The 576,716-nt window shown below is 38.0% G+C and overlaps 2 protein-coding genes and 1 non-coding gene across 9 annotated transcripts in view; 1 reads left to right on the plus strand and 2 right to left on the minus strand.

The window, feature by feature from the left end:
- The window catches only part of Pacrgl (parkin coregulated like), a 15,124-nt gene extending 8,770 nt beyond the window's left edge, over positions 1–6,354 (minus strand). Inside the window, exons 1-5 of one of the 4 annotated variants that reach the window (XM_060365342.1) lie at positions 6,332–6,354; positions 3,864–3,930; positions 3,574–3,728; positions 2,637–2,704; positions 631–721 (exon numbers count right to left, since the gene is read on the minus strand). In XM_060365342.1, coding sequence (XP_060221325.1) covers positions 631–721; positions 2,637–2,704; positions 3,574–3,728; positions 3,864–3,915 — 366 coding nt within the window. In that variant the 5' untranslated portion in view covers positions 3,916–3,930; positions 6,332–6,354. The other 3 variants (XM_021661934.2, XM_060365341.1, XM_060365340.1) reach the window with 3 other exon arrangements.
- An 80,257-nt stretch (positions 6,355–86,611) lies between these two features.
- On the minus strand, positions 86,612–437,123 carry Slit2 (slit guidance ligand 2). Of its 4 annotated transcripts, XM_060365343.1 has the most exons (38): positions 435,050–437,123; positions 432,381–432,452; positions 431,142–431,213; positions 419,751–419,822; positions 233,061–233,132; positions 221,170–221,241; positions 216,828–216,899; positions 213,572–213,735; positions 210,768–210,906; positions 188,940–189,011; positions 188,417–188,488; positions 180,700–180,771; positions 178,131–178,274; positions 177,856–178,019; positions 176,968–176,991; positions 173,429–173,579; positions 168,176–168,250; positions 166,639–166,782; positions 163,112–163,255; positions 161,190–161,356; positions 159,066–159,198; positions 155,574–155,642; positions 153,407–153,478; positions 152,520–152,591; positions 150,965–151,036; positions 148,294–148,457; positions 139,867–139,991; positions 139,655–139,752; positions 136,494–136,633; positions 132,375–132,401; positions 120,073–120,166; positions 113,887–114,024; positions 113,555–113,795; positions 112,228–112,358; positions 96,999–97,153; positions 89,851–90,139; positions 89,405–89,616; positions 86,612–88,345 (listed from the first exon to the last, which is right to left on the minus strand). In XM_060365343.1, the coding sequence occupies exons 1-38, from the start codon at positions 435,226–435,228 to the stop codon at positions 88,104–88,106; spliced, it is 4,617 nt and encodes a 1,538-aa protein (XP_060221326.1). In that variant the 5' UTR covers positions 435,229–437,123; the 3' UTR covers positions 86,612–88,103. The 4 variants fall into 4 exon arrangements, with proteins under 4 accessions (XP_060221326.1, XP_060221327.1, XP_060221328.1 ...); XM_060365344.1 differs by lacking the exon at positions 176,968–176,991; XM_060365345.1 differs by lacking the exon at positions 132,375–132,401.
- LOC132646940 (U6 spliceosomal RNA) lies at positions 308,376–308,482 on the plus strand. The gene has a single exon (XR_009585264.1). It is a non-coding gene; the product is annotated as a U6 spliceosomal RNA (small nuclear RNA).
- Positions 437,124–576,716: the final 139,593 nt, after the last annotated feature.

A 576,716-nucleotide genomic window follows, 5' to 3' on the forward strand; every position in this document is an offset into this window, starting at 1 on the left:
TGTTATAGCTGTGTGGCTTGGTGTTTTTTGAGACTTCTAATGGTAGAAGTGGAGGGTTTCTTTTGACTGCTCTTGGAATCCTTTTTCTCCTACTGGGTTGCCTTACCCAGTCTTGATATGAGGGTTTGTGCCTGGTCTTATTGTAACTTGTTATGCTTTGCTATCTCTAGGAGTCTTGATCCTTTCTGAAGGGAAATGAAAGATGAGTAGATATGGGGGAGAGACACGATGGGGGTAGTAAGTGAGTGAGGAGAGAAGGAAAGGGAAATCATATATGAGAGAAGAATGAAGGAAAAAAAAACATGTCTAAAATAGAACTAAGTATGGTATACCATCTATTTTATTTAGCTATAAATTCCTGTCAGAATTTCATTAAGACTGGTTAATTCATTTATTATATATGTGTGTGTATGTATGTGTATAATGCCTTATATATTCACACACACACACACACACACACACACACATCTAACAATTACAATTACTTGCTTAGAGCCCAATATTTTAGTGCCTATCACTTGATATTTATTTTAAAAGTATAGATTAATATGTAGTTATAAGCTATAAAATAATAATTACATTTTAAAATATTTTTTTCTATTAGCACTCAGGAGAGCTAGGATGTTTTACCTCCGCTAATGTAATTAGAAGAGGGTCAAATGGAAGAATTTCAGGAGGGCATTCCCACTGTAATCTGTGTTTTACTGAGCCATGTACCAATCTAAAAAACAAAAGTCAACAAATTTAACAACAAACCCCACAAACATGAATAAGCAGGGAGCTTGTAACACAACATTAGTCCTAGAATAGAGATGTAGTAGAATTATTTTGTGGCATACAGAAGTATCATAATCTTTTTTATAATCATATTTTTAAAATTTATTTATTTTTGAGTTACATTTTATTAACTTTGTATCCCAGCTGTATCCCATTCCCTCATTCCCTCCCAATCCCACCCTCGCTCCTTAATCTCCTCCCTCTTATTTTTAATTTATATATTCACTTTACATCCCAATCATAGGCCCTCAGTCCTCTCCTCTCAGTCCCTCCCTCCCTCCTCTTCTCCACAGAAACGAGGAGCCCCCACCAACAACAACCCATCCCAGCTAATCAAGTCATCCACTGAGGACAAGCAAGGAGGCCCAACTACAGCAAAGTAATCAAAAGCAGGCCAGAGTCCATGTCACAGACAGTGGCTGCTCAACTTACTAGGGTATCCACATGAACATCAAACTGTCCATTGGTTACTAATGTGTAGGGGCCTAGGTGCAGTCCATGTCTGTTCTTTGATTGGTGCTTCCCTTTCTGTAAGCCCCCATGGGTCTAGGTTAGTTTACTCTGTTAGTCTTCTTGTGGTGTTCTTCTCTCCTCCAGGTCCTTCTATCTTCCCCACCTCCCACTCATCCACAGGACTCCCTGAGCTTTGCCTAAGCTTGGCTGTGCATCTCAGCATCTGATTCAATCAGCTACTACACAGGACTTCTAGTGCTTACAAGATGTGCAGAGATAAAGACAGAGTAGAGAGTAAGAGAATGTCCAACCAATGCCTGGCTCAGCCTGTGACCCACCCCATGGGAAAGTGCCAACCCCTGACACTATTAATGATATTCTGCTATGTTTACAGACTCCTTCAGTGTTATATACATAACAGTAAGAGACTTCAGAAGGGTAACTTTTTACATTTTCATCAAATCTTAATTACTCTAGGGAAAAAGCACTCAAGATGCTCAAGATGTGTGTGTGTGTGTGTGTGTGTGTGTGTGTGTGTGTAAATGACAGCTACAGGGTCTCCTATAGACCAGGCTGGCCTCAACCCTACCAGATAGCCAACAGTGACCCCCCCCTTCCTTCCCCAGCCCAGTGCCAGGATTACAGGTATACATGATCATGTCAAATTTACAAAGTGTTGGTAGATCAAAATCAGAGCTTCATGCATGCATGGTAGGTAACATTCCATCTCCTGAGCTACCTCTCTAACCCTTTAATTTAGAATCTAAGAATGAAATAATAATAATAAATTGAAGAACACTTCTTTAGCTTATTTTTCACTCCAAATTTGAAGATACTATTTAAAAATAGATATTTTGAAATTTCAGAACTACTCATAAAAAGTGATGTTATAGTTACCCCTTCTATGAAATAAATACAATTTTCTACCATGAAAAACAAGGTAAAACTGAACATTCTATGAAAAAAAAATATCAAGAACTTATTCAAAAAGGAGCAAAAGTATTCATATATACTAAGAAATAATATTTCACTGCCCTGGCCAGTGTTTACATTATCAAAGAGAGAGATGAGGTTTTTGTTTGGTTTTGTTTTTAATTTTTATGTTATTTCAATTTGTGGAAGCCTATGAATGCTTAAATTAGTTGTACCAAAACTGGTACAATCAGTTCAATTTAATTTCTTAAGTTACTTTGTGTTTTACTACAGCTCTTTGTAATTACATATTGGAGTTGACATGTTTTTTGTCAATAATGTCCAGGGATCTATACCAATTCAACATTCAAGGTAATAAGTCACCTTAATTTCAAACTCAAAGTAAATAAATTTTCAACAAATTTAAACTGAATAATATATTGATCTCACACAATTACTCTGAAGCACAGTCAGCTGGGCACTATTGACTTTACCTGCAAGGAATGCCACCTTTAGAGTAAATAGCCGCGAACGCAGAAGGGGCTCGAGACTGCTCACCGAACTGAAATTGAAAAGTGAAAATATCACCACCACCAATCCTGCTGAGATCATTGGAAAAAGAAGTTCCCGTACTTCCAAACCCCCACTGCGCCAGGGTGTGCACTCCTCTGCTCATCAGCCACAGGACTGAAAAAAACACATCTGACTCAAAAGTTTGTACATGGCTGAAACCATACATAGACCAAAATGTCTTTCCATTTTCTCTCTCAGTCCAAATAAAGAATAGGGAGAATAGAGATTTGCTTTCACCCATGATTGTACATCCCACAAGCCCTCAGGCCAAGCATTGCTATATAAAGACCAGAAAATCTATTTAACTTCTCCAAACTGGCTTTATGCTTCTATAAAACATGGGAATGGGCTTGGTAGAACCAAGATGAGGAACAAGTCTTATAAACATGTATCTAAATGCATGTTCTAGATTATACAAGCGGCACTAAGGGCATTTGCTTTTAGTCAGCATTGTATGTCCTGCATGCCCTTCAGCCAAGTATACATATGTAAAGCTCAGAGAATCTGTGTAACTTCTCCAAACTGGCTTTACCCTCCTATTAAACAGAGGATTATAGTATGGTTTCTGGTGGGCCAAATTTGTAAAACATAAATGAATGGTTACAGTTTTATGTGTGCACAGAAGTACATGAGTAAGCCCTCCTACAACAACTGAATGCAAGCTAGTTCACTGACATTAGGAAGGAGGATAGGAAAAACAACAACTGACATATAGTTCAGAACACAACAGAACAATTAGCATGGCTAGCTCAAAACTAGCAAAAACAAAAACTAGGAGGGTATTCAGAATGGTTAAACTGTAATCAGCTAAAGGCCTATTGCTTGGAAAAATGGACTGCTTGAGGAATCTGTACTCACAGGGTTAATTGTTTTAGGGTTGAGTTTATCACTTGGCCGAGGATGAGCCCTCCTTGCAGCCTCTGGAGAACTGGTTAATGAGGAGGATTTGCTCCGCTGAACTGTAGTTTTGCATTTCATTTGTGAGCTTAAGGATGTCCTTTGATCATAAATGCCTAGAAAGAAAAAAACAAGCAAACATCAGTACAAAGGACAAAAACAGAACAGAAACTGATCCTATATCCACATGGAAGACAGAATGAGTCATTAAATAACCTGACCGATGCCTTTGAAAGAGTAAAGCTCTGTACCTGTCGCTCTGTTTCTCAGCTGCACACCTCCAGGGTACTCTGATTTCTGCATGGTTTCCCTTCACTCCTGCAGTTAAATGAAAGGATTTCAGAATCTGTGGATCTGCCATAAGTACAAGACCAAAAGAATACAGTTATATACAGATATGAGTGCAGAGGCCCAAGGTTCCCATCTTCTTCAACAGCTCTCTATCTTATATATTGAGGCAGGGTCTCTGACTGAGCCCAGGGGTCCCCTCATTGACTAATGTGGCTAATCAGCTTGTGCCAGGAATTCCCTTATCTGTGTCTCACATGTGCTGAGATGACAGACAGGCCACCAAAATCCTCTAAGTTCTCAGAGGATTCAGGGTGATCAGATTTTTTACCAGCTGATTCATCTACCTGTCCCTACTTTATATTTTAAATGAATTTAAAAGCCACTGGATCTCTTCACTTGAAAAGCTTTTAAACATTCTAGAACACAGAGCTTCCAGGTTGTTTAAGTATTCAATTCAAGTTTGTCGTGTGTGTACATACACACACACACACACACACACACATTAATGTGTGCAATTAGGTATGTCCATGGAGACCAGAGGCTGACATTGGATATTTTCTGCTATTATTTCCACCATTTTGTGAACAAAGTTATATCACTGAAACTGGAGCTAATGGATTCTACTAGGAATGGATTCTGCAAGCCCCTAGGATCTTTTAAAAAATAATAGTTGTTTAATTTTAGACAGGTTTTCATTATATAGTCCTGGACAGCCTGGAACTTGTTACACAGAGCAGGATGGTCTTGAACTTAGATCTGCCTCTCCACGTTTCTCGAGTGCTGGGAACACTTAAAGGCATGTGAAGATATGCCTGGCAAAAATAATTATTTTTAATTGTTAAAAGTATCACTCTTAACTTTAAAAGACAAAGTATGTTTGGTTTAAAAAATAATAGTATCCACCTGGGAGAATACCATTGACAAACATGGGACTCACGTATTTGTGTGTGTGAAAGAAAAGCATCTTTAGACTACCTGTTCTTTAAATGACCTGAGGCAGGTGGTGTAATGGAGCAAGAACAAAAAGAAATAGAAAGGTAAAAAGTATTTTGCTATAAATACCCCTCATTTATTTTTTAGGGTTCTAGATAAACACCAGAATCCAGAAATCCACTAAATGTGGAAGGACTAAATGACATCACATTTCAGAGGGGAAGCAGCATACAATACAAATACTCTAGGTTTCACTGAGCCTTGGCCAAAAGGGACTAGCGTCACCTGTAGATACTTAGGTAACCACACTGTCTTTGTTTTACAAATACCAAAATTCAGTAGCCCTCCACCGAGTTTAAGATCACTGCATTAGTCATCATCTTTCTTCTCCTCTCGAATTAGAAATGTAGAAAGTTCCAAAAAGTTCAAAACGCCTTTAGCTGAAGAAGCTGTGTTCCATCTGCAAAGACCCTTCAAACTGCGACGGACAGCCTCATTCTTTTTTTAATCATGAAGTAAAATCTACTTTCCATCTTTCCAACATCCCACCAGCAAATCTACATAGCCACTTCCAAGCACCGAAGTTCAATTCAGCTCCAGAGTGTTGTAAAAGTTGAAAAAGAGGAAGTGCCCAGGGTCCCCCGCAGAGACTGAATAATTAACCAAGGACCATGCATGGGGATGAGCTAGAGCCTCTGCTCAGAGTCTATGGGCAGTTCAGTCTCGATGTGGGTGCTTAGTTAAGTGGAGCAGGAGCAGTCAATGGCATGAACTCGGTTTCCTGATCTTTGATCACCTTCCCCAGGCTAGGAGGCCTTACTAGGCCACAGAGAAAGAGGATCCGGACATTCCTGATGAGACCTGCTAGGCTAGGGTTGGACAGTAGGGGAGGAGGACCTCTCCTATCAGTGGACTAAAGGAACATAGGGGTTGGGGGAAACAGCCGGGATACAAAAGTGAACAAATTGTAATAACAACAATACTAAAGAAAAAAAAAAGAAAAAGAGGAAGTACGTAGGTACCGCTATGAGGAAACAAACAAACAAAAGATTTGAAAACGAGGAGACAGCGAGGGGATTCCAGTGAGAATTCTCTGAGCCAAGTTCCGGGAGCTCCCGCGCTCTGGAGACCTTAGCAACAAGCTGGCGGCTCCACCTCTGGGCCGCCGCCGCCGCCGAGAGAGCCCACACGCCGAGACCCCGCCTCGGGCGCCCGCTCCTACCGCCTGTCCCGCTGCCACCCTCCCTCGCCGCCGCCCCAGGTGGAGCCTCGGTCCCGCTCCAGGTGCCCAGGTCAGCTGCCGCTATCCGAAAAACCGGCTTCCAGAAGCGCACACATCCGGCGCCGCGCAGTGACGTCAGACACGCGCCTCTCGGTCTAAGCCAATCACAGGACGGCTACAAAGGCGCTCCAACGGTGCCTGGCAACTAGTTGGCTTTCCAACGGCCACTGTCCAGGAAGAGCTGAGGAGACAATCTCAGGTGACAAAGAGTACCTGGAAGAACTGAAAGGAAGTTTAAGTTTTAGTTTCCAGAGAAGAGACGCTGATTCGCTCTAAGTCTCTGGTCCAGCCTCTTTCCCATCCACGTGTTCATCTCGCAGCTTCTCAGGAACATTTTAGGTCCTCCAACAGGGCGACCTTAGGTCCTGACAGCCTTGGGTTTCTTCTAGCTTCCTGTCATGTTACTTCCTTTCCTGTCGCATACTACTATGCCATGTGCTGTTGCATTCAACTGCAGAATGCTTTAATTTTATAAAATATTTCTGTTATATTGCAAGTATATTTTATAATGTATCTTATATAATGTATATTTCATATAATATTTTATAGATATGTGTATTATATATGTATGCATGTAAGTATAACTTTCTAATACCTAATTTTATAGTTATGAACATATTTTTGTCCTTCACATTACTAATTTTCATGAAATTCGTGCTGGAGGAGAAGGTATTCCTTTGCAAGTCTACCAGCAATCATTTAGGTAATATTTATGAAAAGACCAAACTGTTAGACTTTTCTACTTCAATCCTCTCTAGAATCGTCTTTGTTGAACCTAAAGCCATAACTTTCTCCCCAGTATGTGGGAGAAGTTCCATGTTTTGCTTTAAACTTCTGACCATGTATGAGAACCAAAGAAAAATTCAGTCCTTTATAAAAATCACCACAAATTGAGTATATCTCGGCTAAGTCTAAGTAAAACTTCTTCTACACTTTGTCAGGACATCATTCAACAACGATGGATATTTTCTGGACCATTCTAGTTTGAGAAGTCTCTAAGGAATCCAGGTGAGACTGACTGGAAGGCAGCTGGATAGGTCTCAACAGAGGTGTGGAAATTTTACGGCCCAAAGCATGTGGGTGATGATAACTAGGAATATGAGCTAAGAAACAAGTATATGAGAGTATATGAGAATCTCCTCAGCTTAGTTTACTTTTAAGGTAATTCTTTATTAAAATAAAGGGATGAGGTAGAGATACCCTATATGTCTACCAAGAACAAAAACTTCTGAAACCACAGAGTATACTGTGTATTTTCTTTTTGCTGCTACAGAGCTACTGTGACATTTTCAGTACTATCTGGTTTGGGAAGATCATTTTATGGACCATATCAACCTGCTCTTTACTTCTGGATTTTGTTTGGATTTAAGTGGAGACTATTAATAAATATTTAGAAACTATGGGAGAATGAAATACTGATTTTTCTTTTGTATTATCTTGGTCACCATTCTACTTCTAGAAAGAGACACCATGACCAGGACTTTCTTAAAGAAGAAAGTATTTAATTAGGGACATCCTTACAGTTTCTGAGGTTTAGTCCATTATCATCATGGAAGGGAGCATGCCAGCATACTTAATAAGGAGCAGTGGCTGAGATTTACATCCTGCTTCACAGGCTGAGGGATAGAAAGAAATATTGGGCCAGGTGTGTGTTTTTGAAAATGTCAAAACTCAACCCTTAGTGACACATTTCCTCTAACCAGGCCATTCCTCCTAATTATTCTAATACTATCAAAGAGTTCCACTCCCTGGTGACTAAACATTCAAATATATGAGCCTTCGAGACCATTCTTATTCAATCCACCACATTCCACTTCCTGGCCCTCATAGGCTTGTAGCCATATAATGCACACTGGTTATGGTGCAACTTCAAAAGTCCCCATAGTCTCTCAAATTCTCAACATTGTTTAAAAGGCCAAAGTTCAAAGTCTCTTCTGAGCCTCAAGTCAATCTCTGATCTGTAATCCCCAGTAAAAATAAAATACAAAAGCAGATCACACACTTTCAACATAGAGTGGGACAGAATTCATTAGCTTTCAAAAGAGAAGAAAGGAAGCATAATGAGGAAACACTAGACCAATGCAAGACAGAAAACCAATAAGACAAATTCTAAACTCTGCATCTCCATGTCTGAGGTCAAAGCAGCTCTTCAGATCTCTTCAGCTTTGTTGACTACAACACATTTCTTTATCTTCGGCTGGTTTTTCACCTGGTCTTCAGGCTCCTTGATAGGTATTCCATGAATCTGGCGTCTCCAATATCTTGGGGTTTCCAATACAATACAGGCTTCATGTTCACAGCTTAACAAAATGACTCCTCTAGGCATCCATGCAATGATACCCTTGACACATGTCTGGTCTCAATGCATTCCTTGGCTGTGTAGGGAGATTCCATAACCCCTGTCTTGTATACTTCCAGAACCACATGGCTGAAGCTGCCAAGTTCTGCTTCTTGTTGTTGCTGGTTCATGGCTTTAGAGCTACATCCTTATCCACATGAAAAAGAAAAGAGAGAGAGAGAGAGAGAGAGAGAGAGAGAGAGAGAGAGAGAGAGAGAGACTGGGATGGGTGTATGGGCTTTTGAAAACCTCAAAGCTCAACCCCAGTGACACACTACAAGGCCATACCTCTTAATTCTCTAATCCTATCAAAGAATTCCACTTCCTGGTGACTAAGCATTGAATATATGAATGTGGGGGTATTGCTATTTATTCTACCACATTCAACAACTTGGGAGTATATATAGCTGGCTATATTCCTATGTAAAAGACACAACACCATTTTGCCATAATATAAATTTGTGTATCCCTCTTAGCAAAATGCTTACCCTCATGGTGATGATATGAGGAGGTGAGATCTTGGAAATGTGATTAATTCATGGTGGTGGAGCTATCACATAGTATTTGTTCCTATAAAACAGAGGCTTTAGAGATAATACTGATCTCTTCCCCATGGAAGGATTTCCCCCATGAAAAGGCACCCTTTGTGAACCAGAAAGAAAGTCCTCACCTGATACAGAATCTGTGTTGGATACCTTAATTTGTCACTTCTTAGCCTAATAATGAGAAAAAGTGATTAGAAATAAATGTTCCATTTCTAAACTTTATATCTTTTTAATAGCAGGCTGAGCAGGCTAAGACCCTTTCTATATAGACACTCCATTTCGAAAACAAAAAAACCACGAAGTCTACTTGCTCTGGATTACTGCAGTGTGTGGTTCTCCTACACCTTTAAAAATAAGATCTCTCTAAATTACCCTATTGTAGTATGTTGAATCTCATTATAGACAATAACAATTAGCTAATGAAAGAATGCACTGCTAAATATGCAGGATGATATTTTCTCATTGTGATTTACTAGTTGGTTGAGTTAATTATAAATTAATTACCAGGATTTTTAACGAAAGCATCAGTGGTATTAATGGCTTGTATAAATTACAAACAAAACAATCATCTAATATGGCTATTCCTGAGCCCAATATTTGGAAAATATACAAAATAATACCGACTGTCTCCTGTCTGAAGCAATTTGATATCGTGAACATGAATTAATTAAACATAAACTTGACTTTGGCAATCACTCTGGCGCTTTCTCAGAAAATTGGGAATAGTGTTACCTCAAGATCTAGCTAAAGCACTCCTAGGCATATATCCAAAATATGCTCAACTATACAACAAGGACATTTGATCAACCATGTTCATAGAAGCTCTATTTGTAATAGCCAGAAGCTGGAAACAACCAGCGTGTCCCTCGGCAGAGGAATGGATACAGAAATTGTGGTACATTTACACAATGGAATACTTTTCAGCAATTTAAAACAAGGAAATCATGAAATTTGCAGGCAAATGGTGGGGTCTAGAAAAGATCATCCTGAGTGAGGTATCCCAGAAGCAGAAAGACAAACACGGTTATACTCATAAGTGAATATTAGCCAAATAATATAGGATAAACATACTAAAATCAATATGCCTAAAGAAGCTAAACAACAAGGAAGACCCTAGAGAAGGTGCTCAGTCTTGATTCAGAAGGACAAATGGGATAGACATGGTAAGCAGTAGAAGAAAGAGAATAGGACAAGAGCCTACCACAGAGGGTCTTTGAAAGACTCCATTGATAGAGGTATGGAAGCAGAGGCTGATAATCATAGCCAAACTTTGGGCACAGTGCAGGGAATCTTATGAAAGAAGGAGAAGCTAGAAAGACCTGGAGGGGACAGACCAACAGAGCCAAATTTGTTTCCCTCTTAGCAAAATGATAAGCTGAGCCCTGGGTGCCCTGCAGCAACTGATACTGCATACAAGGAAAATTCATGGAGAGGACCTAAAACCCTAGCTCAGATGTAGCCCATAGTTTCAATGTCCAAGTGGGTTCTCTAATAAGGGGAACAGGAGCTGTCTTGTTGACATGAACTCAGTGGCTGGTTCTTTGATCACTTTCCCCTTTAGAGTGGACCCTTGCCAGGCCACAGAGAAAGACAATGCAGCCAGTCCAGATGAGCCCTGATAGGCTAGGGTCAAATAGAAGGGGAGAAACACCTCCCCTATCAGTGGACTAGGGGAGGGGCATAATGGGAGAAAAGGGAAGGACAGTGGGATTGGAAGGAGACGATGGAGGGGGACACAGCTGGGATACAAGTTGAATAAATTGTAATAAATGATAATAACTTAAAAATGTTAAAAACATAAACTTGAAAAATAACAATTGAAATATGATTGAGGCCTCTCAAGTGATAGTAAATGAAGTCAACAGAGATGACCAGATAGAGCCACAGTGTCCAAAGGGAAAATAACCCAGGACACATAGGAACATTTACATTTCCACACAGCCACATTCTCAAAAGTTATAAGAAACAGGTAACATTAATTCATTAATTCTAATAATATACTTTTATTATGGGATAAAGTTTTATGTGGGGGGTAGCGGTAAGGAGAAGGGATCAGATGGAACTGGTGGGATTTTAAAAAGTCATAAAAACATAGTTTGAGATGAGGTACCCAATAAGGATAGATCAAGACAATCCCAGAAGTCATAGGTTATTAAAGAAAAATCACAGTGCCAGAAGTTTTATCTCACTAATGGTTGTTAGACAAGAAAGACTTAGAGCCTCCCAAACAACACAGATGACTGTCAACACTCTTGTTCACTAGAACTGGTCAGTATGGCCTTATTGGTGAAGATACAGTATGTCTTAATCGCAAGTCATCATAGGGAAAACAAGCAAGAACTAGGCTAGAGGTTTCCTTCCTGCTGAAGAGCTTTAATGAAGGCTGAAGTTGTTATGTGGGCTTCTTTGCAGTGAGAGGGGACATTGGGCTCAACGACCTTATTTATCTGTAGGTCTTCTGTGCAATACTCTCCAAAAGCCAGACAAGATGAGCCTACTGGTGTTTAAATGAAGGAAAGAGATCCTTCAGTGTGAGGGAGGATTCCTAGCCTTAGGTGAGCATTAACTTGGCTGTTATGGGGCTATAACACCATGGTCTCACAAAGAATTTGTACTGATTCAATGAGCTATAAGACTTTGTTTCATGAATTAGAACAATTTGTTTCAGGAATTTGAATGAATTTCATAGACCATATAAAGGTGAATTTTAGAAGAAAGTTTTAATTTAGGATACTTACTGGGAGATTAAAACACAGCACAGGTGTGACTCTCTGACAATGGGGTATTCTACAGTTGATAGTCTAGAGCATTTTAAGACCTATGGTAGGCACTGAGGTGAGGCATGGAGAGATAAGATGATTAGTACAGGTGGCTCATCCATGAGGTGTACAAGTGTCTCATTTCTAGTCAAATCTTCATGTATAACTTAATTAATGTTGCTTATTAAGGTTGAACAAAGAAAGGAAAAGAAAGAACAGAAGCTAGAGCAGGATCCCCAAGCAAGCTTTGAAATTTCTGGTCTCTGGCCATTGAAATCAATCAAGGACATTTCAACTTCTGGAAAACCCCTATGTAGGCATAAAGTTATTGTGTAATTCAAATGTTGATTTATATATCCCCCATATCTGGGTTCAGTACTTGTTCTGAGAATCTCCTGTCTGAATGTTGTGTAAACACTGTTTCTCCAATTGTCCCCTGATGAGCCAATAAAGCAGATTACAGTCAAGTGTTGAGCAGGAGAGAGAATAGAGATGGACTTCCTGGCAGCCAGAGGAGGAGTTAGAAGAGGAAGATGGGGATTCAGCCAAGGTTAGATGTCCAGGAGGGACCAGGAGAGCTCAGCAAAGAAAGATACAAAGTGCAAGTATCTCTGGGACGCATGCTGGGAGAAAACCAGAGTAGCTTAGATGTTTAAGAATAGAGTAATAACTGCTTTGTTATTGGGCTGTGAAGCTTATTATTAAACAATAGCCAGGTTCAGAGAGAAATTGAGAAACAAACACAGTTTTAGAAAAAAAAAAAAAAAACTTTAACAACCCTAAACTATTCAATCAGTTCTCATTGCAATAGTGGCAAATCTGTCATTGTTGCAACTAAACACTTTCTGTTTGGATTTTATATCTGATCCACAGGAGAATATTAATGCCTGGTACTGCAAACCCCCTCAATATCCTTTGGCTGGTGAGGTTGTAGAGCCTAGAAGAAGCTGTTGTTTCTTGACTAAATGTATATTATGTGCCTATCAAGTTACTTTGGAAATAACTGTGTGTCCAAAGAATAATGTTGCTATCAACTTGGCTTAGAGAAGCTTCTTTTCATTGTATTAAATTGTCAAAATATGCAGAACAAATGACTGTTGAGCATACACCCATAAGAATGGTAGGGTTCAGGGAACATCATGGTAAAGGGAACAGAAGGAATTTAAGAACTACAAAAAGGGAAGAAGGAACTGTGTGATCAGTTGTTTCAAGTTCCTAATAAAAAGAACTATAGCTTGAAATTGAGAATAAAATAAGACCCTTTCCTATATTTTGCTTTTGTAATGCGATTTTATCACAGCAATAGGAAACAAAACTAAAACTCAGCAAATTTCAAGCATACAGTGCAATGTTATTAACCAGAGTTGTCATACTTTGGCTCTTAATATGCAAAGTGCATGACAGCCCAGAGTCCATATCATCAGAAGCAAAGTAAAACCAGATATTGTAGAACCCTTCTGCATCCCCAATGTTCCTGTGGCAACAGGAATTATCTGGCAGGGAAATACTGGAAAACTACCAAAGGATAATCCCCAGGCAACCTAGCCAGATACATGCAATAATAAACAAGAGAAACTGTCTCAAACAAAGTAAGAGGTGAGGACAAATACTCAAAGCTGTTGTCAGACTTCTGCATAGGCACCATTGCAAAAACATTCACACACACACACACACACACACACACACACACACACACACACACAGGAACATGCACACACGCACAAATATGAAAATAAACTTGACACAAATTTATTTAGGAATCATATAAAAGATAACAGTCTCCAGTGGATATTTCAATGCTCTATAAATCTCCTTAAATGCCTCAAAAGCATTTGGAAAAATCCATTACCTGTTAATGTTTTAGGTCTTGGTGAAATCATGGATATTTAAATAAACCTTCATGTGAAAAGTTGCTGATGCTCCCATGTGCCTGGCTGTTGCTCTTAGACCAGAAGGCAAGGCTTGGGGAGCAGTGGCCTCAGATTCTTCTCCTCTCTGAATGGTAGCTATATTCTTGGTTGTGCCAAGTGTCACATAACCTCTATACACATTCAGAAGAGAGTAATTCTTTAGACCGCTTCTTGCTTAAGCGAACTCCACAGGAGGCACAAAATATTTTTGGTTATTCCATCTTAACACGTACTACATATTCAAAAGAAAAACATGAATATTGAATTAACATACTTTGAATTAACTAATTAGTAATATCCATGAGAAGGAGAATAAAACACTGCTCACTTAGCCAGGTGATTGTATCTGAAAGCTGCTGGAGCAGAAGGCAATTTAAGCTGCTCATGAAGCAAATTTAATTATACTATCCTAGAACTGTGTTGTCTTGTGTTTGTTTGCAGCTACTGCAAATACCTATACTGAAAGGGTAAGAGAATACACATTTATCCTGCAGTTCTAGAGGTCCAACTTGAATCTGATAAAGCTACAATAAAGCTGACTGTAAGAATTTTTTTCTGGGAACTCCAAAGGGTTTATTTAGAGTTTGAAAATTAAGCTTATCATGATTAACAGCATAAGGCCTCTCTGCTCTGTAACTTTAAGCTGATATCCTTTGCCAAACTGTAGAAGCTATCTAATTCTTAGTATGCTTCTAATGTCTCATTGATATTAGTTTCAAACATTAGTCTAGTTTTTTCCCTATCAAAACATGTTCCTAGGGTTACGTACCTGATAATGGAAAGATAGTTATTCCTCTCACAGTCTGAAAGGTTGCATGTTGGCCAAGCCACTCTGTAAAGGGCAACTGTAACTGTATCAAGCTTTGAGGAATTCCATCATGGCAGCAATGCACACAAGAGGCAGAGATCACACCAGCTTATGCCGCCATCGTGGCAGTTAGCCTCATACTCTCCAAAAAGGAGAGTAAACATCTCTACATTCTGGAACCTAATCAAAAAAGGGGAAAAATATTTTTAAAAATCACATGATCATCTCCTTAAATGCCTCAAAAGCATTTGGAAAAATCCATTACCTGTTAATGTTTTAAGTCTTGGTGAAATCATGGATATTTAAATAAACCTTCATGTGAAAAGTTGCTGATGCTCCCATGTGAGGACAACTGGCCTGGCTGTTGCTCTTAGACCAGAAGGCAAGGCTTGGGGAGCAGTGGATTCCTCTCCTCTCTGAATGGTAGCTATATTCTTGGTTGTGCCAAGTGTCACATAACCTCTATACACATTCAGAAGAGAGTAATTCTTTAGACCGCTTCTGGATCACCACGGAATTCTCCCACATGTCATTTAGAAAAGGGAGTCAAAGTTCTGTGTCTCCAACATTGTCAAGAGTTTTCTCTCAGTCTTCTTAAATGATCCACACCTGTTGGCTCCCAGCCTTCTGGAGAGTGTTCATTTTGTGTTTTCATGTCCAAAAAAATGTATACTTCTTGTAGCTTATATTAATTATTTATGACAAAAGTAATGTAAGAAAGGAACAGTATATTTTGGCTTACTAAGGACATGGTAGTAGGAGTGTGTGGTGGATGATCATATTTCATCATAGTCAGGAAGCAGAAAGACAGATGAATGCTGGAGCTCAACTCACTTTGTCTTTTTTATTCATCTTGTGGATGATTCTATCTTCATTCAGGAAATCTTTCCAGAGACACCCTCCCAGAGAGATGCAAATGTGTGCTTCCATGGCGACTCTATATCCTGTCAGGTTGAAGATGAAGATAACAATTAACCCCCACAGCCTGCCTCACTATAGTTCGGTATTCATTCCTGAGTCGTGATAGGCCAGTAATCAATATTCTAATACAAATCCGTTGTTGCTTCCACCTCTTCCTTTGTTTTTGATTTTGTTATTTTCCTTCTGGGGGAACGACGCATTAATGTACTGCAATTTTGGTGGTGTTTTTAGTAGCCCAAGTTTAGACAGCCATTTTCCATTCTGAAGTTAAACTCTTTAGATTCTTCTTATCCCCAAACACCTACTTAACACTCATGTCCAAGTTCAAAACATTATAGCTCTTCATGTTACCCAGAAGTAGAATGATACTCATAATATCTTTGCATGCTTCCAATGGAGTGATTATCCCATTGAGTTGTAGGTATTTCTGACATATTAATGTGTTGTTAGTGCTTTGAGGATAATGGCATTCTGTAAGGTATCTTGGTATACTCAAAGCATTTATTCTAGTTTTCAACCTAGAAAGCATCATAGTCCAGAAAAGCAAATAAAATGACTTCTTTTTTTCATTTTCAGCAAACCCCATTTAAACACTTCTATCATGTTTTTAGATCATAACTTGATTATTCAAAGATGAAAATCTGAAGTGAATTCTGATATAGGAATTGTGTTTTTCTTCTACCTCTCCCCCCATCGGGAATGTGATGTGTTGTAATCAACTGTCTCAAGATTCTGAGAAATTGACATTCAACATAAGGGGCTGTATCATTTAAACATGAGCCAGAATAAACTCTTTCTTCTTTAAATTTCTTTGGTCAAGATACTTTATCACAGCAAGACAAAAAGAAACCAAGATAACTTGCAGCTTCAAAAGACCTTGGTGATATTTTCAATAGTATTTTAGAAGTATTCCAAAATGTAGATACTGTTTTATAGGTCTTAGGTATAACAGACACAATTAACTAACACAAACGATAAATAACTTCAATACCCATTCATTATTCTTGAGCATTACACAAATATCACAAAACTACATGAGAGATGAATATTTTATACTTGAATGATTATAGTACCTATTCAGAGAGAAAAAAAATAAAGTTGGAGAGGAATGTATATGCTCTTTTGGTAAATCAAAGAAAGTGAAACTATGGTCTTCTCTCTCTCTCCCCTCCGTGTGTGTGTGTGTGTGTGTGTGTGTGTGTGTGTGTGTGTATTTGTGTATGTGTGTGGTGTAACAACCAACTACATCTATCTACATCTATCTATCTATCTATCTATCTATCTATCTATCTAACTACATCTATCTATCTATCTATCATTTATTTTTCTATCCAGCAACCTCCATCTACCTATGCACCTATATAATAATCTGCATGAATATAGAGAAATATAAGAGCTAAATCATGTTTATAATCTGCATGAATATAGAGAAATATAAGAGCTAAATCATGTTTATTAAAAGAGCGTTATGACATGGCTAAAGAAATATATATTCAAGAGAAGTCTTAAAAATATTTCTATTTTGAGTAACTGTCATAAATGAGTACAAGGAGTAAATTGTGTGTGAAGAAATACAATAAGTTCTTGGAAACATCTCAATTTAATTATATGAGTTTTCAAAGACAACTATTCAGAGGAAAAGAAGTGAAACCTATAATCCAAATTGCTTTATAGATACCAATCATTTATGTTACACATAATACATATCTTGTTAACTTTAACCTTTAGAGTTTGAAGATTTTCACCAAATAACAAACCCATTATGTTGAAGCTGAGAAAAATGCATCCCAGAAATCACTAACAGCTAATTCAAGATGAACAATGGAATCGATGTGAAAGATCAAGGCAGTGAGAGGGTGGGCGAGATAATTAGAAACAAATATGTGATACCAAACCTGTAATCTCTTCCTTCAAGCTACATGCATAAGCCATCATAGAATCCAGTGCTATACAAAGTACAGCATAAACTGTATGATCTAAACAGTAGCAAACACACACACACACACACACACACACACACACACAAGAATAACAGCCTGACAAAAATAAACTAGTGGTATAAAACAGTAATTACTTGTTGTTTACCAAAATTCTGTGTCTTAGGATTTGAACAGTTCTTGCCCAAGGACATCTGCTGAGGTTTTCATTCATTTGTTTTTTCACTTGGCTGCATTAGGTTCAAAGCTGGTTGCCTGGGTGCTAACCATGTGTCACATCACAGGCCAGGCTTGGGGCTCCTCACAGCATGGTGCTCTTGGGACAGTAAAGCTTCTGACATGGTAGATGACTTCTAAGAAAAATAAATTTCACAAGGGATATCCATCAATGTCTTAAATTGCTTAACAAGCCTCTTGCCTTTTGCTATCATTATACTGGGGAAAGTGAGTCATATCTCAAGTTCAGTATCACAGATACAGGGCTATTGGAGCATTATTGTTTGGTACAAGACATGTGGCTGTGAAACTATTTAGGTAATGGAAGTTGTAAACTGTGAGTGTGATTTTATGTTGACTATTAAGCAACAAGGTATACTTTAAGGGACAAAGCTACACTGGGTATTTCAGTTCATGAACAGAAAGACCATGGCCTGTGGGTCAAATCTGTCCAGTTACTTGTTGTCTTTAGACCATAAACTAAATATGGTCTTGACCTATGTGGATGCTTCATAAGATAACAAGAAAAATGTGTAAATTACAAATTTAAATTTCTGTGCACGTTAAATTCCTTAAAATATGGTAATGTTGAGCACATATTATACACTTTAAAATATTTAAAATTAGTATTGGGAGACCCATATGGTGAAGCTTGTATTTTGTCTAGCCCCCTCTGTTGGAAGTAATATTCAGCTGCTTCAGCTACAGTCCCCAGGTATTCAATCAAATACTAATCGGGCTGTTTCTATGAAGGTGTTTTGTATAAAGAATAAAAAAGAGGTGCTAAGGATAGAGAGAATGTGTTTGCTCTACTCAGCTTTTTTTAAACTATTAAAATTAGTCAACTTTCAGATTTTTCTCAATAATTTGATTGGACCTTAGTCAGTCTACAGGTTATAAAAAACAGCCCTCTCAATCCACAATAATTACAACCAGTCTGATGAAATCTCTCCTCTTCCTGTCCATTTATTTTTCCTTCTCCCTCTCCTCAACACCCCCCCCACACACACACACCTCTCTCCTACTGAACAGCTTATACGAATATTTCAGAGACAAGAGTAGTAGAGATGTCCTAGAATAGACTTCTAAGGAAGATAGTTTTGGACTGATTTTGAGCTAGTTTGAATTGAGACTTTAATTAGAGTCACTAATGTTTCTATTTTATGTAATAAAATCCTGGTGGTCTGATATGGCAATAGAAATTTCTATGTCACAACTGGTTGATCATAGTAAAATGCAGCTAGCTCTCATTATACACAGAAGTATGTGAACACCGAATTAATGATTGTGAAACGTTAGCTAATAGAACAGATACACACATTCCCACACAATATATCTATACCTCAAACAGATTGCACCTTTCCTGACAGGTACTATTGTTTTTATCTTATAAATGAGCATTAGTGGCTTGTTTCACATTGCCCCACCAGAATTGGGATTCAAATCCTACCCAACTGGTACCAGAGATGTAGTGTTTTATCCTTTGCTGCACTGCTCCTTCCCATTGCTACGGTCTTGTCACTTCTTTATCACATCCAGAACAAGGTAGCAGGATGTCACCTTGTTCAGTTTCATCTGGGAAAGGCTATGTCAGACAATTCCAATTTTCGGCTGGTCTATGCAAGTTGGTGAATGATCCCGAAAGTGCTGTGACTGCTGCTTTGGAAGATAAATGCCATTGGGTGAATAGATAAATGCAGCAAGCACAGAACCTGTGCACAATGAATATTGACTTGATTATAAAAGGCAAAGCTCTGTGAGCTTGTACTTGATACCTTAAAATGCTGCAATCAAGCTAATGAACCTAACGGACCAGCTAGTAGCTCCTAAATGCTCTAGAGAGAGTGAAGAAATAGGAGCCAGGTTAATCTTGAATTTACCATCTCGAGTTCCACATAAATAGCCTGAGATTGTCAGCCTTTGAAAAAGAAATCTGTATTTTCTGCATCTTCATGGCTGATATTGCTAAAGCTTCACACTGTGAATAGAAATTCCAAAGGAAAGTAAAACTCCAGTCTTGCAGGGTATCTTCGTTAACGTAATGGCATTGAGTGGGAACAAATGGAAACTGGGTTTGATGGTGCAGGGCCATAGTTTCAACACTAGGTAGGCTAATATGGAAAGAAGGACTGAGAGTTTAAAGGCCTGTGATACATGGCAAGACTGTGTCTTAAAACAAGAAAATAATAGGATTTTTATAGATGGACTGAGCTCATCCTGATAAAGCCATGGATATAAAAATTCTAATATTTGCCAATTGAAACAGCATTTCACTCCCCTGGGTCATGATTTACCTGAGGAAACTTCTCTGAAAAGCTGCCTTTCAAGTTACTTCTGATTGTCTTAAAGCATGCCCTTCTCTGTTTCTAAGCCAAAGACTGGATGGAAATCTCAACTGGTGCCCACAGGTGTGGAATGCAATAAAACCAAAGACATGGATGAATTTTCCTACTTATGCAAGCAAAAGGACAGTGAATACGTGTGGGAGTGAATACTTAGGGTGCAGAATGCGGGGAGACATAACGCTGGATCAGGCTGAAGTTGTTTATGTGAACATATGAGATGGAGATCAGGACTTGTACTCTGAAGAGTTAGAAAAGTCCTTACTTGGAAATTTTTAGGGTAGTTACAACATGAACCATTAAATACATTAAATAAAGTTAAATGAAGGCCCACTTTGGTATTCTGTAAATAAAGTAGCCAAAGACAGAAATATCAGAAGCCTCTGATTACCTCTACAATGTTTATAACATAATATAGTAGATTTATTTACCCTGAAAGATCTGACCAGACACCCAAGGAAAAGACACATTTCACCATCACAACTTGGAAAAATTGACTTCAGGCAAGAATCCCCCTGTCCTTACAGACCTTTGTAGTCAGTCCTTTTTGTAAGTGTGAAAAGACAAAGGAGACTCCTATCACTGATTTTGGGTCTATAGATGCAATGAGAATAAAACAAATCCCAGGATTCCAGAGCTGAGAGACTAGACCTAATTACCAAATACAAGTTGTGTGACTAACAAAAAGGATGGCTGAACTTGAGCAGTGATGAGGACAATACGACCCACCGACACCTGTGATATTTGCTAGTTACTCATGGTGCCACTAGCCAAAAAATAGATGGGAAGTCCATTAAGTTCTTACCTACACATGTAAAGAGAAAATCTTATATGCTAAATGAACAAAACGTGAATCACCTAAAACCAAGACAGTACCCGAGTGCCCTGCCAACTCTCAAAGTCTCAAGCCAGGTCAGGTCACAATCCCAGAGTGCCTTAAAGAGATAGAAGCCTGAATCCCTTAGTGGAAGTATCTTGATAGTTGGGTGGTGTGTGTGTGTGTGTGTGTGTGTGTGTGTGTGTGTGTTTGTGTGCGCGCGTGTGTAATAATCTCTCTTTGAACTCAGAGAGACAAATAGCCTTTGAAGGAGGTGACAATGCCTGGGGAATAAGGAAATAAGGACACTTTTCATACATTATGGGACACTAGATTTTTATGGACACCAAGTCCAGGAAATGAAAATGACCCTCTGTGCACTATGTTAAATGGAGGTCAATGAAGGTCATGTGATCCATGGAGCTTTGGCTCAGATCTATCCCACTGTGGCTCCACTGAATCCTTGAAGTCATGCCAGGGTTATTGCTATTTCTTAGATGAATAATTGGAACAGACCTCCTTAGACATTGGCAGAATTTTCTGCATCAGTGCTCTCCACTGTGGAGTTAAGGCTTTATAGTAGAAAAGCAATAGTGGAAGCCACCAAAACAAGTTTTACCCAGGAGAGTGGTAAGCCAAATTCAATTTTGCCAGGAAGGATATCCAAGATAAATGTCCTTCAATTGAAGTCCTTCAAATTTAAGTCCTTCTACTCAAATTATATTTGTAAATTTTTATTTACATTTCAGGGACATGAAATAGGAAAAGGTGGTAAATCCCATGACTTCTCCACTTGACTCATCTGTTAAATGGAGAAAGCAATCTTGGAGAACAGACACACATGTCATAAACGTGACGAAGCAGTAGTTAGAGCACTAGTTGTGTTTCCCTTGCTTGAGAAGATTAACACCGCCACTACTCCTATATTTTATATACCACTGTTGATCTGGAAAACTCCGCCCTCCCCCATCTGTGCTAATAAACAGTACCAGACGCCATTCAGTTATGGCCAGCAAAAAGAGCAGTGCGTTTTTGCCATCCTACCTGTGAGGTTACCCAGCTCTCTGGTCCTTAGTCACATTTTAGTTTCCAGAGAGAGTCTTTCCCTTGCACCAGTCTGCTGCACTGATGACATACAAACTGGGCCTAGCAGTAGTAACGATCTGGACCTAAAGAAGCTAAGACAGCTCAGGATATCATAGGATATAGGAAATAGATCTATCCAAACCTTAGAACCAATAGTCATTTATAAAACCTTGGCAAAATATCTAGGAGCACAGTATCTCTTGATATGTTATACACCTTTTTTTTTTAAGATTTATTTTTTATTTTATTGGTTTTTCAATTAAATTTTTATCTTTTTACATTTTATTTGCTTTGTATCCCAGCTGTAGCCCCCTCCTTTATTCCCTCCCAATCTTACCCTTCCTCCTTCCTCTCCTCCCATGCCCCTCTCCTAGTCCACATATAGGGGAGGTCCTCCTCCCCTTCCATCTGACCCTAGCCTATCAGGTCTCATCAGGACTGGTTGTATTATCTTCCTCTGTGGTCTGGCAAGGCTGCTCCCCCCTTGGGGGGGGTGGTCAAAGAGCCAGCCACTGGGTTCATGTCAGAGACAGGCCCTGTTCCCATTACTATAGAAACCACTTGCATACTGAGCTGCCATAGGCTACATCTGAGCAGGAGTTCTAGGTTATATCCATGCATGGTCCTTTGTTGGAGTATCAGTCTCAGAAAAGACCCCTGTGCCAGATATTTTGGTTCTGTTGCTGTCTTTGTGGAGCTCCTGTCCTATCCAGGTCTCTCTATCTCCCTCTTCTTTCATAAGATTCCCTGCCCTCTGCCCAAAGTTTGGTTATGAGTTTCAGCATCTGCTTTGATACCCTGCTGGGTAGAGTCTTTCAGAAGCCCTCTGTGGTAGGCCCCTGACCTATTTCCTGTTTTCTCCCTCTTCCAATGTCCATCCCATTTGTCTTTCTGAGTGAGGATCGATCATTTTACCCAGGGTCCTCCTTCTTGTTTAGCTTCTTTAGGTGTACAGATTTTAGTATGTTTATCCTATTAATTTGTCTAGTATCCACTTATAAGTGAATATATACCATGTGTGTCTTTCTGCTTCTGGGATACCTCACTTAGTATGATTGTTGTCATAGTTTGCCTCACCTATAATCAAAAGCTGGGGGAGAGGATGTTCAACACTCAGTAGGTTTTTTATTTCAATTTTCATGGTAATATATTTGCACTGGATAAGGTTTTGTCAGTTGCATACAAACTATAGTCTGAACTGAGAACCTTAACTGAGAAAATGCCTTCATAAGACTGAGCTGTAGGCAAATATTGTATTTTCTTAATAATTTCTTAATGATTGATAATTATCAATTATCGATAATTAATTAATATTAATTATTATCAATAATTAATTATTAGTTTGTGTAGGAAAACCCAGTCCAATGTGGATACCATAACTTCTGGGTTGTTGAGCCTGGGAACTATGAGAAAACAGCTGAGCCAGCCAGTAAGCAGCACTCCTCCATGGTCTCTGCCTCAGCTCCTATCTCCAGGTCCCTCCCTTAAGTTTGTGTCCTGACTTCCTCCAGTGATGGACTGTGATGTAAAAGTGCAAGCAAAACAAACCCTTTCTGCCCCACATGGCTGTGGTCACAGCAGTAGAAACCCTAGCTAAGGCAGTACCTATTCATTGGTTGGGATATGTGATCCTAGCTTACTTGCCTAAGCACCATAAACCTGCTTGTTTCTCCTGAGTCCCCAGGGCATGAGCCAGATATGCTGCATTGGGCTGATGCATTGCTCCTGCTCCAAATTTTACAATCCAGCTGATCCAATGATGTCTGGATGCTGGAGGTAAACAGATTTGTTGGTTAGATCCCTGAAAAAGGCAATAGTTTTACAAGTGCATGGTGAGCGTGTTTTCAAACCTTCCTCCTATTCATCCAAATCCTTCATATTTTCCTCCATGCACTTTTTGTTCATGTGATGATCACTTCCCTGGCTTGATGCCATTGAACTTGTTGCGCCCAGATATTTGCTCAGGCATTATTTTGAATGTTTCTATGAGGATATTTCAGTGAGGATTACATGCATCACTAGTTACAGGAAAGAAAAGTGGCCTCCTTAGTGTGGGTGCGACTTGCACAATTATCTGAAGGGCTCAATAGAAGAGGGAATGAGGGATCGGGACACGGCTGGGATACAGAGTTAATAAAATGTAACTGATAAAAAAATAATAATAAAATAAAAAAAAGAAAGGAAAAAAAAAGAAGAGAGAAATGACTTTCCATGCAGCAGAAAAGACTTCTGAAGCTGAGAGTCTACAAACACATTCTGCATTGTCAGTTCTTCCCTGGGAGCTCTCTCTCTCTCTCTCTCTCTCTCTCTTCCTATGTGTGTGTGCGCGCGCATGCGTGCGTGCGCCCACCTGCCCGTCCCTCTCTCTGGTAGTCTATCTGTCTGTCTCTGTCTCTTCCTCTCCCTCTCTTTCTTCTTCTTGTCCCTCCGCCCCTTCTTATTCTTCTCATACAAGAGACTTGTACACTACCTAGGTCAGCCTTGATGACCCTGGCTCAAGTAGTCCTTAAGCTTCCTAAGAAGATGAGACACAAGTGTGTCACACACACACACACACACACGGAGACTTATGGCAGGCAGCACTAATGGGCTATGAAAAAGTTCTCCCATGATTCTATACTCAACCTTTTCATGTCACAACTGCTACAACACTTACTCCTACTTGGAGGCAGAAATGGACTTTAATCTTCAGCCCTTACCAGAATCTAAAGTTACCGGAACCTAAGTTAGTGACTGCATTAAATGTTAGACTTCTCTTGAACACTCAATTCATGCTTATCATGCTCTGTCAGTGACAGTCAAATTGCAAGGTTGAGCAACATTAGCAAGGACAGAATTAAGGTAAATGATGGAGTTTGTTCCATCAGTGTTGTGTGCATATTTGCTAATTAAAGTGAGCAGAGTTAGACACAAACTTACTGTCTTCACTGAGATGAGACCAGAGCAGTTGTCAATTCTTGCTTTTATCCCTTTGTTCTATGTGGATAACTTCACTTGACATTATCTCGGGATGGCTGATTAATACACTTTAAATTCAAATATAACTTATTCACATATTATTATTTTATTTGAACTTTTCCAAGAAGTGAGACTTAAATAATGGATTGCTAAAAACACACAGGGATTTGTGTTTCTTCAGTTGGTTGAAAAGGAAAGAGATGATTCAAAACCTTGGTCAAATTTTCCCATTACCACTAGATGGCACTAAAGAACTAGCTCTCATGCTTCTCTGCAGCAGCATTCCTCCCTAAACTGGCTTCTATTGTCAGCTGGCAAATTGCAGAAAAGAAAAATATAAAAGCTATTTGCTGGAGATCTTGAACAAGATAGAGGTTTCATTAGTGGAGAACAGAACACATTTTGTAATTCAATTGCTAGCAAAATGACCGTCTTTATTGTTATATATTTGTACAGTTAAAAGCAGGAAATAGGATCAGCACAGAAACACACAGGAAAATGTGGGAAGGCTAAATGCAGTAGGCACTAGCTGGGAATGTTTATCTTGACCAAAGAGCCAGTGCAGGCAAATGAGTAGAAGATAAAATGTCTGCTGAGACCCTTTGAAAGATACTTTTAACCTCATATAATAGACTGTTGTTATATCATACTTAGGCCCAAGAATACCAGTAAGGCTGATTCCAGGAAAAAAAAAAAAAAAAACAACAAAAAAACCTTTTGCTTTATATTTTTCTTTAACTGAAGGTAAGGAGAGTATGTTCCTCTAAGAGAATTTGCTTGAAGGACCAGGACTTAAATTTGATCACTAGTTGGCACTTTGGACTACATTAAATATTAGGCTTTCCTTGAACACTCAGTTCATACTTATCATGCTCTTTCAGTAATGGTCAAATTACAAGCTAGAGCAACACATGCTATTGTTTCTTTAAAGTTTAGAGGCAGAATTCTGACCTCACAATGCATCAGGTAGACTCTTGGGTCTGTGGAGAAGAATACAAAATAGTCCAAAGGAACAGTGCAGGCCTTGTCTGCTAAAGCCCTAGACAGAGGAATATTAAAGCCCACAAATATTGACTAAAGTATTCAAAGGCATTAAAAAATTGTTCAAACAACAGAGGGAGATATTAGTGTTCAATCAAGTGCTTCTCCAAAGGGAAAAGTGCTAAATAGCCTTTCACATTTAATAGCATCTAAAAATAGAACTTTTCTATGCTTTTGTAGATAAGCTACAAAAAATCATTAACAATCAAAGTCAGCATAATGGCCTCAGGCCAAGCAGCCCCAATTCCTTCATTTGAAGCTTCCCTGAGCCCTGATACTGCAGGAGTTCACAGTGAGGCTTTGCAAAAAGCCAATGTTTCCATGTTTTTTGAGCAATAGGATCCTCAGTTCACAGCTTCCTCCTGTCCTGGGTTTTCAGCCCAGAGCTTCATACAACTCAGCACAGGCTGCAAGAGTTACTTGCTTCAAGACCTGCATTTATTTTTAAGTAAATGCCTCCCAGTGTGCTTTTCCTTTAGAGTGACAGCCCACTATCCTCTCCTTGTGATAACTATGGAGGGAAATAAATGTGTGCTTGATGGCTGCTACTCTCCAGCACCATTCTCCCTCCAGGGAGTAATTAGGAAGGAGTTTTACAAGATATTTAGCAACGGCACCTGGGGAATCTGAAAGGGTTAACTTCTCTTTTCAGACAGTTACTTTGAGAGCCACTTCTAGGAGGAAATCTACATTATTCTGTTCATGAAGAGATGAAGTTAGGGACTGTAGCCAGGAGCTGAGGGGAGATGTGCTTTGCTAATGCTGTCCAAAGCAGAAAAGAATAAGATTCCAAAGGCCTCAATAAATCACAGAAAAGACCTTTTAAAAATAGTGATATGTGGCAGATGGCAAGTAGAAGAATCAATATTCTAAGTTCTTTAGGGAGAGACCTTAATTCTTTGGGTACTCGGGTAGCATCTGATACAGAGATTTGTACATAGGTGGCAGCTGTTTAATATTTATTGAACTGTAGTGAGTTGGTCACACACACACACACACACTGGTAATCATATACACACATACTGAGACACTTGCTCCTGCTCCAGTATTATTCAATATCAACCATTTTTGCTTAATTTCTAGGCTACTTTTGTTTTGTTCTGATCTCAAGGGTTTAAACTTGAATTTGGATTAAATAAGGCAAAAAAAAAAAAGACACTTATTGATAAATCTTTTTGATGGTGTAAGGAAAACATCAGGCAACTTCTGCCTCAAAGGACTTTTCTGTAGGGTGAACAAGTCTTCCAGAGCAAACTGACAAAGACATTCTCTGAATTTGGGCAAACTCATGAAGAATAGCAGCTTTTCTGTGCTTGGTTTAAAACTCACCTTCTCAGTTTGAAGTCTTCCTTCACCAATGTGTTTTGGAACACCCCTCCCTCAGGCTGTGTTTTTACTAACAAACTGGCAATAGGGAACACAAGAAGGGGATCAGAAAACTGGCAAGATGATTCGAGGCATAGTACCTCATGGTTGCTTTTCAGAGTCTGCTGATGTTGGGCAAGTTCAGCATCTAGTTACAGTGGAAGCTGCAGTAATATATTACCCAGAGACATCATCTCATGAGCCACCCCAGCTTCCCCAGGCTGACTTTCAGTTCAGCAGGGGCTAACAACAGTCAGCAGGCCTATCTCTTTAGTGGTTTGGCACCTTGCTTGCATAACACATAGCACAGGTTTCTAGAGCCTAATAACTTCGCCTTGCTGTCTTTGTTTCCCTTGGCCAGAGGAGGCAGTGGCTTCCTGCACTTTATATTTCAGCTTTATTTTCATTGCAGTAACCTGTGTCGTTCTCGCATATCTTGCTAATCCATTTCGGGTCTGACTTCCTCCTTATGGAAATTATTAGCTTCTTTTATTTTGGTTTGTTTGTGTTATTTTCTAGCAGACACTTCTATCAGCCCCATTCCTGTCTCTGTTCTCTGCAACACTGCATCACAAGTGTCACCAGCAGGTACGCTAGGTGCCTAGTTTTTCATTGACCCCCATACATCATTTTAACCTGAATCTCCTTGGGAGAGATGTTTGTGCTTGCTTCCTTTGCAAATCTTCATTCCTTGAAACATTTCCTCTGTCCTCTCTACCTATCTGATGTTGAAAACAGAGTGGACGGATGAATGAAGGGGTTAGTGGCTGTTTAAAATAAGCAAGTTCATTAAGTAACTTTGGGTATTACAATGATCCCTCTTCTCAACTACACCAAACAAGCCCCTTCACTTCAAACAGACTGTCAATACACTAAATTCGGCTTTGATCGTTTAGGTTAATGTACCTTATTTATACTCCCTAAGGGACATTGGACAATTCCTTTGTTTTTGCTGTTGTTATCTTGACTGAAAGGTCAAGTTACTTCTTCTGTCAATAGAACAGAGACCAGAGATGTTCCTAAGCACACAACAACTTGTGGAGTCCCCTTACCTCCCCAGTAAAGGATTTTGTGATCTAACATCTTAACGCCATTGCTCTTGAGAAATAGTACTTTAGATATTAACCCTATTAGAGTCAAGCTATTCCTCAGATGGTATATTAAAGCACAATTTGGTCCTGTTATTTATGTATTTGTTTATACAAGACCAAACATTCACAATTGAAAAAAGAGACACCTTTGTTCAATCATGGCCAAAGACTCAGATGTCTCTTTCAAAACTAAAAAAAAAAAAAAAAAAAAAAAAAAAAGATTTCTGCAGACTAGCCAACAATTGCACTCTTAGGATAGACATTGTAGAGAGTTATTGATGGAGCCTTTGATTAAAAGTATAACCTAGAATTTCTGCACAGATGTAGCCAATGGCAGCTCAGTATCCAAGTGGTTTCCCTAGTAACGGGAACAGGAACTGTCTCTGACATGAACTCAGTGGATGGCTCTTTGACCACCTCCCCTTGAGGGGGGAACAGGCTTGCCAGGCCACAGAGGAAGACAATGCAGCCAGTACTGATGAGACCTGATAGGCTAGAGTCAGAGGGAAGGAGAGGAGGTCCTACCTTATCGCTGGACTTGGAGAGGGGCACAGGAGAAGATGAAGGAGGGAGGGTGGGATTGGGAGGGGATGAGGGAAGGGGCTACAGCTGAGATACCATATGAATAAACTGTAATTAATATAAAAATACAAATTTTAAAAAGTGGCGTGATGCTTAGGTGTCTTGGAGACCATGGAGGGTGGTGAGAGGGTGGGCAGTGGGCTGCACACAAAGCGACAGACGAAATGTGTCAAAGAACAGCGTCTTCTTTTTTATCGATCCAAATCCCATAATAATAATCATAAGGCCCAGCTGTTCTTCCTCTCAAATAACCCAGAGAATGCTCATTAACTGGAGATACAGATTTATTTAAAAAATGATATAAATCACTTGGCTTTTTGAATTTTGAAAGTTCTTTTAGATGAACCAGGTGGTTTCCTCCTGGACTTTAATTATCAAAATCCATTTCCTTAGAGGAGACAGAGAGAAGAAGAGAGAAGAAGTATAAGAAGAACTGCCCTTCCCCCGGGTAATTGCTATTCTGATGAACTCCAACCCTTGCTTCCTTCTCTACTCCCACATTTCCTTGAGCAATTCACTCTATCATCTTTGCTACCAAAATATCCATAAGGTATATTCTTCTTCTCAATGTATGGCAGTAATCTCATCTAACATATCAAATAGAATACAAAGTGCTGTATGTGTGTGTGTGTGTGTGTGTGTGTGTGTGTGTGTGTGACTGTTATAAATTTTTTCCGGCACAATTCCCAGAATCATTACTTAGTGTCATCCTTGTTCCAAGCTCTACTTAGTAACTTCTTAGTAAATGCATTTGAGCCTTGGTTCTTATTCATCATCCTTTAAATTATAACTCCTCTAATCAAATACGTAAAGACAGTCATTAAAAGGACATTTAGTTAGTTTCCCATACTTGCTGATGAAAATTGCGGTTGTTTAGAGCCATTAAATATAGTCTGTCCCAGAGGGTCCCTATGCAATTGGCCAGATAAAACAGAGATGTCAAGCTAAATGTAAATATCAGAGATAAATAAGCACTTCCTCCCCATGTAAGTATTTATCCTGCAATATGTGGCACATATTTGTAAGTGAAAACTTTCCATTTCTCTGAAGTTCGAATTTAACAAGGTAACCTGTATTTGGATTTGCACACTTTCACAATCCTACCAGCCTATTTATCGAGGCTTGTGACTTTATTAGCTTCTTTAGTAACAAAGTCTTTCAAAAACATTCTTCTCTTCTAATGAAGCAGTGCTTGTGGAATAATTAAGATCCATTGGGATGCTTGTCTCAGTGAAAATGATGCAGACATTGAACTCCAGCTTGAAAAGGTGAAGCCATGACATCCTGAAAGCCAGCTCCTCTGTGTGAGCCATTTGCCAGATGCAGAGTGACTCTTTCCTTTACACTCCTACTGTGGCTAAATCTCAGCCTTTTCTCCTTAATCACAGGTCCCCCAGGGAAAGCCCACCCACTCCCCTCTTGCTTGATGGTCAGTGGAAGTGGCATGTGAAGAAATAACTTCTTGGCCATGTCACACAGGCTCACTGAACCAGAATGGGGCTCAGCTGACCTGATTACCTGCCTTTCCTCTTGATTCATTCTGAATGACACAGAGAAATCAATCACCAGGGCAGCCAAAATAATCATCGAGTCAGTTGATGCAGTTACATAAACTTGACCTTTATCTCCTTGCTCAACCTATGCTTTTTGCTAGGCAAATTCAACACAGGGAGGGACAATGCATTGTGACCGTAAGTTGGTCCTCAGAATCTGCTTCCTTAAAAAGCCATTTTCCCTCCAACTGTACCACGTGCAATTTACTAGCCTTAGGAATACTTCACTTTCCTGTTTTCCCCATTTCATAATCTTTCTACTAAAGTAGACATCAGGCTATTAAAAAAAAACTTAATCAGATAAAACATCCACTCTGCATTGAGAATCAATCGTTAAACACTACACACATGGTATTTATAACTAAAAAAAAATCTTTAAAAAGTAATCTAACATATACTATTGATTTGTTTAGTGAGGAATATATTATTGAAAATAAAACTAGATATTTTCACTTTTTGTAGTTTAAGGCACTATGGTAAACTGGGTAAAAAATATATTTGCTTGCACCAACATAAGCATCTTTCTGAAAATTGGAAGGATTCTTTTTAAAAAATTATTTTAATTTTTATTAATTATAGTTTATTCACTTTGTATCTCCACTGTAGCTCTCTCCCTCCTCCCTTTCCAATCCCACCCTCCTTCTCTGTTTCCCTACCAGTGCCCCTCTCTCAGCCCACTGATAGGGGAGGTCCTCCTCCCCTTCCCTCTGATCTTAGTCTATTAGGTCTCTTCAGGAGTGGCTGCATTGTTTTCCTCAGTGGCCTGGTATGGCTGCTTCCCCCTCACGGGGAGGTGATCAAAGAGCAGGCCAATTAGTTTATATCAGAGGCAGTCCCTCTTCCCATTACTATGGAACCCACTTGGACACTGAACTGCCATGGGCTACATCTGTGCAGGGGTTCTAGGTTATCTCTATGCATGGTACTTGGTTGGAGTATGAGTCTCTGGAAAGACCTCTGTGTTCAAATTTTCTGGTTCTGTTGCTCTCCTTGTGGAGTTCCTGTCCTCTCCAGATCTTACTATTTCCCACTTCTTTCTTAAGATTCCATGAATTCTGCCCAACAGTTGGCAATAAGTCTCAGCATCTGCTTTGATAGTCTGCTAGTCTGCAGGGCAAAGCCTTTCAGAGGCCCTGTGTGGCAGGTTCCTAACTTGCTTCTTGTTTTCTTCTTCTGATGTCCATCCTCTTTGCCTTTGGGGATGAGGGTTGAGCATTTTAGTCAGAGTCCTCCCTCTTAATTAGTTTCTTTAGATGTACAGAATTTAGTAGTTTTATCCTATATTATATGTCTATATGAGTGAGTATATACCATGTGTGTCATTCTGCTTCTGGGGCACCTCACTCAGGATGATCCTTTCCAGTTCTCACCATTTACCTGCAAATTTCATGATTTCCTTATTTTTCATTGCTGAGTAATATTCCGTTGTGCAGATGTACCACAAGTTCTTTATCCATTCTTCAGTTGTGGGGCATCTGGGTTGTTTCCAGTTTCTGGCTATTACAAATAAAGCTGCTAAAAACATGGTTGAACAAATGTCCTTATGTACTTGAGCTTCTTTTGGATATATGCCTAGGAGTGGTATGGCTGGATCTTGAGAAAGCATTATTCCTAGTTGTCTGAGAATGAGCCAGATTGATTTCCAGAGTGGTTGTATAAGTTTACATTCCCACCAGCAGTGGAGGAGTGTTCCCCTTTCTCCACAACCTCTCCAGAATGTGTTGTCACTTGAGTTTTTCATCTTGGCCATTCTGATGGGTGTAAGGTGCAATCTCAGGGTCCTTTTGATTTGCATTTCCCTGATGGCTAATGAGGTTGAGCATTTCTGTAAGGGTTTCTCTGCCATTCGATATTCCTCTATTGAGAATTCTGTTTAGCTCTGTTCCCCATTTTTTAATTAGATTACTTGGTTTGTTGCTTTTCAGCTTCTTTAGTTCTTTATATATACTGGATATTAGCTCTCTATCAGATAAAGGGTTGGTGCAGATTCTTTCCCAATCTGTAGGCAGTCGCTTTGTTTTGATGACTGTGTCCTTTGCTTTATAGAAGCTTTTCAGTTTCATGAGGTCCCATTTATTGATTGTTGCTCTTAAAGTCTGTGCTGTTGGTGTTCTGTTCAGGAAGTTGTGCAATGAGTTCCAGGCTCTTCTCCACTTTTTTTTCTAAGAAGTTTAGTGTGTCTGGTTTTATATTGAGGTCTTTGATCCTCTTGGACTTTAGTTTTGTGCAGGGTGATAAGTATGGATCTATTTGCATTTTTCTACATGTAGACATCTAGTTAGACCAGCACCATTTGATGAAGATGCTATCTTTTTTCCATTGTATGGTTTTGGCATTTTTGTGAAAAATCAGGTGTCTATAACTATGTGGACTTTTTTCTTGGTCTTCTATCTGATTTCTTTGATCCACCATTCGGTTTCTATGCCAGTACCATGCAGTTTTTATTACTGTTGCTCTATAGTACAGCTTGAGATCAGGGATGGAGATAACTCCAGAAGATCTTTTATTGTAGAAGATTTTTTTAGCAATTCTTGGTTTCTTATTATTGCATATGAAGTTTAGAATTTTTCTTTCAAGGTTTGTAAAGAATTGTGTTGGTAATTTGATGGGAATTGCATTGAATCTGTAGATTGCTTTTTGTATGATGGCCATTTTTACTTCTTAATCCTGCCAAGCCATAAGCATGGGAGATCTTTCCATCTTCTGATATCTTCTTCTAATTTTTTCTTCAGAGACTTGACATTTTTTTCATACAAGCCTTTGACTTCCTTGGTTAGGGTCACACCAAGGTATTTTATGTACTTTGTGGCTACTGTGAAGGGTGTTGTTTCCCTAATTTCTTTCTCAGCCCTTTTGTCTTTTGTATACAGGAGGGCTACTGAGGGTTTTTTTTTTAAGTTAATTTTGTATCCAGCCACTTTGCTGAAGATGTTTATCAGCTGTAGGAGTTCTCTGGTAGAATTATTGTGGTCAGTCAGGTATATTATCATATCATCTGCTAATAGTAATACTTTGACTTCTTCCTTTCCAATCTGTATCCCCTTGATCTCCTTTAATTGTCATATTGCTCTAGCAACAACTTCAATAACTATGTTGAAGAGATATGGAGAGAGTAGGCAGCCTTGCCTTGTCCCTGATTTCAGTGGGAATGCTTTAAGTTTCTCTCCATTTAGTTTGATGTTGGCTATAGGCTTTCTGTATATTGCTTTTTCTATGTTTATGTATGTGTCTTGTATCCCTGATCTCTTCAATACTATAAACATGAATGGATGATGGATTTTATCAAATGCTTTTTCAGCATCTAAGGAGATTATCATGTGAATTTTTTCTTTCAGTTTGTTTATGTGGTGGATCACATTGATGGATTTCCATATAATGAACCACCCCTGCATACCTGGGATGAAGCCTACTTGGTCATAGTGGATGATATCTTTGATGTGATCTTGTATTCGGTTTGCAAGTATTTTGTTGAGTATTTTTGCATCGATGTTCATAAGGGAGATTGGCCTGAAATTCTTGGAAGGATTCTTAATTAGCACTAATTTATTTATTCTTGGCAGAGTGAGTGGAAACTCTTGTAGTGTAATGGATAGTATTACTGGATATTATCATGTTGAAAACATTAAAGTGGAGAGTAATACAAGAAAGATGGAGAAATGTGAAAAGCAATAATGGCATCCAGAGCATACTATTAGAAGAAGGATGTAGAAAATGATTTTTTATCTAAAACAACTCTTGGGATTACAATATGAGTCTGTCAACTGAATCATCCTAGAAAGGCCTTTGTTATCACACACACACACACACTCACACACACATGAAACTTGCAAAGGAAGGACACATATATATTATAGAGGTATGGACATTTGTGTCTTTCTAAAGCCAATACATCGATTGAGGCTTACGTACCATGTGTGAATCAAAGAGAATAATGAGGACCAAAAAGACACTGATGCTTCACTGTGTAGTAATGATAAATTATGTAATTATCTAGGGGAAGAACCTGTGTTCTCCATGTAAGGTACTCAAGCAATGTTGTCCAATTATTTTGCAAATGAAGAGTGAGCAGTGTTTACTGAGAAACAGTGAAAACTAAAGTCCTCCAGGGATATCAGTACTAGCAGAAGAGAAAAGAAGTTTGCTTTGGGATGTTGGACACACATCATTCACTCAAACGTGTAATATGTCTGGTTCTGGGTCCTCTGAAGGTGCTCCAGCTGGGAAACATCAAAATAAACTTCCTGTTACAACCCTAATGAATTACCTCAAAAGTAAAAGCTGAAAGCAAAACACAGTTACTGTATCATAGTTTTGAAACAAGGTTCAGAAAATAAGGTGATGAAAAACTGAGGAATAAACTCAGCATTGACCTGTACATATGTACACTGCACTTATACCCAGATGTACATCTGTGTTCATACACACATGAACACATACTGCACACACACACAGACACACAGACACACAGACACACACACACACACACACACACACACACACACACACACACACACACACACACCATTCATTGAAAGGACTGTATTCCTTCCCAGAGATCATGGGAATCATATCACTCCCATTCAACTCCATCTTGCAAGGGGGTACCTGCTTTTCTTGGCTTCTACATCTTTGTCAGCTTCAAAGGTATAGGTGGCCAGTTAGGTCATCCTCGGACTGTATGCAGTATATTGTATTTGCAAGCTGCAGGAATGAGAGCATAGATATTTCCGGAGCGCCAAAATAGTTCTGGGTGTTTTTCTGTTTGTTTTGTTTTGTGTTGTGTTGTGTTTTTGTTTGTTTTTTTTTTTCTATCTTGTCTAGAGTTCCCCTAAGAAGGGGAAATGCACACAGGATCTCATCCTTAACCAGGGAACAAGCTCTAACTGACATCTTCTTGCCAAGAAAATCTTAGTTTTCTCCAGTGGAGTCTCACTGAGTATGCTAACTTCCCTTCTGAACAGACCCCATGCCCAGGTGGCCAGCACAAAGCAAACACAGAGGTATTTTCCTAGACTTTTGTCTCATATGACTTTCGTCAGTAATTTTTTTCTTACTGGCCTTTTGCTTGTATATTATGTTTTCTAATTTCATGTATTTATAAGTTTTGGAGTGTGTATTTCTTATGATTTTTTTTCCTGTTTTTTAGAAAACTTCTGGGTTTTTGTTTGTTTTCTGAAGATAAAGAAGGCACTAGTAGAGTTGGGTGGGTGGATAGGGAGGTGGGAAGGGTCTTGGATGAGTGTGGAGAAGGGAAAACATGATTAAAACATATTGTATAAAACCATTTATATATATATATATATATATTTTTTTTTTCTATCACTCAGCACCTAAATAGGATATACTGCCCTGAAGACCTGCGGAATCTTTGCAACATAAGATTATGGAGAGGAAGATTCGTGGTCTATGAAGTGGTCCATGCACAGGGATGGAAGGAAAGCATGTGAACCTCAGGACAGAAATGACTTAAATCTGAGCACCAATGGTAATAGATTTATTGGTGCAGAGACACAGAACTTCTGCTGTATGTTGCTCATGGCTACCGGACACAGAACAGTCTGGCCAAACTATAGGATGGAAGTAATTGTGAAGAGTCAGAATAAAAGACCAAGAACTTTTAAAGATCTCCAGGTGGAACAGCAGTTAACTCTCGGTGGACCATGCTTTCCTGTTGTTAGGCTCGATAGCTGCGGAGGAAGGCTGTTTATCCGTAAGAAAACGCATCTATATCTCTTGACTTGACAACTACAATATAATCTGTCTGGGAGTTGTTTATCATTTAAGAAAGAATGAAAAAAAAAAGTCCTCTCCCATAAAGTGTTCAAATCCATGAGCAGAAATGATGATAACATCACAAGAGGCATCATAATTTATCTGGAGCATGTAAATCACCAAAGGCCCCCTCTGAGGCTGCTTGCTAAGATGATGAATAGCTCTGCAGGTTGGAAGAGCAACCCCGAGGAATTCACTAGCCAGACTTTGACAGGAGAGCTGCCTCCCAGTCTCTCCAAGCTGAGAAGAGGAATGACTTAACAGATTTGAAAATCTAGTTTCGAAGCCATGTGTTGAAGCATTTCTCTCAAGACTTCATCTGCATACTATGATATGAGTTGAAACAGAGCAAGACAACTGGTGATATGAGCTGTGCTGGCTTAAAAAAACTGTATTTTCATCTAATTTTTTTTTTTCTATTTCTCAACTTACTCACTTTGCCAGGATAACGATGTTTATGATCAAACAATCCTGCATTTTCCAAGACAAAAGATTTCTAATGTGCCCCTTCCTGGCTCTTGTATACAGTAAAAGTAAAAATAGTGAAAAATGGGAAGGTTTGTATTATGTGTTTGATTTCAGAGAACCTAACATTTGCAGTGAAAGATAGATAGTGATCAGTTTATTGAGGTTTCCATATATTATTATTATATATTATTCTGTACAGGCTTGAGTCAGAAAATTCTATTTAGTAGTTGAAGTAATTATTATGGACTGAATATTTGTGTTTTCTAAAATACGTATGCTGAGGATTCAGCCCCTCAATATAATGAGGTAAGATGAACATACCTTTAGAGGTAGTTAGGTCCACATGACATCATGAGGTCAAGCATTTGGTGTAGGATAAGTATGTATAGGAGAACACAGCACATGTGCAGTCTTTTCTGAGCACACATGGAGAAATGCTAGGAAGACGCCAGTATGATCAAGGCCATGCACAGCCACAAACAGGGTTCCTACAGTCACTGTGTATACCAGGGCCATGTCCTTGGACCTCTTCAACTCTTCTTTAAGGATTAAATATCTCTTGTTTAGACGACCAAGTGTATGGTATTTGGTCATAAAAATCATGTGAAAACAATAGTTAATAGGGAGGAAATAATACATTCTGTATACCTACAATCAAGTACTTTTTTTTTTCACTTAGACCAGTTTTAAGTATTGAGTTCAATAGTGTGAATACATTCTCACTGTTCATGCAATTTCCTAGATGGCTCAGTGGTTAAGAGTGCCTCTGACATAATCTGATTGGCCTGCTCTTAGGACAATGCAGCCACCTTTGATGTGAACTGATAGACTAAGATCAGAAAGGAGAGGAGAACCTCCCCTATCAGTGGACTTGGGGAGTGGCATGCATGCAGAAAGGGGAGGGAGGGTGGGATCAGGATCGGGAGGGGAGGAGGGAGGGGCTTATGGGGGATACAAAATGAATAAAGTGTAATTAATAAAAAAATTAAAAATAATAAAAATTAAAAATTAAAAAAAAGAGTACCAGCTACTCTTCCAGAGGTCCTGAGTTCAATCTCCAGCACCCACATGGCAGCTCAGAAATGTCTGTAACAATTCCAAGGGATCTGACACCCTTACACGACATACATGAAAGCAAAACACTAATACACATAAAATAAAAATAAAATTTAAAAAGTTATACAATCAAGTACTTCAAATATTAAGAGAAATTAGCATCTTATATTTAAAATGAGTGGTAGTGGTGAACGTAAGAAATGCGTTGTGTGCTTGGCTCTGTGTCAGAGGTTATGCTAATCAAACACTGTATATTTCGCATCCCTTAATTACAGAATTTGTTGATGGTAACAGCTCATTACCTATCCATATTTAGTGGAAAAAATACAATTTTGTTTTTTTTCTCAGACAGGTTGTTAACCTGTAGCCAAGGTTAGCCTGGAACCACTTTATAGCCCAGGGTAACTTCCAACTCATAATAATCATCCTGCCCCAGACCCCTGAGTGAGTGCTAGGACTACAGGTATGTACCACATCAGCCAGCTGGAGTAGGAGTTTGGGGGATGTACCTTGACCTGACTCCTGTGAGGTGATTCAGCTGTGTCTGAATGAAGAGTCTTGCTCTTTGCTGGCCTGATTGTTTCTTAGGGATGCCCTGCCAGGTTGCCACAAACCAAATGCTTTAAAGTAAGAGAAGTTTCTTCTCTCACGTTTCTAGAAGCTAAAATCCCTGGGGTGAGGTGAGAAACATGGATCTTCTGAGCACTCTCCTGGAAAGAAATACTAGGTATTTCCAGTGGTTCTAAGCTATCCTTGCAGTTTTTAGTTGCAGATCATTACTCCAATCTCTGTACCGTCTTCACATGGCCTTCTTCCCTGCATCTTCCCTTTTCTTTTTAGGAGTCTGCCCTCTGCTTTGGTACCTAGTTGAGACCCATGTGAACTTAATCACCTGAGTGTGAAGGCATTAGCTTCAACTAAGACCCCAGTCTGGGGCACACAGTCTTGCATTTTGAGGAAACACCAACTTACTACACTATCCTTCCCATCTCATCCTCTCTCACTCCTGTTATGACAAGAATGAGTTATTTCCACAAAATCAAATGTAAAATGAGGTGAGATTAAGAAGTGGAGCTTTAGGGATTTGATTATGTTATTAAGGGGATGAGACTCTCAAAATAAAAGCTACACATGGCAGCTACACAAGGGTTCCCTAGTAAGGGGAACAGGGACTGTCTCTGACATGAACTCAATGGCGGGCTCTTTGACTTCCCCACCCCCCAAGGGAGGAGCACTCCTGCTAGGCCACAGAGGAGGACATTGCAGCTTGTCCTTATGAGACCTGATAAGCTAAGGTCAGATGGAAGGGGAGGAGGACCTCCCCCATCAGTGGACTTATAGAGGGGCATGGGAGGAGAGGAGGGAGGAATGGTGGGATTGGCGGGAATGAGAGAGGGAGCTACAGCTGGGATACAAAGTAAATAAACTGTAATTAATATAAAATAAATAAATAAATACCCCTCCAAAAAACAGAAGCTACAAGAAAGAGCTAATTATTCTACCATGGGAGGACACATTAAGTTGAAGTCATGACACGGTCATGCAGAAAAGTGGGATTCCACATTGGTCTGGAATCTTGGACTTTCCAACACCTAAAGGCTCTGTGTGTGTGTGTGTGTGTGTGTGTGTGTGTGTGTGTGTGTGTGTGTTATTTTTGAGCCACTCCAACACCCTAGGACTACTGTCCACATGAGGGTTTTCTACTGGACGGTCTGTCCTTGTTCTTCTTTACCCACTACATGTATTTCCCGACTATTCCTCACATCTCCTATTATCTCTGCTACTAGTCCCTGCTCATTCTTACAGACACATCTTTGAGCAGCTGTAATAAATTTAACTTTGTTTTGGAATGCTTTATTTCTTGTCTATGTCAGTTACTTGGTTAAAAAAAAACCATAAGCTATGTCTAAGAATTTATGCGTGTGCTAGTTCATTACTATTAAAAATTTCTAGTCCCCACCACAGGCATATTTGCTATTTGGAACTGAATTTGTACATTTAACTCTTTTATGTCTACCCTATTTGTCTTAGTTAGTTTCTATTGCTGTTTCTAAACCCTGTGACCAAAAGCAAGTTGAGGAGAAAAAGATTTATTCAGCTTACACTTATCCAACACTGCTGATCACTGAAGAAAGTCAGGGCCGGAAGGCAAACAGGGCAATATCCTGGAGGCAGGACCTGAAGCAGAAGCCATGGAGGTGCCCTGCCTACTGGTTTACCTCCTATGGCTTGCTTAGTCTGCTTTCTTACAGAACTCAGGACTACTAGCCCAGGGATGGGTAGCAGAATTTTAATTCTGAAACATGGCTGCTGTAGCAAGGGACCACACCTGAAGGCCTAGGTCAATGTGGAATGCAGACATGCCACATGCCTTTAATCCCTCTGGCTGGAATACAGAGCTGTCCTTAATACATACCTTTAGCCTCAAACTTCGAAGGTAAAGTTTGTAGAAGGAAGAACCCACGTTGGAAAGTAATGTCTAATTCAGAAGCAGATAAAGTGATGAATCAGAGAAAGAGTTGACAGAGTAGGATATGCCCAACTCTCGAGAGAATAGAGAGAAGAGTGAGGTGACTTATAGAGAGTAATGCAAAGAGAGAAAGAGGAGGCAGTTTTACCAGGATAGTTTTACAGAAACAAGTTGAAGAGAGAACAAGCTAGACACAGATAAAGACAGAATGAGGCAGACAATGAGAATGAACCAGAAGATTAGAACAGATTGCTAGAGTTAATTTGAGATTAAGCAGAGCAATTCACTCAGAAGCCAGGAGAAGTCAGTTTGGATCATTCAACTTGGAGAGGAATTTTGAGCCAGACAGCAGAATTGAAACAGCCAGCCAGATTTTAGAAAGAGATAGAAAGAGTGAACGTATTCAGAGATAAGTGTCAGAGGCTGAAAACATTCTAGGTCTATGTTAGATTGTATGGAGGCTAGAAGCTTCCAGGACTAGACCTGGGTTAGCAGACGGAGGGAGTAAGCCTCAGAGACAACAATTAAATCGGGCACAGGACGGCACCAGTCACAATGAGCTAGACTCTCCCACATCAATAATAAATAAAACGCCTTACAACAGGATCTTATGGAGGCATTTTCCCAATTAAGGTTCTTGTTTTCAGATAGCTTTAGCTTATGTGTCAAGTTAACATAAGACTAGCCAGCATACTGTTTAATGAAGTGTCCAACAGACCTCATAGACAATATATGCAATGGGTTAGGTGGCAAAATTGAGACATTAGAAGTGATCTTTTTGCCAGTGCTGTCTCATCTTCACCACAATGAGGTAGAAGACATGAAACTGTACATAGAATGTTTTGTGCACACGCCAGTGTCTAGCAAATAGCAGCTGCACCGCAAAGGGAAGCTTTTACACAGTTGCTCCTCTTCCCTGTCACAGAAGGGAGTTTAAGAAGCTTCTCTGAACAGCAGATCCTCTCTTTCTCCATTGTTTCATCATTCTTTGTTATGTTTTCAGTAACCTGGTACCTTTTATATAAACATTTGCCTGGCAGATTCTTGTCTCCCTTATCAGATTTGTTCAAGACAATGGTTTTCCCAGGCTCCCTTCTGTCTTAGTTCAAGGGACTTGCCTTGCACTTTGTGAACCTCTTCTTGACGCTTACTGGAAGAACAAGAAAAAAAAAAAAAAAAAAAAAAAGACAGGGATCTGTGGTCTTTCCCTTCCAGTAACATAATGGAGTCTTTTTCCTTGGGGTTTGGCAGAAAGAGGCGCTGGTGGCAGCATGACACGGTCATGCCTGCCTGCTCATGGTCGCTGTTCCGCTTGATGCTCCCCCTAAACACAGACAGGGGCCATGGGGAGCCCACAATACAACTTGTCACCAGGCAGCCCTGGGAAACACAAATCTTGTTTTAGAATAAAACAAACAAACACAAGTCTTTGAATGCTCTCATGCCCAAGGTCACTTGTGTCACCCACGTGGCCTGTGAAACTCCAGAGAAACATAAAACCATCGAGAGGCCCTTTGATCTTGCACCTACTTTGGAACATTTTCAATCAATTAACCATGAAGTCCCTCCACTTCGCTTATCCAGGTCTATATATAAAATGACTTTGGTCGGGCTGACACTTCACTGCATCCAAGATCAAAGATTGAAACAAGTGCCAAGTGCAGCCAAGATGATTCTGAGGCTTTCTCCTGCACTCTCCCCCACTGCTGCATTTAGAAGCACCTTTTTTTGCAAGGCCAAAATAGAGAGCTCTTATTTGTTGATGGAAGCACACAGACTGATGTACACACACATACACACACGCACACACACACTTTCCTGAGAAAGTTGGCGTGCTCTCACTGTGAACAAAGTCTGCTTTAAAAGTTAATAATGTGTTTTGAAGAGAAATAAACAAGACATTTTCTTTCTGGAGTAACTGTAAGAAGGGCCCTCTGGGAAATCAGAAAGAGAAACATGGCATTAACGAGACATAGAAGCAGACCCTGAATACTTTTGACTCTGGCTTGCAGCCTAACCTAAGTATCTCATAGGGCCCCGCCATGCTCTTTAATAGACTACTCCCACAGCTGTTGCCTCATTGCAATGAGGAGAGTAAAAGATTCAGGAAGACCGAAATTTTCCATTTTCCCAGAAAAAGAGAGTCACCATGTTCATTTGTGGAGACCCGACAGTGCTTCAAGGCGGTGCTATCCTTTAATCCATTATTTCATGTTTCCACCACAACTATGCGGAACGCAGACCTTATCATCCTCACTTTCCCAATGTCAAACCCATATCTCAGAGCAGCTCAGAGCCTCACTCCAAGTGACTTTTAAATCTCTTCTCTCCACCGGTGCCCACATGTCCTGGCTCCATTGTGTCATCTTTCACCTATGAGCTTCATAGTGTGAAAGTTGTGCTTTACTTGCAAACCTTGAAAACTTTGTTTCTTGATTAGTAAAGCAGAGAAAGCTATAATTGCTGATCTCAGATCTTGGCCAGCATGAGCTAACTGATGTCAGGACACTAAGATCATAAATTTCTAGTCAAAAGGAAAGAAAGGGCAGACTCGTTGCAGGAAAACACACCCCATCCTCTTGAAAGATTAAAAGAATCATAGTTAACTATTTACCAAGCTGTATTTTCCAGACATGGTTCTGGTCACCTTGCTCATATTACCATTAATCTTTCATGCAATCTCATGGTAAATTTATTTTATTTTTTTCTTTTTATTTTTTTTTTACATTTTATTAACTCTATATCCCAGCCGTGTCCCGATCCCTCATTCTAGGCTCACAACCATAAATATAAGAGCTTTGAATTTTAAATCTTCCTGCCTTAACTTTCCATAGGCCAACATGTAAGGAGTGTGCCATCATACTCAGCCAGGGTATAAGAGAATTTAGACTAGGATGTATTTGATGTCCATGCTTCTCCTACTCTGGTAATGAAGTAGTTGTGATCTTAAAAGATTCTTCTAGCATTTCTGACAGTTTGGGAGTTTTCAAAGTCACTTTGGTCCAAGCCCTTGTCCTCCCTATGGATGCCCAGCATGTCCAAAATGCCTACACCAAAGAGTTGATGAGTCAATGAATTTCATTCTTTTCCATACTGAAATTATTTTCTGATGCTGGCCTCAACAGAAAAAGACAAGGGGCTCTTCAGAAGATTTTCTTTTTGAACAACTAGTTTTCGATTTTGTCAAGTTAAGCAAGAGAAAAAAAAAAGATAAGTTACTGAGTTAAGCTCTCAGTTTAATTCCAGGAAGAAATGAGAATGTGGAAATAGATCCAAAGTTCACACAGTCACAGCTGAACTATAGCCACCTCTGAAGCAAGGGCAGAACTGGGGAGTGAGGCTTAGAAGGGAAGAGAGCACGGCTCTGTGGCTCCGAGTTGTGGTTCAGAGACTTTGGCATGAAGATGACCTCGGCGTCTTACCGTTGTTATTTGTAAGTGGTTGGGACTGGAGCTAAAGGCACTATGGAGAGTTGAAGAAGCAGATGTCTCTGCGGTCACAGAGCCATCCAGCTGACCGGGAATTCTGAAACACAGGGTGTGGTTTAGGCTAATGACGCAGAAGAGAAAACAGCAGAGGGAGATGTTTCCAATTAAAACTCCGGTCTTATCAAGGACATTCAGTTGTTCTTACATGCTTCTCTTGGGTTTGGGATTTCCTTTCAGGAGAGGTGGCAGCCTCAAGAAACATTTTCATCATAAACATTGAACATGAGAATGGGAATGTTGTTGGTAATATTACCTAATACTGATGGTTCAGTATGTTTTAATTCTTAAATGCCAAACACCATTTGTGGATGATAAAGTAGAGCACTGATGGGGGTAAACTGACCTAACAGGATCACACAGTGACGGATGCTGAAAATGCAGTTTCACAATTTAATATTTATCGAGAAAGGTAGCTCTCCACACTGCCTTATTGCAGCAGTTCTCATGACATGTAAGAACAGCAGGACCTTGGAGAGTTTCCATCTCCTACACATTTCTTCCAATAAGTTAAAGTATTTTACATCATGTGAGCAAGGGTATTGCTGAGTTTCTCCCTGGGAGAAACTCTTTTATCTAAAACGCGCAAACTAAGAATCAAAGCACAGTTTGCATAGGACGAGGACTGAATTCATTGAAGAACTCTTCCAATCAAATTTCAGACAGCCAAAGCTCTTTGGGAAAAATCAGTCTTTGCATCTCAAAGAAATAAACTGAAATCCAGGCTTAAAAATCAAGAAAGTAAACCCTTAAAGTGATACAATCATGCCAAGCAGCTGCTATGTAGAAGAAAACAACATCACCATTTTATGGGTCAGACAGCACCAATCTATTCCTCATTGATGGCCCTTTCCCATGAGTCTGCTTTACTCAAATAAGGTGACTTTTCCTCCCTAAGTGCTTTCAAAAGGCAAGAGAAAATTAAAAACTGTAAAAGAAAGAAAAACCTTGAGGGTTGGGTTTGGTGTCGTCCAAAAAGAACCCCAGACCTTGCTAGTGAGAAGCAGAAGCATCAAAGCGACAAGCTGTGCTGCCCAGGGAGCTGCCGTTACAGAACAACAAGAAACAGGAAGAAAACACTTGCAAGCTCTGGCAGAGCACATTGCCTAAGTGGTGTGCCTCTCTGTGGTTCTGCCAGAAGTTCAAACTTGAGAAAAGGTGAACTCAGTGGTTATGGGTTTCTTTGTGTATAGGTCCACTCAAAGTTAGGTTTGTTCTAGTTGTGGTAAACTATACATAAATTGCAGCTACCTTTAAATGCAGTGTTCAGTAGTGTTAAGTGCTTTCACAGTGCCAGACAACCATCTATTCCCAGAACCTAAACCAAGTCCTCACTGAAACCATGGTCAAAACCCATTAAACATTTCCTAATACCTCACCCAACCAGACCCTGGTTGTATCATCTGTTTGTTTATGTGTTTGTTTGTTTGCTTGTTCATTCATTTTTCTATATAATTTTGACTGTTCTAGTTACCTCACACAAGTCCTGGTCTTTTTCTGTCTGACCTCTTTACTTTTCATTATCTTTTCAAGGTTCAACCACAAGGAAGTATGGATGAGAACTCCATTCTTTTTGAAACATAATTATATTCTCTTATTCATATAAAGAGAATTTTGCTCCTTTATTTGTTGATGGGTCTTAGGGTTGTGATTTACCTCGCCATTTATTGCTCTATGTCTGTGACAAAGAAAAACTTGTGGAGGAAAGGGGTTTACCTGATCCTTGCAGTTTATATGAGGGCAAGTCAGGGCAGGAACCTGGAGACAAAACTAAACCAGGAGTCATAGGTGTATGCTGCTTTCTGGCTTGCTCCCCTAGTCTTGCTCAGTTTGCTTTCTTATATACTCCCAGGCCACCTGGGCAGGGATGGCACTGTCTAAAGTGGGATGGCCCTTCCTACATCAATCATTAAACACTAAACTCCCGTTATGGACTTGGCTACAGGCAATCTGATGGATAAATTTTCTCAGTTGGGAGTTCTCATCCCTCTTGTCATGATTCTAGTTTGGGTCAAGTTGTGAATAACAACAACAACAAAATGAACTAGGAAACTTGACATATCAACATATTAACCTTAAACTATAACCTTCCCATTCTTGATATCTCCAAGCTCTCATGGTTATGTTGTAATATAACATATATAATGTTTAAAAGAGTTTAAAATTCAAAGTTGTTTTAAATTGAGCTTTAAATACTCAAAGCCTATTTAAATATGCAAAACCTCTTTAAAAGTTCAAAGTCTCAAAAAATATCTAAAGTCAGTGGGTTCCTGTAAAATAAAAACAAGTTAAATACCTTCTTATTCCAAGAGAAAGAATAATGCAAAAGTCACAATTAAATCAAAGCAAAACCCAAATTCAACAGTGTATAAAGTTCAGTGCTAGATATCTGGAGCCCAGTCATGATTCTCTGAGCTCCAAAAGGCCCAAGCAGCCCAACTTCTCTGGCTCTGCTCTCTTCAGCTCACACAGCTTGTTTTGTACCTCAAGGCGGCTCCAATCCACAGCTGTCACTGTCCTTGGTGGTTTTTTTTTTTAATTAATTTTTTAAATATTAGTTACAGTTTATTAACTTTGTATCCCAGCTGTATCCGGCTCCCTCATTCCCTCTCACTCCCACTCTCTGAAAGTCCAGTGATAGGGGAGGTCCTCCTCTCCTTTCATTTGACCCTAGCTTATCAGGTCTCTTCAGGCCTGGATCCAAAGTCCTCCTATGTGGCCTAACAAGGCTGCTCCTCCCTCAGGGTTGTGGGGGGAGGAGGTCAAAGAGCCAGTCATTGAGTTCATGTCAGAAATAGTCCCTGTTCCCTGTACTAGGGTATCCACTTGGATACTGAGCTACCATGGGCTATATCCGAGCAGGGGTTCTAGGTTATATCCATACATGGTCCATGGTTGGAGATACAGTCTCATAAAAGACCCCTGTTCCCAAATATATATGGTCTTTGTGGAGCTCCTGTCCTCTCCAGGTCATACTAACTCACTCTTCTTTCATATGATTCCCTGTACTCTTCCAAAGGTTTGGTTATGAGTCTCAGTATCTGCTTTGATACACCACTAGGTAGAGTCTTTCAGGAGCCCTCTGTCCTGTTACTTGTTTTCTCCTACTTCCGATGTCCATCCCATTTGTCTTTCTAAGTGAGGGTTGGTCATCTTACCCAGGGTTCTCTTTCTTGTTTATCTTCTTTAGGTGTACAGATTTCAGTATCTTTATCCTATCTTATAGGCCTAGTACCCACTTATAAGTGAGTATATACCCTGTGTGTCTTTCTCTTTCTGGGATACCTCACTCAGAATGACTTTTTCTAGATCCCACCATTTGCCTGAAAATTTCATGATTTCCTTGTTTGTTATTGCTGAGTGGTGTTCCATTGTGTAAAAGTACCACAATTCCTGAATCCATTCCTCTGTTGATGGACATCTGGGTTGTTTCCAGGTTCTGGCTATTACAAATAAAGCTGCTACAAACATGGTTGAGCAAATGTCCTTGTTGTGTATTTGAGCATCTTTTAGATATATGCCTAGGAGTGGTATAGCTGGATCTTGAGCAAGCACTATTCCTAATTATCTGAGAAAGCGCCAGATTGATTTCCAAAGTGGTTGTACAAGTTTACATTCCCACCAGCAATGGAGGAGGGTTCCCCTTTCTCCACAACCTCTCCAGCATGTGTTGTCACTTGAGTTTTTGATCTTAGCCATTCTGATGGGTGTAAGGTGAAATCTCAGGGTTGTTTTGATTTGCATTTCCCTAATGGCTAAGGACGTTGAGCATCTCTGCTGTTCTATGTCCTTGGTGTTTAATGCCACAATCCTGGCATCTCACAAATGCTGATTTAACCTTTGCCAATAACCTTTCATCAGAAACTCCAAACCAGCTACAGCTTCATTCTCTTTTCAATTCTGAAGTTTGCACTGTAGGTGAGGCTGTATCTTAACCAATGCCATCTCACACTGCCAAGCCTCAGCTGCTCTCACCATTATCTTCTAAGTTCCTACAATAACTCATTAAAGTTTTGAACACTATGGTATAGCTTTTTTCCCCCCACAGTTTTAAATTTCTTTCATGATCTCTCTAAAAAAATAAAATAGACAAGTCTCTCACAGGAATCTTCATGGACTTGGTACTGTTGGTTTTCTGTCTTAATTTGCCTTCTGTTTCTGTGGCAAACACTGTGATCTAATGCACCTCGTGGAAGAGATGGTTTATGTCCTACACAGTTTATAGTTCATTATAAAGGGAAAGAAGGACTGGAATCTGGAGGCAGGCAGTGCCAACCCATAGGTTGTGTTAGAAAGTAGGTGGACTGGAGAGAGGGCTCAGCAGTTAAAGACTGGGATCACAACTAAAATATAAGAAAGTGCACTGAGCAAACCATGAGAAGTAATCTAACAAGTCATATTCCTATAGTTTCTGCTTCAGGTTTTGGTTTTGAGCTCCTGCCTGTTTTCTCTCAATGACCAGAGAGGTAAAAGAAACCCTTTTCTCCCCAAGCTGCTTATCGACATGGTGTGTATCACAGTAATCAAAGCCCTAAGACAACCATCATGCTTGGAATTTTGGATAAACTGAAATATTCATACATAGAAATACTTAAGCAACAAAATAAATAGAAATGTATGAGATGAAATTAAATGTAGTTGAGAGATGAAATATTTTTCCCTTCTTGTGTTACCTCGAACATCCCCAGCTACTAAGGAGCTGCTCAGTCATTCCTGTGGATCTTTGAATATTGTCCTTGGGTCAAGTTAAAAGTCAGAAAGCTCCTTGCTTCTACTTTGTTTTATTGACTCTTGTCGGATTTCTTCCTGTGTTTGGTTTTGGTAGTAGGCCTTTGTGGGAAATTATGACAAGAGGTGGTTCTAGAAAATGTACTAATAATTTGTGGCTGGCTTTGTGTGTGACCTACTTCTAAACCATTCTCCCTCTTGTAAAATTTCTCCCAAGCTTCAGTGTCAGTAAATTCTGGTTTTTCTTCACAACTGATCCATTTTCCTTGTTGTTATTGGCTAGGCTCTCTGATCATTTTCCCACTGCTCTGGACACTAGACAGCTTAGAACATAGTATTATCCTTTGCCTTTTTAAGACTTTCAGACACTGAGTTATTAAACACTCGGTCTAAAACCCTTATCCCCTTTATCTTGCTAAGAAACCACATCTAATAGCAACATTTTATTGAGGGGAGAGCATGGTTCTGCCATATTTCGGAGACCTCTATACATCTTGCTTGTTTCTAGCAACTACAAAGCAAATAACAATAATCCGTCTCCATGTGCAGCAAACTGACATCCTCCATCCAGACTATGCAACTATCATAAGGCAAAATTTATTTACCAGGTGTCCCAGCTTACATCCCATTTTGGGACATTCATTGTTCCCTTTAAGGATCCTGTGGCTTGCTCTGGTCTGAGCATGGTTTCTACAGAGCATCCTTAAAGAGTACCACATCTCTATCATAGTCATACATAATGAAAGAAACTCAGTTTTCAAATTGTGCCCTTTTTTGGCTATATATTGAACCATAGTCAAGGGTCATTTGCACTATTTTCTACCTGTGTTTTACACTAAAATTATCCTTCTGATTATCATTATAGATATCATTTGATAGCTTACTTCCATCCCATAATCATTTTAAAAGCCAGGCTTAAATAATTTTAAAAACTATTTTTACTTTAAAGTGTTGGTGCCGGCAGAGCCCGGAAACAGAGAATATTCCTGGGATTATAATTATAGGCAGCTGTGGGTCCTAACTTGGGTCCTTTTCAAGAGCAGTGCATGCTTTTAACCCCTGAGTCAACACTCTGATCCCCAAATCTTACATAAATCCATGTAAGGTTATATCTAACAGTTCCAAAATTCTAAAATTTATTGACTCAGGCAGTTCAGTAAGAAGTATAGAAATAAGTTTGTTATTTAAAATCTCTCTTCTGACATTCCTATATCAACCATCAGGACAATTGTCTGATGTAGGTGAGACACGCTCCCAGTTTCCCCATCTAATTTCCTCCTTATCACATAAAATAGACACTCTTCCTTTCCAAGGTTCCCTTGTAGGTATTGTGGCTGTTTCACTGACTCTGAGACAATAGAATGGTCTGTCAAACCTTTCCTGAACCATAATTTTTTTCTCCTGCTCCTTGCAGTAGGAAGATGCAGTCTACTACCACATTTTATTAAAGAGGACAGGTCCCAAAGTGGAAGAAGATCAGTCTTCAATGACCTCATAAAAAGAATTCTTTTATTTTGTGTTACCTAAAAAGTAAACTGACTTTTATTTTGGAGAATGCCTGGAATATTGGTATATTTATCAGTGTTGTTTTTTTTATACATTTGTTACTATTTAGAGGATGATTAATACTCCACAGGATTATTGTAAAGGCAAAATGAAACAACACATATAAATGCACATAAATATCAAATCTAGATTCATATTACCAAAGTAATATATTTAAGTCAAGATACTAAGCACTGGAGATTTGATGTTAATCCCAATGATTGCATCCTTTTATTCTTCCTTGAATAGCCACTAGTGGTAAGGATCATTGTTCCAGTTTTTGTAGGCTGTTCATACGTAAAGCTTCTAGAGAGATGTATAGAGGACAGTAAAAGTGAGTTGACTGTAAAAGTGACTGCACTGCATATGGAATGTTAGAGTGAGACACTCTTTGGATCAGCAAGCTCCATCCTTTTTGATAAAATAAATATAAATCACGTGTGAAACTTGCCTCTATGATATTTGCTTCTAGAAGACAAGATGATGCTGGCTAGGAATAATAGCTAGCATTGCTGAAAACAGAACAGCTGAAGCTCCTGGGAAGTTACAGACTATTATACCTCCCTACAGGAATTTGAATTCTCAGAAAGCAGTCTAGGCTAAAAATGGAAGACAGATGCCCAGTCTCTCTGGGCCTGTCTTTGGGTCTCTGGCTTTCTGTGCATCAGGCAAGTACTGGACTCTTACTACATCCATAATAAATAGAGCATACTTAAGAGTATTTTCTCAGTTTCCAGGAACCATTCTATACACTTAAGGTGTCTGAATCAATAATCCTACAGAGGCTTTGAGGTTGGCTGGCATATTTATTTTCAGTTTGCAAATGTGAAAATGAGCTTATGAAACTTTTTCCATTTCATCATCTTGGAAAGGGAAGACTAAGATCCAAAACCTGGCTGATCCATGATCTCATTTCTCTCCAAAGAACTCATAAACCAATTAAATTTCTATTTTATCATCAAATATCTATATTTAATGGTTAAAGAAAAAGTATTCAGGGAAGAGTTTACAAACCCTTTGCAGTAGGTATAGCAATCACTTCATCCAAGTGAAGCACTGAGAACTTGATCTCATCAGAGCAAAATGGAAAACTCATAGTAAACAATCAAGATATGGGTGAAGGGCAGAAATTTACTATGCAGAAACATCAAGAGAAGAGGATTCAAGTACATTAACCCACAGGAGTCTTTGCTCAGCCTCAGAAAGGGCCCAGGTGTACAGAAAACATCATTCCTCAGATAGAGAACAAATGACTTTGTCTTCAGGGGAAGTTACAAAAGAGGCATAAAATCAAGCAGGTTGAAGGAAGAGAAAAACAATGGAAGATTTTTTTTGGTAGAAATGAGGAGAGATTATGTAAAGTCAATTCCATAATATAACTGTTTTTTTTTTTTTTTTTTAGACCTTGGTACTTGTAGAAAGTACCAAGCACATATAACTAGTGCTCTTAGCTCATATTTCATTCATTTTTATTGTTAATTTTGTGTAAGTGTACAAATTTCAATGATTGATGAACAAAATATAGGTCAGGCATGCACACTATTTACAAAGTCTCCTTAGTCAAAGAATTAGTGTTTATAATTTACTATTTTCCCTCTTTTATTTCCATATTATTTTTGATACATAGGTTACACTATTTATGCTAGTCCACTGTCTGGTTTTTCATTTCATATGTTGTTATAAATTCAAAAGATGTCTCAATATCATCTGAGTATTTTTCTATAGTAGCAGCATAATTCATCTTTATAGATTTTTCCTTCACGATGTTAACTTTGGCACCGTGTGCCTTGGGATGGCAGTCTATTTTTATTTGTCTAACAGATAAAGCAATCTAAGTTGATCTGAAGTAAGCAAGTTGTCTAAAGAAATAGAAGTTCAATAAAAGAGAACAAGCAAGCTCCCGTTTTCTCCTTTAGCTTTTCAAAAACCTAGATATGAAAGTGTTTATCCAGGATTCACAACTGCATCATCTACTTAAAATTCCCAGGTCATTATGGCGGCAAGAGTCATATAAATATTTCTAACCCTATGCTAAGGCTAGAAAAGAGAAATTTTGCCCTGAGCACATCTCCAGAACAGCAAGAAAGATTTCGTTCAAAAATTACAATAACCACCAAGACTTTTGGTAAATTCTACCAGAGTGGACGCAGGACTAGCCAGAGGTTTATCAACATGGATTGCTGCAGCCATGAATCATCTGAAGGAATGGGCGGGCATGGGAGAGTTAGCAGGCCTTCTGGTGTTGGTCTCCTTGGTTTGCCTGTGGTATATATGCAAGATTAGAGTCTCACAACAGTGTGATGCAGCCATGATCATTCAGGCCTTTACAGCCATTGAAGCAGGACATTCTCCCCAAGCATGGTTGGATACCATAAAAAGCTAAAATGATACGCTCAGGATGCGAGGCTAAGCACTGCACTCAGGGTCAGCCGCTTTGGACCCAGAGAAGAGCATGTCTGATTGCATGCGGGTTGATGCCCCAGGTCCCGCCTCTGAGAAAAAGGTATCGGACGGGTCTGATGCTCTTTGGGTGGATGACACCTAAATGAACATCTGTACAAAGTCCCAATTTATTTCTAATATCAGAGATCAGACCTCTACTCTTGCCTGATGCGTCTAAAACAAAAAGGGGGAACTGTAGAGAGCTGCGGAATGCTATGCCTTAAAGATGGAGCTGGTTTCCGCCTTCCACCTTCCCGATGGTGAGTGCTCTCTGTCACGAACAACTCCACATTTGGCTAAGGCCAAGGATCTGGCTTGCTTCCATGTATGTGGACCTATCTGCATTACCCCCGTGGCACGCCTGGGTTGGCTGCCCAGAGGCTATTTAAGCTGTGGGCTGGCTTTCCCCGGGGTCCGAGGATTGTTCAATGTTCCTGAATAAACTGCATTGAAAAAAAAAAAAAATTACAATAACCACCAAGACTTTTGCTATTAAGGAAATAACCTTAACTTGGTTTTAGATGAAACAAGGGGAAAAAAAACAGGAATTTATAGCCATCAGACACAGTTGGAAAGTAGGAGGCAATTAACTGAGGAACTGTCGGTCATTAAAAGTAGAGGTGACACAGAAAGACATGCATGGTGGATATTGTAAGTGGATATTAGCCACACAATATAGGATAAACATACAGAAATCTACAGACCTAAAGAAGCTAAACAACAAGGAAGACCCTAGGGAAGATACTTATTTATCATTCAGGGAAAACAGGATAGGCATTGGAAGCAGTAGAAGAGAGGGAACAGGATGGAAGCCTACCACAGATGTCCTCTAAAAGACTCTGGCCAGCAGGGGATCAACGCAGATTCAGAAACTCAAGACAAACTTTGGATAGGGCAGAGGGATTCTTATGGAAGAAGGGGGATAGAGAATAATAACCCAGAGGGGACTGAAGCCACACAAAAAGACCAACAAAGCCAAAAAAAAAAAAAAGCTGGGCTCAAGGGGGACTGCAGAGACTGATGCATTAACCAAGGACCATGCATAGAGAGGACCTAGACCCCCTTCTCAGATGTAGCCCATGGACACCTCAGTCTCCATATGGGTTCCCTAGTAAGGGGAGAGAAGAAACAGTCTCTGACATGCTGCCTGCTTCTTGATCACTTCTCCCTGGTGGGCAACCTAGCCAGCCCACAGAAGAGGAGGATCCAGCCAGTCCTGATGGCACCTTTTAAGCTAGGGCCAGAGAATAGGGTAGGTGGGCTTCCTCTCTCAGTGGACTAGGGGAGAGGGATAGAGGAGTAAGAGGAAGGGTGAGACCAGGAGATGAGGGAGGGGGCTATAACTGAGATACAATAGGAAGAAGAAGGAGAAGAAGAAGAGGAGGAGGAGGAGGAGGAGGAGGAGGAGGAAGAGGAGGAGGAGGAGGAGGAAGAGGAGAATGAAGAGGAAGAAGAGGAAGAAGAAAAAGAAGAGGAGGAGGAGGAGGAAGAGGAGAATGAAGAGGAAGAAGAGGAAGAAGAGGAAGAAGAAGAAGAAGAAGAAGAAGAAGAAGAAGAAGAAGAAGAAGAAGAAGAAGAAGAAGAAGAAGAAGAAGAAGAAGAAGAGTTGAGATGAGAGGATTTTGGGTTAGAGGTCAATGGTAAGGGAAAAGAGGATGATAGTCTATAGAAGGAAGGTGGAGAGCATTTTCCATGTACTGCTTTATATAATTCTAGATGAAAATGGCCACAGTGCAGCTATAACCAAGTGTAGTTGAAAAGATGGCTCAAAGGAGGCAGACTAAAATTCAGTCAAGTTGAGGAAGGAGTTTTTTCATGGTCAATGTGGGGAAGTTGTTCTTGACAGAGCCCTATGTGTCCTAAGGACGCTCCTTTGCATTCTCCAAACAAGACAACGACCTTTCTTTCTTTTCGGAAGCAACGCCTACAGCCGGTAAGTATCATTGCTTTTGGCTGCACTTCTGAAGGGTACAAGAAAAGGGAGAAATGGACTGGACGGAGATTGAGAGATATAGTGGTTGATGGTGGCACAGGCAGAGAGATTGTAACCTACATATGAGACCTAAAATTGTTTTTTTCCTCTGGAAAAAGTCAAGTTTTTGTAGTTGTTGTTGATTGTTTTTTTTTTTTTTTTTTTTATTTTTGGCATCTCAAGGAATTTATTCCACAGAGTTGGCTTCCTACCTCTTGAGTAATTATGTAACAAAAACAGTCTGTAAAGTGATCTTGCAGAAGCTTTCTCTGAATAAAGTGTTTGTCATGGTTGCATGCATATGTACGTAAGGCCATCGCCCTGGAGAGAAGCCTACTGTCCAGCACACCTAGAAATGCTGTCTGTGTGGGTAATGGTAAAATCTGTATCTTTGTCTCACCTGGGGATCATTAGAGCAGCTTTAACATTCAAGATATATCACTTTCCCAGAAAAGGCAGTCTAAGCACAGACACAACGTCTTTGGGTGATTAATGATTAGAATCCCTTAAGAGTGAGCTGTGGAGGAGTCAGACAGAGTGGAATTAAAATGTTGCATGTTACTTAACATTTCCTCAGATGACTCCCTTCACCTTTGTCATTCATTGTGTCCTGTTAAAAGTTGCCTACATTTCCAAGTATCTGGGAGTTTAATGAGAAACATGATGGGGGTTTCTTTGCTTTTGTTCCTTCTAAATGATGATTGCCTGTAAGATTAATGCTTCAGCATTTCATAAGTCTGGTTCAAAAGTAAAACAGAGATTTCAATATTGATGTCATACCAATGCTGTAAGAATGAAGAACATAGTGTAGATGATTCTTCTAGTACAGGGTCTAATACAAAGCATGTCCTAAACCAAGGTCAATACTGTTGCTACATTAAATAGATGCTTAGTCTTTTGTACATTCAGGATTAAATTCTTGTAACATTTACAGAAAAACACATAATTGTATTTGGGATTCTGTTCAGGTCATACCAGAACAATCAGACCTAATTAAGCACCAATAATAACAATGGTGAATTATTATCAAATTTTATCAGATAACAAACATTACTTAAGTACATTATATAGGCAGTTACTCTCACCATCTACGGATACTTATGGAGTGTACTGGGTCTGAAAGTAAGGTAAAAAATAATGTAAAATATCATATCCTTGTACCAGAACTTATACATTTCTCCTGTGAGCCCTGATGCTAGCGCATAGACTGGCTAGGTCAGCTCTGTTTCACATGGACAGTAGGGCAAAGACCAAGGCTGTGTCCTGTAGGTTTTCATTCATCATGATTTATGTGGTGTGTAGTGTTTGTGTTTTAGACCCCTTAAAGGGATACAAAGTGTCACACATAGAAATGAATCACATCCCAATTATAAGTTCTAGAAGCCCATAGCATTTACAGTGTAACCCATTGCCTAGAACATAGTGGTATGTTAAACTCTAAGAATGTCTGAAAATATAGGAGTGAATCAGGACACAAGTTCTCTTTTATAAGTAAGTAAAGATAATAAATTCAATTAGGCATTTAGGAGCTGTAAGAGCAAAAGGTAAATAAATAATAAAGGTAGGTAATTATTCACTAAAGTTTGTAGGATGTGAAAATATACTTAGTTTACATCACCATAACGAATATGTCAGAGATCCACTATAAACCTAACATTACCAGTTTCTGGGCCCATTTGTTTCTCTATGTCTCTTCCTGGTAGGTAGTTCCAGTCATGGAGAATGGTATTAACAACATCAGAGCTTTTAGTATTAGTGGCACTAGAGTTAGCACTGATCATTGTAGGTCAAGAATTGATGAATGAGCATTTTTCAACTCACCTTGATACAGTACTGAGAAGATATCCACAATAGAAGATTGACCCAAATTGGAATGAACCTTGGCTTAACCACAGCAGGAGACTTATTCTGGTTAGTGTTATTCTACTGGACTCAAACTAGTATCACTTGCAAAGAGGATACCTCAACACATACCTCTATCAGGTTGGCCTGTGTGAGCGTCTGTCAGATATTTTCTTAATTGACAGATAATATACGAGGGTCTAGTCCACTGTGGGTGATGTCATCCCTATGTAGGTGAGCCTGGGATGTATAAGAAAAGTAACAAGCCATAGGAGACAAGGCTGTAAGCAGCATTCAATGGTATCTGCTTCAATTACATCCTCTAGGTTTCTACTAGACTTCTTGCCTTGACTTTGATGATGGATGGTAACAGTCAAGCTGAGCAAACCCTTTTCTCTCCCAAGTTGCTTATGGCCAGTTTTATGCCAACAAAAGTAAAACAAACTAATACAATTCTTTATTATTATTATTATTATTATTATTATTATTATTATTATTATTTCCATACTCCCTTTCTTTTTCCCCATCCTTCAGATGCCTTTGAGGTTCAGTCCCTAAATAAGCTGCATATGTCTGAGTTCTTGTCGTAATTTTAGCAATTGGGCATTAATAATAACAAAGCTATACAGTTAGTAAATGAGACATTACAGCCTGGACTTGGCTGGCTACATCCTGACCAGTGCTCTTCACAACCTAGCAAAAATTGTTTTTCACTGCAAGTAAGTTTGATGCCACTTGTCTGATATGCTAATGCATATGGGAAGGGAAGCAGGTACACACTCTCAGCCCTGCATGTAAGCTTTCAATGGAGCAGGCAGGGTGTACTAGTTATTTGATATGTCTTTTTTCATTTGATCCTTCATCTTCCCCTTGGGTTCTGCTTATTTTGTTTTAGCGTCTCCAGAATGCATCAAAATAGCTAGCAGAGTTCATGCTCAGCAAATGAGCATTGAATAACTAAATTAAATGTGATAATAATGCCTCTGAAGCAACAATACTACCACATCTTTTTTTTTTCAGATTGAGGAGTTTAACTTTAGAGAAATCAATAGTATTTCTCCATAACATTTCTCAATATCTTTCATAATATATGTTAAAAATATTATATGGAGATACTAAATGTGCAGGTGATTGAAGGCATATATATTCATGTTTAATTTCTATATACTTTCTAATATAATAGATAATAATGGCTAATAATAGCAGACATTAAAGAGTACTAATTACACGGCACACACTGTGCTAAGTATTTTCTCTATATAACCCATTTTACTCTTTATAATTAGGCTACCACATAGATATTATAACCACACTTCTTTAGACTCTACTAAAACTCTGTTTTCCATTATTGGCAAAATGGGTGAGAAGATCAGCAACTTAAATGAGAAAGAGTTATTTCAGGCTCATTCTTTCAGGATTCCAGCTCATGGTTGTTTGGCTCCTGTTATGGTTTGGATATAACATGGCCCCTAAGGGCTCATGTATTTGAAGACTTGGTCCTCTGCTGGTGATACCGTTGGAAAGGTTGTAGAATCTGTAGGAGGCAGGGCCTACCTGAATGAAGTAGGTCACTGGGGGCAGGTCCTTGGCTGTATATAATTCTTGGGTCCCTGCTGTCATCTTCTCTTTGCTTCCTACATTGTGGAGGCAGGAACTCATAGCTTAGCACTCTGGCCACGTATATCCTTGAGCTTTGTCATGTCTTCTATGGTGATGGATTTGTACCATTAGTCAAAAGAAACCGTTTCATCAGTAAGTTGCGCCTTATCAGGATTTTGTCACAGAAATGAGGAAAGGGATTAACATAGATGATTGGTAACAGAACCGGGGTTGTTGCTACATAAACCTGGCCATGTTGCTTGTAGACTTTGAAATTGGATTATGGGAGAAATGTGCAAAAGTTTGCAGATGTGAGATAAAGAAACCCCAAATCTTGTAAATAGTGCTTAAAAAGCCATTCTGCTGAGTGTTCAAGACAGAATGCTGATAGCAATACAGACAGTAAAGACCACACTCACAGGTTTCAGATGTGGAATGAGACTCTATCAGGAAATGGGCTAGAGTCCATTTAGCTTACATTCTGCAACACATCTGGCTACATTTGCCTATATCCTGGAAATGGGAGTGAGGCGGAATTAAAGAGTAATGGGCTCCGTTATTTGGTGGAGGGAATTCCAAGGCAGCATATCATTCAGGCTGTCATGAGGAAACTGCTCATGACTTCAGCCAAGTTTACAGTGAGATGAAAGAGCATGAAGCAGAACAATATGAAAACTACAAAATTTAGTGGGAAAAGGAAATGGAACCTGAATATCTAAGGTGTAAACCAAGGAGATACAATTAATTTGTAACAAAACAAAACAAAACAAAACAAAAAAACAACATGTGATTATGAAATGATTGCATCATTTCACCCTTCCTTTTACTAACTCCAAACACTCCCATGCACACCTCATGCTCCCTGCTCTACTTCAAATTACTGGCCTTGTAATTTACTAATTGTTATTGCATGTGTGTGTGTGTTTGTGTGTGTGTATTCCCAAACATAATCTACTCAGTCCATATAATGTTACTTGTTTTTTTTCTTTTTTTATTTATTTTTATTTTTATTTTATTTTGTTTTGTTTTTTTTTATCAGTTACATTTTATTAACTCTGTATCCCAGCCGTGTCCCCATCCCTCATTCCCTCCCAGTCCCTCCCTCCCTCCCTCATCTCCACCGTGCCCCTTTCCAAGTCCACTGATGGGGGGACCTCCTCCCCATTCATCTGATCCTGTTTTATCAGGTATCTTCAGGACTGGCTGCAAAGCCCTCCTCTGTGGCCTAACAAGACTGCTCCTCCCTTCGGGGGTGGGGAGACCAAAGAGCCGGTCCTTGAGTTCCTGTTAGAAATAGTCCTTGTTCCCCTCACTTTGGGAAACCAACTGGTTACTGAGCTACCACAGGCTACATCTGAGTGGAGGTTCTAGGTTATATCCATACATGGTCCTTGGTTGAATGTCAGTCTCAGAAAAGACCCTGTGCCCAGATATATTTGGTCCTTGTAGAGCTCCTATCCTTTCCCCATCAGACTAACTCCCCTTCTTTCTTATGATTCCTTGTACTCTGCCAAAGGTTTGGTCATGAGTCTTTGCTTTGAAAACACTGCTAGTTAGAGTCTTTCAGATGCGCTCAGTAGACTCCTGTCATACGTTCAATGCACATCCCATCTGTCTTTCTAAATGAGGATTGATCATCTTACCCCATGTCCGCTCAATTGATTATCTTTTTTAGGTGCATAGATTTCATTATGTTTATCATATCTTATAGGTCTATATAAGTGAGTATATCCCATGTTTGTCTTTCTCCTTCTGGGATATTTCACTCAGAATGATCTTTTGTAGATCCCACCATTTGCCTGCAAATTTCATGATTTCCTCCTTTTTGATTGCTGAGTAGTATTCCATTGTATAAAAATACCACAATTTCTGTACCCATTCCACCGTTGATGGACATCTGGGTTGTTTCCAGGTTCTGGCTATTACAAATAGAGCTGCTATAAACATGGTTGAGCAAGTGTCCTTTTTGTGTACTTGAACAAACTTTGGGTATATACCTAGCAGTGGTATAGCTGGGTCTGGAGGAAGCACTATTCCTATTTGTCTTAGAAAGCGCCAGATAGCTTTCCAGAGTGGTTGTACCAGTTTACATTCCCACCAGCAGTGGAGGAGGGTTCCCCTTTCTCCACAACCTCTCCAGCATGTGTTATCGCTTGAGTTTTTCATCTTGGCCATTCTGATGGGTGTAAGGTGATATCTCAGGGTCGTTTTGATTTGCATTTCCCTGATGGCTAATGAGGATGAGCATTTCTTTAAGTGTTTTTCTGCCATTCGATATTCCTCTGTCGAGAATTCTCTGTTTAGCTCTGTTCCCCATTTTTTAATTGGATTACTTGGATTGCTGCTTTTAAGCTTCTTTAGTTCTTTGTATATACTGGATATTAGTCCTCTGTCAGATAAAGGGTTAGTGAAGATTCTTTCCCAATCTGTAGGCAGTCGTTTTGTTTTTATGACAGTATCCTTTGTTTTCCAGAAACTTTTCAGTTTCATGAGGTCCCATTTATTGATTGTTGCTCTTAGAGCCTGTGCTCTTGGTGTTCTGTTCAGAAAGTTGTCTCCTGTGCCAATGAGTTCTAGGCTGTTCCCCACTTTTTTTTCCAATTGATTTAGGGTATCTGGTTTTATGTTGAGGTCCTTGATCCACTTTGACTTTAGTTTTGTGCAGGGTGATAAATATGGATCTATTTTCATTTTTCTGCATGTAGACATCCAGTTGGTCCAGCACCATTTGTTGAAGATGCTGTCTTTTTTCCATTGAATGGATTTGGCTTCTTTGTCAAATATCGAGTATTCATAGGTGTGTGGATTTATTTCTGGGTCTTCTATGCGGTTCCATTGATCCTCCTTTCTGTTTCTTTGCCAATACTATGCAGTTTTTATTACTGTTGCCCTGTAGTACAGCTTGAGATCAGGAATGGAGATACCTCCAGATGATCTGTTGTCGTACAGGATCGTTTTGGAGATTCTGGGTTTTTTGTTTCTCCATATGAAGCTGAGAATCTTTTTTTCAAGGTCTGAAAAGAATTGAGTTGGTATTTTGATGGGAATTGCATTGAATCTCTAGATTGCTTTTGGCAGGATGGCCATTTTCACAATGTTAATCCTACCAATTCATGAGCACGGGAGATCTTTCCATCTTCTGATATCTTCTTTGATTTCTTTCTTCAGAGACTTGAAGTTTTTCTCAAACAGGTCTTTCACTTGCTTGGTTAGAGTCACACCAAGGTACTTTATGTTATTAGTGGCTATTGTGAAGGGTGTTGTTTCCCTAATTTCTTTCTCAGCCTTTTTGTGTTTGGTATATAGGAGGGCTTCTGATTTTTTTGAGTTGATTTTGTATCCTGCCACTTTGCTGAAGGTGTTTATCAGCTGAAGGAGTTCTCTGGTTGAATTTTTGGGGTCACTCATGTATACTATCATATCATCTGCAAATAGTGACACTTTGACCTCTTCCTTTCCGATTTGTATCCCCTTGATCTCCTTTAGTTGTCTTATTGCTCTGGCTAGGACTTCAAGTACTATGTTGAAGAGATATGGGGACAATGGACAGCCTTGTCTTGTCCCTGATTTCAGTGGGATTGATTTAAGTTTCTCTCCGTTGAGTTTGATGTTAGCTATAGGCTTGCTATATATTGCCTTTACTATGTTTCGGTATGTGCCTTGTATCCCTGATCTCTCCAAGACTTTAAACATGAATGGGTGTTGGACTTTGTCAAATGCTTTTTCGGCATCTAAGGAGATGATCATGTGGTTTTTCTCCTTCAGTTTGTTTATGTAGTGGATTACATTGATGGATTTCCTTATGTTGAACCACCCTTGCATGCCTGGGATGAAGCCTACTTGGTCATGGTGGATGATATCTTTGATGTGTTCTTGGATTCGGTTTGCAAGTATTTTATTGAGTATTTTTGCGTCAATGTTCATAAGAGAGATAGGCCTGAAGTTCTCTTTTTTTTGTTGGGTCTTTGTGTGGTTTAGGTATTAAGGTGACTGTGGCTTCATAGAATGAGTTTGGTAGTGTTCCTTCTGTTTCTATTTTGTGGAATAGCTTGCGGAGAATTGGAGTTAGCACTTCTTTGAAGGTCTTGTAGAATTCTGCGCTGAAGCCATCTGGTCCAGGGCTTTTTTTGGAGGGGAGACTGTTAATGACTGCTTCGATTTCCTTGGGAGATATAGGGCTATTCAGTCTTTCTACCTGATCTTGACTTAGTTTTGGTAGATGGAATCTTTCAAGAAAATTATCCATTTCATTTAGATTCTCAAATTTTGTGGCATATAGGCTTTTGTAGTATGACCTAATACTTGTTTGGATTTCCTCAATGTCTGTGGTTATGTCCCCATTTTCATTTCTGATTTTGCTGATCTGGATAGTTTTTCTCTGCTTTTTAGTTAGTTTGGCTAAGGGTTTATTTATCTTGTTGATTTTCTCAAAGAACCAGCTTTTTGTTTCATTGATTCTTTGGATAGTTTTATTTGTTTCTAGTTGATTGATTTCAGCCCTTAGTTTGATTATTTCCAGCCGTCTGCTCCTCTTGGGTGTATCTGCTTTTTTTTTTTTCCTAGGGTTTTCAGTTGGGCGATTAAGTTGTTTGTATGTGATGTTACAAATTTCTTCTTGCAGGCACTTAGTGCTATCAATTTTCCTCTGAGCACTGCTTTCAATGTGTCCCATAAATTTGGGTATGTTGTGCCTTCCTTTTCATTGAATTCTGGGAAGTCTTTAATTTCTTTCTTTATTTCTTCCTTAACCCAGCTGTCATTGAGTAGTAAGTTGTTCAGTTTCCATGTGCGTGTCGGCTTTTTGTTGTTTCTGTTGTTGTTGAGGTCGAGCTTTAGTCCATGGTGGTCAGATAGTATACAAGGGATTATTTCAATCCTTTTGTATCTGTTGAGGCTTGCTTTGTGGCCCACTATATGGTCTATTTTGGAAAAGGTTCCATGCGGTGCTGAAAAGAAGGTGTACTCTTTTGAGTTTGGGTGAAATGATCTGTAGACGTCTATTAGGTCCATTTGATTTAGGGATTCTGTGAGTGCTTTTATTTCCCTATTTGGTGTCTGTCTAGTTGATCTGTCCCTTGGTGAGAGTGGAGTGTTGAAGTCTCTCACTATTAAGGTATTAGGATCAATGTATGATTTAAGCTTTAATAATGTTTCATTTACGAATGTCGGTGCTCTTGTATTTGGGGCATAGATATTCAAGATTGTGATGTCCTCTTGGTGGATTTTTCCTTTGATGAGAATATAGTGGCCCTCCTTATCTTTTTTGATTAACTTGGGTTGAAAGTCTATTTTAGTATATATTAGGATGGTTACTCCAGCTTGTTTTCTGGAACCATTTGCTTGAAAAACAGTTTTCCAGCCCTTTACTCTGAGGTAGTGTTTGTCTTTGTTGCATAGGTGTGTTTCTTGGATGCAACAGAATGTTGGATCCTGTTTCCTTAACCATTCTGTTAGCCTGTGTCTTTTTATTGGTGAGTTGAGTCCATTGATATTGATAGATAATAGTGACCAATGCATGTTAGTTCCTTTTGTAATGGAGTCGGTGATCTAACCCTGTTTCATTGATTGTTTTCTTTTCATTTTTGTTGGGACATTATCTGTATGCCCTGTTTTCTTGGGTGAATTTGTTTTCATTGGATTGGAGTTTTCCTTCTAATATCTTCTGTAGGGATGGTTTGCTGTGTAGATATTGTGTAAATTTAGTTTTGTCATGGAATATTTTGTTTTCTCCATCTATGTTGATTGAAAGCTTTGCAGGGTATAATAGTCTGGGTTGACATTTGTGATCTCTTAGAGTCTCCATGATACTTGCCCAGGCCCATCTGGCTTTCATAGTTTCTGATGAGAAGTCCGGTGTGATTCTGATAGGTCTACCTTCATATGTTACTTGGCCTTTTTCCCTTGCTGCTTTTAATATCTTTTCTTTGTTCTGTAGATTTAGTGTTTTGACTATGATGTGACGTGATGTGTTTCTTTTCTGGTCTAGTCTATTTGGAGTTCTGTAGGCCTCATGTATATTTATGGACATCTCTTTCTTTAAGTTGGGAAAATTTTCTTCTATGATTTTCTTGGAAATATTTTCTGGACCTTGGAGTCTGAAGTCTTCTTTTTCGTGAATTCCTATTATTCTTAGGTTTTGTCTTTTCATAGCATCCTTGATTTCTTGGATATTTTGTGATTGGAACTTTTCTGATTTTACTTTTTCTTTGAGAGAAGTATCCATTTCTGCAAGTGTGTCTTCAGCTCCAGAGATTCTCTCTTCCATCTCTTGTATTCTGTTGGTGATGCTTACTTTTGTGGTTCCTGATCTTTTCTCCAAGTTCTCCAGCTCAAGGGTTTTCTCATTTTGTGTTTTCTTTATTGATTCTAATTCTGTTTTCATGCCTTGCACCATTTCTTTCATGTGTTTGAATTTGGATTCCTGTCTCTCTACGATGGCCTCTATTTCTTTTTTCATTTCCTTCTTATATGCCACTAATTTTTCCTCTACTTGTGTATCTATTTGTTTGGCTATGTTTGCCTGTGTTTCTTTAAGGATATTGTCTATTTCTTCTTTCTTTGCCTCCAATTGACTGGCCATCTCTTTGAAAGACTTGTTCATTTCCTCCTTATGAGCCTCAAATAATTGGGCAAGCATGGCTTTAAAATCATTTTCCTGTGCTTCTGCTGAGTTGGAGTATCCATCGATTTTGGGGTTTGCTGGTGAAGTCATGATGTCCTGATTTATGTTGGAAGTGTTCTTTCGCCTACCCCTGGCCATTGGCTGATCTGAAACCTTCCCTGTTTGTTTTTTGGATTCTGCAGATCAGACTGGTGCTGTCTCTCTCTGGTATCTGGAGAGTTCTTCAGGAAGCTGAGCACTCTCAGCGTGTGCTGAGGACTAGCTGTACCTGTGGGAGGAAAGTACGCAGGCGCAAAGGGGGCAAATGCAAGCGTGTGTGCGCGTGCGTGTGTGTCTGTGTGTGTAAGTGTGCATGGATGAGTTTCTCGAGGGACAGAGTGATGGCTAATGTTGAACCCTTGAGTGTGTGGGAGGGGCTCTGCATTGTATATGTCGCAGGCGCTAATGATGATCACAGCGCAATTTCTGGCATTAACTGTCTTAACTCCTCAATCAGGCCCACAGGGCAGGAACTTCAATGTCCCTAGTGCCCTTCTGTTTCCCAAAGTGGGTATGTGGGTGGGAGGGGGGTTCGATGCCTGGCTTCTGATTTAGAAGGACCCAGGATCTGGAGAACTGCAGATTCTCAAGGGTGCACTCACTTACAGGCAGGTCTCTTGGCAGAGATCGTGGTATCCGGGGCTCTCTGCTCTCTGGTTTGGCCCTGCTTCTTTGATGTGTTCCACCAGTTCTGTGCTGCTGTCACTGCCAGGTTCTGAGGTCTTGCTGCAGCTGGAGATTTCAGGGTGGTCACTTCAGCAGGGATGGGGTAACCAGGCTCTCTGTTCTCTGGTTTGGCCCTGGTTAGTCTTAAACTGGAGGGCTGTGGTGCCCCTCCAGTTCAGTGCCAAGTCCCGCTGTAACTGGAGACTGGGTTGCTAGTCCCAATGCTTTCTGGGAAGTCCTGGGATCTCTTCCTTGTGCTCTCCAAGCTTGGGAGGCCCAGCGCCTGGTGTGTCCAGGTTGTATGACGTTTCTGCCTGGTTTTGGTGAGTGTATAGCGTATTCTCTGTCACTGTGGGATTGGGCGGGCCGTACCGTCAGTGATGGCGATCCTGCGGAGCTAGTATGGTGTCTAGCAGATTCGCGCCCTGGGAGGATGGTGCAGCCGCTGTGCGAATCTGGGACTCCGGGACACGTACTGCTTTTGTCTGCCGCTAAAGTGCTTGGGGCTCTGTCTCAGCTGCTGTATACCCCAGGCAGTTAGGTCTGCGCTGAGAAAGATGAGTCTGCTGTGCTGCTGTGCTGAGGAGGAAGGAGGTCTGGGGAGAGGGAGTGCCGCAAGAACAAAGGATCCTTTCTCTCCTTCCCCAAGCAAGTCTCCAAAGTTTTCACCTCCTTCCCCAAGCAAGTCGCCAAAGTTTTCACCTCCTGCGATGTTTCCTGTTGTTCAGAAAGCCTCGCTGTGGTTTTCCTGGGTTGGGGGTCCTTCCATTCTCCAACTCAAAAGATCAGGTATCCCACCGCTCAGAAACTGTGTGTGCTAGTTGCCATCTTGGCTCCGCCCCCATCATAATGTTACTTGTATGCATATTTTCAGAGTTGAGTGTTTGCCATCGGACAACCAATTGGTGTGCTCTTCTGTGGGGAAGACCACATCTCCTGTTCCCAGCTTTCCTCGGTTGCCTATTGTTCTTTGTACAGAGTTGAGGCCTCATAGACTTTTCCCTGTTTAGTTTGTCACGCCTATTGGTATTATACTTTTTTAACTTACATTTCTCTGTTTTGGCAGTCATATTTGTGAGACTATGGCTGTTGCTTCTGATATTGCCACGAGATACAATCTCAGAAAAAAATCTATGATTTTCTGGTTCTTACTCTTTCCTTCCCTTCTGCAGTGTTCCTGGAGCCTTTGTGTAGTGTTTGGGAAATGTGTCTAATTGCACTGGTGTTTACAACTCTGCATTTTGATTGGTTGTGCTTTTCTGTAGTGGTTGTACTGAGACCCTAAGAAAGGTTCCCTGTAAGCAAGAATTTACCCATCAAGGACTCGAGGTGTTCAAACAGAAAAAAAAAAAAAAACTCATTTGAAAAACTTAGGTTTCAATGGAGGGGTCCTAAAAGGATACTGTCTACCTTCACAAACAAGCACCTGCTATGGCAAGTGCTCTAGAACATTCATTTGCTGTTACTTAGTCCTCAGTAAGGATCCTTGAGATATGGTTTTATTAATTCTTACTTGATTAATATTAATCCATCCAGTTATTCTTTGTTGGGCAACCGCCTATACAGATGTCATGCCATACCAGCAGAATGTGGAGCAGTGACTGACTGTGGGGTGTCCCTCATTAAGACATAATTCTATTTGTGAACTCCCTTAGTTTCTTGACAATTATGGTACCTACCAACATTTGATCTTATCTCTAGGTTTCTAATATGATTGCGAGTTCATTCAGAACAGAGAAACACAGTTGGTTATGTTTGTTTTCATTTTTTGTTTTGTATCAATTCTTTTGCCCATGAGTCATCTGACAAAGGCTGGAGAAGTGTTGGCTTTTCTCCTATATATAAGCTATTTCTTTTTTTACATTTTTAAATATTTGGGAAAAAAATAGAAAATATCATGACACAATGAAAGAAAAATTACTTAAAATGTAAATGCCGATGTCAAAAAATAAAATTTTGTTGAATTGTAACCCTCATTCGCTCATTTGTTGTCTCTGGCGACTGGGGCATAACTGAGTGGCTCCAAAAGAAACCATATGGGCACAAGGAATATATTTATTATCTCATCATTTAGCAGTATTTAGAGTTCTTATCTAGCACGTTAACCTTTTGAGCAAATTATGTGGAGTGACTCCAGAATCAGATAACTTCCAAGTTAGTACAAGAGAGAAGCTTTCATTTCTGAGGCATATGAACCACACGTGGTGTTCATGTACTTGGGTCTCTGCAGAGGCCCAGGAAACACTCTGTTGCCGGGTCTACCTTTTTCTTTCTAAATAGAAAGAACAGCTTCATTCTGTCATTATCTTGGAATCATTCCACGAGTAAAGTCAAATTGTGCGGTGTGATAACAGAATGGAATAATTATTGCCAATAGGTAGAGGCAGAGTTCTACTGGATTGAGGCAAAATATATGAGATGATTGATAGGAAAGGGGTAAATAAGAGAATGGTAGGTACTGGTCAGGAGGGGAGGGTAAATGCACATTAATCTTTCTTTAAGATACGAATATCAGTGGAAAAAAGTATACTGTTAGTTAATACTCTGGCTTCCTTTTCAGAGGCCCTCTCTGGTAAGCTCCTGTTCTGTTTCTTGTTTTCTCCTTCTTCCAATGTCTATCCCATTTGTCTTTCTAAGTGAGGATTTATCATCTTACACCGGGTCCTCTTTCTTGTGTACTTTCTTTTAGTACAGAAAGTACAGATTTTACTATGTTTATCCTATATATAGGTCTAGTATCCACTTATAAGTGCATATGTACAGTGTGTGTCTTTCTGCTTCTGGGATACCTCACTCAGGATGATCTATTCTAGATCCCACCATTTGCCTGCAAATTTCATGATTTCCTTGTTTTTAATTGTTGAGTATTTTTCCATTGTGTAAATGTACCACAATTTATGTATCCATTCCTCAGTTGAGGGACATCTGGGTTGTTTAGCATTCAATAAATTCTTAGAGTTTGAAAACTTCAAAATTGCTTCTCTCTGTCATCCTGTGTCCCAGCTTCAACACAGTCTTTCTGTTACCCACACAGACTTTTTTTTTTTTCAATGCAGTTTATTCAGGAACATTGAACAATCCTCGGACCCCGGGGAAAGCCAGCCCACAGCTTAAATAGCCTCTGGGTAGCCAACCCAGGCGTGCCACGTGGGCAATGCAGATAGGTCCACATACATGGAAGCAAGGCAGATCCTCGGCCTTAGCCAAATGTGGAGTTGTTCGTGACAGAGAGCACTCACCATCGGGAAGGTGGAAGGCGGAAACCAGCTCCATCTTTAAGGCATAGCATTCCGCAGCTCTCTACAGTTCCCCCTTTTTGTTTTAGACGCATCAGGCAAGAGTAGAGGTCTGATCTCTGATATTAGAAATAAATTGGGACTTTGTGCAGATGTTCATTTAGGTGTCATCCACCCAAAGAGCATCAGACCCGTCCGATACCTTTTTCTCAGAGGCGGGACCTGGGGCATCAACCCGCATGCAATCAGACATGCTCTTCTCTGGGTCCAAAGCGGCTGGCCCTGAGTGCAGTGCTTAGCCTCGCATCCTGAGCGTATCATTTTAGCTTTTTATGGTATCCAACCATGCTTGGGGAGACTGTCCTGCTTCAATGGCTGTAAAGGCCTGAATGATCATGGCTGCATCACACTGTTGTGAGACTCTAATCTTGCATATATACCACAGGCAAACCAAGGAGACCAACACCAGAAGGCCTGCTAACACTCCCATGCCCGCCCATTCCTTCAGATGATTCATGGCTGCAGCAATCCATGTTGATAATCCTGTGGCTAGTCCTGCATCCACTCTGGTAGAATTTACTGTGACAATGGCCACTCTCAGCTGCTCCATCGTAGTATCGAATTCTCCAGTCCAATTACCTAAAATATAGCTCGACAATTGTTTAGACAGATTTGCAGCGCAGGAAAAATTCTCATGTTGTATGCTAGTGACACAAAGTCCAGCATACTTTCATTGACAGCCAGGTTGAGCGATTTGCCATAGGGTATCAATTTGCTCCTGCAAGAGGTCAATCCTCTGATTGAACACCATCAAGCTTCCTTTTAGTTGAGCATTAATTCCTTTATGTACAACTAAGGCATGAGCTACATTGGCTAAATGATTATTCAGGGTCTGAGCAGTCTGCCCAGTATGACTCATGGCTAATGCCCTGGTGGTAGCTCCAACAGCCGTCAATGAGATGGTAGTAACAATGGTGGCTGTAGTTCCAAGATCCCTTTTCTGTCTGAAGAGAGTCATAGCGTGAGGGGCATCAATGGGCACAGGCACCCAGTGAGGCATGCGAGTAACCAGGGCATACCTAAATTTACTAGCATTCCAGCATTGGGCAAAAAAGCAAGTATCATTACCACAATTACTTGGCTCTATCTGGCTAATAATGAATAAAAATGGGGGATATAGACAAACAGGTGTGGGCTTATAGGAAATATTATGAGAAGCCTTAACCCCTCGTTGGAACATCCTGCGTCAGTTCTAGAACTAGCAGTGGTGGTGTCCGAGGTCTGAGTAGGTTCAGGAGACCATTGCCCCCAGGGGCGAGACGTGCTCCATGCCAATTGACTAACTCCATGTTTTCCTCCAATTTTGAAAGTCATTTAAGGTTCTTAAATTATTTTTTTCCCTTTTTTCTTAAATTTTTCATCAATTACACTTTATTCATTCTGCATCCCCCCATAAGCCCCTCCCTCCTCTCCTCCCAATCCCACCCTCCCTCCTCCCTCTGCTTGCATGCCACTCCCCAAGTCCACTAATAGGGGAGGTTCTCCTCTCCTTTCTGATCTTAGTCTGTCAGTTCACATCAAAAGTGGCTGTATTGTCCTCTACTGTGGCCTGGTAAGGCTGCTCCCCCCCGCAGAGGGAGGTGATCAAAGAGCAGGCCAATCAGATTATGTCAGAGGCAGTCCCTCTTCACATTACTATGTAACCCAATTGGACTCTGAACTGCCCTGGGCTACATCAGTGCAGGGGTTCTAGGTTATCTCCATGAATAGTCCTTGGTTGGAGTATGAGTCTCTGGGAAGTTCCCTATGTTCAAATTTTCTTGTTCTGTTGCTCTCCTTGTGGAGACCCTGTCCTCTCCAGCACTTACTATTTCCCAGTTCTTACCTAAAATTCTGTTCTCCTGCCCAACAGTTGCCCATCCGGCTCAGCATCTGCTTTGATAGTCTGAAGGGCAGAGGCTTTCAGAGGCCCTCTGTGGTAGGTTCCTAGGTTGTTTCCTGTTTTCTTCTTCTTCTGATGTCCATCCTCTTTGCCTTTCTGGATGGGGATTGGACGTTTTAGTTAGGGTCCTCTCTCTTGCATAGTTTCTTTAGATTCACAGGTTTTAGTGGGTTTGTCCTATGTTGTATGTCTATATGAGTGAGTATATACCATGTGTGTCTTTTTGCTTCTGGGACAACTCACTCAGGATGATCCTTTCCAGATCCCACCATTTACCTGCAAATTTCATGATTTCCTTATTTTTCATTGCTGAGTAATATTCCATTGTGTAGATGTACCACAATTTCTGCATCCATTCTTCAGTTGAGGGGCAACTGGGTTGTTTCCAGCTTCTGGCTATTACAAATAAAGCTGCTACAAACATGGTTGAGCAAATGTCCTTTTTGTGTACTTGAGCCTCTTTTGGATATATGCCCAGTAGTGGTATGGCTGGATCTTGAGGAAGCGGTATTCCTAGTTGTCTGAGAAAGCGCCAGATTGATTTCCAGAGTGGTTGTACAAGTTTACATTCCCATCAGCAGTGGAGAAGGGTTCCCCTTTCTCCACAACCTCTCCAGCATGTGTTGTCACTTGAGTTTTTTATCTTGGCCATTCTCATGGGTGTAAGGTGAAATCTCAGGGTTGTTTTGATTTGCATTTCCCTAATGGCTAGTGAGGTTGAGCATTTCTTTAAGTGCTTCTCTGCCATTCGGTATTCCTCTACAGAGAATTCTCTGTTTAGCTCTATTCCCCATTTTTTAAGTGGATTACTTGGTTTGCTGCTTTTCAGCTTTTTTAGTTCTTTATATATACTGGATATGAGTCCTCTGTCAGATAAAGGGTTGGTGAAGATTCTTTCCCAATCTGTAGGTGGTCGCTTTGTTTTGATGACGGTGTCCTTTGCTTTACAGAAGCTTTTCAGTTTCATGAGGTCCCATTTATTGACTGTTGCTCTTAGAGCCTGTGCTGTTGGTATTCTGTTCAGGAAATTTTCCCTTGTACCAATGAGTTCTAGGGTATTTCCCACTTTTTTTTCAAGCCGATTTAATGTGTCTGGTTTTATGTTGAGGTCTTTGATCCACTTGGACTTCAGTTTTGTGCAGGGTGACAAGTATGGATCTATTTTAATTTTTCTACATGTAGACATCCAGTTAGACCAGCACCATTTGTTGAAGATGCTATCTTTTTTCCACTGTATGGTTTTGGCGTCTTTGTCAAAGATCAGGTGTCCATAAGTGTGTGGGTTTATTTCTGGGTCCTCTGTTCGGTTCCATTGATCCACCATTCAGTTTCTATGCCAGTACCATGCAGTTTTTAAAACTGTTGCTCTATAGTACAACTTAAGATCAGGGATGGAGATCCCTCCAGAAGATCTTTTATTGTAGAGGATTGTTTTAGCAATTCTGGGTTTCTTGTTATTCCATATGAAGTTGAGAATTTTTCTTTCCAGGTCTGTAAAGAAGTGTGTTGGTAATTTGATGGGCATTACATTGAATCTGTAGATTGCTTTTGGTAAGATGGCCATTTTTACTATGTTAATCTTGCCAAGCCATGAGCATGGGAGATCTTTCCATCTTCTCATATCTTCTTCTAATTCTTTCTTCAGGGATTTGAAATTTTTTTCATACAAGTCTTTGACTTCCTTGGTTAGGGTTACTCCGAGGTACCTTATGTCATTTGTGGCTATTGTGAAGGGTGTTGTTTCCTTAATTTCTTTCTCAGCCCTTTTGTCTTTTGTATACAGGAGGGCTACTGATTTTTTTGAGTTAATTTTGTATACTGCCACTTTGCTGAAGGTGTTTATCAGCTGTAGGAGTTCCCTGGTAAAGTTTTTGGGGTCACTCACGTATACTATCATATCATCTGCAAATAGTGATAATTTGACTTCTTCCTTTCCAATTTGTATCCCCTTGATCTCCTTCAACTGTCTTATTGCTCTAGCAAGGACTTCCAACACTATGTTGAAGAGATATGGAGAGAGTGGGCAGCCTTGTCTTGTCCCTGATTTCAGTGGGATTGCTTTAAGTTTCTCTCCATTCAGTTTGATGTTGGCTATAGGCTTGCTATATATCGCCTTTACTATGTTTAGATATGTGCCTTGTATCCCTGATCTCTCCAATACTTTGAACATGAATGGATGTTGGATTTTGTCAAAGGCTTTTTCAGCATCTAGGGAGATTATCATGTGGTTTTTTTCTTTCAGTTTGTTAATATGGTGGATCACATTGATAGATTTCCGTATATTGAACCACCCCTGCATACCTGGGATGAAGTCTACTTGGTCATAGTGGATAGTATCTTTGATGTGTTCTTGGATTCGGTTTGCAAGTATTTTATTAAGTATTTTTCCATCAACGTTCATAAGGGAGATTGGCCGGAAATTCTCTTTCTTTGTTGAGTCTTTGTGAGGTTTAGGTACCAAGGTGACTGTGGCTTCACAGAATGAATTTGGTAATATTCCTTCTGTTTCTATTTTGTGGAATAGTTTGAAGAGAATTGGTGTTAGCTCTTCTTTGAAGGTCTGGTAGAATTCTGCACTGAAGCCATCTGGTCCTGGGCTTTTTTTGGATGGGAGACTTTTGATGATCGCTTCTATTTCTTTGGGGGATATAGGTCTATTTAGTTGATTTACCTGGTCCTGGTTCAGCTTTGGTAAGTCAAATCGATCAAGAAAATTGTCCATTTCATTTAGATTTTCAAATTTTGTGGCATATAGACTTTTGAAGTAAGTCCTAATGATTGTTTGGATTTCCTCAGTGTCTGTAGTCATATCCCCCTTTTCATTTCTGATTTTGTTGATTTGGGTGGTGTCTCTCTGCCTTTTAGTTAGCCTGGCTAAGGGTTTGTCGATCTTGTTGATTTTCTCAAAGAAACAGCTCTTGGTTTCATTGATTCTTTGAATTGTTTTATTTGTTTCCAATTGATTGATTTCAGCCCTGAGTTTCATTATTTCCAGCCGTCTACTCCTTCTTGGTGTGTCTGCTTCTTCTTTTTCTAGGGTTTTTAAGTGAGCCATTAGGGTGCTTGAATGAGCTGTCTCGAATTTCTTCTTGAAGGCACTTAGTGCTATGAACTTTCCTCTTAGCACTGCTTTCATTGTGTCCCACAAGTTCGGGTATGTTGTGTCTTCATTTTCATTGATTTCTAGAAAGACTTTAATTTCTTTCTTTATTTCTTCCCTGACCCAGCTGTCATTTAGTAACAAGTTGTTCAGTTTCCATGTGTGTGTAGGCTTTTTGTTATTTCTGTTATTGTTGAGGTCCAGCTTTATTCCATGGTGATCAGACAAGATACATGGGATTATTTCAATCTTCTTGTATCTGTTGAGGCTCACTTTGTGACCCACTATGTGGTCTATTTTGGAGAAGGTTCCATGAGGTGCTGAGAAGAAGGTAAATTCTTTTGTGTTTGGGTGTAAAGTTCTGTAAATGTCTGTTAGGTCCATTTGATTCATGACCTCTGTCAGAGACATTGTTTCTTTGTTTAATTTCTGTTTGGTTGACCTGTCCTTTGTTGAGAGTGGGGTGTTGAAGTCTCCCACTATTAATGTGTGTGGATCTATATGTGTTTTAAATTTTATCAATGTTTCTTTCACAAATGTGGGTGCCCTTGTATTTGGGGCATAGATGTTCAGGATTGTGATGTCTTCCTGGTGGAATTTTCCCTTGATGAGTATGAAGTGTCCTTCCCCATCTCTTTTGATTAATTTTGGTTGAAAGTCTATTTTATCAGATATTAGAATGGCTACTCCTGCTTGCTTCTTGGGTCCGTTTGCTTGGAAAGTCGTCTTCCAACCCTTTACCCTCAGGTAATGTCTATCTTTGTGTCTTAGGTGTGTTTCTTGTATGCAACAGATTGCTGGGTTTTGTTTACGTATCCATTCTGTAATCTATGTCTTTTTATTGGAGAGTTGAGTCCATTGATGTTGAGAGAGATTAATGACCAGTGGCTGTTAGATCTCTTGATTTTGATGTTGGCTGTGGTCATCAGGTTGTGTGCTTGGTTGCTTTTTGTTTTACTGAAGTGAGGTTATTTATATCCTGTGTTTTCTTGAATGTAGCTAGTTTTCTTGGGTTGTATTTTCCCTTCCAGTGTCTTCTGTAATGCTGGATTTGTTTGTAGGTATTGTTGAAATTTGTTTTTGTCATTGAATATCTTGTTTTCTCCATCTATGAGGACTGAGAGTTTTGCTGGGTATAGTAGCCTGGGCTGACATCTGTGTTCTCTTAGGGTCTGCATGATATCCGTCCAGGCCCTTCTGGCTTTCATAGTCTCTGTTGAAAAGTCAGGTGTGATTCTAATGGGTTTGCCATTATATGTTACTTGGCCTTTTTCCCTTGCAGCTTTTAGTATTTTTTCTTTGTTCTGTATACTTACTGTTTTGATTATTATGTGGCGGGAGGATTTTCTTTTCTGGTCAAATTTGTTGGGTGTTCTGTAGGCCTCATGTATTCTAATCGGCCTCTCCTTTAGCTTGGGGAAATTTTCTTCAATGATTTTGTTGAAAATATTCTGGGCCTTGGAGAAGGGAGTCTTCTTTTTCCTCTATACCTATTATTCTTAGGTTTTGTCTTTTCATATTGTCTTGCATTTCTTGGACGGTCTGTGTCAGGAATTTTTCGGATTTAACATTTTCTTTGACAGATACATCGATTTCTTCCATTGTATCTTCTACACCTGAGATTCTTTCTTCCATCTCTTGTAGTCTGTTAGTTATGCTTACCTCTGTAGTTCCTGTTTTCTTCCCTAGATTCTTCCTTTCCATTATTTCTTCCATTTGTGTTTTCTTTAATTTTTCCAATTCTATCTTCAGGTCTTGAATTGTTTTGTTTACTTCCTTCACCTGTCTGATTGTACTTTCCTGTTTTTCTTTTAGTTCCTTCAACTCTGTTTCTATCATTTCATTCAGTGTTTTAAGCATTTCCTTTCTAAAGGCCATAAACTGTTTGGCTGCAGCTTCCTCTATTTCTTTACGGATGGCAATATTCTGTTTGAGTTCATCTTCCTCTATGTCTTTACGAATCTTATTTGTTTCCTCTGTTATCATCTTCATGAGCATACATGTTAGGTCATCTTCTTGGATTTCAGTTATGGTGGGGTGTCCAGGGCTACTTGCCCCTGTTTAACTGGGTTCTGGAGATGCCATATTGCTCTGTCTTTTGTTGCTTGAGCTTTTACGCTGGCCTCTACCCATTGTGTTATCTTAGGAGTTTGGGGTTATTTTCTGGTGGTTCCTGGGGATCCTGTGGTGGAGAGAATCCCCTTTGCAGAAAGCTGGTTTTTCCTGAAGGATGTCTTCTCAGCTTTTTGGGTATAGTCCCTGGATGGCTGGTGTTTTTTGAGGAGTTGCTCACCTCAGGGATATAGACCTGAGTGGTAACTGTGGTCTTTGTTAGTCGAGAGGGTTCTCCTCTCACCCAGGGAAGTCCTGAGGGCAGCTGCCCTGTTTCTGGGTTTCTTGTTGCAAATTTAATGATCAGCTGCTGTGACCCAGTTGGACATCAGGCGTGCCTCAACTGTTTGTGCTTGTGTCTGGAGCACAGCTGAGTGCTGGCGCCTCGGCCCCACTAGACTTTTTCTAGGGAAGGATTGGGTGATTTAGATCAGTACAGTTTCCTTCCTTCCCCGTGGATTCTCTGGAGACATGGACTCCTAGTGTCTTTTTTTGCCCTGGTGCACACTGCTCAGTGTCCGCCAGCTGGCTGGCCACAGAAATTTGCCTGTGCCTGGAGCACAGCTGTGTGATGGCGGCTCAGTCTCTGCCAGCTGTCTGGTGCGCAGAAACTGCCTGTGTCTGCCTTTGCGGCCTTTGGGAACCTGGGTGCCTCCCTAAGCTGGGTAATTTTCCGGGGACCTTTTCAGGTTGGGGGTGAGCTGAGTGCTCTGAGATCAGACCCGCCGTTTCTATCTCTGGCGGCGAATCAGGCGCGCAGGCAGGCAGGGCTCTGTGCAGGAACCTGGGTCCCCGGCTCTGGCTCCGGGCTGGCTCCTGGGGTGCCCGTGGAACCCGCCCGAGTCTTTTCCAGGGGATGTCTGGGTGACCTAAGGCCGGTCCCAATCGTTTCCTGTACCCTGGGGTTATCTCTTGACTGAAAATTCCAGTCTCTGATAGTGTGGTGCCCAAGGTTCAGTCTGGGACCGTGACCAGAGACACTGGCTTGTGGCTCTGGGCTGGGGCTGGGGCTGGCGGCCGGCAGCCAAGCGTCTGGCGGAACCGGGATCTCTTCTGCGGTTTAGCCGGGTGAGTTAAAAGCTGATTGAATCCCCCACCGTGGGGTATCCTCTCACCTGGGAAACACAATGACTGTGTTTTATGGCCGAGAGTTCTGATTGCTGTTCACTGTGCTGATCCTGCTGTGCTGCTGCTCAGAATGAGAGTCCTCCTGGCGCCGCCATCTTGCCCCTCCCCCACACAGACTTTTCTTAACACAAGGATCTTCCAGGTGATCCTTCTTTCTGGAATGTTCTTGTTCATTGATATAACTGCCCTCCATCTCATGACAGCTGAGATCTCACCTCTGCATTGAACCCCTTTCTATAAACAGTTTCTTTACCATTGTTATTCTATTTCTGGTAGAGTGGCTCTTAAAGAACTTACCACAGTTTAACTATTTATTTCTGATTTTATTTGACTTTTTAGGCAAATTTCCTGTCATATGGTAAGCTCCACAAGGACTGTGATCAACATCTCTTTTTTTTTTCCTTTTGTCTATTTTTTTTTTTTTTTTTGCTCAATATTTTATGTTCTGTATAGAAAATGTTAATGTATCAAATTTAGTACTATAGGCTTTGGAGTTTTTCTTATTTTGAAGATGAAATCATTAGATATTATGTGGCACATAGTCTGTTGTAAAAGAAAATATATGAATAGTTATGAACAACCAAAGGACTCAGTAAATAGTAATGTCTTGAGCTTTGTCATAGAGGGAGATCCTGGGCACATGTCTATTTAGTGTTTGGTGCTGGGTTAGTTCTGTTCTTCCTATGTTATTTTCTATACAATTATAAACATTTGTTTTAGACATTGTTTATTGGGTTCAGGCCTCAACTTAGTTCCTGTGACACTCAACTTTGTGTGTGTGTGTGTGTGTGTGTGTGTGTGTGTGTGGTGTGTGGTCTCCTTGGAAGTTGAACTGGAACTGAATCTGATGCTTATGAGATATTTCAGGTATGGTGCTTCCTGCTCTTCTAGGGGTTCCACTTCCATTCCCAGCACTCAAATTAAGTGGCTCATAACCTACTGTATCTTTAGCTCTAGAGGATTTGATTCCCTTCTCTGGCCTCAGCAGGCATCTGCACACATATGGCATAAATTGACACAAATACACACAGACATAAATAAGAGTAAGTCTTTAAAATATTCTGTTTGGGGATACATACAAGGTATGTGTTTAGGTTTCTTCCAGAAGTAAAAGAACTTTGTTGAAATTTCTTGATAACTAGCCATATGGAGCATCATTATAATGACTGTCTTATTCAAGCAGGCAGCCACTCCATATCACATTAGAGAGAAGCACACATTTCCTGTGAGGTGTCTGTTTCTGAACCTGGAAGGTAATTCTCATGGCTGTGCCTTTGCTTATCTCATGGCTATGACACCAGCACGTTCAACATTGTGTTGCCCATGTTCCACCCACAGGGGTAGAAACTCATAGGGGGAAGGAGCACAAGAGGAAAAACTGTGTTCTGACGTCTTTACAATGCTGCAACGATACTACCAAGGAAACTGATGTGATCCTTCGTAAGTCTCACGGTTGTGCCTGAACAGACATTTCTACTCCCACATCACCCAATGATTGCCCATGCTCTACCTGGCAGAAGATGTGTAGCCTCGGAAAAGATGTTCACCATCGGCCGGGCAACTCCTAAGGGGACTAGAGATGAGGCCTGCTGCTACATTAAGGGCTCTGCCCCTTCATAATTGTAGCAGTTTTTCACAGTATTCATAGGAGACTGGTTAGGACATCCTGATATAGTAGCATTCTGACATGCTCGTATACCCTAAGGACTGGGATGGACACACCATTATTTCTAAGGTGAAAGTGAGATATCTGAAAAGTTAACCCGTGATGTTCACAGACCAAGGGTGTGTTTCCATATGTGATACACTCTTCGTCATGGACCCAGTGGTTGGGTTCCTCAATATTTAATGATAGTCAACTGAAATATGGAAATAGGATTACTGCACACTGAGATTCTGCTTTTCAAAGGAATGAAGTCCGACTAAACATGACTGCTGTACATAAAGCTACAACTCAGTGACTGTGAATTGTTATCTTAACTAAATCCTGTGGGTAATTTGAAGTTTATACCTCTCTGCCTCCTTCTCTGCCCTTGCCTCTCTCTCTGCCCCTGCCTCTCTCTCTGTCTCTTTCTCTTCCCCTAAGCCCAGTGTGTGAGTGTGTCTGTGTGTATGTGTGTGTGTGTGTATGTGTGTGCTCATGTGAAAGTAAAAGGGCACCTTTAGATATGATTCATTGGAACTGACTGAGACTCTTGTTTTGTTGGTACACTGAGCCTCTATTGTCCTAGGTTGTGTGGCAAGTAAGGTTGAGAATCATCCTTGTCTTCTCAGACTTTTCTACGATAAAATCAAGTGTTTATAGTCTGAAATATGAACACATTTAAAATAAGGAGGAGAAAAGAAAACAAAACTAAAAGAAGAGAAACACAGAACGATATACACTTCATTTTCTGAATATTTAAATCATCCTTCTCTTTGCCAAATGATAAGAGATTTATTTCCTAATCAAACACCATTATGCATGCTGTTCAGAAATTATTCACTTCTCAGGTCTAAAGGAGCTAACAACCAGAAGAGAAGAATTTCATCTAATCTCAGAATAACAGGAAGAAAAAAAAATCAACATGAAGATGTAACTGAAATAAGAAGTGGATGTTGAGGGGATTTGGTGTGAGTACTCTGAGCCTACACCAACCAGGATCAAAGAAGTGCAAGGTTAGACACACACAGGTATGCATCTGTCTCTCTCCTGCGATAAAGCAGGCCACTGAGATTAATGAGAAGACACTCCATGCTCATTCAAACACAGCCTTTTCCAAGTCTTTTGTTTCATTTTGTTTTTCTTTTACAAACAAAACAGCTTCAGACCAAAAATGAATTCAGGGATATGACTTTGTGATGTCTGATCCTTTGTCCATCTTAAGCAGTAGCAGATTTCAACTGCTCCAAGGCATCCAGGCTATGAAAGCGCATATACCTAGGAACAAGGATCAAACTGCCAACAGTTGGCTGAAAACATGCTCTCACGTCGGTTTCTGATGTTGGAAGGAAATCTCATTAAAAAGAGTTGTTTTTCTTTCCAAGTAAGTAATGATGAGAATGTTTTAATATTTCTTTACTAGGGAAATGTTATTCATTGACATTGTAAAAATGTCCTTTAGGAAATATTTAGTCACCTCTGAATACATCATTAGACAATTCAGTCTATCTCTCAGTTCTAGAAAAATCAATATTGTATTATGGTCAGAGAGTCGGGAGACCTGGACTGTGTGACCTTGGGCAAGTCTCTTAATCTCTCTGCCGCAATCTATTATAAACAAAAAAAAAAAAAAAAAAAAGATTTTTCTCCAAGGGAGAGTAAGATTAATGTCAGCAGGTCTTATAGGCAATTGTCTCTGTGGCTTATTTGCCAGTCCATATTTCTGTGTGTGTGCTTTTTAACTTTTATTTTCATTTGAATCCAAATTTACCCATCCACATATTAATGCACAAACAATGCTTATTTGAAATGTGGTTGGGCATTGCTGATACCAGAATTCATGTTTCTGGATATTTTTTAGGTGCTCTCTTTCTTCCCTTTTTTGGTAGGAAGAGAAAGCCAATGGAGAAGTTCTTCTGGGTTAGGAGTTATTATGCATTAGTACCTCTCTACCCTTGTCATTTCCTGCTTTCTTATTCTCAGGCATCTTGTTTCATCATCCCAGATGCCACCTATCTTGTTCAAAGCTAGCCAGTTTTATGGTTAATGAACTTCCATCTTGTCCATCCATTACAGTCATCAACATTCTTCCCAGAGAGCATACCTGCACTTTTGTGAGCTGTGACTAACGCGATCCAAAGTCAGTGCATGCCGGCACACCAAATGGCAAACCCACAATCCCATCTTATTTTCCAGCTGCTCCTCTAACCATTTTCCATTGTCCATAACCTATGGCTAACCATTCATGCCTGCTTGTGTTAGAATTGCTCTGCTTTTCTATTCATTCTGAGATCAAATTTTCCCTCTAAAAATATGAGAATTGTTTGAAGTCATATGTTATACTTCTGGTCAATTTTATTCTGATGTGTTTCTGAATTAGGGTGCCCATTTTCTTTTTTTTTTTTTTTAATTTTATTTTTTTTTTATCAGTTACATTTTATTAACTCTGTATCCCAGCCGTGTCCCGATCCCTCATTCCCTCCCAGTCCCTCCCTCCCTCCCTCCCTCATCTCCACCGTGCCCCTTTCCAAGTCCACTGATGGGGGGGACCTCCTCCCCATTCATCTGATCCTGTTTTATCAGGTATCTTCAGGACTGGCTGCAAAGCCCTCCTCTGTGGCCTAACAGGACTGCTCCTCCCTTCGGGGGTGGGGAGACCAAAGAGCCAGTCATCGAGTTCCTGTTAGAAATAGTCCCTGTTCCCCTCACTTTGGGAAACCAATTGGTTACTGAGCTACCACAGGCTACATCTGAGTGGAGGTTCTAGGTTATATCCATACATGGTCCTTGGTTGAATGTCAGTCTCAGAAAAGATAGGGTGCCCATTTTCTTGGCTTCAATTACCCCCTGAATTGGGAACAATCATTGCTCTCTCAAACTTTATATCTCACATTCTATCATTTGCTTTTAAATATTCTTTGTTGTCATCCGTCAACCTAAGAATAACTATGAAGGGGTAACGAAGAATTTCTTTGTGAAGAATCTGGCATACCAGAGTAAAATATTTGGGCCTTGTTCTCTATATCTTGGGAATTAAATTATTTTTCCATGATCTAGAGGAGTATATCATTTTCCTCAATAGATTGGACAGTGAGCTGCAGGATAAAAGCCTGGGTTTTCCAGGTTATCATCTTTGACCTTTGACCTTTTCAGTTCAACGTAATCATCACAATTGAAATAAAATCCAGATTTTCATTATCATTTCTTTATTTTTTTACTTTTTATTTTAATTTTTTTATTAATTAGACTTTATTTTTTATCCCCCCTGTAGTTCCCTCCCTCCTCCCCTTCCAATCCCTCCCTTCCCTCTCCTTCTCCACACATGTCCCTCCCTAACTCCACTGGTAGAGGAGGTCTTCTTTTCCTTCCTTCTGATCCTAGTCTATTAGGTCTCATCAGGAGTGGCTGCATTGTCTTTCTCTGTGGCCTGGTAAGGCTGCTCCCCCCTCAGGGGGAGGTTATCAAAGAGCAGGCAATCAGTTCAAGTCAGAGACAGTCCCTGTTCCCATTACTATGAAACCCACTAGGAGACTGAACTGTCATGGGCTACATCTGTGCAGGGGTTCTGGGTTATCTCCATGCATGCTACTTGGTTGGACTATCAGTCTCAGGGAAGAGCCATGTGCCTAGATTTTTTGGATCTGATGCTCTCCTTGAGTGAGCTGTCCCAGAAGTAGAAAGACACATACAGTATATACTCACTCATATAAACATGTAATATAGGATAAACCTACTAAAATCTGTACACCTAAAGAAACTAATCAAGAGGGAGAACTCTGGCTAAAATGCTCAATCCCCATCCAGAAAGGCAAAGAGGATGGACATCAGAAGAAGGAGAAAACAGGGAACAAGTTAGGAGCCTGCCAGAGGGCCTCTAAAAGGCTCTATCCTGCAGATTATCAAAGCAGATGCTGAGATTTATGGGCAACCTTCTGGCAGAGTGCAGGGAATCTTATGAAAGAAGTGGGAGTTAGTAAGACCTGGAGGGGACAGGACCTCTATAAGGAGAGCAACAGATCCAAAAAATCATTATCATTTTTTAATGCATAGATATTTTCTGCTAGGTTTCTATTTGACTTATTTCTTGAGTGTCTGGCTTTGGTATAAGAAGAAAGGAAGAATCAGTTTCACAGCTCAGATTAGTCAGCAGTTGTTTTATTTAGCTTCATTGGCCTTTCAGCTTGTGAACATTCTTCTGATATTTGGAGAATAATATTATTCTTAGATTTTGATGCTATTATCAGATAGTATTTTCAAAGGTATTTCTTTTGGAAAGTGTAAGGAGCTGCATTTGCATAGCTAAGTTGCCATTATTTTAAATGGGAAATCTCTTCCTTTGGTCATTTGGAAAACCCACTGCGAATAGGAACTCAGTGTGAGAATGCACGCTGAATATCAAGAAAGCCAGGAATTTGGGGACTCGCTCATGTACACTATCATATCATCTGTAAATAGCAATACTTTGACTTTTTCCTTCCTGGTTTGTATCCCCTTGATCTCCTTTAGTTGTCTAATTGCTGTAGCCAGATCTTCAAGTTTATATTGAAGAGGTATGGTGAGAATGGGCAGCCTTGTCTTGTCCTTGATTGTAGTGGAATTGCTTTGGGTTTCTCTCTACTTAACAAAGATGTAGCAGATGGGCTGCTTTTGCTTCATATGGGTCCTCTAGTAAGGGAAGTGGGGACTGCATGGGCACAGACTCATTTGCCAGCCTTTTGATCACTTCCCCCCGGCTGGACTGTCTTGTCAGGCCACAGAGAAAGAGAACACCCTCAGTCCTGATACAACCTAATGAGATGGGATGGATGTGAAAGGGAGCTCCCTTTTTCTGACAAAAAGAGGAGGTAGAAGAGAAGAGAGTGTGGAAGGGTGGGACTTGGAGGGGAGGAGGTATGGGGCTACAACAAGGATGTAAAGTGAATCTAAAAAAATGATGAAAATGATATCAGAAATATTTACACCAAAGAACAGAGTAAAAGAAAGGAACTGTCAAGAAAGAAAGAAGAAGAAGAAGAAATAAAAAAGAAAGAAGAAATAAAAGAAAAGACGAAAGAGGAAAAGAAAAGAAAAAAGAAAAACCTACCAAAGAGGCACTTGACAATACAAAGTTCCTTTCCTCCTTAGATTTATGCTCAAGCTGTCTTCCTTGTATAACCTGCTCCAAACTTTTTTTATTTCCATTCTCCATTCTACTTTACCATCCTAGACACAGTTTAAAGTAATTTTCTCACAGAACCCTTCCACCTCCTGGTATACACTTATGTGACTGAAAGTTTCTGTTGTGTTTTTTAATTTGTATTTTTTAAAGTCACCAAAGAATACCTTGAATTTCTGATCGCGTTGCCTTTACTGATGGAAAGCTGTAATAACAGGTTTGCACCACCAAGATTAGCTTTATCACATGATGAAAATGCTCATTTGATTTTTGTCATCTTGACACAGATGAGAATCATCTGGCAAAAGAGATCTTCAATTGAGAAAATGCTCCTAGAAGATTAGCCTGCAGGAAAGTCTGCAGGTCACTACTGATTAATGACTGATGTATGAAGGCTCATGCCAGTGTGGGTAGTACTACCCTTTGGCAGGCGGTCCTACCTTGTATAAAAAATAAGCGAGCAACCTGAGGGAGACAAGGAGCAAAGGAGCACAAGCTAGTAAGCAGTTTTTGCCTCAGGTTTTTTTTTTTTTTTTTTTTTTTTTTCCATTTGCTCCTGCCTTGGTTTCCCTCAGTGAGGAACTGGAAGTTGGAAGATGAAATAAACCCTTCCTTCATATTACTTTGTCATGGCTTTTTCATCATTCAATTGAAAGCAAGCTAGAGCATGGGGATCAAACCTACGGGTGTGTGCACAAGCAAGTACTGTATCAAATGAGAACACCCACAGCTCAGCTGTATTTCTAGTAGGGCATTGTTTCCTTAAAGGTGCCTCATAGTCTGATAGTGTCTGTCGGTTTGAATATTTGTGTAGCATCTGATATTGTCTTAGTTAGGTTTCTATTGTGATAAAACACCACAACCAAAAAGCAACTGGAGAGGAAAGGGTTCAGTTAGCTCATGCCTCAATATCTTCCACAGACCATCATCAGAGGAAGACAGGACAGGAACCTGGATGCAGGGACCAAAACAGAAGCTATGGAGTTCTTCTTACTGGCTTGCTTCCCATTGACTGCTCAGCCTCCTTTCTTATAGCACCCAGAACTACCAGCCCAGAAGTGGCCCTGCCCATAGGGATCTGGGCATTCCAGTATCAGTCAAAAATGAAGAAAACACTCCACACGGTTTCTCACAGGCCAATATTGTGGAGGCATTTTCTCAATTTTTAAAAAAGATTCTCTCTCTCTCTCTCTCTCTCTCTCTCTCTCTCTCTTTTTAAATGACTTCAGCTGGTGTAAAGTTGACATAAAACAAGCCAGCACAGTTACCCAGTCTATTTTCAGCCCCATATCCATGAAAAATAAGCTCTAACATGGTAGACATAGTCTGCTTTATCTGAAACTACATGAAATATCAGCCATCTTTTCTTGTAACTGATAGAAGACATGAAACAGAAATCATCTGTTAAATGACTTGTGAGTACACAAAGAAGATTAAGAGAGAAAATAGCTTCTATATTTTATAGCTTTCTCTACTTTATGTAATACCTCACATAAAGCTTCATATACTTTTTATAGCTTATATACTTTTACCAACATCACTTTAGAAATAACGGTCAGTACATGAGGCAGATGACACCATAAAGTTCAAGATCTTTATGTCCTGCATTGATTTCAAGTCTTTTAATCATTTCTCCAGAAGGAAATGTTACTGACAAAGCATATCATCTATAAAAGAAAATGCTCTGGGTAGCTCTTCAGCAAGGGTTGCCCTTTTACTGAACAACTTCAATCTATGCTCAGAAAACAAATTTCAAAGACTGAGGTGGATATTATTTATTGTTCACATTCTTCAATTGATTGTATATACAGTGTTCTGATGGTTTAATTCATGTGAGAATTAAAAAAAAAAAAACATGCCAAGCAAGAGTGCTTAAGAACTTCCTCTTTTTCATTACAAATGTATGTTATTGTATGTAATAGTTTCAATTTTGTATTTTCAAAAATCAAATTCTGTCACCAAAGCTCTAGAGTGTTTTTTTTTTTTTAATTTAAAAGCGTGCTATAGTCAAGGGCTTATAAGTAAGGAACAGTTTTTAACATGAATAATTGCCTTTAAATTATGTGATTTGCTAATAGTTATCTGGCTGTGGAACTTTCTCCATTATAGGCTCATGACTGGAAGGTAAATCAAATGTGACCTCTACAAAATTAACTCTGCTCAAATTCTAGAGAAATAGAACTTTATTTTGTGACTTCATAATCAGGAAAAATAAAATATATCTTGTAAAAACCACGATAATATCTTTTTCCACTTTAAAACAGAAGTAAAAAGTCAAATCTCTACTAAGATTACTTAAATATTCATGGTCAAGAGCTCTGAAAATATGGCTTCAAGGCTTAGCAATTCCCATGTACAGGCAATTTGTGACTAAACTGTTGTCTATAGTATCAGCAAATACACTGGTAAAAACTGCCCAATAATGAGTGCAGCTCCTTTGATTTCCAGCCTTGTACACCAAAATAAACCAGGTAACACAGGAATTCCATCCACTTATAGAATGGAGACTTTACCTATAAAAAACTTATATCATAGCTCTTTCTATGAAATATGCAACCCAGAAACACTAGCCCTTAAGATAGTGTTTATCTGAGACATCAAGTGGAAATTTTTGTTGTATTTGTAGATTGTTCCTTGCTTAATGAATGTTTCAATGCTTCTGTAAAAGGAGGCAATCCATAGGAACACATGAATGTTTTATCGTGGTTATTTAATACTTATGTAATACAACTCAATTCATTTTAACCAAGAACAAATGAATTATTGGATGTTCACACCTAAAAGATATTGTTGTACCTGTTTGTATGTGTAGGATTGTCTTAAAAAGAGATGAATCACTTGAACAATGGAGGCCAAGTATTAATATTCTGTCTAGACAATGGCACTTTCTTGATATGAATAGCTGGCAGTTCTGAATTGTTGGTTCTAGCTAAGGCAGTGAGGCTTAAAGAAGATCCTTTAGCACTATTTTATCTTACATTTCTTTTTGGTGGGAGAATTTAATTTAATATACATTTCCTTAGCAAAGAATATGTTGTTCTATCTGCCTCTTCTATGAGACCTCTAGATGTGAGGATATGTTAATTTCAAAGCAACTTCTGGCAACATAAAGGTAAAGGTTGCCTTTCTTGTTCATTTTGTGTCACTGCATCATGTTTATAAAGAAACACCTGCAATTTCTAAGAAAACGGCCAAGCTGTTAGTGAAGTAGATATCTTTTAATTTACAAACATCAGTAGCATAACTGATATTAGTCTGCAGAAGACAAAGCATAACATGTACATCTAATTTTCATTGTTAAAAAGTGTTTTTCTTTTAAAGAATCATCTGTATCTTCACAGGGGACCTCGGGATTTTAATGAAGAAAGAACACAGTCCACTATAAATCATTATCAACTCTACAATGTTATTGAGCAGCAAACATATTAACATGGGAGCAGTAAGGTAATAAAGGAGTTTTATTGTCTGGAGAAAAATCACAGTTTTGACATAACAGTCTTTCTTCTCCCACCCTCCCCCAAAGCATGGCAGGGAAATGTTTATTAATTAATTTGGAAAATGTCTACTTCTTACTGTCCATTTGCTACAGATAATCCCTTCTTCCTGTGAGGACATGTGGCAGGCGAGTGCACTGCTGTTTCTACTCTCAGAGTTTGCAAACCCTCTGCAAGTGTCCTGAAGGAGGCCACAGTTCAGTGATATCAGTGGTCAGATGTCAAGGTCAGCCAACAGAACATATACCTATCCCAAGATAACAAAATAACATCCTATGTTAGTACTATGGCCCAAAAAAATCCTGATTTTTTTTTTAAAGTTTGAAAATGTACAAAAATATCAGGACAATTATAAATTAATATATATTAAAGCATCAAGAAACAGTCCAAAGTGATGACCTAAATCGTTAAGTACAATGTACTTTAATACAATAAATATTCCTCATTGAAAATGAATACTGTATAGGGCTATTTAGAACTCATAGAAACAAGAATTCATATTATTACTAATTTTTTATTTATCAATAATCTATTGGTTCTTTACCATCTCCTTTATCATTTATATTACAAAAATTTAATACTGGAAAGTGGTAGATAAACACCTTCGTGTGCTGTCTCTGCTGGTGTGCTGTCATTGCCAGCGACAATAAAATATATCGCAGCACTCCACACCCATTTCTCTCTGAATGAAACCCAGATATCAGGACACTTTATATCGTGCACAAAGTATTTCTTATCCCTTGTATCTCTCTACAGATTCTGGCCTCATGGTCTCATTCACATACTCGTGCTCTCTCTGTCCTTGAGAACTGCACTGATGTGAAAGGGGTGTGGGTTTTATGCTATGGGCAATCACATGAGTGTACAGTCCCATGTCAGGCTCTTGTATATGTGCTTCTGCTAGTAACAGCATGTTCCAAACATGGCTCCATGTTGCAATGGTCCCCACCGCTGCACGAATGCCTCCGAGTGTGGCTTTTCTCCACACTTCTCCAGTGTAGGGGAAGCTTTAGTACAAGCGTGTCTTTTATTATTATTTTTTTTTCCAAATGCAGACAAGTCTTTTATTATCATAATAAAAATAAGTCTGTTCTGTATTTTACAATATATTTCAAATATTTCCATTATGAAGCATGAACTAGTCCAATGTGGTCAAGAAGCGGACAGCCTTCGCTGAAGATGGAAGCTTCTGGAGGTATGTTTAGGAGGCACATCTTGTACAGCCACACTTCACCACCTTCTCAACCTCATCCACGAACGAGGAGCCATCTGTGCACTCGAAAGAGTATTTCCGCCTCTTGCTCCTCAGAGGTCCACAGCACTGCCCACCAGCACACCCGCCTCTACACTCCAAGCGAGACACTTTCTTTGTTGTTTGACAGGCAGCGTAACCCTGCTGCTTCTGGTAATAATCCCTTATTCGTTCCCCTCGACAAGAAATTTCTAGGAAAGAACAAGGAAATGAGAGCATTTTTAAAGGACAGACACTGCAAGTTCTGTAGAGCAACTCAAAGTCAAGCTCTCTGTGCTGTGGTCGCTGTCCTGCCTTCCACTTTGTGACTGCTGTTTTTATTGAGATGCTTTGTGGTCCATATTCTAGGCTGATGGCTTGACCCACTCCTCCTTGAAAAATGTATCTTTTAGATCCCTGTTTCCAGCAAAGTGAATGCTATATATGTAGACAATAAATACAACATGCTTGTTCTGACAAGAAAATTGGATTCCTAAATTTTTTCCTTTATTGCAAAAAAGGAGAAATAATACGCATCTTCTGTTTTTGGCAGGACTAACAGCTGGTTTTGTTTACCACGGGGAGCAGTTTCAGAGAGAACGCAATTTAATTTATTAGACCTAGAATTTAATATTATCCAATATGTTACTTAATACAAGTAACATTCCACTAACTTCATAAATTACGCTAGCATGAAGTAGTTCAAAAAAGAGACATCTGTTAAAAGCTTCCGCAGGCATGTTCATTTTATTTGTCTGATGCACCAAAGTTGGTGCCAGCTGGAGGCCAGGCAAGTTCTAATCTTGGAAATAAAGGAGGGAGAGGTGGTCTGAAAACTCAGCCCGTTTCCATCTGTCTCACCTGCATAATTTACTGTGATAAATCAGTCCATTCTAAGGCTAAGGATGATTTGGTACTCAAACCAGAACAGAGTAACACCTCCATAGTCTCTCTGTACCCAAAGCTATATCAACAAAACAATACAAGTGGGTCAGGGGAACAGGAGCAGCTGAAGGTGAGCTGTGCCTCTGTGCCCCGAAGCAGATAAAGGGAGACTTTCCACTGCCAACCAAGTTGTGATGAAATAGCCACGGAACACTTTAGAGTGGGAGGATAGTGCCGTTCACAGTCAGTGCCTGCATAACCCTTGACAAATCAACCAGCAGTAGCATCTACAAGCCACACAAAGCCCAAGAGTTTCCTCACTGCAACCTTCCATCTCTTTCGCCAGGGATGAGGCACCTGTGAAGATGAGGAGTTGCCTAGCTTACCTCTGTCGCAGCTGTCCCCAGTGTAGCCACTGCTGCACTCACAGTAGGGCTGCCCCAGTCCAGAGAGCCTGCACCTTCCATGCTTGCACTTGATCACCTGACAGGGGTTAAACAGATCTTCTTCTTCATCGCAGAGGACACCCCCATGGCCCTCCAGGCACTTACAGCTGTAGGAGAAGGCATTGATGGGCAAGCATGTGCCATGCACACATCTTCAGGGAGGGAGAAACAGAGGAACGTCAACGTGGTTGATACAGTCGGTTAGAAGGTATCATGGTTAGAAACAAACAAACAAACAAACAAAAAACATGTCTCAATAGAGAGAAGAGAAAGCTAACGCATTGATTTGTTTTCCCCTCCCACCCTGCCAAACTCCTACCTTCTTTTTTTAGATGACACTTTGAGAATTAAGCAAATGTACTCAGTACCAAATAACTGGAACTCACTTGTTTCCAAGGCAGGGGTCATTGGTTCGCTGGTCACAGAGGGGGCCCATCCATCCTTCCTCGCATTCACAGGTGAAGCCTGATTGGCTGCTGGGCTGACACGTGCCGTGGGCACACACTTTCTTGTGGCATGGTTCACAGCCAGGGAGAATTCCGGTTTGCATGGGCACTTTCCGGAAGTCCTGCAGCTCACTATTGATGTAAAGGTTCCGGATACAGCCATGGAAGCTGGTGCCGTTCTGACCAGGGGCCTGGCGCAGAGATGCCACGTTACTCTTCCCGGGCATGCCTAGGAGGAAACAGCATGTTAGTTGAGACTCTGAACAGGGTCCTCAGGCATTTGCAACTGAGAAATAGCAAGGTTCATCAGCCCCTCTCTGTTAAATTGGGATATGTGCGTCCAGATGAGGAGGTAGAGAAGAGATGGGTATCTTGGTTCTCATTTTGGTCCGATAAGTAGGTTACTCTAACTTCTAACTAAAAGAAAGAAACCTACTTTATTGGTGGCCATTTTTTTAAATGATTTGTTTTTTAATTTTATGTGCACTGGTGTTTTGCATGCATGCATGTCTGTGTGAGGGCATGAGATCCCCTGGAACTGGAGTCACAGACAGTTGTGAGCTGCCACGTCATTTCTGGGAATTGAACTCAGGTCCTCTAGAAGAACAGCCAGTGCTCTTAACCACAGAGCCATCTCTCCAGCCCTGGTGGTCAGCTTTTAATTTGTAAATTTGTTTCAAACAAAACTTCAATATATATCTAATATATATGAATATGTATAATCTTCAAGAAGGTCTGCTCAGAGTAAGAACTAGACATCAAAGTTATTGTTCCTTTTCTTATGGGTCGGCACCAGACACCATGCACACTGGGAAGCCACACTTTATAATATTCCGATTAATTCTTTCTCTAATTAAATCGAAGAGTAGGGCCTAAAGCACTTGAGCCACGTGTTCCATATCACCCATGTAACAGTTGGCTGTTTGCTCAACCTTCTTAATCATGGAACCCCAGGTCCAGTCTACCAAGACTCTGAGATGAGAGCTGGGATTCACAGTAACCCACCACTTTGTCCCTGTCAAAGTCTGACTTCGCAACTAACCTAGCACCTTCAGGGCAAGATCTCACTTACTCAAGCACGTCTGTGCCTAAAATGCTCCTTTTGCTTCTTATCAGGAGAGCACCTCATTCACACCATGTTTTTTTCTTGCTACTTCCAGTGAAGCTTTCACGTAAAAAATTAAAAATACAGAATATGTTCCAAAACAAGCGTTATTTGCAATCTTGAGGCACATACATTCCAGAGGTGAATATCATCTGGTAACTGTTATTTTGGCAAGGCAAGGAATCTTTCCATGGTCTGATCCAGACCCTGAAATAGTTCCTTGACAGCACTTTACACAGAGGTCCTGATGGGACACTGGGTGAGGAGAGGGCAGGGAGTTGGAAGCCTCTGAGCCAGTGACTTGCCCGCCTCCTACCCTACCCAGGGTTCATTTCCACTGCACTGGATCTCTGAGCTACTGCTTGGGGTTATAGGCTTGGCAGATGTCACTGGTGTGGGCTTCATCCTCCAGAGGACCATTGCAGATTATTGTCCTTGCTCTGTGTCCCTTTTGAGGGCAAAGAGCCCCATTTACGTCTTAAAGGGCACAACAATCAAGCATGGAGGTATAAAAAAGCCACTAGTGTAGAGGTCCAGTCTCTAATATTGGTTGAGTGTGTCATGGTTAATCTTCATTACCAAGTCGACATGATTTAGAATTACTATATATCTGAGTTTCTTCCCAGTACTGTTGTGAAATACCCTGACAAAAGCAACTCAAGGAAGAAAAGGATATTCCAACTTTCAAATCAAGAGTGTAGTACATCATGGCAGCAACATTAAGGCCACAGTGGTTTGAAGCAGTGGGTCACATCACATGCACAGCCAGAAAGAAAGAGGGAGGAGAGCTAGTACTCAACTCATTTTATCTGTTAGAGTCCTGGGTCCCAGGGAATGGTGCCACACTTACTAACATGGTCTTCCTCACCAATTAACTTAGCCGACATAGTTCCTCACACCCCTGCCCAAAGGCTAAATAATCCTTCACAGGCAAATACACTTCAGGATAGTTGCAGAAAGGCTTAACACCAGAAAGACATACTGTGAATGAGGGTGTTACAGTACCCTGGGCTTGGATCTTAGGCTAAGTATAAAGGAAAAAGACCGCCAAGTGCTTGCATTCCTCTAGCTCTGCTTACAGACTCCTGCTTCCTGCCTTCATGCCTTCCCTGCTAAGACAGACTGTATTCTCAAATCGGAATACAGAATGGACCCTTTCTTTCCTAAGACTGTTTATTGTCACTGCAATGACAAAAGTTACTAGAAGAGTATAACCTGCCTTGTCACTTTCCTGCTCTCAGTTAATTGCCTCTTCTCTACCTCAGGAAGACAGACCAGAGAAGTCGTTCATCAGCTTCTCATGCATAAGTCCTATTCAAAGTGTATGTTCAAAGAATGGCTTTTTGTCCCTCCCTACCCTGAGATGTCAATCTTACGTGGGGTGGGACAAGTGCAGAATTCTAAATGCTACCACGCAACACAGGTGTTTCTGATGCAAGAGGCTCATGGTCATACTAGAGCAGGTACTGCATTCTTTGTTCTTCATTTTTAGAGTTCATTTAGGTATTTACTCAGCATATGTAAGGCCATGGAAAATGTGTTACTACACCAAGATTAGAACACACAGTTGACCATTTCCAGAGGAGTACTAGTGACAGGAAATTCTTTGTAAATCATGTTTATCCATCACAAACGTGTAGACTTTAATGGCACTCAAAATTATGGGTTATTTCTTGAAAATGTAAAAAATGAACTTCTTTCAAAACTATCTTAATAGCTCATTTTGGTGGAGATACAATGTTTACATGTGCTTAAGTCCAGACTAATTTAGACTGGCAAATTTCCTCAGCAGTGAGAAGCAATGGTGAACTTGTGTCGCTTAATTCCAAAGCTTACAACAACAAGCTAAGTACTCAACTTTCAATAGCATCAAAATCAAGACCTTTGTAGATTATTTTTGGACCTTGAGAGTGACCCAAACACCCGCTCACAAACAAACCACATGTTCTACCCTGAATTACCTCTCTAACCAAGAATTATTCTAGGTCAGCTTTTAATACATTTGTTTTAGAGTGCTAGCTCTTAGCTGATAAACTGAAGCAGATCCATAATTTTTTCTTTTGACATAGTAATTTACGCTACAGCCAAGGATGTCCTGGAACCATAAATACCACTTCATCAGCCTAGAGTACAGATTCACACTGCCTTAGCATACCTGGTAAACTACAATGTTGCTTTTTCTATGACTTTCTTGTATTTCATGGACTTTGGTTGGAAGTAAATTAATTCACCAATCACTCAGTAAATAACTTCGTAAAAGCATTTAAAAAAAAAAAGCCTTCATGGCCTATGTTTCATAATGACTATAAGGGGTAGATATCATTGAACTCTTTTGTCCAAAGGAAACACTATTTTTGCATTAGATGCCTAGATGCCTATATCTGTGTTTTACTTCGCCCGACAGTTAAGTAATAAGTATTCTGGTTGAATTGTTATATGGAAAAACATTGCAGTTCTTCTGGTTTATGTTACATAAAACAATATCATAAATAATAATGCAGGAGCACACTTAGCGCCAGTTTGCATTTTTTTTTCCCAGAGAATGCTTCTACAATAAACTAAGGCCCAGGATGTCTAGTACAGCCCTCCCTGGGGACAGCTCTGGTTTTAATTAGACTTGGCCTTGCTTCCCTTTTGTTGACTCAGCAATTCTTGCCTCTGCCATGTGACAGTTGTGCTGTGGTCTTATGGGTTCCTTATATTACAAAATCTCAACCACCCCAGGAACCACAATGTTGAGAGGAAGGAGATGGGCTCAGTGTATTTTCTGGCAGTTAAGGCTAAGACCAAGATGATATCCTTTAGGCTTGAATATTCAGATGTGCTTCTGGATTCTTCCAAGACCTCAACCCTCGGAAGGATTAGCACTTTTTTTATTTGGGTGTTTAATGTTTGCCTCCTTAAGAAATGTCCTGTCTTAAACAATTTCATCTGAGTTTTAAAACTGACTACTATATTCTAAAACAGTTTTAAAAGATTGAAATTTTGCCAATGAAAGCACCATAAATTCAAGTCAAGGACAAGTTCAGAAGTAATGAAAAGCCACGTTACTTAAGCCATTTTGTTTTCTGAACTTTGTTGAAAAGTAAGTGGCAATGCAGGTAGCTTTGGAGTGAGAAAGACCGTGACTTAAATAAGTATCTACCACAATTTAGCTCTGCAAACTTGGAAAAGCTTTATAAATTTCTTGAGGCTGGCTGTTCCTCTGAGACTATGAAATAGAGAAAATAATGTTTACCTTCTAGTTTTACTTCAATTTTCTCTGAAGTTTAAAGGTTAAGCTTCTAAAAGCAGGGCCATATAAATAAAAAAAAATTACTGAAAAGAGAAGCATTATATTAGTTATATTGAATGCTTAATAAACATAACTCATCACTCATCCCTTTTACATTGTCGCTAGCATTCAGGGCTGGCTATACATACCAAAGCAACTCTGTTAACTGGAGAAAACATCAAAATAGAAGCTTAAGCTAGAACCAGTCCCAGAATGGTGAGGGAAGGTGGTTCAACGTCCTACCTACAGCTTAGGAGCTATTGACAACAGTTAGCTGCCAGGACAGGGAAATTTTTTTTAAGACTGATAATCCAGATAAATTAAGCAAGCTCTGGAAAAAGGCCATTTAAGAATTTAAGAATTATGGGGGAGAGGATCTAAAACTCCTGCTCAGTTGTAGCCCATAGACTCAGTGTCCAAGTGGGTTCCCTAGTAAAGGGAACAGGGGCTGTCTCTGACATGAACTCAGTGACTGGCTCTCTGATCACCTCCCCCTGGAGGGCACAGCCTTGCCAGGCCACAGAGTAAGACAATTCAGCCAGTCCTGATGAGACCTGATAGGCTAGTGTCAGAGGTAAGGAGAACCTCCCCTGTCAGTGGATTAGGGGAGGGGCATAGGAGAAGAGAGAGGGATGTAGGCATTGGGAGGAGAGGAGGGAAGGGGGTCACAGCCTATATACAATTGAATAAATTGTAGTAAAAAATAAAATAAAATTAAAAAAAAGAGTTATGGGCAGCAAGACTGTTGTTTTGTTTGTTTTATTTTTGTTGTTTTTCAAAAAGGACACCGAAGAAAACAACAACAAACAAAAAAGAGCCACAGAAAAGAACCAAGGGTGGGTGGGTGGGATCTGGGTGGCCTGGGGAGTGAGGTTGCTAGGTGTACCTGATGTGAAATTCCCCAACAAACAATGTAAATATCATGGAAAAAAGGACACAGATTTAGGTAGCTAGGAAAGAGTGATAAATTCCAATGGAGAAGAGGGGGAAATTCAACAAAATCAAAACATATTGTGCAAGAATTTTCAAAGAACTAATTGAAAAAAAGACTCTCATAATACTCATTAATACTCATAGTTGTGATTCCCATGAAGCAATGAGGTGAGATGGTTTGCTGAATATAGTCAATCTGTAAAAACTTAATTGTAATGACACAGGAGTGATTTGGAGATGTGCCTGCTTGTTTCATGGTCGCTGGGACCAGAAGGTGCATTTATTTTTCAGCTTGTGACACTGGTCATCAACTAGCTTTGTTCCCAGGATACAGTAGGTGTCCTATAAGTATTGCTAGAATTGAATCTAAACATTTTAAACAGCATCAACATTCTATGATCTTTTTAACTATTGGAATTATTAAAAATGGCAATATTCTGGAGTCAGGAGACAATGACAAGCAATACTTTCATAGAAAGTTTGGAAGGATTAAGAAAATTGAATAGCATCCTGAAGTCAGTCTTTTGTAGAAGCTAAATACTCAATGACAGACAATACTGTTCCTGATTGGGAAATGAGATATGTTGTCTTATTTAGAGCCAGGAGTTATCTGTTAAATACGTTACTTTTATCAACTCGTTAATAATTTCATTCACGACATGTCAATTCAGTATCATTTGTGTTATTGTCTTCTTCCTGAATTTTGTAATTATGGTTCCAATTTACACTTTTCCTTCCAGACAATGGTAAGAATTCCATTCTTTTTAAGTTTTCTCCCCTGGACTCCCCCTTCCTTTCTCTTTCCAATTTAATTCTTATTGCTTAAAACAAGACTTGGAGTTACACTGTAACATTCCTAACTTGCCCAGGTTTTCTCTTGTTCCTTCACTGTAAGACACTCTAAGCAAATATACTTCCTATCAGTCTGGTACAATCTGTAAGTCTGAGTTTCACTGACAATTGTCGGATCATTTGTATGAACCTCAAGAAATATCAGCATGGCAATACTGAGCTGAGCTGATATGAACTGCCTCCTTAAGTGTATTGGGTTGGAGATTTTTTTTCTCCCTACTTAGCACCAAACTTATTTAATCATTTTGTGTATGTGTGCATGTGGGGGTGCATGTGTGTGCACACATGTATGTGCGTGTACAGGTCCATGCATACACATGTGCATGTCTGTGTGTGGTGGCTAGAAAACAACTTCCGGTGTCTTTCTGAGGATATCTGCACTTTTTCCCATTGTCTTAGATCTCACAGGGTAGGCGAGGTAGGCAAACAGATCTCTAGGGATCAGAGACTCCAGGGATCTGCTTGGGAACTTCCTCAGCCCTGAGATGGTAGTATACCATGATGCCTCGTATTTTATGTGGATTCCGGGTATTTTAACTCAGGCCATTGAGCACTTTATAGACCCAGCAGTCTTCCAATTCCTATTTTTATCATTTTCCAACTTGATCTCTAACCATTTTTCTGCTTCTGTGGGCAGATATAAAATTAATGACACTGTATATAAATTACTTAGCTAGCATGTCATAGATCAATAACTAATGCCCCTTTCTGATCTGATGACACACTGAGTTAAACCCAGAACCAGGATGACCAAATGGTCCCTTAACAGGTGACACATCCACCTCTTTCTGTTTTATGCTTATTAGTCAATTCCAGTGACAAATAAGTGTCAAAGATCATGGTACCAGGGGCCAATAACTTCAGATCTAATCTAGCAGGATAAGCACAGAGTTGGAAGACCTCTAGATTTGGAAGGGAATTCACCTCCTACATAGAGTGGGGAGTCGAAATTGAGGGTAGATTGTTTTGACAAGTTGGTGATGATTTTAGGGCTTCCTCCATCTACAGAAAGGGAGAGACTGGAATCCAGGGTCAGTAACTCCACGATGTGGAAGTTTCCATCATTGATTGTCTCCACACTGCAATGTAAGGGGGGAGAAAAAAGAAACAACTTGAAACATAGTAAAAATACAAACACCGAGAAACCCAGCTTCAGAAAAGACATTCATAGCAGATATTAAGGAAAATGGCTTTCAAAGATACAATTACTTTCTCAGGATCTGGACACAAAATAAATCTGTTCTCCCACTGAGAGAAATGGAGAAGAACACACTCATTACCCAGCCACACTGATTCCATTTATGCAAATCACAAGTGATAACTTTACTTTTGGAGGATGTAAAAGTCCTATTTATCGAGAGATAGTTGACAACTCCAAGTGGTATTAAAAAGAAGCCTTCACCTCCTCTGGAGACTACAGCATTGCTGGCATCTACAGTATGAGTCAGCACGTTAGCACCCATCAGAGTTAAGTTGCACACGAATACAAGAACCAACTTGATAGGGTCTCTGTACTTTTTCAAATTTGATAAATATGCTTTCAATTTCATGTTTAATTTTGGAGAAAGGCCACTTGAGCCGTATTATCGTGAAGAAATCTTTGTTCCATTGAGAGCTGGGATTAATAGAGTGAATAAAGTGTTTAACATAGAGAAGTAATCAAGGAATAGGCAACCAAGTTCATGTCTGAGACTGTCTCTTCTCCCTTACTAGGGAACCCACATGGAGATTGAGCTGTCTATGGGCTACATCTGAGCAGGGAGTCTAAAACCTCTCTATGCATTGTCTTTGGCTGATGCCATCAGTTTCTGCATTCCTAGCTGAATCAGTGAGCTACATACAGTTCAGTGAGGGATTCAGAGCGCCACGGAGGATGATACTTGGCTTTACCCTGTAGCTAACATAAACACAGACACAATTATATGAGCACAGACTTGCAAACACCATAGGTATCTCTCTCTCTCTCTCTCTCTCTCTCTCTCTCTCTCTCTCACACACACACACACACACACATACACACACACACACACACACACACACAGAGAGAGGGAGAGAGAGAGAGAGAGAGAGAGAGAAAGTAAAAATGAGTTAGATGTGGCAAATACTGTTCCTTCTCCACCTTTAATTGCCTCAACATTGAGCAATATTAAAATCAGCAAAGGAGATAATTTACTGCCTAAATAAGGCTTTACTGTGCTAGGTGTTTACAAATGAGCTTCTTCCACCATGCATTTATGACACAAGATACACAGAATCTAAGGCCTATGAATTCCAGCAACAACCAGCATGCCACAATTATCCTGAAAGTGCCATAGTGCCATAAGTATTGTGGTGGTAACCAACAGATCTCTAGTTGTTTGTAAGATCCTCCCCACAAGAGGGAAATAATGCCTGGTACTGGAAACCTAGCAAACTACCCAGGACTAGTGGCATCATGGATCCAAGAGGAGACTCTACAACCACCATTTGCCTATACTAGGATAATAATCCCTAACTACATTATAAATATTTATCCTTATATCTTTAGAGAAATGTAACTTTTACCTCTTTTTTTTTTATTAATTACACTTTATTCACTTTGTATCCCCCCTGTGGTTCCCTCTCTCCTCCTGCCCCATTCCTTCCCTTCCTCCACCCTCTGCATGCATGCCCCTCCCCAAGTCCACTGATAGGGGAGGTCTTCTTTTCCTTCCTTCTGATCCTAGTCAATTAGGTCTCATCAGGAGTGCTTGCATTGTCTTCTTCTGTGGTCTGGTAATGCTGCTTCCCCTCAGAGGGAGGTAATCAAAGAGCAGGCCAATCAGTTCATGTCAGAGACAGTCCCTGTTCCTAGTACAATGGAACCCACTTGGATGCTGAACTGTGTCCTCCCTCTTGATTAGTTTCTTTAGGTGTACAGGTTTTAATAGGTTTATCCTATATTATATGTCTATATGAGTCAGTATATACTGTGTGTGTCTTTCTGCTCCTGGGATAGCTCACTCAGGATGATCTTTTCCAGATCCCACCATTTACCTGCAAATTTCATGATTTCCTTGTTTTTTATTGCTGAGTAATATTCCATTGTGTAGATAAAGAACTCAAGAAGTTAAACAGCAACAAATCAAGTAATCCAATTAAAAAATGGAGTACAGGGCTAAACAGAGAATTCCCAATAGAGGACTATCGAATGGCAGAAAACACTTAAAGAAATGTTCAAAGTCCTTAGTCATAAGGGAAATGCAAATCAAAACAACCCTGAGATTTCACCTTACACACATCAGAATGGCTACGATCAAAAATTCAAGTGACAACACATGCTGGAGAGGTTGTAGAGAAAAGGGAACCCTCCTCCACTGCTGGTGGGAATGTAAACTTGTACAACCACTCTGAAAAGCAATCTGGCGCTTCTTCAGACAACTAGGAATAGTGCTTCCTCAAGATCCAGCTATACCACTCCTAGGCATATATCCAAAAGAGGCTCAAGTACACAACAAGGACATCTGCTCAACCATGTTTGCAGCAGCCTTGTTTGTAATAGCCAGAAGCTGGAAACCAGCCAGAAGCCTAGATGCCCCTCAGTTGAGGAATGGATAACTTTTACCTCTTATCAAATAAATTTCTCTTTTCAACAGACAGGCATTACAAAAAATGAGAATTCATCAAAATTCAAAGAAAATGTCATGTTATCATGCTAAGCAACAACTGATTCATCTACAACATTGTACCTAAGACTGTGAGAACAGGAGCCAGAGGAGGGGCCAGAGAAAGTGTAAGTCAGAGGAACAATATGCGACTATTGTTTTTTAAATGATAGAAAAGTTACACTCATGAAATCTAAACAACATGGTGTCTCGATGGACCATGATTAGAGCAAGGACTATATCAATAGACATGCTAATATGGAAGGGGAAAAATCTCTTATATTTACAGTTGTGAGCCCAGGGTCCCTAGTAAGGGGAACAGGCACTGTCTCAGACATGAACTCAGTGGCTGGCTCTTTGACTGCCTCCCCCTGATCTGGGAGTAGCCTTGCCAGACCACAGAGAACAATGCAGCCAGTCCTGATGAGAACTGATAGGCTAGGGTTAGATGGAAGGGGATGAGAACCTAACTTATCCATGGACTTGGAGAGAGGCATAGGAGGAGATGAGGAAGGAAGGATGGGATTGGAGGGGAGGAAAGAGGGGGCTACAGCTGGGATACAAAGTGAATAAACTGTAATTAATATAGAAAATAAAAATTTAATTAAAAAATCTCACAGGGCCATACCCAAATACACCAATAAAAATAACTGCAGGCAACTAAAGATTGAAAAATAACCTTCCCCAGGGAAGACCTTCACAACTGTTTATCCAATATCAAGTGGTCAGCCTGGAATCACACACACACACACACACACACACACACACATATATATATATATATATATATATATATATATATATATATATATAACATTTTCCACACTGAGTATTTTGTAGTTATACATTTATGAACGAAAAAAATATGTCAGCAATTAAAGAAATAGAGGCCATGAATTTGGAAAAGCAAGGAACTACAACATGGAAGGGATTTAGGTAGGAAAGGGAAGGGAGGGAATGATGTAATTATATTTTATTAAACATTTTTAGGATCTGTTTGATTTTATGTATAGGATTGTTTTTCCTACATGTCAATCTTGGCATGAAACTGTTCTTAGTGCATGCAGAGGTCAGAAGAAGTCACTGACTCTCCTAGAACTGGAAATTTTGGTAAATATATTTTAATTTCAAGCAATAAAAATAATTAAGAAAATGACCCTATTTCAAACAAAAATGCTGAATTTTAATTTTAGCACTTGGTTAAACTGGAATAAATTTAAATTTGAGTTCTGCTTCTGTAGTTATTAAATGTTAGATGAGTTATTTTATAAAATCTTCCACAAGTTACTTTATGAAAATACACTCTGGTTCTCCCTGGTGAGTGATGTAAATATTCTCGCCTCTCAAAGTTAATTCTATGTCAAGATAAAATAACTTTACAAGCATGTGTAGCGTAACCCAGACAAATGTCAGATATTAGCATCATTATCACATTCAGCAGCAAAACCATGCAAACAAACTATTTTCAAATCTTATTTTTTTTTAATTTAGCTAACTTTATGATGTCAATTGCAAGACAATGCTAAAAGGCCAACAAAAAAAAAATCATCTTTGAGGTACATCTTATTCAGGCTACCAAAAGTTATTCAACTGAATTGCTAAAATAGAGAGGAGCATAACAAAATTAGTAAACATACACAGCAAAGGTCATAGCCAACTGATGCTTCCCCTGAGATCACACACAACGTGAGGTTGTTTTCTACGGATGCTCTATAAACACTAGCCTTAATTAGATTATAAATATTAATACAGAAGCACTTTTATGTTCTCTTTAAAATTGCAAAGAAAAGGCCACATATACTGAGGAACGTGCTCTTGGTCACATATTGATTTTAGACAATCAATCCAGGCATGTCATTGCTAATGATAGTGTTTGGTGCAGTAAAATTGAGTGGCTCAAGACCTTTAACTTTTTATGCTCCTTAATGCAGTCTTCCAGCTGCGAAGCAAGAGATTAGGTCATTTCATCAGCAACTCACTTCTCCATGATTTTCTTTTTTGTTCCTTATTCTATTTGTTTTTGAGTTTTACATCTTTAATGCAAAATAAATTGTAAGTTAGTTTAAAGTAAGGATCATATATTATTTATTTCTGTATACGTTCAAGTGGTCATATGAATATATAATAAATTGAAGATGCTCAATAAGCAGAAGTTATGTAAACATAAGTGAGTTAGATTAAAGGTAACAGGGATTGTTAGTTACAGCCCTACGTGATGGTTATAACTGGTAGTCTTCCGGCATATTTAGAAATGACTTATCAAAGATACATTTTATTGAGGAGCCTGGAACACTCAGGGACAGCATTAAGAATAATGCCTGTAGGTATAGCTTGCTTCACTTGTCCTACTTCTAAAATGAAACGCATGGACTAGCGTAGGTGTGACCAGTTCTTCTTTAGAGAGATATTAATAATAAGGGCAATGATTGACATTTGCAATGAGCGAATTACTGCTTACAAACATTATGTACATTATTACAGTTTTCTTAAGACTCATAAGAGCTGATCATCTTGTTGCCAAAGTTGACACAGATCGCCGGCAGCCAGACAGATCTGGAACAAGGATGTTTGCTTTGTGCGTCTATGTTTCTGATTATCAGGGCACGATTTATATTTTTATTTTTGATGTTTTTTAAAAATTTTTAAAAATAATTTATTCACTTTATATCCCAATTGTAGCCTCCTTCCTCATCTCCTCCGGTCCTTCCCTCCTTCCTTCTTCTCCCCTCTTCCCTTTCTCTAGTCCTCAGAAGAGGGGAGACTTTGTTCTCTACATCCGAGCCCAGCCTGTCAAGTCTCATTAGGACTGCCTGCATTCTCTTCCTCTGTGACCTGGTAATGTTGTCCCACCAGGGAAAAGTGATCAAAGAGCGGGCAACAGAGTTAGAGACAGCCCTTGCTCCCCTTACTACCTATGAGCTATGTCTGAGCAGGGGGTCTAGTCCTCTCCATGCAAGTTCCTTGGTTGGTGCATCAGTCTCTGTAGGGACCCTTGGGCCCAGATTTGTTGGCTTTCTTGGTCTTCTTATGGAGCTCATGTCCCCTCTGGGTCCTTGTATTCCCTCCCTCTTTCCTATGATTCCCTGTGCTCTGCCCAAAGTTTGGCTGTGTGTCTCAGCATTTGTTCCGATCCCCTGCTTGATGGAGTCTTTCAGAGGACATCTATGGTAGGCTCCCATCCTGTCACCTCTCTTCAAATGCTTCCAGTTTCTATTGTATTTGCCCTTCTGAATGAGAACTAAGCCTCCTCCCTAGGGTCCTCTTGTCATTTACCTCCTTTAGGTCTATGGATTTTAGTATGGTTATCCTGAATCACATACACGCCATACCTTTTAAATGAAAATTACTTTGCCAATAATAAGCTTCTAATATTTTGTTAAGCATCTTGGTTATGCTGCAATCCTCAGCTCTCCCAAATAACCAAGGATAGTTACATTTTAATGTATCTTTTAAATTTATATGAGGATTGTAGAAATTGGCACATCTAATAAAAATAACTAAAATGCAAAAAACCAAACCAAAAACAAAATAAAGAGAGTAATCTCACCATGAGGTCTGGAGGTTACACAAAAGCATATTAGTATGTCTTTTTGCAACCTGTGCCTAGATGTCATTTTCAAATTATGAGTGACATTCACAGTAAGATTTTTCTTTCACTTAACAGTATCAGTATAATGTATAATTTGATAAATATCTGATAAAATTTACTACTGAGGCTAATTCTATTTATATAGTTTTAGAATGATGCAAAGAATGATCTCAGCCATTTAAAATGTTCATAAAATTAATGACTTCATTGTCATTTTTTCGTTAAGAGGGCACTGTATAACAGGATCAAAAGAGACTATGTCTGTCTGAAAATATTCTAAATTTAAATTGTTGTTCCATGCTGTCTTTTTTAGTATGAGATGCAATGGACCTGCTTAAGAATGCTGTGCCTATGTATTCTTTTAAGATACAAGCATGATTGACACACAGCATTGCCACTGTAAGACTGACTGAGCTGCCATTGATTTTGCGATCCTTCAGTCACGTCCCTCCAGGCCCTGCTGCAATGCACAGTACACTCTGGGGTCATGATAAGTGTTGATAAACTTCCTTTCTTCATTTCCCAAGGGGACGAGATAGTTGCTGCTTACAAAAAAGCAGCCACTGAGCCACTTAAGTTTACCCCATTCAAGGAGGAACATCAATTTTATGTGTTAATGTTAATATGTAATTTAGGTTCACTTTCATCATCTATTACCTGAGATTTTGTTTATTTGAGAGTCTGCAAAGAAGATGGTTATAAGAAAACCATGCCCTACAGAAGCTGTGATAGGAGCTCCTCAAAAAGACCAACAGAGCTTCTCAGATGGGATGTAAGAACAGCTGAATGTATATCTTTGAAGAAAGGATGCAAACATTCTGTCCATGTACACAGGAGGCCATCTTTACTGTGCCGTCTGTGCTGAGGTTCTTCTAGTCCTTCTCTCACCTCTGTTTGCACATTTTCCCCTTCCTCCCTATTTCCTTTTCTTCCTCTGTCTCATCTACGTCTCCTCCATCTTGTGAAACTGGATAATCCAAGGAAATCTAGCAACTGGCAGCAGAAAATGCTCTGGAGTCACAGGAGTCTCCTACATGCAACTTCCGGCACACCATTTGGCAGATCCTCCTGATTTCCTATTTTTTTATGTGTTTCCAAATAAGTTTCATTTGGTGTATGAAGAAAAAACTAAATATTTTTCATTAAGAATTATGTAAAAACAAAACTTTAAAAAATTATGTTAATTTCAGTTAAAGGAATGCTGCTCTGATAAACAGCAAATTATTTAATTGAAAATTACAATGTACTTTTAGTCTCTGAGTAGTGTTGAAGATAGCATCATGTTTATGCATTCATTCATATATTTACCCACTCATTCATTCATGGCATTATTAATGAGTCCTTCTATATGCCATTCTCTAAATCTAAAAAGCAGACATATAGCCAGAACCTGCATTTAATCATGTGTTACATAGCTCATATCTATTGTTGCAGATCAAATCCGATAGATTGTTGTGGTGTTAGCAAGTGTTAAACAAGCAACCTTGGGGGAAAACGAACCTGTATCTGTAGCATTTGATGACTGCTGTGATAGAACTCTTGTGGACATGGCTGATATCAAGACAGCATCATGCTTTCTATATATTAGGTCTTAGGCATGGGAAGAGATGCATGTCCTGAGCTCTCCAAACAAAGCTTAAATGGTTCTACTCAAACAAGTTGTTCTCAAGGAACACAGCATTGCCTGGAAGTTTGTAAGGCTTAATTTCAGACCCTGGAGACCCCAGAGTCAGAAAGGAGTGGGGGCCACAACAAAGTCTCCCCCTACTCCTTGTATTCTGGATGTGGGAATCTACACACCCCTGACAGAGGCCACAGTCTTCTGTGATAATATAAGAAAAAAGATGGTAAAACATGCTACTTCATTGCACTGGAAAAAAGAAGTAAAAGTACTACATCTTGTGCTTTTACAATACCTATAAAGGTATGTTAACTATTTCCTAGTATTTTTTAAACTTTAGTATTTATGTTTATAAATTATGTGTATGTAGATTGCAATATGCTCACAAATATAGGTGTCTGCAGAGGCAAAAGGCAGTAAAGATCGGGAGCTGAGGTACAGTGGTTCTACTGTTTCCTAGTATGGGTGCTGGCAAATCTCTGGAGGAGAAGCTAGTTCTCCTATCTGCTGAACATCTCAGTTGTCTCAATTTATAAGTAGAAACTGAGGTAGTTTAATAAAAGGGGGGGAAAAAAAGAAGGAGGTCCAGGGGTAAGATGATCAACCCTCACTTAGAAAGACAAATGGAATGGACATTGGAAGTAGGAGAAAACAAGTAACAGGACAGGAGCCTACCACAGAGGGCCTCTGAAAGACTCTACCTAGCAGCATATCAAAGCAGATGCTGAGACTCATAATCAAATCTTTGGTAGAGTGCAGGGAATCATATGATAAAAGGGGGAGTTAATATGACCAGGAGAGAACAGGAGCTCCACAAGGACAAAATATATCAGGGCATGAGGGCCCTCTATGAGATTGTTTCTCCAACTAAGGACCATGTATGTATATAATCTAGAACCCCTACTCAGATATAGCCCATGGTAGCTCAGTATCCAAGTGGGTACCCTAGTAAGGGGAAAAGGAACTATTTCTGACATGAACTCAATCACTGGCTTCTTTACTGCCCGCCCCATCCCCGAGGGAGGAACAGCCTTGGTAGGCCACAGAGGAGGACATTGCAGCCAGTCCTGAAGATACCTAGGGTCAGATGGAAGAGGAGGAGGACCTCCCCTAGCAGTGGACTTATAAAGGGACAGGGAGGAGATGAGGGAAGGAGTGTGGGATTGAGAGGGAATGAGGGAGGGGGCTGCAGCTGGGATACAAAGTAAGTAACCTGTGATTAATACTAAAAAATTAATTAAAATATTAATCAATTATTTTTAAAGTTTTAAAAAGGGGAAAACAAGAAAATTTGCTTCACTTACATTTTTTATTCCAAGATTCTCCATGTATGCTTTAGCTTCTGACTTGGAGTACATGGTAAGTTTATATGAAAAAATGTCTGAATAGGGAGCAGGTGTTGCCAAGGGGATTGATAGCATCTCTGAGTAGTGAATTTTTAAGTTTAAAATACAGAACAATTTGAGTTAAAAAAAAAGAAGCTAAACAGCAAGGAAGACCCCTAGGGAATATGCTCATCCTCATTCAGAAACACAATCAGAATATACATCAGAAGTAGGAGAAAACAAGGAACAGGACAGGAGCTTTCCACAGAGGACCTCTGAAAGACTCTACACACCAGGGTATGGAAGGAGATACTGAGACTCATAACCAAACAGTGGGCAGAGTGTCAGAATCCTTATGGAAGAAGAGGGAGATAGAAAGACCTGGAGTGGACAGGAACTCCACAAGGAGAACAACAGAAACAAAATACCTGGGCCCAGGAGAGCCTGCAGAGACTGATACTTCAACCAAGGATCATACATGGAGATGACCTAGGACCCCTGCTGAGATGTAGCCCATGGGCAGCTCAATCTCTATAGGGGTGCCCTAGTAAGAGGAGCACTGGCAGTCACTGGCAAGAAGTTGGTTGCCTGCTCTTTGATCACCTCCCCCTGGTGAGGGGGCCTTATCCTTCCACAGAGGAAGAGGATCCAGACAGTCCTGATGAGACCTGATAAGCTAGGGTCAATTAGTAGGGGAGAAGGACCTCTCCTATCAGTGGACTAGGTGAGGGACATGGTATGGGGGGAAGAGTGAGGGAGGGTGGGACAAGGAAGAGATGAGTGAGGGGGCTCTAGGCAGGATATAAAGTGAATAAATAGTAATAAATAATAATAATGAAAAAGGAAAAATAACTAGTGATAGGATTGTTTTTTTCTAATATTCCAAAATGAAATCAACTTTTATCAAAGTTGAGGAGAAAGAAATCAAATGATAAAGTGTTCTTGATATAAAAATTAATTTCCATATGCAATGTTCTCATGGAGCATTAAGCAATACATAATGTAGAAAACTTAGCTTGCTATGGTCAGATAGAAGGGGAGGAAGTCCTCCTCTATCAGGGGAAAGGGCATAGGGGGAGAAGGGAGAGGGTGGTTGGGACTAGGAAGAGACACGGGAGAGGGTTGCAGTGGGTATACAAAGTGAATAAATTGTAATAAATAAATTGTAATAAAAAATAAAATTAAAAAAGAAAAGTAATATTTATATATCATAAATCACAGCAAGGAAAGCAAACACAAACAAGGACAGTTATCTAAAATAAGAATATTTTCATGAAATTTGCAGGCAAATGGTGGGATCTAGAAAAGATCATTCTGAGTGAAATATCCCAGAAGGAGAAAGACAAACATGGGATATACTCACTTATATAGACCTATAAGATATGATAAACATAATGAAATCTATACACCTAAAAAAGATAATCAATTGAGCGGACATGGGGTAAGATGATCAATCCTCATTTAGAAAGACAGATGGGATGTGCATTGAACATATGACAGGAGTCTACTGAGCGCATCTGAAAGACTCTAACTAGCAGTGTTTTCAAAGCAAAGACTCATGACCAAACCTTTGGCAGAGTACAGGGAATCATAAGAAAGAAGGGGAGTTAGTCTGATGGGGAAAGGATAGGAGCTCCACAAGGACCAAATATATCTGGGCACAGGGTCTTTTCTGAGACTGACATTCAACCAAGGACCATGTATGGATATAACCTAGAACCTCCACTCAGATGTAGCCTGTGGTAGCTCAGTAACCAATTGGTTTCCCAAAGTGAGGGGAACAGGGACTATTTCTAACAGGAACTCGATGACTGGCTCTTTGGTCTCCCCACCCCCGAAGGGAGGAACAGTCCTGTTAGGCCACAGAGGAGGGCTTTGCAGCCAGTCCTGAAGATACCTGATAAAACAGGATCAGATGAATGGGGAGGAGGTCCCCCCCATCAGTGGACTTGGAAAGGGGCACGGTGGAGATGAGGGAGGGAGGGAGGGAGGGACTGGGAGGGAATGAGGGATCGGGACATGGCTGGGATACAGAGTTAATAAAATGTAACTGATAAAATAAATAAATAAATAAAATAAAAAAAAATAAAATGAGAATATTTAATTACACTTGTAAAGCATCAGTCTATTCCTTTAATAATGTGATGTAGAGTTGAATAAAAATATAATTTGAAAATTTAATTAACTGACTATTAAGCAAACCCAGGAGCTAATTGCAATGGTGCTATTGATGGATTCTTACTAAAGAAATGCAGAAATAGCAACTTCCTCTCATGACTTCCAGAAAGGGAGAAACAAGCACGAAGCCTGTGCCATTCTCTGACCTTTGAAGATAAGTCAGAATATTAGAGCAGCGTTAAGCTGCAAAGTGAACATGTAAGAAAAAAACAGAGGATTAAACATAAACCCAGCCTAGAACTGACGCCAAGAAAACAGCCCCTGAATAAAAACTGTGATGGAAACAGCTTTGTACTGGAATGATTTTAAAAGTAATTTGGGGGAATTTTGAATCTATGATGCTGGTCACTGTTATTATTTACTAACTTATATTAATTGTTTGGCTATTTACTTATTTTACTTCTCAGTATAATCTCACAAGACAGCACAAACATTTACTGTCTGCATTCTTAGGTGAAGACCAGACAGGTGATGAAATGTGTCTAAGACAGTTTTTAGGGCACAGTCATTTTACTATTACTGCAAAATTCCATTTGAGTGCTAATGACATCTAAATGGTTCAGAACTCAAAAGAAGGTGCAATGGCATTTGTGCAGGAATCATACATCCACCCATCCCACCTTTTTATGTCTGTCTTTACCTCATGCAACTGCATAGAATACAAATATCTCTTTCTTTTTTCTAATTACAATTTATTCACTTTGTATTCTGGCTGTAGCCCCTCCTTCAATTCCTCCATCTCCCACCCTCTCTTCCTCTTTCCCCTCCATGTCCTTCCCCTAGTCCATTGATAGGGAGGTCCTCCTCCGTAGGCTATGTGACCCTAGCCCATCAGGTCATCAGGACTGGCTGGGTCCTCTTCTCTGTGGCCTAGTTAGACCACCTTGACAGGGGGAAAACTGTTTCTTTACTCTTCTCTGCCATTGGTCATATTTTAAAATATTTTTTTTTGAGACAGGATTTCTCTATTATGTAGCTCTGACTGCTCTGGAACTTCCTATGTAGATCAGGCTGGCCTTGGACTCACAGAGATCCACCTGCCTCTGCTTTCTAAATGCTGGGATTAAAGGCATGTACCACCATAGCCGGCCTCCCGCTTTTATTAAAAGGGACTATTATAACTTGATAATCTCTCAATTCCTTGCTAATATTTCCTCATTTTTTTCTTTCCTCCCTGTCTTTTTACCTTTTTGTCCTAAGGATATTATTAATTTTCTTAATATTCAAGTATTATAAGTTAATATAATAGAATACCCAAACTTTATATGATTTTTGCTTATCATTTTAAATTATAAAATATCTGCATTCTGCCCAAAGTTTGGCCATAAGTCTCAACATCTGCTTTGATAGTCTGCAGGGCAGAGCCTTTCAGAGGTCCCTGTGGGAGACTCCTAACTTGTTTCCTGTTTTCTTCTTCTTCTGATGTCCAACCTCTTTGCCTTCCGTAATGGGGATTGAGCATTTTTAGCCAGAGACCTCCCTCTAGATCTTTAGGTGTACTGATTGTAGTAGGTTTATCCTATATTATATGTCTATATGAGTGAGTATATACCATGTGTGTCTTTCTGCTTCTGGGATAGCTCACTCAGGATGATCCTTTCCATGAACTGATTGTCCTGCTCTTTGATCACCAACCCCTGAGGGGGGAGCAGCCTTACCAGGCCACAGAGGAAGACAATGCAGCCAATCCTGGTGAGACCTAACAGACTAGGATCGGAAGGAAGAAAAAGGGTCCCTCCCCTACCAGTGGACTTGGGGAGGGGCATGCATGGAGAAGGTGGAGGAAGGGAGGGATTGGGAGGGGAGGAGGGAGGGAACTAGAGGGGGATACAAAGTAAATAAAGTGTAATTAAAAATTAAATTAAATTAACAAATAATGTAATAGCTCTCCCAACTTGTACGTTTTAATTTGAAGTACAGGAATTATGTAGAACCTGTTTGTCCAGACCTGTTAACATGTCTCTAGAATATAATGTTCTAAAGGGAACATGAGGTTTTAGTTTTAAATACAGAATACTGAACATAATATTCTTTTTATAATTGTCACAGGACATGTGCTATTTTTTAATTGAGACAAAAACATGGCAATACACATTAGACTCAAAGAAATATAAAAATCCTTTTCCAGTATGCCTTCATTTGAGAAAATAGCTTGGGTTCCTTCAACTTATCTAGAAATATTTTGGTATATTTTAAGTGACTGTTAGTTTAATATGCCAACCCAAGAATATTTAATATGGTTTGGCAGAGTTCTCTATTGTACTATTGTCATCAAAAGGCAAAAAAATAATTGAAACAAAATGAACCACAGATTTATGAGGTCATTTTACAGGCTGAAACACTATGCAATTTAAACCCTAATGATACAAAATGTTGGCAGTAATTCATCAACATGTGGAGGTGAAATAACCATTGTATTCCACTTGAAAACCGATAGTTATATGTCTGTTTCTATGCCTTAAACAGTCCCAAGTGGGCAAGCTCACCACTAGAAGGACTGATCAAATTCCACTCACAGCTGAGATTGGCATCCACTTTCCCAGAATTGTTTATGAAGGAGTCAATGATCTATGACTGCTTTTGAAGCATATTTGTATATATTCACAAGTAACACCAATAAGATTGAGATCACTTACTATCAACACCCAGTCACCTGTAGCCAAGTGTATTTGGCCTACATATGTTCTTTGTTGTCGTCGTTGTTGTTGTTCATAAATAGAGTATTATAAATGTAAACCAGTCTGGGAATGCTGGCATCAGCACTCAGGAGGCAGAGGCAGGTGGCTCTCTGACTTAGAGAATAGCCCGTGTACAGAATGAGTTCTAGGACAGAGGGGCTAAATAGAGAAACCCTGTCTCGAAACAGCAACAAGAACACCAACAACACCAACCTAAATATGAATCAACATTTAAAGGAGAGAAAAGTTCATACTGAGTAAACAAATAAGCAATAGCCTTTGAAAATATTTTTACATGACAATATCCACGGAGAACGGAGTAGGAAGAGGTTTGATTTTTCTTTCCCTCCCATCACAAATTCTGCTGCACTGCCCATATCATGGCTCCTTGTTATAGTGTCATAGTTAGCTGGGAGCTTGCCCACCTTTCAGCACTGTTGCATTGGAGGAGATGCAGACTTTTTTAAAAATGAAAGAATGAGGGTGTAGTCTTTCCCTACATTTGACTTGCCTAGTTCATGCATGTGAAGAAATGTTCTCTGCTTGATCGAGGATTATGGGTACTAAGGGTTATTTATTATGAAGCCTACTGCCACAGCTTGAGTATTGCCATTAAATTCATTCATAAAATATATAACCTCCAATGCAACAGTGCTGAAAGGTAGGCAAGCTCTAAGCTAATTAGACTCACGGGCTCTGTCCTCGTGTGGGAGTAGCATGAAGCTTCAGGGAATGGGTAAGTTAGCATGAGTGGGTCCCTGGGTCCCTGATGAAGGGATAGACTAGCGCTTTCCCTTATCTCTAGCCTGTGTTGTCTGCCCCCCCCCTTTTCTTTCTACCATAGGATGATACTGCCATAAGTTACGTTTTTTGTTTTTTTTGTTTTGTTTTGTTTTGTTTTTTCTTCAAGATATGAGCACCCTGATCCTGGATTTTCTAGTTTGCAAAATATGAAAACTTAAATCTCTGATTTTCATGTTACTTGGTCTCAGGTACACTGCTTTAGCAATTCGTAAAAATCTAGGCCACCTGCTATCACTAAACTATTCCCACCCCTCCCCATATAGAATTGGAGAAGAGAAGCAGTTCTTCATTGAATAAGTTTTTTTCACCTTTACCAGTAAGTGAGAGATCTTCACCTGTAAATGGCAGAAGCCGGGTGAGAGCCGGTGTCATAGCTGGCTCGGACACGCCCCCGATAGAGTTCCACGGCAATGTGGTCTTTGTCACCTTTATACAGGAGGATGCCGCTGTCTTCATCTGTGGCAATCTGTTAGGAGGTAGCCCTGTCGTCAGGATGCACACTCAACAAAATGTATTCCTCCAAAGAAACAGGCTGTTAAGTGAATGGAGGGTTTCCACGATGGTTTGTCTTGTGGGTATGAGAAAGTGTTTGCTGAAATTACTGCTTAAAGGTAACATTTCTGTTGAATTGTTTTGTTGCAAATAAATCCATAAAATCTCAAGAAAAACAGCAACAAATATTTAATATGTTAAATGTCATGACAGAATTGCCTTTGCTGGAAAGTTTTATGTGTCTGTATTTTTTTATTTTTTGCTCCTACTCAAAGATTTATTCTTCACATATACTAACTGTGACTATATTAAGTAAAATGGATTCTCATAACCCATACAAAATTATTTACACTTATGCTATGTGCAGGAAGAAATAGAAAATAATTGCCTTTATATGTTTTTTTTCTTTCGAGGAATATTAAAATACTTAAATAAAAGTTAAAATTTACAAGTTCCAATACCAGTGTTCCTCACACAATTATTCAATGTGGTAAGAACTAGACGGAGGAAGATGGTGTGAAGAGAGATTCTCAAAGGAAACCTGCCTCTCTCCCAGGGTTCTTGCCCTATAATTTCAAAAGTCCTGTTGGTTCTGTCAGTGTCAGGGCAAAAGCAAAATAAAACAAAACAAAACCTGAGAGAAATGGGAAATCTATCGGAAGTGGCCCAAAGTCACTTAAACCTAAAATACATTAAATAATTTTGCTTACCAGGGAAAGGAAGGGTGTAGCCCCAATTTGTCCAAATACAATATATTGATTATCCCTAATCTAGTATAATTCACACCGCTGGGGTGTGAATGATTTGATTAATAGTAAATGTCTTTGTGGTAAGACATAAAAAATGTTTGTTAATTCCACGCCTCTTCCTTAAGGCTCTGAGTGAAGAGTTACAGGTGATAAATTCCCATGGGCAGGGCAGAAATGGCACAGCCTTAAAAGGTAACAAGCGAAACACCTTCATTTAAAGTGTGAACACAACTTTGGTGCCCTCACCTCCACCATTTAGTGAAGCAACATGCTGCCTCCTATCTTATTTTGAAAATACAAATATTGAAATGAAACATTTTGAAGCTTTTCCCGCAGGGAAGATTTTCTTTCTTCACAGTGTTGAGCAGCTAAACATGTCCCCTAGTCAGTTCTGCTCGCTTGCTGGAGGGAAACCTCTCACCTGAAGAGTGATGTTTGTCTGAGGCCGAACCTTGGCTGAAGGAATCTGAAGATAGGACTCTTTGTTTACAAAATTCACACTGACCAGTTTTTCACACTTCTCTCCCAGGTAGCCAGGCAAACACTGGCATATTGGTTCATTGATCCTGACGATGCACTGGGCTCCGTTCTGACAATCAAAATTATCACAGGGGCTGGTGCGAGGGAGGACCATGGGTGGAGAAAACTCACAGAACAAGCCACTAATAAATGTAAAGAGAAATTAGATTAGACTCGGTGTGCCGGAGCCCTGGAGAGAGCTCCCTAAGCACAAATGTGCACGCATGTCCTCACCTGTAGCCTTCAGGGCAGACGCACGTGTACCCATTCACTGCGTCTGTGCAGTGAGCACCGTTTTTGCACTTGTTCCCGTGGCAGTCGTCAAAGTCAACGTCACAGTGCTCACCGATATATCCTGGAGTGCAGTCACACCTGTTTCAACGAGGAGATAAAGTTCCAAACGGGACGGAGCCAAAGTATCAAAAGCCGTGGCACTTCATCTGGATAAAATAGCACCATCTTAACAGGAAAACTTATGTGCAGCAGTCTGGTCCTCCCAGGAATGGGCGTCTGCAGCACAGCACAGGCTACACTGTACTAACAGCCAGAGGAATTATTAACTCCTTAATGACCAGGAACAAACCAAATCCAAATACAAAGAAGCCTACTGTGCCACGGTTTCTTCCTCACTCCTTCACACCCTTAAGGAGATTTATAAAGGAGAGTCATCCTGCCTCTCTTTCCTGAGTTCTAGGACTACAGTCATATGCTACGAAGGCTGGCAAATTTACAAAGAATATTAAGGATATATTTTTTAATTTTATTTTTATTAATTATTCACTTTGTATCCCAGCTTTAGTCCCATCCCCATCCCCTCCCAATCCCACCCTGCCTCCCTCTTCTTCCCCCATTAAGGATATTTTAAAAGTAGTAAGAGTTTTATTTTGTCACAGACTATATACAGTGTCAGTTCCAATGATGATGAAAGACTGGAATAATGAAGATTATACTCTCTGAACATCTTTCCCATCCTACTATTCATTCTAAGACATTCAGTAAACTCATTATTCCATTCTACATCTCTGTGATACTGATGATATCGTTATGAACCTGTACATGTGTAGATATTATGGAAGGAAAAGCTCAAGCCCTTACCCACTGTTATACACTTTGAAGTGTCTCTTGTGGGATCTAATGACTTTGACTAGAGCCTTTTTCCTCAGTTACTGACCACAGAGTTCTATAACCAGTAGGCTAAGTTTCCCTTTAAAAACTGTGCTCTTGTGATGATCATAGAAAACCCAGCAGTGGCATTAAGGAACCAGGACTGTATGATTCTCTAGAGAAATGTCTTACAGAACATGTAATGCTGTTCAGGCTATTGTGGCCCTCATGTAATCATGGTTACAGCTCCTTGTGATGTAATTCACTGAGATTTCAGATACAAACAGCAATAAAAAATGTGCTTTATGAGGTGCATCCTTCTAAGTAGCTTCAGATCCTCCCTACTCTCTCCAGCACTGAACCCTTACCACCCGCTTATCTATGATGAATATCTGCTATCACCCCAAGAGGAACTAAGTAAGTTCTTAATAATCACATCCTTTTTTAGGGTACTGAAGCATATGTATTCAGGAAACTATTCGGTAGTAGCCTCACTAAATAGCACCATGCCTATTGCTCATATCTTGTAAGCACTGCATGATTTCACATGTCATAAGGAAGATGGGTAGAGCATAGTACAATACTTTGAGAGAGAGGGAATCCCTCTATATAACTCTTATTGTGGTGCCTTGTAAAAAGATGGAGGGGTTGTTGTTTTGTTTTTACAGTGAATTTTATTTATTTTTTTTTAATTTTTGATTTTTTTTTCCTTCAAAAAGTTTGTTATGACAGCCTACAGACTGGGAAAAGATCTTCACCAACCCTATATGTGATACAGGGCTAATATCCAGAATATATAAAGAACTCAAGAAGTTAAACACCAACAAACCAAGTAATCCAATTAAAAAATGGAGTACAGAACTAAACAGAGAATTCTCAGCAGAAGCATATCGAATGGCAGAGAAACACTTAAAGAAATGCTCAACATCCTTAGTAATCTGGGGAATGCAAATCAAAATGACTTAGATTTCACCTCATACCCATAAGAATGGCTAAGATCAAAAACTCAAGGGATGAAGAATTCTGGAAAGGATGTGGAGAAAGGGGAACCCTCCTCCATTGCTGGTGGGATGTAACTTTGTACATTTTCCACTTTGGAAATCAATCTGGCACTATCTCAGAAAATTAGAAATAGTGCTATCTCAAGATCTAGCTATACCACTTCTAGGTATATACCCAATAGATGCCCCACCATTCAGTAAGGACATCACTTTACTGTGGTGGTTAGTATTGTCTACTTGACAGGAGTAGTCTGGGGGATGGGCCTCTGGTTGTGTTTATGGGAGATCTTCTGGACTGCACACGTTGAAATAAAAAGGCCTACTCCTGATGGATGGTAACATTCCTGACTGAAATCCCGGACTGTACAGATGAAGAGAGAGAATTCAACAAATCATGTATTCACCGCTCTCTCTGTTTTCAGGTAGATGTGGTTCGTCCACCTGCTTCATGCTCTTGTCACCCTAACCACCTGGCCATGATGAACTGTACATGGAATTATGAGCAGGGTAAATGCTTTTGCCTCCAAGTTGTTTTTATCAAAGTGTTTTGTCACAGCAAGAACAACAACAACAAAACCCAATACACCTTGAGTAGTTACCTTATTTTCTTATACTTTTGTAGTAAAAATAATTATGATTTTATCTCTTAGCAAATATATGATGCTGTTAACTGAAGTCGCTATCTCTATATCAGATCTCAGAACACACTCACATCCTCCCTATATATTCTTAATATAAGGGACTTTCATTTCATTTCTCTTAAATTGTGGGATTACCCTTCTATTTTGTTTCTCCAAGTTCAACTTTTAAAACTCTAAATGTAAGTAACATCTCACACCAGCTGTCTTCCTACATCTGGCTAATTTCAAATGCTGTAAAACAAGGGACTTAACATTTAAGCAACCCCTTCTCATCTCTAACATGGTATAGTAATTGCTGCTTTACAAGGACATTAAACATTAAATTAAATGTTATGTGTAAAATCATTAACATGTTACTCAGATATCTGCATGATCAATAAGTGGTTCTGATTTTCATAAATATGAGTCTTGATATTTCTAAAAAAATAATTAGTATTTCCTACTAATTATTCAGTATTCTATAGAAAAAAGTATTTAGGCAAATAAAAATAGTAAAAAAAAATATCTGATTGAATGTGGCATTACTGAGTGCCAAGGGTATTATGTAAAGAGGCAAAATCAGGTTATTCACTGGAGAGCTAATGTACTAAACCAAATGGTAGCACAGCTCTTCTAAGAGAGCCATTCAGCTGGTGTGTATGGTTTCAAAACAAACGAGCTCGTTTGGAGCCACACTTGCCCTGAAGCTGCTTGGTTTTAATACTAAATCACAATTGAAGGAAGAAAACGGCTAGTCTGACGCTAAGTGGACCCTAAGTGGCCATACACATTCCCAGTGGATGACCGGGGCCCTGGAAGGGAGCCTCCATCAATGTTAATGTGGGCAGCGCCACTGAAGTGCTGAGCATTAAAAGGAGAAGACAGGCTTTGAAACACTCTGAATTATTTATCTGAGAAAAGAAATCAAAGTAAAAGATAAGAGAACCATACATTTACCACAGTAGCTGTCTAGGAGATATTTTATGCCGTCTTTTCTCCAACTACTATTTTTTAAACCCTTTAGAACTAGAAATTATATCATGACAGATTAATCTGCCCTCTTGTTTTAAAGCAGGAAGGAACATTTAAATAAGAATTTCACAAATCTTTTATGACCAATAAAGCCTATTATATCAATTCGGCTTTACAATGAGGAGTGCGGGAGGATATGTAGAATATAAAATATAATACATAAACATAATATATGTATATATACTGATTAGGACTCTAAATGCTGACAAGAATTATGTATTCTTGAAAATGTTGCTTATGGCATATTTTACTCTAAAAATATCTCAAAGCAATTCAAGAGATTTATAGAGTGTATTATAAAGCACGAAAAGTAAAACCAGCTCTGTTAGCTTAGTAATAAGAAAATGAAATTGCAGTAACATTACAACTGTCCAAACAACATTTCTCAGTAAAGATTTTCTCCACCAGCTTCCTCTTGTTTGGTTTTCAAGACCATTTTCTTACTGCAGCTATGCTTCCCACAGTGTGCAATTATTTATAAGAGGGAGTAATAGCACACACTCTGACTTAACCTGTTTTCAGCTCAACTACATACAGCTATAAAATGAGCTCGTGAATTGCTGACTGGTAAAAGCCGTGGGCCTTCAAATCAGTCCATCTAGATTTCAGCAAGGCGTACTCTTGAGAGTATGCAAACTAATTGCTAGTAATAGAAAATACTTAATTAAGAATCAAGCCCGTTGTTTAAGGCAACCTCCCCTTGTTTAAAATTGTTTCCATTAAGTCTTACTATAACTTGTCTTAGAATTACACAAAGTTCTGTGGAACCTGTTTGTTAGCTACGGTGTCCCAGGAAACCATTCTTGTTAATTCTTTGCAAAGTGGTGATGTTTGCTCCATATAAGTGATGTAGTTTTGACTTGCCAACTTCAACTGTAGGCAGATCAAAGCCATTGGGAGTTAAGGCAATTTACCTACAGAGTTTGGTAGAATAAAATGCAATGTAGCATTGTGTATAAAATAATAAAAACAGTTAACAAGACTTTTAGTTCTTGGCTAGATTTGGAAATTAAAATATAAGGAAAGACAAACTGAGAACTGCACCCCCTTTCTTTTTTCCTCAAAAATATAATCCTGAATATAATCAGCATGTGCTATAACTATATTCATGCATTCTAAAAAATTAGATTTTAAAACACATTTACTGATAATATTGTCAAAAGAAAATTCTATAGTTATTTAATTAAGTGTAACCTTTGAAAGGCAGCTCTGACCTCACATTACTGCTTTACTCTGAATGCGTGATGATATGTTTTGTAAACACCAAGTCCTTGCAGAGCCTAAGGGTGCTATCTACTACCCTAGCTACTCAGGAGGCTAAGTGAACAAATCATGGTTTTGCGCGTAGCCTAAGCAACTTAGTAAGACACTCTCAAAATATAATTAAAAGTAGCAACAGACTGGAGATACAGATGAGTGGGAGGAACTTTACCTAGCAAATGCAAGACTTTGGGTTGAACACTTAGCATTTTTTTTAAAAGCCAAACTCTTAGATTTACAATTCAAATTACATTTGCTGGTAAGATATCTCCTGGACATGAGTGAATTTAAACTTTGAGTTGTACAACTATTGGGAATCTGGTCATTCCAAGAGAAAATTATATCTAGAGGTCCATAATGCTATAGAAACCTAACGTGGTGTCATCACATGCTAAGGTGATTGTAGATGGGGCTTAATCATCAGCTGATGGGGTAGAGGATGTCTTTGAACGTTGTCTTATAGAAGCACAGCTTCACTCCTGAATACAGTTGTGTCATCCCCTAAAATCTAAACTAACCTTGATTCCTAGTCAACTGTGGTATTACTAAATGAGAAATCCCGTTGGTTGGAATATGGCTTCCATGAACCACACAACTGCAAAGTATCAAGTCTTATTCCCAGTCTACTGGTACCTTAACTTGCAGCCTTTGCACAGCTACCAGACTTCTCTGGGCTAAAGTTTTCTAGTGTTCGAAATGAAGAATTTAGGCGAGATGATGGTTAAGTTACTGCCAGCTCTAAAACTGCTATTAGATCACTAAGGTTTGGCAAAGGTATCATCTAATTCTGTACGCATGCATACCGAATTGCTAGGGGGGGATAGAAATTATTTTGATAAGTTTTTTTTAGCTCCCTTGCAGTGTGAATGGGATTTACTAGATATCAAGAACAAGTTAGTAATGGTCCTTTTCAATAATTACAGAAAGACAACAGACACAAACCAGGACTGTCCAGAGAAATCTGGCCACAGTATCACAGTGTTATTCCCAGCCTACATAAGCAAGAGACTGTTTTAGATCATAGAATTTTCAGTTACTTTAAAACCAAGTTCTCTGTTTTAAAATAAGCTTACCTGGTGCATGTTAGGAATTTAATTGAATTGGTGTTTCAATAAACTTAAGGGAGCTGATTCAAAGGATGCTCCATTGCATAGAGTGCTTCCTAGCCATTGTGATGAACAAAAGGATTCCCTGTTTTATTTTTCCATTGTATTAATAAAGGCCCATGCTGCACAGGAATATTTGCAAAACTGTAACAAGCACTAGCGTATATGTGATCCATTCTTTAATCTTTGGCAAAAAGAAGATTAGAAGCTAGAGATAGTGAAGGAGACAGGTTCCTCAAAGAAACCCCCAATCCAAGCCCCAACTTCACTGTGAGCCCCAAGTGGCTTTGGACTTACTTGAATCCCTTTGGTGTGAGGATGCACTTGGAGTCATGCTGGCAGGGATTCAGTTCCTGGGCACAGAAGTCCAGCTTTTCCTCACACAGTTCACCTGCAATAGGTCAAGCAGTGTTAGTTCTCCTCTGAAGGAGGACAGGCTTCAGGCAGGCTGCATGATAGCTCATGATTGAAAACTAAGAAAAACAGGGACCTCCTTCTTAGGAAACAGGGCCAGAAGATCACATGCCCAAGTTCAGTACTAGCTTTGCTACTGCTAACAGGTTCAAAGCCAACACAGATAAAGTGGTACGTGGCTTATACAAGACACTTTAAAATTTATTGGATTAGGAAAGGACATTTGAGTATTTTTCATTCTTCCTTCCCTACTTTTTACATTTAATCATACATTGTTTTTAAATTGAGGTGTAACATATAAACAACAAATAAATGAGCACTATGAAACTATTCAAAAGTAATCCATTTTAAGTGACCTGTATCTAATAACCAGAAACACATCTATCCCTGTTCCTATAGCCTGCCTCACCATAGTTCTGGGTGGTCCCTACTATACCCAGGTGACTGCCATTTTGACAAGATAATGAGATAGTTGTACTTATTTTGATCTTAATATAAACTGGATGATTTGAAACGGAATAATTTTGTATTTGTTTCCTTTAGTTTGGCTCATTATTTTGTACTTTTACATTTGAAAAAATAATTTTCATTTCTCTAATGTCTTATAAATCTAGGTGAAAACATTATTTCTCTCTAAAATACCCATGAAATACTTATTAACCACCCTACTGTGTTATAAAGAAAAAGAGAGAGGGAGAGAGAGAAGAGCAGTTACTCCACGACTATTATGTTAATAAGTGTAAATTTTATCAATGAATGAAAAGTGAGAATATAACCAAGTGGATTCTCAGCACTCTCTAACAATTGTAATTTTATGAATGAAAAAAAAAAAAAAAACTACAAACATAACCAGGTAGTAGGTACTCTTTATGGGACTGTGTTTCTGATAATGTTTAAGAAAACTTCTACCAGTGATTTGTGCCATTACTCTTTAAAATCCATTCAGCCAGGTATCACTCATTTTTTTTCCATGAGAATTTCTGTGTCTCTAAACCCATGACAGAAGAGTTTAACCACATATGTGCATGGCTATGTACTTCTGAAATAGTTTATTTAATGTTTGTGATTTCAAGCACTACTGCTTAAGAAACTTTGTTGAACTGATTCATTATATCCAAGCAAGATATAGGAATGTAAAAATCATATGGGGGAACCAGGCAGTTTTATAATAGTCTATATTGAAGAGTCTGTGAAATGTGATAATAAAGAGCGGCCTGTTTGAGATAAATAAAAGCATTAACTTTTTATGCACTTTTTAGTTAATCCCCAAATATGTAGTTGCTTTATAAGTATTAAGGAAGGGCAAGGTTTTTCTTTGTTGTTCACTTTAACCCTGGCCAAGCCAATGAATCCAGGGTAAGCCATAGATCATCAAGACGATGGCACTGTGATAGATGCTGTGGCTACTGAGATAATGTCAGCAGATCTGCCTTCAAGTGGTTCCCAGAGTACACGCAGAGAAGAATGCTGAGCTTGAAAAAGAATGCACAGACTGGGTCTCAGCTGTAAGTGAAAACACATAAAACGTAGAACTGAACTTTCCTTCTTAGTGAGGAATTTTTCCCTGGATTCCATATGTGTAGGCAAGAGGCAAAAGAAATGCCTCCGGAAACGCTGGCTGAAATTGTTAATTTCTTTTGTGAATTATTTTAGAGTAAGCACTCCAACTTAAATTATAACAGCTTCCTAAAGTCATGCATGCATTTATCATTACATGAACAGCAGAAAAGTAGTGTTAGTCATAATAGAAGTTGTACATGAAATGTGTGTATGGGGGGGGCTGTTACATGGCTAAAGACATGACTCTGATATAAGATTGGCTGACTACTTCAAATATAAAGTAGTTTGTTTAGTCACTGAGAAATGACACCTGCTGTTTGTGACTACTGCTAACTCACCTTTCAAGCTCCATCTACCCAGACTCTGGTCAGTGTAGTCTGTCAGTCTACAAATTAATTCTCTGTGCTTGAACTAACACTTTTCTTTTGCCTTAACAAACTCCTCTTACATTTAAGCTGTGAATTTCCTCATTCATACTTGTGCCTGTGAGATGACTACATGGTGAGACCGTGGAGTTGCGCTGTTGTATTCTTTTTATTTTTGTTGTTTGCTCATTTTACCCCTTCACCGCATGATCATACTGGGCACAATTCCTGGTATCATTGCTTTCACCCTTCCTAGGCTGCGCTATATAAGGTGCTACATTCAAATGCCATCTGCGTAACAAGCAACAGTCAATAAAAGAGGTCCACCTTGCCTAGCTGCAGTCAGGTTAGGTTAGTTTTTCAATCTTTACATATTTTATTCTTAATTTTCTATGTAATAACTAAATCGCCACTAATACTGAAGGTAGGCTTTTAAATTTGTACATTAAAATTTCCCAGACTGGATATTAAAATAAATGTCCTCGGTAGGCGATTTCTTTTATTACCTAATTGTATTCAATTCTGCTACATTTAGGAGAAGAGAAAAATTTAAAGTACAAATGCCATCTTGCAGTGTAAGTCTTGGGAGTTGAGTCTGGGACGAGAAATAAGATGAATCCTCTCGACAGGTGCTGCACTAAACACGCACATCACACCATCAAGCAGACACTGGACGAGAACAGCGTGCCTTTCCGTGGAAAAACACGGACAAGTGTTCCAGCTGGAGTAAAACCAGAGACTCTTGGTTTAGTGTTGAAAAGTTACTCGGCCCTCCTGACATATGAAAGTTGTCTCATTTAGGTTTTAAGTATATGTTTCCAGAGTTGTTCTCAGAAGGAAAACAACAGAAAATAAGGATGTGGAATTTTGTCTTTTAATGGTCATGAACCTGAAGTAATGGTCATGGCTGCCCATCTTCTTGAGAGTACCATTTTCAAGATGACATAGTTTGGCTTGTAATCTACCGACCAATCAGCATGTCCTTACATTTGGGAATGGGGTGTGAAAACCTGATAGTTCAGAGAGGCAGAGAAAGCACCCAGCTGATCTTTCTAACTTGACATGAGAAAATGTGTCAGTCCATTTGGTTTAGGGCAATATGCTTGAGTTGTAGTTTAGTGGCTATAAGCATCTAACTGTCAAGACACAGCAACCCAAACAAACTTTAACTTTGTGAATCTTGCTCTCTACTTTGAGTTCCTAAAAAGCCCAATAATAAAGTAATAGCATGGGACACAGTGGTCTCCTGGTATTTGAAATTTCACCTTTGATTAGATGAACAAATTACTTTCACCATGTGTTTTCAACAGTTTTTGAGGGAATGGGTTAACAGACTGTGTGGCTTTTGTGTACTGGAGAGGAAAGACTGATCTATGATGAGTGGTGCTATGGTCGTTGCTCAGGAGAACAAAGACTGATGAATGATCTGCTGTATGTAATCCTAAGAAAGTTTGCAAACAACATCTGTCCATGCCAGAACTTTCCAAAGACAACACACCATATAATAATGTCCTAAATAGAGGTTCTTTGATCACCTTCTCTGTGTATGTCTGATTTGTAAAAAAAAAAATAGTTATAATGAACAAATTTTATATCATATCATACTGCATGCACTATGAGGGAGCAAGGGAAGAATGAACCTAAGATAGTATGATTCCACAAAGCCCCATCCTTGAGAAATAGCTGTAAATCATTGGTTACTAAACTCCATGAAAAAATATTTTCCCTGCATATTTTTGATACAATGTTAATATGACCATTGATCCTGGCTTGCTCAGGCCAGTCCTAATTTACATCTGCTGTTTCAAGAGAATTACTGACTACTACTCTACTATACTTGCCAAATGTCCTTTTGGATATAAAATGTGATGGTTACTTCCTAGGTGGAGCAGTAAAATCTGGATCCTCAGAGTTTATAATGCTTCATTTGGAGTGAAGAATGATCTAGCATAAAGAGATTTGGGGGAAGAATTTATCCCCATTGGTGAAAAAAAGCTTGTGTGTGTGTGTGTGTTTTACTTCCTGGAAGAGTCTTCTGTAATTATATGAAATATGAAACAATTGTCTGTTTGAAAAGAGATGGTTTTATTGCTCTGGGACTCTGTTCTTCATTGATAAAAGAGGTTTTAGAATTGAAGATGTAAAGTTTAAGTGTCTCTAAAATAGCCTTTTTATAAAAGAAAACTTCTAAAGAGATGGATAATGTAGATAGGAAAGTAACAGAGAACACTCACTGAGCTGCACAATACAACATTATTTCATTCAGTTGGGAGAAAAAAATGTCAGCGTGAGCCCAGGGCCCCTACAGTACCAATAAAGCAAAGGAGAGAAAGAAGTGTCAATGCACAATGAAGGCTTTTCTAGGAAACAGTACATTGAGTGGGCTGTGACTCCTGCTTTATTTTAGATATATATGCTCAACTGATATTACTATTGCTTTTTAAAACACAATGGGGATCTTCTGTTTGTAATCCTATTAATTCTCTCCTCACATCGTATCTTTTTATTCAAATTTCTTACTGTAACTTATTGAAGTAGTCTTAATATTTATACCACATTCTGCCAGTTGTGTTTGTAATAATTCTTAATAAATACATAACTTTTAACATTGCCCCATTTTTATTAAATGAGCTTTATTTAATAATTAATATTTGCTTTATATGGAAATTCAGGGCAATAAGAATTTTCTATCAGATTCGGCCTTTGCACAGAGAGACAGACTGCTGCCTTTAGATTTTCTAAAGATGCTTTAGTCTCAAAACAGAGTTGCTAAGACACATAAACTTATCATCTTTCTTCCTCTATTTTTCAAAAATGTTTTCTTTCATTTTTGAGATTACAATATTTTCCCTTTCCCTTTTCTCCTTCTAAACTATCCCATATTCCCCTTCTTGCTCTTTTGTAATTCATGGCCCCTTTTTACATTAATTATTTTTACAATCATATATGTATATGCATGTAAATGTATATTTTTAACTATATGCTCAGTCTATATAATGTTAATTTATATGTTTGTTTTCAAGGCTGACCATTTGGTATTGGATAATCTCTCTTCCATGGGAAAGACTGTCTTCTTACCAGCATTTCTTGGTTTCCTGCAGTACGTTGATTAGGGTTGAGGCCTCCTGGACTTTTCTTCACTCACTTTTGTATGCATATTGCCATATTCCTTGTTCTTCTCATGTTTAAGATGTTGGTGAGACTTAATGAGTTAAGCTTTTTACATTAGTAGGAGACACAGTCTCGCCTCAAACTCCCTGATCCTATGCTCGCATAATCTTTCTGCCTCTCTTCTACAAAGTTCCCGAAGCGTTAAGTGTGGGTGTGTTTTGTAGATATTTCCATCAGGACAGGGCTCCACAACTCTGAGTTTAGATTGATTGTGCTTTCCTATAATGGTCTTTATCTGTTGTAAAGAGAAGTTTGCTTGTTGATGGGTGAAGACTGCACTTATCTGTTTCGCCGTGTATTTTTAGTGCAGACTATGTATGGAATCCCATGAACATGGTTGGGGTATGATGGTGACAACAATGAAAATTTGTTCCAATTCTTGTGGAATTTGTCCATGAGGGAGAGGGGAAAGAGAAAAGTTATTGATTCCACTATATTATAACCACATTTAACAATGCCTCTGGCTTGAATGCTAAGCAAGAAAGGTTCCTAGTGCTCTCAAAGGAAAATGTTAAAAAAAAAACAAAACAAAACAAAACAAACAGACTGGGTTTTCTGAATGAGAGAGATTGAAGATGTCATCATTGCCTAGGAAGAATGTAAGAGATTCGTGATAGGAGGGTACAGAGTGAGCCAGGGATGGCAGGGTTCCATAGAAGGACAAAATCAGCAAAAGCATATCTAACTTAATTTTATTAGCAGAAGTAAAACAAAGAAAAGAAACATTTCAAAAGGTATGCTAAAGACAATGGACTAATTTCTATCCAGAAAATAATTTGGTCATTTTGTGCCAGGATCACTATTTCTGGAATTTTGTAACTCAAATTCACTGTTCAAACTATTAATTTATTTTACACAAAATAAATTAATACACAAAATGGGGCAATAGAGAAGAGTACTTAAGTGGTACCTGAGTGACAGCCCATTCAAAATTTCCAATATACCAAACTATGAATTCCATTGAGAAATGTCTCCAGCAAGAGGGAATGAAAAAAACTATTACCTGGTGTTGGTGGATACTCAACTGTCAGTGCCCACGTTGGCTATCTTCTGCTATGTCAGCTAATTCATTTCTCCTTTTGCTTAAAGGCATATAGCCTGGGAATACATTCTGAGAATTGGGTATGCATGAACACATGTGAGGGAATGAGAGGACGATAATAGAGGCTATTATTAAATCTGATCAGAGTAGATTTTTTTGTGGCTGAATGGGTGGTACTATTACTACTGATATAAAGGAGAGGGAATACAGGACGGAGATCTAAATAACCGGGTTGGAATTCTAACATCAAACTTAATCAGTTATGACATTTGTAAATAGAATTGGAACAAGGGAGGAAGTCTGTTTGGATTCCTAACAGAATCCCCAGGACACACACTTGTGCAAAGTGAAAGACATAATTCTTTGAAACATTGTGTTTTCAGCTTTGCATAAGAAAAGCCTGGAGAGGTTGTGCTAATTTTAATATATTTTTATTATATCACTAAAGAAAGGTGTTAAAATAAGCAACCATGCTTATAAAATACATGGAATTTTATTCTTTAAAATATACCACGTAGGGCAAGGGGTTCCTTTAGGTATACTTGTGGAAATATCCATTCCCATCAATCATGTACTCAGTGGAAAAAACAATGTGGAAGGTTTGTACTTGCTCACTGGCTGCTTATGCGAAAATATATTTTAAATGTTAAGAAAGACATAGAAGGCACAGGTGACCTAAAGGAGAATGAAACAGCTGGAGACTGCGTTCCGAGGTACACAATTCTTGAACTTGTGTATCCTACATCAGTCATCTTTAAAATTTTATAATTTTACAATTTACTTCTCAGGAAAAAAAATGACTACAACTGTAGAAATTCACAGCCCAGTGACAGAAGGTCTGTGCATGTTAACTCACAAATGGCATGTTTGAGAATGGTTAAGATGAACAGACCTGAGTGTTTCCTTTGCCAAGATTTTTTAATTAAATTTTTTTTGTTTTATTTTTATATTACTTACAGTTTATTTACTTTGTCTCCCAGCTGTAGCCCCCTCCCTCATTCCCTCTCAATCCCACCCTCCCTCCCTCAACTCCTCCCTGCCCCTCTCTAAGTCCACTGATAAGGGAGGTCCTTCTCCCCTTCCATCTGACCCTAGCTTATTAGGTCTCTTCAGGACTGGCTGCAATGTTCTCCTCTGTGGCCTAATAAGGCTGCTCCTTCCTCGATGGGGGTGGGGAAGAGATCAAAGAGCCAGCTATTGAGTTCATGTCAGAGACAGTCCATGTTCTCCTTACTAGGACACCCACATGGATACTGAGCTGCCATGGGCTACACTGATCAGGGGTTCTAGATTATATCCATGCATGGTCCTTGGTTGGAGAAACCATTTCAGAAAAGACCCCTGTGCCTAGATATATTTGGTCCTTGTGGAGCCCCTGTCCTCTCCAGGTCATACTAACTCCCCCTTCTTTCATATGATTCCCTGCACTGTGCCCAAGGTTTGGTTATGAGTCTCAGAATCTGCTTTGATATACTGCTAGGTAGAGTCTTTCAGAGGCCTTTTTGCCAAGTTTTAAAACTAAAAGCAGAATCTCAAATACATTATAGGTGCACCATCAGTTCTCACTTGAGGAAAGCAGTCAGCCTTGGAAACCCTCAGGGATGGTTCCTGTAGCTACTGTTTATCTTCAACCCCATATGTAAAAGGGACTAGTGTTTGCTTATGACATAGGCATACCTCCTTGTAAAGTATGAAGATTTATTTTATTATTTTTAAATAAGTGTGTGTGTACACACTCATGCATATCCATGCATGCATATGAACATCTGTATGATTTATGGTTGTGAGTACAGTGCCTTTGATACATGAAGAGGGCACTGAATTTCTTGGATCTGACTTCAGGTGATGGTAAGCCACATGATATGGGTGATGGGAACTGAACCCAGGTCCTCTGGAAGTGCAGTCAGCGCTTTTAGTCACTGAAACATGTCTCACACACTCTAAAACAGCTCTTGATTATGTAATCTCCCTGACATTATGTAAAAGCAAATCCTTACTATGCTGTAGAGGTTATGAACAACAAAAAGTGCATAGGCGTGTTTATTCAAGCAATGATTTTCCTGATATATTCCTGATACCCGTTGGTTGTATGTTAAGGTAAGCAGTTTGTAGCTATGAAGGACAGATTGTACTTAGGTTTTCTGCTTATGTGTCGGTCTAAGTCCGACTCATCATACACACAGCATTAAAAACTGTAGTTTTAGACATCAGAGCATATTAGCCAAGTCATTATGTGTTAAGTCTCCCATGGAGATAGTTAGTATGCTGAGTAGTGATGAGAGCAATGAGTGACCCTACTTTTGTCCCTCAGTGGTGATGTACGAACAAGTTACTGAGGACTCACTTCAACAATCCACTGCTTTTGGGGGCCCACCATTCCAAACCTTGCCTTCTCACTTAGAAATAACTAGGTGAACTTCAATACATGACCATGAACTATCCAGACGGCCTTCATCTTCTAAAGTTAATGAAGTTCAGCTGTTTCATAGAGGAGTAGAGGGGAGTGATGAAGAAGACTATGACATCTTGAAGATCCATGAGCTACTATCAGCTGTCTTCTCTGTGAAATGAGAATCAAATGTAGTTTGTGCATGACAGGGGTCGTGCTATAGGCACACCCAATGAGTTCAGCATAGAAAGGCTCCAGAGAACATGCTTGGCAGGCAGATTCCTACATGTTTCATAGGATGGACCACACAAATACATTTTTGTTTGTGAATTTCTGTTTTCTAAATGAAAGTATCAATGCCTCTTCAATCATGTTTGATTCCATCACAGTGATCAGTGTTCACAGTGACAAAGTTTGCCTCTAGAAATACCTCTACGTTTAGTTGTGAATCTATGCGAGATATGAGAAGCAATGTCTTTCTACCAGCTATGTCTATGACCTAATTTGAACCTGCAGTTGAGAAACACAGCTAGCATTGGCTGGGCAAACATGAAAGTACTTGGTAGGTTTGGTATCACTTTCATTATTTAGCAGTGTCCTGCTTTGCTGAGCTATTTTCTCAGCAAACATCTTATGCACTTTTAGATGAGAAACACTTTCCTCTCCAAGTAAACAAATCTAGATAGGAGGTGCCTTTCAGTACTTCCTTCTTAGATTTCTATAGCTAAAGAATTTAGCTAATTTCAATAGCTACTGCAACCCCCCCCCCCGACCAAAAAAAATGACTACCTTTTCAAAGTAAATAAATCCAAATGAGATGGAATAAGACTGGTTAAGTTAAACTGTTGTTCTGGACGCAGCGGGCACTGCCTGTGAACGGATGAGAGGAAACAGTTTCTCTGAACGTTTCTCAGTTTTTCTGAGATTCAAATGCATTTGAGAAAGCTCTGAAAGGTTGGAAAATGAATAGAAACCACAGGACCTTGCAAGACTGCCAAAGCACTTTCTCCAGTTCAAGTGGCTAAAGGAGACTACAACATTAGCTTTCCTTATTGGAAGACCTCAGCTATGTCAATAGCAATATTGACCTTGAAATGCAGGCTTTGTACATTTCAGTGCAAAAGTAACAATGAGAGCCCTTATTATGAAGATATCACAAATACTGAAAATGATGCACAGAGCCTAAAAATAGTGCCAAGAGTTCTTCAGCTTTCAACACATGTCAACTAAATGTCCAATACAATATGTCCTTCTATAGGTGTCAATATGGAAGAGCTAAGAGAAATGACCACCTATCCCTAAATATAGTCTTTTTATTTATATGGGTATAAAAAGTAAATCTTACAAAATAAAATAAATGTAGTGAAAGTATAGAAAGATTTTATGTATTCTACATTTTCCAGGTAGAGCTATCAAGTTCCCGCTCTTTCACCTGAACGAATGGCATCAGTTAACCTAAATAATGTGAAACCTATCACAGCAGGCTGCTCCCCAACATTTCCAAATTATAAAAAAATTCCAATCTCAAGGTTTTTCTACAGATTCTTTTTATGGTTGTTTTTCTCAAACATCTACATTGAGAACAGGGGTCATTATTCCTGTTTTACAGAAAAGATGTAAAGCATAGAGGAGCTATTATAGATGTTGGTTCCAGGATATGAAGATTAAGGACTAAGCATTTTCAGCCCCCACATACCCATATCCAGTGTTCTGGAGCAAAGTGTAGCCTCGTTCTCAGAATTATTAATTGTTTAGGTACTGATTAGGACCTTTCTCTAATTTGCAACTAATAAAATAAATTGCCCTTATCCGCTTGAGTTTTGGGACCATAGCTAATTGTTTCAAAAGTCCACAAGGATGACTGTCTCTAGCAATCAGCTGGAACAGCATGGAAAGCTTGTTTTGCATAAACAATTAGCAGTACTGTGTGATGTGAAATGCAATCAAGAGTGGGAGTAGTTTCAAAGGGTGCTGGTTCTAGCCAAAGGTACCGTTACACTGTACACTCAGGTAGACATTATGCTTACAAGGTGTATACTCTTGAGTAAGCACAGGTATCATAAAGTATTATTGATTTATAATGTTATACCTCAGCATTTTACTGTCCATATACATAGACACACACATACAAATTGTTGCCATTTCAACCAACCACAAAGCTTGCTTTTGAAAAGAAAGTTAAGTCAACAGGAAATTTTTTGCAATAACAGAATTTTTTATAAACATAAGTGCAAAATTTAGTCTGTACATAAAACCACGTTTATACATGTTACTAATTAAGTGTATATATTCTGTGATAGAATAATTTTGGCTGGGATCTGGAGGTACAGTTGGTCTTAGGCACAACATCAATTGTTTTTGTACTTATAAAAAGGAAAGAGGCTAGTAAACCAAGCAAGTACTGGATACATTAGCAGACATAATAGCAAATCACATTTTAGTCTAAACCACAAAAGGATTTTTACATGTTTTTTTTCCAGCTTCACTCTGCACACACTATCACTAAATGTGCACAGTAAATCACTTGAACTCAGCAACAGGATAGAAAGTGCTCAACAACAGATGAGAAGGAGATTCTCCACATACCCTTGCATTATCCTTATAATACTGGAAGTGTTTCTTGTATACCAGGACCCATGGAGATTAGCATATTATGTTGGTTCCTGCACTTGGGACTTAAAATCTTTTAGAAACATGAATGACTAATAAGCAATGCTTTTAGGGGAAACTCTCAGTCTTTAAGGTACATGTTTGTGAAGATTCCAAGACATGCGTTCAGCACGGCTAATGATCTAACAACAGTATGTCCCCTCCTTGGTTCTGGCTTTGTTTAGGAGCCCAGTGGATTACAGTGATGTTAGTGACTATGCAACAAACTTTCTAATGCCTTAAGAAAACTGCTTAGAATTAAATTCAACGAATTCACTAAATTCGGTAACATCAATTTGACAATGTAACCATATAAATAAATCTCTTAGGCTTTTTAATACTTATGTTATAAGATGTTTCATATATAATATAATGTTTATGTATACAAGTATAGGAAACATGTTATTATCAGCACATTATGTATGTTTATATTACAAATATATATGTATTTTAGAAACAAATGTTATATGCACATATAACATTTATTTTTACCTTTACTATTTTTGCAGTGCTGGGATTGGAACCAGAGTCTTACACATGCTAGCTAAGCCACTAAAAACTGACATTCAACACCAATCATATTATATAAAATGTTTCAGTTACTATACACGTTTTCAGATTTTTCCACGGAACATAGTAGTAAAGATATGTTTTCATGTTTATATATATAAAGATTATATAAAGTTTTTCATTATAAAAACAATATATTCCTATGATGATCTTTAAAAATGTAAAAGCATATAAACAAGTAGATAATAGAAAGTATAAGTTCTTATTTTTAAACACGTTTTTTTCTCTCTCAGGGTTCTACCACAGCCTTCTAGAAATTGATCAAGTGTATTTCATGAAGCTATACATACATCAAGGATCTACACGAATAATTTGACATAGCACTCTCTGACTTTGTCTCTTGTCAACATCTTTACCCAGAACACCTGAGAAATCCAGTAGTTTTAAAAGACAGAGAGCTAAAGTGAAAACCATAATAGACTTAAAAAGAGCAACTAACCTTTTTCCACCTCATTCAGATTAGCAGCTGGCAGCGACAAAGACAGAAAAGACAAAAGACTTTTTACATTGCAAGGCAACAGTAGCACACATGAAGCCAAAGCACAGCATTCACGACAGAAAAGCCGGGGTGAGAGAGCAAACTGGAGCTGGGCTCAGATTTCTCACCTACAGCCGGCTAAAGACACAAACACGGAGCAAGGAGAGTGAAAGTAAAAGCCATCACAGTGAGCCAGAGACTGGCATCCAAATTGGGTGACTGATACTGCCATTTTACTCTAGTAGATGTAATGCGAACATCTGGGCAGGGGCCCAGAGACACAGTGGGAAAGTTAAAGACATCTTCTTATTGTTCATAAGATAAATTCTGAGAATGTACAAACCCAGTTAAAAAGGACACTGCCATTTTGCTGAATAATTCTAATTAATAGGAAAGCTTGAAATGTGACCAGTGTTCATGCTTCTGTGTGACACTGTGCAGGAAAGCTTATTGAAGACACACATCCCCCAGACCAATATTCACTGTTGCAAAACAATTTTCCCCAGATCAGCTCCAAATATACCACTATCTAAAAAAGATTCACAGGGCTTCAATACTGTAAGCAAAACATATTTTTAATGTTCAGTTTGTACAATTTGAGTTCATCTAACTTAAGAAATTCCTTGAAAACTTTCCTATAAGAAATGTTTTGATTTATAAAAAGTATATAACAATTATGATTTTTTTAAAAAGTGGAAAAAAGAAAAAAAAAGAAAAAAAATCAAGTCTCAAAATCTCTGAAGCTAAATTAAAAATACAAAATTATTTTTTAAAATAATATCACTAAATCCTTATTTCCCCACACTTCAAATACTGATTTTAATGTAGAATCACAAAGAACTAAATTAAAAAATTCCTGAGTATTACTAGCAAGGAGGAGTCTTCCAGCTAGGAGAGAAGTAGACCTAGTATGTAGAGAAAAACATATCTGAGTATTAAAGTGTATGTGGGATCCAGTAAGGTTTAGATAACAGAAAAACACTATTGACCCATACAGTTTATGTTATCAATTATTTTTATCAGAAAAGGGCAGAGAATAAGTCATTAACTACATGCTGTGAGGTTGAAAAAAACTCAAACCTTGCTCAGGGTTTAACCATGCCTCTATACATTTCTGAATGTATTTCATGTATTCAACTTATCTCAAGCAATTCTAGCTCAGATTCACAGGCTCCTTGTCATGTGCTGATTTTCTTATCAGATTCTCTTTAGGTCTGAATTTTCTCCACTGATAACTATAAGTCTCGACATAGATGTAAAAGGCAAGCATTGTTACCACAATGATTTACAAGCTTTCTTGGTGAAGCCTTATTTGCTGTTATCAAATAGAATTCATGTTCTCATTGTATGCCTTTGAAATACAGAGCAAAAAAATTTTTTTTTCAAAGGAAAAAAAAGCAACTGACAGCTTAGATGATTTTAAAACAATGGTAACATTATTATATTCTGTGAGTATAAAAGGGTTTCTGTTCTCTGAACTCATGCTCATTAATCAGATTCCATCTTAGATTTAAAATAACAAAGTCACATTATAAGGAAATCCCTCTGTAACTGCAGACATGGATTAAACATGACACGGGATTCTTGATTGTGACTTATGCTTCACTGTAAGCAAAGGTCGCCTATATGCCACCAATCTCAGAATCTGAAGATGGTTGTTTGACATTCTGTAACTGCACTCATTTCAGATGTGCACAGAACTCTACAGTTAAGAGATGACGTATGAATTCATCCCATTTAGATATCTTCTCTGTTGCCAAGCTGTCAAATCCTTCATGACCCAGGGGACTCAGTCCAATGTAATAAAGTTAGTATCTCTCTGCTCTATGCCATGCACAGTCTCCAATTCAATATTTGTCTTGAGCCTTTGCCCAAATTAAGGTAAAGTAATATTTGTAATAGTTACAAGTAAAAAGAGTAATGGTGTCTAGGTGCTCTTACAAAACCAGATGGTTTATGGCAGACAGTCATGATAGGGTCCTTGCTGACACCTTTTGACAATTTGCCACATTTTGTCAAAAATTGGTTTGGCTAAGCTTTGAATCATTATAAATAGTAAAAATAATGACATATGACATAGTTGGAGAAGGGAGATTTCATCACACTCTCTGAGGAAGGAACACGGAAATGAATTCCGCAGGAGGGCACATAAGACCTTGAGAACTGAAGCAAAGCAGGTAAAAGGAAACTCAAAAACTGTTGTAAATTACCAGAATGAAAATTAGGAAATTGAATGCAGCAGGACATGCTCCAAAAGGACGTGGATGTGTTGGCACCTTACGCAAATTATCATAGAAAGACATACAAGGACCTTAACACACGTGATCCCGAGCCTCAGTTACACCAGGAAGAGAGTGTATGTAACTTCCTGGTTTCTGTGCCCAGAACAACATGGAGAGCTTTAATTGTCTTACAATGCCTGGGAGCCCAAGTTCTCTGGTGGAATCAAATAGAGTGGGCTTATAGAAGTCTCAAAAATAAGTGGGTTCAAAAGCTTATTCTATCAGCTGAACAACAGGTAGAAAGCACCTCTGTCCTAGGGATCACTAAGAAACAGATTGTTTAAACGCTGAACTTCTTACACACATAAGTAGCCATTCCAATAGAGCTCAGACTACCAGTTTCTTACAAAGGATTTAAATCTATGGCTTTCAGCTAATGGAAGACACCTGACATGTGATACAGTGACAGAGGTGGGTAGGGAAACCTGAGGAACAGCTGAGTCTGTCTGGCATAGGTGTGTTAGAATACACTCACTATATTTTATTACAGTGAAGATTGATCAAATTCTGACTCCTAGCATGATCGCTATTTATGTATGTATCCATATATCTAATTTTCTATCTTTGTGTTTGTGTGTACATACGGATGTATGTATGATTTATCTACCCATTTATCTATCTGTCATATACCTACTTATCTATTTATCTATTTTTGTACTTACCTATTTATTCATGTGTCTGTATCTACTAGTATGACTCCATGGAAAAGTCAACTTTAGAAACATCTAGGCACATATAGGTTGTCAAAACTGAACCTCATTACTCTATGTTCAACTTTCCCATAATATACCTTCCTATGAAAAAGACATTTAGTATAAGGAAAATTTTTGTATCTTTCATAAAATACTTCAAAGATTACTTCTTTAGAACTCTGAGAAAGTTAATTATATAGATATGATTGCATTTGATATTAATCTTAGCTACCAACATAATTATTTCACTATCCAAAATTATTAACTATATATGATTATATTAAAATAAATACAACAAATAAAAACATCAGGTAAAATGAAAATGATAGCTTCAGAAACAATGACAGCTTCTGAGCTTCTCTTTAGATATACCACAGTAGCATCCTCTTTTTTCTGTCACCCTTGAATGCTTTCTTAAAGTGAAACTATGACACTATGACACTTGTTAAAATAACTATGACATTTCTTATGCATAGACACACAAACCAACAGAATTCTTTCAAAATATACAAGGCAGAAACTTGATGCTGACTTTATATAAAATTGGTCTAAATGAAGAAATAAATAGCAATTTGAATAGTCTGGTCAGGTTTATCAACCGGTTCTTATCTAAACCAATTCTTTAATTGCTTAAAAAAATGTCACATAAGACTTTCCAAAAAGCTCATCTTTCTGATAGAGATCCCATTTACGACAGAACTTACTGGAGGCACTCCTGAGGAGAAAGTATTGACATTATTATCTCAAATGCAGAGTCATATTTTTTTGATTATGTAAAGAAATGCATAAAAATACATTGGCAAAATAGTCTGTAAAGGGAAAGTAGTTTGAATGAAAATGTCATTGAATCATGGGTCCAAAAGTTTCAGCATGACAGCATCCTCTTTGATTCTACAGATCATGGCTTTATAAGAAAGATGCATAAGTTGGACTGAGCTAGCTGCTTCTTTTATTTCATGGGACAAAACAATCTCTATGTATTTCTGTTACTACAATTAAGGCTACCAGTTATTGAATAAGCATTGCTTGTTAAATAAACATAATACTGTAATGATGCTTTCAAAGTGATACACTGATTGATGACACAACTTTCCTGTTCTTCATACCTGTGTATTCTGGTGGGCAAAGGCATGTGTAGTTGTTAATTCCATCAACACATGTGGAATTATTTTCACAATCATTATCTTCGCAATCATCAATATTTACTTCACAGTTTTCTCCTTCAAACCCATCAGCACAAGCACACCTAAACATCAGTGAAAGAAAGGCAAAAACATCTTTTGGTGGGTTTGAAATGTTTTTGGTCTGAATGTTTTTTATTTAATTATTATTTATTACAATTTATTTGCTTTGTATCCCAGCTGTAGCCCCCTCCCTTATCCCCTCCAAATCCCACTCTCCCTCCCTCTTCTCCTCCCATGCCCCTCCCCCAGTCCACTGATAGGGAAAGTCCTCCTCCCCTTCCATCTGACCCTAGCCTATCAGGTCTCATCAGGACTGGCTGCATTGTCTTCCTTTGTGGCCTGGTAAGGCTGCTCCCCCTCAGGGGGAGGTGATCAAAAAGCCAGCCCCTGAGTTCATGTCAGAGAAAACCTACTTGGAGACTGAGCTGCCATGGGCTACACCTGTGGAGGGGTTCTAGGTTATCTCCATGCATGGTCCTTGGTTGGAATATCAGTCTCTGCAGGCCCTCCTGGGCCCAGATATTTTGGCTCTTGTTCTCCTTGTGGAGTTCCTGTCCCCTCCAGGCCTTTTTATTTCCTCCGTCTTCCATAAGATTGCATGCACTCTGCCCAAAATTTGCCTATGAGTCTCAGCATCTGCTTTGATACCTTGCTGCATAGAGTCTTTCATAGGCCCTCTGTGGTAGGCTCCTATCTTGGTCCCTGTTTTTCCCCCTTTCAATGTTTATCCCATTTGCCTTTCTGAATGAGGATTAATCATCTTACCCAGGGTCCTCCTTCTTGCTTAGTGTCTTTAGCTGTACAGATTTTAGTATGTTCATCCTATATTATGTGTCTAATATCCACTTAGAAGTGAGTATAAACCATATTTGTCTTTTTGCTTCTGGGTTACCTTACTCATATATATCTTTTCTAGTTCCCACCACTGGCCTGCAAATTTCATGATTTCCTTATTTTTAATTGCTGAGTAGTATTTCATTATGTAAATGTACCATAATATTTGTATCCATTCCTCAGTTGAGGGACATATGGGTTGTGTCCAGATTCTGGCTATTGTGAATAAAGCTGCTACAAACATGACGGAGCAAATGTCCTTGTTGTATATTTGAACATATTTTGGATATATACCTAGGAGTGGTATAGCTGGATCTTGAGGTAGCGCTATTCCTAATTGTCTGAGAAATCACCAGGTAGATTTCCAGAGTGGTTGTATAAATTTACATTCCCACCAGCAATGGAGGGGGGTTCCCCTTTCTCCACATCCCCTCTAGCATGTGTTGTCCCTTGAATATTTTAAAATAGAATAAATATACACAATTACAAAGAACTACATAAAACTGGTTTTTTAAATGCTTTGAAATTATATCCTTTAAACAGCAATTTAAGGTTCTAGCTAACAAACCAGAATATGTTTAAAAGTAAGAAATTATGAGTGCCACAATGTGGTGAATGTCTCCATGGTCTTAAAAGTCAATAAATCTCAATATAATTAAAGTTCAAAAGATAAGCAAAATTTCCTTCACTGCCCCTAGATAAGTTGGGTATAATTCATACTTTCTTCTTTTTTTCAAATAAATGAATAAGAACTGATTTAAATAGTTATGTGTTTACTGTTTGATAATTTCTCTCTTCTTCCTATTAAGCATTCATTCAGTTGTAGCCCTCTCCCTCATCTCCTCCCATTCTCTCTATCCCTTCCTCTTCCTCCTCTATCCCTCTCCTCTAGTACACTGATAGGGGAAACCCTCCTCTCCTATTCTCTGACCCTAGCCTATCCGCTCCTATCAGGACTGCTTGGATCCTCCTTCTCTGTGGGCTGGCTTGATTGCCCACCAGGGAGAAGTGATCAAGGAGCAGGTTACCGAGCTCTTGTCAGAGTCTGTCTCTTTTACCTTTAGTAGGGAACCCACATAGAGACTGAGCTGTCTATGGGCTACATCTGAGCTGGCAGTCTAGGTCCTCTCTATTCATGGTTTTTGGTTGATGCATTAGCCTCCGCAGACCCCCCTGGGTCCAGTTTCTTTTGGCTTTGTTGGTTTGTTTTGTTTGAGTACATCTCCTTTGCTGCCCATTAACTTCCTCTATTATCACCTCAACGCTTTTCCCTACCCACTGCATGTGCTCTTTCTTATGGTACAGCCAATTGAATCCACCTAGTGCCACCACATGTGCATGAGTGTAGGGAAACCTACTGAAACATGCATAGCTTCTCAATGGCTACAACCTTGACATGACAATCAGTTGTCATTAGCACTTCTCTCTGATTTGTGCTGGGATTGTTTGATCTTTTAATCACACCCTGTCTATCAAAGCAAAAGGAAGTCAAAAGTAAATGTAGGATTTGCATAAGTGGAGTAGCTGGCTGTTAATGAGCACAATTAGTCGATACCATGTATTGCCATAATATGATTTGATTTATCATAATATGTCTCTCTGCATGCTTTTTCTTTGTTATTATTATAATTATTAGTATTTCTTACACTATTCACTTTGTATCCTAGCTGTGGCCCCTCCCTCATCTCTCAATCCCATCCTGCCTCCCTTTTCTCTTCCTATGCCCCTCCCCTAGCCAACTGATAGGGGAGGTCCTCCTCCCCTTCTATTTGACCCCAGCCTATCAGGTCTCATCACAACTAGAATCATGGTCTGGCAAGGCTGCACCCCAGAGACCAACAGAGCCAAAAAACTTGGCCCTGGGGGCCTTGCAGAGACTCATACCCCAACCAAGGACCATGCATGGAGAGAACCTAAACCCCTGCTCAGATGTAGCCCATAGGCTCAGTCTCCAAGTGAGCTACCTATTAAGGGGAGCAGGGGTTGTCTCTGGCATAAACTCAATGTTTGCATGCTTTTAAATATTTGACTTTGTACCAGTTTGAGCTGAGAACACTGTAGTTTCTTTGATAATTTTTCACATTTGCTATCTATTTCATGGACTAATTCATGTGGTCTGAACACTAAAATTCTTGAAAGAATGGCTTCTGATTTGAAAAAAAAAAAAAGAAAGAAAACTTCATGCATAATTGTTTAGGTACTCTTGGTACAATAGTTCAGACAAAGGCCATCACAGCCAGGTTACTTACCAGAATCCATCATTTTCTCCTTCTTTTAAGTGGCAAGTTCCTCCATGTTTACATGGGTTACTGATACAGGCATGGATGGGAACATCACAGTCCTGCCCCTGGAGAAGAAATGCCCATGTTAATGTAAGTACAGATAAAGCAAGCTAGCTCTCAGAACACACAGAGAGAAGAGTAGGAAGAAGATGATATGCCATAGGAAGTGTTTTTCTTACCTTGAAACCATATGGACAGGTGCATCGATAGAAATCAACTGGGTCATTGTTACAGGTGCCATCGTTTTTACATGGATTTGATAAACAGGGATTACACTTGGCTTGAATAGTAACCTCCACGGGACCTACAAATCAATAGAAAATTATGAGAAGGGGTACTTTTCTTTTTTTCATTCCATCTAATTCATTTATGATTCCTAACATAAAAGTAAAATATTTGTAAAATTATTGTCACTCATGTTATCATGAATCTTTTCTATGGTGAAACCAGAAATCTATATCATCAAATCATGGCCAAAGGAGGCCTTGTAACTGTGAGGACTGTGATACTTCTGAGTGAAAACAGGAGTCTGGGTTGGCAGCTTAGGTATCAACTATCTGGAATTAATGACAGTGTCATGATATGAATCTTTTTATGTACTGACTTATATTTCTGGATACTACCCATGGCAATGACATATATCCCAATCCAAGCCAGCCCAATGGAAATGCAAAACACAAAACTCCAGTCCTATTTTATGTATATGACAAAATCCAGAAAAAAAAAATACGTAGCCTATGTTATATTCTTCTTTGTATCATTTTAAGTCTTTTAATTCATTAGTGCAGGCTGTGGCAGGTGACATTTCCAGCCTGTCTTCTGTAGCATAAAATTCCACAGAAATGAGCCTATCAGTTTCACATTTTGTAACACAGTTTATAGAAACCTCATTATCAGTAAAAGGCCAGCTTAACACATCAGAAGCCACAGAAGTTATCTCCTATTTATACCTACTATCTGACCTATGGCCCAAACTGTGGAAATTAAATTGTTCTCTATAAATCATGTTTTATCGATGCTAACTTCTGCACAGTTTGTGAGCAACCCTTATATTCCCTTTCTGCAACTGCACTGGAATGGGGCTATGGCAACTGGACTTCTTTATATAGAAAGTACAACTCCTTTGAAATATGAACATTTACCAATAGCAGTCTCTGCATGGGTCCTTATACTCATTGGAACAAGCAGTGGCTGGTTCAGTTCTCAGCTTTCATTACACACAATTCCTAGCACAATCATTTGGAAATTTGCTATTGGGACAGTTGTCAAGCACCCCTAAACCACAACTAAGCTGTGAACCTTGAAGCCTTCTCAGGTTAATTTCACTCAAAATATCACTCTTCATGTTCTGTTCTGTGCTCCCTCCCTACAAGGGTCTTCCACAGCAAATGTTCTAGTTCAGTCACTCTTACAATCTTTTGACCCCTCTTCTCCAATGTTCCCTGACATTTAAATGTAGAGGTTGTGTTGAAATGTATTAATTGAGAGTAGACAGTTGATCTCTGTATTTTGACCAGTTGTGACTTTCTGTAATGCTCTCTAGTGGCTGTAAAGAGCAGTTTCTGTGATGAGCAGTGAGAGCTATACTTACATGTGGACATAAGAATAAGTACATGAAATACAGTTAGAGATTCTACTGCTTCAGAAAACTGGCAATAGTAGGTTATGATCTAGGTCCCATGACTATACCAACCACAGGAAGTTGACTAAATTTATAGTGCCAGGCATGACCCTATTGAATGGACCTTAATTCCAGTTGGGTAGCTATTGTTTATCTTCAGGATCTAGGTTTCACTAAAGATTTTTTGGAATATCTTGCCTTGCCGGGCATTATTTGGTTTCTTGTCAATGGAGTTAAAAATGGCAATTGATTGCTTTTTCCCATTGGCAGCTGTATTTTTACATCCACATGATTTCACCAACTTTGCTTTTGTCTATATTTCAACCCTTTAGAAATATTTCCCTGGTATCTTGATCAATTATATTCATTTCCTACCTGCATTTAAGCATTTTAAATCATAACTTTTATTTGACTCCAATTTGGAATTCATTTTCTGTTCAGTGCCCTCTCTAAATATCTTCTTCTGATGTCCTCTCACTCAAGGGAAATTATGGCTTGAATCTGTCTTAGGGTAACAATAAAGACTATTTTGGACTATGAAAAATAGAAGTAAATATAAAAGCTTAATTATTTATCAGATTAATAATAGTGAGCTGATGAGTTCATGTTCTAGAAACACAAGTTTGATTTGTAAATTTGTTGTGGACCATGATTAATAGAAACAATGGCACAATCGTAAGAAATAATGAGATGTTCTCTCTCCCTCTCTCCCCTTTTCTCTCTCTCTCTCTCCTTGGAAAGCAACTACATTCTTCAGCTTCTTCTATTTGAAACTAACTGGTTTCAAGAGATGTTTCCTGCCAACAGATTAGCCCTATGAAATATGTACCATAGAATACAAAACACCTCTCACCTCATGGAGACAGATATTTGCTAGTGTCAGTAAAATGAAGGAGCTGAGTGTATGCTATCTGGGTTGATTTGACATCAAGTTTTACTTAACAAAGATGCTACAGTATTAGTTAGATGAGAAGAGGTGTGTTTATCTTAATAACTCAAAGTGAAATGAGAAGAAAGTTTGGTTAGCACTCTGTCTGTTACCTGCCTTAATTGATTGAATACTGGACTTTGCATACTTTGAAGTCTACTGCAGACATGCTTACAAGACTCCAATCACTAGATAATCGCCTGACCCCACTGTTGCTACCCCTGAGATTTCTATCTCACTTTTTTTGTTTCCAAAAGCCCAAGACAAAGAAAGTTCTAGCTATATCTCAGAATCTGTATTTTTTTATAATCATTTAAAAACACTAGTCCAAAAACAAACTTGTGTCTAAAGTACATGGAAAATAATTCCAGAAGCATGTGGACAGTTTTTGATAGCAGAATTCTTGTTATTGCAGAATTCCTTAAGCAATATTATCAAAGGCATGTTTATCAACATTCCCTCACTCATCAAATATTTATAGGCATCTAGTTTGGGCAAGGTGTACGGCTTCAGATGATCAAATCCAAATAAAATGTCTGAGATTCTTCAAAACCTTCAGGTGAGCAATAGAGATACATGCATGTATTAATTAGAGAAAAAAAAATAAGGGCAATGATAACACATGTGATGAAAATCACATTTTAAGTTTGTAAGGGCCGTTAAGGTAGAGGATTTATGGAGCAAATTTAAATAGGATGCTGAATTCCATGAGAAAATCATGGCCAATTATTTGTGGCCATTAATGAAAATCTGTTGAAAGTTTAATAAGATGAAGAACTGAACTTAATGGACAGCTAAGAAAGAAATTAGCACCAGAAAAAGATACATGAAGAAAGAGGCAAAAAACCAATACCACCACCACCACCACCACCACCACCACCACAACAACAACAACAACAACAAAAAACAGTGAAAAAAAGTGACACTAGCCACTGCTCATGTAGGTGAGCTGATAAGGATAACGAAATTGATGTGACTGGATTCAGCAGGACAGATCCATTGGTCTTACAACACCTTTGACTTAGGAATAAAAATGGCAGCTAATGATAGGCAATTAAAAAATCCTGTAAATTTGCTTTAGCTGTATGGTTAAACAATAACACCAAAGCTAAGGATCATGAAGATTACTGTACTTGCCTTTTTCTATGTATATGTGCCTTTGGCCAGTAAAGAGCTTCTTGAACCATGATGGATTAGAACAAACAATACCTGTTTTATATACTTAGTGCATCACGAAAAATACGATTTTAAAATTTCCAAGGACGTATTATGAACTGTTGGTTCTGCGTATCTATTTAAATAAACGCAACCTAAAACTTTCTCAGCCTCAAATGTTAAAAGTGTAGTTAAAAAAAATCACCATTTTTATTATTGTGAGTGATGCTTTTCACAGCTATTTATATACGTCTACATTTTTCTTTAGATACCGAACAAATTTAAAATCCTCTACACTAAAGTTATTTCAAAGTTATAGCTATAAGTTAGTGATATGAGATCTGAAAATTTAAATTATTTGCATTGAGTATGAATTATGCTTCAAAGCTGATATAACCAGTAAATTTTTCATTACTTCTACCTTAGACTAAATTATTTAACCATCTTTACCTTGGCTCATGACTAATGCTAATGTTGAATAAAAATTTTGCAGCACAAAACCAGAGGCTTCATTCAAGGAGCTCAAACTTTCACACCCAAAGAAAAAATGTGAGTCTCCTTAAGAAAATCACTACTATTTCAATGTCATTATGGAAATATGTGTTAGCTTCCCTTAAAATTCTAGAATGAGGGTGGGATCAGGAGGGGAAGAGGGAAGGGACTACAGTTAGGATACAAAGTGAATAATCTGTAATTAACAAAAAATAAATAAATAAATAAAATGATACCTCAAATTCCAGTAGTTTAATAAAATAAAAGTTATATTTCAGTCACATTAAATAATTCTAGACTGTAAAGGAGTATTAATATATAAAATTAGGAGGAAGGAATGTAACAAACTAGATTATAGAGTAAAGTTGATGTTACAGGATATTAAAATTTCCTAGGATTACCTGATGCTTGAGCTTTTATTTTTCTATTAAATTTTTATTTTTTATATTAATGACACGTTATTTACTCTGTATCCCAGCTGTAGCCCCCTCCTTTCCCTCCCAATTCAACCCTCCCTCCCTCCTCTCCTCCCTCACCCTCCTCTTTTCATATATGAAGTGGCGAAGTAAAGAAGTAATGAAGAGGATGCCTCTCTGTTTTCTTGTCTTCCTTCTCTCTCTCTTCTTCTCTCTCTCCTCCTTTTATTCCACATATCTCCGGTTACAGGGGACTGAAACCGGAATTCTACACTTCCTAAGCAATCAACTAAACAATAAAATCCTCAGTTCTGCTTTTATCTTTTTTTTCTTCTTGAGAAAGGCCATCAGTATTGCTCTAAGTAGCTCAGGCAGGGTTCAGATCTCCTTGTCTCAGGCTTCTGAGTAAATGGAATTATGAGTCTGAGCCACTTGGCCTTATGAATTGTGTACTTTTTCCCTGTCTGGTTCAAACTGGTGGCTGTGAAACACTGCTATATCTCAGCCTTGTCCTTTATACAATGTCCGACTCTCAGGTCCTGTGGCTCCCTGTATAAACCTCCTGATAGCCTTTTGGTATCCTTAAAATCTTATCATTGTTTGATATAATTAAATGTTATTTATATATTTCCATCTTATACATATTTCTGTCACCAAGAGTCTATATTATTTTAGAATTAATTGTGTAAAAACATAAACCTTAGGCGTGTAAGAGTTTAATTATCAGCTACTGGATCCTCAACTTGTTGGAACATTGCTTTATAATTTGTAGAAACTCCTACTCCATTTTGTTAAGTGGATAAGAGAAGATATATATTTCCAACTGAATGCTTACTGTTTAGTACATTTGGGCAGCTAATGATCTCTGTCAAATAAAAGAAGTGGATAATTTAGTGTATATAGCTTAATCTTGATGAATCGGGATCTTTTCAGAGGAATATTCAAAGTTCACAATGACAATAAACCACATTGATTTTCTTAATGAAAAATGGGAAGTAGGAAGGGCACAAATCTCTTTTTATGATTAAAGAATTCTTGATCTTACTGGCGTTAATGAGAAGAGGCCAGGTATGAGGTTTTAAGGACAGCTCATGATCCTGGACCGTCTTTTCCTACTCAAGAATGCTCTCACCTCGTTACTAGCACCTACTTTACCCCATTCCTTTTTTTTTTTAAACATCATATAAATGGGATCTTCAGAAATTATAAATTAATTAAAATAAATTACATAATATAATATTAGATATTTTTACAGGAAAATCACATTTACGTATAAAATGCACGTGTCTTTAAACAAAGAAATTCATTTGTTTCCTGCTGTAATTTGATTGTAACAGGATACAATTTCCTGTTGTGATATTGATAAGCCTTAAAATGAGAGGTTGTCCTTAGTGGACTTTCATGAATAAAATAAAAACATTTTTACACTTGCATTCAAACGGTGGAGTTAAGTTAAAATATGAAATATGAAATTATAAAATATTCAAGGCCACATCATTTTACTGCTGTCAAGCTCATAAAACATGAAAGCTCACAGGGCCGGACTCCAGAGCTTTCCCTTAGTAGACAGTTCCAATAATAGATTAGAGTATGTTGTCTTCAGACAAACAAACCACTATTGGAGGGGAGGCTCTCGACATCAATTTTCTCAGCATACTTCTGTAGTAAGACTGTAACTTACTGATATCAAAGGCTCGTGTAAGAATCTTTCTATTGAAACTTCTAAGAGAAACAGTAGTGAGTTTGACATCCGAGATTGATGGTCCAAACTGGGGCTCCTTTACTTTGAATCAATCACTGTAAATATGATATTTTGGTATCTCAAGTGGGAAGTGTGCAGTTCTTATGTAGGAATTATGGGAGGATAAAATGATCAGGATAGAGCAAAACAAACAAACAAAAAACAAAAAACTAAATCAGTGAAAAGTCATTCTTATTGTGCTATTAAGGACCAGTGCACTGCACTAAGTGGAATCTTGCTTTTGTTTCTGTCAAAATTAGCTCATCTCACTAGATCTTTAAAAAAGCACTTCACCTTGGGGGTATTGTTTAATGGTAATTGGTTGGTGTCTTGGTACGTTAGAATAGCATGATTAACTGCATAGCTACAGGGTGCTTTCTTTATATTAGGCAGTTGAACTTCATCTTTATAAAGAATGTGTGTGTGTGCAAAAATGAAAGAAGTGAAGACACAGGTTGTATGGGTATGCAAGTCATTCCTCAAGCACTGTCCACCTTTCTTCTGTGTGTGGGTTTGTGTATGATGGTGCGTGTATCGTATGGATATACTTAACGTTATGTGTGTTCATGTTCCTGTGGAGGCCAGAGGCCAATGACTGTGTTGAGGCAGGCTCTCTTGCTCATTCACCTACACTAGCTGGTTGGAAAGTTCTAGGGATCTGCCTATCTTCATGCAGACAGAGCTAGCCGCTTTCACTCAAACACTCCGTATCTGCACTCTGCTTTCCACGCTTGTTGTGACAAGCATTTAATAGGGAGATACTATAGAATTCGGTGGCTGGGCTATTTACCCAGTCCTTCCCCTGTTTTTCTTAAAAGGGTCTCCTAGTATCCTGGAATTTGCCAATTGTACTAGGTTAGATGACCAAAGAGCTTCTGGATCTATCTTACCAGTTCTAGGGATTATAATCAAGTGCTACTGTGCCTGTTTGTTTGTTGAGATTGAACTTGAGTCTTTGGTCTTGAAAGGCACAAAACTGATCAAATAAACTATCTCCTCAGCCTTATCCACTTGTCTAAACTTGTTAAATTTTATTATTATTATATTATTATTTATTCACTTTGTTTCCTGGCTGTAGCCCCCTCCCTCCTCTCCGCATGGTCCACTCTCCCTATTTCTTCTTCCCTTATGACCCTACCCTAGTTCATTGATAGAGGAGGTCCTCCTTCCCTGCAATCTGACCCTAGCCTATCAGGTCTCATCAGGACTGTCTGGATCCTTTTTCTTTGTGGCTTAGAAAAGCTTCACTCCCCAGGAGAAGGTAATCAAAGAGCAGGCAACCTAGTTGATAAGGGAGACTGTATCATGCCATTTGGGGAAATCAAATATGTAGATTTAGTTGGCAACTTTTGTTATCCTTCTTAACCTGTAGATATTTTAAAAACCCACTCATAATTACTAGAGAAGAAAAATATTGATACTTCTAAATGTGAAATGAGAAAAGGTAAACCCTATATAGTACAGGTCTTTAAAATATCTAAAAGTTAAGAAGAAAAACAAAAGTTACCAACTAAATCTTCATATTTGGTTTTCTCAATTGGAATGATACTTAAAGTAAGTCTATAGAGATTACATCTGTATATTGTGACCAATAATTTATTTTATTTCTTCCTGTAAAAAATAAGCATTTTGTTACTGATTGCATTTACCCATTTAGATTTTTCCTATTTATACTACAACTGTTTGCACATACTACTTTTAGGATGAGAGAATAAAATTATGTTCATTATAAAAATACTATTAAGAATCTACAAGTGCATCAACAAAGGGGCAAGTTAGGGAAGAAACGGGGGTAGAAGCAAGCATGAGGGAAAATCTACACAGGAAATCTCAGCACGGGGAAGGCGGTAGTGGGAGTGCCTGGCTGGAACACTGGGAGGCTTGGTTCGATTCTCCTTACCTGGGATTAGGAAGCCACAGGGCCCTGGCATCCCTAAGAGCAGGGGCACATTCAGATAAAGCAAAAGTAAAACATTTTATTGGTTAGAGACTCAGAAAGTCATTTCCAATTTGTACATGCCTACCTACATTGTCAGGAAAGCGCATTTTTTCTATTGGCCCTAAAGTGGAATTGAGAAGCCCCGTTGTTTAATTGGGAATCACAGGAATTGTCCTACCTTGTTTAAGCAGATGGACCAAGAATATAAACTTTCCCAACCAGCCCTTTGAAGTCTACCCACAGAAAACTACCATTTCTGTGGGGATTAACATAGGGAGTGTTTCAATAGTAGTGTAAATAATTAAAAGCCATACCTTGACATGTAAATTTTTTGGAGGGAGTTGTGAGTAACAATTTATCTGCCATTTCTCCAGGACCAGCGCAGCGGGCAATTCCAGGTTCCTTATATTCCGACTTCACCCAGTCGGATAACCACTGCATGTTACAATCACAGTAAAGAGGGTTGGCTCCAATTGCTCTGGAAAAAGAACATCACAAAAGCACACATACACACACACACAAGTATGGAAGTATTGTTATTTCCTAACAGAACAGATTCACAGTGATGTTCAGTAGAAAATCCCTATGGATTTGTTGATGCCAACAATTTAGAAGAAAATCAGAAAAACTGCAGATACCCACTTTCCTTATTTTTTCGAGGTTGGGACAAATGTTAACAGTTTCTTGGGCTTTACAAGGTCTCTTCACACTCAGAGAGACACTTTTATTTGGGGCAGAAGTGCATCTGAAGGGTTGGTTAGCATTTCCTGCATGCCCCAATTGTTTACTCAGAACTCAGTTACCATGCAAGGCTCTGAGTATTCCAGTAAGGACTCATTCTTGAACCTCAAAGAGCTCCCATTTCTAAGAAGACTGGTATACAGACAAACACTAGTAATGCTCAGGAGAAGTTACATAGCAGAAACATTTACTGAGCTGGCTAACCTCTCCAGGAGGTGCTGTTTGGTGTGGAACTCTATTAACTGGGATAATTAAGTAGGTGGAAAAGGTTAGAGCTGTTGTTCCAGGGAAAAGACCACATAAAGACAAATCAAGCCCATTCTCTAGCACTGATTTGCACCCTGACTGAACTGTCATTTTCTGTTCTTTCATTTTTGAATCCTGGATTTTGCTCCACAAACAGTAATAGTAATGGAAGAGTTATAAGGAAAGCAGCTGGCATTTGTAATATCGTTGCAAACTGAAGGGGCTTGGCTATCCCGTTTCTGTGAATTGTCTTCTTTTATTTCAAATGGTACTATGTGAGGTTAATATTAAAAGTAACTCATTATTATTAATTAATACGTTCTTTAGTGGGATAGAAGAGGTAGGTATGTAACGCAGTTTTTCAAAGCTCAGTTACCTTCTGATTAGGCACCAAGGTGTGCGATTTAATCATAACGTATCACATTCATTTTTAGGGGGCCCTCTAAAACATAGTTGCAAAGTCACAACACCTTATGTTGTATAAATAAATGTATAAATAAATTTAATCAAGCACTACAGTGCAGTAAATGTTTCCTTTGCATCGATGTCAGCCTGAAACAGTTCAAATCCAAGCATGAGCAAAATGGCATTTTTTTTTATTCATTTGTTCTCTATTGACATTTCCCAATGCCCTCCTGAATCAGAGGAGAGAGAAGTCAGTGAGAAGAGCTGTTCATGATCTTCAGAGTGAAAGACAAATATATAACTGAGAAGCAAGGCTGAGAAGGGATAGGACAAAGAAACTTTGAACTGGATCACTCTTGTGGGGAGAGCCACATAATGAACTGTTTGCTCCAGTCAAGCAGGACACATGCTGTGCCGTCTTTTCTGATCCATGACCCTAAATCCATTACGTCCTTTATGAAGCATTCTCTCAAACAACAGCAGCCACACCCCTAAAATGAACATCTTTCATACTGTAGCTCATGAACAGCACATCCGAGGAGTTTACAAAGAGAGGCCTTGATGTAGACCTTTAGTGAGCTAGATGCTGAGGCTCAAAAATGAAATAGGAGACGTCTTGCCTCTTGCAGCCTCTAGTCTAAAGGAATGACTATGAATGAGAGGAAGCCATCTGAAAAATGTATATATATGATGCCAGGGCTTCCACAAGGCAAATTCAGATGAAACACAACTAACTACAGGATATTATTTTGTCAGCGTCTCTCTGAATTTTCCAAATTTCTAATCTTTATTGAAATTTGTGAATTTTTCTGAGGTCATAGTGGCTCAGACATCCAGGCAGAACAAGATAATTGTTACTGGGTGGCCCCAAACTTAGCATCACGCAGGAAGGCTTTCTAGCCTCAGACAGTTTTCTGCTCTTTCTTCTAGCTTTGAGATGTCTTACTATTACATCTAGTAACAGGGTAAGGACGGAATTCAACAGTGTTAACTTCTTGGATCTCAGTATGCATATGTATATATGCATACATATGTGTATGTCTACATAATTTTATACCTCTATTTTTATTGGAAATGTAAATATGGGGGTAGAAGTAGATAATGGAGTACATACAAAGATTAATGTCACAAAGCACTATCAGATTATAAAATATTCAGTGTTGTCAATGTCACTATTACACAGTACCATGTTCAATGCTAGGTAATATTCATGGTATATATAAATCCAGTTTGAGCAAGTCGGTGAATGATTCATGGATAAAGTTGTACATGAGACACAGCTTTGGGAAGCAGAGTCGGGTAATAATCAGAGAGCAATGAGAAAAAAGGACAGTGGGGCTGGGTTTCTGTGTTCATCTCAAAAACACTTTTAGCTGAGCAGAGGCCATCCATCTGATGAAGATTGACAGCCAAATGAATAAATTAAAATTTACTTGTAGGTGGCAAGGTATCCAACGTTAAACTCTGTACATTTTCTTTAATTTGGAGTCAAGCATGACTTTTAGTTACAGCAAAGGAAGCATAGAGGACTATTCAGACTTGTTAGGCGGAGGCATCTGACCCCACCACTACATCAATGAGCCAGGTACTCACAAGTGTGATAAGGCTGAAAGGTCGCTGAAGGCACCTTCGGGCACAACAGAAATATCATTTCCATGTAGAGACCTAAAAGTGAGAAAGAAAGCTCAGAAGAATATCCCTACATGTACAAGGACTTAATTTTTATTAAACACTTAAGTCAGTGGAAGGAGACGATCTATTCCATAAGCTATGTTTAAACAACAGATATCTATTTAAGAAAAAAAAAATTCAGCACAGAGTTCGCATCATCTGCCCAGAATAAATCTCATATTGAAGAGTTAAATGTAAAATAGAATCAACAATTCTTTAAAGATATATACTGTTTATATAATCACAGGCTGAGAAAAACTTTCAATGGTGTAATATATATCTCAGGAACCAGAAAGGAAAGAGTACTAAATATTTACAAAGTAAAATAAATATCTGTTAAAGGGTTGTATGTATGAAACTGAATATCATAATCCTGAAAAGTAAAACATTTAATTCCTTAATTAAAAGATTTAAAACCAATAGTAATTATACAGATGTCAGTGTTCATAATGAAAAGAGTATCTAATAGATTATGGCTAATGAAGCAATCAGCCTTCCTTAGAATACACACTGAAAATGCTTAATAAACATATAAAACTAAAAGGCTACAGCCATTAGAAATACAAGTTAAAATAGAAAACAAATCAGTCTGTTATTGAAATCAAAAGGATTAATAATACTCTAATATGAAAATTTATAAAACTCCTCTGCAAAGGTGATTATAGTAAACTCTAGGTGGAAAATGAAATTAACTAAATGACAAAATATTGTTTGGGAGACAAGTTGACAGGTCTGGAACCATCCTGAAATCATGGAGAAAACTTCATGAGAGGAATCCCTTTTTCATGTTAGAAAATTTGCACCAAAACAAAAATATGGATGGATCATTTTAGTATTATAAGAAATAAGAATTATTTTTCATTACTCTGAATGATAATGAGGATAAGGATAGTTAACAAAATTATTTCCTCCAGTTTAAGGAATATCCTGGACCTTGTCAACAATTGAGAAACCGCTACACATGGAAAAGTAACACATTTAAAACATTTAAAGTGTTAAATGAAAGCAGCTACTACAAGATAAGACCCTACTCATACCTGTTAAGAGTTACTCAACTGTGTGGATACATGTATTAGGAAATAAAAACATATACAAAAAATCTGGAAGCCTGAAAAAAATGCACCACACAAATCCATTTCACAGAAAAAGATTTCAAGTATAATGTGATTTCTAAGGAGATCCAGTTTTCTTATTTCCCATAAATTAATTGGAGCTATGTGAAATGTATGCTTTAGTACTATAGATTATCAATAAGTGACTACCACAGCAACACGTATTACCAAAAAGGAGGTCATGCTGTCTTAATCAAAGTGATTGTACAGTGATAACATATATGACAATTGTCCAATTCCAAATTAACAGTAAACCCTAACACATATATTATGAAATAACCAAGAATAACAAAGTGATCACCACCCAAAAAATACCCCATAACTCAGGTCCCCAAAGAGGTGATTGCTGAATACAGGACGCTTACAGTAACCGAAGAGACTTCAGTCCATCAAAGGTCCGTGGAGGGATACATCTCAGACGGTTGTAACTGAGGATTCTGTAAACAGACACATGCCAGTTCATTTAATTCAGGGATGTAATAATACACAAATGCTATTTTAAAGCAAACCACATTAGAAAACAGTTGTTTGAGCAATTTATGAATTTAATAATTTATATATCATTTACATTGTTCATTTATGTGTTCTAATTCTATTATGGTGAATTTTCTAAATGTAACCTAAACCTATGAACACATGCCTCTGAGATCTCATGCACTGTGTGGAGGTTTGAATGAGAATGGCCCCATGGGCTCATAGGTTTGAGTACTTGGTCGCCAGAGAGTGGCACTGTGTGAAATGAATAGGGGGTGCACTTGTTGGAGGAAGCATGTCCTCGGCTTTTAAGTCTCAAAAAGCCCATAAAGCTTAAAGTCTCTCTCTTGTGGCTGCCTACAGATCCAGGTGTAGAATATCTGCCTGTGTGCCACCATGCTTCCTGCCATTATGACAATGGACTTTTGAAACCAAGAAAGCCCCAATTAAACGCTTTCTTTTTTATGAGTTACAGTCATTATGATGCTTCTTCACAGCAATAGAACACTGACCAAAACACCCTTAAATCTTACTTCAAGGATTTCTAATAACTGTGTCATAATCTTAAAAAAAAAAAACATTTTTGGTGTGTGTCTTAATGTTAAACCCAACATAATGAGTAACTTTTTTATCTTTGTTGTTTATAGAAAATTTGTCTGTTTCTCTAGATGGTATTTATACTCCATAAAGACACAGACTCTCTCTTGTTCACCAAGAACAACCAACTAAATCCTCCCCACTCAAGGAAGAAATATTCAATACCACACTTTACACTCACAAGGTGAGAAGCTGAGTCATATTGCTGAAGCTTTGATTGGAAAGGGTGCTTATTCGGTTGTTACTTAAGTCTCTAAAAGAGAAAAGAGAAGACATGGAGCTTGCTGTTAACAGGAATAACAAAACATTCATTATTAGAGTTAAGAATAAGCCACCTGTCTTTACCTCCCCATTAGCTCTCTGTTCTGTACCGCCATTGACATATTTGTCCACTCATACACATCATCAGATTTGCTTATTAGAACAATCCCTGACTTAGTAATATTCAACTTGTCATCATAAAAACCCCTGTGCTTGGACCCTTGGCTGAGTCATTGACGTGCAGGAGGTTCTCAATAAATATTTAATCAATAAGCAGAGATGCTGAATGTTGTCGTTTATTTCAGAATGCATTTTGTGTTTTTAACCATCATACATATTATGTGGATAAGGTATCACAATTATGTATACATTCATTCATATAAATATTTGTTGACACACATTTTCTCAATATATATAATCATTATAATTAGCCACTACTTTTTCCTAGAGCAAAATATAACACAGAATAATTAAAAGATAAGTAAGAGATAAGGGTCACCTATTCTTGTATTTAAACTCCAAAATATGAGTAAAATAGACACACATCATTATGAGGATGATATGAACATTATAGGAGTTTTATTTTCCACATTTTAGATGTTAAAATGTTATGCCTAGGAGAGATGGCTCAGAGGTTAAGAGTGCTGGCTGCTCTTCCAGAGGCCCTGAGTTCAATTCCCAGCAATGCCACGGTGGCTCATAACCATCTATAATGAGATCTGGTGCCCTCCTTTCGTGGTCAGGCAGAACACTGTATGCAAATAAATAAATAAATTTTTAAAAAAATTCCATGCCTAAATAAAAAAAAAGTTACATATATATTTATATAATGGGTCAGTAGTAATAAACATTTCTGAATCCACAGATTTCATTTTTATTTCATTCTAAGTAGTCACGTGTTCTTTTGTAAATGACCCAAAACTATTACAATTAACTTCTGAAAATCAGAGCTAGTTTACAGCTCATTTAAACAGATCTGTTCTTGATATCATAGAATAACTAAAGTAGAATAAGCTATGGTCAAAGTATTTTTTCCTTAGGTAAGCTATTTTTCATATACATGGCCTCATAATAATTTCCATTTGGATTTCCCATGTTTTATGGAAAATGTAGAGACCAACAGCATTTTGCCTCAGTGCACCTAGAAAAAGTTTACATAGACAATGTAATAACTCTTTCTCTTGAACTTCCTAGAACTCACTACTTACAAAAAAAAATATTCATGAAACTTAACAATCTGCCTCCAAAACTAGAAAATAAAATAGAATGAAACTAATGATGATGTATATACATTAAAATCTCTTATAGTTCCTCAATTTCTCTGTGTGCTATGAAGTGTTATCAGTCACCAACAAGGCTACTCTAAAGTTTGAAATTATATGTAACAGGATTATATCTGTTTTTAAAATGATGTGTGAAATTAGATCAATTTGTTTATAGATTTAAATGTCTCATGCTTTTATGTCTTACATTCAAATTATCATCACAAAATCTTTTCGTTTACTCAAAGAAAATTATTTTACAAAAGGAGAAATCTAAGCTAAATAAAGAATCAATGTTTTGAAATTTATATTCATTATGTCAGGATCTTTGTATAGCTTAATTATATACAGGACAAATCTGCGTGCTTGCATAAAATGAACTATAGTATTTAAAGCTCCTAATTACTTTAACAAGTCTTATAAAAGAAAGTCAAGTAAAACGTATATTTTCAGCAAAGTTGTGACGGTATTTTGTTTGTCATATAAAATAAAATATTTTTCCACTATATTTATGACTTCTAACAAGTAGCCACTTTTTGTATGAATAAAGCACCCAGTTTTTCTCTTTGAATACTTTAAAAAAATACTTAGCCATTATTGTACCATTGCTTCTTTAGCTAGAGGAGCTTTTGCTAAGACTCTGCATCTCCTGATTGATATTCAATAGAGATGCAGCGAGTGATCCTGAACCACAGTGATTTAGCAGAGGAACAAGTCTCTGTACGTGATTTACGTGAAGCGAAAGGCTCTCTAAAACTTCTACCTCTTGCCATCCCCATTTTAATGAAATAAAGTAAGTTAAATATGGGAAAACATTCTACTCACATAAGTGTTAAATGTTTGTAGTTGGAGAGTTCCTTGGGGACCAGTGTAAACTGATTCCCATCCAGATACCTAAAAACAAAGACATGACAAGGTTGCTCACAAAGAAACAGTGAGAGTCACAGAGCACATGAACAACGGGTACTTTGAACAGAGAAGAGGAGCAACTTGGCAGTTTTCTCTTTAAGATCATATTCCAAGCTGGGATCGTTATTCAAGACAAGTTAAGGGCAAAATGCACAGTAGTTCAATCTAGTAGAACTCTTTGTGGCTTCTTAGGCTAATGAGTAAAACTAAGGACAGGATGGTGTGGTCAGGTTTTTTTTGTTTTTTTTTTTTTTTTTTTTTTTTTTTTTTTTTGTGGTTTTGCCAAGAAAGTACACCAAGTGTCTAGCTATTTTTCTATAACCAAGAAGGTCCATGCAAAGATTTATATTTTTAAGCAGTCTCCAGTTTACTTGTATTTATGTAAAGACAGTACCATGCAATTGAAGAATTTTTAACCAACCCTCGTTATTGCGTTTGACTAATTTCTTCATTGTCTGTGTATAATCAACACATTTGCTAAATAATAGTGGGCAGTTTTAAGGAGCTATTTGAGTGCAACTAGCTCTAACTTTAAGGTAGATTTGTGTCATATATCTGCTTTGTAATAGTGGTCTCAAGAGCTTTCATGGAGTAATATTTAAAAATTCAAGTAGACAAAATAAAGTAGTACATGCACGAAAAAGCATTTCCAAATAAAAGTATATTTTTTTGGTCTATCTTCTTAGGGTCAGAACATAGGCAAGTCACAAAAAATAGCTTATTGATGAGGCACAGAAATAAATGGATGTTGGGAGTTAGATCCATGATGTCACAAAAAAGAAAAAGAAAAAAAAAAATCCTTCTCTTTGCAAAGCTCTCTTGTCCTAGACAATAGATAGTACAAGGATCTCTAGAACCTTGAGTCATCTGGCCAGATGTTCAGCTGAAACCAGCTGTGATACACTGAAGATGTGGCTTTATTTCTGTTCCAGTGCTGTGGTCAGTTTTGAGATCTCAGGTTGAGGTTAGAATTCTAATGTTTATAGGAAAAGTCGATAAGTTGTCTGAGATAAAAAAAAAATCAAAACGTAAGCAGATCTATAAAATACACAGGCTGCAAATATATGTGTTTGATACGGGATTATATATTGCAATATGACTTCTGATGAGGGCTTGTATTTATTTCTTTTGCTTCCTTTCTCTATTTCTTCTAGCTATGTTTTTCTTGGTACCACTAGAGGGAAGCAGCGTTCCATGAACTTCAACACTTTCTTTAGCTGAGAAAATGTTGCAGCAGGACAAAAAGACCCAGAACACTCTGCATGTCTACTCGGCAAAGAGTAGAAGGGGAAGGTATACGGAACTGATTAAAACTAATGGAGTCCATTTGTTCAACTTGTCCACCAATACATTGTATTTTGCCAATTTCTTTAATAATTTAATGTAGTACACATATGCACATTAAAAAAACATTTTCTAATATATGAATATATATGACTGGCAAGAAAGCTCCTGCTGACTTGGTAAGATTCTGAGAATAATCTCTCTGGGAGGTAAAAGTTGAATTTCGAGGGATGAGTTCGTATTCTGATTTGTATAGAACAAGCTTTTATTTATAAAATGAAAGTAAAAGTATTTTAAAATGAGCTTTCTGTGATGTGGACTGAAGGCTCAATTTAAGAGAAGAAATGCAAACATGGTATAGATAGAGTGAATCAAGAAATGGAGTTTAATACAGAAATTAAAATTTTTCTTAGATGAGGGAAGACAAAGGCCACTTAAAATGGAAGAGAGTATTTAGCATCAAAGATGATGGGAATGCTATGTTCCTCAGTGGGATATTTATAGAATTTCATTTTGCATATAGAATACAGGCTTATAAGGAGTGGCAAAGGGTTATAGGTCCATATGATCATCTGGAAAAAAATATTAAAGCAACAGTTGTTTAATGACACACAGAAAACACAGTGTTTATAGTCACTTAACTCTAGCGTTTGGTAACAAGAGAAAGAGAAAAAAAACCTTAACAGTATTTTAGTTCTAAAATAGAACTAAGAAACACATTCTTCTTGTGCAAAGATTGTGTCTTCTCTAAGTGTTTTATTTAGGACCAAAAATAGGATCCATGAACTAAATATGACTTGAAAAATGAGACCCTTGAAAACTAAAGAAACATGTTCTTCATGTGATCTTAGCCCAAAGCCTAAGGGTCAATAAGTAACATATTCTTGAACCTCAATTGCTTATGTTGCACACTACATAAATAAGTACAGACTAAATGAATCGCTTTGATTCGGATAAAATATTTTCCCATCACATTACAATTTAGATATAAAGGAAAGGAATGGAATGAATGAGACATAAATGCATCCTAATTCATGCATATGGTGTTCTTTCCATTCCAAATATGTCGTGGGAATGCAGCCATCGGACTTTGAATTGAAGGACTGACTTCTGAAGATCTATTTATGCAGATATTGGCTATGAAATTTGTATTTAAATATCAGCTATTCAAGTATCAAAATAATTGGGCGCATGTCCTTTTGCATCTAAAGGACACTGACGTAAGTGTAAGTCTGAAGAGACAATGTCCTCTTTAAAAGGCAAGGAATCTGCCAGTTTCTTCTAATTCCCAGATAATTATTATCCTAAATGGTTAAATATTATCCCAGAAGTCATAGGAACAGAGAAAAATTAACTATGTAGAGAACATTAGACATTGAAAATAAATTAACTATGCAACATTTCCCAAACTGTATTTGATGGAACATTAGTTTTATAAAATGCTCCATAAAAATAAAATAAGGGGTGAGAGAAGCAATAAGTTCAGGATAAGTATAAAATGTTTGACTGTCCTTATTGGAGCATAACAGGGAGGGGACAACAAAGGCTTGAGGAGTTCTATTTTGATAAAAGGAAAATGTATCCAACCAATAATCCCCAAGGTCTCTCAAGTGCCTTTTGTTATTGTTTTATATTTTACTTTATATAAATTAACCAGGAATAGATTGTGACCTGTAAAAGAGATCCTAAAAATTCTTTTTGTTAGCTCTTTATCCCCTTGATGTATAAAACATTAGTTTCCTAGGAAAGGGAAAAACAAGTAAGGCAGTTTGTTTTACAATTCAGCTTGACACAATTAAGAATCACCTGGGGTAGAATCTTAACGTAAGACTGTCTGGACCAGGTTTGTTTTAGTTACATTCTTTTTTGTGGAACGGCCAAGCCCACTGTGTGCGGTATCATTTTGTTCCTAGACCTTATGAACAGAAATGAACTTGCATACATTAATTTTCTTTCTACTCCTTGCTGTTGGCATGCTAGCTGCTTTGAGTTCCTAGCTTGATTTTCTTGTAATGGTGGACTTAGAACTGTAACAATAAATCTTTTCTCCTTGTAATGTTAATTTTGTCACAGCATTTGCTCACAGGAACAGAGAAAAAAACAAGGACAGCAAACTGTACTTACAGCTCTGTGACATCTCTTGGAATACCTTTAGGCAAGACCTTCAAGCCCTTGTTACTACATCGTACTACTGTATCCAAGCAAGTACATTCCGAAGGACAACGAGAGAGTGGGGAACAACTATTGTCATCATTGCCTAGATTGCCACAGGAAATACAGAAAAATACAGAGTTACATTTTTGAAAGGACTAAATGGAGTTTATATGTTTAGATACATTTTACAAACACTTTTTTTTGCCAGGTCACAGAAGAAGACACTGCAACCAGTCCTGATAAGACCTGATAGGCTAGGGTAAAATAGAAAGGGAGAAGGACCTCCCCTATCAGTGGACTAGGGGAGGGGCATGGGAGGAGAAGACCAAGGGATGGTGGGACTGGGAGGAGAAAAGGGAGGGAACCAGAGCTGGGATAAATATTGAATAAATTGTAATAAATGATAATAAAAAGAAATTATTATTACTTTTAAATTTTTTTTAATTTTATTTTTCTCATTAGTTACATTTTGTTAATTCTGTATCCCAGCTGTATCTCTCATTCCCTCCCCAATCCCACCCTCCCTCCCTCATCTCCTCCCTGCCCCTTTCCAAGTCTACTGATAGGGGAGGACCTCCTCCCCTTTCATATGACTCCGTTTTGTCAGGTATTTTCAGGACTGGCTGCAAAGTCCTCCTCTGTGGCCTAACAGTACTGCTCCTCCCTTGGGAGGTGGGGAGGTCAAAGAGCCAGTCATTGAGTTCCTGTTAGAAATAGTCCTTATTCCCCTTACTAAGGGAAACCAATTGATTGAAGAGCTATCACGAGTCACATCCGAGCAGAGGTTCTAGGTTTTATCCTCTCATGGTCTTTGGTTGAGTGTCCATCTCAGAAAAGACCCTGTGCCCAGATATGTTTGGTCCTTGTGGAGCTCCTATCCTTTCCACATCAAACTCCCCTTCTTTCATATGATTCCCTGCACTCTGCTGAAGGTTTGGTTATGAGTCTTAGTATCTACTTTGGAACACTGCTAAGTAGAGTCTTTCGGATGCTTTCTGCGGTAGACTCCTGTCATATGTTCAATGCATATCCCATTTGTCTTTCTAAATGAGGCTTGATCCTCATACCCCGTGTCTGCTTTCTTGATTATCTTATTTAGGTGTATAGACTTCATTACATTTATCATATCTTTTAGGTCTATATAAGCGAGTATATTCCATGTTTGTCTTTCTCCTTCTGGGATACTTCACTCAGAATGATCTTTTCTAGATCCCACCATTTGCCTGCAAATTTCATGATTTCCTCTTTTTTGATTGCTGAGTAGTCTTGAGCTATTATTTTTACATTTATATATAAAGCACTAAGTAAGACTGACACTATATATGCACTAATTTTGAATTCTTTATGGCAGAATTTCACAAAATTGCTCACAATTTTGTACAACCAACTTAATTTTAATCTTAATAATTCATTACTTGCTTAGGCATTTATATAGTTTTTCAGTCAGGATATCCAAAAAATAAACTGGATTAAGGAGATATTATGAAGAGATGGCCATAAAGGGGCAGTTGACCTTAAAATTTTTAGAAGAATTGCATCAATATTTCATGTTAAAAATGTATAATTCAATTTATCTTCTGTTCACTCATAGGACTATAGTGAGAATGAAAAGCAGTGGCAGAGAGCAATAGAAAGGGGAAACTGTGGCTTGTTGGTTTGACTAGAACTTCTATGTTATAATTTTTGTTGTTGTTTGTTTTTCTTATTTGAACATAGTAGCTTCTAAAAGACACAGAGAAAAATAAAGTTAAAATTAAGCACTATGAGTAAAATTCACAAGATGGGGGCTTGGAAGTGTTCCTGGACATTTATATAGAAGCATGGAGTAAACTTGAGTGTGAAAGGGCAACCTCAGAAAAACGAGAGCCTTGCTGACAGGCAAGAGAGGACCAAGCAAAGAACACTGCACAGTTCTAAGATGTGAATTGGGCCATGGCCTGAGAGCTGCTTTCAAAAACATTTCTTCCAGACCATAAGCGCTGCTTGTAACCCTGTCCTCTGTCCTAAAGGGAGCACACTCCCCGTATAACAGAGCATCAGATTGTTCCTGTGAATAAATGTCTAATGACCCGTGATTTATTACGCATTTCTTACCATCGTCACAGGTGAAGTCCTGAATGGCTACATCCTGGATTGGGATTTCTTTGAGGAAGTAGGGCTTTTGGCAACGAGGATTTCCTGTTACAATTCTTTTCTTTCTGAGCCATTCTCCCAGCCACGCCAGGTGACAGTTACAGTTGAAAGGATTGGCCAAAAGGTTTCTAAGGAGCATATGCAAACAATGCATAGTTCAATTCAGGGTTCATTTTCTTATTTTTCTTACTCCTAGGTGACCGCTTCTCTACACTATTTAAGCTACAGTGATTTTTTTCACTAGTTTTTGTATTCATTTCTCTATATGCAAAAATCATATACAAAATATGTCATGCATATCTTTTTCTAAATTTGTATATCTGGAACTAAAAAAATGCATTCTCATAAAAGAATTATTTCAAAAGACAGTAAAGACAGCAATTTAGATTTTATTCAGCAGATTCTGATAGATACTTTACTTACAAATAATTTAAACATGTCAGAATTTTAACTTATTGTCAAACTCTGCTGCGCTGATAAAGCAGTAATTTAATATAAAGATGAAGGCTGATTACCTTATATTATTGAGTTTAACCTGACAACAGCTATTCCCTTAATTTGTTATCTCAAGATTTCCATCTTTTGTTTGCTCCAGAGAATAGCTTTGCTATCTAAACTGACAGCTGAGTTGATTAAATGCCAGTTTTAAAAATGAATTTACTTCTACAAATCTCAATACTTTTGGCATCTCATACTTAAGCACACGGCTATCAACAATTCCATTATTTATAAACATGCCACCTTTAATATGCACAAATTAGTCACTCCATGTAAAATGTCACACTTCATATGGAAAAGGGATTAAGTACGTTACTGACGGATGGATGCTTAGTTTACTTTCTCTCTCTCTCTCTCTCTTTACCTTCAGTGACTTGAGCAGAGTCAAACATGCTTTAGGAACTGTTCTAACTGTCTTTAATCCTCATTCTGCTGAGGGAGGTTAGCATAGTTAGAAATTGCTGTGACAGGGAAATCAATAGTTATTAGAGATGTAATAGCAAACACCATGGTCACAACCTGACCCACAAAAGTCCGAAAACGCAGTGTTCAAAGTTTATTTTTAAGTGTTTTCAGAGTTCCAATCCCAGACCTGGAAGGATCCTCAAGCTTCTAGTTGTCTACATAAAATATTCTCTTGGATAGGCTCCACTCATTCCTTCCATATTTTGCAAAGTCATAGTAAATGGCCTCTGGCGAATAGCTTTTACTGTTGGTCTATTCATCTTTATCAATCTCTTGTCACCATGATGATTCTTTTAGAGTGTGGTTGGTTGGTAATAATTCTATCAATTCTGTTTTTATGATACTTGTGTTTAAAATATTCATTGTTTAGAATGAATAGTTAGAGAGAAATCTGGGACATTTGCTTGTTCAAGTTCAAATAAAATTTATAATTCTAAATTTATAAAATATTTATAAAATAAAAATTCTAGTTATAAAATAATTAGCTGAAAAATAATACATATATAAAATTTTATGTAGTAAGAGTTGTAATAATTTTAGAAAAAATAAAGCAAGGTCAATGTAAGCTTGTCCTTTTTCTTTAATGCTTATATATGTGGCCATGTTTTTATTTACAACATTATTATTTAAGCTCAGAAGTATAATACAAAAGTGCAAGTCATGGATAAAGGCAGCAGTTCTCAATTTGTAGGTTGTGGCCCCTTTGGGAGTTCAAACTACCTTTTAGAGGGGTCTCCTAAGACCATAAGAAGACAGATATCTACATTATGATTCATAACAGTAGCAAAATTACAGTTATGAAGCAGTAATGAAAATAATTTTATGCTTGGGGGTCACTACATCTTGAGGAACTGTATTACATAGTCACAGCATTAGGAAGCTGGAAAACCACTGGATGAAGGTAATACTTTTCTACTTACAGGGTAGATAAGGAATGGAGAGTATCAAATGCCCCTGGTGCAACTGTAGTAATTTGATTGTCGTATAAAGAAAGCAGACGCACAGAGCCAAGGCCTATGAAACTGTCGTTCCCAACACAGCTTATTCGATTACTTCTTAGCATCCTGAGGGAAGGAAAAAGATATTGTTATGGAGATAAAACATCAAACATTCAATTTCGCCTCTTGAGAATCAAAAGCATCCCCTTTAGCAAATATATAGCATTTATTGCTATTTTGAATGTCTTTTTCTCCTAGGGATGATGACATTCTAGAGATGATCCTGCAAGAACAGCATGCCTAGAATCATCAGGGCCTACACTAAGCCACAGAAAGCATGATGAGTCTGTGTGGATTTGCAGTCTCATGATGACAGTAATACGCTTTCGTTTGATGATATAATTATGTTCACCTGATCACATAAGGTTCTAAGTCACCTACTCTGAGTCCCCGGAGCCCAGTGATTTGTGTATTCAGAATAGTATGACATTTGAGATAGAAGAAAAGGAGGGAGGCAGAATAAATAGGCACTGCAGATGGAGAGCTGAGGGCATCTCAGGGACTCGGTGACTCACTGACAAGAGCAAAGGGAGCCAAGCGTGACTTAGCATCCACCGAGCTTGTATCAGATTGTTTTGTTTATAAAAATCTATTCAGTTTCAAGTTCAGAACTCCCAAAAGGAATAAATGTAATATTCAACAAAGGTTAAATAGGTTGGCCTTGAATAAACTCCAGTTTTTGACATTGTCATTAACAGGATTAACACTTGTGTCATTTCCTCACTGATGCTAAAGCACTGGGCTTGTTCTCCAGTTCCTTCCTTTTTCAGCTGTTTATTTGGAGGTTCTCAAGAAGGAAGAAAACCTCATATACAAATCTGTAGTTGCATTACATACTATTCAATACTCATGAAAAATTAATATGTTGATCTTTCTACATTCAGAGTAATCACTCCACCCAGAAGAAAGAGACAAATATAAAAAGAGAAACAACGTGCTCGCTATTTTTATGTCAGTTTGACACAAGCCATAGTCATTTGGAAAAAGAAAACGTCATTGAGAAAATGTCCCTACAATATTAGTCTGTGGACAAGCCTGTGAGGCATTTCCTTGATTGGTGAGTGATGTAGGAGGACCCTGCTTTCTGTAGGCATGTGCCACCAATGGGTTGATGGACTGAACACGTCATGGAGAGCAAACCAAGTAATCAACATTCTCTCATGGCCTTCGTATCTGTTCCTGCCTCCAGATATCTGCTTTCAGCTCGTGCCCACACATCCCTTTAATGATGAACCATGATGTAAAAATATATATGATGAAATAAACATTTTCCTCCTTGAGTTTCTTTTGATAATGGCAGTTTATCCCAGCAATAGAAACCCTAACTAAGGCAGATGATGAAAAGGTTGTTGCTTTAAAATTATGTTTGGTAATAAACAAAAAAAAATTCTCTTTTTGCTAAGCAATAGACAAGAAGAAAGATGATGTCTTCTTATCCAGGCATCACTGGGTAGTCAGAAACAAATGAACAAGAGCACAGTGTCCTTATCAGCAATTTCCTTTGCCATGCATAACGGAGATCTGTGGTCTTTATCTTATTGGAGTTACGGGACCCTGGGGAGAGCTGAAGAGAAAGAACACCTCTCTTACTTAAAAAAAAAAATCCATTATCCCATGCAAACAGCAAGCTTTGCCTGATGTCTCAGCACATTTTATAACTTGCTGAGATATACACATGTGTTACTAGCTATCCTACCAGTGCTGAGGAGTTAAGAGGATCAAGGGAAAGTTTAAAGTAGTTTCAAATGCGTAGGACACCAGACCTCAGAGATGGTATGGAAGAAAAGAGCGATCTAGACGCATCTCCTATAACAGTTGGACAACCCACTTAAGACTCTCAGCTGTTCCACTCGGGACAACTGTATCAACTAGACAGCTTGTGGAGCTTGTGGGTGCTTTCTTCATGAATTACAGAACAAATGGCAGGAAATGATCAGTAGACATAAAATGGACAAAGCTGATTTCAGAAAACTATCAGGCAGTATCCTTTGATTTGTATCTAGTCAAAATAAATACTTTGATATGCTGTTCAGGGTGGTACTGTGGACTGAACTGCAACTTCCCTAATTCCCACATTGAAGCTCTTCTCACCAAACATGACAGCCTTTGGAGAGAGACGTTACAGTTTTATAAACTTATATAAAAAGAGAAAAAAACCCTGGAGGTCTCACACATCTCATTCACCCTTCCATTCTCTACATGAAAATACAGACTGAAGGTCACATGCATTTACAGCAAGAAACTATCCAGAAAGGAAGCCTGTAACCTAGGTGGATGGGCTGAAACACAAACTCAATTTCATGGTGAACATCTATGGCTAGAGTCATGAGAAATGCATGTATAGTAAGTATTCAGTGTGTGGCATCTTGTTGTGGCAGCATAGATAGGCTGATATGGGTGAAGTTCTAGTGTGCCCCTATCTTCTCCATGGTACTGCTGTGCGAAAGCATCTAAGCCAATGAACAGACACCCAGCTTCTGCGTAAGAGGAAAGTGTCGTCCTTTGTGGAGTAACCTGAGACAGCCTAGGGAAGTGCAGATGCAGGCCCTACAGCATTGTTGTTATTGTTGTTGTTATTGTTCAAACTCCCAGGGTATCTCCCACAATCATGCACAGCAACCGTTGCCATACCGTTTCAGAGTGACTCAAAACTAGTCCCTGAAAGGGGTAGAGACCGACATTCTGGCCTTGCTAGATTGTTGGGTTCCAGGCTGGTTGTGCAGTATTAAAGCATAAAGCATACATCTATTCTCAAGTGCAGCCGGGTTTTTGCTTTTGTTCCTGTTATTTTTTTTTTTTTTGTCAGATCTAAATTTGGTATGCCATTAGCACATCCTGCTAACTAAAGAAATATCTTTCTCTTCCCCTCTTAAAGAACAGGGACCTCCCACATCCCCATTAAATACAGCTCTCAAGATAAGGCGAGATACCATTGCTTGAACCCGTGTTTATTTTATTGCCAATGGCTGCTTCTTGGTTCAAATAGATTCTTTTATGTGCTCCTACAACAGCTTTAGGATTTGTTTTTTCTCTCTTCTTGTTTATGAGCCACTACTGTTGGAGAACATGTATTAAGATTCACTGAGATAATTCAAATAATACTAAGTGTTGCTTTTACTATTTGATCTAAGTTTCACCTTCTCTATCTAGACAACATTTGGAACTTATTCCTACCAAACTCCCTATCACTAACCAAAGAGAGAAAGCCCTTAACATGCTTGCTTAGTAGTAGATAATGAAGGATTGATCACAGTCACTGCTTTTCTTCTGCTGAAGCACTATAGGGACAAATAAATGTTGCAGCTGGGTGAACACAGTTATTCTTTTTAAATGGTTATGTCTCCAATTGTGAGTCACTAGTCTAGGAGGAGAGGAAAAATCACCTATCTCCCCAGATGATAATGAGCAATGAAGTCTAACCCACTTTAATGGCAGTCAGGAATACTTACAGTGTTTTGAGGCTTTCCAATCCTTTGAACATCTTATGCTGAACATTTTCCAAACGGTTGCTGGTGAAAAGAATCTCATTCACACCAGATGCACCTTCAAATGCTCCCTCCTCGATATCAGTGATCTTATTGTTGCTAAAGTTGCTAGATAAACAGTGTCAAAACACAGATCATAAATGACTGCTCACTAACATAAGGCACTCCCAAGCTATATCTGGTCATTTTTAATAACCAGCATAAACACACACGTCTTCCACAACTTCCAAGATGGTCACTACCAGTGTTGGTGAAACTTGGACAGGACATTTCCCTAATATATGAACAGATATACAGGAACATCAAGAAAGAGTAGCATGAAAGAGAAATACTAGCCAAATTCTGGTCAAAATAAATGAAAATGATAACCTGGAGTCTAAAATTGTCAGGGTCAATTATTTGGTTATATAAAGCTTTTTATTTGGCCCTAAAGGTTGGTCTGGCTGGCCAACAGGCCTCAGGCATCCACTTGGCATTATCTCCCCAGCGCTGGGATAACTGGCCACCATATTTGGACTTTCTTATCTGAGATCCAAACCTGGATCTTTGGGCTTATAAGACCAACACTTTACCAGTTGACCTATGTCATTGTTTTGTTTTGTGATTTTTTTTTTGTGCTTTTAAAGCACTGCTCATAGTAACTGCTCACTAAACATCTGTTGAATTCCACATCTGATTAATAAAAAGGCTGTGTAGTTAGTGGCATAACCAAAAACAATTAAGATACCAAGAGATTTTCTCAAGGCAGCCTACTTGGGAGGAGAAGGAAACAGGTAAAGGTTTGGTCTGCTCTGCTAAAAAACAGTGTCATCGGCTGTGGCAGATATGTATGTGGGATTGAGGGTGACATGTGCTATGGGAAGATGTCCCTGCTTCTTCCTCATGTAAGCAAACTGTTCAGGATCCTCGCACACTTGGCGTTGATCCTGCCTCTCCCTTTCCTCTTCTCAAGGACATGGAATTCTGATGGAATGTTGTTGAAAATGCTGAGTTTACGAACTTCCTCTGAAATATGAGCTGTGGACATGAAGTAACACAGATGATCAGTCCAGCCAGTTTACTAATCATTAATTTTGACTATCTCATAATGAAAGCTTAATGAAGCAAAAGTCAAGCAGTTGACGTGAATGTGCTGAAAGAAAAATAGCACCACAGTTTGGGGAATAGTAAAGGAAGTTACGAAACATCACTGAACTCATTTTAATGTGTTTAGATTGCTGAATTCCTGCTGCAGACGCATTATAGACCAGCTGTTTGCTTTAGAGGAAGATGCAAAGGGTTGGCTTGGCATTGTACAAACACATGGAAAAGTACCTCTTTATCAGTACCCTGATTCATGCCCCATGTAATCATTACTTGGAAATTTCTCTTGATTTTTTTTTATATTTTCCTTTTTCAAAGGAGACTTGGATAAAATGGAAAGAGATATAAAATTTACAAGAATTTTTACGTGTGAATTACATACTGCAAAAAGCCAATATATAGGTAACAAATGACTTACATTTTACGTAACTGAGGAAGTTTCTTAAATATTCCGGTGGCTTCTAACACTGTGAATTCATTGTTATTAAGACGCCTGGGGAAATAAAACAAACAAAAATTGAAAGTTTCCTTATAGGTAGGAAAAGGTTAACTTGTATTTGTTACACTGAGTTATAACATTATTTAATGATAACTTTAAAATATAGCACAAGTATAACACAGAACTCACTAAAATACTTACCTTGTATCATTTCATTGAACATTTAAAAGATCAAAAATTCTTAAATCTATATAAATATTAAGAAAAGTAAAGAACAATCAAAGCAAGCTCATATAAAGGAATCTCCATAACAAAGTTTCTAAACCTTTTATTTTCACTATTGTCAACCTAGTACATTTTTACCCCATAAGTAATGCTTCACATCATTGTCATTCACAAATCAGTTTATACACAATACAAATTCTAATGCATCTAAAGTATAGAATTTTAGTATATTTGTAAAATTGAGAGCCAGGCGAAATGAGTTATGCATGCAGGCTCAGTACTCAGGAGGCAAAGACGGAGGACCACAGACAATCTGAAGTCAGGGTGGTCTGCCTGGTGCTTCAAGAAATCAGAGCACTCTAAGAAACTCCGTCTCAAGAAAGAACATAAACAACTGTCTCAAACAAAGACAGGTGCAGCCACCTTTGTTAATTAATACATTTTCAACACACCAAAAGCACTCCAAAATCGATACCAATCATTGGCAACAACCTCTTACCATTACCATAGCCAGCTCACTTCCCATCATCACCCTCTTTCAAACCACATTACCCTGGTTTTCTTTTTCTGGAAATTTCTCTTAAAGGGAAGCATACAGAATATGTCTTTTGTTTCATGTGGTTAGATGCTCTGAAGATTTTATTTCACTTTCAATTATGTGTATCTACTTATGGGCATGTGAAGGTGTCCAAAGGGGCCAGAAGAGGGCATTGGATCCCCCGAAGCTGGGTTACCAGTGGCTGTGAGAGAGAGGTGACCTAAGTTCGGGAAATTCACCTTGAGTGCATTGCAGGAAGTGTGTGAAAGATGCTCTTGCACACCAACCCGTCTCTCGAACCTCTTTAGGATGTTTTGAATTTTTATTCATGTCATGGTGGTATCAGTGTTTCATTGCATATCGCTGAGTAACGGAATGGGCACCCCACATTTAGCTATTTGTCAGTTAGTGGACACTTGTGCTACTCTACATCTTGTCTACTAGAAAAATGCAGTGCAGAGCATGGAATGCATACTTTTGTGTAGACATGCCTTTTACATTTGTTGGCTATATATAGAAGTAGATTGTTTTGATAGGTGATAGATATATTTGCTCACTACTTTGAAGAACAAACGAACAAACTGTCTTCCTGAGACTATACTATTTTACACATAAATTACCAACATATATTTTTCCCACACAGTATTGTACTCTTTCCCTCGGACTTTTCAAATGGCAGTAATGAGAAATTTTTCCCATAGGCTCATGTATTTGAGTGTTTGATCTCCAGTTGATGGTGCTGCTTGAGGAAGTTCAGGCATGCTGGAGGAGGTATGTCATTTGAGGTAGGCTTTTGAAGGTTTATAAACACAACTCATTTTCTTTGTGCCTATGAATTGTGATCCATCAACGACTTTCCTGCCCTGTCACCATGCTTTCCCTTTCATGATGGATTTGCATTCAGGAACTCTAAGCCCAAATGAACTCATTCTTCTATAAGCTGTTTTTGGTCCTGGTGTTCCCACTTTGTGCAAGTAGTGAACAAAGAGACATGAAATGTGAAGCACGGAGAGAGAAAACAACACTGTGACAGATACAGTCACTGATACAGAAGTTTGCGCTTAAAGGTTGTGTTGTTGCTATGAAGAACCTAACTATGGACTAGAAAAATAGGTGACTGCTATAAGCAAACCGAAACAAAACTTGTCTCGGTAACAGAGCTTGAGCTCATTCATTTGTGTGATACTTTGGCAAAAAATCTGATTCCATTCTGTCCACAACCTAACAACTTGCCTAAGGCTACATTAAAAGGCAATGGATGAAGTTCTTTGATAAAATGATTGCAAGGCAATCTGAAATTCAGTCTCTGGAATAGTTATTACTGATTACTCTCATGCAGATCTACCATCATAAAGAGAAAGTTGTACACAAATAAATATGAAACGTGCAGCATGGAGAGGAAAAGCATGCTAGAAGTCTTAAAATTGTTCCCAAAGATGGGCTGCAAAGGAAGCTATAATTGTTAAGGAGCTTAATATCATCAAAGAAAAGGTTCTTACTCTCCACTAGAGTAGGAGAGGCATTTTCAGGGCAAGGCTTCATCCAGCTAAACTTCAATATGAGAACTAAAAGACCTTAAGGAATTTCCTGTCTCTAGAATCAACAACATTTTAAACTGCTCTTACCAAGGGTTTGCAAATCCATACCCAGCTGTCAACTGAACATGACATTTTCATCAATGTGGTATCAGTTTTGGAGACATGAATTATATAAGGTTAAGGGAACTGAGAGTTGTTCCTGTGTGGAATCAAAGAAGTGATTATGTCTGTGTTATCACACAGATGAGAAGGTCTGGCAATGTGTGACAGAGCTGGAGTCCCAGTAAGGAGTCTCTGAGCAGCTACAGACACAAGTCTATGTTGTACTGGAGATTTGCAATGTTGTGATGCCAGAACCATGAAATGTCTGCCAAGAAGAGCTGCAAACAAGAAGTAGATGTGGCCCCAAGAGAGGTGTATAACACAGGCAGCAAATCTATAAAGCGGGAAGCTAACTAGTACTTTGAAAATGAAGCCCAGATACTAGACATGGAGTTACAGGCTTTGATGTTTGCCCTGTACAGTTTTAATCCTGCTTTCGTCCAGTCTTTCCTCAGTATGCCCCCATTCCTCCTTTATATGTTGGATACAATTTATTCTCTCTCTCTAATTTACTGGGGATTACTATTACTTTGAGTCTCTGAAGAGACTTAGGACTTTTGAACAGTGTTGAGATGATTAAGCACCATAGGTACTTTTGAAGTTGGATTAAACGTATTTTGAATCACGAGACAGCAATGAGTCTATGGGTACGGGGATGAGTAATGTGATGCTTTGAATGAGAGAGATTCTCTATGGATTCATTAGTGTATTAGAACATTTGGTCCCTAGTGGATAGTGAAGCGTGGATTGTTTAGGGGTCTTGGCCTTACTAGAAGCATGTAATGAGCACTGAGAGTTTATAGCCTTTCACGTTCTCTTTTATCTCTGCTTCCTGTTTGCTTGTGAATTGTGATCAGACAGTTCCATTCTTTTTCTGCTCTTGTGTGTTCTCCTTCTGTAAGCATACATAAAAATACACTCTTTATTCTAAAAGTCACATTGGTCCTGGTATTTTACCACAGCACAAAAAAAATAGCTCTGCATTTTTCTAATCACTAATTAAGCATGATTTTTTTCATATGCTTATTGGCCAATCACATACCTGATTAAAAAGTTTTCATATTAGCTGGGTGGCACACACCTATAATCCCATCACTCAGGGAAGCAGAGACAGGTAGGTATCTGTGAGTTCAAGGCCAGTCTGGTCTACAAAGTGAGTCCAGGACAGCCAAGGCTACACAGAGAAACTCTGTCTTGAAACCCCCCACAAGAAAGTTCTTACGGATAATTTGAAAAATTTGTTAGGCAATATAACTTTTATATTTGTGAATTCTAAGAGATTTTTATATATTCTGGATAGAAATTCCATGTCAGTATAGGACTACTAAAAATTGTGAACCTAAATTCTCTACTGAGTGCCTGGTCTGCAAAAAAAAATTCTCTTAAGTATTTATTTTATGTACATAACTTGAAAATATTAATTTTTTTAAATGGGATTTTTGCTGAATCTTAAGTTTGAAGATAGATTCCAGTAGAAATTTGAAACTTACTTAAGCCACTTAACCTTTAAACATTCTTAACTCATTATCATGCTCAATATAATATCAGTCGTGTGTAGTACTGTCAGAAATAAATAGGAATACAAATGCAGCCACACAGACTGGAGTTGAGGGATCTTGCTACATGTTCTCTGAATTTCTAAAAAGTTCTTGACCTAGTAAATATACCATAAACTAGTGAGTGTTAAAAAAAATCACCAGACTATCTGCATTGCCCACGTGGCACGCCTGGGTTGGCTACCCAGAGGCTATTTAAGCTGTGGGCTGGCTTTCCTCAGGGTCAGATGATTGTTCAAGGTTCCTGAATAAACTGCATTGAAAAAAAAAAAAAAAAAAAAAAAAAAGCACCAGAGCCACAATGAAGTTAGTTTCTGAAAACCCTGAGAAAAACATTATTTCTAATTGTTCAAATTGCTTTAAATTCATTAAGTAACAGGCATGTGCATAGTCACAGTGGGATAGAAATGATAATACACAATCCCTGCCATCAAGAGGCTGTAATCTAGTTGCAGACAGAAGGATTATGCATACACACAGAGACAAGGAACTTTGCAAAGTAGTAAATGACAAATACCAGATGGTACCATAAATAAACTTTGTAAGATGTTCCGAAAATGATTAGATTTCACTAGTGTTTTCACGGATCTTAGAAAACTAAGATTACAAATCTTCCTTTTATGGTCAGGAAAGGTGATCCAAACATGGGCATAGAATCTACAAATAATTCCAAAAGCATATTTTTTCCATACTCTGGATCCTGGGCTAAATTTGAAAATGTAAATTTGATCATATCTGAGTTTGCAGCTTTCTCTAATATGCTGTTCACTGTTTACAAACAAATAAACAAGCAAAGGACTATTGTTTGCTCTTTAACTGGCAATCACTGAGTCCTTTCCTTTGATCCAGAGAAATATTCAAACAAATAACAAATCAATCCCTGATAGATTTGCATACTCTCAAATTGTTTTGTTTGGCTGTTTTTAAGAATTTAATGCATTGCAAATTTGTGAAATGCTTATAAATGTTTGGCCAAAGCAAATATCCAATAATAATCAGATAGTTCATTATTATTAACATCACTAAGTGGTGACTTAATTTTGAGAAATAATTTGATTGTTTAATTGTTGCTCTACCTGAAAAAAGTCAACTAAGATTGCATTGAACAATATTCTTGGACAAGAAAGAGGTGCTCTCAATTCAATGTGTATTAATTAAGTTAATTCAATTATTGAGAATTAAAATGTCATGACAAAATTTCCAATGCTTTTATGCTGTCTCTCTCTGTCCCTTGCTCCCTCGAAGCCAGGATTTTGTAGTCAGATAAACTTACAGCTCTGCTGTGTACTGGGGAATATGATCTGGGATTTTGTTGAGTTTTTGATTGGAGCAGTCTACTGTGGTCCCTTCACAGCGACACTTTTCAGGACAAGCCAAGTCTGCAAAGCAGTCTCCACTTAATTTTGATCGATAATCTTCTGTACCTATTGAGGATTCAAACCAAAAATAAGATTCTGAGTCTGAATGTTAGAATAGCCATTAATATATGGGAAGAAAAGTAGTAGGATAACTAGAGATTATGCAGCAGGGAGACAACTTAGGGAATTTTGGTCAATGGATGTCAGGTGAGGGTTAAAAGAAAGGCTTAGAATTTTCTGGAAAAAAGAGGGACCAGATTCACATGACAGGAAAACATTAACAGAGGTGAGCTTTTCACAGCTGTACTTTCTGCTGATCCGATTCTGAGCCATGGTACTCTATTTCACAGATAATCACATAATGGCTATGAATTGTTAACAAAAAGTTTATTTATTTTTGAGTCAAAAATTGAAAGCATATCTGGTAATAAACATACTCCTGTATATTATTATGAAGTAGGGCTTTTAAGTAAAATCAGTATACTTAGGTTTTAAGATTTTCTACGGACTTTTGTTATTCTCTCCCTCTCACATAATCTTCAGAAACGTCCCAAAAGCCCTCTTTTTTCATTTTGAGTCTATAAGAAAAGACAAGTACGTCCTGCCTTGAGCCTCAGCAGCTTGCCATGCTGTAGAAAGCTGCGTGACGTTCCATGGTGCTTGACGGAACCATGTTTTACTCATACCTCGCAACCACATGGTTAGATCAAGCACAACAGAAAATCTCGCTACATTATCACTACACCAACCACTAGGCCAGAGGGAAGACCAAGAGGAAAGACGAAGGGAGGAGGAAAGCTACGGACGGTCTGGAAGCATCATACTGTTCACATGACATGCATTCTTCCCGCAGAATGTGTACGACCATACTGAGAGCATAACTACCGAAGGGTTCGGGTTCGGGTGCCTGGAAACACAAAGAAGGGGCTATATGGAAAGGCGCCTCCCATGTTCCTCGGGATTGCAGAGTGGAAACCACAGCGTTCGGGAAGAACATCCGGGAAGAAGTTGAAGGTAAGCTACAAGGACAACAGAGAAGCTCAAGAGGTCTGCGGTTTCTTCATGGAAAATAGGCGCAAAACATCAAGACTAGAAGAAGATACATCAGGGATTGAAAAGAGGGAGTGTTACATTTCAGATGAGACACTTTTACTTACAGGCCAAGTGGTGAATTCCTGAAAAAGAAAAGATCACCAAGGAGGAGAGAAAGACAGAATCATCCCAGTTAAGGTGAATAGATACAGCTATATCAAACTATGTTCTCTTCCTTGTTTTTTTACCAGGGCAATCATAGGATAGCACTGTGCGATGCATTTGTCATTTTTCGCAAATAATAAATAAATAAATAAGATAAATAATGAAATTTGAAGAGTTTAGCACATATGAAGTATAATGGCTTACAGGCAATGCAATGGCATTAAAAAATGTTTGTGGATTTCTTTAATGGATGTGAGACAGATTTTTCTATTGCATTATCACCCGGATGTTTAGAATGCCATACCAAATAGCAATAGATGAATATACATATAAAATGAATGAAAAGCCAATGATGGAACATTGCAAGGACTATCGATAGAAGTTATGCATTAATAGTCAGGGGGTAGGTCATATGCTTCTAAATGACCCTCAAGTTTTAAAGCATGTCACTCGGTGGGAACATAATCAGAATTTCAACAATATTTCAAATGCCAAATATACTATATAGGGGTCACATTCCAATACAGCCATAAGTGCCACCTGATTTATTGACGAATCTTTTTCTTTTCTATCTTCAGAGATTAAGCCACAAGAAAGGTAACATTTTTCTGAGAACAGTATCGACAATAGGTTCATTGAGTGCATATCAAATGTATAATTAATACCTTAGCAATCAACAATGCCTATTTTTAAAACTGCTTATTAGGTAGACACAAATCATAACTAGTATTTGCGGTGGAAAAAAAAGAGCAAATTGAGGAACAAGCAATCAATGTGCTATGGCTGCTACAAGTAAATTTAAAATGTAAATTGGAATATCAAAGCTTAAAAAGTGAAAAGTGAGACATGCTCTTTGATATAGAAGTTATTTTTTAAAACCTATCTTGGCTTCTGTCTTTCAGCAAGAGCAGAAAACTTAACCACTATCACAACTACAGCTCTTTTTTTTTCTTTTTGTAATGCAGTGAGTTTTACTGGGATTTTGTATCTAAATTATTAATAAACTGAACTGAATAATTTGGTAATGATTTTATGAATTGCCACAATTTTAGAATTTAAATAATATTGGTATGTTAGTCTGTGCATACTCTAGTTTTCAGAGGGCTTCTTTTTTCAGCTAGTCATAATTATTATATAACTTTGCACTTAACTGGATAAAAATAATAAAAGTTATACAGTGACTATAAAGACCAATCAATTGCTCTTTTCAACACATTACTGCTTGTACACACAGGAATAATATGTAAATGATTAGTTGAGCATTAAAACTAAAAATAAGCAATATACTTAAATCTATTAAGTATATACAACTAATTAGATGATAAGATTAAGGAATAAATAAATTATTAAAATCAATACTATACATATTTTAATATATGGTGACTTAAGCAAACAAGTCAAGAGGCACTTACACAAGAACTAAGTAGGGGACACATTTTAAAGAGCTAGCTCTACATTTATCAGTTTGAAGGTGTTCGATGTAAGTAAAGGAATAAAACATTACAATTGCATCTTTAGAAACATGTTCTCCTTCAGGTTAGATTACTCAAGGCCTTTAGTGCCTATTAACTGCTAATGACTTCGTGATGGATGTGAATATTCCATTTGTAGAGTAATAATCTGACTCCAGACAGCCAAGAATGTACAATTGAAAATAAATTAATAAAAAACCACAAGTGCATCTAAAGCAGTATGAAGCAGCTGTCTTACATTAAAAATTATAAAAGTAGGCAAAAACTATTCTTTTCAAAGCAAGAAGCTTTAAAAAATAAGGAATTTTGTTGCTGTTTTTGAAAACGCAGTTCGGCATGTTTATACCTGATATTACATAGAACTAGCTCTTTGACAATAGAGAGGCTGCTGTCTTTAAAACTAGCCTCGTAAGCTATATTTTAAAAACAGGCTGAAAGATTAGATATTCAACATAGAGAGAAAAACATGATTTAAGTTGAAAGCCATAGATTCAAATAGGTTTGCTATTGTGCGAAACTGCAGTTATTGTGCAAAAAGGAAAGGGCGAAAAAGGTGTTTTTTTTTTTTTTTTTTTTTTTTTTTTTGTGGTTGTTTAGTAAAGAGGTTCAATATCAGAAGCTGCATGCAGAGGTGGGGCTTTCGGGATACAGCTACAAGTGGTCTATGCAAAAGTTATTCTATCTATGGAGTGTTTACGTTCTTCCCAAAGCATGCACGTCAGTGTTTAGAAGCTAAGTCAAGAAAAGGGTATCTGCAGTTAGTCCTACCACCGAGCAAAACCTACCTGGAATGAAATACTGTTCTTTAGCTAAATAAAAAAGAGAGAGAAAAAAATAGCTGTACCTGAATGTCATCAAGCAGAGATATGAGTAATATTAGATTAAGAATGGACTAAAGTTACTACAGATAACTAAGTGACATACATAGAAGTAAACAACACACAGTGAGTGATAAACTCATTATAAAGATGGACAATAACAAATCTTGTTTTCATATTAGACGTTTAACATGAATTAACTGCACAATACAAAATGTGCTCAGAAGAGTTAGGTAGCATACTCCCCAAATGATAGTTAATATTTCCTACCATCGGAACACATATAACAATAGACCAATCTGAACAATGGAGTAAGCTTCCTAGTTAACAGCAATACAATCCTTTTTGTGGATAAAGGAACTGTTTTCCAAATGCAAAAAGAAAGTCACAAACAAATTGTGTCTTCACAGATATTTCAGAAAGAGAAGAGACATCATGAGCCTTCTACCCCATACTTCTCTTTGGTTGATTAAAAAAAAAGAAAATGTGATCAAGTCTTATTTCAGTTTGTGAGTAAATAAAAGCATGGCTAACTATTTGATGTTGGTCAATAGCAACCAAGCAGGAGTAGCACCATTTTTGAAGAGTGTTTCATGCCATCTGAAAGGTCCTGGTTACATCTGAATCCTCTGAAAGGATCCAGGCATCCTCTTCATTTGACGGATATTCATTTTGCTGGATAAACTATTTGGGTTGTTTCTCTATTTCTCCTGCTTTCCCCCTACCCGGACAGAAGTAAATGTAATGAGACTGTACCGATACTCGGTAATCAGCCAAGGGCAGCTGCTGTCGCTAATTCTCATCTAACTGTAGCTTTCAGTCCTAAGGGAAATGTCTCATGAAGTGAGAAATTACCTGAACAACGGAATTTCTTGCTTTTGATCTGTCCAATTCTTTTGTTCGCCAGGCGGCGGGGGCTGGTGCAGCGGGCCCCGCTGGTCTCAATTGGGTTGGTGTGGAGATAATCCGCTAGCCACTTGAGATGGCAGTCACAAATGAAAGGGTTCTGGGCCAAATGCCTTTCGGAAACACAGTAGAAGAGTTTTACACACTGCTTGCACGGGACTCGGCTCTCACATTCACAGCGAAAGTAATCGTTATTATACTCGGGCCAAAGTTTGCATACATACATAGTTTGGATGGCTCTGAGAGCTGAGAAGGTGCCCTTGGCAACGGTCTGGAGCTTATTGTCATATAAAGACAGAAGGTTCAAGTTGTGCAGGTCCTGAAAGGCATCTACCCGAAGGCAGTTTATCTTGTTGGCATTCAATAATCTGTTTGATCAAACAGTCGTAAAGTTAAGGTGTAGCATCTCATTAAGTTATGTGTAATAGAGCCCTTCTGTAGGAAACCCAAGAGAAATGCATTTAATCCCAACACCAACTTTATAAATTTAATAATAATGTAGGCACTATGAATGGATTACATGAAAAAGCAAAAGTCATATGGTCAACTCAACTGAAATCCAGTGGTACTCATAAATGCATTCAATTAAAAAGATAAAAATAATATAAAGGATTACATTAAATTAAAACCATAGACAAGGTAGGGAGGCTCAGTATCTGTTGTCAAGAACAAATTAAAACGACCCACATTAGTGTCTCCAGCCACTTCACAGAAGTTCAGTCTCCAGAAGAGCAGCCAGAGCGGTCATTATAAGAGACATGGGATCATGACCGCCCAGGACCATGCAATAGCTCTGGTCAGAGTAAAAGCCTAGTCAGTCAACATCCTTCAGAAAGCCCACAGGTCTAGAGCACACTCACGAGACTGCACAGCCTCAGCCTGCGGCTGCTCCAGTTCACAGCTTGCTATTTTCTATTTAGATCAGATTGTCTTTCCCTCTATTCAGAATTTCCTCCCAGATGTATGACTTGCTAGTCACATTGGTTTTCTGGATTCTGCTAAACATAAATAAGTTCCTTTTCTACCATACACTGCCTCATGAATTTTCAGGTTCTCTTGACTACTTTCCAATCCCTAGGTTTTTTTTTTTTTTCAAATCACTATATTTCAAGTCTATTTTCTAAGATAATATATATATATATATATACTAATATATATTTAAGAATAGAGACACATCAGCAGTCGTTTTTCTTGTTTTTTTTCCATTAATGAACTTTCTCCTACTAACTATCTGTACAAAGAAAGCTAAAATGTTTTGCTTCATAATAATCTTAGCTATTTGTAAAAGGATTGGAATAACATAATATGTATTTTTATGTCCTGGATGGCTGAAGAACAGGTGGTCTATTAAAAACAGTGGCTTTATGAATGAGGTGTTTTTTTTTTTAAAGATCCCTATGCTTTCCTCACATGTGTATTACAGTCACCACAAATAAGTGCACTTTGAATGTTGGTGTCAAAGAGAAAAAATGATGGTAAGAACACTTGAGGATAGTAGGTATGGAGAGTATTCTTGGAAAATGAGGATGTCAGCGATGTTGTAACTACTTTGACCATAGGATCACACTGTACCTATTATGTGCAAAGATATCTATGATGTATATAGAATCATTTTATCAAATAAAAACAATGCTGCTTAGTCAATTTCAGAGTTAGAACCTTTTCAAAAACATTAGCTCACAAAAGCAGTATGCATCATCACTCACTAATATATGTATCATAAATTAAGTAGATTATAGAGGTGAATGATACACACAGTAAGGTTTTTGTTCTTGTTTTAACATTGGCCTTTTTGTGTGTTTGTATCTAGATATGATACAAACTGCAATTATGTAGAATGGTGAGAAGGGTTAATATGAAGATAATGTATGAATGTATGAATGTAGATATGAATGTAATAGTGACAGTAAATTTTTCACAAGAAAAAATAATACCTGCAATAAGGAAGATTGTAGGGTTACTAATAAGTTTTTAATTACAAAATGCTAGTAAATGAATACTATTAAAAGAGGAAAAACATATTCTGAATTCAAGAATTGTAAGAGAGACTGGTGTGGGAAGGGGCAAGGGAAGGCATCACATTATGCTTATCTCCCTATGGAAAACTTCCAGACCAGGGTCTGCCACAACGAGGTTACTATGTAATGGATGCTGCAGACTAAATTCAGCTCTCAGATTGCCTTCCCATTCTCTGGACAAACTTACTTTCAAAATGGTCAGGCATCAAGATAAATGGCATCAAATCTAGTCCTATACAGTGAATTTTTCTTTCAGTACAAATGAGGCGCAACTATAGTCGAAGCAAAGAGCCATTTAATATAATGGAGGGAGTCATAGACAACCCAATAAGGGTTAATCAGAAGATTTCACCCATGGCATGTTTCACTGTGCCCCAAGACTGTGTTTGCAGAAGCGATCCTGGAATTTTTGCTTTTAGATTTTCTGTGATAAGTGGATGGTGAATGCATCCCATTTCTCTAGCTCCATCCCAGATACTGGTAACATCATAACAGAGAGCCTTTATGGGGAGCACATCACTACAAAACCTCTCCACAGTGGGGCAGTGGAACACAATCATCCACTTTAATGTGGAGAGAAACATTCTTGGACAGTTCTGAAGAGTTGTATCTCTACACACAAGCTATTATCAATGTTAGCAGTACTACATGTATCATTTTTGTTTCATTAAGCTTTGTCATTTTGGGTTGAAGATTCCAGATAATTAACAGATGATGCGTTTGAAAAAGTACAACAATATTAGGTCCCAAAGATCCAGAGTTATCAAGTACTTACAGTAGCTGTAAGGAAAACAATCCTTCAAATAAACTTTTCGGGAGTTCTGTGATTTTATTTCCATACAGGACACTGAAACAATTACATAAAAAATTAAAATCAAACAAGTCTATTTCATGTAATATATATGTATATATTTCACATCATATATATGTATATACACATACAAATATGTTTAGGAAGTTTAGTAGACAATATATTATCCAAGTGAAAATTGAATAAAATTAATATTGTGTGATTATAGATAAAATAAAGGATTACTGTACATAATGTAAAATACAAATAAAACAAAGATTAAAAAATATAATTCACGATTTATTTGACCATTTTTGAAAATAGTACCTGTCAAATTGAAGTTTTCTACATATAACACCCCAAACATAAGCATGCACATAGGTTATAGGCAATCAGATCACAGTATACATAGTAAAGAAGATCAGTTAATATAGAAGCTATTGCTCATTAAATGAGGGATATAACACTGTAATATCAGTCTGAACCCCTATAAGGCCAGGGACTTAAAAAATAAATGGTATAATTTGCATGTATAAGATCTGAGAAAATAATGATTATGAATATGACTCAAAAACTTTTCAAGTGTGTATTTACCCTTCACCAGGAGTGAAGTAGAATGTGCCATCGGGATACTGACCTCTGATTGCACTCAAGTGAGGATATTAAGGGAAAGGACCTTGACTTAATCAAATCAGGACATCTGCTGCCTAGCACAGGTGTTAGGTGTCCTGGTACTGGGTTGACAAGTGAAATGATGATAAATTAGCAGAGAAAAATGGAGAAACGTTTTTTGAAGCATTGTGAAACAGTGGTATAAAAAGCAAATGAGTTGAATGAAAACGACCTTCATTCTTGAAGATCGAAACTTGAAGATCGAAAGACCTTCAAGTGTTAACAATAGGATCCCAATAATGTCTATTATAGCATCTCAAATCAAAGTATAAGAAAGATGTATACGGGGACACAAGATGGCGGCACCAGGAAGACACTGCGTCTGAGGAGCAGGACAACGATTTCCATACAGCGACCAAGAGACTGAGCTCTGGGCCCTAAAACAACAGTGATCCAGCGATCGTGTTTCCCAGGTGAGAGGAAACCCCCAAGGCGTGGGAACCAGTCGGTCCACTCTCAGGTCACCCAGCCAGAACCCAGAAGATATCCTGGGTTGTGGAGGCACTAGGTCACCAGATGAGAGCCACATGCCTGCGTGTCCTGATCACCTTCCCAGGCTGAATGGTGGGCAAAAAAACACCAGAGACTGGGAGTCCCAGTCGTGAGAAAAACCCACAGGGAAGGAAGGAAATGGGACAGACCCGCGCAGACTGGCAGGTGCAAGCCGCCATCACTGAACTGGGCTCCAGCCATGAGCACAGAGACCTGCTACTCGCCCAGCTCTCCATCACAGACAGAGCTGTGTGCCCCAGGGCAACAGAGACAGGGAATCCCTGTTGGAGAAATCCCCACAGGGAAGAAAGCAAAGGGGATGCACAGTATATCCCTGGAAAAGGTCCTGCACGGCCCAACCCAGGGACCTGCTTGCACCAGCTAGCCTGCTGCTACCAGGAGAGCAGTACCCACCCGCCACAGATTACTGCTTGGGTACTAGGACAGAGCCCCAACCTCAGACCTACAGAAGACTGGCATCCCTGAGATCAACCCCCAGAAACTGCTCCAAGGGCAACCAGTTATCCCTAACAAAACTGACCAAACCACAAGACACACAGGTTACAGCAGCAGATCACTAAATCTACAAGAAACCCAGAAGCACGGCAGCTGTCTCCAGGACTTTTCTGGGTGAGAGGAGAGCCGTCTCAACTAACAAGGACCACAGCTACCACTCAGGTCTATACGCCTGAGGTGAGCTGTGGCAACTTCTGAAAAACACCGGCCATACAGTGACCATACCCAAAAAGCTGAGGAGGCTCCCTTCAGAAAAAAATACCTCCTTGCCAAGGGGATTCTCTCCACCACAAGATTCCAGGAACCACCAGAAACTAACTCCAAACACCTAAGATAGCCCAGTGGGTAGAAGCCAGCTTAAAAGCTCAACCAACAAAAGACAGAGTAATATGGCATCTCCAGAACCCAGTTATACAGAGGCAAGTAGCCCTGGACACCCCAGCAAAATTGAAATTCAAGAAGATGACCTAACATCTATGCTCATGAAGTGGATAACAGAGGAAACAAAATAATGTGTAAAGATCTAGAGGAAGATAAACTCAAACAGATTATGGCCATCCATAAAGAAATAAAGGAAGATAAAAACAAACAGATTATGGCCATCCTTAAAGAAATACAGGAAGTTGCAGCCAAATAGTTTGTGGCCTTTAGAGAGGATATACTTAAATCACTGAAAGAAATAAAAGAAACAGAGGATTGTTCAAACAAAAAGCTAAAGGAATTGAAGTCAAAATAGGAAAATACAGTCAGATAGGTGAAAGAAATCAACAAAATGGCTCAAGATCTGAAGATCGAATTGGAACAATTAAAGAAAACACAAATGGAGGAAATTGTGGAGAGAAAGAACTTAGGGAAGAAAACAGGAACTACCGAGGTAAATATAGCCAATAGACTACAAGAGATGGAAGAAAGAATCTCAGGTGTGGAAGATACAATGGAAGAAATCGATGTATCTGTCAAAGAAAATAATAAATTTAAAAAATTCCTGACACAGACTGTCCAAGAAATTCAAGACAACATAAAAAGACAAAACCTAAGAATAATAGGAATAGAGGAAAAAGAAGATTCCCTCCTCCAAGGCCCAGAAAATATTTTCAACAAAATCATTGAAGAAAATTTCCCCAACTTAAAGGAGAGGCCAATAAGAATACAAGAGGCCTATAGAACACCCAATAAATTAGACCAGAAAAGAAAATCCTCCCTCCCCATAATAATCAAAACCGTAAGTATACAGAACAAAGAACAAATACTAAAAGCTGCAAGGGAAAAAGGCCAAGTAACATATAATGGCAAACCCATTAGAATCACACCTGACTTTCAACAGAGACTATGAAAGCCAGAAGGGCCTGGACAGATATCATGCAGACCTTAAGAGAAAACAGATGTCAGCCCAGGCTACTATACCCTGCAAAACTCTCAGTCCTCATAGATGGAGAAAACAAGATATTCAATGACAAAAACAAATTTCAACAATACCTACAAACAAATCCAGCATTACAGAAGACACTAGAAGGGAAAATACAACCCAGGAAAACTAGCTACATTCAAGAAAACACAGGAAATGAATAACCTCACTTCAGTAAAACAAAAAGCAACCAAGCACACAACCGTATGACCACAGCCAACATCAAAATCAAGGGACCTAACAGCCACTGGTCATTAACAGTCACTGGTCTCTCAACATCAATGGACTCAACTCTCCAATAAACAAGGCACAGACTAACAGAATGGATGCGTAAACAAAACCCAGCAATCTTTGCATACAAGAAACACACCTAAGCCACAAAGATAGCAATTACCTGAGGGTAAAAGGTTGGAAGACTGATTTCCAAGCAAATGGACACAAGAAGTAAGCAGGAGTAGCTTTTCTAATATCTGATAAAAATAAACGTTCAACCAAAATTAATAAAAAGAGATGGGGAAGGACACTTCATACTCATCAAGGGAAAATTCCACCAGGGACATCACAATCCTAAACATCTATGCCCAAATACAAGGGCACCCACATTTGTAAAAAAACATTGATAAAACTTAAACCACACATAGATCCCCATACATTAATAGTGGGAGACTTCAACACCCCACTTTCAACAAAGGACAGGTCAACAAAACAAATTAAACAAAGAAACAATGTCTCTAACAGAGGTCATGAAACAAATGGACCTAACAGACATTTACAGGACTTTACACCCAAACACAAAGAATTTATCCTCTTCTCAGCACTTCATGGAACCTTCTCCAAAATAGACCATATAGTTGGTCACAAAGCAAACCTCAACAGATACAAGAAGATCGAAATAATCCCTTGTATCTTGTCTGATCACTACGGAATAAAGCTGGACCTCAACAATAACAGAAACAGCAAAAAGCCTACACACACATGGAAACTGAACAACTTGCTACTAAATGACAGCTGGGTCAGGAAAGAAATAAAGAAAAAAAATTAAAGTCTTCCTAGAATTCAATGAAAATGAAGGTACAATATACCCAAACTTGTGGGACACAATGAAAGCAGTGCTAAGAGGAAAGTTCATAGCACTAAGTGCCTTCAAGAAAAAATTTGAGACAGCTCATTCAAACAACTTAATAGCTCACCTAAAAACCCCAGAAAAAGAAGAAGCAGACACACCAAAAAGGAGTAGACAGCTATAAATAGTCAGGGCTGAAATCAATAAATTAGAAACAAATAAAACAATTCAAAGAATCAATGAAAGCAAGAGCTGGTTCTTTGAGAAAATCAACAAGATAGACAAACCATTAGCTAAGCTAACCCAAAGGCAGAGAGACACCATCCAAATCAACAAAATCAGAAATGAAAAGGGGGATATAACTATGGACAATGAGGAAATCCAAACGATCATTAGGACTTAATTCAAAAGTCTGTATGCTACAAAATTTGAAAATCTAAGTGAAATGACCAATTTTCTTGATCGATTCCACTTGCCAAAGCTGAATCAAGACCAAGTAAATAAATTAAATAATTCTATATCCTCTAAGGAATAGAAGCAGTCATCAAAAGTTTCCCATCCAAAAAAAGCCCAGTACCAGATGGATTTAGTGCAGAATTTTAACAGGCCTTCAAAGAACAGGTAACTCTAGTTCTCTTCAAACTATTCCAAAAAATAGAAACAGAAGGAACACTACCAAACTCATTCTATGAAGCCACAGTCACCTTGGTACCTAAACCTCACAAAGACCCAACAAAGAAAGAAAATTTCAGGCCAAACTCCCTTATGAACATTGTTGCTAAAATACTCAACAAAATACTTGCAAACCAAATACAAGAACACATCAAAGATATCATCCACTATGACCAAGTAGGCTTCATCCCAGGTAAGCAGGGGTGGTTTAATATATGGAAATCCATCATTGTGATCCACCATATTAACAAACTGAAAGAAAAAAAAACACATGATAATCTCTCTAGATGCTGAAAAAGCATTTGACAAAATCCAAAAGAGAGATCAGGGATACAAGACACATATCTAAACATAGTAAAGGCAATATAGAGCAAGCCTATAGCCAACATCAAACTGAACGGAGAGAAACTTAAAGCAATCCCACTGAAATCAGGGACAAGGCAAGGCTGCCCACTCACTCCATATCTCTTCAACATAGTGCTGGAAGTCCTTGCAGAGCAATAAGACCATTGAAGGAGATCAAGGGGATCCAAATTGGAAAGGAAGAAGTCAAAGTATCACTATTTGCAGATGATATGATAGTATACCTGAGTGACCCCAAAAACTCTACCAGGGAGCTCCTACAGCTGATAAATACCTTCAGCAAAGTGGCTGGATAAAAAATTAACTAAAAAAAAATCAGTAGCACTGTACACAAAAGACAAAAGGGCTGAGAAAGAAATTAGGGAAACAACACACTTCACAACAGCCACAAATGACATAAAGTACCTTGGTGTGACCCTAACCAAGCAAGTCAAAGGCTTGTATGAAAGAAATGTCAAGTCTTTGAAGAAAGAATTAAAAGAAGATATCAGAAGACGGAAAGATCTCCCATGCTCATGGTTTGGCAGGATTAACATAGTAAAAATGGCCATCTTACCAAAAGCAATCTACAGATTCAATGCAATTCCCATCAAATTACCAACACAATTCTTTACAGACCTTGAACGAAAAATTCTCAACTTCATATGGAATAACAACAAACCCAGAATTGCTAAAACAATCCTCTACAATAAAGATCTTCTGGAGTTATCTCCGTCTCTGATCTCAAGCTGTGCACACAAGCACACATAGAAATATCAATAAATATAAAATGTGAACATGTTTTTTCCACAAGGAAAAATATCATTCAATTAGTGTATTATTTTTTTTTTGATTGATCATCTTACCCCATGTCCGCTCAATTGATTATCTTTTTTAGGTGTATAGATTTCATTATGTTTATCATATCTTATAGGTCTATATAAGCGAGTATATCCCATGTTTGTCTTTCTCCTTCTGGAATATTTCACTCAGAATGATCTTTTCTAGATCCCACCATTTGCCTGCAAATTTCATGATTTCCTCCCTTTTGATTGCTGAGTAGTATTCCATTGTATAAAAATACCACAATTTCTGTACCCATTCCACCATTGATGGACATGCTGGCTATTACAAATAGAGCTGCTATAAACATGGTTGAGCAAGTGTCCTTTTTGTGTACTTGAACAAACTTTGGGTATATACCTAGCAGTGGTATAGCTGGGTCTGGAGGAAGCACTATTCCTATTTGTCTTAGAAAGCGCCAGATAGCTTTCCAGAGTGGTTGTACCAGTTTACATTCCCACCAGCAGTGGAGGAGGGTTCCCCTTTCTCCACAACCTCTCCAGCATGTGTTATCACTTAAAAGATATTGTGCTAATAATACATTGTATGTCATATTAATTCACAGGAGAATAAAATGTAATATAAGGCATAAATATCAATGTTAATAATAGTAAATTATATAAAGAGTAGTCATAAGAATCTGTGTACATTTAATCCCAGACTTCTCTATGATATGACACTATTTTCGTAATTAATTAATTCCAGTTTAAAATAGTTTCTATTTCAGTTTTTTAATGAAAATTTTGTAGAGGTGTTGTAGAGGTGTTTCACATTTTCAGTTGATGTATCAATCAAACTGACCTAAATATATACTTGAAGATGTTTACAGAGATCTTAAGAAATGGGGTAGGAAAGAAACATATGAAACCAGATTTTGTTCTACTTATTACAAGATACTCTAGAAAGAAGGAGAAAGGGGTGATTTCTGAAACCTGAGAGGCTGGCTATAATTTTTATCAATCGAAACCCTTAACAAGTGAGCAAGTCAAGCTTTACATACAAATTATAAAATAACTAAAGATTATTTTACTTGATACAGTTAGAAAATTTTGTATAAGTTGTAACAATGATAACCTTTAGTAACTTATTTTAGTTGCTCTCCAATTTGCATAGCTATGTTCCTGAAAGCCCTCTTGACTTTCATAACTAATGCTTTTTATGAGGCTATTTTGGGGATAGAAAATCCTCCTGTGGTGACGAAAGGCTCAAAGGATGGCTCTCAGGGCTCTGCTTAGTAATTCTCAGTGATACCTGGGCAAGGTTCGTCACTCTAAAAGGACCCACACTGTGCTGAGACACATGAAGCTATAGACTAAGAGACCATAAATCTAGAGCTGTCCAGAGTACTTCAAAATAAACTGTCCCCTGATTATAGCTGAAAAAAAAGAACAATTACCCCAAAGCGACTGCTCTTCTTATTTTAATAACAAAGCTTTAAAGAAAAACAAACCAACAAAATGAAAAACAAAACAAAACAAAACAAAAAAACACAAATTATACCCTAAAAACTGGCTAGGATTAATGATATACAACAGGCCTCCATGAGAAGATGAAATCTACTAAGAACAACTGAAGATAAAGGATTCATAACTCATCATAAAAAAACGAGATATTTTTTTCTTTTTTGATCTGAAAACATAGATGCCCCAGGCTGTTGAGAAAATCTAGATTCCTCCAGCAAGGCTGTGTCGACTTACAGCGAATTCAGAGAGCGCAATCCTTGGAAAGCATCCGGTGCCAGCTCAGAGATCTGATTATTGCTCAGGTCGCTGCAATCAGAAACAAGGTTAGGTTAAAGGACATACATTGACAGGAGACTGGCTACAGAAGAAGGGCATTCATTGTACATGCTATCTATGAACATACATGTGCAACTTTCAGAATGAAGCATCGGACAATCCTAAAATATACAGATGAATCACATTCTGTAAAACAGCCACTATCCATTTGCTTAAGTTATAAGTACAGATGGCATGCCTTAATTAGACAATAGTGTACCAAGGATGTCATGACCACTTTTTGTGGAAATCAATAAACTAAATTACAGAGAACATTAAAAATTACAAGGTTTCACTAGTAAGATTAAAGTGCTATTATACAACTGGCAATCACATGTTATTATGTTGTCAATCTCTTCAATATCCATGCTTAATTATCCTTGCCTAGTCTTGACCTACATAATTTAAAAATGACATATTTTGTACAACACTGTTAACTCACATTCTTCTGAGCTTTTTATAGGGTGAAAAAGCTCCTGGAGGGATGACCTTGATGGAGTTCTGCTCCAAACGTCTGCAACGAAAGTTTAAAAAATAAATTTTCAGAAGTAAATTCCTAGACACATTAAATTCAAACCTAAGATTCACATGAGGAAGGGAAGTTAGTGTTTTTCATAGGAGACCTTTTCTTCTTTTCCTCTGGAAATCAGTACTAAAATTAAACATGCTGCCTTTTAAATTTGAGGCAAGATTGGAATAAAGTAGGGTAATTATAAAATGAAAGTACTACTCAGTCACTAACCAGTCCCGAGTTGATCCAAATTTTTACATAGAGTAGGAAGCATTTGTAGAAACAAATTTAGGTGCATATTTTAATAAGCCGTAAATAAAGGATATATACAGAGGGATGTGATTTAGAGATAAAATACTTTTTTATTTTATTTTTATTGTAGTTTTTTTATTTTTTTAACATTAGTTACATTTTATTAACTTTGTATTCCAGCTGTATCTCACTCCCTCATTCCCTCCCAACCCCTCCATCCCTCCTCATCTCCTCCCTGCCCCTTTCCAAGTCCACTGATAGGGGAGGACCTCTTCCCCTTTCATCTGACCCTGGTTTATCAGGTATCTTCAGGACTGGCTGCAAAGTCCTCCTCTGTGGTCTAGCAGGGCTGCTTCCCTCGGGGTGGTTTGGGGGCGGGTGTCAAAGAGCCAGCCATTGAGTTCATGTCAGAAATAGTCCCTGTTCCCCTTACTAGGGTTCCCACTTGGATACTGAGCTACCATGGGCTACTTCTGAGCAGGGGTTCTAGGTTATATCCATCCATGGTCCTTGGTTGGAGAAACAGTCTCATAAGAGACCCTTGTGCCTTGATATATTTGGTCCTTGTGGAGCTTCTGTCCTCTCCAGGTCATAGATGTAAAACTCAGGGTCAGCCGCTTTGGACCCAGAGAAGAGCATGTCTGATTGCATGCAGGTTGATGCCCCAGGTCCCGCCTCTGAGAAAAAGGTATCGGACGGGTCTGATGCTCTTTGGGTGGATGACACCTAAATGAACATCAGTACAAAGTCCCAATCTATTTCTAATATCAGAGATCAGACCTCTACTCTTGCCTGATGCGTCTAAAACAAAAAGGGGGAACTGTAGAGAGCTGCGGAATGCTATGCCTTAAAGATGGAGCTGGTTTCCGCCTTCCACCTTCCCGATGGTGAGTGCTCTTTGTCACGAACAATTCCACATTTGGCTAAGGCCGAGGATCTGGCTTGCTTCCATGTATGTGGACCTATCTGCATTGCCCACGTGGCACGCCTGGGTTGGCTACCCAGAGGCTATTTAAGCTGTGGGCTGGCTTTCCCCAGGGTCTGAGGATTGTTCAAGGTTCCTGAATAAACTGCATTGAAAAAAAAAAGAATAAATATTACATGTAATGTACATGTAAATATAGACAATGTAAATGTAAATATTAAAATGTCTATATAACAAAAAAAATGTTACCTACAACTCTTAAAAAATAACTGTAAGTTCAAATATGAAGATACTGATCTATATTGAATTTTTAAACCCTTTACCCTCTAAAGAGAGCAAGCACCACCAGCGGGAAAAACTGGAATGCTCACAAAATTAATTTTGAAGCCGCTTACAAGGCAAAATCCTAAAATGTACTATAAACAATAGAAATATCTTCAGAAGACAGTACACATCTGCTAACTTGATACGTGACTGCAATAAAAGTTATGCCAGAAAAGTGCAGCCAAACAGAGGTGGAATGTTTTTATGATATGATAAAAATCACAGCAAAATCAGTTTGTGGATACTCCCTATGCTAAGCTTCTGCTATTGGAGAAAAATGAGAAACACACACCCAGCCACTAACCACCGAAAGGAGAAGCTTTCACCACGTCACTTAGGAAATATTTTTTTTTCAAGTTAACACAAAACACTTTACTTATTAAACCATAACTTTTTCTTATTTATCCCCAAGGTCTCCTTTAAATATCATAATATTCAAATAGTATAACTTTAAACGTCCTACAATTCTCTAAAACCTTAAACACTTTAAAAGTCTGAGATCTCTTTTTAAAAAACCAACATCTCAGGAAATATTTTTGTTCACCAAAATTATACTATCTCTCATCTTTGCTCTTTCCCATATTATCAGCACCTAAAAGTCATTTCACTGCCTTTCTTATCATTTCTGCTCTGGATCCTTGAAGCTGACTCAAGTGAATGCTGGACCACTGGGGTAGGGTTAAGACATTGAGAGTTGGGTGAAAGGGTGAAAGAATAAGAGGGAAATACCAGGGGAACAGCCCCAGAAGCCACCTCACCGGCATCACAGTTTCAGCTCCTCCTAAATGCAGCACCTCTTTATCTTCTATTATTTTAAATTCTTTGGCCTTTGTAGAATTAGAACTGAGTAAAAAATTTTGTATGTACTACCTTTCTAAAAGTTCCAGGAAATTCTCTGATGTTAAATGTTATATTAAACTATTTGGAGTAAATAACATTTTCATAATTGGATTGAAAAATATACACATATATTTGCATTCATTTGAACATATATATGCACTCATAGAACATATTTAAGTGTACATATGTCCATATGAGTACATATATATACATTTACGTGTTTTTCCATATGTATACATATGGATATTTTGGCATACAAATGTATATACACGTTTGTATTTGTATATACTTGATTTCTCCTTATCAGGTTGCTGTCTTCTAAAGGGCAAATTTATCTCAGAATACAGGAAAACATCCATATTAATAAATATGGATTGGATACCAGGAGAGCAGCCCGAATGCAAAGCTCTCTACAATGAGAACATGAGAGTCTGAGCTCGCATCCCTCGAAGCTCTGGAAATAGTGGAGTGTGGCAGCATATGTCTACAAAAGGCTGGAGTGGGACAGATGGGCACATATTCCAGGTTGTTGGACCACAATTTAATTTGAACTTTGAACTCCAGATTGATTGTGTCTAAAAATAAGGAGTTGGCTGGGGGCTGGGGAGAAGGCTCAGTGATGAACATTCTATATGCTCTTGCAGAAGACCTGTGTTGAGTTATCAGCACACATCAGGCAGGTCACAACTGTTTCTTTAGCTCCAGGGGATATAATGAATTAACACCTGCACATACCTCTTACATATGCAGGGAAATAAATTTGGGGCAAATATTAAATAAGTGGGGAGTGACTGAAGATAGCATATGATGTCAACTGTCTGCTAGCACACACACACACACACACACACACAGGCTTAGCATTTGAATTATTTGTCAAAGTATTAAGAAATAATACTTTTCACAGGCTCTAAATACAGCAAAGACTAAGCTATTTTACTGTAATATTGATCAGTGCCTTTTGCAATGATGGTTTAAAAACGGTGTTTGTTTCTGCTCTGATCCATTCTTACAGTTAAATTACAAGAAGTTTGAAATGATTGGTCTATGCCAAGGGAACTTTACGTATCAGTTTATTATTGAACCATAATAACATAATGATGATAAAAAGTAAAAATGTTTTTGAGTTGTTTTAGCAGAACAAAAAATTTGTTTATAATGCGTTTCATAATACCATGTGAGGTTGCTGAAAAATACTGTAAAGGGATCAATAAATGCCATTCACTGATGCATTCTTTACAGATATTAAGAAATCATGCTGTTTAGGAGTTGAAAAGTGATGAAAAGTATTCTGAATCCACAAATTTATCCAAATTAATTCTATTCTTTTTTAGGACCTAAGGTATTCCATGGAATGTTTAATGTTCATTGTGGTTTAATGTTGTCTCAAAATCTAGAATATTTATAATAATTGCTAATTGTTCCAGAAGCAGTTTAGTACGCTTTTAAGATTTGTTTTCAAAATTGTTGTTTTATTTAAGAGTGAATATTTGTCTGCATAATACATACACATGGATGTGTGCAGATTTTCATACTTGTGCACATGGGAATAGAAGAGGGCTCCAGATCCATCTGTTCTGGACATCTGAAGGACATTCCACTTGCAACATGGATTCTATTATTTGATATCAGTTATTCATGATTATACTGGAAGTGCTCTTAAGTGCTGAGTCATCTCTCTAGCATATAAGTACACGCTGTTATGATAAATTATGCTCAATCCATATTAATTTAATAAAAATATTTATATTTAATCAATCACAAATATAAATCATAATACAGCCTTCAGAAATTGAATATTCAGTATTATAAAATGTATAAAACAAAGAGAATATAGGATGAAATTGTATTAGATTTTATATGGAATTGTAATGCCTCACATGTAAGCGATGACATTAATAGTGTTGTTCATTACCGTGATGTACCATAATGTAAATTCCACATTGAAAACTGTTCACTTAAACCTTACCTAGCAGGACACTGAGCATTAAATGGCATGCTTGATAGAGTCTCTGGCTTTTCTTATCTGCTTATTTTTGACATAACTACAAAAGGCATTTGAAAAAGCTTGTACTGCTATTTACACTTAGCAGCTAATTTTTTTTTTATCACCCTGTCTCAGCAGTCCATTAAGGATAAACATGATTGCACTCCTTAATCAAAAAGACTGATGCTTATATGGGGAGACATATATGGACAGACACAAACAAAAACATTTCATTTTCATCCCTTCCTTATTTAATGGACAAACCACAAACTATTATGTACTTCCATTAGCTTGTAGGGTTACAGGTTTATTTTTGTTTTTGTTTTTTAACTTAACAGAAAATTTAGAATACATTTCATAAACTAAACAACATTCATCTCTAATGGTGACCTCTAATAAGAAAAATCTGCGCCCAGGGGTCTTTTCTGAGATTGATACTCCAACCAAGGACCATGCACGGAGATAACCTAGAACCCCTGCACAGATGTTGCTCAGGGCAGCTCAGTCTCCAAGTGAGTTCCTAGTAAGGGGCACAGGGGCTGTCTTTACATTAACTCAGTGGCTGGCTCTTCAATCACCTCCCCATGATGTGGAGCCAGCCTTACCAGGCCTCAGAGGATGACAATGCATACTGTCCTGATGAGACCTGATAGGCTAGGGTCAGATGGAAGGGGAGGAGGACCTCTCCTATCAGTGGACTGGGGGGAGGGGCACGGGAGGAGAATAGGGAGGGAGGGCAGGATTGGGAGGGAATAACGGAGGGGGCCACAGCTGGGATACAAAGTGAATAAATTGTAATAAATAAAGGAAATGAGGGAGGGGGCTACGGCTGGGAAAGTAAATAACCTGTGATGAATATGAAAAAAATTAAAAATATATATAAATAAATTTAATAAAATATGTACTATCTTCTTAAAAAGGAGAAAAGAATAAGCAAAAAGTTTTTGACCAAACCATAAATATAAGAAAAATATCAGCATTTCCAGGTTAAGAAAATGGCAAGCTATATTTATGTCTCTGAGCTCTGTTAACTTCTGCCCTGTGCTTATTATATTAGCAAAGAGTCTGCTGAATTTCAAAGAGTGCACATTTGAATCCATTGTTCCATGAAGAATCTAATTAAAACCATTTCAAGATTATAGAAACAGATAGTGTAATGGATAAAACATATTTGCATGATTAGGATAAAATACACCATAATTAAGAGCCTTCCAAATGTCAGTCCTTGAGAGAATAAGCTACCTCTTTTTTAGAAAATAAAAACAGATTTAACAAAGTGAATAGGAAAGATATTCAATGCCCTAATATGGCAAGGATGATTCATTTCATGTAAACCTTCCAGGGTAAATTTAATCCCAAGATTTACATGCCTGAATCCACAATATTTTAAATTATATTTTATAGAAATATACATATATTCATGTATAATTTTTATTTTATGTATTTACACAATATACAGTATTCTACTATATATACATACATACCATACGTATATACCTATATATGTAAAGGTATGGCTATTACTACTTCCCTAAAACTAGGAGGCTATTTTAGCTAAATGCTGAGTGAGATGAGGTATTTAACTGGACTGTGTGGGAGAAGTCCAAAGTCCTCACAAGGAGATTTAGCCAATAATGATCTTTCTTCCCTCACTTGAGCTAGCTCTGCATTTTTTTCTCTTTCTATTTTATGTCCTAAATCACAGCCCTTCTGTGCTTCCTAACAGCAACTGATCACAGGAACTTCAGGCTTTTTCAAAGACTTCAGAATCAAGAAGGCTGCCCCGTGAACCTGGAGATTTTTAGGACATGGGAATTGTGTGTAGGCGAAGCTGTGAACAGAGAAGTTCCACTGTGTCGCTTGCTGGCCTGCTGCTCTGTGGCATAAAACACTGTGCAGTGGTTATGTAAGGTACATGTTGCATGTGTGGATTCTACAAAACACACAAATGAATGTTTAAGAAATTGCCAAACTAGTTGTGCATACATTTCTGAGATACAGAAAAAAAATAGTCTATTTTAACATTCAGTTCTTACTCTCTCAATGTTTTTCCCAAGTTTAATTATTTTTAAAAAACAACACAAAATAACATCCACATCTCAAAGATTAAGAAGCCTTCTATAATAGGTATTTATTTGGTTTGGTATACATAAGTAAAAGGCTTTTTAAAAGACTACTTTGTTCCCTAAAAGCATGAACTTTGCACTTACAGAGTTGGATTAAATCTGAATCCACTATATCTAAGAGCAACAATCAATAAATGGGACCTCATGAAACTGAAAAGCTTCTGTAAAGCAAAGGACACCATCATCAAAACAAAACGACCGCCTACAGATCGGGAAAGAATCTTCACTAACCGTTTATCTGACAGAGGACTAATATCCAGTATATACAAAGAACTAAAGAAGCTGAAAAGCAGCAAACCAAGTAATCCAATTAAAAAATGGGGAGCAAAGATAAACAGAGAATTCTCGACAGAGGAATATCGAATGGCAGAGAAACACTTAAAGAAATGCTCATCCTCATTAGCCATCAGGGAAATGCAAATCAAAACGACCCCGAGATTTCACCTTACACCCATCAGAATGGCCAAGATGAAAAACTCAAGTGACAACACATGCTGGAGAGGTTGTGGAGAAAGGGGAACCTCCACTGCTGGTGGGAATGTAAACTGGTACAACCACTCTGGAAATCTATCTGGTGCTTTCTAAGACAATTAGGAATAGTGCTTCCTCAAGACCCAGCTATACCACAGCTAGGTATATACCAAAACTTTGCTCAAGTATGCAAAAGGGATATTTGCTCAACCATGTTTGTAGCAGCTTTATTTGTAATTGGCAGAACCTGGAAACAACCCACATGTCCATCAATGGAGGAATGGGTACAGAAATTGTGGTATTTTTACACAATGGAATACTACTCAGCAATCAAAAAGGAGGAAATCATGAAATTTGCAGGCAAATGGTGGGATCTAGAAAAGATCATTCTGAGTGAAATATCCCAGAAGGAGAAAGACAAACACGGTATATACTCACTTATATAGACCTATAAGATATGATAAACATAATGAAATCTATACACCTAAAGAAGATAAACAAGAAAGCAGACACGGGGTATGATAATCAATCCTTGTTTAGAAAGACAGATGGGATGAGCATTGAACGTATGACAGGAGTCTACTGAGCGCATCTGAAAGACTCTAACTAGCAGTGTTTTCAAAGCAAAGACTCATGACCAAACCTTTGGCAGAGTACAGGGAATCATAAGAAAGAAGGGGAGTTAGTCTGATGGGGAAAGGATAGGAGCTCCACAAGGACCAAATATATCTGGGCACAGGGTCTTTTCTGAGACTGACATTCAACCAAGGACCATGTATGGATATAACCTAGAACCTCTGCTCAGATGTAGCCTGTGGTAGCTCAGTAACCAATTGGTTTCCCATAGTGAGGGGAACAAGGACTATTTCTAACAGGAACTCAATGACTGGCTCTTTGGTCTCCCCACCCCCGAAGGGAGGAGCAGTCCTGTTAGGCCACAGAGGAGGGCTTTGCAGCCAGTCCTGAAGATACCTGATAAAACAGGATCAGATGAATGGGGAGGAGGTCCCCCCCATCAGTGGACTTGGAAAGGGGCACGGTGGAGATGAGGGAGGGAGGGTGGAATTGGGAGGGAATGAGGGAGCAAGATAAGGCTGGGATACAGAGTTAATAAAATGTAACTGATAAGAAAAAAATAAAATTAAAAAAAAATCTGAGTCCACCATGACTACTTTTAGGGGCCTTAGAAAGCCATCTTCACTATGGGTTTTAGCTTCAAGTTTTGAAAAAAAAATATGAAAAAATGCTCACCACAGTACACTAGTAAGAGTAGAGAATAAAGAAAATATATTGTATTTACTTGTACAAAGGTAAAAAAGAATGAAAATATGTTTTGAACACGGAAATGTCTGCAAATGTCTTGTTCATCAACACCCATTATTAAAAACAATAAATCCATCACCTGACAGAATCTCTAGTGTGAAATTTATATATGGTGGTAAATAATATTTAGAAATCAATTAGCAATATAATTTTAGATAATTTTGTAACTATAATAAAAACACATATATAGTTCCCATCAAGATTGAAAAAAAAAAGCTGGTTGTGAGATCTATAATCACACTCAGTAATGTTTAGCTTTTGCTTTACTTTAGAAACTACAAAAGGGTTTTATGATACTAAGTAAGATATGAACTTGGATTGATTGTTCCTGTGATGCACAGCCCAGATGATGATTATACATGGTGATAAAACTGAGTTGTTTTTGCATTTTCTCCATCTGCTTTTAACATGAGTGGTAAAAACAGCTGCCAGAGAATGGAACATGGCTTTAATAGGTAAAAGGAGAAAAGGCTCAATGACTCCATCTTCTGAAAGTTAGATTGCTCAGTGCAGTCAAGGAGGCCTCGACACAGTATCTGAGGGCAGAAACTAGGTTCTCTTTACACTGGGGAGTTTCGCATCCATTATGTGGTGATTTTAAAGTTGTTATCTTATTTCTAGAAAGTTACTTGAAAATTATAGTGGTGGGTTTGTGCTATTGACTTCCTTCATGTGTGCCTACTAAAATCAACCAAGCATGAGATAGACTTATTTCTTTCTCATAAGCTTTTTCATTAGATCTTTCTTAGTGTAATAAATGTTTCCAACACTGAGTTAATATTGGGCTCCAAAGTTGCATTTTGCATATAGTTAAGATATTTCTTTTAGAGCTGTGCCCATACTAACTGATCATCAGCTGTTTCTGTCAGTTGTTCCTGAGAATTATCTCATTTTTTTCTCATGTCATTTTAGTATACAACCGCTATAACCCCTGCCAGTTGTACACTCAACTTCAGTGTTAATAGTACAGAAATGACCCCAAGACAACAAAATATGTGTGAACATGAATATGTGTATCAGTGTCTATATGGGAATATAACTCCTGAATAAAAGCTGCTTGCATGTGATTATGTAAAACATTTCCAAATGCAAAATCACATCGAATATACAGTCAAATGGCATAGGTGTAAGAGGAAAAGGAACTCTGTCACATTATTACCAAAATAAGGTTGTAATTTACAGAGGTAAAAATCAGAGTCACTCTCTTCAGTAGTTTTTTTAGATGTGCAGATTTTAGTAGGTTTATCCTATGTTATATGTCTATATGAGTGAGTATATACCATGTGTGTCATTCTGCTTCTGGGACCGCTAACTCAGGATGATCCTTTCCAGGTCCCACCATTTACCTGCAAATTTCATGATTTCCTTATTTTTCATTGAAGAGTAATACTCCATTGTGTAGATGTACCACAATTTCTGAATCCTTCAGTTGAGGGGCATCTGGGCTGTTTCCAGCTTCTGACTATTACAAATAAAGCTGCTACAAACATGGTTGAGCAAATGTCCTTATTGTGTACTTGAGCCTCTTTTGGATATATGCCTAGGAGTGGTATGGCTGGATCTTGAGGAAGTGCTATTCCTAGTTGTTTGAGAAAGCGCCAGATTGAGTTCCAGAATGGTTGTACAAGTTTACATTCCTTCCAGCAGTGGAGGAGTGTTCCCCTTTCTCCACAACCTCTCCAGTATGTGTTGTCACTTGAGTTTTTGATCTTGGCCATTCTGATGGGTGTAAGGTGAAATCTCAGGGTCTTTTTGGTTTGCATTTCCCTGATGGCTAATGAGGTTGAGCATTTCTTTAAGTGTTCCTCTGCCATTCAATATTCCTTTACTAAAATCTGTACCTAAAGAAACTAGTGAAGAGAGAGGACCCTGACTAAAACACTCAATCCCCATTCTGAAAGGCAAAGAGGAAGGACATCAGAAAAAGAAGAAAACAGGAAACAACCTAGGAACCTGCCACAGAGGGCCTCTGAAAGGCTCTGCCCTGCAGACTATCAAAGCAGACACAGAGACTGTTGGCCAATTGTTGGGCAGTGTGCATACAATCTTATGTAAGAAGTTGGAAATAGTAAGAGCTGGAGAGGACAGGAACCACACAAGGAGAGCAACAGCACCAGAAAATTTGAATACAGGGGTCTTTCCAGAGACTCATACTCTAACCAAGGACTATTCATGGAGATAACCTAGAACCCCTGCACAGATGTAGCACATGGCAGTTCAGTGTCCAAGTGGGTTACATAGTAATGGGAAGAGGGATTGCCTCTGACATAAATTGATTGGCCTGCTCTTTGATCACTTCCCCCTTAGGGGGGAGCAGCCTTACCAGGCCACAGAAGATGACAATGCAGCCACTCCTGATGAGATCTGATAGACTAAGATCAGAAGGAAGGAGAAGAGGACCTCCCCTATCAGTGGACTTGGGGAGGGACATGCGTGAAGAAGGGGGAGGAAGGGTGGGATCGGGAGGAGAGGAGGGAGGCGCTTATGGGGGGATACAATGTGAATAAAGTGTAATTAATAAAAAATAAAAAAAATTTGAAAAAATCAGTCACAAAATCAATACACCCAAATTTTCATCTCTCTCTATAATTTTATTTCTACCTACCTACCTATCTATCTACCTAGGTAGCATCTATTTATCCACAAATCTACAATCTTATCAATAGAAAGAGTTTGTTGTTTTGTTTTAAAAATAATAACTGGAGTCTTTTGGATAATTACCATGAATCAAGCCTTGGGTTATATCTCAGATTGGCTAATTATTTAAATATGTAAATAACTGTTTAAATAATTTTACTCATCAGTACTCCACAATATTATTGAAAGTGTAGATTGTGGCTTCCATTGTCCTCTACCCATGCAATAGGATCTTTTTCAATTATCATTTTTGGCTTTTATAAAGTTCAGTCGGAGTGTGATCACTATAAGCATTCAGACTACCTAAATTCTTAACATTTATCTCTGTAGCTGATTAACCACAAATCCATGATGTAACTGCTTTTAAAAAAAAAAAAAGTAGCAGCTTTGCTCCTTCTGAGAATGAATACTTTGTGTCCCAGATATTCTCATTTTTTAATGTCAGATTCTACATACATATTTTTTACTTCTTTCTTTTGTTTTGTGTCATGTTAGCCAGTTAAGGGAATTGACCACATTAGCGCTAGAGTGACCCATTTGGGATAACATCCCATCAGTACCTGCTTTCAGGCCTTTATCATCCCTTGAAGAGTCTGTTACAAGGCGGCCTATTGATTCTTTTCCTTCTTCTTTAAACATTAGGATGACTTTTACAACAGGCAAAACTATTCTGCTACCCTCTTGCCTAAACAATTCTCCAGTGTGGGACTGTCATGATCCAGCAATTTCTCAGGATTTAGCTTCTCTTGTACCTTTTGGCAACTGCAAACTTTCAGTTTCCTGCAAAAACACAGAGCTCTCTCACCTTCCTGGGGTTGTTACATGGTTTCTCCTTTCTTTAAAACCTTCCAATTTTCTCTACAGGAAAGCAGATGTTCACACCTGAACAGGAGTCGATTCTTCCCAGCCAGATCAAGAACTCTGTTCTCCATGTTATGCAGATGGAATTTATGACTCTCATGAGGCTGTGAATTACTCTGGGCAAAGCTTCAACTTTCTCCCTTGTAAGCTGCTTGAAGGCAGTCCATGTGTCCTTTCAACCTTAATGTCTCAGGCAAAGTGGTTATTTTTTTACCAACCAAGTACACTATACATGGAAAGATATTATTACATGCACATCTTTTTTTTTTCTTTCAATTTCTTTACTTTACATCCCAAGGGTGTCCCTCCTTCCTCTCCTCCCAGTCTCTTTCCTTCTTCTTCTTCCCCTTTCCCTTCTCCCCTCCCCCCCCCAGAAAAGAGAAGCTTCCCTCTCCCCTGTATCAACCCTCCCCAGCACATGAAGTCACATCAGGATTGAGCATATTCTCATCCCCTGATGCCAGGCTAGGCAGCACATCTTCTCAAAGACTTTGGGGCTTAAATATAGGATAAATATATATATATATATATATATATATATATATATATATATATATATAATTTATAGCCCTAAAGAAGATAAACAACAAGGAGAACCCTATGGAAGGCACTTAATCCTCATTCAGAAAGGCAAACAGGATAGAGATCAGAAGTAGGAGAAAACAAGGAACAGGACAGGAGCCTTCCACTGAAGATCTCTGAAAGACTCTACCCACCAGGGTATCTAAGAAGATACTGAGACTCATAGCCAAACTTTGGGCATAGTGCCGGAATCTTTATGAAAGAAGAGGGAGATAAAAAGACCTGGAGGGGACAGGAACTCCACAAGGAGAACAACAGAACCAAAATACCTGGGTTCAGGAGGTCCTGCAGAGACCTGATACCCCAAATAAGGACAATGCATATATATATATGTATATATATATGTATATATATGTGTGTGTGTGTGTGTGTGTGTGTCACACATGCTACTTCTAGATTAGCTTGTCCAAATAACAAAAGATTACAATAATAAAACTCATAGGCAAATCATGTTACAGGTTAGTTGATCTTGTGTGTAGATATAAAATAAGAAATGTTCAAAATCCTACCAAGTCTCTAGTTACTAAGAAATAGTTTAACATTACAAACTAAAGTAACCCAAGTCCTCAATTCTATGATATTTTCTTCAAGCACAGGAAAATAACTCCACAGTGAAAATAATTTCTCTTGGATATTATTAGCTTATTTAAAATTAAGGGACACTGGATCTGGAGAGGTCCAGAGTTTGGTTCCTGACAACCTCTTCAGGCAGGTTGTCACAACCTGTAACTCCATAACGCCTCTCCTGGCCTCCATGGTTGCCTGTGCACACACGGTATATGCTCAGAAACGTACATATATATGCATGAATAACAGTAAATCCTTTTTTAAAAATTAATAACAAGTATAATTGTATCCTATTTATTTACTTCACAACAAATGACATTAAAAGTTACATCATTTGCCTTCACTGGCTATTTTCTAAGGTGTAAATATGAATTATTCTATATATTCTGTGAGGAACTTAATAATTGCATATTTCATTTATCTTTATAGTTAATTTTAATTTTTAATTTTAATTTTTTTCATAATTTATTCATTATATATCCTGATTGAAGCCCCTGACTGAACTCCCAGATTCACGCTCCCTTTCTCTCCCCCCATCTTCTTCTCCTAGTCCACTAAAAGGGGGCATTCTCCTTTGCCATCTGTGCATATCTTGTCAAGTCTCATCATGACTACTGGATCTTCTCCTGTGGCTTGGTAAGGCTGCACAATCAGGGGCAAGTGATCAAAGAGCAGGCAACCGAGTTCATGACAGAGGCATCCCCTGCTCCCTTTACTCAGGATTCCACATGGAGATTGAGCTGCCAATTGGCTACATCCAAGTCAGGCTCTAGGTCCTCTCCATGCTTGGTCCTTGTTGATAGTTTACATGAGTGACCCAAAAATTTCTACTAGAGAACTCCAACAGCCGATAAACACCTTTAGCAAAGTACCTGGATGCAAAATTAACTCAAAAAAAAAAATCATTATCCTTCCTGTATACAAAAGACAAATGGGCTGAGAAGGAAATTAGAAAAACAAACACCCTTCACAATTGCCACATAACTTATTTTTAAATGTCATAATTAGAATAAAATAAGCTACAAAATAAGTTACAAAGATCAAAACTAATAAATTAAGATATTAAGTGCAGAGTAAATATAAAGCTTTTCTTTGGTATGTTGAATATTTTTATAAGTTGTTTAGTTTGTTTCTTTGAGACAGGGTCTTACTCTAGCCAAATCTGGCCTTAAGCTTGCTATAGTTCAAGCAGGACTGAAACTTGTGGCACTCCTCCTGCCTGGCCCGGCCACACGTTAAGATCACAGGTCTAAGCCGTGATGCTCAACGTGCAGCCTTTAAAAACCATGTAATGCAGAATGGACTAAACACACGTTGAACACATTTTAATGATATAATACTTCATGTAAAACCTTAAAAGGATTTTTAAATAATTCGACTCAACACTGCATGAGTACTATTAATGAAATTAAAGAAATCGAAATCTTGGGGTATGCAAATACAGAAACAGCATGCTAAAAGGACAAGCCACATGATAGTAAGAAGGGGAGTGAACAGAAATGGAGAGATAAGCATATAAAATAGATTATGAACAGGTATTCAACTTATAAAATTATTTCTCTTTTCACTCCAAATAATATGTGCAAATGACCCAGGAAAAGGAAAACAAACTGAAGTAATGCTCAAGCTAGTGTGTACCCTTTTCATAATTTATACATCTCTTCCCAAGAGCCTTCTGTTTTGCTGGACTGAAAATAGCAGTATGCTGACCACAAAATACAAAACCTTTGCATTTCATCTGTCTCAAGAGCACGGCTCATAAAAGTATGTTATCTCAGAGATCCTGTAGACCCTCACTGGGAACGCTGAAGCCACTCAGAAGACCTGTCCCAGCCTGAAAACACTGACTTCATTACAACCCTCTTTATCACATGCATCTTCTAAAATGTATAGAGTATCTCAAAACACTAGATGTGACACCAAAATTTGTAACAGAACTTATGAGAATGAGCTTACAAAGAAGAACTTTTATTCTACAGTAACCTTACACACTCCACTTAAATATATCATACTGCAAAATGCTAAGAAGTTACTTCTTAGATGTGATACAAGAAAAATTTCCCCCGGAGATCCCTAAACAAACCAGATGGATGCTAGGACAGAAAGTCACACTTTGAACACTGATAGCAGGGCCACACTGACAACTCCCACTCAGCTCATTGAACACAGAAAGGCAAACTGTTATGGGCTTGGAACCTTCACCCTACCTTCTAGTCTCTTTGCCGTGAGAAGATGCCCTGTGAGCTATGGGAAGAGAAACTGAGATACCAACCCAGCCACAAAAAACAAACAAACTTTGACCTACAATCTGTCCTGCCTGCACGATGTGTTGGGAAGCAGGACTCTTCGGAGTGGCCAACCAATGTCTGATTTAACTTAAAGCCCATATTATAAGAGGGAGCCTATATCTGACACTCAGATGACCAGAACCAGAGACTAGATACCCCAGACACCTAGGGTAGAAGGAAACACAACTGGCAAACAAAGAAAACAAAACAAAAATAGACCAAAAGTCAATGAAATGATTCCTAATGATGTTATGCTATACTCATAGATCAGTGCCTATTCCAATCATCATCATCCAGTAGCAGATGGGAATGGGTTCAGAGACCCATCTCTAGACATATGTGGAGAGAGTGTATAAATTGAAAGTCTCCACTGGGTCCCACCCCTCTGAGATCAGGAACCCTCATAGAAGAGGGGGAAGAAAGACTGCGGGAGTCAGAGGGATGGAGGACAGCAAGAAAACATGGCCCACCTGTGTATCAATTAAGCAGGTCTCACATGGGCTCACAGAGGCTAAAGCAACAAGCACGGGCCCGACAAGGTCTGCACCAGATCCTCTGTGTTATATGGCTGTTAGCTTGGCATTTTTGAGGGACTCCTGGCAAGGGGAACAGGGGTATTGCTGACTCTTTTGCCTGATCTTGCGATTCTTTTCTTACTGTTAGGTTGCCTTGCCTAGCCTTGATATGAGCATTTTTTTGTTTGTTTTGTTTTTTTCCCATCACAATGTCTTGTTGTATCTTGTTCTGATTGTCTGTCCTCTTTTGGAGGTCTACTCTTTTCTGAAAAGAAAATGGAGCAGAAGTAGATGTTGACGAGTGTGGTGGTTTGGGGAACTAGGAGGAGTCCAAGGAGGGGAAACTGTTGTTTAGTTGTATTGTATGAGACAAGTATATATTTTCAATATATGTATGCATATATGTATATATATATATGTTATATATGTGTATATATTATACATATATATGTTATATATGTGTGAAAGTGTATATATATATATATATATATATATAAACCCAGTTACTAGGAAGGCCGAGGCAAGAGAAGTAAAAGTTTAAGGACATCCTGAAGAAAAGAGTGAGCTTTATCTAAATGAAATATGGTACAAAACAAACGAATAGAAAGGATGACATTAGCAGGACAGAAACTAACACGAAAGAGGCTTTGTTTGCATAGATTCTCCTATCTAAGACCCACCCCAACCCCTGCTTTCTATGACTTCTCTCTCAGGAGTTTCTACTAATGTTGTCATTTTATCTCAATTATTTGCCAGTTTCTCTTCCTGACGATCCAGTTTTCTGTTTTATAATTTCTTAGCAAATCAAAGCTGTACCTATTTCTCTTTCAGATCTTTATAGGAAGTGACAGTGAGCTTTACATTTAAGAAAGTTTAAAATTAAATCCATGTGAGCTGTTTCATGGTTAAATTTTTCTAGTAAGATTCCTTAACATTTCTGAGTGCTTTTTTTTCGTTTTTTTAATCACACAAAATTAAATTGACAGTCTGAGGGATTAAGTGTCTGTGCCCTGCATTAGAGAAGAAATATGACTTCAAGGAAAGGTGTCCCTGCATCGTCTTTAAGGTGGTGAATTCATCCGTCTCTCAAGAAGAGTAATTACAACACATTGGAATTGCCATCAAAGAATGCAGGCAAAGGAGCTATAACACTTAGAGAGGACTTCAAAGCAGTAGGTATAAAAAGAAAGTTTCACTGGTGAATTCTTTCAGCTGTCGAGTCTCTTTTAGCCTATGCTATTAGAGCTTTTATTAAATTAAATTTATTTGAGTTTTTGTGGATTTTATGCTTATGTCAAGCAAGGAAAAGGCTGAATACATTGTAGTTTTGTTTACGACTCTTGGTTAAACAGCTCTCTCATAGGTAAGTCAGCAACAAATGCTTGTTTGGTTTCTGAATTGTGTACACGTTTGCTTCCTATAGCTATTTATCAATTACTTACCAAGTACCTAATTGTGCCAAAGTATTTGTTACTGGCTACTTTTTGGTGGTCAGAACAGAACTCGTTACTGCATTCTTAGAACTTTCGCAGAGGAAGGCTTTCATAAAAAAGGCACAGACATAGCTGCTACAGAATTTTTCTCATTCTGTAGTCTTCTTTATATGAGGGATGGCTCTTTAATGTACAAAAGCATTTTAGTTACAGGTGGTGCCATTTGTTAAGAATTAGTCTTAATGTCAGAGTGAAAGGAAACGCTTAGCTGCTAAAAGAGAGAAAGACTGCTTCCTCTAAGACTGTAGCCCCTGATAAGTTGACTATGGTCCAGTAAAAGATTGCTATCCAAGGGTATTTGTACATTACAAGTTAGTCTCGAAGGGTTTAAAAGTAAAAGACATAAAGCTGGTGTGTGGAAATTGGTGGATGTAGCTGAGAAGAGTTAGGGAAGGGAGGTGGATCTTATGGATCTTGAAATCCAAAATTTCCGAAGAAGTAATGAAAACAGAATAAAAGTAAGTAAACATATAAACTAAAATGTGACCAGTAGGTAGGGTCAAAATATATTCCCAACCCATAAATAGAAAGGCAGCTTATTTGCCATGATCAGGCTTCCTGGGAAGAACCTCTCTTCCCCAAGGCTTATCTAAAGTTTTTTTCCTGTTGTATTTAATCTAATAAAATCATCGGAGTCAATAGAAAAATCAAAATATATTGTGTGTACAACATCCAGCACTGAAGAGTTTAAATAGATGCTAATCTATTTCTACTTTTTTTCTTCTCCAAATGATTTGTTACATTGTATCTTGTTTTGTATCACCCCAAAACAAGAGTATCTTGTTTTGTATCACCACAAACAACTGTTTTGTAAAACATCAAAGCATGAATTTGTATTTGCAGAACAAAGGGAACATTGAGAAAGTTGGATTACTCAGGCTAGTCACTCTTCATGACAGCACAGTTACCTTCCCTTTATCACAGTTATGAACCTGTTATAATAAAGATGTATCAATAGGCTAAAAAGTGTAAGCATTATTGAAATATCCCAATCTGAAATAAAGATATAGCATGGGTTATTCATAAGTGAGTATATACCATGCCTGTTTTTCTGTTTCTGGGTTACCTCACTCAGGATGATCTTTTCTAGTTTCATCCATTTGCCTGCAAACTTCATGATTTTCTTGTTTTTAATAGACGAGAAGTATTCCATGAATAAGCATAGATTTGAAATATTTGAATGATGAGGTTGTTTTTAATTTTTAATATCTCTAAAAATTAAAACACTGTTTTATTTAGCACTTTTTCCACATTTTAGCAGTCTTACTGATATTCTCCACTTTCTAAAGATAAAAAATAAGTGAGTCACCTAGTTAGAAGGTTGCATCTCTGAAAGTGTTTTGTTCCCACTATATAAAAATGAAATAAGCAGAGAAATAAAATTCCCCTAGAGCCTGACAAATGCCTTTATACCTACTTATAAATTTGAATGATTGTACCACAATGTGACAAACCGTATCTTCAGTACGGGCAAACCCAATGGGATGTATTATGTAGTATAACGTCCATGCTACTAGCCACCATCATTATGTGAAGTCCTTAGAGCATGCAAGGTAAAGACAAAGTGTTAAAATGAAAAATAAAAAGGATTACATAGAACAAATCACTTAAAATGTCCCACATCACTGGTTTGGTTTTGATATATATTTGCTTCTAGTTTCCTCTTGTAGGACAGATGTTTGTATATCTTTGCTATGAGCAGATCTGACCGGCTTCTTCCTGTATGATATACACCTTCTTTAACTCTTGTTTTTCCACAGGTTTTACTTAATTTTATTTTTTCTTCAAATATATTCTTTCATTCTAATTTACTACTACTGCAGGTTTCTGATTTTTAAAACCCTTTTTTAAAAAATAATAGTTCCTTAAATATATGTACATACATCACACATACATACATATATAATACATTCTCAGACAACTTTTTGAACATATTCTTTTTTTTTGAACATATTCTTTATAGTCTTGAGTGTAATTAATAATAATAAAAAGAATGGCAAAAAATATTATAAACTGAATCATGTTATTGTACAATCTTGCTATTGTTACTTCTTGTTTGTAATGATAGAATTAAAGCTTTCCATAGCCTATGCAGGAAACTGACACAATTTTGCTGCATTTTCTACTAAAACTTCACCAGTACTAGTCCCTACTAACTGAGTCTCTCTGTTCACTCTCATCTGTTTCCACGACCCCTTCTCACTATTGCTTAAAACTTCCTGCTCTTGTGACATCCCCAAAGACCAATGCAATAGATTCCTGGGGATCTTCTGGCTTCAAAGCCTATGGGAGTACAGCTCCAAGACCAACTTTTTTTTTTTTTTTGGAAGATTCAATTAAAAACACCTGTGTGCAAATGCATTCCAAATAAAGTGCAAGGTTTTTACAGCATCGAGACTCTCTAGGATGCAGTATGATCCATCTTTCAGCATTCTTGTCTTTCGTTTTCTGTGTTATGACACAATATTCAAACACCATTCCTATGTAATATGCCAATCTTTATTGTCAAGGTTCACAGTGTTCTATTAAATCAGTTAGCCCCTTTGCATTTACTACCTCCCAACCATGCCTACCTGCCTCTGCCTCCCAAGTGCTGGTATTAAAGGCCCACACCCAGCAAGAGATACCTTTTTCTTTTCTTTTTTTTTTAAGATATAGTTATTTATTGATTTAGTTTGTCTTTTATCATTCTTCAGTCCCCCATACCATATTAATTCCCTCAAAGGGTTTTCTTTTTTTTTTTATTAATTACACTTTATTCACTTTGTATCCCCCCCATAAGCCCCTCCCTCCTCTCCTCCCAATCCCACCCTCCCTCCTCCTTCTTCACCCATGCCCCTACCCAAGTCCACTGATAGAGGAGGTCCTCCTCTCTTTCCTTCTTATCTTAGTTTATCAGTTCTCATCAGAAGTGGCTGCATTGTCATCTTCTGTGGCCTGGTAAGGCTGCTCTCCCCTCAGGGAGAGGTGATCAAAGAGCAGGCCAATCAGATTATGTCAGAGGCAGTCCCTCTTCCCATTACTATGGAACCCACTTGGACACTAAACTGCCGTGGGCTACATCTGTGCAGGGGTTCTAGGTTATCTCCATGCATGGTACTTGGTTGGAGTATGAGTCTCTGGGAAGACCCCTGTGTTCAAATTTTCTGGTTCTGTTGCTCTCCTTGTGGGGTTCCTGTCCTCTCCAGATCTTACTATTTCCCACTTCTTACATAAGATTCCATGCACTCTGCCCAACAGTTGGCCATAAGTCTCAGCATCTGCTTTTATAGTCTGCAGGGCAGAGCCTTTCAGAGGCCCTCTGTGGCACAGAAACAGAATGGTGGATCAATGGAACCGAACAGAAGACCCAGAAATAAACCCACACACTTATGGACAACTGATTTTTGACAAAGATGCCAAAACCATAGAATGGAAAAAAGATAGCATCTTCAACAAATGGTGCTGGTCTAACTGGATGTCTATATGCAGAAAAATTCAAATAGATCCATACTTATCAACCTGCACAAAACTGAAGTTCAAGTGGATCAAAGACCTCAACATAAAACCAGACACATTAAATCGGTTAGAAGAAAAAGTGGGGAATACCCTTGTACTCATTGGCACAGGAGACAACTTCCTGCACAGAACACCAACAGCACAGGCTCTAAGAGCAACAATCAATAAATGGAACATCATGAAAATGAAAAGCTTCTGTAAAGCAAAGAACACCATCATCAAAACAAAATGACTGCCTGCAGATTGGGAAAGAATCTTCACCAACCCTATATCTGACAGAAGGCTAATATCCAGTATATATAAAGAACTAGAGATACCTTTTTCAATACAAACTGGGATACAGATTTCCTCAATACTTCCTGTGATGTTGGCAATCTGAATTGCATCTTACATGTGTTTCTTTTTTGCAAATGACTTGGATTTCACAAGGATGTTAACAGTCCTTTGTATCATGAAAAAAAAATCTATACAGCAGTGTAAAGAATTTAGCTTTTAATGGATATAGTAACTGCACAACATACCTTAACGGGTCTTCCAGCTAAACAACAGTCATGACGCTTGCTACAGTCTGGCACTTTCTATATTTTATATGCTCTACCCATTTAAGCAGGATCACGACACTTCAATTTAAACTCAAGCTTTTGAGAATGTAGCACATCTCTTAGTTGTGGTTTAATCATCGTTAGCCACCTCTTTGTATTCCATCCCTGTAGTCAAAAGCCAACTTCAGAAAATTCACAGTGAGGCTAAGATACACACACTGTCTCAAAAATGTCCTAAATACCTTCTTCAAAGACAACTGTCCAACAATGTGTTCCTTTCAGTTCTACTTGTGATAAAATCAACAATATATTCCTTTTAATTCCTTTTGTGATACAATCAAAATTTTATGATTTTGACTTCAACAAAGTACTTAAAAGTGAATAGAGGAAAGGTTAACCACTCCTGAAAAGATCATTTGCCTAAGGCAACTCATCAGTGGTGTCTCTGATAAACTCAAATTTACTGGAAGAAAACCATGGCTTGGATTAGTAGGGAGGTGGAAGGAAAATGAGAAAATTTAGGGCACATACATTTCTGTGATGGTGTCGGGCAGATTTGTGGGGATCTCAGTGAGTCCTTTCCCTCGGCAGTCTACAATATTGTTGCTACAAGTACAAGCAGCAGGACAGTGTAAAACACTGCAGGAGGGAGCCATGAATGACTGGTGACCTAAAGGAGAAAACAACAGCAGTTAGATTTTTCTCTTGAATTTCACAATAGAGAGACATGCAGACTGTGCTCAGTTAAGAACGCAGGAGATCAAGTTCTCTCACACTTGTTCATTAAATAAGCATCCTTAGTATTTCTGGAATATATTTTGGTAAGCATGCACATGTATCTTAAGCTTGTCATAAAATTTATAACTGTTTTAGAATTTGAAAAAGATTAGTAAAACTAAGTTCAGATTCTAGACCAGAATTCTATTCAAAATAATATGATTTCCAGAAGAGCAGCTATTTCAGAAGAATGTATAATGTTTCTAATAGACTTTAATGGAGTTTGGTTTTAATCAAACCAATGTATCATAATTTGTGTTATCTCTGAAAAAAAAAGAAAAGAAAAAATACACAGGACTTCAATCTTGGTTGACATAACTGTTGCTCAAATTAAGTTGTTCTATGCCAACAAATGCACGAGAAAACTAGATAATAAAAGTTTGATGTCTGGATAGAGTCAAAATTGCTGCTTTCTTTGAAGTTATTATAGTAATTTGTGGGATATCATTATGTAATTGTTTATCCAAATTATTCATTTTAGGGCTTCATCTGATAGAAACTTTTGCTATAAGCAGTCACCTGCAGATGAGTAATTTCCCTACTCAGTATTTGAAAACAAAAGTATTCTGAAATCAGGTTTGACAATCTGACTAATGAAAACCAGAACATCATCAGCCAGGCCTCATCAAACAGGAGCCTGCTTAGCAATGGTTTCTGGAGAAAATCAGCACAACTCCATGGGATGTCCCAAGAAGGGTCCCATCCAATGGAAGTCATGGCAGGAATAGGCTATGGGCTAGATGCTAAACCCATCCCTCCAAACAAGCTCTCAAACTGCAACAATAGTCTAGGTCTAAAAATTGTGGGGAGGGAGAAGACATAAAAAATGTAAACTTGCCTTCTTCCTCATCTAGGAGGCAGCAAGGAAAAGCAAAAGGAGAAAAAAAATGATGGTTAGTAGAGAACTGTTAGTCAATTGTTTGGATTTTAAAAAAGCAATCAGACAGAATACTCATAGCATTATAAGAGAACTGGGATTAGATTACAAAGTGTGGGAAACATAGATAAATACCTGAAAGACAGCTTTAAATGCCCAGTGTGAGCTAGTAAATTTTCCTCACTCATTTGAAAATGTTAACTGTTTTCAGATTCCTCCCTTGGTAAACTAGTGTAAAGAGGGGATCTCCACAGCTACCAGAACAAATGGCCGTACAAGGACCTTATAAAAAATGGGATTCTATTTGGATATAGCATATGCAAATCAACCGGATACTGCTAAGTTAAAATATATTCAAATATTTGTTATAATATTGCATTGCTTACAGAGTAAAGATGAGAAAATGATGGTAAAGTTTGAGTACTTATCATTTATTTTACAAATGTTTTGATCTGAGGTTGTTCTATTCTCTATCTGTATAATCCCTAAATATGAAGAGCCAATTATATAACGTTCTCAAACTTTGTGTGCAGCATAGAAATGGATCACAGTTAAAAAGCTCTTGTCAAGATATACGAGGACCTGGTTTTGATTGCCATCACCATTAAAAATGTATGTGTTCTGTCATGTTTTTTTAGCACATACTTGTATAGTTCTTTATTTAAGAAATGGTAATTCGGGTAACAGTGTAACTGAGAAATACATTTAATAGCACTAAACAAATCTACATAAAATACATAATTTCATTAAGGTGCAACTGAAACATTTGAAATGGCACATATGTCAATTTCATACTGGCCTACTTTAAAAGACAGTTGTTATAAAACTTAAGGTGTCCAAAGCCGTTAAAGGTTAGACTCACAACCAAAAATATAAGTGTTTGGTTATATTTTAAACAATTGCTCTGAAGCAGACCTAGCCATATATTCATAAAATATATAGTCATATGTGTGTATTCATTTATGTGTGTACATGTGCAGGCATATGTAGGCTTATACAGAATATGCTGAGATCATTGAACTTGACTACATAATATTAGAAAAGCTTATTATTTTTCACTGTACTTTAGTCTCCAATATAGACATTAATTTAAACTGTTCATATAGTGGTTTCAAGGGAGGTGACATCTGGCAGCCATATGTGAGATATTTAGATTAGTGTTTAGACATAAAGTACGCAGCAAATGTTAGTGACTGATAAATTTAGCTTGCACACCTTTTGGCATTTAAGATAGTTAAATATTTATTTAAGTAGAATTGAATCATTAAAGGTATATATTTATAAAGAATTTTCCCAATATTTTATAGCTACAGTTGAGTTATACTGAATTTTATAGTAAGTATCAGGGATTATCTATTCATTTTCACTAGCTAGTCAAAAAGTAAATAATAATCATTAATAAAAGAGAAAATATCAATTTGCAAGTATTGCTACAATCTAGGAATTTCCTTTATTCCCTTGGGATGCAAATGAAAGGATTTTACATACAAGTGATCAGTAATTACCCTAGGTGCAATGCAATATTATAACAAATATTATACCCTAGTAATTATCCTAGAATCTATCATCCTTTTCATTGCGAAAGCAGCTCTCATGCCTATGCGTTCAACTCTGAACCTTCGCAGCTCGAATTCCGCACATAGCAGTGTGAACAAAACCACTGTAACCTCGCTGATCTTACCACTGCAGACAAACTCTCGTTTTTGAACCTCTGCGACATTGTGACCCCTCAGGTGGGACGGGCCCATACACTGCGTGTATAAGCCCACCCGAGGCCTTTGGCGAAGCCAGTCCGAGAGCCAGGCCAGGTGGCAGTCGCAGTACAGGTTGTTTGAGTGGAGTCGGCTAAAGGAAAGAGAGGAGTTCAAAGTAGAAAACAGGAGAAGGTTAATTGAAACTTTGTAAATATATATATACATATATATGTATATACACACACACACACATATACTTTTTAATCAACACAAATACAAACACATCTTAGGGACTTCCTATACAGTTATTTTTCAGATAATTAGACTGGTCAACAAACATGAGTCAATTCCTTTATTAAGCTGAGCAAACAGACAGAAATAGAACCATTAAATTATTTTGCCTATATTCATTCAAAAGAGTAACAAGAAAAAGAAAGAAAGAAAAAGAAAAAAAAAACAGCTCAGGGAAAATTATTCTTGAGCTCCAACATAATGAGAGACAACAGAGGTAGTTCCAGAGCTGCGGATATGAAATGTGATGAAGGGGGAGTGTTTATAACAGAAGTGGCTTACAGGTCAAATATCAGCAAAGTTCCTCCCATTTCTATAGCAACCGCTTACAAAGTCTTTTTAGCATGGCACTATTTCACTAAATAAGACAGAATAATAATTCAGTATAAGACAGTATGTTTTAACATACCACTTGAAATTTCTTCTTTACTCCCTCCCTTCCTCCTTCCTCTCTCCCTGCCTCCCTCCTCCTCTCTCTCCCTGCCTCCCTCCTTCCCTGCCTCTCTGTGACTCTGACTCTATGTCTCCCTGTCTCTTGTCTGTATCTCTGTGTCTCTGTCTCTCTCTCTCTCTCTCTCTCTTTGCATCTCTCCCTATTCCTCTCTTAGGAAAGGATTAAGCTGAGTTTGGATCTTAGGGTCTAGCTACAAAGAGCAAAGAGTAAAATTAAAAGGCTGGAAGGGAAGGGATTAAGTGGGTCCCCTTTATGTTGCAGGGATCTGTGCAAGATCATGGATTCCATCCAAATTGCAAATAGTATGTCGCCATTAATAAAATATTGAGCAAATGTATTCACTCAATTAGGTAAATGACTTCAAACTGGCTTTTATGTTTTCTCAAACTAAGGAAAGTGACGTCTAATGCTATAAATCAAAGCATCATTCCTCGAATTGTCTATGACACAGTGAAACCATTTTAGCCCATTTAGCTGATGTGTTCAATTCTAACCCAATAATGATAATGGATAGTAAAACACAGAACTCAGACTGGAAAGATAATCAGAGTATAAAAATGGAATTTTTAAGTACCAATAATGTTATAGAAAAAAATGAGCTAACTAAAAGGGAGGGAATTTAAAGTTAAATGATGGCTTTATTCTCCTTGAATCTATGGATAAGAACCAGCATCAAAACTATAAGGAATATTCTGAGGTCATATATTAGATTCTGGCAAAAGTGAGTGACCTCAGTTTACTCAGTTTGCTGAGAATTTGAAACATTGCCTTTGGTAGCCTCTGGTACCGCCTCCATAATCCTTTCCAAATATGTCCATCTAAACCCAGTCTGTTACCAGGTCCACATAGAATGAGGAAAACATACAAAGCATTTGAAAGCTTATTTGGAAGAGAAAATAACATATGACTACCAGCAGATAAAGACACTAAAATTCAGTGATTGATTGCTTTACACTTTTAGCTGATTTATATTTTTATGAATTAAAATAATGATCATTTCTTTTCATATACATTATATAAAGTTAATATAAAACTGATTTTGTCAAATAAGATTTGAATATATGAGGCTACTAATTATCTTATTCTCATAGGGAAGTATAACTTAGTTATTAAGTTAGAATTGTCAAGGTATTAAAATGCTTATACTTCAATGTGCTGTTTTTGTTGTTGTTGCTTTAGATAGGACTGGCCTTGAACTCTCTTGGTATACCTGCCTCTCTTACTGGCATTAAAGGCCTGAGCTACTACAAACAGCTCAATGTATATTTATTTAAGAAATGAAACGAATGTTTTCAGTTACGACCTATCTGCTTATCCGTTCATCTATTTTACTTATTTTTATAAGGGAGAGTCCCCTGTAGTCCACTCTCACCTCACCATGTAGCAGAGGCCAGCCTTGAATGCCTTAACTTCCTAGCTCACCTCTCACAGGAATGGATGGCATCTGAGCATGCCCATGCCAGCCTTGATTATATGCAATTTTAAAATGAGAAATAGTTTGAAAACATATCAAAATAGACTTAACTGGTTAAAAAATACCTTTTCCAAGCCCCAATTTTTGGCTTTATTTTTATGTTTCCACTTTTTAGGTTTAGGTGATTTTGAGACCTCGTTGGCAAGAGATTCATGTGGTCTAGTAAGGTGAGCAGGGGCAGTCCCTGACATGAACTTGGTTGCCTGCCCATGGTGGGGTGGCCTTACTAGGCCACAGAGGAAGGGGATCCAGGTAATCCTGAGGAGACCTGATAGGCTAGGGACACAGGAGAGAAGGACTTCCCCTATCAGTGGACTAGGGGAGGGGCTGTGGGTAGGAGGAATGGAGGGAGACATGGAGAAGATGAGGGAGGGAGCTACAACTGGGATATAAAGTGAATAAATTGTAGAAATAATAATAATAATAAAATAATTAATAAAATAAAATATCAAAGTTAAACATCTACACATTGGGATTTAATGATTAATTTTTCTAGGGAGAGAAAAATAGCTGTACCTCACACTGTATTTCACAAAAATAGCTTAATGAGTGCGTGTAACTCTGGAAAGATACTTCTAAATATAAATGCTGACACAGCTTTAATTATGCAAGCACCGGTGGGTGATGCCCTGACTTCACATTACAGAGAACGCTGGCGCACGATTTAGCTGTATTAGGTGTGCTTCTAATACAGTAATAAAATCACAAAGATTTCCCATTTATCATTTCTGACAACCAATCAAGGAGTCTTCCACTTCTTAATGAAATGTGACCTCTACAATAGCTCAAAGTAAATGTTTTATTTTACTGCAAACTTCCTGCAATGTATGTCATTTGTAAGGACGCCTTCAAGTTTTCAGAGGAACAGTTCATTTGCTAAAATAGCATTTTTAGCATTCTTAAGTTTCGCTTTTCTCATTTACGCCACAATGAACGAGTGGCCCTATAGTCTGCTCATTAAACCTTAGCGAAGAAACAGCTTTAATTAATTAAATGCATCTTTCTGTATGTTTTGACTACTTACAATGTCCTAAGTTTAGGCATATGGTTGAAACTTGCCACTGACAGTCTAGTAATATTGTTATTGTTCAGGGTGCTGTAGAATAAAAAGAAAGTTAAAAAATTTAGTTAGATTAGAAAGATCATTAGTCATTTTACATTAACATCAAAACTTGTCATGACTCAATTAAAGTAAACAGCTAACCTACTAATAGAGAAGACACAGAGATTCCAAAAGAAGACTCTTTTGGAGAAAAGATGATGTCTAACTTTTGTATTTCAGTAAATTACTATGCATGCTGTTTTATCTAACACTTGTTATCTATGTACGGCTAAGGCCAGAACATGTCTACTTTATGATACTACTGCATGCAAGCCTGCTTACCATAGAGTGTCACTAGGAAAACTGCATTTTACATTTTTCTGTTTAAGTAGTGCCGATCAAATTTTACATTTTTGAAATTTCATACTAACAACATACAGTCATTACCACAGAGGACTACTTAATTACACTTTGCTGTGGACAATAGCTATTCCTGATGTTTGGGTCTAAAACCTTGCACCTATATTTTCATCATATTAGGATGAAGTGGTTAGCTCTGGAAGCAAATTCAGCCTTCAGCATAGTCTGATTTAGTTATAGCATGGTATGCTGCCCTTTGTGTAATTCTGTTGCATTACAATATCCGTCACTATATCTTAAGGTAGAGCCAAGAAAATGGGTGGTCGAAGTTTTTTTGGTAAAAAGGTGTAAGTCTTGCTTGTGTCAGATTGCTCTTTCTCTGCCTTAATGTAAGTAATTTCAAATTAATTGTTATTATTTTGAAGATGGGAGAGAAAGTCAATTGAAAGAGAATTTCTTTGAGAATTAAAACTTTTTACTTCAAACATCAGGATGTACTGTGATGGCGTTTGAAAAGCAGTTTATGCTGCTTGAACATAAATAAATGCTAGATTTTAGACACAATGAGGCAGTGGATTCAATGATTTAGAGATGTACATAAGTTATGCAGTCTTTCTATGTGCTTTTAATTCACTAGGTTGGTTATTCTATTGGTGAATACCGTTCAAATCTGGGTGGCAAAGAGAGTCAGTAAGGGTTTTAGGTCTGCAGCTGAGGTGACCAACTTAACCGAAAAGTCAATTCGCGACCCCCAGAAAATACCCTGAACTGCCATCAGTTACAACCAGTGATGGTTTGCCTTAAGAGGGTTTGCAAATGTACTATATCTAGTTCAAACACAGATGGATCACAAAATAAAAGAGATTAATTAATTACTAGCGTTTTTAAAAAAAGGCAAAGAGATTGATATAAAAATTCCTAGTTCAAGGATCCTGGGAAAGTCAGATTGTTTGGTCGTCTTCCATAGTAGCAGGGTAACAAACAAGAGAACAGTAGGTAAGACAACACAGATTATCATGTCTAGTTTACTAGAGCTCACTGTCCTTCACTCAATCTGTTTTTTTTTTTTTTTCAAGAGATGAAGGTTTTGTTTAAGATATTTTAATACAGCCTTCACCATGGTGACAGGAGGATATAATAGGTGCTCAAAAGAAAAGAAAAGATGCACTTAGGTGTGCCTACAAACTCCACAAGGGAGAGTCATGTCTCTTTGTGTCTGTCCATTTTTCTTGCCCATTCCATTTTTTTTTTGTCTACTCATCTCATTTATTCTATTTGTGCAACCTCCATAGACTGTTTAGTCTAAAAACCCCATGTAAATTCTTCATGAGGATCAAACATCATGCACACGGACTGCCCATGTATCTCTTTTGCCGGGCTGAAACCTGTCGATCTTCTTTCTCACTCATACTCTCATCAGATAAACTGTAGTTCTATCGCTGTCACATCGCATGCAGAGTACCTCACAAACAACAGCAAACTGCTCTTACCAATCCTAAGTACTTTCCCTTTGTCTAACTCATCTTTACAGTTGCAACAGTTTCCAAAAGGGTCTGGATTTTAACTGACATCTTTTCCCCCGCTCTCGAAATTTAGGCCTTTTCAAGCCTAACAAAAATCTCTGAGGGTACAGGGAATTTGATATAGGGAGGTCTTTTATGAATACTTTCTCCTGCCTATAAGCTAATCTATGCTTTTCATCTTCAAAGTTTGCTTGTTGTTACAGGAAGATATTTTATAGAAAAGGATACATTGATACGAAGTACAAAAGATTATCCTTGAAATGATGAAGTGTACCTTAGGGCTTTGGAGATGATGGTTTAGTTGCTCTTGTGCCTTAGTGCAAAGCAAGAGTAGGACTTGGCAGAAAGTCTGGTATTTACTGCACATGACGCACTATGCTGCCATTTAATTAAATTATGCCTCTACTGCAGGCAAGAAAAATATATGTAAAGCTAGCAATTTCATTCCAGTGCCCAATGTCTAAATAAGAAAAAAAGGTTCATATGGATAAATTTAGTTTTCAATATCACTGAGACTGTTTATTCATAATAAGAAAATACATAGTTAATTTTATATTCTGTCAACCAGAAGTCCACAGGAGCACAGTTTACCATGAGCGATAAACTGACTCTGCTCTCATCTATCCTGGCTTTTCTCTTAGCATTACAGACTTCAGTAACTATCTAAAAACCTTTATCTAGACATTTTATCAGTGATCAGCATGATTACATGATATTCTCAATGTTGTCAGATAATCAAATATGCTCGTGGAATAAAAATAATATGCAAATTAAAAAGCTGGGAATCTGGAATCCCAGATGAAGACTATGTTACTCTTCTTCCATTTTTTTTTCACCTGAGGTCAGAAGATAAGAACACACAGGGTAAGAATTCTGCCAAGAATTCTTTCAAGAACACTGCTTAACATAGTTCTACTTGATAACTCCATCTTTGCAAAGTTTTTTCTTTTATTCACAAAATTATGGAAAATGTTTAAAAGATATTAATTTTATTACCTTTAAAAATGCACATAGCAACATTACCCTCACAACATCAAAAACCTTTACAGTAAAACATTTAAATATTTTTAAAAGACGCCCACATTTTATAATAATGTATAATTTTAATTATTTTCATCTGCACATAGGCTGAAATCATCATGTATCCCTCTGGGATGAAATTAAAACTCATCTCAAAGTTTTAGATATTTATTTAATTTCATGAATTATCATTTTTTAACAAGTTGCACAGTAACAGTTCCTGGAAATGTCAATGTTTAGAAATTCTACCACTATGAAAGTTTCAATAGGAAAAGTGACTGTATTTCTAAAATAATTCTTATTTAAGTAAATACAAAGTTTCTCTCTTTCTCTCTCGCCCCCCTCCACACACACATAAAATGTTTCTATGTGTGGCACTGATACTTGATCTCTGTAGTGAACTCTCTCAACTCCCCTGACCTCACACCTCTACACACAGCACACAGGTTAAAAAGTGGCTTTAAAGTTAAGCGTACGTAAGCATTTTTACTGTCTTTCCAACAGAAAAGGTTTTTTCCCCCCCAATAGCAATAAAGATGACGTTCTTGTACAGAACAATTTACGTGAGTAACATTTGCAATTTATTTTTATCAACTCTTTAAAATAACAACTGAGATCAAGGGACAGGTAAACTACTCTTTAACTATCACAAAGAAATGAATTATCATTTTTAATAAGATAACATTACTAAAATAAGCTATCTCGGTTGAAAGTGTATTCCTCTTCATAATATATTCTTTCAGAGGCTCAAAAATCCTCAGTTAACCCCTCCATTTTTTTCATGGGGGTTAGACTTGAGAATTTCTGTACAACTTTTAAGAAATTGGTGAGAAATTCAAAACCGTTTCACATTCATCACAATGTCAGACTTATGACTGGGTTATGAATGAAAATAAAGCATAGAAAAATCTTTTTACTCAAGGAGAATAGTAGTGAAGGTTCTGAAATGGATCTCCTCCTTGGCTCATTCAAATTAAGAATTCAATTTTAAAATAAACAAACAACAATGAAGTCGATTTACATTGTCATGAAAAACTGCAGATTAAATAAAAACACCTTTACATACCAACAACAAACTATATCAGTAAAGAAAGGGTTGATCTTGGTTTTATTATCTTAAAATTTAGGAATTTGTGAACTTCTGATAGAACGACCAATACTATGATGACATTTTATTTAAAAAGAAAAAAAACACAGATCTTTCGAGTGTTCTTGAATACAGAATGTCCACATTAAAACATACGCATGGTTTTGCCCATACACATCCTGACTCTTCTGTGTATTCACAAGTCTCTCTAGGTGTATTTTTTGTTAGGAGAACATTTTGACATGCTACTGTTAGACAGTGGGTGAGACCTCACATTATCACTCTCTAAAAACAATGCTCCCAGAAAAAGAGTGAGAGAATTAGCAATACTCACAGTACTTCCAGATCTCTCAGTGCTCTAAATGCCCCGTCTTCAATGCAGCTGATCTGGTTGTAATCCAGTTGCCTGTAAAACGGATTAAAAGACTCCACATAACAGAAACGAACAGAAACAGAGTGAAGACTTCTGAAGGGGCCCTGGAGCTCTGGCCACACTTCCTGAAATGCTCTCTCTCCCACACTCATCTGCTTAAGAATGTCACAAGCCACTCTGCCCTCTCTGTGCAGCTACTGAAATCTCTTTTTGTTCTGAACTGTCTGTGCAAATAGCAGCTCTTGGAAAGCTCCAGTAAATAATAACTGCACCTTATATTAAATGCCATAGGAATGCAATTTCATTACATCAAGAAAAGCTATCCATTAAGGGCTTTCAGCGTCATCTTGCTGAAACAATTTCATTAAGGTAAAGGGCTGTAAATCACTTAATGTCACAGGCACCCCCTCAGTGACCTAACTGAATCCATTTATCAGAGAAGCCCAGCTGCATGTTAATTTCACTATCCTTGGCAAGAAGGACTAAGACTACTTTCAGGTTTCCATCTTTTAAAGGCAGTTTTCTTTGCAGACTCCAAATGGGGAAAGCAAGAGAATTTCTTGAAAACAAGAAATGATGCCATGCTTCTTCCCATTATCCTCAACCAAGAACAAAATTAGCCAGCTTGCAGTCGCCATATGCCACCCATCACTACTCTCCAAATTTGCCGTTATTATTACATACAAATTCCTTGCAATTTTATTCTAGATTTCCTTGAGATAAGATACTTCCAGAATGTGATTCTCAAGGAAAATAATTTGTTCAATATTAGGAAATGACTTCATTAAAATTTAAGTGAAACCATGGTTATTTTTCTCTAAGATGACAATTTTAGCCCCCAACAATAAAAAATAATCAACTGTTTGTTCATTGCAATATCTTATAGAATATGAAAATAATTCACCAGTTATTTAAGTCCATTAAATAATATATAATGCAAAGAAATAATTCTTCATCAGTGCTTTAAGTATTGAATATAAACATTCAGTAGCAGAAGAAATAAAACTGATGCTTCAAAGTTGGTTAAGTTTATTATTTTTTGGGGGGGTGTTTGTATTTGAAATAAAAAAATCTTACTGCTCATGTTAAGAAATTGATTTCTGAGCTGGGGGACAATGAGACAGAGGGATCTGGAAGGAAAGGCGGATGGGAAAACTGTGGTAAGCATGTTTTATATGGGAGAAGAATATACTTTCAATAATTAAAAAGGAAGTTGTTTACTTTTTTGTAATAAAGAACTGTCTACATTTGACTCCTATTTCCAGCAATCAGTTTTGACACTGATACCTTGTTGCTTAGAGACATTATTGTTCCAATAGAGAAAATGTATTTTAATGCTTCAGTTGAGAAAGAAATGACTCGTTAGTCCTCCATGATTGCTCTGAGAATGTGGCTGGATAAGGGTGAGATTACAATTGTCACACAAATGCATCTTGTCCTTGTTTCACATCCAGAATTCACCAAGAGGCCTAATTCACATTGGAGGACCTCTCTTAAAGAACTGTTTCAACATTCCATAAAACAGCTGGTTTTTGCACATAGCTACTGAATAGGTGACTTTCAGAGATGTCTCTTTAGATCAACTGCTTAGAAAGTATATACGTTGCAGTTAGCTCATGAACACTATATTTAATTTTTTTAAAAAAATTCCAAGGGACACAATCATAGAACTTAATGCAATGCAAATAATACAATATAGGTTAATATAAAAGCAGGCCCATCCTGTGAAAGATTGTTTTGCTGCATTTATAAACCTTAGCTTTTCTTCAATACTAGCCAGGACTCTTGCTACTGTAATAGTTGAAAGCTTTTCCCACATTAGGAAGTAATGCAGAAGTATAATTTCATTTTCCAGGAAGACATTTAAAGCCTCATGATATAATATGGTTGCTGTGGTTCCAAGAAAACACTTAGATCTTTGAGTACTTTTGATTTTTAAAGATTAAATTCATTTAACAATTAACTTAATAGCCTTTTTATTTCAAAGTGCTAAATATATATCTATACTACTATTCTCTAACCTCTTGAACAATTTATCAAAGCCATTTAAATTAGTACAGTGGCATGAAGTGTTACCCTTGACATGCTACAAAAGAGAAATTGTTTCCAGACAAATTGGCAAAATCTTTTAATGCTATCAAATTTGCCTAATGCAGTCTTCAGGTTAATCTGTGAAAGGGTGAGCTGTATGTTTGCCCATATCTTATTATCCTTAGCTGTCAATGTATAAATCAGCGCTGACACAGCTTCTTCTAAATCATGCATACAATGCACAAAGGGAAATCTGGAGCATGCCAGAAAGCACTCAGGCGAATCTTGTTCTACAAGGACTGAAAGACCCATCATTTTCCTTATGCCAGAATTTGCACTATTGCTGGAAACTTAATCAGTTGGACTCCTTTTTTATATTGTGTGTGGTACAAGTTGACAGACATATGTGTGTATTATATATATGTATGTATATATATATATATATATATATATGACCATATATATAATATATAATGGTAAAGATATTAGGAATGTTTGAGGTTCATGAAATATAAGTTTTTTCTTAAACTTTTTATGAAGCTTACCAAATCTCAGATCACATATTTCCTAAGAGTGATCATACTTCATAAAGTCATGAGAAAGAAAACATAAGCAAAAGCAAATGGGTGAATAATTTGTTCATCAATTGTGAATTTTGTGATATTCAAGTGAAAGGCTGCAGAAAACCTTGTCTTGCATGACTGCTCATGAGGGAATTTATCTGTGTTGAATTCCATTTGTCTGTAAGGTTTAAAATAAACAGTGTCAAAACTGTGCAAAAGCATAATTTATTTTAGAGTTCCTGGATTCTTTTCCTGCACCTTGGTTCTCTCTCTCTGCTCATATCCTTCTCAAGTGCCCTTCAAGCCCTGGGTGCGTGTGCCTTCTGTGTCTTCTGTAAACAAGAAAGGGTCTGGTCTTGCACTTCAGAAAGGCTGTTTTTCCTTAGATGTGATTTCCACTTGAAACATAGAATTGTTATGATTAAGAAACACAGACACTCATTTTTTTAACTCTCTAAAAGCTAATGTTTCAATTAATCATTTAGTCAAAAATTTGTCTTTAAAGAGTTTAAATGAGACATGAGGGAGAGTAGGGAATATTGTCTTCTGCTTTCATTGTTCATGAGTTACTTTTCCGCCATACGGAGATTTTCTTATTTATTTAAAGAAAGAACCCTATGGTTTTCCTAGACCTTGAGTCAGCCTGGATTACCATGGGTTTCTGTGTCTTGTCTTTAAAATTTCTATTTTGTAACATTCACTTTGCCTCTGTTCTGCTATGAAATCTCCTCTGCTGTTGCTACATCACTGTCCTAATTTGTGGGTTTTTGTTTGAAAGCGCTGCATAAAATCATGCAAATAGAGAATGAAAGGATTATCATCCTCATCCTCATCTCATTAAGCCTCTTACAATTCTCATTTCAGTAGTGGACAAAGATCCACTAATATTCCAGAAGTCCCAGGCTTTCCATGTTGATGGTTCCTAGTTTGGGTGGCTGTAGTCCCAGGCTCCACCATTTGCCAGTAGACTCGTACACAAAGAAGAACATTTTGTGACTCACACATAGAGAATATGAAGCTGATGTGCTATTATTTCACAGTAAACAGTCGCTGGGTGTAATTGATGGAAACAATACATAATGTTTGTACCGTTGTCTATAATAGGTATAGTAATACAAAAAGTTAAACGAAATCCAAGTGGAGATTCTGGGTTATGTTTGTTTTCTTAAAAGATTTCCTATTTCCTTCCTTGAAAATTTAGCTACCATACTGTATTTTGACAAGATATATAAAACTTACTTCACAGTGTTAAATTTTGATGATTTCTATCTCTTTCCATATCAAACTTAAATTTTTGTTTCATGTAATAGTGTTTAAATACTAATTGGCTTTTTTTCATAAGAATTAGAATATGTAAAATAAAGTCACCTGTGAAATTTCATAGAGCATTAAAATCCATAATAATGTGTGATCCAGGAAAGAAGTAGCAAGTTTTCCATGAAGTATGACAATGTCCCCATTTTGTTGTATTTTTTCATTTCAAGAGCTAGATATGATATGTTATTTATATTGCTATTATAATAGGTTTTAATTTTAGACAATTTAAATTTTAGACAACTTAAAACATATTAATTTGCTCAGAATCAATAAAAGTAAAAGTATATTACAATGTAAAGACACTTGATTGGGAAAAATAAGTCAACAGGGGAGAGAAAGAGAAAATGCTTTTAACATGGGCATAGCATCGCTCTGTAAGGGTAAATTTCAAGTCTATATAAATTTCTAAATATAGAAACTCATGCCAACAATTATTTAAACCATATTTTATAATTTGAATATTACCAACATAAAATTACAACAATAGCACAAGTTGGATCATATCAATAAACATCCTGAATAGTAATTTAAATAGCCATATGACTTCTCTCAGAACAAAGGCTCACCAGGCAGAACCAGAAAGGAACTAGATGATGAGGCAAAAATCTATTATGAGAAACTTGGGATTTTGCATTATCTGATATTTTATTCTTTTATAGTCTTTCAGACAATGTTTTGTGTATTTCAGTAAAAAGTAACCTCAAATATCATTAGGATACACCATATTAAAAACCTGTATGGATTTTCTATTTAAGATTAGCCTAAAGATTAAAAAGAAATGTTTTGTAACACAATGATAGAAAACAACTAGAATGATATGTGAGAAAAAAAAATTAACCAAAACCATTTGAAACTAGACTGATTGTGATAGATATGCTTACACAGCGTGTGTTAGAGGCTGATTGTACACAATCTCATTACCCCTCTCAGTAACTCGAGAAGGCCAGTATTACAAGCACCTCAATTTCATAGATGAAATAATTAGCCTAAAAAATGCTGAGAATTTCTATGCAGTAAGTAGCAAACATTGTGTCTAGCTTTGATTGAAATTGAGAGTGATACATTTCCAAAGTCCCCATGCAGAACCCAAGAGGCCAAGGAAGCAGATTTGCAGTGATTCTCTGCCTCAGGTGAAGTTTTAGACAAATAGATGGCCAGGATTCAAAGCAGTGGCGTAGAATTTCAGAGAAGCCAGTGACTCCTCTAGGTGGAGGGAGTTAAATTAGTGGAGAATGGTCTAAGACGACACTCGGTGGTGAAATGTTTGTCTAGCTTGTATTAAGCCCTGGCTTCAATTTGTAGTACCATATCATATCATATCATATCATATCATATCGTATCGTATCATATCATATCATATCATATCATATCATATGGTCATATCTTTTTCTCTGCTCAAACAGCAATAGAGTTTTATAGGTGAAAGAACAGCTTCTTGTGGGAAAAACAAAGGTGTGAGTAGAGGCACTACCATTTTAAGGGAATGTTTTCAGGACCACAGATACTTGGACCTGAGCAGGGAGCTTCTATTCAGAAACAATGATTCAAAGCAGAAAGTCTTCGTCACGGACAGAACATCGGAACAAGACAGAGTGTCTACAGAGACGAGATATTATAACACGCGATGAGTTCTTAGTGCACATTCTATATTATTTTAGACCACACAGAGTTGGGGACATGTTCTGCTTTGTTTATATAGGTTTTTTTTTAGTAATTTTTAACAAATGCATCCTAAGAGTAATTAAGAAGAGTTTGAACCTGGTCCTCAGTGGGTGAAATGAAAACTTCATGAAAAAAATCTAGTATTTTTTGTTAAGGATATCTAATGAGACTATAGCTTGGAGGGGGATGTTATCCCCCCTATATCAATTAGGGGGATGTTGTAGTATTTCAGAGGTATCAAAGTATGCTGACCCATATTGGAGACACAAGAAAACAGGTCTGTTCTGTTTCATTGTGGAGACCACACAGGGCTTATTACCTCTTGTATTATTAAGTTGGTGCATTGCAGTTCAAAATCAGTCATCTTTTCCTGTATTTTGTCTGCTTTATTCTATTCTGTTTCAGAGGCATTTTTGAAGATACATGACATGCATTTTCAAGGAAGAAAATTCGTTACTGAAGAAAAGTTGCTGCAAGCACAGTGGAGACAAAGCAAGAATGCAAAACTGAAAAGAGTTTCTGTGGTCTTTGGTTACCTCATCACAGTTGTGTGGATGCTCACAACTCTGATGCCTGAGAGGAAAAGACCCACACTGCAGGACCATGGACAGTACCCAAGAGTCTTACCGTGCCTGCTCATCCTGTGCTCAAGACCCACCCATTTCTTTTTTGTCAAAATAACTTGTATTCTGCATTTGCTATTCGGGCCCACGGGCAGCTTGTGAGGGTGGACCCTCACAATACTCTTCGCTTGATACCATTTGCTTAAAGAACTACCTTTAGAGGTAACTCGAAAGATTCTAAGACCTATTGAATTTTCTCGAGTTTTAATATAAGCCAAACAGTAGGCAAAGTTCCCCCATCCTGTGGAGGAGGGGAAGGAAGGATTGTGGGAGACAACGTAACACCACAAGAAAACCCACAGAATCAGCTAACCTGGGCCTGTAGAAGCTCACGGAGACTGAACCAACCACCAGAGAGCCTGCATAAGTCTCATCTTGGTCCTCTGCACGTGTTACAGCTGTGTGACATGGTCTTCTTGTGGGGACTCCTAACAGTGCAAGCTGGGGTTGCCTCTGGCCCTTTTACCTGTGTTTGGGACTGTTTCCCTCCTACTGCGTTGCCTGGCTCAACCTTGAAATGAAGGGTGGTGCCTAGTCTTATTGTAACTTGATATGCCATGTTTGTTTGATATCCCTATTCAAAAGGGAAATGGAGGAATGGATCTGGAGGAGAGGGCAGGGGTGAGGAAGGAACTGGAGGAGAGGAGGAAGGGGCTACTGCAGCTGAGAGGAGAATTTTTAATAAAAAAAGAAAGAAAGAAAGAAAAATAGAATGAAAGAAAGAAAGGAAGAAGAAAGACTAAGCTTATTAATTAAGAAAGGGTATGTTTTGCAAAGTATTTCTAGCCTCGGGCTTAATAAAAAGCACTAGGAGAGAGTTAGACATGAGCAGCTACAGTTTTCATTTGATAGCTAAAGGATTTAGTTTTACGATAGAAAGGAAGCAAACTTGGAAACTGGCTAACGAAGACATTGTAATTAGGATTTATGACAGGATAAAAAAATATTGTACACTTATGGGGAATTTACACCCTCTCTTTATGGTTAGATATCGGCTCTATACTCTGTGGCAAACTCTTGATTGTGAGTCAGCATGGATTACATAAATAATGGTGAGGAAACACACCAGAAAAGAAGTGTAAATTAAATAAAGTTTCAAACAATTAAATGTGGTAGGCTCTCCATAGACCTTACTTAAAGTTGTTTGTAATTACGTTTTATGGGTTAATGTGGATTCACTGAAATCAGTAAAGTGAAATAAGATAAAATGGGAGCAAAAAGGCAAGGTGACAGCAATTCAGTAAACAATTAAATTTCTAAACGATGTATGTGAACTTTCAACAACAGATTAATAATTTTTTCTTTTTGTCAAATTTTCTTATTGGCAATAAATTATTTATCCAAGTTTGATGATTTTCCCCAAAAATATCATGGTTGTACATATTTATAATGCAAATGATAACATGAATTGCCTAAAAATTCATACTGAATCATTTGGTGATTTATACATTTGTTTATAGATTAATGTACATGAAATTAAATTAGTATTTTCTTCAGTGCCCATAAAAAACACAGTTCATTTCACCTAAGGAAAGCTGGGGTTTTTTTGTTTTTTTTTTTTTACCACCAAGGGTTTTTTTTTTCTCAGAAAACAGAGGATGTAGACAGGAAAGAGTGTAAAATAAAAATTGTGCAGAGCACATCTTGAAGATGAATAGCAGAAGGAAGGAAGAAGCAGAAGTGTGCTTTCCTCTATGGAGTATCTAAAATAATTCTTACAGGAATGCAATTATTTTCAATATTCCATCCCAAATCAGTAAAGAGAATAAAAGTAACTAACATGAGGTTTTTTTGGTATGAAAAAATTATGACCGAGTTGATTTATTCCTAAGTTTATATCTTTATACCTCATTTCATTTAATTGCTAGGGCAAATAGAATTTGTTGTTGTTGTTATTATTGTTATTGTTGTTTTTCTTTATAAAAGAAAGGATGCTTAAGACTTATCCAAACTCATAAAGCAGATGCTACAAAAATAAACTCACAACTCACAAAAATGAGGTGAGAGCAAATAGGAATATTCTCAAAGACGATAAGATTAAGTGGAAATATCTTATTTGCTCGAAAAAAGATTACATCCATGTTGTAATGTTTTCTCCTGAGATTTGATGAAGGACCAGAAAAGCTGCACAACAGTAGCATTAAACCTATTAATTATATAGACAAAATCTTTAAGGACCTCTTCTGTAAACATTGGTTAACTTTTTGAAGAATCGCTTACTGGTAACTACAGAGTATCATTAGTGTGTATTTTGTGATTTCAGTACCACTTATAGAAACCCATGAGTACTCTGCAGGAAACTGTTAGTAACACAATTATTTTATTGACATTATAATATGATTTTGTTTTCCTGATGTGAGACTGGCTGAAATGTCAAGACAATGGAAACTGGTATAAGTTGTGGCTGGGTGTAAAAAGAAAAAAAAATTAAAGTTAGTTGTCTGTTAAGATTCTTAAGACAAGATAAATATTCATATGTCTGGGATAGTTTAGGGGAGGCTTGCCTGAAGGTAGGGAAATAATACCTACTAATTTGAAACATTTCCACAGCATAAGTTTTATATTGTCAAGATGCCACCTTGAGCATATTTAGCCAGATCTCAAGAGTAACCCAAATTCTGCAGGATCAGAACTGATTTTCATCAGGCCTGAAAGTGGCGAATCTGAAAATTTTATTAGACTAGACTGGTGGGAGGGTGGAGAGCTCTCGAGGAGCCAGCATCTTGTGTCTGCTTGGGCATATATGCCTGCTGCTTGAGCTTATTTTTCTCTTTTAACCTCTGAGTAAGTGCACAGCTGTGGCTGAGACAACCAACTTAGAACTGAAAACACAGGCACAATAAAGATGACAAAACATGCCTCTCCCCTGCCCCACTCAGCACTCACATGATTATCAATGGTAAGCTACTGATTCATTGATGGCTGTGGAGAGCAGTTTAATAACAATGTAAATTAAACATTACAATTAAAAAAATAGAAGCAATAGTGCCTCTGTTTGAATGAGAAAACTAAACTCTACACTCTGCCCAATGAAATGAAAGCAATTTTTGACAATATAGTTTGAAGTATCTTTTAACTATAAAGTCTCGTTTAGCTATGGAAACTCATTAACATCTTAAATTTTATACATTTCAGTTTTTTCCCCTCTTTTGCATTAGTTCAAGGAAGATAAAGAGGACAGGAGATTAATTTCTTATTTTAGTGCTACTATTCACATCCTCACTCTCTCTTAAACTTCCTTCCTTCCTCGGAAACATAAATTTCCAAAGCTGATTCTGCGGAAGCTGTCAGTCATCACCTCCCGCATCTGGATCCCCTGTGTCTCGTCTCTGCTTTACTTCCCAGAAAACAATCCCATTCCATTTCTTACACACACACACACCAAACAAGCACAGTCCATTTCTTACACACACAAAACAAACTAAAACTCCGTTAACATTTTGCTTTTGGTACGAATTTCTTTCTCATTAATCAACACACAATATAAGAGAATAGCTTAGATTTTCCCCTGCATTCTTTTATGGATTTTCTTCCAGAAGACATTGACAACTTATAGTAATACTTTAAATTTGTTCCCTACAGCATGAGATTTCTTATTTATAAATCACCGTTTTATTGAATGTTCATTTACTATTTTCATGCATAGTTTTCCACTTGAAGCTTCATTTCAAACTGAATCATAATAGAATAATTAGAAGCATGTTTAAAGAATATAGACAGTATACGCTAGAGTGTATATTACACTAAAGTATATTTCACTATCCTGCCCCCCTTTGTAAGTCATTTATTTATGGATAGCTTTTAGCAATTATTCATTAATAATATTATAATAAACATAATAATGTAGCTTTCTAGCATTCTTACTGGTTTAAAGAGTCTTTCATATCTCATTTGCTTAATAACTACAACAAACCCAAATAACTATTATTCATTTTATGAAACTAAATACTAAGGAACAAGATGACTTAGATGATTGCTTATGTCTACAAATTCAAAATATAGCAAAACTGTCTGAGGTTGTAACTCTAACCTCACTGTGCAGTATACATAACAGCCTTCAAATTTGGAAAAACTCATGAATGTATGTGGGGGAGGTTTAAAATGTCCATTTCTCACAGCAGCTGGACCACTCTCTCACTTTCCACTTAATCTCTGAACTTATTTTTCAAGTTAAAAGGAAAAAAGTATTTTAAAAATATCTCTCGTGATAAGTCAATACTCCTAAATGTAGACTTACACAAAGGAAAGGAGCTTCAGGTGACTTAGAGTATTGGAATATTTGAAGAATAGTTAAAAACACTTGTATTAAGCACTTAATGAAAGTACTATTATAAGGTTACAAGTGATAATCTGCAGGCGTGGGCACTTGTAGCTATTGCAACTTGAGTGGGTACAACCCAGGAATTCTTAAGTAATACCATATCCACACATAATGCACTGAGACAGATTGGATTGCCCTAAGTCAGTGAATCTGACTTAAGTGTTCTCACAGTCCTAGCTAGTAAAGACAGAAAGTAGAAGAAATCCGCTTCTTCTAAGTGCACATAAAAAATTTAGCACAGTCATAATGCTAATGGCTTTGTATATTTATAGTCACAAACCTGTGCTTTTCTATCATTACTTGTGTACTCAGAAAACACAGTTTCAAGATAAAAAAAAAAAAAAGCAAAATACATATTTGTATTGAGAAGATAGATGTAAAGGCCAGAATCTGGCTTTATCAATACTTGTCTTCTTTGACAAGGGACAACATTTGTCTTACTCTCACCACTAAGAAAAATTTTACTGAATTCTTCTGTGGAGAATTCTGAATATACATTAATTCTTGAAAACCTGCCCACCCTGCTTGCGACTAGCTAAAAATCATTGGATTGTAAGAGCTATTCTTGGCAGAGGGTCTCTTCATCTGTACATTACATGGTACTGTAATAGACAATTAAAATATCTGAACTAAACTGAAAAGTCATTTTAAAAGACTAAAGAAGTATTTAGAAATTGACGAATATATATATATGAGGTTTGTCACTGAGAGCTTATATCTCTCAGGCAGCTTGAGAGCTATATGCACTTAAACACCTTGCAAGGAACCAGAGTAAAGATTTATCGTGGAAAATAAAAAAATATATGTTTTCCACTTTTTTATTAAGGATGTTTATTCATATAGTCCTTCAAAGATATGAGGGGAAAGATGTGAGAAAAATACACATAAATGAAAGGTAAATTTATCATTTTTATGCTTTTAACATCTAAAAACTCCAGAAAAGGGTGAAGTTCTGAGCTACCTTTATCTCTAGCTGGAATATATTATCTAGTCTGTTCAAAAGGAGATAAAATAGTTTATATGCCGCACTTTCAGCATACTGTGATAAAAACTACAAGGAATAACTCTGCAAGAAAATGAGAAAAACATATTCATAATACCATTTCATTTTATTGAAAATTGTAAAAACACTAATCAAAGGATTAAATTTTATAATGACTTGAGTTGCCAAAATTCTTTACAAACAGCAAAATTTTATGTTACTGTTGAAATGTCTTCAAAACAAGAAGAAAATTATATCAGTATTTTATTTTTTTGATAATTTAAAAAATGTAAACCTGAGTCCAAAACCTAATACATAAAACACTATCAATTATGGTGTATGAATATACTCACAGATTTTTAATGTCAACCGCCCCACGGAACGCCTTCCTTGGAATTGCTTGAATTTGATTCTCACTGAGATCACTACAAACAACAAAATAAAGGGGAAATAAAATTATAAAATCAGATTTGGCACTTAGTTTAATCAAAGTGATAAGTAATAGAAAAACAGAAATTACCCCACAAAAAGCACACCCCCACATAAACAGACAAAACAGTTTACTGCAAAGCAAATAACTACATAAATAATTTGTAATTCTAATATAAATTATATTTTGGAAAATATACTTTTAATTCAGTGTTGTATTTTAAAATATGGTATTTTAATTTAATGGATGACATAAATATGGTATTTTAATTTAATGGATGACATATTTTATTTTATTTTGTAAAATAAAATATTCCATTAAGACAATAGTAGATTTTCAGAACAGAATTTCAGGAGTTTGAAGTTTTAGAGTTTAATATTTGCCCTACATTACTATTTTAACTGAGCATCCTAGAGAAGCACAAAGATATCCAGACCACATAATTAGGCTTATATAGCATTATAAGTAATATTAACAATGGAATATGGCAGCTCTTCATCCAACAATAAAATTAAGATTCTGCGTGAAACATTAATAGTAGGCTGATTTAAAGTCTTCCCTAAATAATCCTACTATAGTCATAAACATGGAGTCTATACTTCCATCATAATTTAATTAAGAAATACATTTTTATCAAGAAAAAAAAAAAAAAAACACTCTCCAGGTTGAATTGAGGAGATTTTGGAGAAGAAAAAAAAAAAAAAAAAACACTCATAGTAAAATGGATCGTTATTTTTTCCTCCCGAGAGTTCACAGTCAATTCTAAGAGCCTAGAAAGTATTACTAGCCTTATCACATAAAATATAAACCCAGATACACACACAGACACACACACACACACACACACACACACACACACACAAATATACCATTGAAACCAGAAAATTGCCTTCTGGATTTTATTCACATGAGTGTGCAACAAGAAGCTGAACTATCGAGCAAACCATTCAAATTCCACTGAAGTTACTCAAATTCTAAGACCACCCGTTCTCACAAAGAGCAGTGAAGCTACTGACCACAGCTGCACAGAAGAAGACAGGCTGAGCCGTCTTCCACGGCGTGGACGCACGGTATGCAGGTCGGTCCACACTCCCTCCCTCAAAGCTGCTTGTGAGCAGAGCTCATAATTCACATGCTTGTAGCCACACAAGAGAGGAGAGGATGCAGTGGCCTGATAGAGAGATTTAGTGCGAGGTCTTGACTTCATTAAGGCCGAGTTTTAAACATAAGATTTGAGTTTATATCCCAATATGCATAATGTTCAAATGAAAAAAAAAAACGTTTGCTAAGCAGTTTGTAAAGAAATGTTAGTTACTTAATGACAGAAGGCCTCCAGGAAACAAAGAAGAAGAGGAAAAGGAAGAAAGACAACAAAAGTCTCATATTTTACATCAAAGAGTAAATTTACTCATTTGTGCTTACACAGGAAATACAGTATGGAGCAATGTAGATCTTTATTGCTTTCAATACTTTCAGTACATCCTTAAGAGCAATAAAACTTCATTTCCTTAAAATGTGCTGATTCCCCCCCTCACTTGTCATTGATTAGGACTGACTTCTTTTCTTCCTTTTAAAATTATGTCAAGTAGAATATTTAGCAATATACATATATTTTAAAGTCTTGATGGAGGCAACAGAACAAAGGGATTTCCGAGGAAAAAATAAAAATGCAGCAAGCACCAAGGAGGGGGGAAAAGATGGAATTCAAGCAAATACGAATCTATCATGCTTGCTTAAAAATGATTGTGTGTTTACTCTCATATCCCTGAGTGTTTTACCTTTTCTAATCATTCTCCCTTTCCACTTCTCAGACAAGGAACATTTCTGTAATTATGTAGGTAATGGTGTCAAAAATATTTACTCCAGGTCTTGAGTTTTCTCTAGCCTCTGTAGCCTTACAAACTTTATAACTTGGGTCTCTTGCTTTCCTGGTAGTTTTGCTTCCAGCAGGTTTCCACATCCTGCAAACAAACTCTTCTCTCCCTTCAGTAGGGTGGAAAAAGTAAGGTTTTGGGTGGTTCAAATAAACATATCTCTGACACACTGCAGTTTAGGAGGGATATCATTAGTGAATTTTATGTTAATTTTATTGATTCCCTGTGACAGATTTCCAGAGCACAGAAGCTTTCTTTGGCTAATAGTCACCAACCATTCCTTTTCGTAAACCTATGAATGTCTAAGGCGATCAAAGCTCAGTATTTCCTAGGCCTGATAGCTGTGTGCAGCTCTACCCCTGGGTAGATAGCTGCTGACCATGGAATGGAGTCTATGCATGCATGAGTGCCCAGTCCCCACTGTTAAGCAGCTTTAATTATAGATCTCAGGTCCCTTTTGAGGAATGGGCAGTGTTCACCTGGGAAGAAAGAACCTGACATGAGCAGTAGTCTGTGCTTCAAAAAGAATACATCATCTTATGTTCCAATCACTATGCCTATCTTATAGAGCAGCAAAATTATTATTTCAGTTTTGTAGGAGAGGGCCCAAGTTTTGAAATGTTATCAGTGTTACACTATTCGTCAAATATTAAACACATAGAAAATGCAGGTAAATACCGATCCAAGGTTTATGAATGTCTGACAGAGATTACTCAATCAGGTTCAATACACTCTTCCTGTCTTTATGAACTTAGGGAGGGTTTACTTAACTCATCCTAGTCTTTGCCTTATTTCACTTGTGCAAAGATGGATTAGAACATTTATTTAATGATCGTTCCTATTTCCTATGTATACTTAAGTACGGTTTTCAGTCATGATTCCTCACTTACTTCTCCACTGAATGTGGCACTTCAGCTAGTATGTTAGGGGTTAATGAATTGAGTGAAGTTAGTTCCCTGTTTCTAGAAAATTTAAAATCAAGTAAAGAAGAAAAGGTGAATAGCTAAGTATGAAAGTGTCACAGAGGTGTTGGTTGCATGCATACTGCCACGACTGCACTTGGAAGCCAGTATTGGACCTCGTTGCATCTGCTCTACTCCTTGAAGATCACTGACGGCATGGGGAGGCAATCCTAACTGTGGTCTACGAACTGTGGAATAAGCACGGTGAGTCAGAACTACCGAGTAAGTGGGATGGCGCTGCCATGGGAGGAAGTTTGTAATTATATCACTAGGCTATAGAGTGTAGAAATCTCTGTGAGCAGATAAATGGCTTGATAGGAGTTGATTTTTAGGAAGATTAATCTGGAAATTGAGTATCAGTGGAGGCAGAGATAATGGGAAGAGAAGTGCCAGGCGGCGTCTCCAAGAGTTGGCCAGTGTCCAGTCCATGAGGTATTTTTTTAAAGAAGAACATTGGGCAATAAAATGTGAATTTGGTTCCAAGTGGAAAGTATTTGATGTAAATTAAGGTGACTCTTCTCCAGCAGCATTTCGAATCATTTGAGTTTGCTGAGCAACATGGCGACAAAATGGTAAACCAATAAATACAAGTGAGCTAGTGTTAATGGACACAGCTAATACTGAAGAGTTGAGGCAAGATCAATTCAATTTGATCTTGATTACTAAAATCCTCAGTCATGATGTGACATTTCCTGAAGGAAATTTAAAACACTTAAATTCTTTTTTAAAAAATGATGTATGTGGATTAATGGTGTATGCACCATGTGCATTCCTGCTGCTCGAAAAGGAGGGCGATGGGTCTCCTGAAACAGGAGTCCCAGAGGGTTGCCAGCTGAAGTGTGGGTGCTGGGGACCAAATCTTGGTCCTCTGCAAGAACAGGCAGTGTTCTTGATTGCTGAGCCACCTCTTCAGCTCTGAAAAAAATATTGAAATTCTTGAAAGAAGTTTATTCATTTTCCTGAAAATAGAGGGGAGGTGTTAAGAGCTGCAGACTGTTCCCTTCAGAAGCCAATCTCAATAAATAAGATAATGAGTAAAATAACAAGGTTCCAGCAGGAAGAAACCTACATGCTTTGCATGCACACTATTGAAACACCTCCAAGAACTACCCATCCACTTGGATAATCACAAGGCCCGGTTTCTCATTTAAACTCTATTTTCCCTCTACATTCAACCCTTTTCCAAATACGTCAGCAGTGCTTACAGTCCAGCTTTCTCTTTCTCCACTCTCCTGACCACTGCTAGGGTATCAGTGGATTGCCAGGCATCCCCATATCTTAATGCCTCTGTCCAAACTTTTCTTTTTTTCTTGATTTATGAGCACTTCTAAAGCACCCCGTCCCTAAATAAGTATCATACAAAAAATTATCAACTATTTCCTTCAAGTTAAGGGGGCATTATCATTTCAGGGGCTCAGGACAGAGACTTCAGATATCTTATGAATCCAGTGCATCTCTACTACCAAATCATCACCCGGTTCAAAATATTTCCAGAATTTTCCATCTGCCCTTCTATTACCATGATTCTTACTCTTAAGCAAGCGTTATTGAAGGACTTTGTATTCCTTCAGTGACATTTGTGGAAGCCTACTTATATCTAAGTATGTACCTTGGGATGACTACACAAGTAATAGTCAATACTAACACATACAATTGGTGATTACTCACAGCTAGCCAACACTTTTTGTTTTGTTTTGTTAACTCTTTTTTTTTTACATCAGGATGTGATCTCTTTTTCTCAGTTTGGAGAGATTAAACTGAGGTTGTAAAGGTTACACAACTAACCTGTGGTCATCTTGGTAGCATGCATGCAGTAGAGACAGGGTTTGTACTTCACTTAGTTGCTCCCCAAACCTTATACTGTTGGCAACTACCACATGCCTTCTTACATAAGAGTCATTATTATTCAGTCACTTGAACAGTGGTTTCAAGGTGTTGGCCAAGGATCACTCATTAGAATTTATTATGGTGCTTCTTTTAAGAGCAAAACAAATAAGCAGCAATAACAATAAAAAGCAAGAGCTTCAACGCAGTTATAGTAGGAAAAATATGTAGCCCAGAGATCCAGGAATTTATGCCTTCATAATGTACCAGCTAACTACAATGACCAATGTCTTTGGAACGCATGTTAGCATCCTATTAAAACATCTGTAGTAAATGGTGTCTTTAAGGCTCTGGTTAATTTTGGAATGTATGTATGGTGTTTGCTTATGTGGATATAGTATCAGAAGGCATAAGTATCAGTAGGAAAAGAAAAGTCAGCAAAGCCATTAGGTCAATACGAATATTTATACCATAATCGGGACAAAGGAGTAGAAAACAAGAAAGGCCACTTTGGGGTTATTGATGTATGCATAACTGGATATCATATTTCAGAGTACAGTTAACGGGATGTGCTACACTGTCACTGCTGTGCGATATTACTACCACCAACCTGCAAAATCTACTAAAAGGATGTTCCATTCTTTGATATATTTTTAATTATTTTTTATATTAATTACAGTTTATTTACCTTGTGTCCCTCCCAGCTGTAGCCCCCTCCCTCATTCCCTCCCAATCCCACCCTCCCTCAGCTCCTCTTTGCCCCTCTCTAAGTCCACTTATAGGGTACGTTCTCCTCCCATTCCATCTGACCCGAGCTTATCAGGTCTCACCAGGACTGGCTGCATTGTCCTCCTCTGTGGCTGAGCTAGGCTGCTCCTCCCACGGGAGGCTGGAGAGGTCAAATAACTAGCGCAGAGTTCATGCCAGAGACAGTCCCTGTTCCCCTTACTAGGGAAGCCACTTGGAGACTGAGCTGCCATGGGCTATGTCCGAGCAGGGGTTCTAGGTTATATCCAAGCATGGTCCGGATGTTCCATTTTTTAAGATTCATTTTTATTAGTTTTGATTATGTGTATGTGTTTGGGTAAGTGAATGTAAGTACCAGTTTATTCATAGACTAGAGGTCCCAGATTCTCCCTGAAACTTAAGTGACAACAGTTGTGATCTACCCGTTATGAGCACTAGGAACTGAACTCTGGTTCTCTGGAAAAGCCATATACATTATTTTTTTCTAACTTTTCTTTGTTATTGTTATTTATTACAATTTATTTGCTCTCTATCCCAGCTGTAGCCCCCTTACTCATCTCCTCCTGGTTTCACCCTCCCCCCCATCATATCCCTCCCCTAGTGCTCTGTTAGGAGCGGTCCTCCTCCTATACTATCTGACTCTAGCCTATCGCTGGGACTGCCGGGATCCTCGTTCTCTAGTTAGGCCACTTTGCCAGGGGGAGGTGACCAAAGAGCCAACCACTGAGTCCATGTCAGAGACAGCCCCTGCTCTCCTTACCAGGGAAACCACATGGAGACTGAGATGCCCATGGGCTATATCTGAACACGAGGTCTAGGTCCTCAACATGCAGGGTCCTTGGTTGATTCATCCGTCTCTGCAGGACCCCCCCTGAGCCCAGATATTTTGGCTCTGTTTGTGGTATGCATTCTTTTTATTCTCCAAAGAAAAACTTTATTGTCACCCAAATGTTAAGTGCATAGATACATTTATTTTCAGTATAAATTTATATCCAATACCAACCCCATAATAATTTGATAAAATTGATTTAGTTCTGGATTTACACTCTTTTTCATTTCTTTCATAGGAATGCAATAAAATACAAGTTATATAAGGGGGCTAGAAAATATATATATACAGATATGGTAGAGATATGGTATCCATTTAAATCTATGAGCAAAAATATTAAGACCAAAACTCTCTAGGATAGTCCTCACACAATGGAGTTCAGGGGAATCATGATTTTCTCTTCATTCTTATTAAAGGTGTAGTATGCATTATTAAACACTGACTTATCTCTTCAGTTCCAACAGACAACTTTTTTTTTTCCTGAAACAAGGTTTCTCTGTGTAGCCTTGGAGATCTGGACTCGATTTGTAGACCAGGCCTTGAACTCATAGTCATCTGCCTGCCTCTGTCTCCCTGAGGGATTAAAGGCATGTGCCACTATTCATGGCTCCAATGGACCACTTTTAAACCATGTTTACCATCATGAAAGTCTTACAGCCAGCATATCAACTGTAAATAATGAAACACTCAAATAACGAAAACCTTTTATGCTTTTTCTACAAAATTATACCCAAAAACTAATCTTCCCCCTGTCACCAATCTTTCCAAGAATATCTCAGAATGCAACACTTACTTGGACAGAGGCATCCGATTAGAGAGACTAAAATGAGTGTCTAAATGCCTTAGACAAAAAAACAAGCTACTCCCTTTGTGTGCATTATAAACTAGAGTGATCCATGTTTCTAGAAAAACCCTGATTTCTTGGCACATCTGGGCACCTGGGGATCCACAGTGGTCTGCAAATATCCCAGAATTTGGGAAGTATAGTGGTCCAATATAGTGTCTTTGGACAGGTATGTCCCAGAAATTATGGTGCTGCTCATTAGAAGTTACATGGCTAATGAGCTTTTAATATTGGTTAAGGTGTGAAATTTCTTTGATTTCTGCTTTGTATTTTCTAGGATATCACTGAACTCTGCTGTATGTATCCCATGAAGAAACAGTAATGCTAAATATTTTTTGTGAAATGTGTGAAGTTCCTCACCGAGTATCCACAAATGAAGACGCCATTAAGTCTTCTGTGTTGCACTTCCACTGGTCACCTAAATAGGTAGTCCTTTCGCAGGTGGACTGTTAGGTATCTCCTTAAAGGGTAAGACTCACTCAGGGATTACTCTAAGCAAGCTCAGATTACGGGAAAATAAACCACAGAGGTAGAGGCATCCCTCAGTAATAATCAATTAAAAAAAAAAAAAAAACACCTGAAATGTTGCAAAATAATAATGAAAATCACTTTCTTTCCTCTTGGCATGTTTGGGAGGGTAGATTTTAGTCAAAAGCATTTCCTGTGGATTTTAAGTTTACGCATGTATCACTGGGATATCCGTGCATAACAGATCTGTTCTCCATGTCCTCTTCCAGTCCTCTGTGAGGATGTCCTCTGCTAGAAGTTTCACATGCTGTGCTTTACTAGTTCATCTTCTCTCTCTCTCATAAACTTTTTTCTTTTTTGAAATGGCTGAATGCCAAAGTAGGCTTCCTTACTCACACTCACACTCCTTATAATACATAACTAAACTCGATCACATTCGAATTGCTGGCCCACTTGTTGAGACAATCTAGAAGTGAAAGAAAATTAAGTATTACACGCACTGGTTTTTACATTCAAGTAAATTCCTATCTAAAAGGTACTTGATTTCTTATATAGAGAATACTGCATAAAGCTGTCATTTTCTACTCTTCCAAAGTAAAACTAAAATGGAATTGTTCTTTTGCCTTTTAACATATGGAAAAGATATTCTTATCATAGTCCAAATTCTTTAATGAGATCAGAAACAAAAATATAAGTTGAAATGGCTGTGTTAGTACAAGTACTTTGTATTGGAAATGGAAAATTATTCTCAACACTTTTTATCCAGCCTAAACAAGAGATGCTTTATTCTCAGATAATGAACATTAAAATGCTTTAGTTCTCTCAGAGCTAGGGTCAGGGTATGCACTTATAACTATGCACACACAGGCACACACACACATAAAGAATGAAGAAATTCTCTTAATAACATAGGTAAAGAAAAGAGTTGGTTATTAGAAGAGTAAGGAATCACACAGCAGAAAGTGCTTTGGAAGGGGCATTAGTGTACTTTTTGAGAACAAATTGAGAGATAACTGAATAAGAAGGAGAAATTATTTATGAAAAATAGAGCTTCGGCTTAGAGATAGGTAATAAGACACAGTGTGATATGGAAAATTAAAAAGAGAAAAAGCAAGGCTGCATTACCAAGGGCGAGTGATCAGAGAGCAGCCAACTGAGTTCATAATAGAGGCAGCCCCTGCTCCCCTCACTCAGAGATCCACATGGAGACTGAGATGCCAACTGGCCACATTTGAGTAGGGGGTCTAGATCCTCTGCATGCATGGTCCTCTGCTGGTGCATCAGTCTCTCAGGACCCCCTGGGCTCAGACCTTTAATTTGTTGGTCTCCTGTGGGGCTCTTCTCCCCTCCATGTCCCTCTAATTCCACCCCTCCTCTTCCATAAGACTTCCTGTACTCTGTCCAAAGTTTGGCCCTGAGTCTCAGCATCTGCTTTGATCTCCTCTTGCGTGAATCCTTTCAGAGGACCCTCTATAGTAGACTCCCATCCTGTTTCCTCTCTTTCCCAGCTTCTGGTGTCTATCCTGTTTGCCATTCTGAATGAAATTTAAGCATCCTCCCTAGGGCCCTCCTTAGTGTTTAGCTTATTTACGCCTGTAGATGGCTGTCCTATATTATACGGTCAATATCCACTTATTAGAAGAGGATCTAAGCAGTCCTGGTGAGACCTAACAAGCTAAGGGCAGATGGCAATTGTGGAGAAATTCCCCCCTTTCAGTGGACCAGGGGAAAAAGATGAGGGGCAGAGGGAGGGAGGGTGCGACTGCAAGAGTTGAGGGAGGGGACTTCAATTAAGATATATAATTAATAAATTGTGAATAAAAGCAAAAATTCAAATTAAAAATAAATAAATTAAAAACAAATGAAACAAAAAAGGAGCAAAAGCTTGTATCTGAATTCCAGATACACTGGCTGATGAAGAAGATGGAAGTGAATCTTAACAAGAAGCAAAGATACAGTGATTTTACCAGGTGTTTACTTAAGAAACTTTTTAGTTTACAACTTAACAAGACCATAGCAAAGGCTTCAGCAATTTCTATGTGAAGCTGCACAGAGTTCCTCATCCAAACAGAAGAAAAGAAAGCTTTGTTGTGTTTTCGGCACCCTCGCATTTTCCAAGTCAACCTGTGCTCTGGACTCTGATTTTATAAAAGGATAATGTCAGTGTGTGCCTCCTGTTCTGACAGTATAAAAACCTTCAGTTCAAAACAATATTGCAGCATCACAACTTCTAAACATCTTAGATATCAATTAAAGGTAATTGTTCATAGCTTTTATTATTCTTTGGTTATTATTTTTTATTTTTTTGAGATTTTAATATTTCACCATTTCTACTTCCTTCTTCTTTCCTCCAAATTCTCCTATATCCTACTTGTTCTCTTTCAAAAGCATGCCCTCTTTTTTACATGAATATGTGTGTGTATGTGTGTGTGTGCACGCACAATCACACATATTCCTAAATATAATGTTACTTGTACATGTTTTCAGGGTTGAACATTTGGTACTGGATAAACATTTGGAATGTTCTTCCCTCAGGAAGACTATTTCTCCCACTCTTAGAGAGTTTCAAAAATTCTTCAATGGAAGATTTATGTCTGCTTAAAATACACTGTGAAATCAAGGCTTCATAAATAAAACAGAAAAACATGACAAAAGTGGTACAAAAATGTTTAGTAGAGCTCAAAAATATTACTTGGATATAATTTACATATCAAAACTTTCCACTCTTTTAAAAAAATAATATATATGTGTGTGTGTTTTATGTTTTATAAAGATGAAATCATAAGAAAATTTTTATTTTTAATTTTATATTGATTTTATTATTTCTCTCTCTCTCTCTCTCTCTCTGTGTGTATGTGTGTGTGTGTGTATGCACTCACGTTGCGTGTGCTCGTGTAGGCACAGAGGCTAGAACAGGATCTCTGGGAACTGTGAGCCATGAATGATGGATCTGGGGCCCAACTCCAGTGCTATGTCACAAATGCTCTTAACAACTTAGTCTTCTCTCCAACCCCTACATTTTCATCTTTGTGGTGAAAAAAAATAAAATTGCAGAATTTGGATGACAATTTATATCCTTAATTATATTCTTTTCATTTGTTTTTAGGTGTATGTATTGATTATGTGCATATGTATATGTGTAGGTTGACAATGCCACCCCATGGCTGTGTCGGCCAGAGAGCAATCTGTGGGAGCTGGCTTTTGCTTTCTACCATCTGGGTCTCAAGGGTCCGGCACAGATCAGCAGCCTTGCACAGCAAGCACTGTTATCCGCTGAGTCATCGCCTCGGCCTTAGTGAAACAGAGGACCACTCCAAAACCCACATATTAATGAAACTACCAGATAGGAAAGCAGAGTCTCAAATTCATCAAAGTGTTCTTCCCCCAAACATCTATGGGCCGAGACTGCAGGCATGATGCTTTTACAAGTCTCACCTGAATGTAGCATACTCTGGAAGGGAGTAAGAGTAGGATAATTGAAAAGAATTTTCAAATGTACGTATTCTAAGCACTCTTTAGTATTTGTAAATTTCTGAAAATTAAAGGCAACTCTTGGGAGTATTCCTTTTTTGCTTTCAGCATGTCTGAGGGTTTTTAAAGGGACAGCATGGTCTAGTGGGGCTGAATTACTGCGTCAGCTCTTCAGGAAAGAGCCAGCACTGCAGTGCCGCATTTTATTGCCCACGACGTATGGTTCTTAGTAGAGTATCCCATTAACCCCAGAGTCCAGTGATATCATTTTAATTATAGAAATTGAAATGGCAACGTATAATACCTATATCATGTAAAAATGGATCCACTTTATGTGAAAGTGTTCCAACTGTATTTCACTATGAAGCAATAAATTTGCTGTAGATGGCAAAGCTGCCTGTAAATTTAATTACTGGTAATTTTATTTTCCTCCACAGTTTAACCTCTCTTAGAGTCTGACTACGAATATCATAAATCTGTAATTTCACGAACAACTCTGGAAGCTACTGAGAAATGATAGATGAATATTTGCCCTGATTTAAACTTTGGGAAGGCAAAAAGATATAACTTGGTGGAAAATAAATATGTCAAGCTGTGAATATTACCATGGTGTAAATTTGTAAATTTTGAACATGTTGTTTACTCAAGGAAGATTCTTTTGTTCACATATCCAATCAAATAATATATTTCTTGAAAAGAACATTTTTTTTTCATGGATGTGGAGTTCCAAAAGACTCACTGGATGAAAGAAGTGTAAGCCTCAGGTAAAATTCACATGTCTGCACTAGGCCAACAGAGATCTGTCTCATGCACAGAATAACTGGGTGTATGTAGAGTATTCCAGAGGTCACAGGGAAACAGATTCTCGAAAGGGTAGTCAAGAGTTTCAAGATAAGAGGCCCACATGAATGTTTTCTCTGTGGGTTAAGAATAAGCTAGGGTCAGATGGAAGGGGAGGAGGACCTCCCCTACCAGTGGACTTGGAGAGGGGCATGGGAGGAGATGAGGGAGCGAGGGTGGGGTTGGGAGAGAATGAGGGAGGGAGCTACAGCTGGGATACAAAGTGAATAAACTGTAATAAATATAAAAAATAAACATTTAATTTAAGAAAAGAATTCTTTACAGAGCAACTGTTTGTAAAAGGAGTAGAAAGAAAGACACTTATGTATGAAGAGTAAGATATATTTAATTTTTTATGTTAAATCTAATTGCATACAAGTCTAGTTTCAGATATACAGGACTTTTTTTTTTCTTTTTATAAATATAGGAGAGAGAATGCCTCGTGTACCATGCATGAATCATGTCACCCAAACCAGAAAACTGACATCCACACATGGATTCTTCCCACATGAATTATTCTCTCGCTCGCATTCACTATGGCAAACAGTACAGCCTCTTTAAACCTCCACTCCCATCCAAGTGGGGAGGAAGAGGGGAGGGCAGAAGCAGGGGATGGGAGCATAGGGTATAGGAGGAGAATACCATAGAGATGGAAAACTAACACTCAATGCCTTTTGAAAAGCCACATGGAAGCCTACTGCTGCAGACGCTTTCTAATATACACATAGGAAAGGAATTTAAATGGAGCTACATTTAATAGGGGAGACAATGCCCCTTCAGGCATCTTATACCAACAAGTAAAACCCCAGTTATAACAGGTATATCTTGTTGAGTTCTTGGCCAAAGAGTTCATATACACATCCCCAAACACCACAGAGACACACACCAAAAAACACAGGTTATCACCAAGGATGTTGGTTACTCTCCGTAACCTGATGGCAAGGCCTATTGCAAAAGACACAACGTATGTGTCATGGAACATGAAGAACGTGAGCTGGTACTCAACTAGAATCCTTATCCCTACTTATTACTGTCCATGGTTCTATAAGGTACTTTTAAAGCTGGTAGAGAAAAAAATTATATCTATATCTATATCTATATCTATATATTATCATCAGTTTCACCCAGTGACAACAAATACTTGACTGAAAGATACCAGTGTAGTAGTGGCACAAATGTCCTGAGAGTATCTAACCACCTTTTGATTGGAAGGCTAGCTCGCTGAGATGGAACCTTGTGTGAACCTGCTGATGTGGCCAAGCATTTGATGCTAGATATGTCATAATGCCTGGGGGAAACAATACTACTATTATTCTGCTAAAGGCACAAACATATAAATAAAATTACGCCTAACAATATATTACTATATACATAGATCTTTGCATTATTCAGTTCCTATCAGAGAAACTTTTTCTTTCAGCAGATAGATATTTACCCACATATCCACAGCTGGGCAATGTACACAGACTGAAAGACTTTGGAGCACACAGCCCTAAGTCTGATGTCTTTATTGAACTCTTCTCTTCAAGACTCGGGGGTCAATGATAAAGATAAGACAGAAAAACTGTAAAAACTAGAGATGATGAATAACTAAAAATAATGTGTCTTCCAAAAACAGCGCTACTTTTACACAAATGAATTCACAGAAATTTTGACATCATGTACAAGACCCATACAGTTTCAGACCAGTCAATGTCCTAGCAATGAGAAGGAGAAATGGACACATATCCTCACATCTAAGTAAGAAGTGTAAGCGGCAGGTCTTGGGAAAGGAGTCAGTTTTTTCCAATGGGATGTCACTCCAAAGCAGACGGATGCCTAGGAGAAGTTGACCAAAACAAAAGACACTCTATGTCTTTGTCTATTTTTCTTTGCTTCTCTCTCTCTTTCTCTCTCTGTCTCTAGTTCTCTCTCTTTCTGTGTGTGTGCCTGTTCGCACACACTTTTTGTTGTAGTATTCTATTCATCTTACTGATTTTCTTTTATTAGTCTCTTGAGATTTATTTGTTTTTCATAGTTATTACAATTTCTCCTTTGTTGTCTGCTTGTTTTAAGAAAGAATGAATGTTAGTAAGGAATATGAGAGAGGAGTTTGGGGAGTAGAAATATTAGTAAAATATATGTCATGAAAATTCTTAGGTAAAAATTAAAAAAAAAAACCACCTTTCACTCTCTCATCTATGAGGTAATCCTGACAAAAGCACAAAGTGTCCAAATTGTGTGAAATTCTGGGTAGAATGCTCATCACTCAGTAAACTGCCTAGTTCAGGCAGACTTACTTGGTGAATCTATGGGTAACTTTACAACAATTCTGTTTGTTAGCAGTGGAATAAAATGATGGTCTGAATTTTGTATCCTTATCTAAAGAGTTCTATCAAATGTGCTGGTACCTCTATGACCTTAAGGCAATTATATTTATTTTTAAACTTACAAAGTCTTCACAGTTTTAAAGTAAACACCAAGACTAAAATTTAAAACATATTTTATATTTTTTGGTTCTGTTGCTCTCCTTGTGGAGCTCCAGACTCTTCCAGGTCTTTCTATCTCCACCTTCTTTCATACAATTCCCTGCACTCTGCCCAAAGTTTGGCTATGAGTCTCAACATCTGCTTTAATAACTACTGGGTAGCGTCTTTCATAGGCCCTCTGTGGTAGTGTCCTGTCCTGTTCCCTGTTTTCTCCCTATTCTGATGTCTATCCCATTTGCCTTTCTGAATGGGGATTGAGCATCTTACCCAGGGTCCTTCTTCTTGCTTAGCTTCTTTAGGTGTACAGATTTTAGTATGATTACCATCTAGTATATGTACACTATCCTTTTAAAAGTGAGTATATACCATGTGTGTCTTTCTGCTTCTGGGATACCTCACTCAGGATGATCTTTTCTGCAAATTTGTCTGCAAATTTTGTGGTTTCCTTGTTTTTAATTGCTGAGTAGTATTCCATTGTGTAAATGTAGCACAATTTTTTTGTATCCATTCCTCTGTTGAGGGACATCTGTGTTGTTTCCAGATTCTGGATATTATAAATAAAGTTGTTATGAACATGGTTGATCAAATATCCTTTTTGTATATTTGAGCATCTTTTGGATATATGCTTAGGTCTGGAGCTAAACAAGGAGAACACAGAATCAAAAAAATGTGGGCCCAAGGGTCTTTTCTGAGACTGATACTTCAATCAAGGACCATTTATGGAGATAACTTAGAACCCCTGCACAGATGTAGCCTGTAGCAACTCAGTCTCTAAATGGGCTCCCTAGTAAGGAGAATAGCGGCTGTCTCTGACATGAACTCTGTGGCTGGCTCTTTGATCACCTCCCCCTGAGGGGAGGGGGCAGCCTTACCAGGCCACAGAGGATGACTGTGAAAAACAGTCCTGATGAGACCTGATAGACTAGGGTCAGATGGAAGGGGAGGAGGTCCTCCCCTATCATTGGACTGGGGAAGGGGCTTAGGAGGAGATGAGAGAGGGAGGGTGGGATTGGGAGGGAATGAGGCAGCGGGATATAGCTGGTATACAAAGTTGATGAACTGTAACTAATAAAACATTATATTTAAAAAAGAAATTAAATAAGCGCTCAAAAATAAAAAAACACAATATTAACAAAAATGTATTTTATAGAAATGTTGGGAAATTACATGAGATATTCAGCGAAGAGCCTTGTATACATTAATAGGACTCAGGAAATGTTACATATTATCATTTTAAAGTGGAAATACATATCAGTGAATAGGATTTGGTACAAATATAATAAAATTCAGATAAAATTTAGCACACCAATCCTAACCTTCACAGTATTGAGAAGAAAATACCTTTCTTCTGGGTTAAATAGAGTATTTGTGAATTGTATCAGAGCACTTATCAATAAACAGTTAAAAACAATTTTAGCAAGTTACATTGATATAAGTTCAGGAAATTTAAATCTAAAATATCCAGTTCCTGAATTGCAAAGAAGCATTAAGAGTTCATAAGTCATATCTGGTGTGTTAGGATGTTCTAAGTGTAAGCGCATTTTATAATCTTTGAAAGAAAATCATACTTGAATGTTTTCATTAGATGCACCAGTCCCTGTGAAGTCAGCTAACATTTTCAGGGATACAAAGTCATATTTTCATGAGATTGTGGCTTCTGAATTGAATACACAAGAGTTAAATCTGAATGATAACTCTAGCTCTAAATCTGGTTAACTATCATGGTAGTTTTTGGGATGGAGATCATGGAGGCTGGAGCTGGCAGCACTACTGCCTGCTCTTTTGAGGTAAAGGTCGGTAAGCAGGGGATGGAAGGATCTCCTCGCCACACATAGCTTGCTTTCCCAGGCTCACCACACTTATGAGAAAGGAAGAAAGCCACATTAATCTCCACATGGAAAAATCAAAGATGTGGCAGGGATTTATAGTAGTTCAGAGGGAAAGAAAAAAGATTTATTTCCTCATTTAAAGAGATAAAATAAAAGGGAAAAGGCTCAAATTAAAAAAAAATGATAGAATGTAAGGTATAGATCAGTAACAATGTGTGTTTGAGGACGAAAGATCAGATCTCGTGCTGTGAAAATGTACCCTGCATATTTTTTTTTTTTGCTTTTATGTAATCAGGAGGGACTGTTTCATCTCTCAGGCATTGCACCATTTGCAGAAAAATATTAAATACATAATATGTACAACCTTCAGAAGTAGGCAAGTATCTCAGAGGTGACTAAGCGTAGATCTGTATGGAAGGCTGTGGAGGAAACAGCAAAAACTACAAATTCCCAAAGCCTTTCCAAACACATCTAAACCTCAGGTGTCACAGGGTGCATCTGGTAATGCTGTGTAATGATGCAAGAATGTTTCAGGAGAAGAAAAACCGAATGCCTCAAGTACTTGCATTTAAAATAGGTTCATACCTTTTCCCTGTGTGGTGTCTTTAATTGTAACACAAAGTTAGATGGCCTCCCAGTTCCACCAAAACAAGGTTAAGCCATTTCAGTGACATAAAATTTACTTTGCATTTAGAATGCCACTGAGATGTTTTGTTCTTGTGCCAGCTGTCGATAGGCATTCCAAGCCATCATACTTTACTGAACCTCTTTTAATAATGGCAGTCATAGCACTCCCCAGCTTAAGTTGATGGAAAACTGCACTACGGCAGCACCAAGCCTTCCATTTGGTTAAAATTCTATCAGGATGCCAGAAGAAATTCAAGCACAGTTCTGCAGTGTAAGTCAATCTATGGGCTACTGAATCAATTCTGTGCAACAACTGCTCCAAAAAGGCACTTAAATCAATTTGCTACAAAGATAACATGCATAAAATGATTTATGCGCAACTATACTTAGCCATTCTGCACAGATAATTAACCCCAGTAGATTGAAGGCTCACATTTGAGCGCAGCTCCTGTGTCGGTACACCTTTGCCAGAGGTATCTATCGATAAAGCACTCCGAAGGCACACATGCCATTTGTGTTCATATTACTACATCATTTAATTCCAAAGTATGAGAGTTTCCATTTCCTATGATTTCAGAAAACGATATAAAAGCTTAGTACAATTATGTATGTCCTTTTTCTGACCCGTAGGGTTTCTTTTAGTAGCCTGAACAGCACAAAGAAGCCATCTGTAAAAGAAAGAGGGTCTGAGTTGCCCAGATTGTTTTGTAAATGTCCGTGGGTTAATTAAAAGGAATAGCAACGTTATGTTTGGGAGAAATGTGTTTTATTTCCACCCCACCTAGAAAATCCACTCATCCCAACGGTGAGTGGGACTAAATGACAGCAGTTGACAGTAGAGCAAACTTCAGGAGATTTACCGAGATGCTAGAAGGTAACCAAGCAGGGCTGTGAGGTCAGACATAACTGATACTCCTGGGCTTCTGTGCGACTTAAATATGAGAGAAAAATGAAATTCTCTGGGTTAGTATTAAACACTGCGTATACATTTATACACCACAGACACATCCGTTTTAAAGTCTCTACTCTTAAATTTTGGATGAACTTGCCTATGGCTACCTTTCCGTAAAGACAGATTGTTTTGATATAAATATGGGATTTCCTTATTTAATTCCATAACTCAGGATAACTCCTAGCCCCACAGCATAGGTTCAAATGTGAGAACTGACTAGCCCATAAATGAAAAATACTACACCATTATTTCCATTATGTTTGGGGGAAGCAGTATAATTCTGAACCAATGTTAGATTAACACGATGTTTTTACAAAATAGTATTACTGATGAAAAAGAATCTTTAGAAGTCTAATTTAGAGAAGTCAGCTAAAGTCAGAATAAAGATAACCGCTATTAGCATACAGGACCTATTTCAAAGGAGATATGTCAAAGGGTCAAAGTTTTCCTTCATTGGGAATACACTGATGTCATAGTAGAGGCGAGTTTTTTGTTTTGTTTTGTTTTATTAATAGTACATGTGGAGTGATCCACGTATGTTCTCTGGGGTAGGTAAGGAGAAAGAATGAGGGACACTGTCACATCCCTTTGGTGTTAATGCTTACTGGAGGCTTTTTCTGACATCAGTATGATGTACTGTGTAGCTTAAAATACAAAACTTATACATATGAAGCATTTAATATGTTCTGTGTTTCCCACTCATAAGACATTGTAATAATAAATGTCTTGTGTTTTCCTAAGTTTCAGGTTCTAAAATCAGGTTCTAAATTTTTTTCAGTATTTTTTAATATTACTTAGTATTTTCTTTTTTATTTTTATTAATTACAGTTTATTCACTTTGTATACCCCATTCCTCCCTTCCTCCTCCCCTCTCAATCCCACCCTCCCTCTTTCCCACCCATCTCCCTCTCCCAGTCCTTCTCCCCTTCCCTCTGATCCTAGTCTATCAGGTCTCATCAGGAGTGGCTGCATTGTTAAACCATTGATATTTTCTCCTTTTAAAGAAAATAAAAATTTAAAAGTAACTGTTTTTCTATATGTACTAAAACATATTTTCTTTAATTTTTATACAATTCAATTAAATAAAAATATTCAATAATTTTCTATTAACAAGTTGACAAATTTCCTATTAATAAAAACAGTAGCCATAAACCTAAAGTTTCCATCACCCTGGCACTCTTTTGGATCCTGTACATATATTGATCATTAATATCTCAAATTGCAAAGATTTTTTTTTTCATTTAAACACAAACACTTTAACTGTTTAATTGTGATTGGCATAGAAAAAGGATTTCCCTAATTATCTTTAAAGAAAAACATTCATAATTCCATACACAATTCAATATGCATGTAAATTCCAAAACAACTTCTGGAAACAGTTGGAATAATCTTTTTCTGCCACTCCTTACATGAAAATTATTTCTAAATTTATACTGTGGGAAACTTTAAGCAATCATCACGCATATAGAACTAGTGACTTAAAGAAAATATAATATATTTGGTGTTAATAAAATAAAGTCTTTTAAAAAGACAATGACAAGCTAAGAAGAAAGATGCTGACTGGCCACTTTAAACACTCCAAATATGGCTGTGTCGCTAAATATGGTAAAACCCTAGCCTAGAAAACACTCTTTTCCTTTAAGTAATCCTTCCTCCTTCAGATTGAATAATATTGTTCTACTGAGGAAAACTTATGATTTCCTCAAATTCTGGCTACCATTCTTTTCTTTTTCTTTACTCCCTTAATGAGTGAAGCTGATGAAAAAGTCCTAAGGCTTTGAAGTTTCTTCCTTTGCACATTATTTGCACATTTATTTTACACCTATATTTGTGTGTGCATGACTCTCCTCTCTGTCTCTGTCTGTGTGTGTGTTCTATCTCTCTCTAGTTCTACTATGTGTGCATGCACAGATGTAAACAAAGAAAGCCCTGTTTTCTATAGCCCTTCTCATTCAAAAAGGGTTACATGCCAATTGGCTTTTGTAAACAGGTTGTAACCCTGTTTCTTCTGGGAAACACAGGGCATCCCACTATCCTAAGAGACTTTTGTGCTTATTAACTTGATGTTTTTGTTTATTAATATCAATAAACTGTGTTGTGATGCAAATGCAAATGGGAACATAGACCAGGAAAACCTGGGACAGGTTCCTGTCAATGGGTTCCTACCATTCCTGAAACTCACCAGGCACCAAACAGCAGAATCCTATACCTCCTGGGTAAGAATGACAATTTCTAGTTCATCTGTTTCCCAGACATGTCCATCAGCTGTGCCCTTCTTTCTTGCTCACCGATGTTTGAATGCCTCCTGACTGCCTTGGGTCTTCATAAACTGGGAATCCACTCCATGTGAGAAGGAAAATTATTATGTGTTAATGTTACTACTAAAGACTTATGGATATTAATAGACCCAGGGAAGTGAGAACTGTTAAGGGTGATGTGTGACAATAAAGAAATGTAAATTGACACTGCCTATCCAAAATGTGTCCTTCCAAATAATATTTTACTCTTCTGCAAGGTTCTCGTTAGGTGTTAGGTAAGCATTCATGACGGTGATCATTCTGTGAAGATTCTATCATTTTGACCCTTTCCATGGATCATGAAATCCTAGGTTCTGTAGCTAAGTTTTGTGCTTTCTTTGTTCAGATAAAATACAATAAATTTTCTCTAAAACTACAATTTATAATTTATACATTATTTCATTTGCTACAACAAAAAGAGATTAGGCGTAGATTGGATTTTTTGAGCGTCATCTATTTCAGTAGAGATGCCAATTTGTTCTCTGTTCACGTGGTTCATAATATGAATTGCTGGTCTTGAGTTTGTGTTTGTAATATTCTGATATCAGAAATTTAATTAGCTATATGAACAGTTAAACAAGCACAGGGTACATTTTGATGCAGCTATTTTTTTCAAGTGATGCATATTTTCTTTCATTTACTCTTAAATATCAACTTTGATATTGTAAATTTTTGTGATTTTTAAAACCTGTCTGATTTATTTTTCAAGTAGGAAAAAAGATAACTAGATGTTTGGTTCTAAATAATAATTTTTGGCTTTGCTTTGGCTTCTAGTCATTTCGGAAATACTAGAGCCAACTTCAAACCCCTTTTCCAAACTCCTCCTATCTTTGCTGTTTCACTCTTTCTTTATCATTATTTACAACTTACCAGACAAACAAAATGGAATTCCTCAGAACTCATTGCCATTTCTGGGTGGAAATGAATCCAGGGCAGATGGGAGTTATCTAAGTGTTGTCTAATCGCACAGACTCCATCCTTTCCTAAATTCCGGGCAGGACGAGTCAGGGTTACCATAGAACAAGAAAGAAAAACAGGCTCATGGCTGCACCCTGTATTTAGCAATGCCTTGCTTCCATTTCCAGTGCTCTCCTGTGGAGAAAGGCTGCCTTAAGTGAGCAAACCACTGTGAAAATTCCGATCTGCCAACTGTCTCAGAAGAAGGGTCAAAGGAATTAACCTGTGGTAAGCAGGCAAGGATGTGCTTAAATACTTTAAGTACAGAGACAGATTTACACAGAGATCTGAGCAGCTGGTTCCCATCTCTGATGGAAAATGAATGAGGGAGTGGACTGATGCTGCTGTAAGAACGAGGAATTCTGGATAAGAAGAAGGAAGGCTCCAGGACTTTTCTGAAGTGTCCACTGGTTCAGCAGCCTACTCAACATCCTCGCTGGACCTTTTGAGGAACTGAGAATAGAATGTGTCTTCGCTCATGTGAAGTTGCAAAACTAATAAATGGCATGCCTTGTCTTTGACTTAAATTTTATAGGATTGAAAAGCCCTTTACCGTACATAAGTGACTCTGTGAGACAAATGGCAACATAGAGCCTCTGGGAACTCTCTGGAAATCTGTAGGCTTTTTACATGTGTGTGGGGAAAAAAAATGTATGTTGACACACCCCCAAGATCAGACATTTAGTGAATGAAGTACAAGACCTTAACATTTCCCCTAAATGAAAGCATACTCTGGCTCAAGAAATAATATCAAGAAGCCTGACTACAGCATGAGGGTAAGACCCTGGAGGAGAAACTAGAGTGTCTGAAAGAGTGATGGCATAAATCATTTCCTAGTTTTTCATTTTCTATATATTTTTAAAGTTAATTCCTAATGCATATCTATGTAGTTCTTACTTGCAGAAAGTGCATTTAAGTCTAAAAACTTAACTGTGTCTTTTAAAATCAGTCCAACTTCCTAATAACAATGATGATTTCTTGAAAATATGCTCCTCGGGTAATAAATATCTCCTTGTAAGGTAACACATTAATAGAAAAGCTACATTCTAGAAAGAGTAGACTTCAAGCACATTGAGTTACTGAAGCAGAAACCAATTTATCATTTTAATAGCCGATAATTTTAATAACGGAGCTGGGTCTAGGGCACTTTGCATTAATGACCAGAAGGGGAGTGAGGGGATGGCCTAGATTGACATGATCATTAACAGAACTAGAATGACTTGTACAGCCAGAGCTCCCCAGAATCACCCCTCACTGCACCTGCAGTCCACCAAGGACATACAGACAAGACCCTTTGGTGTCCACAGAGTCTAATGGAATGGAAATGTGATGAAAGTGTGGATTAGCATAACAACACAGAAAGCTGTCAAGGTGTGTAACCTAGACAGGGATTCTGGGAAGCACAATACAGATCATTACTCTGCAGTATTTCAGAAAGCAAAGTGGACTAAGTTTACCTGGAAAGGGGTGGAAGGCCCAGGCAATGTGAGAGGTTTAATGAGATTTGCTCTAAAAAAATCAAATTAAGATGCAAACTACATATTGTTAAAAGTAGTAATAAAAATGATGGCGGTGTGAAGCAACATTTATAATGTTGGTTCATCAGTGGTTCTATTCACTGCTACAGTATTGCCAGTTTTTTAAATGAATGCTATAGTATTGTAAAAGTAGCCTCCTTCACCAATCTTAACCACTGTCAGGGCTCTGCAATGTGTGTGCTTCATCCTAGAGTTGGGAGGGGGGTGATGAGGAATCTCCTGACTACAGCAGAGTCATATATATTACATAGGGCTGTTCAAACTAAATAGCAATTCAGTGGATTTGCTCTCTATGAAACAAATACTAAAGAAACAAACAAAAAAACAAAAAAACAAAAACAAAATAAATCTACATAGCATTTTCACACAAAATTTTCCCTTTAGCTGTGTCTCTTACTAGCCCTTTGAGGAGAGCCTGTTCTGAACCCCATGTGCCATAATGGCTCAAAGCATTACCCTCGAAGAGCCTTGAACACATTGGCACAGGAAAAAATTTCCTGAACAGAACACCAACAGCACAGGCTTTAAGAGCAACAATCAATAAATGGGACCTCATGAAACTGAAAAGCTTCTGTAAAGCAAAGGACACTGTTGTCAGAACAAAACAACTGCCTAGAGATTAGGAAAGGATCCTCACCAACCCTATATATGACAGAGGACTAATATCCAGTATATATAAAGAACTCCAGAAGTTAAACAGCAACAAATCAAGTAATCCAATTTAAAAAATGGGGTACAGAGCTAAACAGAGAATTCTCAATAGAGGAATATCGAGTAGCCGAAAAACACTTAAAGAAATGCTCAACATCCTTAGTCATCAGGGAAATGCAAATCAAAGAGACCCTGAGATTTCACCTTATACCCATCAGAATGGCTAAGATCAAAAGTTCAAGTGACAACACAAACTGGAGAAGATGTGAAGAAAGGGGAACCTTCCTCCATTGCTGGTGGGAATGTAAACTTGTACAACCATTCTGGAAATCAATCTGGCGCTTTCTCAGACAATTAGGAATAGCGCTTCCTTAAGATCCAGCTATACCACTCCTAGGCATATATCCAAAAGATGTTCAAGGACACAATAAGAACATTTGCTCAACCATGTTTGTAGCAGTTTTATTTGTAATAGTCAGAACCTGGAAACAATCCAGATGCCCTTCAATTGAGGAATGCATACATAAATTGTGGTACATCTACACAATGGAATATTACTCAGCAGTAAAAACAAGGACATCATGAAATTTGCAGGCAAATGGTGAGAATTGAAAAAGATCATCCTGAGTGCGGTATCCCAGAAGCGGAAAGACTCACAGGGTATATACTCATTCATAAGTGGATATTAGACATCTAATTAGGCTAAACCTACTAAAACCTGTACACCTAAAGAAACTAGGTGTACAAGTCCTCAAGAAGAAAGACTCTGGCTAAAATGCTCAATCACCATTCAGAAAGGCAAAGAGGATGGACTTCAGAAGAAGGAGAAAACAGGGAACAGGACAAGAGCCTGCCACAGAGGGCCTCTGAAAGGCTCTATCCTGCAGGGCATCAAAGCAGATGCTGAAACTTATGACCAGCCTTTGGGCAGAGTGCAGGGAATCTTATGACATAAGTGGGAAATAGTAAGTACTGGAGAAGACAGGAGCTCCACAAGGAGAGCAACAGAACCAAAAAATCTGGGCACAGGGGTCTTTTCTGGTACTGATACTCCAAACAAGGACCATTGATGGAGATATCCTAGAACCCCTGCACAGATGTAGCCCGTGACAGTTCAGTGTCCAAGTGGGTTCCATAGTTATGGGAACAGGGACTGTCTCTGACATGAACTGATTGGCCCGTTCTTTGATCACCTCCCTCTGAGGGGGGGAAAGCCTTAGCAGGCCACAGAGGAAGACAATTCAGCCACTCCTGATGAGACCTGATAGACTAGGATCAGAAGGAAGGAGAGGAAGACTTCTCCTATCAGTGGACTTGGGGAGGGGCATGCGTGGGGAAGGGAGAGAGAGGGTGGGCCTGGGAGGGTAGGACAGAGGGGTTTTCAGGGGGATACAAAATTAATAAAGTATAATTAATAAAAATTAAAATAAATAATTCTAAGAAAAAAACATTCCCTTCTTCAAGCTGCTTCCTCAGCACTTCCTCTGCTGAACGTAAAAAAAAATTCTGTCTTATCATTTGCTATCATTGTTCCTACACATCTCTTTTAGCTCCATAGCACATGTATCCTTGATAGCAAAATAATCACAGACAACACAACCAACTCATATTCTAATATCTCCCATTTAAAATTTTTGTTTTATTTATTTATTTATTTAATCACTTAACATCTTGATTGTGGCCCCCCTCCTCTTTTCCCAGTCCCCCAGATAGCCCATTCTCCCCTTTTTTTCCTCTAAAAGTGGGAGGTCCCCCCTGGGTACCAACCTGCCCTGGCACTCTAGAAAGCTGCAGAAGGAGGAGCGTCCTCTCCCACTGAGGCCAGACAAGGCAGCCCAGTTAGAGGAGCAGGATCAACAGAGACAGCAGAGTCAGAGAAGGCTCCACTGCAGTTGTTGCAGGACCCACATAGAGAGTAGGCTATGCATCTGGTACATACGTGTAGGGGCCTATGACCAGTCCATGCTTGTTCTTTGGTTGGTGGTTCAGTCTCTGTGAGCTCCCATAGGCCCTGGCTAGTTGACTCTGTAGGTCTTCTGTGGAGTCCTTGATGCCTTCAGCTCCCTTAACCTTTCCCCACACTCTTACATAAGACTCCAGCAGCTCTGTCTCATGTTTGGCTGTAGGCCTCTGCAAGTGTTTCCATCAGCTGCTAGGTGAAGCCCCTCAGAGGGGTTATGATAGGATCCTATCTACAAGCACAGCAGAGTAACAATAATAAGGTCAGGGACTGTCTCTCTCCCATGGGATGGGACTGAAGTAGGGCCTGTCTTTGGTTGGCCATTTCTTCAGTCTTTGCTCCGTCTTTGTCCCTGCACATCTTGTGGGAAGGACAAATTTGGTGTCAAAATTTTGTGGGTGGGTTAGTGTCCTTACGACTGCCAGCAGTCGTTCCTGACCACAGGAAGTGGCCACTTCAGGCTCCATATCCTTGCAGCTAGGAGTCTGTGCATAAGCCAGAGATGCCCACCTCCCACATCTGTTCTCTCACAAGCCCTCCCTCCCCTGCTCTCCCTACTCCTAATCCCCACCCCAGCTCCCCTCCCTGCATACCCTTTCCTACCCAGTTCCCTCCATCCATCCACCTCCAGTGCCTATTTAATTTCCTCTTCTGAGTGAGATTCAAGCTTCCTCCTTTGGGTTCTCCTTGTCACTTAGCTTCTTGGGAGCATCTCAAATTTTGATCCCTTTGTTTTCTCAAAGCTCCACTTCTGTCTCCTTGTTCCCTTACCACACTAAAAGCTCATTCTTCATCCTATATTTCCTGTTATCCAGTTGATAATAAGACTCTTTGGGGAACCTACTTTCAACATGGCAATTACCCTTAAATATTTCAATATACTACTTACAGTCAATACCTCTAGCAACTAACACAACCTGGACAAAACTTTCAATGCATACTAATCACAATTATAAAACCATAAACAAGTGAGCTCAAAGTCACACCTTTACATCATTACATTCTGTTTCCTCCTTTTTTTTTTTTCCTCGTATGCTTTTTTTATAGATTGTCATTCTCACTAATAGGTATTGTTATTGGACACTTCCCTTATGGCTCAATGAGACTGTGATGAACGAGTGAATGACAGGCTCACAGAAGTACCTCGGGCTAAATGTTAGCTGCTGGGCCAAAATGCATTTAAAGTTTATGAGAAGATATATCATTTCCACACCTTGTCCCCTCAAGCACTGATCTTTTGAACCTTCAGTCCTTAGTCTTCTGCCTTGTAGAAATATTTTGAGTCAGCTCTGAAAAGAGAGGCATCTCTTCCACAGAAAGAAATTGCATGCAATCCATTTGTATCTATACACAATGTAAACTGAAACTACAATATTCTCTTTTCAACAGACTAAGGTGGATATTTGTGCTCAAGAGAAGACTTTCTAATAACGAAGCAGTGTGCGCACACAAACCAAATGGACGGTGTTTGTTGACAATATTCCTGCATGCTCTAATATGCAAAGAACTTGGAGCTTTCTCAGACATGATTTGACCTATAAACAACAGAGTCTTATGAAACTCCTACGACTTATTCCACTTACTGTAAAGCTATAAGAGTGAGAGTAAGCAGATGTTTGCCATTTCAATACGCTATTAGTACCATTGATATCTATTTTTCCCTCGGTTGTCTGTCTCATATGAAAATGTTTTAATCTATAATATATCAAAGTACTCCCTATAAAAAGAGTTATAGATGTGGAATATCACCTATGATTTAATTGAAAGGAAAGACTCGTGAGGCTATCTGGTAATAGAGAAGCTTTTTAATCTCTCTTCTTCATGCTTAGAGACAACATAAGGAAAGAAACTATGTTGCTTCCCACTCACATCTTCTCTAGCCCATGGTCTCTGTTACTAGAGCAGAAATACAGCACAGGCATTCCTAATAGTGTACGTCATCCAAAGCCTGCAAAAAAGGAGTTTTTTTTTTTTTTTTTTTTTGGTTTTTTGCTGTTTTTTTTTTTTTCCATCCCAGCTCCACTTCTCAGCACAGCACTTCAGCAGGTACCTTGGTCATTACTATTTTGTCTAACTGCTCCTCCTTCCCACATATCCTTCAGTGAAGGAAATTCACTATCCATAGAAACTCCAGCTAAGCCAGGTTGCCTTCCATCCATCTCCCTTTTCAGCCCAAGGCATAAGATCTGTATTTTCCTTCTCCTGATGGATATTCCAATTAAATGGCTTGTTTTAATACAGTGAAATTATACCCTTACATTAGGAAAATATTTTTAAATACTTAGTAAGCTCTTCACAGGAAAAAAATCAGGGATGTGTCATTTAAAGTTCTTAGATGTTTCCCAGTCAACAAAAGCCTTCATAAACAACAGAAAACCATTCACCAGCTGAAATACAGGCATCTGTTACCATTTGTAGTGTATGCCCTTGCACTTATTCCCCAGCAGCACAGCACAGTGAGTTGGAGTGGGCCATAGGAAAGGAAAATGGAGAGCGAGAAGGGATGGGGAAAGGGTCTTGAGAAACTTAGCTGAACATTGCTGAGGAAATAGTTACAAGTACTTTTGTAGCACTGGAAGCCTGCAAGTCAATATAGGGAAAGTAGATCAAATTTAGACTGTATTTTAACCATGTTTTACCAGATGTCAGAAACGTATTTGCCCATAGAATAAAGCCATGATATAAGAAAATGATCTCCTTGCTTTTAATAGCTCAGTAGTGTTCCATTGTGTAAATGTACCACAGTTTCTGTATCCATTCCTCAGTTGAGGGAGATCTAGGTTGATTCCAGCTTCTGGCTATTATGAATAGAGCTGCTATAAACATGATTGAGCAAATGTCCTTGTTGTATAGTTGAGCATGTTTCGGATAAATGCCTAGGAGCGATATAGCTGGATCTTGAGGTAGCGCTATTCCTAATTGTTTGAGAAAACACCAGATTGATTTCCAAAGTGGTTGTACAAGTTTACATTCCCACCAGCAATGGAGGAGGGTTCCCCTTTCTCTGCATCCTCTCCAGGATGTGTTGTCACTTGAGTTTTTGATCTTGACCATTCTGATGAGTGTAAGGTGAAATCTCATGGTTGTTTTGATTTGCATCTCCCTGATGACTCAGTATGTTGAACATTTCTTTAAGTGTTTCTCTGCTATTTGATATTTCTCTATTGAGAATTCTTTGTTTAGCGTTGAGCCCTGGGGGCCCTGCAGAGACTGATACCCCAACCAAGGACAATGCATGGAGGGGACCTAATACTCCAGCTCAGATGTAGTGCATAGACTCAGTATACAAGTGGGGTCTCTAGAAAGGGAAGCAGTGACTTTCTCTGGCATGCACACAGTGACAGGCTCTCTGATCACCTCACCCTGGGTGGTGCAGCCTTGCTAGGCCACAGAGGAAGACAATGCAACCAAGTCCTGAAGAGACCTGATAGCCTAGCGTCAAATATAAGGGGAGGAGGACCACCCCTATCAGTGGACTAGGGGACGGGCTTAGGGGGAGAAGAGGGACAGAGGCTGGGTTTGGAAGAAGACAAAGGAGGGAGCCATTGCCAGAATACAAATTGAATAAATTATAATAAATGATAATAATAAAAATATATTAACAAAAAAGTAATTCTTAGTGTACAAAAAAAAAAAAGAACAAAGAAAAGAAAATTATCTTTGGTGCACAACATGTAAAATGATGAATAAGAAACAAAAATTAGCAAACACACCACCTTGCCAAAGGTAATAATAGAATTGCAAAAAGCATTAGCAAATCACAAAAAGTCCGTGCCCTGGAAGCTACTACCCTAGATCAGGACATGTCAGTAACTCTTGGCTTCAACCAGTTTTTCACATGCTTCTGGTTGAGGGGGCTCTAAATTCAATGTTAAATTCACATTGCCTATTAGTTAGCAGTTTGCTGGTGATGAAGACTTTTTTCCATATGATGATTATTTCATAGAAAATCTTGGTTACTTTTAACTTCATTGTAGTCATAATGAGCTGTGTAGATAACACAAACATGCTTCATTAGGGAGAGCGAAAGGTATACTATTCATTTCACTGACAAACTTCTGCTTGGAGGTAGAAAAGTTAAAATACTTAGTGAAGGTCCTGTTTTTTTTGTTGTTGTTGTTGTTGTTGTGTGTGTGTGTGTGCCCTCACACCTCCCCCCAAAAAATTGTATAGTTAACCACATTTCAGTGAGATATTTAAGAATAAATGAAAGCAGACACAATAATTGTACATTATATTTTATAATCAAATTTAATCCATGTCAAATAGTAATGGATAGGAAAGAATTTTCTAGAATCTTGCAGTTACCTAGGACACAGTGTTATGAGAAAATGGCAAATTCAAATTTCTGGGTAATTTTGCTCTCTTCATGCCATTAAACAAAGAAACCACTTCAGCAAAATTGGCACTGTCATCTTTTCTCTTCATGTTGTTTTCCGTTGGCCCATATATCAGTGTTCTGTAGGCCGTATGCATCAGCTGAAACCCACAATATACTATGCTATTTACAGACCTGCAGCAGTCAACATCTGTGGAGAGGTTTCAGAAATTGATTTAAAGTCTGCAACATAAGCATATCCAATCCTAAGAGTACACAAGGCCATATATCTTCCTGGGGAGACTGACACATGGTCCCTTCTCTGACTGGTGATAATGCATCCCTGCCAAACCCAGATGTAGTTTCAAATCCAGGGAGATGCAGCCCAGTGATGGATAGGTCTAACCCAGTTGTGCACACATTTGTATCTTGGAAAGCCTCAGTGTACTGACAATACCTTTTTTTTTTTTCTTTTGCTTGTCATGTTTCTTCAAATGTATCAAGGTGTCATCATGTCCTGCCAGGCTGACAAGTATATGATCAGATTTAATGGCATATAAAGATGTCAGACTGCTTTCTGAAGCAAGAATTTCAGCACTGGAAATTTTAACAATTAATTACACTTCCCTGGCAACCCCACTAAAAATGGAATTAAGTGGTGGAACTATTTCATTAGAAGGATCTGGCCAAATACATGTAATAGAGAGAAAGCTTTTTAAAATTAAAACTGGCAAGTGATTTGCTTTCTCTGTGATTTTACCTCATGGGCCTTCGCTTTCATGATGTTCTTCCCTCTTGATAGGTAGTGAATTCAAGGGCAGGGCTGTATTCTATTTATCTACAGGTCTTAATAACTCCCCAGCATGAAATAAGGCATTTGATATACCTTGCTAAATCTAAGTGTATTCAGATATGAGCATGCTGTGAACTATGGAATCAAATATAAATCAAAACCATGCCATCAATTAAAGGAAATACTCTTATGATTTGAATTGCCTCCCCACAGACCCCAATTCATATGTTGAAATGCTGACTTCCAGAACTCTGAATATGACCTTACTTGGAGATAATGTCTTTACCAGTTTAAAAAACATCAAGTTAAATAGCATGTTGAAACATATCCATTAAAGTGGGTCTTAAGTCCTTATGAATGCCATCCTTCTAAAAGGCAGAACCTGGACATGAAGAACTCTGTCATAAAGATGGAAACAGATATCAGAAGGAACCATGCAAGGCAAGGAATACTGAGCACTGCCAGGAACAGAAGGAGCTAGGAGGAGGTGGGCAGAGATTTGTTCCAGGCTCTCAGAGGGAACCAAAAGCCCAGTGCCTTAGCCTCAGAGTCCAGCTGCAAGAACCACCAGCAAATCAATTTCTGTGGCTTAAGCCACCTCTTTTTTCATGCTTTGACTATACTAGTCATGAAAAACCAATATAGTAACTTAGATCAAGTCATTTCATTGTTCTGAGATCGTCCTTAAGATAGAGATAAAATGTCAACCTCATGTCTGCAGCACCTGAATGCTCAACAAATGGTAGAGGTAAAAGTAGCAAGAAAAAAAGAAGAAGAAGAAGAAGAAGAAGAAGAAGAAGAAGAAGAAGAAGAAGAAGAAGAAGAAGAAGAAGAAGAAGAAAAAGAAGAAGAAGAAGAAGAAGAAGAAGAAGAAGAAGAAGAAGAAGAAGAAGAAGAAGAAGAAGAAGAAGAAGAAGCATGTAGCACTTTATATGTAGAGAGCTCTAGATGCTAGAGAGAAAGGTATTCAAACTGAAGCCACAAAACAGATCGTAATGGGAGCAATCGAATAGAGCAATCAATATGCCAAATGCTATAGTGGACAACCATAGGGCAGAGAAGCAGAATATGAAGGAATAATTGAAGGAAACATTATATATAGGTTTCCAGCATTTATAGCATTTAGGAAAAAAGACAGATAGCAAGGTTTCAGGTTTGCAGTTCCAAATTGACACTGAGATTGACTGTCCATTTCAAGACATTTATTAGAAGAGTTGTAAGGTCCATAGACTAATAATAGGCAAATGGCTGCGTGTTGAAGACTCTGAGGAATGTTCATGCCTATGGAGCAGAGTGTGTGTTGGAGAGGCACTGTTTAAAGGTTTCAGAGCAAGAGGGTTCTACGTTGCATATTATAATAGCTAGTAGAGTAGCTGCATAGGATAGTAGCTCATAGTAAATGTTTGCAGTCAGGTTGTTTCTGAATCAGCTGTGAGGGTGGGAGGGAAGAATCTAGAAAAACAAGTCACTCCAGCTCTGGAAGTGAATCTACTGCAGTTTCTGAAAAAGCCACAAACAAAATAAAAACAAAGGTGCTTCCCAAATTAGCATGGCACTGAAGAGTTTAAGATAGCCTGAATATAACTCCATTCTGAAATAAAGATCTTGACTGGGAACTGAATTCGGGTACCACGAAATATCACAGAATAAATGCTTCATAGAAAATAGACAAACTCCCTGGCAATAATCAATCTTAATCAGTTGAGAATTGGGTGGGAAAATTCTCCCCAATGTTTCAGATATGGTTTAGAAAAATAGCCATTGTAGTTATATGCCTTAGCCATTGTGATTGTGTGCCTCAGAATAGCTCACCCCACCCTGCTAAACTTCACCCAATTCTGTAAGGCCAAGGCTGTGCCCCCCTGCTTGCTGCCATGGAAACCCCCTGCTCACAGACTTTCCCTTTAAAAATCCTGTTCACTCAGAGCTCGGGGTCCCACTTCTCTACTGCTGCACCAGTGGGATTTGGGTCCCAACTTCGATCACTCTTGTAATAAAGCTCTCTTGCATTTGCATTGAGTCATCTCCCGGTGGTCTCTGAGGGTCCCATGAACCTGACATAACAGCACTTTTTTAATATGATTTTTTTAATTTTTTATTAATTACACTTTATTCATTTTGTATCCCCCCATAAGCCCCTCCCTCCTCCCCTCTGGATCCCACCCTCCTTCCCCTTTCTGCATGCATGCCCCTCCCCAAGTCCACTGATAGGAGAGGTTCTTCTCTCCCTTCTGATCTTAGTCTATCAGTTCTCATCAAAAGTGGCTGCATTGTCCTCTACTGTGGCCTGGTAAGGCTGCTCCCCCCTCAGGGGGAGGTGATCAAAGGGCAGGCCAATCAGATTATGTCAGAGGCAGTCCCTCTTCCCATTAATATGTAACACATTTGGACACTGAACTGCCATGGGCTACATCTGTGCAGGGGTTCTAGGTTATCTCCGTGAATAGTCCTTGGTTGGTGTATGAGTCTCTGGGAAGTTCCCTGTGTTCAAATTTTCTTGTTCTCTTGCTCTCCTTGTGGAGACCTTGTCCTTTCCAGCTCTTACTATTACCCACTTCTTACATAACAGCACTTTTTAAGACAAACTATAGAAACAGGCACCAGCCATTGAGGTATTTGAAGGAAATTATTCCAGAAAGAGGAAACAGGAAATTCAAAGGCCCCAAAGGTGAACTGTTGCTAATATAATAGTGACAGGAAGGACAGAAGTATTGATGGGCAAAGCTATGAAGAGGAACAGGAAATGACATCAGAGACAAAAGCAGAAAGACTTCAGGATCCAATGTAGGTAGAAGGTATTACAGCCACGGAGCAGGAAGGCTTCTGGTAGATCACAACAATGTGAGAAGAGGGCTGTGACAGTCTCATTTCCTCTTTGCATGGGAACCATACTGACTGGCATTCAGTGTGCCACAGGAAGGAAAGAAGCATGAATTCCAGGTGCTGGCTTATGCCAGTGAGTGTGGTAGGTAGCACGGAGCAGCTGTGTAGATGACGAGAACTGGCCAGACTCTAAACACAGCACTAACATTGTTTCTTTCAAGACTGAATGTGGAACATGAAATAAAGAGAGTTGGGATGACTCCTACTGGGGCAATTAGGAGATTCAATTAAGGAGAATCCAGGGAAGAAGGCAGTTTGAGAAACAGGATAGGAACCCTGAGATTCACATGTCATATGCAGATTCTGTTAGCACCAAAATTAAGGGACATACAGAATGGGCAGTGGGTGTGAGTAAGGAGTTTAGAAACTAGGTCTTACAAGGACCTATACATTTGGGGATTCTTTAAGTGAGATCATGATGGGAATGAAGCAAAATGCTGACATTTAGTAAGTGCTTGCTACATTTCCAGCAACTGTTTAAATGCTTTATATACATGACCTCATTAATCCTCTTAACTAACTCTACAGGGAATCAATTGTTCACATTTTTCATTCCTCCTGAAGTGTGGTCTTTGCCCATTGCACAAAGGAGGCTGTTTCCTATCAGCATAAGTGTTAGTGGTTATAACTAACATTCACTGTTTTCAGAATTCATTCTGCATTGCCCTTAGGATTCACAGTTCCATAACACAGAAAATTCTGGGCGAAGAAAATTGTAACATGATGGACCTTGCCTGGAAAGATATTAGATTTTCCATAAAAGGCAGGGGTGCAGGGCACTTGGAAGGCACCTATGACTGTAAGACCAGGAGAGTGATGTGACTACAGAATTATTGGCCACACACTTTTGCGCAGAGAATAATTAAAGAGGACATCTGACTTGGAGAAGCCAGGGCTTTTTCAAGGAGGGTCATTGTATGAACTGGACTCTACTCACTATTGAAAAGTGGTTATTCATAGCACTGTACTTGCTGGGATCATCAAGGGCCCTACATAGCACTAAAGAAAAAGACCAACTCCTTGATCTCAATCCTGTGAGGAACATTGCATGGCTGGTATAAACCAGACAGTAAATGTAAGGTCTCTCATACAAATTCTTGAAACAAACTTTCTTGAAGTCAGTTCTCAAACCCATCATGTAGCATGGTCTTTATGGCACTTGTGTGCAACTTGGATATTCTGTGGTGTAGTACTTTAATACTAGTCTTAGCCATCCTGCACATGTCCACCAAGGAGTTATTCTGTGCAAAATCTTCATTGGATAACCTTTAATGATCAAAGAAAAATAACATAAAACTGACCAAATAAAATTAACAATTCACATGTACTCTGATCTTCCTCCTCCTCCTCCTCCTCCTCCTCCTCCTCCTCCTCCTCCTCCTCCTCCTCCTCTTCTTCTTTTCTTTTGGTTGTTTTGTTGCTGTTGTTGTTTTGGTTTTGCTCTTTCAAGTCACAATTTCTCTGTGTAACACCCCTGGCTTTCCTGGACTGTAGACTAGGCTGGCCTTGAACACACAGATCCACCTGCCTCTGCCTCCCTAGTGATGGGATTAAAGGAGTGAAGCATCACACCCAGCTATACTCTGATCTTTACCTGTACTTAACCTTCACTTAGAATAATTTTACCCAGTTAGTAAATGTCTTATATCTTTAAATGAAAATTCCTAGGTTAATTTATTTGATCTTATTCATGGTATATCCTATGGCATTTCTTTACCTAAGTTCTGTGCTATGTTCTGTATCTTCCTTTGCAAAATAAATTCAACATTGCTTGGGATCTAGAAAAGATCATTCTGAGTGAGGTATCCCAGAAGCAGAAAGATACATGGTATAAATTTACTTATAAGTGGATACTAGACCTATAAGACAGGATAAACAAACTAAAAGAAGCTAAACAAGAAGGATCCTGGGTAAGTGATCAATCCTCACTCAGAAAGACAAACGAGGTGGACATTGGAAGAAGGAGAACATGAAAAGAGCCTACCACAGAGGGCCTCTGAAAGACTCTACCCAGAAGTGTATCAAAGCAGATGCTGAGACTCATAACCAAACTTTGGGCAGAGTACAGGGAATCTTATCAAAGAAGGGAGAGTTAGTAAGAACTGAAGAGGACAGGAGCTCCACAAGGAGAGCAACAAAACCAAAATATCTGGTCACAGGGGTCTTTTCTGAGACTGATACTCAACCAAGGACCAAGGTCCATTTGTGTATATAACCTAGAACCCCTGCTCAGATGTAGTCCATGGCAGTGCAGTCTCCAAGTGGGTAGGTACTGTAGTAAGTGGAGCAGGGACTGTCTCTGACATGAACTAATTGGCCTGCTCTTTGATCACCTCCCCCTGAGGGGAAAACAGCCTTACCAGGCAACAGAGGAGGACATTGCAGCCAGTCCTGAGGAGACATGATAAGCTAGGGTCAGAAGGGAAGGAGGACCTCCCCTATCAGTGGACTTGTAGAGGGGCATGTTAGGAAATAAAGGAGGGAGGGAGGGGTTGGGAGAGAATGAGGGAGAGTGTTACAACTGGGATACAAAGCGAATAAAATGTAATTAATGTAAGAAAAATAACCAAACTTTGGGCAGAGTACAGGGAATCTTATCAAAGAAGGGAGAGTTAGTAAGAACTGAAGAGGACAGGAGCTGATGAATTACTGGGAACATGCAACCTTCCCACTACCTATACCTAGAAAAGAAGTTGCAGGCTGAACATTTTCTCACAACATGAGTGAAATAACAAGTACTTGATCTCAGATGTCTAGCATAAAGCAGTTAAGAACAGTGTTGCCAACAATTTCTGGAGCAAATAATCCGTTTTAAGAACTTCTACTTTAAAAAAAATATTATAAGAGCAGCAAAATGTCTGCTAACAGAGAAGAGGACGTATTGGCTCTCATTAAATCCTCAATAACTCCAAGAACAATCACTACCGCAGACAGGTGCTCCTTGAACAGCAATGGGTGGTGCTGTGTGAGCTATAATTCCAGGTGTCATGTGTTAACAAGTTTTCACTGTGGCTTCCTTTCTCTACGTCTGCATTCTTACTCTGATTTATTCCTTCAGGACTTTACTGGTCAGTCCTCTTGTATAGTCAAAGCATTTAATTCTCCTCCCCCTCCCCACCTAGATGCTACTGGTTTCTACACATATGTGGTCAACTTTGACCATTCCCTGAATACAGCCTCTTTCTTATCACCAGCTGTCAAGCAGTTTCTAGGGCTCTGTTTATTGCTCTCACCTACTTGCCCTGAAAAGGCACATCCTACAATAATCATTTCTTTCCCCATGCTCCTGTTCTACTTTCTCCCATTCCCTGTATGCACGCCACCCAGGTTTTTCACTATTCTTTTTAAAGTCAATATGAATCTTATTCAAATAAAGTACAAACTGGAGGTTCAAAACTATGTGAGTCACATTGGGATTTCTCCAAGCAAAAACATGAGGTCCTGTTAACAAACACTTTAGGCACCTTCTAATTCCATTAAATTTTAGATAAACATTTGTGGCTCTACTCTTTTTCTAAGTAAATTTTGTAAAAACGTTCATTGGAAACCATCTCTTAATGTATTGATTTTGGCCAGAATCAATTATTTGAGGTACGTTATTCTCTAAGTATATGTATCACAGAAGTTAAACATGAACATCAGTCTTTAATAATACACACATCAGTCTTTAATAATACACACAGCATCTTTTAGAGAATTAGAAAAAGTGTGGCTACTCCTACTAGCAAAGGAAAGCCAGGGTCAAAGCACACTGACTGCTTGGCGCCCTTGTTTGTGGAACCCTTGACCAAGAATGGAAAGATGTTGTGTTCCGAATTCTTACCCAGTAATAGCAATGCACTATATTCTAGTTCTGTCTGCATCCTGACACTTCTCCTTTTGAGAAGTTTGCTTCACACTGTGCGCTAAAGCGTGGCATTTTCTTATGACATGAAAAAAAATATCTAAAGTGAGACTACATACCTGTGTGGTCCAGTACTCAAAGTGGGGGAAGAAAACATTTTAAAAAGCCAATAACCACACATATGTAAACTTCTTAAGTATTATTGCGTTGTATTTAACAGAATGTTATTGTGTTTAATGACTTTATGTATCGGGTAAATTGCCTTATGTTTCAGTTATAGGTAGATAGTGGAAGATCCTCCTTTCTGGAGTCGGAGAAACTTCACTTGTCAAAGTACCTGCTAAGTCCTCCAGGAGGCTACAGTCCACACAGAATAAAAGGCTTTCTAAAGCCTCTGGCGGCCTTGTTCTGGTTAGTGGTTACCATGGGATCCAAACGGTGTCTACATACACAAAAACATCCTCAGGGTTGTTGTGGAATCATGGAGGTTAAATCTCACATATTAATATTACAGTTGATAAGTATAAAATGTATCCCTTCCTATTCACAGAGGTGAAGAAACAAAATAGTGCTATGGAAGGAGAATACCGCTCTTTGAGACATTTTAAAATTCAAATGACTCATAAGAATAGGTCACCCCAGTAAAATGGTTTAAATCAAAGTACAAGCAATGGGTTTGCCTCACATTTTCACCTGTGAGATTTTCCCTCTGTAAGTGAAGTAGTAAATCTATTCAATGAAGTTAGACTTTTAAAAAAAATAGTTCTCTTAATTGTGTATTTTTTTCCAGCTTGTAAAATGCCTGATAAGAGCTTTAGAGATTTTTCCAAAACACTCCCTTTATATCTCGTTGTGAGAGATCCTTTGAAGGGCAGCGTTTATGCACTTAGAGTTGAATATTCCGGTCTAAGGCCAACACCCATTAACTCTAAAATTAAGTAAGTCATTTTCTTCACACCTCCGGTGGCCAAGTTAAAAGAAAAAAGGCAAACAGTAATGAATGAAGACTCTGGAGTTCTTTCATTATGTTCAAGTTGACCGGGGTCCTCATGGAGAGGCCTCCCTTCATTCCCACACATTTTCTGACCTATTTTGTCTGCCTTTTCTCAGAAGGATTTTCCTTGCTCTGCCTTGGACCATGAAGTAAACTAATTATCTTGTTCAAATCCCTTTGTAACGCCTCTAATCCTATTAGTTAAAAGAATGTCTGAATGCTGATTGCAAACTTTTTCTTTTCTTTTTGAAGAAAAAGAAAGTCCAGTGGTTTGGTCCTGGGGAGACTGAAGCCAGTTCACTGGACTGAAAGCTAAGAAAGGCAATCTAGCTGCCCAGGCTCATAGGCTTCCTAGGGAATAGAAGACACACTCGCATTCATTCACTACATTTTATTTCATTCTCTGCAATGGATTTACACACACACACACACACACACACACACACACACACACACACACACACACTTGAATTTAGCTACCATTCATATCAGTCAGAACACCATAGAAAAGCAAAAGCCAAGTTCGAAAGACTCACACTCACAGAAGAGGCTGGTGAACCCTGGCCTCCACTAGGAGGAGCCTCACTTCACTTTCCTTTTTTTTTTTTTTTTATCAGGAGAATTTTAATGAGGTGAGTAACAGTCTCAAGAAGTCAAAGAAACCTCATGAAGAGGAGGAAATGAACAAATGTTACAATGGACCTCTTCCAACCTTTGCAGTCTTAACTTCTTCTCTTCAAAGAACTCTCACAGGTCTTGTGAAAGAACTCTCTCTTCCTCTGTAGAAGAAGCCAAGACCATTGCCCCCTGCTGCCTATGACTAAGAACTTTAATCGCTCTTCCTTTTTTCTTCCCACTGAGGAAGGAGCCAGACTGCAGTGATGGCTCTGCAGTCAGAGCTGATGTTAAAGAAGGTGGAATTTATCCTACTCCTATAAAAGACTGCTCTGACATCTCATCCTGCCTTTTTCCACACAGGTTGCTCAAGGGATAGCTGCTTGGTATAGAAGAAGCACACATACGCTTTGAACATGAGCTCTTGAAGTTACCTCCCAGAATCTGCTCTTCCTGACCCCCTCCTTCCCTTTCTCAAAGATTGTCTCTATTCTTGGCATATGAAGTCAACTTTTTTGGCATTAATATGTGTCTCCTCTGGCATGTTCTTTTTTTTCCTTGAAAATAATACAATATGTTTTGGAGGAAAAAAAATATTTCTAATATCTGATGAAAATGGCACAGATAATAAGTACAGTTATTTGATAAGGATATAAGATTTCTGGTGAACTATGTTCAAGAGTTGGGTGGTTATTCTCTGACCAGCTCTCATCTTTACTAACCAATAGTCTTCTGAAGACATAGACAATTGCCTCTCTTTCCTATGTCTCTCTCAGTAGACATAGGTGTGTGGGTTTGTCTGTGGTTTGAGTACACACATAAAAGGCTTTGGCGAACAAAATGAATGCTTTACTTCCCATACACAGCTCTTGGGGCGTTATGGGCTCAAGCAGTGTGTGATGTATCTGTTAATAATAACAAAGATATAGTGAGTACATGACAACTTGCCGGTCGTGGTCATGAATAAGTACTGAAAAAGTCTTTCATGTTTGCATAGTCTATCTGTTGATGGGGGACAGAAAAGAATTCACAAATAGAAATGTAAATTGCTTTTTTTTAAGGTTGACAGTCATAAATTCACAGAGATCCCACACAAGAGGTGAACTATCACCAGTTCTGTTTTACTGTCACCAAAGGTGCTCTATGTTCGCTATTTAAGACTTCATATCTATGCAAGGGACAAACATTTTATTCTTGATGCTACAACAGAAAAAAAGTCGTGTGAGGATACACATGAGGATATCATGTTCCCACATATAAGCCAGTCAGAGCCGTGCATTAGATCATCCCTCTGGAAAGCCGAGGGCATGAGAGCAAAAGATTCTCCTGAAATAGAGATTCTACAATTGAGCATGTGACCCTGTAATAAACTAGTTGTACACAAACAAATTTCACCAACCAAGCAAATGGAAGCAGGAGATGTACACATAAAACAGAAAGCACTGTGAAGAAATGTACTAAACTAATGTAATAACAGTAAGAATTCTTGCTTTGCCTTCCTTTGTCTTCATAGTCTGTGAGTTTCAGTTTGTTCCTGACAGGATCACAGGTACAGGATAAAATTTAGGTCATATTTGAGACTCCAGGGTGACATACTAGAAAAGAATTTTTGAATTAAGGGAAATACATCCACTGAGGATGACTTAAATATGGTGTGTAATCACTTTCTTTATATTGCTAAAAACAAGCACCACCATGTGCCATGAACCTTCCCGCAAACACGATGTGCTAAAAATAAATTATTATTAATAATATAGTAACAGAAGAAGTAGTAACAATAACCTGAGCTTATGAAGGAGTTTCATTACAGAGTGAAAGTTAAGTCAAAACTTTCATCTTGTGTCAGTGAGGACCTGACCGCTCATAACAAAATCACAGCAAAATACTATGTCTCCTTAAGACACAAAGCCCACCAACACGAACCACCAAACTCTCACTAGCCAGCACCTCCCGGTCCCCAGCCTTGTTAGCTCAACAGCTTTTCAAAACTGTGACAGCAGGGCTAAAGTGGAACTTGAGTAGGAGCTTGAGTAGGGTACAGGATGGACACCACTTTAGCATGGCAGCGATTTCCCACTTGAAGCTAATACTTCACAAAAGCTTTTCTGTCCGTAGAGGTGAATCCAAGTATTAAGAGCTCCTATTTGCTGGTGGGATGTTGTAGCAAGGCCAGCTACAATGAAATGGAAGCTGAAAAAGCCCAGACTGCAGAATACTGCATTTCATATTTGAGCCACTTAGGGGCGCTCAAATGCCAGAAATGGTAATCTGAGTCTTACATTCAAGATATTTTCAGTGTGCAAACTACGCAGGCATAGTAGGCATACTCCTGCATAATTAGCTAATGGGTGTCATCTTTCTAGGATGAGCACAGTTAACTCTTTCTAGGTAACAATGACAAAGTATCCAAAACACATTTTATGCGTTAGGAAAGCAATGGGATGATTGCAATGAAACCTAGATGCTATTTTTCCTTAGATAGGCTAGATACAAGTATCACAGGAGAAATCAGGAAGGGATCATGTTGATGTGATAATTAAAAGTGATTTTGCAGGACTGCTGTGTGGAGTAGAGGTGGTAAGACATAGTTACTGCATGGATCATAGAGCAGAAGCTGAAGGTTACTTTTCTTCATCTCTCTAGCCCTACCATTAGTTCCTCCCAGTTAGAAATGCCAGTTAGGAGCTCTACAGATGAATGGAAATATGGCTAAAAGTGGGAAAGAACATATGCTGAGAAATGTGCTTATGCCCATATTTGGATATGGTTAAAAAGCAGATATTTAAGGATTATTGTAACAGTCATTCATAAAACTGCCTCACGTAAAGATGAGGACAGGAAAATGGGTCAGAGTGAAGGCACTTGCCACCAAGCCTGAGGACCTTAGTTCAATCCCTGGAATACACATGGTAGAAGAAAGAACCCACTTTCATAAAGTGTCCTCTGACTTCCCCATACAAGCTGTGACACACACACACACACCACACACACACACACACACAGAGAGAGAGAGAGAGAGAGAGAGAGAGAAACTCAGCCATTAAATGTAGTTTTAAATTTCTTTGAAAAAAAACTGTAAATTGATACCTGTGCCCATTAGGAATATCAAAACTTCCCACAGGAAGTCTAGGCTGTGATGTAATAATGACTTTTCAACATACAAGGTCATAATCCTGGGTGCCCATAGAGAGGATTTTAAAGTGCAGCTACATGCTTCATCTGTGGAATCTATAGTGAAATCTTTCCAGCAAAAACAAACAAGCAACACACACACACACACACAAACAAACGCACGTTCACACACAGACACAAACACATGTATGCACGCACACACACACATGCACACGCTCGCGCACACACACAAACATACACATACGAAAGAAAAAGAAAACCAAAAAACAAAAACAAAGGAAACCTACCCACCAAACAAAATGTTTTAGACCTCTGGAGGTTCAAATGTGATAAAAAAAATGCACCATGTCCTGCGAATTTTAATCATGGTAGGGCAAAGACAGGTATGTGCTGCAATGGACCCGAAATACTCAGTGACAGATTAGTGGAATAAGAATACAACAACAACAAAAGGTGACAGCAAAGCCTAAAAGAAAAAGGTGGGGATGAGACAGTAAGGCTCTCAGAAACATCGGCAAAGAGATGGGTTGGGGACACATGGACTTAGTGTTTCATAAAAGAAATTCTGACGCAAATATTCTTTTCCTCGTGGACACGCTCTGCCAGACGGCACGGTTCTGTGCACTCTGGGAGGTCGCTGAGTCCTAGGCTTATGGTGCAAGTTTGTCATTTTGTTTATAAGCTCGCAGATCTCAGGAAGTCTTTTTCCTTCCAGTATGCTTCTCATTTCAGCTGATAGTAACACCTTTTCCTGCTTACCTCACAGATTTTCTGAAGATCCAACAAGATAAAATAAACAGCCTTCTACGCCTAGCCTGGCTCAGCCGCTATGTTGCAGAGTGCCCTTTTAAGTCACAGCCTGGAAGGGACTCATGAAGATTCTCTAAACAATTCCAAGATTATATGATTTGGGGACCCTCAACAAGCTACCTAAATATTGATTCTCATAAGGAAAACAGTGAAATATCCCTCAGATAATTGTTCTGAGATTTAAATAATAATTATAAACCAGACAGTATTATACATTCTCTCTCATCCTATTTACCTCAGTATTACTAAAAAAAAAATCACCTTGCATTTCTGCATCTGTGTCTTTTCAGTTTCATTTCCTGTCCTCTTGGCCCAGCTCCTGTTTCTAAGCTCTGATGTATGGTTTTCCCTCTTCTTTTTACCTCCCCAATAACTGTCTAAACCAGAAGCAGATCTGCTTATCTGTCCCTTACAATTTTCCTTCATTTCCCACATACAAATGATGCTTCTTGCCAAATCCCAGACTCTTCCTATTAACGCTGTATCACACTGTAACATTTTCCAGATCATTGCTCATCACATAATGACCTGCCAAATCCAATGAAGTATGGTTTTTTCCAAACTAGTTTTCTTCTACCTGCTTCCTTACAGTAAACTTCTTGTTTCCTAAAAAATTTGATTTACTAGATTCAATATCCTTTCTTCTACTAGATCCAAATCTGTTTTTATATATTCTTCAACTCTCCCATTCTAGCCTGTCTTCCACAAATTGAGGATTTATAAATGCTATGTCTGTCTGCCAACAGACCCAATGAGATCTTCTCCTTTTTCATCATCATCATTATCATTATTATTATTTATTCGCTTTGTATCCTCTCCTTCATCTTTTCAAAGTCCCACCCTCCCTTTTCCTCCCTTATCTCTCTTCTGTAGGATAAGAGAAGTCTTCCTCTCCTACTGTCCGACCCTAGCCTATCAGGTTCCATCAGGACTACCTGGATCCTAGTCCTCAGTTGGTTGGCTGTGTACCCCACCAGGGAGAAATGATCAAGGAGCAGGCAACTGAGTCTGTGTCAGAGATTGTCATTTCTCTCCTTACTAGGGAATCCACAGGTAGTCTGAGCTGGGAGTCTAAGTCCTCTGTATGGTCTTTGGTTGGTCATAAGTCTGATCATCTTTTGTGTGTCTGCAATACAAGCTTGAGGTTCAAACACTTGGCTTGGATCAAGCAACAGTGGGCTCCCCACGTTAGAAAACACCCCTATCCCTGAGAATCAACACTGAAGGCAGCAGAATTCTTGTCCTGGAAAATGCATAATCTACAAGAGTGCTCTTACCAAAAACACTCACTGATACTATTAATGTATACAGAGGTATCAAAGATAACAGCAAAGACTGAATGGAGGGACATGAATAGAATGGGAAAATCCTGGGAAACACATGGTCAGGCAAAAGAACGAAGAGGAAGCAGAGGAACAAGTATTGGGTACAAATGGAAAATGCCAGCAGTTCCATCCACAAAGCTAAAAAATAAAGCCAGCCTCCAGTTTTCTTCATTTGCTACATTAAGGAGACAGCTTAATATTGCTATCATCCTTGATAGTCCTCCAAAGGCAGAAGAAGGTAAATCCCTATTGTGGAAGATACCATGCACTTCTGACATATGGCCCAGAGACCCCTGGGGAGGAGCTGACCTGAATTCGTCCACCTTGAATAAGACCAACCATATTACTCAGTTATGACAGCTATGAACTACAATCACGAACAGCACAGCATGATAACTCCAAGAGTATAATGGTGGCATGCATATCTTGACAGTAACAATAGCTCTCCACTTGGACTTAGGTCTTCCTTAACAAGAAGGAAACTAGGCCTAGTACTAGAAACCTATCCAAATACTCAAGGTTAAGGTTAAAGAAGTCATGGACCTTAGTGAACCAAAACCCACCACGTTACTAACCTAGCATAGTCCATAACTGGAGTTCTAAACAATTTGTCCTTATACTCACAGATAAGTATAGTCCTCAACCCTTATCAAAGACACTTCTCTTTGCAACAAATGTGGATCATTACAAAAAAACATAGCCAATCAAAATGCAGAGTTATCACCAATGTGATTCCCTAAACATGACCTGAACAAACAGGAAGACAAAAATAGTCATGCTACAGTTGAAAGGGGAGAGTTTGTGAATCCTCAACCCTAAACAAGGAACTATAAGCAACGAAGGAATGCTGAGGAGGGTTGAAATAATTGTCCTCTGATTTGATCACCTGCTGGGAGGGGCTTCTCAAAGAACTGTTATGCTAGGTTCCTGTTTGTAAACAAAGCAGAGTATCCTTAGTGGGGTCAGGGGTGGCCTCTCCCATGGGATGAGTCTCAGGTTGGGCCTGAGACTGGTTGATATTCCCTCAGTCTCTACTCTAGATTTTTCTCTGCACATCTTGTGGGCAGGGTAAATTTTGGGTCAAAGGTAGGCAGATTTGTGTTGTCTTCCCAACAGTACATATCCTGCCTGGCTAGAAGGTGGCTTCTGCAGTCTTCATGTTCCCAACTGCTAGGAGGCTCAGCGCAAGACAGCCCCATATTGTCCCCTACCGTGTGGTGGGTCAACAGAATTTGTGAAAAATGAGTACTAAATGTTATGAAAAGTTCACAATTATAAAATTTCAATATCTAGCATGCTATAGCATGTTTGGTATATTTGAATTTCTGAAAAGATACATAACATTTTTAATCTTTTAACTTACTAATTTATTTTTTTTCAAATTATTTTTAAAACGTTGCTAGAATTATAATCCTGAATTCCACAGTATTGTAACAAGTGAGCATTTAAATTCAGCAGCAAAGCTTGTCAGGAGACAATGAGATTATCACATTCATGAAGATAGGGGAGCCTGAGATTGACAAGCAGGTACAGGCATTTTATGGTTGGCTGTTACTCACTTGATTCAATTTAACATCGCTGAAAAGTGGCAGTCGCCAGGGGAATATATTCCGAGAAAACCATTAGACTCGTGTATTTTGTTTCTAGTCTGCCAGTTCAGACTAACTTGACAATAAACACTTACTCATTTAATTCCAGGAAGCAATGCAAAATATTACCTTTACTTGAAAGCCCATCTTTAAAGAGTAAACAGGTACAGAAAGATTTGTACCGCCAATAGACTTCTGCCACATGATTTGCCAGTGAGAGTTATTAAGACAGGATATGCATCGCAGGGTCTTCAAACTTCAAACACTTAACATTACTATCAAGTAATATAAACAAACATTGCACTTTAAATGTTACTTAATTGATAATTTAACACATAACATTTGTATTTATATTTTATGTCATAACTTTACTATTTCACCTGTGCATTAAGGAAACTTTTCTTTCTTAAACAATAAAAAAACAGAAAAGTTGTCATATCAGGTTGTAAGTGGTGGAATTCTCCATACCACTTCTGTCAAGTGATAATTCTGCCAATTATCACTCCATGATTCCAAAACCACTCTCATCTTCTACCTTGAAATATAATGTAAATTCTAAATGATAAATAAATACATAAATGTTAAACATTGTATTTCTGAAATTCTCACTTAGTCAGAATTAAATAAATAATAGTGGAATTAAATAAATAATAGAATTAAATAAATAATAACTGTCCTTACACATTCATTAACTTGTTATCTAGTCAAGAATGTTGCTGAAGCATAGACAGTGAACACTTATATGATCATTAGGATTCCATTATAGCCTCTGCTCTGACTGAGTCTGTTTACGGCAGGCTTTAAATACCTTTCCAGCATTCCAATTTTTTTCCCAAAATATTAAGGCAATAAGGTCCTCTCTTAAGACAATGTCAACATATCTCCTTGTGTCTGTGGATTTGTTCAGTGTGCACTCTAAAACCTAGCTGTAGAATATTGCCAGTGAGGTATTCAAAATGAACCACAAGAGGAGGGTGCTTCAAACCAGCTGGAGGAATGATCTGTTAGAAACAAAAAGGGGGAACTGTAGAGCGCTGCAGAATGCCGTGCCTTAAAGATGGAGCTGGTTTCCGCCTTCCACCTAACTGATGGTGAGTGCTCTCTGTCACGAACAACTCCACATTTGGCTAAGGCCGAGGATCTGGCTTGCTTCCATGTATGTGGACCTATCTGCATTGCCCCCGTGGCACGCCTGGGTTGGCTACCCAGAGGCTATTTAAGCTGTGGGCTGGCTTTCCCCGGGGTCCGAGGATTGTTCAATGTTCCTGAATAAACTGCATTGAAAAAAAAAAGAAAAAGAAACCTTAAAGTGAGGGAAAAGGAGTCAGAAGAATGGAGAGCTGGCTGAATACAGTTAGCCAAAGCCTTGTGAAGCCAGACATTTCCAAAGAGTGGCTAGAATTAACAGTCATTAAAATGGAAACGATATTCATATACACTATTATTCTGCATACCCACTTATTCCGCCATCCTGCTTCCAGCCTGACCTACTCGACTGATAACCCTACTGGGCTTCTTTTCTGCCACTGTATCTTCTTAACACGGAGACCATGTTGTGTACGTACTGGCATGTATGCAAGAAGTATGCGGGGAATGGAGAGCTAAATATGAAAAACGTTAGCCCTTATACATATTATTTGTAATCTGACAAAATAAACACTTTCATATTTGTAGGGAACAGTAGAGATTCTTGGATTGTCTTATTAACATAGACCACACACGGGAATGGATGGTTAGGGTTCATTATTTCTAATTAGAGATATAAAAATGTCATCAGTGTTGGCATTGCTCAACATTTTTTTCCATTGCATACGGCTTTCATTGCTTGCTATAAACAGCCATCTTCCCTACCAAATTCTTCCCATATGGTCTCTGAATCTACAATTATGAATTCTCCTATAATTGGAGTTTGGAAAGACAAAAAACCCAAAGCTGAGGAAAGCTTTGCATATCAAAATCCTAATAACCCCACATAAACCACAGTTATATTTAAAATATTGTCATGAAATTGGAAAAAAAATGAATTTGCTAAAATTTTTGGTTGTCTGAAATAATAACATTAACAATGGCTAAAACTAATATTTTATATCTAAAATCAAGAAAAACTGTACAACTAATAACAGCATCTTCCATTATCTTTCACTTAAACATTAATGCATGCATTGACTTTTCTACCCTATGTTAAATATGCAAAGCATCCTAATTCACAAGTTTAACTCCCAATCTCATTTTGATCACTTTGCTAAAATTCAAGAAATGGAAACACTTTGAAGATTTCTTTAAAATAGTACATCATCTATAATTTATGCAGAAAACTTCCAAGTTATAACTTATATAAGATATATATATGATATATTTCAGCCATCTAATTGAGATGGCAAATTAAAATGTACCATGAAGTGAAAATAGGTCTCAAGAAAACAAATGAGTACAGGGAAAAGACTCTGAAATGCTGGATCGTTCTGAATAATTGCATGGGAAGTAACAACATCACATGATGTGTCCTAGCCCGGAAATCCATGAGCCCAACTGTGAAACAACTTTACATTGTTAAGTTTGGGGCAAAAATCAACAAGAACCCAAAACACAGATGTAGCAAAGGAACTCAAAGAAGTACTGTCAGGAGGAAAAGACGGGAAGACTAAGTTTGGGAAACATTTCTCCGGAATCATAAATTGGAATGATGGCAGGCTTCAGTCTTGAATCACGAGACTCACCACTGCTCACAGGATTCCCCTACTTTCTGTTCTGTAAATGAATTGATCTACTACATTTTTCTTCTCTATTGGTGAGACTAGAAGGGAATATGGAAGCTCCCGACACTAACCTATGCACTTTGAAAGAAGTGATTGGAACTTATTTTGAATGACTTTATGAGAAAGGCTGACTCCGGCTTTTTAGGGAACTTCAGCACGGAACCCACAGCCTCCTTCACTGCTCCTTCCTTCCTTCATGTGTTGCTCCTTTTAATGCCAACAGGAAATCAACAACAGAGGAGAGACATATGGTGCAGGGAGGGGCAGCAAACGCATGGTGAATCAGCTCTCTTCAGTGTAGGCGGAAAATAAAATGTTTATATTTTTAAATGTTACTACAAAATGTTCCACTGGCAAAAAGAAGAATTTTAAGCATTGTGTACGGATCCTAATACTGTCACTTCTTAATATTCTTTGGATAAGCTAGTGTAGAAGGCTCCATTCAAAAGGCAATCCTGAGGACTATTTTTCCTACAGACATCATTCTCCATACTCTTCATCAAGTTTAGAAAACTGACAGTTATTTCTGCTTTAATACCTGGATTAAAATGCTGGTATTATTGATTAACTTTTCCTTTTACTCAGTCTGCTTTATTTTTTTTTTTTTTTCAGATACAAGTTGCAGGAAATTAAGATTGGAATTTAAGAAGGCTGAGGATGCAACAGAAAAAGAATATAAATCTTGATGTATATTGCTCCTAGATGTCTATAATCTAGGATCCAGGGTGAGGAATGATTGTAGGGCTTACATGCGGGCTCGACCCTGTGTCCTCCTGAAGTGAAAAGATAGTGGCGAGAGCAAGCTCTGCTCTCTTTGCTCATGATGGAGATGAAATACCTTCCAGATCTCAGTACCAAACCCATAAGCTTGTGTGAATACCTGAGTACTGCTTGTAACAATAAATAATGATTCTTTTAAACACTGACATAGCACACTTTTTTCACCTATTTATTTCGCATGACTTTATTTTCAACCTTAAACAAAGCTGTTCTGCTCCATTTGTCTTTGTCCAGTGTACTCATCTTTGATTATCACTACAGCTACACACACAGTGCTACTCACACACACACATACACACACACACAATACTAATATTTATTTACACTTTTACCTTATATACTTTCATGTCAGGTATAATTTTTAAATTTTCAGTCGTGGCACTGGAGAGATGGCTCAGTGGTTAAGAGCTCAGACTGCTGTTGTAGAGGACCTAAATTTGGTTCCTAGCATCTACACACAGCAGCTCACAATCCCCTGTCACTCTAACCTCAACGGGCTCTGACACTCTCTTCTGACCCCATAGGTACCAGCATTCATGTGCAGATACAAGCATGCACAGATGGGTAACACATTTTTAAACAAAATAATAAAATAAAAAAATTAAATATTTTGTTTGTGCATTTGTTAGCTTGTTATGGTACTAATATAAGAGCTACAATGTACAAAAAGCAACACTTGAAATCCCTGAACAGATTTATGCATAACAATTAGAAATTGTCTGTTTCTTACACAATAATTATAAACAGAAATTATGAAGTGTGATACTTATGAAACCTAAAATAATAATCAAAACTTTAACATCCTAACAAACTAATCACATGTGTTCAAAACAATATTTTATTTTTTGCTTACCAGCTATCACAGACATTTGCTAGTAGTTTCTTATCCTACAGAAAATGTAAATATGTATATATTTATTCAATATAAATGTCCTAAACTACTGAGCTTACCTTTTTGTGAAAGAAAATAAGAAAAGAAAAATATTAAAACCAGTTCGTGATGATGATGAGAAAATACTTTCTTAAATTGTGATTTTCTATATTTCGAGATACAATTATTTTTGCTCAGCTCTTGCAAATTTACTTAAGGTTATCAAAATAGAGAGACCTCTTCATAAAAGAAGACTCTGAGGACTCAGAAATACAGAAGAGCCCAGAGCACAGAAATAACATGACTGTGGGCTTTCAGCACATGAGTAACATCCACAGCATGGTTGTCAAGAATAGTAACAGAATAATTTCTGACGTTAACTATGGACCCATGACTATGCTACACACATAACAGGAATATTTCCTTCAAGTTTCAGAAACATTCTGGAGGGTTAGTCTCTTGCTTACTTCATCCAACAGATGAAAAACCTATGGTCTATGGTTTCACATTTATTCAAATAATATTAAATATACAAACTGGTACATCAACCAATAAATGATTGAGCAGTAAATTTCCCTAAATCACCTGGATGTTTTAATTAAGACATACATTGCCACTTAAGGACACTGCCATGTTTATTTCACAATTTCTCATCACCTAATAAGTCTTATGGACAAAGAGTTAGATAGCAAGAAAGAAATTGTTTGAGGCATGGAAAGCACAAAGTCAAAGATAGGCAAAAATTTATCTTTGGTACAAAGGCCTGTGCTAGAGGCAATATTTCCAATGGCCTTGATATCCTGGAGTAAATACCAAACACAGTGAGGTTAGAGATGATTATCAAAGCTGAAGATTAAGGCATGTTAGAATCTCCGGCGAGTCAATAAAAAAAAAAAAAATAAGTGTGTGTTGTGTGTTTCTATTTGAAGCTTTCATTATTTAAAATGTGTTAGTCTCCTAAGCTATGCAGTTACCTGATAGTGGCATTTAGCACTGACTCATTCAATACAATGATCGCTTTTGTCATTTTATAGCTATCATTGGATGAAATCAGATAAAAGTTTTCAATACCTCTCATGCCTGTGTCATGCCTTCTTAATTTTTTTGCCTTTAAAAGTTACAATTGTTAAATATATCAAGTGCATTTTATGACAATTTTCTCAATCAATTTTTCATAATAACTGTATGATAATGAAGAACAGGACAACTATCTTAAGTTGGGTGTTTTGCCTTTTTACCCCAAATCACTTCCCTACCTCTTTCTCGAAGTAACGATTAAGAATGTGTATCGTCTGATGTTTTGACACTTTCTGCTTTGATGACTCACTTGCCACAACTGACCCACAAATAAATATATAACTAAGATTAACAAATGATTAGAAGTTAAAAATAAATAATTAACTGGGCAGTCATAAAATTCTCTGACCCTTACAGAACACCAATCCTTTCATCATTCACCATTGTGCTCCAAAGTCAAGGAGCTGTTAGACCTCAGTTTAGAATATCCCCATGGACTCCGCAAAACATAATAACCAAAATACTAGTTCTCAAGAAAAATATCCATCTGAGTCTAAGTCTGTACTTTCCTGTAAATATTTAAGATAAAAAATGTTAGAGTTGTTTTTATGTTGTTATTAGAATAGACATGGATATTTTTATGGTTATCTAATGCCCAGAAAACAAGGTATGATCTCTTGTAGCTTTTACTCAGAGGTGTGGGCCTAAAGTAATATTTTCTCTATTTAATTTATGTACATGAACATAGCATGAATCTCTATCAGCCAGAGAATTGAGAGAATCCGTTGTTTCTGTATAAAAATGTTCCATTTTTCGATTGGCCTATTTTCAGTCACCTCATGTTTGTGATGTGATTAAGGTATTAAAACATTTAGCATATCTTCAGAGATGTTTAAATTTTTAAGAATGTATATGTCTATATATTCATATATGCATTTATATACCATTTTTATTTAAGAATTATCCAAATGTGTAATTATAAAATTTGTGAGTCATAAAATGCACAACATATTGAAACTTGTGACAATTTTTGGCTTTTCAAGGTTTTCTCAGACAATTTTACAACTATTACTTTTTCTCAGCATTTCCAAATAGTTGAAATTGAAAGTATTCATGATTCTTCCTTATCTTGGAACAGCAACATTGTGAGCCACAATGGTGCCATCTACTGGACAACTGGTGAACTGTGACTTACGACCCTGAAATTCTTTTTGAAAATACCATTAATTGGGGGGTGGGGAGGGAGGGTAAGGCCCTGAGCTGGGTTAGTGGGCATCCTTCCTTTGCTGAAAATCAAACATCTCCATCACACAGCTCTACCATGTCTTTCTTCCTTTTCACTCCCTTTCGGTGTGTGTCCGCGTGTGTGGGCTGCTTTTCCTATCGGTCGTGAGCTTTCAGAAGATGAAACAGATGTTCAGAAAGCAGAGACAAACTTCAGGCCGTGATGACCTAGAAGAGTTGTGCTTAATTCTATGCTAAGTCTACCCACACTTTAGGAAGTACGTGAGACTGTGAGACAGGAGTTTCCAGAGCTTCGCTAGAGGTAACATCATCAAGTTTCACTGTTGCCAGGTCAGCATGTGGCAATTTTCTAACCAGTAGAAAATCAAATATTATTAGTGTTAGCATGAGCGTGCAGGGGCTGCCCTCAATAGGGAAGAGGCTTCTGGATGAGAACAGAGGTGACGCTTCACAGAGCAAGTAAGCACAGAGATGATAGCAGGAGCCAAACACTGCGACTACAATTACTGTAGCATTATTTAACTTCCAAATCACCTTGTGGACCATATGCAAGTGCTCCTCTCTCACAGGCAAAGCAATGGAGTGCTAAGGTGAAGCACTTTCATCACTGCCCCCATGGAAGGCTCATGTCGTGCTGATATCAGTGCTGCACATTTTTAGTAATTCTTGTGGAGTTGCATTTAAGCCTGTCACAATTGGGTGGGGGGGAAATGTATAGATGTTTAAAGGGCTGTCACAGAGGCCACAAGAACCTAGGAAGTATGCTCAATTAAGTAAAAATTCAGGCATGAGTCATTCAACTAAGCAGAGAAAAACTTCCAAATCGCTCTCACAAAACGGAAGGAATGGGTGAAGGAAATGTGGGCGGTGTAGAATTCTGTCATTTAGCGCAGTTTTGTCTGCTCTCAACTGGCTTGTTTGAAAGCTAAGCCTCCATTAATAGCGATGATAAGCTCTATAACAGTGGTTCTGAACCTGCGGGTTGCAGCTCCCACTGGAGTCACATCTCAGATATCTACATTACGATTCATAAGAGTAGCAAAATTACAGTCATGAAGTTGCAATGAGAATAATTTAAAGTTTGAGGTCACCACATCAGGAGGAACTGAATTAGAGGCTCACAGCATCGGGAAGGCTGAGATCCACTGCTCTTCAAGGTGCAGCTTAATAAATACTGTGAAGATAAACCATAATTTGATATCAATCGTAAATTTAAAAACTAACAAGGGGAAGAAGACAGGATCTTCTCACTTGTAAACAGTGTGAGAATACCACAATCCGTGGGCTGTAAACTCGCTCTGTAACATCTTCTGCTGTGTCACTTCAGAGTGAAGCTTGGCTTTCAATTCAATGACTGGAAGACAACACTCTAAGGAGAGTCAATTACATTAACTGAACTAATAAGTCTAGGCTCCATATTCCCATTGGAATAGTGTTCTTAACAGAAGAGAGACAGGCACTGAAGGGGGGTTCCAACAGAGAAATGACCACCTGTGTGTACACAGTAGTAGGGGTGGCCATCTGTGTAAGGCAAGACAAGCCAGGCTCCATTTATTGGAGTACTGAACTTTGGTCTTGAATTCTCAGGCTCCAGTGCTGGGGCCCTATGGAGCACTAACTAAGGACCATGATGGACTTGACCTTTGCCTCTTACAAAGAGGCTGGGTAGCTTGGCCAGCGTGCAGGTTTCCTAGAAAGCAGAGAGGGACTCTGTTGCTTGCTTTTCAATCACTTCCCCTACTGGGGCTGCCACACCAAGTCGCAGGGAAAGATGTGCTAAGCTCTGATGTGACTGGATGTGCTGGTCTGAGTTGTTAGTGGGGAGGCCCCCGCTATCTGAGTAGGGGAGGGGCTATAGCAGGAAATGGGAAGAGTGGGAAAGGGAGAAGATGAGGGAGGGCCTACAATCAGAATGTAAAGTGAATAAATTAATTAATTTATGAACAAAAAACAAAACCAATCAAACAAAAGAGAAAAACAAAACAAAACAAAAAACAGCCTGAAGGAATTAAGTACACGGAGACTTTAAAGACCTCCAGTTTAAATTCCCGATCTACAATTTACAACATGTAAGGCCTCCTGTGAATTACTTAACCACTCCAGCGAATGCCCTCTTCCCAATTGGTGACGGTGTTATCGCACGGACTTGACTTATCACATAAATTGACAATCTTTGTTAATTAAAATAAAACAACATACTGGGTGTCTAAGGGCTACCCATTAACACTGTATGCTAATGAGCAGTATAGATGTCAGTGTAGAGCCTGAAGAGATCATTTATAAAAACATTAAAACTAGAAAGCCAGTCTCATAGTCCTTACTCTTTTGAAAGTGCCTTTGAAGCTGCAAGGTCATTAGAAAGTGTCTGCAAGCAACTATGAGCACAACTGCATGTGGAGAGTAGAGTAAGAACCCAAATGAGCGCATGCATAGGGTACAACCAGAGTACTTTTCTTGCCTCTGCTTACAAACAGTTCAGCATAAAAAGAGCATTCAAAACACCGCCACTTAAATAATAATTACACAGCAATGCTAAATGCCATTACTTCACACATTTCCCTTTCTGTTCCCAGAAACTTGATTGACCTTCAACACTGTCTTCCTAGACTGACGGTCGTTCACTCTTTACTTAATGGCTAGTGGACAGTAGAAGATGGGATTCTACACTGACATTGATAGAAATAATCTTGGTCCCATAACAACTTAGAAGGGTTTGACCATGACAAAACGTTGTAGAGACATAAAAGGAAGATAGATTAGTTTATTAGAGTAGTGGTGAGCAAGCTGAAAATGTGTGGTCTGGGTGGGCGGGAGGGAGGGTGATGAGGATAAAGGAGAGCGTTTGAAAGGCATATATGCTTAGGTTATAGAGCCAGGCCATCACAAGTTCTCATCACAGAATCAAAACCAGGAGTATTTTTTTTAATTTTTAAATTTTTTAAATTATAGTTTATTCACTTTGCATCACCCCTGTAGCTCCCTCCCTCCTCTCCTCACAATCTTACCCTCCCTCCCCTTCTCTACCCATGTTCTTCTCCAAGTCCACTGATGGGGGAGGTCCTCCTCCCCTTCCTTCTGATCCTAGTCTATCAGGTCTCATCAGGAGTGGCTGCATTGTCTTCCTCTGTGGCTTGGTAAGGCTGCTCCCCTCTCAAGGGGAGGTCATCAATGAGCAGGCCAATCAGTTCATGTCAGAGACAGTCCCTGTTCCCATTACTATGGAACCCACTTGGTCACTGAACTGCCACGGGCTACATCTGTGCAGGGGTTCTAGGTTATTTCTATCAATGGTCCTTGGTTGGAGTATCAGTCTCAGGAAAAACCCCTGTGTCCAGATTTCTTGGTTCTGTTGCTTTCCTTGTGGAGCTCCTGTCCCCTCAAGATCTTACTATCTCCCTCTTCTTTCATTAGACTCCCTCCACTCTGCCCAAAGTTTGGCTATAAGTCTCAGCATCTGCTCTGATACCCTGCAGGGTAGAGCCTTTCAGAGGCCTGCTGTGGCAGGCTCCTGTCCTGTTCCCTGTTTTCTCCCTCTTCTGATGTCCATCCTCTTTGCCTTCCTGAATGAGGATTTTCTAAGCATCTTAGCCAGAGTCCTCCTTCTTGATTAGTTTCTTTTAGGTGTACAGATTTTAGTATGTTTATCCTATATTATATATCTAATATCCCCTTATGAGTGAGTATAAACCCTGTAAATCCCCAAGTTTTAACTGAAGAAAGGATTGAAAGTTCATTTCTAGAAAGAGAATTGGCATAAAATTCTTAGCTAGGATTCCATTTTAAAAGCTGAAAACTTTGGTTTCATATAACTTCTTTAAACACACAGGTACACACACACATACAAAATGTTATACAGTAATTTATCCAAATTTGTCCTAACATTTGTTTTGGGGTTTATAACTGGAAGGCAGATTCTATGTAGAGGGTATCTCCAGCTAATTACTAAGATAAAAATAAGGTTGTATTTTAATCCTGTTTTTTAATGAGTCAAAGCAAAATTTCATATTACCAGTCATAAACCCAACCATTTTTCATACAGAACTTTATAATTTCTCTGCACTAATCGCACACCGTGATTGAAGCAGGTAAAGATAATGAGCTGATGGCCATTCTTCTATTTTTCCCTGCTTTCCTTCATCTGAAGGCCCAGCTGAAAAGACTCAGCTATCATAAGCACTGCCAATCAACATGTTTTGTTGCATGTTTCTTTTGATCAAAGAAAGGGCTTTTCAAAGTGCCGCAGATAAAATCTTCAGTCTTTGGCTCTCCTCCACTATGGATTCCTAGGGGCCTGAACTTTGAAAAGAAACTTTTTGTTTTCCCCAAATATTTCCAAGTCCAGAACTCAGTTAAAGGCTCCCAAGTACAGAACATTCATCCTTTTCTCAAGTTGCCATTGCTTAGTTTTACTCGTACACAAAAGATGGGCAGCCATAGATCTTGTACCCTAGCACTTAGCCATCTAAAGGTACTTTCATGTTTCTGCCAGTTGCATGTCCTGAGGTTCCGCTCGATTGTTTGCATCTAAGCTGCTGTAATTACAAAGCCAAGTCCCCACCAACGCCTGCCAACCAGGGATGCTGAATAAAGCTAGTAAAAGCAGTGGCAGGACCATTGAGAGAGATGGCAAATTTGATTAAGCCCAGAGAAAGAGAGAGAGAGAGAGAATTCTAGAATGTTTTCACTATAGTTTTGTTTTCAAAAACCTGAAAAAGAAACCTTTTCCCCTATTAAAATGATTGCTGATCCTATTTCTAGTTTGTCAAAAGACCCTCTTAAGTTGCTTTCAGATAATACTGAACTCAAGAGTGTGAAAACTTCTGCGTCCATCTCTTAGTGAAGGTGAGCAAAACCACCTGGGTCTCTACAAGAAAACAAAACATTATCACAACTCCCTCCACTAAAACATTTTTAGCCATTTAGCTCATTAAATTAAAACAATTTTGATTCCTATTACAGAATCTTGGACTTATAGGAACAAAATTTATTTAAGAGAAGTCATGCATGCTTTTGAGGTTGGCATTTTTCCAAGGTAAGACTTCATGTTGTGTTTTGAAATATTTTTGTATTTTGTACAGTATTTTCATTTGGGGTAATTTAACCTAGGCCCTAAAAGCCCAAATGGAAACTACCTAACTATTAATAATAGATGGGTGCTTAAAAAGTTAATCTTCTAGAAGTAGAGAGTAAAATAATGGTTGCTAGAGAGGACAAAGATTGAGAGAAGAAGAAAGGATTAAAGAGTCTAGCTTTTCTAAGCAACGTTCTCCTTATTAGTCATGCTTTTATGAACTATGTACTTGAGCACACATTTTGCATCAAGTGTTGTGCAAGATCATCAAGAAAGATTTCATAGCCCCTGTTGAAGTCTTACGTGTGCAGCACTCTTTCTCCCCAGGGCTTTCCTTTATGAATATTCATTATCTTTAACATCATAGCATTCAGAAAAGTAAGCTATCACCCAGTGACCAAATCACTGATGGTTTGACCAGATACTTGAACCCTGACTGTCTTGTTAAAAGCAGAACATTTAATCACATGTTATTCTAATCTTCTGCCACAAGACAATGATTACATGTGAGGTTTTAATTTAGACTGAATATGAGCCAGCCTGATTCACATATTTAAGTATTCACTAAGATACAGGATGAACACACTGAATAAGTTAGCAAACTTTACTCAATTGTATATTTATCTTTCTTGATCCCCGTAGCTGCCTGAGAGTGTACACACTAATGTTAAAAGTTAATGTGGTTAGAAAATTTTGAGGGTATTAAAACTTGAAGATTAACCATTCATTCCTATATTTGGACATCGTTATAAAGAAGAAATCCATCTTTACTGGGACACAATTAAAACTTCAAATTAACACATGACCTGAATATTAATTCTTCTCAACTTTTATTTTGTTTTAAATACAGTTAACAGCCACTGATTGTCTTCACTATTTTCATGGAATGTCTTACACTTAGGAAAACTGAAGTTGCTCTCCCACCATAAATTAAAATATTGTGAAAGTTTTGTGCTTAGACGAGACCCTCACTTTAATATGTCTTTATGACTTTGCTAACTGATTCATGCGAACCAAAAGCACAGCACATTCCTGCCTAATAAAGTTATTCCTTCTTTGCTAATTAAAATAGTATCAAATGGATGAATAAAGAAATGAATAAAGTCACTTATTCTATCATGTGCTCTGAATGCTCCCAGTAGGTAGTCTCTTCCCAATTCAATTTCCCCAATGGGATGAGGAGAGGAAATGAAACAACAAATTGTCCTCCTGATGAACTAAGCAGAAACTGTTCTTCTCCTGGGAGTCCTGCTAGGTCAATTAGTTCATCATGCTAACAGAATAGCGAACCAGAAACCAGGGTCCCAGCAACAGGGTCACGCTCAATAGCCTCTTGTTACACTGTCTCACTGAAAATTGCTAGACATTGCCGCACGGCTTGTTAAAAGATGAAAGCCATTCTTGGAATCCGAAATTCAGTTCTGCAGCCAGATCCCTTCTTAGAAAGCAAAGGTACCTACCTTGTTGGGATCTTGTTGGATAGATCCTGAAATTCCCAACTCTATAGGAATCTCTAGGAACATTCTTCCCTGTATATACATTTGAGCCACTCAGCACTCTTGGCAAAGTATGGGGGTAAGTCCCTAACTACATGAAATTAATAGCGAGCAATTCTAAGGAGGCAACCCCACACTTTATTTTTCTGATACTCATTCTTCCAGCTTTTTCCATACTGCATATCTTATTCACTATAGGAACATAGAGTTATCCAACAGGAATTCCTTTAATGTACATCTGAATCTATGATCGAGCCTGTTTTGTTTTAATTAAATTTTTATTTTTATATTAATTACAGTTTATTCACTTTGTATCCAATCAGTAGCCCCCTCCCTCATTTCCTCCCAAACCTACCCTCCCTCCCTCATTTCCTCCCATGCCCCTCTCCAAGTCTACTGACTGAGCCTGGATTTTTGCAAAGCTCTCTTTTCTATTGTCTTTAGTGTTCCTTAAGGTTTCTGCTCTTCTTTCTCTACCTTGTAACCTATTTTCTCATTCCAGAAAGTGAACCAGTCTATCTCAAGTAACTAAAAATACTTAAAAATAGTTACCTGATAATATTGTGTTTTCTGTTTTTAACATCAGAAGTTACGTTCTGTTAGAAACTGCTTTCAGATTTACATTAAGGATCTGGAAAAGTGGCTCAACTGTTAAGAGCACTGCCTGCTCTGCCAGAGAATGATAGTTCAGTTCCCAGCACCCATTTCAGGCAGCTCACAACCATTTAACGCTTTAACCCCAGTGAATGCCATGCCTTTTATGGCCTCCCCAGACACCCATACATACACAGCATACATACACACATATACACAAAAATAAAAATAAATCTTTTTATTATAATTTTTCTTAGAAATACCTCTCTTTTCCTGATCAGTAAGTAGTGCTACTGAACCTTAGCAGAGGCATTTTCTTTTAACACACCAATTATGTCTTTTGAGGTTATAAATATATAATCTTTTTATTAGTAATTATAAATATAAGTGTAAATCACCTAAGAAAAATGATATGTAGAATTGCAAATAAAACACTCTGGAAAAACAAACCACCCCTCAATTTTCTTTTCTCTTTCAGACAGACTTGTTTGTTGAGGTTTTTTTAAAGATAAGTATCATACAAGGGTTATGTTCTCTTACTGTCTTTATTTCCTCACTCTGTCACTTTTTTTTTCTAAGTTCATGTATTCCATGTTTCGGATTGCTAATATGGCAGCCCTTTAAACATTCCAAAACAATAAACATAAAATCCTTAGTCTTCATGCTACTTGATTTAGTAATAGTATTCCTTCTAGTGCACCTATTTCCCCCACAGATTTCTTGCCTGGATGTCTGCGGCATCACATATCACTGTTTTCCTCTTCAGCTTCACAGAGTAGCTCCTCCTTCTGCCAAGGGTCATAGCTCATATTCTCTATGAGTTTCCTTATTTATCTTGCTGCTATTCTATCGTCCTTTTTCTTCATCATCCTGTCTGTTTCCATGACTTCATCCTTTATCTCTATGTTAATGTCTCCACACTTTGACTGATTTTTCAGGGCTTTCTTCTGGCTTTTCAGAAATACATACATATTTCACTGTTTTCTTGGATTTATATCAATATTGATCTAAGCTGATTCAAAGGAAAATAATATTTTATGATAAATTTATAAAGATTCTCATATCTGACTCCTTGTCATATAGTTTATATTCCATTTTCCAAAACCAGATAACTGGGAGCCATGGTATAAACACTTTTTTTAAAACTGTCAATAGTCAGCTATCACACATTCTGTCTCCTGAAAACGCTAAAATCTCCATACTTTTTTTAATTATGTTTCTAGATCATGATGCTGAAAAGTTTTCTCTGGCATGCCTTGATTAGCTACTACCAGCTCTCTGCACATCACCACCTCAGATATAACTAAATTCCTCATGGCGGTCAGAGTGAGTATGAGAATAAAATGCATGATTTGTAATTACGTTCACTAAACCGAATTCATACAGCTCAGAAATAAAGAGCACACATCTATTAATGACATTCAGTATTTTCATTATAGAGAACATACTATTATTACAAAAATTCCAACCTAGTGATTTCACTTTTGGTTGTAATAAAATACTTACACAACCAAAATACTTAGGATAAAACAAGTCATCAATGACCCAGTTTTAGATTCACCTCTGCATTTCGCTCAAGCCACTTGCCACTGGGGTTTTTTATTTTTCTATCTCAATCTCAATCCCCCCATATATATATATATATGGCATATACATATGGCTTATATATATGAGTTTTGAAAATGAGGTGCAAAATGAACAACAAGACACAGAATACCAGTCATATAAACATTCTTCAGTTACTCTGTACTGTTTCCTCAAACATCTACCATGGTGGCTAAAACCCTCTGTCACTGATTTGGTTTGTGGTAGAGCTTATATAAACACACTCATGTTGCCCAGTATCTTTGTAACTCTTTTCCCTTTAGCACTTACTTGATTGACAGAACTCTCCCTCCAAAGACTGTAACTTGCCTCCAGGCAATGACTGAAAGTGTTTTACATATTAAGACCTGCCTGATACGTCTTAAGTACTCATGGCATACTGGAGATCAATCCTCTGAAAGGAATAAAACAGAGATTAGACTTGAATACCTATTGGAATACTTAGAAGAGGTGAGATGGTGATTTAATCTAGACTCTCCCCACTCATGGCCTGATCTGGACCCAAAATATTCAGATAATCCTCTCACTTCTACCCACAAGCAACTGAAGACTGACCACTGTGCCTGGCTCTAACCTGATACTTAGTATTAACTCTACTATGCTAATTGGTAAAACAGTTCAGATATCTAATTCTAGTGTGAGCTGCCTGTCATGACGATGGCTCTTTGTATGGACAATATGTCTTTTCCAATGATGTTCATATTAAAATCAAAGAAAACAGGACATAAAAAGAAATTATAGTGCTTGCAAACAACAAATAAGACTCTCAATATTGTACTATTCCTTTATCTAAACATGTATTTCTTTTCACTTATGTGTGTAAGTATGAGCAAGTGACGGTATCTAAGGAGATGTTGGATGCCCCTGGAGCTGGGGTTTCAGCTGGGTGTGAGATTCCTCCATGTGGATGCTAGGAACTGAAAGGAGATCCTCTGCAAGAACACAATATACTTATAACTACTGAGCCATCACTCTAGCACCTCACTCATCTATATGAAATAATTGTTACTTAAATCTATCTGTGGTGTAGGTATTGTCCTCGGCTCCTAAGGAATAAATGTAGAAACTGAGGGTCAGAGGCCTTATGTTTTCCCAAGATCATACAGCTCCTAAATGGTAAGGTCTGGATTTTACAGAGACCTCAACTCTCTGACTTCATACCTGGATATGTACCGTGGCTATATTTATCACAATATTAACCCAGTTCATATTCTTCTATAATTTGGCTGGAATGTTTTTCTTATGCCAAACAGCATAACATTAAAAGATGATGTGGTCTTGCCAGGCTACAGAGCAAAAAGATCCAGGCAGCCCTGATGAGCCTTGATAAGCTATGGGCAGATGACAAAGGAGGAGACTCCCCCATTTCAGTGGACTAGGGGAAGGGGATGGAGGGAACAGGAAGGAGGGTAGAATTGGGAGGAGGTGAGGGAGCAGGCTTCAATTGGGATATGTAATAAAAAACTGGGAAAAAATTAAAAAATTTTTAACAAGATTGATCATTATCACAAAGTACATTTATATTAGTCTAAATTTAATCACTTATTCAATATTCTATATTTGGGGTCAATAATAAAGCTTTGGCCAAATTCATATACATGGTATGTATCTTCATTTACATAAACAATTAGGCTATAGTAATATACATACATGCTCATACATATATGAAGGTGTCTTGAAAGATATAAGTATAGGTAGTTTGATAGAACATTTATCAAAACTACCTACCAATAGGTTATGTGGAATTCAGACAGGAACAAAAGGAAGAAAAATTCTTTATATGGTACTTTGAAAAGAACTTAGACAACCTTAAATTGATTTTTCTGTGACACTAGCTCCCCATATGCAGTATAAGAAAAGGGACACATTTTTCCGAAGATAAAGGTCAACATCTCACTTTCATATCTACAAACTATTAATCTCTCCGGTGATAACAACTGACAGACACAGAGAGGTGATTATATGAGAAATGTATGAAAAGGACATTATATTTAACATCTCCAGGAATTAGGACTATACACAACATGAGAAGTTTGGACAACAGAGGTATCATGCCTGGATCAGCAAAGATAAACATCTTGGTATTAAGGTGCTATCTAATGAGCATGTTGGTTGCATTCTCACTCACTCATTCATTCATTTATTCGCTCACTCAACCAAGATGTGAAAAATATGCTAGTAACATCATAAAAGACTTATTGTTTTCTTTTTAATTTTTTGAAATGTTTTTTAATTATTATAATTTACTCACTTTGTATCCCAACTGTTGTCTCCTCCCTCATCCCCTCCCAGTCCCACCCTCCTTTTATCTTCTCCTCCCATGCCTCTCCCCAGTCCATTGATAAGGGAGGTCCTCCTCCCCTTCCATCTGACCTGGCTGCATTGTCTTTCTCTGTGGCCTAGTAAGTTTGACCCTCCCCCCCCCCAGGGGAGGTGATCAAAGAGCCAGCTACTGAGTTCATGTCAGAGACAGCCCCTGTTCCCCTGTCCGAGGAACCCACTTGAAGGCTTAGAGTGTAGCCATGGGCTACATCTGAGCAAGGGGTCTAGGCTATCTCAGTACCTATGCCCATTTATATGTATAGGCATAAGCCAATCATTAAATACTACCGTGCTCAAAAATAGGTATGGATACCTAGTAAGTTTTAAGACAAACAGAAAGTCATTGTTCACGTTCGTTTAGTTTTTCTTTTTGTTGTGTGCCAAAATATTACAAAAGTATCCATATGGATCTGAGCATTAATCATAAAATATAATTTGGAGATACTTTTAAATATTTGCAGCATATAAGTACATTACTGTACTCTTGATAAGATTAACTTTATACATTAACAGTTAATCTCAGAAAATATACAATTAAATCATTTTCTAAGTTGTCTTGAAAATTCTAATATCACATCATAAAACACTTAAGATAAAATTTATTAGATCTTTTTGGAAATTTCCAATGATTAGTGCTTTAAAAAAATCATAAATTTTCAGGTATCTCTAATCCCACACACATATCTTTAATCCCAGCACCTGGAAGACAGAGGAAGGGAATTTCTGTGAGTTCCAGGCCGGTATGATATACATGCTACATATTTAGGTCAAAGATGAGCAAGGCTACATTAAGAAACTGATGCTTGGGCTGGCACTGCTCTCAACGACAACTTTGTAAAGGTCATTTTCTGGTATGACAATGAATTCGGCTACAGCAATAGGGTGATGGAGCTCATGACCTATATGGCCTCCAAGGAGTAAGAAGCCCTGGACTACCCACCCCAGCAAGGAGAGCAAGAGTGAGGCCCTCGGCTGCTGAGGAGTCCCTGTCCCAACTCATCTCCTTACACTGAGCATCTCCATCACAGTTTCCACCCCAGGCCCCCAAAATAGCGGGAGGGGCCCAGGGAGCCCTAGGCTTGAATACCATCAATAAAGCTCACTGTCCACCCCCCCTGCCAAAAAAAAAAGAAAGTAAACGTCTCAAATCAGACAGACAAAACAAAAAACAAAAAACACCAAACAAACAAAAGCCATAAAATGAGGGTATAACTTTTTGTAAGATTCATATTTTCAACTGTTAATATTTGTATGAAAGCAATTTATTGGTTAAAATCTTGGTATTTGTGTGATATGTACTAATTTATCATTTATATACATGCAAGGTAAAGTCAACATTTTATTTGGAATCTAGTCCCAATGTTACAATTATTTATATCCCTCAAGATATATAATAAAGAATAAAAATATATACAACATATACAAGAAAGAATAAAAAATAATACAATAGCTCACCCTTATACCCATTCTGTAATAAGTAAAATGACTTAAATCACACACCTCTTGATTAGCCATGCAGTAGTCACTAATGCCTGTAAAATAAGACCCCAATCAGTTTTTATCAATATCCTGTGTTAGTTCCCTCCTCATTCTTCTACATTCCTTCACATTGGAAGCGGAACCCAGCAGAAGCACACTTTCCTATCAAATTTTCTATGTCTATTTCTGCTGATGCTGACGTGGAGCCATGATGCTTTGTTCTTCCTCCAAAGCTCAGATCAGGTATTACCTCCACCTTGCGTCATCCAGCAAAATACTTATTTGTAAATGCTTCATGTGCACAAGATATAAAGCAGTCATACCCATGTAATTAAAATGGCAACCTGTGGATTGCCAACATCTTGAGATAAATAGATCTCCATGTTGCTTATTTTAGAAAAGAAATTGTTTGGGGCAAGTAATAGATATATATGCAAACAGAAAATATTTCCAGAAGAGAGTCTCTGAGCCATTAGAGTTTATTGGCCAAATCAACTAGCCACCATCCTCATGTAAAAAGTTTTGAGATTATCTTTTTTCATGACTGGCTCTGTAGTATCAAGATATATACAGAAAAAAAAAAATTGCTCTGTCTGAAATGACTGCAATCAGCTACTGGAGCACATGACCTCAGTGTTTTATTTACAGAACTCCCTATGGATACAAAAAAGAATGGCATAATGAGTATACAAATGCCTTCTAAAGAAAAGATCTTGAAAGCTGTTTTTATCAAAATGCCTTCTGGCTGCATTATCTCTATGCACAGTGTGCTGACAGCCAGGAGGGAACAGTAACACAGAAAGGCTCTGTTGGCTTCTAATGGATTCAGACCTGGGAAGCATGAAAACAGGAAAAGCACAAATACTTTGGGAAGGTTTGGGACTCTCTCTGCATGTGGTCCTGCAGTTTGAAGGCTAGAAGGATACGTGTGCAGAAGTCTCTTTACAAGAGAACACAGTGCTTTTAAAAATTATGATTTGAAAAGATAAGATTGGTACTCAGAGAAATGTAGCATTACAGAGCACACCCGTGGGCATGAAAGAGTAATCCAGCAAAGCCTTTAAATAGAGGTTTTATTTAATTTGACACCTCTTAAGGAAAACTTTAAGTAAGGTGAATATATATCCATTATTAGAAGAAAAGAGTGAGAGACATAGCCTTTTAATAATAAATGCTATCTTGAAATGGGGCTTAATCAGTAATTTCTACAAACTATTTTCTTTAATGGTTATACATTCATACACTGACTTTTTGTCACTGAAAATCCTTTCAGTCTGCTGCTATTAAACCACATATTGAATTTGGCACCTAATGTCTGCCAGCAATGACAGTTCTCATCCTTCCTCCTGCAGCCCTGAAGAATTCGCTGACTGTGTGGTTGAGGCTGATGCTACTGTGTTGGGGGAAGTCATCATTATTATAATAAAATAATACCCAGAAACACTGTGCATGAAGTCATATGCTTAAAAGATCTGCGTACAGAGCCAAGCAGACAGGATAAGACTGAGAGGCACACAGTGAAGAGCAGCCCAAGTCTCTGAACCTCAATGCAGTGCCAATGCACTTAGCTTTCAAGGCAGCACTGTAAGCCCAGTCCAACATGACAAGTCATGGATTGTCAGTTGTAAGTCTAGGCTACGAAAATAACAATGGCTGTATGACCTTAGGTAGGAGGTTCTTGCAGAAAGCAGGTACTAAAGGAAGGTCAGTATGGTGAGAGCATGCCAGCCTTCATGGCAGAGTCTATGAGTCTCTTATCTCACAGCTAATTTTGGTAAGTCTCATTTCTAAGGACACAATGTCTGACTGAATGCGATGTAGTCATATGGCCCCCATGGCAAGTCTTCTACTTTCTAAATTAATCAAGAGGGAAATTTTTTCTAAGATATGAAAGATTTTTAAGCTGTAATAGCAAAAGCAACCTATGAAAACATGCTCACAAATGACAAGCAGTGATGTCAATGCTTGTTGGAAGCTGCTAAGAGAATACTTTTGGTTAGTGCCTCTCACTGGTTCCAGCATGTCTTTCCAAGGACCAGGGTGCAAAGAAACATGGAGGAAATCACACATAGAGAAATCTAATGGAACTTCTGTTTTTTCCTAAAGAATCTTAAAAATAGAAAAAAGAAAATCAAATAACACCAATGTGTATTTAAGTATTTAACATCACTTAAGTACTACATACGAAGTCAAGCCATCAATTGCACCCGCGGCACACAGACAACTTTTGTAAATCGAATTAATATCCTATTGATTGCAATCTATACAATTCCATCCTCACATCTGCCTCAGCTTCTTATTCCTTCCTCCAGAGTCAGCACATTAATGTGGTCAGTTTTAGGTAAAGATTTCTGCACCAAGCAATCTGTCCTGAGTCAACTTTTAAAAATGATTCCATTCAAAGACCACTCTTGACAATCTGAGTCAGTCTGGGGATAAACAGAAGCTATAATTTAGAAAGAAAAGTAAGTCACCAATTATTTACACCAATAGTCTATCATCTGTTTACTTGAAGAATCACAAATCATGCTAAAACACATTTTCAAACATACTCTCAAAGCACTCGGATTTTCAACAATATGGTTTCAGCGAATGAGTTGTGTCATCAAACTCCAGCTTCGCCTGACGCATCAGCCATAAAAGCAATTATATGCTGAGCAATGCAGCCAGGTTCTGCAAAGAATGTGATGCATGCACCAAACGCGGTCTTTGCCCAGTTAAATAAACCTTCAGTGCAATGGCGTTACTGGCACTCCTCTAGGTGTCTGTGTTCTTGTGTCCTTCCGTACTCTTTTATATCCATCAAACGCATTCGGCTTGTTACCTGTAAGAATTATTTCACGCATCAGAAGTACCAGGCTGCTTCTAAGGTGGGCTTAATCATATCGTGACTGATTCAATTTAAAATGTTCTCAGCTTGTCAACAGCAAGAGAAATCTGCAGAACTTGATGCAGGATTTGGTAGCAAGCTGGATGCATGCACACGCGTGCTCGCACACATGCACACACAGTGTGTATAGCATATATCCATTGATATAATGGACAATCCCAACAGATGTAATTGGTACTTTTTTTACAGAAAAGTTGTTTTTGTTTATTTGTTTGTTTGGCCTGGAGAGTCATCTAGACAAAACAAGAGGCAGATGAGTGTTGGTGGCAAACCACTTTAATCCCAGCACTCAGGAAGAAGAGGCCTTTGAGGTCAATATGCTATAGATAGCAAGGCACTGTCTAAAACAAAATCAATCAAATGAACAACACCAAGAAAAAAAAAAAAACAACAACAACAAAAAACAAAACTGAAGACCAATTACTTGATATGCATAGTGTATTTTTTCAACCTTAAATGAATTATTTATGAACATAAACAAAAATATAGAAGATAATTTAGAAACTTTGAGATTGTTCACTTAAAAATTAACTTGATAGGGGAGAACCTCCTCCCCTTTGATCTGATGCTGGTTTTTCAGGTATCTTCAGGACTGGCTGCAAAGTCCTCCTCTGTGGCCTAGCAGGGCTGCTCCTCCCTCAGGGCAGGGGATGGGGTGGGGTGGGAGGAATGGGGGTGTGAGTGGGGAGGGGGTCAAAGAGCCAGCCATTGAGTTCTTGTCAGAAAGAGTCCCTGTTCCCCTTATTAGGGAAAGGGGCAGGGAGGAGATGAGGGAAGGAGGGTGGAATTGGGAGGGAAAGAGGGAGTGGGATACAGCAGGGATACAAAGTTAACAAACTGTAACTAATATTAAAAAATTAAAAAGTAAAAAAAAATTAACTTGAAATTTAATATGAAAGTCAACTTTTCCTAAACGTTTTTGAAGGACTAACATGACTAATGAATTTCAGCAATATATTATTAAATAACTGAACCTTCTAATTATCTTAGAATGTTAAAATAGTAGATTTATTTGAAGATAGATGGGACAGGAATATAAGTCAATGGTACAATGTGCAATTATCATGTTGAAGACACTGGCCTAAAACCTCCTTCCAGAGTAACTATATATATATGCATATACATGCACATATATAAGTATGATTTTTTCCTAAACACTCGATGAGTATGAATTTGAAAAATAATGTGATGGCATTGCAGATGTAGATTTTAATCATCCTCTATTTGAATAAATATTGGGTTTAAAGTATTCATAAAGAACACTTCTAGATGAGAAAAGAACAAAATATCTCTCTCACTCTCAAACAAAGCAAATTGAGACGTTAACATTTTCAGTTATCTGAGTAAATAATATCAGAATTCTTTGTACCATTATTATGTCATTTACATCATTTTGAAATTATTTCAAAATAAATTAAAATTTTCTAATCTGTAACATAAGATAGAATAAAAGAACTTCATTTCATGATTTAAAAAAGAAAACTCAAATAGATGAAGGATGCTACTGTAACTCTTTAATGTTTTTTTCAGATCTGCATGCAATCAACACCTAATTAATCCTAGGAAGTCAATCCATGATTTAGAACTAGTAGGCCAGAGGATATTGGAGCATACAAAGTGAAGATTCTATTCCCACTTCTTTGTAATTTTCCTCATTATCACTGCAAAGAATCAACCTTAAATTTTTTAATATAGCTAACCTCACCATTTTTATAGTATCTGATATTTGAAGCTCCTGGTGACAGTAAGATCAATAGTGCCAGTGACTGAATGAGCTCATAGTTAGTCCTACCTAGAATATATTGTATTTGCATCAGAAAGCTGCCTCTATTTAATTTGGTCTTTGAGGCTCTGATTTAGAATAATGCATTCTGATCAATCAAGACTCCTCTATCTTCAAAAGTTAGTTCCTGACAGGAGAAGATATTGGAATTATGTGCTCACATTTTTTCCCAATAGGTGATCAAAGAAGTTGAGAAACCCCTAGAGAATTTTGATTTCTAATTTCTTAAGGGACAAAGCCCCATTTGCTGATTCTGAAGAAGTAGCTGGTGTTCTTGTATACTAAGAATAAAATCTGAGCAATTTATGGAAATATGAAAGATGAAATTAAGTAGAAATTAAGAACCAAAGGAAGACTTTACAAGATTTTTATTAATAATTTTATTTTTTAATTTGGGGCACCAGTAGAGTTCTGGCTTTGTGTTCCTCTGGGAACTGCCCTATTACAATGAACCTGTTTCTCTTAACAGTTGATTCAGATACAAAGTATCAGATAGGAATATTAATTGATTTATCAATAGTGACTAGAGGGCAAGAAAAGTGAGCAATGGGGCATCCCTTGTCTGTGACAGGATGTATGACACTTGGGAAGGGTTAAATTCTGACATAGCAATGAAACATTCTCAAGTGGTTGGCAGTTAGTAAAAGAGGAACTGTGTTATTTCTCAGTCTTTTTAAGCATCCAAGTGTATGTCAACTGAGGACTCTAATACACACACACACACACACACACTCACACACACACACACACTCACACACAGTATATGTATATTGTGAAATGCAATAGACAAGACCCCGGTTTCCGGTAGTCATGTCAAAAGAACCATTTTAGAGCAGACACTCTCAGAGCAGGTTCTAAGAATTTGTTAACACTGCAAACTCAAAACTATTTTCAAAATAATGTTTATATGCTATTTGCCTGTTTTTATTTTATTTTGATGAAAACATACTAACTCATCGTCAACACTAATAATTACAATATCCTGTATTGACGATGGTGTAGTAACTCATAATAATAATTACAATGACATTTTTTAGGATAATGACACCTCTCACGATAACGTAGAATTAAAATTACAGCTACAGAAATGATCTCATTTGGTGATCATGTTTTAGAAAGATAAGAATTAATAGTTACCCACCCCAGAAGCACACACAAACCTACAGAAAAAAACTAAACAGCATTGTAAGAAAACCTACAATGAGTTTAACATCATATACTTAACCCCAATTTTGCTTATTTCTATAGTATTTTTAATTCATCTCTTCTTCCTGAGAATCTTGTTTCCCTTTCAGTTTCTTTGTTCTGTCTATAACCTATGCATGGTCAAGATTTACCTCAGAGGTCACTTCTCACTGTGCTAGCTGTTCCTGCTTGAGAATTTTGTAATTTATTTATATATTCAAAGAACATGACTTTCCCCGATTTGATCTGTAAATATTTTCTACTAAACTAATTTTGGCTTTTCACTTTTAACCCTCCCATTTGACAAACAAATATTTCATATCACAAAGCCAGAAATGTGTTTATTTGGTATTTTAGAATTGTGCTTCTGATAGGAACATTACATATAAGAAACACATTTAGTGCTAGAAAGATGACTCAGCAGTTACCAGCACTGGCTGCTCTTCCAAAGGATCCAGGTTTGATTCCCAACATTTACTTGGTGGTTCATAACTATCTGTAAGCCCAGTCACAGCAGATCCAGCGACCTCATCTGGCCTCCTAGGACACCAGGCATCCACAGGATGCACAGGCATAAATTCAGGCCAACATCCATCCACGTAAAATTAAATGAAATAAAATAAAATAAATGCTTTTAAAGAGAAATTTTTGAATCCAGCCCTTCACCTGTAAGTATGATCTACATATTTTCCCACAGATGCTACTTATCATTCTAGTCTCATAAGTTTTCAATTACAATGTTTTCCCAGTATTTACAGCTGCAAATACAAAGATTTTCCATTGGACTTGTTAGTAGGTGTAGGACTTGTCCGTGGTAGCGTGGTATAGAGCAGATGTCCACAGAGCTCCCCTTCTCTATGGAGGCACTAAAGGAGAGGTCATTTTCAGGCTCACTGGAGCTGGGAGCGTTCAGTTATGTGTGGCTAGGGGACAGAGGCTTGCCCTTCCTTGCTGTTGCCCACTTCTCTCCTCCACCCGTTCGCTCCCAGAGCGCACTGACCACTGGCAGCTCCCTCCAAATCCAGGGATGGCCCATTGTGGCATCCATCACATATCTCTTCTAGCTCTTGTTCTGCTGTGTCTAAAGACACTCATTGGCCCAGTATTCTGTTCATCTATGTGCTGCGGAGTTTTCCAGTCACCAATAACAGGAATAATTCAAGAGACTTACTACAAAAGTTGCCTTCAAAATTGAGTACAAATGCTGCCCTCAGAACCTACCTGAGTTCTTTTTCAGCCAAAATATTTCTAAAAATGGTAAATAATATTACTTTCCATTGTTTACTTGACAGTTTAAGCATTTTAAAGAAATGCTCTCCATAGTAAGTGGTGACATTATTGTACAGTGTTCACTTTGTATTTGGGAATTGTGCTTCTGATAGGAAACAATAATATTTTATTAATGATCTACATTATCTAAGGAGTTTTAAAAATCCCTTAATTTCTGCTGCAATTTGGTTTTGGGAACTAAATTGGGTCTCATGGAGAAGCACCAAATGTTCTTAACCAAAAAACCAACTCTGTAGCCCCAGTTTCTGATTCTTTTTAAATTATAAAGGTACAGTGAGCTAACTTATGACAAAGATAATTCCTTATCGATAAACATATTTTAGCAAAATTAAAATTGTATTGCCCTTTTTGAAGCTATAAACAATGCATTGCTAAGCTATTGAAAAGTACAATCTGTGAACAACTGTTAATTATCACAGTTGTTAGTTTTTTCCAGTCCTTTAATTTGCTTGCTTTAATCAGCTCTATGTGGGAAAATCAGATAATTCAGCATAATAGAATTATGCTCAACAAATAGTCAACAGGCCTAAGTAAGTGAAAATTATTCTCCTACAAATCAAGTGTGCACACAAATGCACAAACACACACACACACACTATTTGCAATAAAAAATGTATGTATATACCAATCAAATTATTTGATTTTGCTTACTTTTTCTGATTACTTTTGGTATCCTGGTTGTTGTATTTTTGAGACAGAACCTCACTGGAGCCCAGTTGGTCCAAAGCTCACTATTCCACCCAGAATGGACTCAAGTTCCTGGTGATCCTCTGGATTTCCAAATGTTGGAATTAGATTTGTGAGTCTAGGTTACACCGTAGGTTCTAGTTCTAGTACTGTAAGCAATGAGAAGATTCCAGATAACTTAGATATAGATTAATTTTAAAAGATACATTATTCAATTATGAAGGAGTAGATCTGTAAGAGCACCTACAAGTAGACAGACAGGTATGAGCAACCTTGAATAAAGAACATGCAATTTCAAAAAGAGAGTATGACCATACTCTTGTAAGAGTACTCACATTTCTTGAAAGAACACCATTGCCTTCATTTTCTTCAATCAAGCAGGATAGTAATTACAATGAGGTTTAATTAATTTTAACTGAGTAGTTTATAATGAATTGGTGTGTGAGTTTCTGGCTTACTAAACAGTAACATTTTTTTTTTTCAGCATGTCTTAAGACCTTAAGGAGTCATGTAGGTGTGGGGAAAAAGTAATCCCAATACACTGGAGCATGAGGCATGGGAAAGAGCAGCCTGATTCACAATGTATGATTTTGAGGAGGAGGAAGAGAGAGGAGGACTAGGAGAAAAGAAGCAGAAAAGGAGGAAGTAGAGGAGGAAGAGGAATAAGCTGGTTACAATAATGTGGTAGTAACTCCAGCTACTGCTTTTATTTCCTAAAAGGAGAAAAAGGGGGGGGGGATTTTAGTCAGTGAAGATGATTTGTGACCTGGTGGTCAGGTTTTCTCTCTTTGATCTCTTCCCAAAGAGAGAAATGCTGACTGCGCCCTTGGCTCCTACTGCTCCTACCCTGCTCCTGTAACAGTGCCAGGCTCTGCAACCCTGAATGACCCACAGAACTTTCGAGATTTCAGTTATTCCTATCTCCATCCATTCAGTTATTAATTTTATCATACATTTACTTAATGAATATTTACTGAATGTCTACTACAAGCCACTCACTCTACAAAAAACCTGAATACACTTACCTGTGCCATAAATAGTTTAAAAATGTTCCAGAGGAGTTTCACCCTGGAAAATGCCAGTGAGTGAGTTACAAAATATACAGGTCCCCCAAAGACATCCCAGATAAAGGTAGGTAGGCCTGTAGAGTAATGTGGAGGACTTTAGAGTTCTTTTGCTTTCTGAACAATGTTTGTGTTTTTTGATTACTTCAGTCTTACACCTTTAATGACTCAGGTGTCTTTTTCCCACGGGCAGATCATCTCTCAGATACTTAGGACCTTCAGGCTATAGAGGAACCTATTTAGTTTTATTTGAATCTGTACAGGTATATACGCAACGTGTCACCACCACTGTAGTTACCAAGTGCTGTTGCTTGGCCCAATTTCATTAAATAACAAAAGCTTTCTGCTTCTGACTATGATGCACGGTTCCCCGTATGTGCTTCTATTCCAGGATTATCCCTCAGCAGTTTTTTTCTCTGAAACAATAGTAAGTTCTTTTCTTAGTTAGCTTTGATCCACCTCAGCAGCCTACAATTTTGAACCAATTATTGAGAAATCTCCTTAATAGTACAACTGACAGTCTACTTGTTAAGATTTGTCTGAATATAGATCCTTATATCTTATTTTAAGTCTGTGAGGCTGAAGTATAATTTACGAACAATACTTAGCTAAGTTTAAGTGTACAGTTCTAACAGTTTTAACAAATTATGGCCAGTAATTTATTACTCAAACTGTCATCATAGTATGTTATCCCGAAGTTCCTTCCTGACAACCTGTAGACTAATCCCCCAATCTCATTCCACCCCTGACACCCCCTGGTGTGTTTGTGACATTATACCTATATCCTTAAACACCACACGTGAAATCACGGTGTGTTATTGCATTTGCTGGCTTCTCTCACATAATATGAGAGTCTGTTAACCCGGCATAATCTGCTGTACATATACACATACTTTTAATCACTGGTAAAGTGCTAATTAACAATTGAATCCTTATCTGAAATTTTGGTAATTGTAGAGGAAGCTACATGGATAAGTTTGTACATAACCCTTTGGGTAAACAAACTAATTTTCTCTCTTGAAAATGCCCATTAGTATAATACTGAAACATGAAAAACTAAAAATTAATTTTATTGGACATTGGCAAAACGTAATGTTTTCCGGTATGAATGATTCATCTTTCGTCCTGACCAGAATGTGAAGTGGAGTAAGTTCTGCTTTCTCAGGAGCACATAGTTGCCTGAAGACGTGTGGACTTCTGAACATGAGACCTCAAAGCTTTGCAATGTCAGTTTTCCCTCTCAGTCACCATGGTAAACACATTCTCAAGTGTTTGCTCGCATGCTTGAGAGATTTTTTTTTTTTTTTTGTAAAATATCTGTCCAGATATTTTGCTTGGTGTTTTATTAGGTGTTTACCATACCACTGACTTGTGATTTCAGGAACATAAATATTTTATTACAAGTAGTTTTTAAATACTTTCAGTCTTAAATTTTCATTTTTGTTTAATAGCTTTTTTTTTTTTCAAAGGGAAAAATTACACAGGAAATCTTTTGCCAATGTGAAATTAAGAATTTTTTCCATGATTGTTCTGGAAATTTTGTGATTTTTAGCTAATACTTTTAGATGTCTTTTGATTTATGAGTTAATGTTTGCATGTAATATGGAAGAGTCAAGGTTTGTTTTAATATATAATAATTAATTGTTTAAAAACTACCTGTTCGTGCTTGCTTCGGCAGCACATATACTAAAATTGGACCGATACAGAGAAGATTAGCATGGCCCCTGCACAAGGATGACACGCAAATTCGTGAAGCGTTACATATTTTTAATGAAATCTGGTGCCCTCTTCTGATGTGCAGGTGTACAGGCAAACACAACATTGTATACATACTTAATAAATCTTAAAAAAAAATTAAAAAAAAAACTACCTGTTCAAAAGGTTATTTGCTCTTTTAGTTTTTCTAGTAATTTTCTCCATCTATGATTAATCACATTTGTGTCGTGGACTTCCTTGTTTACTTCATTGATCAATATGTCTATCCTTATTCCAAATTATAGTGTGCAGAGTACTGAAGCCAGACATTGAATCTTGGCTACATTCTTCAACTTTGACTATTTTCAAACTTTTTTTTTTATTTCTTGTGTTGTGTGTGTGTGTTTCCTTTTTTACAACAATATCGTAACTACTTTGGCAGTGCCCACAGAAAAATCTTCCAAATTTTTGCATATAATTACATTACTTTTGTAGATTAATTGGTGGAATACCATCATGGTAAGAAAAAAAAAATCAGGTGTTTCAATTTATAGCATGCTGCATTTGTATGCTTATCTAGGCAATTTCTAATTTTTCTTGATAATGACCTGTGTTTTTCAGTGCTCAGATTTTACACATATTCTCCACAAGTGTCTGAAATATTTCATGTTTTATTATTTCATTGTAAACCATGGTTTAAACATTCAATCACAAAGTGTCCATTGCAGTCATAACTATTTTACTCCATAGCACTTAATATCACAATCCTAATAAACCCACTTGCTAATAGGAACAGAATTTTTTAAAAATCCTAAAGATTTTCAACAAAAACATACATATTGGAGAGTTCTGCAGTTTTTTTCTTTGCTTCCATTCTCTAAAACTCTATGGTCTGGCCAACTTATGAATGAAATTGAACACGAATTGCAGGCATCTTCATCATGTTTCTGAGGTCCAGGGGATTGTACTACCCTGTACCAGAGTGTTTTGGCTAGCGCTTTTACACTGATTCAGTTTTCTTGTTTATTTTTTAAGAAACCAGGTTCTTTTAAGATTTCCCTTTTTAAGAGTGAGTGTGCATGTGTGTGGACATGCCAGCAGAGTTGAGAAGATGACATCAGAATCCCCCGGAGTTGGAGTAATAGACAGCAAGAGCCACCTGACATTGCTGCAAGGAGCCAACCCTCAGTCTCCTCTGCACTTCGCCTGCTGGGAATGGCTGAGCCATCTGTATAGACTCCGACCTTCTTTGTCATATTACAGATGTTTCACTACTGTCTCTGATATTTGTGGAAGTTTTACTTAAAATCATAACGAGACTGTGAAATTTGCCTATAATTTTTTCCCATAACAAACCCCCTGCATTTTGCTGAACTCTGATGTTCAAGTTCCTATGTAAGTACAGGCTGCCTGGTCATGACATCTTAACTTTCTGTTTAAGGCTATAATAATTCACTGCATTTCTGAAAATAATGCAATGTCATGTGTGAAGACACTGATCTAAAAGCTTCTCTACTGTGTTCTCTGTCTTTTTTTTTCTTTTTTTTTTTTTTTTTACAATGACTTGATCTCCTTTACATGTTAGAAAATGTGTTGGCAACTATTCTCTTCTATTTTATCGAAAACTTAGGAACTTAATATCATTTTATTTAAATGTAGAGTTTTTAGAAAAAAATACATTTGAGCACAGGGGTGTTTGTGTTGTGCTGTGAGTGTGTTTGTGTGTGAATGAGTGAGTGAATGAAAACTGCCTAAACTTTTCAATATTTTTAAATCAATACAGATTATACGTGTTATCTACTGTGTGAATGATGGGATTTTTAGTAAGTAAGAGAAAGACACCTGAAGAATAATGACCATGTTTCTAAATAACAGGTGCATCAGCAAGATGGAAAAGAGGAATCAGATACAATTCTAACTAGCCTGGAGCAGTGACTTGGGACCATAATTCCAGCACATTAGAGGCTCAAAGAGGAACACTAATCATGCTTCTACACCAGCATAAGCTATCCAAGGTAACATAGTGAATTCCGGGTCAGTCAGTGTTTATATGGGAAGATCGTGTCTCAAAGAAAGAAAACAACATAAAAATGAATAAAAATGAAAACATGGTGTTACAGTTTGCAAAATACAGCAATCATCAATATAACCTTTTGAACAGGTAGTTAATGATAATACGCAAATCTTGGAACTACTCCATATTACATGCAAACATTAACTCATAAATGCTGAAGTCTGCCTTAACAGTTTCAAGGATTTGACTCCTACCTGCTTCGTTCTTTCAGAAAAGGGATGTGCTATTCCTTATCCTTGTGATGTGCCTTAGTTTTCTTTGCCTCATTAGACAACTGTGTCTTCACTATGATTTCTGACAGTTTTCTTTGGACATGCTTGGATTTATGCTCTTTCAGTTCATCGAATTAATACTTTGCCCTTAATATTAATACTTTGTCCTTATAAATAAAATTTGAGGGAAATCTGTAAGTTTTTTAACAGCATCTTTTATCCACGGCCCTTATATTTTAGAATGCCAAAACATTTATATTACACAATATGAGATTGCCTCACAGTACAATGAAATTTGGTTTCTTTCTTTTCATTATTTTCTGTTCTTTCATTATTTAATATATTTACATTTCTGCCACTGTTTTCCCGTGGTTGTTGTTCAGTACGCTTTTTGCGATAATGGCATACCTCTCTCACATCGAGTTTTTCAAGTTTTCTTCTCTGTCCTTGGTTATGGGAGATTTATGTACTTACATATGTATATATTATGTAAATGATGAGTGTATTTACAGTTCTTTGCCATGCTCATGTTTCTGTTCCTCAATACAAATTCATCTATGTCTTCCATTTCTTTTCCTTCTTATCTGCCATGATTTTAAGTTTGTTATTTGGTCATGTTATGGTTGGTCCTTTTTTTTTTTTCCTAATTGAATGTAAGATAATAGTGTCTCATTATTTTTTGTGTTTTCCAACTAACCATTCTAAGGCAATACTGTGAGACACAGCAGAATCATTTGCTAAGACCTTGATTATTTTGGCAAATATGTTTATGATTTCTGAGGGTGAAGCCAGCAGCAGCTGTGAGTGAAATCTGTTAAACTGCCCCTAGTGCTGGGATGGCACCATTCAGAGGCCTCAAGCCAGGACCAGTGTAATAGGTTTACCTCGCTACTTTGTGTAAACTCTTGAGATGGCAGCCCCTTTTCATTGATTAATTGACTGGTCTCATGCTTCTTCAGTGACATAAAGAGCACCACACACTCAAATAAACTTTCTGCAGTTCCCCAGTATACTCACTTTACACGGCAGCTTCTGTGGTGTTTTACTTTTCAAATCTAGAATTCTTGTCCTCTCTTTCATTCAACATATTTCTCTTCTGTTTAGAAATCTGCAGTTCTTTCAGAACAGCCCATCCAAGCAATGCAACCTAGTATTTCTTTTAGACTGTGATGTGTGGGTAACGGCAGGTCAATGACAGCACTCCGTCTCTTTCTCACAATGATCCTCTTTTACATAATCTAATATCTAATATCTGATATTATTGTTTGATTTATTTGGTACATTTCTAGTATGAATGAGAATTCCTGGAAATGATCACCTTACATCACACTAAGGCTGTTCAGCTGATTCAAACTTACTCTTTTAGAGAGGCTGTTCCGTTGCAGGCCCAGGTGTTTAATGACACTCTCTCCCTGTGGCACCTAACATCCTTGTTACTACCAGGTGAAACCTTTCAGTAGTTCCCCCAACCAAAAATCTAAGAATATCAGCTCTTGTCTGAGTCTGTAGCAGACTTCCCTGCTCTGCTGTTACTGCCTGCCTATGGCACTTCCACCAATGTGTGGTAAAGTACTTTCATTTATGATTTTCCTTGTTCTGTTACTTGAAAAACTTCATGTGACTGTGTTGGAGCATCATTTTGAGGTAACCTGAATCTGTGTTCCTGGGCCACATTTGGATACAGAATAAATCACCTCCCATTCACTTTGAATGGACAGCTGCTTTAGTATTGTAGTGTATAGTCCTAAAGTAAATCTCATCCCTTTTGTACTACACACCTGGAAGCTTATTAAATATCGACCACTTAATCTAGTCAAAGTAGTTCTGATTCCATAAAGAAACCAGAGTTTATTTTTCTATCATTTACAGAAATTACAACTGGCATATTATATATTTACACATCTACCAAGGAAGATGAAGATTAGCATAGATATTTATGTATTCTGTCAAGATAATTCAAGAAGTGATCATTGGGAGCACTGACAATAGCTGGGAAAGATCATGCCATGCAATTTTTGTTGTCATTTAAAACAGTGTCAGAGACAGTCCCTGTTTCCCTTACACAGAGTAGGACATTCAGCCAGTCCTAATGAGACCCAATAAACTAGAGTCAGATGGAAGGGAAGGAGGACCTCTCCTATCAGTGGACTTAGAGAGGGGCAGGGAGGAGATGAGGGAGTTAGGGTGGAATTAGGAGGGAATGAGGGAGGGGGCTACAGCTGGGATACAGAGTTAATAAACTGTAATTAATAATTAAAATTATAAATAAAGCAATGGACAGCGTCTCACGAGGAGGGAAAGTGTCCTTGCTAAAATCATATGACAAGAATGTAGTCCTGTCTTGTTTTCAAACGATCCTAGTTCCTTTAGGAAAATGTTAAGTTCAATGGAAAATTGTGTAGAAAGCAGACTTCTTATATGCATCCAGACAAGAATAGTCTCCTCCACTATCAGCACCCCCAGCCATAACAGTATCTAAGCTGCAATGACAGAATCTGTGTCTATAATCATTAGCACCTAGATTGCAATCTTTACACTTATCACAGCATTCACCTTTGTTAATATGCAGTCTGAGTAGTTTGGACAAGGTCACAATACCATGTTTTCAATCATTATAATTTCATACAGAATAGGTTCACTGTCCCAACAGTCCTCTTTGTCTTGTGATTTTTTTCTGTTCCCCTATACAAACCCCCAAAACCACTGAACTTCTTCTTTGCAGGTTGGTTTCCCAGAAGGACATATTAAAACCAGACGTGACAGGTTTTCTTTAGACTGGTTTGTTTCCCTAAACAACACACCTTTAAGGTTCCTCCATGTTATGGCATGACATTCTTATTGAATTGTTTCCACTAGCTAAGCACACAAAAAATGTATTTGTCGGTTCACTACTAAACGATGTGTTAGTTCCCTGTAAGTTTTGACAGCAATGAGAGGGGCTGTTTAGAGATTCAGCTTTTGGAAATTGTGTGTGTGTGTGTGTGTGTGTGTGTGTGTGCGCGCTCACACAATTTTTCTCATTCTAATGAAATATCAAAGAACATAATTGCTAGATCTTATTATGAAGGAAGGAAGATATTTAGCTTGATAAGAAACAACTAAACTGTCTTCCAAAGTGGTTTATAATCCTATTTTAGATAAAACTTTTGGTTATTGCTCTCCTTGTGGAGCTCCTGTCCTCTCCAGGTCTTTCAGTCTTCCCTTTTTTCATAATGTTCCCTGCACTCTGCCCAAAGTTTGGTTATGAGTCTCAGCATCTGCTTTGAAACACTGCTTGGTAGAGGCTTTCAAAGGCCCTTTGTGGTAGACTCCTGTCCTGTTTCCTGTGCAGAGGGCTCTTTTCTGCTAGTGATATTCCAACCAAAGACCATTCATGGTTATAACCTAAAACCCCTGCTCAGATGTAGCCCATAACAGCTCAGTATCCAAGTGGAATTTCTAGTAAGGGGAACAGGGATTGTCTCTGACATGAACACAGTGGTTGTTTTTTTTATCACCTCCCCCTGAGAGAGGAGCAGCCTTGCCAGGCCACAGAGGAGGACAATGCAGCAAGTCCTGATGAGACCTGATAATCTAGGGTCAGATGGAAGGGGAGGAGGACTTCCCCTTTCAGTGGACTTGGAGAGGGTCTTGGTAGAAGATGAGGGAAGGAGGGTGAGATTGGGAAGGAATTATGGAGGGAGCTACAGCTGGGATACAAAGTGAATAAACTGTAATTAATATAAAAAAAATTTAATAAAAAATATTTTTATTCCCCCCTCAAAAAAAAAAAAAAGAAAACTTCTGGTTATTAGCAATCCATGTCAGAAAAGAATACATTTACCTTTCAAATCATTCTCTTAAAGATGCATCTACAGGAAATATAAAGCAATATGAACAACTATGGAGTTTAGGATACAGAGTACATGAATTCTCTTGGTATATTAAATGTCTACATGCCTGAAAGTTTTGGTAATGCTTTCTTAAATGGTCTAACCTTTTCTGAAACATGAAATTATTCTGCATGTCTTCTAGTACATAAATCAAGAACTTCCAGGGATATCAAAAGGCTAACTGATAGTTTTCCTCGTTTCTTCCTTCCTTCCTTCTTTCCTTCATTCCTTCCTTCCTTCCTTCCTCCCTTCCTTTCTTCCTTCCTTTCTAGCTCCTAGGGAAAACGCTTTTCCTAAAGGTAAACACAGACAGACAGGCCCTCAGAGAGCAATACTGTCTGCAATGCAGAGTGAGTACTCAGGGAGTAGAAACTGGGTCTCTCTTCAAGGGATCTGTGTTTTACGAGTCTTCCTGAAGGGGTCTTCTTTCTCTAACTTATGGTTGGACAGTTTGAAGAAAGACAGGAAGACTGACAGGTTGTCAATTTTGGATATGCATGCCTGGCCTGGGTTCAACCTTGAACTTCTTGAAGCAGTCTAAAGGCACAAGGACATACTGGCTGTCAAACACAGACACACAGACACACACACACACAGACACACACACACACACGAACATACAGCTCTTAAATTCAGTTATTGTTTCAGCAAATGATCTCATATCAAAGCTCCAGTTCTCAGAGTTGTATTTGTTCCTGGTTTGCTTACTTACTTACTACATTTGGATGTAACTGTGTGTGCCAGACAATAGCCATGAGTGCAAGACAATGTCAGGTAGGAAGTAGAATAGATATAAAAATAAACCTGTGGGGCCCATATGACTTTGTTTCAGATCAAGAGAGTCAGAAAAATGCCGAAAGCTAGCCATCTTTATGATATAGCTGCCGTTTGCTATCTGTCTACCTATCAGCAATCTAACTGCCTCATCCTCATTCTAACCCTTAACTCAAAATCATTCAGGATTTTGGAGTGCAGAGTCTTCTAACTTATTCCAATCTGATTAAAAGCGCAATATTGAGACATTACTTTGTGTAAATTGAAACTATAGATTCTCCACCAAGAAAACACCCCTCTGCAGTGTGCTGAGGATTCCTACCTCCTCTGATGAAGAATACATTCTCATTTCTCTAAAATATGAGGTTACCAAATAGAACCCCTGTGATTTTTCTAAGCTGCCTCAGTTTTTTCAGTATAAAAGATCCCAGGTAAACTAGGTAGTTGTGACCTAAATAAGATTTTAAATATAAATGATTCTATCTTAACCAAACTCAGATAATTTAGTTGTTATATTAAAATAAATCATCCTATCTCAATGCAATAAGTGGTATCACTGGAAAACCACAACCACATGCTCTAGGCATTCAGGCTTAATAAAATCTCTTTATCATTTACTTGGGTCAAAAAAAAATTTATAAGCCTACAATCTGAGTTGGGCTAGTTTTCAATATATTCTTTCTTAGTCTCAGTTTTCAAGTTGAGGTGCCTCAAACTGCACACAAATTCTAGATACAGCTTTTGCTAATCTCTGTACCTAATCTCCGGCTCAAACACACATCCTACAAGGTGTGTAAGCCTGAGAGCAACAATCTAGAGACCCAGATACCTTACGTATGAATCTTATTGCTAACTGTTTAGTTAATCACCAAAGTGTCTACATAATGCATCCCAGTTTTTTTGCAAGCTACTTCCTATCTGACACTGCCTTGCACTCATGCTAATCTCTGGCACACGCAGTTACATCCAAATGTAGTAAGTAAGCAAATCGGGAACAAATACAACTCTGAGAAATGGAGCTTTGATATGAGATCATTTGCTGAAACTATAACTGAATTTAAGAGCTGTATGTTCGTGTGTGTGTGTGTATGTGTGTGTGTGTGTGTGTGTGTTTGACAATATTGTATGGAAATTTAAAATAGAGATTTAATTCAAAATTAAAAAATAAAAATTGCATTTAATTAAATTATAATGTTGCAATTTTAAACAAAGCTAATAAAGTTCATCTGTAAAATAAATGTTTACTGAGTATATAACAAAACAGGATATCACAGTAGGATGCTTTGCTCTGCTTGCAAACATCCTATGAAAATTAAAAAAAAGCATTTAAGGTGACAGCTTCTGAGAATTCAGTGTTACACCATTTATGAAAAAGTATTGAGTGTGAATATGGTTTCGCCTGTCTGAATTTACTTTTATTTGCCAGTGCTCCTCATAGTTAGACTGCACACTGATCAGTATAATCTAAAGACACAGCCTGTCCACTTGAACTTGAAGCCATCTGAAGTAAAGAACTTACTGGCAGCCAAGCAGTTAATACAAATTTCAGTGTATTCCCACTAGAGTAAGAGGACACCTGAGTTCCAAAACACAAAGGACCCCAGGGTGGCTCCACTATCCACAGTTAGTGCCAAAACAGGAACTACAACTCCAGGCAGAGTGGGAGTCCTCCCAACTCTTGCTGACCAAGGAGATTAGGACTCATGTTTATCGCATTACTTCCAATCTCATATCCAAACCAGCAAACATTTCCATGAATTCAGAGAAGCAGATTTACTTGTATATATGCTATTATTTTAATTATATTAATAAACACATTCACTTTTATTGGACTTCCTCAATTTACACCTGAGAGGCTATGAAGTATTTATACACTGAGTATAAAATTAAATTTTGATCGCGTTTTTATTTGAGAAGGATTTAGATATTAAAAAACTAATTTCTCCAAGCACACACTTGAAATTTTATTCAAGGTTTGGTAATATGTTCATTTGTTTCATGCCATCTTTTTTTTCTCAACCAGTCATTTAATCCATACTTTTGAGAAATTAAATAAGTAGGAGGTGGTGTTGAAAATTCCTCTTTTAATTAGCTTATAGTCAAGTGAAGGACACAGACAGATGAGTAAATAAGATCTCTCATGTTAATCAGATTAACATTGTGGGGAAACTATAAAAGACTGATAAGCTATGAAGGGGAAAAAAACACGTCTATTTGGCTCCTAATTCCAGAGATCAAAATTCAAGATCTCTAGTTTTGTTCTGATCATGGCAGGAGCACTTGCCAAAGTATACTTCTCTATCTCCTGGCGACTTCGAGGTAAAGGGAGACAACAGAAAGGGTCTATATCCTAAGACTTCATTCATGGGAATACCCCCCAAATGCCTTCTTCCAGTCAGCTCCACATTCTGAAGTGCCTAGCGTGTCTCCACACTGCCATTGCCTGATGAAGACTTCACTGACACACTCTCAGGGCGCAGTCGAGTTCCAAACTAGAGCAAACTCAGAGGAGAAGCAAGGGAGGATCACTCTCTGGGGGAGGTTTGTTTTGTTTTGTTTGCTTGTTTGTTTTTGTTTGTTTTGTTTCTTTTTCTCTCTCATTGTTACTTTTATAAAAATGGGAGAAAAATGCTCAGGAATAGGATTTCAGCATCATTTTGACATTACAACTCACATTTAATTTAAAAATAGGTGGATAATACAACCAAATTCTAAATTTGGGGGATAAGACAATGGGTCGGATGGTGAAATGCCACTCAAGTTCAAGGAACTGACTTTGATTCCCAGTATCCATGTGCAAAACCAGACAAGGTGATCCATGCCTCTAATCCCTGTGCTAGCTACAGGAGAGAAAGACAGATCTCCAGGGTTTGCTGGCCAGGTGTCCCAGATTAATCAGAAAACTGAAGTCCCAGTAAGAGACCATTCTTCTGAAAATGAGATGGACAGTTCCTGGGAAATGATAGCCAAGTTTAACCCATAGCTTACACACACACACACACACACACACACACACACACACACACACACCACAATCCTGAAGTCATAGTTTGTATTACAACTTTCATTGTAGAAAAGCCATTCTCACAGTGAGTAACACAGTCTTCAGGAAGCCATGAGATACTTTCCAGTGGATCTCTGTTGGACACATTGCATTTCATAAAATGCAAATATATGATTTGCATGTTTTTCATTTTCAGTCTCTTGTGAGTGCATGCTGGAGTTTCCAGACTACACACTATGCGGTATTATGACAACGTGAAGATTGAAGCAGACAGATGCATCTGGATGTTTACTACTAAGCCAGATACTAAAGATATTTGCAATGGTAAAAGAATGGTTTTTTCTTCAAAATTTTTATTTTGCAAAGAGCAATACATTTTATAAGCATATGTTTTCAATGTTAGCACCCAAGTTATATATTGTTATTAAAATTGTCAAATGAATATGTTAATTTTTAATCCACAAATAATAGATATCATATGTACAATCCATAAGCAGAGCCCTATGTAGTCTTCTTTAGAAAACAAAAGTCCTTCCAAGAACCAATGATTCTGTCCTTATTCCAAACACTACTACGCAACTGGTAGAGACACAATCAATCCACTTTAAACTGGTTTGCAAAAAGTGTGGTAATCAGTATAAAAAGGGAGTAGTTTACCAAATTTAAATTTTTAGAAATCATACTAATTTTGAATAAACTGTTTAATACACAGACACACACACATACACATATACACACACCACTTGGCAATTAATATATCTCCTATTGATCTGCTCTTATTAATTAGTTTCAATGTTAAAGAACCAAAAACACAACAAACAACAGCAAAGGTACCTGCCAACAAACGTAAGATAAGGTTAAGATGCCAAAGCTAATGATAGCACAGTGAGGTCAAAGAGGCTAATAGCTTTCGATGCTGTGGTTTAACGACACCTGATATTCTTCTAGGTGGCATAAGAGTACTGGCATATTGCGTGAGCATAACTTCTGCAGTGTTTCAGCAGAGCAAAGAGACCACGCAATGACTTCTTCAAAGTAGTCACAGAAAGGTGTTCAAATACCTACTGAGGCTGTGTGTCTCATCGTAGAAGGCACAGGAAGCCAATAAACAATGAAGAGACAAAGTTGACAGGAGAAAAAGAGAAAGAAGCAAGAAGGAAGAGGAGAAAATCAGACAGAATCAAGGAAAAGGACAAAGGGAGATGGCTCACTAGTGAAATCTTTTGCCCTGCAAGCATAAGGACCAGCACTGTGCCCCCAGACATCATGAGAGGCCAAGTAGGCCTGGTGGCCCTCTTGTAGGTTTCAGCTGCAGAAGAAAGAGATGCAGGATCCCAGAGAAAGCTGCATGGTTAGACCAGGACCCTCACATCAGTGAGCTGATTTTGGTTGAGACATCTTGCCTCAATGAATAAGGTGGGAAAATAAATAAGATGATTCCCAACAACATCAACTTCAGGCTTGCACATAAACATGAATACAAATGCACACATACAGAAACCAAACACATTCAGATGTGCATACAAACATTTGTGGACACCATACATACACAGGGAAACAGATAAAGAAAGGAGAAAGTTCATACAAAGCAGGAGGAAACAACAGGAATGGGATTTCAAATAATAGAGTCAATATATCTGACAGGTGGCCAGCAGGAAAACAGTGGCCAGCAACATGCCAGATCAATCTCACGGAATACAGCAATGACCTTTTTAAATATACATATATATATATATATATATATATATATATATATATTCATTTATTTATTATGATTTATTCACTTGGACCATTTTGAGCCAATGATCAATCTTATAGAGATGTGACTCTGAACATACATTCTGCCATCATTACACGATTAAGAAATCTTTCTCTTCACAAACACTTAGCAGAAAAGGAGAGAACTCTGCAGAAGATACACCCATTGTGTGCCTCTGAGTATCCCTGTATCCTGAGGAAGCTCAGGTCTAGATGTAAATGTAGCTGGCATCAGCACATGCCTTTATCCCTCACCTTCCATTTTTTACTTAGTTTCCTTGAATACATGGTTATAATTAGTTATCTCTAACAGTGTTTAGAAATATATAACTGTCATGTTTTTATGAAGAGACACAAAATTAATGTTCATCTATGACTTATGAACTGACATAGCATTTTCAAATGATAGCTATGAAAAATATTTGCAAACACACTTACCGTATATCTATGGGCAGGGAGGCTTTTATGCAGAATCTCTCTTTCTTTCCTTGTAATTCTTCCAGAAATGTTACTGTGGGCACTACTAATTTTCCCTAAAGCAAGTACTTCTTTTTCTGTACACGGTTATGTGTTGAATTAAACCTCAGAATCATCAAATAATTTTCATTTGTTTATAGTCCATATCCATGAACCTCAGAAAGTGTCCCTCCTTAAAAAACATGACTTATAGAAATGATAAGTTAAGATGAAGACAGATTTTAGTATGATTATCCTATATTATATGGCTAATATTCACTTATAAGTGAGTACATACCATGTGTGTCTTTCTGCCTCTGGGATACCTCACCCTCACGAGTGATGATCTTTTCTAAATCCCACCAACTGCCTGCAAATTTCATGATTTCCAGGTATTTAATTGCTGAGTAGTGTTCCATTGTATAAATATACCACAATTTCTGTATCCATTCCTCAACTGAGGGACATCTGGATTGTTTCCAGATTCTAGATATTATGAATAAAGCTGCTATGAACATGGTTGAACAAATGTCCTTGTTTCATACTTGAGCATATTTTGGATATATGCCAAGGAGTGGTATAGCTGGATCTTGAGGTAACACTATTCCTGATGAGACCTGATAGGCTAGGGTCAGATGAAAGGGGAGGAGGACCTTCCTTTTCAGTGGACTGGGGGAGGGGCATGGGAGAAAAAGAGAGGTAGAGGGCAGAATTCGAAGAGGACCAGCGAGGAAGCTACAGCTGGGACAAAAAGTGAATAAACTGTAATAAATTAAATAAAAAAGAAAAAAGAAATAAAAAGAAAAAAGATGAGGACATAAGTATGACCCTGTTCCAATATAACTGTAGTCTTTATGAAGTGGTAGACTTGGATAAGGATTTACCTAGAAGTGAGATTACGTAAGAGAAACAAGGTTATGCAATCTTAACTAGCTAAGGAGAAAGACAAGGATATACCTATCCTTCACATCCTCAGGAGAATGTGAATATACCAGCAAATGAACTCAGACTTCAGACTTTGCAAGTGTCATCATCTGTTGTTACAGCACTCAGTTCGTGTGACTGTGGCATGAGAACCTTGACAGAGAAATGTAAGGGTGCATGTGTGTGTGTGCAACTGTTTACCTTTTAGGTGCAATTTCTTTTTCTTTTTCTCTTTCTATTTCTCTCTCTTTCTTTCCCTCCCTCTCTTTCTCTCTCTCCACATCAACTCCCACCCCTCCACACAGTTCAGGATACCTTCCTAACACAAATGTTAGTCCAACACACTCTTTTAAGATGGAGCAAATAAAAACAGTGACTTGATGCTAATGATATATCCCCAAAATCGTAAACTCAAGATTCACATTGAGGCAGTTGATAATATGGGTGTTTAAGTTGAATCACTTTACTCTACCTCACCCAAATTAAAACAAAATCCTAGTAGACAACATTTCATCAATCCCCTACACTATCTTTTTTATTTATTTTTCCCTAGAACCTGTTCACCTCTTACCTGCCCACAGTATCATTCCTTGTGTGGTCCTATACTAAACTCCCTTGTAGCCTTTCTTTAGTGGGTTACACATCTCCTATGTGTCACCATGGAGCATCATTTAAATACTATCATGATGGGTTCTTCATTGTATCCCTCCCCTAGAAGATTCATGGTTTCTAGCGAACTGCTATTAGGTCTTACTTAGTCATCTTCATGCCTACAGTTCCTGGAAGAAAACTAAAACATCAAAGGGACTTAATATTCTCTGGGCAACTGAGTAAAGGAATGTTGTAGGAAAGTTTATTGAACACATATATATGTGTAAATTAAATTTTATACATTATTATTTCTTGTGTGCATATTAGAAAAATAATAGAAAAATTCAGCATGACTAACACTGAGATCTTCAGTAGGGGGTGTCATTCAGTTACATATAAATTAAGCATATTGAAGCTGAAAGAATTTTCATTTCTTCAAAATCATCCTTCAGAGAAGAGATATTATATGGCTACTTAAATATTAATGAATAAAGCATTTCAAAATTAAGATTCATGTTATATATAATTGTAAGTTAAAGTGCGGTGAAACTGATTTATTAGCAGTCAGCAATGCAATTATAAACAGTGAAAAAATATTTTCCTGAGTAAGGCAATAGGGGCCAATGTTTTTCTTCCAACAAGGAACATTGGGTTCTATCTTTCAGAAAGCTGCTGAATTAATTTCAATAGTAAATCCTCCAACAACTCGTAAATGCCAAGGGGAAAATGAGAATCAAAGACAGATAAGGAAGTAAAAGAAGTGATCTGTGATCAGAAACATGACGTCACCCATAAATGTAATGACATTTAGCATTTAGTATCTATCATTCACTAGGAACTCAGCAGGCAATAGGAAAATCATGTTTATATATCTAAATACACTCTCATAGCTGAAAGATTCTTTCAAGTCAGCTTCTCATTTCACTATGCCTGTGGCATATAATCTTTACCTAGCTGTAAATACATTTAAAACTGTACTGAATAATTACAAGCCAATGTAAATGTCCATGCGTTCAGTTTTGGTGTCATAATACAAGAGGTGCATTCAGGCTTCAACTTTCCTTTCTCCTTGGTTGGTTTTATCTGATATATGTTGAAGTCACTTGTAAAACTGGGATAAAAGACCATATAGATCAATGACAGCTATAAAAATAGACAATAACTGTCTTTCTTAGTATGAGTATCTGGATGTGTCAGGATCTAGGCAAAGATTGAAATTTGGAAATATCATTTCCAAGAAGAAAAATAGTAATATTGGAGTTAGATAATTGCTAAAATATAACATTGAAATAAGAACATCTTTAAAGCTCCAATGGGCTGTTTTATTAAATGTTCTTTGTACTTCTCTTTGGTTTATTGTTCCATTTACAATTTTATAAGATACTATGAGTCAAATGAATGTCTAATAATCATGGCCCAAGAGACCTCAGGTCTGAAGGCAGGCAAGCTGAGGTTTGTAACCATGTCTGAATTTAGGTACCATGTGCTGGCCAGGCCGAGGCTTCTCTAATTCAGTGTATCTTCATCTGTGGAAGGAAATGAAATGCATCTGTGACTCTGGCACTAGTTAGCAACTAAGGGCAATCTTGGTGTGGCAGCTTAGAAACTGCCAGGTAAATGTTAGCTCGTTTGGCTCTAAAGTTGGCCAAAGAAGAAGAGAGATCTTCTGGTCCTTTGTAGAGAACAGAGTGATGAAAATAGCAATGAAACATCAGATATCACTCTGAAGAAATTGGAGTCTGCAGAATAAACCTCGATTAATGCCTAGGAAAGGTGAGCATGTTTTACAAAGCTTTCAAAAGCACGCTTGACTAGATCTTTGTAATTCATCAACACAACTAAAAATCAGTAAATGTAGAGTCACAAAATCTACAATTCCTGGTAAGAACAATTTGCGTGCATACACACACACAGCCATAAAAAGCATATACAAACCAACATCCCAGCAACTATTCAGCAGATATAAAACAATTTGTTATACTTTCCTTGGAGCCTATACAATGATGCTTATCAGTGTAATCCAATGGAGTTTTTCAGACACAGGTGACAAGCATGAAAATAAGTAATTAAAAATTGTGTTAATTACTCTGAAATCAGTCTGCAGAAGATACTGCAGAGATGTAGGCACAAATTCCAAGGAAGTAGTGTGTCTGCTGGATTCTCTAGAAATTCTGACAAAAGCCAAGGAGGGCAAGGCAGAGCTGCCCCAGTGTCATGTCTGTGAGATTTAAAGAGAGATATCACTTTTCCACATGATTACTCAAAAGCGTTAGAGAAAAAATGATTTTCTCTTTTAGCACAAAAGATGTACAAACCTATTTGACTATGAATGTGTGAGAATATGGATGAAATAACAAGTTTGTGCAAAGATATACCTAGCGTGTAAAGAAAAAAGTGGGATGAGGTCAAACATTTTCAGAGCTCCTATTTACACATTAAGAGAGCAAGCTGATGCCAAGGATTCAGATATAAGGCTAGCACATCTTGCTTGGTGCTAGATATGGTTTCAAAGAGGTTCTTGACTTCTGGCCGACACCCTCATCATCAGAACCCTAGATGATAGCAACATTGTCTGGCCCCTTCGCTAGGCAGTCTTGTTAAAGCTAGTCCCATATTTTAATTTCTAAGAAAATCTCATATGGTGTACTGATTCCTGCACAGAGAAAAAGCTCCAAGAAACATTTGTACAAGGAATTTTTTTTTTTAAACAAATAGGCAGAAAGAATTTCATGATAGGAAGAAGAGGTTTTTTTTTTTAATTATTTTTATTAATTACAGTTTATTCACTTTGTATCCCCCCTGTAGCTCCCTCCCTCCTCTCTTCCCAATTCTACCCTCCCTCCCTCTTCCTTACCCATGCCCCTCCCCCAGTCCACTGATAAGGGAGGTCCTCCTCCCCTTCCCTCTGATCCTAGTCTATCAGGTTTCATCAGGAGTGGCTGCATTGTCTTCCTCTGTGGCCTGGTAAGGCTGCTCCTCCCTTAGGGAGAGGTGATCAAAGAGCGGGCCAATAAGTTCCTCTCAGAGACAGTCCCTGTCCCCATTACTATGGAACCTAGTTAGACACTGAGCTGCTATGGGCTACCTTTGTGCAGGGGTTCCAGGCCATCTCCATGAGTGTTCCTTGGCTAGAGTACCCAAATTTTAACTAGGATCCCTGACACACAGCCACTACAGGACATTACATTCTATTAGTCAACAGCCAGAGGACTTGAAATCAGGGATTTCAGTAATGGTAAGTGACAGAAGGGGGCTGAAATAGGCCCATGCCCTTGACTCCTTTTCACATCAATTATGATTAAACAAACAAACAACAGCAAAAGGTGATGAGATGAGATGAGATGAGATGAGATGAGATGAGATGAGATGAGATGAGATGAGATGAGTAGCAGGGTACCCTACAGAGACCCCTGACACACTTCTCTGATCTCCTCTGGCCTGATGTTCCATATGTACATCTCAATTTTTCCTGTGTACTTGGAACATGCCAGAAGGAAGGGAAGAGAAAGAGTGGACAACTGAAACAGTCTATAAATCAAGGGGGGGGCAGAAAAATGTCCCTAATTGGCCAAAAAAATAAGTATTGTAAGCTTCAGAAACTATGTGGTCTTACTTGCAATTTACAGAAGAAATAAAGTAGTTTGGACCATTTATAAGTGAATGGTCAGCACTGGAACTGACTACCCAATACACTGTATTTTGGATGCATGTCATCATTAGGTTGATTATATATAAACCATGAGATTCACACACGATAGGCGAATCTCTTTCACTTTTCATAAAGTGTTTGAGCATTACAATCAACAATGTTGAGATATTTATGGACAGGAACATTTGACACCAAGAAAGCAATAAAGACAAAGCTCACAGAACCTAAACACCTCCTCTCCCATCATGACAAACTGAGAATGTTGTTCTGTTCCAAGGGTCATCGTAGGAAGGAAATAGAAAGAAAAGAATGCAGACTTCTCACTTAGAGAAGAAACATTCCTTACATGAAATATGAACTTCAACCTGATGGAGGAGTTGATGATTTGCAACTGGATTATTCTGAATGAAGCCAATCCAAACCAGAGTTGTCTGAAACCCTTTACCTGGCAAGGTTCCTTTCTTTAGTTATCATTGAAGATGTGCACTGGTTATCGATAAATAAAACACAACAACATTTCTGAATGTCTGAATGTGATCTACAAATGTCAGCCTTGTTACAGGAGGGAAAGTATATCATGACTGTGATGCCATAATTCCACAGGGCCCTGCCTAAAACATGAGTGATGAGATGAGATGAGTAGCAGGATACCCTACAGAGACCCCTGACACACTTCTCTGATCTCCTCTGGCCTGATGTTCCATATGTACATCTCAATTGTTCCCGTGTACTTGAAACATGCCAGAAGGAAGGGAAGAGAAAGAGTGGACAACTCAGAATAGAAAACACTTCCTTGTATTATATCAAGCCAAAAGTAAATGTCACCTCAATTTCTCCTATTCATAATTCTCTGTCAAACTTATTATGACATAGCTTTGTTTATAAAAAACAAATTTATCCACAGAATTAAGTTATAATGATGATTTAGTTAGAAAAGAAAATCCTTTTTAGATTCTTGTAAAGATTTAGGGCATAGATAGAGTAGGTGTTAAAATTTTATGTTGAAGTTGATTTTTGTTTGACTGGAATTTGATTTTTTTTTCTGTAAAACCCCTTAATTAACTTGTCCTAGTGGCATCTATTTTAGGCACCATAATATATAAAGCCTGTTACGGTTTGCTGCCTGAGCACATAATTATTTTCAATTACTTATTTTTAAAGGCATCAAAATGTATTCATTAATTTCTCTTTCCAGAGGGTTCTTGAGGATTTTATCTGAATCAGCCTATTGAATGACTCCTTTTAAAAATTTTTGCAAGTCTCCCACTCTTTCTGCTTTATTTAAAAAATTGTTTTCCTTCTTCCATTTTATTACACCACCCAAAAAGCTAGCAAAACCAACAACACAGTGATGAATTCCATAAGCGATTTCACTTTATCTGAGAGTATCTATTAAAAACTCTTTCAGCTTTAAGAATAATTTTTCAAAAAACAATGTAATGTGTTGATACAAAATGCTTCTTGTAAAACAAACAAACAAAAAGAACCTCTTACTGTACATATTATGAACATGGGTTGACCATCCTGAAAACAAATCTCAACAGACTAAAAATGATGCAAGATAAGACACCAAAGAACTCATGTTTTTGAGGAATCCCAGAGATATTACAGTGTCTCTGAATGGCCAAACTACCTGTAAATTACTTTCCTATACAAAAACCAAGCTTATTTACAAGTCAGTGAATTGTAGAATCTGTTCTATGACTCACTCTAAAATGATACAAGGCTATTAGTAATTTCAGGACATGCATGAGAAACATTAGAACTTAAACACAACAGTTGAGTGGTTTTAAACTTATGAATAACTATCCTGAAGGGTTAAGTCCTGGACTCAAGCTGTTGCTTGATCATACAAACAATTAGGCCTATCAATAGAAGAGCAAGAAACAGTGATTATTGAAACTGCAAAGGTAATGGGAGCAGACTTAGAGGAATTTAAAACATCAAGACTTAAAGAAGTATGGCATTATTAAGGAGATAACATAAAATTTTATACATTTTTAAATGAAACATACCATATTAATCAGGCTATTATTAGAGATTATATTCTGTTATCCTGAAAACCAAGAGTAATTTCAAAGTACAGATAATGCTTCTCATGTCTCCAATTCACTCTGAAAGTGTTTGTATTTCACTCAGAAAAGGAAATAAAGTAGAAATCTGAAGTAGATGGAGGGAAGAAACTAGGTGGAAGAGGGGGTGAGGAGGCTAACTCTTGGGGATCAGGTGTAGGGAGAGCAGGGGTGGAGGTGTGGAGGACTGGCGAAGAGAATGGACATAAGTAGAAGCAAAACTCTGAGACAGGGGAGGCTCCTAGAGGTCTATGGTGGTGAACTTAGCTGAGACCCCTAGCAGAAGGGTTTAAGGAGCCTGAAGTGGCCACCTCCTGGAACCATGTGGGACTTCTAGTAGAGGAAAAGGACAGAAACCCATCCATAAGACATTCGACCCAAAATTTGCCCTGTTTACAAGGAGTATGGGGATAAAGACGGAGCAGAGACTGAGGGAATGGCAAATCAATGACTGGCCCAATCTGAGACCCACCCCATGGGAGAGAGCCAACCCTTGTCACTATGAATGATACTCCTCGGCTATGTTAATAGGCAGCAGCCTAGCATAAATGCCTTCTGAGAGGCTTCACCTAGCAGCTGATGGAAAGAGAGGGAGAGACCCACAATAGGCTGAGCTCTTGGGGAGCCTTGTGGAAGAGTGGAAGGATAAAAGTTGCTGGAGGGGTCAAAGACATCACAAGAAGACCTATAGAGTAAACTAACCTGGGAGGATGGTGGCTCACAGAGACTGAACCAACAACCAAAGAGCATGCGTGGGCTGGACCTAAGCCCCCAACACGTATGTACCAGATATGTAGCCTGGTCAACATGTGGGCCCCCTAACAATGGGAGTAGGGACTGTCTCTGATTCTGTTGCCTGCCTTTTGATCCCTTTCCTTTAGCTAGGCTGCCTTGTCAGGCCTCAATGGGAGAGGATACTTCCAGTCCTGCTGCAACTTGAGATGTCAGGGTACAATGGTGCTACTTTGTGGCCTCCCCTTCTCTGAGAAGAAGGACAGGGGATTTGGGGGTAGGGGCATGAGGGTGGGACTGGGAGGCGAAGAGGGAGAGAGCTGGAATCTGGTGGTAAAGTGATTAAATAAATAAATAAATGGAAAAATATATGGGCATTATGGGGTTATCAATTATGTGATTAGTTGTTGGAGTTCCAACACTGCATGACTTTTTACATAAAGCAAATGCTTGCACTGGCTAATTTACATATGCATCTTAAGAGAAAATCAAAATTTCCCTTGAAGTAGAAAAGCATCTTATACCAAATTACACAAGAATGGCAGTTAAGATATTAAGCAGAAACATCTACATTAAAAGTGGGAATTAGAAAGCAAACTTGCAAGATGACTGCCTCCTGCATTTCAGGTCACACAACTCACTCAGGTTTCAGTATTTTTAATTACTGTTACTTGTATGAGGCAAAATGTTAAAATGGGCAATTTAGTTTCCTTTTCTCATTACAGTAAAACTGGTAATGTCTCCAGCTACCCCAATATGCCTACTCTTTATATTTCAATATTTGAACTGCTATTGAATATTAACACCTTTGCTTGAATGCTGTCTAATGTTGGATGCTGGCTTCCGGATATAAGATTCTCCTTGCAGACACTCCAAGGGGCACTAGTGCCCCATCCCCGAATTTCTCTAAGTGTAAAGTCGGCTTTTCAAAATAAATCATTTGCACACAAGCTGACAGGCATAATACCCTGATGGACGAGAGCAAAGACCAAGTCTCCTTCCCTTGTTCCTTTCAAGTAGAAAAATCAATTGTAGACGGCCTTTCTGATCTGATTTTTTTTGACACATACACAAGAAAATAACTTTCCCCTTTGCTAACTTAAAATAGAAATTGGAAAACACCACTTCAAAATACTTTTCCAATTTCCCGAGCACAAGCAGATTTTCTTCTGCTTCCCATGATTTTCAGTCATCTTTTTGAAGTGGAAAACACTTCCAGTCCACTAACGACACCATGCATTGGCAAGATACTCCTTTACAATTTGTCATAGAAAATTATATGCTATTTAGACTTTATATTTTGACTTTTGCATGGAAATGTTCTCCTTTACATTCTCACAGAATAAACTGACTTCCTTCTTTATGAACTTAGTTCCCAAGCTGTAACTTATACACAGGGGGCTGAGTCCATTACTAGGTTGCTTCCTTTTAAAACACTGTGGAGGAATTCTTTCTGGGATTAATTCCATTGACTACAGGATTTTTTTTTTTTTTAGTTTGATTTTTGTTATTGTTTGGTTTAGTTTAGGTTATTTTTTTCAATATTATTTTTATCATTAACTTACTTCAGAGATGCAGAAAATTCTGATTAAGGGACTCATTGCTATATCGTAAAAATTAACCCAAACTGAAATTACAATAAAAAACAGGTGGCCTGGCTTCCCTGTATTACCGTGGGAGAGAAGCAAAATCTAAGGTCAGAAAGAAAATTGAGAAAATGTGGATGTAAATTCTCTCAAACATACTCTTTGGGTCTGCAGAAACAATTACAAGGGGGGCAGGAAATCTACTGCATTCTAAACTATCTCTGCAGACTAATAGATATACTTTTATTCTACTTTGCTGACAAAATGGCACTCTGACTTAAACACATATTTTTTTTAAGTTTTTCTGTTGTGTATGGTAAAGATCAAACATTTCAAATTAAGAAAATGACATTAAAAAAGAAAAAAGAAAATGACATGAATTTCAATTGTCTTCTATTTATGTGATAATTGTTTCTTCTGTTTACTTTTTTACATAGGTTGCTTTATAATAGGCATTTAAAATATGTATTTTAAACTATACACTGAGTAGAATATGGTCCTAAAATACGTTTTTTGTGTATTTGCCTTTGTCATCATGTTTGACTGGGTTACAATTGATATGGTAATTTCAGGGCTGGAAAGGGTAGTTAACTGACAGGATCACAAAGAAATTTATAGACATAAAAATCATTAAAATTGTAAAATATATGGTAAAACTTCACAGCTTCCATTCCAAATGCTAAATGTAAATGTACAGGATTGACTGAATTCTATACCTTGAGACTGGTTAATTTTGGTATATGACATTTTTTATTTATTTGAAAGTTTTTTATAAATAAATTTTACACACTTTTATTCTTTCAAATATCTTTCTTCCCCTCAGAAAACAAATGATAAAAAAAGAAATAATGTAGTATTATGAAAAACAAGTTCTGTATCAGGTAGGTTCAGTTATATCATATTAATTCATAAAAACTAAGGAGGAAAACTTTGAGGATTAAATTCAGAAGAAAAATAATTTTATGAATTTATAAATAGTCTTTATAAATTTTTCTTTTTTTCTTTAAAATATTTTTTTAATTTTATTTTTTTCTTATCAGTTACATTTTATTAACTCTGTATCCCAGCCGTGCCCCGATCCCTCATTCCCTCCCAGTCCCTCCCTCCCTCCCTCATCTCCACCGTGCCCCTTTCCAAGTCCACTGATGGGGGGGGACCTCCTCCCCATTCATCTGATCCTGTTTTATCGGGTATCTTCAGGACTGGCTGCAAAGCCCTCCTCTGTGGCCTAACAGGACATTTAAGAGAATAGCTATATACTTTTTTAAAATAATACACTTACAAAGCCAAAATTTAAAAAAAAAATGCATTAAGACAATTTAAGAATGTCATTGAAGATTTTTGAACATGAAAAACATGATGCTCCCAAACAAATTTCCAGAACTCTATAAAAGGTCCCTCCAACTCCCCAGCAGCTAGCATCTTCACAGACTGTCTCTATATTCTGAGGACATGCTCTGACCCATGTGCTCTGTCTTCCCCACCCACCATCCTCAGACTGGCTCCACACCCCACCGGAAGTCCTATCAGGTAAAAAGAACCAACTCTGAGAAGATGTTGCAAGTACCAAGTGAAACCACCTTATCTTTAATTCTGGGCACCCTCACCTCTCTTGAAAAAGTCATCCAGTGCAGTTCAAGAAGGAAGGAGGTGTGAACAAGGAGCACATACAGTAATTCATGTGTCAGTAGAAAGCAAATTTCATCAGGGGAATCCAGTAATTTGTCCTTCACTATTTCCATCTGAATATTACAGTGTATCAGAAATAAACATGAAAAGACATAAATGGGAAACATAAGAGAAACACCCCAGATGCTGTAATTTTTGTCAAGGTTGAAAGACACTTTAACCTTTTTTAAAACTGTTTTGCATGAGCTTACTAAAAACACTATGATAAGAAATAGCATTTCTTACTAAATATTTTTCTGATGTAGTGTCTCTAAAATTATTAATTATTTTACAAAATCGATATTGTATCTAATCCTGTGTAAATTCAATCATAAAAGGCCAGAATATTAGCATACTGATATATCATTGGCGTTTTTATTTATGTGTATATGATGCCATTGTTGTTTCTGTGCACAGCTGCAATGGAGGTACTGACAGACTGTGTCAAATATGCTATTGCCCAGTTTGGGTTTAAATGTATTTGTCTATTTTTTAATAATAATAAACCCTGAGGTGAAGCCTCAGGTAAGTTCAGTTGTTTGGACGCGTGATCATGATACATGAAGCACTGGGTTTGGATAGAAGCACTTCAGAAACTGAACTTGGTGATAAATGGGAAATGAAAGCCAGAGGATCAGAAGTTCAAGGCCATCCTCAGCTATTTATTTTTTTTTTAAGTAAGAGATAGGGACTGAGTCTCAAAAATTGGGGGCGGTCTTCCAATATATTCCAAGCTAAATATTAATTTAAACTCATTGAATTAGCTTGATTGTTTTGCTTCCCTCTTCAAGAAACACTTTATTTTCCCTCTAAACACATTTTAAACTCCCACACATCAGTTTTCATTAGCGGTGGGCCCTGATCATGTCAATCAAACCATTAAGGCTTGATAGTTTTAAAAATCTCACATAACTTGAATTACTGATCATAAAAATGTAATATTTTTTTCAGGAGCGATCCCATTTCCTAGAGGAAACAACACCTCAGTACTGCTGCTTCCATATCTAAAGCTCTACAAAATAGGTAAAGTTTTGTGTCATAAAGAAATGTACTGATTTGTAGTACAATTATAGGTTTTTAAAAATGTGGTAGAATTAAGCAAAAGCTAACAGGTTGGAAATGAACAAAGCAAACTGAAGGAAGAAAAGCCCAAAAGGAGGTACAAGAATCAAAGACCCACCTGTTCATACCTTCAGAACACAATGAAAACACTAAACTGGAAGCCATAACATACATGCAGAGGACCTTGTACAGGTCCACCCAGGCCCTGTTCAGGCTACCTTGATCAGAGTGAATTCATATAGAGTTTTGATTTAGATCATGTTGATTTTTTTTTACTTTGTATTATTTTTTTATTTTTTTAAGTTATTACATTTTATTCACTTTGTACCCCAGCTGTAGCCCCCTTCCTCATCCCCTCCAAATTCTGCACTCCCTCCCTCTTCTCCTCCCATGCCCCTTCCCCAGTCCACTGATAGGGGAGGTCCTCCTCCCCTTCCCTCTGACACTAGCCTATCAGGTCTTATCAGGACTAACTGCATTGTCATCTTCTGTGGCCTGGTAAGGCTGCTCCCCCTCAGGGGGAGGTTATCAAAGAGCCAGCCACTGAGTTCATGTCAGAGACAGTCCCTGTTCCCATTACTAGGACACCCACTTGGACACTGAACTGCTACATCTGTGCAGTGGTTCTAGGTTATTACCATGCATGGTCCTTGGTTGGAGTATCAGTCTCAGAAAAGACCCTTGGGCCCACATATTTTTTAGTTCTGTTGCTCTCCTTGTGGAGCTCCTATCCCCTCCAGGTCTTTCATCTCCCTCTCCTTTCATAAGATTCTCTGCACTCTGCCCAAAGTTTGGCTATGAGTCTCAGCATCTGCTTTGATACCCTGCTGGGTAGAGTCTTTCGGAAGCCCTCTGTGGGTAGGCTCCTGTCTTGTCCCCTGTTTTCACCTTCTTCCAATGTCTATCCCATTTGCCTTTCTAGGTCATGTTGATTTTAAGGGCCTTATTTCTTGGTGTTATCAATTTGACTCTATTATTTTTTCTGCCTCTGGAGTTTTCCTTGATCCCTGAGGGAAAAGACTTGGTGAAGACATTCCATGTAGAGGCCAGTGTTCCAAGGTCTCTCACTATCAGCAAAATGTCTTGTTGTAGGTCTCTATATTTTCTCTCATCTACTGCAGGAGGAAGATTCTCTGATAATGGCTAAGCAAGGTACTCATCTCTGAGTATAGCAGAATATCAGTAGGAATCATTCTATGGCTACTTCTAATTTGTTTTGCTCTGTTTGAAACAGGTTCTCTCCACAGAGCTTTGGCTATCCTGGAATTTATTAGACAGATGAAGCTGGCCTTCCGCATAGAGATATGCCTGTCTCTCCTTCCCGAAGGCTGGGATGAATGGTTTGCACCACCACACCTGTCCAAGGTCCCTTGGCTAACTAGTCTCAGGTTATTGGTCACCTAAGCAGTGTTGGGGCTGGGTTCCATCTAGTGAAGTGGGCCTTAAATCAAATCAGATAGTGGTTGGTTACTCCTAGAAGCTTTGTACCACTATTGGCCTAGTATATATGTAGGCAGGACTCATCCTAGATCAAAGTGTTTGTGGCTGGTTTGGTGTTTATGACTCTCCTTTGGTATGCTGCACAATATATTTCTGTACCAAAGATTCTAGAAAGAAGGAATAAAGCCTCTATGTAGGCACCAGAATGACTCCTCCACATTTCCTGAGTTTTGTAGGTGATATCATCAACAATGTGGCCTTGCTGCCAGTTCGTGGAGAGCAACCTATATTCTTGGGGATGTCCTTGGTTCTTTTATGGTTCTCATGTGACCCCTTTGACACACAAATCAATTAGATATAACCCATATACTAAAAGTTTCATTTGGGAACAAGAGATCATCTTTGAGGTTCCATGTAAATGACAACAAATACTAAGTAATGGAGAGAACGCATCTGCTAAGCACAGTGCAATTTGCAATATATCTTCACAGTGATAAGCTCACACTGAGGAGAAAGGCCTATTCTACAAAATGTAGATGCAATAATTATACATAGTTTATAAAGAGCAGCTCAAAAAGCAAGAGTTAACAAAGCTACCCATAGTCAAAACTTATAGAACATTAGGTGTATTGGAAACGTGACAAATGATTTAGAGAGTTTCTTTTCCTTCATTTTGTTTTTCCTTCCCTCTCTCTTCTCCCATGTTTTCTCTTTTTTTAAATGAAAGCCAAATTTTAAAATGGCTTATGTTCACATGCAGGGTCCTTGAAGACCCCCCCAACATTTGGCAGAGATAAAGCATCCCCAGAAAAAGATGAGAGATCAAATGTTGCATCTCGTACTATCAGACACTTTGAATTTCTCAGCCATGTAGTGAAAGAGATTCTGTATTCAATTTACTTTGGGTGAGGAAACAATTGTACAGGGGTACACAACAGTCATTCATGAACATTTATTAATATGTATGGAAATAGGAGGAATGAGAGGAGAACAAAGGACAGGAACTTATACCTGGGTATCTGTCAGTAGAAGGTGACTTAACTGAATAGATTTGGAATGGGCCTGTTAGCATTTTGGAACACAACCTCTTCCTGGATTACCCAGCAACCTATGATGTCATCATGTGTTGTCAGCCAAGTGGCCACACCTGGAAGGCTTGATTACCTTGCCCCTTAAAGGAATGACCCCGACACGTGGTCTCTCTCTTACTCTCTCTCTCTCTCTCTTATACTCTCTTTTTCTCTCTCTCTCGGGGGGCCCCCCTTTCCCTTTCCTTTTCTCTCTCCCCACCATGTCCTGCTCCTCCCATCCTCCATACCCTCCTAATAAACCTCTTGCAGAGAATATCGGTTGACGAACCTCAGGATTTTCATTGGTGCTTTTCACTATCCAGTGGTCACAGCTGGAGGAGAACATGTCTCACTTCCCTAGATAAGTGCTACATTGAATGTGCATCACACTGCCCAGTGGTTACCCTATTTCCCTACATAGTACCTCATTCTTACATCTATGAAGCGCATTTCCATCTGGGTAAAGAGTCATTTGTTTCACAATCTCATTCTTCACAGCCGTCTTATTCCCAACATAACTAATCTAATAACCAATCTATTTCCAGTTTGAACTTCTTCAGGTCTGTTAAGCTAGGACACAGATAATGTTTATGGAATTTTAGAGCCAACATTTTCCCTACCATCTCTCCCAAAGCATTCATCCATTAGGAGAAGAAAGAGAGAGAGAGAGAGAGAGAGAGAGAGAGGTGGGGGGAGTAGTCAATTGTAAGAGAACCACTTACTTTAAAACTATAGCAAACCACATTTATTGAAGGTTTTGTAATTTATCTTTTCTAGTCTTATTCACCAGCCTGGTTCTATCTCTGAACGTTGTATTTCTGGGCCCTAAAAAATATTGTGAGGAAAGTAACATTCTAATATTCTGACCCTCGCTTCCCAGTGGGGTTGCCTCGAATACTGTCTTTTCAATATGCTAATCTGGTGTTTCTCATCCATCGTTGCTCTGTGCATGGAGGAGCTGTGTTTATCAAGGTGGAATGGCAGCACATTTGCATGTAATACAAGTGTTTCTGAGTTCCAGGATCAAACAAGAATTGCCCTCTCCATTCAACAAAACATACTCTGTGCTTGGTCTTGTAGGTTTACTCACCAATCATCTGTACTTTTGCTCAAACCTTCCTCCTTCTACTCCCTCACAGACATGACTTTGACATCCCATTCATAGGTGGCCTCTTTAATGGCCATCTGTACTCTCATATACGTTAACCTCTTCCTTCACAGTCACCACAGGGGATTGTGATATCTCTATTGTTTTGATTTTGATGAGTACCCATTATAAGAAAGTACAGGTGATGTCTTAACTAGACAATTAGTTAGAAACCACTTAGATCTGTACTTATGGTAGAATAAATCTCAACGTTCTGGTACTTCCTGTTTGCAAGTATCATTGAATCTGTCAAAATCTGTTTCAGTTAAAAATTCAACATATTTTGCTAAAGTTCTCAAAAATTTTGCAGAAACTTTAATTACTCTCTGGCTCTCACCACTTTTCTCAGAGTGAATCTGTGATTTGTCTTTGATGCAATGTCGACATGACCAATGCAAAGTCCTAGAACTCCAGGCATACCCATCATTAAGGTAAATACTTCATGAACCGTTAGCAACATCGTCTTTTTTGATAATTAGGAAGTTAGAAGTCCAAAGAAAAAATTATCTTCTGGAGTGAAGAAATTACTGGGAGAAATCTAAAATTATAAATTTATAAATAGACATTCCTGAGCTTGTATGAGTAGAGCAATGCTAAATCACTGGGATGTTCCTGGAACTAAGTGAGATGAATCACAGAAGCACCCCAAGGGAGGCCTCACAGAAGCATCTGCAGGGGCTTCACTTTCTTTTGTCATTCCCTTGGTAAGTGAGAGCATCAAAATCACCATTGTAAGTCTATTTTGACTTCCCATTTGCCCTGCTGATTTAATTGCAGAAGAAATCTGAATGAGTTTCATCTCACAAAGAGAATACCAGATTTGTTTATTACAGAATTTAAAGCCTACACCTAATTACTTCATAGCAAAGTTGTAATACATGCACACTTAAGTGTGTAAGAGTAGCTTCTGCACTGAAATATCTCCCCATTTTTATATCAGACATGCAAATTAGTGAAAAAATTTAGCAGCAATTAGTGTGCTAATCCTATGATCTGAGGAATGCATGTGTGTAAAAGCAAAAAGATTCTGAAAGATATTCCTCATTTTCTTGAGCAATTCTATGTCTGTGCTGGAAATCACACAATAAATACAAGTCAGTAAGTCAACTGTGGGGCTTATAGCTGTTTACAGGAAAAAAGAAAAAAAAATAGCCCTATAGACATTCTCAATGTGTATCAGCAAGCAAAGCCCGGATATTAATGGGAGTAACTTCATACATGGCAAGTTAGGGACTTTTTTGAAGGCAAACTTTAATTACATTATTTTATAGAATAGCTGTAGTATATAATGAACAACTTAACCTAGGTAATCATTGATCAAAGAGCTGGGAGGAAAAAAAGTGTGCCCTTTGCAATGTTAGTGGTGCATGCTTACCTTTCTGACAGTCAAAATTAAAAAAAAAAAATTAAATGGAAATAAACTGCTATGAGAGCAAAGTCTAAGTCATTTTAAGTTTGGGAAAGCTGTATTTGGTGACAATGGGACTTTCAAACATTAGAAAGCTCACCAGGTTCGTTTTGTTTTGCTTTTTATAATTTATATCACAAGTCAGTAATTTTCAATTGCTTATAAGAGAAAAAATTAAACTCCTTGCTAATAACATTTTTAAAGAATCCCTTTAACACTAGTAATTACTTATGGGAATCACGTAGTAGTATATAATTAACTTTTACACAATGATACATTCTTACAATCTTATGTTTCAGCATTATGAAAGTGGTCTAATAGACAAAGAAAGCATGACTAAAATATTTCACTGTGTAACTTGATGTTAAAGTGAGCTATGTTTGGAAGGAGAAAAATAACTCCACAGCAAAGACCTGTACTACCATATCAGTCAGTATTAACTAAACAAAGCAAGTTTGTCTTCCTAAGGGCACTCACAGCTCGCAAAAACAGAGTTAGCCAAAGAGAATTTAAGTTATGGACTATTCCCTTATGTAATGATAGCGCCTATCTTAAAGTTGAAAGGAGCATAAAATTTCCAGATCAAAGTAGTTAACTTTCCTCTTTTTCCCAATAATGCAGCAATAGGAATATGACACAGACTTAACAACAGCACCCAACCTCCAGGCTGAGAAATTGTGCTAAATGTTGATTTAAGACAGTTCCAAGTAATAACTAAGACCTATTACCATTTAAGAAAATTATATACCAGGCTTATTAAGTCAGAAATGTGTTTTAAATTGTTTTTATTTTTAAAATGAAAGTTATTTTGAATTTTCCTTGTATAGTGTTGTTCCATTTTTAAAAGGTGTGCCTCGTAGAGTGGGAAACTTTCTATTTTCTGCACTTACAGGATCATTACTTTACCAGGGAGATTTCAAAGGGAGCCACCAGTGGTGGGATTCCCTGAGTGTTTAAGCACCGGCCTGGGAGGGATGGAGACGGGCTGGAGGGCTTTGCACTGAAGGAGCGTTTCCAGGCAACCTAACACAGTTGAGCAGCCACCTGCCACTGAAACAATGGTTGACACTGGCACAGATCCATTAAAGGGGAGACTGTACAAGCACTCAGAGAGTGTGCGCCTCCATTTCTGAAAGTAATAACGGATAGCTTAAAATTGAGCTGGGGTAAATGGAAATAGCTCAGAAACAGGTGCAGAGAAACCTCAGTCCTTCCACCAGTGTCCTTTCAACGGTATCAGCACACCAGACACAATTTTCAAAATGAATTCACCACCTCGCTGGCTACCATTCCATAGAACGAACTGAGCACATTAGACCACGTCTTACTGTGTGTTGATTTCTAAACAGACAATCTGATCTTCCACTGGCAACCTCAACTTCTGATTCTGTCTCTGTTTGAAAATAGAAACACACCAAAAATAATATTGATTATGTTGAATTGATACCACATACTGTGATGTTTCGCCTGGGCAAAGATGCAGCAGTCAAAGGCAAATCCATCGGCCTCTCAGGGGATTATCTGTCCAGCACACACAAGTGACTAGACTCCAACTTTGAACATACCCTCTCTCAATGGCTTTTATTCTAATTCTGGGTATGCTTCACTTCATGATTTCAAATTATGGAATGGTATTCCTAAATAAAATGCTTATTCAACAATTGAAAATGAAAATGAGATCTGCACAATTCTGCAAGCATCTACTTGTTTTCCAGTTAACAGTTTAATAAACAGCTCTTATTAATCCATGAATTTCAGTGACATTTCATACAGCACTTGTCCCCCCCCAAAAAAAAAGCTACAGAAGATTTATAAATCAGATGATATTGGGTAGCCTACTAAAAGCAGTAAAAGTGTCAAGCTGGGCTAGTGACATGACCAATAATGTAGGTATGTTTTATTTTGAAAGCTTGGTGACCTGATTGTAATTCCTCAGAAGCCACTCAAAGGTGGACAGAGAACAAAAAAAAAAAGAAGAGAAAACACTTCCATATAGTCGTCCTCTGACCTCCACCTGCATACTCACATCACAACCCCTGCCGCGTTCAATATTGGTTTTTAGTAGCAGCAAACTGTTAGCTCATTCATTTTATATTTCAGGTAATCTCTGCATTTGATAGCCACCAGAAATATAAACCACATAATCTGGTAGTGAGATCAACATATTATTTATTGCCCACAAGTAGGGAAAAATCCACGTAAAATTTTGCCTGGAATAATGAAAAGAATGTAAGTTTTTACATTTTATTTATAAACAGAGTTATTCTCTTTGAAGTTGAAATTTGATTACAATTCTATTTTCATCCAGAACTTCTCTTTCATAGCCGTCCCATGAGAGACAACCCTCCTCATGGTTAGTAAAAGATTTTCCTTTCTTCTTTTTTTTTAATTTTAGAAGAAAGCATTAGATTTTTTCCATATAACATTTTTCAGCATATTCTCCCCTTTCTCTACTCCTCCCACATCTTCCCCACCTCCCAACCTAGGCAACTTTATGTTCTTTCCCTCTCAAAAGTAAAACAAACAAACAAACAAACAAAAATCAAAACAAACAAAAACCAGTAAGACAAAAAAATGCTAAAACAAAACATAAGGAAAGCATTCAAAGTCCATGGACCTTGATACACCCACTGGGATACTGTAAGAGAAAACTGATTATGTGTCCCAGCAACTATGAGTCACAAAGAGCTTCTTGGTCATGGGTGGACTTTGTGCCCACCTTTTCCCTTCCTTCATGGTGGGATTTTCGCTGCCTTGAAACTCGGCGGGTCTTGTGTATGCGACATCTTTAAGTACTATTATCATACACACAAGGGCTTTAGGCTTCCAGTGCATAAACTTTGAGGAATCGTGTCCAAACCATAACATCAGCAAAATCATAAGTAAGAAAAAGAAGCAGGAGAGGATGAGTAAGGGATATAGTACCCATTCCTGCTGACCACACTTTCTGGTATACATATTATACCAGAGGCACATGAACAAATAATATAGAAACACACTTTCCAAGAACAATAAGTATATGGAGAATAATTAACCACATTTTTCTCATTAAATGATATGAAAATAGTCTTTTAGTTATGCGCTATTAAATCAGAAAATACCCAAAGACACCAAGTGTCCCATTCAACGGTGTGCATTGAAAGGAATCTCTAGAATCCGGAACAATTTACAGACAAAGGGCAAAGTGACATCTGTCTGTTAAGAGAGGAGATATGAAGCAGTATGATTTACAGTTCAGTCATCCATTTTAGTTCACATGAAACTAAATATCATGTTGATAATGACACATCAGCTTTCTATGGTAACTTTAGAGGCTTCCGTAGTCAAATAAAAATTGGGACTAATCAAAACTTGCATAAATCCCTTGATACAAACTTGGTAAATTTAACAAAATAAAAATTTAGGTGAAAAGTTTTCCATTTTCTTAAGCACAACAGAAAACAAAGGAAGAACACATATACTGGTATTCTTTTTTCTCAATCTCCCAGTTCTCTTTCTCTCTACCTCTCCCTCCTTTTTTTTATTCTATACACACACTCACAGGCACACACACTATGTGGGTCTAGTTTACTTAAAAACACTGCTTACAAATTTTGAAAGTAATATTTTTAATTCTGATACCACACTTGAGCAGATGGTGATGGTTTATAATTAGATTTGGTAGGCTTTATGCCCGGAGATCAGTTTCTATAAAGCCTTCCACCATTTAACCATTTAGATTGTTTGCAAACCCAACTTAATAAAGAGTAAAGACATCTATAGCACGCTGTGCTCATTCATGCAAAAATATTACCAGCTTTTAAAAAGCCATATAAAATGCTTCCAAAAGTCTCTGCAACAACATACCATGGGAAACAAAGTTCCTATATTTCCTTTTTAAAACAGTCACAAAACTTGAGAATATCTTTAGTGGCTTTCAGAATGTGCGTAGTGACTGCACAGTTGGATGAGAATTTTGTGCCTTTGGTCATCCAATCAGCTGAGGACCCAGATTAGGACTGTCAAATTGTGTCAGGACTTTGCCTTGAGTGCTCACTAGAGTGCCTTTAATCCTCCAAGGTTTTCTCAAATGTCACAACCATCTGGAGGGGAAGGGGATTCCCTGCTGAGCTCCACTGACCACAAATTACCTTCTAAAGAAACAGACAACAATAGAAAGCAGTTAATAAATATTTGATTTTTTTTTTCCAGAAAGAGGTTAAAATGAACCCCTAGCTTTCCATCTTGATTTAGCATTAAATATTTTATGCAACACACAAACATGACAAAATAATGTCTGTCTGGCTGGCTGGCATTTAATATGAAAACGCCTGCAAGTTTCAGCTTGACAGAGAGGGTGTTTAAGTCACTGTCCTTGTAGCACTTGTTTCCCTTTGCAGTGGCTGTGCTATGAAAATCTACATTATTCTGTTTCCTTCTCTTTCCCAAGTTGAATGTCCAGTGTGCTATGAAAGTCTTGCTGTCTGAAGTTCAGAATATACTAAAGTTGAGTACCTTGGCCCTTGAGGAAAACTACTTCAAGTGTTAAAAATACATGTGGTGCTAGTCTCCTCATCTGGAAAAAGTCATCCCAGCAGGCCCACAGCCAATCGCCCCTCTCACCTTTGCTACACACTGGAAGTACAGATACACTGCCTCATAAAGGGCACCATGTCCAGCTACATTCAGAACTCTAAAGATCCATCAGGCTCTTCTTATAGCCTTGCTTCTAATATTCAAACACAAGAAAATCTCCCTTTTGTTGTTGTTTTGGTTGGTTTTGGTTTTTTGAGAGTGAGTCTATCCCTGGTTGCCCTAGAGGTCCCTCTATAGATCATGCTGGCCTTGAACTCACAGAGTGCTGGGATTAAAGGTTTGTGGCACACTACCTCAGAGCAAGAAAAACTCTGTAGGTTTGGGGGATATTTTGCAAAGATTCCCAATGCATCTGGCTATTGATTATAAAGTGCTTATTTAAAGCTGAACTTTTTACATTAGATTTACACTGCCTTCTGTGTTTCTGGTTAAACAATTTAGGAAGTTTCATTTTGGACATAGCCAAGGGCAAAAAGCCTCCTAACATCACATCACAATTAAGCTTCATACTTTTGTTTCACTTGCTTTGTGAAGTCTACCTTTTGGAAAGTCAGTTCTTAAGTTCAGGAAAAAAAAAATGAGTTAGGTTTAAATTGTATAATTGTTATATACTATCAAATAGAAGCAATTTTTCCTACAAAGCTAAAACTGTAACTTTCATGTTAAGCTTTAACATGAATTAATCTACTGATAGAACATTTGCTGCAACTGCACTCCCAAATATGAATCAGTAAAGAGCTCCTTACCTCACTGCAGCTCTTCTAACTGAAAACTAGGATCTAATCTGCAATAAAAGGAAGATGGGATTTACTCCCAGACTTATTCGATGCTTCTCCAAGATCCAAAAACAGCCCAGATCATACAAAGTGTGTTTTATAAAGGAAGTGAAGTTAGATGATTTTTCTGTTAATAGAAATTTGCTCTTTGAATGAAAGTGTTTTGTTTTGTTTTTTAAATATTCTAGGAAGTAGAAGATACTCCAAGAAGTAATCAACTTGAAATTCCAAGTTCATATTTTCTTTCTGATAGTCAGAAGTTGTATACAATGCTGGCTCAACCTGACCTATTTGCCTGTTTTCTGAAATTCTCTAGACTCAGTGACTGGTATCATTGTCCCGCTTTTGAGCTTGCATTGAAAACATTTTAATTCTTTAAAAGTACAATAAAAACATTGCCCTTTTTTTTTTCAATTGAGTGTAAGGAACACAGGAACTACACCTGTTACACCAACTATACCTATTATAAAAAATTATGGCAGGTGAGAAGAGGCTGTTACCCTGCATAGTGTGGAGTCAGGGCTTCCAAAGCGACGAGCAGCGCTATCTGATGAGGTGCACCGCACTGATGGCTTTAAGTTCAACGGTGACATGTTAAGTACTGCTGTAGCAGAGGGTTCAATCAATCATTAGAATGCTAAGATAAAAAACTGACTGTACAAAAAACAAATCGCATACACAGGAGTGTGCAGACTTGACATTCTGCTAGCATCAACTGATAGTCTTTTCCACACACAGCAGATGTGGTGTCAATCTCGTCCTAGGGGAAGAAATTCAAAACTCAAAACGCTGCTGAAAAGAAATAAAATAACAGAACCCAGGCATCTGACTGATAAATGCCAATCACGAGCAAATGCTGATCAAAAAAAAAAAAAAAAAAAGCTAAAATAAAATCTATCATCAGCCTCCTCCGGGACAACTGTTAACATCGAAACAAGTGACGTTTATTGTTTATGGAAATGCACTGACACTGATGATCTTAAGTAAATCCTATTGCTCAATCTGGAGCGCAGCCTGGCACTGTTGTTTACAAGACATGACTGGTACTCAGACATACTCTTTAACTAGCACATCCTAAAGTATTGTAATGTCAACACGGCATGTCACAGACAAACTATGTTGATCCCATTTCAGAAACAGACTCCATGAGACCTCAAAAACAAAATGAGCACAATGAAGTTCTGTGCTCAAGATATGCTATAAACAATTGTGGATTTTCTGCTAATCACTTATGCATATTTTTGGCGCCTAGTAGCGCCAAATGTTACTGGATAATGACTCTATCAGTAAAAAGCAAGTATTTTTATTTATAATAAAAATAAGAATTATTATAAAATTGAAAGAGAATAGCTTGCACTGTAGTGCTGTGGTAACTGAATAATTATTAGCAGTTACATACTTTTGGAATTAGAAACATAAGCTATATCCACATAGCATTGCTATACCTAATATTTTCAAACCATTTCATTTCTGAAAAATTAGGAAAGATTGTAATGGAGGCAACTCTGAGCCTTCTACAGGGCTGTGAGAGCACATGATCCTTATGAGAGGGCCACAGGGAGGATCCATCACGTTGTTGGGGGTTGGTCTGGCGCTATGCGATCAAATGCTAAATTGCTGGCACCCAGAAGAACACCTTCTCACATACCCAAGTGATATGATGTAAACTTTCCTCACAGATATTCTCTGGCTGCTTAAATAAAGTTGCTGACAATCTGTAGTTAGGCAGAAGAGAGGTAGTCTCAGCTTAGGTTCCCAGGCTCAGCAGAAACGAGAACCATGAGGAGGAGAGGGAAGGAGAAAAGGCTGGAGAAGAAGGAAGTCATCATGGGGCAGTGTGGACCACGAGCACGTGGTCACGAGGGCTGGCCTGATGGAACAGAAGCCTCCGAGGAGGCAGGAACAATTTTGTCAAACAACTTGCGGTGCATAGCTGGGAAATATCTAAATAGCTTGGAGAGCTGATATCTGCCCAGTTACTGTGCTTTAAAGCTTTTATAAATCCAAATGGTCTCTGTATCCAAGATTTGGGAACTAGCTGGGGTAGAGAAGCCCTTGGGCTCAGAGATAATTTTCAACATCACATCTCATGCCTGAACTAGAAACTGAAGCATTCCCTTTAAAAAAAAAAAAAAAAAAAGGCATAAAACTTCCTTCTTCAAAGGAAATCTAATGGTTTTAATGGCTTAAATTTTACTTAAGGTATTTTAAAAGTTTGGTGAGAATGTATTAGCACTCCATCATTTAATCATTTAAAAAAAGTAATTAAGAAAAGAGCCCAAATGGATGAGAAAATACTGTTATCACCCCCTTAAACAAAATACTTCAGAATTAAAACTACACACTGCTAAGCTCAAGAATTAAACCACATCACACAGGGTTGAGTTTAAAGGAATAAAGTTATAATCAGAATAAAAATACATGGCAAAGTCTTGCTCTTTTCCACCAATAGCAAAAAGATCTCACACTTAGAAAAGGGAAATCAAGAGAAAAAAATGTCAATATTTTAAAATTTATTTTAAATGCAAAGAGACAAACAAAATGAAATCTCAAGAGTTAGTACTACACAAAGAATACCAAACCCCAAATGCAAGATGGGAAGACAAAGGTCAGACAGACTCACAAAGCTATGTGGTAGAAAAACAGACAGATTTTTAGTATTATTTAGGGAAGGAGAAAAAGGTATAGGGTACTAGCCTAGAAATTCATGCAGAAAGCAGACCCCTGTACTGAAATGTCCCACCAAATATCTTGCCTGACCTGAATCCATAGAGCCAATATGTCATTCTTTATCCCAGTCAGATATTTAATAAGAAATTCTAAGTCTGAAATTTCTAGGATCATGCTTTCCTGATCTGTTAACAAAGACAACTTGGGAAATTCAATAGAGGGCTCAGAACACATCAAAACTTCTGGAAAAACAGTGACATTCAACAGCTGTTTGAGGAAACACCGACATCCAACAAGGAGGTACTCACATTACATCCCTTTTGTGGACATCATTAGATATGCCTGCTATTAGGCAAAAGAGCATGGGTGTTCATAAATCAATGTAACAGGAAATATGGGTGGCAGTGTCTCGTCTTAATGTAGGGTCAAAAGTACCATAGACCCTAACAGGTGCACACATCTCTTGCATCAAGTGTTATTGGTGAGGGATGAAACACATACATTATTTTGTTAAAATTCATAAGCTTCCTTTTATCAAATAGCTACATAAGTGTGGTGACAAAAATATGTCACTTGGATGTAACTACCAAAAAGTTTACTGTATTTCTTTAGGATAGTGGTATTGTATAAAGCTTTCAACAAAACTGAGATTATTTGACATCACCTGATCAACTGACAACCGAGTACTGCATCCTGAAGAAATCCAACCACATTTTTAGCTCAGCCTCCTATTGTTACCATGGCTATCACACACTGTTCCATATTAGCAGTCCGAGAGTTTCCCAGGCACTCACTCTAGCACTCATTGTAGCTACAGAAAGATTGAGACAGGCTGCTTTTGCCATTTGCTAACTCAGTTCAGGAAACCTTGAAGTCAAGAGATGAGTAGTCAGGTGCAGGAAACCTCCACGTGGAGCCAAAGTAAAACTCATATGAGATGGCTGAGATGGAAACACTATGGAAGAGCACTCCTCAGGATGACTGGGACATCTATGTTCTAGTTCTAGAGGAAAACCTTCAAGCTACATTTTGCCGTTTCTTCTTCTTCCAGAGTCAAGCACTATGGCTGTCATTCAGAACACAGCTGCTCACAGCTCATGCCATTAACTATAGTCATTACTATTAAAGGACACAAAGGACACGATAGAAATCCAGACTGTTGAGCTTCTTACAAACTACTGTATAAGAATCTGAATCTTACCAGGCAATTTTAACACACTTTGAAAAGTTTGAGTTACATAAGGTTAAAAAGAAATGGAATGATAACAATAACAATAATAATAATAATAATAATAATAATATATACTGAGAGACCAAAAGATTAAAAATTAGCAGCTATTATTTAATGTCTGAACTAGGTGGGTGGAGAAGTCCAGGAATGCCCTGAGGGCAAGAACCACCTTACTTCCGTACAAAGTCCCAATTTATTTCTAATATCAGAGATCAGACCTCTACTCTTGCCTGATCCGTCTAAAACAAAAAGGGGGAACTGTAGAGAGCTGCGGAATGCTATGCCTTAAAGATGGAGCTGGTTTCCGCCTTCCACCTTCCCGATGGTGAGTGCTCTCTGTCACGAACAACTCCACATTTGGCTAAGGCTGAGGATCTGGCTTGCTTCCATGTATGTGGACCTATCTGCATTGCCCACGTGGCACGCTGAGGTTGGCTACCCAGAGGCTATTTAAGCTGTGGGCTGGCTTTCCCCAGGGTCAGATGATTGTTCAAGGTTCCTGAATAAACTGCATTGAAAAAAAAAAAAAAAAGAAATGGAAGTAGTTTCCACATCAATGGAAGGTGCAATTCTTAGGAAAGATGACAAACCCAGCAAGAAGCATGGTCACTAGTCCTGGGGAGTTTAGTTGGGGACTTTAGCAAGCAGGTGAATTCAATAAACAAATTAACCATTAAAAAAAAAAAAAAAAAAAGAACCGCCTTACTGCATTCTTTCCCCACCCACTAGAGATACAGTTGCTAGGAAACTGGCCCATCCCTCTAGGGAGGGACACCAGGTCATTAATGGTTTGGGGACCTTCCTATAGAAATCAATTCAAAATGTAGCATTTTGACCAATAGATGCTTGCCAGGCAGGAATTGTCCCTGCCTTGGGCATGCTGGGAGGGACCAGAATCTTTAAATCACCCAACTAACCTGAGCACAGGGCACTCAGTTCTCACCCCTTCAGTGGTGGGGCGTGTGGGCCCAAGCTGCAGCTTGAAATGATTTATAATAAAAAGAACCTCATGTATTTACAGAGGAGTCTGTTTATTCCTGGTCTTTTGGGGTTCGAGAACTAGGCAGAACATATACTACTGATACAATTCACAGGACCTGTTTCCACAGCTGAACTACCCCAATAGCAACTTTACAATTCTATTTCAGAGACTTGTCCCAGGTCAAATCCAATGTTGAAATTGAAGAAGTTTTTAGTGTTTCCTTTCATTTTTTTCAAAAACAAAACTCTTCTTACAAAGCAATGGAATTGCTTAAAAGTATTTCAATAGTTTCCCAGTGAATTAGAAAATAAAGTGTATATGTATATAATATATAAATATTTGTATATATAAATCTATTTATATACACGTAAATATACATATATATCATAAAAAGACCCAAAGCCAGGCTGCAGCTCTGCAGCTTCATTTCTTTCATTTTATCCTTCATATTGTTTGAATTTGCCATATTATCCTTTTTTGTGTAAGTTTGAGAAGGCATCATATTTTGCCTTTATTTGGCGTTTTTTTCAGGTTTTCTTTTCTTTTTTCTTTTTTATCTGTACTATTCTCCACTCAGCTCACTCACTTTCAACCAATCAGTCGTTGTCCATCTGAAACAATCTGAGTCTAGAGACACCGCAAATATTCCTTACGGGCTTAGAGTCTAACATTTCTGTAAATGTCGATTATAAAAGGCCTAGCCTGTAATATTTCTTGACATGTTTGCTATTTATATATGAATGAATTGATGGGAGTTTCACATTTTATTCTTTCCCGCAATTAGCCCACTACAAAATGCAGCATCCCAAACAAAAATAAAAGAATGTAGTTGTAATGCTGTAATGAACATGATATGTGTATTTTAACAATGTTTTGTAACCATTTTGACCCTCTGTGTGTACTTGGCAATGTCTAGAGATGCCTGGGTTGTCATAATTCTCAACTGCTTCTGGTGTCTACCTACTACTGACTAAGGTTATTTCTAAATATTTTGGTATAAAAAAGGGAGCTTTCCATGATGAAAAATAATCCGGATCAGAATCTTAATAGTTTTTAAGCTGAGCAAGCTTGGATTATATGGATAAATGTAGAATTTTCCTGCAGGCATCTGATTTGTTATTTCTCTTCAGGAAACTGCCTCCATGAGGTTAGAACAAGGACAATCACAATCATTTAGGGCTGGAAGTACAATTCACTGGTGGAATGTTTGCTTAATGCATGTCATTTAAGTTACTGGGGTAGATTGAGAAATATTGTATAAGAGAAGGTAAATTCTAGATATCTAACCTGGAAAAAATCCCTGAGCCCTGATTAAAGCCCAGAGCCCAAGAGCCACAATTTTCCAAGAACACACACACACACACACAAACACACATATATATAACTGACAAACTCCATGTTTGTCAGTAGTCCAAGAATGACTACTGACAAACATGGAGTAAATGAAATACCCACTACCAAGTTTTGGATATTAACATTTTCAGTTTCAATAGGTTCCTGGGAGGTTCTTTAGTGATTAAGATTTAAAGTCGTACAAATTGCCAGGAAGTGATTATGCATGCCTTTAATCCCAACATTCGGGAGGCAGAGACAGGCATATCTCTAAGTTCAAGACAAGCCTGGTCTACAAAGTGAGGTCCAGTTCAGCCAAGGATACGCAGAAAAACCTATCTCGAAAAACAAAACAAAAACAAAAAAATAAAGAAATAAAATTCTCTGAATGAGATGACAGAACAACAGAACTAATCACATACCAATGTTTAAAGTTTGTAATGTGAAATACATAAATTATTAAAAATATACTAACTAAATCAATATGTTTATTTTAAAAGGGGAATCTTCAAATTTAGGTTCTGGCCTAAGCTCTTGGTACTTTCTTTTATCCTTGTGACCCCAGTACAACTTTTAAAAGCCATATGGATGAGCTGTAGATGTAGCATGGGTCAAAGCCCACATCTACTTCTCTCTTCATCTACAGCTATGTCAGAATCATGTAGGGATTCTGTTTGACATAGGTGATGGGTCTTATTTACCTCTGATATAATGGATGAAATTTACAACACACAAGATTGTCATCATTATTGATAATAGTAACATGAAATATTGGAAATTTACCTTAATTCTCATTCTGTTGTTAGGCAGCCACTAATCAGAACCAGGATTTATGGAGTTTACTGCACCAGTCATAGATTTTGGCATACAGTGCTAAGCAGATGTGCATATAATTTAATGAGCTAGTGGGAAGAAAACTTAAGGGACATTAACTTCCTAGAAACATGATTAATCATTAGCAATAATGAACTGTCCATTTTTATGAAAATCATGTCCCAATCTGTCCATTTATAGTAAGTCTAACAAAAGAATTCAAATCTCTGAACTGAACAGAAGTTATCATAGGGTCTTTCTATGCTCATACTATAAGTAAGAAATCCATCTTGGATTTTGACATCTGGAAAAAAAAAGACTCCAAATAACCACCTAGACCAAAATATAATTTCAAACTAAAATTATAACATTCTTATTTTATAAATATTAACTAAAACAGAGTAAAGACTTGGTGTCAATAGTAAAAGGCAAAATTCAGATTATTTTACAACAATAAAAAATGAGGCAATTTCAATACTTTGTGTAGCAAAGTATGATAGGCAATTAGTAACACTAATCTCTCAAAAACCATGTCTGTCAATAAAACTTAGTTGACCTTGTGGCAGGTGGTGTTATTTTCAACCTCTCTCAACTTTTGAATGGCAGGATGTTTACCAAAAAGCTAAGCCCTAAAGACTTCCTCTTGATAAAACTTTTCTCCTTTCAAATGCCTGAGCTCAATGGCAGTTCCAGTAGATTAACTTGCAGATGGAATTCTCCACTCATTCCTCACTGCTCCAGGTTCCTGTGGAAATTAGGAATGACAAATGCCTCCACGGAATTTTTTTTTTTAACCTTCTGAAAAGCAAGGCTCTTTGGATGCATGTGAGAATCTGTTGACAAAAAGTTATCAATAGGTACAGCTGTGTAAGTCAATGTCTGGTTGACTGTTTCAGGTAAAACAAATAGTGTGTCAAACACTGAGTCAGTGTAATGTCACATCCAGTTCTATCTTAGGTAACAAAAGACACATTCTCCATGGGTACTGATGAGAAAAGCAATTCTTTATCCTTGGCTCAATTCCTGCTTTTAACTGCAATACATTTGAATACATATCTATGAAGAGCAAGGTCTTTCTTTACCAGTGAGGGTCCTGTAGACTGTTTTAACTTTATTCCCCTGCTGGTTACATTTTTCATCCCTGGATATTTGTATTCCTTTCTGCCTTGAACAGTGTGCTCATATTTCATATTCTTAGGTTAGATTGTTCTCTCCTCTCTGTCCAAAGTTGAACCCAACAAACCAATACCTCTTTATTCATTTTTTTCCTAGGAAACTATCATATATTAACATATGTCAGTAGATTATATAAAGTTGTTGGGTTTTAGACGTGGTACAAGCAGCTGAGGAGCCTTTCTAACCAAAAGGGACCTGGCCTCCAGGTTTTCCAGCTTCCTTTAGTCCTTACCTGTTCCAGGGCATGGCTAACATACCCCACCATCTACCCTGAACTTTCTAGGCCGAGGTTGGGGTCTTACCCTCTCCGAGAGGATCTTCACTGTATAATCCAGACATTTGGTTCCCCTACTCTCTTTCTTTCTGGCTGTGTTTCTTTTCTCTCTCTCTCTCTCTCTCTCTCTCTCTCTCTCTGCTTCATCCCTCTCGGCTTTCTCTATCTCTCCTTGTGCAAAGGCTCCCCTTCTCTGTCCCCCCCCACCCCCCCACACAGCGACTTCTCTGGACCCATTCCTTGGGACCAATGAACCTGCCCAGAGCTGCTCGCAATAAACCTGCACCTATAAACTTTAATTTGGCTTGAATTGCTCATTTCACTGGCAGGAGAATGCTTATCAAAAGTCAATAAGAGTAGGCCTGCTTGATATCCTTGCTCATATTTCCTAAGCACCCAAAAGAGAGCCAGCACTGTAAGTTTTTTTTTTTTCAAAATAAATATTTTCTCCATAACCAATATACAAACACACCCTTGGGATAAAAGAGACTACCGCAGATGCATAAAGAACTGAAATATACAACTGAATGCATCCAGTGATGCTTTGTTTATGTGCATGTCGTTTCTATCTAAACTAGAAGCATATGAAAGATAGAGGTGACAAAAGAAGAACAAACATTAATTAGAAAAAATAAGGGGGTGGGAGGGCTCCAGAATGGTGGCCACTAATGCATACCTTTTGTGAAGGGCAAAAGATTGAAACCTCCAAAACTGGTGAGTGGATGGGTGGCTGAAGCCAGAGCATTGACTTTGAGGCTTCCCGGGCTAGAGGGGACAACCTGCTTGCTGGGATAGATTGGATCCAGGCCCTGCAACCTCCCCATGAATGTCTCTGGGACCTGAGAGTGGCAAACTATGGACCTATCGACCTCCTGCACTTTTAGCTGCACCTTCTCTTGCTCCACTTGCCCCTGCAGCGCAGCAGCAACAGTCAGTGCAGAACCCTAGGTACAGGGCACTTCCTTCCTCTAACAGCCAAACAGGCGACCCAAATCCGTGGGTAGAGAACTGTGGGCTCTCTGAGGTTACTGCATACACTTGCAAGTGAGTTCTCGGGCCCTCTGCGCTTTCCACACACGCTTGCTACTGAGTGCTTCTGCAAGACACTGCATACAAAGCCCCATATCAGGGTCCCTCTATGCTACCAGCCAGACATCAGATCCTCCTACTTACACCACTGCTGTGGGCAGCATAGGGATCTCTGGGACAGCATGCTCAACACTAAAGTCCTGGTATGTGGGTGTCCCAGTGGAGTCCCGCCAAACAATCCCTGGAAACAAGGTGGCACAGCTCAGGCAGACCTGAGTGTTTGTAGCACAACACCGAGACAGGCCTGCGGGCCACAGAGCCACCTGCGCAGGCACGCGCCTTCGAACAGCAAACTGAGCCGGCACCACAACCTGCACTTGTGTTCCTCCCTTACACTTCATCCTTCCAGGCAGGCACAACTCCACACCGCTCCTGCGCTTGCACGCTTGCGCCTGTGATCTTCCTCTCTTAGTTGCATCTAATACCATCTCAAACCTGAGGACCTCTCTCATTTTCCTGAAGAATATGTCAGACTCCAGAGACAGAGGGACCCCGTCTGCAGTACAGGCTTCAGAAACAAACAGCAAAGGCTACCGGCTTTCAGATGGCTAGAGGCTAACATAACACATCCAACAAAAATCAGGACATAATGGCTAAACCAACAACCCCCAAAATCAATGTATATTTTAATTCATTGGAAACACAAGAAAATGATTTTAAAGCTATGCTTATTGAGTTATTATAGGCACACAAACAGAAAACAGGAAAACTCTCAAAGAAATACAGGTGAATATAGCCACAAAAATAGAGGCACATAAAGAGGAAATGAAAAAAAAAATAGATGCCATCATGGAAAGTTGGGAACCCCACATTTAAACAGATGAAGGAAAGGTTGCAAGACATGAAAACAGAATTAGAATCAATAAAGAAAACACAAATAGAGAAAACCCTGGAGCTGGAAAACTTAAAGAAAAGATCAGAAACCACAAAGGTAAGCTTCACCAACAACATACAAAAAGATTAAAGAAACTCAGGCACTGAAGATACAATTGCAGAAATTAATACATCTCTCAAAGAAAAAAATTAAATCAGGAAAGTCCCAAACACAAAGCTTCGAAGAAATCAAGGACACCATGAAAAGAAAAAATCTAAGAATAATAGAAATAGGAGAAAAGAAGATTCTAGGCGCCAAGGTCCAGAAAATATTTTCAAAAAATTCATAGAAGAAAATTTTCCCAACGTAAAGAAAGAGATGTCCTTAAACATACAAGAGGTTTACAGAACACCACATAGACTATACCAGAAAAGAAATTCCTCAAGTCACATAATAGTCGAAACACTATATCTACAGAACAAAGAAAAGAATTAAAAGCAGCAAGGGAAAAAGGCCAAGTAACATACAAAGGTAAACCTATCAGAATCACACCAGACTTCTGAACAGAAACCATGAAAGCCAAAAGGGTCTGGACAGATGTCATGCAAACTCTAAGAGAATACACACGTCAAAACAGACTACTATACCCAGCAAAACTTTCAATCAACATAGATGGAAAAAACAAAATATTTCATGACAAAACTAAACTTAAAAAATATCTACACAGCAACCCTACCCTACAAAAAATATGTAAGAAGGAAAACTCCAATCCAACGGAATCAACTACACCAAAGAAAACACAGGACATAGATAACCTCAAAAAAAAAAAAAAAAAAAAAAAAAAAAAAAAAAAAAAACAATCACACAAACACACTATTACCACAAACTCCACAATAAAAAGAACCATTCATTGGTCATGATTACCTATCAACTCTCCAATAAAAAGACAAAGACTAACAGAATGGCTGCAGAAACAGGATCCAACACTCTGCTACATCCAAGAAACACATCTTTGCAACAATAACAGACACTACCTTCCAGTAAAGGGCTAGAAAAAAGTTTTCAAGCAAATAGACCCAGGAAACGGCTGGAGTAGCTACACTAATATCTTATAAAATAGACTTTCAACCAAAATTAATCAAAAAAGGGGAGGAGGGCCTCCCCTATCAGTGGAGTTTGAGAGGGAGAAAATGAGGGAGGGAGGGAGATTGGGAGGGAATTAGAGAGGGGGCTACAGCTGGGATACAAATAACCTATAATTAATATAAAATAAATATAAAAAATTAAAATTAAAATTAAAAAAATAAGGAAATCTTGAAATTTGCAGGCAAATGGTGAAAACTAGAAAAGATCATCTTGAGCGAGGTAACTCAGAATCACAGACACACATGGTATATACTCACTCATAAGTGGATATTTGCCATACAATCACACTAAAATCTATACTCCTAAAGAAGCTAAACAACAAGGAAGACCCTAGGGAAATGCTCAATCCTTATTCACAATGACAAATGTGATAGACATTGGAAGCAAGAGAAGACAGGGACAGAACAGAAGCCTGCCACAGAGGCCCTCTGGAAGACTCTACTGATCAAGGTATCAAAGCAGTGGCTGAGACTCATAGCCAAACTTTGGGCAGAGTGCAGGGAATTTTATGAAATAAGGAGAGATAGAAAGACCTGGAGACAGGATCTCAAAAAGGAGACCAAAAAAGACAGAAAACCTGAGCCCTGGGAGACCTGCAGAGACTGATACCCGCAACCAAAGACAATTCATGGAGAGGACCTAAAACCCCAGATCAGACGTAGCTCATAGACTCAATATCCAAGTGGGGTCCCTAGTAGGGGAGCAGGGTTTTTCTCTATCATGAACTCAGTGACAGGCTCTCTGATAACCTCCCCCTGGTGGGTTCAGCATTGCTGGGCCACAGAAGACTTATCAGGACTGGTTGCATTATCTTCTTCTGTGGCAACCAGAAGAATGGAACCAGTCCTGATAAGACATGATAGGATAGGGTCAGATAGAAGGGGAGAAGAGGAGGGAGGGTAGGATTGGGAGGAGATAAGGGAGAAGGCCACAGCCGGGACACAAACTGAATAAATTGTAATAAATGATAATAAAAAAGATAGTTTAAAAAAAAAAGAGTAAGAGCATTCCCAAATACTTAGAAAACAGTAAGGGTTATTGCCATACTCTTTGTTGTCCACCAGAACTAAGTGGTAAGTCTCTATTGCTGACACGATACATGTCCAATACATGGCATAAACTTATGTGCATAGACATAATGTGCTGTAATACCAACCTGTCAGGAAAGGAACCCACAGATGTAGAGATTTTATGACTGTTTGGAGGATAATCAACAACTTTTTGATTGTATCTAAGGAATGTTCCATGGTAAGGAATACATGTTTGGTCATGTAAACCTGATGAGTTAGAATGTTACAGAACTTAGATAGGAATTTTCTATTGATGATTTGATAAACAAATATGTAATCAAACTGCCTGCTAGATATACGTGTTTATAAACATAGACCAAAGAGCTTTCAAGTCTGGGTTGGAAAAGCTTCCTTTGACAGTAGACAATAGCTAACTAATATGGAGATTCATAATGTGTAGACTTGCTAAAAGAAAGAGAATGGCACATTCACAGCCAAATAGGGGTCATTTCTAACATACCTTCAAGGCCCAGGGAACATCACAAAATAAGGGCCTGAAAGATAAAAAGAGTTGAGGACTGGGGGAGTGTTATGAAATGCTGCCATCTGGATATGAGTTAGTGGCCATTTAAATCATGAATACACAACCAAGGGGGAACAGGTTGGGAAGAAGTTCAACAGAAGTAGTAGGGAGAATAAGAAGAGTAATGAAAGTGAATACGAAGGCATGGCATCCTAGTTTTTTAAAATTCTAATAAGAAAGGGCGGAACAGAACAATCAAATTTTAGAAGGCTGCAGATCTATAGTCTATAGTCTATAGTCTATAGACTATAGTCTATCTATAGTCTAATACAGTATCAGCAATAAACTGCAATAATTTACTAATAAAGACAACTAGAATGATCATAAATGAATTTGACAATGTGCTATGAACCAAGTAAGGGACATTGGTCCTTAGATAAGCAGTAACTATACTAAGACCCAAAAATGTCTCTGATCCTCAATTACTTTGCTTTCCAAATGCTGTTATAACTTAGGCAGTGAATACAAGCCTTTGGAATTACAAGATATTCTATCTTTATGTAAGAATCTTGAATGTTGTTACTACCTTCCAAAAATGTGTATTCCAACTAAACCCAATCCTGTTGGTACCCAGAAAGGGTGTTTGCATCTTAAACATATTAAATTTATTCTTGCTGTCATCCTTTCTTAAAATGGCCTTTGCCTGAAAGTTATTAAGAAAACTACATGCAAATTAATTGCTAATATGCTCTTTTGCCTTTTTTTCTGAAGATTCTTCTATACAGCAATGAAAAAATAGCAAGGATAGTTTGCTTTTGTAACCATCATGATATTAAATTCTGAGTCTCTTAAAGTCGCTGTTTATCCTTCTGCCACTGAAATTTTTCCTACCATGTTTGACTTTTAACAAGTATTTGTTAAAAACATGATATAGTAGACTCCTGAAAAATTATAATTCCCTACTTGATTAAAAAATAAATAAAAATCTGCCTCATTGTTATGCTACATTTTTGGTCATTATTTGAATATTAGATACACTTGCACTAAATTAAGAATATACAGTACACATCATTTTGTCAAAATACTCAATTAGCCATAATGGATAGTCTATTTACTAGGCAAGAGAGAAATAAGCTGCTGTTAGTGATTCTCATAAAAAAGTCACTGTATAAACAAGAAAATGACCTATCCCTGCTGTCTTCAAACAATGCATTCAGGGTTTTTTTTTTTTTTTTTTTTTTTTTTTTTTTTTCAGAAAATGTTCTTACAGTGGGCTCATGAGCCCAATTTTCCAGAACATATGTAGTCATTATCCCAAAATAAGCTTCACTGTGTGTGTCAGGAAATAAAGTGAATTTGCCTTGATGTAGGGATCCTTGCCCATTTCTATTATTTACCATGAAACCCTACAGGAGTGTGATATGTAAATCATGTTAACATAGACCTTTCAAATCTCTGACTAAATGGGATGCTGGGAATATTCTGTCCCAAAGCTGACATCAAAGAATCATAGTCTGAATCTTTTAGGGGTAGACTACTGCTTACTGCACTCTGATATTATCATAGAAATACTTTTTAGCATCAAAACCAGAGTCACTCTGACCAGTAAAACTCTCTGTGGAGAAAAACTGCCCATTGTGGGTAGGGTAGCAATAGATAGTTAAAAATACTTTTCATTCTCTATAATTTTAAGGCAATGAAAGAAAGGTCCTTTTGATATTCACAACCCTGTCAGGATGTGACAATCTGCATGAGAATAATTTAAAAATGTATGAGAGGCCAACAATGAATTATTGAAATACACCCAAAAACTCTCTTTCTTCTTATTAGTTGTATCTATGAAAAATTACCCAATAATTTATCGAAAAAGAGAAACCCTTTTCAAATGATGACATGTGGCAGGTGAAATAGCCTGCTGATTTGCTGATTTGTTAAACTGTTCTCAAGTTATTCCTCTGAAATCAAGGTGTTGGTCCAATAAAAGTGGGCATTCTTAATATTATTTTTTCTTATAAATTATGAATCAGCTCTGTGCTTCAAATGTCGTCTGTAGTTATTTTAAACAAACAAAAGAATCAAAAATGGAAAAGACCAAAATTTAATAAGTTGTGGAAAGAATCTGGAAACCACTTATCTGCCCAGATCAATCTCTTCGTTTCTTGTCTGCTAAGGTATATTTGAGCCAGAAAATAAGTAGAGGTCCAAATTTGGCTTAGTTCATGTAGAAGTGACACAGTGGTCTTCAGCTCTAAATGACAACTAAATTAAATGTTGAGTTTCTAAGTTACTATACTAAGTCTGCTAAGAATACATACAATTTAACATCTGCTAAACTGTTTCTTACTTAATTCACCTTTTGTTTAAAAATTGACACTAGCATCTACTTCCTATTTCTTTAAATTCCAGTAAAAACTTCAAAAATTCTTATAAGAGAGATAGGAAATCATTACTAACGCTTTAAATGATCTGCATCTTTGGGGGACAACTCCAAACAAGGATTTTCTCAAGTACTACAACTAATGATATATTATATGTATGAATGTATGCGTGCGTGTGTATAAGAGAAGGAGAGTGAATAAGATAGAGAATGGAGACTACAACTTTAGTTCCAAAGGGTATTAACTGCTTTTTTAATCATAGATGCTGCAGATGTTGGCCAAGCAGACACAGTAATAATAGGGGAAAGAAAGCAGATGAAAGGTTAATGGTCTGCTGGCAACCATTTCACAAAGAGAACATATGAGAAATATTCATGAGTTGTATTCATGACTTATCTACAGAACGTCACATTTCTATCTTTTAAAGGAGAAACTGTTTACAACTCATTGGGAAAAAAATTAGTGAAGTTTATAGTATTAAAAGCAACCTAGAACCTGGAACCTCTGTTCAGACATAGCCCATGGAAGCTCAGTATCTAAGTGAGTTTTCCTAGTAAGGGGAACAGGGACTGTCTCTGACCTGAACTCAGTGGCTGGCTCTTTGACCTTCCCCCGCCCACAAGAGAGGAGCACCCTTGCTAGGCCACTGATGAGGACATTTCAGCCAGATGAGACCTGATAAGCTTGGGTCAGATGGAAGGGAAGTAGGACCTCCCCAATCAGTGGACCTAGAGAGGGGCAGGAGGATATAAGGGAGGGAGGGAGGGAATGAGGAAAGGGGCTACAGCTGGCATACATAGTAAAATTGTAATTAATATAAAAAATAAAATTTAATTAAAAAAGATAAGACTCATAAACATAAAATAAAAAATAATAAATCTTTAAAAGTAACTATTGTCATTCAAGTACCTGTTGTATAATTGCCACACAACATGTTATTCAGTTAAATTTAGTGCTCTACCTCCTAACACATCTCTTTGCTGTTATTGGACATGCCATAAAACAGAACAATATTGATCATGAAGGACTTAGTTCTACATTCAATGCCTTTGCACTTTGCCAAGACCTTTCTTGGAGCATCATTCTTCCCTTGCTCACTCTGTCTTCACATATGTTTTGTTTTGAACTAGCATTTTCTGAATGCCCTATCCAAATTAGCATCTCCAGTAATTTTTACTCTCCTCTTTTCTTTTTTATTAGTGGCATTTCTACACTGACATTGTAGTATTTTTTTTTTCTTTTTAGTTCTTCTATCTCATTGCAGGAAGGTAGCTGTCTTAGTTAAGGTTACTATTGTTGTGATAAAACACCATGACCAAAGTAACTTGGGAGGAAAGGATTTACTCAGCTTAGACTTCCACATCACAGTTCATCATCAAAGGACATCAGGACAGCAACTCAATCACGGCAGGAAAAGGGAAGCAAGAACTGATAAAGTGCCAAAAGGAGTCCTCCTTACTGGCTTACTCCTCCTGGCTAGCTTAGTCTGCTTTCTTATAGAACCACCAGGCAAATGATGGTTCCACCCACAAATGACTGGCTAACACTGGGTACCACCTTTGATCACTGTCCATTCTATATTTTGAGGCAAGGTTTCTTGTTGAGCTAGGAGCTAACAGATTCATCTAGACTAACTAGTTAGCAAGCCCTGGAAATCCTGTCTCTTAGTCCCCAGCACTTGGCTGGCAGATCCCCACCAATGTGTATGCTATTTATATTTATGTGGATTCCAGGGTAAGACTCAAGTCCTTGTGCTTACAAGGTAAGCATTTCACAGACTGAGCCATCTTCCCAGCCCTCCTCCCTTCACACACATACAGGCTTGACTGGCATACTGACACAGACTTGACTCCCAAGTTTTACTTGTATGCTGGCAGTTACCTCCTGTACTATTCATCATTCCTCAACAAAAACAGCCTCTGCTGTGATATGTTCTGGACAATACAACTTGCTGTTTCTCTTGGTCAATAAACATACTTCAAGAATGTCACCATTAGCTGGGCACGGTAGTGCATGCCTATAATCCCAGCACTCAGCAAGGCAGAGGCAGGTGAATCTCTGTAAGTTTGAGACCAGCCTGGTCCACCAAGTGAGTCCAGGAGGGAATACACAGAGAAACCCTCAAAGTCAAAGAACAAAAAAACAAAAAGAAAAGAGAACAAAAGAAAAAAGAAAAGAAAAAAGAATTTCACCATTAAAGCAATTATCTACACTAAAAATCCAGTGCACCATAATTTACAATTAAAGAAAATCATAATTGTTCTACATGACTTCCACATGTTTTAATTAAATACTTATTTCATAAATTGCTTATTAGAAATCTCTTAATTTCATCATAGTGTTCTAACAAATGTGTCTCCTTGTTTGGATTATAAACTAAGAAATAGTCTCTTTTCTTTCTTACTCCCTTTACTAATAGTGCTTATTAAACCTGAGGTACAGTTAACACCCCATGATATTTTCTGAATGAAGAAATGCATGATTGACGATTTCCAACCTTCACTACTTGCCTAATGGCTAAGCTCCCTTTTGTCTACCAGGTCCCTGGAGATAATCAGGAATTCAACACGACTTACTCTCATCTTCTTCCAGGGCTTTAATGACATCACCATGAATCAGTCAATCCAACCGTATAGCAATCTTTCTTCTGTTTTCTCATTCTCCCTGCACAGGCACACACATGCACGCAGATATAAACACCATCGTTTTCTTTCTCTCTTCCTTTAGCTGCCTCTGATTTTCAGTTGAAGGATCTCTTGAATTATTTTTCCATTCTAGGAGTAGTCACCCTTGGCCACCACAATGCTTGTGTACACTGCCTTTTTAGTTGAAATGTGAATACTTGTTTGTAGAGTCCTTGTGCACTCTGTTTTTGAATCTACTTTGTCTAGTAGAGTGACTAGTATATAAGAAATCTGAAAACAAATTCTGGATTTTTTTTTCTTAAAGCTCTCTACATTGACATGATGCATTTTCAAACACATCTTGAAACCTACTTTTTACTGTAACAAAACTTAGCAGTTAGTACTGAATGTAAATAGATTAGATAGGCCACAAACACAAAGTATAATGTTTTCACTAACATTTCTGAACTTTAAAGCATGTTTTCAGAATCCAGTACTTTCCATTGTTTAAAAATCTTTCCACTTAGTTTTAAAATCCTAAACATTATTTCCCTCTCATTAGAATAATTTTTGATTTTTTTTTCTTTTTTGCAGTGAGGAGAAATCATCTACAAGTTCATGGCTCTGGATTCAAATTAGAGCATTAGCAAAATATATACAGATTGAGATTATTCAGAAAGCTAACATATAACAATAAGATCAAAACTGAAAGGTTCACATTTAGAAACAGATTTCAGTTTATCACTTATTGAAAAACTTCAACATATATTTAACAGACATCAAAGGGCTTGGAAGAAAGTCATAGTGCCAAAATGCAATGAAAAGGTAAATGGCAGGCTAAGCAGGTGGTTAAGGCTATAGGTTTCAGATTGTGTCTATACAATTTTGATATCTGGACCTGGAGACAATGATGGGTCAGTGGTTTTGAGACTCTAATATTCCTGTAGCTTTCTCAAGTTTAGTAGCCATTATCCACACTGAGCATCCCACAGCTGTCTGTAACTCCAGCCCCAGGGGATCTGACAGCATCTTCTCAACTTAGAGGGAACCTGCACTCACCCGTGCACAAACCCATACATATTCACATAATTAAAAATAAATCCTTACACAAAGATTTTGGTAAGTAATAAATGCAAATATTGGCATGCATATTATTTAAATTGTTTGCAATTTTTTAACTTTTATCCTTTAAACATAACAAAACAAAGTTTTACGTATTTTCCAGTGGACTGAAAGAAACCAATTTTAATATTAAAGCTTTTAAACAAATGCTTCTCTGTGAATCATTAACCCAGGAGTTACAACTAATGTTTGCTGTTACATTAAAAGAAGTAAGGAAAACACACAGTCACTGTTAACTCAAGTCTCACAGGCAGCAAATAACAGCAACAAAGCCTCATTTAGTGATTTTGTGTAAATAATTTCTCTTTAGTATTTTTGTTTATTTATTTATAGGATTTCCCCTAGCCTCGCTATGAATATTATATGACCAAACTCATTTATAGTGGATTATGAGGTTTCATTTTCTAACCAAAGCAAATTAGCTTCCTAGAAAATAAACAAGCAGTTAGCTGGAGAAAGGCATCCTTCCCAATTAGGCAGACCTCTGCTGGTCCATGTTTAATGTCATAATGCAATACAATAATCTGGCACACGTTACTGCTAGAAATGAGCTTCATTAGACAAGTTGGGGGAAGGCTGTAGCTCTGCATGGTCTCAGCCTCTACTTGATAATTAAAGCCATATGCCTCAATCGATCTGGAATGAATATGAATAATGGGAGGAGAAACAAAGAGACTCACTGAGAAACCTGTTGTTTGGGATGGTGTGACACACAGCACTATCCAAAGTTAGGTTTCACTTATTTTTTAAAATGAAGTTAGCATGGTCCTGAACAACTGCCATATCATGTCCTAATAAAATGTCTGTTTATGCAAACATAATTGATGTTCTATACTTTAATCCAGAACCTAGGAGCCAATATTGTTTAACAAGCATTCTTTCCCCACACAACACATTGGATTCTATGAACTGCGAAGAATAATAAAAGGTAAAATAGATACAGTCTCAGAAATCATTGTCAAATCTTCCAACTAAAGAGCCAGATCTCATTTCAATACTCAAAGAAAGAAAAAAGTATCCTTTTAGAATGCATTAAACATGGCATACAAAGGAAAATTAATAACATAAAAACTGGAGCAGTGAATTCCAAGGAGAGTTATGGTAAAAGTCACTTAGAGTTCATTATGTACCTCTTACCAAAGAGGTAGATTTCAGCCAGGTTTTGAAAGACAAGATAGAATGAAAATTGTTGAAATGAAAAGCAAATAAAAAATCCACATGTAGTAGAATTCTATAAATAATAAAAGTTCAAAGTCGTAAAGGAGTGAGGCATGCAGCCTGCTGTCTGGAGCACAAATAGCTGTAAAAGATGGGGTACAGTGTGTCAAGTGTTAGGACTCGAGACAGGATTGAGGGACATTAACTATCCTTCAAGAGATTAACTTAATAAACTCAGCCTAAGTCAGACATATTTCGGCAGACAGAAAAATGATCTGATTAGAAATAAAAACAACCAAACAAGAAATACTAGTCTAAAGGGCTAGGGGGCCATGTGACAGTCAAAATTATCCAAGCATATTTCAGACACTCCGCTAATAACTTTTTTGCAAATGGAATCATCCCTAAAATGGAAGTAGCCTTACAACTATAAATGTCAGAATGAGCAATTTATTTTTAATGCTATTTATACTGCAACTACTTCCTAAGGAGATTTCTAAAGGGCATAGACATGGGGAAACTGGAGAAAATAAATAAATAAAAGAACAGTGAGTAGTAACTGAGAGTAAGCAAAAATAAACCAGGAACACGTGAACAAAAACAGAACACCAGCATTCCGGAGATCAAAGCAAAGCTAAATTGGGCAGTTTTCATTCATTACTTTTTTTTTAATGCCATCACAAAGCAAATATTTACACGGACAACTATAGGAAAATGTGAGTATGGTCATTGGTTCCAGCTTCGAACTCAAAGAGGTTTTAATGACATTTAAATAGAAGACACTAAAATGAGAAGGAAGGAATGGGGTCCTCCACAGTAAAATTACAAAACTCCAATGTTTCACTTCAGGCTGGGATCTGAAATGAAACCCTTGAGAAACTTAGTGGTGACCATCTGACTGGAGACAGACAGCTGTAAACATGCCATGTCAGTATGCCCCATAGTGGTGATCTCAAGCAGACATGGGAAAGAATGAATGGGCTTGTGAAACATTATGAGGACATTTACAGAGGCCAAGATAATATGCTTTTCTTCTGTCCTTTATTTTTAATTTTTGCCTTTCTTCTCCATCTCCTTTTCCTCTCCTCTCCCCCCACCCACATGCCTCCTCCTGTCTGTCAACTCTGGAGCACTATCCCACCTTCTCTGCCTTCCAGTGGTAAGTGTGTGCTTCATGTGCTTAAAGCACCAGTTACAAGACACCAAGTCAGATAACAGTCTTCCTACAAGCTACCTGTTTATCAAAGGACACTCATTCAAGGACACTCTTCTTGAGTTTAGGCTGTTCCCTTGGAAAGAAGAACAATACATTTGACAGGAGTTTAACATCTTATTTTAGGACCAGTTCTATTTGCAACACCTCATTGATATGATCAAAGCGGGGAGACGGTAGTGAAAGGAAGGAAGGTGAAGAATGAGAAAGGCATGGGGGGAGGAGCTTAGAAGAGAGAGAAGCAAAAAAAAACCCAAAGGGTTTGTGCTTTAGAAGAGGCATGACCTCCAAAGACAAGCAGGGGCGGCATCCATCAGGTGCTGGTATTGTAAGCAGGCACAAAGCCCCAAAGCCACTAGAACAAACAACCATGAACCTCTGAAAACACAGCCCAAATAAACCTTTTTCTCTTTCAGAGTTGTTTTATTTTGGTATTTTGTCTCAGTGACTGGAATCCCACTAATACACAGAGGGCGAGGAAAGCAAAGTGAGTAGGAAGGAAAGAAGTTGAGAGAGAAATAAAGACTGCCTGGTGGGAATCGTTTTGGCTTTTAAACTCCTGATTCCATTTGCAGAAACCATTAGGCCTTCGGCTCTTGCCCTTTACTTGCATGGTTCTCCTTTTTTTCAGAACCTTTGAAATGAAGAGCCCATAATCACTTCCCCTATTTAAAGAGTCCACACAAGGCACCAAGGGATTGGACCTAAGTGAACAATAACAGACTGACACTCAGTTCCAGCTCATCAACACTGGTGTAATTCTCAGGGTTCAGGGAAGCAGCCAAGGCTGGAAACATCAGCCCAAGATAGTCACCCTGGAAATTCTACTCCAGGGAATCTAAATGCTTTGTGATTTGATGTTCAGTCTGGTCTCTTTAGGCGCTGATGAGGAACCAACCTTGGAATAAAAACCAGTTCCAGCTCTCCACCCTTATGCTCTTAATCTGTGTCTTGAGGTCTCGGTGATGGGTGATGGCTACCAATCTCATTATATCATCACCTCTTTAAGTGTTTAATGCTTTTACCTAGCAAAGTTTGAGTCAACATTAATCAGAGGTTCTCCACAATGCCTTCATGGTCATACTATAAGAATCCAAGTTAAAAGTATTTGGGAAATGCATTAAATGACTCAGTAGGTACAGACTGATCACATTATAAAAGTATTACACAGTACAAGGCATGTGGGAAGAATTAAAGAGGAAAAGTCCACAGTAGATGATCTTATCACATTCTTGAAGTGGTATACCCTAATTCAGCTCATAAATGTTCTGTTTTCCTATGATGAGCTTAGACTCTGCCCCAGCAGACTGTGTATGAAGCTATCGGAGTGTCAATGGAATATCCCTACTTCCACATACTGTTTAAAGCAGGTTTTATCTTCCTGAACTCTTGACTCTGTTCTAGATTGGACCCTTAATTTCAGAAAAAAAAAATGCAAAGATTCAACTGACAATGAAGCATATTTGCATTAATATTTTATGAAATGTGCTAAGTCTTCTTTATGCAAAATAAATGCCCTAAACTCTCACATTTTATTAATTACAAATGGTCATGCTTGTACACAATACCATTTGTTCTCAGTGTTCCGATTAGCTCAAATATGAACATCCTTATCCAAAGATAAAATGCCCAGTTTTTCTCCCATTTTCTAAGCCATAGTTACCAATTTTTTTTTTCAAATGTATGTCACTGAAATGGATGAGTTACATCTGCCTGGAAACCTGAATCTTGAGAGAGGTACACACATGGAGACCCATGGTCACAGTGCATTTCTGACTGTAATCTCTTAAAGGAGTACATGTTTTTTGATATCTGTGCATAGGTACAAGATTCCTACTCTACTCTCTCTGGGTTTTCCAGTCGTACATGAAGAGCACCACTTCTAAACATGACACTTTGTAGGCATCTCCTCTCTAAAATGGAGACAGTAAGAGCACTCATAGCACAAAGGCTTTCTGGGGCTCTCGTCTTGTTTTACTTTGGTAAATAGTTTGCAAACCGAAGCATCTTTGAAATAGCATTTAGTCAACTAGTGCATAGAAGTACAAGACCCCTTAACAAACTTTGTGCCCTGAGGTGAGGTGGTGAAAGGCCGAAGCTATATTGACAAATAGTAATAAAGAGCCCTAAAGTTTAATACATTTCTTTAGTCTGTGTAAGCATATCATCAAAACTATAAAGAAACCCTGTGCTGGCAGATGAATCAGGGCATAGGCATGAACTCTTCCTAGAGCATATTAAGGACCACAAGACATAGCATATAATAGATATAGAGAAGAATGCATGACAACTTTTAAAGCAACAATTTCTTTCATGTAAAATTATGTGGCTTTATTTCACATCAGTTCCAGGGAAATAAAATTCTAACCTAGGCTCGAAAGAAATCACTGAGTTACAGAAATGGAAGCAAAACCAAAATGGAATGACAAATACAGGAGGCTCGGATAACCCTGTATTTACTAAAGAGAAGTTTGAGATTATAGCAAAGTAGAAAATTCTGATCATGGCAACGAATGCCCACTGGCATTGCAGCTGTAAAGCATTGCTTCTCAGTTTCTGTTAGTGCTTACACACACTGCATGGCGGGGCCCATCCCTGGAGTCTCACTTGCACTTGCAGGTTTCAGATGGAGCCTGTGCACTTAAAATTCCCTGGCAATACTTAGCTCGAAGACGAGGAGCCAAGCTCGAAAGTCACTGTATTCTCAAAAGCATCAAGCTGACTAAAAATTGAAACAAGAGATTAAAGATGAAATTAGGCCTCAGAAATATTGATTTGGCACATGATTTGAAGTAGACAGAAAAAGAGAAAGTAAAACCATATGTATGTATGTATGTATGTGTGTGTGTATACATATGTGTATACACACATAAACACGACACACATGTGAGCTCGAATATTCGTGGGAACAGAAAGAACATTCATATCACAGAGGCTTCCTGTACAGTGAACAGGAACATGGAATTTTTCTAAGATTTTCTCAAACAGTATTCCATAACCTACCTGGTCTTCAAAGTAAGGGAATAATCAGCTCATGTTTAGTTCTCTTGACTGTGGGGACAGAATCTAGTCACTGGGATCCATGGCTTCAATTTGATTTTACTTTTTTTTTTCATTTTTAGTTTCTCAAAGCTAGAAATGATATAGTATTTGAAGTGTTTTTCTTCAGAGTCAGAAAAGGAAGATGAGGTGCAAGTACAAGGGAAGGAGAGAAGTGACAGATGAAAGAGGATGTGGAAAGGACTATGTAGTTTTGACAACTGACTGGGTAGTACAAGGGCTTCTCAGGTGAATTAAGCTATTAGCAGCAGCAAGAAATCCAGGAGGAGATATTCTTTTCCACATGACTGAGTAGAGGTGTTCCCTGACCCCTGACAGATGGGTGGACATGTCAAGCTCAGTCTGGGAGCTATAAAGGCATAAAGCCCAAGGTACAGCTTAAAGTGGGTGGGGCACGCAGAACTTGACAACATGTGTATATGTTAAGACTTGACCTTGCAGAGGATGAGGGCAGACTGAAAGGAAGCAAAAAGCACACAGGAAAAAGTCTTCCATTAAATTACAAAAAAAAAAAAAAAAAAAGAAAGAAAAAAAGAAATCTATGAAGGTAATACAAGAGATCTAGTAGGGGTTGGAAAAGACATTTTCTTCATGAGGTCATTTAATTCAACAATAGTCAAGCAACCAGTGAATTTGGAGAAAGAAGTCTTATCCAAAAGGCAGGAAGGCAGGAAGAATGGAATTCAGTGACGAAACAGAGGAAAAGGGGGTCAAGAGAATACTGAGCATAAAAGTGAACAATATAAACAGAAACTGGAAATCTTAAGCATGAATAAGATTGGAAGCATAAGGATTAACAAACAAGGTTTCTTTGTATAGCAATGGCTGTTCTGGAACTCACTCTATGGGCCAGACTGGTCTCAAACTCAGAGATCTGTCTGACTCTGTCTTCCTAGTGCTGGGATTAAAGGCATGCACCACTATCACCTGGTAATATCTATTTCTTATGCATTCATGCATAGTACTGGCAGATCATGAAGAAGAATATCAAATTGATTTGAAATATCAGTACTTCAGATTATGAATCAAAACAAAACTATATATTCTGGGGAACTTTTATTACCTACACTTGGCTATATCATTATAAAATAATTGTGTATAATAACAGGAAAAATATTCATTGTAAAGTTATATTCAGAGTACTTTAAAGAGACCGGATAAATGCTCACACAAATTCTAACAGTTAAGTCACAGATTTTTCCTATTGTATATTTAAGGATCTGATACTCAAAGTATTAAAGTGAGTAGACTAAATTGCACAGAGGATAAGTGGTTGTAAAAAAAAAAAAGAAAAACAAAAAGAAAAACAAAAATAAACCCTCAATTGAGGTCCGGTCACTACACTGTAACATCCAGGACCCTCATCACTGCTTATTGAGTGAGCAGCTACAGCCTTGCAAACACAATTGTGGTGCACTGTGGGAGACCACGATGGAGCTGGAGGAACACACTAGAGCCCTGCATAGCTCAGAGAACATATAACAGCCTCGGCACACAGGAAAAACACATCAGAAGTACAGCCAGTCTATGTTCTCCACCTGTAACCATACATTTGCCCCTACAAACAACCTATTTATAACAGAGTTGAGGGGGATTCTGTTTGTCTCCACAACAGACCAGTAAGCCGACTAGAGTGCCTTGGTGACCGAATCCCTAGAAACCAGGCCTGCAGTATGAAAAGGTCCTTTGATCACTGGTGGGGATCGAGACAGCTCTAAGTTCTCTCGCAGCCCTCTAGCATACGCCGAGTCCTTATGTCTGAGTCTTGCTGAGAAACTTGCTGAGAAACATCTTCATTAGAAAAGAAAGATGTCTCAAGCCTGAGCTCTTCGGAGATATTCCCAGGAAGGTTTTCTGGCTTTGGGTATTTATTGTTTCTGCTTATTTTTATTTTCATTTGGTGTGTGTGTGTGTATGTGCGAATGAGCGCACGCTGTCCTAAAGCCAGCAGAGCCCTGCCCCACCACATTCAAAAATCTGAATCGAGTTCGGAGAAGATGAAGAAATCCATCTATTAATCTGTTACATAGGCAACTTTGGCAATTTTGTGTTGAATGGCTATTGAGGACAAGGGAATGTGTCAGACAATATCCTGACCTTGATGGCCTTCTACTCAGACTACAAATAACTTTTAAAAACACAAATAAGTATAATTTAAATCCTAGTCAAACAGTATAGTCATTGTTAACTGCTTTTTCTCAAAGTGAAAATCAAAACGGTGCATCAATGACATTCCAAATTTAATTTCCAATCTTCTGAGTTGAATCTATAGTTTTTCAAAGAGAATCGTTGAAGGACATGAACAGCATATAGTTTAACAGTCACATATTGTCTTAACACTTTTCTTTGCAAGCCTTTAGGGGTCTAAATCACATTTGCAGCCATAACAGTTCTACTATACTAGTGCAGTATATCGTGTAACAAACTTGGAAACACAGGCACTATTTAAAGAAATATTTAGATTGTGTCTAATTTAGATAGATAGTCCACTGGGCAAGGACTATGTCTAATTCTACGTTAGGTAAAGCACACTGCAAAATGTTGGCACTCAATAAATGTAAAATAATAACAACACTCTTCCTCCCTTTAAAGTATATAATTACATCTACCCCCTACTGTGAGCCAAGCTTGGTGACAGATCTTTTGTTTATTAAATCTGCAGCCCTGAAGGCATGTAGTACTGCAGCTTCAGCAGGAATTGCAGCAAAGATCTCTCTAGTTTAAGCAAAGCTTTCAGTGTCTACAAATCCCCAAAGAACATCTTAACTTAGCTGTCGACCACGCATGTAACTACCGAATGCAGGAAACCTTTTCTGAGTCCCCAAAGTAGAATCTAAACACAAAGTGGAAATGTGTTCTCAAAGTTAGTTTGGAAATATGTCATGGAATAAAATTACTCGAGGCTAATTTACCATTTCTCTCTCCTAAAGAGCCACGTCAAGCTGCCGTGCAAACCCCTGAAGGCTTTCTGCAGGAAGCCTTCAATAGGTTCCCTTGCTTGTGTTCAAAGTGAGCTATTATTCAAGTAGCCTGAGGAGGAAAAAAATGACTCATGTACAGCTTTATTTGGGACATTTGCACTACAATGAACCGAGCAAAGCAACAGGTCAATTTAAAAAATATTGCAAAAAAACAACAGCAGCCAAAGCTCATTCAAAGGGAATTTTGGACTGGAAAGCACTTTTGATTCGTTTCATCATTATTTTCTTCTAGTCTGCCGTGTTTGTGTTTGAATGCTTGCACTTGAACATTAGTTTCACAATCACCTATTCTGCTTTGAGTATTGATGAGGTTCAACATATGCTCAGCAATTCACCACTGCTAAAATAAGAAATGCAAATTCAGCTAAGTGTGTTCCAAGTCTAATGTGGAGCTAGGGCCCCAGTTCCTTTGTAGTTTTCAAGGAGTATTATCATTAGCAGAGAAGGGTTAATGGCAGAGGCCTACGATTGTTTAAAAATTCACATTACCAAAGTGGATTACATTGCATCTACTGAGGGGATCAACAATGTAAGCTTACACTAAGCCGTTATTGCAGAAACAAAGCTTTCATTTTAAGACCTTGGAAACAAGCATAAAATGGACAAAAGGAAAACTTCTTCTGATGTAAGAACAAGGCAAGACCTACATACTTTTTATCCAAACTCAGTTTTAGAACTATGATGAATACACAGAAAAAAAAATGGACCATCTCCCCAGAGAGCGCATCATTAAATGAAAATACATCAGAATTTTGAAGAATGTTTCTACCTTATTGCTAGAAATCTGATGGAAACTCTTTATCTAAACGTCTTTCTTATTTCTGGAAGGAATCAGCCCCAACATGGCTATTTACATACTTTAAATTGCTTCACTATTTGTTGATTTATCTTCTAATGAGAATGAAAGGATGATTTTAGAAAATACTCTACTGAAGCCAGAATCACAGTTTGACCCTTTGCAAGTAGTGACTCATTGCCGACGATTCTGTTATTTGATGGTGGAATTGCCAGATCCTAGCAGCACAGGCACCAAGCCTTGGCTGGAACCAGTTGATAACTGTTCGTTTCCCATAACAAACTTAGAAGTGGATTATTGGTATCCCAATTTGCAGATGTAGAAATGGGTGCTCACTGTGTTTCCATAACTCTGTTTACACAATAGTACAGGAAAGCAATTATTTAAATTCAAAGTTCCGGCACCAGTAACCACCAATTCTGACAGTGTCTACACACCTACAGACATCCCTGTCCCTGTCCATTCTTTGCAAGGATCACTTGCATGGTTTCTTACACAAGAGGATCTCACTGTAATGATAACTGAAGGCTCCCTCCTTTGATTCTTGCTTAGACATGCCTAAAAGTGAAAGCCCCTGGATAATTTTAATAGAAAAGTGAAGCCCCCAAATGAAACATCTTTTCATTCTTTATTAACTAGATCAAAATCTACTATGTCATGATTAAGGGTGTGTGACAGATATGGGGGGATGACTTCTTAGCAAACTCAAGGGGTGAGTGAACGCTATTTGTCACCTACCCAAAAGGCCAAAATCTGTCACCTTTCAACTCTTCAAAAGAGTTTGCAGGTCCAGCATTTGACACATTTCCCCCGTGTGTTGTATGGGTAACAGAATTCTGTAGGCCCTTCTTTTGGGTCTATTTGCTGTTTGTTTGTGACAGGGTTTCACTGTATAATCCAAGACTACTTCTGCCTTCTACCTATCAGGGAATTGATGGTTAATTTATTTCCTGCAGATCTAAAACCTGCTCATAAGCAGAAGACCTGTGAAGAAGCCCTGATGATCCCACAACACTTAGCAAGCAGTAAACCTTGAGACAGGTGAGTGAACGAATGCAAACATTTCTTTCCACCTTGCCTAGATCACCCTTCTGAAGAATAGGAAGATTCTGACAGTAATAGCTTTGCTGTGGCTGTTAGAGTCTTTGTTTGACTCACTCCTACTGAAAAGCCCAAGCTAAGTAGAAAGTAATTTATGGTTATTAGTACTTCACACATAATGTTCTTCAAGATACTACATAATATATAAATAATGATATTGTAGATTTTTGTATTACTGTGTATTGAAAACCTCTACATATAGAGTTCTTGATATACTTCAATGAAAAAATGATTAAAATACCGACCAGACACTTCTTATAATGCAAATCAATATTTCAGATATCAGCCCTGGCCTGCTTGCCTGTGAGAGGCATATCAATGTGTGCTAAAGCAGAGAGTTTAATATCTTTTTGTTTGTTTGTTTTCTAGACATGGTTTCTTTGTAGGGACTTGACTGTCCTGGACTTACTTTGTAGACCAGATTGGCCTCATACTCACAGAGATCGTCCTGCCTCTGCCTGAGTGTTGGGATTAAAGTGTGCCACGAGGCACAGCTGACAGTTTAATATGTTAACATTTAGGTAGTTTTTGTGGTTGTTGCTCATTGCAAAGCTACATGTGATAACTCTACTAACTTTGAGACAGAATAACACAAAGGGTGGTGGCTCCCTATCTTTATTAATGACCCTTTCACTAAAGTGAAAAATCGTAATAGTTTGAAAGACATTTTATCACTTTTCTATATGTTTATAAAACCTTGTCAAATTTGAAATAGCTTGTGAATATAGACATTTTCTAAGTGTATGGAGAGTCTGGGAACGCTGTTCTGATGGTGGGGTGTTTGCCTAGCATGCATGATAGCGTGGGCTCAATTTCAGAATCACACAAACCAGTCACGACAATGCACATCTGTAATTCAAACACAAGGGGGATGGAGAAAGGAGGTTCAAGAGTTCAAGAGCAGTGTTGGCTACATAGTGAATTTGAAGCCAGTCCAGGTTACATGAGACTCTGTCTAATAAAAATTGAAAGCCATGGAGTCATAACAACTTGGTTGCAGGCAAGCTTGTTGTTCTTACATAACAAACGAGCAATAATAATCACCTGGGGATTGAACTCCCTGTTACAGGATGTTGCAGACTTTCCATTCATCAGAGTTTTTTGAAAGTCACTGTGATGAACATTTATAATTTTTCATGGTTTCTTTTTTTTTCAATTACAATTACAAATTGAGCTGTTGTGCCTTGGAGACATCATTTTATGCATTGGTTATTGGGTCTTGAAAGGACTCTTGATGAGGAACCCTCAATTTTCCATTCATAACTCTTTGCTGTCTCCAACTACAATGCCGGACAGTGCTAAAGACAGTTTTGCATATTGGGTTTCCTATCCATAAGACAAATGACGAAAATAAAACTGCTGAATCAAAACAAGAATTTAGTCTTTTTTAGTTCAGGCTTCACTAGGTGATGCATTGAACATTCCAACTAAGTTTTCCTCCAGATCTCTCTAGAATTGTGTTCATTTTCATTGCATTTTCAGTAATGCTTGGTAAGTATCAACAGTTTTTCCTTTTTCCGATTTTATGAGGAAAAAAAAAACAGATACCCTCAGTTTTATTTGCATTTCCTTGATTATTAGTGAGTTTGGGCAGCTTTCCATGAATTTATTAGCCATCTGTGTTTCTTCTTTTTTGTTTTACCTGTTAACATCATCTACTCTACTTCCTTTACATGGTTTTTGCTTTTTTTTTTTTTCGATGAACTCACACGAACACTTTTTTATATAAGAAATAAATAACTCTAATCCTGATCCACTTTTTTATAACCTACTTTTTGAGTATATGAATAAATTATGAGCCAAGAACATAGCCTGAAGGTTTTAAACTTAAATAAAAGAAACAATGAAGAAAAGCTTAAAATGCTGACTCTCTGATTTGATAAGTTTTAGAGAACATGGGTATTTGTTTTGGTAAAACATGTATGTAGTATCTAAAACAGAACCTGGCCAATACCTGGTCTTAGTAAATACCAACATACAATACACACTAATACAATATAAATTTGCTTTAGTAAATATCTTTAGTAATTATAAATACATGAACTCCTGGGAGCTTAGGAAATGGAGATGATTGATGTTGAAGAAAGAACAGAACAAAGAAAAAAATTGGAATGCTACTTTTTACAAGATACTAAATGCTGAGAAAAGAGACTCCAGATGAAAGCAATTAATCAAATCAATGTGATTTACAAATAAAATTATATAGCCAGTCTAGAAACATTATCCCAATTGGAACTGAAGAAACAAATCTTAATCATGACAACTACAAACTCTAACACAATTATATTGGAGTATGTCAAAAATGTTGGTTGGGTGTAACACTTAAGGCCATAAGAAAATTAACAATAATGAGTTATGATAAATATATTCACATCAAAAAGGACCATATTAAAACTACAAAATGCTAAATGGCATATTTTAGCATATCTCTTGAACAAAATATTTCCATAACTCTAAATCAACTGTACCTTGAAATGATTTAGTAAAAGATTTCAACTTTTATTTACTGAATTCTATTTCTCATAATAATAATGTGTGAGCATTAACAATTAGCTGTTAAAGTTTACCAATGTATTTATAATTAACAGCAATGGTAGATGATTTTTCTAAGCTGCTTCTATATTTTTCTTATGTTCAATCCCAGAATGTCCTGTTTGCATTTTATTTATCAAAATAAAAATTACTGAGCTGACACAGGCAGAAAGAAACAGAAACAGTGAAGGGTTGAAGAACACAACAAAGACTGTTATGTCTGAGGCATGACACACAAAATCACCACTAGAGTCAAATATCATCGTGAAAGTAGTTGTCTCACACCAGGCAATGAAAAATCCGACTCCCAATAATCACGTGCCTTGCAGTGGCAATTCAGATTCTTTGGCACTTTTCTTTCTTCCCAATTTTCTTAATATGTGAGAAAACACTCTTTGGCAGACAAAAAAAAAGAGTGTATGAATGGTTAAAGTTGAGCAGATGCATTTAATAGCTGAATAACAACAATCCTATCTAGTGAAAATAGAAACATAAAAAGGAAAATGAAATTCTGATAATAGGAACCCAAGAAAATCAGCATTAACACAGAAAATCAGGTTTCATTTTCCATTTCAAATGATGGATATCATTTACTTTGATTGTTTTATAACATATGTAAATTGTATTTAAAACTACAAAATGTAAATCCACAAAGAAGTATACCATAATGGTGACTATATGCTGAAAATTATAATGTTAACAATCTATATCACTGAAAAGTACGGAGAATTATTTTCTCAAAGAATACAGTTTAGTTTGATGTACAGTTATAAAGTACATGTGATACATACAAATAAACAATTTACCTTTCATTTTCTGAATTCATACTAAGATTCATCATACACATACACACAGAGTTATTGGGTGGTATGAGTATGAGTCTTATTTCTCATGTTAGGAGTTTATTGATGAGCTGGTGCCAGTTTAGTAAACAAACACAATGACTAAAGGTGGATCTCCTATTCCAACCAATGCTTCTAGTGGTCTTATGGTATTCATTTTGTTTGTAGGTGTGGGCTGCAAGCGCTTCTACATATGTGTATATGTATATGTGCATGTATGGATGGATAAGTAGATGTGTGTCATTGTTTCTTTCTTCTGGGCTTTAAATAATTACTTATGACAAAATGACTTCTTTATAGAATTCAACAATTTCAGCAGAACTAAATTCTCCACTGCTGGACTACAGACTTGACAGTGAATAGTAAATTTTCATTCTGTGCTCAGTTTCTGTGCTAAAAAGTTGCTGAGTTGCTAACTCTTCTAAGAAAGAATGTCCCAATCTTGTGTCAGGATTGGACATCACACCTCTGCCCATTCCTCAGCCATGCCTCTGACAGATCTCCGCGAAAATGGGGAAAGGGGCTGCGAGGAAGACAACAGCAAGCTACAAAGTCAATGAGACAGTCTGCAGATGAGGAAATGATAAATCATTACATCACATTAAAGAACAAAGTTACAATCACATCATGTGTGCCTAGCAGTTCTGGATAATTATAATCATTAAACCTTTCTTGGTACACAATAAAACATCTAAATAGGTGAATAACCTCAATTTTCCATGCTGTAATTTAAAACTAGATATTTAACACAGTTAGTGGAAACCCAATATCAGATCCTGTTGGAAAGAGTTTCATTTTCTCTAAAATAACACTCGAGGAGACTGTTCAGAAAATACAAGCTCTTGTGTTGCACACCGAAACTGTCATGCTCATAAAATGAGACTAAATTCCTTAGCTAATCTTATTCATGAAATAGTTTATGTACTTTTAGAAAATACTGCATTGTGACTAAACACTATTATTCCATTATGCAGGGGGAAAAGGGGGGGAGGAGAAATACCAGTGGTTTACAGCAGTAGCAATACCAATCGCATTCCTTGTATTAGAAAGCTAAATTTCTCACAGAAATAAAGCTAATTCTAAAGGCACCAAAACCCTCAGAAAGCTCCTCTCTGAATACTAATTCAAATAACTTAGTAGATACACATTTAGAGTGGCTTAACAGAGTCCATTTTACAGAAAACTAAATTAATTCTGCAAGGAGTCAAGCTTCAATTATAGTGTGCACAATCTAGCAGGTGTTCTATAAATAACAGTCCATTTTTAAACAGAGTACAGACTCACTAACAAGAATTTTTGTGACTATGAAATGTTTGTATTCATCGGAACAAAACTTCAAGCTAAACTAGGACTTTTCAATGATATTAACGGAATGTAACAAAATTGAGGCAGGGGAGGAATACAAACTGGTTTCATAGCAAAAACTGACAATTAGTTTCCATCTTAACTGTTTTTGACAGTTCTTTTTAATTCCTAAAGCAATTATGTTGTACTCTTTATTGTTTTTTTCTTTATTTTGAGATTATAATTAATTCCTAAAGCTATTATGTTCTAATCTTATTTTTTTTTATTTTAATACTATAATGTGATCACAACACTTTCCTTCCACCCTCCAAACCTTAACTTTTTAATAGGAAAAACATCAGAATACCCATAGATAATGCTACAAATCTTAAGTGCTTTACAGAGACTACCTCATTCTTTGTAAAGAGCTTTTCAGACACTTTAAAAAATAAAACAATATTTCATGGCTTTTAAAAATATTATTATTTATATTTGCCTGTTTCACATGAACATCTGTTGTAATACTTTGTTATAACATCATGACTTTAAGAGGAAATGGAGTTTAAATTCCCAAACCCTTTCCTATGTTTGGGGCTCTTACTCAGTGGTAGAATGTGTACCTAATTCACACATAGAACTCAGTTCTAAAGAATAACGCCAAAAAACAGTTTGCTAGTTTTCCTCATTTATTCCTTATCTTTAATTTCTTTATCAAAATTGCAAATAAGCATGCTATGGGTTATAAACAATAAGCAAACATGGATATAAGTTTAGGTACAGTCATATACAATGAAAGAACTTTCTGGTGAGAAGGTGCTGTTTGAGCCTTCTGAATGTGTATTCATGTTTTCTCTGTTCTACTTTAGACAGTCAATGTTGCAATTCATGGATCTGAAATTCTTCAAAGGTATAAATTTAAGTATTACATATTTGGAGCTGTAGCTAAACCCTTAAAATGGCATTATGATTGAGAAAGCATTATCTAGAACAAGAAAGGAAAAGAGCACAAGAAAAAAAATTGAAACTAGTGATGTATCAGGAGGAAACAGTAAAGATAAAGATCAAGGCCCAACCATTCACCAAATTTAATTGGAGATTTGAAAATTTATCAATGGAGTTAGTGAGTTTAGGGTGAAGGGAAGAAGCGATCACAACGGACTGAACAGTTTTTTAATGAAACTGAGTGGTAGATACAGACAAGTGATTACAAAAAATCATAAGTCTTTACAGATAGGGAAACACTTGATTTGGTGGTAGTGTAGTGAGGGTTCGGGTGGTGGCCCTGGTGGTGAAAGTGGTTTAGTTTTGATCATAGTTATAGGCAGAAGAAGGAATCTGATGTAATTATGTTAAAAATAGGAGATAATGAAATTGGTGAGTAGAGGACCCTGTGGAAGTAACCAGATGGGATTAAGAAAAAAACTGATAAATTCGTTATCAACAAGAGGAGTTTCCTGTGCCATATATAGGAATTGAACCTGAGGCTGCAGGCATGTATAGTATTTAGCCCAGGAAATGCTAAATTGAAGAATTTTGTACTTAAACTTGTGTTGTGCTTAAAACAAAACAAAACAAAACAAAAAACAGCAAATAACCACATTGGTCTTTTAAGCCCACAAGATAGCTTCATTGTAAAAGTGTATAGATCATTTTAATTTTAAAAATGCCTATAAATGCAACTCTGGACGAATATTATTTCAATTTTTGCAAAATATTGAAACTGCTTGGCAAAACCATAAGCACCTCTTATTTTACAATTTGGAATTTCTGATGATATTATGAGTCTTCTAATGAAATACTAGTTTTAACTAGGCATAAAATTAGACTTAGTCCCAAAGCATCAAAATAAGACTCAATGCACACTGAAAATGGATAAAAGTAAATGGCAGAAAAACAAAAGTATTTTCATGCTCTTATGATAAACTTTCACTAAGTTACATAAAGATGTGGTTAAAGATGGATAACTCTTTAGATGCACTTTTATTTGTACATATCTGTCTGTATAACTAGAGCTGAATTCAAGTCTATCCACCAATATATAGAATTACATCGTCTTAAAAACCTAACCTTGTTTTGGTAACACTTTTATTAACTCTATTGGAATATACAAAACATAAGCACAGACCAAAGCTCATGTTGAGTAAAGTCTGCACTGCTTGTTGTGTTCCTGGTCGAATTCTCACCTGTTTTTGAGGTAGTGATTTCCTCAATTTGTAAAGGCTGTGACTGAAGCTCTGACAAGCTGGATTGTAGGTCAAGATTAGAAACTATAAGACCCGGTGCTCAAAGCTTGTCTGACTTCAAAGCCTATGCTTTCTGGATTGTTTATATACCCTCCAAGAATTTTTCTACTGGCCCTGTGATGTCAGTTTAAAGGACCTCTCTGATAGCTAGTCTGTAGACTCTAAACCTCTAAACCCACATGATTAAACATAGCAGGTTTTCTATTGGTACCTTGAGTACTCTTGGGACCCTAAGATGTGGTGACAGCCTTTCCACCTCCATCCTACATACATAAATCCTGAGTTCCATTCACAGCCAGTGATGGACAGCTCTTTCCTGTAGTGATGTCCAGTTTCTTGACCCCCCCCCTTTTTTTTCCTTTTAGCTTGAGCAGCCTTTCTGTACCTACCCTTGGTGAACTGGTAATCTCTTATGGTTTTCACTTCCCGAGTCTATAATTTGGTTTAACATCCATCTCTTGGCAGCTATAACTAACGGACCCTTGCTTGGTACCCATAAGACAATTTTTAAGTCTTATCACTGAGAATTATAATAATTACATTAATCTCTCCCTTGCTGAAATATGAGCCTTTGAAAGACAGGTTAGTATTGTCTTCAATGTATAATCAATAGTTCTAAAGCCATGTGTGGCCCAGAGTAGATAATAAATAATTGCCGTGTAGTGTAAACATTGTGAGCTCTGGATGTGCTTAGGGGACGGATGGGTCTCATTTTCAGTTCTGCCTTTGACTACTACTGGGAGCTTGGGCAAGTTGCAGCCTGTGAGCTTCATGCCCTCTGTGGCACTGACACAACATTGCCTGGTCTGAAAGCTCGGAATGAGGATTACACAAGAGCTGACATGAAGAGTCACGGAAACACATTTAAGCACTTGATGAATGTTGACATCCGGCCTGTCATATCATCCTTCTCTTCCAGGTTACGTGAATGCTGCACTTGGAAGACTCTGAAAGGAATCACAATTGCAGTCGAGACAAACATTCAGCATCAAGCAGAAGAAAAGATATACCCACAGCCTATGTACCCAGAGGTCGATGTCTACAACCCTAGAAGGAAAACATATATTCTATTTAAATAAACTTCAGGGAGGAATGTGAACACGGACTTATACCTCAGAAGTTGGCATTGAACTCCTAATCCCTTAGCCTCAATCTTTCATAGTGTGTTATTATTTTTACTTTTTTTCCCTTTTATTTCTTCTTACTCTTTTAAATGTAGACAATTGAGTGCAAGGATTCTGAACGTGGATCATCCTATGGAGCATTAAAATGTATGTTTCATCGGGAAAATAGCAGAGGTAGTCAGCAACAATCCAAATCTTGAGAAGTTAATTCTCAAGAAATGATTTTAGCATACAGGAAAAAAAAAACATTCTAGAGAAAGGCACAATCAGGAACAAAGGATGTCTCTGAGGACGAAGTAGAATGGGTCTGATATTAAAACACACACACACACAAAATAAAATACTTTAATGATCTCAAACGCAGATAAAGTCTAAGCCCTCCATTCCTTATCAGGTTTATAATCCACACGTGTTTCTCTCTATCCTACTAATTAGGACTGTCCCACAACATTACATGGAAGCAGAAAATAAAATCTAAATGTGAAGAGGTATTATAGTTTGTGCAAAGACACAGAATCGACCTCACATTTAATTAAGAAAGGAATGAAAGTTATTTCTCTGAATGACTAGTATTTAATATTTAGGTTGAATGTATGTTACTATCCCCCAGTGCAGGGCCGAGAGAAAGGAGGCACGAGTCGCAATGAAGTATAGTCTTGTGGGTTAAAACAGAGCAAAACATTTCCTGAGAGAAGTGTGTATCTTTCTCCACTGACCAGCTCCATCCTCTGTCCAGACTCAAAATGTTTTACTGCCCCCTGCTGCTTTCAGTGCAGAAGCTGACAGAAGTTGGCCTCCTTCCCACTCTCGGCCACTTGACTTGTGCTACCCTCTATCTATGTAGCATGTTGTTTTCTAGCATGACCAAGGTTCTAGGGTTTGTTTTGTGGCAAAACTGAACTCATATTTCTCGAGCTATAATAATTAATTATACAAAAATATGCAGGAAGATCCCACAGCTTTGAACACCCTGTGTACACTTAGAAAATGCTCCATGTGCCACTTATTTAGAACTGCTCAATTACATGTTTTTGTCGGGAAAGGATTACTAACCCCCAACAGATCATTTGCCTTTATTTGATGGTAACCCAAACTTTCTAACTGAAGTACACAAGAGATTAAGCATATGTAATATTTCATAGTTTGGATTTAGCTGAATATAAAATATGAGCCTGGCTTTTAATATGCAGTAACTATCTGTGTGTGTATTAATTTTAGGTTATTTCAACATGTATCATAGGCCTTAATTTTCTTCTGAGTTCTTATCTAACCAGGTCTGGTCCGATAACCATGTTTTCTTTCTTCTTAGTATGTACGTTATGGCTTGGGGTTTGTATAAGTCTCAAAAATCTATGATAGCCGAAAGAGAGAGAAAGGGAGAGAGAGAGAAATGGTAAATATCCAAAGCATTCAGTCTTACTGTGAATATGCAGCCTGTAAGTCTATCCTAAGGGTGGCTGGCTTCCAATACTGCATCCAGCAGATGTTTTCGTATATCTGTTCGTACTAAAGTGAAGTGACAAATATGTCTTCTGTTTTTCAGGAGTTCAAGGCCAAGTGTAACAATGAGCAGACTGTTCTTCTTATATTTTTCATCTTAAATGCATGAAGATGTTTTGATCCACCACCCCCTTTCATGAGAGTGTTAAAACTTTTCTTGCTTCTTTTTTATAGTTACACATTACTATATAAGAAATGATGACAACATTAACACCTCACAATAAAACTGCAGCTCACCCATCAGAATGGCTAAGATCAAAAACTCAAGAGACAACACAGGCTGGAGAGGTTGTGGAGAAAGGGGAACCCTCCTCCACTGCTGGTGGGAATGTAAACTTGTACAACCACTCTGGAAAGCAATCTGGTGCTTTCTCAGACAACTAGGAATAGCGCTTCCTCAAGATCCAGCTATACCACTCCTAGGCATATACCCAAAAGAGGCTCAAGTACACAATAAGGACATTTGCTCAAGTATGTTTATAGCAGCTTTATTTGTAATAGTCAGAAGCTGGAAACAGTCCAGATGCCCCTCAGTGGAGGAATGGATGTACAAATTGTGGTATATCTACACAATGGAATATTACTCAGCAATAAAAACAAGGAAATTTGCAGGTAAATGGGGGGATCTGGAATAGATCATCCTGAGTGAGCTATCCCAGAAGCAGAAAGATGTACACGATTAAATACTCACTCATATAGACACATAATATAGAATAAACCTACTAAAATCTGTACACCTAAAGAAACTAATCAAGAGGGAGGACTCTTGCTAAAATGCTCAATTCCTATCCAGAAAGGCAAAGAGGCTGGACATCAGAAGAAGGAGAAAAGAGGGAACAAGTCAGGAGCCTGACACAGAGGACCTCTGAAAGGCTCTGACCTGCAGACTATCAATGCAGATGCTGAGAATTATGGGCAACCTTTGGGCAGAGTGCAAGGAATCTTAGGAAAGAAGCAGGAAAGAGTAAGATCTGGAGAGGACAGGAACTCCACAAGGAGAGCAACAGAACCAAAAATCTGAGCACAGGGGTCTATCCTGAGACTGATACTCCAGCCAAGGACTATACATGGAGATAACCTAAGACCCCTGCACAGATGTAGCCCATGGCAGTTCAGTATCCAAGTGGGTTCCATTGTAATAGGAACAGGGACTGTCTCTGACATGAACTTATTGGCCTGCCCTTTAATATCCTCCCCCTGAGGGGGAAGCAGCATTACCAGGCCACAGAAGAAGACACTGCAGCCACTCCTGATGAGACCTAATTGACTTAGGATCAGAAGGAAGGAAAAGAAGACCTCCCCTATCAGTGGACTTGGGGAAGGGCATGCATGCAGAGGGTGGAAGAAGGGAGGGGTTGGGACGGGAGGAGGGAGGGAACCACAGGGGGATACAAAGTGGATAAAGTGTAATTAATAAAGAATAAAGAAAAAAAAGCAAAAAAAAAACAAAAACCTGCAGCCCATTATATCTTAAACTTCTGTGAGCTCCGTAGGAGGCGGCACTTTTCATGTCTAGTTTTATGGAACTGGGTGTTGAGGTATCTGCAAGTTATGAAATTACATAGATGTTGGCACTGGGTAGGGCTCAGATTGCAATGTGGCTGAATCTCCATCCTCCTCCATGTCATGTCTTGACCTTCCTCACACTGTGGCAACTATTTCAGGAAGATGTATAATTATTATTATCTACAATGTATTTGGAATTATTAGTATATACATTGTAGTCAACCCCCTGCTTATACATCACGTATTAGGGTTTCATTTGGTAATATATGCCAGGGCCAGATTCAAGTTGAGAAATGGTATCAAACAAGGGAATCAAATTTGTGAGATGTATTTCATTGGTATCAGCATTAACAGTCCACTAGCATGTATCACTTTGCTTTATAATAAAGTTCCGTTGAATTTTCCTTCAAAAGCATTGTCTTATCACTTCTTAAGTCTCATAATTAAATCTTCAGTTCTCATTGATCTCATTTTGACATCCGTTCATCCTTTCCTTTTAAATTCTTCCATCTGAGTTCTGAGTTAAGAGTAGGTGGAGATGACTGTCATATTTTGCTTAGAATACAGCAGCTCACTACAGTAGAAATGTGACCAAAGAGAAACTTACCAAATAGTTTCCTCTGCAGGGGAAAGAAGTATGCTCTGCCCCCTCAATGACATTCTCAAATGTGAAAATCACATCTTACAAATTTTAAGCATGATGCAACATCTCTTCAGCATTTTCTATGTTTTCTTTTTCCAGACTAGCAGATGAAATCCAAAGGCTGATGCCTCCATTACATCAGCCTTTTCTGGTTCCTCTCCTGTCACCTCCTTCACAATGCTACTCACTCTTCTTCGTAAGTGTGTGTGTGGATCCTTGCCTTCTGCAGAGCTAGAATGTTCTTCCCTGACTGATCTTTAGTCATGTAATTTTCTCACCAGATACACACCCTAGTACTTTTCTGTGAGTGTCCAGGAAGGCCATTAGAAGCAGGCAACTAACAGATGAGGACCATGCCTCCTCCTGATGCTGCTACAGGTTCACTGTGGCACTTCTCCAGACAGTAGTCCGTCAGCCACTGGAGGGCCTGTGCTATTGACTGCAGAACTAACTTCTTTTTACATAAGTGTGGAGAAAGAGAAAAAGCAGCAGGGACAGACAGAGAGAATTAGAGACAGAGAGTGAGAGATTGTTCATTTCTATGTGATGATTTCTATCATGTGTTATCTTATAAATGAAAGCATCGCTATCAGTTGTAAGATCTTCAAGATGCTCCAAAAAGAAGTTTTCTAATGATGAATGGACGTTGATAACAATACTCTGTGAAAAGTGTAATAAATAAAAAAAAAACATGCATATACCACACTTTGATCCAGCCCTTGTTTCAAAGCCTTGGTAAACTAAACGGCTGACTTATATGTCATGTCACTCTGAGTCCAGCCAATGGAAATCCTGAGTCAAATTCTACATTATTATGAAGAAAATACAAACAGTAAGCAGGTATTAAAATATGTCTTACACAGAATAAAATTAAACATTTCGTATATGATGCCATTTTGGAGGACTGAGAGTAAATCTTAATGATAGCATATCACCCATGCAATGAGATCTTGGGGTATCACAAAGCAACAGAATGGGCATAAATAATTATTTAGCAAGCAAATGAGTGAAAAATAATAAGAAAATTAAAATAAAACATAACAATTAATTATATTTAAAATGACCATACGGTGTCAGCACCATTTAAGTTTTCAAATTTTAGGGTAAGAATGAATTAAAAAAAGAAGTCTCACATTAACTGCATTTGTATTGTAATTGTAAGATCAATTAAGTGATTGTGTCACAATAATAAGAGTGATGATAAAATGTGAATTTATAATTTGAAAGTTTCATATCACATGTAATCAAATGCATACTACTGTGTATCCTACCAGGCTGTTGAATTTATGGTAAGAGACCTTAGGTCATGGAACATGTTTGTTTAATTTTTCACCAAGTCGTCTTATAGCCTCAGGCTCTGTTTAACATTTACATGCTATCCTCAATCACTCACTCTCTCCTTTGACCACTGACTGTTCATGTCATGCCTCCAGATCCCCACCTTCACCTTTCTCCACAAACACACCGCCTTTTCCACAACCCTCCTCAAGTGTCATCTCCTCCCTCTGCTCCCATGAACGCTTTATGGGCCTTCCTACATCACCTGGCAGTTTCCATGCTCTTTCTCTAAAGTCTGATTGCTGCTCTACATAAACACATATGCATTCCTTCCATAGGAACTATGCTTCATTCAACTAGAACACCCCACAACCGGCTACCACATAGTGGATGCTAGATAATTGTCTGGGATTTGGGGTAATAAATGATGGCAAAAAATGACGTCTGCATCTTTTAATTTAAACAGCCATTTATTTAAATCAGGAATGTTCAAGAAAGGCTGAAACTCATATGGGATATTTCACTTTTTGTTAATTTTTGATTCATAAGTAAAGTGAATAAATATTATGAATGGGAAAAGAATACAATTCCCAGGATATTAAACAACAGATATAAACTTTAGTGGAAACACAATTCAGGAATTTCCTTAAGCTCCCTCAGCTTTTGGCTGAATAAGAAAAACAAAAGAAAACCCAATCTTCATTTCTTTAGTTCTATTTTTGTTACTTGTTAAATATGTATGTTTTCTGTAGAATGAGGGAAAAAACTACTCCTCTTCTTATCAGGCAAAATTCTGGTTCAAAATGTGTATATGAATTACTTCCTTTAAATTATATGGCCTGATTACAATTTAACCCAAATGTCAGTCAACACACACTATGGGTCTGTAGTGGAAATGACGGAGTCTGACCAACATCCCGATCACTGTCTGGCATATTTAGCAATAATTTTCTATTGAGAAATAAAATATTCATCATTTGTAATTATAAGTAGTGCAGTTGTCAAGACAACTTTTCTCATGAGGGATACGATTATTCTAAAATGGCCTTCCACATTTTTTTAAACCTCGAGTCTTAGTTACAAATGAAAACCTCTCATCTCCTACTAACACCTCATTAATCAAAAATAATCAACAATTTAAAAAAAACACAAAAGTTATTTTGAAGAGGTTTCACTTGAGCTTTTTCTTTTATTTCTTCTAGGAAATAGAATTAATGACATGAAAACCTGAGTTAAGAGCAGATCATAAATAAAATGAGCAGTAACCTGGACAGTAGCATTAGCTGGCCCCATCCATGTCTGGCCATAAAGACAAAATGGCATTCTGAACTTTGAAGAGTAAAAGGAGGCTGGGTATTACAAGGGTATAATTTAGCTATTAATGTAGCATGGCTCACTATCACATTGCCAAAATGGGGTGCCATTGCACTGAGACTGACAAAAAAGACAACGTCAGCTAATGTCTCTTTCAGTTTAAGATTATCTCAAATATCAATTTCTGAATCATAATTACTGATAAGTGCATAGTTATAAAGTATTTAAAATTTATAATTTTAAGCTCTTCCATACCTAATTTGATTTCCCTATCACAGTAAAACTTGTATAATACACAAGTTTCATGTCAGGTTAAGTATTCATCTTCTCATTCTTTCAGGCATGTATCAAACTTCATGAAGCCTTTGTTTTCTGTGGGGAAAACGTACTTATGTTGAAGGAATACCAAGAATAATAAGATTCATATGAGTGTGTGTGTGTGTGTGTGTGTTAGTGTGTGTGAAAACAAGAACATATGTGATGTAGATGCATATCCACATGAATGCCTTGCAGAGGACAGATGAGAATATAAGATGTTTTCCTCTTTCACTCTCTGCCTGGTCCCATCAAGACAGGATCTCTCACTAAAACTGTCCTTCATAGTTTTGTTTGTTTTCTTGTGTTTAACTAAGCTCATGACTAGAAAGACCCAGTCCTCTTGCCTCTACCTCCCTGTCCTGGTGCTGGGGGTGCATGCAGCCACTATCTTTCTGGCTTCTGACTGGGTAATGAGGATCCAACTCATGTCCTCAACCATGCAGAGTAAGCAGTGTTTTTCAAGTGTGGCCCTTCCCCCGTGTGAGACAAATCTTTCAGAGAGAAGAGTCTACATGAGAGAGTCAATATTTTAAAAATAAAAGTGTAAATTCACTCTTATTTTGTATTTCGCTCTGGTAACATCATATTCTAATGAAGTTGTTACAGCAGCTAAGTACAAAAAGAGCTACCTAGAGGGAAAAACTTATTAAAATTACCCAGAACACTGGAAGTTTTTCCCTCTTTTAGTGTAAAATGGGTAACCAGTCATTAGTTCTTTAATATAAAATATAAAGCTATTACAATGTGATCAACTAAATATTATATAGCAAATAATGAGCACACGTGGGTTACACTGTAACACATGTGTGTATATTATTACTGTGTGTCTACATACGTCACATATGAGAGACAAAATTCAAATACATTCATTACAGGTCACAAACTAGGCTATAATCATGTGCATAAATCGAGGGACTTAAAGTTTGAAAAATTATTGTAAAAGATTGTGGTGTTCATGTATTCAAAATTGAAGGACAGAAAGTCCTGTGTAATATACAGCCATAGGCCCTGTCAGAAAAAATGACTCTCTGACTGAAAATTTGTATATTCTATGGAAATATACTATATCAAAGTACACACATAGTTTACCAAATAAAACCACCTTGTTTCCTTACTAAAAATAGAGCATAGAACTAATGAAGTGTAGAAATTCAGTACCATCCTAAATGATTCATTATGGTACATTTTGAACTAAGCCAAAAGTCTTTATTTCTATTTCAAATAAAAGAAATATATGTATTTTTAATCAATAACAGATAATATGATTTCTACTGTTAAATATAATTGGTAAAGACAGAAAGTGGATTTATTACCATCTATACTAATTTACCCATAACATACTATAGCTACAAGACTATGTAAGGATGAAAATGGTCTATATTTTCTACACTGATCTTTATTCTACAATTGTTGTAAGAATGTTTTTACCTCAAGGTAACACATCCCACATTTTAAAATAATGACCCTTATTTTAGAGTTTTCTGGTCATAACTAATAGATTAATATATTTACCATTATGGAGTAGAAAATAATTATTAGAAAACACGGCATAATTTTCATCATGTCTGTGACAGGCCCCTGAGGACAGACATGGGGAGTTTGGCTTTGAAAAATGGGCAGATGCAATAATTCCAGGTAACCTCAATAGAACATGGAATTAGCTCCCCCTGTTGGGCCTGAAAAGTCCACAGTTGTGAATAAAACATCATAGAACTTGAAAAAAATGTAATATATAGTCTAAACTAAAAGATCCACACCTAAATGACTATCTATGTGTGGTCACGTTTACTAGATGAAGGGAAATCATACAGATATGCTTTTAAATTCTTACTGAGAAGCTATTTGTAGTAGTTAGAATAGAGCTATAACATGACTCTGACATTGGCTGGATTTTTCTGACCTATTTGTTCAGCAGCTCTAAAAAGAACTGGTATATTTAATAGAGCTAATCAAAAAGCAAAGGAAATGATGAAAGCCCCCCTCATGCATGCATATGGGAGAGTGAAAGAAACATACATCATCACTGAGATAAACTTTAATTTACGGTTATAAATATTAGCAAGTTTGCAACTATTAAGAAACAAGACAGTACCTCACAAATCAGTTTGAAAAAATAAAAACTAAAAACCTCACTACTAACTGCACAGATATCACCTTAGCTCAGCAAAAGCTTTGCCACCATCACTACGATATGTATCATGCAAAACACATTACTTTACAAATTGTAGCTTAATGTTAGGAAAGGAAAATTAATTAAAACTAATAACTAAGCTCCAAAATGTTAAGCTTCTAGCAACAAAACAGGATGTTTTCAACATGCCTTTATGGTTGTACACTTCATAAATGTGTTGCCATGGCCTTGACAATTCTCTTATTCAAAACGTTAAGACTGAGATGTAAAAGTAGTAGATTATTAAGATTAAGAATCTCTTATTAATTAACAAAATTCTCTTGTGCAACTCAATACAGTGGAGCAGTTCGTTTCTCGGTTAATGGGCCACTGAATCGCAACCAACTTGTGGGTATGGCCTTCCCCACAGCCACACAAAGGGGCATAAACGGGAAGACAAAATGATGAAAGTGAGTGGTGGTGGTGATAGTGTTTTTGTTTGTCTCTTTGTTTGTTTTTACTTAAAACTATTTTTTAAAGGAAAGGTATACAGAATTCGTATCCCTGTGCACTTTTATATACATCCACCTTTAGGACCAAGAACTCAAGCTAATACTTATATTGCTTCCTCCATACATCTGGGTTAAATATGCTATGCTGGGAACTGGATCAATGTTTACAACACTGTTACTATGGGGAAATAGGTTCCAAGTTCAAAATAGCTCACAAGGATTTATAATAAACTGATCTAACTTTTTTTCTAATGGGATATATATAAAACCAAGACAGGATATTAAGTCATAATTAATGCTGTTAATTTATGTTAAATCACTTCCTAGCCCCCATTTCCTTTTTTAATTTGTCCAGAGAATACAGTTCTCATGATAAATACACAGGTATTCTGTTTTTGTTCTGAAAAGGCCTATGAATGTTTTACATTAGCAACAGGAACACAAAATAAATCTCTAACCAACACAATCTAATTCTATCATAAGCCCCCTATTTTAGTGAGCTACTTCTATAAGTAGATAGACAATTTTGCTTAGGAAAACTCAAAAATGTTATTTTCTAATTTCTGATGGCTGGAAAACGTATTTTACTGACTAGGTTTCCATTTGTGAGAAATGCTTTGACATTGGCTGGCAGACAGCTTGTTGAAAACATCCAAGTTCTCAGCATTCAATTTGAAGTAGAGTAGAGGAAAAAAAACAAAAACTAACAACATTTTTCCTCTAGACTCTCAGACAATCATTAGAGTATCTTAGAAATATAAAATGGTTATATTTTTTTAAAGCAGTGTTTCAATAAACTCAAAGGCATCTTTGGAGGTTCTTTGTCTCAGAGCTGTGTCAGAGTTTTTTTTATCTTTCTTTTATTTTTAAATTTAACTTTATTAATTTATTAATTATTTTTCCTTTCTATTCTTTAACCCTTTGTATTTTATTTTGGTTTTATTTGTGGGATTCTGACTGTGCTAATGAGTGGGGCTCTGCTTTTGCATATGTTTTTTTGTGTCTTTTTGTGTGGTCTTTTTCTTCTGTTTGTTTTGTCCTATACTTATATGTTAGCTTTTGTTCTACATTGTTATATTTTATTATTATCCCCTGGAAGCCTGTTTGTTTTCTAATGGGAGACAAAAAGGGAATGAATCCAAATAGAAGGAGGGGTGAAGAGGACCTTGTAGGAGCACAGGAAGAGAAAACAGTAATCAGAATATATTATGTTACAAAAAACTTATTTTCAATAAAAGGGAAAAATCCATCATCTAGCATATGTAGATGTGTGTTTAGAACTTTTAATCATCGTGTGTTACAATAATTAATGGGAAAGAAACTATAAACTTGAAAAAGCAGTATATGGGAGGGAAGAAAGGAAAAGGAGAAATGATATGATTATCCTTTTTTGGTATTTTTTTAATTTTTAATTTTATATTAATTACAGTTTATTCACTTTGTATCCCAGCTGTAGCCCCCTCCCTAATTCCTTCCCAATCCTATCCTCCTTCCCTCATCTCCTTCCAAGCCTCTCTCCAAGTCCACTGATAGGGGAGGTCCTCCTCCCCTTCTATCTGACCCTAGCTTATCAGGTCTCATCAGGACTGGCTTCATTGTCCTCCTCTGTGGCCTGGCAACTTGTAAAAAAAAATAGTTAAAAAAGTAAATTTCTCTAAAAATAAAACTAAAAAGCACTTTCTACAAAAATTTAAAGTGCCAGAAAACATGACATTTCACAACAGTTACTTGTTTTAATTTTGTTTCTTATTTGATGTATTTTTTGTTTCAGAACATTTATGATGTTTCCCATGAGTCTTATTAACTATTTTAACATTAAATAACAAATTAATTTATAAAATGTTTAAAAATACTTTTAAACTGGCTACTATGATGGTTTTATTTCAAAGAAAAAAAAGGAGAAAGAAAAAACAAAAATAGAAATGCAAATGAATTTTTAAAAATTCCAGCCTGTTCTACAAAGCTAGTTCCAGGACAGCCAGGGCTACTTATGGAAAATGGGGGTGGAGGGGAGAAAGAAGAATGATAGAGACAGAGGATGGAAGAGGAGGAGAGAAGAGGAGAGGAGAGAAGAAGAGAGGAGGGGGGAAAGAAATGATATGCAATGATAAAACTAAAAAAAAAATGTAAAAAGTGAAGGAGGAAAGCTGGGGCCTAAGAACAGGAAAAGAGAAGAGAATGACACTCTGAAAATCAAGATATATTAACATCAAAGTTCACTGAAGGGCAATTGTCCAGACCTCTGCTTTCAGATACTCCACAGGCATGTACACTGAGCAGTTAGCCTTCCTTCGCTAAAAGGAGAAAAAGGATAATTTCACACGCCCTCTTCTCAGCCATACTCAGAACACTGTAGTTTAGAAATGGTCCTCTTCAAACACTTTCAGGTGATTTCAATCTATTTGCTGAAATCTGCACTTTGCTTGGTAGGTCTTAAAATCTGTTGAAAGTGAAAGGAAATTCTTCGGCTTCTTTTTAAATTTCAGAGAGACCCCACCACAAATCCTCAGGGTGGCCAGGCAGCTCAAAAGCAGGTGGCACATTGGTCAGTTAAGGCACAGTAATGTTACAAAATGCACAAAGCCAAGTAGCTAATAAATATTTGAAAGCCTTTACTTCCTGGGGCTTGCTCAGGATCCAGAGTCTAGCATCCCAGAATGGAGTATAAGGGCACAGCGGGGTTGTTTACCTGTCAATCACTTGTCATTCTAACAGGTTCTGTACAAACATCTGCTTTAGTTGAAGATTTCTTGACCAGTCTGCTTCATTAGAATTTTTAAACACAGCAATAGACACATTTCACATTTTCTAAAACTGCTAAATTAAATCACCAGCTCACACAAAAAGAAAGGTAATGCCATGGTAACTTTTGTGCCACTGTGGGGGTTTAGGGCAGGGGGACACGTGGGACTTTTTTAGTTGCTTTTAGAAGAGATTAGCAGCTTATTTTTTTGTTTTGTTTTCTTCACATAGTTTAACACAGCATTCAACTTTTCACAACTTCTCCAATCTTTTTTATTATATGTAGGTGAAACAATGAAATAAACAAAATACTGTCTACTTTCACTGAACTCGTACAGACAGAATATGAACGATTTATTCAGTTCATCTTCATAAGCAGAAAAAATAAATAATCAATGGGAATGTGCCTAGTTCCTTGGTGTGACTAGGAAATCTATAGTATGTAAAAAGCACAACAAATGGCCATCGATAGAAAACCTGAATGAAACTATTTCTGCCTCTTGGACAATTTTCTTGGATTAAATGGATACCCATAAGTGAAGGACTATGATTCAAATACAATGCAAAGACTCTCCCCTATAGCAAAAGCAGCAATGGATCAGACAATCCTTGCACCAATTCCAGTAAGGTTTTATTTTATACTGAGTATTCTTCTTCTCTTATTATTGTCTTATCAAAGGCAGTTTGTTAAAAAAAAAAACACAGTCTATGAATTTAAAGATATCTTTACAACCCCAACTTCCTGATTGATCATAAATTTTAAGACAAATAAGAAAAATATCCCTATGTACAGGACAGATCTTTGAAAGTGCCTCCATAGAATGTTGGAAATCATACTCCATGAGATTTGCATTGTTTTATTTTATTTTGGATTCAGCAGGCCCTTGGGCAGCTAGTACAGCTTTCGTTGAGGAGCAGGGCTGTGACTGGTTAAATTGATAGCACATGAGCATCATGGGATGGACTAGCAGTTAGGATAATAGATGGTCTCCACCTAAGTATCGACCTCAGTGTGGATTTACCCAAAGTCACGAACAGGAGTCGATAGCACAAACCGACCTTGCTCAAATCAAAGCAATATCTTTTCACTGAAATGAAAATAGGAAGTACAAGACCCATGGGTTTTTCAAATTAGGATTACTGAACACACAGGGCTTCCAAGGTGGACTCTGGAGACATTTCAAGAGGAGGGCTATGTACCCTCTTCGTTCCCAACTCAGAAATCCTGAGTAATGCATTTTATGCATTGTTAATTTATGTTAATGTGATGCAGTAGCAGAAATTTTAATTAGAAACATTTAGTACATGACTTTTTCTTCCAACATAACATGTTTGTTGCTTATTTGTGAATTTCACATCATCCGCACCAATCACACTCTCGATCCTCCCATGTCCACTCCTCCCACTCTTGTGACCTCTAAAAAAAGATGGAAGGAACAAAAAAGGAAGAGAGAAAAAAGGAATGAAGAAAGAAAGGAAGAAAAGAGAGAAGGAAGGAAGGAAGGAAGAAAGGAAGGGAGGGAGGGAGGGAGGGAGGGAGGGAGGGAGGGAGGGAGGGAGGGAGGGAGGAAAGAAAAGAATAGGAAAAACTGTTCAATTTGTGTTGTTCATACTAGAGCATGGTGACACCCAGAGGCCAGCCCCCAATGAAAACTGGTTCCTTTTCCACCTGCACTGTGGCCAGAAGCCATCAGTTATGAAGAACTAGCCTTCGGCATCCTTGTCACAATGCAAGCACTATTCTGTCAATGAAGATGCCAGCTATAGGGCCCCATGGTCTCTACTGGGCCATACTAGAGCGTCATGTTCTGTGCAGAATTACATTGGTGTTTTTACTGTGGTCTATTGTGCAAAACAGGGATCTCAGATGTTTGAGGAAAATTTGAACATTTATAATTAAGTATTGCAGAGATTGTCATTTGTGAATACCCCAAGTGCCTTCAGTCCATTCTAGCAGGTTCTTTTAACTAAAATAGTGCTTCTCAGTCTGGGGTCACAACTACTCTGGGAAGTTGAATGACCCCTTCCCAGGAGGCACATGTCAGATATCCTGCATATCAGATATTTACATTATAATTCATAACAGTAGAAAATTACAGTTATCGAGTAGCAATGAAATAATGTTATGGTTGGGGCCACCACACCATGAGGACCTGGATTAAAGGGCCGCAGCATCAGGAAGGCTGAGAACCGCTGCTCTTGAACTTTACTACCTGACCAGTTTCCTCTGAATACCCTTCACATGGTCAATATTTCCAGTAAGTCATTCGTGATGGCCTTTTTGAAGGTGATCACCTGATAAGACATGAGGTGCAGTCATGAGTCTCTCAATAACAACATTTCATTTTCACTTTTCTCATCCATAACCAGTTCCTGCTTACTAGAAAGGTGCCATATAAGTTCTAACCAAAACATAAAGAAATAAAATGTGAATTTACTTTCTCATTTTTTACGAGCCAAAAACATCATTTAAAATAAAAAATTAAACATCTAAGTGGCAACTGAAAATTTATGGGGGAAAACTGGCACGTCTTCCTCTCCTGAAGTGACTTCAGCATATAGACTTTAATATGTAGAGAGGGGACATGGTGGAGGTTCTGCCCTTAATGCAGTCTCCTTTCTTCCTAGGAAAAACAGGTTACCACCCTTGATATACTGGTAGTTTCTAAAGACACAGTATCAACATGGAAATGTCCTTAATGACAACAAATGTGAATGGCCTATGTCCGTGGAGCAGGTAGAAAGCCTGGACTTTCAGAAGAGCCTTCAAATAAGGCGTCTGGAGTCTGAGCAACAGAGACGGTTCTCCTTACATGGTAAAGATTGCCATGAGCAAGCCACAGCATCTCTCTGGTTCCTACTGCTCTGCCTAAGTTTCTTAGATCATTTCTGGAGTGAAATCCTTTGATTCTACTACAGAAAACCAAGGCCACATTAATTCACCCATGCCCTTGATCGCTCAAATAGCAGAGCAGGGGAACATGGAATCAGGGGTAAAGATAAGAAGTGACTCTAGCTGTTTCTGATATGAACTCAATGGTGGGCTTTTTGTCCTAGCTCCTCCAGCCCCCGGGAGGAGCAGCCCTGCTAGGCCACAGAGAAGGACTTTGAAGCCAGTCCTGAAGATACCTGATAAACCAGTATCAGATGAAAGGGAGGAGGTCCTCCCCTATCAGTGGACTTGGAAAGGGGCAGGGAGGAGATGATGGTGGGAGGGTGGGATTGGGAGGGAAAGAGGGAGTGGGATACAGCTGGGATACAGAGTTAACAAACTGTAACTAATATTAAAAAAATAAAATTAAAAAAAGGAAAGAGCAAAACATATATATTTCTGTACTGATTTGCTCTAAAAGTATTAGTTAGATTAAAATATAAATTATTTCTCTCAGATTTTGTCCTTTGTATACTTATAAATAAATACAGAATATAGGTGGTAAAGAAAAAAAAAGAAGTGACTCTAAACTTGAATTGGAATGATTTTTTTTTTTTTTTATCGATTGTGACTTGTATGTTGTCATCCCAAATATATCAGCAAAATTCATCTTTAGTCTTCTAGAGTCCTGGGTCACTCAGGAATCAGCATTATGCAGAATACAGACAGAAACACTAACATAGTTTCATCATGTAATGGTGGTACTTAGAGAAGAGATGCAAAAATAGGATGAGAGTCCCTCATCCTCCAAGCAATTCCATTAGCCAGATATCTGACCAAATACATAGTCACATTTGACCAGCTCGGTAAGCCGAAGGAATAAGCTTTCCTTTAATCACGTCGACCCAAACAGCTGTGGTTTTATTACCACTCATAAACAATAAGAGGATGTCACAGTTTAACCCTCAACAACACTACACATTTGGTGCTCTGCAAGTTATGGTAAAAGGTTCCTGTTTGTTTCTTAAAACAAATGTGTGGGTCTTTACAACAGAAGACCCACCAAGGCACAGAGGTGTTTGGTTTTTAGTTTGTTTGTTTGTTTACCTAAAGTGAGGCATTTATAAGACAGTTGTATGATTCCAGTTAAGGAACTGTGAGTCCTGATAACTGTGTCTAGTATCTGAGTAGTGCTCTGCCATCAACTCGTCCTATCCCAAGGCAGAGAAGAATTATGGTACTGTTCAGCACTTGGAGATTTGGAGTGTGCTAATACATGACAGATGAGATGATTGGTCATAAACCGCTCCTCTGAGAAGATAACTGGCTAATGACTCTTGAAATTAGCTGAAAGGCTTTTCCATAAAAAAATAAAAAATGCTGCCCTTTGATGGATTTGAACTAAAACCCAGGCACAAACCATCCATCCTTCAGCACATACACTAGAACAAATGATAGCCACGCGATTCTCACATGCACACATTTGTAGGCATACAGTAGCAATTGGGACATCCCAGATGTCTTTACCATAAGTTCATCCATCCCCATCTAAAGCCATCAGAGGTGAGGATGACATCAAAAGGAACCAGCAAATCACTTATGGAAAGTATCATTGCATTAAAATTACTAATTAAGTGAAAATACTCTATAACATGTTATCATGTGTCATGGTATTCTGTATTTTCTAGCAAAGCTTTCAACTATTTGTAATTTGTTTACATGTTCAGAAATTAGCCTTTGTTTACCAATATGCTATATTAAAGAAATAGAGAAATTAGAGTTTTAAACATTGAGAGAACTTTTAAGTAGAAATGGACGTATATAATTTGAACATTTTCTTTCTCCCTCGACTACAAATAAAATCTCAGTGGAAAAAGAAATGAAAAGCAGCCTCTTCTCTTTGATCACCTCCCCCTGAGGTGGGGGGACAGCCTTACCAGGCCACAGAGGAAGACTATGAAAGACAGTCCTGATGAGACCTGATAGGCTAGGGTCAGATGGAAGGGGAGGAGGACTTCTCCTATCAGTGGTCTGGGGAAGGGGCATGGGAGGAGATGAGGGAGGGCAGGATTGGTAGGGGACAAGGGTGGGCACTACAGCTGGGATACAAAGTGAATAAACTGTAATAAATGAAAAATTATATTAAAAATAAATAAATAGAAGAAAAGAAAAGCAGCCTCTTGGAGGATTCATAGGATACAAAGAGCAGGGGACAGACTTTCTCAGTCCCATTCTCTGCCTTCCCAGTTGCTAATACACACTGTTTAATTTCCACAACTGTAAGATCAATGAAAAGTAGGCTTTCTGAGTCATCATGTAGGATACATACACTACGCTGAAGACTCAGAGATAAATAATAAATATTTACTGAGTGCTCTTCCAGAAACACTTTTGACATCTGGGGGAATATCACACAAGTATAAGGGATGCATTCATTAGCCCATCCTACTTCAAAAGTATCTCTGGCGCCAATTATGCCAGGCTCTGTGCTCAGCAATAGAGAAGCATCTCAGACTAGATTCTGAATCTACTTTGGAGAGACAGATGTAAGAAACAGATGAGTAATAACAGCGCTAACAGGATTCAACGACCTGCAGATGAGCATACAATCCAGACTTGAATGAAGAGAACTTTAGCAAAGTAAATTCTCAGCTGTGTTTCTAGTGTGATAAAGATACCTGTGACTAGATAATTTACTTAAATAATACATTTGTGCTGGGCGTGGTGGTGCACACCTGCAATCCCACCAATTGGAGAGGCAGAGGCAGGCACATCTCCGTGAGTTAGAGGCTAGCTTGGTCTACAAAGCGAGTCCAGGACAGCCAGATCTACACAGAGTAAACCTATCATGAGAACAAACAACAAAGAAAAGGAATACCTTTGTGTTTATGAGTCCTGACTCGAGAAGCTGAAAACTACGGGGTTTGTTATCAGAACACACTCAGGATTTGATGGTAATTTTCATGCTGCTGCACTATAGCTCAGTGCAGAGCATTTAGTGGTAAGGCAGCATGAGTACTTTAGCTAGGATCTTTTTTTTTTTTTGGTAACTTTTTTAAATATTTATTTTAATTTTTATTAATTACATTTTATTCACTTTGTACCCCCCCATGGTTCTCTTCCTTCTCTGCTCCCAATCCCCCCTCACTCCCCCTTCTCCACTCATGCCCCTCAGCAAGTCCACCGATTGGGGAGGTCTTCCTCTCCTTCCTTCTGATATTAGTCTATCAGGTTTCATCAGGTGTAGATGCATTGTCTTACTCTGTGGCCTGGGAAGGCTGCTCCACCCTCAAGGGGTAGGTGATCAAAGAGCAGGCCAATCAGTTCATATCAGAGACAGTCCCTGTTCCCATTACTATGGAGCCCACTTGGACACTGAACTGCCATGGGCTACATCTGTGCAAAGTTTCTAGGTTATCTCTATCAATGGTCCTTGTTGGAGTATCAGTCTCAGAAAAGACCCCTGTGCACAGATTTCTTGGTTCTGTTGCTCTCCTTGTGAAGTTCCTGTCTTCTCCAGGTCTTACTATTTCCCCTTCTTTCATAAGATTCCCTGCAGTCTGCCCAAAGGTTGACCATAAGTCTCAGCATCTGCTTTGATACCCTGCAGGGTAGAGCCTTTCAGAGGCCCTCTGTGGCAGGCTCCTATCCTGTTTGCTGTTTTCATCTTCTTCTGATGTCCATTCTCTTTGCCTCTCTGAATGGGGATTGAACAGTTTTTAGCTAGGATCTTGTCCTTCTGTTGAAGGGCTATTGCACTATCACAGTGTAGGGAGTCATATGTGATTTACATGACCACTGGCATCTTAAATCCTAAGGTCATCTTTAACTAGAGATGTTCACCTTATGAGATTGGGGTGTATGAACATACCCTTGTGGAATGAGTAGAGATGTTCACAAGACAAAGGCTCCTGGGGTTCATGGGAATCATGGTTCATGAACATCTATGGGATCCTTGTAAATGTCATCTCCAAGTATAAGCAATTGGCCAAGGTCCTTAAATTTCTTGGAGTCACTATGGGAAATGCCAATAAATGCATTGGCTCACTGAACTAGCTGCTTTTATGTTAACTTAAGAGGGAATATCAGCTGAGAAAATGTCCCTAGCAGACTAGCCTGTGGTATATTTTCTTAATTGATGATTAATATTGGAGGGCGCAGCTTACTGAGGATGATGCCAAACCTGGCCTCATGGTCCTGCATAATAGAAGAAAACAAGCTGGGGAAGCCATGAGGAGTGAGCTGGTAAGCATCTCTCCTCCAGGGTCTCTGCATCAGCTTGTGCCTCCAGATTTATGTGCTAATTTCCTGGGAAGATGGACTAACTATGAGCTCTGATATGGAATAAATTCTTTCCACCCCAAGTCACTGTTGCTCATATTTTTATCACAGCAATAGAAACCCTGACTAAGACACTCATCAAGTCAGACATGCAAGAAACTTTTTTTTTTTTTTTGCTTGATGTGCTATGGTCCTATCTATCTAGATGAATAGGCATTTCTTTATGTCCCCATAGGAACACTCACATATCATTAACTAATCTTAACAACCTCCCCAAGGCCCCATCTTTAAATATTATTACCATATAAACTTGGGGGTTAAACTTCCAATGCGTGAACTTTAGAGGATCCTGTTCAAACCATAGCATGAACTGAATCATAAATAAGACAATGAAACAATTTAAGAATGAGCAGGTGATACAACTCCTGCCCCTGATGACCACAACTTTCTTTTAAATAGGTTGTTATTAGAGACACATGAACAAATAATATGAAAAAAATCTTCTGCAAACAATAAGTGCAATTTAATAAAAAGAAATATGTGAGTGGGCTGACAAGGCAATGTTTGCTGGCATTTATTCAATACATAATTATTGAACAACTAACATATGCCAGCCACTGGCAAACCATTAGAGGAGTGAGTAAACACTTGCCTCTGTCTTCAAGATGTAGTAAAGACAGCACATTCATGCATGAACACATAAACAGAGATGTAGTCAGAAAGCTTAGGGAGAGAGAGAGAGAACATTTGCCAAAGCCTGTGCAGGCGAGCAGGGAGGCAAGCCTCCAAGCTACAGAAACTTCCACAGCTGGAGTCCAGAGAAGGACAGGAGGACAGCAGGGAGAGCTTCCAGAATATGGCAGGTGTACAGGCCTCAGAGGCCCTCTAAGAATGCTTTTATATCTGAAAGATTGAGAGTTCCTGGAGGCCATTTAATCTTTCTCCTCCCCTTCTCTTTCCCTCCCTTCCTTCATCAAACCCTGATGGAGCATGTAGGTATCCCCACCCCAGAATTCTGAAACAACTTGGTTGAGGCTGCAGCAGGGCCTTCATGAAGACCACATTGTCCATTAGGAAGCAGAGGAAAAGGTCAGTTCAAGCTGCACAAACATCATCCGTGCCACGAAGTTTCTACATAGACTAAGCATAGTCTTGATCCAATGTAAAATATCAGGCCAAAAAATTATAATAGTCATTGTGCTTTTCTTGGGTAGGTTGTTGTGACACAAAATTTTGAAATGAAAAGTTGAAGTACAAATGAGGCAGCCGTAAAATCAAAGATTCTCTGAATAAGTAAAACGAAAAGATTATCAAATGGACTCTACTGAGTCTCACGGAGAAGTTTAATAATTAAAAAAATAGGCTATCCACTACAGGAGAAAAGGAGGCAAAGGCACTGTAAATTAAATATGTTAAATAAGAAAGTTGGCTCTAGTTCTTCCTGTAGGGTTGATAGTTTTAACTTTTGTTTGTAAAGCTATCCAAACCTAGCTCCATTATAAAGGGAATTATTATCTGACAGGGCAAGACTTCCAGGGGTGGAGATGAAACCACTGACTGTAGCTTCTTTGTACAGTTCAGTTTCTATCTTCCATGCAAGCTTGTGCAGTAGCTTCAGTGCTGTCAACACAGCTGCCAGTGTGATCAGGTTGCCAGGCCACCTGTCTCAGAAACAGAAAGAAAAAGACAAAGGAAAGAGAAAGAAAGGAAAGGAAGAAAAAGGGAGGACACCCCTTGAGAGGATGTCTACATCTCTTCCTATAGAAGGATGGAAGCAACACAAAATATAAAACTGCTGATGCCAGAGAACTGTCATGTATTGACTGACATTTTAGTCAGCCTGCCCCTATGAGCCTTGAATGAATGGGAAACCGGACCCAACTGGGGATCTTCTGGGAAAAGGATGAGGATGAGGCTGGGTAATTCCCTGAAGTTAAGACTCCAGCAGTTCAGAAAGTAACATCTTCCTTGGCAAGCATATGTATACAGCACATGGTCTCGAAAGACTATATTCCGAATACCACCATAGTGAAAGTTCCTTGAGAGTTAACTGAGTTGCAAACTTTGCTGACACCATGGCATCACACAGGCTACTACAGCAGCTTAGTAAGATAAGTGCACAGTATTGACACTCAGTAGGTGGGGAGATGGGGCCTAAAGAGTGGTTCTCATGCCAACCCCAACATCTGAGCTCCTTCTGTCGGTGCAAACATGCTGGGTTCCCTTTGCCATACCATATTAACCTGCAAGCTATTTTAAGTAGAGTTCAAAATAAATTAGCATAGGTCCTCCTGATAAAATGATGAACCTAATAACAACAAGAACTGTTCACCTGCAAATTAGTTGTGTTACCAATTTGAACACACTAAGGGTGCTGTTATTCTTTAAGTATTAAACTGTTTAAAATAAGATATATTGAAGTTATATTTTATTCTAATGTATTTTTTCATTTATATAGAAATTTGGAGTAAATGAAAAGCACACACACACACACATATATATATACACACAAATATGTTTTTCAAAAAAAGTTTAAAAGGAGAAAGAAAAGCTTTTGTTAGTTGAGCCTATTGGGAGATAAAGAAATGGTTCAGTCATTATAAGCAAGTACTACTCTTACACAGGAACAGGTTTGGTTTTGGACACCCACTTTGAGTGGCCACGACTACCTCTAACTCCATTTCCAAGGAATCCTGACCCTCTACTGGCGTTTGTAGATACTACATGCACAATATACCCAGCCAGGTACACACACACACACACACACACACACACACACACACACGATAAACAACATTTTTTTTCACTTTTTACAAATTCATTTATTTATTTTTTTCTAAATGATATCCCCTACTCTGGGAATAATAAAAATGAGTAACAGATTCTGCCATCAGCATCTTGACTACTAGGAAGGAGAGAGAGGTGAGGGCCAAACTTACTATGATAAGATAATTGCTCAATTAAATTCCTCAAAGCACGGGAGAAAATTGTAGCAACCACTGTTAGCATGAGCCTTGCAGAGAAAAGACACTTTTAGATTTGTTACATACTATCCTGAAGTTGTTTACTCAAAGAAATGTTCCAACAGAGAGACCAAACAAAAGATGGTAGTGTAATAAATAAAACATGACCTCATTGTAAAGGTGCAAAGCAGTACACAGAAAAATAAAGTATCAATGTATTTCTCTCTCTTTCATGTTTGTGCATGTGTGTATGTTCGCATGAGCATGCATGTGCTTGTGCATGTGCAAATGCGAGTGTGTGTGTCTGTGTATGTGTGTGTGTGTGTGTGTGTGTGTGTGTGTAAGAAAAGGTGCTATGATCTGAGGAAAGTAAAATAACTATCGTGATTGATTTTACTGGTGTCAAGTACAGTATGAGGATGAGCAGCGAGCACTCCCTGGGTACAAACTTCATCTGCCTACCAAACTGCATGCTAAACTGTCAGTCAGACCTAATTCAGGGCAGGGCTCCTAATATTTGCCACAGCTGATGGACTTACCAGCTTCCTAAGACAACAAGCCTTGTCATGCCTCGCTCCTGCTCCTCTGCCCTTCGTGAGGTAGCCTATGTTCCCCAGCAGAGCTGTCAGGATTCACTATTTCTGTGTGGCTGCATTTGCTAAGACAGATAATGACTTTATGTGTGCAAGCACTGTGACTTTTTTTTTCCAACTCCTTACACAGAGAATACAGTTTAAGAGGAGAGGAATAAATTGCTGGATTTCATACAGTGACCGAACACAAAAGACTGATAAAAATGTCACAAGCACATGGTGCAGGATGGAAAGAACACGGAGGCACACTGAATGATGCAGCCTGTGCCGCAGCAAACCAAGAACACGAAACAGAGAGATGAAACCATCTGCCTCAGTTCCTCCTGCCATGTTAGTAATTTTCATTTTTCGGTCATTTTTTTTTGTTAAAAAAAAAGGTTCTATTTGCAAGTTAAATAAGTCAAGCCACAATACATAATACACATTCAAAATATTAGAAATGATAGATGGCTGAACGATGCAAAGGCTGTGGAATAGGGCTCTATTCAGGCACTCATCAATAAGATACTTTGTAAATCTTACAAAAAAATTGGTACAAAAAGTTGCTGATGTTGATTATGTCTATGGAACAATTTCTTGATTGCTATTCCTTTTAAATATAAACAACTCATGTCTCCTATTAATGTTTGAAGTTACACCCATAATGTCTCACCAATGTGATTGCCTATTTATGAGCTGAACTCGGACAACAATAGATATGCTAAAGTGAAGGGGGGCAAATCCCATGAGGTTTCCGTCCCTCACCTACAACTACAGATAACTCAGTACTGAGAGCAGGAGAAATTGTCTTCCTCGGGAAAGAGCACACCCACTGGTTATCCAATATTAAATGGTCATCCTTGAAAACACACATGCAAGTAAGTCATACAGACTGAACAGATGGCATTAAGGAGTATGTATGTGTATACACATACATATACACACTCATAACAATTTAAAAGAGGGCATGAATTTGAAAAAGACCAATGAGGCGTATATAGGAGAATGAGGAAGGAAGATAGGGAAGAGACAAATGACCTAATTAAATTATGATTTCAAAAGTAAGAAAAATAATAAAAAGCAAACACAAGGGATACTTAAGAGTAAAGGTTCCCATCCACCCCCCAAAAAAGAGTAAAGGTCCCAATGCTCTGTGCAGTGTATTTATCATGAATAATGAGTCTATGACTCTATTGTGTTCTCTCTCTCCCCCGTTTTTCTCAACTTATAGTGCCTATTCCTTGTGATTACTGCTCTAAGCTGTTACAAGAAAAGAATATACCCAAATCTGTTCAACCGATGGAAAGCATTTTGCTAGTCAGCTAATAACCCCAATACAAAAATGAAGCCATTTTTAAAATATGCAAGACTTAGTCAAAGCAGCACAATTTTAATTTCCCGGACTATATACATGGATTGACTATGTTAACAAGTAAGTTGGAACCTATGAAGTCTAATTTTTGGAAAGGCAATGGAAACAAACAGGAAGAGGCCCCAGGCTGTAATGCCATCTACTGAGCTGCAGAAGTCCTGCTGAAGGGAAATGAAAGAATAGGTGGTGTTTAACAAAGCCAGGTGGGATTTCCACATCCAAGGATCAGGTGTGAAAACATAAGAGCTCCAGGAGAATAAAGAATTGCCTACAGACTACCTAGTAGGAAGGCTAGAAACAGTAGTTAGTGGCTTATCTATGCATTGCTAGGATTTTCATTCCATCACCCAGGAGGGTGTGAAGAGAGGAGGAGAACTTAGCCAAAAGCAAAAACAAAACAATAACAAATGATTTTAATATTATTGTAGACCTCTGGGTACTTTTCCTAAGACAAAGCCATTTGTTCTATGGATCATACTTAACATTAATTGAACTCTGCATCAGACATGTCTGTGAATCCCCCCAATTATTCAATGACAGCATTACTCTAATTTATTCTAGTCTTCCAGGAGAGGACCTTGAGACAAAACAGTGACCGAAAATGTTCCAAGTCACATGACTATTAAACATTGCAGCCAGGATTCAAATCCTAGGTAATGTCTATGCACACACTGACTCATTCAACCAATACTGCTTGGACAGAGGCTGATACCCACTCCCCTCCCATGCCTCCATTCTAGCAGAGAGAGATAACAGGATATATAAACAAAACTTTCAGGACAGTTAATAGTGTTGGAACTCAAGGGGAAAACAAAAACACAAGTAAGTGGGAATTTGGTGTGGTGTGTGTCTATGCTTTATTAATATGCTGAAAACCTTAAATCTTGTGAAATGGATCATTTGGCACTTCATAGGATCCAAAAACACGATTTAAATACTGAGGGCAATTTGAAGAGCATTTTAAAAGTTACCTTTGGAGATTTACAATATTATTACTTTTATTAATTTTTATTCCCGTGTTAAATCTTTCACATCTCCATTACTTTGTAAGCTAGTGCTTGATGTCATCTTGGGTACAATACTGAACCCATTGGCTTTGCAGTGATTCTTCTCAGAGACAAAGGGCGCGTAAAACACCATGGTGGGGCAATGTGTTCTGTGTGGAGAGGGTGAGACTTCCAGGATATGGCCAGCTCAAAGGATGCACACTGTCGGTTGATTGCTGAACAGTGCTGTGCACAGGAGGCGCTCCCACGCCACACTCAGGATTTCCAGTCATGGAAAAGCATAGTGACTGGCTCAACACAACCTCACATGCACACACAGCACACACACACACACACACACACACACACACACACACACACACACACTTAATACAAATACTGCCCCTAAATGAATAAAATTGTTACACAAGGATCTTCACCACAAATTTCAGAGTGCAAAGGTCACCTTTGTCGGGGATTTAGCAGGACAGGATAAAATTGTAAAGAAGTCCAGAAAGGTAATTATATGCCTAAAGTACCATGTCCAAAATAGAGTTTATTTTTAAAACCCTATCAGAATTACTGAAGAGTAATTCCTTTTTGGAAGAGTGAGAGGCAGTTTTTGTTATTTGGGTTAAATAGGGCAAGTGAAAGGGGAGGAATAATATCTGGTCAAATAACACTATGAAACGATTTTCTTAAAATCTAAACAGGTATCATTATTTTCATAGACCTTGCAAAAGCACAGTAGAGCCTGCACCAGAGATGTGTCTTTTATCATTCCCTAATCCACTGTATCACAGAATATATTTTTCTCTTAGATCTTCGATAACACAGTTAGAAATCACTTCTTTCTTATATGACATAAAATTAGTGTACCAAAAATGCAAGAAGTTAGAACATTGCATGGAGAAGATCTGGGGAGAGGACTGATGCATGAGAAAGCTAAGGACAAGTGTTTTTATAAAAGTATAATGGAAGTGCCCTGTAACAGATGTAATATGGATGACTGTGTATAACATGGATTTGCAAACAATGACCTCTAGCTCAAAATGTATCTGCCTATATTTTAATACTGTTGTATTCAACACAGCTTATTTAGAAGATAAAACCATATCTGGATACTATCCTTATGCTAACTCATTCTCCTTTTATAAATTATGGTAAGGCTTTTAAATAGAAAGAGTTGAACACATTTTTCCTTCTGAAAACCTCAACTGTATTTATAGTTAATTTTATTCCTTTGTAAGATGTAGTAAGGATACTTCCTTTAAATTTGACTAAGGATCCTTTCCTTCATAGAAAAATGGTGTTATCTGCTAGTTCATGACAACAAAATAACAACACTGCTAACAGCGGGAAAGCCATGTATGTCACTGACAAGAAAGAAGGAAAAATTCTTTTCTGATCTCCTGAGGTGAAATTTGTTAGCTTGACCTACAGAATTTGTGACATATTAAACATAGTATGTTTTTCCTGCTCATTCACCTATCCTATTTCAAAAACATTTTTGCTGTAGTAATTCTTCACATCAACTTAATTACAAAGGATTACATAGCTGGTGGGACTAGGTAAGAGTTATTTCCATTTATCAAATGCAACTTTATAGCTTTCTCATTCCCCCTTGCTCATGTGAAATGAAAGAAAATTTCAGGGTGGGACTGGGAGGGACTGATTAACAACTTTGTTGTAAGCTATCAATTAGGTGTGAAATTTATTCCTGGGAAGGGAGGGAATGAAGACTACACCATCTCAGAGAAGGAGCTGTTCCCCTCCAGGAACAAACTCCAAAGGCCTGGATGAAGAATTGCCTTCAGGTATGCAGGTTCCACACACCTGCACTCCTCAAAAGGTCAAGAGAATTAATTGTCCAGGTGCACAATGCATTCCCAATGGATACTGAAAATGACAGAGAATCATGGATCCTGCCCTCAAGCCTGAGACTAAAAAAATCCTAACACGAACATGAACGTGTAACCTTCATCAAGTGTATTTACTATTCTCTCCTTGCCTTGTGTGAATTTTGTTCCATCTCTTCATGCTACCATTAGCAGCGTTTGAGATGGAGGCAGTTATTGACAGTTTGAGCGGTAGCCACTCACTTTATATCGAAGGTTCATGGAGTATCAAGATAGACAGATAATAGCACATAACCAATCAATCTCCTTTATGCACCTCTCTTTATTAATCTAAGGCTTTGGAAAGTTCTATCTAACAGGAAAATTGTGCGAAATGTAAACAGGCTGTATTTATTTAACAAAAGAAGCCTGCCTTATTTTTTTAAATGCCAAAAGGAGATTTTATAACCCTGATATTCTATTTCCCAGCTTATTATCATTAATATTTCCACCAGCATAATTCTTGCAAGTGCTGTAAAGAGCCCCTTATAAATTTATGAGAAATAACCATAAAAAGTCTTGGATAAAATGCAATCTCTTCCCTTTTCTCAATTTTTTGAGCACCTGCTAGAGCCTGGAAACTTTGTACAAATGTGTCCTATCTTTTGACATTGCAACATCATGAAGTTAGCTAGAGATTTCTCTCCAGAACAATATAATCCAGTTACAAACTATACATATATATGTGTATATACATATATATATACATGCAAAATATTTCAAGGTTTTAAGTAAATTTGCAATTTTTTGTTGAGCTTATTAGACCTTATAAACAAAGGCTCTAAAAAGAGCTTTAGAATAGCTAACAAAAAGAATTATAACCTTGACTTTCGCAGTATAATAAATTTATGTTAATTTTCTCAATGTAAATGCAACAGTTTTGTTTCTAGAAAAAATAAATTTCCTGTAATTTCACAAAATAGTTACTTGCAAGAAATTTGAACATGCACAAAGTATTTTGCTTACTCTCAGTATATCTACCAGTTAATCTGTGCCCCGTTAATCCTTACACCCACCACTTGGCCATTCTGGAATTACAGGTGACACAATAGATTCCATCATTTAGTATAGACTAGTATATCACCATATTAATACTCAGGTTTTGTCTCTCTTCCATTTTCATGCTTTTGCTATTCTGGCTACCTCAACCAAAAGGTAGATTCTTGTACCAAGGGAAGAAAGCTTGAACATTTCTTAGTTGTGAGTTTTTATGAATAAAAGCTGAAGAAATAAATTACACTGTGGAACAAAGAAATTGGAGTGCATTAAAGAAATGCAGAAGCACTCAATTTTGATAGATGTAAGAAAACCATAAAATCTCAAACCAAATAATGCCCAGCAGGTTTTTGTTTTTTAAATAAGAATTTATCTCTGTGCAAAGTATGGTTACTAGCAGATTTTAATAGCATTCCATTCTCATGGTCCTCTAAGGCGAATAATGAATAAAGTAGGTTCACTTTTAAATATTTGATTTAAAATAAAATGGGATAAGCAACAGGGGATGTAGCTCTAATCATACAATGCTTGCTTCAAATGTCTGAGTCTCTCGTGTATTCTTCAGCACCCCATAACTAGATGTAATCCCAGCAATCTAACAGTAGAAGCCAGCAGATAACAGACATTCAATGGCATCCTTTCCTCTGCCACAGAGTTCCAAACCTGAATGGGACTGTTTAAAAAAAAAAAAAAAGTGTGTAGACAGAGATGATCTTTTCTGTTTCAAAAAGAATTAAAAGTGTGCTTAGGAAAACCTCATTAGAGCCAGTAAGATGTTTCATAAAGTCATAATGCCTTCTCCCCAAGCCTAAGACCCTGAGTTCAATCATCAGAAGGTGCAGAAAGCCTGACGCAATAGCTCACATTTGTAACCCCAGTTCTCTCAAGGCAGGGAAACAGTAGACAGAGACCCAGAAGCTCAAAGGCCGGCAAGCCAGGAGTGCTCGAACAGCAGCACCCAAGACAGATGCTGCATTAAAAAGCAGAAGACCTCCACGTGCAGGCTACAGAAAGTACACGTGTGTATATTCATACACACAGACAGACACATACCCACATACAGGTAACAATAATAAATAAAATAATTTTTTGAGCATGAAAAAGAAAGAAAAACTATATTATGATAGTAGGGCAAATCCTAGAAAAGGTGAGAAAAATTCTACATTGCCATTATGCAATCTGGTAAATACCTTTAAAGTTTTCACACGTTCAAATCAAATATCCATACCTAGGTAAAATGAGAGAGAATGATGTACATTTTTAAATGTGTCTTTGAAGTGTCAGTAAGCTTGAAGAAACTGATGACAGTACATTCTGCATTTTATATGTTACCATTTTACAGAAGACCATTTCTTTTTAGTCACTTGTCTCATAAAAGAACAAGAGAGAAATAGATATCTGAGAACACTAGATATTTTAATGAAGTAATTTAGAACTTTCAGGTTAATGGCATTATTCTGCTCTATTGTCTATATATAACTTTCATCAGAGCAGTGTCTGTCTCCAAAGTAACTGCAAAAAGTAATATAAAAATATACTTTTTACCCATAGAATTTTCTAGTCTCTAAATACCTGCTTTGAGACAGACTTATAAAACAATACATATGCAGTGAATTAAAAGACACACACAAAACATTTAAAATTAGCTCTCCAAATGTATCAAACTAAGACTGATTGGTAAATTTCATGTCTTTGCAATAAAAATTTTAGAAGGTAACTTAAATAGGTTTATATATTTATAGAATTGTATTATTTTGAAACTAAAGTTTAGAATTTAATATAAATAATGTTGATATATTTCCAAATTTATAAATATTTATACAGTGTTTAATTAAGATGGATTTTAAATTATTAGTCTAAAAACCTTTTTAAATAAACATACCAGATTTTAAAACTGAATTCCAATTATTATTACAGAAAAAAAGGGGGGCCAAGGTTAAACTGTTTGTCTTCCTTAAAAAGTTTATCATTTCTATTGTGCCTCTACTTAAAAAAAGAAATTTCAATGAAACTCGGATATTAAAACCTCCCAGGAAACCACCAGTGGAAGCGGCTAAGAATTTCACAAGGTTTTTCCCCCTTAGGTGTTAATTAAATGATCATTTAACAACTGCAGTGTACACACAACGTGTTCATCTCCTGACAGCACAGCTTGTTATAAATCCAGGGTAATAAAAGTCTTGGTGTAAAAGCCCTGAACTTAGTTCCCACAACACTCTACGATGCCTTGTCGTGTCTAAGGTTAAGCATGGAGACACAAAACAAAGCCTGCGACTACTCGACTCCCAGTCCAATTTTCCCATCGCCTAGTGACCTAGGTAACAGTGTGAGCAATAAAGAATAAATTTAATTTCTCCAGCATTTTGTGAGGATTACGAACAATTGTTGTCTTGCAATGACTTTTTATCCTTGGATTCTTTTCCTCTGGAGCATTCCTCCAGTCCTAAAGGAGAATTCTGGTGCTTTAAGACATAGAACAAACAGAACTTTAAATTAGGCTTTTTTTTTTTTCTTTTTTCAATCAATTGGAATGGTTGGAGGGGCAGCAATCAACCTTTCTCCTTGCTTCCCTGGGCTATTCACACTGAGCTTTAATCTTTCACTTGAAGAAGAAACCTACCGTGATGGGGCAAAGCTATCATTCCTTCATTCGTTCTTTTTCCAGACATATTTCTCCTTTCTTTCGGATATTTTTAAACATGCAAATCAAGTTGCTAAACTCAGCCATAAACATTCATTTGGGGTCGTTTCAAGAAGCACAGATGTTTCTCCTAATAACATTTTACACCACAATGTGGAACCCGGGTATGGATGGTACTGAGGGCAGGCTTATTTTTCGTATCTTTTCTTTCTTTCTTTTCTTTTCTTTCTTTGTTTCTTTGTTTCTTTGTTTCTTTCTTTCTTTCTTTCTTTCTTTCTTCTTTCTTTCCTTTCTTTCCTTTCTTCCCTTTCTTTCTTTCCTTCCTTCTTTCCTTCCTTCCTTCCTTCCTTCCTTCCTTCCTTCCTTCCGCCCTTCCCCTCCCTCACTTCCATCCTTTCTTCCTTCTACCTTCTTTCCTTTTTTTTTTTTTAAAAGAATCATTTTCTTTTCTGTGACTCATCATTTTTCCTTTGGTCCAAAAATCTCCTAAATCACTATTTTTCAAAATAGTTCAAGATCAACCCCATAAAGAAGTCAGGAATGAACAATTGGTATGGTTAAGAGGCATGGGTGACCAGCGCCATACACAGCATCCTTGACTGCAGTGTGTGAAAAGTTCTGGGAAGTACCAGCATTAGGGCAAAAGCAGAGGCAAACAAACATATCTTGTGACTCTAACTCATTTCATTATAAAACAGTACATTTTCAAAAAACAAGTATCATGAAAATATATGTAAAAATCACACATGCACTTTAAAATACAGAGGACAATGCCCACACATCATTACCATAATTGTATGAGAAAGGACATGTGAGTGATACCACATTGTTTTAATTAAGATAGGTCACAGAAGAAGACAATGAAGCCACTCTTGATGAGACCTAATTGACTAGGATCAGAAGGAAGGAAAAGAAGTCCTCCCCTATCAGTGGACTTGGGGAAGGGCATACATGCAGAGGGTGGAGGAAGGGAGGGATTGGGACGGGAGGAGGGAGAGAACCACAGGGGGGATACAAAGTGAATAAAGTGTAATTAATAAAGAATTAAAAAAAATCTTTTCAGTGCTAAAAATGACACTAAACCAAGGAACTGATGTGAATCTTGGGGATAACCTTAGAATCTTTTCTGATATTCTTGAAAGACTTTATACAGCACCTATTTTCCCTTCCCTTTCTCACTCAGGAAGGAATGTCATTAAAACAGTAATGTAAATGTCCATCAGCAAAGTTGTCCCCACCCTTCCTCATCCACCTTACATGTGAAGTTTAAAACTGTGTTAGTCATCAACTGGGAGAGGGAGACAAAATCTCATTCAGAATACCCCAGCTATGATACACCTTCAGCAGCCAAGGGAAATGTACAAGTGTGCAGTTTATGTCACTGAATGATGCTAGAATGATTCAACTGGCTTTGCATATTTACCAGTTATTGAACTGAGATGGAGTACGAGGTGAAGCAACATCATCATGAACCTGGCTGACTGAAGGAAAACTAAGGGACATCTAGGTGCTTCTTATCTTCATTGTGTTTGCAATGAGACATAACTAACAGTATAAGCAGAATTTCTGCCCTACTTGGGAGCTGACAATGTTCCTTTGAATAGAGGTCTGAATGAAACTCGTGATATCCTTCAGAGAGTAGCTAATGTGATCCTTCCAATTTCACAGGTAAGAAAACTTGACTCTAGAGGCATGGGGCTTCCAGAGATAAAGGAACTCCAAATATTCAATGTAATCTATACAGTACTTCAGACCACCATCTTCCTAAGGCAAGTCACATGGATACCAAAGATTTACAATATAATGCAAACATGTACATACATCTAAACTACTTCAGTATATCTTAATTTCCATCACTGTGTAAATCTAGGAATAAAATTTGTGTTGAGTCTAGTTTCCCAATTACAATCTTGAGATCACTAAGACAATTTAATGATTTATAATCAAGGTTTTAAAACTTACCCAGATTTGTATTTATGATGATTTTTTTGACTTATAGACCATATATTTAAGTGCATGCTTCAGAAAACCTTATAATTATCAATGAACTCCCTAGGTTTCATTTACATACTAGTAAAAGCTGAGGCCCAAATACCTCCTCACAGAGAGAATATATGTCATGGCAAAATCCCCCTTCATATTGTAGTATTCTCCGAGGCCAGTGCAGAATACTATGAGTGCTTACGGGTTGATGTAATGCAGTGATGCGTTTTGCAAAGGCAAAGCAAACATGCTGTAAGTAGATTTTGAACAGTCCCCTTGCTCTGTGCTTTCTGATGCTGGGCACTCTGTTGTAGATTTCACAGCCAGACTCCAGTTGGCAGGTGCCATAAAAATTTGCTCATTGCCAGCAGCAAACCTCTCTGAAGAAAAAAATATCACCACCAAGCTCGGGCAAATCTTACTTACAATCTTTAATTTTATTCGGTTAGTGACCTATAACTCCTTATATAACATGTTGATTTAAAAAAAAAAAAAACAAAAAAAAAAAAAACAAAAAAACAAAAAAAACCCAGAAATGTTGAAAACTTGTATAGCATTGTTTGCTTACATGCGGTGATGGGTACTTGAAGTATGTACAGGTACCCTCATGTCATTTTCTTTGTCCATACACTTAAAATTTAACCTCTGATACCTGGAATAATGTCACACTCCTATTAATCATAGTAGTCTTTGGGAGACTGAGGCAGGGAGAGTGGCACAGTCCCTAATCAGTACTGCCTGCATAGTGAGTCCCAGGACAGCCAGTGCTACTTACTGAGACAATGTCTCAATAAGTCAGCAAGTAAATAAATTAATTAATAAATCATTTGTTATGTAATTAAATATTTGCGCTATATAGTAGCAATCCTTTAAACCTAAATTCCTGTTTATATCTATTTTTAAGTGGCAAACCCAGAGCCAGGTCAAGTAAAAACAACTAGCATGTTACTTAACAAGAAATAAAGGGCTGACATTTTAAACACCGGAAGTTAACACTTAGCAACTTTGGGTCCTTCAGGCTCTGTTTCCAAACATAAGGAGTCAATCAGATCCCTCACTAAAGTTCAATCCATAGCACACACAATGTTTCCCCACGCGGATCACAGCACAGATGGGCCTCTTCCTGCAGAACTTTCCCCCTCAGCACCTGAGACTCCCCGGCAGCTGCAGCAGTGAAGTCAGCAGTAGCCATCACCCTGGCTCCCTCCCATAGCAATGATGCCAGTCTGGACAATGGTAACTGTAGCAACTGTAACCTGCAATTCCTGCACAGCCAACATTGGGTTTCTTGTGGCAGGGGGCAAACAGGCCGAGAGTAAAATGAAGTGGGAAGCTCTGGCACCTGACACCTCTAGTGGCCCACACTTTAATTGGAGCTGGCAGAAATTAATTCAGGAGGATTTTTTACACGGTTCCACGGTCATTTTCTGCTTTTCTGCTTGGCTACAAGAATCCTAATGAGACTCTCTTGATATCCCAAGGTTAGTTGCACATAAGTATAGCATTGCCTCAAACTAAGGTACATTTTGCTTAAATGAAAAAAAAAAAAAGGTACTATTTTGATCATGCTGTGTCTATTGAAACCATCTGATGTTTAGAAAACCCAAGAGAACCAAACATTTAATTAGTCAAGTTATCTCTTAAATTAAATTTGGTTCTCCATAATTCATAATGCCTTCCCAGAGTTTTCACTTGCTCATTCAAGTTGCAAACCAGGAATCTAAGAGTTTTAATTCAGTACATCAGTTACTGAGACGTCACAAGACTCCAGTCTCACACTAGACCCAGGGGACATTAAATTTTCCCATAATATATGTGTGGAGAGCATTGATAAGCACAATTGTAAAATAAAACTTATAATCAAAAAATATAAACATAGTTTTAGTTTTGTGAATTAAAAAAAAAAAAGAAACCTCTTTAGAAGAGCATAACATTTCATTTTCTTGAAATTACCAAAAGCAATGAAGCCTTCTGAGATGGAAGTGAGGGAAAATGAAATTTGGACAGCTTCATTGTGTTTGTTACACTAGAGAAACTAAGTTGTTACCTTTAATAAACAACAGAAACAAAACTTTGAAGTTTCCTTTCTTCAGTTTTTTTTTTTACTATAAGTATCAAAGTATTTTGACAATCTAATGACTTTTAAAATAAGAGTTGTTACATGTCCAATCAATTTAAGCAGACAAAAATCTATTCACCTCCAGTAAAAATTACTAACCCACTAACCCATTAAAAAAAAAAAAAGGTGTTTGGCTTTATTATTCATGTTCTCAGGAAGTTCGGTGGTTATCAAACTGCTTGAGAAATGGTTCCCACTTTGGAGCCATAAATAAAACTTCTATTCAAAAATAGTGTAATAAAGTGTGCCATGGGGACATAGGAAGATATATTTTATTTGTTGTTTGTTTTCCTTGGATTTGGGAAGATGCTAGAGATAGATGAGTTTTTGTAAAGTGCCTTGGATATGCAAACTTAGGTTAGACGTCTGGGTAAACATAGAAACACTCAAAGAAATAAACCGAAAACCACAAAACAAACATTTGCAACCACATGCTTCTCCGTGGTACCATCAATGAAATTCCTCCTCTAATGAGCCGGGATAAGCAGCTGCAAACTCAGATGGGAAATGGTGCATCACACACTTGCAAACTGAGCTTGAAGGACAGGCTTATCTGGAAGATTTGCAGATGCTGTTCATTGGGTTCATCCCATAAGTGGCCAACTTCCTCAAAATTCACCACAGTCTGTTTAAGCTAACTAGTTCCAGATTGCCCTAAAAAGAATTCTTCTCTGCTCTTAGGTGGAACATAAAAATGCAAAACCTTAGCATCAGAGGAGGAGCAGAGGGGAGGGGAAACATTTCCGTGTAGAAGTCAGGAAAACTGTGTACTGTCTCTCTTAACCTTCACCCTATCGTCCTTTGCTTTCCCCTTACTTACACTTTCCATCTGTCAACAAGTGCTTGTAATTTTATTACACTGTCCTGTAGTTTACACAGAGTTGGGATTATTTTACAGAGTTCTGTTAATGGACTGGATAAACGGTAATGCTATTTAAACTAGTCTCCTGCTCCAGCCAGCACAGCTGTGAGTGTACTACTATTTCTGAGCAAACATCTTGACCTGAACATGCAGTGCTCTCTCAGCCCTTCCAAAGCGAAATTGGAGCAGACAGCAAAGGGAAAGCATATTTGGCCGCTAGCAGCAATCAACCATATCGAATCATAACTCACATACAGTGTACCCTCTTTTTCTTTTATATCAAAGTTAGGGTCTACAAAATGCATGTGTGCCTGGCATTTCATTTTCAGTCAAATTTCAGATGGTGATTATTCATTATAAAAACTCAAAGAAATCTGCATAACACCCAAGTTATCAAGATAATTTTCACCTAGGCAGACAATGCTAAAATCAAGTCACAGCTTGTAAACTATATATTAAACTGGTTAATTATCTTGGTCAGCAATATGTAGTGTATGAAGTAAATTATTCAATAAGTAAAAAAGAAGTACATATACTAATTAGCATCATTTATGAAGAAAAAAATAGATTCTTCAAGTGCTTTTTGCCTGTTCTGTACATGTGCTTATTTCTGCCATGTCATTCAGCCCAGCAACAATAAAACAACTATACACATGAGACAACTACTAAAATATCTCCTTTATTCTGACATCCCTTCCCTATTAGTCAGAACTCCTATGTCTCTTTTCTCACTCAGTCTTCTTATACTATGATTCATTTCTGAAGGAGCATTTCAAAGGATACTTTTGTGTGTGGATTTGAACACATTTTTCCATCTTCTACAATATTCATTTGAAGTGAGCACCTAGGCACCTGTATCATATAAAGGGTGAAACAATGAACCTATGGCATTGACCTTCGTAGGTATACCAGCCCTAACGTGGCAGTCAGATTTACAAGCTTTTGCCCTTACACTTACTAAATAAAGACTGTTAATGCTGGTTATTTAACTTTATTGGCTTTAGTATCATTTAAAATACTCATATGTAGTTTATTATTTTTCCTCTCCAGAGAAATAGCAGTGTTAAAAAATTATCCGTAACTATCTAATTCTTGCAACTCATAGGATCCTCAGTTTAAAGGAATTAAAAGTATTTCTGGTTTGAATATACAGATAATAATCACATTTCCATGACAGTGGTCCCAACAATTAGAAGGGTAAGTCAAGAGATTGCCTCAGTTTGAAGCTAGCAAGAGCTAAATAATAAGTTCTAGGTTAGCCTGGCCTACAAAATGAAAGGAAAAAAAAGCATATATAAATGAAACCAGGAAGGATGAAAAGAAAAAGGGAGGGAGAAAAGGAAGCAGGAAAGAAAGGAGGAGGAGATGAGGGAGGGAAGGAGAGAAAAATAAACATCTGTATTTCTATTTAAAGGAAATGTCAACCATCGAATAGAGAGCAAAGCTCTATTAATATTAACCATGATGTCATGAAGGGCTGGGATTAGGAATACCACAATATTTACATCTATATTATAGCTATATGTATGAACAATTAAAATTGGTAGCTTACATACTCTCTGGGGAAAATTATTTGGGCCAAACAAATAAATATCCCAAGCATATTTTCTAATTTCTCCTTCTGCCTTTTGAACAAGCCTTCAAGTAATTTCAAAAATTTGTTACAATCTTATGAGGTCTGATGCCTTTTCAATTCACTTCTCATAATTTTCATGTGTCCCGTAATATAGAAGGTTCAGAAAAGTATAAAATCTTAAATGAAGGGGAGTCTTTTTGTCCCACTCTGTAATATTGTCAAAAAGATCTAAATGCCAACTTGCATAATTTGCTGGTAGGAACTTCTACAATGCATTAAGCCATAAAAAAAAAAAAAAAAAAAAAAAAAAAAAACTGGGAAAATCAATCCAAGTACTTCTAAAGAAAATATTGAACACTCTTCTTTCTCAGAGAGACCACTATGGTCACTTCATACATTTTTCATAGTACAGCTGATAACAGACAACAACCATTCCATTTAAGTTCATTTCTGCAGTACAAAAGAAACACTTCAAAGGTACTGTGTGCTGTTTTTATATGCACACAGCTAGCAAAGTCACAGGTTAGGAATTCATTTCTTATGGTTTCTTCAGTCCCCAACAATTAAAGCAGAAAAGGGATACTATTTAAAAGCAAATTTGGCCATTATAACACTGACTGCAATGATTTAAAAATGTATAGGCAGATAGTAGGAAGATATAATTTTATAGCATGCTACATCTTATTTCCTTGGGGAAAATATTCCTTAGATATTATTTGTTAAGAGAAGTTCCTTTGATTTATAAAAACACACTTGAGTAGGACCCATTAAACAGCAGAGCTCACAAACATGAGAAATACAGCCAGTCATTCTGGCTTTCCTTAGGAAAACGATGTCAGGAAAAAAGGAGATGTGGGGTGTCAGGTGGGAATGGTGTTTGTGTTGGGAAATGAAGTATCAGAGGAGTGACCTAGCAGACATTCTGTTTCCAGTGAGGGTGGTTATGAGAAGACACTCCAACACTCACACACACTTCTGGAACTGATAACAACAATACTGAAATTATAGGCTACAAAGCTTTGGCTACAAAATGAAATTCGGGAGACGGCGATGTGTTCGCTTTCCTTGCAAACACTTCCATATGGGACTTTCCCAGCATACAGGTGGGACAGCTCCAGACAGCTTACTCTCCATATCCCAGCCGTCATTTCACAGCATACATGAACATCGATAATCATTGCTATTTATTTTTTCCAACACTTTGTAGTGTATCTGCCATCTGCACCATTCACACAGCTGAAAAATCTAATTTTCAAAGCTTTCATAAATGTGTTTTCAGCGTTACACATTAGGTCAGTGAACAAGCATTTCAGGGAGGAAGAACTGATTTCACCGAATACTCACAATGTGCTTTGTTAAAAGAACAAGTTCCCTAACAGTCTATGAGGCATTTTGATGCGACAGCCTTGCCTTCTAGAAGTTCACTTTTCAGAGTCTGTAATTCTGGCTTCAAAAGAAACATTTATGAGAGAATATACAGCTTTAAATGCCTTAGGGTAGATGATATCAGCAACTAAAAAAACACTATTCCTCAAGTTCAGAAACAATACAAAAAAAAAAAAAAAAAACCTACCAGAAAGAACACCAACTTTACAGGTAACACTGTCAACTTCCTTTAAAAGTGGAAGAACAGTAGCATTTTCCCCTTCCAAATTCAAAGTTTCCTTTGAGCACGAGGTAAACCTCTGTGTTACACCATAACCAAAACCAAGAAGAAAGCAAGTACAATAACACATACCTAAACCACAGAGAGCTGCATAAACAAAACCACTGGAACCACTGAGGAGCTTTTATTTATTTCAGAAAGGAAAAGGGCAAACTTTCAATCTAGGAACACATGGATTTCCAGAAAGTGCAAGAAAACACCAAAACACTATTAATAAAACACAGGGTCAACCCAAAGCAGCAACAAGCATTTGTGTGTACTTACAGGCGGTAGAGCTTCGCAGTCCCCAGAAACAGCAGCTCAGGAAACAACTGAAGGTTATTTCTGTTTAACCGCCTTTGGAGAGAACGGAAAAAGAAAGAAAAAACAGAGCTTATGTTAACAAAGATGCTGTGCTTTGGTCGAGTTATGTCTCATCCTGCATTTCTAGAAACAATGGAATGACATTCAAGGGAATCTAAGCATTGCACATCAAAAGTTGGTTACCCCTTTTTGTTACATGACTGTACTTTTTGTTACATGGCTACTGCAGGCAATTTTCCATTGTGCTTATTTGGATGATGATTCCTGGGACCTAGATCCTAAACTCAAAGCCCCTGCAATATCACACAAGCAGAATATGCAAGATGAACTAGGATTTCCTGACTCAGACACAACTTCAATAGAGGATAGTCATTATTAATACAGTAAACTGTATTAAAAGAATTCATACATTCCTGAATGGCCAAAATTTCCATCCAAGGTACTACTAGTAAATAGGAATTTCAATTTTATTGCCTATTTATTTAACTGGGAGCAGGGCAAGAGTCAGTGTCTATAGGACGTTTTCCCAGGTAAAAGCAAAGTACAACAAAGCTCAAACCTCAATCCACAGTCCTTGACCTATAACTGAATTGAATTAGTGTCTGTGCGGTTAAGTAGTATTTCAAAGGTTGCACTGCTTTTGTGTTTTAGATGTTTTGGGTAAGAATTAAATTGCAACTCTAAGAAAATTTGATCTATTTTTGAGTTCGCTGGGAATGTGAACATCTATTAGAGAAAGTAAGCAAATGCTATCATTGATATACTTACAATCCAACCCTACCTGTATATTTGAATATTTTAATCATTGAGTATTAACAGCCTTCTCTTCTGCTTCCCCCAAATCTAAATACATTAATAAGCGGCCATGGGAAATATCTACATAAATGGTGCAAAGGTGCTTGCCTCCTTCCAAGAACAATGTCAACTTGAGAACAGCAGAAACATGACTACATCTTCAGGATAGACGTTAATGATGTCCTGATTTACTTAAAGGCTCATCAGGTGGAATCAAAAGGACACTAACTCAGTCTCCAACAGGCCAGTGATAATATGTGAGTCCTTTCTCAAAGTTACCCTAAGGCATGAAGACCCGCATCCAGAAACTCTCCACTTGTAATTCCAGACAGTGGCTATAGGCATTTTTCTTTGCCTGAAAAGGACAGTCTGAAAGCAGGGTCTACATCTAAGTGAGCTGCCGAATGGGTGAGAGGCAGGTATTAAGGACGAACAGAGGTTTGGCTACCTAAACACCTTAGGAAGCTGCTCATCTACAAAATCCAGGCCAGCACTTAATAAAATTCAGACCATGTGTTCCAAAGTACATAAAAGGCAAAGAGGAAAATCAGTGGTGAAAGAGCAGATTTAGTCCCACTCATGCACTAATTTTTATGAATGAACCACAGAATAAAGCTAAAGTGAACCCAAAACTTCTACATTTTTTTTTCTTTCGTGGGCTTGGTTCTGAGGGAAAAGTACTTTCAACATCCATCATTTTCCACTTTTAAACAAAAGTAACTTAATTGTGATTTTGTTATGATAGAACCTAAAAATCGTTCACAAGACATCTAAAATAAAATCATTCTCAAGCATCTAAAAAAATTACATTCTGTAATAGTGACAATGCTATTTTTTTTCTCCTGGGGAGTGAGAGTTCTTTGGAGGATATGAACACAAAATGCCTATCCTGAGCTCTACAATGACAGATACAGGGTTTCTTAATCTTCTCCCAAGCAATGGATTAACAGAGCTCAGCTGATTCTTCAGCCCGAATAGGCATGCTTCTTCAAGACTCAAAATGATATCCTGCAAGAAGCAGCTGTCTATAAAAAGCTTTCTCTTCCCACTAGACAGTGGTTTCTTACATCCTCTGTGAAGCTCTAGCTATCCTCGGTAAACTCCATACTTCCATTGGCTGTGTCCCCAAAGCATTTGTTGAGACCCTCTTGCACTGTATTATATTGACTCATGTGCTGGTCTCTTTCCCACTGGGCTTTGAGCTCCTCAAATGTGAAGACCCGATCTTTGTGTTCCTTCTCTCTCTCTGGCACTCGCTAGGTTTGAACTGTATTAGAAGACAAAGCAATCTCCTGTTCTCACTCAGCACTCCTCAAGCTTTTCTGGCATTTAGGAGGTTCTTATTGTGTACGGTGAGAAGGAACTGCTCTCTTTGCATTTTGATACAGTTCAGTAAGAACCCAGTATGCTCACTTGACATCAGGACCACTTTGCTTTGGTGTACTCCCTGAGCCCCTAGTCACTATCCAGCTAACCAAATCTCTGTCACCCAACATGCTTCTACATACTCCAAATCTGCCCTTTCTTCTTCTCCCACCAACTACGTAATCTCAGCATCGTCTAAACAGCAGAAGGAATTCAGCATGCTTAAATAAAGCCAGTATCTCAGGGACCAACAGCTTTTTCCTAAAGTTCTTGTTAGTACACTAGCAAAACTCCATATATTATGTGAAAGTAGACATTTGGGCCATGGCACGTGCAGTGTCTTTCTCTTTATTGTTGTATCCCTTTTCACATTACCAGTGGTTCTTAACTCTCACCAAAAACAAAACCTGACGTGAATTAAGCTATGTGGATTACTTCATTCCCTTGTCCCAGCACCCTTACAAATGAGCAGCACTCCACGCAGTTTGGTGGAAAGCTACCACCCAGCAGTGCTTCAGAGTAAAGTAATGCTGAAAGATTCCTTGAGAACACTGCAATTTTATGGAGTCTATTTCTTAAATATCTTTGAGCTAATCAAATGAAAACGAGTGCAATTCAGTTTTTTTAAAGGTCACTAGCTGTGGGAGGCTGGCAAGATTGGTCAGTGGGTGAGGTGCTTCCACCCAAAAATATAAGCCTGACGACGTGAGTTTGATTCCTGGAAAATGTACAAAAGTGGGAGAGGCTGGAGAGATGGCTCAGTGGTGAAAGAGCACTGGCCTTCTTCCAAAGGACCCTGTTTCAGTTCTCAAACCCCCGTATGGAAGCCCACAACTGTCTGTATCTCTAATTTCAGGGGACCAAACACATTCTCACAGACATGCATGCAGGCCAAACACCAATGTGCATGAGATAAAAAATAAATAAATCACCTTTTAAAGAAAAAAATGTAGAAGGAAAGAAGCCAATCCAAAAAGTTGTTCTGTGGCTTCCACATGCACACATAAGCACGCAGAGCTCCTTCTGCATGCAGGAACACACAAACACACACACATAAACCATGTGCATGCATGCTTTATTTAAGCATGAATTTAGTTATTTGTCATGGAAGTGAATTTGTCTAAAATAATCATGATATATTTTATTTTGAACATGACGCAAGGCAATGTCACACAAAATGGTAAGCACATTAGAGGAAGTAGAATACATAAAGGCAAAAATTGAAAATTTAGCTTCGATGTTTTTTTCTAAAAACAGAATGTGTCCATGTTTAGCTCTTGTTTTCCTTCATCAGTAATAAGGTTAAATGGACATAAAACATTTCATTACAAGTTCAATGGATCCAAGTAAGGATTCTTGTAAATATCAGAAGTTAAATCCTTAAAGGGCATTTTTTTTTTTTACTCTACAATTGCTTTAATGGCTATTAAGACACAAAATAATCACAAAAGAAGAACTAGAGAAAAAGCAATCATGTCTCTAACATTACAAAGAAAACATGATAGTGACTTAGAAGAGAGTGTTGTGGTGTGATCTCCAATATAAATGAGCTGACATTTCAAGTGATGGTCCCAGGACACAAAAACAGTGAAAGAGTGTTGCATAAGATTATTGATGAGAGCCATACAAGGTACTCTGTTAAAGACTCAGTTGTGCCCAAGGACAGATGACAGAGCATAGTCACACGAGTTCTGAGCCATCACCCTGGGAAACAGTCTGCTCACAAGATCTGAGGACCATTTGAGGATTCTCTGGACGGTGAGTCATGCTTTTTAGAAAGATGTGTGTGCTATGTTTCTTTGAGACAGTTTTTCTTAGGCCAGAGATAATTAAAGATATTACATCTATGCCACCTGCTGTTTCTGAGTATGACTTCTAGATGAATGAGTGATCTCAGAGCTATCAAAACACTGCAGGCCTCTGAAATGCTGATTATCAACTACCTGGATCATGAGTGAGACACTTTTCTAAACTATTTTCTCCTATCTGCTCTTGTGATTTATTATTTAATGGACGCTATAGCATCTTACATTTCTCAGTTTTCATATCAGCTCAATTAATATTTTACCTCAATATAGCCTTCCATCTAATTCACAATTCAAACTTAAACAGTTTTAACAGCTCCTGTGAAAAACGTATGTTTTTGTATCCACAAATCAATGTAAATATACTTAGGTATCATGCCTATCCAGAATTCAGCAAACGTTGCTTTAAAATGTACCATTGCTCCTCTACTCTTCATACATACATAATCAATGCTAAGACTAGTTACTCTCCCTTTGACTCTCCAGAAGAAATTTCTACTTGTCACTTAAAACATCATTCTTTTGACACTTGTAAAGTAAGCATTTTTATCTATCATAAAACTGAAGTTTATATTTTAACAATTTATCATGTAGCTTGTTTCATATAGCTGAAGGTTCTTTATTATTATTTTCAGCAGCACTCTTGATGAGTTCATCCTCTGTGCCCTATGATAGGGAAGCCAATACTTCTTAATTTAAAAAAAAATTATGTTTCCTGCTCTCATTCTTTACTTAGTGTTACTTTTTTATAGTAAAAAGAATATGTAATACTTTCAAAGAAAATATAAGAAAAACTATATATTTTCTTTGTCTCTTCTGATCCCATGAAGAAACTTAAAGTGAAAGTAACAAATATAGATGAAACAACATCATATATTAGGATACAAACCATCCCTAAATTCAACTATTGAAAAATAAGTTGTATTAAAAACCGTAGATGTCATTCTTTAAGCACAATTACCATGCATTCCAAAAAATTATGTATATTATTTCACTAATACCTACATCGCTGGTATGAAACAGGACTTAGTAACTAACCCTACTTGAAAAGTGAAGGAACTGAGGATTTTAAAGGTTACACAAAGTAATCAAGGCACGGGGTTATTGAAATTCAGGATTTTCTGAAGTCTTTCTTAGAGCATGTTTCCAGATTTAGAATAGGGGAGAGCTTATATGCAGCTAGACACCACAATCAGCAAAACAACATGTGAGTATTTTGCATTAGTGATCCAGGAGATAATCTCACAAGGCACCACATAGCAGGAATGGCTAGAATGGTCCACATGAATACCGTTATCACCACAGTCTAAAATGATGTGGCAGAGCGTCTGTCCTGGGGCAGCCTTACTGAGTCCAGAGTGGATGGATGCTATAAAGAGGAAAGGTAAAGGCTTTAAAACACCTCTTAAAATGACACTCCAACATCCAATACCTGACGTCAACCTCTTTGTCCTCAAGATTCTATCATTATTAATGTCCCCTGCAGTCCAGCAGATACAACTTGTTTTGAAAACAGGACACTATGTGTGAAAGCCATGAGGAAACAAAGCCCCCTGCCTATGCAAGCCTGTGAAATGCACTCTGGAAGGCCTAATTCAAGCGGAAAGGTATCCAAAAGCAATGAAAGACAGAACTAAATGTAAAATATTTGACATTCACTGCTACCACAAATACATTGAAACTGTGCAAACTAAACTCCTCATTTCAGAAGAAACATAAAGGAAACAGCATCCAGCAAACATTGTCACAAAGGAAGAGCCCAAAACAGATGTGGGAAAAATAAACAGCCCTTGCTGCTTCAGAATTTATAAAATAGTCCACAGTGTCAACTGCCATTTGACTTCAACGACCATAAAAACACATTGGAGTGAATGTCCCATGAAACTTGTAACAGCACCCTCCCATGAATGCTTTCTATGAATACAATCAGCAAACATAAATTAAAATTGTCCATACTGCTTAAAAATGCATTAGGTGGAGGCATTTAACCACTATCAATTGTTTAGCACATTTTACTTTATTATACACAGTCTCTGATGTATTTCTTTAAGGAAAACGTGTAAAAAAAAAAAGAAAGGAAGGAAGGAAAGAAAGAGAAAGAAAGAAGGAAAGAAAGAAAGAAAGAAAGAAAGAAAGAAAGAAAGAAAGAAAGAGAAAGAAAGAAAGAAAGAATGTGTTAACAATGCGGGGTTTAAACCAAGTGTAAGATGCCAGAGAAGAGTCCTTGAGATGAACTTGGATTCTTTGCCACAGAGATTAGCATTTTGAGATTCTCTTTATAATAAGAGATATGTATGTGTTAGGGCACATATAAGCTTGCAGGATTAGTGGGATGAGGGGTCTTCTGCAGCATTGACAAACAGGGCATAAACAGTGCTATCCTTCAGACCTGTTCTACAGCATTTTCCACACTTGAACTCATGTATTACAGCCTTCAATATAATCTCTATGCCACAGCTACCAACCTCACATTGTCCCTGTTTATAAATCATATGTTCATTTCAAGAGGATGAATTCAGTACCGTCTTAGAGGAAAACATATCTTTTAAGTATTTGTTCAGGAAATACAGGGTTTGCTCAAATGGGACCTTTATTCTAAAGGGATCAACATTTCTAAGTTAAAAGGTGATGTTTTATGATTATGAACTTTGTGAAAACTTCAAAATATTTATCAGATTTATGTCCTGGGATTCCACATCACAGTATTTTTAGAATATTTTTTTCTTTCAAAAAAAAAAAAACTATCCAGTGGCAAAACCACTAGGACTGAAAGTGTCACTTTAAGTATGAAGAGAATAAAACTGGGAGTGTTTGAGTGAAGTATCTGTCTTAAAAGCAGACTGTTGAAGTTGGTAGAAGAGATGGGCCTTAAGAACTGTCCCTATTTTGAAGTCGAGGAAACTGAAGATTTTAAAGAGGATGCTGTATGATCAAGTTCTCAAAAGAGAACTGAAATGGAGGGTCTTCAAAAGTCTTTCATGTTTAATGCTCTTGGTTTTAGAATGGAGCTGAGTTTACGTGTGGCTAGGCAAACAACAGCACAACTGATGAGAGTCTTTCGACAGGCAAGAGGCTATTAAAAGGTGCCTAAAAACTAGCAGCCGCTAGTTCATTCATTCATTCCTGCTCCCTTCCGTTTTCCTGTTTCTCTGTCCTGCTCCCATCAGTAGAGTCTAAAGCAGCATTATACAGCCAGAACTCTAAAACTGTCTACACTTGGATCCGAAGTGCTTTCCTATTTCTGTAATGATTGTAATGATGAGTATTTGGTCCTTGTGATGTCCACACCAAGCCATGGTTCTCTATTCCTGGCTCCTGCTCCACCATGAGCACAAGCAAGACAAACACGTGTTTCATTTTGAAGTATCATTATATCAGAATTTCCAATAAGGTTTCACTCATGTTATGAGGAAGTTTTCAATATGGGAGGAGTTGATTGTACTCGTAGAATGCCAGAGTCCCCCCAGACAGCCATAAACAGCCAAATAGCAGAGCTCAGGGAGTACACCCCCACTGTAGCTATGCATAGATTGCCAACGTGCAGCCTAGGTTTCTGCAGCCTATGAATTTTCTGTATTGCAAGGTTACTTGAAGAAAAGTTATGTAGAACATTATATACCCTGAATTAATTACTTTTAATAGAGAACTGCAGAGCTATTCAGTATTCTGTGAAGTATAAGAAAAAGCATACTTCAAGTATCCTAACTTTCTGCTGTAACTTGTGTTCTGCTTTGGGTTTTGTTTAATTGATTTTGATTGAATCAGCTGGTAAAATAACTTCATTAGATACCTCTAGCTTTCTTATTAAACAGCAGGAAGCTATTGTATTCCAATGTGCATGACGAGCAGTCTCCATGATCCCTACCCCACTCCCCAGATAAATAGTACCACTGACAAGACAAAGCATTCCACACACCCTAGCACTGCATATGTCAGGCCTGGGAGTGGGGCAGCAACCATCCCAACAGGAAGTGACATGTGCTTATAGGGTGCAAGCACCACTGAAACCTACCCCATTCACAGTGATTCATAACCACACGCTGATGAAACCTTCCTCACTGGATGTGTTTTCCCCACAAGAGCAAAAGGGAGTGACTTGAAAAGGAAGGAGGGAGCAGGGGGAGACAAAAGGTTTGGAAAGAAAGGAAGAAAGTAAAGGAAGGAGGCCAGGGGCATGGAGAAAGGAGGGACATCTCACCATTTTGACTGACAATGTTTTAACCACATCTCTTTAATTAAGTGGAAAAAAAAAGAAAAAGACAACCTTCTTTTGTGCCTATAGTGCTTTGATTTACAAGTATGTCTTTCTAATCTCATAATGTTAATTAAAGTTAAAATGATCTTGCTTCTTACTGTTTGAAAACCGAATACATAAAAGAGCATACAGGTTATTTACTCATATTCAGGTCTGTCCTCTCTTTAGAGTTAAGAGTTCATCAACATTATGAAAAATGCCTAACTGATGTTTTTACAACATTAACAAATGCTATTACTCTTTCTACTCATTCTAAAATGAAAACAACTTAGAACCATAAATTTTACATGAATAAAGTTGATTTTTTAAATTTTTTTTGTTTTACATACAAGGAAAATAAAACTGAAGTCATGCTTTTCTAAATAATTACAACATAAATCATTCTAATGATTTTTTTTTACAATTAGGAGATCAATTTGCAATTTTGCATCCAACTTATTAACAATCATGTGGATCATATGGTCCATAGTTTATCATTACTCAATTGATTATTTCCTGCTTCTCACATTGCCCCTTGAAGTCTTGTGAGAAAGCAAGTGATTCATGTGACATTAATGACTCTACATTAAATAGGAGTATATGTTGTACACCATAATAATTTGAATATGGAATAAACAAAGCAAGGTAGGGTGTTTTTTTGTATTTTTATTGTTTAAAAAATAAACTGAATAAAATTTAAAATAGTTTGAATGCATTTCTTAGTAAAACTGACTTTGTATTTAATATATTTAAAAATAAATATTTGAAAAGTGTATCCACAATGTTCCTAAGAAATGGCTTAGAATTCCAGAGTCCCAAGGAGATGAATTGGCTGTCAGATAACAATGCGCTTCCATCAGACAGACTTGGCAGTTGTAAACAAATGGAATTTTCTCAGCTTTTCCTCACAAATATGAAATATTTGCTCTCAGCCAACAGCTGGGGTAATTTAAAGGAGTCTTGCATATATATTAGTTTCCATTCAAAATTACAAACCCTCCTCCCACTCTGCAACATCTGACTTAGTCTTTGTAGAACAGAAAATTGTTCTGAGATGAAGTGACATTCCCAGAGGAAGTCAAAGTTAAAAAAAATAGTATCCACTTACAACTCTAATCAAATTTCAGATTATATACCATCTTTGGATTTCTAGGAAGAACTAATTTATTTAAGATGAAAGTTAAATTGAAATCCTGAGGTGGCTTTAAAATTTTTGAAAAAGTGTAAACTGTTCTTCTGTTCCTAAAGATTTAAAATTACAACACAAGTGAATGTGAACTGCAGAAAGTGCCATGGGGAAAACTGTGATTTAAACATTGTTTCAGAACCAAGTTGTCAGTATGTCCCTGGCATGACACTCTTAACAAAACTGCTAGTGTTCCAATTAACACTTAGTTATCAATATATTAAAAATATATAGTGTAAAATATATTTGTGAGTTACTCACTAGATATATCAGCTATAGACAAACATCTATGAAGTATTTGAAGAATAAATACTTTTGCAGTACTTTTATATATTCAAGGTAGGTTATGGATAGAAGAACCTATATTTAGTTGGTATGAGCTAAACTAAATATTTAACTTGCTTTTATTTCTTCAAAAAGTACCTCAGTGTGGCTAAACCAATTTATATATATATAATTCCACAGTGACATTCGCTACATTATAATATTTGTAGTAGACAGACTTTTATAGTAAAATGAAGTAGAAATGTCCATGCTTTAGTTGAGGTAATAAAAACACAGCCTGTATATATCACAAAATTAAAAGCCAATTTTCTACTTCTAGAGAATGACTGAAAATTAACTTTGCTCTTGGGCCCACTGAATATGAATAAATGCTATGCCAAAAAAGTAACATATTTAGATAGAAGCATCAACTACATTTTTATTAAAGTGATTATTAAAGCAGGCATGAAAATTTATTAAAATAATTATTAGTGCTTTTAATACAGCTTTTGCGTGCCCTAAAAATGAAACATACTGAATTTGAATAATAAAGACTTATAAGAGCCACTCAGGGAGGCAGAGACAGGTAGATCTCTGTGAGTTCGAGGCCAGACTGATCTATAAAGTGAGTCCAGAACAGTCAACACTACACAGAGAAACCCTGTCTTGAAAAAAAACTAAACAAACAAACAAACAAAAAACTTAGAAGATTTTAAAATCATGTTTCATATTGCAAAATCTATAATTTCTCTAGTTCAGATACAAATTTTATTGTGTGTGTGTGTGTGTGTGTGGTGTAAACACAATGACAGTCAAGTAATATATATATCCATGAGATTTGTGTGTCTAGGGCTAGAGGGGCGGCTCAGAATTAAAAGCACTGGCTACTCTTCCAGAGGTCCTGAGTTCAATCCCAGGCAACCACATGGTGGCTCCTACACATCCATCATGACATCTGGTGCATGCAGGCATACATGCAGGCAGAACATTGTGTACATAATAAATAAATAAAGCTTTAAAATACCTTTAAAATAAAAACGATTTTCATGTCTAAAAACAATATTCTTCAAAGTGCAATATCTACACTTCAGAAAAAACAAGCCAGTGGTTCATGACAACACATCCTATCTTTATAATCTTTAGCTTATTTTTACCAGCAGTAATATTTTAGAAGCTATTATTAAACAATTAAAGAGATTTGGGAGTAGCCATTTTTATCAATCTTCACTGTAAGCGTTAAATATTGGGGAAAAAATCCAAAACAACGCTTTTTAAATGTCCTAAATTATCAACAATGGTGCACACAGCATTTATAAGATTCTTAGTCAAGTCTCTCTTTCCATAAAGTACAAATAAAAATTAAGTGCAAATAAAGTTTCCATAAAGTGTGAATAAAATTACCAATCGTTCTTTCTGCATAAACCACAAGTAACAGATACAAAGTACATGTACCTATTCGAGTGCCAAAGCAATGACTACCTGGGGAATGGGTATTTCAGGGGAGCCCCGAACTTCTACGCCTTAACTCAAGTTCATGTTCTTTACCCAGGGACTCTGCTTTTACTTCAGAAAACCACTTATCTGTGCCCTTTCTTCTTAAACTTTGAAAGCTAATGCATGAAACTGAAGGCATAATCGTTGACATTCAAGTCGTTTTAAACATACAGACTTGTAGTCACGGGTTTGGAACTGAAAATACTCACAGTCTCTCCAGCTCCTTAAGGTCCTGGAATGCGCCTCTCTCGATGGTGCTGATCTTGTTCTCCATGAGCTGACTGAAATGCAAAACGCAACATTCTTCTTAACATTGCCATCTGAGGAGGCTGCGCCTCAGCAGCTGTAAACTTGCAGCCCTTTTCTCACTTTCCATTATATTTTGCTCAGAACTGAAAGTCACTAGCTAATTCAGGAAGGAAGCAGGTGAGAAAACTCAGGGGAAGCAGCTTCTCTACCAGAGGCATTTATTTTAAAAAGTCTTAAAGAAGTTTCTCACGGCAGTTACTACTGGAAAGTAAAATTGGAACCTTAAACACCAACATAAGTCAGTAGTGGGAACTGTTGCACACGGCGGTTTTAAAAGCTGTTTTTCTTACACTGATTTTACCTGTGTCCCTAACTAAGGGATTCAATAACTCAGCACATGCATAGTTTAATTCTAACTTATGGATGCACTTTTGGTCAATTGAAAAATGATATGAGGACCAAAAGAAGGCCTCAAAATAACATTTCATGGATAAGAGTAAAGAGGTCAATGGCTATAAATATTTACAAACTTGGAGGGTAACACAATTTTACATAACATTGACTCTCAACTGATGGATAATTCACAGCTAATGTAACCCACTAATTACTGCAATAATCATACTGCAACGATTTATAAAAGTTATAAAGCTACAAAAAAGTAAGGAATGCAACTCAAAATGAAATCAATATATTTGATATATAAACACCCCTCAAAAACTGCTGAAAAGATGGATTGCATGATTTCAGTGTTAAATTTTTTTCTCTACTTTTTCTTTGTGGAGAAGAGCTCTGGATACTTTAGGTTCGGTAGTAAGAGAAAGCAATACACTAAAACATTCCAAACTAATTGAGATGTCCTCAACCCATCTGATTTTTTCCAATATTTAAAAACAAAGTTTCAACTTTTTCTTAATCTGCAAGGACTTTAGAGTAAAGCAATAATCTGAGGTTCTTTCTATCTCATTATCTTTATTACACGTCCACTTTTAAAGACACACATTTCATTAAAAGTTGTACAAGTGAAATCAAAACAAAACACACAACTTAAGATTTTTTTTTGTTCATTTGTTTTTGTTTGCTTGATTTTTTTTTAAGGCTTCTGTCTTTAGAAAAGTTTTTAAACTATGAACACTTAGGAATTATAACCAAGTATGCCATCCTAAAAACAAAATGAAGACTCAGAGGAAGAACACACTTACAGAACCCTGAGGTGCCTGAGACCAGCAAAATCTGTCTTCGTGATCCTTGTGATGTTATTTCCATTCAAATCCCTAAGAGACAACCAAAAAAATTAAAGTTCCTTTTTTTATTTCTATCATATTTGGTCAAAAAGTTAAAACATGTTAGAGCTTTAAATAAATTAATTCAATTAGTGTGGCTTAGAAAGCGAGCTGTAGAGAAAAGGGAAGAAGCCTTTGAAATAAAAGTTCATAAATGTCTCATGTTTACAAAATTCTTGCTGACATATGACAAGAAAATGAAGTGATGATGTCATCAATAACCGCGGCTTTTGTTGTCTGTTTGCAGCCTGTGTGTGTGCGAGTGCTTTCGATTTGGGTTTCCAGAAGAATGTGAGTACTTATTTACTGAGGCATTCTGCAATTTTGTTCTTATTTTTAGCACAGCCCCCAAGAAGTTTCTTTCAGGAAGTTTAATGAAAAAAAAAGTTTCTCATACAATTCGGGGAGATTTTTTTTTTTTTTTTTTTAATTAGAACACTCTGGGAGTAGTAGTGTGGCCAAAACTCCTGAGGCAAAGGAAAAAGTGTGCAAGGGAGAGACTGCAGCACCTCAAAGACCTTACCTCCCCACAGTTCGAGGTCCCTGGGGAAGCTGAACTCTTCATTGCAGCTCCTACCCCCCCCCGACCCCCTACTGTGAGTGTAGTTGAACCCACCAGTGGGGCCAATAATGAAAGTCGTATTTGGCCTTGACATGATTGTTCCATTTCAAACACCCACTTTTACTTCAGTCTTAACCTTCTTTTTTTTCTGGTCAACAAGTAAATTTGCACGGGCTTCATTCATTCACAATAAAACTAGCCTTTGAGGGGAGACTTCCCTGTGCTCCTTTCTGGAAGCTCACATGCTTTGGACTTCCAAACTTTGTGCAGAAATTTGTATTTAAAAGTGTTTACTTGGCTAACGATAGGATTTTAGAAACCAGCACTGAGTATGCGGTTTCCTGAAAACTCCACAGATCTCTCATAAAGGATTTTTTCTTCAACCACTGGCACTGCACTGCCAGTTCTGGAAACGCAGTGCTTTGACAAGTAAGTATTTGCACTGTTCTGAAGGGCATGGGATGACAGGAGGAAATCAGCTTTCCTCACTGCGCTCCTTCCTCTCTCCCTCACCTACCTCTCCCAACTGTCTTTAAAGTTGTGAGAATCATTTGAGGGCTATCTGCGATCTCTTGCGATCCTGACCTTAACAGCACATAAATGTTAGATCACGTCCCTGCGGTAAGGCCCAACTAGCTAGGAAGCAAGGAAACAATCAGGGGAGAGAAAAGAAGAAAGTCCTGGACTTGGGCCTTCAAACAGGGAAGGACGCCGGATGGATAAGGGGGTGGGTGGCAAGGATTGACCCTGATGACTCTGAGTGCAGAAATGCTGTCCTAGGCCCTCCGCTTCCCGACGGCTAAACGCAGTCCTAGCAAAGCACAGGAGTCTCTGCGCAATCGCCCACGCTACACTGGCCCAGCCATCGGTGCTTGCCCGGCTCCTGCGCAATCTAGAGAGCCCGGCACATCCCGGGGGTTGGGGCGGACAAGTGGAGGAGGGCTCCTCTTCACAAAGAGAGTGGCCTCGGCGAGCCGCTGCCCTAACTCGGGAAGTGCTCCGCCGGGAGCGCGTGGGCCGTCACCGGCCGGCCTGCGTTTATTTCTTCATTAAGGACGAGCGCAGACAGGGAGGCGGGGACGTCTGCGGGCAGCAGAGCGCGGAGAGGGGCAGGCGGAGCGGCTGCCGCCACGTGAAGGAGCTCGCAGGCTGCCAGAAAGGTGCTCGAGGGCACAGAGCCGCAGCGGGAAGAGCCGCGAGGGGCAGCCCGGGCCACAGGGTCACCGGGGCGGCTGGACCCGGAGCAGCGGGTTGCAGATGAAGAGGCAGTGCTAACTTTACTTCAACCCTGGGACGCAGTCCTCTCTGAAGTCTCCGGCTCGCTCGAGTCACTTAAGGACCGCTACTGGGGCCGCCCCCTCCCTGTACACAAGAGGGGCTTTAGAGAGTCGCGGCAGGGAGGTGATGCCATTGAGCCGAAGGTGGTTGTCCCGGGGCACTCATCCTCCGCAGACAATGAAAAGATCCCCTGGCGCCCCAACACTCCATCTCCCCTTCCTCGGTACTTAGGAGGGGACACAAAGCCCGCGAGAGAAAGCTTTTGCTTCTCTTGAGCAGCCTGCCAACCCTTCCGCCCAAGTAGTCTGGGGCAACCAGGTCCTGAAATGACCCGTGAGTGTTCGCAACCCCAAGGTGACTCTTCGTTTTGCAGAGTCTGAGAAACACCGTCACGCCTCCCTTGCCCCGGGCATCCTCGGATTCTGGTCCTAAGCGCCTCTCCCTCCAACCAGAAAGAACTGGTCCACAGAGCTCAGGCAGTTGCGAGGGGCGAGAAGGGGTACCGGAAAAGGGGACCGAGCGCAGCTGCCAGCGACCCGCCCCTCCTTGGCAAAGGCTCCTCCCAGTTTAGTGACCTCCCGCCTTTCCAGAGGGCCCAGCCCGGGGGTGTGCGTGCTGGAGAGCCTCTGAGGGCTGCACCATGGACAGGTTTCTTCCACACGTGGGCTCCCCTGGCCGTACGCTCGGAGATGCGTTACCTCGGCCGGGGGTGAGGGAGAGTCGGGGAGGGCAAGGCGCCCATACTCACAGTCTCTCGGTGTTGCGGGGGATATTCCTGGGCACGCTGCGCAGGGCCAGCCCGTGACAGTCCACCGTGCTGCCTGAGCAGGAACACTGGGCCGGGCACGCCTGAGGCGCCACCTTGTTCAAGATCGACAACACTAACCCCAGCAACAGGAACAGCGCTCGCCAGCCAACGCCACTCATCTTCTCCAACAGGCCCCTCGCTCGGAGGGACTCCTCTTTCGCTCTCGGTGGCGTGAGAGCCGGGCAGTGTCTGAGGCCCTGCGCCTGGGGCTGGGCTGGCAGCCCACAGTACTCTGGGGGCTGTGCGCACAGTAGGATGAAACCGTAGTATAAGGCAAGAGAGCTGGTGGAAGCACACGCCGCCTTTCCTCTGCTCTCCGCGCTTCCCTAGCAGAGCAGAGATCCGTGGGCAACTTGGGATCTTGAATATCAATAGGCCACGCTCAGGCTGCGAGCAGACCCAGAAGCCGCTGGGAGGGCAGAGCGCATCTTCAACTTGGCGGTAAAAGAGCTCCTGCTAACAGTGACCGCGGAGACGCGGTGGCTGTTTGCTTCAGGACCAGGGAGGACTTTGATCCCACGTACCCTCCAGCGAATCCGATCCCGGTGGGGACGAGTACGAGGCTGAGAAGGGGTACTTTAACGGTAACGCTCTCCCTGATCAAAGTGGGTCCCCCGGAAGCTAGAAGGCGCAAGGGCCTGTCAGGTGTAAAGAGCCCTCGGAGAGGCTGGGCATGTCGCGCGCGGGGGCGCACCGGGTGTTCACGCAGCCCCGGGGGCACGGAGCGGCGCTGCGGGGCGCAGGGCTTAGCTCACAGGGCCTCTCCACTCCTGCGCCGCGGCAGCAGCCCCAACACGTCTTCTCCGTCTCCCGACAGCCAAGGCTGGCTCGCACACACACATGCACTTCACTGGAGGATATCTTGGCAATCCCGCCTCCCTCCCGGCGTCCTTGGCGACGCTCTGCACCAGGGCCTGCCCCTGAGGTCAAACAGAGAGACAAAAGGGCAGTCGGACCGCTGCAGCCTTGCAGGGTAATCCACTAGTCCGCAACCCCGCAGGAAAAAAAAAATCCAGGAAACCAAGTTGAGTAGCAGAGCTCCTAGAAAGACTGAGTAGGTACTAGCTGGGGCTGGACTCGCAGACAGTCAAGCCAGGAGCAAAGCAAAGGCCAGGTGTCCGCGATGCCAGGGCTGCTACTACGTCCTGATGGATGACTAGGTGGTAGGCAGGAGGATGGGACCTGGCAGCCCCGTAGACCCCAGGCGACAGCCCAACGGCAGGAGAGTGTGCGCGCTCTTGTCGGCCACTCTGGTCTCCGGGATACGCTGCAGCTCCGCCGCACACACCTGACGGCACAGGTAGAAGAAACAACAGTGATGTCCTTCCGTGCGCAGCCTCTCAGCCACCCCCTGGGCAGCCCCTACAAGTGGGTCCTCAACCTCAAAGTGCAGGAAGTTTCCCCAAGCGTCGGATCCGGTCTCCCACTGTCACCGAAGGAGTCCAGCCCCGGCCGCTGAGATGCCGCTTGGCCCCGGACTCTGCACCTGACTCGGCGACCGCAGTCCAGGCAGCGCTTGGCTTCCAGCCCTTTCCCTTCTCACGGAGGCTTTCGGAACCCGCCGTTCCCGGGAGGAAGGTGGAGGGAGAGGGAAGGCGGAGACAGAGCAGGGACTGGCGCTCCGGAGCCCCAGGCAAGTGTCTAAACAATAGGACGGACGCCGCAGCCCAAGTCTCGCCTGGCTGCTGGAAGGTGGGTTGTTGTAACTGGAGTTGTCCGCTCTGGCTGCTGGGCGCTGAGCGCAGCCAAACAAAAAGACCCCGGCCTGCGCCTCCGGAGTCGCCCGCGGGTCCCCGGGACGTTCCCCTTTCTCCTCAGTACTCCTGCAGCCCCCGGAGAGCTCGGCAGCTCCGGCTTGCGCCCCGCAGCCTGGGCGCTCCCATCCCTCGCCGCCGCCGCCTCCTCCTCCTTTTTTTAACCACCGTCTGCGGCAGCCTCAGCCGCCGCCTCCTCCAACCTCCGCCGTCCAGGCGCTCCGCAAATAAATAAGCCCAAGTCCGAAGTTAAAGCGGCCGCCCCGGCTTTATATAGCAGCCGGAGCCCCCACCCTTGGCTCCGCCCCCGCGGCCCCGCCCCGCCCCCTGGCCGCGCGCGGAGAGCCCGCACCTCGCCCGGGAGAGGTGAGGCCCAAGCTGCCAGCGCCGGGTGGAGGAGGCGGCGGCGGCGGCGGCGGCGGCGGCGGCGGCGGCGCGCGTTCCCGTGCCCCCCTGCACGCTCCGAGACTCCTAGGCTGGGGCAAAGTTTGCATTAGAGGGAGGTTCCGGGGTCCCCTCCACGCAACTTCAGGGCCTCCCCCCTCCCCCCCCAAGAGGTGACCCGAGCCCGGAGACTGAGGTTCCCAGGGGGAGAACGAAGAGAGGGCGGCTTTGAACGCAGCTCGTAAATAAAGGGAGACGGCAGCGCCTCTGCCGCAGCTTTTAGAGGAGGGATCCTAAAGGGGACCGCTCTGGGCTGCGAGACTGGGAGCCTGGGATTTTAAATTAAAACAAAAAACATTCTACTGAAATAGATCTGCCTCCGTGCGCGCGCATACACACATGGGCACACACTCTCATTCTCTCTCTCTCTCTCTCTCTCTCTCTCTCTCTCTCTCTCTCTCTCTCTCACACACACACACACACACACATACACACAGGCTCACACACGTGCATTTAGGGAAGCTTTAAAGTTCAGAGTTTTAGCAAGTTAGAAATAGTGTTTTTCAACCCTCCTGGTTCCCTTCCCATCCCTAAGCCACCCTCTTCCGTTAACCCTTCCTTTGTGGTCTCTTACTTGGAAACACCGCGCTGATGGGGTTGGATTGTGTATGCCCCTTCTCTTAGGAGGCAAAGCGAAGAGGAAGTAAGTCCTAGCAACACCCGTTGTGCTAGAAGGCTGCCCCTTATTTTAGTGCCTCTCTGGATACCCGCACTCCACCCCCGTACTGTTTTGAAAGTGAATTTCCTCGATTCTTCTTGTTTCTTCAGTGTGGTGTCTGGCGATAGTCACCATCTCCCGCTCTCTAAGCAGAAACCAGTGCCACTATAGGTTTGAAATAACATCTAAATGAGTCAGCTTCTTCACTTGATTTTAAATTCTTCATCTTCTTTGCCTCTAGTCACGATCCACTTTGGAAGTCTTCTGCGGGAAATTAGTGCAAGCCCCTACCCTGAAGACAGTTTTATAGTAAAGTATCCTTTGTATAATATCGGCTGCTCCTTGACCACAATGTCTGCCAAGTTCTGACGTTTAACAATTTACTTGTTACTTAATAGGTTCCCAGATAAGTGTCTTATTTCAAGAATATGAAACCCGAAATCCCCCAACCCTCTTTATTTTTGCCTATTTAAAATTTTCAGGATATGTTTTTTCAGGCCATTTTGCCTACCACCGAGATCCAAAAGCCCTTCAGAGGATATTTTCAAAGACAGGGTGTCCCCTCATAAACTAAACTGGAACTCTTGGTAGTAGTCATCTGAATGTCATTTATTTGTATGGCACCATTCTTTTAAAGACTTCAGAACATTTGACATTCATGCATTCATTTGTCCTTCTAAATTTTAGCTTAAAGGTCTGTTATGTAACTAACTTCCTTGAGGAGAAAAGAGAGGCCACAGTCACATTTTCTTATGACGGGAAACACAGAACATGTGTCAGTCATAAAACAAATTGTCACTAAAGGATTCCCCCAACCAGCAAGTGTTCTTTACAATAATAAATTATGTGATTAAGGCATGTTTTTAAATACACTAATTCATTTACTGTCACAACTTTGACACGTTGGTAGCAAGATAAATTTTGTGCAGATTTATCGACTACATGTGATCCGTTATTCTATGTGCATTTTAATTGCAGAATATTAAAAATATTCATGCATAATATCATTGGAGTTAGCTGCACCAATATGAATTCAGGTTTGATTCTCTCTCTCCCTGTCTCTCTTTCTTTCTCTCTGGCTTGCTTTCCATTCTGCATAAAATCAAGAGAAAGATGAATAACGCACAAAATTTCCCTATGGAAACATTTTCCAATTAAATGAAAATTTACAGAAGAAGATACTGCCAATAAATTTCTTCAAGAAAAAAGAGTTTTAAGTAATTCTTTATGCTTTTAGCTACTAGATTTTTTTTGTGGATCAACAACTTTCAATTAAGAAACAAACATGAGGGACAAAGTTTCTTATTTAAAAAAAAATGCTACATTCATTTTACAGTATCACTGAAGGATGTTTGTTAAAGACCTTATTTACATCCCAAACAGTAACTTTTAAGATTTGGTTCTTCCTAGATTTTGTTGGGTTCTGAGTTTCCCTCTGATTGTTGCCTCTAGCCCTCTGTGGTGCCTCCTGTCGCCACACGAGGTCTCCATAAATCCTGACCTGGGTTAAGTAAGTGGAATCCACTACAGTCAGCATTCAAGTCTCCCCCTGTTATTAAAAGAGGAAATCTCATTGGTGGAAGACTGTAGGAATAATTTACATACTTAAAAAACATACAGAAAAAAAAAAAGAACAACAACAACGCAGTGTTAGATCAAAGCTTTGTGATGTTGGGGCTTATGAGAAAGGGGAGTGAGGAGAGAAAATGGTTATAAAAAGGAGGTGGATTTAGTGAGACCTTAGCTATGTTTTTAAAAAGGTGAGCAGTACTAACTGCATGGAGCGATTTTGTAAAACACCATAGAACAATTTTATGGCTTTATACTATTTTCCAATGCTGTAAAATGTGCTTAGTTTTCTAATTTTTATAATATTTTGGTTGCAAATATGAATATGAAACCCAAATACCATGGAGATTATGATTGGAATAAAGTTTGTCTCATGCTGACTCACTGACAAGCTATTTGATGGAGTATGGCTACGAGCACTTGATATTTTCCCTCTTAACAACAGATAATGCTGTTCTTCATTGAGGGCCAAGAGCATTGAATACAGAGCAGTAGCTAGGATCTGAACTCTCTGTCTCCAGCCTCGTTGCTTCTCTTTCACCCAAATGTGCACATCCCTTGAAACCCTCAGGTTCAAGGACTCTCTACATCTTTGAGAAAGAAAACTCCTCCTCAAGGAAGTATTCCCCTCTCTCTGTAAACTTCATGGACCTCCCATAATGTGATGAAGCGCTCTAGTTCAAAGCATTATGACTGTCTTGAAACCTAAGCTGTTTAGGCCAAGCTTTTTTGCCTGGAGATGGTTCTGAGTGGTGGTGGTTCTCAGAACGTGGTCCCTTCATGAGCAGCATTAGAATCTACAGGAATTGTATTGGAATTGCAAATGGCAAATGTCAGTAACAAAGAAACGTGGAGGCTGGAGGTCAGAAGTCTGCACACTAGCAAGCCCTAAAACTGATTTTGATGCTTGCTAAAGTTCAAGAATGCCTGATTTAGAGCTATGCTGTCACAGTGTGTGAGTCATCTACACATGGAAAAGGAAGAAGCAAAAGTGATAGATAGTCCTGCTAAATGGCCTTCAACTTCTCTCACTCCCAGGGTTCGACAGGTGCACACCCCTGACCACCTCTAGAGGGCACCAAAATATTTTCCTCTTCAGCCCCACAGAAACCACAAATGAGTTTCATTTCATTTTCTAGGAACATGGCCTTTAGAATTGGAAAGAGCTTGTTAGCAACCATCCTTAATTTTAATGTCTCAACTAATTAGATAATGTTAACATACTATATTTACATGTTTGTGCTGTTTATTGCTACCTGTAATGAGAACAGTGGCTTTTAGTTTTCAGAATTCTTATGAGGATTAAGATAATACCTACCAAACAGCCTGAGCTTCATGTAATTGGGTACTTATTAAATAAATGGTTATGTCATAATTCCGTTAGCCTGTTAATGTTGATACATAAAAAATCTCTGAAATACTTGTGTTAGGAGAATAGATATCTAATCCCATGAACAAATCTTATAATCTTATACTTTGTAGAGGGGAGTTGTTTTGCCCTTTTAAGACAAAGTGTCACTATATAGCCTGAGCTGGTATTGAACACAAAGAGATTCACTTGCTTCTGCTTTCAAGTGCTAGGGTTAAAGGTATGTGTCACCATCTGGCTCTTGCAGTATTTTTTTGCTGGGCCTTGGGAGGGGCTTGACCAGAGACTATCTTATTGGGAGAGACTAAACAAGTAACCTTTGAACGATGAGGATCTGTTCAGCCTTAGGGTTCTCTTAACCAATGAATAGAATTAAAGTAATTAGTTTCGTGATGTTTACATATCATCATATTTTGAATACGGAAATTGTTTTTCCACTGTCATAATCAAATAGCCAACTGCTTGTGCAATTAAACTAAAAGAAGAAGGGCTAAATGTGCCTGCTATATGGGGACACTTCGAGATCTTCAGATATGCCTCTTGAATTTTCTGATCTCAGCTACCTCATTTGTGATGTCAGGATTAGACCAATTAAACCATAAATCCCTCCCAGTTATCACAATAGTGTATGTAGCTCTACTGAGAGATGATTCTATCCCAAACGCTGTCCTGACTACCTTGTACATATTAGCTCTTCCAATCTCACAATACCGATATGACTTATAGATGTTTTTCTTAATTCTAGCTTACCATGGAGAAAGCTGACATTCACAGGTATCCATTGACTTGTTCACATTTATGCAGACAGAAAGCAGAAAGAAATCAGCATTCTAGTTTGATGCCTAAACCCACAGAACAAATTTATTCTAATGTTCTGCCTCTGAAATTCTATAATGTGAGTAAAATTTTTCTGACTAGTTCTATATGTAAAGTCAAAAGAATGTATCGTGTGGTGGGGAGGGAAAGGAGGCACTATGAGATAGATCAAGCGGAAAATGCATTTGCTGTGTACACCTGAAACCTTGAGTTTGATTTCCCCACCCCCAGGGAGACAGCCAAAACCACAGTTATTTTCTGTCCTCTACACTCAAGATGTAAACACACACACACACACACGCACACACACAATGTTAATAATATAAAAATTGACTGGAGAAAAGATTGGTGAAGAGAGTTGAGCAAGAACTGTCAGGTGTGACAGCAGACCTTGTCTTTAATCCCAGTACTTAGAACACAGACACAAGTCGCTCCCTGAGTTCAAGGCTAGCTTGGTCTACAGAGTGAGTTTCAGGACGATCAGGACTGCAGAGAGAGCCCCTGCTGAAAGACAGAGACAGACAGACAGACAGAGACAGAGAGACAGAAAGACACAGAGAGATTTAATATTCAAAGATTCATGTTAAAAAACACAGTGACATTTAAAATTCCAAGGGAGAAAATACAGGAAACATTTTAATAGTCTCATAAGGTTAATTTGAATTTCTAGGTTTTTTTACTATTGAGGAAAATGAGATACACCATTGCAAATAGCTTTAATTGCTCAATCTTTGACTCTGCTAGGTTAATCACACCTTCTGCATGTTCATAGAAGACATAAATCTTTCTGTGTTAGCAGAAAGAGACAGGACCCTTCCCACCTCCTGCAATCTTCTGCTAGTCTGAAAAGTGCTGACCTTCCTCATGTACGGTCATAATACAGAGCTAAAAATACTAAGAAAATTTATTCTTGTCAAACACAAGCTTAAAAACCACTATTTCTAAGACACAAAGCTAAATACTGCAAGTTTTAGATATAAATCAAACAGATTAACAAAGTCAGTTTATAACTGCTATTAAAAAGATCAGGTTCAAAGTGAATGCCTGCCTGGTGGTCAAAATGACCATTTTCATTAAATAGTAAAATTCATGTCTTAGTTTAGGAGATGGCAAGTTTTGGTGCCAAGAGACAACTGATATTTTAAGCTTCTCAGACCAACAGAAAAATTAAAGTAGTCATATAATATGAGAAAACACATTTCTACAAAAAGTTTTATTAATGAAATTAAAGTGTAACAATTGATGATTTATTTTGTAATGTGTTCATATTAGTTAGATTTATGTAATGCTTCTTTGTAAACATAGCGTAATTATGCAGTTGGATTTAAAAGGAGGTATTTCCTGTCATCAAGTTAATAAAGTTAAAAGTTACTGAAGATTCCTCTTGAGATCAGGGGCCATAAAAAGTATAGGACAAGTGTGATTTGGTTGGCTGCCCACAATTTATGGAGCCTTGCCTTAGTCTAAGCAGGTGATTATAAATGTATAGGGTCATGTTTTCCTATGTTAACATATAAAGGGCTGTTGTGAAAATAAGTTTCAAGCCTCCAAGATGACTACTTTGTGGCAAGAATAAAATGTCTTCCTTAGTATTATCTGCCAGTGCTGCATTTCTTAGCTCTAAAATGCAATTCTGCTACAGCATTTTTAAGTCACTAAATTTATTTCATTTAAATGAACATACATTTAAATGTACATGTGAAGATATGTGAAATATCTACTTATTTCATATAGCCTATGTTTTCTTCTGAACCTGTAAAAAGCAAACAATACAATAAAAACATTGATTAAGTATTTATTATGTAGAAAGTATTACTAGAATATGGGTTTTACTTTCTCATTTAATATACATCAAAAACTGTGTGACCTTAGAGATAAGTGCGGAGAGAGACAGAAAATTTGAAGTTAAATCAAGTAACATGAAAAAGGGAAGAGTTAGGATTCTAACCAGAGCACCGAAACTCTTTAATTCATGAATCATCAACAGAGCTTCATAATCATAAATGAAATTTACATACACATATATGGAAATTATGCAATAAATAACCTCTGTTCTTTTAATTTGCATTTATGGTTATGATTTTTAATTAAAGATAAAAAATAAATAACACTTAGCACATACCTACTGGAATTTACTACAGTAGCCATAAACTGACTTAGGCAAATTCTTTTTATCCTTTTATTTACCTGTAAATAGGATTACTTCATCTCTTTCATGACTTTTAAAAATACTCACTTTACATAAGGCCAAGACCAAAAAAACGTTTTCTCACCAAGCATGAATATGGTAGAACTTAACTCAAAAGAGCCAGCCAGTCCGAATCAAGGTCATGTAGCCTCCATGGACACCAGCCAATCCTAACTGAGGTCATTTAGACACAGTAGCAATTCACCTTTCTGGCTTGAAAGGGTGTCTTCGGGCTCCCCTCAGAGTTGTCACCATTTTGTGAAGGAAGTGACCCCAGCATGCTGGAATTCTCTACTAAATAAACCCTCTTTACTTTTACATACTACTTGAGTCTGGATCTTCAGTGAATTCCCTGCCCTAACAACTGGTGCATTGGCCGGGAATCCACTGACACACCCCTGCTCTGCTCAAGTACTTCCATTCCTATTGTGAGTTAGCAGGGGTGCCTCATCAGATATATCCGTTTGTCTTTCTATGTTTCACGGTGCCTGTTGTCTGTTTATTGAAATTGACTTGTGATTTTGCTTCTGATTTTCTTTTGGAATTGGAATTGACTTTTGGGGTTAACAGACACACTAGAAAGCCCTCGGCCTAAAGTCTATACCTCTTTTGGGGAGAATTTAAAGGTTCTCATTTGGTTTCTGTTTTGGCAAGCGTTTTTTTTTGTTGTTGTTGTTGTTGTTGTTTGTTTGTTTTGTTTTGTTTTGTTTTCATATTACAACTCTGGTTGACCAAGCCTTTGGCTTTTGCTTACATTTTCCTAGGAATGTCTGTCTGTTTGTGTCTAATTGTAATAATTGTTTTAAGTGTCTAATTGTTATGGTTTTCAGAAAAATTGTCATACTATCATGGGTCAAACTTCATCCTTAAGCCATCTGTGTTTCTTGCTGCTAACTTGGATATGACCCATATCCCTGGTGAGTGCCCAGGCAGCATTGAGGCCATGCCTTGTCTGAGTTCAGAGGCAATGCAAGAGGCTGAGGTAGGTGCTCCACTAAAGTCCTAGTCCTCTGAACCCCAGGCTGAGAACACCTACATATGTCCATGGGGTGTAGAGACACATGGGGAGTGGGGAACAGTGCACGGTGGGGGAGAGGACATGTGGCTGCAAAATCCTTATGAACCTGGCTGCATCCAGCTTCTGGGAGGAGAAGGGAGCTGGCTACAACTAGCACCACTTGTACACCATAAACAAGCCTGGCCTCAGGGAGGGGAAGTGACAAACTTTCATCATGGCGATGCTGGGGATCAAGGGCCCTCGGGTGGAGTCTTAGAGGAAATAAACAATAAAATAAAAATGACTGATCTTTCCAGAAAACCAATAGCACATGGCAAAATGGTGTCCTTTGACATTGTTAGGCGGAGGTGAGGAGGTACCAGGGGATGGCTTCCACCAGGAGTCTCTTGCATTCATCACAATAGTGCAACACTTCTGGCAAGCCCCAACTCCTGCTTGGTTTCAACAGATAACATAGTATTCTTCCCTTAAAATTACAGCTAGAAAAAGCAAGGAAAGTTTTGTCTATCTGTTTTAAATGTATTTTATGGCCACTATGTGTTTATTTCTGACTGACCTTAAATGTATAAGGTTACTATGCTCTGTATGTCTTGGTTATAGATTATTGGTTATTGGATATGGTGTCTAAAGTTTAATTTCATACTCTTGTTTAGAACATATATGTGTGTGCATATGTGTTTGTAACATCTATAAAAACACAGATGTTTTATTTTTTAAATTTATTTATTTATTTTTGTTTTTAAATAGCAACCCGTGGACCACATGGTCTGCAGCTTGCCATATGATATGACTCCACCATCTTGACATAGCCACATGGTATAGGGCAACAATTATAGAACCTCTTAGTCATGATGAATTTTCTATTTATTATTCTGTCTTCCTTTAGACTAAGAAAGGAACAAGTCTCATTTTAAATTGGTATGGATATATATATGGATATATATAATTATATTGGTATGTATTAACTATAATCACATGTGTGATTATATATTATAATTATATGTAATAATTTTATATTTATATATGTAAACTTTTATAATATGTATATAATAATTATAATTACATATATGATTATATAATTATAATGTATTATATTTAAGTATAATGTAAAATATATAATCATAGTGGTGTTGATATATTTGAAGGTATGTTCTTACAACACACTGTATATATGATTCAGTCCTGGTTAAAATATGGAACAAGATCATTTCCAGGTTCTGTCTCTTAGTGCACAAGTAAACTCTCTGAAAATAATAATGATAAAAAGCCATGAAAATAATTGAAAAGAAGGTGAACTGAATAAGGAGCTCAAGATCTTAGGAATGACTAGAAATAGTTCTTGACATTATATAGTGTTCAGTGGGAACCTCCTTCAGAGTCATAGCAGGAAGCCCAGCACCTGATGTGAACCTAGGACTTGAATTGGGAAAGTTTTAATAGAAGAAACAACATCAAAATCTTTAGAGTCTTCCCCATTATAAGTGTTATAAGGAGACAAGACTTTTCATTGTCTTTGGCTGTCCCTATGGTAGACAGTAGTCCAGGTATTCTGTCATCTCAAAGGGACAGCAGTGGTGGAAACTTAGCAGGAACCCTTCAAGTAACAGTATATTGTATGAAATGAGAATTATAAAGACTGAGATATTGTTGAGCTACAGTCTAAAGAAGTAGATCTGAACCCAACCCTGCATGCTAAAACTAACATGCTGAAAGAGAGAAGAAAGAGAGAAAGAAAGGAAGAAAGAAAGAAAAAAAGAAAGAAAGAAAGAAGGAAGGAAGAAAGAAGGAAAGAAAGAAAGAACAAATGAAAAACAGGTGATGGTGGTTGGGGTAGATCTATAGGTACTAGACTCTTGTAATAAAGTCATCAAAGTACCAAGGATATAAGAATTACTAATTAAAGGAAGGATTTTAGTAAACCACAATGAGAAATGGTAGACAATGGATGCTGAATGTTGCCAAGCAGATGTTGGAGGAGAGTAGTAAGGAGTCTTAGAGGAAATAAACAATAAAATTAAAATGACTGATCTTTCCAGAAAACCAATGGCACATGGCAAAATGGTGTCCTTTGACATAAAAGAAATGACAGCAGGAATCTTGGAATTTCAGGAATGTAGAAAAAAACAATGGAAGGAGTAAAACTGTGGGTAGAGACAGTATACCCTTGTTCCTTCTGCTTTCTAAATTATGTTTTATGGTTGAAGCAAAAATAAGTCTTATGTGATTATCAATGCCTATGCAGGAAAGATAGAAGACAACTATAAATGCATAAGGGATAAAAAGATTAAAGTGGAGGTGAAATGTCAACACAGCAGACTATGACAAATTATGACCCTATAGTGCAATACTTAAAAGAACCACAAAATGATGTATAAAAAGACACACTCAAAAGCACTAGAGGGAAATCAAAGTAGAACTGTAAAAGATGCTCAAATAACCTGCAGGAAACCAGAACAACTAAAATAGAAAACAAAAAAACCACAGGAAATAAAAAGATTTAAATAGCAGATCTAGACCATAGCATATGTATTATTCCATTCCGTGGAAGGGATGCAAGTATGCCAATGAAGAAACTAGCAGAATAGATTGAAAAACTATAACCATGTAGGTAAGAGGAAACAAAAAGGATGGAAAAGATGTGCTTTGTACAGTTATATGGTCTACTTTAGATGTTACTAAACAAACCAGTAGTGATTCTAAGAATATCAGATGTAGTCGATTTCATAACACGGACAATTATAAGACACAGGCATGCTGTCATAGTAAAAAGAAAAAGCAAATAGGTGGATCCATGAAGAACACATAATTTTGTAAAATATATAAGCAAAATTAGGGAGATGGAGCTAGATTATGGACCTTGAAAGGGAGTACAAACCAGCTTGGGAGAGGACTATGTTGACTGTAAAGGGAGTTGTTATAAACTATACATCTGCAATCTCAGAACAGGTGAGGTGGAAAAGAAAGAGTCCTGGGTTCAAAGGCAGATTGGGCTACACAGGAAATAGAGAGTAAGTCAAGAATTTGAGTTGCATGGGAATCTATCTCAGAAACACCACAAAACCACCAAACAAAAACCCCTAAGAAACAAGCAAAAGGAAGGTGGTATTGGGAAGGTTTGTGGAGAAGAAAGAGCTTCACAATAGTGGTTAAAAATCCTGCTTCTAAATTGCCTAACAACCTTTGAAATCATTTTATCACCTCTTGTCCTCAGGTGTGATAGAAACAGTGACCTGCCCACCATCACTCTCTTTCGTACTCCTCTTTCTAAATTTCTCTATCTCTGCCTCTCTCTGCGGTGACCTCCCTCCCCTCCTCGCTTTCCACAAGAAATCTCTTTCATACTATATCCATTGCATGGACTTTTTAGTCAATGTTATAAAATATCACTATCTTGATTTGGTTGGTAATTATATGAAATTACACACACATATTCTCTATCTTACACTCACATGCTCTCTCTGTCATACACATGCACACACACATGGTCTCTCTGTCACACACACACACACACACACACACACACACACACACAGAGATGGGTACAAAAGTGGCATCTGAATCACCTCTATGCATTGTACCAAAGTCAGCATCCTAGTGTTGAGATTACGGTTAAAAGAGTCTGAGAAACAATTACAGGTGACTTCCCTGTACATTTCTTTGCCACTTCTCATGAATAGGTAGGGTTTTAAAATGAAAATTAAAAAATCAAGAATGTTGTCCTGGGGAAGGGGCAAGGGAAGAAATGAGGGGAGGAGGGCAGGATTGGGAAGGGAATGGGATGGGGCTATAACTAGGATACAAAGTGAATAAACTATAATTAAAAATTTATATTAAAAAATCAAGCATGAAAAATTATATACTTCATCATTATAGAATTGTTAAATCATTGTAAGTAAAAAACAAAATGCTTTCTTACTAAACAGTGTGTAGGAAAAAGATTGCACGAGAAGACACTGAGGCATGGGGAGGGAAAGTCTCTACAGTGCCTTGGGTATGGGTTTTGGTTTATGAGCTGTGTGAGACGGGGGCTGATGATGATCCTGGAGAAGAAAATTGTTTATGGAAAGGGGGGAAAACTTGATATAAAGGTTGAAAGCAGTAAGAGGAAGAAAAAAGGCAAGCCTGAATACACCCTCACCCAACCACCCTCATGCAGGTGTATGTGCATATTTGCAGGGAGCAGCAGGAGAGGAAGAGAGTTTGTGGGGAGGACAAGAGAGAGGATGAAAGGGGAAGGAAAGGTAGAGAAGGGAAAAGACTTGTAAGGGCTGATTTAAACAGCATAAAAAGTCACTGTCCTTTACCAATAATAATAATGATAATAATAATAATAATAATAATAATAAACCTCAAAACTGGAGTCACACAGTAAAACCTGGGGGAGATATGCACCCAAAAAAAATAGCACTAAATAAAAGTATGAACATGTGATCCAGTGATGTGGAGAGGAGAATTTTATAGATGGACCCGAAACACCTGTTCTTCTGAGAGGTGGGACTCCTGCAGGCTGTTTAAGTAGCTAGCTAAATTTTGGATTCAGTCTGTAAAGTAATGATAACAGAGTAGATAGTGAGATCTTTCAAGCTGTCAACATCTATGACTCATTTTTACCATATGGAATAAACAAGCCAAAGGACTTTATATGCTCTCTTGATATTAGTGTTGATAATAACAATAGCTAGAAGTAGCAATGTCTTTGATGGCTTAAAGGTTTTGTTTTGTTTTGTTTTGTTTTTCCTTCAGTTAAAGCAGAAAGGTAGATAAGTGATTAGTAAAAACATTCCTGGTAACAAAAATAATAATAAAAGCTCTCGCCCTCACCATGTCTGTCTCTCTACCCTTTCTCTGTCAGGGTGGCTCCCTCTCATTCTCTCTGCCCTCATGGCTCACTCAGGCCCTAACTCATCTGCTTTCCTTCCCCCAAATAAACTCTTTCATATAAGAAAAAAAAATAATAATAGAAAAAGAAAATAAGTGGGAATATCTTAAATAGTAATATGTAAGCACACTTTCTTATATGTTTCATTACCGTATCGGTCCTATAATCAGGACATGAAATGATGTTTATTATTTGTTGTGTAACTGTTTTGTACCAGTTGAAACTTCATTCCAGGAAGAAGGGAGACTTTGAAAACTCAGGCGGTCCAGGATTAGGAGAGTCACAATGTTTCTCCTGAAGGTTATGTAAGCAGCATTGCAGATGTGGGAGAGGAGACCTTCAGTGGGGCTGCATGAAGCTGTGCAGGGAAGGCCAGGGACACAGGCTTAGTGGGTCATGACTGAGGCTGGGATGTCCTCTTCAGGAGTGCAGATCCCCAAGGTTCACCTGTGATCTGAAGCAGGTCCTTGGCTCAGCAATCTGGAACTGGATGAAATCATTTCTTTGATCTGCCTTCGGTGGCCTATCTGGTATCAACAATCATTGATGCTTCCATGGGGAAAAAGTATGCAACAATATTACTTTTCAGTGAAGAGCACTGAGAATTTCTTTCACAGGTTGTGGTTCTGAAGTAGAGTTCAGAATCAGATATAAGTGAAACTTCAGTTGCTATGCAGATTTCTTAAGTCAAAGAATCTCTTGAACAACTTCCAAACAAACAGGAATGCATACACACAATGCCAATCCACCAAGAGGTATCACTACTTACTGGAACAAACAAACAAGCAAACAAAAAACCTTAACAATAAATATTTTGATAAGTGTGTGGAACTTGGGTAAAATATCCTTAGTTTGAGGACTACAAAAGGATGTAGTCACTCTGCAAAAGATTTGTTTTCATAAAACAACAGTGTAGAGGAATTTTAATCCATCAACATGGCTGCTCTGTCATGGGATCACATCCAAGATCTAGGTCTCTAAAATCCATCTGGAATAAAGACGTGCCCTGAATGCACACCTTTAATCCCAAACGTCTACATCCAATTGAGGAACAGACAAAGTGATGAATCAGAGGAAGATTTGACAGAATGTGTCAGAGATAGGATACATCCGACTCTCAGGAGAGAGAAGCTACCTAACCAGTGCACAGAGAGAGTGGACACAGTACAGTAGAATTCGGGAGTACAGTACAGTTGGGTGCAGTTCAGTTGGGTGCAGTTGAATTTATTGTGAACACGTTGACAGATGGGGACACACAATTAAATGGTTATAAAGGCATATTGCACACAGTAGCTCTTCATGGCAACGGGTAGATCTGTGCTTGATTTTAAGTGATGGTTCTACAAAGCAGTGGCAGTGTAGAACCAATGTAGAAAATGTGCCTTATAAATTTTCTGATTATCGTAGCAACAGTATATGTTAGTTTACATAATCAATGTTAGGAAAAAAAATGATCTATCTTTTCCACCACTTTCAGAATCCATGGGGTGTGAGTGAATAGGTAGGTCATGTAGGGAAATATAAAAATCCATACACTGTTAAATAATAAAAAGATCATGTCCAATAAGACTTTACTTGATCATTATTTTCTTTAAGTTCAAAACATGACTTAACTCTGGGAGCACAGCTGGAACCAAATAAGAAATCTTGACATCCGAGCTGGTTAAGTGAGTACATATTGCTTGCTTCCCCTATCCACAGGAAAACAAATAGTTCAATAGCTTGGCTTAACAAGGCTGGCAATCAAAACAAAAGTAGTTTAGGGATATTTTTAAAAAAAACATACTTTCAAACATTACTTTGGATTCCTTATATGAACCTGCTTTAAAACAATGGATGTATTTATTTTTATTCCATGAGTGTTTGCATGCATGTGTAGGTATGTACAACATTTGCATGCCTAATATGCTGAAGACAGGAGTGTGTCATGTCCTGTGGACCAGGAATCACCCTGGAATCAAACTGGCTATCCCATTTCTAGAAGCTGTCAGTTGCTAAAACTTCTTGACTAAGTGGAACTTCCTGCCCTGTGGAGTCTGTGCCTGCTGTCTCAGTGTCTGGAAGTTCGTATTTGCAACTGCCATGCTGTATAAAGAAGACACTGTCCATCATAAATTTATTATTTCATTTTTAAGATTATTTTGCAATTTGAGAATTTAATGTGTTGTAATATATTTATACAAATTTACATATCCATTCATATGCATATATGGAGCACCTATCCACATTTATGAAATACTCATTATAGTGTAATCCCTGTTAGCAGTGGAACATCTGTGCAGAAATTCTTAGTCGATAACAGAAATCATGAAGTGTGCTGATCTATAACATAATGCTAGTCTTCACCTCAGTTAATCATATTTTATAGTACCATTATTTTGTGTAGTTGGGATCACAACAAAATGAATGCAAATTGCTTTTCCCCTTTTCCCAATAACATGGACAGAAATTTGATTCTTAACATAGATCTTTGCAAATTCAGTTCATGATTTTGTTTCTTATAGAAGCAAGAACTTCAGTTTTCCCCTTAAGTACAGTTTTTGCTTGTGAACTATTTTCATTTGCTGGTATCATTATTCCTATGCTCTGAGGCCATTATTGAGTAATTTGAAAAATTCATGGATGCCAGCACTGATGTAGTGCACTCACAGATGATAATTTGTGTGACCAATGCAGATGCACTAGACAAGAAGGTGACCAGGTCCTAAACTGTACGCAATAGCTTGAGGAGAGCTGCCATCATAATACTCAGATTACGCATATCTTAAATTGAATAAATTATTTCTGCATCTTTCTATAAAATTCACACTGTTTTAGTGAAGGTGAATGAAATCATAAAAGTGAAGCTTAGGATAAGGTAAGACTGCTGAATTTTTATATTTATATCTTTTGCTTAGTATCTGCTCATTAATTTACAGTGGTATTCTTTCAAGGAATTATCTGCCAGATATCCCTATAAAGTCAATTTAGTACAATTAAATTTTTCAGATATGAGATATATCTATACATTGAATTTCTCTCCAGCAGTCACACGAAAACATTTTTATTTATAGCTGTAAATCACAACCTGTTAACCCTAACAACTCTGCTAAGCAATTGGAATAGTAGCCTTGTTGTGTTTAAAATCCTTAAAAACAACAACAAAACCAAACAAAACAAAAAACTCTAATCACAGATGAGGTGGCTTCATAAATTGAAACCTGGTTAATTAGCAATTAAAACCTGTAGGACAATGTTGTCTCTCTGTATTTTCAGTATTAAGTTCCAGCTGTTTGGAGAAAGCAACCAGAAGATTGAGAGAAACTGCCAAGGATCCTGGGGAGAAATTGGGAGTAAAGAGCCACATTAGCTTCCATTATTCTAAAATCATCTTGCCACCTGCAGTAACTGTGAATGCTGCAAGTGGAGTGAAAGACTGTGGGTTTAAGATCTCTGCTTGTGACAAACAGTGCCTTTTTTTTAACTTCATCAGAGTGTCAACAAAATCAACTCAAGAATAAATTTGGAATAAAATTTAAAATTCTTAAAGTGTTGTTTCTATTTTTAATTATAATTAAGCATTTCTAACATTCACTTTATTTGGAGAACTATTCAATTTTCATTAAAGAAGATGATAGGTTCACTGACATTGATGCAGTCGGAGGAGTCTTGACTATACTTTCAGTAAACAGCGCCTGTCTTCATAGAGTTAATGACCAAATGTTATTTTGTACTGTATAAAGATGCAAATGGTGATCTCTGTGACCCCCATACCTGGCTGTAATTGTTCTGAGACTCTCCTGTCTCAATGTTGTGTAAACACTGTTCCCCAGTTGTTTCCTGAAATATCAATAAAGAGGCTTGATGGCCAATGGCTGAACAGGGAAGAGAATAGGGCTTGATTTACAGCCAGTCTTGGGAGGAGAAGAGAGAGAGGAAGTAGGGTATTCATCCAGGGGCAAAGGTTTAGGAGATACCAAGAGAGAGCAGCTGAGCAGAGAAAGCCAAAAAGTGCAAATATCTTAGGATTTACTCTGGGAGGAAACCAGACTAGCTTAGAGGGTTAGAAATAGATTAATACTGCTCATTTCTTGTGCCGTAATGCATGTTAAAAAAATACAATAGTCCAGTCTCAATTATTTGGGTGATAGCTGACATAAGAGAGAAACTTCAATGAAAAATTTTAAAATATACACAATTTTAAAATGACACCAATACATCTCTCACTAATTAGTCTGTCGTAGGTGGGATATTCAGTCAGTCTCGGATGCCATGGATTTGTGCTAATGGAATAGCCAATGTGGGAATGGCTGCTGGTCAAATAATATTGTTGGTCAACTGAGAACCACCACAGTCCAGAACCAGGTGCCTCCAGCCCCTGACTCCACCTTCAGTGACTAGTGGACATGACTTCATTAACAGCCAATTCAATATGTTGCTGTGGCTGACTGCTTTCCCTATGCACATGCTCCATACCTTCTATAGAGCTTGTGACACCATGGTTAGGTTTTTCCTTCCTTGTTCAGAGGCAGCCTTTTGCTGCCTCTCATTAATTTTTTTTTCATGAAGTGTGTTTTATGTTGTGATTTTGTGGCATTTCTTGGCACTCCAATCACCAGGATATCCTTTTGTTTCATCAATTTCAGGTCTAAGCCCCTTGCTAGAGCTTGACCCCAGGCCATTTACATGGCAAGAGGTATAGACATACCATATGCCCAGGAAGCTGAAATATGGAAGCACTCAGTGAACTGCATTAAAGATGAACACTTGGTACCCTTGAAGCAATCAAATACCTCACCTTCTCTCTCCTACGTGAAGTCGATCTCAGTCTCCTTCAGGTAGGATACGCTAGATTCCACAAAATATTTCAATGCAATTTCCCCTCCTAAGGACAGCGATAAACTTAAAAGTTGAGTTAACTTCTCTTCCCTATCACATAAGCTGTAGTTGAACATGAATGGATGACTACCTTCCTTAAGTACTCTACCTGAAAAGAAGACAATGAGAAAATGCATAGACGATTTCAATCTGACCTATAATGATTCAGAAATCTCACCAGGAAACATGGGGAGAACCTTCTACCTTGGGAGAAAGGAATGGTAATATGAAACCATGAGAGTTGGCTTCACAGTGGGAGCGTTTCTAATCCATTCTATCCATTCCTTGTTTTGCAATTTGGGTCTGCCCTGATTTCCCATGTGCAGTGAGTGGTGAATAAGAAAACATCTTCCTTTGAGGCCGTGGTAGCTTTCTATATTTGCTGCAGGCCTATAGCACAACAGAAGGGGTTATTTAAAACCTTTCGTAATCTCAGATTTTATACTTTGGGTTTATATTGTATTTGGCTGCATAACTTTTTTAGAGATATTCTTTGATTTTAACTTATTTTATTCAGTGAGCAGCACGTGATGATGGATGACTACATTTCAAATCCATATTTTAGATGGCATGAATCCTTTTGCATGCTCCTATGCATTCCCCTCCTTTCTGACATAACTGTGGTTAACATGGGCTTTCTAGGATTAGTCCAGAGAATTTCATAATTTGCATCTTATAGCAATTGATATTGTATTATAATACAATACAAATACCCACTACTATTATCCACTCAGAAATTTGAATAAGAGACATAAAAGCCTGGCCTAAGATAAGAGAATGTACTAGTATATCTAAATATTTAAAAATAATAAAGTTAATAAATTGTTTAATGCATATGTTGTATTCTCATACTTTATACATGACAGTAAAATAGCTATGTATGAAACAATGGTTTGTTTTATTGAAAGATGAAACATGTCAAGCCTAACCACAATGCCCAATATTACTGATATATAATGAAGAGACCAAATCTAGAGTCTCTTAGGGATGTAAGAAGCACATGAGGCAAACAATAATGGTACAGTAAATCTATGGAATGAAATTATAGCAGAAAATATCACAAAAATACAGCAAGAAATAGGAATCCAAAACAAAGAGACATGGTAGAGAATGCAGGAAGAAAGAGCTGGAATTGGGGAACATTTGTCTGGGACTTGGTGGACTGTGGAATCCTCCTGCAGTATAAACTGCCTAGAATCTGTAAAGGTGACCCTAGTGAGGATTCCTGGAAATGGAGGATACTGAGCCTGAACTGGCCATCTTTTGTAGCTAGGTCAGGCTTCCAGTTAAGGGACTGGACTCTGTTCCTTTGAGTTGTTGGCCAGGGAATATTGTTAATCAACTCAGGGTGAGGCTAGGACAAACTGTCTCTCTCACTCTGAAAACTGATAATGAAGCCCCATTGCAGAGGATAACATTCACAAAGCTCACTGAAAGTAGAGAGGAAGAGATGGTGCCTGCATGGAGCCCTTACCCCTATGTTCTAGTCTCTTTGGTGCCAGATAGTATTCTGGAGACTGTGGAACAAACCTGAGCACCAAATCATCCAGAAAATCTCTTACCTACACTCTGTTCTGTCTGGAAGATGAGTTGGGTGGTGCAAGATGTGTGGGAGTGTTCAACCAGCTTTAATTTGAAGTCTATGCCCTATGCTGCTGCCATGGCCAGGAACCAAAGACTCGGTAGCCAAGAGACCTAGGATTGGTGCCTTGTCCAGTCATCATCAGAAAGGCTTCCTCTGGACATCATGTAGAAAGAGTCTAAATGGAGGTCTCCTTTGGGTCCTTTTCCTAAGAGATCTATGAATCCCAAAGAAGAAAGAGAGGAATGATTGTAGCAGTCAGAGGGGATGGAGGACATCAGGAGAACATGCTCCACCAAATCAATTAAGCAGGGCTTACATGAGCTCACAGAAACTGAAGTGGCAAGCCTGAAGCCTGCATATGTCTGCACCAGGTCCTCTGTATGTATGTTATGGCTGTTAGCTTGATGTTTTTATGGGACCCCTAACAGTGGGCATAGGTGTTTTTTTTTTACCCTTTGCCTTATGTTGAAGCTCTTTTCCTCCTATTGTGATGCCTTGTCCAGTTTATCTGGGAGAGCTTTTGCCTTGTCTTACTGAATTGAGTCTTGTCCTCTTTGGATGTCCTTTCCTAAAGGCCAGCTCTTTTCTGAAGGGGAAACAGAGGGTAAATGCATCTGGGGGAGAAGAGAGGGAGGAAATAGCTGCAAGGAGTGAAGGGAGGGAAAACTGTGATTGGGCTGTATTATATGAGATCGAATAAAGTTTCGATAAGAAGAAGCAGCATTTAAAATCCTAATTAGTCACAACCAGACAAGAACCTTTCCTCTATATGTCAAAAAACAAAGATAACAAATAGCCATAATAACTATGGTGATGATGATGATGAAGCTGTAAGGGGAAAGAAACTCTTAGTTCACTAAGGCAGAATCAACAGAACAATACCATTTTTCCTTTTTGCAGCCTGCAAATCGATACAAGCATGAAATGATTTAATAACTTCCAAAATTGCTTTATCCAGAAAAGTTAGATTTTAAAATTGGTATAGACCAAAATTAGCCAAAGTTTAGACTGACTTTAGTCTTTTTTTTTTTCTTTTTTATTCTAAATGAAAAAAAATAGCAACAACCAAAACAATGCAAAGTTTTTTTTTAATTTTTTTATATTAATCACAGGTTATTTACTTTGTATCCCGCTATAGCCCCCTCCCTCATTCTCTCCCAATCCCATCTTCCCTTTCTCATCTCCTCCCTGCCCCTCTCTAAGTCCACTGATAGGGGGGGTCCTCCTCCCCTTCCATCTGACCCTAGTTTATCAGGTTTCATCAGGACTGGCTGCAATGTCCTCTGTGGCCTAACAAGGTTGTTCCTCCTTTGGGAGGGAGGGAGGTCAAAGAACCAGCCACTGAGTTCACATCAGAGATAGTCCTTGTTCCTCTCACTAGAGTACCCACTTCGATACTGAGCTGCCATGGACTACATCTGAGCAGGGGTTCTAGGTTATATCCATGCATGGTCCTTGGTTAGAGAATAGGAATAAACTGATTTCAAGATGAACACAAACTAAGACAGCTCATGACCAATAAGAGAGCACTGTAGATACTTTAAGAAATAATATTCACAGAAAAAAAGATAATATCAATCACCAGATTATGGGAGAGAATCAATATCTTGAGAAGACCTTGCTGAATGACAGAGACTTAGAAGTCAGCAAAAGCTGATACTAAGCATAAAAGTAGAGAACAAACAATAATGCAACCAATGAGGAATTTGACCAAGAAAATGATGGGAATTAGTAAACATCACTCAGATATAACTGTAAATCAACACTAAAAAAGAGAAGTAGACTGGCCGACTTGACTAAAAATACCATATAGTTTAAAACCACTATCTGCTGTCTCAAAAACAAACAAACAAATAAACAAACAAACAAAAACAAATCCAACATATCACTAGTAAAATGAGTAAAAAAATCTCTAAATGAGTAAGAGTCAAAGGAAGGAAAACAATCATTCAAACACACATATAAAGATACATATCTCTGATAAAGTAAAATTCAAAACATAATGGTGTAAAAGGCATAAAGGAGGCCATTGTATGCTAATAAAATATCAGTTTATCAACAATTTTATCATATGCATCAAATTTTAGTACTTAAAATTTTATGAAACAAATGCTAATGTATATAAAAACTCAGTTCTGTCCTGATAGAATAATAGTAGGTAATTTACATTCTCTCATCTTAGTTCTAGACAGCTCACCCAAATTGATTTAGAACATAAATTAACAGTATACTATGAACCAAATAAAATCTCTCTCTCTCACACACACACACACAAACACACACAGATGGACAGTGTTATACCCAAAAGACACAGAGTACAAATTCTCCTCAGATGCAAATGGAACTTATGCTGAATTAGACTATTTTCTGGACAACAACTAATTCTTGACATATACAAAATGATTGAAATAATTTCTTATATCTCATCAGGTTTCAATGCAATAAAAATTAAAATTAAAAAGCAAGAAGTACTTCAGAAATAACACAAAATTGGATACTTAATGATGCATTCTTCAATGATTAGTAAGAAAATGAACAAATCAGGGGAGAAATTGAAAAGTTCCTAGAGACAAGGGGAAACAAACCACAAGTTATCAGAGCCCAGGGAATACAACCTCTAACGTTCTCTAACAAACAACCAAGGTCCCAGGCAAACAAGAATAATCTAAATACCAAAAGAGTGGATGGTACAAAATAATAAAAATCAGGGCAGAAACGTTTAAAATGGAAACTTAAAGAACAATGCATAAAATTGAACAAATAGTTGGATGTTTGGATATTTGAAAAAATAAATAAGACTGAAGAATGCACAGTCAAACTAACTGAAAGAAAGAGAAGACAAATTTAAAAATTAAAAATGAAAGGAGGGACATATATTATAGATTCTAATTAAATAGTCACTTTGAAAACTTTTTTCCCAAATATTCAAAATCTAGGTGGTACATGTTTGCCCCTGATTGGTCATGATGGGAAATACTGTGGCCTTATCCTCTAATGCTGTGATTAACACCGTTTACTCCCTCACATCTACAACAAACGTTCTCCTCAACCATACAAAAGAAAAATGGAAATAGAATATTTCTCGAAAATTGGAATTGGACAGAATGTCCACTCTCAACTTTTATTTGATTTAGCTAGAGCAATAAGACAAGAGAAAAATAAAATAAAAGAGGTAAAAAGATCCCAGTAACATGTTCCTACCCTCACAACTACCCAAGGAATTGTGCTCGAAAACTCAGACCTACTGAACACTTTCGAAATGTACCAGGACACAAAACTAACATAAAAAGTCAACAGCTTCTGTCTTTACCAAGAAAGAAGTCTAGCAGAAGATCCTACTCGGAATAACTCCAAAAAAGATAAAAGAAATATCTATCCAAACAGGTAGAAACTTTGAGGACACAAAAGAGGGAAACAGAGGGAGATACAAGCAGATGCTCGCAGATTAACAGATCTAATCTTGTGAAAATGCACATATTGCCAAAAGCAATACTCAAAGTCAATGCGTGTTGGAACAGGGTCTAGGAATGGAGTCATGTGAGGAGAATTCTGAGTGCTTGTGACAGCACTCCAAGAAACCAAGACAGGAGTCTTGTGAATTCAGTTTCTTCAAAACATGGAATTGTTCTTGGGATATGAGTTTGTGTGCCTCTTGGTGTAGCAGATAGGCATGAATTTAGACCAGATTATGCATTGCTGCTTGTTGATGTTATGCAATTAAATGTTTAAACTACCCTTTATATAACTTTATGGAAAAACTATTTATTTATTTATTTATTTATTTATTTATCTATCTAGCACATCTGGCTTGTCCTTGTGATTGTATATTGCTTGGATCCATGAGAACTTTAACCACGTGGCCTTTCTTAACTCTCGGGGTATAAACTGTCTGAGGCTCTGAATAAAGGTGGCTATTGCATGAGACTTTAGTGCGCCTCATTTACAGGTTACATTCTCCCAGGTCCTACCATCTCTAAAGCACTGACAAATGCATTCCTAATCAAAATCCAAACAGCATTCTTCAGTTTCCGATAAGGAACAAAACAATCCATGTCAAACAACAGAAAGTCACAGATTTGACAATAACTCCAAGTTTAATCTGAAATAATATTTACTTTATTTTCCCTCTAGTCTATTCAGGACCCTCAGTTGGTGTTTTGTCCTCTTAAAGCTGTTATTATATCAATTACTAATGTTCTTTAATTAAACATACTTTATCCCTATTTAATATTTTTAGATTTATTTTAATATTTTATGTGTATGGATATTTTGCCTGCATGGATGTATAAGCACCAAGTACATGATTGGTAACTATGGATACAAGAAAGATGACAGATACCCAAGGGTTTGAGATAGTATATGGGTGCTGTAAATTAAACAAGGATCTTCTACAAGAGCAACAATTGTTTTTAACTATTTAGACTGCACTCTATCCTCCAATATTTATTTATTTTAATTGTTAATTTTGCTTCACTCTTTCATAATACTTCATATCTTGTCTAATATTAAGATGTTTTAGTGGTGTTTAGTTAGCTTTATAGTCACAAATCCAAGTGTGCTCAGTAGGTCAACATTTTAACTTGTTTTTCAAGTTGAGAGACCAATCCTCATGCAGATTAAAAAAAAAAAAAAGACAGAAAGAAACAAAACAAATAAAATCTCCATTTTAATAGCCTGTATGTATTCTTTTTGTTTTTTTGTTTTTGTTTGGTTTTGTTTTGTTTTTTTGAGACAGGATTCCTTTCTGTAGCCTTGGCTGTCCTGGACTCACTTTGTAGACCAGCTAGCCTCGAACTCACAGAGATCCTCCTGCTTCTGCCTCCCTGAGTGCTGGGATTACAGGCATGTGTCACCACATATGTTTTCTAACAGCATGTAGCACATGTGCCTGTATGTATTCTAACCAGTATTATTTTCATTAGAATATATTGTTGACATAGCAACAAGTAACAAGACTTCACTGGTTTCTAACCATGTTTCTGGGTTGAGGTCCATATTCTGTCAGTAGACATTTAAATATCAAACTTGGTCAGAGCATGATCATAGCTGTGGAAAATCTTTTGTGTCAGGGTGGAAGACTGAAAATTGTCTTTGTTATTAAGTCAGAATGTATATATTTCCTAACAGATATAAACCAACTTTATTTCTTGTAAGAGTTCAGCCATGCTTATAATAAATACAATAAACATTCCTGTTCAACATAGGCTTTGTTGAGTAGGAAAACAATAAAATATTTCATGTATGTTCTTATTTTAAATTATTACTCATTGAATTGGCAACTTCATCTTTATTTTTTATCCCATGTAGCAAACATTTAACTTGTCAATTTTTATCTATTTTATGTGAACATCAATGCTTGAAACAAATTATTAAATACCTTCAAATAAACTGATCATTTGTCTTGTCTTTCTTTAACAGTTATTCTTTAACTGTCATGAACACACCATTATGATCATATTGAAAGTATTTTCTACATTAGTCCTAACACTGATGATTCTTATTAGTTCACCTAGTAAGGAATTTGGGGGTATTAGCAATCCCACTTGTGATTCGTTGTCTGTGTGTCTGTGTGGTGTTGTATGGGCATGTGAGCATGTGTGTATTGAGGTCAGAGGTAAATATTATTTGTTTTTTGTCAATCATTTTTCACTTATTTTTGAGACAGAGTCTCACACTAAATCTACAGATTATTAGCTTGGCTAGGGTGTCTGGCAATGAACTCCAAAGTCTACCATTTCTCCTTCCCAGTGCAGGGATACAGGAGCATATTGACACCATGCTTTGCTTTATGCAGTAAGGCACACTGCATGTGCTTTACTAATTAAACCAACTCCGTAGTCTCTTTTGAGTCTTTATATTGGACTGTGGAATTTGTCGTCTCTTTCAGCAAAAATTTAGGTATTTCCAGGTCGGGGACTTTCTTTAGCCAAAGCTGGTTTTGAAGATCAGTTTGGAAAGATGCAAAACTATTAACAGCCTGTTTTGTCTTTGCTTGAGAAGACAAACACCAATGTCTGCAACGTTTTAAATTTAAAATATTTTCAATTAAAATTAAATATTAATTTTTCCACCATGTAGATCCAATTTAAATGCATGACATTCAGTTGAGTCAGATTTTATTTCACTGAAAACATCTTCCTCTTATCAGAGGATAAGACAGCCGTTTTCAAGGGCCAGAATGTGTAAGACACTGTAAGTAAGAATGTGGAAAATCACAGAGACTTTTGTTTTCTGTATCAAGTGTACCCCTCTTGTAGCTACATTTTTTAATCACTATAATGAGGAAGAGGACAGAGAACCATTTGTTTTTTACGAGGGTGTGAGTGTGATGTAAATAATTCTTTTTTGCATTTTCATTGTTTTAGTTTGATTCACATTTTCAGTATTTAAACAACAGCTGAGTCCGGTCCTCAGCATCATGTTTATAGCTCTTTTCAGCAGCCCCTGAAGGATGGCCCAGAATGTAGAACTAAGCAACAGGCCACTTCCCAGGCCAAGGCCAAGCTGGAGAACAGAAAATTGTTAATATTAAGCTTTCTGTTTAAGTGACTACAGAACAGGGGAAACAATTTACCAATCATATATCTGACAGAGGGTGAGTATATAGAATATACAAAGAACTAAAAAAAAAGTTTCCATGAAAACAAATAAACCAGTTTAAAAATGGGATATAGAACTAAGCAGAGAGTTCTCTAACAATGACTAAGAAGTACTTAGACTTTACCACCATTTCTATATCAAAACGACCCTGAGATATCACCTTACACCCATCAGAATGGCCAAGATGAAAAACTCAAGCGATAACACATGCTGGAGAGGTTGTGGAGAAAGGGGAACCCTCCTCCACTGCTGGTGGGAATGTAAACTGGTACAACCACTCTGGAAAGCTATCTGGCGCTTTCTAAGACAAATAGGAATAGTGCTTCCTCCAGACCCAGCTATACCACTGCTAGGTATATACCCAAAGTTTGTTCAAGTACACAAAAAGGACACTTGCTCAACCATGTTTATAGCAGCTCTATTTGTAATAGCCAGAACCTGGAAACAACCCAGATGTCCATCAACGGTGGAATGGGTACAGAAATTGTGGTATTTTTATACAATGGAATACTACTCAGCAATCAAAAAGGAGGAAATCATGAAATTTGCAGGCAAATGGTGGGATCTAGAAAAGATCATTCTGAGTGAAATATCCCAGAAGGAGAAAGACAAACATGGGATATACTCACTTATATAGACCTATAAGATATGATAAACATAATGAAATCTATACACCTAAAAAAGATAATCAATTAAGCGGACATGGGGTAAGATGATCAATCCTCATTTAGAAAGACAGATGGGATGTGCATTGAACGTATGACAGGAGTCTACTGAGCGCATCTGAAAGACTCTAACTAGCAGTGTTTTCAAAGCAAAGACTCATGACCAAACCTTTGGCAGAGTACAGGGAATCATAAGAAAGAAGGGGAGTTAGTCTGATGGGGAAAGGATAGGAGCTCCACAAGGACCAAATATATCTGGGCACAGGGTCTTTTCTGAGACTGACATTCAACCAAGGACCATGTATGGATATAACCTAGAACCTCCACTCAGATGTAGCCTGTGGTAGCTCAGTAACCAATTGGTTTCCCAAAGTGAGGGGAACAGGGACTATTTCTAACAGGAACTCGATGACTGGCTCTTTGGTCTCCCCACCCCCAAAGGGAGGAGCAGTCCTGTTAGGCCACAGAGGAGGGCTTTGCAGCCAGTCCTGAAGATACCTGATAAAACAGGATCAGATGAATGGGGAGGAGGTCCCCCCCATCAGTGGACTTGGAAAGGGGCACGGTGGAGATGAGGGAGGGAGGGAGGGAGGGACTGGGAGGGAATGAGGGATCGGGACACGGCTGGGATACAGAGTTAATAAAATGTAACTGATAAAAAAAAAAGTTAAATAAAAAATTAAAAAAAAAAGAAACAACAACAACAACAAAAAAAGAAAACAAATAAACCAGTTTAAAAATGGGATATAGAACTAAGCAGAGAGTTCTCTAACAATGACTAAGAAGTACTTAGACTTTACCACCATTTCTATATCCATTCCTCGGTTGAGGGACATCTAGGTTGTTTCCAGATTCTGGCTATTATGAACAAAGCTTCTATGAACACAGTTGAGCACATGTCTTTGTTGTATGGTTGAGCATCTTTGGGATATATGAGCAGAAGTGGTATAACTGGATCTTGAGCACTATTCCTAATTTTCTGAGAAAGTGCCAGATTGATTTCCAAAGTGGTTGTACAAGGTTACATTTCCACCAGGAATGGAGGAAGGTTCCTCTTTCTCCACAACCTCTCCAGCATGTGTCAATCCTTGAGTTTTTGATATTAGTTATTCTGATGGGTGTGAGGTAAAATCTCAGGGTCATTTTGATTTGCATTTCTGGATGAATAAGGATGTTGAACATTTCTTTAAGTGTTTTTCTGTCATTTGATATTCCTCTGTTGAGAATCTCTGTTTAGCTCAGTGGCAGACTCTTTAATCACATGGGGGGTGCAGCCTTGAGGAAGATGATGCAGCCAGCTCTGATGAGACTTGATAGGCTAGGGTCTGATTGAAGGGGAGGAGGTCCTCTCCTATCAGTGGACCAGAAGAGGGGCATAGGGGAAAAAGAGCAAGGGTAGGTGGAACTAGGAGGCAATGCGGGGTACTACAGCCAGGATACACAGTGAATAAACTGTAATGAATAATAATAAATAAAAAAGAAAACCATAAAAAAGTACTTTAAAAACTGCTCCATATATGTTGCCATCTGAGAAATGCACATTAAAACTATTTTGAGATTTCATCTCACTCCACTCAGTCAGAATATCCAAGATTAGTAAAATAATAGCAACAGATGCTTGCAAGAATTATGGAAAATAGGGAAAAATTTGTTGCCAATGGCATAATGGTAGTTATGGGTGTGCAAACTGGTACAGTCCCTATGGGGATCAGTGTGAAGATTCCCCAGATATCTGAAAATGAATCTATAAAAATCTGACTAACCCACTCTTTGACATATACTCAAGGGACTCTACAACTTACTACAGAGATAGCTTATATTCCATTGCTGCTGAATAGAAGAAGTTAAGAAAAGCCTAGATGTCTATCAACTAATGAATGAATGGATAATAAAAAAGTAGTACATTTACACAATGGAATATTATCCAGCCATTAAGAATAATCAAATATTCATATAAATAGCTATTGCTAGATGCAATTATCCTAAATAAAGTAATGGAGACACAGAAAGGCAAACATTTCATGCTTTCTTTTATATGTAGAGATTTTATTTTAAGCTTTAGATACTTGTGTTTTAATTATAAAAAAAAAATACAGAGGTTAGATAACCAGTAAGAGAGGGGCCAGGGTGAAGGAAAGAGAAATAGTATATAGTGTTATAGAAGATATAGAGATCAAGAAAAAAGCTAGAATAGAATTAAGTAGTGAGGGAGATGGGAAGCACAGTAAGGGAAGAAAAAGGAGAAAGGGCAACTACCACTAAAAGCATTTTGAAAAGCTACAACAAAAACTGCTAATGTAAATACAACTAAAACTACTATAAATGGAGTCGCCACATAATTTGGAAGCCAATGCCCAGGAAAGAAGTTTCATGGCACTAAATAAAAGCCCGGACCCCAGTAATGGTACATATTTTGTTAAGCTGCTGTTGGAAGGGGTTCCACAGACTGACCGCAAATATCACAGGCTATTGCCAAGGGTATTGCTTACTCTCAGCAACCTGATAGTAGTTAAGGCCCTGTTGCTGAAGACACCACTTGTTTACATCATGGAATATGAAATAATGGAGCTGATGCCTGACTAGAGGCTTCACCCCTATTGACTATCATTCATGGCGGTGGTAGTAATGTATTAGTTACTCTTATATTGTGTGAATGACTGAGACAATGTATAGAAGAGAGTGTTTATTAGGGGCTTACCGTTTTAGAAGGTAACTCCAAGACCATTCCTGTGGTGCATACAACAGTCAGGCAGATAGCCGTGGCACTGGAGCAGCAGCTGAGAACTTCTGCCTTACCCACAAGCATGAGGTAAAAGTTAATTGGGAATCACATGAAATATTGAAGCCCTGAAGCCTGCTTTAAGTGACACCTCCTTCAAAATTACACATCCCAATTCTTCCCAGACTGTCTGACCATTTGGTAACCAAGTATTCAGCTATATGAACCTACGGGTGGCCATTCTCATTTAAACCAGTATGGTTACTGTATACAGTACTAGAGGAGAAAAGGAATCTTTAGTATCACCCAGATCTGAACCCAGGGGACCTACAATAGCTTTCTGTCCACAAGATATACTTTGGAATAATGACACAAAATTTACGGAAGTGAACAATTGCATTTTGATTGATTTTGCAGCCCACTCTTTGAGATGAAACCCCAGTCTGGCATTGCCAAAGTGACCGAGAACCTAACATTAGATATCTCACGGGCACTAGGGGAAAACTCACTAGAATTATTAACCTACTAAAGGAACACAGCAATAAAATGACTCCTACAATGGCATACTGATTTAGCTATAGAGAACCATACTCAACACTCACCAGAGAAGCTGCCTCTTACAGTAGATGAAAATTAACACAGAAATTCACAACTGGACAATGTGCAGAGTTCGAAATTTTGGAGCACTCACTCCTAAATAGGATGTCTTTATCAAACTTTCCTCTCAAGGCTCAAGGTTCTATGTGCAAGAGGAGGTAGAAGGAGGATAAGAGCTGGAGGTAGTGTACGACTCCAAGGAGACAGCATCTTCAAGGCACAACAGGCTGATATATACAAAGACTCATAGAGACTGTGACAGCATGCACAAGAACTGCACAAGTTCAAATCAGACAAAATCCCAGCATGGAGAAGGATGCTATAATCCTTCAAGAATCTATTTGTGACCGATACCTCCTAGAAAAGAAAAAGCCAGCTTTCACACAGTGACACTCACTATATCCGCCACACTCCAAGGCTGGCCCAATGCCAAGTGGTAGTTGGCTGACACAAAATGGGATTCGTGTTGTTTTGGTGTGGGGTTTTTTTTGGGGGTGGAGGTGAGGTATTGTTTTTTTTAATTTAATTTTATTTATATCATGATTTAATCACTTTGTATCCCTACTGCAGCCCCTCTCCCTCATCTCCTTTCAGTCTCACCCACCCTCCCTCTTCTCCCCTATGCCTCTTCCCTAGTCCACTGATAGGGGAGGTCCATAGCTTATCAGGTCTCATCAAGGCTGGATGCATCATTTTCCTCTGTGGCCTGGCAAAGCTACAACCCCCAGGGTGAGGTGATATTATTATTTTTGTCTTGTTGTTTTTTGATCACTTGCTTGCTTGATTTTTTTAAGAGAGAGAGAAAAAGACAGGGAGAGTGAGAGAGAGTACATGAAGTTGTGTAGGTAGGGTGGTGGGAAGGACCTCAGGGAGAGGAAAAAACATGATCAAAATATATTGCATGGAAAAAAAACTAACAACAACAACAACAACAACAATAAAATACAAAAGGCAATTGAAGTGCTAAGTGCTCATTCAGGGGCCAACAAGCAGGATAAGCACAATCCTTACTATGTCATGTCAATGTTTCTATAAGTATATTTCATTTTAAATATAGATGTATACATATGGTGTATGTATAGAAGTCAGCAAACAGCCTGCAGAGCTTTGTTTGTTTGTTTGTTTGTTTGTTTGGTATGTTTGAGGTTACATGGCTGGCACCTTTATCACCTGACTTATCTCACTGGTCCCTAGAGATACGTATTTCTAAGTATCATCAATTTTTATATATTGTGTTGCTGACATATAAGAACTTCAGTCATGGGCATCTATACTTGGTTTATTAAATGTTACATGTGTTCTTCTACCAATATTTGAAATTACACATTTACATATGTTTATAGGTTTTTGATCATAGATGATTGGCTGAGATCTGAATGGAAGAATGGTTTCAGTGAGTGTAACATGATAGATCTATGTTAGATTGACATTAATATATTTCCTCTTTCCATTTATTTTTCCCATACCCTATTTCAGGAGATACTCTTTCATGTGGGATTGTGGGTGTCGGGGGCTTTCTGGCATCTTGCTGCCCCCTGAATTTTTGCATCTGGCTTGACCAGACTACTGCCCAGATACAATAGTGCACTCCTGGCTGACCTGGGCCTTTCGATAAGATCATCTTCCTGAAATACCTTAAATCTTCCTCTCCCTCAGGGATTCCTAAGTAACTCTTCTGAGGAACTTTCCAAATTACCATTATTAGCACATCTTGGTGGACTATCTTGTGATTTCTATTCACTTAGTAACCCTGCCAAAGGCAATTAAATTTCTTCTGTGTCTGCCTATATAGTTGTATGGAAAATTCGAATAAACGGAGGCTTTGATCAGAGATAAGGTCTTGGTCTTCATTTCTCGCACCCTTGTCCCCTTTTTCATTCCCACTCCCCCATTGAGGATCTACGGTGACAGACCTGCAAGACAGGTCATGTGGGGAAATTGCCACCAACACCAGTTTTTTCTAAACGTTTTTCTTCTGATTTCTATTAATTCATTTACCAATATTTTCTAGATTTTTTTTAGGACTCATTCCTAGAGATGGGTAGAATATTTCTTTTGCACTAAATATAAGCTTCTTAGATGTACTGAACACATTTAACCACAACAAAGTTGACAGCCAGTTCCACAAAATTCAGTACCACACCTCCTAAAATGAAGCTTATACTTCATCTTAGATGGTAAACAAGAAACACGAAATGGAACATGTTGTTTAATCATATATGATATGATTACATCTGATCATCTAAACCAGGGATCAGGCGCATGGCCTAGATTAAGCCATACTTGCTTTCCATGAACTTTAAATTCGAACAGAAAGCCCAGAGACAAATATAGGTGGAGCTGAATGGCAGATAGGCAGTATTTACAGAGTAAGTCTCTGGTTCTTCTTGCCTTTTGGTTGAACATAGTTTTCTTTATATTCATATCATTTTGAGATTTCTCTTTTGTTCATTTAAGCTACGCTCGGTTAGTCTTGAAAGGACATGATAATAGTTTAGTCAGTATTTGTTCTCCCTCTTCCCATGATGAGCAGTCATTTCATTGATATTCTATTGATAGTACTCTGGTCAGTGGGAAGGCAGAAATGTTAGCGCATTTGTTACAAGCAGAATGTGCTTGAAATGTACTCAGATGCTAATGTTTAACCTCTTCTGCTCTTAAAAATTTCTATCATGAGCAGATCAAGGCTGAACTTGTATCTTTGAACCAAGCCCAGCCAAGCTTGGCATAGATCCTTCAATGTTCATTTGGCCTGCAAGTGCATTGACAAAGATGCATGATTGTTATTCTGAGATAGAGCACTGGGAGAGCTTAATAAAAACTATTATTGTGTTAATACATGACAGTTACAATCTGTGTTGCTTGAAAGTGATTTACATTGCAATTTCCTCTGAAAAGCCAATACTGAGGAGGCATCCAAGCCTTCAAAGCTAAGCTGCTCATTTGAAACAGAGCTCTAAACCTTCCTGTGAGAGACAGTCTTGGATTCTGTATTGATTTGAATAACAATGGCCTGCATAGGCTTAAATGTTTGAATACTAGGGTTCCCAGTGGAACTATTTAGGAAGGATTAAGTGGTGTGGCCTTGTAAGAGATGTGTCAATGGGGGCTGGCTTTGAGATTTCAAAAGCCCTTGACATTGTCTTGCTCTCTGGGTTGGTCTCCAGCTTGTGAATCAAGATGTAAATCCTAAATTATTGCTCCAGTTCCATGCCATCCTGTATGTGGCCGTGCTTCTTGTCAATATGGTCATGGACCTTTTGAGCCAGTGAGCGCCAAGTTAAATGCTGTCATTTATAAACTACTGCGTTGGCCACACTGTCTTATCACAGCAAACAAAAGGTAACTAAGGCAGGTTCCAATTATTCTTGTATGTCCAAGACAACAGCTGAACTTCAGTGATTCGATTATATAAAATATTCTACTGTTACATATCCTAGATCACAATCCTGTAATCTCATGTAGGTATATCTTCCAAAGCAAAACATGACACTCTGCTGTATCTTAAAGATGTGTAACTTGAAAGAAGGAAGCCAGCAGAGACTTTAAATTATTTTTAAAATGTGTTTATGACAACATTTGGCTAGGATAATCACATGCTGTTTCCATTGCTACATTATTAGTGGCCTGAAGTGTTCAGAAATTTCTCAACTTCTAATGTATTAACATTTTAAAACAAAGCAATATTTCTTACTGAAGAAATGAAAGTAAATCATCTATTGAAGACATATATATGTATGTAGCATAGATTAGAACACAGTCACAGGCTTCTAAAATAATGTAGATCTAATTGTGATAATACTTATTTCAGCAATGTTCCCTTATCATAGGAACCTCACTTATCTCTTTTGGCAGGAAGTGCCACTCTACTGCCTTCTATAAGCATATGTCTTATAGTATTCCATTTGTATTTCTTGCTTAAGAAGAATAAAGGGGATGTACACAGCTGACATTGACTTCTAGAAGGGACGGAAGCCCATAGTAATGTAATTGTGTTTACCTTTAGAGTTCACAAAGTCAGACTAATGGACTTTCAAAAGTACAGTGTCAGTTAAGGTAGCTCAAAGAATCTGAGAATACACCTGTGGGCCTGAGAACCAGAGATGATATAGTATTTTAAAAATATATTTATTCTTCCTTCATACACTATATCTCAACTACAGTTTCTCATCTTTCCATTGTTTCTAGTACTCCACCATCTCCCTTCTCCCCCAAATCCACAGCCCCTATGTTTCCCTTCAGAAGAGAGAGGAGGTGTGTGTTTTCCTAATTGTGTATATGCTTGACAAATAGAATATAGGTAAGCCACATATTTCTTTCAGATATTTTTCAGGTAAATCAGTTTATTACTAAGCTACAAAGAGTTCATTTTGGTCTTTAAGTAATTCTCTGTGTCCTTAGTAAATTTTCAAAGATACTTCCATCTGACTGCCTTTAAATACACTTGTCATGCCTGCTCTCCAAACCAGCAGTGCTTAAACTTTCAATCATGCAGAACTCTAAAATTGACTACATACGCTTCTCTCATTTTCATAAATATCACCATTGACTCTGTGATTCAAAACATTTCAGTTTATTGTCTTACAACTCTTGAGGTCAACAATATTAAAACAAAATTGTTGGTAAAAATCCCATTCTCTATGGAGGGCACAAAGAAGTTGATTTTCGTGACTGGAGAACCGTGTGTTAACTTGTTCTTCATCCTTCGTCCTCAGAGTTTACAAAGTGACATGGTAGCATCTTCAAATCTTGCTCTCTCCCTCACCCTTTCCTTATCTTCTCTCCCACCCCACATATGTTGCATGTATGTGTATATATGTGTATGAGTATGTATATGTGTGTGTATATATGGAGGTCAGAGGAAAATCTGTGGGAGTCTGCCCCTTTTTCTACCATGCGGGGCCCAGGAATTCAACTTTGTTAGCAGGGGCCTTTACCCATGAAGACTTACTAGCCCTCAACCTGGTTTTCTTTGAGACAGGATTTCTCACTAAACCCAAAGCTCATTGATTGGCTAGATTGGCTGGCCCATGGGCCAGGGATCACTTTCTCTCCCAACATTCCTAGGTTACAGGTACATGCAAATATGTTTTTTTGTTGTTGTTGTTTTTGTTTTTTAACCTGAATGCTGTGATCAGAGTTTAGGCACAGAATTTGAACAATAGGCACACTAATGAAAAAGCTGTCTTCCGAATCCCCAACTTTTGCTTAAAATGAAGATTTAGAAAGGATATATTAGCCACATTTTCAGAAACTTTGATACTAGGAATATCCATTAATAACTTATTTTTAAATAAGACTATAGTTTGAAATATATTTTAATAATATACTTATGTATATATGCCTGAATTATTCAAGACTACCATATAAGTTATAACACAATTTTTCCAAAATTTTATCTTATCCCCATAACAAATTACAATTTCTTGACTAGTTTTCATTGACAGGTAGAATATCATTGATATTGGCTGATACTAAGTTTGGGGGTACTTCCAGAGACAATTCAGGCTCTTGTGTTCAAGAAATTGAGCAGATATATGCTATTGTTATTTAAGTGATAGTACAGTGCCAAGGAACAGAAGCAGGCCAGAGGCAAGAGAAAGGTTTACAGCTCAAATGGGAGCTTTTAGACTACATGATAAGGCTTATTTGGACCACACAATGGGCTGTATTGTACATGTTCTATCTAGAATATGTAAATACAACCGAAGATGTCCCATGTGTTATTAGTATCTTAAATCAACACACACTCGTGTGAGTCTTAATGTTATCCTGCTAGCATCCCTTTCAGCATGACCTTCAAAGTCCCCGTCTTAGTTATTGTTCTATTGCTGCTGTAAGATGCTGTGTCCAAGGCAGCTTACAGTAGGAAGTATTTTGTCTCCTCTCCCCTAAGAAGTAGAACACAAATCATTCAAATTACCCATGCATAATATTTCCTGCTGATTACAGAACACACCAAGGAACTTTCTGCCTCTGGTACTTGTACTTGTTCTATTAGTAAGAACTTTCTTCTTCCAAAGGAGCTGCACACCCTGTTTCTCCACAATTTTCCAGTCTTTACAAAATGTTCTTCTACTTTTGATACTTTTTTAAACCATGTTCAACATTATTAGCCCCTTCCCTCCCTTCCCTTCTTCTCCTGTCCCCTCCCCTCCTCTCCTTTCCTCTCTCCTCCCCTTCTTTCTCCTCCCCTCCTCTCTGCTCTGCTCCCCTTCCTTCCTCTTTCCTGCATAACCTGTTTACTCACATTTTTCCAGTATTTGCAAAATGTTATTCTACTTTTGACAAGTTTTCTAACCATGTTCAATGTGATTAGCCTCCTCTCCTCTCCTTTCTCTTCCTCTCATTTCTGCATGCACGAATGCATATATAAACAGGAGCATGGACACACACACACACACACACACACACACACACACACACACTTGCTCTTACCAGTCATATTTTATTCTATAATTCTATAGTGCTTATCATCTGGAACATCCTCGGTGTTATTCATCTGGTTAATGCACCTTTCTTCCCATGAGAATGAAAGGTGTTATGCTATGCTCAGTTTACTTTTTATATGTATTTCAGAATTCACAAGAGTACCTGGCACACTGTAGCCACTCAGGAAATAATAAATTGAAGAACGCGTCAATGAGTCATGGAACAGAATTCACAAAATGACTCAAGCTTTCTGTAACACTCTCTTGGGATCGCTTGAAGGTCATACAGCAAGCTGCTGATGCAAAGGAAATACTGCATAGCAAAGCTGGAAAGGAACCCCTTTACAGGAACTTCCTATCAGAATTAAGGCTACAGAAGAAGGTGAACATTACCAATAGAATACTTACTTAGCTTACATGGCTTGCAGTATGATGGAGCACCCCAGGATTGATTCCAATGATTTCCTGGTAGAGCACTCCTTTAAAACCAAAACTGAGCAAGTGGAGGAAGGAAGACCTGAAAAAATACAAAGTCATTATAAGCCACGTAGTGAATTGCAGGCCAGCCTGGAATATATGGGATGGGAAAAAGGTAGGAGGAAGAGAAGAAGGAAGGAGTCAAAGATGATGATGATGAAGAAAAAAAAGAAGAACAAGAAGATGGAGAAAAAGAAGATGAAGAAGAAAAAGAAAAAGAAAGGAGAAACGAAAGAAGCAGAGATGGAAGACAAGCTCATACACAACAACTTAGAAATAGATAAACAATAAAGTCACAAGATAGTACTAATAGAAAAAAAGTAAATATTCATAGAACAGTGACAGCAGAAATAAACAATTGAGTACTGCCAAGAAACCCTGATAAATCTGTAACTTACTGAAAGTGTACATTATTATTCTAAAACAACATTTTTTTTCAAAATTGTAGAAACATCCCATACTTGAGAAATGAAATCAGAAAGGATTATGTAGTAGGCATTTTGAAAGCTGACTGTTTCCATATATATTTTTTGTTGCTGTTTTTAAATTTCACTTTCTAGTCTTGTTGGTGGAATTTAAGCAAAGGTGCAAACTTTGTAGTATCTAGGACAGACTCTCAATCCTTTGGTTCCCAGAGAATGGAATCAAACCTCTATTCAGAAAGAAGAACGATGTCTTAATTTGTAAAGAAAATAGGCTCTCAGAAAACTATCTTAATGCCTTGTAAACTTTCACTTTATTCTTTATGTCAACTGAATTAGCATTTATATACTTGGTCAGTAAGACAACTTGGAAAATTTTGGACTTAAATATTTTTTCTTTTTCATGCCTTTTTTGGGTGCAGAAATTGAAGTGCTGGCATTTGTGCTGTATATGTTTGTGTCATTGTGACACAAACACAATGTGTGTGTGATATATACATGCATACTCCTTAAACAACTGTGATAACATTATCATGAAACATCTCCTTGTTATACACTAACAGTCAACAACTAGACCTGTCACAGTGCTTCATGATCTTAAAACATATGACTATAATCCCTAACACATGCGTGTCATGAAGACTTGAGTGTAGCAAGTCACCAGGCTTGTTTACACACTTTGTATAAACATGGGAACTTGAAACTTATCCTTCTATATTATTAATTATCCAAATTCTTTTACTGGGGCAAGGATTTCAGAGCTTTCACAGAAAAAAAATATGAACAGATAACTTTAGATCTTGCAACCTGACTGTACATAAAGCTGATACTTTGTAATAAGAGGAAAGTTGTTATTATTATTATTTTTTTTGGCAGTACCTTCTAAAAAACCATCGAACACATATTGGAGAGTAGCTCTCAGTGTTTCCTACTGATTTACTTTTGCAAAATATGTTCTCATATCTATTTAAAGTTAAGTATTCTGAGGATCCAACAGAAAAATCTACAGTTTTTTTTGTCCTTCACATGAAGATTCTTTTTGGAAAACAGTATTATAAATAAAGTTTGATATAAATACTTGCTTAAAAGTGTGTTTACTAAGCTAAAATGGCTGTGGTAAATTGTGCTCAATTTTAGCTTAGGGAAAAGTTACATAACATTCATGAGATGGGGTGGCCTCTTTGGTTGAGATGAAAGTCCTGACTATGAAAACATTTAGTGAATAGTGTTATTAACTACCCTAGAACAAATCAGCCACTGTTAGTGCTGGTAATGCAAATGGAAGAAAATCTCACAAATTGCCTTTGCTATTGGTGGTCTTTATCCCCTAAAAAGCTTCTCTTTTCTCTTTTCACACAGTCCAATTTCTAACTAGTAAGGCCTATTGCAATATATTTGGTGAAATTTCATTTGCACTTTCTCTCTCTCTCTCTCTCTCTCTCTCTCTCTCTCTCTCTGTGTGTGTGTGTGTGTGTGTGTGTGTGTGTTTGTGTGATTCAGGTCAAAAAGAATCAACACTTTTTTTCAGATGCATAAATATCCATTTCTTCTTTATATTTTTTTATTAATGACAGAATTCTAATAAGTTGACATATTCCTTGGGCTGAATTCTCCCATAATTTAACTTTTCTGAGATTAAGCACCAATTTCTCATCCTGACATTATAACAGATGAGTTCTTCTAAAATCTCCTCTTAGAAAAAAAAATTAATAAACGAAACTCTTGAAATTGCAAAAATAATCTGTCAATCAAGTAAAAGAGTTTCTACAATGGCAGAGGGGTATTAAGAAAACACAAACAGATCAGAGTATACAGCATTATTCTTGAACAGTGATTACAAAAACAAGGACAAACTTTGGACGCTTGAAGGATGAGTCTTTTCTGAGACTGATCCTCCAACCAAGGATCATGCATGAGGATAGCCTAGAACCGCTGCTCAGATGTATACCCCATGGCAGCTCAGTGTCCAAGTGGGTACTGTAGTGAGGGGAACAGGGATTGTCTCTGACATGAACTCAGTGGCTGGCTTTTTGATCACCTCCCCCTGAGGGGGGGCAGCCTTGCCAGGCCACAGCAGATGACAATGCAACCAATCCTGATGAGATCTGATAAGCTAGGATCAGATGACGGGGAGGAGGACCTCCCCTACCAGTTTACTGGAGAGGGGCATGGGAGGAGATGTGGGAGGGAGGGTGGAATTGGGGGGGATTGAGGGAGGGGGCTTCAGCTGGGATACAAAGTTAATAAATTGTAATTAATATAAAAATTAAAACTAAGATTAAAAAAAGAAGAGGAGGGACAGGTACTAAATCCTTAGCCAAGACCCTGCTTGGAGGGCAAGTTAGAGGAGAGATGGTGGGGATAACTGGAAAAATGAAGGGGATTGACACAATCTACAGAGACAAAAGGTAACAAAATATCTGTCACTGACCAATTCATGGACACTAGGTTTACTAGCTAAAATGACAATTTACGTTTTTTTTTTTTCTGTTTATTTTTGTTTCCTGTTTGAGACAGTAACTCATTCAACATGCCTTGCCTGTGACTCAGTATGCAGACCAGGCTTGCTTTGAACTCAGAGAAATTCCTGTTGCTGGCCACATCACCCTTGGCACACGTGCTGGCATTAAAAGCATGTGCCACCATGCTCTGTTCTCTTAGGTTTCCTTAATAGAGGAATATGCCTCTTTTGTTGCTTTCAAAATTTTTTTTTATATACATGAAAGTTTAGAAAGTATGGGCAGAAGCTACAAACACAAATAGATACTATGAATAGATACTAGAAATAGATACTATGGATAAGACTTTGTGGAAATAACAAGCAGAGATTCATAAGAGATGAAGATATGAGAAATTAGTGAGTAAACTATAGAGTCTTCTGATACTATCAACTGAAATTAAGATAAATGGGAAAACAAATCTCACAGGAGAATGGGAAGGCAATGAGAAGAACCATTGGAAAAAATTCACCTCAGGGTTTTTTAAATCTTTGTAGTCCCTAAGTATCTGATCAGTTTTCTAGATGATAAAAATAAAAATAACGATCAATTGACATAGAAGCAACATTTTACGTACATTTATTATTTCCTGGGAAGGGTTGCAGCATTGTAATATGGACGATATAGTTGTTTTTATCTCATTTTATAGATAATGGAAACGAGGCAGGAATCAGTTAAACAATTTTCCAATAGAGTCGGCACTGATAAGCTGCAGTTGGAAGACGCAGTCTGGTAGTGGAATCTGGGCTTTTACTTATTTACTTATTAATTTCAAAAATTAAAAATTGAGAATTTTAAATTTGAAAATACTTAATTAGTATATGCCTTTAATAATTCACATTTTAAATGGAAACTTCCAAGAATATTCAGGTTTTGGATGCATAATATTTCAAGGGATAAATTAGAAATATATGCCTTAACTCATTAAGAACAAAACTACTAAACACCAAGACATAGACTTGGAAAGACAAGAACAAGGAGGAGAAACAGTATTCTTAAGGCAGACTAGTGAGATAGTTCAGAGGGTCAGTGTCCTTGATGTGACATTTGATGACCAGAGTTTGTTGGAACCCACACAATGGAAGGAGGGAGTCAAATCCTGTATGTTGTGTTCTGACTTCCACACACATGCCTCTGCCCACACACAAAAATAAATTACACAGATGTAGCCCATGGCAGTTCAGTATCCAAGTGGGTTCCAGTGTAATATGAACAGGGACTGTCTCTGACATGAACTGATTGGCCTGCTCTTTAATTACCTCCACCTGAGGGGGAAGCAGCATTATCAGGCCAGAGAAGACAATGTAGCCATTCCTGATGAGACCTAATTGACTAGGATCAGAAGGAAGGAAAAGAAGACCTCCCCTATCAGTGGACTTGGGGAGGGGCATGCATGCAGAGGGTGGAGGAAGGGAAGGATTGGAACGGGAGGAGGAAGGGAACCACAGGGGGGATACAAAGTGAATAAAGTGTAATTAATAAAGAATTAAAAAAATAACAGCGCAAATGTAACACTTAAAGTCTCAAGGAAAAAAAATTGTCCAGCACTGTTTAGCTGGCAAGATAATGTAGTCAGAACAAATACAGAAATAGCTATTTCAGGGGAATAAAATTTAATTTCTAAAGAAACTGATGCATTTTGGGAGGAAATAACAGGATTCTAAAAGAAAGGTCTGATTTTTATTTTAAAAAGCTACCGAGTGAGTATATATCGTGTGTGTCTTTCTGCTCCTGGGATACCTTACTCAGAATGATCTTTTCCAGTTCCAACCATTTGCCTGCAAATTTCATGATTTCCTTGTTTTTAATTGCTGAGTAATATTCCATTGTACAAATTGTACCACAATTTCTGTATCCATTCCTTCATTAATGGACATCTGGGTTGTTTCCAGGTTTTGGCTATTACGAATAGAGCTGCTACAAACATGATTGATCAAATGTCCTTGTTGTGTACTTGAGCATCTTTTGGATATACACCCAGGAGTGGTATAGCTGGATCTTGAGGAAGCAGTATTCCCATGGCAGCCAGTCCTGAAGATACTTGATAAGCTAGGGTCAGATGGAAGAGGAGGAGGACCTCCCCTAGCAGTGGACTTGGAAATGGGCAGGTAGGAGATAAGGGAGGGAGTGAGGGACTGGAAGAGAATGAGAGAGGGGACTATGGCTGGGATACAAAGTAAATAACCTGTGATTAATATAAAAAAAATAAAAATTATTTTTAAAAAAGCTACGGAGTGATGGGAATTGTAAGCATTTTACAAGAATGACAATGTAAACGGATTAGGAAGATGTTTGGATGTTTGTGAGTGTGTATGTCAAAGAAAAAAATAAGAAGAAGAGAATGAAAAATTATAGAACATTAGACTCTCTTCCCCCCTCTACCACACACACACTTTTTTTTTTTTCTCCAATGCAGTTTATTCAGGAACCTTGAACAATCATTTGACCCTGGGGAAAGCCAGGCCACAGCTTAAATAGCCTCTAGGTAGCCAACCCCAGCGTGCCACGTGGGCAATGCAGATAGGTCCACATACATGGAAGCAAGCCAGATCCTCAGCCTTAGCCAAATGTGGAATTGTTCGTGACAGAGAGCACTCACCATTGGGAAGGTGGAAGGCGGAAACCAGCTCCATCTTTAAGGCGCGGCATTCCGCAGCTCTCTGCAGTGCCCCCTTTTTGTTTTAGACGCATCAGGCAAGAGTAGAGGTCTGATCTCTGATATTAGAAATAAATTGGGACTTTGTACTGATGTTCATTTAGGTGTCATCCACCCAAAGAGCATCAGACCCGTCTGATACCTTTTTCACAGAGGCGGGACCTGGGGCATCAACCCGCATGCAATCAGACATGCTCTTCTCTGGGTCGAAAGCGGCTGACCCTGAGTGCAGTGCTTAGCCTCACATCCTGAGCATAACATTTTAGCTTTTTATGGTAGCCAACCATGCTTGGGGAGACTGTCCTGCTTCAATGGCTGTAAAGGCCTGAATGGTCATGGCTGCATTACGCTGTTGTGAGACTCTAATCTTGCATATATACCACAGGCAAACCAAGGAGACCAACACCAGAAGGCCTGCTAACGCTCCCATGCCCGCCCATTCCTTCAGATGATTCATGGCTGCAGCAATCCATGATGATAATCCTGTGGCTAGGATTACCAGAGGCGTCCACTCTGGTAGAATTTACCGTGACAATGGCCACTCTCAGCTGCTCCATCGTAGTATCGAATTCTCCAGTCCAATTACCTAAAATATAGCTCGACAATTGTTTAGACAGATTTGCAGCACAGGAAAAATTCTCATGTTGTATGCTAGTGACTCAAAGTCCAGCATACTTTCATTGACAGCCAAGTTGAGCGATTTGCCATAGGGTATCAATTTGCTCCTGCACGAGGTCAATCCTCTGATTGAACACCATCAAGCCTCCTTTTAGTTAAGCATTAATTTCTTTTTGTACATCTAAGGCATGAGCTACATTGGCTAAAAGATTATTCGGGGTCTGAGCAGTCTGCACAGTATGACTCATGGCTAATGCCAAGGTGGTAGCTCCAACAGCCGCCAATGAGATGGCAGTAACAATGGCGGCTGTAATTCCAAGATCCCTTTTCTGTCTGAGGAGAGTCATAGCGACACACACACATCTTTAAACTGAGGCACAAGGGAAACAGAATAAAATGATGTGGTGGAGGAATGCTAAATTAGAAAAAACTAGTATGGCTACTTAGTGATGCAAGGGTCAGATTACCAGAAAGACACAAGACAGGAGAAGTAATGTTTCAGTGTAATAGGAAGTCCCAACATCCTGCTTTTGGAATTGAACCGGTTAAGTAGATAAAACAGGAGCTGATGAGTTTGATCAGGTGCACAATCATGGACACTCTTGATTCAACACAACACACCTGGACAAGATTTACTTGATTCAGGCTCATAGTAATATTTATGAATTTGACCTTCCTTGTTGGTACAGATGTTGTCCATCCAGTCTCAAATAATTTGATACTAGTTTAGGCTGCATGACTAGTTTAAGAAATGGTAAACTAAAAATGAGAATATCAAACTCCTACAGATGTGAAAACTGACAGCTTACTCCTAAGACCAAGGCATTTTATGGAAAACAGGAAGGACCAAAGTGCTCATGAAAAGCTGGCTACTGTACTACAATTAGGAACTGCAAATGAAATCTCCAAGAAAGCTGCCTCAGGCTCAACAGAGACGCCTGACTAGGGTCGTGTGGGAACGACTTCAGTCCTGGACTGTGGGTGGGAGCACTTACTGTTATAAATGCTTTGGAAACTAATTGGTGCCACAAGGTGAGTTTGAGGTTGTTCTTGGGTTCACATCCTTGAAAATTTTTGCATATGGAAAGGAGACACAGTGAGGGTCCAAACCACAGTATTTATAACATTAAAAAAAATGGAAACAAAGCATCTGTCCACTAGTAGCAGAGTTGATAAATCACAACATTAATGGGAGAGAGTTTACTATTTTGAGCAAATCAACAGCGATAGACCAAGACAGTTACTGGGATGGTTGCTTTGAATTGACTTGTAAGATTTTTGTTCATATTCACAATGTATTAAAAATTGAGTCTCTGCACAATCTGTCCATTTTAATTAACATAGTTTTTTTTTATAGAACTACCAAAATAGTTTACACTAACATTATGTATTAGAACATTTATATTTCAACCTTAAAAGATTCTTTATGCCATTGACACAATATGAGATCTGTCTCAGTTCCAAAATATTCTTAGTATTTGCCAATATTTTCTTTCCTTGAGGCTTGTGGAAATTGTCCCCCTGTGCTTCCTTTGCCATTGGTGTTTACATGGAAAAAAATACAATAGATGTGCATGTATGGGTATGCCTGTCTGTGTCTGCATGTATGTGTACATGCTTGTGTGTGCCTATGTGCATTTGTGTATGCATTTATTTGCATGTGCATCGATGTGTGAGTACATGTGTGTGTATGGTTATGTGTGTATGAGTGTGTAGCATGTGTATACATGTGTGTGAGTGTGTATATAAATGTGTGCTTGTACTTACGCATTAGTATGTGTGAATGTATGCATTTGTGTGTACATGTTTGAATGTATCCTGTGTGTATGAGCTCATGCATGCATGTTGTGTGTGCATGTGTTATCTCTGCTGCTAATTTTGTAATTCTGTATATCCCCAGTTGGCTTTACATATATAATCTTTTATATCAGCCTCCTGGGTGCTGATGACAGGTATGTAGCTCCGTGCCTGGCTCTAAAATATACTCTTAAATAAAGGATAAAAGAGAAATCCAACTCTCTACTTTCTCTATAAAAAGAACATTCTTTTTCAACAAAGTGCCTGTGATGATATTTTGTTTCAAATGTGTATTTTTATAGTTTTGTTAGGTTTTTCAAATATTTAAATGAAAAACATCTCATAAACTTGTTTTTGTCAAAATATATGTATCTGTTCTCATTTTTATCCTTATCAATGGTCTCTTAAAATAATTTGTCAATTTATAAAGAATAGTTATAAGGTTGTCTTTGATATGTTATATTCGAGTAGGAGAACTGTTTGCATAATTTATCTTAGTGACTTTTAACAAAAAGAAATACTCCTTTCTGTACATTGAAATTAAGTTTTGTCTTTCCCAAAAGGTGTATAGATATTTTGCTTTCAAAAACCAATGTACTCTTAATATATTTACCATATTTTACCTTCTTGCTTTTACAAGTAGGTTATTATTTCATTATCTTTTCTGATTTGGTGTGCAAGAACCACTTATGTTGTTCTGTTCTTCCATTCATGTTGTTTTTAATTCCAACAAGCCTTCAATTGGCTGTAGTGATGTCTAGAGATAATTGTAAGCTGGCAAATTATGACCCGTATTTTCAACTTAAGTATGTAACTACAATAGCAAAAGGCTTACACAGCAGTGTCTGAACCATCTACTTATCTACTCAATGGAAAAACAAGTTTGTTTGTTTGTTTGTTTTTGTCTTCTCTTGATTAACACTGTAGTGTTCCATTAAGTGTGTCACTGTCTGCTACTTTATTTGTAGTGTGTATAAAGTACTATTCAAAAAGTCTATTCAGAAAGTTATCATCCAATCAAATAATTCAAGGCACATTATTTTGCCTCTTGTTTAACTACTCTCATGGTTCAGCTTCAACTTTATGTAAAACTAGAGTCATTTGTAAAGAGGGAACCTCAACTGAAGAATTCTTCTGATCAGATTGATCTGTGGTCGTGTCTATGAAGCATTTTCTTAATTACTAATTGGTGTAGGATGACCTACATGAGAACATTGTATTTTCTTCTTCGTATTTTTGCACTAGACTACAACTTTGGTCCCCTGATATTCAGGTTTTCTTGCATCTGTTACTTGTAATCATGAAATTAGCCCTGGCATTTTTGCCTTCTGGAGGTTTTGCTTTCTGGGTTTGAATAAGACATTTTTCAGGAAATCTATAATATACTCAAAAGTTCTGCCTTGTGTTTGGGATAAAAAAAATCAGTCAAGGAATAAAAGCTCTCTCCCTTGAGCCCTCCCCTTTCTGACTTGGGATGCAAACTGCTCTGTGCCTCTGTTTCTAAATTTCTTCTGTAGTTGCTGTTCGGGGAAGCATCTGAGACTCCTGTTAGGTTTGTTTCCCAGCCACTTGTACTGGTCATTTCGTCCACCAGTGAAGCCTTTTCTTAGAATTGCCTTGGTTCAAATGTACCCATCCCATTTTCATAATTAGACCTATGGAAAAGTGACCCACACTTGATGGCCATTCAAAGTTCAAAACTTATCTGGCACAGGGCATAGATTCATCCTTTGATTCATCTGTATTGAGTTTCCACTTGCTGTTATCATACTTGTACTATCACATTTTTTTTTATTTTTAGTTAGGAGTGTTGTAATCTTTAAAACCTCATGAGAAAGTCCTGTGGTTTGAATTTGTTATCATACTTTTTGTCTCTCCATGAAGTAGAAATTATTATTGTTCTCATATTACTGAAGAAATGGAACCTTGAGATAAATAGCCTGTCTATATTCACATATGACCTCCACATTAGTCTTCTATTGAGAAATGTGTCAAGATCCACGAAATGGGAGTTCAGGTATTTGTGCCTCAAAGAATTCAAGAAGGCTAGAAAGTCACAGGTGCTGTGTCTGATCATGTTTAATCTACGGCAAAGAGAAGGACCTCAGGTAGCTATCCATGTTAGCCGTGCAGAAAACTCTTGACTGTAAACCTTGTTTCTCTGGAGGAGGGATGGCTATGATGTGATGCCAGAATGTTTTAATACTTCCTGCCATTCTACATCATTTTCTTGGAAAGAGTACCATAAGTCTGTCTTTCAATCTGTCTCCATCTGTAGTACACAGTCAAAATTCCTTGACATTTGTCTAACACTGTTCTTTCATTTCCCTGCTGATTAAAATGTCCTGCAGCTTTCCTGTCTTTGAATCAAATTCTTTGTTTTATTAATTCGTTATTGTTATTGTTGGAGTGTGGGGAAGAGTAATTGGGAAAGATTTGAAGTTATTGAAGCCTAATACTTGCATCTGAGGCTGAAGCTCAGTGGTAGAGCACTTGCTGAACATGTTCACAAGACTGAGTTCAATTCCTAGCACTTTAGAAAAACGACAGAAAGAAAATGGATCTAACCCTTATATACTTTGATCTTTGTAAGCATATTCTAATGTTACTGTTATGAAAATAAAATTCTTATTAATTAATGTTACTCCCTACTGATGGCCAAAATAATGGTACTTATTTTTTTCTCTCACTCTCTCATATACTTGCTCTATCTGTTGCTCTACTACTACCTAATATATATATACATATATATACATATATATAGTTAGATACATGTTTAATGTACATCTTTTTGCATTTTATTTATGTTATGTTTGGAAAAGAAATGACTATCTAAAGTTATCAGTATTTTATTTCTTAGGTAAATAATGTTTTTTTGAAAAGAGATATCTTATTGTTATTTACTTCATTTCTTCCATCAGCATATGAAAAAATACTGACAGTTGATAAATGATATATTTTAATTTTTATAAACAATATTTTATTTTTTCTGTTAGCTTTTAGAACCGCATTGAGAAAACATATCTTTGATGTGTCATCCTGGTCTCCAATGTGTTTCTAACTTTGCAGTGTTCATTTCCTGTGAATTTTGATTGGAATATTTATGTATGCTTTCATTGATATGCCTTCACTTTTGTAGAACTATGCCATTTGGATTTTTATAATTTTAGAGGGTACTTTAGTATCTGGGAGATTAAGATTCCAAGATTTAGAAAATTAATCCCAGCAACTAATTTAAATTTCCAGATAACCTTCAACATAATTTTGACAAATTATATCTTAATAAAATTGAGATTATACTTTAATATATTTATAAGTATGTGTATTGATTGCATCAATAAAATATTGGAGAATAAGCAGTATCATCCCGGTGCCCATCAATATGGGACTGAAAACTAGGTAATGATTCAGGAAATAATTTTATAAGCAGATGCAGTAAAAGTGTTCAGGGCTCAGTGGATGCCTACCTTAGGAAGTCATGTGGCTCTTTTCAGTACATGTTCAGCATCAGAACTGATTATGAGTTTTCCTGAAGTTTCAGGATATTCTTAGAATGTCAAGAAATATTGAAAATTATCAACGTCTTTTAGATGTGACTGATGTGATGAATGTTGGAGTCGTCAGTACTATTTAATAGGGTAAGATCTAATCTTGGCTATATGTTTACTAAATGCCACGATCTCTACATATACCTTACATTCAATCAAACCCATGCAAAGACTCCACTTGGTTGCTACCAGTTGGGCAGCTCATCCTCCTAAGAAATAGTGATGCATTGAAATTAGTTCTTTGTTTTTAAAGACTGCAGAGTTAAAAGTGGACAACAGACTACAGTTCACAACCTTATCTCCAGCTTATGCCTGTAGAAGCACACAATGATCCCTGTCTTTTTGCATTAATCTCTACAACTGACCAACTGACTAACAAATCCAAAGAAACAAAACTAGCCAAAGAAAAAGTTTTCTATCAAAAATTTCTTTGGAAAAGACCAGGGACAGAGTGTGCGTGAATACTTTTAAATCTCATCTGTGACATCTTCAGTCATCAACATTCCCAGTATCATATCTCTGTGAGGTAATAGGATATCCAGTCATGTGATTTTGGATGGGTCAGTCGTTTGACTCTCTACCACATTGCTCAGTGCACATCTTGAATCATTTCAAAAAAGGAGAGCACTCTGTAGTTACTCTTGCTTCATAGAAATCTAATATATGTTTATAAATAAACTAGAAGAGTGGATTTTTATAGACTTATTCAAATGGTTCATCTAAGCAGTTTTGCTTCCTAAAACTGGTTAGAGAAGCCATACTCTTTACTGAAGTATAAAACATTATTATTATTATTATTCAAACTGTCTGCTATCTTAGCAAAACCTCTCAGAAACTAAATAATGTTTTAAAATTGTGTTATCCAAAAGAAAAAAAAAGTCCTTCATCTATTGATAATTTGAAGAGTAAATCTAACCCTGCAGATTTGGCTTCTGAATCTATATTCTATACAAATAATATATACTTCTGAATAATAATTACTCTTGAATTTAATTTTGTGCAAAATAAGAAATGAATGACTGAAATGTCATTGATCAATTAGTAATACTAGGTAGTCATACAATAGAACAAATAGGTCTACTCAAGGGAGACACATTGCACAGTGTACCAGCCCGGGAGTTCGAAACGATGTGCTACAGATGAATTTCTTGTTTTTTAAAGAACATTCAATCATTTAAGGAAACAAGAGAGAAAGTTTTATTGCATTCAGTTGGAGAATCCAATATGTAAAACTTGTACAACTGAGGGTCTCTGGAACATTGGTAAATGTTGAGTATAGCCTTCCCCAGCTCCACAGGCCATACTAACAAAATTACTGTCACTTTCTCTTACAGATCTGACTTTGACATATTGGGCATCAGTCACTGATTCTTCAATGTCTTGTAGATGTGCTTTTTCAATGTTCTTTTTTTTTTCTGTGGGTGTCTCATATGTTTTAATCTTCCATAATATACATTGTTGTTGTATGTTTTCTTTTTTTTTTTCAATGCAGTTTATTCAGAAACCTTGAACAATCCTCGGACCCTGGGGAAAGCCAGCCCACAGCTTAAATAGCCTCTGGGTCGCCTGTTCTTTATCAGTATTGTCAGTTTGTCATCCAAACATCTGTTTACCACCACAAACCTCTAGTCTTCATCCACTTCTTGATTTCCAAATTACTATTTCCAAAACCAAGGGCTGGAATTGACTCATTAGCTTTCTGTCTACCATCATGACATGACATGAAAATAAAAACAAAACAAAACAAAACAACAACAACAACAACAAAAAAAAACAGATTCAGCACTAGAAACCAAGGTCGGTTCTCTAGATTGGTTCTACTAGATATTATTGACATGACCTCAACAGTGTGTTCATGCTATGTATTCTTTCATGGAATTGAAAAATAATTAAATCACATTTGTGGAGTTGCTTTGGAAAACAAAGAAAAATGCAGTAATATTTACAATAATGTTTGGCATTAAAGTAAAACTAAAAAGATGTTAGCTAGCTTTCATCCATCAAATTATAACACAGTGCCCATTATGAACTGGGCACTCTTTGGCACACTTAACATATGATGAGGAAGAAAATAAAAGTGCCTTGGAATCCGATGATTTCATAGCATAGAGAAGGATACAGAGTTTATTCAAACCATCATAAAAATAAATAAAAAAAAACAATAACAGTATTAAGTGTTCAAGGAGTTATAATTGGCATAGTAAGATCTTATAAGGGTAATTTGGTTACGCTAGAAAGTCAAAAGATGGTGTTATGAATGTCAGAAAATTATCAGAAAAGCCAAACACTGAGTTAACACCATCATAGTCAAAGAGGAGAGAAAATACAATTAAAAGTCATGTGTTGGGAGTAGCGGGATGGGTAAGGGTATTCCTGTAATCTCAGTGGGTTTAGTTTAAAATTCGAAACACTGTTAGAAACACAGGGATTGGTGAGAAAGCTCTTGACAAGACAAAGTTTTAGTCCATTTTATCAGAAGCCTATAATGATATATTAAATTGAAAAGTGGTCTGTTTGGCTGAGGACAGAGACACTGGTCTCTTTTAAAAATAAGATTCATGAGAAAACCATGGAAAGTTGCACTAAGGTTGAAAAGAGCTGGATGGATTTTTTTAATTTCCCGGACTTGAATAATATAGGAGGAAAAGTATGCCTGTGTGTGTGTGTGTGTGTGTGTGTGTGTGTGTGTGTGTGTGTTTTGACTTGTAAAATTCAAAATGAACTAACTGTAAAGGTGAAAGCTCATGTGTATGATGGGAGAAATTTGTGCCATTTCCCCTACAAGAATCCTAAGAAACATTTTTTTTTTCCTTCCTAATCCAGAAAACCACAGATGACCAGTCCCAAGTGTTTCCATTTGTCTACTGCTTAGGGGTTTCCCTAATTTTGTTTTTCTTCAGTTAAGATCATCTCACCACTGAACAGTGAACTTGTTTTCTCTCTTCTTCACACCATTCTTATTTCCTTTCCTTTGAAATGTGCTAAAAATTAGTCTTCATTTAGGTTTGCACAGTAGTAGGGGAGCCTCCTCCCACTGCCGTTTCTTTGGGTTGGCCCAGCCTTTAAGCTCTTAAATGTTACCTTGTGGTTACTAACACCAGGTTTTAGAAAAGTATTCTTTAGTGTTCATGAATGTTTTCTTTTGATTTGGTGTGTGTAATGGTTCAGATAAAGGAACAAGGCCTTTATGTATCTTCTATTTGTCTTTTATTTCTTAGAATGATTTAAGAATTACTGGAACAAAAGAAAATGCTGTATTGTCTCTCCAAAATTTCTAAGCTGGGTGGGAAAGAAGGAAATGGCTGACTAATGTATGATTTGTTCATTGTCTTAAAGCCACAAGAATGTCTCAGCATTCTTTTACACCCAGTGCCCACTCGAACAGTCTTTTCAATGGAAGGAATTCATAATAAAAGGCCAATATTTAAAGTGAGTTTATGGTGATGGAGTGGATATCAGTGTTGAGAACTGACAACAGATTTTATTCATCTCCTCATGACCTTCAACATGTCATGCAACCTCTCTGAATCTAAATCTCCTCTTCTTAAATCAGAAATGTTGAGACATAACGGACATACTCATTCTCCGTCAGGTTACTCTTCTCTGACCCTAGCTTAGAAGCATTTGTATGCATTAGATGGTAACCCACACATATTCATTCACAATCTGTTTTATGTGTTGCCAGATGAACTTGAAGCTGATCCACTGTATCAGTGTTTGCAAAAAACAAAATTCTAAGCAAAGTTTAACTTGAGATGTTGGGCAATAACACTATAATATGATAACTATTTCAAAACTTCTATAAAGGTCGACAAGCATTTAAACTGCCAACACACTGTAGGCTCAGAGAGCGACAAAGCTATCAGAACACCCACAGAGAAACCTGTTTTCACTTTGTAGTCAATATTTTTTCCTCACGAAAAGCTTGTTGCATCAAATAGAAGAAAACTGCCAAAATTTAAAAGAAGTTAAACAACATTGGCATTCAATTAAAAACAAATTAGTCAGAGTGATGAGGAAGGAAGGGGATTTCCATACTGCACTTGAGAAATTGAGGCAAATGACTTGAAACTGCCATTGAAAAACAGACTTGCTTAGGACTTGCTAAAGAAGCTCTTAGCAGTTCGGTGGATACGTGGCAACCCACAATGGAGACTGGACAACCTCTAAATCTAGACACTCTTTGTTTCTTTTCCCAAACAATTAATGTTGGGAAGTCTAGAATATTTTTAGTTAAATATATCAACAAGATTTTAAAAGTTTCACTGTCAAAGCATTACAGTGATTGGAACAAGATTTTTTTTTTAAAAACGCTGTATGTAGTAACTTTCCTAATACAGATATTGCATTCTAAATGTATTTTATGGACCTAAAGAAATATTTATAGGGTTCAAATAGAGTTTTAACTTAGGAAAAAGCAGCTGAAATGCATCATCTGGGTGAAGTTTTTGAAATCCAAGAAAGTTTAAGAATTTCTCTAGTGAATTTCTCCTAATGTGCATAGGTGAATGTTCAGTGCTTTTATCTGGGGCAGGAAAGTGATAAAAAGTTCGCAAACACCCCTATCTAATGGTTATCAGGAATTTGTGCTGTGTCTGCCATTCCCATATAACCTCACTGGAAGTCTCTCCAGGTAGGACCTGTTCTGGTAGGTGGATCATTTTCCTTCCATGCTGCTCTTTGAGAGGCACAAACAACAAATGGATTAGAATGTAAGGTTCTGCTATCTATTATTATTATTCTTTCCCTGGGCCTTATCACTGTACACTGCTGACTGAATACCCTTCTGTCTTTTGAACAATCGACCCCGCATGCTGCTGGAGACAACACGTGTGATTGTCAAGATGACAGGCGTGTTTCTATCAAGGCAAAGTGAGATGGTTTTGATTTGAATCCATTTATATTGGATGTTTTTCCTCAAGAAAGTTGATGGTGTACAATGAAGGAAAGAGAATCCAAGAAACAATACTAGGTCAAGAATAAAGTTTGGAGTACATGGATAATTTGAGAAAGAAGATGGAGATCCCAACCTCCCAAACTGTCAGGCAGACAGCAAATTTATTCTCTTCTACATTTTGATCCATCAGGGATCTCAACAGCTTGTTTAAACTCCACCCATATTTTGGAGGAGGAATGTGCTTTAATGACTTCTTCAATTTAAATGTGAATCTAATCCAGGTAAGATGGCTCCCCGGGAAAGGTACTTGAAGCCAAGTTTGAGGACATGGGTTCAATCTAGGATAAATAAAGTAAAAGTGGAAAACTGAATCCTGAAAGTTTCCTCCTGACCTCCATATGTGCACTGTGCCATGCATGATCCCTTCACCTCAACGAGAAACAAATAAATGTCTAAAAATATGAATCTACTCTGGAAACACCTTTTCACACAGAAATCATGTTTAACCCTGTATCTGGGCATCTTGTTGGTAGTCAAGTTTTTATAGCTTAGATTTTAAATGCCCTTTAGAGGCTCAAGGAATGAAAGCTTGCATCTAGGATTTTGAGGGTTTAAGATGTGATAGAAGGTGAGATGTCATTAGAAGTAGGACACGGGACATTTGTGCTCAAAGGATATATAGAACTCTAGTACCTTTTCTGTTGCCTTTTTCCCCCCCATGATCAGGTGAGCAGTTTCTTCCGCGCTGTGCCTCTGCTGTGATATGTTGCTTCACCAAAGGTCCAAAGACAACATAACTAAATGGCCAGGTACTAGAGCTATTGAGTCCATAAACTCAAATAAATGTTTCCTTTTCTTAAGCTACTTTTTAAAAGTATTTATCACAGTGTTAGAATCAGAATAAACAGATCAGTGCACATAGAGCATTTTTTACTATAGTTAAGAGTATATTATTTGAAGAAGAAAGGGGAGTTGATGCATTGAGAAATAATTCTAATATATAAATTGACTTCTATTCTTTTTTAATTGAGTTTTTATTAATTACAATATATTCATTTTGTATCCAAGCTGTAAGGCCCTCCTTCAGTCCCTCCCAATCCCATTCTCCTCACCTCATCTCTTCCATGCCCTTCTCTAAGTCCTTTGACAGGGGAGGTCCTCCTCCCCTTCCCTCTGATCCTAGCCTATCAGGTCTCATCAGGACTGGCTGCATTATTTTCCTCTATGGCCTGGTAAGGCTGCTTTCCATTTAGGGGGAAGAGATCAAAGAGCCAGCTATGTAGTTCATGTCAGATACAGTCTCTGTTCCCCTTACTAGGGTGCACACTTGGAGACTGAGTTGCCATGGGCTACATCTGTGCAGGCATTCTAGGTTATCTCCATGCATGGTCTTTGGTTGGAGTATCTGTTTCAGAAGAGAACCCTGTGCCAGGATATTTTGGTTCTGTTGCTCTCCTTGTAGAGCTCCTGTCTCCACCAGGTCTTTCTATCTCCTCCTTCTTTTATAAGATTCCCTGCACTCTGCCCTAAGTTTGACTTCTATTCTTTCTCTTCTATCACCAGCAGGCAACATTGAATATGTTTTATGTGATAAATAACTTATCCAGAAAGAAGAATGTAAACATACCAGAAGTAGGAGAGAAAGTGAGCTATAAAGCCCCTGAGAAGGTAACAGAAAAGTTACTGAGAACTTGAGCAATTGAAAGATCGTTGTTAGAAAAATGGATAGATTTTTTTTTATGAGATAAAAGCAAAGTTAGAAGTATGGACAGGAAGAGTCAGATAATAACCACAAAGGATTGTTTTTTGTTTTTGTTTTTAATTTTTTTTTTATCATTTTTGTTTTCACTCTAAAACTGAAGAGGTTTCCAGCTGGGAATTGGATGAAGAGGTTGCTGAGAGGATTTGAGGTGGGAGAGTGTAACATACAGGAGAAGAATGAAATTTTGTTATCTCTGGGAGATAAATGAAAGTACAGAAGAATAGAATAGTTTACAGATAAGATCTGACAAGTCTGTTAAAAACTGGGATCATAAAATTTTAAATAAGGTTCATCTCTCTTAACTGTAGAAGGTTGGAATCATCTATAAAATCATTTTCATGACCATCAATGCAGGTAAAAGAAAGGAGAAAATTGCCCTGGAATACAGTGGCTGAAGGTGCTTTGATATCGGAGAAACTGTGTCTGTAGGATAAACATAATAAGGAATGCTCAGAAAATGTTCCTTAACTCTCTTTACTTCCTTAAGTTGAACTCTTCCTTGTAGTCTTCCATATAAGCTTCGTTATCTTGTGTATTCTAGAACACCCAGGCTCACATATTCATTCAATGCTCATAGGAGGATTTGAACCATTTCTTGTTTTCTTTATTCATTTATATTCATATTCAGAGGTAGTGTGTGTGTGTGTGTGTGTGTGTGTGTGTGTGTGTGTGTGTGCGCGCATGAGTGCAGGTACCTGAAGAGGTAAAAAAGAATGTATCAGATCTCCTGAAGCTGGAGTTAGGTAAAGTGATGAGACGCCACATGTAGGTACTAGGAATGGAGCTTGAGTCCTCTGCAAGATAGGAGCACAGAACCATCTCTCCAATCCCTCACCCTCAAGTTCATGTTTTAAATGCTCATCTGAGCCTCCCACACTTTGATGACAAATAGAGGAGAAAAGGAGAACATGTTGAGAAATCAATGCAGTCCTCCTGAAGAAAGACAAACCATGGCTTGAAAAACATGACTAGATACAGAGACAGAAAAAGAATAGTTTGAGATATGCCTTATCATCCCTGCCAGTCCTCTATATGTGCTCTAATTTCTTAGTGCTGTATGCTTTAGGGGCACATGTGTGGCTGATGTACAGAGACAAAAAATAATTCCAGTTACTTAGAAATTCCTGGTAATGGGTTGTATGGGCTCACTCTAGGGAGAGACACATATATGTGAGGATATTTGGGAGTAAGAGTATTCTTTGAGTTATTCATTGTTGTGCCAACAACAGCAAGAATAAATCAGTAACGCCCTCAACAAACTTGGGTGTTCATACATAGCATCTTTCTATGGCAGATGGCTTGCATGAAAGTTAAAATTTTGTAGTCCATAAATCTTTCTACTTAACAAGGAGATCTCTAAGAAAAAAATCTATAGTTGGCATGATTTCATTAGTGTGCTGATCATACGAATATACTGAAATGGAACCAATGGGGAACTGGTTTACGTGATTATGAAGGCCAAGGGCTACAGTTTATCAGTAGAAAACTGGACACCTAGAAAATGCAGTGATATATTCCATAATGTGAATTAGGGGTGACAATGGAGTGAATCCTCGACTAAGGTCATGAGAAAACATATACACATTCTAAATAGACATCTTGGAAACCAGTGGGTAAGTGCTTTCTTTCTTCATTAATGTCTCAAGGATTAGAAGATATTTATTTGCACTGGAGTTATCTGTTTTAGTTAGTCTTCTGATTCAAGTATTGTCGTCAACAGCATCCAGAACTAACCTCAAAGACACACTTAGAAATATTGTTTGCCTGGGTACATTCTGTCTTAATCAAGTTAATATGCATTATTAATCATAAGAAGTGAATGTTAATTCTTAACCATGTATATATAATAATATAAGATTTCCACTAAATGTTTTTGTTGTGATAGAAGAAAATACGTTCACAATCAGAGCTGAAATGTTTTAAAGTCTTTTTGGCTCATCAATTAAAAGATAGAATTATTTATTACAATTTATTCACTTCATATCCTGACTGTAGCCTTCTCCTTCATCTCATCCCAGCCCCACCCTTTCTTCCTCCTCCCCCAAAATGCCCCACTGCTAGTCTACTGATAGGGGAGGTCCTTCTCCCCTACTATCCAACACTAGCCAATCAGATCTCATCAGGACTATCTGGATTCACTTTGCCTGTGGTCTAATAAGGCCATTCTGCCAGAGGGATGTGATCAAAGAGCAGGCAACCAAGTCCCTCTACTCCCCTTACTAGGATACCCCCTTGGAGACTGAGCTGCCCTTGAGGTACATCTGAGCAGGGGGTCTAGGTCCTCTACATGCATGGTTCTTAGTTGATTCATCAGTCTCTGTAGTCCCCCTCTGTGCCCAGATTTTTTGGCTCTGTTGGTCTTCTTGTTGAGCTCCTGTCCCCTCCAGGTCTTTCTATCTCACCTTCTTCCATAAGATTCCATGAGCTCTGCCCAAATTTTGACTATGAGTATCAGCATCTGCTTTGATATCCTGCTGGGTTGAATTAGAGGCCTTCTGTGGTAGGCTCCTGTCCTGTTCCATGTGTTTCCTCGCTTCAAATGTCTATCCTATTTGCCCTTCTGAATGAGGCCCAACAATTTAAAAGCAATGAAATCTAACATTTAAGAACCCGGAAGTAGAGATGAATTTGACTTTTACATCCCACCCCCCCCACTCCACCGCCTTACATTATGTTTTAATTTAATTTATTTTTTGGTGAGAATTTCATGTAAGAGTGTTATATGTGAACAATTTTTACTCTCTACATTCCTCTCATGCCCACCTCCCTTTAATGTAACCATTTAATTCTCACTGTCTCCGATTACCTGGCAAGAGTATGCTGCTTCTCATAATCAACTTATATTTGAATTAGCCAAAATAAAAATAGCAAAAGAATTTGTTGAATCGTTTTTCTGATGAGTTTTGTATTACTTCATTCAACATATATTTGCTAACTTCTCACAACACTGTAGTTGTGATTCTCCATGGCAGAATTAGCAGAAAAGGCAACAAAACTCCTGCCCATCAGATGTCTGTAGGTTTGAGGAAAAGTCACACAGCTTGAACATAAAAATCAAACGTTTTGCAGAACGGTGGATATGGAATTGAGCAAATGACATTTCAACAAGTGAAAGGGGTAGAGAGTTACAGAAAACTCTTCTTTATAAGAGTGTCAGATAGGGTGTTTCTGATAAGTTGATATCTGAGAAGAAACCTTAAGAGAATGGAGGAGGGGATCATGCTGAAGGCTGAGAAAGTTTAGTTTAGTTTAGTTTTTCTTTCATGCAGAACACAGCAAATGCTGACTCTTCAGTGAAGATTATTTTTATGTCTTCAAAAGTAAGTTGGAGTTTCAGAGGAGTTAGCAATGAAAAAACAAAAATGTAGGACAACTAATGAGAATCTGTTCTAGGAAGGAAATGTCTTAAAGGTCTGGCTCATGGTAGCAATGTTCTTAAACTACTTTCTCCTCCATCTCTAAATACAGTATGAATGTCTGAGTGTGAAAATTAACAATCATTTGTTATATAGTGGAAATCATAATGACTTCTATATTCATTCTACTATTACAGAACCAAAAGAAAGACTGAAATAAAACAACCATTTGTGCTATCATCTTAGGTTCTAATTTAGTAAGCCCACTTTTAAAATAAATATAGTCTTTATTAATTCTTTCTTAATTTCATACTTGAGTGCAGTACAATTGTTCCCTTTCTCTCTTCTAGATACCCACATATTCATATCACTTTCTGTTTTATATTGTTTCACGTTCAATGTGTGATGCTCTTATACTCATGAATGTTGGGTTATTCACTGGAATATGATAAATCTAACAGAAACCATAGCTCTAAAGAAAATGGACTCCTCTTCTAGCAGCCGCCAACTATCAATAGTTCCTTAGCTAAGGACAGGAGCTCATATAACCCTCCATCCTCCATTCTCCATACTGCAGTGTTGACTCTCTTTATGTTATGCAGACCTCATCCAGGCAAACCCACACAATTTATGAGTTCATTTCATCCTCTCACATCCAGAAAACACATTTCTTTTGGTCTTTGTCCTCTCCAGTCTTACAACATTTGAACCTCCTTTTCAATGACGTTCTCCTGAACCTGCATCTCAGAATGTGTTATAATATTCCAGTTATGCTCGAACGCTCCATAGACATGCATTCTGTGTACATTAACCAGTTGTAAGTATCCATATTCATTGTCAACTAGTGCACAGAGAAGTTCATCCAATGAGTACTGAAATGTGCACTAAACTCTCAGTAAATATACCTATCACCAGAGGGCAGCTGGGTACCTTTAGCAAAAGAATTTTAGTAAGTTCATGTGTTTTTATCATATTCACTGTCATACTGTTTCCCTCTTACTGTAACTCCTCATATCACGCCCTTCCCAACTTCATATCTTTGTTTCTGTTTTACCATTCTGAGTGCTGCCCATCATACCACATCATGTTGGTTATCCCATAACACCTGTACCAATAGTGCGCCCGTGAGTAAACCTTCAGGTGTCCATTAGTGTGACTCACAGGATTATTGATGGATTTATTTTTTCTCCCAGAAGCCAACATGGCAGAGTCAGATCCTATTAAGTTAGTCAGCAGGGAGGAAGCTTCTCTTTCCCACAAACCTATCAGCAGATATTCTTCACGTAGCTCTTTTTAAAGTGATTATCAAATGCTTTCTTTGGTGAATTTGTAATTAATATTTTAGATCTTTTTTTAAGTTTCTAGAATAAAATTTTATTCTTTTATTATAAACATTGATGGATGAGTCCAACTAGCTTAGCAGCAGGAGGGATTCTGGAGTTCAAATATTGCTGACTTTAATCATAAGAACACCTGACCTAGGACAGTTGTAACAGTAGAATATGAGTGTGGGTTTAAAAATATTCTTGCCTTTTGTTCCTAAAACCATAGACCAGTGTTAGGAGGACAGAAACAAAGATGATTCTCAAAGCTCACTGTCTGGCTCTAGTAAATAGCCAAGCTCCAGGGACCATGGGAAAACCTGTCTCAAAAGATGTAGAGAATAATTAATGAAGATATTTAATGATGATGTCTGGCCTCTGTGCCAAAGTTCACACACACATGAACACCCACACTTATACCTAAACACATGAATACTTACACCCGTACCCATATACACTACACACACATTTTTTTTTTTATTTTTTAAAGTAAAGCCATTTGTGATATAGTTAATAAGGAGTAACTAAGTAAAAAGTTCTTTTGACTTTTTGGATGTTACCAACATTTAATTAAAGACAAAATTTGGTCTTATAGGCCTTATGGAATTTAGTTGCCACTGGTAGCATTTAATTAATGAAGATAGACTATGAGAACACAGCAACTTTAAATTCTGTTATAAATGTTGGGGTTCATGCCTATCAGTTCAGTTTCCCTGCTTTCAAGTTGTAGCAAACCTGACTTTTAAAAGGAGTTATCATATTTTATGCCTTGTAATATTTGTACATAAGCAATATTTACCGATGTCTTAAAACACACACTTTTTTCCTTGAAAAGCAATTAAAATATTTTCCTACAAATAAACATAAATGCTGAGTACTTAAACCATTTAAACCACGTCTGTAGTTCAGAAAATTGGCTTTTACTCAGTGGTTTGGCTCAAAAGCCACATTTTCAGATTTGGGATACAAAACAATTGTGCACATGTTTTTACTTCTCACTCCTCCCATATCACTGAAATTTTCTAAGAAGTTTAAAAGTTGGATGCCTCTATCCTGTCATTGGAAATGTGAGACTTTTGTTAGACATTGAATATCTTTAAGATGAAGCTAATGAAGGGAGAAGACACCTGGCTGTATATAGATTCCTTACCAGAAGATAAGAAAAATACTTTTGGAGTCTGTTTTGGGAATTACAAAAGCAAGGGGACCGCCCAGTGTGGTGACTCATGCCTAAAATGTGAGCACTTGGGAGACTGAAGAAAAAAGAGTGCAGGCTGGCTTGTTCTGTGGGGTGAGTTCTGAGTTCTTACCCAGTTTGAGTTTTAGTGTCAAAAACAATACAAGAATCAGAACAGAACTGAGAGATGATGTGGAGATGAACAGTGTTCCAGGAACGAGGCTCAGTTTTCCTTAAGCTCCTCTTTTAAGTAACCACACAGAAACACAGAGAAACTGTACTACTTGTAAGCACATTTCCTAAGCATTTAGCACTATAGGAATTTTACCTTCCAAATTGATAATGAAATTCAGAAGCAATTACCATCCATGCAAGAAGCAAAAATGGGCTATCAATACTTGCTTGTTGTCCTTGTTTGTGGGAAGACCTGCAAACAAAAGAAGAACTCATGTTTCATATACTCTTGTCCATGTGGATTTCCAGTGTAGCACAATCAAACTACACAAAATGTAAACTTTTTTTTCCTTTTTGGCAGAAGATAAAAACTTAAACATACTGTCTGGAAAATAAACCAAAAGTTAAATTTGGCAGAAAAACAAAGCTGTCTGCTTAACAAAATCACAGAGTAAATGAAGAAATTCAGGAGTCCAAAGAAGATGTACTGTAAAGTCTCAGCACATATAATCCTGAAAAACAGACTCCATGAAACAACTAAGCAGAAAAACCAGTATTTTGCTTATATTTGTGGTAATATCAAAACCACTTGAGATCAGCACAGAACCTTCTGAGGTCACATTTCTGTGAAAAACAACAAAAATATATTACTTTCCACTTAAATTTATTTTTTGGTTATTAAAATTTATTCACTTTATATCCTAGCTTTAGCACCCTCCTTATTCCCTCCCATTTCTGCCCTTCCTCCCTCTTTTCCTCCCATATCCCTCCCCTAGTCCACTGATAGGGGAGGTCCTCCTCCCCTTCCATCTGACCCTAGCCTATCAGGTCTTACCAGGACTGGCTGCATTGTCTTTCTCTGTGTCCTGGTAAGGCTGCCTCCCTTCCCACACATACTCAAGGGGAGGTGGTCAAAGAATGAGCCACTGAGTTCATGTCAGAGACAGCCCCTGTTCCCCTTACTAAGATACCCACTTGGACACTGAGCTACCATGGGCTACATCTGTGCAGGTGTTCTAGATTATCTCCATGAATGGTCCTTGGTTAGAGTACCATTTCAGAAAAGACCCCTATGCCCAGAATTTTTGGTTCTTTTGCTCTCCTTGTGGAGTTCCTGACCCCTCCAGGTCTTTCTATCTCCCCCTTCTTTCATAAGATTCCCTACACTCTGCCCAAAGTTTGGCTATGAGTCTCAGCATCTACTTTGATACCCTGCTGGGTAGAGTCTTTCAGAGGCCCTCTGTGGTAGGCTCCTGTCCTATTCTCTGTTTTCTCCCTCTTCTGTTATCTATCTCATTTACCTTTCTGAATGAGGATTGATCATCTTACCCAGGGCCTTCCATCCTGCTTAGCTTTTTCAGGTGTACAGATCTTAGTATGTTTATCTGTATCATATGTCTAATATTCAATTATAAGTAAGTTTATGCCATGTGTGTCTTTCTGCTTCTTGTACACCTCACTCAGGATGATCTTTTCTAGTTCCTGCTATTTCCATGCAAATTTCATGACTTCCTTGTTTTTAATTGCTAAGTAGTATTCCATTGTGTAAATGTGACATAATTTCTTTATCCATTCCTCAGCTGAGGGACATCTGGGTAGTTTCCATATTCTAGCTTTTATGAATAAAGCTGCTACGAATATGGTTGAGCAAATGTTCTTTTGCATACTTAAGAATATTTTGGATATATGCCTAGGAGTGGTATTGCTAGATCTTGAGGTAGCATTATTCCTAATTTTCTGAGAAAGCACCACATTGATTTCCAACCCCTGCCTCCATTACTAAATTTATTTACAAAAGTTTATTAGTAAAGAAACTTCATTTAAAAAATGAATATAATGAACAGACGAATTAAGCTAGAAAATAAATGGATGAAATTTACCTGGAAACATTAAAAATGAAGGAAAAAAAACTAATTTTAAGATACATTTTATGAAAGGTGATGTTCATAATGTAAATAGTAGAGAATAAAGTAGAAATAATGAAAGAGAAATAACCAAGACATAATAGGAGAAATTATTCTTGAAAGAAATAAAATAAACACTTTTAGAAGACTGGTAAATAGTTAAAAAGGTAAAGAAGCTTGAGAAGTGGCTTGGGTTACAAAAAATATTTGTCAAAACAGCATAATGACTTGAGTTTGGATCACTTGTAAACAAAGACAAAGGAAGTGGAGCATAAAATTATGTAGCCATCATCCCATTGCTGGGAAGGCAAAGAGATGGTTCACTGGGGCTTGCTGGGGCTTGCTAACCATATACTCTAGTCAATTTGGTGGGCTTCAGAATCAAGGAGAGACCTTTTCTCAAAAAAAAATAGTATGGAGAATTAAAGACAATAGGTGACTCTGGTCTCCTCAGATACATGTACTTTTATACATACATGCATTCACACACATACGTACTCACATACACACATATTCACATATGCAAATGCCCACAGACACACGTGAATCTGAATCTGTAAGGAAATAAAGTAGTTATATAACGTTAAAGGCTAGAAAAACAGTAAAATTGATTAAGACCTGAAGGATTTATGATGTATAAAGTTAGAACTGTAAAAGTTATGTTTTATTTAATAGTGAAATACATAAAAGCAAATGTATATATGTATTCATATAATAGTAAAAGGTGATATGCATACACATAAAAAGTTCATGCAGAATGCACAAGAATGCTGTTCAAAAGCAAGTATAAAACTTGACTTTGTACTAATGGACGAGGCTTTAAAATATAGTAAAAAAAGATAGCAAACATAAACATAAAAGTAAAATTTTTCTAAATTCTGGAACTGCAGACAAACCATAATTTAATGGATCATTTTTGTCAAGGTTACTATGATCAATTGCATGATTTTTTTTTAAATCAAAAATAAAGAAGAGATGAATATCCAATGCCATACGGACAACCTCGAAATTATACACAAATAATAGACTAAGCAGATTTTTTTAAAAACATATTTAGGAGTACTTAGGATACCTATATATTTACTTATGTACAGTTACTTATATTACACATGTGTAATATATGTAACATGTAATGACAACTTGGAGTCTCATACCAACCATGTGAAATTGGTCCTCATGTCTGCTATGTCTGCTTTTTGTTTTTGTTTGTTTGTTTGTTTGTTGTTGTTTCTTGGTCTATGGTTCTCCTGGGCAGCATTGTCAGTCCATGTAACATAACTTCCCTTAGATAGCCGTGCCTTACCCTGCATACAGGGTTCATAACACTCTTTTTGTAGTGACCTATTTGGTATCACAGCTCAAAGTTCAACAGCATTATTCTACTCTGGTAGAATGGTGTTATCAGATACATTAGAACCACTAAGAAAGATTTACAAGAGAAGTCCAAAGCTCTTGTAAAGATACCAGAAAACAGAGATTTTTAAAGGAAAAAAGTTCTCATTTTCTCCAACTTTCTTTCATATTTCTCTAGTACTATTTCTTTTTTCTTAGTCAGGGTTTCTATTTCTATGATGAAACACCATGACTAAAAGTAACTTGGTGAAGAATGGGTTTATTTTAGCTTAACAATTCTCAGGTCACACTCCATCACTGAAGGAAGTCAGCAAAGGAACTCAAGTCAGGAAGCTGAAAGCAGGAAGGAAGCAGACGCTTTGAAGGAATGCTGTTCACTGGGTTGTTCCACACAGCCTACTCAGCCTGCTTTCTTATACCACTCAGGACCACAAGTCAGGTATAGGTTAGCACCACCTCCAGGGTAATACTCCCACCACATCAATCATTAACCTATAACTCCCTCCTCCTCAGAGTTGCCTAGGCAGTCTGAAGAAGGTTTTTTCACGTGAGTTTTTCTTCCCAGATTTATCTAGGTTTGTGTCAAGCTGAAAAACAAATAAATATAAACAACCAACAAAAACACTTTTGTTCCTCCTTGTCCTCTCAATCCCCTTGTTTTATAACAAGGTAGGTGGTTTCTCACAGTTTCGTTTCTCTAAGACTTTGGCTGGCCTAATGACCACGTGGTAAGAATGATGGTGTTTACTTGCACTCTTTCTGACAGTTAGGCATACTATTAACATCGAGCATGAAGAATGTAAAAGAACAATGGTTTCTAATTCTTAATCATAAGCAAACTGCAGATCATTTTCTTAGAACACTGTTATGAATATCCTAAAGTATCTGTGGCTAATAGTAAACACTTTCATAATGTAGAAATGATTGAATACATGCTAGTAAGAACAGAAATAGCTCTTTATAGTCTTTATTCTCAGTAAGGAATGAAGTAATTGAATTAAGGATGAGAATTGTAATATTTGTTAGAACTTTAATTTGGTAGAAATTCTGTTCAATTTATATTGTCTTCATGGAATAAATAAATGAAAAAACAAAAATCTCAAATATAACAGTCATCAGCACAAGGCACTTTATGATGTGATCATAACAGACTTCTCTAAACTCTTGTTTTGTTAACTTGTCATTTCAATTTCACCCACAAGCAGTCTTAAAAAAATGATTTTTTTTCAAAGCTCTGTGCCTTTGTTAATAGCAAATCCAGAAGCTTGGCACTTTTTTCCCCCTCATCTGGACATAAGAACATTCTTTCGAAGCTGCTGGGCAGCTGCAGAGGATAAACTGTGAAGCAAAGCATCATTACTGAAATGCACTTTACAATAATATCTTATCTTCACTTTGTAGAATGTATGTCACTTTTATCATCATAGAAAACAGCTAAAACAGGTTTTAATCCAGATGAGATTCTTTAGTGAATGAGTTCATTGAGAAAGAAGACAGCATATACACTGAAAAGGCATAATAGCAAAAGCATAGAGCTCAAAATCAAGTTGTTTGGGAGAATAACCAAAGAATCTTTAACAATGGTACCCAGATTGAAAAGTGTGATAACCTGAGTGGAGATGTCTTCATCTACCAAGAAATATACAGGTAAGAAAATTTTTGACTTTTATTAATTCTGTGATATGTTGGCAAATACTTTTAGTATCTAATAGTTACATGTCGAATTGATGGTGTCTATAATATTGTTCCTAAGTTAAAATAAATTGTTCTCAGTCAAATACTGTTTTATCTAAAGGCTTTTGTTATCTAACAAGCTCAAAAACAACAACAAAAAACATACAACCTAATTGGAGAGACCAAGTGATTCTTTTAGGGACTCAAGAAGTAGCTTACATAGAGGGTTGTTTTGAGGCAAATGGGCTTCTATTCTAGTGGCAGGGTTTAGCTAGTCATCCAGGCCAGGTAAGTGCTCAAGAAGCTTTGAATGTGTTTTGGATGTTAGGCGAGAGCGTGCTTCCTTACAGGGAAGACTGTTAAATCTCCTTAGCTTCCTAGAATGTTTGTTAGCCCACATACACACCCTGCAAATCATTCATTTCATCAGGAAAACCTCCTCCGCATAGTTCACTGTGATAATTAACACTACTTCTGGTCCTATTTAGAAAGAAACATAGTCGAATCCCTTGAAGCAGACAGTTTTAAAGTACAGCCTTTTAAATAAAGGCCAACAATCCATCCTTAGAATGTTTTCCAGATTAGGGCAACTGGCTGGCCATAGGGTGTGTATAAAAACCAAAACACACACACACACACACACACACACACACACACACATTCCACAGGCAATGTTGAATTTATGTGAGTAAACTGTAGCCAACATAACAGAGAAGAAGTACTGTATTCAATTTGGGAAAGATTTGGTTGGTAAGAAGAGACTTCTCAGTAAGTGTTCATATATACAAATCTGATCCTTGTGAAAGGATGTACCTATACGTTTAATTTTGAAATTACTAGGGTACAGAGTGTTTTATTGTTCTTATTCACAGAAAGATGTGAGGTAAATGTATTTTTTTATTTTATTCAGCACTTGCTCAGTAAGTGTTTATTGAGTATGAGTGTGTGTGTTTCAGAAGTCATGATCACAAACCATGTATGTAGAAAATCACGTTTTAGAAGAGATATAAGGATGTGAGCATGATTTAAAGTAAAACATTTTAGGAGAGTAAATCTACAGTAGCTCCTGCTATGACTACCAGCCACTCACATTTCTTAAAATTTAACTCTTTCCAAAATGGAGATCAACGTTGACAGTGTTGGAAAGACTACAAAACACAGATGAAATTCTAAATATATCCTAGAGTACCTTGTAGAAAAGTTTCCTGACAAATGGAATGGATTAAGCTGAAGCATAAAAAGGCACATTTGAAGAGCATTAGGTACCATTTATGGTAGGCCATAAACTATGGGACAGGGCCTCCTGGAATTACGGCGCACAGATTATGGTTATGACGCAGGTCTTCTCTTGCTGTGGCAGTGAACATATGGGATTAGTCTCTAGGTGTCACACTATAGGAGTTACTTGAGAGGCAGTTATTTTTCCATATTTTAAAATTTCTAACGCACCTTGATTGGAGTGTTACATAAGTAACGAGACAGGGTGGACAACACTGAGTTCTCAAAAGAGTAGGGAAATAGAAGTGAAAACTTTCCTTTTAAAATTGTAAAATTCAGCAGACAAAAGAATCCACTCATACATGGTCACACAATTTCCTTCCCATGTGTACACATTTATTGTTTTTTTTTTCTTTTAATTTTTGAATGGAAGAACCTAGCCTGTTTCAAGTTCTGAAAAACATCTTGAATGCCTTTCAAATGTTACAAAATTTCCAAAACTGTTTTGCCAATCACTGTTTCTTAATTTTATAACCTAAGTGGATGTCAAGGGAAATTTAATCCTTATGTTTCTGGCTCTTTTATATTTGGCCCGTCCAAGTGTTTCATAACAACCATTTGATGTTGAAAAGTCTTGCAGGCTTTTTGTTTCAAGTATGTTCAAGATAGTTTATTCAGAGCAAAAGAGCATGCATCAGGATCATGTGGAAGAAAACTCAAAGAGCCTTAAATTGTTCAAAAAAATTGAAGGCTAGTAAACACCATCAATATCTATTTAGCATTTGAAAGTGTACTTTGGTCACAATGTAAACACACCAGTGGAATCTTAAGCCACTTTACTATATTTATAAGATGTTAATATTTTTCCATTCTGAGAATAATGCAGAAATTAGAGCAAACAACCCTCTGATAAACAGCATACTGGACCTTACGTGGTCATATCACTGTCTGCTGCTATAAGCAAAGTTGTTTGCGTTGGTGTTTAAGATTGTCTGTCTTCCCAACCCAGGGACTTTCTACTCGGTCTCCAAGAGAGGCAAACTGAGGAAAACTGTAGATAGTAAATGAACAGACTATGAAAATGTGACACTTTGTTTCTCAAATCCAACACATACCGCTATGACCTAAGAAAAATCTCATAAATCATGCTTTTTGTGTCAAAGTTAGTTTTATATCACATGGATTTTGGGTTCACCCTGTCTGAGTTGAATCATTTTGGTACTTATTAACTATATGGTCTTAAGTGGCTAAGTGACACTAGGAAATCTGTTGTCCAGTACAGGAATGGTCACAATTCCTATTTATTATGATGCCTGTAAATTATCTTTAGAGTTTTAGAGTAAGAGTCATTAATGTATCCAGTAACAATGTTTCAGAGAACAATATTAAAGGTGTATATTTGAATTTTTTATTGCTACCATCTTCCAGAGGAGAATGTCAAAAATTGTTTATTCTTTCTGAGATGTATTATGTGCTTTGTAAATGTCCCTTTTTATTATTTTAACTTATGTATAGGAGTGGTATGTTCAAGCAAGCTGTCATTTACCCCCGGAACAAGAAGTGATTGAGAGCCACATGAGGTGAGTGTTGAGAACTTAACTCATTTGGAAAGACGCATGTTCTTAACCACTGAGCTGTTTTCCAACCACACATTTCATTCTTTCATATAATCAGGAACTCTGATCGTAGGCTGAGTATTAATGAGGGCTCATAAAGTGGTAAGGAGGATGCCTTGAAAAAGCGGAGAAAAACTGTCACGTAAGATGACTTCCTTTTCTTAAACACTGATTACTATCTAACCTGTCAATATGTTATTTTTAAGGTCAGATCATATATGCCTTTCATAAGCAGGGACGGTAATGCATATCTGTTCCAAGCCAACTTTTGGAAGCATTTATTCTTCTTGAAAGTTATTTTTTTTTCCTGTGGCATTTCACGGAAAACAGTTGCAGGAGCCAACAAGTTATAGATGCATTTCCTTAGACTGAAAAGTTTTTTATTACGAATAAGCTAATTTAAGGCATGGGAATAAACACAATTAAAGACTTTTGGGTTTGTAATACAATCATGAAGTTGGAAGAATCTTGAAAAATCATCTACTTTAACCCTCCCATTTTGGCAAAAAAGACCCCAACCCCACTCTTAACATGTGGGTAAATGTCTTGTTTCAAAGCTACTTGGGAAACATCACACAAGCCACTCAGACACAGCCTGCATCCTAGTAGTCATTGTGAAATGTAAGTCCTTTTACAGAACATATTTTAATACATTTTGCGCTAAATTAAAAAATAATTCATATATAAATCCTTTATTATTCCCTTTGCTTTTCATTTGCAATATGACTATTTACAATTAAAACATACAGAAATTTATTTTATCTGTATGTTAGGATGTGTCTGCATTTATGTATGCATGTGATGGTGTTGGGTTGTGTCAGAGTGGCCATGTAGAGTTACACTTCTCCAAATGTCAGGTTTTTTTGTTGTTGTTGTTGTTGTTGAGTTTTGTTTGTTTGTTTGTTTGTTTTTGTTTTGACATGTTTGATCATGGTGGGATCCAAGGATCATTGTCTCCAGAGGCAGAGGGGAGAAGAACACAGAAGATCTTTGGTGGCAGTCTGTCATGACTGCTTTATCTAGGCGTGAAGCCAACCTGTTCTATAGTTTCTCACTTTAACTCTCAGATCATCAAGCTCTCTGACTTAGCATCCTAAGTAGGGCCTGAGCTTTCACACAGTATGCCTTCCCTGCTACAGCACCATAGAAGTTAACATCAAATGCATGCAGATTCTCCACATGGGATTCTTGCTTGGACTCAAGGATCTTCCAGTCTGTAAAGATTTTCATTTTTGATTGCCTGGACTGGACTCTAGCAAGTGGTGTGGAAAAAGACACACAGAGGTGCAGTGGAGATTTTGGTTATGTTATGTAAATATGTTTTTGTTGTAATCCCAAGTGTGGGATGTGAGAACCCACAAGTGATAACAGCCTCCTGGGAGGGTGCATGATCCTTGTCAGCTGGACCTGCCTTGTGTAGGGTGTGTAGTTTTTAACAGTTGTAAAATACCCTGGTGCTGACTCTGAGAAAGTATAAATAGGAGCAGAGAGAGAGAGAGAGAGAGAGAGAGAGAGAGAATGCTTCATTTCACTTAGAGAAGCCCCTAGAGAGAAATGTCCTGGAGAATGCTTCAAGGAGGTTGCTGCTGCCCCTGCTGCTGCTGTTGCTGCTCCTTGTTGCTGCTTTTGCTATTTTTGGTTTGCTGGTCTGCTGATTTGCTAGTTTGCTGTATATCCTGACAATGAAGAGTGGAATTGCCCCAAGGAACGATGCCTAAAGAGGTCTACATCAATTTCCTGTCCCCACTAACTTTCTTTTTCCCCTACCTGGGGCCGAGGGATTGGAAGGGAGGTAGAGATGTTTAGGAACCCCAAATAAAGTAGGTTAAACAAAATTAAAGCCTACATTGGAGAATTCATAGGCAGCACCCCAAATTAGGATACACATTGTAATAAACACCTTAATATGTGTCAATAAATATCCTAATTCTGATTTTTTTTAGTTGAACTTTGCTATCTGTAGGAAGATCACCAATTACCAAGAAATAAGATTCTAAGAAGTCAGTCTGTCCCCACATTCTTAGGCTTGCTTCACACATTCTTTCTTTTGACATAATTATTTATACAGATCTTCAGAAAATGTGTTGTGAGATGGCATCCCAACAGTTCTGGAGTGATGATTCCTCTAATGACCACTAATTCCCTTATTAAGCATTTGAATTCATCTGATGACAGACTATAATTCTCAGGAAACACATTCCTTTGGACACATGTGAGACTCATGTCATGGGTATGAACCCTGCCAGGTGGAGAAAGCAAATTCTAAGGGAGTGCCTATGCTCTTTGATGCTCACAACTAGTGAAAACAACTCTCACAAAGGTAGAAGGGGTTGTTGAACCAGGTGATTTTTAGGATCCCACTATCATTTTCTCATTGATAGGAACAGTTGGATATTGAGCTGATCACTATGCCAGAGCTCAGGCTGATGTTAGTTGCAACACAGAAACAGGGCTGTGATGGCTGTTTCTGTCTGGTACCTATGGCAAGTAAGGTACTGAAAAAATTTTAAATCATCCCTGAACACAGATCTATTAAAAATGTTAGCAGCTTATATAAAGCATTCTAATCAAGTTTGCTATTCTTTTGCACAATATTGAGTATTGTATATGTGCAATGCTACACTAATGCCAGAAAAAAAATAAAAGTAAGCAGCAACACAAGATTATTGTCTAAGAATGAATAATTTAACAACAGAGAAAAACAAATTCTATTTTAGGTAAAGAAAAGACTGGGCTCAGAAAAAAGTAAGCCTGATGAATTTTTCTTCTATCAATTACTGGGGGTGGTTCTTTGTATTTTTTTTTTTCTGCTTAATTTCACAAGGTGACAAAACATACAGCCTACACAATTCCATTAGCTAATAATCTATCTGATTCTGGGTTCATTTATGTATCATTTTGGTATAAATTTTTTCAGATATAATATTGATAAGATGATTCTGAGAAAAATAAGGTAGTAGATGAAAACAGTAATGGAACATACACTTATTTTTACTTTTACTGGAAGAATTTAATTAAATACATTTCTAAAAATCACACATATTTAATGTCTCAAATATATTTTCAGCAGATCGCATCATATATGTATATATATACATATATGTATATATATATATAATTCTATATATATTAATTTAGCCATTATTATAACCAGTCTTGTGAGATATCTGAATATTTAACCATCCTTATGTTTGTGGGATTAACCATGTTTGATTTATATATTCTCCTGGATTTAATCTACCAGAAATGTATTTGATTTTAAATACATATATATAGAGAGAGAATCTATATCTTCATGCACAAGATCCATTGTGAACGAATTATCACAATTTTAGGATTTTTCAAATCAAGTTCATTCTACCTTTAAGGAAAATCAATAGCACTTATTCTTGAGTCTCTGTCCTACTCCTAAGGGGAGTATGAGTTTTCTAAAGTCTTGGATACTACTACTCCATTGCTTACAACCTCTTAGTTTTAGTAGTCTCTGGTTTTCACACGAGGCCAAGCACCACTGCTCAGTCCCAGCTGACCACACCACCATTTTTCTCAAAAGTTTTGCTCTTCCTTAGACCAGCCCAGAGCAAGGAGTCCACAACTCTGATGTTTCAGAAGGCTGTTCTCCCTCCTGTGTCACCAGTATGGAAGAAATTCTGCCTTTTACCCCTCAAGTGAGGGATGACCTCCATTCTAAAGAACCTTTTATTTAATCACTTCATTGACATTTTCAAAGGAGAAGAGAGATTAGGCAACACAATTCCTGTGGCAATGAATCACAGATCATAATAGTGTAGGACAAGCTGTGGGATTCTGATACAGAGACCGTGAGCTAATCTAATAACACGAAATATGACAGTTTCTCTTTCTCCCACATGTTGTGTTTAAACAACACAATATTCTTTGTAAGGATTTCTTGTTAAGGCTACCAGAGCCTCACCTCCTCTCAGAAAATATTCCCCTCTATGAGTAATTCCATTTCCTACACAATTACTGCTTTATTCAAAATTTCTGCTTCACCTGAAGTCCTCCTTGGGAATGTTGATTTTTGTAGGAAAAAATATTCATTTCCCTGAGTTTATTGAGTGTGGCAAAGAGTACCATGTAGCTACTGTAATTAAAAAAATTAATAATCTTGAGCAAATGTCCTTGTAGATTTCGAATACATGCCTAGGAGTGCTGTAGCCGGATTTTGAGGAAGCACTATTCCTAATTTTCTGAGAAAGTGCCAGATTAATTTCCAGAATTGTACAAGTTTACATTCCCACCAGCAATGGAGGAGGGTTCCCCTTACTCCACATCCTCTGCAGTATGTATTGTCACTTGTGTTTTTGAACTTAGCCATTCTGTGGGTGTAAGGTGAAATCTCAGGGTTGTTTTGAATTGCATCTCCCTTGATAACTAAGGATGTTGAACCTTTCTTTAAGTGTTTCTCTGCCATTCAATATTCCTCTATTTAGAATTCTCTGTTTAGCTCTGTACCCTTTTTTGTTATTGTTAATTGCAGTTTATTCACTTTGTGTCCTACCTGTAGCTCCCTCCCTCCTCCCCTCCCAAAGCCACCCTCTCTCCTTCATCTCCTCCCATTTCCCTCCCCCAATCCACTAATAGGGGAGGTCCTCTCCCCCTTCCCTCTCACAGTAGCCTATCTCATCAGAGCTGGCTGCATTGTCTTTCTCTGTGGCTTGCAAGGCTGCTCCACACCAATACCCCCTGTTTTTTGTTATTTATTTATTTATTTATTTATTTATTTATTTATTTATTTTTGATAATTGTTTATCTCTTCAGCCTACTTGTTTACAGGTTCTTTTAGTATATTTATTTTTTTGCAGTTCTTTGTCAGTTATATATATTAGCCTCTTTGGGGACAATATTTGGTACAAACTATGTGTGATTTCTCTATTGATAGCCTCTTTTGTTGTGCAGAAACTTTTCAAATTCTAGCTGGTCTAATTTGTTGAATTGTGGAGCAAATCTCCGTGCTTTTGGAATTCTGTTCAGAAAGTTCTTTCCTAAACCTCTCTATTCAAGTTATCCCCCTGTGTTTAACCCCCATGTTTGCATTGTACACTGTCAGCATTTTAGCTAAGCAAGTTAAAATGTAATCATGGGTCCTCAAGGGGAAAAACAATTCCTTAATATCTTAGTATAAGGTAACAGCTTTCCAATAAAACTGAAATTATAAGTTCAATGTAATTGAACATCCTCTGCAGTATGTAATATTATTGACACATTGTCTAACTACAGTTTCTGTGAAGAGCAATAAAAAGGTAGCCTTGATTTTGATTTGAAACAAAAATTTGAAAGATGTTAAGATACCTAAAGAAATAAAAGTTTGCTGTATTTGTGACTTTAGTTTGAGTCTCCATAAATATGGCACCTACCAAGTTTCATCTATCTATCTATCTATCTATCTATCTATCTATCTATCTATCTATCTATCTATCTATCTCACAATTTATTCATTACATACCACTATGGAAGCTCCCTCCCTCAGCTCCTCCCAGTCCCACCTCCCTCTTCCCCCATCCCTTCCCCTAGTCCACTGAAAGGGGTCGTTCTCATCTTCTGCCATCTCATCAGGACTGCCTGGATCCTCTTGGTAAGGCTGCACCTCCAGGGGCAAGCCCCAGTTCCCCTTTCTTGGGAACCCACATGAAGACTGAGCTGCCCATGGGCTACATCTGAGCAGGGGTTCTAGGTCCTCTCAATGCATAATACTTGGTTTGTGTATCAGTCTCTGCAAAGCCCAGGTTTTTTAGCTTTGTTGCTCTTCTTGTGGAACTCAGCATTGGCTTTGATCCCCTGTTGAGTGGAGCCTTTCAGAGGACTCTGTTTCTGTATTTGTGATGGCCCTATGCACACCATCCAATATTCAGTCATGGTCGTATTGTACCTTATATACCTAGAAAGAGAATCAGAATGTTGTATTCAGCCGGACATTTTTTCTACAGTATTACTGAGCTTACAGGGTATACCTTTTGTTAAACCAATATACAACACACACAAACATACACACATACACACACACACACATATCTATATCTTAAGCATTTTGTCTGTAATGTTCCTATTTATTTTTAGCCACTGCTAGTGACTCACAGAAAATCCGTTCCTGGACCATTAGAAATTCTTCCCAATTAAGAAAATTTTCCTTAATTATTGTTTTTGAAGACTTCTAGATGTCCTTATAATGCAGCAGCAATTTACTTCCAGCTGGTGTGGCTTATTGTACTAATCCATCCATAAAGATAGCTTGATGTTTACTTCCTCTGTTAATGGGTAATAGACAAGATCCCATGGGCATACTGGTTAGAAATTGGGTAAAATACAAGGAAGGACTAAAAATTCTCCAAGAATGTTTGAGCCACCTGATTTTTCATATAATTTACCTGATTTGGGGTCTTCCTCAAGTCAAACGTTGTTACATTTTCACAACTTTCTTTACATCGTACTAAAAATATTTTGAAAGCAGATTTATAGAGGTATATTTGATATAAAATACATTGCTGGCAAATTGTAAAGCATGGTAAGCATGTGTGTGTGTGTGTGTGTGTGTGTGTGTGCATGTGCAGGTTTTTGTCACTTATTGATATTAGCTTCATTTCTGGTAAAACTTTCTCCCATGCTGTGGACTGTTTTCTCCAGCTTCCTTTGGTGTGCAGAAAATTTTAAATTTAATCTAGTCTTATTTGTGGAATCTCAGAGCAAGTTCCTCTGCTATTGGAGTTCTCTTTCGAAAGTTCTTTCTTAAGCCTGTCTATTGAAGTACATGCCCTATGTTGGCTCTGAGCACTTTCAGCATTTCAGTTAAGCGTTAATTTCAGTGAGTTAATCATGGGTCTTCACATACACACACACACTCACTCACCTCTGAGATAACAACCAAAATCCAGAAAATGAATATATCCAATACCTCAAACCTTGCTTGCCTTGTGTACTGCCTCCAATTTGATGATTGGCTTTTTTCTATACCAATAGGTTGATTTCAATGTTTTAACATTTTTAAATAAAATTGTACAAGGTATAGCTTTTATGTGTCAAGTTGCTTTTACTAGACATAATTATTTTTGTAACTCACTCATGTTTTCACGTGCTTCAGTGGATGTTTTTCTAAATCATTGAACACTATTACATTGCAAAGTACTATAACAATCCTTTGCTTCATTTCTTTGTTGATGGACATTTAAAAATTTCCCATTTTGTTTATTAAAGTTAATGGTGGTATGAATACTCAATGGGAAATCTTTGCAATGTTATTCACATTGCTATCTATGACACCTTTGAACCTTTTACTTTATGTTGGAAAATGATGGTGCAGATATGACTAAGTTAATAATCTTGTACATGGGAAGATTATCTTTGATTTTCTAGCTGGGCCCAATCAAAGAAAAAGAAAACCCTGAAGTCAGGTACAAATGTAACCATTTCTCATATATATTTTAGGTGGTCATTTAGCATTTAAAAGTGTTAGTCTGATGTTGGTGCTTAGTAGAAACATACTGTTGGTAAGGAACTCTAAAGCAATTGTGTAGAATGGAAGAATTCTGCACATTTATGCTCGTTTTGATAATTTCCAGAAACTCCTCCGTGCAACTTCTTGGTCTTCTCAAACCAAACGATCATAAAACTTGTTAGATCACATTTAGCTCTGGAGCCCAGACCTACTGCAGAGTCTGTTTTAACTCATACCCCAAGACACCCTGAATGTTTTATTAATAAGCTGATATGTGAACCAGAAAATCATATCTGAGTATAGTAAAGTTGGCTTCAGTAATTTTAAAAGGTCCAAAAGTTTTACCTCTTTTAACAGGGGGAGGGGTGAGATTTGATTCAACCCAAGGTTCACAGGTCATGAGGATCTTTACAAATCTTGGTAGCAGCTACAAAAGCTGCAAAACCAAGATGAGGATTAGATATGACCTAGGGACTGGGCTGCTTTAGACCAGAAACTTCTTTATACAGTAGGCAGCAGTCAGCGAGGAACTCCTAACCGGTCAAACTGCTGAGCATAAAAGACCAAGTGTTCAGCTCCCAATGGGCCATCTTTACCAACCCCAGTTGGTAAAGTTCCCTTGCCCTCCTCCTCTCAAGACTCAGGAGTCATTTCAGAAGAAGAGTTAGAACGAATGTAAGAGCAGAAGGATGAGAAGAGTCATATGAAATGCTGTCTTCCCGACATGGCACGGATGTAACACTCAGGAATGCACAGCAACTATGGCTACCTGCACAGACTTTGCACAAGAAAAATCCAGCCAATTTTCTGTCACAGATGGTAATATTTTCTCTTGTAAAAATATAATCCATATAAAAGCAGCTGATACAAGCAGTAATTCCTGAGGTTTTAGTTTTGTTTTGTTTTTAATTATCCAAAGTCAATTCTGCTTTTTTCTATCAGACACAGATGGGAGCTTTTGAACATATGTCAGGAATGCCATGGAACCCTTCCTGTGCCTCTTTGTAGCATGTGATGGTCACCTCATCTCTGCATTTCTTTGGGGATGAACTATTGCTTTTCGTTTGCTGTCTTTATAGTAAATAAAGTTTCAGAAGTGCTTTCTTGTTTTATCCTACAAGAACATATGCACAACCCACAGGATGTTAGTGGTCCTATTAGGGTAGTTCTTTGATAAATTCAAGTCAAGTTTCCAACTACATTCTGATATGCACACATGCCCCCTAACAGTGTTCCAGACTGTGTTTATAGTCTCTGGTAACCAGCAGTAGTTCAGAATCGGTAATAAAACTGTGTCTGAAATCTCCCTTTTAACAGCTCCTGGCTATCCTGGTATATGGTTGAGGATCACATTGTGAAACACTTGTGAGTAAGTGTTTATAAATTCACATGTTGCAAATCCTTTCTCAAAGCAAACCCTTAACTCTTTCGGTGGTCTTGTGCATTGTTTCCCCAAGGAAAAGGCTATCAGTTCTCATTTCGATAATGTGCGTGAGATTTGTAAGCCAGGACTACAACTTTTGTGCTTTTATATATTAAGCCATATTCTGGTAGGCTGCACACCTATTTCATTCTTATGGAGTAGGGATCAGTAAGCTACTGACACGGGTTAATGTGGGTCAGAGAACTGATTGCCAGTTCTCCACTGCTTTGTTAATGTGATTTTAAGCACCTCCTGTCTTATGTTGAAGCACTTTTATCTGACCTCTACTATTCCAGCATACACCTATTCCTTCTGAATTATGGAGACCATTCTATTGTATTCAGTCATGTTTGGTTTGTAAAACAAATAAATAACTCTGAGAATTTCAGGGCTGTTTTGGTAAGGGAAGTGTCTTACAGCCCCCTTCCTGGAAGCTGAAAATAAACTGAGAAGAAATGCATGGTAAATTTACTTTAATATTCTCATCTTTTAAATCATTCTGATTCTTTTTTTTTTCATGCACAGTTATTTCCCAGCCTGACTGCACTGAAGAGTCACCTAGGCAGCTTTAAAACCTAGTGCCCAGAAGTCTCTCAGAATGAGACTCATACACTCCCCGAGAGTGGGCCCTATACAGGGATGCTTTTCAAGGTTTCCTTGGTGACTCTGATATCCAGCCAAGACTGAGAACCACACTGCTGCATCTAGTCAACTACAAGACATCCTTGAGCTCAGGCTTTCATTGTATTTGCTTTTGCATATGAATTCCATTCCTCAGGTACTTAACCTCACCTACCATCTTTCAGATTTCAGGTGAGGACACTTGGAATGTGGAGGCTCAACACGCTTACCCTTTCCTCCGTAAGACCAAGTTTCTTAAGGTCATATATATTTTTCCCAATGAGTACCTTTATTTTGGCCTGAGCTAGCTGATTGGTTTTTTGGTTAGTTGGGCTTAACAGCTCAGCAATTACCTTCAGACTTGATTTTTCTCATTCATATCTGCTCCATGGCTACTGCAGATAAAGCACCCTTTTAAAGCTTCCATAGAAGCTTCCTGATTTTTCATTCATGTTCTGAAGTAGACCTTCATTTTCCCCCCTTCCAGCTACAGTCTTCATAATAGCCATTGTTGCCATAGTGACTAAGTGCCACAGCCACTTGATCTCCGAACGCCTTCATTGCATCTGCACTTTATCTTATGCCACCACCAGTGATTATTATACCAATCACGATGTCACAACATGTCAGAGATTATCAGTGTCCCATTTCCCAAAGCAAAAATGCTGTACGTGAGTGTCTTAAGTATGGGAGCTGCCCAACCCCAGAACCTATTTTAAGGATGTTTCCTGGGACCACTTTTGTCAATTACCAAATCACTTAAGATCCTGACAGGAAACAGAAGGTACACTCAAATGGCCCAATTAAGGCGCATTTAATAATGAAACTATTTAAAGAGGTGTGAATGGGGATAAGGGAACCCTAAAAGAAGTGGTAAACCACCATGCTGCTAGAAAATGCTAGGAGCTTTTATCCTTCCTCAGCATGAACTTTATTCTACTTTCTTTCTTCTGCTGTACCCTAGGAGACAGAACCAACCAGAACTAACCTGACTAGAAGTGAGCATGGTAACTTGTTCTTAGTACTTGTAAGGAACAGTCTCACTTGGACACATAGAGATGGGAAGAAAGATCCAGGGTGAACACATACGAAGAAAGAAGCAGAGTGGCATAATAGATGAATCTTGTGAGCTTCAGCATGCACATAACCTCTTGTTTGATAACCTTACTTGAAGGACTTTAAGATTTCTTAGGGCCAATATTTTGTAAAACATATTCATTATCACCTACTTAACAATCTCTTGTTGTTAAATCCATCAATTAATAAGAAAGCTAACAGTAATCCTATCACATCTTCCCTTCCATTTCACCTCCAAGTCTTTCAAAGCTTTTTTGTTTTTTAATTTAGTTTCGGTAATTTAATGTATGAGTACTATTATTTACTTCTTTGGCTTCCTTCTTTTCCTTCCTCCTTCCTCCAACTCCTTTTGCATAGTCTACTTCTCAAATTCAGGATCTCCTTAATTATTAATGACACACACACACAATGTATAAACATAATCTGTTGGATTCATTTAGTGTTGCTCATATGTATATGTGCTGAATATTTGGGACTAGAAAAACTGTCTGAGTCTTGTCCTCAAAAAGACTGCTAAAAGACTCCTCTTTTAGCAGTTATTAATTACCCAAAGCTCTTAATCTATGGCTGAGGCCTTGTCAGAGTTTCCTCATTCATATTGGTGTGTAAACTCTGTTGTCACAGCCCAGCTCCTGTGTAGGTAACAATATTATTGAAATATCATGAGTGTCACGACGTTATCTTGCAGCAGTTATACTGTCATTCTATCTTTCACGTCTTTACACATACTTTCCTGAAATGCTCCGTGAGACTTAAGGTATAGGGGTTGTGTTATACATGTGTCAATCTGGACTGAGTACCTCATGATCAGTTGTTCTTGGAATTTTGACCCTTTGTAGCTTTCTGTAATGGTCTCCATCTGTTGCAAAAAGAAGCTTCTGGGATGAGGGGTGAGAAATACACCTATCAATGAGAAAAAGGGTAAGTATTTGAGATGAAGTTAGAAATTACACTGGTTTTGGGAAATAGTGATAGTGAGTTCTCCTCTAAGTCTATAATCTCCCCAACTACAAGTAGTTGGCTCAGTTTATAGAACTAGGCATAAATTTCCACCTATTGAGCTAGCTGTCTAATTCCAATTAGACAGCTGTTGATAACTGCCAGGACGTATGTGCCTTTATTGAATCTCAGGATATCTTGCTTTTCTGGTCATTTTGTGGCCCATGGGTATTACAGAAGATGCCATAGCTCCTTCATATACTATAGCTAGCCCTCAGAAATGAGTCTTCCTGGTCAGTCTTAGTGCACTTAGACTTCACCCAAATGTGCTCTAGCTGCCCCTGAGAGAAACAGGATCCCATTCTCTGTCCAGAAGCCAAGTGCCAGGACCCCAGCCAGAATCCAGACCCATGCAGATCGGTGAACAATAGTAAACCTAACTCTAACCCCCATGGCTTTTTCGACATCTTTATTATTATTTACTCTGTCTTCCTCCTTTTTTCTCCCCTCTGTGTTGCCTATTCTTTCTTTTCCCCAGATAGTTTACCTCCATTTTTCCCATTTCCTCCCTCATGGCACTTGTGTTCTACTATCTCCTTTTTTAGGAATTTTTCTTGCCCACAGCCTTCAACCCATGGTTCCTTTTTGCTTTTCCACTAGTGCTTGAAGTGATACACTGACATCTAAAGATTTAGTGATAGGATCCACAAAGAAGGGCAAATTTGGTCACTCCCAATCCCTGGTTCAAAGAAAAGTTTCCTTATGTAGTTTCATCTACTTGCCACTGCTCTAACAGGAAAGCACTAATACTTCCAAACTGCTGGATTTTTTTTTCTTTTTGTTATGGATATTATTTTTATCATTATTTTAAAATTATTTAAGGACTAGGGAGAATATGTGGAACATTTACACAATGGAATATTACTCAGCTGCTAGGAAAGATGACTTCATGAAATTTGAAGGCAAAAGGATAGAACTTGAAAAAAATTATCCTGAGCAATGCAACCAGACCCAGAAAGACAAACATGGTATGTACTCACTTATAAGTAGGTATCATGTATTAGGTAAAGGATGATCATGATACAATCCGCAGACCAAAAAAAAAAAAAAAAAGGCTAACTAATGGGAGGTCTCTTAGCTGGATGCATTGATCTCTCTGGGGAGAAGAAATAAAATAGACTTTGCGGGTGGTGTGGAGTCAGGTGAGAGTGGGAGCAGGGACTATCAGGTGGGGAGGATTGGAAGGATTACAGGGAGAGATGATTGGAACAGGGGATATTTAGGGAATGATGTGGAAACTTCCTGCAGCCTACAAGAGTGATCTTAGTGAGGATTCTGGTAATAGAGGATATGGAGCCTTAACTGGACTTCCTCTGCTCCCAGTGGTGAGTCTAGGACACCAGTCCAGTAGCAAAATCTTAGACCCTCAACTTGTCTCACTTGCAAGATGAGTTGGGGCAATGGTGGCTCAGACCTTACGGGAGTACCCACACATAATACTATCAATTCTCTGAGTCTCCTTAATAATGACCATGAGTGGGTGGGCATGTACTGCAGCATTGGGAAAGCACCAGAACGCATGTCTCCGAAGGACACTGACTCTTCCTCCTTCAGCAGTCATCAACTGCCAACACTTCTGATACACAGAGGTCTGAAGGGCTGTTCTGCTATCCATTCTGGAACTTTGCCAAACTTTGGCTTGATCTAATGCACATCTTTTTCAGCTGACCACACCCTCTGTGGGTTGAGATGTACAACAGTTACACCATATCCAGAAAACAGTATTTCATCGCTCTCCTCTCCAGCTGCTGTATCTTTAACTGTTTTCTGCATCCTCTTTTGTACAGTTCTATGATGCTTGGATGGTGGGACATGAATATAGATGAGCCATCTACAGCGGAGTGCTTGAAGTTATTTATACCTGGCACTTTGACCAGTTATGAGTTTCAGCATTAACCTCTACCCACAGCAAAAAGATGCTTCTCTGAACAAAGTTGAGAGCCACACAAGTCTATGGATATAAACATAAATATTTAGAATGTAGTTTGACAGCATGACAAATTAGGAAAACAATAGGAGGTTCTCCTCAGGGCCTATGTTCTCCTTCATCATGTGCTTTTGATCAAGTTTACAGTACTAGGCATAAAATTTTGTCTGGGGAGTAGGCCTTATATCCAAGTTTTTATTTACTATAGATAAATTCAAAATATGCATTCAAAAATAACACTAGTATTTTCTATGACTTTGTCAATGTCATTGAACTTGTAGAGATATTCTTTAACCTTAACTTATTAATGTCTTTACATGAACTTTCGATTAACTTTTAAAGTATAATATATATATTGTAGAGTTTGGACTTTTTATTTGTTCTAAAACATTCTGTGTGCCATTGGAATATTCAGACCACTTATGTTTAATATGACTGAGGAGCTGGGCTACAAATTTTCTTTTTGCATTTGTTTCATTTTGCCATATGCATTATGCTCCTTTATGTTGCCTTTATGTTAATTGTTTATTTTGTGTGCTTCCATTGCATATGTTGCTTTATTGGCTATATATTTTGATGCTTTTTATTTTTATTTTTTAATTTTTTTGTGGTTTCTTGTCATGTACAGTATACATGTTTAGGCTAGAGTTGTTGAATAGCAAACTTTTAGTTGGCTGCTAACTTCCAAGTGAGGTTTTGCTATTTGACATGTAGGTGAAAATCCCAAAGCAGTGATACCCAACAGCTTAGCTGCTGCTGATTATATTATCAGGCATGTGACAACCTCATGTGTCTTTCTCTGGTCCAAAATGCAAACCTGTGTTTCTACCTAAAGATATGTCAAATTTAGTAAGTAGGGTTTTCCCAGCTACGACTGTGTTCTGTATATCTAAGAAAGTATTTTCCTTTCCTTTTCCTTTTTTCTTTTCCTTTGTTCTTTTCTTTCCTTTCCTTTACTTCCTTTGTCCCTGCCTCCCTCTTTCTCTCTCTTTCCTTCCTTCTTTCTTTCTTTGATAGCTGCTTCTGCTAGATGTAAACTCCAGTCTATATTTTGTTTTCATTTCAGTGGTTTAAAAGTTGAATTTCGGCTTTCTAATAAGAAAATGCTTGTCACTTGTGTCTTTTTTCTTCTGGAAGAAACATGCCTTTCACCACAGGCTGCTGGTTAAATTATCAATATCACTGCTTTTATGCTGTAGCTTGTAGATTGCATTATATTTCTTATGCTTGAGTTTCACTGAGTTCACAGAACAAAATGCTCATATTTTCTTTAAGTTTTGAGAATTAGAAATTGTTTTTCCTTTCTCTGCTTTATGCCCTTCTAATATCTTTACTTAAATATATAGTAGGCTTCTCTAATTTGTAATATATTTATTATTACCATCATTTTATTTGTGCATTTTATTTGGACCTTTCAATTATATTGATTTTAAATTGAATTAAATTATTTTTCTTCTTTAAAAGACTTACCTACACCATAATTTTAATATGTGTGTGTGTATATATATATATATACATATAATTTAAAATATCATAGATTTCAATGTTTAGACCATATTTTTTCTTAATATGACCAATTGTCATCTAGCTTTTTAAGCTTGAAGAGCAAACTTATAATATTTTAGTATTCGCACTTACTATTTTAACATCTGTATAATTTGTTAGTTTATTTGGAGCAATTAATTTTTCTTCTAAATTTTGGGTTGCATTTTCCTGTTTCTTAGCAAATTTATTGATATCTTAATTAAATTGCATTGACTTAAAGTTGATCTTATTTTGGGTATAGATATTTTTGTACTACTATAATGTTCCTATGCAGTTTCTCCTTTGAGATTCATTTAAATTATTTAGAAGCACTTTATTCTTTTCACCTTGTTGCTTTTAAGATTTAGTCCAAGAAACTATGCTACTGATCTCTGTGTTCACTATTTCAAAAAACATGATTTTTTTGTTTTGTTTTGTCTTTTCTCTGTCTGATCCTTGGGTGCTATTCCAAATGATTCCTTCTGGTTCTTTATTTCCTGCCCTCATAAGCATGTGGAGATCAACACTTTGTGAAGACTGAAGGGTCATTTACAGATCTATAAAATGTTCACTGCATGCAGGTATTTCCTCCTTTATTCTGTGCCCTGAAGATTTTTTTTTCAGCATCTATGTCATTCAGCCTTGTGTCTGCAACTCTGACTGACTGCTCAGCTCCTATGTGAGTGAGGACCCAAGAGAGTCTCTACAGTCAGCTGGGACAGTGACAATGCTGCCTTCGTTTTCTGGATTCTTTTCGGGATCACTACGCGCTGGCTCCTGAGTTTAAACCTGATGGTAGATTTGATGCCACTTGGTTGTGTAGAGAAGCAGAGTCAGTCTGGATTGTGTTACTGCATCTTCGCAGAATGCAGAACAATGCTTCCTTGTTTTAATTGGATTCCTGTCTTTTACCCAATGCCTTTTTGAAAGAATTTAATGAAATACTTGGAAAAAAAAAACAGACACAAGTTTCTTTATTCTTTTTCTATATTGTTTTAGTTATTTTGAAAACCTTGCATAATCATGTGCCATGGTTAATTTCTGTCAACTTGACATAAACCCACATATAAGTACATCCGGGAGAGGGGACTGCAACTGGGAAATTGCCTCCATGAATCTGACCTGTGGATATTTCTGCAGAGATTTTCCTGACTGTAGATCCTGGAGGGAAGGCCAAGCCCATTTTTGGTAGAGTGATTGCTGGGCAGTTAAAAACTGGGCTGTAAAAGAAGGTAAAGTGAGCAAGCCTACTTGCTCAGAAGAGTAGGACAGTAGGCAGAGTTCATCCTTGGTCTCTGCTTCAGTTCCTGCCTCCAGGTTCCTGCCTTGACTTCCCTTCATGACATACTACAAGCTGCAAGGTGAATAAACTCTTTCCTCCCCAAGTTGTTTTTGATTGTGGTGTTGATCACAGCACTAGGAAGCAAACTAGGACTCTGGTCCTCTTACAGAATTTCTTTGAATTGGGCTTTGTCTGGTGTTTAATCTCTGTTTACTTATCTGAAGAATAAGACCTGAGTAGTCAGTACCATTTTCATCATTTCATGTTGAGGGAACATTTATCCCAATTGATGTTAAACTCAAATGCCAGGCTAAAGTAATGAGTTTTGGGTTTCTTTACTGTAATGCTGTTCTTTCTTCCTAGTTTGCAAGCTGTATTGTTTACAACAAAATAACTTTGTGCACTGCACACTTAAGGGGGAGATAAATTATTTCTTGCTTCCTTGATAATGCTACCCAAATTACCTGAAATTATTCTGCACATGGAATTTGTTTATTTCTACCTTACTTTGTTAATTTACTCACTTATTTCTATCATTTGGTACTTATGAGCATTTTTTTTCATTTCTACCTTTTCAAAAAATTATTTATTCATTTTACATCCAGGTCATCTATACCTCCTTTTTCTTTTTCCAGTCCCATCCTCCCTCCCTGTTTCCCCTATCCTCACTTCTCTATTCCTCAGAGAAGGAAAGCCCTCCCCCTTACCCACCCACCCCAGCATATCAAGTTGCATCAGGATTGAGTGCATCCTCTTCCCCTGTGGTCTGGCAAGGCAGCCCCACTAGGGGAAAGTTATCTAAAAGCAGGCAACAGAGTCCATGTCAGATTCAGTCCCCAACTACCTTATTAAGAACCCATATGAGGACTGAGCTGCCCATCAGCATTTATGTTATAATTTGATTAGAACCTTAGTACTGCTTAATGTATTATATTGTCCAAATGTTCCCAATATCAGCCACTGGTGGATCTTTCAGGAGATTCTTTTTTTTTTTTTTTTTTTTTTTCAATGCAGTTTATTCAGGAACCTTGAACAATCATCTGACCCTGGGGAAAGCCAGCCCACAGCTTAAATAGCCTCTGGGTAGCCAACCCAAGCATGCCACGTGGGCAATGCAGATAGGTCCACATACATGGAAGCAAACCAGATCCTCAGCCTTAGCCAAATGTGGAGTTGTTGGTGACAGAGAGCACTCACCATCGGGAAGGTGGAAGGCAGAAACCAGCTCCATCTTTAAGGCATAGCATTCCGCAGCTCTCTACAGTTCCCCCTTTTTGTTTTAGACGCATCAGGCAAGAGTAGAGGTCTGATCTCTGATATTAGAAAAAATTGGGACTTTGTACCGATGTTCATTTAGGTGTCATCCACCCAAAGAGCATCAGACCCGTCTGATACCTTTTTCTCAGAGGCGGGACCTGGGACATCAACCCGCATGCAACCAGACATGCTCTTCTCTGGGTCGAAAGCGGCTGACCCTGAGTGCAGTGCTTAGCCTCGCATCCTAAGCATAACATTTTAGCTTTTTATGGTAGCCAGCCATGCTTGGGGAGACTGTCCTGCTTCAATGGCTGTAAAGGCCTGAATGATCATGGCTGCATTATGCTGTTGTGAGAATCTAATCTTGCATATATGCCACAGGCAAACCAAGGAGACCAACACCAGAAGGCCTGCTAACACTCCCATGCCCGCCCATTCCTTCAGATGATTCATGGCTGCAGCAATCCATGATGATAATCCTGTGGCTAGTCCTGCGTCCACTCTGGTAGAATTCACTGTGACAATGGCCACTCTCAGCTGCTCCATGGTAGTATCGAATTCTCCAGTCCAATTACCTAAAATATAGCTAGACAATTGTTTAGACAGATTTGCAGCACAGGAAAAATTCTCATTTATATGCTAGTGACTCAAAGTCCAGCATATTTTCATTGACAGCCAAGTTGAGCGATTTGCCATAGGGTATCAATTTGCTCCTGCACGAGGTCAATCCTCTGATTGAACACTATCAAATGTCCTTTTAGTTGAGCATTAATTCCTTTTTGTACAACTAAGGCATGAGCTACATTGGCTAAATGATTATTCAGGGTCTGAGCAGTCTGCCCAGTATGACTCATGGCTAATGCCCCGGTGGTAGCTCCAACAGCCACCAATGAGATGGCAGTAACAATGGTGGCTGTAGTTCCAAGATCCCTTTTCTATCTGAAGAGAGTCATAGCGTGAGGGGCATCAAGGGATACAGGCACCCAGCGAGGCATGCGAGTAACCAGGGCATACCTAAATTTACTAACATTCCAGCATTGGGCAAAAAGCAAGTATCATTACCACAATTACTTGGCTCTATCTGGCTAATAATGAATAAAAATGGGGGATATAAACAAACAGGTGTGGGCTTATAGGAAATATTATGAGAAGCCTTAACCCCCTCATTGGAACATCCTGCATCAGTTCTAGAACTAGCAGTGGTGGTATCCGAGGTCTGAGTAAGTTCAGGAGACCATTGCCCCCATGGGTGAGAGGTGCTCCATGCCAATTGACAAACTCCATGTTTTCCTCCACTTTTGAAAGTCATTTAAGGTTCTTAAATTATTTTTTCCCTTTTATTTAAATTTTTCATCAATTACACTTTATTCATTCTGCATCCCCCCATAAGCCCCTCCCTCCTCCCCTCCCAATCCCACCCTCCTTGCTCCCTATGCTTGCATGCCACTCCCCAAGTCCACTGCTAGGGGAGGTTCTCCTCTCCTTTCTGATCTTAGTCTATCAGTTCACATCAAAAGTGGCTGAATTGTCCTCTACTATGGCCTGGTAAGGCTGCTCCCCGCCAGGGGGAGGTGATCAAAGAGCAGGCCAATCATATTATGTCAGAGGCAGTATCTCTTCACATTACTATGTAACCCACTTGGACTCTGAACTGCCATGGTCTACATCTGTGCAGGGGTTCTGGGTTATCTCCATGAATAGTCCTTGGTTGGAGTATGATTCTCTGGGAAGTTCCCTGTGTTCAAATTTTCTTGTTCTGTTGCTCTCCTTCTGGAGACCCTGTCCTCTCCAGGTCTTACTATTTCCCAGTTCTTACCTAAAATTCCATTCACTCTGCCCAACAGTTGCCCATCAGGCTCCGCACCTGCTTTGATAGTCTGAAGGGCAGAGGCTTTCAGAGGCCCTCTGTGGTAGGTTCCTAGGTTGTTTCCTGTTTTCTTCTTCTTCTGATGTCTATCCTCTTTGCCTTTCCAGATGGGGATTGCACATTTTTGTTAGGGTCCTCTCTCTTGCTTCGTTTCTTTAGATGCACAGGTTTTAGTGGGTTTGTCCTATGTTGTATGTCTATATGAGTGAGTATATACCATGTGTGTCTTTTTGCTTCTGGGACAACTCACTCAGGATGATCCTTTCCAGATCCCAACATTTACCTGCAAATTTCATGATTTCCTTATTTTTCATTGCTGAGTAATATTCCATTGTGTAGATGTACCACAATTTCTGCATCCATTCTTCAGTTGAGGGGCATCTGGGTTGTTTCCAGCTTCTGGCTATTACAAATAAAGCTCCTACAAACATGGTTGAGCAAATGTCCTTTTTGTGTACTTGAGCCTCTTTTGGATATATGCCCAGTAGTGGTATGGCTGGATCTTGAGGAAGCGCTATTCCTAGTTGTCTGAGAAAGCGCCAGATTGATTTCCAGAGTGGTTGTACAAGTTTACATTCCCACCAGCAGTGCAGAAGGATTCCCCTTTCTCCACAACCTCTCCAGCATGTGTTGTCACTTGAGTTTTTGATCTTGGCCATTCTCATGGGTGTAAGGTGAAATCTCAGGGTTGTTTTGATTTGCATTTCCCTAATGGCTAGTGAGGTTGAGCATTTCTTTAAGTGCTTCTCTGCCATTCGGTATTCCTCTACAAAGAATTCTCTGTTTAGCTCCATTCCCCCTTTTTTAAGTGGATTACTTGGTTTGCTGCTTTTCAGCTTCTTTAGTTCTTTATATATACTGGATACGAGTCCTCTGTCAGATAAAAGGTTGGTGAAATTCTTTCCCAATCTGTAGGTGGTCGGTTTGTTCTGAGGACAGTGTCCTTTGCTTTACAGAACCTTTTCAGTTTCATGAGGTCCCATTTATTGATTGTTGCTGTTAGAGCCTGTGCTGTTGGTGTTCTGTTCAGGAAGTTTTCCCCTGTATCAATGAGTTCTAGGGTATTTCCCACTTTTTTTTCAAGCCGATTTAATGTGTCTGGTTTTATGTTGAGGTCTTTGATCCACTTGGACTTCAGTTTTGTGCAGGGTGACAAGTATGGATCTATTTGCATTTTTCTACATGTAGACATCCAGTTGGACCAGCACCATTTGTTGAAGATGCTATCTTTTTTCCATTGTATGGTTTTGGCGTCTTTGTCAAAGATCAGGTGTCCATAAGTGTGTGGGTTTATTTCTGGGTCCTCTGTTCGGTTCCATTGATCCACCATTCTGTTTCTATGCCAGTACCTTGCAGTTTTTAAAACTGTTGCTCTATAGTACAACTTAAGATCAGGAATGGAGATACCTCCAGAAGATCTTTTATTGTAGGGGATTGTTTTAGCAATTCTGGGTTTCTTGTTATTCCATATGAAGTTGAGAATTGTTCTTTCCAGGTCTGTAAACAATTGTGTTGGTAATTTGATGGACATTGCATTGAATCTGTAGATTGCTTTTGGTAAGATGGCCATTTTTACTATGTTAATCTTGCCAAGCCATGAGCATGGGAGATCTTTCCATCTTCTCATATCTTCTTCTAATTCTTTCTTCAGAGATTTGAAATTTTTTTCATACAAATCTTTGACTTCCTTGGTTAGGGTTACTCTGAGGTACCTTATGTCATTTGTGGCTATTGTGAAGGGTGTTGTTTCCCTAATTTCTTTCTCAGCCCTTTTGTCTTTTGTATACAGGAGGGCTACTGATTTTTTTGAGTTAATTTTGTATCTGGCCACATTGCTGAATGTATTTATCAGCTGTAGGAGTTCCCTGGTGGAGTTTTTGGGGTCACTCACGTATACTATCATATCATCTGTAAATAGTGATAATTTGACTTCTTCCTTTCCAATTTGTATCCCCTTGATCTCTTTCAACTGTCTTATTGCTCTAGCAAGGACTTCCAGCACTATGTTGAAGAGATATGGAGAGAGTGGGCAGCCTTGTCTTGTCCCTGATTTCAGTGGGATTGCTTTAAGTTTCTCTCCGTTCAGTTTGATGTTGGCTATAGGCTTGCTGTATATCACCTTTACTATGTTTAGATATGTGCCTTGTATCACTGATCTCTCCAATACTTTGAACATGAATGGATGTTGGATTTTGTCAAATGCTTTTTCAGCATCTAGGAAGATTATCATGTGGTTTCTTTCTTTCAGTTTGTTAATATGGTGGATAACATTGATGGATTTCTGTATATTGAACCACCCCTGCATACCTGGGATGAAGCCTACTTGGTCATAGTGGATAATATCTTTGATGTGTTCTTGGATTCGGTTTGCAAGTATTTTATTAAGTATTTTTGCATCAATGTTCATAAGGGAGATTGGCCGGGAATTCTCTTTCTTTATTGAGTCTTTGTGAGGTTTAGGTACCAAGGTGACTGTGGCTTCATAGAATGAATTTGGTAATATTCCTTCTGTTTCTATTTTGTGGAATAGTTTGAAGAGAATTGGTGTTAGCTCTTCTTTGAAGGTCTGGTAGAATTCTGCGCTGAAGCCATCTGGTCCTGGGCTTTTTTTGGATGGGAGACTTTTGATGACCACTTCTATTTCTTTGGGGGATATAGGACTATTTAGTTGATTTACCTGGTCCTGATTCAGCTTTGGTAATTCAAATCGATCAAGAAAATTGTCCATTTCATTTAGATTTTCAAATTTTGTGGCACATAGACTTTTGAAGTAAGTCCTAATGATTGTTTGGATTTCTTCAGTGTCTGTAGTTATATCCCCCTTTTCATTTCTGATTTTGTTGATTTGGGTGATGTCTCTCTTCCTTTTAGTTAGCCTGGCTAAGGGTTTGTCGATCTTGTTGATTTTCTCAAAGAACCAGCTCTTGGTTTCATTGATTCTTTGAATTGTTTTATTTGTTTCCAATTGATTGATTTCAGCCCTGAGTTTGATTATTTCCAGCCGTCTACTCCTTCTTGGAGTGTCTGGTTCTTTTTCTAGGGTTTTTAAGTGAGCCATTAGGGTGCTTGAATGAGCTGTTTCAAATTTCTTCTTGAAGGCACTTAGTGCTATGAACTTTCCTCTTAGCACTGCTTTCATTTTGTCCCACAAGTTCGGGTATGTTGTATCTTCATTTTCATTGATTTCTAGAAAGACTTTAATTTCTTTCTTTATTTCTTCCCTGACCCAGCTGTCATTTAGTAACAAGTTGTTCAGTTTCCATGTGTGTGTAGGCTTTTTGTTATTTCTGTTATTGTTGAGGTCCAGCTTTATTCCATGGTGATCAGACAAGATACAAGGGATTATTTCAATCTTCTTGTATCTGTTGAGGCTTGCTTTGTGACCCACTATACGGTCTATTTTGGAGAAGGTTCCATGAAGTGCTGAGAAGAAGGTAAATTCTTTTGTATTTGGGTGTAAAGTTCTGTAAATGTCTGTTAGGTCCATTTGATTCATGATCTCTATCAGAGACATTGTTTCTTTGTTTAATTTCTGTTTTGTTGACCTGTCCTTTGTTGAGAGTGGGGTGTTGAAGTCTCCCACTATTAATGTGTGGGGATCTATATGTGCTTTAAATTTTATCAATGTTTCTTTCACAAATGTGGGTGCCCTTGTATTTGGGGCATAGATGTTCAGGATTGTGATGTCCTCCTGGTGGAATTTTCCCTTGATGAGTATGAAGTGTCCTTCCCCATCTCTTTTTATTAATTTTGGTTGAAAGTCTATTTTATCAGATATTAGAATGGCTACTCCTGCTTGCTTCTTGGGTCCGTTTGCTTGGAAAGTCGTCTTCCAACCCTTTACCCTCAGGTAATGTCTATCTTTGTGTCATAGGTGTGTTTCTTGTATGCAACAGATTGCTGGGTTTAGTTTACGTATCCATTCTGTTAATCTGTGTCTTTTTATTGGAGAGTTGAGTCCATTGATGTTGAGAGAGATTAATGACCAGTGGCTGTTAGATCTCTTGATTTTGATGTTGGCTGTGGTAATCAGGTTGTGTGCTTGGTTGCTTTTTGTTTTACAGAAGTGGGGTTATTTATTTCCTGTGTTTTCTTGAATGTAGCTAGCTTTCTTGGGTTGTATTTTCCCTTCCAGTGTCTTCTGTAATGCTGGATTTCTTTGTAGGTATTGTTGAAATTTGTTTTTGTCATTGAATATCTTGTTTTCTCCATCTATGAGGACTGAGAGTTTTGCGGGGTATAGTAGCCTGGGCTGACATCTGTGTTCTCTTAGGGTCTGCATGATATCCGTCCAGGCCCTTCTGGCTTTCATAGTCTCTGTTGAAAAGTCAGGTGTGATTCTAATGGGTTTGCCATTATATGTTACTTGGCCTTTTTCCCTTGCAGCTTTTAGTATTTTTTCTTTGTTTTGTATACTTACTGTTTTGATTATTATGTGGCGGGAGGATTTTCTTTTCTGGTCAAATTTGCTGGGTGTTCTGTAGGCCTCATGTATTCTAATTGGCCTCTCCTTTAGCTTGGGGAAATTTTCTTCAATGATTTTGTTGAAAATATTTTCTGGGACTTGGAGAAGGGAGTCTTCTTTTTCCTCTATACCTATCATTCTTAGGTTTTGTCTTTTCATATTGTCTTGCATTTCTTGGATGGTCTGTGTCAGGAAATTTTCGGATTTAACATTTTCTTTGACAGATACATCGATTTCTTCCATTGTATCTTCTACACCTGAGATTCTTTCTTCCATCTCTTGTAGTCTGTTGGTTATGCTTACCTCTGTAGTTCCTGTTTTCTTCCCTAGATTCTTTCTTTCCATTATTTCTTCCATTTGTGTTTTCTTTAATTTTTCCAATTCTATCTTCAGGTCTTGAGTTGTTTTGTTTACTTCCTTCACCTGTCTGATTGTACTTTCCTGTTTTTCTTTTAGTTCCTTCAACTCTGTTTCTTTCATTTCATTCAGTGTTTTAAGCATTTCCTTTCTAAAGGCCATAAACTGTTTGGCTGCAGCTTCCTCTATTTCTTTACGGATGACAATATTCTGTTTGAGTTCATCTTCCTCTATGTCTTTACGAATCTTATTTGTTTCCTCTGTTATCATCTTCATGAGCATACTTATTAGGTCATCTTCTTGGATTTCAGTTATGGTGGGGTGTCCAGGGCTACTTGCCCCTGGGTAACTGGGTTCTGGAGATGCCATATTGCTCTGTCTTTTGTTGCTTGAGCTTTTACGCTGGCCTCTACCCATTGTGCTATCTTAGGTGTTTGGGGTTATTTTCTGGTGGTTCCTGGGGATCCTGTGGTGGAGAGAATCCCCTTTGCAGAAAGCTGGTTTTTCCTGAAGGATGTCTTCTCAGCTTTTTGGGTATAGTCCCTGGATGGCTGGTGTTTTTTTAGGAGTTGCTCACCTCAGGGATATAGACCAGAGTGGTAACTGTGGTCTTTGTTAGTCGAGAGGGTTCTCCTCTCACCCAGGGAAGTCCTGAGGGCAGCTGCCCTGTTTCTGGGTTTCTTGTTGTAAATTTAATGATCAGCTGCTGTGACCCAGTTGGCCATCAGGCGCGCAGCAACTGTTTGTGCCTGTGTCTGGAGCACAGCTGAGTGCTGGCGCCTCGGCCCCACTGGTCTGCTAGACTTTTTCTAGGGAAGGATTGGGTGATTTAAGTCAGTACAGTTTCCTTCCTTCCCTGTGGATTTTCTGGAGACACAGACTCCCAGTGTCTTTTTTGCCCTGGTGCGCACTGCTCAGTGTCTGTCTGTCCAGCTGGCTGGCCACAGAAACTGCCTGTGCCTGGAGCACAGCTGTGTGATGGAGGTTCAGTCTCTGCCAGCTGTCTAGTGCGCAGAAACTGCTTGTGTCTGCCTTTGTGACCTTTGGGAACCTGGGTGCCTCCCTAAGCTGGGTAATTTTCCGGGGACCTTTTCAGGTTGGGGGTGTCGGCTGAGTGCTCTGAGATCAGACCAGCCGTTTCCCTCCCTGTGTGTTTGCACTGGACAGTGAAACTCATTCACTGGTGCCCTGGTGCCCACAGTTCTATCTCAGGCGGCGAGTCAGGTGTGCAGGTAGGCAGGGTTCTGTGCCGGAACCTGGGTCCCCGGCTCTGGCTCCGGGCTGGCTCCTGGGGTGCCCGTGGACCCCGAGTCTTTTACAGGGAATGTCTGGGTGACCTAAGGCAAGTCCCAGTCGTTTCTGGTACCCTGGGGTTATCTCTCGATTGAAAATTCCAGTCTCTGATAGTGTGGTGCACATGGTTCAGTCTGGGACTGTGACCAGAGACACTGGCTTGTGGCTCTGGGCTGGGGCTGGGGCTGGCGGCCAGCAGCCAAGCGTCTGGCGGAACCGGGATCTCTCCAGAGGTTTAGCCGGGTGAGTTAAAAGCTGATTGAATCCCCCACCATGGGGTATCCTCTCACCTGGGAAACACAATGACTGTGTTTTATGCCCGCGAGTTCTGATTACTGGTCACTGTGCTGATCCTGCTGCTGCTGCTCAGAATGAGAGTCCTCCCGGCGCCGCCATCTTGCCCCTCCCTCAGGAGATTCTTGTATTCCATTTTTTAAAATTTTTGCTTATTTATTTATTTATTTATTTATTTATTCTTTGTTTTTGGAGAGGCTCATTTTTTAACAACTACATGTTTTATCTCATACTACAGATTCCCTCAACAGCTAATAGAAACAACCATTTCATCATAGGTCCTAGTTCATTTATCTTGAAATAGAATATTTTTAGGCCTTCTCAGGAAGATGTATGTTTGTTTACTAAGTCCTACATATCCACATTCTTTTGGAGGCTGATTTACATTTATAATAAATGAAATAAGAGTTCCACTGGATTCTCTGTCTCTTTAATCCAGCATCATATGGAATAGGATAGTTTTTCTCCTTCTTTATTCCTATCAGCTTACTGTAATGGTTTATATTTAGTTCTAACAGGATACCCTAAGAGACAAGCTCTTTGTAATGGCTCTGACAGATTACAGATATTAAAGAAACCTCACCTTAACTGTTAGTGTTAGCATTTTACAGGCTGGAGTTATGAGTCTAAGAAAATGGAGAAACTGAGCTGAACAGCAGCATTCATTTACTAACACATAGTGGGACCCGATTCTTGATGCCTCTGGCCCCATGACTCCCCACCATGATTGAAATAAAGGCCAAGAATCTAGTAGTTGTTCAGTTGTTCAATCCAATAGCCTGGATGTCTCAGCAACCTTTTTGATGCTGGAGTCCCAGGAGAGTCCTCGAGAGCCAACAGTCTTCAGTCTAAGTAGTAATCATGAAGAAGTAGGTTCTAAAACCAGAGAATGAATGCCGCAGGAACAGGATACATGAATTTGGCAGCAACAATGAGGGCAAGCAGGCAAAAAGAAAAAGCATTCTTTTTCCATGTCCCTTTATGTAGGTTACTACCATAATCTGTGGCCTAGATTTAGGGTGAGTCTTCTCAAAAGAGCCAATCAGGAAAATTCTTCAGAGACTTGCCCAGCTGCTTGGATTTTAGTTGATTCCATTTGTAGCAAGTTGAGAACCAAGATTAACCATCTCAAGAACACCTCCTGTTAAATTGACACAAAATTTCATCTCCTTATTTCATGTTTATTCTCTAAATGAAAACAATAACCAGCTCATAAGTCACCCAAACAAAACCACAAACTCATAAAACCACAAACTTATTATAGACTTTAAAGTAGGTACAAATATCCTTTGTGAGACATTTCTTTAGTGTCTCATGACTTAAATAAGATAACTGTTGATATGGTTTCAACTGATATTACACGACAGAAATACAGGAAAGAAAACTTGATATGTGTGTATGTATGCACAAACCAGTTCTCAAAATAAGACAACTCACGTTGCTTGCAATCCATGTTTCTGTACCTAAAGATACTGACATAGCCTTAGCTGGCATTTATAACTACCTTCCTCTACTATCCATTCTGCATTTTTTTCCCCACAGTTAGCAAACACTTCATCTGGTGTTTATTTTTCTGGAGGAATGACCCATACCTTCATTCTTTAAGGTTCTTGGTTCTTTAGCATCTTGCCTGGATTGGCTTGTTGTAATTTTCCATTGAATTTAATAATAGACATGGTCCCAACAAGAGAAGCCCTAGAAAATCACCTGCACTCCCTATAAAATCTATACAGCCTCTGTAGAGAAGTAATCCAGTTTCCCCCTGATAGTCTGGATCAAAAAGTAGCCCGTTGGTACCCTTAAGGCCATCAGAAACCCCATGTGGCCAGGGAGAAGTCTGAGCTTTCTGTACAATGGAATGCTTATTGTGGCTCCTGTTGTTTCTTTTCTAGAAGCAAATATTCAAGTCCAGCAGAACTTAATATTTTAGTGACTAAAATAAAAATTTCCCAGTAGACCATTAGGGTTGAACGTGAGTAGAACCATTCCCATTTCTAGCGCTTGATACTAATGCCTAATGACTCCTGGCTCTGGGGGAAAACATACGATATATTGGATGCTGATCAATAGCATATACTGCCTTCTGGAGAATGCTGCCCCAACTCTCCATGCTACTATCTCCAAATTGGTGTAGTAACTGTGTCTCCAAAAGGCCATTCCATCTTTCTATTAGACTAGCTGCTTCAGTATAGTGAGGAACAGGATGGATTCCATGAATGGAGGCCTACTGTCACACTTCTCTAAGCTGTGTTGTAAATTTCCTGGTCAGAAGCAATGGTGTGTGGAATAAAATAATGGTGGAGAAGGCCTTATGAAAGTTTTCACAATGCTCTATGTATGAAAGGCAAATCTATAACCAAAATCAGTATCTATTCCACTAAGGACAAAGCTAAGGACATTGTAATTTCCAGAAAGGAAGCGATTCAATGCAGTCATCCTGCCACCAAATTGCTGTCTAGTCAACATGAGAAATTTTGCCATATCAGGATTTCAGCATTTCTTTCTGTTGGCATATCTGGCATTTAGCAGCAGCTTTGCTAGCTCAGCTTTGGTGAGTTTTAGAAGTCCATGTTGTGAAACCCATGCATAACTTTCCTCTCTACCACCGTGGCCACTTTGGACAGTGGCAGAGATGGCTGGGGAAAGAGGCTGAGTCTTCACAGAATGAGACGCACTATCTACTTGATTACTGTATTCTTCTGCTGAAGTAACCCTCACATGCAACACAAGTAGATTCACATCATTTGTTTACTGCTTGAATTTCTCTAAGACTCTTCTAGCTTGTTTTTATCTCATCTGTTTTTTCCATTCCTTCCAGAGGACTCATTTATGGCAAGGTAATTGAAGCCATATTTATAGAAGAACATAAAACACATTTCTGTTTCCCTTGTGAGCGATAACTTTATTTTGTTATGGGAACCATAAGACAATCCCTCTCTGAGACTGTTTTAGCAAATGATACTTTTAATGAGATGTTCTTAAATCATCAGTTTATCTCTTAAAATAGCTGCATTGTATGGCCATTGTATTTGAAGCTCAAATAAAGAATTCACTCATTGTTCAATTGTTTGAAGGATAGGACAGTTGCTAAATGGGCACTTCCTTAACAAAATTCCACATAGTACAACACATAAACAACAGAAATTTGCGTACTTATTTACTGTACAAAACCCACTAAAAATCTATGGAAAATATGCATGTTTGACCTTTTGAAAGGACTCCCTCCTTCATTTGTAATCTTCTTATATTATGTATGTCTTCACCTTGAGTTTCAGTTTCATTCACAGCATCAGAAGAGGAGAGGGCAACAGAAATGAGGAAAGAAGAAGGCAGTGGAATGGAGAAGAAAATAAGGAGAGCCAGGTGTAGTCTTTTAATAAGGGCCATAGATCTATATAATTCAAGTCCTAACCTATGAGCTCAGTTAGCCTTAATTATGTCTATAAACTCCTCTTCTGTAAATATAGTCACACCACAGCCTGGACTGTCAGCATAAAAATTTGGGGCAGAAAAAAATAAACCCATAATACTTTGTATTAGGTTATGTCTGAAATGCAAGTGTATATTTCATTGCTACCCATATATTTCTGAAGTACATCTAGCATCAGTCAGGCACCTAAGGACTAGGCATGGTTACTCTGCTGAGTTAGTCAGTGTTCTATAACCTCACAAGAAGAAATGCTTTTGCCTCAAATGATTCTGAGACAACTGCTGAGCACCCTGGGTTATTTACTCAAATTCATTGTGATCTACCTGTAACTAAGTAGGGGCAGGGTAGATATCTGAGTGATATTCCTGTCCTGTGGTAGAGAAAATTATCTTACTATCTTCTGTAATTTGGTATATCTAGAAGTTAAATGGACTGAATTTTGTCATATGATGTTTTGCTGCAACCTGGGAACATGATGTTTTGCTGTGACCCCTCATGTGTGAGGGGCTTGACATTGGCCAACTGAGAACATCTGTGGGTGGACCTTGAGGAGAGGATATATATATTGGCTTTTTGGATCAACAATACTGCACTGAATTTTGTCCTTCAACCCTTGACTTTATGGAAAGAAGTGCTCCAGAGAGCTTCACCGGGCAATCCAACTGAGTCTTTTGGCTTTTGCTGCTTTGGGTTAGTCTTTAGATTGGACTGCTGGTATCCTGACTACTGTGACTACCGAGTCTGGTAATCTTGTAATGACCCATTGACCCTTATCAGCAGAAGGTAAAAAAATTAAAATTAAAATAAAAAAAGGATTACAGTATCTTTTCCTGCTAATCTCCTACTTAAGTTTGTGGGGGTTTGGAAGGGAGGTAAAGGTGCTTAAAAACCTTAAATCAAGTAGCTTTGGTGAAAAATCTAAGCCTATATACAAGCCTTCCTAGAAAGAGGAGAAAATTGTTAGCCCTTAACAATTTCATTGATTGTTCCCCTCCAGCTACTTTCCACTGCATCTTTGGTTGATAGAAACTGCTCAATAAGCTCATCTGTCCCTTACTCATATCATGGCCATTTTGATGAACTTCCAACATTTATTTTACTCTCTTAGCAGAGTATGGTTATTTACCACCCTCGCCTCTTTGAGTGATGAATGTCCAAGTGACTTAACTCTCTTAACTGTGTGTTAAAAGTCCTCTGGGAGTTCATCCCTATGAAGAGAAATTCAAAGCAAGAGTATCTTGTCCTGGGTCCTGATGGACTAGGAGGCCTATTGTCATCTTTGGCTATCATTGCTTGAATATGTCATATTAAATGTTGCAGATCATAATGATAGTTGAGATTTTTTTTTACTTTTAAAAATTTAAATTACTGGAGCATTGGTGGCACACACCTTTAATCCCAGCACTCAGAAGGCAGAGGCAGATGAACCTCTATGAATTATACTATAGCCTAGTCTACATAGTGAACACCAGGACAGTTAAGGCTACACAGACAAACTATGTCTTGAAAAAGTAAATTAATTAACCTTGTGATCCACTCCATCTGCGTATCTCACATATATTACATAATTCTGTTCCACACTGTCACTGGGGAATTCAAAATTAGGTATTGTGTCACCTTAGATTGGTGGAAAGAAAGACAAGGGGAATTTTGCAGTTGGGAGTGAGTTTGGCAGCTTTTACTCTGGGTGCAGAGAGGATGCTAAGGAGGATTTTAAGGAATCTGATTTGTGTTTTATGATTATGTAAACCACTGACTGCAGATGGTTAAGGGAGTGTATGGATTAAGTTAGAGACCACTGACATAATCCAGGCAAGAGATCATCTTGACAAATAACACCTTTGCCTTGAGTGTTTGGGCAGAGGTGTGGAAATGTGGTGTGATACAAGACATATTTTGAAAGCAAAGCTCATAAGGACTTGCTGACAGATACAAGGCATATGTAGAAAGAGTCATTAAGGAAGGTTTCAGGGTTTTTTTTCCCCACTTAATAAATTGGGACAATGGGGTATATAATTACTTAAATGGAAATATTATTTTAGTAAAAGTAAGTAAGCTTTTAAGAGGAGATCTTAGTTTTAGACATATGGGTTTAAAAATATCAACAGTTCTAATATGGGTACCACTTCAGGTTGAAAGCTTATCAGCCCAGGGTACAAGAGGTCTCAATGGAAACAGTTAAGCTATGAGATCAGATGAGATCACAAAGGCAGTGAATGTATACTGAAAAAAAAAAAAAGAAAAAGATGAGTAAGACCCAAGGAGAGAAAATTCTAATGTCAAGTGACTTGAAGAGAAGGTATGAGAAAAGCAGCTGGGAGTAGATGAAGGTGTGAGAGAACAAAGACTGAAGTGTGATGTCTCAGATTCAAAGGAAATAAAAATATTTGAGAGGGTGTGGTGATGATTTGGCCCACATATTTCTGACAAGTCCAGAAAGATATCAATGAGTAATTCGTCATTCGACTTAGTAAAACATAGGTCTCCTTAGTGATAAATAAACAATCTTACTGGTAATGTGAAAACTGAAATACATGTGTAGAAATCTTAGGAAACAAATGAAAACTTCCAATGACTAAATATCAATTTTAAGCCGTATCCTAGTTTATTTTTCTCTCAAAATGTGGTTAAAGATAGACATAGTGTCAGATGCTGATAATCATAGCACGCAGTAAATAGAAGCAGGGTGGCTGGGAGTATGAATGGAATCTCTTCTGTATGAGGACTTCCAGGGCATCCAGGACTACACAATGAGACAATGTCTGAAAAAGAAATAAACAACAACAAAACAGCCATACAAGATGGGAAGTGTGCAACAGTGGATAACAATATCTCATACACAAAACAAAACCCTTGAGATCAGTGTGCTATGGAGTGGTGCAGTCCATGCAGAAAGAAATCGTCTGCCTTATGGGTTCCCAGAAAGAAGGCTAGTTCACTGAGTATGGCTTTTAAGAGGGCAAGAGACATAGCCAAGTCAGGTTTTGTGGATATAGATAAAGGTAAGTTTGTTATTACACAGTAGGATCTGGGAAGTTTGTTCTGATGGTTTTTGCTCTTGAAATTCTACAACATTTTAGGTAATAGTGAGGGTGAGTTGGAAGAGAGAGAATGAGATGCAGACTTAAGTTTGGATGTAAGTGAACAGCCACCACAGTAAATACAGCAACCTTGTTGGCTATCTGTGAGAGTCAGTGAACACAAATAATATCAGAAAATCAAGGCTGCTTTCCCCAGGCATGTTCAGTCAGGAGAATGCAGAAAGAGAGTGCAGAGAAGGTTGTTTTCACTTAAACCTGTGTTTCTCGAGAGACCAAGAGTACACGGATTACTAAAATAGATTCATTCCAATAAGGAGTTATAATAGTCATCCATGGAATTCAAACTAAGCAAAGAGGACAGTAAGAAACAAATACTGTCAGAAAGATGAGACATGTATTCCAGAAGTAGATTTCCAGTACATAATTGATTTCTTCCAGGATTTGAATTCAACATGTTAGTGTTTTTTTTTTCCACAGTGGATAAACACAAACATATATGATATGCTCTAAATTATTAGTCCTACATTATCTAAAACTCTCATTCATATGTGCTAAAACTATCAACAGTAGAATCTAATAGTTTATTTGTTGATTCAGCTATTCAAAGCCATGGGACAAAGCACCAAAATGCCAAAGCATGTCTACACATGTGCAAAACCTTATTCCCATGAACAAATACATTGTGCGTGAACACAACAAGGCTTAGAGAACCATGATAAGTCAGGACTGTAAAGATTTCATAATAGTTTTCTGGACTAATATAAATGAGGATTGATACCTAGAGAAGATGGCAGAAAGTGTATTTAGCTGGTGAAGAAGTTCAGATTAATTGATTTGATAACTTAGAAGGCTAAGAAATTGCTTCAAGAGAAAAAATCATTAATTTAAAAGATAATGCAATGCACCATGTAAAATGTCATGATTTTATGAATAGCCTTGTTTAATTTGACTTAACCAATAATTTTGGTGGATTATAACAGTTATTATACTTTGGACTATTCATCACTTTTCTTCAACTTCCTTCTATTTTTCCCTTTGTGCATTAAAGAGGCAAGAAAACTAAATTTCTCCCAGAAAAATTTTTACAAGTGTTCTGGATCTGATTTAACCTTTACTAATCCAAAACAATTGCACAATCTTTGACAGCAGAGCTAAGCTGACATGAGAGAGGAAAATGGGTCACAGAGCACCCAGTCTGCTCATGTGGTGTGGATGGTCATGAGTGGGAGAGAGCAGCCTGTCTCATCACATCTGACAATTGGAAGGGCAAAAACTTACATCTAATTGTAGATTTGTCTGTCACCTTTGAGAGTCTTTTGAGTTCATCAGCCCCTTATCTGTTTATGTTGATTCCAAATAATTTGAAATGTCATTCAATAATAACTGATAAATCTTTCCTTGTACAAATTAACTTGAATGAATCTGTTCTCTGGAGGAGCCCACAACAGGAACATGAAATGTCCTATGAAGTCAGAAATTTAATTAGACTTATGAGTGTCGTACACATTGAAATGACTTTGAGTCCATGCTAGAAATCCACATTCCTGGGTTCCATGCTCTAACTGATGCAAAAGGTAGCGATGGTGCTCCAGGGTTCTGCTATAGTAATCTTGAGGACAGTGTTGTTGTTTTGCCTTTAATGCAGAGAAATGACTCAGAGATCCTAATGAAGTCTGATATGTAAAATGTGCCTGCTACATCCTGGGGATTCTGATAGGAATTGGTAGGTGAAAAAAAGACACATTAGGAAGCCCCACATGTCTGGCTGTGCCATTGTAGTAGTTGATTTCCTTCTCATTGGTGACAGAAAAGTGCACATCACACACACTCACATGCGCACACACACAAACACACATCATTCTAGCAGCCTTTTAAAAGAAAGCTCCTTTCTTGCCCCACAAAGACACAATCTAGGTTAATTACTACATATATTTGCCCTTCATTTTAAAGACAAATTGGAAGAGACTCTTCTTAGGTCTATATATTGAGCATCTGAGCATAAGTCAATAGTAATTATTTTCATTTATTCTTTTTTCTTTTCACAGATTAAATGATGAGATATGAGCCCCATAGCCTTATAATACATATAATTTAATAACTATCATGTTCCCTAAATCTTATCCTTTAAAATTACTATTTTGAGAATTATTAAGTTTCAGAAATAATTTATTTATTTATTGACTTTACATCCCAATCACAGCCCCCTCCCTTCTCTCCTCTGACTTCCATTTTCCCACCCTATTCTCCACTCACTCCCCACCAAATCCTCCAGATATATAAAGGCACATCAGGACTAACAGCAATTTCTTCCACTGAGGCCAGACAAGGCAGCCCAGCTAGAGGAAAGTGAGCCACAAATAGGCAACAGAGTCCATGTCAGAGAAATCCCCTGTTCCACTTGCTAAGAGACCCACATGAAAACCAAGCTACCCATCAACTACATTTGTGTAGGGAGCATAGTTCTAGTCCATGCATGCTCTTTGCTTGCTGTTTCAGTCTCTGTAAGCCTAAGCCCATTTAACCATTATTATAAATATCACTAAATGTCAAAGAAACCATACCCAAGTATTTGAGAAAATATTAATATTTATATTAATAATTATAAACTATATAAATAATATTAATATTAATAAATATTTCTGTACACATGTATATACACTCTTAAAATTCTCATAGCAATTATCACATCTCATTCTTTTTTTATCATTTATTACAATTTACTCAATTTGTATCTTGGCTGTGTCCCCATCCCTCAGTCTCCTCCCAATCCCACTCTTCCTCCCTCTTTTCCTCCCATGCAACTCACCTTGTCCACTAATAGGGGAGGTCCTGCTCCCATTCTATCTGATCCTAGCCTATCAGGTCTCATCAGAACTGGTTGTATTGTCTTCTTCTGTTGTTCTCACCAGGGAGAGGCGATCAGAGAGCCTGTCACTGAGTTCATGCCAGAGACAGCCCCTGCTCCCTTTACTAGGCACCCCGCTTGGAGGTATTTCTACAATACTGAGCATTTGCTGAACATTTATTACTTTTTATAGAGTGTTCTATACCATCTTAAATTATTGTTATTCACATTTATCCTGGAAGACTGGTTTACTTTGTATTGCATTTTCATCTCACATAGGGTGAAATTGCATTTCAGCAGCAAAATAAGAACTTCTTCCTTGAAGAAAATGACCTATATAGGAACCTTTGATAGTAGGTCTTATCTTCTTTATTTTTAGAGTTATGTTTTAAATACATATATGTACCTTATTAGGAGCAATTTTAAACATGTATTGTGTAATGTCATTCAACCATCTTCATACTAAAGTTGTCTTACCTCAATACTTTAGAGTTTTTTTCTCTTATTCTTTTGTTGAAGAGAAAAGGCATCTCTTGAGCACTTTATCGGTTATTTTATTCAAATCAAGACATAATATGAAGAATATATCTAAAACTGTGAACATTTTAAGGATTTTGACTAGTACGTCCAAAACACAAACGTAGAAACAGATTTCTAAAGTATGATTTTGGCTTTTTCTTTAATTTTTCACAAGAGTAATTAATTATTTGATTTAAAATTCTAATTGATGTATAGAAACTGGTACATTAAGATGGTTTTCATTCTCACCATCACTGTTAAACGCATCTAGTCTTTCTCTCATTTTGATCAACATTTTGTTGTTCACTAATTATATTTCCCCACAGAGGAGGCAGCATCAAATAGCAGAGAGAAAGTGGTCTCATCACAAACTTATTAACCTCACTAAACTTATTTACAGTCACTTAAATTTATGTGAAAAATATAACATTAACAGGATATGAGCATACTTATAAGTCAATAGGTAAACGCTACATTAAACATAATCCAAAATGTTACTTGTCCTTCCTTGTTATCATTATTATTTTGGTGCATTTCTTTGCAACCTGTGTTCACTAGAGTTTACAACTTGTGTAAATTCCTTATATCAGTAGTGACTTCTAGCCACTGTAGATAGAGAGAAAGAGATGCTTTGCTTTACATGTGTTTTGAATTGGTGCTAGGAAAAGGGTATTCATTAGAATTTACTCTCTAATCAAATTGCATTTGATTAGGGAGTAAGTTGTAAGCAAATCAAATAGCTTCTTTACATGTTTATGTCAATTAAACTTTAGTGGATCATATGGAAGTTCTAATTTTAATTATTTGAGTAATTTATTCTGTTTTCCAAAATGACACTACTAATTTACATTCCTACAAAAAGTGTGCAAACCTGTTCTCCACTTGGTCACCAGACTTGCCAGCTTTAGTAGTTTTTGTCAGTAGCCATTCGTACTTGAGACTAGTGAATAGTCATCATGATTGTGTTTTGCATTGTCCTGGTGATCACTGTTCAGTATTTTCATATTTTTGGCATTATTTTTACAATATTTTTGCCCATTTCAAATATGATTTTTTGTTAGTAAGTTTTCAGGCTTCATTATTTTTATTTTTTTATATTAATTACAGTTTATTCACTTTGTATCACTGCTGTAGCTCCCTCCCTAATTCTCTACCAATCCCACCTTCCCTCCCTCATCTCTTCCCATGCCACTTTCAAAGTCCATAGAAAGGAAAGGACCTCCTCTCTTTCCATCTGACACTAGCTTATCAGGTCTCATCAGGAGTGGCTGCATTGTCTTCCTCTGTGACCTGGCAAGGTTACTCTTCTCTCAGGGGTAGGTGATCAAAGAGCCAGCCACTGAGTTCATGTCAGAGACAGTTCCTGTTCCCCTCAGTAGGGAATACTAGGGAATAATCCCCTCACTTGGATACTGAGCTGCCAATGGCTACATCTGAGTAGGGGTTCTAGGTTTTATCCATGAATGGTCCTTGGTTGGAGTATCAGTCTCAGAAAAGACCCCTGGGCCCAGATATTTTGGTTCTGTTGCTCTTCTTGTGTAGCTCCTGTCATCTCCATATCTTTCTCTCTCCCCCTTCTTTCATAAATTCCCTGCACTCTGCCCAAAGTTTGGCTATGAGTCTCAGCCTCTGCTTTGATAAATTGTTGGGTAGAGTCTTTCAGAGGCCCTCTGTGGTAGGCTCCTATCCTGTTCCTGGTTTTCTCCCTCTTCTGATGTCTATCCCATTTGCCTTTCTGAATGAGGATTGAGCATCTTACCCAGGGTCCTTCTTCTTGCTTAGCTTCTTTAGGTGTACAGATTTTAGTATGTTTATTCTCTATTATATGTCTACTATCCACTTATAAGTGAGTCTTTCTTCTTCTGGGATACCTCACTCAGGATGATCTTTTCTAGTTCCCACCATTTGCCTACAAAGTTCATGATTTCCTTGTTTTTAATTGCTGAGTAGTATTCCATTGTGTAAATGTACCACAATTTCTGTACCCATTCCTCAGTTGAAGGACATGTGGGTTGTTTCCAGGTTCTGGCTACTACAAATAAAGCTGCTACAAATACGGTTGAGCAAATGTTCTTGTTGTATACTTAAGAATATTTTGGATATATGTCTAGGAGTGGTATATCTGGATCTTGAACTAGCATTATTCCTAATTGTCTGAGAAAGTGCCAGATTGATTTCCAAAGTGGTTGTACAAGTTGACATTCCCACCAGCAATGGAGAAGGGCTCTCCTTTCTCCACATCCTCTCCAGCATGTGTTGTCACTTGAGTTTTGAACTTAGCCACTCTGATGGGTGTTTGGTGAAATCTCAGGGTCATTTTGATTTGCATTGTCCTGATAGCCAAGGTTGGTGAGCATTTATTTTTTATTTTTTATTAATATTTATTATTTTTTAATATTAGTTACAGTTTATTAACTTTGTATCCCTGCTGTATCCCCCACCCTCATTCCCTCCCAATCTCACCCTAACATCCAAGTTTCTCTTTGGTTCATATGAATCTTTCTGGTTTTACTTAATTGGACTTCTCTTCACAACAGCCAAGTTAAGTGTCCATTAAATGAAAGGTGATTTAACAAAATGTGGTGCAAATCCATAGTGAAATACTATGAAAGTGATTGGGAATCCTGCTATTTTTTTAATAAAACAAGTCGAACTAGAGATTATCAAATCAGTTGAAATACGACAGACAAGAAAATAAGTAGTGCATGATTTTACTAGTATGTGTAATCTAAAATGATGGTGTACTTCATGGAAGTTGAGAGTACCATGTGACTATCAGATGCTGGAGGAGGACGTTGACCAAGGAACAGTACATTGTAGAGAGACAGGAATGAAGATGCCTTTGTGCTTCTGCACAGCAGTGTGAGTAGGGACAGCCAAACAAACTGCACATTCTTTGTGTGGCAGTTTTATTACATTTTTATTATTTACATGTTTTTAAATTTAAATATATTTTGGTCACCTTTTCTCTTCCCCCAAGTCCTTCTAGAATCTTTCCCCCTCCCTAACCCACCCAAATTTAAGTTCTCTCTCAAAACAAACAAAAACCTAATACAAAAATACATTCTCCAAACCAAGAAAACAGAAACAAACAAAACAACAAGTAAACAAATGCCAGTAACTAAGTAAGAGAATACAAAAATCTGTGGATTTATTGGCCAACTACTCCTGAACGTGAGACTTGTTCTGGAGTGGTTTGGATAAGCAGTGTTACTCAATTAGAGAAAACTGATTTTTCTTTCTCCCCAAAGGCTTAAGTGAAAGTCCAATTGTTAACCTTTACTCTAGATGCTACATTTTCATTCATTTCTCCATCCATCCATCCATCCATCCATCCATCCATCCATCCATCATTTTTTGTTGTTCTTTTGTTCATTTATTTAAAAATAACAAAATAAAATATAGAACAAGAAAGCAAAAACTATCACATCATGATTGAACAAGACAAACCAACACAATAAAAAGAGCTCAAGAGAAGGCACAAAAGTTAGAGACTCACACATGGAACCTTCAGGATTACATAAAGCACACTAAATTTGATGCTGTAACATATACACGAAGGACCCGATGCAGAGTCACGCAGGCCCTGTGCCTTCTGCTTCATTCTCTGTAATAAGTTTATAAGACCTTTGCTAGCGCTGATTTAGAGAACCTTGTTTTCTTAGTATCCCTCCATACCCTCTGGCTCTTATCATTTTCGTGCCTCCTCTTCCACTGGGTTCCTTGACCTCTGAGGGGAGCAATTTGGTAGAGACACTTCATTAGTGCTCAGTGTGCACTGTGGGAAGTGACTCACCGTGGGTCTTCATATTTGTTCCTACATTTTGCAGGAGGAAGCTTCTCTGATGATGGCTGAGCAAGGCACTGGTATATGAGTACAGCAGAATATCATCTGGAGTCGTTTTGTCACTACCTGTTTTTTAGATAAGTATTATTTGGTTTTACCTTACGTCCCGGGGCCATGTAATCTCAGTTCCTAGGCCATCCAAGCAGTGTTGAGTATGAATTCCATCTTGTGGAGCTGCACTGTCGCAAAAAGTAAAAAAAATGAATGTTTGTATTTTTTTTTACCCTGAAGTAATAATAAATGCTTGAAGACATTTTAATAAACATTATGAAATGTACACTTTTATCAAAAATTCTGTGGTGCTTATAAGTTTCCATGTTTTTAGTATATATGTTAAGAAGCATTTACGAAATTTTATTTACTGACTTCATAATAAACATTCTTCTCTTAAAATGTTTTAAACTGTAAAATCATGTTAAAAGAAGATAAATTTTGTATAACGAAACAGAATAAAATCATACCAAATAATTTGCAAAATGGAAGGAATGAAACACATCTTTTGTATAAGTTTTAAGTCAATTGTGTGGTCAAAATTAAAAGACTATGATAGTAATTAATAGGGGAATTTAGAAGTAAAACTGAAAACATAAAACACTCAAGTTGATTATTTTTTCATGTCATACTCATAGTTTTTTCAAGCTCAGTGACTTAACATTTACAATTATTTTCATTATCTTTACACAATTCCAAAGGACAGATTTTCTTTCACTTTACCCATCCAAGTGTATGAAAACTGTATGTATATAAACATGCCGACTCTATCCTTAGACGTTACAATATTCACGATTCCCAAATCACTCCTCTTCAAGCTTAGTCCAACAATACTTCTTCTCTCAAAGACAGCACCATACCCCCAGATGTAAACACTGCTTTAAGAGCCAGCCATATGCTGACAGATGGCATCCCATCTGTGGTTCCGTTATTAAAAATAAATTTCTTGGCTATGTTCAACAAATGTAAGATATTCTTATTCATTTTCCCCCAGAAATGTTTAGTTTTCAACCCCAAGTTTAGCCAACTGAACCACAAAACTCAATTCTATATAATGCCTTGAGTAACAAAATAAGCTGCATGGCAGATTAAAACTATGTGTTTATGCTTAGAGACTCAGAGGAGAAAAACTGGAAAAAAGAAAATGTAAATTAATTTCTCTACATGAATATGTTGTAGATCGGACTTGGAGCTATTAGATAGGAAAGACAAGACATTTTGGGCTCACTGTTAGGACTTAGGCAATGGTAGGTAGAAACATACAATCCAAAATGCTCGCAATGTTTTGCAGACTGCTCTAACTCCAAAATGCCCATCAGTAATTCTTTTTCGGCTATGTCTTCAAACCTTCAAGTCAGTATTTTTTTCACAGTTTTTAATGTCATGCAGCACTTTGAGAAAAGTATAAGAAATGCCAATAATAAATCACTACCCACCATAAAAGACAATTTTGTTAAAAAGGATGAAGAAAAGCCAGGCAGTCAATGAGAACATTTAATAGGTAGTTTTTACATGCTGAACTGGAGATGCAGTCATCTTGCAGACAAAGGTTTCTAGACAGAGTGAATACGAAAACAATATCATATATTTTAAGTTGATAGTAGAAATCAAAATGAAAATGACAATAGCACATACATAGAAGAGAGAGACAGAGAAACACTTCCTTATTTCTGAAATTTTTCTATTGCAGTAGCATCCTGGTCCTGGTCTCTGAAAGTGGAGAAACTTTTGTTCATCTCTTTCTCCATTTTTGAAAACTATCTTCCTTATGAAAAATATTATAGATAATCATTGTTAAATAATGGTGAGTTATTGACAAAAAAATAAAAACAAAACTAAAAAGCTAGGCATGATAGTACATGTTCATAATTCTAGGACTCTTGAGTCAGAGGAAGTAGGAAACTTTTGAGTGTAAAGCCAGCCAAAGCCGTCTATGGAGTAAGAATCTTTCCAAAAGAAGAAAAACATGTTTCAGGGGATCCATACATCCAATCTCAGTTGGCATACATTGGAAATCACATATGTGCTCCATTACTATGCACAACTCTTAGGCTTTTAAACCAAAATGAGAGACTCGTAGATTCTACCCTTATGGAATTTATAGTCGGTGGTGAACTGAGACCAGCAAACAGACAAGTGAAACAGATAAAAACATCACAATCGGGAAGTCTCTGTGGGGTGGAAAAGCACAACGTGAATGCCATGCGATATCTAAGTGATCCCTGGGTAACTCACTAAGGAGACATTTTTGCTTCTGTGGCAGCAGACAAGATCTGCATTCAATTTTATTTCAGCTTTTAAAATTTATTTTTAATTAACAGTGTAAGGTATTTCCTGCTGTTTTGATATCACATACTTCTTTTTAAAAACAGAACTGTAAGATGAATAAAAGCAGGAGACTTCTTATCATGGTCTCTCTTATAGACATAGAGAAAGTAAGTAGAAAAGCACGGATTTGGGGAAAAAATATATGTAGTTTTGGGTGTGGGCGCCACAGGAAGTTATCAGGTGTCCTGATCTATTATTCTGTGTCTCATTCCCTTGAGAGAGAATCTCTCACTGAACCTCTAACTAGGCTGGCAGCCAGAAAGTTACAGCAAGATGCCCATTTTTACCCGTCAAGGTTTACAGCCGTGCCATGCTCTTTTGTGTCAGTGGGAGGGATTGTGCATACAGGCTTTCATGTTTTTCTGGTAAGTACTCTTCCCTGCAGAGTGATCTCTCCAACCCTTGCACCAGTCTCCTACCACTGCAAGTTGTGGTGGGTAGTTTTACGTCAAATGCGAGGAGAACTGTAGTCAACTGAGACAAAGAAAAGTGAGACAAAGAAAATGTCTCTTTAAGATGGATCTGTAGGCAAGCCTGTGGAGCATTTTATTAATTAGTGATTGATGGGGGAGACTTTGAATCTGATGGTTAGAATGCTTGACAATATGTCAATGAAAGAAACTATGTAAATGAACCATCGCTGCTGGAGCGATGGTTTAAAAACTTATCACAAATTCAAGTACCAGTCCAGCGAATAAACCAAGCAACAGGGTTCCCTCTACACAATGACTGGGCTGGTATTTATGCTTTAAACAAAGTCAGTGTAAAAATTGAGCCATCACAGGGGAAGGCCTGTCATAGCACAACCCTGCACAAAGACCTAGACACAACTAAGAAATGCTGGGTAAACAAAAGAGTCTTCCCCAGAAGAACACACCACTTGGTTATCAAATACCAAATGGTCACCTGTGAAAACATACATGTGAGTAACATTATGCAGACTGAGCAGGTAATCGTTAGAAATAGATGTGTGTGTGTGCGTGTGAATGTGTGTATGGATGTAGGTAACAACAATTAATGAAAATGAAGGCCATGAATACGAAAGAGAACAAGCAGGGATATGTGGGAGGGTTTTCTGGGAGGAAAGGGAAGGACAGAAATGATGTAACTGTATTATAATCTCAAAAATAAAATAAATAATAAATGATATTTCTGGTTTACACATTTAGACTGATGTAAATGAATGATCTTCTGCAGAACGTAACAGCAGTGTTTGATGTTTCAGGGAATAAAAAGAATAAAGTCATTTAAAATTAAAAGAAGATCTTATCCATCAATCTTATTGCAATCAATTCTACCCATAAAGGTGATAAGAAGTTACAGAACTGTGGTTGACAGAGATTTAGGATGACTCCCAAGATTGACACCAGATTTAATTTTGTCTCTGAGCACATCCTGGGGACATGATGCTATGCCACTCTCCTGTGTATGCAAGTACATGACAGACAGGTGGATCAAAGTCCCTCAGCTACTGCATCTGAGTTAATAAATCCATATTATGTTCACACTGAGTCACTAAGCCCTCAGTATCTGGAAAACTTTTTTTATTCAGAAACTTGGAAAAAACAAAACAAAACAATACAACTACATAGTCATGATTTCTTCTAACGATCAGGGAGCTGACCAATCATTTTCTTAGCTCTCATTGATACCAATTCCCTGACCAATGCCTTGAGTAGAGATATATCTGAATTGCTGATAACTGTTGAAAACTCTGTTTCATGATTTTGCATTTCTTTTAGACACTGCACTTATAGCAATTTGTCATCATGATTGTTTGGGAATGAAATTTCCCCTTATGAGGCTCAGGTGTTGAACATCATTGATGTTCAGGTTTGGACATCATTGATGGTACCATTAAGTGATTATGTCAAAAGAATGCTAACTTCAGTGAGTTCAAAGCTCATGAGTTTGTACAAAAAGGGCAATTAAGAATTAAGATTTAGTTGAAGAAAGTAGAGGACAAGAGCATGCCTTTGAAGATAATATATTGTCTTCAGCCTTTATTCTTGCAGTCCTTCTGAAACAACCCATTTCCTCCCATCACATTTCCTGCCATCATTGCTCTTGGCCATGACTTTCTGTCTCAATGTACAATAGTCCCTAAGCAAAGGAACCAGGTATCAGCTAGGCTGTGGTGGCACGAGCTTTTTACTCCATCACTCTGGAGGCAGAGGCAGGTAGATCTTTGTGACCAGCTTTGTCTACAGTGTGAGTTCCAGGATAGCCAGGACCACACAGAGAAATCTTGTCTCAAAAAACAGCAAAACAACAAATAACACAACAACAACAGAAAAAACAAGAATGTCCATAACTGAGACCTTTGAAACTGAAACACAAAATAACTTCTTCATATTTTAAAAAGTTTAATTACATCAATTAAAATCTGACAAACACAACTATAAAGAAATAGAAAACTAACACATGAACCAAACTCAGAAGTATAAAAAAAAATTGTGATTGTATAGGGTAAATACTTACAGAAAATTTTAATATGAGGTATCATATAAAATCATAAATGAGAGTTCATAGTTATCTCTATAAATGCAGAAAATGACAATGATTAATGTATATTTATGATATAAATTATAGCATTACACATAAGAGAGAAATGGCATCTGGTTATTGATTTTATTCTATTTATAGTCATGTTTTCAGTACATAACAAAAGACAAAGGAGTCAAGTGAAAGAAGTCTAAAGTTAAAAAAACTAGATGAAATACTTATTTTAAAATAATATGTTAATTATTATGACACATGTATTAATCTTTATATTCAAGTATTTATAATGAATCAAAGAGTAGAACAGCCTTTGTGGAAACAAGAATAATATACAAAGGTCTTCTGTATTCAGTACGTGAGCATGAAACTTCATAAAATAAAAATATACATCAAAGTTACTTAAAAGAAAACTGAGGAAAACCTGAAAACAATTGAAGTATACCTAAATAGAGTTTCATGTCAGGTTCTTTATAGGCAAGCCTCAGTATTATAGGCATATCAATTATCCAATAACTAATATTTCACTTTCAGTGAAATGTTAAAAATATTTTTTATGGAATATAGAACTTTAAATATAAGAATGTGGGCCTATAAGTACACAAGGATTCCTTTAAAAACAGAAGAAGAGTGAGTAAAAGTCACATTAGACAGTGTTATTACTGAATAATTAAGTTACCACTTGTACTAGCATAAAAATGCTATGTATATGTGTACACAAATATGATAAATATAATCTGGAAGGCACTGTTGAAGCTATACTTATAATATTAGGATAGACATAATTTTAAATAAAATAAGTAGTAATTCATAAAATACATTATGTCGATAATAATGATCATGTACTGTGCAACTACCTATCATGAAGCTCAAAACCAACTCAGAGACTGAAAGTAGGCTTGTCATATGCATTGGCAAAACTAGTATTGACAATGCACAAGGAATTCAAGCAATCAATAAAATCAATAAAACAACCCTCAACTGCAAAAAAGAAAAAAAAAGAACAAGCAATATGTAAAGACAGAAAGAAAAGGTTCAACCCCACAAAAAAATTTAAAATCCAATTTCTTTCCTACTACATGCTAAAACACAAAACAGTCTAAAATAACTTCCCCTGTGCTAAAGGATATGGACAGCAAAAAGCTCTTATGCTGAGACTCATAGCCAAACTTTGGGAGAGTGCAGGGAATCTAATGAAAGAACGGGGGGAGAGACCTGGAGGGGTCAGGAGCTCCACAAGGAGAGCAACACAACCAAACAATCTGGGCACAGGGGTCTTTTCTGAGACTGACACTCCAACCAAGGACCATGCATGGAGATAACCTAAGACCCCTGCACAGATGTAGCCCATGGCAGCTCAGTGTCCAAGTGGGAACAGGGACTGTCTCTGACATGAACTCAGTGGCTGGTTCTTTGATCACCTCCACTTGAGGGGCGGAGCAGCCTTACCAGGCCACAGAGGAAGACAATGCAGTTAGTCCTGATGAGACCTGATAGGCTAGGGTCAGTTGGAAGGGGAGGAGGACCTCCCCTATCAGTGGACCGGGGGAGAGGTTTGGGAGGAGAAGAAAGAGAAAGGGGAGGCTTGGAGGCGGGGGATGAAAGAGGGACCTACAACTGGGATACAAAATGAATACATTGTAATTAATAAAAAAAATAATTTTAAAAAGCTCCTATGCCCTGTGGTGCAAGTTATAGGGCAAGCACTCCTTCAGTCCTCTCAATGTTAAAGCTTTCCACTGAAATTCAAGGCAGACCAGCGCCACCCCACAAGTCTAAGGTAGTGAAATTCTCACTGAGTATGTGTAGAAGAGATAGAGATGAGAATTTGAATGTGAAGTAGACTAACTGTCTCATGGGGTGAAAAGACACACTTCAAAAACAGAGAAAGTTATAACGTTTCAATTTATATAATGTTAACTTTATGTTTTGGGGGTGACCGTTTGCCACTGACAACCAATTGATGGGCAGTTCCCCGGGGAACCCCACCTCTGATGCTCCTATATTTCATCCGTCGCCTATAGTATGTGTTCTTGTACTAGCTTTGCTAGCTTAAATATATATATATATGTATATTATTTTTTTAGTTTGGCTCATGCGCTTTTTCTCTCCACTTTGCAAGTCCATTGTTGTCATCCTTGTTTTATATGTATATACATAATGCATGAAATAACAACTGATTGAGAGAGAGAGAGAGAGATACTGGGGACTTGACGGAGAATTGGATGGGTGTATGAAAGTGTTTGGAAGAAGGAACAGGAAAGGAGAAATGTTATAAATATACCATAATCTTATTTTTTTCTAAAAATGAAAATAAAAATCATGAAGAAAAAGACACCAAGTTATCCCTATTTTAAACAATGCTTCACTGAATTGCAAGAGGATAAATATGTAGTGCAATTATACAATTCCATGTGGAGACTCCCAATTTCAAACAGTGGTTACTTCTGAAGAAAAGGATGCAACAAGGCAAAATAGAACCTTAGCCTCTCCTGTTATAAATTGTCCCTTGAGAGGAAGTGTGCGTGCTGGGAAGGAAGTAATGGGTCAGGAGAAATACTTAAGGCAACCTGGAAACAACAGCCAGTCAGCCAGTCTGTGTCTAGGTCACCTCCATTATTGTTTGTTATCTTTTCTAATGTAGAACATTTCATGACCATGAAAAACAATTTTAACCCTAGTTCAAGGGAAGAGATAATCAAGAAATGTAGGTTAGATGAGGTTATTTTCTTCTTGGAAATGTTAAAGAGCAATTAGTGAAAACAAATGCCTGACCATAGTGGCTTTCTAACATTTTCTGCCATAACCTATAGCAAAAAGTGTTTTCCCTCATTGACCTAACATATGTACAAGTTTAACAACACATTTCTTAAGCTTTCTTATGCCTGATACACTGACTTTTGTCTTGCTTCCTTTGATTTATTTTCTAGACTATATTGTGTTATTCTGGGCGGTTGTCTATGTTACATATGTCTGTCATTCTTCAACTTTAATTTCACTGGAAGAAAGTTTCTTTTTTGTTTTGTTTTGTTTTGTTTTCTGACCAATTACACTGATATTTGGCGTCCATAGTAGATTGCAACTCAAAATTATAAGCATTAGTCTCATGCCAAGAAAAAGAGGTTTACATTAGATCTTCAATTTGCTTTTGCCTTTGGTATTGTCTGTGCAATATAGTCACTCTGACTACTGTGCTGCCTTATTTGAAATAAGAAAAATGAAAATAGTAATGCCATCAAGTCCATTTACTTTCTATTTAGCGAGGACGTACCATGTGCCAAAACCCTATTAATTAGTGAAAATTTAAAATCATTCATGTTTATTGAAGACCTTTCATTCATGTCAGAGCCTACAATATTATTTTTCTATAAAATAGCACAGAAGAGAATAAAAAATCCATAGACTGCAGCATATAAAATCTGTTTCAATTAGACTAAAGCACTTTTAAATTCAGACCTGAGACCCCCAGTGTAATTTTCTAGAGATTATAGAACATACAAGCATTGGAAATAAAAGGTTTAACTGAAAAACTTATCATGCTATATATTAAACATGTATTATTTTGTTTTTGCTCTGATGAATAAAATTGTACCTAGTTAAAAAAATATATTAGATCTCTCTTTTAGCTTTCAGGCCAGAAGGGACTGCAATTATCTGGGAATTTCTCCATCTCTCTCTACTCCTTGTTCACATAACATTGAAGGTGAGTTTCACGTTGTGTTTAAAACAAAGAAGGATTTCAGTATCTACTTACAGTGCTTGTCAGGCCTCTGGTTGACCCTACTCCTCCTTGTGCCAAAGCAGGGCAAGGAAACTCTTGAAGGTCCTAGTCCAAAAGTTCTTGGAGGATATAAACCTCTGTTCCTACGTCCTGTTTTGTTTTTTTTTTTGTTTTTTTTTTTTTTTTGAAACCTTAATGCCGTCGAATTCTCACCATCTAACATGTACTGTATAGTTATCCTCAACAACTAACTGGTGGTTTGACTCATGTATGCTTGCTGGTAGAATTGTTTGGAAAGGAATAGGAGATGTGGCCTTGTGGAGAAGGTGTGTCATTGTGTGTGTGTGTGTGTGTATGTGTGTAGAGAGAGGGCTTTGTGCATCCAAAATCTCCTCACTATCTTCAATATGCTCTCTGCTTCTCCTTTGTGGGTTGGATGTGGGCTCATAGCCTTTGCTCAAGCACCATGAATGCTTGCCTGCTGCCATGCTCGCTGCCATGATGGTGATAAATCCCTATACCTCTGGAACTGTAAGCTCCTGTTCAGCACTTCCATCAATAAGTTGCCTTAGCCATGCCGTTTTATCTCAGCAATAGACATGTAACTATGACAACCACAAACAAAAAGCAAGCGCATCTGCTCACCTCCAGGCTAACTTTAGGCTCCCCTGGTGTTTTGATCATGTATATTTATCCTTACTCTTCTTAATGGTTATTGTTTTCATCAATAAAGGAAATTTATTTAGATGTTTTCCTACCCAAACAATTTTCTCCAGCAACATCACATCTTGCTACTGAGTGTCTTGAAGCTTCCTTATCTGTTTCTAAACTGTTCTGATATATATATATATATATATATATATATATATATATATATATATATATATTTGGACTGTTACTTCATTCCTTTACATGGTTTGTAAATTATGTTCCAGCTTTTGTTCCACAATTGCGAAGGACAATTTAATTTCTTGGCATCCTTAAGGTTTTGTTTCATTATGATTTTTTTTTCTGACTCTTCATGGTGCTTTATTATTGACTATTTATTTTTGCCCAATACCCCGAATTACCACAGACCTGGGAACAACTGAATTATTGACTCATCCTGGAGGTATTTTAGATATCCTAATCCTATAGGCTAACAATTCAGTATGCTGGCCCAGGAATATCTATAGGAGAATTTTCCTCCAATCTGAACCTGGCCCAGCTCAGAGAATCACAAATCTTCACAATACAAGCATTGAGGTGATCCAACCTTTCCTAGTACCCCAGGCCACACAGAGCAAGCCGTGTAGTTTTTTTGTTTTAGGTGGAGGTCCATGGATCGCAATATAACCTTCATCTTGCATTATCCCAAAACTTCCTCATTTGTCTCTGCAGAGCTTAAAATCTAGAAGCAAGATTGAAAAGTGCCCACTTCAAAGCCACAGTCACCTGTTTTTGAAGCTGTTTTTCTAAATTTGAGGCTTTTAAAATTCCTTTGCTTTAGTATGAACTCGTAGTTTCAAAGGAAATATATGTAAATAATATTTATTTATCCATAAATATATGTTCTTGACATTTTTAAATCTTAGGATTTTTACTCAGAAATGGAAAACACAGGCAGCCTATTCTAGGACTTAGCTATTCATTTGGAAAAGAAAAGATATATTCAAATGCAATATTTAAACCAAGACAAAGGGATGAAATATTGCTTATTTGGTAAAGTGTTCTTTTAGAATGCACAGAGCTCTCAATTTGAGTACAAACACTATAAAACATAATGCCTACAAGGCTGTCATACCAGAATTTGGGAGGTAGAGGTTGAAGGATCAGAATTTCAAGGTTATTCTCAGCTACACTGTGAATTTGAGACCAATATGGGATACACTGGATTCTTTCTCAAGAAAACAAAATAAACAGGCCAAACAACCAATAAACAAAACCAAGAGGAATTTATGTGATACACAAAAACCAACAAATATCCAGTGCAGAAAAGAGACAGTGAGGCGAGCTAGGGAAACAAGAACACTGCAACTGGGGGTTCATAGAACAAGAATGGACAAAGACTCTGTGGAAATGATACAAAATAAATTAATAAACAAATGTAGAGGCAAACAAATATTCCCTATGCTGTAAAAAATAGTATGCAGAAAATTTATGCCATTGTGTTAAAGGGGATATGTTTTCAAAAATCTCAATCAACAATCCTTAGAGGAAAAGCAAGCAGAGAGTTGGTTTGTTTGAATATAAACAGCACTCATTGAATAAATAACAGATTTTATTCAAGATGAAGGTAGTGGATGAAGTCCCATGTGAATGCTTATTATTGTCATGGCGATAGCCATTTTAAGGACACAACTGGCTCAGATCCATGGGAGTGGTAAAGTCTTGCCTTGCTTTGAGCAGAGATGTTTGAAAACAGTTTTGAACTTTCGCTAAAACCAGTGCGTACTGAGACTATCAGCAGCCCAATCCTCTCAGAGGACTGCAACCTGAGACTGGCCCCCTACAGAGACCTCCTAAAAAAATTAACTAACCAGCCTAGTCCTTGTTTATGCTTTATTTAACAAACACTCTCAGTTTTCAGGCCGCAGTTGGTGCGTCTCTGTCACAGTCTACTGTCCCGCCCGCTCCCAGCTTTTCTGCATGTGTGTTTGTCATTGCTTCATTCTCCTATCACCCTAGTCCCTTGTATCTTGGAGCTGTGTAAATCACAGCAGATGCAATATGATTTTGTTGGAGAAACAGATGAGAGAGAAAGAAAGAGAGAATAAGGAAAATAACAATTTACAAATACTGAAACCATAACTTTATAAAATTAACACTGTAATAAAAAAATACCCTTATTGGCATATTAGAAAACTGAGGCAATTGGGATATGGAACTTGCAGGTGAAAAGAGATGGGTTATAAGTTACTTCTCAGAAACTACTAAGCAACAACAACTATCACTCCTAAGAATAATTTTAATAACAGAAATTACTGAGAAAACAATACAATTGTCCATGGTTCAAAATAATTGTGAATTGGATACAATGAATGAGAATTTGAGAGATAGGAGACAACCTTCATATCATCCCAGTTGGGAGGAAGAAATATGCTGTGTGGAATCACAATCACTGTGATTGTATTCACAGGAGTCTTATTCTGGAGAAGCAGTAGACATCATGGCACAGTTAGTGGAGGATCACATCATGGAAGCTGAGACCAACCTCGCGGTTTCATTTCTTCCATACATGATTTTGGTACTGTATATAAATTATGTAGCTTTCGTTAGCTGGAAATTTCTAGTATTTGGAAAAATGTAACCTGGATAAATAATAAAGAAAACACCATAAAATATGAGATAGTGTATACGGCAAATACATTTTAATCTCTGATGATATCTATGAAATGCTAGGTCTTATGAGATAGCACATGATGATTATTGCTATGCAATTTCTTTGACTTTTAGTTTGTAAAGAGATTTGAATATGCTGAAACATAATTTTGTAAAAAACAAACAAACAAACAAACAAAAATTAAGAATTGGAGGCGGTATATGGAGAGGGTAAATGTTGACAGAAGTGAGTGCTGCTGCTGTATCATACATGAACATGCTAATTCTGATGGAAAGGCTTTGGTGGCCCCATCACTGGAGAGAGCCCTCAAATCCCAGGAGCTAAGGTACTTATTCTCTCTTGTTTGTGGGAAAATAAAGTGGAGTTCTGACTGACCTTTAAAGTCTAAAAATAAGTGTTTGTTAACCAATTTATCATTTTCCCCACATCTGTACTTGAAGTTACATGTAGATTGTCTCTTGTTTTAACCAAGAGACGTGAGATTCACAGTTCGTCCCTTCTTTGGAAATTTATATTGGGTTTCTCCTTGCTGATCCCATGGAAGCCTTTGTCTAAGAGTGGTCAAGTGTGATCATTTTTTAAAAAATTTCTCTCCTCAGGCATACCCTCTTCTTTCCGTTGCTATACCCTGTCTCAACTACAGTTCCCTCTACATTAAAAGACTTTTTTTTTCTAAGAAAAGGGTACTGTCACTAGAACTTTCCTTTTTATATTTTACTACTCAATAAATATTTTGTAGCTACCTACATGCTACCTACAATATAAGATACCAACAAATTGTTAGAACCAGGGTTTCAGCTTCATCTAGTTTTGTGTTGGAAAAGGAGCTACATGTTAAGGAATATTTCTTTCATTATTTTCTAACTTTTAGGAACATGCTTATTTTTTAAATAAAAAGAACTTTATAATGAGATTTAAAAATCTAATCTTTCATTGGTAACGCTCAATGAAACATAATAAAAGCATAGTAATATCAAATGACTGCTACTATTGAGACCAACAGGGTCATAGTCTCATTTTCTGTGACTTCCGGGCAATTTGGGCACCAAGTCACACATCTTGGGATTCTAGCACAGGAGGTAGTTCTAATTATCTCAATTTTCTACTTTTGGGGAAGGAAAACCAATCTAGGCATTTAATGATTATGATTCAATCTGAAACAAATTTTATCATATTACAAGTTAATTGACAATGTGTTGATTAAATTGTAATTGTCACTGTTCAAGGGACTGTTGAGATCAGTGACTTTTACTGTGAATAGAAATTTAAGGTCAATGTTTTAGAATCAGATTATTAAATTATAAAGAAATATATTTGAATTTTTGAGTTTCATTACATCCTTACTTAATTATTCTGTGAGAGTGAATAAGGAGTTTTGTTTTTCAACTTTTACCCTCACTGACAAGTAAATAATATGTGCTCATTAAATTCTTTTAAAAATTATCATTAAATGATTCAAAAATGTATTGGATCTGCATAAGTTTTTAAATTATCACAATAAAATAGATATATCTCTTCAGTCTTATGATTATAATATTTAAATAAGTTCCCTAGATATTTTATGTTGTACTAGAATAAAATACAAAGAAGCTTTTACCTGACTTTGTCTATCTTAAACATCATATTGGTAAAACTAGTGATTTTAAGATGAGATGTGATGTATTGAGCAAAATTGTGCCAAACAATTCTCAGAAGTGACATTTCCCATTGTATGTAGATGGTTAATGTGATCAGTTAGCGAAAAGGCATTTAAAAAAATTCATGGTCTGACAACACACATTTCCATCGCAATTATTTGAGCGAGTTTCACTCTGAAGAATTCACTGCACAACCAGTTAAGAGCTCTTCTGACAGAAAGTATTTCTCCTATAAGTATTTATATAAACCCGTTTCCATAGCATCCAGGATCTCTGAATCCTTGTCTTAGCAGAAGACAAATGAAGGATCCAAGAATATCCAGGTGATTGTCATCATGATACAGTCACTGAACACACCTGAGCAGCATTATGGTGGTTTGGGAGAGATCTAGGATAATAAAGACACAGAGCAGGATGCAGTTATTCCACAAGGGGCCTTGCAGTAGTTCTTAGTCATCCTCATGTTGTGGTGACCCACAATCATAAAGTAATATCATTGCTGCTACATGACTGTAATTCTGCTCCTGTTATGAATTGTAATCTAAATATGTGATATGCAGGATATCTGATATTTGACTCCCAAAGGGGTTACCTCCTACAGGTTAAGAATCATTGGCTTATAGACTAATTAGAAATGGGAAAAACTACTGTGATAATAGATAGATTGTGGTGCTTTATCAGAGGCTCCTCTGCCCCTTCTGGCACAGAATTTATTCATTATATATCCCAACTGAAGCCCCCTCCCTAACTCTTCCCAGTCCCATCTTCCCTTCCTCTTTCTCTCTGTCCCCTTCCCCTAGTCTACTGAAAGGGGGAGTTTTCTTCCTCTGCCATCTGCCATAGCTTGTTAAGTCTCATTAGGCCTGCCTGGATCCTCTTTCTCTGTGGCCTGGCAAGACAGCATCTCCAGGAGGAAGTGATCAAATCAGGACAGAGGCAGCCCCTGCCCCCCTATCTCAGGCACTCACATGGAGACTGAGCTGCCAATCGGTTACATCTGAGTAGGGGATCTGGGTCCTCTCTCTGCATGGTCTTTGGTTGGTGCATCAGCCTCTGCAGGAACCCCTGGGCTCAGATTTTTTACCTTTGTTGTTCTCCTTGTTGGTTTCCTGTCCCCTCCATGTGCTTCTACTCCTCCCACCTCCTTCTTCCATAAAAATCCCTGCACTCTTCCCAAAGATTGTCTGTGAGAAAAGACTATTTTTAAATTAAAACTATTAAGTTCATGCACTGTAGGTATACATGCATACAGTGCACTTTAATAGTCAGGACCGTCTCAACATGGTCCCCTTCCAACTTCACCTTTTCTTTCTCTAAGCCTATGAGTCTAGGTACTCCCACCCACATGCACTAGAGCAAACGTTCTCTCCCAGAGACAGACACACTGAGCCTACCAGTAGCCATGTTCCTACAGAAAATGACTCCTCTCTCAAAAGCCAGAAAGTTCCAAAAGCAACCCAGATATGAATGAAGCCTCAGGAGCCCTCTCCAGTCCATGCCAGAACTGATCTTGCACTCATTTTGTGCAGTTAACCACAGTTACTCTGAGCTCATGATTGTCAAGGCCATATCATGTCTGAAAGAGAATTTCATAGTATTCCTCCCCATTTTCTGACTTTTGACATTGTGAACCCAAACTTCAAGGGTTGATGCATCTTTAGCCAATGAAGTTTACATTTCTTCTTCCCCAGTTCTGAAATTCTTCCTCCATCTTGGGTGAGAAAATTTATTTAGCTATATTAGGTAAGATTGAATACTTACAGTCATATATGCACAACACTCTGACTCTTATGAATGTGCATTAACTACTACCCTGACCAAGGTTTAGAGCAACACAGATCTATGAGAACATGAAGAAATAGTTAGAAAGCAATCCAACAAGATGTCCACTTAGTAGAACAACAAATGTTCCACTTTAGAGTCTCTTCAGTTAGATTTTCTTAAAAAGAAAAAAAAACAAAACAGATTTATAGTATAAAGAATGATTTGAATTCCCTCCAAAAAACAGATTCAGATCCATTGAGAAAGAACTTTATTATCCCATAATTCCAGTGCCAGAATTGCTCCAGTGGGCACAGTCTGCCTGGTAGGTCAGTATTGTAGCACACACTTTCAGACCTTGGAAAGACCACTGACTTCTCCTCTGCAGTCTGCAGAGATATTTTCATTACTATGAGAGTTTCCTTGACATCCCACATTTGAGAGCCTGTATTGTTTGAGAGACTGTATTGTTTGCAGGACTTTTATGATCTCCGTGGACAATGATTTATAGGGAAGTATCCCATGCCTGGTATTGAAATTTTTATTAATTACTCATGTTTTCTAGGAGAAGCACTGTTCTTCCTGACTGCTTTGTAAAAAAATAATAATAATAATAACTTTTTTAATTAGCTTGTAAACTATTGGTTTTTACCTAGGGTTTTTTTTTTTCAAATATCCGTAGTTCTTGTTAACCCAATTCAACCCATCATTTCCACTACACATTGCTGCCTGTCCAGATTAATATCACTTATATTTTACTGTTCTTTGTAATTATATTTTTAGATTGTATGATAGTAGATACGAGTATGGCTTTGTCATACAGGTCTTAGTTGGTTACTCCACCTTATAACTCTCTCACACTCCTACTATTGTCACTGTTTAAGACTTTCTGCACCTGCTATCTCTCCACTGTTTCCATTTCCCTATATCCTCTTATCTGGATAATACAATCTCCTAATTCATATTCCCACTTCCTGACTTTGGACTCAAAGTTAAATAAACAAAACAAAAGATTCAAAGGACATATAAGAAAGAACATATGGCATTTTTTTTTTCCCTTCTGGGTCTGGGTTATCTCAGCCTATACTTTTTTTTTTTCAGTTCCATTTATATAAGTTTTAAGATTTAGCTGAATTAAATTCTGTTGTTTATATTTTCCATACTTTTCTTACCTAGTTACCAGCTGATGGGCATCTAGGGTGAATCTATTTCCTAGCTAATGTATAGCTATTTCCTAGCTATCTATTAACATGGATGTAAAGAATCCCTTTATTAAGGTTAGGAACCTTGAGTATGTTTCCAGGAGTGATGTAGGAGAGTCATTAGTTTTATCTTTTGAGAAATCTCCATGCTGATTTTTTTTTCAATGCAGTTTATTCAGGAACCTTGAACAATCATCTGACCCTGGGGAAAGCCAGCCCACAGCTTAAATAGCCTCTGAGTAGCCAACCCTAGTGTGCCACGTGGCCAATGCAGATAGGTCCACATACATTGAAGCAAGCCGATCCTCAGCCTTAGCCAAATGTGGAGTTGTTCGTGACAGAGAGCACTCACCATCGGGAAGGTGGAAGGCGGAAACCAGCTCCATCTTTAAGGCGCGGCATTACACAGCTCTCTACAGTTCCCCCTTTTTGTTTTAGACGCATCAGGCAAGAGTAGAGGTCTGATCTCTGATATTAGAAATAAATTGGGACTTTGTACCGATGTTCATTTAGGTGTCATCCACCCAAAGAGCATCAGACCCGTCTGATACCTTTTTCTCAGAGGCGGGACCTGGGGCATCAACCTGCATGCAATCAGACTTGCTCTTCTTTGGGTCCAAAGCGGCTGACCCTGAGTGCAGTGCTTAGCCTCGCATCCTGAGCATAATATTTTAGCTCCCATGCTTGGGGAGACTGTCCTGCTTCAATGGGTGTAAAGGCCTGAATGGTCATGGCTGCATTACGCTGTTGTGAGACTCTAATCTTGCATATATACCACAGGCAAACCAAGGAGACCAACACCAGAAGGCCTGCTAAAGCTCCCATGCCCGCCCATTCCTTCAGATGATTCATGGCTGCAGCAATCCATGATGATAATCCTGTGGCTAGTCCTGCGTCCACTCTGGTAGAATTTACCGTGACAATGCCACTCTTAGCTGCTCCATCGTAGTATCGAATTCTCCAGTCCAATTACCTAAAATATAGCTAGACAATTGTTTAGACAGATTTGCAGCACAGGAAAAATTCTCATGTTGTATGCTAGTGACACAAAGTCCAGCATACTTTCATTGACAGCCAAGTTGAGCGATTTGCCATAGGGTATCAATTTGCTCCTGCACGAAGTCAATCCTCTGATTGAACACCATCAAGCCTCCTTTTAGTTGAGCATTAATTCCTTTTTGTTCATCTAAGGCATGAGCTACATTGGTTAAAAGATTATTCAGGGTCTGAGCAGTCTGCACAGTATGACTCATGGCTAATGCCGCGGTGGTAGCTCCAACAGCCGCCAATGAGATGGCAGTAACAATGGCGGCTGTAGTTCCAAGATCCCTTTTCTGTCTAAAGTGAGTCATAGCATGAGGGGCATCAACGGGCACAGGGATGCAGAATGAATAAAGTGTAATTAAGGAAAAATTAAAAAAAAGGGAAAAAATAATTTAAGAACCTTAAATGACTTTCAAAAGTGGAGGAAAACTTGGAGTTAGTCAATTTATATGGAGCACGTCTCACCCCTGGGGGCAATGGTCTCCTGAACCTACTAAGACCTCGGACACCACCACTGCTAGTTCTAGAACTGATGCAGGATGTTGCAAAGAGGGGGTTAAGGCTTCTTATAATATTTCCTATAAGCCCATACCTGTTTGTTTATATCCCCCATTTTGATTCATTATTAGCCAGATAGAGCCAAGTAATTGTGGTAATGATACTTGCTTTTTTGCCCAATGCTGGAATGCTAGTGAATTTAGGTATGCCCTGGTTACTCCATGCTGATTTTTACAGTAGCTTCATTAGTTATACTCTTACTACCAATGCATATAGGTCCCTTTTTTCCACATCCATGCCAAATTTCTTCATTTGTGTTCTGCTGATGGCCTTTCTAACTGGGGTTCTTAGTCATTTTACTCTGCATTTCTCTGATGACTAAGGGTCAACAGCAGTGTCTTTCTCTTTTTACTTGTTGTTTTGTTTGTTTCCACACATGTAACCTGCTATCCTGATATTTAAGGCCTGTTATTTTCTGAATATCTTTCTTACCATTTTGTGTATTTTTAGTGTTTCTTTTTTTTTTCTTCTGTTCATTGCTGTCTTCTAAGTTCTATCTAGGGAAGGTTATTACTGGCTTGCAGAGATGAAAGGGAAGAACCAATTCTATTGCTTTAAAGATCAGTCCAATCAGGATAATAACACCTGAGAACAGAGAAAAAAAAACCAGTTAGTATTTTCCTGGATCTACACAACTCTACATAATACAGGAGGTATTCCTTCTACTGATAAAACATAGTGCCTAGGAGAAACCACATGATTTACATAAACATCATTGGTAAAGATAGTGAAATTAACGTTATTTTAAAACGTCCTTTCTGACGACCTTCTGTGAACTCCATATTCTTCTTCTTCTCGATGCTGTGATACGTGAGTGTTTGTATAGTCTCTGAAGTGTCACCCACCATCTGTGACTTACGCCTTGCCATATCACAGTCTGTATGACACCTTTGCTTAAAATGAGTCACTAAATTTTTGATTGCTACATACCAAGTTGGCCCACAGCCACCTTCCTCATTATTTTAAATTACACCAAGCTGCTTCATCTGGGATTTCAGGAATTCAGGATAGTCTCTTGCCACAGAATGCCTTTCGCTGACTATTTATCTTTTCACTGGTATTTGTAAAATTCCAAAACATTGGGAAAAACTTTGGTAAAATTTGTTTCACAGATACCAACTTTCCCTCCCAGACTCTTCTGTTCATATTAAGGCTTCATTTGCTGTGACCACAAGCTGATTCTTATATTAATCATTATGTCTCAACATAAACCTCATTTCCATTCTAATCATTCACCTATGGCCATCTTGCATGCTATATTGGGAAGTTCTCTTGTTTCATGCATTTGGAAAATGAGCATTTAATTCTGCCTCATTCCCATTCAACCCACTATCTCTTTTTGTAGCAACTGTTATAATTTCTTCATTTTCTTTATAGAAAAACTCTGGAATCAACCTAATTCTATTGCTTGCATACCCTATATCAAATGTATTAGCATATCCTGTTGGTTTCACACTCCTCAAAATATTTCTAGGAAGTATTTTTTCACCATTTGTGTTGATGTTATTCTAATCTATGAGACCAATACCTTCAATCTAAATTTTAATTGTCAACAAAATAGTTGTCCTTCCAATTTTGACCCCTTCCACTCTTTTAACCTAGTATAAGGGCAGTAAGAATGATTGTATAAACATGTATGATCTTTTACATTTCAGCATTCATTCATTGTCTATAATCTCTCTAATTCACATTATGTAAGATGACCCTATAAGATTTTGGAATATTTTGTTGATATATTTGTCAATGTCACCTTCCAAAATGTTTCTGTTTTTATTTTTGAATGTGTATATTGTGTGTGTGTGCGTGTGTGTGTGTGTGTGTATGCACCCACCACCGTGCATGAATGGAAATCAGAAGAGAACCTTAGGTATTGGTCCTCTTCTTCAAATCACGTTTGAGACAAGGTATTGTCTTGCAAATGCCATGCTATCTGGTCCATGAGTTCATGGGGATTCTCCTATCTGGACTTCCCATTTTGCCATAGTATTACATGGCATCCTGCAATGGCCGTCTTTTACAATAGTTCTGGGCATCTGAAATCAGGTCCTCATGCCTGTATGGTAAATGCTTTACCCAGTGAGACACCCCCACTCCTGAAGATTTCCTTCCAGTTAACCTACTCCACTCACAGTGATATTTGTTCTGGCGAAAAACATTCAGGAAATGTCTCAATTTGTTTTTCCCTGCTGTGACACAATGCTAGAGATTGAGTGATTTACAAAGCACAGAGGTTTATTTAATATAGTTGTGGAGGCTAGGAATCTAAGGTCACAGCATGCTGTTATAGTTACTATTGATTGTCAGATTGAAAGGATTGAAAATCACCCAGGATACTAACATATGGTAATGTCTGTGAGGAAGTTTCTAGGTTAGTTAGTTGATGTGAGAGGACCCACACATACAGGCAGCACCGTCTTATGGGAGGGTCCTAGGTTAAGTCAAAAAGAGAAAGTGAGCTGAGCACCAACAGCCATGATGCTTTGCTTTCTGATTTCAGGTGCACTGTGACAGGTTGTCTCATACTCCTGTCTCATTCTTTCCTGCCATGGTAGACTATTCCTCTGTAAAACCAGCAAGTCCAAACAATTCTTTCATAAGTTGCTTGTATCAGGTATTTTCTTAAAGCAATGAGAGGTGACAATACAATGTCATGCATAGCAAAAGCCTTGCAATATCATGTCTTGGCAAAGGGAGAAAAGACGGAGATAGAAACAGTGAGAGAGGTAAATGGAGAGAGAGAGAAGGGGAGTGTTAGAGTGAGAGTGAGAGGGAGACACAGATAGAGACAGAGAGACAGAAATCCAGAGAAAGTGAGAGAGACAGGATCCTGTCGCTCTCCCATGTCCATCTCAGTGAGCTTAACTAATTATGGAAGAGACTACATTTGGAAGGAGCTGTAATACGGGTCCTGTGGAGGAAGGATCTGAAGGGTATAGTGAAAGTTAGGTACGTCAAGATACATTGTGTACATGTATGAAATTTTCAAAGAATAAGCAGAAATTAAAAAGTAAAGAAAGTTTTACTTTCTGCAGAGTTCACTGCAGCTTTTCCATTCGGGGTTTGGTGACAGCCTAAAGATATTGAAAGGACACTTTGTGTCTAGCCATCACTATTCTTCTCAAAACTCTTAAAACAAGAGAACACTGGTGTGAACAGAACAAGACTGAGTTGAGCAGTTACACAGGAGTGTGTTGTTCAGGTTGAAAAGGCAATCCCAAGGATAGGACAGCTGTGACTTTGCACAGATCATAGGTAGGACATAGAGTACTGCTGTGAACAGGCAACAGGGGATGGAGCCAGAATCTGAACAGCTGTTTGAAATGGAGTCACATGGAGGTGTGCACTCAGAATGCTGGTCTGCCCTCCAGAAAGAGATTTTCTATAAAAATACACGGGAAATATCTAAAAAGATGATTACATTTCTCCTGTGTGTGTGTTATGTAAATAAAATAATGTAAGCTGCTGTTAAGGAGGGATTCTAATTGAGATATTACTATCAACTTTGATTTAACATGAAATCTGTACTTTTAGTTTGCTCAGTAAATGAGAGATCCATTTGATGACAGTACTTTTAAAAAAATTGTATAAACTTTGTATTTGAATGAAAATATGGAGTGGAAGAAAAAGGTCTTAAACATGGGTAAAAATTTTTAGTACTAATATAATTTTTTGAAAATACTGGAGTCATAGAAAGAAATGGAGAAATCGCACCAACAACAGCTATTAGGTCATTGGTAATTATTACTTATTAATGAAAACTTTTTTCTTTCTTTTTTCTTTATTATTTTTTATATTAATTACAGTTTATTTACTTTGTATCCCAGTTGTAGCCCCCTCCCTCATTCCCTTGGCTTCATATCTGAGACAGTCCCTGTTCCCCTAACTAGGGATCCCACTAGGATACTGAGCTGTGATGGGCTATATCTGGGCAGGGGTTCTAGGTTATATCTATGCATGGTCCTTGGTTGGAGAAACAGTCTCAGAAAAGACCCCTGTGCCAAGATATATTTGGTCCTTGTGGAGCTCCTGTCCTCTCCAGGTATTACTAACAACCCTTCTTTCATATGATTCTCTGCACTCTGCCTAAGGTTTGATTATGAATCGCAGCATCTGTTTTGATACACTGCTAGGAAGATTCTTTCAGGGGCCCTCTGTGAAGGTTCCTGTCCTGTTACTTGTTTTCTCCTATTCCAATGTCCATCCCATTTGTCTTTCTAAGTGAGGATTGATCATCTTACCACAGGTTCTCTTTCTTGTTTGTCTTCTTTAGGTGTACAGATTTTAGTATGTTTATTCTATCTTATAGGTCTAGTACCCACTTACAAGTGAGTATATACCATGTGTGTCTTTCTGCTTCTGGGATATCTCACTTAGGATGATCTTTTCTAGGTCCCACCATTTGCCTGCAAAGTTCATGATTTCCTTAGCCATTAGAGAGATGCAAATAAAAAAGACCCTGAGATTTTACCTGATATCCATCAGAATGGCTGAGATCAAAAACTCAAGTGACAATATGTGCTGGAGAGGCTGTGGAGAAAGTGGAATCCTCCTCCATTGCTGATAGGAATGAAAACTTGTACAACCACTTTGGAAATCAATCTGGCACTTTCTCAGACAGTTAGAAATAGTGCTTCAAGATCCAGCTATACCACTCCTAGGCATATATCCAAAAGTTGCTCAAGGACATTTGCTCAACCATGTTTGTAGCAGCTTTATTCATAATAGCCAGAACCTGGAAACAACCCAGATGTCCCTCAGTTGAGGAATGGATACAGAAATTGTGGTATTTTTACACAATGGAATACTACTCGGCAATCATTAATGCAAATTCAATGTAATATTTATTTCTTATGCTCCCGTAGGTCTGCAAGATTTATTTTCAAATAAACATGCAAAACTGATTGAAACAATTGTAGCAGAAAGACACCCCAAAATAGAAAATCTAATGGAGATTTAGCTTAGATAAACATCTATTGTCTTCATGACTAGATTGACATAGTGAAACAACCCAAAAGACATAAATGGCCAGACACCTGTGTCTATCTAGCTGTCTTAACAGATGGGAGTGAAATGAGTTAACATGAAAAAAATGGATACAAAAGAGAATAAAAAAGAGCTGCATTTGCAACTGAGTTGGCAGCAGAAATAGGGTGTCTGAAAAAAATATCAATTTAGTACTAATTAAGGATGGTGAATCCCTTGGTTTAAATAAATTGCTCACTGTTTATTCTATAATTTCTGTTTTAATTCTCAACTTGCAGCCTACCCATAAATGAAACCAATGCTGAAGGATCTTGGAAAAAAATAGTGCTTTAATAAAGATAATTTAAATGATAAAGGAAGGTAAATATATCTTGAAAATGAAAAACAAGGTATAGAGAGGGAAATCAGATTTTACAGAGCTTTGCTGCAATATAGAGCTAGATTTGTATACTTATAAATAAAAGTTGTGTGCAATTTGCCTCTGCCAGAAAACTACATTAGGCACATCTGTATAAAATATATTTCCAATTTAACCAGTCTGGAATGACCACATTCATTTTCTAGTTCACTGCAAGGGTAAGTAACATAATAAGCACAATGCATTCTCCAAATTTAATAATTTAACATGCTTGCTTACTTAACTTATTATTACCAATGAAATGTCTTCGTCTTTGTTTCTTTCTGCATAAAGTGTGAACCACAAAGAAGATACTGAAAATACTAGAATTAAATTTTTATCTTGTTTGAATGAAATTTGTGGAATCAGGGTACATGTATGTGTGTTGTTTTTACTTTGATTTATCTCCTTATAAAACATTTTTTCAAATTTAAATAGTGTCTCATATTTAATATCAATAATAAAATATTAAAATTTTGACTTCTCAAAATGCAAAATTCTTTCACTATAAAATAAGTCAAAATTAGCTAAAGCCTAAAAATATGTCTTTAATTTCAGTTTTAAAAATTTATTCACTTTATAACCTGATGATAGCCTCCTTCCTTGTCCCATCCCAGTCCAACCCTCCCTCCCTCTTCTCCCCACATCTCGATGTATATATAAACAGAAACATTAACTTTAAAAGATATATACATTTATTGTAGTTGGGAAAGAAGCTGTTTGATTGAACCCAGACACTATGGAGTTAGTTTTTCTTGTGTATTTTTAAATACAGGAAATAAATCTCATAGTGAAGACATGTGTTTTTCCTAGAGGGGCTCTTTCTGCCTTCAGCTGAAAGACCAACAATAAAACACACGAAATATGCAATACAACATGAAAACCCAAAGTAGTTGAAAGTTAGGTGCAATTTTGCCATGCAAATTTTCCTTCTTGGTTCTTTTTTTTTTTTTTTTTTTTTTTTTTTTGATGTGCCATTCTTTTTTTTTTTTTTTTTTTTTTTTCAATGCAGTTTATTCAGGAACATTGAACAATCCTCGGACCCCGGGGAAAGCCAGCCCACAGCTTAAATAACCTCTGGGTAGCCAACCCAGGCGTGCCACGGGGGCAATGCAGATATACCCAAACTTAATACAAAAGAGAGAGAGAGAAACCCCATATGAACTGGAATCCACATGTGAGGACAAAAAACAAGTGTTAAAGAAGCTTCTTCTAAATTTATACACACTAGAATCTACATTCGATACAAAATTAAAAGGTGTTATAGCTGCTTCATGTACATTTAAATATGCTCTGTGCATTTCTCGACTCTCCCTTCCTGATGGAGAATGAAATTCATTATCATTCTACTGGGTGTGGTGGTACACACCTTTAATCCCAGCAATCAGGGGGCAGAGGCAAAAGGATCTCTGTGAGTTCAAAGACAGCCTGGTTCACAAAGTCCAATACAGCCAAGGCTACACAGAGAAACCCTGTCTTAAAAAACAAACAAAACCCACCAAAATCTATGCATCTAAAGAAACCAAGCAAGAGAGACGACCCTAACTAAAATGTTCAATCCCCACCTGAAAGGCAAAGAGGATGGACATCAGAAGAAGAAGAAAATAGGAAACAACCTAGAAACCTGCTACAAAGGGCCTCTGAAAGCCAGAAGAAGAAATCAGGAAACAAACTAGGAACATACCACAGAGGGCCTCTGAAAGCCTCTGCCCTGCAGACTATCAAAGCAGGTGCTGAGCCTGATGGCCAACTCTCGGGCAGAGTGAAAGGAATTTTATGTAAGAAGTGGGAAATAGTAAGAGCTGGAGAGGACAGGGTCTCCACAAGGAGAGCAACAGAACAAGAAAATTTGAACACAGGGAACTTCCCAGAGACTCATACTCCAACCAAGGACTATTCATGGAGATAACCTAGAACCCCTGCACAGATGTAGCCCATGGCAGGTCAGTGTCCAAGTGGGTTACCTAGTAATGGGAAGAGGGACTACTTCTGACATAATCTGATTGACCTGCTCTTTGATCACCTCCCCCTGAGGGGGGAGCAGCCCTACCAGGCCACAGAAGAGGACAATGCAGCCACTTTTGACGAGAACTGATAGACTAAGATCAGAAAGGAGAGGAGAACCTCCCCTATCAGTGGACTAGGAAAGGGGCATGCATGCAGAAATGGGAGGGAGGGTGGGATTGGGAGGGGAGGAGGGAGAGGCTTATGGGGGGATACAAAATTAATTAAGTGTAATTAATAATAATAAAAAAGGAAAAAAAAACAAAAAACAAAAACAAAAAAACAAGCAAAAAAGCCCTAATCAAACAAAAAAAGTACATTTATTTTCCTCATATTCAGGTCTTTGCTCAGCTCTCCATTTTTTTTCCTCAAACCATCCAGGGAGCACTCTGTGTAAAACATCACTCATCTAGTTCATGCTTTTACTTCCTTGTTTCTGCATCATTCTCACTGCATGGTGTCAATTTCCTTGCTAAAATATTCCTGAAATTTTCTTTTGGGTCCTAAAATTTTAAACATTCATTTATTTAACCTCTTCATAATCTCCCCCCCCCCAGAGTCCTTCTACATTTTTCTTTTCATCATCACTTCTCCCTAAAATTTTCAGAACTGAATCTGAATGACTATGGATGACTCTGCTGCTTTTTCAGTGCTCCTCCTTCCTCTCCTAGTAGGCACACGCTCACACAGCTTCTGCTTCCTTCATTCCTCCTTTTCTTTATCGTCAGAGAAGAGGAGTACACCACGGGAGGCAATCCGTGTTGGTACATCTAATAGCAGCAAGCGCATCCTCTCCCACTGAGGCCAGACAAAGTAGCTCAGCTATGTGAAATGGTGCAAAGGCAAGCAACAGAGTCACGGAACTCACGTGGTGAACAAGCTGCACATCTGCTACATATATGTAGGGGGTCTAGGCCCAGCCTACGCATGCTTTTTTGGTTGGTACTTCTGTCTCTGTGAGGTCCCATGGGCCCAGGTTAATTGACTTTGTAAGTCTTCTTGAGGAGCCATTGATACGCTCTGGCTCCCTCAATCCTTGCTCCCACTCCTCCATAAGACTTCTGGGGCCCCACCTATTGTTTGACTGTGGGTCTCTGCATCTGCAACAGTTATACTAGGCTCCTCTCTGCAAGCATAGCTGAGTATCATTAATAGTGTCAGGGGTTGGCTTTCTCTCGTGGTGTGGGTCTCAGGTTGGGCTAGTCATCGGTTGGCCATTCCCTCAATCTCTGGTCCATCTATATCCCTGCACTACGTGTAGGTACCACAAATATTGGGTCAAAGGTTTTGTGGGGGTGTTGGTGTCCCCATCGTTCAACAGTAAGTTTTGCCTGTATGCAGTTGTCTTCTTCAGAGTCCGTATCCTCCTCTGGTGGAACTCTCAGGTAGGGTCACCCTCACAGACTCTCAGAGGCCTCCCCTGTCCGACAGGTGCTCCTCACCGATATCACTTCTCTTTCCCAGCCTTCCCCACTCTCCACTCCTGGTTCCCATGCCTGTTCCCCTCCCTATCCCTCTCCAAGCTAGTTTTCTCCCTCAGTCTACTTCAGATGTGTATTTTGTTTGCCATTCCAAGTGAGATTTAAGCATCATCTCATGATCCCTTTTTGTTACTTAGCTTCTTTGACTATGCTTTTGTGCGTGTGTGTGTAACCCAAAAGAACTATTATTTTTGCTGTGCATAGATCATGGCTTTCTAAAATAGAAGTAATTTTTATAAGTTCAGAAGAGCAATTGCACAAAAGCGTGTTTTACTAGATGAATATCCTTCTATTTTTAATTTCATGACCATATCGCTTTCAAAAAGATATAATTATAACACTGCATAGAACTTTTATTTCATTGCTTCAAAATTTAACTGTAAAATCTTTAATAACAATCCATCCAATTTTAACTTCACATGATATAGAAATGTTGATGACAGTATTTTCTTTTGAAAACAGGGGAAATTATTGTGGGGCTTGCTCAAAGTTTTTCTGAATGGTTTGCTAATCAAAAAGAACATGACTTTTTTTTTTTTTAAATCAGGTGAAAGATTCTGAGAACAATGACTATCCAAGGGAAGTATGTTGGAAGCTTGCCACATATTTCATGTATATTTGTAAAGCCCAATTATGGCATGTAGATAGAGCTGCAACATTGGACATGGCTAAGATGTGTGGATGGTTTTGAATCTAGATGATCAGGTGGAGCTGGTGTAATGATTCATAGTCATTTATAGTAACAGACCATCTATTATAGCAATATCAGAGTCTTTTTAGATGTGATAGGAATCCTTCAGTGATGAGAAGATGATAGTTGTAAAGGAGAGCTACAAATGATTTTGAGGGTTACCAGCCACAAGGTCCACTCGTAGTTGAAAAACTATGACACTTTGACAATTCTCTTTATGTAATTCTGTTTGACATCTTCACAGTGTTGTGAAAGTGAGTTTATATAAACTTTAAAAGATGGGAACTAGAAAAGATCACCCTGAGTGAGGTATCCCAGAAGCAGAAAGACACACATGGAATATACTCCCTTATAAGTGGATATTAGACGTATAACATAGGATAAACATACCAAAATCTGTACACCTAAAGAAGCTAAGCAAGAAGGAGGACCCTGGGTTAGGTGCTCAATCCTCATTCAGAAAGGAAAATGGGATAGACATTGGAAGAGGGAGAAAACAGGGAACAGGACAGGAGCCTACCACAAAGGGACTCTGAAAGACTACCCAGCAGGGTATTGAAGTGGATGCTGAGACTCTAGCCAAACTTTGGGCAGAAAGCAGGAAAACTTATGAAAGAAGGGAGAGATAGAAAGACCTGGAAGGGATAGGAACTCCACAAAAAGAGCAACAGAACCTAAAAATCTGGGCCCAGGGGTCTTTTCTGAGACTGATCTTCCAATCAAGGACCATTCATGAAGATAACCTAGCACCCCTGCACAGATGTAGCCCATGGCAGCTCAGTGTCCAAGTGGGTTCCCTAGTAAAAGGAGCAGGGACTGTCTCTGACATGAACTGATTGGCCTGCTCTTTGAACACCCCACCCCAAGGGGTGGAGCAGCCTTACCAGGCCATAAAGGAAGACAATGCAGCCAGTCCTGATGAGACCTGATAGGCTAGGGTCAAATGGAAGAGGAAGAAGACCTCCCCTATCAGTGGACTTGAGGAAGGGCATAGGAGGAGGAGAAAGAGGAAGGGCAGGAGTGGGAGGGGGCGGCAGAGGGAGCAACAGCTGGGATACAAAGTGAATAAACTGTAATAAATTAAAAATAAAAAATTAATTAAAAAAGTCTTTCAATGCTCCCTAGAAAATAAAATTTCCTTATTATCAGAACATAATGTATATTTTATGTTGCCATATAACATTATTCCAGTAATCATTATTCAGACATGAGAGTGTACATTCACCTGGTTTAAATTCTCTTACCAGGACAGGTGTGGTTTTGTTTTTGTTGTTGAAATGAAAGATTTTTAAAGACTCATCTGAACTGAGTTTCAGGGCCATCATCTGGATTAGAGTGAAAATGCATTTATTATTCATGAAATTTGAATGCATGGCTGGGGGGAAATATGGGAATTACGTACTATCTATCTGCCTTACTGTCTATCACCTATGTCTATATATCTATAATCTATATTATTTCTCTCTATTTTTATTATCTATCATTTATCTGTCTTTTATCATCTACCTGTATATCATCTATCCAGAATGTATCAGTCTATTATCTGTCCGTCCAGCTGCTGGTTTATGTAACTACCTTGAGAACATCCTATATAAATCACATTACAACCCCACAGTGTTGTGAATGTCAGTTCATATATAGTTATATCTTACACCTTAACTCTTACACTGATGCCTAGAAAATAAAAAAGTGTTTAATATTATTAGATATTTCCAAGGTTCCAGATAGAAGTAGGGATAATGGTTCACATTGATAACATTAGTTCTGGGGAGATGAGAACAAGAGGATCACAAGTCTGAGCTACATAACAGGTCCTTCCAAAATAACTAAAATCAAACATGCAGATAATTGGAGATTTAAGTGACAGCAATTCTCATCCCCTACTATAAGGAGAACTATATTTTGAGAGCTGTACATTGAGAGTTTCAAACCTTTCTTCTGGCTGCATATTATAAAAGGTATTGGGCAATGAGAAGTCTGGTCTCAGGACAGGCTCTGCTCTCAGCAGTTGTTGCTGTCTGCAGGATGTAGGTGCTTAACACCCAAACACATACTGAATCCGCAATCAGCACATTGAAATAGTTTGTAGAATTACTACGGTTCGTTAATGAAGACTTGAACAAACATGGGTACTAGAAGAAACCTCATGAATGTAAAAGCAATTTAGATCAAGAGAACAAGAACAAGAACAGAACAAGAGAGGCCAGAAGAAAAGGCTCTGGAGATCCTGGAGTAGGGAAGACTCTTGCAGGTATCATCTGGGAAAAACTGATCAATACCCACCCTGGAAAGAAAGGTGGAGCCAGACACACAATGTCTAACTATGAATTTGGTATTCCATTTAAGGACTAAAAGAAATAAATAAGCAAATTTAGTAAGAACTGCATGTATTTGGCCTAATCATCATACTTTGTTTCATCTACTAAATGATATATAAATTATAAGTACCAGTGCTGAAAAAAAACTACTCATCTTTAAACCTTTTGGGAAACTATTAATATGGATAATACAAAGAGGGCTGAATTATATAATGCAGACTTTATTTGGATACAGTATTTTTTAAATATTTTTTCTTTGTAAATTTGTTTTTTGACATTTTTACATATAAATAATGTATTCTGGGTATTCTATTTTCCATCCTCTATTATTTTTCTCCACCCAGTCAATGTCCCCTCTTTCCTTTTTAAAATTTTTTATTCACAATTTATTCATTATATATCCTAATGGAAGCCCCCTCCCTCAACTCCCCCAGTCCCACCTTTCCTCTCTCTTCCCCTCATCCCCTTCCCAGTCCACTGAAAAGGGGAATTCTCCACTATTGCCATCTGCCCATAGACTGTTAACGCTCATCAGAGCTGCTTGGATCCTCTTCCTCTGTGGCCTGGCAATGCTGCATCACCAGGGGTGAGTGATCAGAGAGCCGTCAACTGAGTTCATGATAGAGGCAGCCCCTGATCCCCTCCCTCAGAGATCCACATGGAGACTGAGCTGCCAATAGGCCACATCTTATCAGAGGGTCTAGGTCCTCTCCATGCATGGTCCTCCTATTCTAAGTGAAGTAACCCATTAACAGAAAGGCAGATATTAGCTGTGTAATATAGGACAGCCATCTGTAGACCTAAAGAAGCTAAACACTAAGGAGCCCCCTAGGGAGGATGTGTAAATCTCGTTAGAATGGCAAACAAGGTAGACACCAGAAGTGGTAGAAAACAGGATGGGAATATGCTATAGAGGGTCCTCTGAAAGGATTCACCCAACAGGGGATCAAAGCAGATGCTGAGCCTCAGAGCCAAACTTTGGGCAGAGTGCAGGGTGTCTCATGGAGGAAGAGAGGAGTGGGATTAAAGGGAGATGGAAGGTAGAGGAGCCCCACAAGGAGACCAACAAAACTAAAAGATCTGAACCCAGGGGGTCCTGTGGAGACTGATGTCCCCTCTTCCTTACAAGTCTGTTTAGAACATTAATATCCTTTTGTACTATTTTGTGGCCCAATGAGTATAACCACTGCTATGTGACTATAGCGTTGGAGCTGTCCATTGGGGGTTGGTAGGCTCACTAGTGGCGATACTGCTTAAGACAATGACTATCCTCTGATAATCTACCAATAGCTCATAGCTATGTTAGCTATGATTAGCTATGTTCCATGAGCCCTTCACAACTCTTGTTTCACCTCTAACAGGCTCAGCCTTGTACAGGCAAAACATAAGTAACTACACTTGCTGAGAGATCATGGCTGCAAGGGCTGTGTCACTCATAGAAGATGGTGTTTCAAAGAATTGTCCCTATCTTCTGTCTCCTTTTCTGTGATGTTCCCTGAGTCTTATCAGGGGTGACATAAATGTCTTGTCTGTG

This window comes from Meriones unguiculatus, chromosome 12, assembly GCF_030254825.1.
Source record: "Meriones unguiculatus strain TT.TT164.6M chromosome 12, Bangor_MerUng_6.1, whole genome shotgun sequence".
In the NCBI taxonomy this organism is placed as follows: Eukaryota; Metazoa; Chordata; class Mammalia; order Rodentia; family Muridae; genus Meriones; species Meriones unguiculatus.

Excerpts from the sequence above, each read along its gene's own strand:
- Slit2 (XM_060365343.1), bottom strand. The coding sequence starts at position 435,228 with ATGAGTGGCGTTGGCTGGCGAGCGCTGTTCCTGTTGCTGGGGTTAGTG. Across the intron at positions 210,907-213,571 it reads ACGAGAGTTTGTCTGCAGTG|GTCACCAGTCATTCATGGCT; the intron begins GTAAGATCAGCG and ends TTTCTCCTTTAG. Across the intron at positions 161,357-163,111 it reads CTCCATTCCTTATCTACCCT|AAACCTTTTGGCCAATCCTT; the intron begins GTAAGTAGAAAA and ends TATGCTCCTTAG.